This window comes from Mustela nivalis (assembly GCF_964662115.1).
Source record: "Mustela nivalis genome assembly, chromosome: Y".
Classification (NCBI taxonomy): domain Eukaryota; kingdom Metazoa; phylum Chordata; class Mammalia; order Carnivora; family Mustelidae; genus Mustela; species Mustela nivalis.
In genome coordinates, this window is record NC_139041.1 from 28,227,873 (window position 1) to 28,779,561 (window position 551,689).

At 39.8% G+C, this 551,689-nt stretch overlaps 3 protein-coding genes, 1 long non-coding RNA gene and 6 pseudogenes across 16 annotated transcripts; 4 read left to right on the forward strand and 6 right to left on the reverse strand.

Annotated features, from left to right (window-relative positions):
- Positions 1 to 100,539: 100,539 nt before the first annotated feature.
- LOC309856890 (hsc70-interacting protein-like) lies at positions 100,540 to 102,423 on the reverse strand (annotated as a pseudogene). Its single transcript has 2 exons — positions 101,792 to 102,423; positions 100,540 to 100,894 (listed from the first exon to the last, which is right to left on the reverse strand). The product of its transcript is annotated as a hsc70-interacting protein-like (transcript).
- Positions 102,224 to 455,094, forward strand: LOC309856874 (putative protein FAM10A5 pseudogene; annotated as a pseudogene). Its single transcript, XR_014316641.1, has 2 exons — positions 102,224 to 102,338; positions 453,891 to 455,094. The product of XR_014316641.1 is annotated as a putative protein FAM10A5 pseudogene (transcript).
- On the forward strand, positions 106,919 to 112,053 carry LOC309856927. Its single transcript, XR_014307412.1, has 2 exons — positions 106,919 to 108,685; positions 109,636 to 112,053. It is a non-coding gene; the product is annotated as an uncharacterized lncRNA (long non-coding RNA).
- Positions 186,760 to 226,565, reverse strand: LOC309856869 (gamma-taxilin-like). 7 transcript variants are annotated; one of them, XM_082718654.1, is made up of 10 exons: positions 226,376 to 226,565; positions 215,118 to 215,421; positions 212,344 to 212,435; positions 201,102 to 201,272; positions 199,546 to 199,725; positions 196,638 to 196,757; positions 195,242 to 195,316; positions 192,374 to 192,466; positions 190,131 to 190,226; positions 186,760 to 189,177 (listed from the first exon to the last, which is right to left on the reverse strand). In XM_082718654.1, exons 2-10 carry the CDS (start codon positions 215,404 to 215,406, stop codon positions 188,875 to 188,877), a joined length of 1,419 nt encoding a protein of 472 aa, XP_082574780.1. In that variant the 5' UTR covers positions 215,407 to 215,421; positions 226,376 to 226,565; the 3' UTR covers positions 186,760 to 188,874. The 7 variants fall into 7 exon arrangements, with proteins under 7 accessions (XP_082574780.1, XP_082574781.1, XP_082574779.1 ...); XM_082718655.1 differs by having other exon boundaries at positions 226,272 to 226,565; XM_082718653.1 differs by having other exon boundaries at positions 199,546 to 199,740; positions 226,423 to 226,564.
- Positions 261,567 to 276,714, forward strand: LOC309856885 (eukaryotic translation initiation factor 1A, X-chromosomal). The gene is made up of 7 exons (XM_082718689.1): positions 261,567 to 261,748; positions 263,604 to 263,687; positions 266,092 to 266,195; positions 267,257 to 267,307; positions 272,942 to 273,023; positions 274,007 to 274,098; positions 275,726 to 276,714. Exons 1-7 carry the CDS (start codon positions 261,733 to 261,735, stop codon positions 275,729 to 275,731), a joined length of 435 nt encoding a protein of 144 aa, XP_082574815.1. The 5' UTR covers positions 261,567 to 261,732; the 3' UTR covers positions 275,732 to 276,714.
- LOC309856937 (UDP-GlcNAc:betaGal beta-1,3-N-acetylglucosaminyltransferase 7-like) lies at positions 291,654 to 293,623 on the reverse strand (annotated as a pseudogene). Its single transcript has 4 exons — positions 293,385 to 293,623; positions 293,086 to 293,314; positions 292,602 to 292,923; positions 291,654 to 292,520 (listed from the first exon to the last, which is right to left on the reverse strand). The product of its transcript is annotated as a UDP-GlcNAc:betaGal beta-1,3-N-acetylglucosaminyltransferase 7-like (transcript).
- On the reverse strand, positions 310,000 to 311,282 carry LOC309856873 (hsc70-interacting protein pseudogene; annotated as a pseudogene). Its single transcript has one exon. The product of its transcript is annotated as a hsc70-interacting protein pseudogene (transcript).
- Positions 396,083 to 398,188, reverse strand: LOC309856908 (heat shock transcription factor, Y-linked-like). Its single transcript, XM_082718698.1, has 2 exons — positions 397,600 to 398,188; positions 396,083 to 396,856 (listed from the first exon to the last, which is right to left on the reverse strand). Exons 1-2 carry the CDS (start codon positions 398,098 to 398,100, stop codon positions 396,164 to 396,166), a joined length of 1,194 nt encoding a protein of 397 aa, XP_082574824.1. The 5' UTR covers positions 398,101 to 398,188; the 3' UTR covers positions 396,083 to 396,163.
- On the reverse strand, positions 409,464 to 410,339 carry LOC309856916 (annotated as a pseudogene). Its single transcript has one exon. The product of its transcript is annotated as an uncharacterized misc_RNA (transcript).
- A 23,140-nt stretch (positions 455,095 to 478,234) lies between the features above and the next one.
- Positions 478,235 to 480,673, forward strand: LOC309856938 (UDP-GlcNAc:betaGal beta-1,3-N-acetylglucosaminyltransferase 7-like; annotated as a pseudogene). The gene is made up of 4 exons: positions 478,235 to 478,422; positions 479,013 to 479,198; positions 479,550 to 479,725; positions 479,807 to 480,673. The product of its transcript is annotated as a UDP-GlcNAc:betaGal beta-1,3-N-acetylglucosaminyltransferase 7-like (transcript).
- The last annotated feature ends 71,016 nt before the right edge of the window (positions 480,674 to 551,689 follow it).

The window sequence follows — 551,689 nt, forward strand, 5'->3', positions numbered from 1 at the left end:
CTGAGAATTTACAACCACTCTCCCATCTTATCCTTCCATCAGTATTTCTGTTTTTGTGTTTGTCCTGATAGTATATAAACCTTATTCTTCGGGTCCTTTTTGATGAGGTTCTTTCTTTATTTGCATATATATATATATATATATATATATATATATATATATAATATTTTTTCTCTTGTCATATACTTATATCAGTTTTTTTGTTTGTCTGTGTTTGTTTGTATACTTCATAAATCTTACCTAGGGGCCAATTGGGCTGAACCTTCTCTCTTTTTAAAAAAAATCTTATTTTCAGCATAACAGTATCATTATTTTTTTCACCACACCAGTGCTCCATGCAATCAAAGCCCTCTATAATACCCACCACCTGGTACCCCAACCTCCCACACCCCTCCCACTTCAAAACCTTCATATTGTTTTTCAGAGTCCATAGTATCTCATGATTCACCTCCATTTCCAATTTACCCCAATGCCCTTCTAACTCCCCATGTTCTTCATGCTTTTTGTTATGCTCCACAAATAAGTGAAACCATATGATAATTGACTCTCTCTGCTTGACTTATTTCACTCAGCATACTCTCTTACAGTCCCGGCCATGTTGCTACAAAAGTTCGGTATTCACACTTTCTGTTGGAGGCCTAATAATCCATAGTGTAAATGGACCACATCTTCCTTATCCATTCATCCGTTGAAAGGCATCTTGGTTCTTTCCACAGTTTGGCGACTGTAGCCATTGCTGCTATAAACATTGGGGTACAGATGGCCCTTCTTTTCACTACATCTGTATCATTGGGGTAAATACCCAGGAGTGCAAAGGCAGGGTCATAGGGAATTTCTATTTTTAATTTCTTGAGGAATCTCCACACTGTTCTCCAAAGAGGCTGCACCAACTTCCATTCCCATCAACAGTGGAAGAGAGTTTCCCTTTTTCCACATCATCTCCAAAACATACTCATTCTTCTCAAGTGCACATGAAACCTTCTCCAGGGTAGACCACATACTGGGTCACAAATCAGGACTCAACCAATACCAAAAGACTGAGATTATTCCCTGCATATTCTCAGACCACAATGCTTTGAAACTGGAGCTCAATCACAAGGAAAAGTTCCCAAGGAACTCAAACACCTGCAAGCTAAAGACCACTTTGCTTAAGAATGCTTGTATCAACCAGGAGATCAAAGAAGAACTGAAACAATTCAAGGAAACCAATGAGAATGAAGACAATTCGTTCCAAATCCTATGGGATACAGTAAAGGCGGTCCTAAGGGGGGGAGGGGGATAAATAGCCATCCAAGCCTCCCTCAAAATAATGGAAAAATGCAGAACACACCAGCTGTCTCTACACTTTAAAGAACTGAAGAATCAACAACAAATCAAACCAACTCCACACATAAGAAGGGAAATCATCAAGACTAGAGCTGAGATCAAAAGGTAGAAACCAGAGATACAGTAGAATGTATCAATGAAACTACAAGCTGGTTTTTTGAAAGAATCAATAAGATCAATAAACCACTGGCCAAACTAATTGAAAAGAAAAGAGAGAAATCCTAAATACATAAATAATTCATAGTATTAGATCACAATGAACACCAAGGAGGTAGAAACAATCATCAGAAGTTATTATCAATAGTTGTATGCCAATAAACTGAGCAACCTAGATGAAATGAATGCATTCCTGGATAACTATGAACTCCCAAAATTGAACCAGGAAGAAATTGACAACTTGAATAGACCGATATCGAGTAACAAGATTGAAGCGGTATTCAAAAACCTCCAAAAAACAAGAGCCCAGGACCTGACGGATTCTCTTGGGAATTATACCAAACTTTCAAAGAGGATATAACAACTATTCTCCTGAAGCTGTTTCAAAAAATTGAAGCAGAAGGAAAACTTTCAGACTCTTTCTATGAAGCCAGCATTACCCTGATCCCCAAACAAGGCAAAGACCCTACCAAGGATGGTTCAACATTCGCAACTCGATCAATGTGATAGAACAAATTAATATGAGGGGGAGGAGTCAAGATGGCGGAGAAGTAGCAAGCTGAGACTGTTTCAGCTAGCCGGAGATCAGCTAGATAGCTTATCTAAGGATTGCAAACACCTGAAAATCCATCGGCAGACCGAAGAGAAGAAGAACAGCAATTCTGGAAACAGAAAAACAACCACTTTCTGAAAGGTAGGACCGGCGGAGAAGTGAATCCAAAGCGACGGGAAGATAGACCCCGGGGGGAGGGGCCGGCTCCCGGCAAGCGGCGGAGCAACCGCGCACAAAATCAGGACTTTTAAAAGTCTGTTCCGCTGAGGGACATCGCTCCAGAGGCTAAACCGGGGCGAAGCCCACGCGGGGTCAGCGTGGCCTCAGGTCCCGCAGGATCGGGGGTGTCTAAGTGTCGCAGAGCTTACGGGTATTGGAACGGGAAAGCCGGCTACAGAAACAGAGCCGACAGTAAGCTCACAGCTCGGTTTTACCTTGAACCGATCGCAGGCTCGGTGAGCTCGGAGCGCGGCCGGAGGTCAGGCAGACGGGAATAACTGGGCGCTGTTCTCATAGGGCGCACTGAGGAGTGGGGCCCTGGGCTCTCGGCTCCTCCGGGCCGGAGACCAGGAGGCCGCCATTTGTGTTCCCGTCCTCCGGAACTCTACGGAAAGCGCTCAGGGAACAAAAGCTCCTGAAAGCAAACCCGAGCGGATTACTCACCCCGGCCCCGGGTAAGGGAGGTGTAATTCCGCCTGGGGCAAAGACACTTGAGAATCACTACAACAGGCCCCTCCCCCAGAAGATCAACAAGAAATCCAGCCGAGACCAAGTTCACCTACCAAGGAGTGCGGTTTCAATACCAAGGAGAGCAGCAGAATTCTAGAGGAGGAGAAAGCCAAGCACGGAACTCATGGCTTTTTCCATGTGATTTTTTTTAGTCTTGCAGTTGATTTAATTTTTTTCTTTTTCATTTTTTGTTCTTTTTTTCCCGCCTTCGGGTAAAATTTTTTTTTAACTGTTACCTTTTTCTTTTTTAACGATTTTTTACTAGTTTATCTAATATATATATTTTTTTTCTTTTTTACATTTTTCTCAGGTGTTTTCTTTTTTAAAAAAATTTTTTTTCTTTTCTTTTTTTTTTTCTTTCTTTCTTTTTGAACCTCTTTTTATCCCCTTTCTCCCCACTCACGATTTTGGATCTCTTCTAATTTAGTTAAAGCATATTTTTCTGGGGTTGTTGCCACCCGTGTAGTATTTTACTTGCCCCTTCATTTACTCTTATCTGGCCAAAATGACAAGACGTAAAAATTCAACGCAAAAAAAAGAACAAGAGGCAGTACCGAAGGCTAGGGACCTAATCAATACAGACATCGGTAATATGTCAGATCTAGAGTTCAGAATGACAATTCTCAAGGTTCTAGCCGGGCTCGAAAAAGGCATGGAAGATATTAAAATCTAATTGATCTGATATAAGGATTGCCACTCCTGCTTTCTTCTGATGTCCATTAGCATGGTAAATTCTTTTCCATCGAGAGATATAAAAGCCCTTTCTGGAGAAATAAAAGAACTAAAATCTAAACAAGTTGAAATCAAAAAAGCTATTAATGAGGTGCAATCAAAAATGGAGGCTCTAACTGCTAGGATAAATGAGGCAGAAGAAAGAATTAGTGATATAGAAGACCAAATGACAGAGAATAAAGAAGCTGAGCAAAAGAGGGACAAACAGCTACTGGACCACGAGGGGAGAATTCGAGAATTAAGTGACACCATAAGACGAAACAACATTAGAATAATTGGGATTCCAGAAGAAGAAGAAAGAGAGAGGGGAGCAGAAGGTATACTGGAGAGAATTATTGGGGAGAATTTCCCCAATATGGCAAAGGGAACGAGCATCAAAATTCAGGAGGTTCAGAGAACGCCCCTCAAAATCAATAAGAATAGGCCCACACCCCGTCACCTAATAGTAAAATTTACAAGTCTCAGTGACAAAGAGAAAATCCTGAAAGCAGCCCGGGAAAAGAAGTCTGTAACATACAATGGTAAAAATATTAGATTGGCAGCTGACTTATCCACAGAGACCTGGCAGGCCAGAAAGAACTGGCATGATATTTTTAGAGCACTAAACGAGAAAAACATGCAGCCCAGAATACTATATCCAGCTAGGCTATCATTGAAAATAGAAGGAGAGATTAAAAGCTTCCAGGACAAACAACAACTGAAAGAATTTGCAAATACCAAACCAGCTCTACAGGAAATATTGAAAGGGGTCCTCTAAGCAAAGAGAGCCTACAAGTGGTAGATCAGAAAGGAACAGAGACCATATACAGTAACAGTCACCTTACAGGCAATACAATGGCCCTAAATTCATATCTCTCAATAGTTACCCTGAATGTGAATGGGCTAAATGCCCCTGTCAAAAGACACAGGGTATCAGAATGGATAAAAAAACAAAACCCATCTATATGTTGCCTCCAAGAAACACATTTTAAGCCCGAAGACACCTCCAGATTTAAAGTGAGGGGGTGGAAAAGAATTTACCATGCTAATGGACATCAGAAGAAAGCAGGAGTGGCAATCCTTATATCAGATTAATTAGATTATAAGCCAAAGACTATAATAAGAGATGAGGAAGAACACTATATCATACTCCAAGGGTCTGTCCAACAAGAAGATTTAACAATTTTAAATATCTATGCCCCCAACGTGGGAGCAGCCAACTATATAAACCAATTAATAACAAAATCAAAGAAACACATCAACAACAATACAATAATAGTAGGGGACTTTAACACTCCCCTCACTTAAATGGACAGGTCATCCAAGCAAAAGATCAGCAAGGAAATAAAGGCCTTAAACGACACACTGGACCAGATGGACATCACAGATATATTCAGAATATTTCATCCCAAAGCAACAGAATACACATTCTTCTCTAGTGCACATGGAACATTCTCCAGAATAGATCACATCCTTGGTCCTAAATCAGGACTCAACCGGTATCAAAAGATTGGGATCATTCCCTGCATATTTTCAGACCACAATGCTCTAAAGCTAGAACTCAACCACAAAAAGAAGTTTGGAAAGAACCCAAATACATGGAGACTAAACAGTATCCTTCTAAAGAATGAATGGGTCAACCGGGAAATTAAAGAAGAATTGAAAAAAATCATGGAAACAAATGATAATGAAAATACAACGGTTCAAAATCTGTGGGACACAATAAAGGCAGTCCTGAGAGGAAAATATATAGCAGTAAAAGCCTTTCTCAAGAAACAAGAAAGGTCTCAGGTACACAACCTAACCCTACACCTAAGGAGCTGAAGAAAGAACAAGAAAGAAACCCTAAGCCCAGCAGGAGAAGAGAAATCATAAAGATCAGAGCAGAAATCAATGAAATAGAAACCAAAAAAACAATAGAAAAAATCAACGAAATTAGGAGCTGGTTCTTTGAAAGAATTAATAAAATTGATAAACTTCTGGCCGAATTATCAAAAAGAAAAGAGAAAGGACCCAAATAAATAAAATCATGAATGAAAGAGGAGAGATCACAACTAACACCAAAGAAATACAAACTATTATAAGAACATACTATGAGCAACTCTACGCCAATAAATTTGACAATCTGGAAGAAATGGATGCATTCCTAGAAACATATAAACTACCACAACTGAACCAGGAAGAAATAGAAAGCCTGAACAGACCCAAACCAGTAAGGAGATTGAAACAGTCATTAAAAATCTCCAAACAAACAAAAGCCCAGGGCCAGATGGCTTCCCGTGGGAATTCTACCAAACATTTAAAGAAGAACTAATTCCTATACTCCTCAAACTGTTCCAAAAAATAGAAATGGAAGGAAAACTTCCAAACTCATTTTATGAGGCCAGCATCACCTTGATCCCAAAACCAGACAAGGATCCCACCAAAAAAGAGAGCTATAGACCGATATCCTTGATGAACACAGATGCGAAAATACTCAACAAAATACTAGCCAATAGGAATCAACAGTACATTAAAAAGATTATTCACCACGACCAAGTGGGATTTACTCCAGGGCTGCAAGGTCGGTTCAACATCCGCAAATCAGTCAATGTGATACAACACATCAATAAAAGAAAGAACAAGAACCATATGATACTCTCAATAGATGCTGAAAAAGCATTTGACAAAGTACAGCATCCCTTCCTGATCAAAACTCTTCAAAGTGTAGGGATAGAGGCCACATACCTCAATATCATCAAAGCCATCTATGAAAAACCCACCGCAAATATCATTCTCAATGGAGAAAAACTGAAAGATTTTCCGCTAAGGTCAGGAACACGGCAGGGATGTCCATTATCACCACTGCTATTCAACATAGTACTAGAGGTCCTAGCCTCAGCAATCAGACAACAAAAGAAAATTAAAGGCATCCAAATCGGCAAAGAAGAAGTCAAATTATCACTCTTCGCAGATGATATGATACTATATGTGGAAAACCCAAAAGACTCCACTCCAAAACTGCTAGAACTTATACAGGAATTCAGTAAAGTGTCAGGATATAAAATCAATGCACAGAAATCAGTTGCATTTCTGTACACCAACAGCAAGACAGAAGAAAGAGATATTAAGGAGTCAATCCCATTTACAATTGCATCCAAAACCATAAGATACCTAGGAATAAACCTAACCAAAGAGACACAGAATCTATACTCAGAAAACTATAAAGTACTCATGAAAGAAATTGAGGAAGACACAAAGAAATGGAAAAATGTTCCATGCTGCTGGACTGGAAGAATAAATATTGTGAAAATGTCTATGCTACCTAAAGCAATCTACACATTTAATGCAATTCCTATCAAAGAACCATCCATCTTTTTCAAAGAAATGGAACAAATAATGCTAAAATTTATATGGAAGCAGAAAAGACCTCGAATAGCCAAAGGGATATTGAAAAAGAAAGCCAACGTTGGTGGCATCACAATTCCGGACTTCAAGCTCTATTACAAAGCTGTCATCATCAAGACAGCATGGTACTGGCACAAAAACAGACACATAGATCAATGGAACAGAATAGAGAGCCCAGAAATAGACCCTCAAATCTAGGGTCAACTCATCTTCGACAAAGCAGGAAAGAATGTCCAATGGAAGAAAGACAGCCTCTTCAATAAATGGTGCTGGGAAAATTGGACAGCCACATGCAGAAAAATGAAATTGGACCATTTCCTTACACCACACACAAAAATAGACTCAAAATGGATGAAGGACCTCAATGTACGAAAGGAATCCATCAAAATCCTTGAGGAGAACACGGGCAGCAACCTCTTCGACCTCTGCCGCAGCAACATCTTCCTAGGAACAACGCAAAAGGCAAGGGAAGCAATGGAAAAAATGAACTATTGGGATTTCATCAAGATCAAAAGCTTTTGCACAGCAAAGGAAATAGTTAACAAAATCAAAAGACAACTGACAGAATGGGAGAAGATATTTGCAAACGACATATCAGATAAAGGACTAGTGTCCAAAATCTATAAAGAACTTAGCAAACTCAACACCCAAAGAACAAATAATCCAATCAAGAAATGGGCAGAGGACATGAACAGACATTTCTGCAAAGAAGACATCCAGATGGCCAAAAGACACATGAAAAAGTGCTCCATATCACTCGGCATCAGGGAAATACAAATCAAAACCACAATGAGATATCACCTCACACCAGTCGGAATGGCTAAAATCAACAAGTCAGGAAATGACAGATGCTGGCGAGGATGTGGAGAAAGGGGAACCCTCCTACACTGTTGGTGGGAATGCAAGCTGGTGCAGTCACTCTGGAAAACAGCATGGAGGTTCCTCAGAATGTTGAAAATAGAACTGCCCTATGACCCAGCAATTGCACTATTGGGTATTTACCCTAAAGATACAAATGTAGTGATCCAAAGGGGCACATGCACCCGAATGTTTATAGCAGCAATGTCCACAATAGCCAAACTATGGAAAGAACCTAGATGTCCATCCACAGATGAATGGATCAAGAAGATGTGGTATATATACACAATGGAATACTATGCAGCCATCAAAAGAAATGAAATCTTGCCATTTGCGACAACATGGATGGAACTAGAGCGTATCATGCTTAGCGAAATAAGTCAAGCAGAGAAAGACAACTATCATATGATCTCCCTGATATGAGGAAGTGGTGATGCAACATGGAGGCTTAAGTGGGTAGGAGAAGAATAAATGAAACAAGATGGGATTGGGAGGGAGACAAAACATAAGTGACTCTTAATCTCACAAAACAAACTGAGGGTTGCTGGGGGGAGGGGGTTTGGGAGAAGGGGGTGGGATTATGGACATTGGGGAGGGTATGTGCTTTGGTGAGTGCTGTGAAGTGTGTAAACCTGGTAATTCACAGACCTGTACCCCTGGGGATTAAAATATATGTTTATAAAAAATAAAAAGTTTAAAAAAAAAAAGAACAAATTAATATGAGAAGAGAGAAGAACCACATGGTCCTCTCAATTGATGCAGAAAAAGCATTTGACAAAATCCAGCATCCATTCCTGATTAAAACGCTTCAAAGTATAGGGATAGAGGGAACATTCCTAAACTTCATCAAATCTATAAAGACCCACAGCAAATATCTCCTCAATGGGAAAAAGCTTGCGTCCTTCCCGATGAGATCAGGAACAAGACAAGGATGCCCACTCTCACCACTCTTGTTCAACATAGTATTAGAAGTCCTAGCAACAGCAATCAGAAAACAAAGAGAAATAAAACGTCTCCAAATGGCAATGAAGAAGTCAAACTCTCTCTTTGCAGATGACATGATCCTTTATATGGAAAACCCAAAGACTCCACCCCCAAACTACTAGAACTCATACAGCAATTCAGCAAGGTGGCAGGATACATAGTCAATGTGCAGAAATCAGTGGCTTTCTTATACAATAACAATGAAAATACAGAAAGAGAAATTAGAGAATTGATTCCATTTACTCTAGCACCAAGAACCACAAGATACCTAGGAATAAACCTAACCAAAGAGGTAAAGGATATGTATTCGAGGAACTACAGAACACTCATGAAGGAAATTGAAGAAGACACAAAAATATGGAAGACCATTCCATGTTCTTGGATTGAAAGAATAAACATTGTTAAAATGTTTATACTGCCTAGAGCAATCTATACTTTTAATGCCATTCCCATCAAAATTCCACCAGTATTCTTCAAAGAGCTGGAGCAAATAATCAAAAAATTTGTATGAAACCAGAAGAGACCCCAAATAGCTAAGGAAATGTTGAAAACCAAAAATGAAACTGCGGGCATCATGCTACCTGATTTCAAGCTTTACTACAAAGTTGTGATTACCAAGACAGCATGGTACTGGCAAAAAAACAGACACATAGACCAGTAGAACAGATTAGAGAGCCCGGAAATGGACCCTCAACTCTATGGCCAAATAATCTTCGACAAAGCAGGGAAAAATATACAGTGGGAAAAGGACAGTCTCTTCAATAAATGGTGCTGGGAAAACTGGGCCGCTATATGTAGAAGAATGAAACTCGACCATTCTCTTACACCATACACAAAGATAAAATCAAAATGGATAAAAGACCTCAACGTGAGACAGGAATCCATCAGAATCCTAGAGGAAAACATAGGCAGTAATCTCTTCGATATCAGCCACAGCAACTTCTTTCAAGATATGTCTCCAAAGGCAAAGGAAACAAAAGAGAAAATAAACTTTTGGGACTTCATCAAAATCAAAACCTTCTGCACAGCAAAGGAAACAGTCAAGAAAACAAAGAGGCAAATCCCAGAATGGGAGAAGATATTTTCAAATGACAGTACAGACAAAAGGTTGATATCCAGGATCTATAATGAACTCCTCAAACTCAACACGCACAAAACTGAGAAGCATATAAAAAAATGGGCAGAAGATATGAACAGACACTTCTCCAATCAAGACATACAAATGGCTATCAGACGCATGAAAAAATGTTCATCATCATTAGCCATCAGGGAGCTTCATATTAAAATCACATTGAGATATCACCGTACACCAGTTAGAATGGTCAAAATTAACAAGACAGGAAGCAACGTGTTGGAGGGGATGTGGAGAAAGGGGAACCCTCTTCCAGTGTTGGTGGGAATGCAAGTTGGTGCAGCCTCTTTGGAGAACAGTGTAGAGATTCCTCAAGAAATTAAAAATAGAACTTCCCAATAAGCCTGCCATTGCAATCCTGGGTATTTACCCCAAAGATACAGATGTAGTGAAAAGAAGGGCCATCTGCACCCCAATGTTTATAGCAACATGGCCATGGTCGCCAAACTGTGGAAAGAACCAAGATGCCCTTCAACAGTTGAATGGATAAGGAAGATGTGGTCCATATACACTATGGAGTACTATGCCTCCATCAGAAAGGATGAATACCCAACTTTTGTAGCCACATGGCCGAAATTGTAAGAGATTATGCTGAGTGAAATAAGTCAAGCAGAGAGAATCAATTATCCTATGGTTTCACTTATTTGTGGACATGGGGAGTTAGGAGAAGGGAGTTGGGGGAAATTGGAAAGGGAGATGAACCATGAGAAAGTATGGACTCTGAAAAACAATCTGAGGGGTTTGAAGTGGCAGATGTGTTGGAGGTTGGGGTACCAGGTGGTGGGTATTATAGAGGGCTTGGATTGCATGGAGCACTGGTGTGGTGTAAAAATAATAAATACTGTTAGGTTGAAAATAAAAAATAATTAAAGATTTTTAAAATATTTAAAAAATTAAAATAAATTAAAATAAATAAATAGATAGATAGATAGATAGATAAATAAATAAATAATGAACGTATGCATAAACCTGGGATATATTCATATGCATACATAGTAACTAAAAATATTGCTTCTATTATCTTTTTGAAAATTTTTGTTAACTGCTTTATCAGTTAACATTAAAAAATTAAAGTTTTTTTGCACTTCTCCAGAATTGCTGTTCTTCTTCTCTTAGATCGGCCAACAGACATATGAAAAAGTGCTCCATATCACTCGGCATCCAGGAAATACAAATCAAAACCACAATGAGATATCACCTCACACCAGTCAGAATGGCTAAAATTAACAAGCCAGGAAATGACAGATGCTGGCGAGGATGTGGAGAAAGGGGAACTCTCCTACACTGTTGGAGGGAATGCAAGCTGGTGCAGCCACTCTGGAAAACAGCATGGAGGTTCCTCAAAATGTTGAAAATAGAACTGCCCTATGACCCAGCAATTGCACTATTGGGTATTTACCCTAAAGATACAAACGTAGTGATCCAAAGGGGCACGTGCACCTGAATGTTTAGAGCAGCAATGTCCACAATAGCCAAACTATGGAAAGAACCTAGATGTCCATCCACAGATGAATGGATCAAGAAGAAGTGGTATATATACACAATGGAATACTATGCAGCCATCAAAAGAAATGAAATCTTGCCATTTGGGACAACATGGATGGAACTAGAGCGTATCATGCTTAGCGAAATAAGTCAAGCAGAGAAAGACAACTATCATATGATCTCCCTGATATGAGGAAGTGGTGATGCAACATGGGGGCTTAAGTGGGTAGGAGAAGAATAAATGAAACAAGATGGGATTGGGAGGGAGACAAACCATCAGTGAGTCTTAATCTTACAAAACAAACTGAGGGTTGCTGGGGGGAGGGGGTTTGGGAGAAGGGGGTGGGATTATGGACACTGGGGAGGGTTGTGCTTGGGTGAGTGCTGTGAAGAGTGTAAACCTGGTGATTCACAGACCTGTACCCCTGGGGATAAAAATATATGTTTATAAAAAATTAAAAATAAAAAAAAATTAAAGTTTTTGTATCATGCCACATTGCTGAATTGCTGTATGAGTCCCAATAGATTGGGGGTGGAGTCTTTTGGGTTTTCCATATAAAGAATCATGTCATCTGCGAAGAGAGAGAGTTTGACTTCTTCTTTGCCATTTAGATACTTTTTATTTCTCTTTGTTGTCAGATTGCTGTTGCTAGGACTTCTAATACTATGTTGAACAAGAGTGGTGAGAGTGGGCATCCTTGTCTTGTTCCTGATCTCAACAAGAAGGATGCTAGCTTTTTCCCATTGAGGATGATATTTGCTGTGGGTCTTTCATGGATAGATTTTATGAAGTTCAGGAATGTTCCCTTTATCCCTATACTTTGAAGCATTTTAATCAGGAATGGATGCTGGATTTTGTCAAATGCTTTTTCTGCATCAATTGAGAGGACCATGTGGTTCTTCTCTCTTCTTATTTTAATTTGTTCTATCACATTGTTCGAGTTGCGAATGTTGAACCATCCTTGTAGCCCAGGGATGAATCCCACCTGGTCATGGTGGATACTCTTTTCAATATGCTGTTGGATCCTGTTCTAGGATCTTGTTGAGAATCTTGGCATCCTTATTTTACTTTTGCGTATTCTTTCCATAGTTTTCCATTGTTTATGTCAATCCAAGTTTCAGACTGATATAATTTTCCCTCTCTAAAGAAGTTCTTCTCTAAACCCTCCAAGGTCAGCTGAAATATAATTGGCATATAATATTAAATTTAATATGTAGCTAGATGATTTGATACATTTATATTATCATCATAACAATTATCATAACAATATTAGTTAAGATATCACCTCACATCATTTTAAAATTTTTTGTGTGTTTTATGAGGACATTTGAAGTCCATTTATTACCAACTTTGCATATACAATACCATATTGGTTTTTTAAACATTATTTTATTTTTTAAGATTTTATTTATTTTTTTGAGAGAGAGGGTGTGTGTGCATGCAGACACACACACACACACACACACACACACGCACGCCAGTGCAGAAACAGAGGGAGAAGCAGGACTCTGGCTTCATGACCTGAGCTGAAGGCAGAACCTAACTGACTTAGGCACTGAGGTGCCCCACTATTGTTAATTATATTCATCATGTTGTGGGTTAAGTCTCTTGAACTTACTCATTTTATTATTAGAAGTTTATTCCCTTTGAACAACTGATTTCACCCATCCCTAAGTCACTGGTAACTACCTTTCTGTTCTTTTTTAATGAATTTGGTTCTGTAGATTCCAAATCTAAGTCAATACTTCACAATATTTGTCTTTCTTGGTCTTATTTCACCTAGCATGATGCCCTCAATGTTATTCATATTGTTGCAAATGGCAGGATTTCTTTCTTTTTTATAGCTAGAAATATTCTGTTATATATATAATGTATAATATATACATTTCATTTATTTCCTTTTTTTTTTTTTTTGCTTTTTTTGGGGTAGTTTGTTTATGTACACATCAAATTTTTTTTTACTAGAATTCATTAGTAGAGTTTTAGTTGTTTCAATGAATACCCAGAAGTTGGATTGCTGGATCTTCTGGCAGTTCTGTTGTTAACTTTTGAAGAAACTTGGTGCTGTTTTCCATAATGGCTGTACCAAATTACATTTCCACTAACAGTGTACTAGGATGGTCTTTTATCCATAATCTCCCCATCTGTCTTCTCCGTGTTTATTACTATTCCTGCCCAATGAGGTGGTATGTCTTAGTGGTTTTGATTTGCATTTCTCTAATGATTAGTGATGTTGAGCATCTTTCCAGATGTCTATTTGTCATTTGGATGTCTCTTTGGAGAAAAGTATATTCAGTGCAATTTCTCATTTTTTTAAAATGAAATGTCATGAATTTTATTTTATTTTATTTTATTAATTTTTTATTTTTTAAACATATATTTTTATCCCCAGGGGTACAGGTCTGTGAATCACCAGGTTTACACACTTCACAGCACTCACCCAAGCACAAACCCTCCCCAATGTTCATAATCCCATCCCCTTCTGCCAACCCCCCTTCGCCCAGCAACCCTCAGTTTGTTTTGTGAGATTAAGACTCACTGATGGTTTGTCTCCCTCCCAATCCCATCTTGTTTCATTTATTCTTCTCCTACCCACTTAAGCCTCCATGTTGCATCACCACTTCCTCATATCAGGGAGATCATATGATAGTTGTCTTTCTCTGCTTGACTTATTTCGCTAAGCATGATTCGCTCTAGTTCCATCCATGTTGTCGCAAATGGCAAGATTTCATTTCTTTTGATGGCTGCATAGTATTCCATTGTGTATATATACCACTTCTTCTTGATCCATTCATCTGTGGATGGACATCTAGGTTCTTTCCATAGTTTGGCTATTGTGGACATTGCTGCTCTAAACATTCAGGTGCACGTGCCCCTTTGGATCACTACGTTTGTATCTTTAGGGTAAATACCCAATAGTGCAATTGCTGGGTCATAGGGCAGTTCTATTTTCAACATTTTGAGGAACCTCCATGCTGTTTTCCAGAGTGGCTGCACCAGCTTGCATTCCCTCCAACAGTGTAGGAGAGTTCCCCTTTCTCCACATCCTCGCCAGCATCTGTCATTTCCTGACTTGTTAATTTTAGCCATTCCGACTGGTGTGAGGTGATATCTCATTGTGGTTTTGATTTGTATTTCCCTGATGCCAAGTGATATGGAGCACTTTTTCATGTGTCTGTTGGCCATCTGGATGTCTTCTTTGCAGAAATGTCTGCTCATGTCCTCTGCCCATTTCTTAATTGGATTATTTGTTGTCTGGGTGTTGAGTTTGCTAAGTTCTTTATAGATTCTGGACACTAGTTCTTTATCTGATGTGTTGTTTGCAAATATCTTCTCCATTCTGTCAGTTGTTTTTTGATTTTGTTAACTGTTTCCTTTGCTGTGCAAAAGCTTTTGATCTTGATGAAATCCCAATAGTTCATTTTTTCCCTTGCTTCCCTTGCCTTTTGCGTTGTTCCTAGGAAGATGTTGCTGCGGCTGAGGTCGAAGAGGTTGCTGCTTGTGTTCTCCTCAAGGATTTTGATGGATTCCTTTCACACATTGAGGTCCTTCATCCATTTTGAGTCTATTTTTGTGTGTGGTGTAAGGAAATGGTCCAAATTCATTTTTCTGCATGTGGCTGTCCAATTTTACCAGCATCATTTATTGAAGAGGCTGTCTTTTTTCCATTGGACATTCTTTTCTGCTTTGTCGAAGATTAGTTGACTGTAGAGTTGAGGGTCTATTTCTGGGCTCTCTATTCTGTCCATTGATCTATGTGTCTGTTTTTGTTCCAGTACCATGCTGTCTTGATGATGACAGCTTTGTAATAGAGCTTGAAGTCCGGAATTGTGATGCCACCAACTTTGGCTTTCTTTTTCAACATCCCTTTGGCTATTCGAGGTCTTTTCTGGTTCCATATACATTTTAGCATTATTTGTTCCATTTCTTTGAAAAAGATGGATGGTACTTTGATAGGAATTGCATTAAATGTGTAGATTGCTTTAGGTAGCATAGACATTTTCACAATATTTTTTCTTCCAATCCAGGAGCATGGAAAGTTTTTCCATTACTTTGTGTCTTCCTCAATTTCTTTCATGAGTACTTTATAGTTTTCTGAGTATAGATTCTGTGTCTCTTTGGTTAGGTTTATTCCTAGGTATCTTATGGTTTTGGATGCAATTGTAAATGGGATTGACTCCTTAATTTCTCTTTCTTCTGTCTTGTTGTTGGTGTACAGAAATGCAACTGATTTCTGTGCATTGATTTTATATCCTGACACTTTACTGAATTCCTGTATAAGTTCTAGCAGTTTTGGAGTGGAGTCTTTTGGGTTTTCCACATATAGTATCATATCATCTGCGAAGAGTGATAATTTGACTTCTTCTTTGCCGATTTGGATGCCTTTAATTTCCTTTTGTTGTCTGATTGCTGAGGCTAGGACCTCTAGTACTATGTTGAATAGCAGTGGTGATAATGGACATCCCTGCCGTGTTCCTGACCTTAGCGGAAAATCTTTCAGTTTTTCTCCATTGAGAATGATATTTGCGGTGGGTTTTTCATAGATGGCTTTGATGATATTGAGGTATGTGGCCTCTATCCCTACACTTTGAAGAGTTTTGATCAGGAAGGGATGCTGTACTTTGTCAAATGCTTTTTCAGCATCTATTGAGAGTATCATATGGTTCTTGTTCTTTCTTTTATTGATGTGTTGTATCACATTGACTGATTTGCGGATGTTGAACCAACCTTGCAGCCCTGGAATAAATCCCACTTGGTCGTGGTGAATAATCCTTTTAATGTGCTGTTGATTCCTATTGGCTAGTATTTTGTTGAGTATTGTCGCATCTGTGTTCATCAAGGATATTGGTCTATAGCACTCTTTTTTGGTGGGATCCTTGCCTGGTTTTGGGATCAAGGTGATGCTGGCCTCATAAAATGAGTTTGGAAGTTTTCCTTCCATTTCTATTTTTTGGAACAGTTTGAGGAGTATAGGAATTAGTTCTTCTTTAAATGTTTGGTAGAATTCCCACGGGAAGCCGTCTGGCCCTGGGCTTTTGTTTGTTTGGAGATTTTTAATGACTGTTTCAATCTCCTTACTGGTTTTGGGTCTGTTCAGGCTTTCTATTTCTTCCTGGTTCAGTTGTGGTAGTCTATATGTTTCTAGGAATGCATCCATTTCTTCCAGATTGTCAAATTTATTGGCGTAGAGTTGCTCATAGTATGTTCTTATAATAGTTTGTATTTCTTTGGTGTTAGTTGTGATCTCTCCTCTTTCATTCATGATTTTATATTTGGGTCCTTTCTCTTTTCTTTTTGATAAGTCGGGTCCGGGGTTTATCAATTTTATTAATTCTTTCAAAGAACCAGCTCCTAGTTTCGTTGATTTGTTCTATTGTTTTTTGTTTGTTTGTTTGTTTCTATTTCATTGATTTTTGCTCTGATCTTTATGATTTCTCTTCTCCTGCTGGGCTTAGGGTTTCTTTCTTGTTCTTTCTTCAGCTCCTTTAGGTGTAGGGTTAGGTAGTGTACCTGAGACCTTTCTTTTTTCTTGAGAAAGGCTTGTACCGCTATATATTTTCCTCTCAGGACTGCCTTTGTTGTGTCCCACAGATTTTGAACCGTTGTATTTTCATTATCATTTGTTTCCATGATTTTTTTCAATTCTTCTTTAATTTCCCGGTTGACCCATTCATTCTTTAGAAGGATGCTGTTTAGTCTCCATGTATTTGGGTTCTTTCCAAATTTCCTCTTGTGGTTGAGTTCTAGCTTCAGAGCATTGTGGTCCAAAAATATGCAGGGAATGATCCCAATCTTTTGATACCAGTTGAGTCCTGATTTAGGACTGAAGATGTGATCTATTCTGGAGAATGTTCCATGTGCACTAGAGAAGAATGTGTATTCTTTTGATTTGTGATGAAATATTCTGAATATATCTGTGATGTCCATCTGGTCCAGTGTGTCGTTTAAGGCCTTTATTTCCTTGATGATCTTTTGTTTGGATGATCTGTCTGGTCTTCTATATCATTAATTCTTTCTTCTGCCTCATTTACCCTAACAGTGACAGCCTCCATTTTTTATTGCACCTCATTAATAGCTTTTTTGATTTCAACTTGGTTAGATTTTAGTTCTTTTATTTCTCCAGAAAGGGCTTTTATATCTCCCGAGAGGGTTTCTCTAATATCTTCCATCCCTTTTTCAAGCCCGACTAGACCTTGAGAATTGTCATTCTGAACTCTAGATCTGACATATTACCAATGTCTGTATTGATTAGGTCCCTAGCCTTCAATACCGCCTCTTGTTCTTCTTTTGTGTGTTGAATTTTTCCATCTTATCATTTAGTACAGATAAGAGTATATGAAGGGTCAAGTAAAATACTAAAAGGGTGGCAACAACCCCAGGAAAATATGCTTTAACCAAATTAGAAGAGATCCAAAATCGTGAGGGCGGAGAAAGGGGATAAAAAGAGGTTCAAAAAGGAAGAAAGAAAAGAAAAAGAAAAAAGAAAAAAAAAAAGAAAAGGAAAGAATTTAAAAAAAGAAAACACCTTTCAGAAAGTGATTGTTTTTCTGTTTCCAGAATTGCTGTTCTTCTTGTCTTCGATCTGCCGATGGATTTTCAGGTGTTTGCAATCTTTAGATAAGCTATCTAGCTGATCTCCGGCTAGCTGATGTAGTCTCAGCCTGCTACTTCTCCGCCATCTTGACTCCTCTCCTCATTTTTAAATTGAACTTTTTTTGCTATTTTATATGAGTTCCTTTTTTATTTGGATATTATCTCCTTATTTGATATGTGGTTGACAAATATCTTCTTTTGTTGCATAGCTATTCATATCATATCCAAAAAATTGTTGCCAACATCTCTGTCAAGAAGCCTTGCCCATATATTTTCTTCATGGGTTTGTGTGGTATTTGGATTTACACTTAAGTTGTATTACATTTCCAGTTAATTTTGTGAGTTGTGTAATTCAATAGTCTAATTTCATTCTTTTGCATCTAATGTCCTTTTTCCCAAAAACTTTTTGTTGAGACTGTCATTTTTCCCCATAAAGTCGTCTTGTTAAGTATCAGTTGGCATGTGTTTGCTTCTAGATTCTTTTATGTTTCTTGCATTTTAGGGAGGTTTTTGATCAGTGCTTCAATCTCGTTACTAGAAATCAGTTAATCAGGTGTCGATATCTTCCTCATTCAATTTTGGGAGTTATAGTTTTCCAAGAATGCATCCATTTCATCTAGGTTGCTTAGCTTATTGGCATATAAATATTGATAATAACTTCTGATGATTGATTCTACTTCCTTGGTGTTCATTGTGATCTCTCCCTTTTCATCCATTGTTTCATGAATTTGGGCTTTCTCTCTTTTCTTTTGGATTAGTGTGGCCAATGGTTCATTGATCTTATTGATTGCTTCAAAAAACCAGCTTCTAGTTTCATTGATATGTTCTACTGTATCTCTGGTTTCTACCTCATTGATCTCAGCTATAATCTTGATGATTTCCCTTCTTATGTGTGGAGTTGGTTTGATTTGTTGTTGATTCTCCAGTTCTTTAAGGTGTAGATACAGCTGCTGTGTTCTGAATTTTTCCATTGTTTTTAGGGAGACTTGTATGGCTATGTATTTCTCCCTTAGGACCACCTTTGCTGTATCCCATAGGTTTTGGACCGAAGTGTCTTCATTCACCTCGGTTTCCATGAATTGTTTCAGTCTTTTTTGATCTTCTTATTGATCCAAGCATTCTTAAGCAAGGTGGTCTGTAGCTTCCAGATGTTTGAGTTCCTTCTGAACCTTTACTTATGATTGAGCTCAAATTTCAAAGCACTGAGATCTGAGAATGTGCAGGGGGATAATCTCAGTCTTTTGGTATTGGTTGAATCCTGATTTGTGGCTCAGTATTTGGTCTAATCTGGAGAAGATTCCATGTGCACTTGAGAAGACTGAGTATTCTGTTGTTTTAGGGTGGAATGTTCTGTATATATCCATGGGGTCCATCTGATCCAATATGTCCTTCAATGCTCTTGTTTCAGTTCTTCTTTGATCTCCTGGTTGATCCAAGAATTCTTAAGCAAGGTGGTTTTAGCTCCCAGATGTTGAGTTCCTTTGGATATTTTCCTTGTGATTGAGCTCGAGTTTCAAACATTGTGATCTGAGAATATGCAGGGAATAATACCAGTCTTTTGATATCAGTTGAGTTCTGATTTGTGACCCAGTATGTGGTCTATCCTGCAGAAGGTTCATGTGCACGTGAGAAGAATGAGTACCCTGTTGTTTTAGGGTGGAATGTTGTGTATATATCTATGAGGTCCATCTCGTCCAGTGTGTCACTCAATGCTCTTGTTTCTTTATTGATTTTCTGCTTCAATGATCTGTCTATTTCTGAGAGAGGTGTGTTAAGATCTCCTACTATTAATGTATTCCTATCAATTTGACTCTTTATCTTGATTAGCAGTTTTCTTATGTAATTGACTGCTCCCATTTTGGGGCATAGATATTTACAATTGTTAGATCATCTTGGTGGATAGTCCCCTTAAGAATGATGTAGTGTCCTTATGTATCTCTGACTACAGTCTTTAGTTTAAAATCTTAATTAGTCTGATGTGAGAATCACTACCCCAGCCTTTTTTTGAGGCCCATTGGCATGAAAGATGCTTCTCACCTCTTCACTTTCAGTCTGGGTGTATCTTTAGTTTCAAAATGTGTGTCTTGTAGACAACATATGGATGGGTCCTGTCGTTTTATCCAATCTGCAACCCTGTGCCATTTTATGTGTGCATTTAGGCTATTCACATTGAGAGTGATTATTGATAGATACGTTTTTATTGACATCATGATTCCTTTGAAGTCTTTCTTTCTGTAGATTGTCTCTATATTCCTGTTCAATGCTATTCCTAGGATTGTTCCTCATTTATAGAACCCCCCTTAATATTTCCTTCCGTGTCAGCTTGGTGGTTGCATAGTCTTTTAAGCCTTGCCGGTCTTGGAAACTCTTTGTCTCTCCATCCATTTTGAATGTCATTGCTGGATAAAGTATTCTTGGCTGCATGTTCTTCTCATTTAGTGCCCTGAATGTATCTTGCCAGCCCTTTCAGGCTTGCCAGGTCTCTGTGGACAGGTCTGACGTTATTCTGATGGGCTTTCCTCTGTAAGTAAGGAGCCTCTTTGTCCTAGTGGCTTTCAAGAGATTATACCTACAATTATGATTTCTCAATTTGACTATCAGATGTCTTGATTTTTTTTTTTTTGGATTGTATAATTTTGGGTGGAGACCATTCGGCCTCTAGTACATGAATGCTTGTTCCATTCTCGAGATTGGGAACATTTTCATGAAGAACTTGTTCCACTATATCTTCTAGAATTTTTTTCTTTCTCCTCCCATTCAGGGAATCCAAAAACTCTGATGTTGGAACGTTTCATGGCATCATTTGTTTCCCTGATTCTCTTTGCATGGCTTCTAAGCTGTTTGTTCCAGGCTTCCTCCTGATCCTTTCTATCCTTCTGTTTGTCCTCCAGATCATTAATTCTATCTTCTGCCTCAGTTACCCTAGCTTTGAGAGAATTTAGATTAGATTGGAACTCATTGAGAGCATTGTGAACCTCATCCCTGGTGGCTTTCAGCTCTTCCCTAACATTGTAACCATCATCTCTTGTCGCTTTCAATTCTGCCATAATCAATTTCATTTGGTCATCCATGGCTTTCTCCAACTTAGCTATTGTCTGGATAATTGTTTGCCTGAATTCTCTTTCTGCCATATTGTTTATGTTGATAGCCATTAGCTTGTTGCAGAAGGCCCATCCTCTGTATTTTTCTTTTCTTTGGCATTCCTCCTCAGAGGAATGACTGGTGAGAGAAGACTGAACAGAGGTAGCTATATATATCAACCATGGAGCAGTCAATGTGCACCCTGAAACACTTCTGAGCAATCAGGATTCCCCCCCGCCAAAGGTGATAAAAATGGAAAGAAAAAGAAAAAGAGAGAGGGAGAGACAGGAAAGAAAGGGAATATAAAAGAGAAGGTTCAGTCAAAATGGGCCCCAAGGTAAGATTTATGAAGTACAGAAACAAAAACAGAAAAGCAAAAAGACTGATAAAAGTATATAACAGGAGGAAAAAATTATATATATACATACATACACACACACACACACACACACACACACACATTGACTTTGTATCCTGCCACATTGCTGAATTGCTGTATGAGTTCCAGTAGTTTGGGGTTGGAGTCTTTTGGGTTTTCCATATAAAAAATCATGTCATCTGCGAAGAGCAAGAGTTTGACTTCTTCCTTGCCCATTTGGATACCTTTTATTTCTCTTTGTTGTCTGATTGCTTTTTCTAGGACTTCTAATACTATGTTGAATAAGAGTGGTTGAGAGTGGGCATCCTTGTCGTGTTGCTGATCTCAATAGGAAGGCTGCAAGCTTTTTCTTATTGAGGATTATATATGCTGTGGGTCTTTCATAGATAGATTTTATGAAGTTTAGGAATGTTCCCTCTATCCTATACATTGAAGCGTTTTAATCAGGAACGGATGCTGGATTTTGTCAAATGAGTGTTCTACAAGGATTGAGAGGACCATGTGGTTCTTCTCTCTTCTCATATTAATTTGTTGTATCACATGAATTGATTTGCGACTGTTGAACCAATCTTGTAGCTCAGGGATGAATCCTACCTTGTCATGGTGGATAATCTTTTTAATGTGCTGTTGGATCCTGTTTGTTAGGATCTTGTTAAGAATCTTAGCATCCATATTCATTAGTGATATTGGTCTGATATTCTTCTTTTTGGTAGGGTCTTTGCCTGATTTGGAGATCAGGGTAATGCTGGCTTCATAGAAAGAGTCAGGAAGTTTTCCTTCAGCTTCAATTTTTTGAAACAGCTTCAGGAGAATAGGTGTTATATCCTCTTTGAAAGTTTGGTAGAATTCCCAAGAGAATCTGTCAGGTCCTGGGCTCTTGTTTTTTGGGAGGTTTTTGATCATTACTTCAAACTCGTTACTAGATATCGGTCTATTCAGGTGGTCAATTTCTTCCTGGTTCAATTTTGGAAGTTTATAGTTTTCCAGGAATGCATCCATTTCATCTAGGTTGCTTAGCTTATTGGCATATAACTGTCGATAATAACTTCTGATGATTGTTTCTACTTCCTTGGTGTTCGTTGTGATCTCTCCCTTTTCATTCATAATTTTATGAATTTGGGCTTTCTTTCTTTTGGATTAGTGTGGCCAATGGTTTATCGACCTTACTGATTCTTCAAAAAAACCAGCTTCTAGTTTCATTGATACGTTCTACTGTATCTCTGGTTTCTACCTCATTGATCTCAGCTATAATCTTGATGATTTCCCTTCTTATGTGTGGAGTTGGTTTGATTTGTTGTTGATTCTCCAGTTCTTTAAGGTGTAGATACAGCTGGTGTGTTCTGCATTTTTTCATTATTTTGAGGGAGGCATGAATGGCTATGTATTTCCCCCTTAGGACTGCCTTGGCTGTATATCATAGGTTTAGAACTGAAGTGTCTTCATTCTATTCATTGAATTCAATGAATTGTTTCAGTTCTTCTTAGATCTTCTGGTTGATCCAAGCATTCTGAAGCAAGGTGGTCTTTAGCTTCCAGGTGTTTGAGTTCCTTCGGAACTCTTCCTTGTGATTGAGTTCCAGTGTCAAAGCATTGTGATCTGAGAAAATGCACGGAATCATCTCAGTCTTTTGGTATCGGTAGAGTCCTGATTTGTGACCCAGTATGTGGTCTATCCTGAAGAAGGTTCCATGTGCACTTGAGAAGACTGAGTATTCTGTTGTTTTAGGGTGGAACGTTCTGTATATATCTATGAGGTCCATCTGGCCCAATGTGTCATTCACATTGTTTCTTTATTGATTTTCTGTTTTGATGATCTGTCTATTTCTGAGAGAGGCATGTTACTATCTACTTTTAATATCAATATGACTATCTTGATTAACAGTTTTCTTAAGTAATTGGCTGCTTGCATATTGGGGACATAGATATGTACAATTGTTAGATCATCTTGGTGGCAAATCCCTTTAGGGATTATGTAGTGCCCTTCTGTATTTCTGACTACAGGAATCATAGATATAGATTTAGTTTAAAATCTATTTATCTGATATGAGAATCGCTACCCAGGCCTTCTTTTGAGGCCCAATGTCATGAAAGATGTTTCTCCATCCCTTCACTTTCAGTATGGGTGTATCTTTATGTTAAAAATGAATCTATTGTAGACAACATATAGATGGGTCCTGTCGTTTTATCCATTCTGCAACCCTGTGCCATTATATGGGCGCATTTAGGCCATTCACATTGAGAGTGATTATTGATAGATAGTTTTTATTGACATTGAGTTATCTTTGAAGTATTTCTTTCTGTAGACTCTCTATATTTCTTTTCAATGCTATTCTTAGGGTTTTCCCTCATTTATAGAACCACCCTTAATATTTCCTTCAGTGTCGGCTTGGTGGTTGTGTAGTTTTTGAGCCTTGCTGGTCTTGGAAACTTTATCTCTCCATCCATTTTGAATGTGAGTTTTGCTGGATAAAGTATTTTTGACTGCTTGTTCTTCTCATTTAGTGCCCTGAATATATCTTGCCAGTCCTTTCAGGCTTGCCAGGTCTATGTGGACAGATCTGACGTTTTTCTGATGGGCTTCCCTCTGTAAGTAAGGAGCCTCTTTGTCCTAGCAGCTTTATGAGATTATACCTACAATTATGATTCCTCAATTTGACTATCAGGTGTCGTGATGTTTTTGGAATGTATAATCTTGGGTGGAGACCTATTGGCCTCTAGTACATGAACACTGGTTCCATTCTCAATATTGGAAAAATTTTCATGAAGAACTTGTTCCACTATATCTTCTAGACTTCTTTATTTCTCCTCCCCTTCAGGGATCCCAATAATTCTGATGTTGGAACATTTCATGGCATCATTTATTTCCCTGATTCTGTTTTCATGGCTTCTAAGCTGTTTGTTCCAGGCTTCCTCCTGATCCTTTCTATCTATCTGTTTGTCCTCCAGATCACTAATTTTACCTTCTGTCTCAGTTACCCTAACTTTGAGAGAATTTAGATTAGATTGGAACTCATTGAGAGCATTGTGAATCTCAGCCCGGCTAGCTTTTAACTCCGCCCTCACATTGAACAGGATCTCTGGTCGCTTTCAGTTTGGCCCTTATCAATTCGGTTTGGTCATCCATGGCTTTCTCCAACCTAGCTATTGTCTGGATAATTTTTAGCCTGGATTCTCTTTCCAACATATTGTCTATGTTGATAGCCATTAGCTTTTGCAGAAGGTCCATCCTCTGTGTTTTTATTCTTTGGGCATTCCTCCTCCTACTCATTTTCGTGAGAGATTACTGAACAGATTTACCTAGATATATTGACTGTGGTTTACTCAAGGTGCACCTTGGAACACTTCTGAGCAATCAGGATTCCCCACCCATAAGACAGACATCAGAAAAGAAAAAGAAAAGAAGAAAAAGAGAGAGAGAGGAAAGAAAGGAAGATGAAAGAGAAGCTTCAGCCCAAATGGGACCCAAGGTAGATTTATGAAGTATACAAAAACAGAGAAGTACAAAGACTGATAAAAGTATATAAGAAGAGATTTTAAAAATTATATATATATGTAATATATATATGTAATTACATATACGTAATTACATATGTAATATATGTAAATAAAGAAAGAATCTAGTCAAAAAGAACCCCAAGTGTAAGATTTATATACTATCAGGACAAACACAAAAACACAGAAACAATGGTGGAAGAAAAAGATGGGAGAGTGGTTGTAAATTCTCAGTGTGGGTGAGGAAGGTTGTTTTGATTCTTCCTGGATGTATCTTGATATTTTTGTTAAATTACTCAACTTTCCTAAGATAAAGGGGGATTAAAAATTGGTTTACCTATAGGGGTAGTAAAGGGGATTACTTTGAAGTTTAACTCTATATGAATATTAGAAAATAAAAATAAAAAGGAATAAACTAAGCTAAAAAAAAAAAAAACACTCAAAAAATAGAAATCCAAAAGAAAAACATAGGTGTATGTATCAAAAAGTTCAGGGTAAAAGGTTATTATGGAATTTGATGTCCCCATCTCACTGTGATGGTAAATAGGTTAAAATATTATCTATATAAAACAACATGAACCAGAATAGTGGGAATGAGTTTAAAATAAACGTTGTCCTATGAAGTTGTGGTGGTTGTTCTCTTGTAGTCTTCCCTCCCCCCCCTTTCTTGGTTGGCTTTCTGGGGGAGTGGCCTGCCACGTGGGTTTTCAGTCCATGATGTTCCCTGAGTTAAGTCCCCCCGCCCCCCTCAAGGGGGTGGGCTCTGAGGAAACTGGTTTTTTTCAGGCTTTTGTTCTCTGGCAGTTTTTATGTTTGTTCACTTTTTTATTTTCTCTCTCACCTTGACCACTTTTGATGGTTTTTGCAGTTTTAGAGGAAAACAAACTGCATCCTGACCTCTCTCTCAGAGAGAAGCTTCAGTCTGGTTGCAGAGTCCAAATGAGTTCCCCCTTGGCTGCTGGCAGAGCAGGTTCCAACTCGCGGTCCCGGGGGATGCAGGATCTTTTGCTTGTACCCAAATCCATGGCGGCAGCAGCTGTCTGGGCAGCTCCAGACCACCAGAGAGGTTCCAACCAGTGATTGCACACTGAGATTTTCCCACTGGCCTGGGCTGGGAGTGCCTGGTCTTTCTGGGTCTAAGAGGGCCAGGCTTGCATGCACCTCTTTCAGGGGAGGCTGTGGGTTGCGTGTGTGTCTCAGGCTCTGAGAAAGGGTTGCAAGTCTGAAAGCAAAGGCTGGGCCTTTGCGCTCTTTCAGGGGAGAGTTTGGGCGGTGCGTCTTAGGCTCTGAAACAATGGCGTGGGTCAAAGCGCCAGCTGGGCCTTTGTGTACCTCTCTCAGGGGAGGATAAGGGGCCCACGCATCTCAGGCTGTATAGCAGGGCTCACGCATTCTGCTGTCTGGTGTGGCTCCCATTTCTCACAAGAGCAGGACCCCATGCGTTCTCGGGCCCGCTGGCGGCTTAGGGACCAAGATCTGGTTTCTCCACCTCACTCTCTCTGGCTCAGAGCCAGGGAAGGTTGTCCTGGGACCAGGGACTTAAGCCCCTGTCCCTAGCTGCCCCAATTCCCACAATTCCCCCCCATTTGATCCTTTGCTCTTTTGAAATGATTTCAACCAACCTCCAAGTTAATGCTGGTCCCCAGACTCAGGGCACTCTCGCTCATATTAGGGGTATTACTTTCCAACTGGTCGCCTCTGGAGGCTCCCTCCCCCTTTTGTCTATCTTCCGATATCAGTCGCCATTCCCACTCCACTTTACCTGCCCACTGGTGTCTTCTGCCCCTGTAGAGATCCAGACGTGTATAATTCTGATCTCAGGCTGATTTCATGGGTGATTGGAGTTCTTTGGTAGGTAATAAGCTCACTTTAGGGTACAGGTTGAAAAGGCGCCTCCTCCTACTTCCCCGCCATGTTGCCCCCATGCCTCTATGTAAGAGGTCTTATGCAGTTCCTGCTCAGCAGCCAATCTTCTGCTCCCTCTTCCTCTGCCCCTCCCCCAGCTTGTAATCTCTCTCTTTCTCTTTCTCTCTAAAATAAATAAAATATTTTTTAAAGATACTTTTAACTCTTTAATGATGATTTAGTTGTGATAAAGTGCTTTATCTTTTGTTCATATGGGAAGTTCTTTATCTCTCCTATGCCAAATAATTCTCAGCTGAAGATTTTCCCCATTCAGCACCTTGAATATATCATGCCACACTCTTCTGGGCTTCAGAGTTTCTGCTGAAAAATCAGCTGATAGACTCATAGGATTTCTCTTGAATGTGCCTTGTTGCTTCTTACTTCTTTAAACATTCTCTCTTATCTTTAATTTTGCCCTTTTAATCATTATGTCTTGGTGTGAACCTCCTTTTTTTGTCACCTTGTTAGAAGCTTTCTGTGCCTCCTAGATCAGGACTTTTTTTTCCTCCTTCAAATTAGGGAAGTTTTTAGCTTTAGAAAATAATTTTTTTCCTCCTTCTTTCCTTTACTTCTGAGATCTCCTAATGCATATGTCTGATAGATCCTTATTTTATCCTCACTTTCTGAATTTTATTTCTTTTACCCTTCAGCTTGGGTACTAACTACTGTGTTTTCCACCTCACTGATCTGTTCTGCATCCTCTACTCTGCTGTTTATTTCCTCTAGTCCACATTTCTTTTCACTTACTGTATTCCTCAACTCTGATTGGTTCTACTTTATATTTTCTCTCATATTTGAATTTCTTAATCCACTTCTCTCCAGTCCAGTGAGCATTTTTATAACCATTACTTTAAACTGTTTATCAGATGGATTGCTTGTGTCTGTTTCATTTCGTTATTTTTCTGAAATTTTGTATTTCTTTGCTTGGAGCATATACCTCTGTCTCGGATTTTGATTGCATTGCTGTTTGTGACTATGAATTAGTTGTAATGGCTACTTCTTCTGAACTTGATGAATGTCCTTTTATAGTAATGTCCCAGTGTAGACTGTGTGTTCCTGTTGGCTTTAGTTGACTTGATGGCTAGAGCTCTAGCAGGGCTCTGGGTACCTTGGGATTCTATGTTTAGGCCAACCAGGTAGGATGGCAGAACTGAAATTGGCAGGGGCAGGGTTACTGTGGCTCTTCACATAAAGGATGCCTTGGTAGAAAAGCTAGAGTTGACATTGGCACAAGGTGGGGGCTCCCAGTGCTCTTTGCCTAAGGGATGATCTGTTAATTATTCCTAGAGATGAAGAGGGTCAAGTTGTGGCATCCTCGGTGCCACTGAAGAGTCTCAGAGATCTTGGGGTTCTCCAAGTAGTGGATGCCCTGGCAAGTCATCTGGAGCTGAAGCTTGGAGTGTTCCCCAAACTTGTTTTTTACCTGTTTTACCTTGGCTATAATTGGTACCATCTAGTGATGTGCCAGTGTGAACTGTGATGTGGACCACCTTGGATGGACAGCTAGGGGTGGTGTGGGTTAGAGGTCCTTTACTCTGTGAGTTGATAGGCTGGTTAGGGTGCCAAGATTCTGTTCCCACATATGCTAAAAAGGTGGAGGAAGAGCATAAACAGTTTGGCTTTCTTACCCTTTCGAGTCCAAGGAGAATTCTAGCACCTCCCCAACCTTGGGCAGAGTTCTGGGACTGGATCCTTTATATTCTAGTTGCCCTTTTAAGTAATGACTTTTTCCCCCCAATGCCCCAGTGGGGATGAATCTTGTCCTACTCTTCAGTCAGTATTATCCTTCTGCACTGCCATTTGTGGTGTAGGTGTGGGTTCATGTAGTTACCCTGTCCTTGCCTCGCCTCCTGTTTTGCTGTAGTGCCTCTATCCTTTCTCTATCTCAAGAAGCTGTTCATCTCGCAGTCTTTTTCAAGGGGAATTGCTCTATATGTTGGTATAAATTCAGTGGACGTGGGGATATTTTTTCAGGGTCTCCCTATGTTGCAGTCTTGGGCCCTCCCCTAATCTTTATTATTTCTACTCAATCTTTGTTTTCTTCTGCCAATCTTGGGTTTAACATTTTCCTTTTCTAGTTCATTTAGGGATTCAATTAAGTTTTTGATTTGAGATCCTTTTCCTTTTTCTAATGTAGGCATTTGGATTTTTTTCAACTAATTTTTTTATTAAATTGATTTATTTATTTTCAGAAAAACAGTATTCATTATTTTTTTCAACAAACCCAGTGCTCCATGCAATCCTTGCCCTCTATAATACCCACCACCTGGTACCACAACCTCCCAACCCCCACCACTTCAAACCCCTTGGATTGTTTTTCAGAGTCCTTAGTCTCTCATGGTTCACTTCCCCTTCCAATTTCCCCCAACTCCCTTCTCCTCTCTAACACCCATTCTCCTCCATGATATTTGTTATGCTCCACAAATAAGAGAAACCATATGATAATTGACTCTCTCCACTTCACTTATTTCACTCAGCATGATCTCTTCCAGTCTCATCCATGTTGCTACAAAAGTTGGGTATTCATCCTTTCTGATGGAGGCATCATACTCCATAGTGTATATGGACCACATCTTCCTTATCCATTCGTCCATTGAAGAGCATCTTGGTTCTTTCCATAGTTTGGAGACCATGGCCATTGCTGCTATAAACATTGGGGTACAGATGGCTCTTTTTTTTCACTACATCTGTATCTTTGGGGTAAATACCCAAGAGTGCAATTGCAGGGTCATAGGGAAGTTCTATTTTTAATTTCTTAAGGAATCCCCACACTGTTCTCCAAAGAGGCTGCACCAACTTGAATCCCCACCAACAGTGGAAGAGGGTTCCCCTTTCTCCACATCCCCTCCAACACATGTTGTTTCCTGTTTTGTTAATTTTGGCCATTCTAACTGGTGTAAGGTGATATCTCAATGCGGTTTTAATTTGAATCTTTCTGAGGGCTAGTGATGATGAACATTTTTTCATGCGTCTGATAGCCATTTGTATGTCTTCATTGGAGAAGCCTCTGTTCATATCTTCTGCACATTTTTGATATGATTGCCTGTTTTGTGTGTGTTGAGCTTGAGGATAGATCCTGGATATCAACCTTTTGTCTGTACTGTCATTTGAAAATATTCTCCCATTCCATGGGTTGCCACTTTATTTTTTTGACTGTTTCCTTTGCTGTGCAGAAGCTTTTAATTTTGATGAAGTCCCAAAACTTTATCTACGCTTTTGTTTCCTTGGCCTTTGGAAACATATCATGAGGAAATTGCTGTGGCTGAAATCTAAGGGGTTACTGCCTAGTTCTCCTCTAGGAATCTGATGGATTCATTTCTCACGTTGAGGTCTTTTATCCATTTTGAATTTATCTTTGTGTACGGTGAAAGAGAATGGTCGAGTTTCATTCTAAATATAGCTGTCCAGTTTTCCCAGCACCATTTATTGAAGATACTGTCCTTTTCCCACTGTATTTTTTCCCTGTTTTGTCGAAGATTAATTGACCATAGAGTTGAGGGTCCATATCTGGGCGCTCTACTCTGTTCCACTGGTCTATGTGTCTGTTTTTATGCCAGTACCATGCTATCTTGGTAATCACAACTTTGTAGTAAAACTTGAAATCAGGTAGCATGATGCTCCCAGTTTTATTTTTGTTTTTCAACATTTCCTTAGCGATTTGGGGTCTCTTCTGGTTTCATACAAATTTTTTGATTATTTGCTACAGCTCTTTGAAGAATACCAGTGGAATTTTGTAGGGAATGGCATTAAAAGTATAGATTGCTCTAGGCAGTATCAACATATTAATAATGTTTATTTTTCCTATCCAAGAGCATGGAATGGTCTTCCATCTTTTTGTGTTTTCTTCAATTTCTTTCATGAGTGTTCTGTAGTTCCTCGAATACATATCCTTTACCTCTTTGGTTAGGTTTATTCCCAGATATCTTATGGTTCTTGGGCTATAGTAAATGGAATCAATTCTCTAATTTCCATTTCTGTATTTTAATTGTTAGTGTATAAGAAAGCCACTGATTTCTGCACATTGACTTTGTATCCTGCCACGTTGCTGAATTGCTGTAGTTCTAGTAGTTTGGGGGTGGAGTCTTTTGGGTTTTCCATATAAACATCATGTCATCTGCAAAGAGAGAGGGTTTGACTTCTTCATTACCAATATGGATACCTTTTATTTCCCTTTGTTGTCTGATTGCTGTTGCTAGCACTTCTAATACTATGTTGAACAAGAGTGGTGAAAGTGGGCATTCTTGTCTTGTTCCTGATCTTAAGAAGAAGGTTGCAAGCTTTTTCCCATTGACGATGATATTTGCTGTGGGTCTTTCATAGATAAATTTGATGAGGTTCAGAAATGTTCTTTCTATCCCTATACTTTGAAGCGTTTTAATCAGGAAGGGATGCTGGATTTTGTCAAATGCTTTTTCTGCATCAATTGAGAGAACCATGTGGTTCTTCTCTCTTCTCGTATTAATTTGTTGTATCACATTGATTGATTTGTGAATGTTGAACCATCCTTGTAGCCCAGGGATGAATCCCACCTCATCATGGTGGATAATCTTTTTAATGTCCTGTTGGATCCTGTTGGTTAGGATCTCATTGAGAATCTTAGCATCCATATTCATCAGTGATATTTGTCTGCAATTCTCCTTTTTGGTAAGGTCTTTGCCTGACTTGGGGATCAGGGTAATGCTGGCTTTATAGAAAGAGTCAGGAAGTTTTCCTTCAGCTTCAATTTTTTGAAACAGCTTCAGGAGAATAGGTGTTATTTCTTCTTTGAAATTTTGGTAGAATTCCCCAGGGAATCCGTCAGGTCCTGAGCTTTTGTTTTATGGGAGGTTTTTGATCATCACTTCAATCTCGTTACTAGATATTGGTCTATTCAGGTTGTCGATTTCTTCCTGGTCCTATTTTGGTAGTTTAGTTTTCCAGGAATGCATCCATTTCATCTAGGTTGCTAAGCTTATTGCCATATAACTGTTGATAATAACTTCTGATTATTGTTTCTACTTCCTTGGTGTTCATTGTGATCTTTCCCTTTTCATTCATAATTTTATGAATTTGGGCTTTCCCTCATTTCTTTTGGATTTGCTTTATCGATCTTATTGATTCTTTCAAAAACCAGCTTCTAGTTTCATTGATACGTTCTACTGTATCTCTGGTTTCTACCTCATTGATCTCAGCTATAATCTTGATATTTCCCTTCTTATGTGTGGAGTTGGTTTGAATTGTTGTTGATTCTCCAGTTCTTAAGGTGTTGAAAAAGCTGCTGTGTTCTGGATTTTTTCATTTTTTTGAGGGAGGCTTGGGTGGCTATGTATTTCCCCCTTAGGACTGCCTTTGCTGTATCCCATAGATTTTGGACCCAAGTGTCTTCGTTCTCATTGGTTTCCATGAATTGTTTCAGTTCTTCTTTGATCCCCTGGTTGATCCAAGCATTCTTAAGCAAGGTGGTCTTTAGCTGCAGGTGTGTGAGTTTTTCGGAACTTGTCCTTGTGATTGAGCTCCAGTTTCAAAGCATTGTGATCTGAGAATATGAAGTGAATAATCTCAGTCTTCTGGTATCGCGTGAGTCCTGATTTGTGACACAGTATGTGGTCTATCCTGGAGAAGGTTCCATGTGCACTTGAGAAGAATGAGTATTCTGTTGTTTTAGGGTGGAATGTTCTGTATATATCTATGAGGTCCATCTGGTCCAATGTGTCATTCAATGCTCTTGTTTCTTTGTTGATTGTATGCTTTGATGATCTATTTCCGAGAAAGGCGTGTTAAGATATCCTACGATTAGTGTATTCATATCAATATGACTCTTTATCTTGATTAACAGTTTTCTTATGTAATTGGCTGCTCGCATATTGGGAGCATAGATATTTACAATTGTTAGATCATCTTGGTGGATAGTCCCTTTAAAGATTATGTAGTGTCCTTCTGTACCTCTGACTACAGTCTTAAGTTTAAAGTCTAATTTATCTGATATGAGAATCACTACCCCAGCCTTCTTTTCTTGCCCATTGGCATGAAAGATGCTTCTTCACCTCTTTACTTTCAGTCTGGGTGTATCTTTAGGTTCAAAATTATTCTCTTGTATTTAACATATGGATGGGTCCTGTCGTTTTATCCAGTCTGCAACCGTGTGCCATTTTATGTGCACATTTAGGCCATTCACATTGAGAGTGATTATTGATAGATAAGTTTTTATTGACATCGAGTTACCGTTGAAGTCTTTCTTTCTAACATTGTCTCTATATTTCTGTTCCATGATATTCTTAGGATTTTTCCACTTTTATAGAACCCCCCCTTAATATTTCCTTCTGTGTCGGCTCTGTGGTTGCATAGTCTTTAAGCCTTGCGGGTCTTGGAAACTCTTTATCTCTCCATCCATTTTGAATGTCAGTCTTGCTGACAAGTATTCTTGGCTCAATATTCTTCTCATTTAGTGCCCTGAATATTTCTTGCCAGCTTTTTCTGGCTTTCCAGGTCTCTGTGGACAGGTCCTTCATTTTCTGATGGGCTTTCCTCTGTAAGTAAGGAGCCTCTTTGCCCTGGCGGCTTTCAAGGGATTATACCTACAATTATAATTCCTGAATTTGACTATCAGGTGTTTTGATTTTTTTTTTTTTGGAATGTATAATCTTGGGTGGAGACCATTCAGTCTCTAGTACATGCATGCTGGTTCCATTCACAAGACTGGAAAAGTTTTCATGAACGACTTTTTCCGCTATATCTTCTAAACTTCTTTCTTTCTCCACCCCTTCAGGGATTCCAATAATTCTGATGTTGGAATGTTTCATGGCATCATTTATTTCCCTGATTCTGTTTTCGTGGTATCTAAGCTGTTTGTTCCAGGCTTCCTCCTGATCCTTTCTCTCTATCTGTTTGTCCTCCAGATTACTAATTCTATCTTCTGTCTCAGTTACCCTAGCTTTGAGAGAGTTTAGATTAGATTGGAACTCATTGAGAGCATTGTGAACCTCCTCCCTGGTAGCTTTAAGCTCCGCCCTAACATTGTGAACATCGAGTCTGCTCGCTTTCAGTTCAGCCCTAATCAATTCCATTTGGTCATCCATGGCTTTCTCCAACCTAGCTATTGCCTGGATAATTGTTAGCCTGAATTCTCTTTCTGACTTATTGTCTATGTTGATTGCCATTAGCTCTGTTGCAGAAGGTCCATCCTCTGTATTTTTCTTCTGTTGTGCATTCCTCCTCCTAGTCATTTTGGTGAGAGATGACTGAACAGATGTATCTGGATGTATCAATCGTGGTGCAGTGAAGGTGCACCCTGGAACACTTCTTAGCAATCAGGATTCCCCACCCAAACAAGAGACAAAAGAAAAGAAAAAGAGATAGAGAGAGAGACAGAAACAAAAGGGAATATAAAAGAAGGTTCAGCTCAGATGGGCCCCAAGGTAAGATTTTTGAAGTAGACAAAAACAGACAAACAAAAAGACTGATACAAGTAACACGAGGAAAAAAATATATATGTACAAATAAAGGAAGAACCTCGTCAAAAAGAACCCCAAGTGTAAGATTTATATGCTATCAGGACAAACACAAGAACACAGAAACACTGGTGGAAGAAGAAGATGGGAGAGTGGTTATAAATTCTCAGTGTGGTCGAGAAAGGTTGTTTTGATTCTTCCTGGATGTATCTTGATATCTTTGTTAAATGACTCAACTTTCCTAAGATAAAGGGGAAAAAAATTGGTTTACATATAGGGGTAGTATTGACTGAGGAAAGGGGATTACTTTGAAGTTTAACTCTATATGAATATTAGAGGATAAAATTAAAAAGGAATAAACTAGACTAAACTAAAATTTAAAAAGAGGAATTCTAAAAATAAAAATGCAAAAGAAAAACCTAGGTGTATGTATCAAAAAGTTTAGGTTAGAAGGGTATTATGGAATTTGATGTACTGTACAGCTTGCTATGATGGTAAATAGGTTCAAAAAATTACCTATGTGTAAAAAAAAATGAACCAGAATAGTGGGAATGAGTGAAAAATAAAAATTTTTCTATGAAGTAGTGGTTGTTCTCTTGTAGTCCTTTTTTTTTCTTTCTTTCTTGGTTTGTTTTCTGGGGGAGGGGACTGCTACGTGGGTTGTTAGTCAATGATGTTTCCTGAGTTAAGTCCTCCCGCCCCTCCTCAAGGGGGTGGGCTTTGAGGAAACTTTTTTGTTTTTTTTTCAGGCTTATGTTCCCTGGTGGTTTTTATGTTTGTTCCCTTTTTTTTCCTCTCACCTTGACCGCTTTTGATGGTTTTTGTAGTTTTAGAGGAAAACAAACCACACCCTGATCTCCCTCTCAGAGAGAAGCCTCAGTCTGGGTGCAGAGCCTAGATAAGTTCCCCCTTGGCCACTGGCAGAGCAGGTTCCAAGTTGCAGACCCTGCGGATGCAGGATCTTTCACTTGTACCCAAAGCCAAGGCAGTGGCGGCTGTCTGGGAGCTCCGGACCATCAGAGAGGATCCATGCAGCAGTTGCACACTGAGATTTTCCCGCTGGCCTGGGCTGTGAGTGCCTGGTCTTGCTTGGGTTTAAGAGTGCCTGGCTTGCACGCACCTCTTTCATGGGCGGCTATGGGTCACACGCGTGTCTCAGGCACTGAGAACGGGATGCAGGTCTGAAAGCACCAGGTGGCTGTCAGGGGAGAGTTTGGAGTGCATGGCTTAGGCTCTGAAACAATGGCGCGGGCCTTTGTAACTCTCTCAGGGGAGCATAAGGGATGTGTGCACGTATCTCAGGCTTTGTAGCAGGGCTCCCAAGTTCTGCCTACCTGCCTGGCTCCCATCCCCTCACAGGAGCCAGAACCCATGCATTCTCTGGCGCGCTGGCGGCTTAGGGACCAAGACCTGGTTTCTTCGCCGCACTCTCTCTGCCTCAGCACCAGGGGAGGCTGTCCTGGGACTGGGGACTTAAGCCCCTGTCCCTAGCTGCCCAATTCCCACAATTTCCCCCTTCGATCCTTTGCTCTTTTGAAGTGCTTTCAACCAGTCTCCAAGTTAATGCTGGTCCCCAGACGTAAGGCATTCTCGCTCGTATTGGGTTATTACTTTCCAAGCGATCACCTCTGGTGACTCCCTCCTCCTTTTGTTTATCTTCCAATATCAGTCGCCATTCCCACTCTGCTTTACTTGCCCATTGGCATCTTCTGCCCCTGTAGAGATCCAGACGTGTATAATTCTGATCTCAGGCTGGTATCATGGGTGAACGGAGTTCTTTTGTAGGTAATCAGCTCACTTTGGGGTAGAGGCTGAAAAGGCTGCCTCCTCCTACTTCCAGCCATCTTGTTCCCCCCACCCCGGCATTTGCAATTCTTAATTTTCTTTCTTCTTGGGACTCTTTTGCTATGTCCCATGAGTTTTGGTATCTTGTTTATTTTCATTTGTCTTCAAATATTTTCTGTTTCCTTGTGACATTTTCTTGACACAAATGTTGTGGAAGACTGTTAAATTGAAAATATTTCACAGGTTTTTTTTTTTTTTTTTTAGCTTTCCTTTTGCTATTGATTTCTATTATTCCACTGTGATTTAAGAAAAGGTAGTAGGTGTGATTTCTGTGTTCTTAAATTTGTTGAATCTTATATGGTGCTTAATGTGTAACTGTTATGTTTTTCTGAGTCCTTTGTTTTTTGCTATGTTTTTCTCACTAAAAAAAGGTTCTCTATTTTGGCCTAAAGGACTGACTTTGTACAGGAGAAAACTTTCACTAGTTGACATACAATGTTTTATTACTTTCAGGAGTAGAACATAGTTATTCAAACTCCTACATCACTTCCACCACACAAAGTTATTACAATTTATTGTTCCCTGTGCTATACTTTTCATTCCTGTGACATTTATTTTATATGGATGTCAATATTCCCTTAACCCACCATCACCTATTTTGCCCATCACCCTTCCACTTCCCTTTGGACACCACAGTTTGTTCTTTGTATGTTTGAATCTGCTTTCTTTATTCATTCTTTTTTTGTGATTCCACAATTAAGTGTATTCTTATGTTTGTCTTTCCATGTGTGGCTTACTTCACTTAGTATTATATTCACTAATTCCATCCATGTTGTTGCAAATGGCAAGAAGATCAAGATCTCATTCCTTTCTATGTCTGAGTAATAAACCATTGGGTGTATGTATGTGTGTCTATACATGTGTGTACATCATCACGTCTTTATTCATTCCTCAGTTGATGGGCACTTACATTGCTTTCATATATTGGCTTTTGGTAATAATACTGAAATAAACAGGGGTGTGTATGTCTTTTAGAAAAAAATTTTTTTTTCATTTCTTAGAGTGAATACCCAGTTGTGAAGTTGCTAGATCTGGTATTCCTGGATGGTTCACTCAGTTAGGAGTCTGTCTTCAGCTCAAGTCATGATCCCAGTATCCTGGAATCAAGTCTTGCTTAATAGGGACCCTGCTTCTCCTTTTTCTGGGAATGTCTTAATTTCATCCTTAAAAAATTTTATCTTTTTATCTTTCTCTCTCTCTCTCTTTTTTTTTTTTTAAATTTTCAGCATAATAGTATTCCTTGTGCTCCATGCAATCCGTGCCCTCTATACCACCCAGCACCTGGTTCTCCCAACCTCCCACCCCTGCCACTTCAAACCCCTCAGATTGTTTTTCAGAATGCATAGTTTCTCATGGTTCACCTCCCCTGCCAATTTACCCCAACTCCCCTCTCCTAACTCCCCTTGTCCTCCATGCCATTTGTTATGCTCCACAAATAAATGAAACCATATGATAATTGACTCTCTCTGCTTCACTTATTTCACTCAACATAATCTCTTCCAGTCCTGTCCATGTTGCTACAAAAGTTGGGTATTCATCCTTTCTGATGGAGGCATAATATCCCATAGTTTATATGGACCACATCTTACTTATCCATTCATCTGTTGAAGGGCAACTTGGTTCTTTCCATAGTTTGGCGACTGTGGCCATTGCTGCTATAAACATTGGGATACAGATGGCCCTTCTTCTCATGACATCTGTGTCTTTGAGGTAAATACCCAGGAGTGCAATGGCAGGGTCATAGGGAAGTTATCATTTTAATTTCATGAGGAATCTCCACACTGTTCTCCAAAGAGGCTGCATCAACTTGAATCCCCACCAACAGTGTAAGAGGGTTCCCCTTTCTCCACACCCCTCCAACACATGTTGTTTCCTGTCTTGCTAATTTTGGCCATTCTAACTGGTGTAAGGTGATATCTCAATGTAGTTTTAATTTGAATCTCCCTGATGGCTAGTGATGATGAACATTTTTATATGTGTCTGATAGCCATTTGGATATACCCTTTAAAGATAATACAGTTTCCTTCTGTATCTCTGACTACAATCTTTAGCTTAAAATCTAAATTGTCTGCTATGATAATTGGTACCTCAGCTTTATTTGGGGTCCCTTGGCATGAAAGATACTTCCCCATCTTTCACTTTCAGTCTGGATATATATTTAGGTTCAAAATGAGTGTCTTTTAAACAGCATATAGATGGGTCCTGTCTTTTTATTCAATGTACAACCCTGTGTTTTATGGGAGAACTTACACTGTTCATGTTGAGAATGATTATTGAAAGATAAGATTAACATATGATTTCACTTATTTGTGGAGCATAATAGCATAATAGCATGGAGGACATGGGGAGTTAGAGAGGAGAAGGAGAGTTGGGGGAAATTCGAAGGGGAGGTGAACCATGAGAGACTATGGACTCTGAAAAACAATCTGAGGGTTTTGCAGGGGCAGAGAGTGGGAGGTTGGAGTACCAGGTGGTGGATATTATAGAGGGCACAGATTGCATGGAGCACTGGGTGTGGTGCAAAAATAATGAATAAATACTGTTATGCTGAAAATAAAAAAATAAATTAAAAAGAAGAATGATAAGATTTTATTGCCATCATGTTGTCTATGAAGTTCTTGTTCCTATAGATTGTCTCTGTATATTTCTGTTCTATATCACCCTTAGGGCCCTTCTTCTTTTAAAGAGCACCTTTAATATTTTTTTCAGAGCGTGCTTAGTGCTCATATATTCTTGCAGTCTCTGCTGGTCTTGGGAGTTTATCTCTATCCTTTCTGAATGGCAGCCTTGCCAAATAAAGCATACTTGGCTGCATATTCTTTTCATTCAGTATGCTGAGTATGCCTTACCAGCCCTTACTGGTTGCCTGTGGACAGGTCTGATACTATTCTGAGCCCCCACCTCTGTACATAAGGAATCTCTTCACCCTATGAGCCATTTAAATGGTTTCTTTGATTCTAAAATTTACGAGATTCACTATTACATGCCTGGGCATTGGTCTGCCTTCATTGATCTGGGGGGGGTGGTGGCGGTGGGCATCCTCTTTACCTCTTGAACATGATTGCATATTTTATGCCCCCAAATTAGGGAAGTTCTCAGTTACAAATTGCTCAAATATATCTTCTGGTCCTCTCTCTCACTCCACCTCCTCAGGGATCACAAGAACTCTGACACTGGAACTTCTCATGGCAGCATTTATTTCTCTAATTCTGTTTGCTTGAATTGTAAGCTCTTTGTTCCAGTCCTCCTCCTGCTCCTTCTTTTCTATCATTTTATTTTCAAGATTGCTAATTCATTCTTCTGTCTCATTCACCCTAAGTGTTAGAGTATCCAGATTGATAGCATTTTAAATTCTGTCATATCCACTCTCACTTCTACTTTTGATTAATCTATTTTGCCATTAATACTTTTCTCCAGCCTATTGTCTTCATAACTGCTATCCTGAAGTCTCTGTCTTTTCATTCTTTTTTTTTTTTTTTACGATTTTATTTATTCAGTTGACAGACAGAGATTACAAGTAGGCAGAGACACAGGCAGAGAAAGGGGAAGGAATGAGGGCTCCCTGCTGAGCAGAGAGCCCAATGAGGGGCTTTATTCCAGGACCCTGAGAGCCAAAGGCAGAGGCTTTAAACCACTGAGCCACCGAGGCACCCCTCCTGAAGTCTATTTCTGACATCTTGCTTTGATCCATATGCATTAGATCTGGGGGAGAGGCCATTGCCTCTGGATCTCTCTTTTTTGGGAGTTTCTTCTTTTACTCATTCTGTTCAGTTGTGGTCGAGGGGATGGACAGCCAAAAATATTAACCATTATCCTGGCAAAGTGTACCCTGGGATGCTTTGGATCAATGGGAAGTCACCACCAAGAGAAAAAAGAGAAAAGGAAAAACAATAGCTAAAATGAGCCCCAAGAATAAGAGTTATAAAGTACATAAACAAGCAAACATACAAAAAAGACCAACAAAACAAAACAACAAAATGAACAAAAAACCCCAAATTAAAAGGGCAGAGAAGGGGTAATGAGAAGATGGTTTTAATTCCCCTGTGTGGGTGAGGAAGGGTATTTCAGTTCTTTCTGGGTGCATTTTTAAAATTTATTTTGTTTTAATTTATTTTTAAATTTCAGCATAACAGTATTCATTCTTTTTGAAATTTATTTTTTATATATTTTCAGCATAACAGTATTCATTATTTTTTCACCACACCCAGTGTTCCATGCAATCTGTGTCCTCTATAATACCCACCACCTGGTATTCCAACCTCCCACCCCCCCCCATTCAAACCCCTCAGAATGTTCTTAAGAGTCCATAGTCTCTCCATGGTTCACCTCCCCTTCCAACTACCCCCAACTCCATTCTCCTCTCTAATTCCCCATGTTCTCCATGCTATTTGTTATGATCCACAAATAAGTGAAACCATATGATAATTGACACTCTGCTTCACTTTTTTCACTCAGCATAATCTCTTCCAGTCATATCCATGTTGTAAAAGTTGGGTATTCATCCTTTCTGATGGTGCATAATACCCCATAGTGTATATGGACCACATCTTCCTTATCCATTCGTCTGTTGAAGGGCATCTTGATTCTTTCCATAGTTTGGCGACTGTGGCCTTTGCTGCTATAAACATTGGGATACAGATGGCCCTTCTTTTCACGACATCTATATCATTGGGGTAAATACCCAAGAGTGCAATGGCAGGGTCATAGGGAAGTTATCATTTTAATTTCGTGAGGAATCTCCACACTGTTCTCCAAAGAGGCTGCACCAACTTGAATCCTCACCAACAGTGTAAGAGGGTTCCCCTTTCTCCACACCACTCCAACACATGTTGTTTCCTGTCTTGCTAATTTGGCCATTCTAACTGGTCTAAGGTGATATCACAATGTGGTTTTAATTTGAATCTCCCTGGGTGCTAGTGATGATGTACATTTTTTCATGTGTCTGATAGCCATTTGTATGTCTTCATTGGAAAAGTCTCTGTTCATCTGCCAATTTTTGATATGATTGCATGTTTTTTGTGTGTTGAGTTAGAGGAGTTCATTATAGATTCTGGATATCAACCTTTTGTCTATACTGTCATTTGCAATTATCTTCTCCCATTCTATGGGTTGCCTCTTTGTTTTGTGGACTGTTTCCTTGCTGTGCAGAAGCTTTTGATTTTGATGAAGTCCCAAAGTTAAACTTCACTTTTCTTTCCTTTTCCTTTGGAGACATATCTTCTTTTTTAATTTTTTATTTTTTATAAACATATATTTTATCCCCGGGGGTACAGGTCTGTGAATCACCAGGTTTACACACTTCACAGCACTCACCAAAGCACATAACCTCCCCAATGTCCATAACCCCACCCCCCTTCTCCCAAACCCCATCCCCCCAGCAACCCTCAGTTTATTTTGTGAGATTAGGGGTCACTTATGGTTTGTCTCCCTCCCAATCCCATCAGGTTTCATTGATTCTTCCCCTACCCCCTTAAGCCCCCATGTTGCATCACCACTTCCTCATATCAGGGAGATCATATGATAGTTGTCTTTCTCCACTTGACTTATTTCGCTAAGCATGATACACTCCAGTTCCATCCATGTTGTCGCAAATGGCAAGATTTCATTCTTTTGATGGCTGCACAGTATTCCATTGTGTATATATACCACATCTTCTTGAACCATTCATCTGTTGATGGACATCTAGGTTCTTTCCATAGTTTGGCTATTGTGGACATTGCTGCTATAAACATTCAGGTGCACGTGCTCCTTTGGAACACTACGTTTGTATCTTTAGGGTAAATACCCAATAGTGCAATTGCTGGGTCATAGGGCAGTTCTATTTTCAACATTTTGAGGAACCTCCATGCTGTTTTCCAGAGTGGCTGCACCAGCTTGCATTCCCACCAACAGTGTAGGAGGGTTCCCCTTTCTCCACATCCTCACCAGCATCTGTCATTTCCTGACTTGTTTATTTTAGCCATTCTGTCTGGTGTGAGGTGATATCTCATTGTGGTTTTGATTTGAATTCCCTGATGCCGAGTGATATGGAGCACATGTTCATGTGTCTCCTGACCATCTGGATGTCTTCTTTGCAGAAATGTCTGTTCGTGTCCTCTGCCCATTTCTTGATTGGATTATTTGTTCTTTGGGTGTTGAGTTTGCTAAGTTCTTTATAGATTTTGGACACTAGTCCTTTATCTGATATGTCGTTTGCAAATATCTTCTCCCATTCGGTCAGTTGTCTTTTGATTTTGTTAACTGTTTCCTTTGCTGTGCAAAAGCTTTTGATCTTGATGAAATCCCAATAGTTCATCTTTGCCCTTGCTTTTCTTGCCTTTGGCGATGTTCCTAGGAAGATGTTGCTGCGGCAGAGGTCGAAGAGGTTGCTGCCTGTGTTCTCCTCAAGGATTTTGATGGATTCCTTTCACACATTGAGGTCCTTCATCCATTTTGAGTCTATTTTTGTGTGTGGTGTAAGAAAATGGTCCAATTTCATTTTTCTGCATGTGGCTGTCCAATTTTCCCAACACCATTTATTGAAGAGGCTGTCTTTTTTCCATTGGACATTCTTTCCTGCTTTGTCAAAGATTAGTTGACCATCGAGTTGAGGGTCTATTTCTGGGCTCTCTATTCTGTCCATTATCTATGTGTCTGTTTTTGTTCCAGTACCATGCTGTCTTGATGATGACAGCTTTGTAATAGAGCTTGAAGTCCGGAATTGTGATGCCACCAACTTTGGCTTTCTTTTTCAATATCCCTTTGGCTATTGGAGGTCTTTTCTGGTTCCATATAAATTTTAGAATTATTTGTTCCATTTCTTTGAAAAAGATGGATGGTACTTTGATAGGAATTGCATTAAATGTGTAGATTGCTTTAGGTAGCATAGACATTATCACAAATTTATTCTTCCAATCCAGGAGCATGGAACATGTTTCCATTACTTTGTGTCTTCCTCAATTTCTTTCATGAGTACTTTATAGTTTTTTGAGTATAGATTCTGTGTCTCTTTGGTTAGGTTTATTCCTAGGTATCTTGTGGTTTTGGATGCAATTGTAAATGGGATTGACTCCTTAATTTCTCTTTCTTCTGTCTTGCTGTTGGTGTAGAGAAATGCAACTGATTTCTGTGCATTGATTTTATATCCTGACACTTTACTGAATTCCTGTATAAGTTCTAGCAGTTTTGGAGTGGAGTCTTTTTTTGGGTTTTCCACATATAGTATCATATCATCTGCGAAGAGTGATAATTTGACTTCTTCTTTGCCGATTTGGATGCCTTTAATTTCCTTTTGTTGTCTGATTGCTGAGGCTAGGACCTCTAGTACTATGTTGAATAGCAGTGGTGATAATGGACATCCCTGCCGTGTTCCTGACCTTAGCGGAAAAGCTTTCAGTTTTTCTCCATTGAGAATGATATTTGCGGTGGGTTTTTCATAGATGGCTTTGATGATATCGAGGTATGTGCCCTCTACCCTACACTTTGAAGAGTTTTGATCAGGAAGGGATGCTGTACTTTGTCAAATGCTTTTTCAGCATCTATTGAGAGTATCATATGGTTCTTGTTCTTTCTTTTATTAATGTGTTGTGTCACATTAACTAATTTGGAGATGTTAAACTGACCCTGCAGCCCTGGAATAAATCCCATTGGTTATAGTGAACAACCCTTTTAATATACTGTTGAATCCTATTGGCTAGTATTTTGGTGAGAATTTTCGCATCTGTGTTCATCAAGGATATTGGTCTATAGCTCTCCTTTTTGATGGGATTCTTGTCTGGTTTTGGGATCAATGTGATGCTGGCCTCATAAAATGAGTTTGGGGGTTTTCCTTCCATTCTATTTTTTGGAACAGTTTCAGGAGAATAGGAACGAGTTCTTCTTTAAATGATTGGTAGAATTCCCCAGGGAAGCCGTCTGGCCCCGGGCTTTTGTTTGGAGATTTTTAATGACTGTTTCAATCTCCGTACTGGTTATGGGTCTATTCAGGGTTTCTATTTCTTCCTGGTTCAGTTGTGGTAGTTTATATGTTTCTAGGAATGCATCCATTTCTTCCAGATTGTCAAATTTGTTGGCGTAAGTTGCTCATAGTATGTTCTTATAACATTTTGTATTTCTTTGGTGTTAGTTGTGATCTCTCCTCTTTCATTCATGATTTTATTTATTTGGGTCCTTTCTCTTCTCTTTTTGATAAGTCTGGCCAGGGGTTTATCAATTTTATTAATTCTTTCAAAGAACCAGCTCTTAGTTTCGTTGATTTGTTCTATTGTTCTTTTGGTTTCTATTTCATTGATTTCTGCTCTGATCTTTATGATTTCTCTTCTCCTGCTGGGCTTAGGGTTTCTTTCTTGTTCTTTCTCCAGCTCCTTTAGGTGTAGGGTTAGGTTGTGTACCTGAGACCTTTCTTGTTTTTTGAGAAAGGCTTTTACTGCTATATATTTTCCTCCCAGGACTGCCTTTGTTGTGTCCCACAGATTTTGAACCGTTGTATTTTCATTATCATTTGTTTCCATGATTTTTTTCAATTCTTTTTTAATTTCCCGGTTGACCCATTCATTCTTTAGAAGGATGCTGTTTAGTCTCCATATGTTTGGGTTCTTTCCAAACTTCCTCTTGTGGGTGAGTTCTAGCTTCAGAGTATTGTGGTCCAAAAATATGCAGGTAATGACCCAATCTTTTGATACTGGCTGAGTCCTGATTTAGGACCGAAGATGTGATCTATTCTGGAGAATGTTCCATGTGCACTAGAGAAGAATGTGTATTCTGTTGCTTTGGGATGAAATGTTCTGAATATATCTGTGATGTCCATCTGGTCCAGTGTGTCATTTAAGGCCTTTTTTTTTCTTGTTGATCTTTTGCTTGGATGATCTGTCCATTCAGTGAGGGGAGTGTTAAAGTCCCCTACTATTATTGTATTATTGTTGATGTGCTTCTTTGATTTTGTTATTAATTGGTTTATTTAGTTGGCTGCTCCCACTTGGGGGCATAGATATTTAAAATTGTTAGATCTTCTTGTTGGACAGACCCTTTGAGTATGATATATTGTCCTTCCTCATCTCTTATTATAGTCTTTGGCTTAAAATCTAATTGATCTGATATAAGGATTGCCACTCCTGCTTTCTTCTGATGTCCATTAGCATGGTAAATTCTTTTCCACCCCCTCACTTTAAATCTGGAGGTGTCTTCGGGCTTAAAATGTGTTTCTTGGAGGCAACATATTGATGGTTTTGTTTTTTTATCCATTCTGATACCCTGTGTCTTTTGACAGGGGCATTTAGCCCATTCACATTCAGGGTAACTATTGAGAGATATGATTTTAGTGCCATTGTATTGCCTGTAAGGTGACTGTTACAGTATATGGTCTCTGTTCCTTTCTGATCTACCACTTGTAGGCTCTCTCTTTGCTTAGAGGACCCCTTTCAATATTTCCTGTAGAGCTGGTTTGGTGTTTGCAAATTCTTTCAGTTTTTGTTTGGCCTGGAAGCTTTTTTTTTTTTTTGAATTTCAATATTTTTTAATTTTTATTTTTTATACACATATATTTTTATCCCCAGGGGTACAGGTCGGTGAATCACGAGGTTTACACACTTCACAGCACTCACCAAAGCACATACCCTCCCCAATGTCCATGATCCCACCCTCTTCTCCCAAACCCCCTCCCCCCAGCAACCCTCAGTTTGTTTTGTGAGATTAAGAGTCACTTATGGTTTGTCTCCCTCCCAATCCCATCTTGTTTCATTTATTCTTCTCCTACCCACTTAAGCCTCCATGTTGCATCACCACTTCCTCATATCAGGGAGATCATATGATAGTTGTCTTTCTCTGCTTGACTTATTTCGCTAAGCATGATTCGCTCTAGTTCCATCCATGTTGTCGCAAATGGCAAGATTTCATTTCTTTTGATGGCTGCATAGTATTCCATTGTGTATATATACCACATCTTCTTGATCCATTCATCTGTTGATGGACATCTAGGTTCTTTCCATAGTTTGGCTATTGTGGACATTGCTGCTATAAACATTCGGGTGCATGTGCCCCTTTGGACCACTACATTTGTATCTTTAGGGTAAATACCCAATAGTGCAATTGCTGGGTCATAGGGCAGTTCTATTTTCAACATTCTGAGGAACCTCCATGCTGTTTTCCAGAGTGGCTGCACCAGCTTGCATTCCCACCAACAGTGTAGGAGGGTTCCCCTTTCTCCACATCCTCGCCAGCATCTGTCATTTCCTGACTTGTTGATTTTAGCCATTCTGACTGGTGTGAGGTGATATCTCATTGTGGTTTTGATTTGTATTTCCCTGATGCCGAGTGATATGGAGCACTTTTTCATGTGTCTGTTGGCCATCTGGATGTCTTCTTTGCAGAAATGTCTGTTCATGTCCTCTGCCCATTTCTTGATTGGATTATTTGTTCTTTGGGTGTTGAGTTTGCTAAGTTCTTTATAGATTCTGGACACTAGTCCTTTATCTGATATGTCGTTTGCAAATATCTTCTCCCATTCTGTCAGTTGTCTTTTGATTTTGTTAACTGTTTCCTTTGCTGTGCAAAAGCTTTTGATCTTGATGAAATCCCAATAGTTCATTTTTGCCCTTGCTTCCCTTGCCTTTGGCGTTGTTCCTAGGAAGATGTTGCTGCGGCAGAGGTCGAAGAGGTTGCTGCCTGTGTTCTCCTCAAGGATTTTGATGGATTCCTTTCACACATTGAGGTCCTTCATCCATTTTGAGTCTATTTTTGTGTGTGGTGTAAGGAAATGGTCCAATTTCATTTTTCTACATGTGGCTGTCCAGTTTTCCCAGCACCATTTATTGAAGAGGCTGTCTTTTTTCCATTGGACATTCTTTCCTGCTTTGTCGAAGATGAGTTGACCATAGATTTGAGGGTCTATTTCTGGGCTCTCTATTCTGTTTCATTGATCTATGTGTCTGTTTTTGTGCCAGTACCATGCTGTCTTGATGATGACAGCTTTGTAATAGAGCTTGAAGTCCGGAATTGTGATGCCACCAACGTTGGCTTTCTTTTTCAATATCCCTTTGGCTATTCGAGGTCTTTTCTGGTTCCATATAAATTTTAGCATTATTTGTTCCATTTCTTTGAAAAAGATGGATGGTACTTTGATAGGAATTGCATTAAATGTGTAGATTGCTTTAGGTAACATAGACATTTTCACAATATTTATTCTTCCAATCCAGGAGCATGGAACATTTTTCCATTACTTTGTGTCTTCCTCAATTTCTTTCATGAGTACTTTATAGTTTTTTGAGTATAGATTCTGTGTCTCTTTGGTTAGGTTTATTCCTAGGTATCTTATGGTTTTGGATGCAATTGTAAATGGGATTGACTCCTTAATATCTCTTTCTTCTGTCTTGCTGTTGGTGTAGAGAAATGCAACTGATTTCTGTGCATTGATTTTATATCCTGACACTTTACTGAATTCCTGTATAAGTTCTAGCAGTTTTGGCGTGGAGTCTTTTGGGTTTTCCACATATAGTATCATATCATCTGCGAAGAGTGATAATTTGACTTCTTCTTTGCCGATTTGGATGCCTTTAATTTCCTTTTGTTGTCTGATTGCTGAGGCTAGGACCTCTAGTACTATGTTCAATAGCAGTGGTGATAATGGACATCCCTGCCGTGTTCCTGACCTTAGCGGAAAAGCTTTTAGTTTTTCTCCATTGAGAATGATATTTGCGGTGGGTTTTTCATAGATGGCTTTGATGATATCGAGGTATGTGCCCTCTACCCTACACTTTGAAGAGTTTTGATCAGGAAGGGATGCTGTCCTTTGTCAAATGCTTTTTCAGCATCTATTGAGAGTATCATATGGTTCTTGTTCTTTCTTTTATTGATGTGTTCTATTACATTGACTGATTTGCGGATGTTGAACCAACCTTGCAGCCCTGGAATAAATCCCACTTGGTCGTGGTGAATAATCTTTTTAATGTACTGTTGAATCCTATTGGCTAGTATTTTGTTGAGTATTTTCGCATCTGTGTTCATCAAGGATATCGGTCTATAGCTCTCTTTTTTGGTGGGATCCTTGTCTGGTTTTGGGATCAAGGTGATGCTGGCCTCATAAAATGAGTTTGGAAGTTTTCCTTCCATTTCTATTTTTTGGAACAGTTTCAGGAGAATAGGAATTAGTTCTTCTTTAAATGTTTGGTAGAATTCCCCTGGGAAGCCGTCTGGCCCTGGGCTTTTGTTTGTTTGGAGATTTTTAATGACTGTTTCAATCTCCTTACTGGTTATGGGTCTGTTCAGGCTTTCTATTTCTTCCTGGTTCAGTTGTGGTAGTTTATATGTTTCTAGGAATGCATCCATTTCTTCCAGATTGTCAAATTTATTGGCGTAGAGTTGCTCATAGTATGTTCTTATAATAGTTTGTATTTCTTTGGTGTTAGTTGTGATCTCTCCTCTTTCATTCATGATTTTATTTATTTGGGTCTTTTCTCTTTTCTTTTTGATAAGTCGGGCCAGGGGTTTATCAATTTTATTAATTCTTTCAAAGAACCAGCTCCTAGTTTTGTTGATTTGTTCTATTGTTTTTTTGGTTTCTATTTCATTGATTTCTGCTCTGATCTTTATGATTTCTCTTCTCCTGCTGGGCTTAGGGTTTCTTTCTTGTTCTTTCTCCAGCTCCTTTATGTGTAGGGTTAGGTTGTGTACCTGAGACCTTTCTTGTTTCTTGAGAAAGGCTTGTACCGCTATATATTTTCCTCTCAGGACTGCCTTTGTTGTGTCCCACAGATTTTGAACCGTTGTATTTTCAATATCATTTGTTTCCATGATTTTTTTCAATTCTTCTTTAATTTCCCGGTTGACCCATTCATTCTTTAGAAGGATACTGTTTAGTCTCCATGTATTTGGGTTCTTTCCAAACTTCCTTTTGTGGTTGAGTTCTAGCTTTAGAGCATTGTGGTCTGAAAATATGCAGGGAATGATCCCAATCTTTTGATACCGGTTGAGTCCTGATTTAGGACCGAGGATGTGATCTATTCTGGAGAATGTTCCATGTGCAGTAGAGAAGAATGTGTATTCTGTTGCTTTGGGATGAAATATTCTGAATATATCTGTGATGTCCATCTGGTCCAGTGTGTCGTTTAAGGCCTTTATTTCCTTGCTGATCTTTTGCTGGATGACCTGTCCATTTCAGTGAGGGGAGTGTTAAAGTCCCCTACTATTATTGTATTATTGTTGATGTGTTTCTTTGATTTTGTTATTAATTGGTTTATATAGTTGGCTGCTCCCACGTTGGGGGCATAGATATTTAAAATTGTTAAATCTTCTTGTTGGACAGACCCTTTGATTATGATATAGTGTCCTTCCTCATCTCTTATTATAGTCTTTGGCTTAAAATCTAATTGATCTGATATAAGGATTGCCACTCCTGCTTTCTTCTGATGTCCATTAGCATGGTAAATTCTTTTCCACCCCCTCACTTTAAATCTGGAGGTGTCTTCGGGCTTAAAATGAGTTTCTTGGAGGCAACATATAGATGGGTTTTGTTTTTTTATCCATTCTGATACCCTGTGTCTTTTGACAGGGGCATTTAGCCCATTCACATTCAGGGTAACTATTGAGAGATATGAATTTAGGGCCATTGTATTGCCTGTAAGGTGACTGTTACTGTATATGGTCTCTGTTCCTTTCTGATCTACCACTTGTAGGCTCTCTCTTTGCTTAGAGGACCCCTTTCAATATTTCCTGTAGAGCTGGTTTGGTATTTGCAAATTCTTTCAGTTGTTGTTTGTCCTGGAAGCTTTTAATCTCTCCTTCTATTTTCAATGATAGCCTAGCTGGATATAGTATTCTGGGCTGCATGTTTTTCTCGTTTAGTGCTCTAAAAATATCATGCCAGTTCTTTCTGGCCTGCCAGGTCTCTTTGGATAAGTCAGCTGCCAATCTAATATTTTTACCATTGTATGTTACAGACTTCTTTTCCCGGGCTGCTTTCAGGATTTTCTCTTTGTCACTGAGACTTGTAAATTTTACTATTAGGTGACGGGGTGTGGGCCTATTCTTATTGATTTTGAGGGGCGTTCTCTGAACCTCCTGAATTTTGATGCTCATTCCCTTTGCCATATTGGGGAAATTCTCCCCAATAATTCTCTCCAGTATACCTTCTGCTCCCCTCTCTCTTTCTTCTTCTTCTGGAATCCCAATTATTCTAATGTTGTTTCGTCTTATGGTGTCACTTATCTCTCGAATTCTCCCCTCGTGGTCCAGTAGCTGTTTGTCCCTCTTTTGCTCAGCTTCTTTATTCTCTGTCATTTGGTCTTCTATATCACTAATTCTTTCTTCTGCCTCATTTATCCTAGCAGTTAGAGCCTCCATTTTTGATTGCACCTCATTAATAGCTTTTTTGATTTCAACTTGGTTAGATTTTAGTTCTTTTATTTCTCCAGAAAGGGCTTTTATATCTCTTGAGAGGGTTTCTCTAATATCTTCCATGCCTTTTTCGAGCCCGGCTAGAACCTTGAGAATTGTCATTCTGAACTCTAGATCTGACATATTACCAATGTCTGTATTGATTAGGTCCCTAGCCTTCGGTACTGCCTCTTGTTCTTTTTTTTGTGTTGAATTTTTACGTCTTGTCATTTTGGCCAGATAAGAGTAAATGAAGGGGCAAGTAAAATACTAAAAGGGTGGCAACAACCCCAGGAAAATATGCTTTAACCAAATTAGAAGAGATCCAAAATCGTGAGTGGGGAGAAAGGGGATAAAAAAAGGTTCAAAAAGGAAGAAAGAAAAAAAAAGAACAAAGAAAAGAAAAAAAAATAGAAAAGAAAAAAATTTTTTAAAAAAGAAAACACCTGAGAAAAATGTAAAAAAGAAAAAATATATATATTAGATAAACTAGTAAAAAATCGTTAAAAAAGAAAAAGGTAACAGTTAAAAAAAAAAAATTTACCCGAAGGCGAGAAGAAAAAAAAAAAAAAAAGAAAAAGAAAAAATTAAATTAACTGCAAGACTAAAAAAAATCACAGGAAAAAAGCCATGAGTTCCGTGCTTGGCTTTCTCCTCCTCTGGAATTCTGCTGCTCTCCTTGGTATTGAAACCGCACTCCTTGGTAGGTGAACTTGGTCTTGGCTGGATTTCTTGTTGATCTTCTGGGGGAGGGGCCTGTTGTAGTGATTCTCAAGTGTCTTTTCCCCAGGCGGAATTACACCGCCCTTACCCGGGGCCGGGGTGAGTAACCCGCTCGGGTTTGCTTTCAGGAGCTTTTGTTCCCTGAGCTCTTTCCGTAGATTTCCGGAGGACGGGAATACAAATGGCGGCCTCCTGGTCTCCGGTCCGGAGGAGCCGAGAGCCCAGGGCCGCACTCCTCAGGGCGCCCTCAGAGAACAGCGCCCAGTCACTCCCGTCTGCCTGACCTCCGGCTGCGCCCCGAGCTCACTGAGCCTGCGACCGGTTCAAGGTCACCCCGAGCTGCGAGCTTACTGTCGGCTCTGTCTCTGCAGCCGGCTTTCCCGTTCCAATACCCGCAAGCTCTGCAACACTCAGACACCCCTGATCCTTCTGTGACCCTGCGGGACCTGAGGCCACAGTGACCCCGCGTGGGCTTCGCCCCGGTTTAGCCTCTGGAGCGATGTCCGTCGCAGAACAGACTTTTAAAAGTCCTGATTTTGTGCGGGGTTGCTTCGCTGCTTGCCGGGAGCCGGCCCCTCCCCCCGGGGTCTATCTTCCCGTCGCTTTGGATTCACTTCTCCGCTGGTCCTACCTTTCAGAAAGTGGTTGTTTTTCTGTTTCCAGAATTGCTGTTCTTCTCTTCGATCTGCCGATGGATTTTCAGGTGTTTGCAATCTTTAGATAAGCTACCTAGCTGATCTCCGGCTAGCTGAAGCAGTCTCAGCTTGCTACTTCTCCGCCATCTTGACTCCTCCTCTCTGGCCTGGAAGCTTTTAATCTCTCCTTCTATTTTCAATGATAGCCTAGCTGGATATAGTATTCTGGGCTGCATGTTTTTCTTGTTTAGTGCTCTGAAAATATCATGCCAGCTCTTTCTGGCCTGCCAGGTCTCTGTGGATAAGTCAGCTGCCAATCTAATATTTTTACCATTGTATGTTACAGACTTCTTTTCCCGGGCTGCTTTCAGGATTTTCTCTTTGTCACTGAGACTTGTAAATTTTACTATTAGGTGACAGGGTGTGGGCCTATTCTTATTGATTTTGAGGGGCGTTCTCTGAACCTCCTGAATTTTGATGCTCGTTCCCTTTGCCATATTGGGGAAATTCTCCCCAATAATTCTCTCCAGTATACCTTCTGCTCCCCTCTCTCTTTCTTCTTCTTCTGGAATCCCAATTATTCTAATGTTGTTTCGTCTTATGGTGTCACTTATCTCTCGAATTCTCCCCTCATGGTAGAGTAGCTCTTTGTCCCTCTTTTGCTCAGCTTCTTTATTCTCTGTCATTTGGTCTTCTATATCACTAATTTGTTCTTCTGCCTCATTTATCCTAGCAGTGAGAGCCTCCATTTTTGATTGCATCTCATTAATAGCTTTTTTGATTTCAACTTGGTTAGATTTTAGTTCTTTTATTTCTCCAGAAAGGGCTTTTATATCTCCCGAGAGGGTTTCTCTAATATCTTCCATGCCTTTTTCGAGCCCGGCTAGAACCTTGAGAATTGTCATTCTGAACTCTAGATCTGACATATTACCAATGTCTGTATTGATTAGGTCCCTAGCCTTCGGTACTGCCTCTAGTTCTTTTTTTTGTGTTGAATTTTTCCGTCTTGTCATTTTGTCCAGATAAGAGTATATGAAGGAGCAAGTAAAATACTAAAAGGTTAGCAACAACCCCAGGAAAATATGCTTTAAACAAATTAGAAGAGATCCCAAATCTTAAGGGGGGAGAGAGGGGATAAAAAGAGGTTAAAAAAGGAAGAAATAAAAAAAAAGAAAAAAGAAAAAAAAAAGAAAAGAAAAGAATTAAAAAAAGAAAACAAATAAGAAAAATATAAAAAAGAAAAAATATATATATTGGATAAACTAATTTAAAAACGTTAAAAAAGAAAAAGGTAAAAGTTAAAAAAAAATTTTCAGAAGGCGAGAAAAAAAATGATAAAGAACAAATTAAATTAACTGCAAGACTAAAAAAATAGCAGGGAAAGAGCCATGAGTTCCGTGCTTGGCTTTCTCCTCCTCTGGAATTCTGCTGCTCTCCTTGGTATTGAAACCGCACTCCTTGGTAGATGAACTTGGTCTTGGCTGGATTTCTTGTTGATCTTCTGGGGGAGGGGCCTGTTGTAGTGATTCTCAAGTGTCTTTTCCCCAGGCAGAATTGCACCGCCCTTACCATGGGCCGGAGTGAGTAACCCGCTCGGGTTTGCTTTCAGGAGCTTTTGTTCCCTGAGCGCTTTCCATAGAGTTCCGGAGGATGGGAATACAAATGGTACCTCCTGGTCTCCAGACTGGATGAGCCGAGAGCTCAGGGCCGCACTCCTCAGTGGGCCCTCAGAGAACTGCGCCCAGTAACTCCGGTCTGCCTGACATCCGGCCATGCTCCGAGCTCACTGAGCCTGCGACCGGTTCAAGGTAACACCGAGCTGTGAGCTTACTGTGGGCTCTGTCTCTGTAGCCAGCTTTCCCGTTCCAATACCTGCAAGCTCGGCGACACTCAGACACCCCCGATCCTTCTGTGACCCTTCGGGACCTGAGGCCACGCTGACCCCGCGTGGGCCTCGCCCTGGCTTAGCCTCTGGAGCGATGTCCCTCAGCGGAACAGACTTTTAAAATTCCTGATTTTGTGCTCCGTTGCTCTGCGGCTTTCCGGGATCCCGCCCCTCCCCCTGGGGTCTATCTTCCCGTCACTTTGGATTCACTTCTCCGCCGGTCCTACCTTTCAGAAAGTGGTTGTTTTTCTGTTTCCAGAATTGCCGTTCTTCTTCTCTTCAATCTACCGATGGGTTTTCAGGTGTTTTCAATCTTTACATCAGCTAATCTAGCTGATCTCCTGCTAGCTGAAGTAGTCTCAGCCTGCTACTTCTCCGCCATCTTGACTCTTCTCTCAATCTTATTGATTCCTTAAAAAAAACCAGCTTCTAGTTTCATTGATGCTTTCTACTCTATCTCTAGTTTCTATCTCATTTATCTCTCCTCTAATCTTGGTAATTTCTTTTTCTGTGTGTGGAGTGGCTTAATTTTTTGTTGATTCTCCAGTTCTTTAAAGTATTAAGACAGCTGGTGTATTCTGGATTTTTCCATTTTTTTTAAGGGAGGCTTGGATGGTTATGCATTTTCCCCATAGGAGTGCCTTTGTTGTATCCCATAGGTTTGAGATGGAAGTGTTTTCATTCCCATTGGTTTCAATGAATTGTTCAGTTCTTCTTTAATCTCCTGGTTGATCCAAGCATTCTTAAGCAAGGTGGTCTTTAGCTTCCCGGTGTTTGAATTTCTTCCAAACTTTTACTTGTGGTTGAGCTCCAGTTTCAAAGAATCATGATCTGAGAATGTGCAGGGAATAATCTGAGTCTTTTGGTATCAGTTGAGCCCTGATTTGTAACCCAGTATGTGATCTATTCTGCAGAAGGCTCCATGTACACGTAAGAATGAGTATTCTGTTGTTTCAGGGTGGAATGTTCTGTATATATCTATGAGGTACATCTGGTCCAATGTGTCATTCAATGCTCTTGTTTCTTTATTGATTTTTTGCTTGGATTATTGGTCTATTACTGATAGTGCTGTGTTACTACTATTAATGTATTCATATCAATATGGCTCTTTATCTTGATTTAATGTAATTATCTGATCCAACATTGGGGACATAAATGTTTACAATTGTTAGATCTTCTTGATGGATTGTCCATTTAAGAATTAAATAGTGCTCTTCTGTATCTCTGACTACAGTCTTTAAAATCTAATTTATCTGTTATGTGAATCACTACACCAGCCTTCTTTTAGTCCATTCTCATGAAAGATGCCTCTCAATCCCTTCACTTTCAGTGTGGATGTATCCTTAGGTTCAAAATGGGTCTCTTGTAGACAACATATGGATGAGTCCTGTCATTTTATCCAATCTGTAATTGGCACATTTAGGCCATTCACATTGAGAGTGATTATTGAGAGACAGGTTTTTATTGACATAATGTTACCTGTGAAGTCTTTGTGTCTATAGATTGTCTCCGTATATTTCTGTTCAATGATATTCTTAGGTTTTTTCCTCTTTTATAGAGCCCCACTTAATATTTCCTGCAGTGTCGGCTTGGTAGTCACATACTCTTTTAAAACGTGCCAGTCTTGGAAGCTCTTTATTTCTTCATCCATTTTGAATGTCAGTATTGCTGGATAAAGTATTCTGGGATGCATGTTCTTCTCATTTAGAGCCCTGAACATCTTGCCAGCCCTTTATGTCTTGCCAGGTTTCTGTGGACAGGTGTGACATTATTCAGATGAGCTTTCCTCTGTATGTAAGGAATTTCTTCACCCTAGGTGCTTTCAGTAGCTCCTGTCGACAATTGTGGTTCATCATTTTCACAATCACGTGTCTCGAGGTCTTTCAAGATTCTATGATCTTGTGGGGAGACCTTTCTGCCTCTAGTACACAAACACTGTTTCTGTTTGACAGATTGGGAAAATATTCATGGAGAATTTGTTCAACTATATCCTCTAGTCTTCTTTCTTTCTCCTCCCCCTCAAGGATTCCAATAATTCTAACGTTGGAACATTTCATGGTGTCATTATTTCCCTAATTGGCTTCTAAGCTGTTTGTTTCAGGCTTCATCCTGATCCTTTTTCTCTCTCTGTTTGTCCTCTAGATCACTAATTCTATCTTCTGCCTCAGTTACACTAGATTTTAGAGAATTTAGATTAGATTGGAACTTATTGAGAACATTGTGAACATCATCCCTGGTGGCTTCACTTCTGCCCTAATCAATTCCATTTTGCTACCCATGGTTTTCCTCAACCTCGCTATAGCCTGGATAATTCTTAGCCTGAATTCCCTTTCTGACATACTGTCTATGTTCATATCCCATAGTTCTGTGGAGAGGGCCCAGTCTCTGAATTTTTCTTCGTTGGGCATTCCTCCTCCTAGTCATTTTGTTGAGATATGGCTGAACGAATGTATAGTTGAATGTATCAACCATGGTTCAGACAAGATGCACCCAGCAATGCTTCTGAGCTATCAAGAGTCCCCACCAAAAAGGAAGAAAAAAGAAAAGAGAGAGAGAGAGACAGGGGAAAAAAGAAAGATAAAATAAAAGAGAAGGCCCCGCCCAAATGGGCCCCGAGATAATATTTAAGAAGTATAGAAACAAAAACACTGACAAAAGTGGATGACAAGAGAATAAATAAATAAATAAATAAATAAATAAATAAATAAATAAAAGAACCTCATAAAAAAGAACGTTAAGTATGATTTATATACTACCAGGACAAAAACAAATACACAGAAACACTGACAAAAATAAAAGATGGGAGAGTGGTTAAAAATAGTCAGCATGGGTGAGGAAGTTTATTTTGATTCTTCCTGGATGTATCTTGATATCTTTGGTAAAGGACTCAACTTTCCTGAAATAAGGTGGATTAAATGTGGTTTACCTATAAAGGTAGTATTGATTAGGGAAGGGGATTACCTTGAAACTTATCTCTATATGAGTATTAAAAAAATAAAATTAATTAATTAAAAAATAAAATAGAAAATAGAAAAGCAAAAGAAAATTACAAGTATATGTATCAAAAATTTAGGTTAAAAGGTTTTTATGGGGGAAAAAAAGGTTATGATGGAACTGGATATATGGAACATCTCATTATGATGGTAAGTAGGTTAAAAGTTATATTAAGATGTGAACAAGATGGCGGGGAAGTAGGAGGAGGTGCCTTTTCAGCCTGTACCCTACCTAGTGAGTTGATTCCCTACCAAAGAACTCCATTCACCCATGAAATCAGCCTGAGATCAGAATTATACACGTCTGGATCTCTACAGGGGCAGAAGACGCCAGTGGGCAGGTAAAGCAGATTGGGAATGGTGACTGTTATCAGAAGATAAACAAAAGGGGGACGGAGCCATGAGAGGCTACCATTTGGAAAGTAATACCCCAATACTAGCGAGAGTGCCCTGTGTCTGGGAACCAGCATTAACTTGGAGACTGGTTGAAAGCACTCCAAAAGAGCAAAGGATCTTGGGGGAAAATTGTGGGAATTGGGGCAGCAGGGGCAGGGGCTTAAATCCCAGCCCCAAGACAGCCTCCCCTGGCGCTGAGGCTGAGAGAGTGCAATGGAGAAACCAGGCCTTGGTCCCTAAGCCACCAGTATGCCAGAGAATGCATGGGTTATGGCTCCTGTGAGGCGATGGGAGCCACGCCAAGGGGCAGAACGCGCAAGCCCTGCTACAAAGCCTGAGATACACATGCACGTCCCTCATGCTCCCCTAAGAGAGTTAGAAAGGCCCGGCCGGTGCTCTTTGACCCGCGCCATTGTTTCAGAGCCTAAGCCAAATGCCCCAAACTCTCCTCTGACAGAGGTGTGCAAAAGCCCAGCCTAGTGCTTTCAGACCTGCGCCCCGTTCTCAGTGCCTGAGACGCGCGCGCAACCCATAGCCGCCCCTGAAGGAAGTGCACACAAGCCAGGCACTCTCTGGGCACTCAGACCCAGTAAGACCAGGCACTCCCAGCCTGGGCCAGCAGGAAAACTCAGTGTGCGATTGCTGCTTGGATCCTCTCTGGCGGTTAGGGAGCTCCCAGACAGCCGCCACTGCCTTAGCTTTGGGTACAAGCAAAAGATCCTGTGTTCCCAGGGTCTGCAACTTGGAACCGGCTCTGCCAGCAGCCAAGGGGGAACTTATTTAGGCTCTGAAGCCAGACTGAGGCTTCTCTCTGAGAGGGAGATCAGGGTGCGGTTTGTTTTCCTCTAAAACTCCAAAACCATCAAAAGCGGTCAAGGTGAGAGAGAAAAAAAAAGTGAACAAACATAAAAACCACCAGAGAACAAAAGACTGAAAAAAAAAATCAGTTTCCTCAGAGCCCACCCCCTTGAGGGGGGCGGGAGGACTTAACTCAGGAAACATCATTGACTGACAACCCACGTGGCAGGCCCCTGCCCCAGAAAAGAAACCAAGTAAGAAAAAAAAAGAGAGAGAGAGAGAGAGAGAAAAGGACTACAAGAAAACAACCACTACTTCATAGGAAAATTTTTATTTTTCACTCCTTCCCATTATTCTGGTTCATTTTTTTTTTTACACACAGGTAATATTTTTTTTTTTTTTAAAGATTTTATTTATTTATTTGACAGAGAGAAATCACAAGTAGACGGAAAGGCAGGCAGAGAGAGAGGTAAGCAGGCTCCCTGCCGAGCAGAGAGCCCGATGCGGGACTCGATCCCAGGACCCTGAGATCATGACCTGAGCCGAAAGCAGCGGCTTAACCCACTGAGCCACCCAGGCGCCCACACAGGTAATATTTTTAACCTAATTTACCATCACAGCAAGCTGTACAGTACATCAAATTCCATAATACCCTTCTAACCTGAACTTTTTGATACATACACCTAGGTTTTAATTTTGCATTTTATTTTTTGAATTCCTCTTTTTAAATTTTAGTTTAGTCTAATTTATTCTTTTTTATCCTCTAATATTTATATAGAGTTAATCTTGAAAGTAATCCCCTTTCCCCAATCAATACTACCCTTAGATAAACCAATTTTTAATCCCACTTATTTTAGGAAAGTTGAGCCCTTTAACAAAGATATCAAGATACATCCAGGAAGAATCAAAACAACGTTCCTCGCACACACTGAGAATTTATAAGTGGTTATAAATTCTCCCATCTTCTTCTTCCACCAGTGTTTCTGTGTTTTTGTGTTTGTCCTGATAGCATATAAATCTTACACTTGGGGTTCTTTTTGACGAGGTTCTTCCCTTATTTGCATATATATATATATATTTTTCTCTTGTCATATACTTGTATCAGTCTTTTTGTTTGTCTGTTTCTGTTTGTCTACTTCATAAATCTTACCTTGGGGCCCATCTGAGCTGAACCTTCTCTTTTATCTTCCCTTGCTTTCCTATATCTCTCTCTTTTTTCTTTTTCTTTTTCTTTTCTTTTGTCTCTTGTATGGGTGGGGAATCCTGATTGCTCAGAAGTGTTCCAGGGTGCAGTTTAACTGCAACAAAGTTGATACATCCAGGTACGTCTGTTCAGTCATCTCCCACCAAAATGAATAGGAGGAGGAATGCCCAACAAAAGAAAAATACAGAGGATGGACCTTCCGCAACAGAGCTAATGGCTATCAACATAGACAGTAAGTCAGAAAGAGAATTCAGGCTAACAATTATCCAGGCAATTGCTAGGTTGGAGAAAGCCATGGATGACCAAACGGAATTGATTAGGGCCGAACTGAAAGCAACCAGACAGGATGTTCACAATGGTAGGGCGGAGCTTAAAGCTATCAGGGAGGAGGTTCACAATGCTCCCAATGAGTTCCGATCTAATCTAAACACTCAAAGCTAGGGTAACTGAGACAGAAGATAGAATTAGTGATCTGGAGGACAAATAGATAGAGAGAAAGGATCAGGAGGAAGCCTGGAACAAACAGCTTAAAAACCACGAAAACAGAATCAGGGAAATAAATGAGGCCATAAAGCATGCCAAATCAGAATTATTGGAATCTCTGAAGGGGAGGAGAAATAAAGAAGTCTAGAAGATATAGTGGAACAAGTCCTTCAAGAAAAATTTCCCAATCTCGCAAATGAAAACAGTGTTCATGTACTACAGGCTGAACGGTCTCCACCCAAGATTATACATCCCAAAAACACATCACGACACCTGATAGTCAAATTGAGGAATTATAATTGTAGGTATAATCTCGTGAAAGCCGCCAGGGCAAAGAACTCCTTACTTACAGAGGGAAGCCCATCAGAAAATGTCAGACCTGTCCACAGAGACCTGGCAAGCCAGAAAAAGCTGGCAAGATAAAATCAGGGCACTAAATGAGAAGAACATGCAGCTAAGAATACTTTATCCAGCAAGAATGACATTCAAAATGGATAGAGAGATAAAGAGTTTCCAAGAACAGCAAGGCCTAAAAGACTATGCAACTATCAACCTGATACTGCAGGAAATATTAAGGGGGGTTTATAAAAGAGGAAAAATCCTAAGAATAGCATTGAACAGAAATATAGAGACAACCTACAAAAAGAAAGACTTCAAAGGTAACTCGATGTCAATAAAAAAGTATCTATCAATAATCACTCTCAATGTGAATGGCCTAAATGTGCCCATAAAATGGCACAGGGTTGCAGATTGGATAAAACGACAGGACCCATCCATATGTTGTCTACAAGGGACCCATTTGGAACCTAAAGATACACTGAGACTGAAAGTGAAGGGATGGAGAAGCATCTTTCATTTCAATGGGCCTCAAAAGAAGGCTGGGGTAGTGATTCTCATATCAGATAAATTAGACATTAAACTAAAGACTGTACTCAGAGATATAGAAGGACACTACATAATCCTTAAAGGGACTATGCACCAAGATGAGCTAACAATTGTAAATATCTATGCACCCAATTACATAAGAAAACTGTTAATCAAGATAAAGAGTCATATTGATATGAATACACTAATCGTAGGATATCTTAACACACCTCTCTCAGAAATAGACAGATCATCGAAGCAGAAAATCAATAAAGCAGCAAGAGCATTGAATGACACATTGGACCAGATGGACCTCATAGATATATACAGAACATTCCACCCTGAAACAACAGAATACTCATTCTTCTCAAGTGCACACGGAACCTTCTCCAGAATAGACCACATACTGGGTCACAAATCAGGACTCAAGCGATACCAGAAGACTGAGATTATTCACTGCATATTCTCAGATCACAATGCTTTGAAACTGGAGCTCAATCACAAGGAAAAGTTCTGAAGGAACTCAAACACCTGGAAACTAAAGACCACCTTGCTTAAGAATGCTTGGATCAACCAGGAGATCATAGAAGAACTGTAACAATCCATGGGATTCAATGATAATGAAGACACTTTGGTCCAAAACCTATGGGATACAGCAAAGGCGGTCCTAAGAGGGAAATACATAGCCATCCAAGCACCTCTCAAAAAAATGGAAAAATCCAGAACACAGCAGCTGTATCTACACCTTAAAGAACTGGAGAATCAACAACAAATCAAACCAACTCCACACATAAGAAGGGAAATAATCAAGATTAGAGCTGATATCAATGAGGTAGAAACCAGAGATACAGTAAAATGTATCAATGAAACTAGAAGGTGGTTTTTTGAAAGAATCCATAAGATCAATAAACCACTGGCCACACTAATCCAAAAGAAAAGAGAGAAAGCCCAAATTCATAAAATTATGAATGAAAAGGGAGAGATCACAACTAACACCAAGCAAGTAGAAACAATAATAAGAAGTTATTATCAACAGTTATATGCCAGTAAGCTTATAAACCTCGATGAAATGGATGCATCTCTGGAAAACTATAAACTACCAAAATTGAACCAGGACAAAATCGACAACCTGAATAGACCAATATCTAGTAACGAGATTGAAGCAGTGATCAAAAACTTCCTAAAAAACAAGATCCAAGGACCTGACGGATTCCCTGGGGAATTCTACCAAACTTTCAAAGAAGAAATAACACCTATTCTCCTGAAACTGTTTCAAAAAATTGAAGCTGAAGGAAAACTTCCAGACTCTTTCTATGAAGCCAGCATTACCCTAATGCCCAAACCAGGCAAAAACCCTACCAAATAGGAGAATTGCAGACCAATATCACTGATGAATATGGATGCTAAGATTCTCAACAAGATCCTAGCAAACATGATCCAACAGCATATTAAAAAGATTATCCACCATGATCAGGTGGGATTCATCCCTGGGCTACAAGGATAGCTCAACATTCACAATTCAATCAATGTGATAAAACAAATTAATATGAGAAGAGAGAAGAACAACATGGTCCTCTCGATGCAGAAAAAGCATTTGACAAACTCCAGAATCCGTTCCTGATCAAAATGCTTCAAGGTATAGGGATAGAGGTAACATTCCTGAACCTCATCAAATCTATCTATGAAATACCCACAGGAAATATCATCCTCAATGGAAAAAAAGCTTGCAGACTTCCCGTTGAGATCAGGAACAAGAATAGGATGCCCACTCTCACCACTCTTGTTTAACATAGTATTAGAAGTCCTAGCAACAGCAATCAAACAAAGAGAAATAAAAGGTATCCAAATTGGCAAGGAAGAAGTCAAACTCTTTCTCTTCGCAGATGACATGATTCTTTATATGGAAAACCCAAAAGACTCCACCCCCAAACTACTAGAACTCATACAGCAATTCAGCAACGTGGCAGGATACAAAGTCAATGTACAGAAATCAGTTGCTTTCTTATACACTAACAATGAAAATACAGAAAGGGAAAGTAGAGAATCGATTCCATTTACTCTAGCACCAAGAACCATAAGATACCTGGGAATAAACCTAGCCAAAGAGGTAAAGGATCTGTACTTGAGGAACTCCAGAACACTCATGAAGCAAATCGAAGAAGACACAAAAAGATGGATGACCATCCCATGCTCTTGGATCGGAATAATAAACGTTCTCAAAATGTCTATACTGCCTAGAACAATCTATACTTTTAATGCCATTCCGATCAAAATTCCACCGGTATTCTTCAAAGAGCTGGAGCAAATAATCTAAAAATTTGTATGGAATCAGAAGAGACCCCGAATCGCGAAGGAAATGTTGAAAAACAAATATAAAACTGGGGGCATCACGTTACCTGATTTCAAGCTTTATTATGAAGCTGTGATCACCAAGACAGCATGGTACTGGCATAAAAACAGACACATAGACCAGTGGAACAGAGTAGAGAGCCCAGATATGGACCCTCAACTCTATGGTCAATTAATCTTCGACAAAATAGGAAGAAATATACAGTGGAAAAAAGAGTCTCTTCAATAAAAGGTGCTGGGAAAACTGGACAGCTATATGTAGAAGAATGAAACTCAACCATTCTCTTACACGGTGCACAAAGATCAACTCAAAATGGATAAAAGACCTCAATGTGAGACAGGAATCCACCAGAATTCTAGAGGAGAACAGAGGCAGTAATATCTTCAATATCAGCCACAGCAACTTTTTTCAAGGTATGTCTCCAAAGGCAAAGGAAACAAAAGTGAAAATGAACTTTTGGGACTTCATCAAAATCAAAAGCTTCTGCACAGCAAAGGAAACAGTCAAGAAAACAAAGAGGCAACCCACGGAATGGGAGAAGATAATTGCAAATGACAGTACAGACAAAAGGTTGATATCCAGGATCTATAAAGAACTCCTCAAACTCAACACACACAAAACAGACAATAATATCAAAAAGTGGGCAGAAGACATGAACAGACACTTCTCCAATGAAGACATACAAATGGCTATCAGACACATGAAAAAATGTCCATCATCACTAGCCATCAGGAGATTCATATTAAAACCACATTGAGATATCACCTTACACCAGTTAGAATGGCCAAAATTAGCAAAACAGGAAACCACATGTGTTGGAGGGGATGTGGAGAAAGGGAAACCCTCTTACACTGTTGGTGGGAATGCAAGTTGGTGCAGCCACTTTGAAGAATAGTGTAGAGATTCCTCAAGAAATTAAAAATAGAACTTCCCTATGACCCTGCAGTTGCATTCCTGGGTATTTACCCCAAAGTTACAGATGTCGTGAAAAGAAGGGCCATCTGTACCCCAATGTTTATAGCAGCAATGGCCATGGTTGCCAAACTCTGGAAAGAACCAATATGCCCTTAAACAGATGAATGGATAAGGAAGATGTGTTACATACACACTATGGAGTATTATGCCTCCATCAGAAAGGACAAATACCCAACTTTTGTAGCAACATGGATGGGACTGGAAGAGATTATGCTGAGTGAAATCAGTCAAGCAGAGAGAGTCAATTATCATAAGGTTTCACTTATCTGTGGAGCATAACAAATAGCATGGAGGACAAGGGGTGTTAGAGAGGAGAAGGGAGTTTGGGTAAATTGGAAGGGGAGGTGAATCATGAGAGACTATGGACTCTGAAAAACAATCCAAGGGGTTTGAAGTGGTGGGGGTTGGGAGGTTGTGGTACCAGGTGGTGGGTATTATAGAGGGCACGGATTGCATGGAGCACTGGGTGTGGTGAAAAAATAATGAATACTATTTTCTGAAAATAAATCAATTTAATAAAAAAATTATATTAAAAGAAAAATGAAAAGAACTGGAATAGTGGGAACGGATTAAAAATAACAGTTGTATCTATGAAGTATGAAGTAGTGGTTCTTGTCCTCTTGACTTTTTTCTTTCTTTTTTTTTTTTTTTTTTTTTGGCTGGCTTTCTGTGGTAGGGACTTTCCCTGTAGTTTTCAGGAACTGTTCCTTGAGTTATGTCCTCCTGCCCTCATCAAGAGGCTAGACTCTGTGGAAACCAGTTTTTCAGTCTTTTGTTCTCTGGAGGTCTTTTTGTTTGTTCTTTTGCTTTCTCTCCCCTTGGTGGCTTTTGGCAGTTCTTTAGAGGTTTAGAGGAAAGCAAATTGAACCCAGACCTCCCTCACAGAGAGAAGCCTCAGTTTCTTCCCCTCTGGGTGCTCCAGAGCACCTGAATTCCCCCTGTACTGCTGGCAGAGCACGTTCCTAGTCATGGTCTCTGGGGTCACAGGAACTCCCGCTTGTACCCCAAACCATGATAAATACTAGCCACAGCTGTCTGTGCAGGTCCAGACCACCAGGGAGGTTCCAAGAAGTTATATAGCACACTGATGGTTTCACAATGGCCGGGGCTGGAAGTGCTCAGACTCTCTGGGTCTGAGAGACCACTGGCTGACTGGTGCCTGCAGGCACCTCTCTCAGGGGAGGGTTTAGGGTGTGACTCAGACTCTGGTTACACAGCGCACGTGCCCGAGCAGAGTGCAAAAAGCTGTGGTTCTGCTGGCTGGCAAGGATCACTCACTCTCTTGGGCATGGCCACCCAGATGCTCTTAGATGTGCCAGTGGCTCAGGGACCAAGACCTGGCTTCTTTGCTGCACTCTTTCTGGCTCAGCACCAGTGGTGGCTCTCCTAGGGTGGAAGGCTTAAGATTCTGTCCCTAACTGCCCAATTCCCCCCATTTCCCCCATGATCCTTTGCTCTTTTTTTAGTTATTTCAACCAGACTCCAAGTTAATGTTGGTCCCCAATCACAGGGCACTCTCATATTGCTGTATTACTTTCCAATGGGTAGCTTCGGGTGGCTCCTCACACCTTTTGTTTATCTTCTGATATCAGCCCAATAGATGTTCCCACTCTGCTTTACCAGCCCACTGGGGCCTTCTGCCCCTGTAGAGATACAGAAGTATATAATTCTAATCTCAGGCTAATTTCGGGGTGATCGGAGTTCTTTGGTAGGTAATCAGCTCACTGTAGGGGACAGGCCAAAATGTTGCCTCCTCCTACTTCTCCACCATCTTGTCTCTGTTCTGGATTATATTTCTTCCTATAGTTTTTAGCATAAAACCTAATTTTTCTGATATAAGGATTGCTTCCCCAGCTTACTTCTGAGGCCCGTTGGCATGATAAGTGTCTCTTCATCCCCTCACTTTCAATCTGGAGGTGTCTTTAGGTTCAATGAGTCTCTTGTAGGCAGTATATGGATAGGTTATGTCTTTTTATCTAACCTGAAACCATGTGGCATTTTAGAAGGATATTTAGGCCATTCACATAGAGAATAACTATTGACAGAGAGGAATTTGGTGCTATCGTATTGGCTGTAAGGTTCCTGTTTTTATAGATGGTATGTAAACTTCTGATGTATGTTACCTTTTGGATCACCCTTTTTTTATACAATACTCCTTAATATTTCTTGGAGAGCTTGTTTGGTGGGCACATATTTTTTTCAGTATCTGCTGGTCTTAGAAGGCCTTTTTTTCTTTATTCTTTCTGAACGACAACCTTGCTGGGTAAAGTATTCTTGGCTTTGTGTTCTGCTCATTTAGTACCCAGAATATGTTTTTCCTTCCCTTCCTAGCTCGGCAGGTCTGACATTATTCTGATGATCCTTCCTCTGAATGTAAGAAATCTCTTCCCCTTAGTTTCTCTCAGGATAGCTTCTTCTGATTAAGATATGGAAGATTTACTGTTGTATCTTGGAGGCTCTTGTCTGTTCTCCTTGATATTGAGAAGTGTCATTCCCACCTCTTAGAAAGGAACGTCTCTTTACTTCCCCAGATTAGGGAAATTCTCAGTTATGAATTGCTCAAATATACCTTCTATTTCTCTCTTTCTCTACCCTCTCAGGTATCCCAATGATTCTGACATTAGAACATTACATGGAGTCATTGATCTAAGTCTGTTCTTGTTGGCTTCTAGCTGTTTATCCCAATCATTCTCAGCTTCCTTCTTTTCTAATGGCGCTTCTTTTCTTCATTTTCCCCTGGTGGTGCCCTCCATCAGCAATTCTCCCAGAGATCAATCCCAGGGCCCAGGTGTGTCTCTGTCTTTTGTGCTTCTACAAACATCAGAAGCCCTTGGTTTGAGTGTGCACATGCACTTGCAACTCCTGGATACTGTCTGTTCACTGCTCTAAAACCTTTTCCCAGCAGTTCCCACTTTGCAGGTAATTCTTCAGTCCTCAGTGCAGGATGATTTTGTGGTTCAGTGTTACATTACATTAAAGGTGTGAGCTTATGGATTCTCCCTTCCCCTTCTGTATATCTTCTGATATCTGTCTGTAGATTCATGACTCTACTCTTCCTACTTCACAGCAGGCAGCATTTTTTCTGCATATAAAGAGCCAGATATATATTTTTACATTTCAAGGTGATTTTGTGGGTGTTCATAATGTTTTGGCGTATATCCAGCTAAATTCAAGAGACCACTTGAAATAGTGTTCCCTACTCCTCCCTGCTGTACCAGTTTTAATAGTTTGGGGGTAATTGTTTTGGCTTTTCCACATATTGTATCATGTCATATGAGAAGAGAGAGAATTTGACTTCTTTTTGACAGTTTGAATGTTTTATATTACTTTTTAAAATTTTTTTAAATTTATTTTCAGCATAACAGTATTCATTGTTTTTGCACCACATCCAGGGCTCCATGCAATCCGTGCCCTTTCCAATATTGCAGAACTGAGAAAAGAAACTAGAACATTCTCCTATAGTGTATACAAAGATAAAGTAGGAATAGATGAAAGGTCTCAATGTGAGACAGGAATCCATAAAATTCTAGAAGAGCATATAAGCTGTATGTTCTTTGACATTGGCCAAGCAAATGCCCAGGCACGTCTCTAAAGGCAAGGGAAACAAAAGCAAAAATGAACTATTGGGACTTTATCTGGATTAAAATGCTTTGCACAGGAAAGGAGGTAGTCAATAAAATTAAAAGGTAAGCAACAGAAGGAGAGAATATGTTTGCAAATAACAGTACAGTAAAAGTACAGATAAATGACAGTACAAATAAAATTTGATATCTGAAATTTATAAAGAATTTATCAAATTCAACACACACTCACACACACACAATCCTGTCCAAAAAATAGGCAGAAGACATGAACAGACACTTCTCCAAAGGAGACATACAAATTTCTAACACACATGTGAAAAAATGCTAAACATCACTAGCCATCAGGGAAATACAAATCGAAACTACAATGAGATAACACCTTTCAACCATTAGAATGGTAAAAATTAGCCAGACTGGAAACAAGTGTTGATGAGGATGTGGAAAAGGGACAACATTCTTGCACTATTAGTGGGAATGCAAGTTGGTACAGCCACTTTGGAAAATAGTGTGGGGGTCCCTCAAGAGCTTAAAAATGGAACTACCCTACAACACAGCAATTGCACTATGGGTATTTACCCCAAAGATACAGAGGTAATGAAAAGGAGCACATACACCCCAATGTTCATAGCAGCAATGTCCATTGTAGTCAAAATGTGGAAGGAACTGGATAAAGAAGGTGTAGTATAGGAGTGCCTGGGTAGCTCTTGTACCACAGGTAGATTGGCAACTGCCTCAGTTATGGTCTTGAACCCAGGGTCCTGCGATTGAGCCATACCTGAGGCTCCTTGCTGAGTGGGGTTTCTGCTCCTCCACTCCACAGATCATGTTCTCTCTCTCTCTCTCTCTCTAATATTACATGAGAAACTTTAAAAAAAGAAAATATGATATATATATATCATACTTTTATTATATATATATATATATATATATATATATATATATATATAACTATCACACAGCCATAATAAAGGATTCATACTTACTATTTGCATCACAATAGAAAGCACTAGAGGGAATTATGCAAAGTGAAATAAGTCAAGGAGAGAAAGATGATTACCTTATTGTTTCACTCATACATGAAAATAAGCAATAGAGCAGAGGACCACAGGGAAGGGAGGGAAAACTGAATAGGGAGAACTCCAAGAGAGTGAAAAACTACAAGATATTCTGCATTATGGTAACAACAACAACAACAACAGATTAAGAGAGTGGAAGAGGTGAGTGGTGATGGATATTAAGGGGAGCAAACACTAGAGCAACAATATATGATATAGTATATGTTTACTAACCAAAAAAAATGAAAAAATTAAAAAGCTAAAAATAATAAAGAATACACCTTACAATTAACTTTGAGAAGTCTGTGGAAAATAAAACTTTCAGGTAACTATTGTTATCAGAATAGAGAAGAGTTGTCAAAACAGGTGTGGAATCAAAAAGAAACTATCATTGATTTAACCCTGAGAAACAAGGCCATGAAGAATGGAACTCTCAGCTACCATTTTGTCTCCTGAATATAGAGGCATTTTCCAAGTGATTTGTGTAAGCCAAAGGAAAGTTCCACAGAACTGACTCAGACGCTAGTCTGTGGAGGATGCCCCTTACAACAAACCTCTTCATCCTTGAAGGTAGCAGCAATTACACATGTATGTATGGTAGCATATGGAATGATTCTTCTATTTAACTGTGATAAAGAAGTTTGGAGAGATGCAAATTTCAAGAAACACCTTATTTAATGAAGATACAAGCATTTTGAAAGATTGAGTAGAAGCTGAAGTCACGTGCATTAGACTTACCTCTGAAAGGCAAGTCTCTGGAAAAAGGAATACTCAACTAACAACTTCCTTCTTTAAGATCAAAGTGATAAAAGTACATGTGGCAGCCTACAGAAGATGCTTTAAGCTTCCCTCTGAGAAATTAGTCTGTGGAAAATTAATCTTACAACTGACATCTTGTTTCATGAAGACAGATTTATTTTCAAATGAATGTGCAGAAACATAAGGAAATGAGGCTACACTTCAACAGTGAAACATGACTGGAGTGCCCCTTTCCACCAACACATTGTTTGTAGAAGATCAAAGCCTTATGAAATACATGTGTGGCTGAATAAGGAAAATGCCATATGTTGCACTCTGAGACACCAGTGAGTGGAGATGATCACTTTTCATTCCCACCTGGTTTCATGAAGGCACAAGCATTTTCAAACGTAGGTGTGGGGGAATTAGGAAACTGTGATATATCCTCAGCTCTATGAAACAAGTATGGACAGAAGGGCCCCTCCTAAGAACAAATATTTTCAAGAAGGCTAGAGCTTTTTTCAAATGTGTGTATGGAAGCATAAGGAAAATGTCATGCACAAACCTTTGAGAAAAGAGTAGCAGAAAGGGAAACATTCAATGACTAGGATGGTTTTGGAAGATTCAAGAACTATAAAATAAAGGTGTAGGAGCCTCAGAAAATAACTTCTGATTCCTTCTGAGACACAAGTCTGTGGCCATAGGTTTATGCAACGTTCAACTAATATATCATGAAGAGAGAAACATTTTCAAGGATTTCTTTGGAACCCTAAGGAAAATACCATATCCTTCACTCAAAGAAATCTAAGGAGAATGCATTGTTAGGTGGCCCACTTGTTGCTTTAAGGTACAATCACTTCCCAAGGTATGTGTGGCAGCATCAGGAGACAGCCACATACTTCTCTCTGAGAAATAAGTCTAGGAAGAGGCTACTTTCCACGAACCTCTTTTTTCCAGAAATGAGAAGTGATATCATACACATGTGTGGAAGTATAGGGACCATGCCATGTTCTTGAGAAGTAGAAAGAAGTCTGTGGAGAAATCAGCTTCCAGGGAAAAACAAGATACTTCAAGGGAGAAGCCTTCTAACATGTTTGTTTAAGCAACAGGAATGTCCCTATCCTTCTCCCTGAGAATGAATTTTGGGGAGAACTCAACATTCAAGGTGGATATTATTTATTATTATTATTATTATTATTATAAACTATTAAAATTATTATTGATTATATGTTATGTTAGACACCATACAGTACATCATTTGTTTTAAAGTAGTGCTCCATGATTCATTGTTTGCATAAAACACCCATGCTCCATTCAATCCATACATTCCTTAATACCCATCACTAGGCTCACCATCCTTTTATTCTCTGCCTTCTGAAAACCTCAGTTTATATCCTTGAGTCCATAATCTAGTCTCTCATGATTCTTCCCCCCATTCTATTTCTCCCTCTTCATTTTCCCCTTCCTTTCCTAATGCCCTCTATGCTATTTCTTATTTTCCAAAAATAAGTGAAATCATGTGATAATTGATTTTTTTTCTGCTTGACTTATTTCATTCAGCACAATCCCCTCTAGTGACATCCATGTGAATGCAAATATTGGGATTCATCCTTTCTAATGATTAATATTCCATTCTGTATTCTGTATATGGATGATGTTCTTTATCCATTCCTCTGTTGAAAGGAATCTTGGCTCTTCTTTTCACTACACCTGTACCTTTGGGGTAAATACCCAGTAGTGCTATTGCAGGTTCATAGAGAAGTTCTATTTTTAATTTCTTGAGTAATCTCCACACTGTTCTACAAAGTGGCTGAATCCCAACTTGCATTCCTACCAACAGTGTAGGAATTACATATGGATAAAACAACACATGTTGTTTCCTTTCTTCTTTTTTAAATTAATTCATTTATTTATATTTATTTTCAGCATAACAGTATTCATTATTTTTGCACCACACTCAGTGCTCCATGCAATCTGTGCCCTCTCTAATACCCACCACCTGGTTCCCCCAACCTCCCCTCCCACCCCACCACTTCAAACCCCTCAGATTTTTTTTTTCTGAGTCCATAGTCTCTCATAGTTCACCTCCCCTTCCAATTTTCCCCAACTCCCTTCTCCTCTCTAACTCCCCACATCCTCCATGCTATTTGTTAAGAAATGCACGTGTGGAATCATGAGGAAACTGAGTTAATTTAACTCTAGCAACAAGTCCTTAGAGAAATGAACTCTTAACTCCTCCTTGTTATAGGAGAATAGTAGCAATATCAAATATATATGTGGTAGTTTAGGGAAGGTATCATGTCAATGATGGATAGAAACAAGTCTGTGGATAATGCAACTTCCAGCCAAGAAGAAGATTCTTCAAGAGGACAGTCTTCTAGTATGTATGTGTTTAAGCAAAAAGAAAGTGACTTATTTGCCCCCCCCTTAGAAAAAAGTCTGTGGGGGAACATAACCTTTAAAACAAAAATCTTGCTTCCTGGAGATAGAAGCTTTTTCAACCAAAGGTGTGCAATCACTAGGATACTGCTGCAGATTTAACTGACAAACAGACCTAAGGAGCATGGAGCTCTCAATTAAATCTTGCTTCCAGAAGACTGAGGCAATATCAGATATATGTTTGGTAGTATAGGTAAGGTGCCATGTAACTGATGGATTGAAACAAGTTGATGGAAAATAAAACTTTCAGCGATCAAGATTCTTCAAGGGTGAAGCCTTATACATATGTGGTTTTAAGCAACAGGAAAGTACTCTATACTTCCCAATGGGAAAGAGTTCTGTTGAGGGAACAAGGTTCAAGGAACCTCTGATTCCTGAATATAGAAGCATTTTGCATGAGGGTGAAATCATGAGGAAATGAACACAGATTATACTCAAACAAATCTGTGGAGAATTGAACTCCTAACTAAATCTTATTTTTATAATAAAGAGGAGATAGCAAATATAAGTGGGGTAATAGAGAGAAGATTCCATGTCTCTGTGTGGAAACCTGTCCATGAAGAATGCAAATTTCAGCAAAAAAGAAGTCTCTTTAAGGTGAAGACTTCTAGTATGGATGTGTTTAAGCAAAAGGAAAGTGCTATATCCTTCTCCCATTGAATGAAGTATGTATTATCATAAAATCTAAGTAACCTCTTGCTTCCTGAGGATAGAAGCATTTACAGAAGAATGTGTAGAATCATGAGGAAACCACTGTTACTATAACTGTAGAAATAAGTACTTGAGGAAAGGAATTCTGAACTATGTTCTGATTTCCAGACTATAGCAATGATAACCAAATATACACGTGGGAATACAAGAGGAAAGGTACCATTTTAATGGCACATAGAAACAAGTCTGAAGAGAATTGAGCTTTCAGCCAATAAAAAGACTCCTCACAAGAAAAGGCTTCTGCCATGTATGTGTTTAAGCAACAAGAAACTGTCCTATCCTTTTCACTGTGAAACAAGTCTGTGGAAAACACAATATTTAAAGAAAATCCTTCTTCCTGAATATAGAAGTGTTTAAAATAGAGGTGTAAAGTCATGAGGAAAACACAAGAGATTTAACTCTGTTAAACAAGTTTGTGGAGACTGGAACTCTCAACTAATTTTTTTTCCATGTGATAATATATGTGTGGTACTATAGGGAAGGTACCATGACCCTGACACATAGAAACTATGGAGAATGCTACTCTTAGCAAACAGCAATATTCTTCAAGGAAAAACTTTCTAGCATGTGTGTGTTTAAACAACAGAAAGTGTACTTTCCTTCTCTCTGAGAAAGAATTATGTAGAGAACACAAAATTCAAATAACCTCTTGCTTCCTGAAGAAAGAAACATTTCAATACATGTGTCATATCATGATGAACCCCCCAAAGAGTAACTCTGAGAAACAAGTCTGTGGAGAATGGAATTCTCAACCTATTCTCGTTTTTCAAAATATTGAGGTGATATCAAATATAGGTGTGGAAGTAAAGGGAAGGTGCCATGTTCCTGACATGTAGAAACAAGTCTGTGGAGAATGCTATGTTCAGCAAACAAGTTTCTTCAAAGGTGAAGCTTTCCAGCATGTAGGTGTTTAACCAACCAGAAAATGTCCTATCCTTACCTCTGAGAAAGCAGTCTGTGGAGAACATGCTGTTCAAGCAAAAACTTGCTTTCTGAAGTTAGAAGTGTTTTCAGATGCACATGTGAAATCATGAAACCACCACTATTTTGACTCTAGAAATGAGTCATTGGAGAAGGGAAACAAAACAGAATTGTTCAATGGAAAAGATATCAACCGTGTATGTTTTTAAGTAACATCACCGTGACCTATCCCTCCCCTTAGGAAGAAGTCGGTGGAGAACACTATGCTTAAGGAACATCTTTCTTCCTGAAGATAGAAGCACTTTCAAATACCACCACATATTTAACTCAGAGAAACAAGTCTGTAGAGAATGGAACTCACAACTAATTCTTGTGTCTAGAAGACAGAAGCAATATCAAATATATGTGTGGTATTATAGAAAAGGTACCATGTCCCTAACACATTGAAATAAGTCTGTGGAGAAAACAACTTTCATCAAACAACAAGGTTCTTCAAGGAAACAACCTTATAGCATGTGTGTATTAAAGCAACATAAAAATTCTCTATATTTGCTCTTTGGAATAACCCTTTGGAGAACACAACGTTTAAAGAATATATTGAGGGCACCTGGAAGGCTCAGTGGGTTAAAGCCCCTGCCTTCAGTTCAGATCATGATCCCAGGGTCCTGGGATTGAGCCGAGCATCAGGCTCTCTGCTCAGCAGAGAGCCTGCCTCCCCCACTCTATCTGCCTGATGCTCTACCTACTAGTGATTTCTGTCAAATAAATAAATAAACAAACAAACAAATAAATAAATAAATAAATAAAATCTTAAAAAAAAAAAAAAAACAAAGACTGTATTGCTTCCTGAAGATAGAAGTGTTTTAAAATGGAGGGATCGAGTCATGAGGAGACATACCCAAATTAAATTCTGAGACACATGTCTGTGGAGAATGGAGCTCTCAAAATTCCTAGTTTTTTAAAATTTTTTATTTTTTCAGCATGACAGTATTCATTATTTTTGAACCACAACCAGTGCTACATGCAACCCGTGCCCTCTATAATACCCACTACCTGGTACCCCAACCTCCCACCCCACTGCCACTTCAAAACCATCAGATTGTTTTTCAGAGTCCATAGTCTCTCATGATTCACCCCCCCTTCCAATTTCCCCCAACTCCCTTCTCCTCAATAACACCCCTTGTCCTCCATGCTCTTTGTTATGCTCCACAATTAAGTGAAACCATATGATAATTGACTCTCTCTGCTTGACTTATTTCACTCAGCATAATCTCTTCCAGTCCCGTCCATGTTGCTACAAAAGTTGGGTATTCATCCTTTCTGATGGAGGCATAATACTCCATAGTGTATATGGACCACATCTTCCTTATCCATTCGTCCATTGAAGGGCATCTTGGTTCTTTCCATAGTTTGGCAACCATGGCCATTGCTGCTATAAACATTGGGGTTTCTTCTTCTTTTCACTACATCTGTTTCATTGGGGTAAATACCCAGGAGTGCAACTGCAGGGTTATAGGGAGGCTCTATTTTTAATTTCTTGTGGAATCTCCACACTGTTCTCCAAACAAGCTACACCAACTTACATCCCCACCAACAGTGTAAGAGGGTTCCCCTTTCTCCACATCCCCTCCAACACATGTTGTGTCCTGTCTTGCTAATTTTGGCCATTCTAACTGGTGTAAGGTGATATCTCAATGTGGTTTTAATTTAACCTCCCTGAGGGCTAGTGATGATGAACATTTTTCATGTGTCTGATAGCCATTTGTATGTCTTCATTGGAGAAGTGTCTGTTCATGTCTTCTGCTCATTTTTTGATATGATTGTCTTTTTTGTGTGTGTTGAATTTGAGAAGTTCTTTATAGATCCTGGATATCAACCTTTAGTCTGTACTATCATTTGCGAATATTTTCTCCCATTCCGTGGGTTGCCTCTTTGTTTTGTTGACATTTCTTGCTGTGCAGAAGCTTTTGATCTTGATGAAGTCCCAAAAGTTAATCTTCACTTTTGTTTCCTTTGCCTTTGAAGACATATCTTGAAAGAATTTGCTGTGCCTGATATCAAGAGGTTACTGCCTATGTTCTCCTCTAGGATTCTGATGGATTCCTGTCTCACTTTATCCATTTTGAGTTTCTCTTTGTGTACAGTGTAAGAGAATGGTCAAGTTTCATTCTTCTACATATAGCTGTCCAGTTTTCCCAGCACCATTTATTGAAGAGACTGTCTTTTTTCCACTGTATTTTTTTTCCTGTTTTGTCGAAGATTATTTGCCTATAGAGTTTAAGGTCCATATCTGGGCTCTCTACTCCATTCCACAGGTCTGTGTGTCTGTTTTTATGCCAGTACCATGCTATCTTGGTGATCACAGTTTTGTAGTAAAGCTTGAAATCAGGTAACGTGATGCCCCCAGTTTTATTTTTGTTTTTCAACATTTCCTTAATGATTGGGGTCTCTTCTGATACCATACAAATTTTTGGATTATTTGCTCCAGCTCTTTGAAAAATACCGGTGGAATTTTGATCGGAATAGCATTAAAAGTATAGATTGCTCTAGGCAGTATAGACATTTTGGCAATGTTTATTCTTTCAATTTAAGAGCATGGAATTGTCTTCCATCTTTTTGTGTCTTCTATTTCCTTCATGAGTGTTCTGAAGTTCCTCAAGTAGAGATCCTTTACCTCTTTGGCTAGGTTTATTCCCAGGTATCTTATGGTTCTTGTTGCTAGAGTAAATGGAATCAATTCTCTAATTTCCCTTTCTGTATTTTCATTGTTAGTGTATAAGAAAGCCACTGATTTCTGTACATTGACTTTGTATCCTGTCACGTAGCTGAATTGTTGTATGAGTTCTAGTAGTTTGGGGGTGAAGTCTTTTGGGTTTTCCATGTAAAGAATCATGTCATCTCCGAAGAGAGAGTTTGTGTTCTTCCTTGCCCATTTGGATTCCTTTTATTTCTCTTTGCTGTGTGACTGCTGTTGCTAGGACTTATAAGACTGTGTTGAACAAGAGTGGTGAGAGTGGGCATCCTTGTTGTGTTATTGATCTCAATGGAAAGGCCGCAGGCTTTTTCCCATTGAGGATGATATTTGCTGTGGGTCGTCTTAGATAGATTTGATGAAGTTCAGGAATGCTCCTTCTATCTCTATACTTTGAAGCATTTTAATCAGGAACAGATGCCGGACTTTGTCAAATGCTTTTTCTGTATCGATTGAGAAGACCATGTGGTTCTTATCTCTTCTGTTATTGATTTGTTCTATTACATTGATGATTTGTGAATGTTGAGCCATCCTTGTAGCCCAAAGATGAATTCCACCTGGCCATGGTGGATAATCTTTTTAATCTGCTGTTGGGAAAAATAGAAGATGGCGGGGAAGTAGGAGGAGATGCCTTTTAAACCTGTACCTTAAAGTGAGCTGATTACCTATCAAAGAACTCCGATCACCCATGAAATCAGACTGAGATCAGAATTATACACGTCTGGATCTCTACAGTGGCAGAAGACACCAGGAAAAGCGGTGTGGGAAAGGTGAACTCATATCGGAATACAAACAAAATGGGGAGGGAGCCCCCAGAGGGGACAAGTTGGAAAACAATACCCCTAATACCAGCAAGAGTGCTCTGTGTTTGGGGACCAGCATTGACTTGGAGATTGGTTGAAAGCACTCCAAAAGAGCAAAGGATCATGGGGGGAGGGGGGCTTGTGGGAATTGGGGTGGCTAGGGACAGGGGCTTAAGAGCCCAGTCCCAGGACAGCCTCCCCTGGCGCTGAGGCAGAGAGAGTGCAGCAGAGAAACTAGGTCTGGTCCCTAAGCTGCCAGCACACCCTAGAATGGGTGGGGTCCAGCTCCTATGAAGGAATGGGAGTCATGCTAAACGACAGAATGCGCAATCCCTCCTATACAGCCTAAGGTGTGCGCGCACCTCATCCTCTCCCTTTGGATCACTACGTTTGTATCTTTAGGGTAAATACCCAATAGTGCAATTGCTGGGTCATAGGGCAGTTCTATTTTCAACATTTTGAGGAACCTCCATGCTGTTTTCCAGAGTGGCTGCACCAGCTTGCATTCCCACCAACAGTGTAGGAGGGTTCCCCTTTCTCCACATCCTCGCCAGCATCTGTCATTTCCTGACTTGTTGATTTTAGCCATTCTGACTGGTGTGAGGTGATATATCATTGTGGTTTTGATTTGTATTTCCCTGATGCCCAGTGATATAGAGCACTTTTTCATGTGTCTGTTGGCCATCTGGATGTCTTCTTTGCAGAAATGTCTGTTCATGTCCTCTGCCCATTTTTTGATTGGATTATTTGTTCTTTGGGTTTTGAGTTTGCTAAGTTCTTTATAGATTCTGGACACTAGTCCTTTATCTGATATGTCGTTTGCAAATATCTTCTCCCATTCGGTCAGTTGTCTTTTGATTTTGTTAACTGTTTCCTTTGCTGTGCAAAAGCTTTTGATCTTGATGAAATCCCAATAGTTCATTTTTGCCCTTGCTTCCCTTGCCTTTGGCGTTGTTCCTAGGAAGATGTTGCTGCGGCTGAGGTCGAAGAGGTTGCTGCCTGTGTTCTCCTCAAGGATTTTGATGGATTCCATTCACACATTGAAATCCTTCATCCATTTTGAGTCTATTTTTGTGTGTGGTGTAAGGAAATGGTCCAATTTCATTTTTCTTCATGTGGCTTTCCAATTTTCACAGCACCATTTATTGAAGAGGCTGTCTTTTTTCCATTGGACATTCTTTCCTGCTTTGTCGAAGATGAGTTGACCATAGAGTTGAGGGTCTATTTCTGGGCTTTCTATTTGGTTCCATTGAGCAATGTGTCTGTTTTTGTGCCAGTACCATGCTGTCTTGATGATGACAGCTTTGTAATAGAGCTTGAAGTCCGGAATTGTGATGCCACCAACTTTGGCTTTCTTTTTCAATATCCCTTTGGCTATTCGAGGTCTTTTCTGGTTCCATATAAATTTTAGCATTATTTGTTCCATTTCTTTGAAAAAGATGGATGGTACTTTGATAGGAATTGCATTAAATGTGTAGATTGCTTTAGGTAGCATAGACATTTTCACAATATTTATTCTTCCAATCCAGGAGCATGGAACATTTTTCCATTTCTTGGTGTCATTCTCAATTTCATTCATGAGTACTTTATAGTTTTCTGAGTATAGATTCTGTGTCTCTTGGTTAGGTTTATTCCTAGGTATCTTATGGTTTTGGGTGCAATTGTAAATGGGATTGACTTCTTAATTTCTCTTTCTTCTGTCTTGCTGTTGGTGTAGAGAAATGCAACTGATTTCTGTGCATTGATTTTATATCCTGACACGTTACTGAATTCCTGTACAAGTTCTAGCAGTTTTGGAGTGGAGTCTTTTGGATTTTCCATTTATAGTATCATATCATCTGCGAAGAGTAATAATTTGACTTCTTCTTTGCCGATTTGGATGCCTTTAATTTCCTTTGTTGTCTGATTGCTGAGGCTAGGACCTCTAGTACTATGTTCAATAGCAGTGGTGATAATGGACATCCCTGCCATGTTCCTGACCTTAGCGGATAAGCTTTCAGTGTTTCTCCATTAAGAATGATATTTGCGGTGGGTTTTTCATAGATGGCTTTGATGATATTGAGGTATGTGCCCTCTATCCCTACACTTTGAAGAGTTTTATTCAGGAAGGGATGCTGTACTTTGTCAAATGCTTTTTCAGCATCTATTGAGAGTATCATATGGTTCTTGTTCTTTCTTTTATTGATGTGTTGTATCACATTCACTGATTTGCGGATGTTGAACCAACCTTGCAGCCCTGGAATAAATCCCACTTGGTCGTGATGAATAATCCTTTTTCATATACTGTTGAATCCTATTGGCTAGTATTTTGTTGAGTATTTTCGCATCTGTGTTCATCAAGGATATCGGTCTATAGCTCTCTTTTTTGGTGGGATCCTTGTCTGGTTTTGGGATCAAGGTGATGCTGGCCTCATAAAATGAGTTTGGAAGTTTTCCTTCCATTTCTATTTTTTGGAACAGTTTCAGGAGAATAGGAATTAGTTGTTCTTTAAATGTTTGGTAGAATTCCCCCGGGAAGCCTTCTGGCCCTGGGCTTTTGTTTGTTGGAGGTTTTTAATGACTGTTTCAATCTCCTTACTGGTTTTGGGTCTGCTCAGGCTTTCTATTCTTCCTGGTTCAGTTGTGGTAGTTTATATGTTTCTAGGAATGCATCTATTTCTTCCAGATTGTCAAATTTATTGGCGTAGAGTTGCTCGTGGTATTTTCTTATAATAGTTTGTATTACTTTGGTGTTAGTTGTGATCTCTCCTCTTTCATTCATGATTTTATTTATTTGGGTGCTTTCTCTTTTCTTTTTGATAAGTTGGGCCAGAGGTTTATCAATTTTATTAATTCTTTCAAAGAACCAGCTCCTAGTTTTGTTGATTTGTTCTATTGTCTTTTTGGTTTCTATTTCATTGATTTCTGCTCTGATCTTTATGATTTCTCTTCTCCTGCTGGGCTTAGGGTTTCTTTCTTGTTCTTTCTCCAGCTCCTTTAGGTGTAGGGTTAGGTTGTGTACCTGAGACCTTTCTTGTTTCTTGAGAAAGGCTTGTACCGCTATATATTTTCCTCTTAGGACTTCCTTTGTTGTGTCCCACAGGTTTTGAACCGTTGCATTTTCATTATCATTTGTTTCCATGATTTTTTTCAATTCTTCTTTAATTTCCTGGTTGACCCATTCATTCTTTAGAAGGATGCCGTTTAGTCTCCATGTATTTGGGTTCTTTCCAAACTTCCTTTTGTGGTTGAGTTCTAGCTTTAGAGCATTGTGGTCTGAAAATATGCAGGGAATGACCCAATCTTTTGATACCAGTTGAGTCCTGATTTAGGACCGAGGATGTTATCTATTCTGGAGTATGTTCCCTGTGCACTAGAGAAGAATGTGTATTCTGTTGCTTTGGGATGAAATGTTCTGAATATATCTGTGATGTCCATCTAGTCCAGTGTGTCGTTAAGGCCTTTATTTCCTTGCTGATCTTTTGCTTGGATGACCTGTCCATTTCAGTGAAGGGAGTGTTAAAGTTCCCACTATTATTGTCTTATTGTTGATGTGTTTCTTTGATTTTGTTATTAATTGGTTTATATAGTTGGCTGCTCCCATGTTGGGGGCATAGATATTTAAAATTGTTAAATCTTCTTGTTGGACAGACCCTTTGAGTATGATATAGTGTCCTTCCTCATCTCTTATTATAGTCTTTGGCTTAAAATCTAATTGATCTGATATAAGGATTGCCACTCCTGCTTTCTTCTGATGTTCATTAGCATGGTAAATTCTTTTCCACCCCATCACTTTAAATCTGGAGGTGTCTTCGGGCTTAAAATGTGTTTCTTGGAGGCAACATATAGATGGCCTTTGTTTTTTTTATCCATTCTGATACCCTGTGTCTTTTGACAGGGGCATTTAGCCCATTCACATTCAGGGTAACTATTGAGAGATATGAATTTAGGGCCATTGTATTGCCTGTAAGGTGGCTGTTACTGTATATGGTCTCTGTTCCTTTCTGATCTACCACTTGTAGGCTCTCTCTTTGCTTAGAGGACCCCTTTCAATATTTCCTGTAGGGCTGGTTTGGTGTTTGCAAATTCTTTCAGTTGTTGTTTGTCTTGGAAGCTTTTAATCTCTCCTTCTATTTTCAATGATAGCCTAGCTGGATATAGTATTCTGGGCTGCATGTTTTTCTCATTTAGTGCTCTGAAAATATCATGCCAGCTCTTTCTGGCCTGCCAGGTCTCTGTGGATAAGTCAGCTGCCAATCTAATATTTTTACCATTGTATGTTACAGACTTCTTTTCCCGGGCTGCTTTCAGGATTTTCTCTTTGTCACTGAGACTTGTAAATTTTACTATTAGGTGACGGGGTGTGGGCCTATTCTTATTGATTTTGAGGGGCATTCTCTGAACCTCCTGAATTTTGATGCTCGTTCCCTTTGCCATATGGGGGAAATTCTCCCCAATAATTCTCTCCAGTATACCTTCTGCTCCCCTCTCTCTTTCTTCTTCTTCTGGAATCCCAATTATTCTAATGTTGTTTCGTCTTATGGTGTCACTTATCTCTCGAATTCTCCCCTCGTGGTCCAGTAGCTGTTTGTCCCTCTTTTGCTCAGCTTCTTTATTCTCTGTCATTTGGTCTTCTATATCACTAATTCTTTCTTCTGCCTCATTTATCCTAGCAGTGAGAGCCTCCATTTTTGATTGCACCTCATTAATAGCTTTTTTTTTATTTCAACTTGGTTAGATTTTAGTTGTTTTATTTCTCCAGAAAGGGCTTTTATATCTCTTGAGAGGGTTTCTCTAATATCTTCCATGCCTTTTTCGAGCCCGGCTAGAACCTTGAGAATTGTCATTCTGAACTCTAGATCTGACATATTACCGATGTCTGTATTGATTAGGTCCCTAGCCTTCAGTACTGCATCTTGTTCTTTTTTGTGTGTTGAATTTTTCCGTCTTGTCATTTTGTCCAGATAAGAGTATATGAAGGGGCAAGTAAAATACTAAAAGGGTGGCAACAACCCCAGGAAAATATGCTTTAACAAAATTAGAAGAGATCAAAAATCGTGAGGGGGGGAGAAAGGGGATAAAAAGAGGTCCAAAAAGGAAGAAAGAAAAAAAAAAAGAAAAAAGAAAAAAAAGAAGAATTTAAAATAAAGAAAACACCTAATAAAAATGTAAAAAAGAAAAAAATATATGTATATTAGATAAACTAGTAAAAAATCGTTAAAAAGAAAAAGGTAACAGTTAAAAAAAATTTTTACCTGAAGGCGAGAAAAAAGAAACAAAAACTGAAAAAGAAAAAAATTAAATTAACTGCAAGACAAAAAAAAAAAAAAAAAATCACAGGGAAAAAGCCATGAGTTCCATGCTTGGCTTTCTCCTCCTCTGGAATTCTGCTGCTCTCCTTGGTATTGAAACCGCACTCCTTGGTAGGTGAACTTGGTCTTGGCTGGATTTCTTGTTGATATTCTGGGGGAGGGGCCTGTTGTAGTGATTCTCAAGTGTCTTTGCCCCAGGCGGAAATACACTGCCCTTACTTAGGGCCGGGGTGAGTAATCCGCTCAGGTTTGCTTTCAGGAGCTTTTGTTCCCTGAGCGCTTTCCGTAGAGTTCTGGAGGACGGGGAATACAAATGGCGGCCTCCTGGTCTCCGGCCTGGAGGAGCCGAGAGCCCAGGGCCCCACTCCTCAGTTCGCCCTCAGAGAACAGCACCCACTTACTCCCGTCTGCCTGACCTCTGGCCGCGCTCCGAGCTCACTGAGCCTGTGACCGGTTCAAGGTCACCCCAGCTGCGAGGTCTGTCGGCTCTGTCTCTGTAGCCGGCTTTCCCATTCCAATACCTGCAAGCTCTTCAACACTCAGACACTCCCGATCTTTCTGTGACCCTGCGGGACCTAAGGCCACGCTGACCCCGCGTGGGTTTTGCCCCGGGTAGCCTCTGGAGCGATGTCCCTCAGTGGAACAGACTTTTAAAAGTCCTGATTTTGTGCGCCGTTGCTCTGCTGCTTGCTGGGAGCCGGCCCCTCCCCCTGGGGTCTATCTTCCCGTCGCTTTGGATTCACTTCTCCGCCAGTCCTACCTTTCGGAAAGTGGTTGTTTTTCTGTTTCCAGAATTGCTGTTCTTCTTCTCTTCGATCTGCAGATGGATTTTCAGGTGTTTGCAATATTTAGATAAGCTATCTAGCTGATTTCCGGCTAGCTGATGTAGTCTCAGCCTGCTACTTCTCCGCCATCTTGACTCCTGCCGTCAGGTAAAACAATTTTTAATCCCGCTTTATCTTAGGAAAGTTGAGTCCTTTAACAAAGATATCAAGATACATCCAGGAGGAATCAAAACAAACTTCCTCTCCCATATGGAGAATTTATAACCACTTTCCCTTCTTTTGATTCCACCACTGTTTCTGTGTTTTTGTGTTTGTCCTGATAGTATATAAATCTTACACTTGGGGTTCTTTTTGAAGAGTTTCTTATTTATTTGCATATTTTTTTTCTCTTGTCATTTATTTTTATCAGTCTGTGTGTTTGTCTGTTTCTGTTTGTATACTTCATAAATCTCACCCTGGGGCCCATTTGGGCTGAACTTTCTCTTTCATCTTCCCTTTCTTTCCTGTCTGTCTCTATATAACTTTCTTCTTCTTTTTTTCTTTTTCTTTTCTTTTGTCTCTCATATGGGTGGGGAATCCTGATTTCTTAGAAGTGTTCCAGGGTGTACCTTGACAAGGTACAGACTGAGTCTTCTCTCTGAGAGAGAGGTCAAGGTGCAGTTTGTTTTCCTCTAAAACTACAAACTACCAGTCAAGGTACATCCTGAGTGGTCGATACATCCAGCCACATCAGTTCAGTCATCTCTCACCAAAATGACTAGGTGGAGGAATGCCACAGAAGAAAAATACAGAGAATGGACCTTCTGCAACAGAGCTAACAGATATCAACATAGACAATAAGTCGGAACGAGAATTCAGGCTAACAATTATCCATGCAATAGATAGGTTGGAGAAAGCCATGGATGACCAAATGGAATTGATTAGGGCTGAACTGAAAGCGACCAGACAGGATGTTCACAATGTTAGGGCAGAGTTAAAAGCTAGCAGGGAAGAGGTTCACAAAGCTCCTGATGAGTTCCAATCTAATCTGAATTCTGTCAAAGATAGGGTAACTGAGACAGAAGATAGAATTAGTGATCTGGAGGACAAACAGATAGAGAAAGGATCAGGAAGAAGCCTGGAACAAACAACTTAGAAACCACGAAAACAGAATCAGGGAAATAAATGATGCCATGAAACGTTCCAACATCAGAATTATTGGAATCCCTGAAGGGGTGGAGAAAGAAAGAAGCCTAGAAGATATAGTGGAACAAGTTCTTCATGAAAATTATCCCAATCTCGCACATGTAACCGGCGTTCATGAACTAGAGAACAAAGGTCTCCACTCAAGATTATAGATTCCAAAATAACACCAAGGCACCTGATAGTCAGATTGAGGAATCATAATTGTAGGTATAATCTCTTGAAAGCTGCTAGGATAAAGAGGCTCCTTACTTACAGAGGAAACCCCATCAGAATAACGTCAGACGTGTCCACAGAGACCTGGCAAGCCAGAAAGGGCAGGCAAGATATATTCAGGGCACTAAATAAGAAGAACATGCAGCCAAGAATACTTTCTCCAGCAAAACTGACATTCAAAATTGATGGAGAGATAAAGAGTTTCCAAGACCAGCAAGGCTTAAAAGACTATGCCACCACCAAGCCGACACTGCAGGAAATATTAACGGGGGGGGGGGTTCTATAAAAGAAGAAAAATCCTAAGAATTGTATTGAACAGAAATAAAGAGACAATATACAGAAAGAAAGACGTCAAAGGTAACGCGATGTCAATAAAAACTTATCTATCAATAATCACTCTCAATGTTAATGGCCTAAATGTGCCCATAAAATAGCAGGGTTTCAGACTGGATAAAACGACAGGACCCATCCATATGTTGTCTACAAGAGACCCATTTTGAACCTAAAGATACACCCAGACTGAAAGTGAAGGGATGGAGAAGCATCTATCATGCCAAAGGCCTCAAAAGAAGGCTAGGGTAGTGATTCTCATATCAGACAAATTAGATTTTAAACTAAAGACTGTAGTCAGAGATACAGAAGGACACTACATCATTCTTAAAGGGACTATCCACCAAGATGATCTAACAATTGTAAATATCCATGCTCCCAATATCAAAATCAAAAGATCCTGCAAAGCAAAAAAAACAGTCAAAAACAAAACAAAACAAAACAAAACAAAAAAAAAAAAACAAAGAGGCAACCCACAGAATGGGAGAAGATATTTGCAAATGACAGTACAGACAAAAGGTTGATATCCAGGATCTATAAAGAACTCCTCAAACTCAACACACACAAAACAGACAATAATATCAAAAAGTGGGCAGAAGACATGAACAGACACTTCTCCAATGAAGACATACAAATGGCTATCAGACACATGAAAAAATGTCCATCATCACTAGCCATCAGGAGATTCATATTAAAACCACATCGAGATATCACCTTACACCAGTTAGAATGGCCAAAATTAGCAAGACAGGAAACAACAAGTGTTGGAGGGGATGTGGAGAAAGGGAAACCCTCTTACACTGTTGGTGGGAATGCAAGTTGGTGAATCCTCTTTGAAGAATAATGTAGAGATTCCTCAAGAAATTAAAAATAGAACTTCCCTATGACCCTGCAGTTGCATTCCTGGGTATTTACCCCAAAGTTACAGATGTCGTGAAAAGAAGGGCCATCTGTACCCCAATGTTTATAGCAGCAATGGCCACGGTCGCCAAACTGTGGAAAGAACCAAATTCGCCCTTCAACGGACGAATGGATAAGGAAGATGTGGCCCATATACACTATGGAGTATTATGCCTTCATCAGAAAGGACAAATACCCAACTTTTGTAGCAACATGGATGGGACTGGAAGAGATTATGCTGAATGAAATAAGTCAAGCAGAGAGAGTCAATTATCATAGGGTTTCACTTATCTGTGGAGCATAACAAATAGCATGGAGATTATGCAGAGTTAGAGAGGAGAGGGGAGTTGGGGGAAATTGAAAGAGGAGGTGAACCATGAGAGACCATGAACTCTGAAAAACAATCTGAGTGTTTTGAGGGGGCGGGGGTAGGAGGTCGGGGTACCAAGTGGTAGGTATTATATAGGGCACAGATTGCATGGAGCACTGGATGTGGTGCAAAAATAATGAATACTGTTATGCTGAAAATAAATAAAAAATAAATTTAAAAAATGAAATTATACATAGAGCTACCCTATGACCCTGTACCTGCACTACTGGGTTATTACCACAAAGACACAGATGTAATAAAAAGAAGGGCCATCTGTACTCTAATGTTCATAGCAGAAATGGCCACAGTTGCCAAACTGTGGAATGAACCAAGATGCCCTTCAAAGGATGAATGGATAAGGATGATGTGGTCCATATACACTATGGAGTATTATGCCTCGTCAGAAAAAATGAATACCCAACTTTTGTATTTACATGGACAGGACTGGAAGAGATTATGCTGAGTGAAATAAGTCAAGCAGAGAGAGTCCATTATCATATGGTTTCATTTACTTGTGGAGCATAAGGAATAACACAGAGAACATGGGGATATGTAGAGGACAAGGGATTTGGGGAATATTGGAGGGGGAGATGAACCATGAAAAACTGTGGACTATGGCAAACAATCTGAGGGTTTTGTTGGGGCCTGGGATGGGAGGTTGAATGAGCTGGTGGTGGGTGTTATGGAAGGCATGTGTTGCATGGAGCACTGGGTGTGGTACATAAACAATGAATTCTGTAATACTGAAAAAAAATTTTAAAAAAATAAAAATTAAAATATTAATGTGCTGTTGGACTCTATTTGCTAGGATATTGTTTAGAATCTTAGCATCCAGCCTAGGAAAGGGGAACAAGATGGCAGGGAAGTAGGAGGAGGCGCCTTTTCAACCTGTACCCTAAAGTGAGCTGATTACCGACCAAAGGACTCCAATCACTCATGAAATCAGCATGAGATCAGAATTATACACATCTGTATCTCTACAGGGGCCGATGATGCCAGTGGGCAGGTAAAGGAGAATGGGAAAGGCAGACTGATATCCGAAGATAAACAAAAGAGGGAGGTAGCCACCAGAGGCAACTGGTTGGAAAGTAATACCCCAATCCGAGAGTCCCCTGCATCCAGGGACCAGCATTAACTTGGAGACTTGTTGAAAGCACTCCAAAAGAGCAAAGGATCATGGGGGTGGAGGAAAAATTATGGGAATCAGGGTGGCTAGGGACAGGGGCTTAAGTCCCTGGTCCCAGGACACCCTCTGCTGGCGTTAACCCAGAGTGTGGCAGAGAAACCAGGTCTTGGTCCCTAAGCTGCCATCACGCCCGAGAATGCATGGGTTCTGGCTCCTGTGAAGGGATGGAAGCTACGACGGGCAGAACGCCCAAGCCCTTCTGCAAAGCCTGAGATACTCACATCCCTCATCCTCCCCTGAGAGAGTTACAAAGGGCCAGCTGGCGCTCTTTAACCCATGCCATTGTTTCAGAGCCTAAGATGCATGCCCCCATCTCTTCCCTTACAGAGGTGCGCAAAAGCCCAGGCTGTTGCTTTAGACTTGAGCCCATTATCAGTGCCAGAGACATGCATGCGACTTATAGTCTCCCCCGAAAGAGGTGTGCACAAGCTGGGCGCTCTTAGACCCAGAAGGACCAGGCATTCCCAGCCCAGGCCAGCAGGAAAAGCTCAGTGTGTGATCGCTGCTTGGAACCTCTTTGGCAGTCTGGAGCTGCCCAGACTGCCATCGCTGCCTTGGTTTTGGGTACAAGCAAAAGATCCTGCGTCCCGAGGGACCATGACTCTGAACATGCTTTGCCAGCAGCCAAGGGGAAACTCATTTGAGCTCTGCAGCCAGAGTGAGGCTTCTTTCTGAGAGGGAGGTCAGGGTGCAGTTTTTTTTCCTCTAAAACTACAAAAATCATCAAGAGCCGTCAAGGTGAGAGGGAAAAAAAAGTGAACAAACATAACAACTGCCAGAGAACAAAAGCCTGAAAAAATAACAGTTCCCTCAGAGCCCACCCCCTTGAGGGGAGCAGGAAGACTTAACTCAGGGAACATCATCCACTGAAAACCCACGTGACAGGCCCCTCCCCCAGGAAACAAACTAAGAAAGAAAAAAAAAAAAAGACTGCAAGAGAACAACCACCACTACTTCCTAGGACAACTTTTATTTTTCACTCATTCGCACTATTCTGGGACATTTTTTAAATATAGATCATTTTTTAACCTATTTACCATCACAATGAGCTGCCCAGTACATCAAATTCCATAACCTGAACTTTTTGATACATACACCTGTGGTTTTCTTTTGCATTTTTATTTTTTGAATTTCTTTTTTTTTTTATTTTAGTTTAGTTGAGACTAGTTTATTCCTTTTTATTTTTATTTTCTAATATTTATATAGAGTTAAACTTCAATGTAATCCCCTTTCTCCTGTCAATACTACCCTTATAGGTAAACCAATTTTTAATCCCACTTTATCTTAGGAAAGTTGAATCTTTTAATAAAGATATCAAGAAACATCCAGGATCCCACCCCCTTCCCCCTGTCAGGCTTCCTGCTCAGCAGGGAGTCAGCTTCACCCTCTCCTTCTCTTAAATAAAATCCTAAAATAAAAAAAAAAAAAAAAAAAAAAAAAACATCCAGGAAAAATCAAAACAACTTTCCTCGCCCACATTGAGAATTTATAACCAGTCTTCAATCTTTTTCTTCCACCACTGTTTCTGTGTTTTTGTGTTTGTCCTGATAGTATATAAATCTTATACTTGGGGTTCTTTTTGATGAGGTTCTTCCTTTATTTATATATTTTTTCTCATGTCATATACTTTTATCAGTCTTTTTGTTTGTTTTTGTTTATATAATTCATAAATCGAACATTGGGGCCCATTTGGGCTGAATCTTCTCTTTTATCTTCCCTCTCTTTCCTCTCTCTCTCTCCCTCTCTCTCTTTACTTTTCTTTTGCCTCTCCTTTGGGTGGGGAATCCTGATTGCTCAGAAGTGTTGCAGGGTGACCTTGACTGCACCATGGCGGATACATCCAGCTACATCTGTTCAGTCATCTCTCACCAAAATGACTAGGAGGACAAATGCCCAACAGAAGAAAAATATAGAGAGGATGGACCTTCTGGAACAGAGCTAATGGCTATCAACATAGACAATATGACGGAAAGAAAATTTAGGCTAGCAATTATCCAGGCAATAGCTAGGTTGGAGAAAGCCATGGGTGACCAAACGGATTTAATTAGGGCCGAACTGAAAGCGACCAGACAGGATGTTCACAAGTAAAGAGAGAGAGGGAGAGAGAGAGAGGAAAGAGAGGGAAGATAAAAGAGAAGATTCAGCCCAAATGGGCCCCAATGTTCGATTTATGAATTATATAAACAAAAACAAACAAAAAGACTGATAAAAGTATATGACATGAGTTGAAAGCTACCAGTGATGAGTTTCACAAGGCTCTCAATGAGTTCCAATCTAATCTAAATTCTCTCAACGCTAGAGTAACTGAGACAGAACATGGAATTAGTGATCTGGAGGACAAAAAGAAAGAAAGGATCAGGAGGAAGACTGGAGCAAACAGCTTAGAAACCATGAAAACAGAATCAGGGAAATAAATGATGCCATGAAACGTTCCAACGTCAGAATTATTGGAATCCCTGAAGGGGAGGAGAAAGAAAGAAGTCTAGAAGATATAGTGGAACAAGTTCTTCATGAAAATTTGCCCAATCTCACGAATGTAACCAGCGTTCATGTACTAGAGGCTGAAAGATCTCCACCCAAGATTATAGATTCCAAAAAAACAAAACAAAACAAAACAAAAAAACCCACCAAGGCACCTGATAGTCAAACTGAGGAATCATAATTGCAGGTATAATATTTTGAAAGCTGCCAGGGCAAAGAGGCTCCTTACTTACAGAGGAAAGCCCATCAGAATAATGTCCAACGTGTCCAGAGAGACCTGGCAAGATATATTCAGGGCACTAAATGAGAAGAGCATGCAGCCAAGAATACTTTATCCAGCAAGAATGACATTCAAAATGGATGGAGAGATAAAGAGTTTCCAAGAAACTCTTTCTCCTTTTTGGTAGGGTCTTTGCCTGGTTTGGGGATCAGGGTAATGCTGGCTTCATAGAAAGAGTCTGGAAGTTTTCCTTCTGCTTCAATTTTTTGAAACAGTTTCAGGAGAATAGGTGTTATTTCTTATTTGAAAGTTTGGTAGAATTCCCCAGGGAATCCGTCAGGTCCTGGGCTCTTGTTTTGGGGACTTTTTTGATCACTGCTTCAATCTCATTACTAGATATCTGTCTATTCAGGTTGCCAATTTCTTCCTGGTTCAATTTTGGGAGTTTATAGTTTTGCAGGAATGCATTCATTTCATCTAGGTTGCTTAGCTTATTGTTATATAACTATTGATAATAACTTCTGATGATTGTTTCTACTTCCTTGGTGTTAGTTGTGCTCTATCCCTTTTCATTCATAATTTTATAAATTTGGGCTTTCTCTCTTTTATTTTGGATTAGTGTGGCCATGGGTATCGATCTTATTGATTCTTTCAAAAAAACAGCCTCAAGGTTCATTGATACATTCTACTGTATCTCTGGTTTCTACCTCATTGATCTCAGCTCTAATCTTGATTATTTTCCTCTTATGTGGAGGACATGGTGAGTTAGAGAGGAGAAGGGAGTTGGGGGAAATTGGAAGGGGAGGTGAACTATAAAGAGACGATGGACTCTGAAAAACAATCTGAAAGGTTTGAAGTAGCCGGGGTGGGGGTGGGAGGTTTTGGTACCAGGTGGTGGGTATTATAGAGGGCACGAATTGCATGGAGCACTGGGTGTGGTGAAAAATAATGAATAGTGTTATGCTGTAAATAAATAAAAAATAAATTAAAAAAAAAGAATGATGTAGTGTCCTTCTGTATCTCTGACTACAGTCTTTAGTTTAAAATCTAATTTATATGAGAACCTCTACCCCAGCCTTCTTTTGAGGCCCATTGGCATGAAAGATGCTCCTCCATCCCTTCACTTTCAGTCTGGGTGTATCTTTAGGTTAAAATGGATCTCTTGTAGACAACATATGGATGGGTCCTGTCGTTTTATCCAGTCAGCAACCCTGTGCCACTTTATGGGCGCATTTAGGCCATTCACATTGAGAGTGATTATTGATAGATAAGTTTTTATTGACATAGTGTTACCATTGAAGTATTTCTTTCTGTAGATTGTCTCTATATTTCTGTTCAATGCTATTCTTGGGCTTTTTCCTCCTTTAAAAAAGCCCCCTTAATATTTCCTGCAGTATCGGTTGGTAATTGCATAGTCTTTTAAGCCTTGCTGTTCTTGGAAACTCTTTATCTCTCCATCCATTTTGAATGTCAGTCTTGCTGGATAAAGTATTCTTGGCTGCATGTTCTTCCCATTCAGTGCACTGAATATATCTTGCCAGCCCTTTCTTTCTGCAAGGTCTCTGTGGACAGGTCTGACGTTATTCTGATGGGCTTTCCTCTGTACGTAAGGATCTTCTTTGTCCTAGCTTCTTTCAAGATGTTCTGCCTACAATTATAATTCTTCATTCTTACTATTAGGTGTCTTGAGGACTTTCGAGAATCTGTAATCTTGGGGGGAAACCTTTCGGTCTCTAGTACATGAACTCTAGTTGCATTCATGAGATTTGGAAAATTTGAAATCAGGTAACGTGATGCCCCCAGCTTTATTTTTGCTTTTCAACATTTCTTTAGTGATTCGGGGTCTCTTCTGATTCCATACAAATTTTAGGATTATTTGCTCCAGCTCTTTGAAGAATACCGGTGGAATTTTGATTGGAATAGCATTAAAAGTATAGATTGCTCTAGACAGTATAGACATTTTAACAATGTTTATTCTTCCGATCCAAGAGCATGGAATGGTCTTCCATATTTTTGTTTCTTCTTCAATTTCTTTCATGAGTGTTCTGTAGCTCCTAGAGTACAGATCCTTTATCTTTTTGGTTAGGTTTATTCCCAGGTATCTTATGGTTCTTGATCTATAGTAAATGGAATCGATTCTCTAATTTCCCTTTCTGTATTTTCATTGTTAGTGTATAAGAAAGCCACTGATTTCTGTACATTGACTTTGTATCCTGCCACGTTGCTGAATTGCTGTATGAGTTCTAGTAGTTTGGGGGTGGAGTCTTTTGGGTTTTCCATATAAAGAATCATGTCATCTGCAAAGAGAGAGAGTTTAACTTATTCATTACCAATTTGGATATCGTTTATTTCCCTTTGATGTCTGATTGCAGTTGCTAAGACTTCTAATACTATGTTGAACAAGAATGATGAGAGTGGGCATCCTTGTCATGTTCCTGATCTCAACGGGAAGGTCACAAGCTTTTTCCCATTGAGGATGATATTTGCTGTGAGTCTTTCATAGATCTGATGAAGTTCAGGAATGTTCCCTCTATTCCTATACTTTGAAGCGTTTTAATCAGGAATGGGTGCTGGATTTTGTCAAATGCCTTTCTTTCTTTCTTTTTTTTTTTTTTTTTTTTTTTTTGTCAGAAGACCAATTTTACTTTTACCCACTTATAGTAATATCTGCAATGTTAGAATGTACTTAAGTAATATATAATTAAGTAAAAAGTAAATCAAATAAGGAACCCTAAAGGAACTGGTCTTCTTGGGTTATTCACAGCACACATTAGAAAATTTGAGAGAGAACACACATTAAAAACAAAAAAACCACTGACAAGCTCAAACGCAAGTGTATATGCTGAGTATTTTTAAAAAGCATGCTGTTGGCATACAGCCCTTTCTCACTATATAACAGATGCATTTCTATTTGCTTGTATAAAGGGTTAGAACCTGAATCAACTTACTTATGACTTCAGAAATATGCTATTTCAGAAATTATTCCATGGAATTTTCTTCACTGCTCCTACCACTGATTCTTCAAATAAGCAAAGTATAGAGGGTCTCATCCCTTGGCAACTGTTTTTGAACACCAGCACGTTAAATTGGAAAGGTAGAAACCTAGCGATTCCTAGTACAGTGCCTAGACTTAGTCTTAATTAATGGTACAACAGAAAATTCATCATTTCTTTATCCTTGGAGGAGAGGGAAAGTAAAAAGGAGGTGGTGGGTATGGTGCAGTATTCAAGGGCTGAATAAGAACACTCATAATGCCATCAACCCCACAATGAAGAACCATGGATCTCATCAATTTTATAATTGATATTGGATCAAGAAATTTGGTTCCCCTCTATGTATATCAATGAATTCAAACCTCATACTCTCCAAACTATGAAGATGAATAATGTCAGATAAATTCCAACTACAACAGGTATTTCCTCAGAAGACTGAACATCAAAGGGAATCGCTCCTTCCAACATCTTCTGAGATGCTTAAGATCTCACCGAAGCAGAAACCTAACATTTAAATATGCAATCGCTTTGCCAAGTAAGAAACTACAACTGTTATGGGTATTACCTTACATAATCACTTATATGTATTACATAGTAAACCCAGCATTACATATACTTGCACAATTATGCTGTGAATGATGATAATAGTGATGACGCCAGTGAAAAAGGACTATCTTTAGCCCAAAGAGTACTGGGAGGGGAGAAGGGGGGACATGAAAATAAGCAGAAAGCACACAAAGAGATGGGTATTTTCTGACCAGGAAAGGTCACTCTAAACACAGAAATATTAAAAAAAAAAAAAAAGGTATTCCCTTATTTCCCCTATGTGGAAATAATGCAAAACATTTATTTTCTATATCAGACAAGAACACAGCTAAGTAATCCAAGTCTACTGTAGCATTATAAAAATCATCCCTTCACCACATGTAAGATTTCAATGCATCTGCACAAGGGTGCACACTATATAAAAGGAGTAAGGTTGTTGCTGCCCTGCCAAGCACTTCTGGTCCCTACCCAGGTCCGACTGCAATACTGGTGGTCCCAATGGTTCTATCAAAATAAATTGTGTTTAAAAAATAAAGCATTTAGGGGGAGGAGTCAAGATGGCGGAGAAGTAGCAGGCCGAGACTACTTCAGCTAGCCGGAGATCAGCTAGATAGCTTATCTAAAGATTGCAAACACCTGCAAATCCATCAGCAGATCAAAGAGAAGAAGAACAGCAATTCTGGAAACAGAAAAACAACCACTTTCTGAAAGGTAGGACCGGCGGAGAAGTGAATCCAAAGCGACGGGAAGATAGACCCTGGGGGGGGGGCCGGCTCCCGGCAAGCGGCGGAGCAACCGCGCACAAAATCAGGACTTTTAAAAGTCTGTTCCGCTGAGGGACATCGCTACAGAGGCTAAACCGAGGTGAAGCCCACGCGGGGTAAGCGTGGCCTCAGGTCCCGCAGGGTCACAGAAGGATCGGGAGTGTCTGAGTGTTGCAGAGCTTGCAGGTATTGGAACTGGAAAGCCGGCTACAGAGACAGAGCCGACAGTAAGCTCACAGCTCCCTGTTACCTTGAACCGGTCGCAGGCTCGGTGAGCTCGGAGCGAGGCCGGAGGTCAGGCAGACGGGAGTAACTGGGCGCTGTTCTCTGAGGGTGCACTGAGGAGTGGGGCCCTGGGCTCTCGGCTCCTCCGGGTTGGAGACCAGGAGGCCGCCATTTGTATTCCTGTCCTCCAGAACTCTACGGAAAGCGCTCAGGGAACAAAAGCTCCTGAAAGCAAACCCGAGCGGATTACTCACCCCTGCCCCGGGTAAGGGCGGTGTAATTCCGCCTGGGGCAAAGACACTTGAGAATCACTACAACAGGCCCCTCCCCCAGAAGATCAACAAGAAATCCAGCCAAGACCAAGTTCACCTACCAAGGAGTGCGGTTTCAATACCAAGGAGAGCAGCAGAATTCCAGAGGAGGAGAAAGCCAAGCACGGAACTCGTGGCTTTTTTCCTGTGATTTTTTTTAGTCTTGCAGTTAATTTAAATTTTCTTTTTCATTTTTTTTTTTTCTCGCCTTCGGGTAAAATTTTTTTTTTAACTGTTACATTTTTCTTTTTTAACGATTTTTTATTGGTTATCTAATATACATATATTTTTTCTTTTTTACATTTTTCTTAGGTGTTTTCTTTTTTTTAAAATTCTTTTCTTTTCTTTTCTTTTTTTTTCTTTTCTTTTTGTTTTTTTTTTTTTTTCTTTCTTCCTTTTTGAACCTCTTTTAATCCCCTTTCCCCTCCCTCACGATTTTGGATCTCTTCTAATTTTGTTAAAGCATATTTTCCTGGGGTTGTTGCCACCCTTTTAGTATTTTACTTGCCCCTTCATATACTCTTATCTGGACAAAATGACAAGACGGAAAAATTCAACACAAAAAAAAGAACAAGAGGCAGTACTGAAGGCTAGGGACCTAATCAATACAGACATCGGTAATATGTCAGATCTAGAGTTCAGAATGACAATTCTCAAGGTCCTAGCCGGGCTCGAAAAAAGGCATGGAAGATATTAGAGAAACCCTCTCGAGAGATATAAAAGCCCTTTCTGGAGAAATAAAAGAACTAAAATCTAACCAAGTTGAAATCAAAAAGCTATTAATGAGGTGCAATCAAAAATGGAGGCTCTCACTGCTAGGATAAATGAGGCAGAAGAAAGAATTAGTGATATAGAAGACCAAATGACAGAGAATAAAGAAGCTGAGCAAAAGAGGGACAAAGAGCTACTGGACCACGAGGGGAGAATTCGAGAGATAAGTGACACCATAAGACGAAACAACATTAGAATAATTGGGATTCCAGAAGAAGAAGAAAGAGAGAGGGGAGCAGAAGGTATACTGGAGAGAATTATTGGGGAGAATTTCCCCCATATGGCAAAGGGAACGAGCATCAAAATTCAGGAGGTTCAGAGAACGCCCCTCAAAATCAATAAGAATAGGCCCACACCCCGTCACCTAATAGTAAAATTTACAAGTCTCAGTGACAAAGAGAAAATCCTGAAAGCAGCCCGGGAAAAGAAGTCTGTAACATACAATGGTAAAAATATTAGATTGGCAGCTGACTTATCCACAGAGACCTGGCAGGCCAGAAAGAGCTGGCATGATATTTTCAGAGCACTAAACGAGAAAAACATGCAGCCAAGAATACTATATCCAGCTAGGCTATCATTGAAAATAGAAGGAGAGATTAAAAGCTTCCAAGACAAACAACAACTGAAAGAATTTGCAAATACCAAACCAGCTCTACAGGAAATATTGAAAGGGGTCCTCTAAGCAAAGAGAGAGCCTACAAGTGGTAGATCAGAAAGGAACAGAGACCATATACAGTAACAGCCACCTTACAGGCAATACAATGGCACTAAATTCATATCTCTCAATAGTTACGCTGAATGTTTATGGGCTAAATGCCCCTGTCAAAAGACACAGGGTATCAGAATGGATAAAAAAAAAAACAAAAGCCATCTATATGTTGCCTCCAAGAAACTCATTTTAAGCCAGAAGACACCTCCAGATTTAAAGTGAGGGGGTGGAAAATAATTTACCATGCTAATGGACATCAGAAGAAAGCAGGAGTGGCAATCCTTATATCAGATCAATTAGATTTTAAGCCAAAGACTATAATAAGAGATGAGGAAGGACACTATATCATACTCAAAGGGTCTGTCCAACAAGAAGATTTAACAATTTTAAATATCTATGCCCCCAACATGGGAGCAGCCAACTATATAAACCAATTAATAACAAAATCAAAGAAAGACATCAACAATAAGACAATAATAGTAGGGGACTTTAACACTCCCCTCACTGAAATGGACAGGTCATCCAAGCAAAAGATCAGCGAGGAAATAAAGGCCTTAAACGACACACTGGACTAGATGGACATCACAGATATATTCAGAACATTTCATCCCAAAGCAACAGAATACACATTCTTCTCTAGTGCACATGGAACATTCTCCAGAATAGATAACATCCTCGGTCCTAAATCAGGACTCAGCCAGTATCAAAAGATTGGGTCATTCCCTGCATATTTTCAGACCACAATGCTCTAAAGCTAGAACTCAACCACAAAAGGAAGTTTGGAAAGAACCCAAATACATGGAGACTAAACAGCATCCTTCTAAAGAATGAATGGGTCAACCAGGAAATTAAAGAAAAATTGAAAAAATTCATGGAAACAAATGATAATGAAAATGCAACGGTTCAAAACCTGTGGGACACAACAAAGGCAGTCCAGAGAGGAAAATATATAGCGGCACAAGCCTTTCTCAAGAAACAAGAGAGGTCTCAGGTACACAACCTAACCCTACACCTAAAGGATCTAGAGAAAGAACAAGAAAGAAACCCTAAGCCCAGCAGGAGAAGAGAAATCATAAAGATCAGAGCAGAAATCAATGAAATAGAAACCAAAAAGACAATAGAACAAATCAACAAAACTAGGAGCTGGTTCTTTGAAAGAATTAATAAAATTGATAAACCTCTGGCCCAATTTATCAAAAAGAAAAGAGAAAGCACCCAAATAAATAAAATCATGAATGAAAGAGGAGAGATCACAACTCACACCAAAGTAATACAAACTATTATAAGAACATACTATGAGCAACTCTACGCCAATAAATTGACAATCTGAAAGAAAAGGATGCATTCCTAGAAACACATAAACTACCACAACTGAACGAGGAAGAATAGAAAGCCTGAGCAGACCCATAACCAGTAAGGAGATTGAAACAGTTATTAAAAATCTCCAACAAACAAAAGCCCAGGGCCAGAAGGCTTCCCGGGGGAATTCTACCAAACATTTAAAGAACAACTAATTCCTATTCTCCTGAAACTGTTCCAAAAAATAGAAATGGAAGGAAAACTTCCAAACTCATTTTATGAGGCCAGCATCACCTTGATCCCAAAACCAGACAAGGATCCCACCAAAAAAGAGAGCTATAGACCAATATCCTTGATGAACACAGATGCGAAAATACTCAACAAAATACTAGCCAATAGGATTCAACAGTATATGAAAAAGGATTATTCACCACGACCAAGTGGGATTTATTCCAGGGCTGCAAGGTTGGTTTAACATCCGCAAATCAGTGAATGTGATACAACACATCAATAAAAGAAAGAACAAGAACCATATGATACTCTCAATAGATGCTGAAAAAGCATTTGACAAAGTACAGCATCCCTTCCTGATCAAAACTCTTCAAAGTGTAGGGATAGAGGGCACATACCTCAGTATCATCAAAGCCATCTATGAAAAACCCACCGCAAATATCATTCTCAATGGAGAAACACTGAAAGCTTTTCTGCTAAGGTCAGGAACACGGCAGGGATGTCCATTATCACCACTGCTATTGAACATAGTACTAGAGGTCTTAGCCTCAGCAATCAGATAGCAAAAGGAAATTAAAGGCATCCAAATCGGCAAAGAAGAAGTCAAATTATCACTCTTCGCAGATGATATGATACTATATGTGGAAAACCCAAAAGACTCCACTCCAAAACTGCTAGAACTTATACAGGAATTCCGTAACATGTCAGGATATAAAATTAATGCACAGAAATCAGTTGCATTTCTCTACACCAACAGCAAGACAGAAGAAAGAGATATTAAGGAGTCAATCCCATTTACAATTGCACCCAAAACCATAAGATACCTAGGAATAAACCTAACCAAAGAGACACAGAATCTATACTCAGAAAACTATAAAGTACTCATGAAAGAAATTGAGGAAGACACAAAGAAATGGAAAAATGTTCCATGCTCCTGGATTGGAAGAAAAAATATTGTGAAAATGTCTATGCTACCTAAAGCAATCTACACATTTAATGCAATTCCTATCAAAGTACCATCCATCTTTTTCAAGGAAATGGAACAAATAATGCTAAAATTTATATGGAACCAGAAAAGACCTCGAATAGCCAAAGGGATATTGAAAAAGAAAGCCAACGTTGGTGGCATCACAATTCCGGACTTCAAGCTCTATTACAAAGCTGTCATCATCAAGACAGCATGGTACTGGCACAAAAACAGACACATAGATCAATGGAACAGAATAGAGAGCCCAGAAATAGACCCTCAACTCTATGGTCAACTCATCTTCGACAAAGCAGGAAAGAATGTCCAATGGAAAAAAGACAGCCTCTTCAATAAATGGTGCTGGGAAAATTGGACAGCCACATGCAGAAAAATGAAATTGGACCATTTCTTTACACCACACACAAAAATAGACTCAAAATGGATGAAGGATTTCAATGTGCGAAAGGAATCCATCAAAATCCTTGAGGAGAACACGGGCAGCAACCTCTTCGACCTCTGCCGCAGCAACATCTTCCTAGGAACAACGCCAAAGGCAAGGGAAGCAAGGGCAAAAATGAACTATTGGGATTTCATCAAGATCAAAAGCTTTTGCACAGCAAAGGAAACAGTTAACAAAATCAAAAGACAACTGACAGAATGGGAGAAGATATTTGCAAACGACATATCAGATAAAGGACTAGTGTCCAGAATCTATAAAGAACTTAGCAAACTCAACAGCCAAAGAACAAATAATCCAATCAAGAAATGGGCAGAGGACATGAACAGACATTTCTGCAAAGAAGACATCCAGATGGCGAACAGACACATGAAAAAGTGCTCCATATCACCCGGCATCAGGGAAATACAAATCAAAACCACAATGCGATATCACCTCACACCAGTCAGAATGGCTAAAATAAACAAGTCAGGAAATGACAGATGCTGGCGAGGATGTGGAGAAAGGGGAACCCTCCTACACTGTTGGTGGGAATGCAAGCTGGTGCAGCCACTCTGGAAAACAGCATGGAGGTTCCTCACAATGTTGAAAATAGAACTGCCCTATGACCCAGCAATTGCACTATTGGGTATTTACCCTAAAGATACAAATGTAGTGATCCAAAGGGGCACATGCACCCGAATGTTTATAGCAGCAATGTCCACAATAGCCAAACTATGGAAAGAACCTAGATGTCCATCAACAGATGAATGGATCAAGAAGATGTGGTATATATACACAATGGAATACTATGCAGCCATCCAAAAAATGAAATCTTGCCATTTGCGACAACATGGATGGAGCTAGAGCGTATCATGCTTAGCGAAATAAGTCAAGCGGAGAAAGACAACTATCATATGATCTCCCTGATATGAGGAAGTGGTGATGCAACATGGAGGCTTAAGTAGGTAGAAGAAGAATAAATGAAAGAATCTGGGATTGGGAGGGAGACAAACCATAAGTGACTCTTAATCTCACAAAACAAACTGAAGGTTGCTGTGGGGAGGGGGTTTGGGAGAAGGGGGTGGGATTATGGACATTGGGGAGGGTATGTGATTTGGTGAGTGCTGTGAAGTGTGTAAACCTGGTGATTCACAGACCTGTACCCCTGGGGATAAAAATATATGTTTATAAAAAATAAAAAATTTAAAAAAAAATAAAGCATTTAAAAAGACAATTCAAAATGCCTCAGAAACCGTATCTCCAAATCAAACTTCGTCCATTTTAATGTATTATTTGCCTCCTACTAGTAAACCTTTATTTCACTCGTTATAACTGAGCAATGAATCTTCCACACTGAAATATCTTCCTTGCCCAATTAATCCAAAGGTAAAAAACTGAAATGATTAGTAAAGAAAAATGTAGGGACTAACACACCCTTTTAAGTTTGTAGTTCCTAGTAGGAAAACATTATCTGAATGAATACCCTAATGGCAAACCATTGTAGAATGTTTCAGTTGCATGGGGAGCAGAGGGGTAGGGATTCTCTTCACAGCACCCCAGCTTTCTTCATGAGAAGGTCGGAGGTACACTGGTTTGTATTATTGCGACATCCATTAGGTGATCGAAGTTGCTTTTCCTTCAGCAAGGGCTTTATTTGTCAGAAGGGCATTATGCTTGACCTCCAAATTTGGCTGACAATTTACTGATGAGATTCATAACCTTTGGGTTGCTCTGATATTTTGACATATTCGCTGGGTTCTGGGCTACATCCTGGAAGGCCACCATAACTTCTGGATCCTGCATGGCTGCAAGAACTTCCGGATCACTAAGAATTTCATTGAGCCCAGACATTCCTGCCATTCCAGGCATCCCCCTGCCATTCCAGGCATTCCTCCAGGAAAATTACCAGGCATTCCCCCAGGAAAGCCACCTGGGAAAGAGCCATACTGAGCTCCTGATTGTCGTCTGGCTTCTTCCTCCCTCTGGGCTCTCTCCTGTTCTTCCCAAGCCTTCTTTTTTATTATTATTATATTTTTTATTTTTTATAAACATATATTTTTATCCCCCGGGGTACAGGTCTGTGAATCACCAGGTTTACACACTTCACAGCACTCACCAAATCACACACCCTCCCCAAAGTCCATAATCCCACCCCCCTTCTCCCAAACCCCCTCCCCCCAGCAACCCTCAGTTTGTTTTGTGAGATCAAGAGTCACTTATGGTTTGTCTCTTTCCCAATCCCATCTTGTTTCATTGATTCTTCTCCTACCCACTTAAGCCCCCATGTTGCATCACCACTTCCTCATATCAGGGAGATCATATGATAGTTGTCTTTCTCTGCTTGACTTATTTCGCTAAGCATGATACGCTCTAGCTCCATCCATGTTGTCGCAAATAGCAAGATTTCATTTCTTTGGATGGCTGCATAGTATTCCATTGTGTATATATACCACATCTTCTTGATCCATTCATCTGTTGATGGACATCTAGGTTCTTTCCATAGTTTGGCTATTGTGGACATTGCTGCTATAAACATTCGGGTGCATGTGCCCCTTTGGATCACTACATTTGTATCTTTAGGATAAATACCCAATAGTGCAATTGCTGGGTCATAGGGCAGTTCTATTTTCAACATTGTGAGGAACCTCCATGCTGTTTTCCAGAGTGGCTGCACCAGCTTGCATTCCCACCAACAGTGTAGGAGGGTTCCCCTTTCTCCACATCCTCGCCAGCATCTGTCATTTCCTGACTTGTTTATTTTAGCCATTCTGAATGGTGTCTTCCCAAGCCTTCTTAACCCTTTCTATTCTTTCTTTGATCTCTCGCTCTTCACGTTTTCGCTCGTATTTTCTCCAATGTTCAGCAATTTTCTGGGCCCTCGGTTGAACTTCTTTAAGCATCGCACTAGCATCTTCATCATAATCCAGTTTGCAAGCAAGGGCTAGATCATGTGCTGCTTCTCAATGGCCCAGAAGTCTATGTGCTTTCCCGCGCCACTTATAAGGCTGAGCCGAATCGGGATTTATTTCAATAGTTCTGTCACAGTCTCGAATGGCAGCATTTGGCTTCTGTAATTTGATGAAGACACTGGCTCTCTTGGCATACAGAATGGCCAAGCGAGGATTTAGTTTGATGGCATCTGTGAACAAGTCAATGGCTTTCTGTAGTTCACCATCTTTAGGGCATCGATGGCAGCTGCTTTTTTATCATTTGCCTGATCCATCATTTCTTCGGTTATCTCTGCATTTTCATCTCCCATTTCTTGAGGGGCATCGGTATCTGGTTCAATCACACCTTCATTGTCAATTTCTAGAACACTCTCCTCACTTGATGGTTCATCTGTCTTTATGTTTTCCTCTGCCTTCTTACTATCTGGTTTTTCTTCCTTGATACTGTCTTCTGATTTAGTTTTATGAGTGGCAGGTGGTATTTTACCCCCCATGCTCTCCACCCACTCCCGCAGGAAATGCATTTCCTTGGTGTGCAGAACGCTCGGATCCTGCTTACACATTTTCCAAGCATCGATGCACACTGAGATTTTCCCGCTGGCCCGGGCTGGGAGTGCCTGGTCTTTCCAGTCCGAGAGCACCGGACTGGCATTTGTGTGCACTCTCTCACGGGAGGGCGTGGGGCACGACTCACATTCTGTGATGGCATTGCAGGCCACTCGCATGGGGACGGCAAAAAGGCTGTGCTTCTTTTGGCTGGGGAGGCTCCCAGTCCCTCGCGGGAGCCGGGCGCCACGCACTCTCAGCTGCACTGGTGGTTCAGGGACGGAGACCTCGTTTCTCTGCCACACTCTCTCTGACTCTGTGCCAGGGGTAGCTGTCCTAGGACTTAAGCCCCGACCCTAACACCCGATTCCCGCAATTTCCCACCCCCTCCCCCATGATCCTTTGCTCTTTTTGAGTGCTTTCTACCAGACTTCTGAGTTAATGCTGGTCCCCCGGCGCAGAGCACTCTCGTATTGGGATATTACTTTCCAACGGGTCACCTCTGGTGGCTCCCTCCCCCTTTTATTTGTCTTCTGATATCAGTCTGACTTTCCCACTCTGCTTTACCTGCCCACTGGCGTCTTCTGCTGCAGTAGAGATCCAGATATGTATAATTCTGATCTCAGGCTGATTTCGTGGGTGACCGGAGTTCTTTAGAAGGTAATCAGCTCACTTTAGGGTACAGGTTGAAAGGGCGCCTCCTCCTACTTTCCTACCATCTTGTCTCCCCCCAAAATATCTATATGTATTTTAAAAATGAGCCAGAATAGTGGGAACAAAATAAAAATAAAAGTTGTACTATGAAGTAGTGGTAGTTGTTCTCTTGTAGTCTTTTTTTTTTTTTTTTTTTTTCTTTCCGGGTTGGTTGGGGGGGGTAGGGCAGGGAGCCCGCCACATGTGTTTTCAGTCAATTTTGTTCCCTGAGTTCAGTCCTCTCGACCCCTCAAAGGGGCTGGGCTCTGAGGAAACTGTTTTTTTTTTTCAGGCTTTTGTTCTCTGGGGGTTTTTATATTTGTTCACTTTGGGTTTTGGTTTTTTTCTCGCCTTGACTGCTTTTGATGGTTTTTGTAGGTTTAGAGGAAGACAGACTGCACCCCTGACCTCCCTCTCCAAGAGAAGCCTCAGTCTGGCTGCAGAGCCCAAATAAATTCCCCCTTGGCTGCTGGCAGAGCAGGTTCCGAGTCGTGGTCCCCGGGGACACAGGATCTTCTGTTTATACCCAAAACCACTGCAGCGGCGGCTGTCTGGGCAGCTCCAGACCACCAGAGAGGTTCCAATCAGCGATTGCACACTGAGATTTTCCCGCTGGCCCAGGCTGGGAGTGCCTGGCCTTTCTGGGTCTAAGAGCACTGGGCTTGTGCACACCTCTCTCAGGGGAGTGTCTGGGGTGTGCTCACAGGGCGCTTGCCTCAGGCTCAGTGGAATGGCAAGGGTCTAAGAGCGATGGGCGGGGGTCGGTGCATCTCAGGCTCTGTAGCACCTGTCCTCTGGCTCTGGGGCCTGTGCCTTCTGGCGAGGCTCCCAGCCCCTCACAGGAGCTAGACCCCACGCGTTCACGGCACGCTGACAGCTCAGGAGCAAGACCTGGTTTCTCCTCCTCACTCTCTCGGGCTCAGCACCAAGGGAGGCTGTCCTGGATCTGGGGACTTAAGCCCCTGTCCCCAGCCACCCTGATTCCTGCAATTTCCCCCTGCGATCCTTTGCTCTCTTTGAGTGCTTTCAACCAAACTCCAAGTTAATGCTGGTCCCCAGACACAGGGCACTCTCAGATTGGGGTATTACTTTCCAATTGCCTCTGGTGGCTCCCTCCCCCTTTCCTTTATCTTCCCATATCAGTCCACCATTCCCACTCTGCTTTACCTGCCCACTGGCATCTTCTGCCCCTGTAGAGATCCAGACATGTATAATTCTGATCACAGGCTGTTTTCATGGGTGATAGGAACTCTTTGGTAGGTAATCAGCTCGCTTAGGGTACAGGTTGAAAAGGTGCCTCCTCCTACTTCCCTGACATCCTGTCTCTCCCCAACAACTCCTGTTTTTAGAAGATAGAGATGATATCAAATATATGCGTGGCCATGTCTCTGATGTGTAAAAACAAGTCTGTGGATAATGCAACATTCAGGGAACAACAAATTTCTCAAGAGAGAAGCTCTCTAGCACATATGTGTTTATACAACAGGAAATTCTCCTATCCTTCCATCTGGGAAACAAGTCTGTGGAGACACATTTAAGAAAGATCTTGCTTTCTGAAGATGGCAGTGTTTTCAAATGGTGCTGTGGAAAGAGGCAACCCACAGAATGGGAGAAGATATTTGCAAATGACAGTACAGACAAAACATTGATATCCAGGATCTATAATGAACTCCTCAAACTCAACACACACAAAACAGACAATAATATCAAAAAGTGGGCAGAAGACATGAACAGACACTTCTCCAATGAAGACATACAAATGGCTATCAGACACATGAAAAAAATGTTCATCATCACTAGCCCTCAGTGAGGTTAAATTAAAATCACTTTGAGATATCACCTTACACCAGTTAGAATGGCCAAAATTAGCAAGACAGGAAACAACATGTGTTGGAGGGGATGTGGAGAAAGGGTAACTCTCTTCCACTGTTGGTGGGAATGCAAGTTGGCACAGCCACTTTGGAGAACAGTATAGAGATTCCTCAAGAAATAGAACTGCCCTATGGCCCTGCAGTTGCACTCCTGGGTATTTACCCCAATAGTACAGATGTCATGAGAAGAAGGGTCATCTATACCCCAATGTTTATAACAGCAATGGCCATGGTCGCCAAACTGTGGAACGAACCAAGATGCCCTTCAATGGATGAATGAATAAGGAAGATGTGGTCTATATACACTATGGAGTATTATGCCTCCATCAGAAAGGACAAATACCCAACTTTTGTAGCAACATGGACAGGAATGGAAGAGATTATGCTGAGTGAAATAAGTCAAGCAGAGAGAGTCAGTTATCGTATGGTTTGACTTATTTATGGAGCATAAAAAATAGCATGGAGGACCTGGGGAGTTAGAGAGGAGAAGGGAGTTGGGGGAAATTGGAAGGGGAGGTGAATCATGAGAGACTATGGACTCTGAAAAACAGTTCTGAGGGGTTTGAAGTGGCAGTGGGGTGAGAGGTCGGGGTACCAGGTGGTGGGTATTATAGAGGTCACAGATTGCATGGAGCACTGGGTGTGGTGCAAAAATAATGAATACTGTTATGCTGAAAATAAATAAAAAATAAATTTTAAAAAAAGAAGAGCTAGTATGCTCAAGGGGAAAACTTTAGAGAGTGAGCATTAGATGTGGATATTAGAAAGAAGGAATTACGAAGGAAGTTTCTAGCTTTTGAAGACTGGATAAATATGGTGACATTAACAGGTTACCAATTGAGCAAATTTTCAACATGGTGAATTCTAATGGTATAGGACAAAGTGTTTGTATTAACAATACTAATAAAAGTACAATTTAAATTGGAAAAAATGGTGCTGTGGAATCATAAGGAAACAGCTGCAGATTTAACTCTGACAAACAGTTCTGTGGAGAATGTATCTCTCAATTAATTCTTGTCTCCAGAAGATAAAGGGGATATCATATATATGTGTGGTAGTATAGGGAAGTTGACAGGTCCCTGAAGCATACAAACAGATCTCTGGAGAGCTAAACTTTCATCAAACAACATGTTTCTTCAAGGGAGAAACCTTCTAATAACTATGTGTTTAACTAACAGGAAAGTGCCTTATCCTTCCCTCTGCGAAAGAAGTGTGTGGAGAACACAATGTTCAAGCAACCTCTTGCTTTTGGAAGGAAGAAGCATTTTCAAGTGAATGTATGAAATAGAGCAAATCGCCTCAGATTTTACTCTGAGTAAAATGGAGTAATGAGACTATGGAGAATGGCACTCGTCAACTAATCGGTATTTCCATATGATAGATTAGATATCAAATATATGTGTGGTAGAGTAGGGAATGTGCTATGTCCCTGACACACAGACACAAGTCTTGAGCAATTTCAACAAACTATATTTTTCAAGGGAGAAACCTTCTAGCATGTATGTTTTTAAGCAACAAAAATGTGCCCAGTTCTTCCTAATGTGAAGGAAGTCAGTGTAAAACGCAACTTTCAAGGAACTCTTACTGTTGGATTCGTGGTATAAAATTGTACTTGGCCTGACTTGTAATTCTCAAATAGGGAATAGAGACAGAGCTTGAGTTCAAGAATATTTTTTCCTGAGAACACAAAAGTGGAGGAAAGTGGAGGGAGAGGATAATTTCATGACTATGGACAAGTTTGGAGAATGGAAAAAAGGACACTATGGAGCAGAGGAGCCAGGTAGCCACCATTGGGTGTCCCACACTGCATTACCTCCTTGACCAATTTATTGTCATCAAGGCACTCTCCGGTTTGACTCTCAAGAGGGATGGGTTTAATCCAAGTCGGTGAGTGGCTGCTCCTACCAATAGATAATGTGGGGCTGTAAAATTCAGTGTAGAAAATTGGTTGTGGTCACTCCAGTTCAGAAAGGGGTCTAAGTGGCAATTTTAGGGTACAGTTACCTACCTCTTCCTCCCCCAAAATAAATTAACAGCCACCTTGGTTTGGAGTGTGGACTTTGGAACTGAGTTTTGTTATTTGCATTGTGGAACTTTTGTAGGGGCAAATGATTTAGCTTGGCATTTCCCCCTTTCAAATTGGGATTTAAAAAGAAATGGTGGTCAAGAGAGGATAAGTAACAGTAAGGCTGGCATTTTGTAGCCATCCAGTACATATCAGGCATGACTGTTACTAGGTCTTACAAGGTGGTGGGGAACACATGCTCATTGGTCAGATTTCTTGGATTAATAATTTTGGTCGTCACTTACGTAGACCTTGGACAAGTTGTTTTAACTTCTCTGTTCCTTCATCGTTAAGAATGGGAATTACAGAAGTATCTACTATATTTCAATCACTGCTTAGCCATGTTAAGTAGAGTATTTTAGATATTTTAACACCCAGTAGTGTGTTGAATTCAGCAAGCAGGAGATTTGTTATACCGTCAGTCCTTTCAGGGAAGTGTTCCAGTGGCAGGGAAACTCTGCCGGAAGTGTTAGCTGGACTCTATCCATGAGTGTCACTGATGCAGAGCAGCTCAGGCCAGGGACTCCTTAGTTTGCTGCCATTCTGGCAAGCTTGCTGGATTGGAACACATTGCGTTCCTCTGTGCTAGTTGCTAGTGCCTGTAAAGATCCCCGTTGGCAGCACTGAACTGAGATTTTAGAGGAGCTCCTGCCACAGCCCTTGTCCTACTCTGCCTCGTGGGACTTTTCTGTGTAATTTCCTATGGCCCAGGGCATTGGCTCTGCCTTATCCTAGTTTCCCTTAACAGTGCTTGATACAGTATCTTTACAGGAACAGAGCTAATGTGCAGACCAATAATAAAGGAATGTTGGAAAGATGGGTAATTGATGGGCAAAGTTGAATCTAATTTTGAATTTTGGAGAATTCAGGTCCTGTAACATTAATTTGAGAAACTCTCTTACTTTACCTCCATTTTATCTTTAATACAATCTTGAAATAGAATAATCTTGTGAATTGTGAAGATGGTTAAAGCTAAGGATATAATAATTTCAGTATCATTTTCCTTATCACTTGCCTGAATTATCTGGCTTTTACTTCTGATACTTGATAGGGTTTTAGCTTCTTAAACTCTTTGTGGACTCAGAATGTCTGTCTTTCCAAGAATCTGATGAATTAGCTTAGTGTAATATCTCTACACAAAACTTGAGATCCAGGACACTCTTTGATACAGTTTAGGGGAGAAGCTGGTCCCATCCTTCCTTTGCTCCCTCTAGCTGGAATAAATGGCACTGCAGTCTTAACTGAAAGAGTTCAGAGTGTGGTGGCATCTGAAGTTCCCATGTGCTGCTTCCTCTGAAATTGAGATCAAGTTTGTTGTTATTCTGGTAATATGAAACTCCTCCTGGCTTGGTTCCTGCTGCTGCCACTGTAAGGGCTTCTGCTATATCAGTTCTGCTAAAATCAAGCATTGCTGCTGTCAGCAAGACATGCACAGCTATCGGCTGGATGAAGCAAGTGCATTGATGAGGGAGGGGGAAGAACAATATAAAATACTTTAGTGGTGGTTATAGGAATGCACATAGAATTTAAATTTGCAATTGTGTTGATTCACAGATGACAAAGAAAATTAAAAAACTGGAAAAAGAAATGATAATATGGCGTACCAAATGGGAAAATAATAATAAAGTACTTCTGCAAATGGCTGAAGAGGTGAGAAGTCTTTGCCTGAATGAACAGTGAACATTCATTTATTTCAGTAGTCAGGCAGGCTGGAACTTCTAGAGGTTTCCTTATATGATCTCTTGCCTGCAGTAAGTTAGGTTGTCTTAGGTGAAAGTTCAAAATTCTTTCCCTAACCTTTTAGCTCAGGGTTGTCTTATAGATCCCTATAAAGTAACTAGATTTTGCTTTCCTCTACAGCAAACCTAGCTTATACAGACTTAACACTTGTTAAACTGGATGCAAACCCCCCCCCCACAATAGCTTATGATTCATTAGATCGGACGTGTGTCCTCAAATTTTGTATTTCTAACAAGTGTCCAGCCTATGTTCCTATTACTCAAGAAGCCCACAACTTGAGAATCCCAACTTTTCCAGGAAGATCACCTTATTCAGATTTCCTATGGACAAAGCACAATCTTTTAACCCAGTTGATTTTCCATCTTGACTTACTCATTTCCAAAGGCAGCAAAGTTCTTTTTGTAAGGTTTGCTGTGAAGGAAGCTGAAGTATATTCCACTTATAATGAGTAAATTTCTCACTGTCATAAACTGGATAGAAGTAGTTATAACGTCTCATGAGAGAAAATACTAGGGTTAAAAAATGGTGGAAAGGAAGAAAAATTGAAGAAATGAGCACTATAAATTAAAGTCCTGACTGTTGTTAATACTTAAGTTGATATAAATACTTGAAATCAAGAAGTGGAGTTTGAGTACTTCAAAGAAGAATGAAAAAAGTGTACTTACCCTTTTGCATTGCTACAGAATAATTTTAAGTATTTTAAATATCAAAACAGAGGGAGGTTCAACAGATGACCAAAGTTAGTTTATAGTATAAGCACAGATTTCTTAATTTAGTTTTCTTTTGTATGCAATAATAAAATTTCTATTTACATGCAGAATGGTTGCATGAATTCTTTTTTTTTTTCCCCCCCATCTCAGAAAGCTGTCCGTGATAAAGAGTACAAGGCCTTTCAGATAAAACTGGAACGGTTGGAGAAGCTGTGTAGAGCTCTCCAAATGGAAAGAAATGAGCTCAGTGAGCAGGTGGAAGTCCTGAAAGAGCAAGTCAATGTAAATGCAGTGAATGTAGATTTAGCTGCACCTCTGATACGGCCCTGCACTGCTCTTGTTTCTCAGGATGAGTTGAAGAGTTCCTCTAGTAAAGCTCCAGGAGTATACCTGGATGCTGAGCTCGAGGGAGTAAATGAAACAAAACACAGCTCCAAAACCCTCTCTACATGATCTCTTCTAGACACTGATTCAGTTCACTAACGTGAAGTGTGATCACTGTATTGAGTGGTATTTTGTGTATAACTTTTCAGTGTTAGTTACTGTTGGTTTTGTAGTGAACGCTCTTAACTTTTTCTATTATATCTGTATGTTTCAAGAATTATTGGACTGTGTGATACAGGAGGCTGCTAAGCAGTTTTGCATTGTTTTGATGTATACACTTCTACAGCTGTATTGCACACCTGCCTTACCTTCCCCTTCCCTGGAATACATGTGTTCATTGCTAATACTTTCACTTTGTGTATTCATTTGCCTTAATCCTGCCCCTGTGTGAGTATCACAATTGGAAGTTGTTCCAAGAATGGTTTCCCAATGTGAAAACTAATACTGATTTCAACTCTGTAGCCCACTGATACAAGAAGGAAGGAAGGGAGGGAGGAACAAAGGAAGGAAGGAAAAAAGAAAGATGAGTTTTGTCTAGTAGCTCATTTAAATGCCATCTGAAAATAAAGCTCAAGTGTGGGATAAGACCTAAGCAAAGCAAATTTGATATAGATTCAGTTATTTAATAATATTTTGGTCACTTGCAAATTGAGATGAATGCAAGATTGTGGTACAATATGTATATGAAGATATCATTTGTAAAGAAAATAGCATAAGCAAGGGATTGGAAAAACAGGTTTCATGCTTAAGTCACTAAAGATAGTTCTACTGCTTCGGTTTCAGCTTAGAACACATGTTGAAAGGGGAAAAAAAAAAAAGTATCTAGTTCCCTGCCTTTACCATGGCAAAATTTCTGAATTTTGTAATTTTTCTCCTTACTTTTTTATTTCAGTGTTCAACAGCTAGTCTTATGTATGTGTTCCTGTCATCTTTATGACCTCAAATGGGTTGAAAAATGAAAATTACCTAATGGGTAAAAGAGGCTGGAATGTGAGGTACTTGTAAATGTTCACCACTGACCATGATCGTTAAGGAATAGACAGTGAGAGAAAAGAAATTTACATGACATTTGACACTGCTAGTCTGCCAGGATGAGGCAAAACCAAACACCACCCTCCCGCAACTTTTTAAAAGGCCCTCCATCAGGCTCCAAAACCCACTACTTTGAGGGGAAATGAAGGTTTTGTGTCACAAATATAATTTACCTTAAAAAATAATACTAATGATCATATCACACCAGAACCCTGATGCATGTAAGGTCTTATCATTTTACTATGGTAGTTAAGTGCCTCCTGCACTTCTTGGTGGTACTTGTTTTGTGTGGAGGTTAAATCTTGGGCCAAAAGCAGTGTGGATCAGAGCATGTGCTCTACCATTTTGTGTTTAGTAGGTTTATGTTAGATATTGTGTAAAATAATATAAGACATTGACAAGATCTGGATTTTGTTTGGGAAGCATTTGGTTTCCTCTCAGAATTTTTTTCTCTGGTTAGCAGGAGAAAAGGTAGTTTACGACAAGGATTCCCTTCCAAGTAGCTTCGTAGTATGGGCGGTATGTACTATATTCTGGAACAGGAGTTGTCAAACCATTTCTGTATTGGCTAGGGCTGCTTTCATACTACAACGCTTGAGTCGAGAAAGTCTTAAAATATTCACTAACTGGCCTTTGTTTGTCAGCCTGTTTAAAAAACCTTGTAGCTGGCCCAGGAAAAGTTTAAATGTTGCAATCAGTTAAATTATGTTTGTTGTACTATTTTGTGGAATCCTCTGGAGTTGCAAAATCAATAGTGTCAGTGGACTCCAAGGTGTAGAAAAAAAACATGGCTGTACAAAAATAGGCCATTTCGTTTTCATGTGTGTAGAAAATACATTTTGTGGTCGTGAGACCAGTATTTTTAAAATTATATATTAACTGTCTTTTCCACACCTGGTTATCACAGTTCATCTCTCAGGTGTTAACAGAAACATCTACCTCTTTCAAACTGTAACTGAAAATACCCCCCAAAAAGGATGCAGTACTGGATAAACTGCTCTATTTTTTCGCTAATATCTTTCATGAAGATAGAGAATTGATGAAACAGCCATATTTTGCTTTTCAAAAACATTTTGTAGAGATTTTTTGCTAATGTGAATCTTATTTTATCTACTCTGTTATGGTTGAATAAATATGTGATGGCTAATTTAACAGTGTCTGTGTATTCTTTATACTGCTTGTAACTTCACTTGTGACATTCAAGCTCAAAGATAATTGCTCTAAATACGTGGTTTCTCAGGTCTTAAAACACAGCTAATTAATTATTACAGAGGAGATTACCTTCTGATGTTGGTTAAAACAATTTTATTCCATCAGAGCACTGTAAGGACTCCCCCTCACCCACATAAAGTAGGGGATGGTAAATAATGTTTGCGGTGTACCCATGATTTTCTCTGGTCCTAGCAAGCCTTACCAAGGGACAGTTGCATATAGAATGTTTTTTGTCTTTTTGTTTAACCAACTGTTGACAGTATATGGTGCAGTTGATCTAATCCTGTACAAGCAAGTGAGGGAGTATTTTTTAGTGGAATAACCTGGGAGAAAACTAATATTTGAGTACCATGCTAAGGTACAAGTTAAAAAATAAAGTCGAGAGTAACATCATGCAAAATGCCAGGAGTCTGGCCCTACACTGTGAAACAACCAGATTTTAAAACTTTATGTCAAAGAAGGGTTATCTAATGAGTGCAAAGATAACATATAAAATAGATCATATATCTGATCAGGTATACTATTCAGGAGATAACAAGAACAGCAACAACAAAAAAGACCATTAAAAACTAGGTAGAAGGACTTGGATAGATATTCCCCTTTTTAAGACCCTGGTAATCATTAGTTACCCATATGAAATGAAGCTCAACAGTTAGTGACGTGTGAACCAGTATCATGAGACACCACTTCATATTCAGTAGACCAAATAATACTAGTAAACACTAGGAAAAATAAGGAGAGAATATGGAGAAATTGGAACTCTTGTACGTAGCTTAGGGGAATGTAAAGTAGTGCACATGCTGGGCGAAAGAGTTTGGCTGCTCCTCAAACGGGGAGTGAGTGACATGCCAGGATGGCAGCATAGGTATTCTCAGTTTCAAACCCCCTCCCCCACCCCAAGAACCACCAATAGCTGTCCATGGACAAGATGCTACTGACAGAATTGCTAGAATATGCAGGTGAGGCTGGGAGCCTCCCTGCACCTCAGGGATTGTGACAGACTGCTTGAGAAGAGCCAGAGGAAAGGCTACATGCTGATCTCATTGTCCCTCCCCCAGGCCAGTGCAGCACCTTGAGGAGAGGTCTCCCTGAACCTGTGTTTCCTCCAGTGGGAAGAGAGGATGCAGGGTGGACAACCAGCCCCTTCTCTCTCCCTGCTGCCCACATTGTGGATCACTTTGTTGTAGCCACTACTTTAATCTCACACACAGGGGAGTCTGCAGGGCCCGGCCACTGGGAATCTTGAGGTGATAGAGAAGGGGTAGGGATTCACAGGGATCTCGGCAGACTGAATGCATACCTTCAGTGCCCGAGTTATATTCCCAACTGGTGGCTTTGCTCATCTGCAGAGCCAAAGTGGGAGTGTACTCTGATCACGGAACTCGGCAGGGGCAGGTCTGTGTGACATGGGTCCTCAAATGAGTCTTGCCAGCCATAAAGCCTGGTTGACCCTGTGCAGTAAGGTTGATGAATCCCCACCCCACCCACGGTGGAGACTGCCTTCCAGCACCATCTGAGCTGCAGGGCTGCTGACTCTTCCTGGGAGCTGTGTGGCCTAGTGGCACTTGAACTTAAAGCTGACAGAACCGATAATTTGCAGAACAAAGTCAGTGGCCCATATCAGCCAGGGAAATTGGGATGCCAGTTGGCTTGAGTTAGGACGGTAAATGAAGAGATCTATTGGCTTTAGAACTGCTTTCCCCCCTGTGCCTGGGGAGGGAAGCTAATTGGTAGTGTCACTCATCAGTGAATACAGACTTCATTCAATCTGTCCTACGAGGAAACCTAATGACAGTGCATGCGAAGCTATGTGGCCCACTCAACAGGCATCTGCACAGTAGCACTTGTGGACTCCCCCCAAATACAGAGCAAACCTGGTGGCCTCTCCTTCCCAGGAAATTTAGGGCATTCTCGGGCCTCATTTGGACTCCTAACAATGAGCTGTACAGGACATGGGTCCCCCTCCTGCTGCCCTGCCGTGTCAGGGCAACTAATGCATCAGCCGACTGGGTCTGGTGTCCAGTCCTGGCCATAGAAGCTTTGCCACAGAATCCAGGCAATGCAGAGCCAGTCCTACAGCCTCACTTGTCTATGGAACAAAGCCACTAGTCCTACCCAACGGTTAGGGTTGGGTCCCCGTGCCCATCCCAAAAATACGCTCTGAGAGTTGGCCCCACCTGCCCAAGACTTCACCCAGCAGCAGACGTAGCCAGAAACCCAAACTGAGCTGATGTGACTAACCACATCTGCCAAAACAAACCTGTAGTGCTCGCTTTGGCAGCACATATACTAAAATTAGAATGATGCAGAGAAGATTAGCATGGCTCCTGCGCAAGGATGACATGCAAATTCGTGAAGCGTTCCATATTTTTAGGTAATGCTTGGATATGCCTAAACACTTCCCCAGCCTCCCTTTCTCATCTCTGCAGTGAACAGAATCATCCAGATCATCAACAGCTGAAGAATGAACAAGAAGAAATGCTCAAAGAAAGACTTGCTAAAAATAAATTGGTTAAAGAAATGCTGAAAATGAAAGCAGACCTAGAAGTCCAGAGTGCTCTCCTGAACAGAGAGAGGGACTGCCTTAGAATGGCTGAGGAAGTCGAGCGAACCCGGACTTTGGAATCTAAAGCGATCCAAGAGAAGGAGCAACTGAGGTCAAAGCTGGAAGAGCTGTATGAGGAAAAGGAGAGAATATTCCAGGAGATGGAAATGTTAAAGGAAGCAGGTGGAGTGTCTTGCTGAGGAAAACGGGAAGTTGGTCGGTCACCAACACCTGCATCAGAAGGTTCAGTACGTGGTGCGGCTGAAGAAGGAGAATGTCAGGCTTGCAGAGGAGACAGAAAAGTTGCGTGCTGAAAGTGTGTTTTTATAAATAAATTATTTTTAAAAAAGAAAAGAAAAGGAATGAGTCTTAAGGATCTTGGGCAACTACCTACCTAGGCATCAGCTTTCTGGAGACTTTCCTCTTGCAAAAGCAAGCCCTAGCCCAGCACATTTAACAGCTGAACCAAGGAGTGTAATTACTAACTGTGTATGTGGCATTGGGGGCTGACCTTCAAGTTTCCGATGCATGTTCTGCATCCGTCCTCACCGTGTGGCAGTCGGCAGTCTGCTGTTCCAAAGTTACCATCCCATTTCAAAGCTTTGAATCAACTGTAAATACTGGGGAAACCTTTTGCCATTTTAAAATAAAAAGCCCTAGTTAAGATTTACAGTGGTTGGTAGTGTCCACAAGATGGCAGGGAAGTAGGAGGAGGCACCTTTCAACCTGTACCCTAAAGTGAGCTGATTACCTACCAAAGAACTCCGATCACCCATGAAATCAGCCTGAGATCAGAATTATACACGTCTGGATCTCTACAGGGGCAGAAGACGCCAGTGGGCAGGTAAAGCGGAATGGGATTGGCAGACTGCTATCAGAAGATAAAGAAAAGGGGGAGGGAGCCACCACAGGTGACTCCTTGGAAAGTAATATCTCTTACACCAATGAGAGTGCCCTGCATCTGGGAACCAGCATTTAACTTGAAGACTGGTTTGGTTGAAAGCACTAAATAAGAGCAAAGGATCGCGGGGTGGGGGGGTGGGGGGGATTGTGGGAATCGGGGTGGCTAGGGACAGGGGCTTAAGTCCCAGGTCCCAGGACAGCCTCCCCTGGCGCTGAGCCCAAGAGAGTGCAGCGGAGAAACCAGGTCTAGGTCCCTAAGATGCCAGCGCGCCTGAGAATGCATGGGTTCTGGCTCCTGTGAGGGGATGGGAGCCATGCCGGAGGGCAAAGCCTGAGATATGCATGTCCCTCATCCTTCCCTGAGAGAGTTACAAAGGCCCAGCCAGCGTTCTTTGACCCGCGCCATTGTTTCAGAGCCTAAGACGCACGCCCCCAATCTCTCCCCTGACAGAGGTGCACAAAAGCCCAGCCTGGTGCTTTCAGACCTGCGCCCTGTTCTCAGAGCCTGAGACACGCGCGACCCACAGCCACCCCTGAAAGAGGTGCACGCAAGCCGGGCACTCTTAGATCCAGAAAGACCAGGCATTCCCAGCCCAGGCCGCGGGAAAAGCCCAGTGTGCAATTGCTGCTTGGAACCTCCTTGGCGGTCTGGAGCTCCCAGGCTGCCACCGCTGCCATGATTTTGGGTACAAGGAAAAGATCCTGCATCTCCAGGGACCACGACTTTGAACCTGCTCTGCCAGCAACCAAGGGGGAACTCATTTGAGCTCTGCAGCCATACTGAGGCTTCTCTCTGAGAGGGAGGTCAGGGTGCAGTTTGTTTTCCTCTAAAACAACACAAACCATCCAAAGCAGTCAAGGTGAGAGGGAGGAAAAAAAAGTGAACAAACATAAAAACCGCCAGAGAACAAAAGCCTGAAAAAAACCAGCTTCCTCGGAGCCCGCCCCCTTGAGGGGGGCAGGAGGACTTAACTCAGGGAACATCATTGACTAAAGACCCACGTGGCAGGCCCCTCCCCCAGAAAACAAACCAAGAAAGAAAAAGAAAAAAAAAAAAAAAAAAAAAGACTGCAAGAGAATAACCACCACTACTTCCTAGGACAACTTTCATTTTTAACTCGTTCCCACTATTCTGGTTCATTATTTTTGTATATAGATAATTTTTTAACCTATTTACTATCACAGCGAGCTGTCCAATACATCAAATTCCATAATAATCTTCTAACCTGAACTTTTTGATACATACAGCTGTGTTTTTCTTTTACATTTCTATTTTTTGATTTCTTCTTTTTTTAAATTTTAGTTTAGTTTAGTCTAGCTTATTCTTTTTTATTTTTACTTTCTAATATTCATATAGAGATAAACTTCAAAGTAATCTTCTTTCCCCAATCAATACCACCCCTAAACCAATTTTTAATCCCGCTTTATCTTAGGAAAGTTGAGTCCTTTAACAAAGATATCAAGATACATCCAGGAAGAATCAAAACAACCTTCCTCACCCACACTGAGAATTTATAACCACTCTCCCTTCTTTGTCTTCCACCACTGTTTCTGTGTTTTTGTGTTTGTCCTGATAGTATATAAATCTTATACTTGGTGTTCTTTTTGATGAGGTTCTTCCTTTATTTGCATATATATTTTTTTTCCTCGTGTCATATACTTTTATCACTCTTCTTGTTTGTCTGTTTTTGTTTGTATACTTCATAAATTGTACATTGGGGCCCATTTGGGCTGAACCTTGTCTTTCATCTTCCCTTTCTTTCCTCTCTCTCTCTCTCTTTTTCTTTCTCTTTTCTTTTGTCTCTCGTATGGATGGGGAATCCTGATTGCTCAGAAGTGTTCCAGGGTGCAGCTTGACTGCACCATGGCCGATACATCCAGCTACACCCATTCAGTCATCTCTCACCAAAATGACTAGGAGGAGGAATGCCCAACAGAAGAAAAATACAGAGGATGGGCCTTCTGCAACAGGAATTGATTAGGGCCGAACTGAAAGCGACCAGACAGGATGTTCGCAATGTTAGGGCTGAGCTGAAAGTGACCAGGGATGAACTTCACAATGCTCTCAATGAGTTCCAATCTAATAGAAATTCTCTCACAGCAGGGGTAACTGAGACAGAGGATAGAATTGGTGATTTGGAGGACAAACAGATAGAGAGAAAGGATCAGGAGGAAGCCTGGAACAAACAGCTTAGAAACCATGAAAACAGAATCAGGGAAATAAATGATGCCATAAAACGTTCCAACGTCAGAATTATTGGAATCTCTGAAGGGGAGGAGAAAGAAAGAAGTCTTAAGGACATGCCAGTGGACTTTAGGTGGTAAGGAAATTTAATAATCTTTCTTCTGCCTTTAGTTCCCATATCACACTTAACTTACAGAGAGTGTCAGAATGGATAAAGAAACAAGACCCACCTATATGCTGCTCTCAAGAGACTCATTTTAGACCTAATATCATCTGCAGATTAAAAGTGAGGGGGTGCAGAAACATTTACCATGCAAATGGAAGTGAAAAGAACTCTAGGGTAGCAATACCTATATAAACAAAATAGATTTAAAACAAAATTCAAATCAAAACAAAAAACATTTTTTAAAAGATTTAACTTATTTATTTGAAAGAGAGAGAGCATAGAGAGAGAGAGAGAGAGAGATCTCACGAGTGGGACGGAGAGGTTAGAAGGAGAAGCAGACTCCCCACTGAGCTGGGAGTCAGATGCTGGACTTGATCTAGGGCTCTGGAATCACGACCTGAGCTGAAGGCAGAAGCTTAAGTGAATGAGCCACAAATGCACCCAACAAAAAAAGGTTTTAGCACAAAGACTATAACGAGAGAAAAATAAGGACACTACATAATCATAAAGGGAATGTAAAAATATGAAAATTAAATTATAATTATAAAATTATAATTTTAAGAAAATTATACAGAGAAATTACCAGCAATGAGATTGAATCAGTCAAAAAACTACCTCCACCACCACCAACAAAAACAACAACAAAACAGACCAACAAACAAAAGCCCAGGAACAGATGGCTTCTCAGCAAATATGTAATGATTATAAATACTTATGCACCCTAGATGGGAGCACCCAAATACATCAAGCAGCTTAGAGGAAATGTAAAGGAAATAATGGATAATAACATAATAATAGCAGGGGAGTTTAACACACTACTTACATCAATGGACAGATCATCCAAACAGAAAACCATAAGAAAACAGGGGCTTTGAATGACACATTTGACCGGATGGATCTAACAAATGTGTTCAGATCATTCCAAACTAAAACAACCTTTCACACATTCTTTTCAAGTGCACGTGGAGCATTCCCCAGAACAGATAACTTATCAGCCCACAAAAGAAGTCTCAACAAATTTTTGAAAACCCCAAGTCATACTATGCATCTATTCTGGCCACAGTGGTAGGAAATGAGAAGTCAACTGCAAGAAAAAGTCTGGAAATCACATAAATACATGGAAGATGGAGGCCGTGCTACTGAACAATCAATGGGTCAACCAAGAAGTCAAAGAGGAAATTTAAAAGTATGTGGAAAATAACAAAAATGAAAATTCAATGTTCCAAAACTTTTGGGATGCATCAAAAGTGGTCCTAAAGGGATGTTTATAGCAATGCAGGTCTACCTCAAGAAGCAAGAACATTTCTAATAAACAACCTAACCTTACACGTGAAGGAGGAAGGAAAAAAAAAAAAAAGAGCAAACAAAACCCAAAGCCAGAAGAATTAAGGAAATAATGGCTAGATAGAAATAATGGCTAAATAGAAACTCAAATACAATAGAATACATCAATGAAACCAGGAGGTCATTCTTTAAAAAGATCAACAAAATCAATAAACTTCTAGTCAGAGTTATCAGTAAGAGGGAGGGAGAGGAAAGAGGAGAGGGGGGAGAGAGGCTCATATTCAGAAAGGAGACTGGGCAAATAACTGATGTCACAGAGATACAAAGGGTGATAAGAGAATATTTTGAAAAATTACATGCCAAAAAGTTAGACAGCCTAGAAGAAATGGATAAATTCCAAGAAACATAAAACCTATCAAAACTGAAGCAGGAATAAAATTATACAGAGAAATTACCAGCAATGAAATTGAAACAGTCAAAAAACTACCACCACCACCACCACCACCAACAACAACAACAGCAAAAACAACAACAAAACAGACCAATAAACAAAAGCCCAGGAACAGATGGCTTCTCAGGCAGTTTCTACACAACACCTAAAGAAGAATCAATACCTTCTTCTCTCAAAATATTCCAGAAAAGAAGAGGATGTACATCTCACCAATTAATAGTATGAGGCCAGCTTTACTCTAATTCCAAAATGGGATTTAAAAAAAAAAAAAAAAAAAAAAAAAACACTTCCCCCAAAGAGACTACAGTCCAATATCTCTAGGTAACCTAGATGCAAAATACCTAGATAACCTAGATAGAAAAATCCTCAACAAAATATTGGCAAACCAAGTCCAGCAATACATTTAAGATGCCATTTATCTCAAATAAGAAGGATTTATTTCTGGGATCAAAGGGTGCAAGTTTGGTTCAGTATTTGTAAATCAATCACTGTGATGCATGACAATGGAAAAACCATATTATCATCTCAGTCAGCGCAGAAGGAGCATTTGACAAAGTACAACATACATTCATGATAACATAACTCAAGAAAGTAGGGTGAGAGGGAACAATCCTCAACATAACAATGGCCATATACTAAAAATCTCACAGCTAACATCCTCAGTAGGAGGGCGGGGGGAACTGACAGTTTTCCCTAAGGTCAGGAGCAAGACAGAAATGTCCACTCTCACTAGAAAAAAAGATCAGCAACTAAAGCCTAAAACCAGCATGAAGGGAAATAAAGATTAGGCCCAAAATAAATGATATAGAAAGAACAACAACAAAACCAGTACAGATCAAGAAAACTAAGGGCTGGTTCTTGGAAAGAATGAGTAAAGACTGACCAAACAGAAAAAGACCCAAATAAATAAAAGTCACAAATGAAAGAGGAAAGATCACAACAAACACTACAGAAATACAAACAATCATAACAGAATACTATGAAAAATTATATGCCAACAAACTGAGCAACGTGGAAGAAATGGGCGAATTCCTAGAAACATATAAACTACCAAAACTGAAACAGGAGGAAAAGGAAAATTTGAAGAGATCCATGACCAGCGAAGAAATAGCATCAGTAATCAAAAATCTCCCAACAAACAAAAGCCCTGGGCCAGATGGCTTCCCAGGGGAAGTCTACCAGGCATTTAAAGAAGAGTTCATGCTACTTTTCTCAAACTGTTCCAAAGAAATTGAAAAGGAAGCTCCTCCTATGAGGCCAGCACTACCTTGAATCCAAATCCAGGCCCAGACCCCACTAAAAAGGAGAACTACAGGCCAAAATCTTTGATGAACCTGGATGCAAAAATGCTCAACCAAATACTCGCAAATCAGATTTACCAGTATCTTAAAAGGTTTCTTCATCACGATCAAGTGGGATTTATTCCTGAGCTGCAGATGTGGTTCAGTGCTTGGAAACCAATCCAAACGACAGGCCCGACAGGCCACATTAATAAAAGGAGCAGAACCACATAGCCCCCTCACTAGATGCAGGAAAAAAAAAAAATTGACAAAATAAAGCATCCTTTCTTGATAATCAACAATGTAGGGATATGGGCCAAACCTCAACATCATAACAGCCATAAGCCATTATCTTTCTTAAGGGTGAAAAACTGAGAATCTTTCCCCTACCTACAATCAGGAACAAGACAAAGATGTCCACTCTCACCATTATTATTTAACATAATACTGGAATTCTTGACCTCAGCAATCAGACAACAAAGAGAAGTAAAAGGCATCCAAATTGGCAAGGGAGAAGTCAAACTTCCACTATTTGCATATGACAGGATACTCTGTGTAGAAAACCCAAATAATTGCTTGCACTCATACATGAGATATGAAATCTATGTGCAGAAATCTGTTGCATTTATATACATTAATAATGAAGCATCAGAAAAAGAAATGAAGGTATCCAACCCATTTGCAATTGCACCAAAACCAATAACATACCCAGGAATAATCTCAACTACAGAGGTAAAAGTTTTGTACTCTGAAAACCATACAACACTTATGAGAGAAATTGAAGAAGACACAAAGAAATGGAAAAGTATCCCAGGCTCGTGAAGTAGAAGTAAAAACGCTGTCAAAATGTGTATACTACACAAAGCTATCTGTACATTTAATGAAATCCCTATAAAAATACCACCTGCATACTTCCTGGAGCTAGAACAAAGAATCCTAAAATTGGTATGGGTCCACAAAAGACCCTAAAGAGCCAAAGCAATCCTGAAAAAGAAAAGCAAAACTGGCAGCACCAGGATTCCGGATTTCAAGGTATATTACAAAGGTGTGAGCATTAAGACAGAATGGTACTGGCACAAAAACAGACTTTTGGATCAATGGAACAGAATAGAAAACCCAGAAATGGACCCTCAACCACCTGGTCAACTAATCTTTGACGAATCAGGAAAGAGAATCCACAGAAGGAAAAGACACAGTCTCTTCAACAAATGGCATTGGGGGAACAGGAGGGCAACACACAGAAGAATGAATCTGGGCCGCTTTCTTACACCATCACAGAAACAAGCTCAGCATGGGTCCAAAAGACCTGGATGTGAGGCAGGAAACCATCAAAATCCTAGAAGCAACTGCTTTGACCTTGGCTGTAGCAACTTCTTACTACACACATCACCAGAGGCAAGGGAAAACAAAACAAAACAACAAAACAAAAACAGCAAAAATGAACTATTGGGACTTCAAGAAGATAAAAGCCTTCTGTACAGCAAAGGAAACAAAAAACAAAACTAAAATGTAGCTTATGGAATGGGAAAAGATATTTGCAAACATATTTGATAGCGGGTGAGTATCCAAAATCCGTAAGGAAGTTATCAAACTCAATATCCCCAAAATAAACAATCCAGTTAAGAAATAGGCAGAAGACGTGAATAGACACCTTTCAAAGAAGACATCCAGACATCCTAATAGACACTTGAAAAGGTGCTCCCCATCACTCATCATCAGGGAAATACCAATGAAAACCACAGTGGGATACCTCCTCACACCTGTCAGAATGTCTCAAATTAATGACAGGGGAAACAATAGTTGTTGGGGAGGATGCTGACAAATGGGAGCCCTCTTGCACTGTTGGTGGGAATGCAAACTGGTGCATCTATTCTAGAGAACAGCATGGAGGTTCCTCCAAAAGATAAAAATAGAATTACCCTATGACCCAGCAACTGAACTGCTAGGTATTTATTTATTCAAAGGAGACAAAAACACAGATTTTCAGGGGAACATTCACCCCATTGTTTATGGCTGCATTATTAACAGTAGCCAAACTATGGAAAGAGGCCAAATATCCACTGGTGGAAGAACGGATACACACAATGGAATATTACTCAGCCATCAAAAATATTGAAACCTTCCCATTTGCAATGATGTGGAAGGGGCTGGAATGCATTATGCGGAGGGAAATAAGTTAGTGAGAGAAAGGGAAATACCGTAAGATCTCCCTCATTTGTGGAATTTAAGAAAGAAAGAGAACAAATGAACATATGGGAGGAGGAAAAAGAAAAGAAGGAGAGAGGGAAGCAAATCACAAGAGACTCTTAATGATGGAGAACAAACTGAGTGTTCACACAGGAGGGGGTGGGTTGGATGGGTGGCGGGCACTGAGGAGGGTGCTTGTGATAAGCACTCGGTGTTCTAGGTAAGTAATGAATCACCGAATTCTACTCCAGAAACCAGTATTGCAGTGTATTTTCACCAACTAAAATTTAAATTTAAAAAAAAGAAGAAGGGGAAAAAATACATAAGGAACATATAAAGATCAACACTCCAATAATGAGTTATCCAATTTAAAATGGGGCAGAATTATGAAGAAACATTTTACCAAAGGGCTAGCTCATTCTTGAGAGATAGTGAAACCGTTCAAGTTTGAGCACACCTTTCAAATGCAAACCAACTAAATCCAGAGCCCACTTTCCAAGTGTTTCTTGCACTCTCAGTCACTTCACCCTGACCTAAATATGTCAAGTCCAGGTGCCAGGTAACTAGCAGAAGGCCCTAGAAATTATCTAAATCAGGCAAAGGAAACTTGCTGACAATTTCACAGGTGCTTTTCCACAGGAACACTGGAAAGGCTCCTGTCCACATTTTCTCCTCTCACCTCCTCCTGATCCTGGTGCATCCCCAGAAATGCAACTGTCTTCTTCCCATCTCCCTGCACTATGGTGTGGCCCCTTCTTTTGGGATAGGCAAATGTAAGAAATCTGCTTCAATGTCAATTATTTCCTAATCTGTTGGCCCCACCATACCAATAAATAAATAATTAGGTAATAATAAAGCCTATGTTTTAAAACACAAATATCCAGAATGGATATATCTGTGGGCATACTGGTGTTTGCCATGGGAAAATTGGTGTTTTCCAAGGGCTGAGAAGAGGTGGAATAGGGAGTGCCTGGCTTATGGGCAGAGAGTTTACATTTGTGGTGATGAAAATGTTTTTGAACTAGATTTGGGTGGTATAGGTATAACACCATAAATGTATTAAATCCCTCTGAGCCGTGTGGTTTAAAACATTAATTTTATGTTATGTGAATTTTCCATAAAACAAGGAAAAGATAGAGGCGAATAGGTAACTTGAGTTCAATTCAAGGTTTGCGTATCTTGCAACCTGCAAATACACACCGCTTTCACTTCCATTTCCACCTTTGGATTACTTTGAAAACATAAAATTCTTGTACTTTGTACTTTGAAAACATAAAATTCTCAATGCATACTCCCTTAGATGTATGTAATTTCCCTTACTGATAAAATGAGACAATTAAGGGATTGGAAAGAAAATAGTAAAAATCTATTTATTTTTGGTCAAGATTTGGGACATAGACCTACCCAGTCACTTTTAAGTATGTATGTAAAACATATTTTTAAAACTATTTCTGTAAAGCCAGTCAAGAACTGCTTGAGAAAAGTATAAAAGTCATTCTTGCATATTTTGCAAATGTTCCCAAGAAGTGTAGAAAATTTGGACTTGAACTGATTCACTCATAGGTGGTACCCTGCTACTGGTATTTCAAGACAACTCATGTTGGTTTTGGTTAAACAACTTCTTCCTTAATATTGGAAATGTTATAAGACATATCAGTAGCTCATTTGAAAGTGCTAGACTCAAAGGATAATGACTGCCATGCCATCCCACTGTATTTCCTGCTTTTTTGCATGTGATAAATGAAGCTTTTATTATATGTTTATTCAAAGTATTTGAATGTACTGAGCAGTCCCCAAATCTCCAATGATCATTTCAATGAGCGCAACGTAGGCCAAACACAAAGAAACATCACTTTGATTCTAAGATCCTCCAAACCCCCACCCCCACCCCCCAGGTGCAATATTCTAATGCCTCCTCTTCATTGCACATATTTTCAGCTCAGAGAGAGATCAAATAAATTCATGAGTAAATTTGAGGCTTTAGTCAGATGAGGATTTTTTCACCCCAGATCAAATAATGTGCTCAATTCTGTATGACTAGCTTTTTAGTTTTTAGGGTTTTTGTTTGTTTGCTTGCTTGCTTGCTTGTTTTTTCTTCATTGATTGGTATGTTTCAGTGCTGGAAATTAAATATGGATATTAAAGGCTTTGAGGGAAATTTATTCACTAGTTTCATTTTGTATTTTTCCCCCAAACCTTTACATTTTAATGGAAAGGCAGGCCAGTATTTTCAAAAATTATTCACATGAGTGTACTTCCACATACCCACTCAGCCTCTTCTGACCTGCTTTTATTTCAGTTATTCATAAAATGTTTCCACAAAACATTTTCAAGCATCTGTTGGAAGGACTCATCCCCTGAAGGGGTTATCAACTAAATCCCTTAGAAACAGTTCGTCATTAGAGAATTCAGCATCATTTTAAAGTCTTGATTTCCTCTAGTATCCTTCAGGCCTACGTATGACAAAGCACCCACATTAGTTGAGAAACACGGTAATATGGTAATAATAATGAAAAGAGGAGAGCAGAAGCTATATCAATATCTGTGCCATTATTAGATGAGTATGGAGATGTCTCATGACATGATGTAACAAAACTATCATATTGAACTATTGACTCCTGTTAAAATGTAAAATATTCTTGTAAGCTCTTGCTTTTCTATAAGTATGTGGTACATACACATCTAAATATTCAAATATTTTTACTATGTTATATGTACCACTAGTAAATTTTTTTGTTTCCAAGGTAATCACTTGGGGAAAAAGTATTTTTAGGTTACCATTTTGCCACATGCACATGATATTACCTTAGAGACTGAGCAAATAACTGAAGACTCCCAGAGGCTCCAACTAAAATTGCATATCTTGGCATTGTATCCTCCATAAATCAACTCTTAATAAAACAACAAATATCATATCTTGCTGTCTACTCTTGATGTTTATTAAAGATTCTTAAAGTTAGTTTTTGCGCATCAGTTTTTCCCTTGGGGCGCGCTGTTTCACCATTTGGTGAGAAGGTGGTTCAGGCTGAGTCATCTATCCCATAGCACTCTTCATATGGATAACTGTCATATTTCAGGATGGATGATAGTACCCTTCACCTTTGTCACTAAGTGCCAATATTTTGCTACGTGTCATTCTCTTATCTCTGTGTCTATAATACACACTTATAAATACACACTTATAAATACACACATGCAAAACTTTTAGACAGCTGCAAATTTGAAACCTCACTCTACTTCAGTCTACATCCTTGAAGAAAGACATTTCCACACACTCCAGTGCTGTTTCCATTCCTAATACAATTAAGTATCACTGTCCAGTATACCTAATATATCATCACTGTCTGGTATACCTAATATATCATCACTTTCTACTCGCCCTATTGGTGAAAAAGTATGTCCTAAATAGTATAAGATGGCCACATATGACACTTGACAGACTTGATGATAGTAGTTTACGAGACACATATGTTCACAGACAAATGGGAGGGGCTATCAAATGCCATGTGAGGGCACATTGGGAATGGTACTCAGGAGCACAGTGAATCAACCGGCAGGGTTTGGATGGTACTTGGTTTTGTGGTGTCAAGTGATACCTGATTCCTCAAAGAGGATGTGATTAGTTTGTTTGAATAATTGCATGGTCTGGCAATGATGGGAAATCTGTTAGGTTGACCAAATGACATTAAGCTGCTTTGGCTGACAGAGGAACTACCTAGGCGAGGAGGCTTTGTACTGTGTGGGGGTCATATCCAGCAAGAACACAGGAACTCATGCTAGGCGCTGGAGCCCTCAGAGGCTCCAAGATGTCATGGCAGCACTTTAAATTTAATACAACATTGAGGTGCCAGAATTTAATGTGAGAAATGTGGCATAGTACCACAATGAATATTCATGTATGTTTTTCTTTGAATGTCAATTTTTCCCAATACTTTTGAATATCTATGTAGGAATTAAGTACCAGACCCTCAGGGTAACTCCAGGATTACTTGTTGAAGAACATCCAAGCTGTTTGACAAGGAACATCCCCCTGTACTTTCCCATAGTAATGTTTAAGCATTCTACCACATTCTCTACAACCTCATCAACACTTGTTATTTTCTGATTTTTAAAACTGTCATTCTAGTGGTCGGAAGGGATATTGCAGTATACTTTTAAGTGTTCTTCAGCAGGTTGATCTCTAGCTTCCAAGTGTTTGATTTCCTTCCAAACTTTTTCTTGTGGTTGAGTTCCAGTTTCAAAGCACGGTGGTCTAAGAAGGGGCAGGGAATAATCTCAGTCTTTTGGTATCAATTGAGCCCTGATTTGTGACTCAGTATGTAGTCTATTCTGGAGAAAGTTCAATGTGCACTCGAGAAGAATGAGCATTCTGTTGTTTTAGGATGGAATGTTCTATATATATCTATGAGGTCCATCTTGTCCAGTGTGTCACTGACTGCTCTTGTTTCCTTATTGATTTTCTGTTTGGATGATCTGTCTGTTACTGAGAGCAGTGTGTTAAGATCCCTTACAGCTAATATACTCATATCAATATGACTCTTCATTTTAATTAACAAAAAGGCTTATGTATTTGGCTGCTTCCATATTGGGGGCATAAATATTTACAATTGTTAGAACTTCTTGGTGGATAGACCCTTTCAGAATGAGGCAGTGTCCTTCTGTATCTCTGAATACAGTCTTTAGCTTAAAATCTGACTTATCTGATACGAGAATCACTACCTCACCTTTCTTTTGAGGCCCGTTGGTATGAATGATGGTTCTCCATCCTGTCCCTTTCAGTCTGGTTGTATCTTTAGGTTCCAAATGCTCCTCTTGTAGACAGCATGTGGATGGGTCCTGTCGTTTTATCCAATTTGCAACCCTGTGTCGTTTTATGGGAGCATTTAGTCTGTTCACGTTGAGAGTGATTGTTGACAGATATGTTTTTCTTGACATCATGTTGCCTCTGAAGTCCTTGTTTATATAGATTGTCTCCATAAATTTCTGTTCTATGTCACACTTGGGTTCCCTCTTCTTTTATAAAGCACCCCCCACTTAATATTTCTGCAGTGCCAGCTTGGTGGTCATGTATTCTTTTAAATCTTGGATTCTTTTAAATCCTGTCTTGGAAGCTGGTTAGCCCCCCTTCCATTTTGAATGTCAGTCTTGCTGGATAAAGTATTCTCAGCTGCAAGTTCTTCTCATTTAGTGCCCTGAATATGTCTTGCCAGCCCTTTCTGGCTTGCCAGGTTTCTGTGGACAGGTCTGATGTTATTCTGATGGACTTCCTCTGTACATAAAGAATCTCTTTCTCCCTAGCTGCCTCAGAAGCTCTTGTCTAAAATCATGATTTGTAAATTTCCCAAGCAAGTGTCTGGAGATCTTTCTAGATTCTTTGATCTTGGTGGGTGTCCTTTCTGCCTCTAGAACATGAACGCTTGTTCCATTCCCCATACTGGGGACATTTTCATCCAGAATTTGTTCAAGTATATCTTCTAGTCTTCTCTCTTTCTCCACCCCCTCAGGGATCCCAATCATTCTGATGTTGGAATGTTTCACGGCATCATTTATTTTCCTAATTCTGTTTTCATGGCTTCTAAGCTGTTTGTTCTATGCCTCCTCCTGATCCTTTTTCTCTATGAGTTTGTCCTCTGGATCACTAATTCTATCTTCTGCCTCGGTTACTCTGCTGTTAGAGAGTATTTAGATTAGATTGGATCTCATTGATAGCATTTTTAACTACTGCCAGGTGGCTCTCACTTCCATCCTTTGAGATTCTATGTTTTCCCTGATTATTTTCTCCAACCTAGCCATTGCCTGGAGAACTATTTAGAGAGTATTTAGATTAGATTGGATCTCATTGATAGCATTTTTAACTACTGCCAGGTGGCTCTCACTTCCATCCTTTGAGATTCTATGTTTTCCCTGATTATTTTCTCCAACCTAGCCATTGCCTGGAGAACTGTCACCCTGAATTCCCTTCCATATCCAATGGTTCTGTGGGAGAGGGTAGTCTTTGAATTCTTCCTCTGTTGGGTATTCCTCCTCCTATTCATTTTGGTGAGAAGTCATTGAGGAGATGTCTGGCTGAATATATCAACCACGATCCATGGAAGGTGCACCCTGGAAAGTTTTGGAGTGATCAGAAGTCACCACTAAAAAGAAACAAAAAAAGAAAAAGAGAGAGAGAGAAGGAGAAAAAAAAAGAGAGAAGCCAGGCCAAATGGTCCCTCAAAGAAAGTTCTTTGAGGTATATGACCAAAAACAGACAAACAAAAAGACTGACAAAAGTAAATGACAAGGGAAAAAAAAAATAAAAGAAAAAGAAGAACCCAGCCAAAATGAACCCCAAGAACAAGATTTATATAATACCAGAACAAAAAGAAATACACAGAAACATTAACAGGAAAAAGATGGGAGGGTGGTTATAAATCCTCAAGGTGGGTGAGGAAGGTTACTTTGGTTCTCCCTGGGTGTATCTTGATATCTTTATTAAAGACTCAACTTTCAAGAGATAAAGGGAAATTAAAATTGGTTTCTTTTTTAATTTATCTACTTTTTATTTATTTTCGACATAACAGTATTCATTATTTTTTCACCACACCCAGTGCTCCATGCAATCCGTGCCCTCTCTAATACCCACCACCTGGTTCCCCCAACCTCCCACTTCCCGCCCCTTCAAAACCCTCAGATTGTTTTTTAGAGTCCATAGTTTCTCATGATTCACCTCCCCTTCCAATTTACCCAAACTCCCTTCTCCTCTCTGACTACCCATGACCTCCATGCTATTTGTTACGCTCCACAAATAAGTGAAACCATATGATAATTGACTCTCTCTGCTTGACTGATTTCACTCAGCATAATCTCTGCAAGTCCCATCCATGTTGCTACAACAGGTCGGTATTCATCCTTTCTGATGGAGGCATAATACTCCATAGTGTATATGGACCACATCCTCCTTATCCATTCATCCGTTGAAGGACATCTTGGTTCTTTCCACAGTTTGGCAACCATGGCCATTGCTGCTATAAACATTGGGGGACAGATGGCCCTTCTTTTCATGACATCTGTATCTTTGGGGTAAATACTCAGGAATGCAGTGGCAGGGACATAGGGAAGGACAATCTTTAATTTCTTGAGGAATCTCCACACTGTTCTCCAAAGAGGCCACACCAACTTGCATTCCCACCAACAGTGGAAGAGGGTTTCCCTTTCTCCACATCCTCTCCAATGCATGTTGTTTCCTGTCTTGTTAATTTTGGCCATTTTAACTGGTGTAAGGTGATATCTCAGTGTGGTTTTAATTTGAATCTCCCTGAGGGCTAGTGATGATGAACATTTTTTCATGTTTGGTAGCCGTTTGTATGTCTTCAATGGAGAAGCCTCTGTTCATATCTTCTTCCCATTTTTTGATATGTTTGCCTGGTTCGTGTGTGTTGAGTTTGAGGAGTTCATTATAGATCCTGGATATCAACCTTTTGTCTGTACTGTCATTTGCAAATATCTTCTCCCATTCCGTGGGTTGCCTCTTTGTTTAGTTGACTGTTTCCTTTGCTGTGCAGAAGCTTTTGATTTTGATTAAGTCCCAAGAGTTTATTTTCGCTTTTGTTTCCTTTGCCTTTGGAGACATTTCTTGAAAGAAGTTGCTGTGGCTGATATCGAAGAGATTACTGCCTATGTTCTCCTCTAGGATTCTGATAGATTCCTGTCTCACGTTGAGGTCTTTTATCCATTTTGAGTTGATCTTTGTGTACGATGTAAGAGAATTGTCGAGTTTCATTCTTCTACATATAGCTGTCCGGTTTCCCCAGCACCATTTATTGAAGAGACTGTCTTTTTTCCACTGTATTTTTTTTTTTCCTGTTTTGTCGAAGATTAATTGACCATAGAGTTGAGGATCCATATCTGGGCTCTCTACTCTGTTCCACTAGTCTATGTGTTTGTTTTTATGCCAGTACCATGCTGTCTTGGTGATCACAGCTTCATAATAAAGCTTGGAATCAGGTAACGTGATGCCCCCAGCTTTATTTTTGTTTTTCAACATTTCCTTCGCGATTTGGGGTCTCTTCTGATTCCATACAAAGTGTAGGATTATTTGCTCCAGCTCTTTGAAGAATACCGGTGGAATTTTGATCGGAATGGCATTAAAAGTATAGATTGCTCTAGGCAGTATAGACATTTTAACAATGTTTATTCTTCCGATCCAAGAGCATGGAACGGTCTTCCATCTTTTTGTTTTTTCTTCAATTTCTTTCATGAGTGTTCTGTAGTTCCGGGAGTACTTTACTCCTGGAAAGAGGTCCTTTACCTCTTTGGTTAGCTTTATTCCCAGGTATCTTATGGTTCTTGGTGCTAGAGTAAATGGAATCAATTCTTCAATTTCCCTTTCTGTATTTTCATTGTTAGTGTATAAGAAAGCAACTGATTTCTGTACTTTGACTTTATATCCTGCCACGTTGCTGAATTGCTGTATGAGTTCTAGTAGTTTGGGGGTGGAGTCTTTTGGGTTTTCCATATAAAGAATCATGTCATCTGCGAAGAGAGAGAGTTTGGCTTCTTCCTTGCCAATTGGGATACCTTTTATTTCTCTTTGTTGTGTGATTGCTGTTGCTAGGACTTCTAATACTCTGTTGAACAAGAGTGGTGAAAGTGGGCATCCTTGTGTTCCTGATCTCAACGGGAAGGACGCAAGCTTTTTCCCATTGAGGGTGATATTTGCTGTGGGTCTTGCATAGATAGATTTGATGTGGTTCAGGAATGTTCCCTCTATCCCTATACTTTGAAGCGTTTTAATCAGGAACGGATGCTGGATTTTGTCAAATGTTTTTTTTTTTCTGCATCAATTCAGAGGACCATGTGGTTCTTCTCTTTTCTCATATTAATTTGTTGTATCACATTGATTGATTTGCGAATGTTGAAACATCCTTGTAGCCCAGGGATGAATCCCACATGATCATGGTGGATAATCTTTTTAATGGGTTGTTGGATCCTGTTGGCTAGGATCTTGTTGAGAATCTTAGCATCCATATTCATCAGTGATATTGGTCTGCAGTTCTCCTTTTTGGTAGGGTCTTTGCCTGTTTTGGGGATCAGGGTAATGCTGGCTTCATAGAAAGAGTCTGGAAGTTTTCCTTCTGCTTCAATTTTTTGAAACAGTTTCAGGAGAATAGGTGTTATTTCTTCTTTGAAAGTTTGGTAGAATTCCCCAGGGAATCAGTCAGGTCCTGGGCTCTTGTTTTTTGGGCGGTTTTTGATCACTGCTTCAATCTCGTTATTAGATATTGGTCCGTTCAGGTTGTCAATTTCTTCCTGGTTCAATATTGGTGGTTTATATTTTTCCAGGAATGCATCCATTTCATCTAGGTTGCTAAGCTTATTGGCATGTAACTGTTGATAATAACTTGTTATGATTGTTTCTGCTTCCCCGGTGTTAGTTGTGATCTCTCCCTTTCCATTAATAATTTTATGAATTTGGGCTTTCTCTCTTTTCTTTTGGATTAGTGTGGCCAATGATTTATCGATGTTATTGATTCTTTCAGAAAACCAGCTTCTAGTTCATTGATATGTTTCTACCTCATTGATCTCAGCTCTAATCTTGATGATTTCCCTTTTTATGTGTGGAGTTAGTTTGATTTGTTGTTGATTCTCCAGTTCTTTAAAGTGTAGAGACAGCTGGTGTATTCTGGATTTTTCAAATTTTTTGAGGGAGGCTTGGATGGCTATATTTCCCCCTTAGGACCACCTTTGCTGTATCCCATAGGTGTTGGACCGAGATGTCTTCATTCTCATTGGTTTCCATGAATTGTTTCAGTTCTTCTTAGATCTCCTGGTTGATCCAAGCATTCCTAAGCAAGGTGGTCTTTAGCTTCCAGGTGTTTGAGTTCCTTCAGAACTTTTCCTTTTGATTGAGCTCCAGTTTCAAAGCATTGTGATCTTGGAATGTGCAGGGAATCATCTCAGTATTTTGGTATTGGTTAAGTCCTGATTTGTGACCCAGTATGTGGTCTCTTCTGGAGAAGGTTCCGTGTGCACTTGAGAAGAATGAGTATTTCATCGTTTTAGGGTGGAATGTTCTGTATATATCTATGAGGTCCATCTGGTCCAATGTATCATTCAATGCTCTTGTTTCTTTATTGTTTCTTGCTTCTGCTTCGATGATCTCTCTATTTCTGAGAGAGGCGTGTTAAGATCTCCTACAATTAGTGCATTCATATCAATATGTCTCTTTGTCTTGATTAACAGTTTTCTTAAGTAATTGGCTGCTCCCATATTGGTGGCATAGATATTTACAATTGTTAGATCATCTTGGTGGATAGTCTCTTTAAGAATTATGTACTGTCCTTCTATATCTCTGACTACAATCTTTAGTTTAAAATCTAATTTATCTGATATGAGAATCACTACCCCAGCCTTCTTTTGAGGCCCATTGGCATGAAAGACGCTTCTCCATCCCTTCACTTTCAGTCTGGGTGAATCTTTAGGTTCAAAATGGATCTCTTGTAGACAACATATGGATGGGTCCTGTCGTTTTATCCAATCTGCAACCCTGTGCCATTTTATGGGTACATTTAGGCCATTCACATTGAGAGTGATTATTGATAGATACTGATCCAAGCATTCTTAAGCAAGGTGGACTTTAGCATCAAGGTGCTTGAATTCCTTCAAAACTTTTCCTTTTGGTTGAGCTCCAGTTTCAAAGCATTGTGATCTGAGAATATGCAGGCAATAATCTCAATCTTTTGGTATCGGTTGAGCCCTGATTTGTGACCCAATATGTGGTCTCTTCTGGAGAAGGTTCCACGTGCACTTGAGAAGAATGAGTATTTCATCGTTTTAGGGTGGAATGTTCTGTATATATCTATGAGGTCCATCTGGTCCAATGTGTCATTCAGTGCTCTTATTTCTTTATTGATTTTCTGGTTGGATTATCTATTATTGAGAATGGTGTCTTAAAATCTCCTACTATTAATGTATTCATACCCATATGACTCTTTATCTTGAATAGTTTTCTTAGGTAGTTGGCTGTTCCCATAAGAGGGGCAAAAATATTTACAAGTTTTAGATCTTCTTGGTAGACAGTCCCTTTAGGATTTATGCATTGTCCTTCTGTATCACTGACTACAGTCTCTAGTATAAAATCCAATTTATCAGATATGAGAATCGCTACCCTAGGCTTCTTTTGAAGTCCAGTGACAGAAAGATGCTTGTCAGTCCCTTCACTCTTAGTCTGCATGTATCCTTAGATTCAAAATGGGTCTCTTGTAGACAACATATAGATGGGTCTTGTCATTTTATCCAATCTGCAACCCCGTGCCTTTTTTCGGGGGGAGGGAGGCAGGCATTTAGGCTGTTCACGTTGAGAGTGATTACTGAAGATACATTTTTATTGACATGGCATTACCTGTGGAGGCTTTGTTTTTGTATATGGTCTCCATATATTTCTGTTCAATGATATTCTTGTTTTTTCCTCTTTTATAGAACCCCTCTTAATATTCGCAATGCCAGCTTGGTGGTCACATAGTCTTTTAGACCTGCTGGTCTCGGAAGTTCTTTATCTCTCCATCCACTTTAAATGTCAGTTGTGGCACAAAGTATTCTTGGCTGCAGGTTCATCTCATTTAATGCCATGAATATGTCTTCCAGCCCTTTATGGCTTGCCAGGTTTCTGTTGAGAATTCTGACATTATTCTGATGGGCTTTCCTCTGTACTTAAGGAATCTCTTTTCCTGCGCTCCTTTCAAGAGCTCCTGTCTAAAATTACAATTCATCATTTTCACAATGAGTTCTCTTGAAGCCTTTCTAGCCTCTATGATCTTGGTGGGAGACCTTTCTGCCCCTAGGACCTGAATGCTGGTTCCATTCGCCAGATTGGGAAAATTTTCATCAAGAATTTGTTCAACTATATCATCTACTATTCTTTCTTTCTCCTCCCCCCCAGGGATTCCAATAATTCTGACGTTGGAAAGTTTCATGGCATCATTTATTTCCCTAATTCTGTCTTCACGGCTTCTAAGCTGTTTGTTCCAGGCTTCCTCCTGATCCTTTTTCTCTATCAATTTGTCCTCCAGACACCAATTCTATCTTCAGTCTCAATTACCCTAGGTGTTAGAGAATTTAGATTAGATTGGAACTCACTGAGAGCATTGTTAGCATTATCCCTGGTGGCTTTCACTTCTGCTCTAATTAACTCAATTTTGTCATCCAAGGATTTCTCCAACCTATCTAATGCCTGGATAATTGATAGCCTGAATTCCCTTTCTGAAATACTGTTTATGTCCATATCCAAAGGCTCTGATGGAGAGGGCCCAGTCTCTGAATTTTTCCTCTGTTGGACATTCTTCCTCCTGGTCATTTTGGTGAGAGGTAGATGAATGTATCAACCTAGGGGCAGGCAAGTTGCACTCTGGAATGCTTCTGAGCAATCGAGAGTCCCCACTAAAAAGAAGTAAAAAAGAAAAAAAAAAAAAAACGAGAGAGAGAGACAGGAAAAAAAAAAAAAAACAACAACAAAGAAAAATTAAACAAGGCCCAGTCCGAATTGTTCCCAAAGGTAATATTTATAAAGTGTACAGACAGAAGAGACAAACAAGAAGACTAACAAAAGTAGATGAGAAGAGAAAATAAATAAATAAATAAAAGAACACCGTCAAAATGAACCCCAAGTATAAGATTTATATGCTACCAGGACAAAAACAAATACACAGAAACACTGACAGAAGAAAAAGATGGAAGGGTGGTTATATATTCTCAACGAGGAAGGTTATTTTGACTCATCCTGGATGTATCTTGAAATCTTTGTTAAAGGATTCAAGTTTCCTGAGATAAAGGAGGATTAAAACTGGTTTACATATAGGGGTAGCATTGTTTGGGGAAAGGGGATTACCTTGAAGTTTATCTCTTTATGAATATTAATAAATAATAAATAAATAGATAGATAGAAAACCAAAAGTGAATCAGGGATATATGTATCAAAAGAATTCAGGTTAAATGGTTATTATGGAATTTGATGTTCTGAACATCTCATTGTGATTGTAAAAGGTTAAATCCTTATTTAAGAAAAAATGAAAAGTAACAGAATAGTGGGAAAGAACTAAAAATAAAACTTGTATCTATAAAGTAGTCGTGGTTGTCCTCTTGTTCTTTTTGTTTTTGTTTGTTTGTTTGTTTGGTTGGTTGCTTGTTTGTTTGTTTGGTTGGTTGGTTGTTTTTTAGCTGGCTTTCTGGGGAAGGGGCCTGCCATGTGGTTTCTCAAGGAGTCTTGCTAGAATTCAGTCCTCCTACCCCTTTCAAGGAGCTGGGGTCTGAGGATACAGGTTTTTCAGGCTTTGTTTTCTGGAGGTTTGTTTGTTAGTTAGTTTGTTTTTTCTCCCCTTCTTGGCTCTTGGCTGTTCTTTGGAGGTTTAGAGGAAAACAAACTGCACCCAGATGTCCATCGCAGAGAGAAGCCTCAGTCTGTTCCCCTCTGGGTGCTCCAGAGCACATAAATTATCCCTCTGCCACTGGCCTAGCATATCCCCAGTAATGGTCTCTGGGGTCACAGGAACTCCTGCTTTTACCCAAATTCACGAGAAATACTAGCCGTGTGTGTCTGTGCAGGTCCAGACTGCCAGAGAGGTCCCAAGCAGAGATCACACACTGAGATTTTTAACAATGGCCCGGGCTGGGAGTGTTCAGAATGTCCTGGTCCTAGAGAGAACAAGGAAGCACCCGCACGGACCTCTCTCAGGGGAGGGTGTGGAGCACAACTCAGACCCTGGTCACACAGCCCACATGCAGAGTGCAAAATGCCGTGGTTCAAAGTAATGCTGGCTGGCATCTACACCAGACTCCCTCATGGACACCACCACACAGATGCTCTCAGGCCCACCAGTGGTTCAGGAACAAAGACCTGGCTTCTTCACTGCGCTCCCTGGTTCTCCACCTGCAGTGGCCATCCTCAGTCCATGGTCTTAAGTCCCTGTCCCTAATTGCCCAATTTCACCAATTTCTCCTTAAGTTCTTTTGCTCTTTTTGAGTGCTTTCAACCAGACTTCACGTTAATGTTGGTCCCCAATCACAGGGCACTCTCGTATTGGGATATTACTTTCCAACGGGTTGTTTCCTGGCTCCCTCTCCCTTTTATCTTCCAATATCAGTCCAATGTTCCCATTCTGCTTTGCCTATCCACTGGCATCTTCTGCTGCCATAGAGATCCAGAAGGGTATAATTCTAATCTCAGGCTGATTTCATGGGTGATCAGAGTTCTTTGGTGGGTAATCAGCTGACTTTGAGAGATAGGTTCAAACACTGCCTCCTACTTCTCTGCTATCAGGTCTCCCCCCTTCTTTATTTTCATTCCCATTTGTATGGAACATAGTTTTTCTTCCTTTCAGTTCATGTATGTGTCTACATTTGAAGTAAGTTTCATGTAGGCAGCATATAGCAGGTTCTGTTTTTGTAATTTTTTAAAAAAATTTCTTTGCAGTGTAACAGGATTCATTGTTTATGCACTACACACAGTGCTCCATGCAATACCTGCCCTCCATAATACCCACCACCAGGTTCACCCAACCTTCCGCCCCCTGCCCCATCAAAACCATCAGATTGTTTTCCAGAGTCCATGGTCTCTCAGAGTTCATCTCCCACTCCAATTTCCCTCAACTCCCTTCTCTCCTTCTCCCTGTGACCTCCATGTTATCTGTTATGCTCCACAAATAAGTGAAACCATATGATAATTGATTCTCTCTGCTTATTTCCCTCAGCATAATCTCTTCCAGTCCCATCCAAGAGATTATTCTGAGTGAAATAAGCCAAGCAGAGAGAGTCAATTATCATATGGTTTCACTTATTTGTGGATCATAGCAAATAGCATGGAGGACAAGGGGAGATGGAGAGGAGAAGGGATTTGAGGGAAATTGGAAAGGGAGGTGAAGCATGAGAGACTATGGGCTCTGAAAAAGAATCTGAGTGCTTTGAAGGGGTGGGGGTGGGAGGTTGGGGGAACCAGGTGGTGTGTATTGGAGCAGGCATGGATTGCATGGAGCACTGGGTGTGGTGCAAAAAACAGTGAATACTGTTACGCTAAAAAAAATAAATATTTTTTTTAAAAAAAAGTTGGGTATTCATCCTTTCTGATAGAGGCATAATACTCCCTAGTGTATATGGACCACATCTTCCTTATCCACTCGTCCGTTGAAGGGCATCTTGGTCCTCTCCACAGTTTGGTAAATGCGGCCATTGCTGCTATGAACACTGGGGTACAGATGGCCTTCGTTTCACTACATCTGTATCTTTGGGTAAATACATAGTCGTGCAATTGCAGGGTCATAGGGAAGTTCTATTTTTAATTTCTTGAGGAATTTCCACACAGTACTCCAAAGTGGCTGCACCAACTTGCATTCCCACCAACAATGTAAGGGGTTCCCCTTTCTCCACATCCTCTCCGACACACGTTGTTCCCTGTCTTGCTAATTTTGGCCATTCTAACTCGTGTAAGGTGGTATATCAATGTGGTTTTGATTTGAATCTCCCTGATGGCTAATGATGATGAACATTTTTCATAGGTCTCTTAGCCATTTGTGTGTCTTCATTGGAGAAGTGTGTGTTCTGGTCTTCTGCCCACTTTTTGACATGATTATCTGTCTTGTGTGTGTTGAGTTTGAGAAGTTCTTTATAGATCCTGGATCTCAGCCTTTTGTCTGTACTGTTATTTGCAAATATCTTCTCCCATTCCGTGGGTTACCTCTTTGTTTTGTTGACTGTTTCCTTTGCTATGCAGAAGCTTTGGATCTTGGTGAAGTCCCAGAAATTCATGTTAACCTTTTTTTCCTTTGCCTTTGGAGACGTATGTTGAAAGAAGTTGCTGGGACCGATATAGAAGAGGTTACTGCCTACGTCCTCCGCTATGATTCTGATGGGTTCCTGCCTCACGTTGAGGGTTTTTTCTTTCTTTCCTTTTTTTTTTTTTTAAATCCATTTAGAGTTTATCTCTGAGGGTGGTGTAAGGGAATGGTCAAGTTTCATTCTTCTACATATAGCTGTCCAGTTTGCCCAGGACCATTTATTGAACAGACTGTCCCCCCGCAGTGGCTTTTTCCTGCTTTGTTGAAGTTTATTTGACCACGGAGTTGAGGGTCCATATCTGGGCTCTCTACTCTGTTCCACTGGTCTATGTGTCTGTTTTTATGCCAGTACCATGCTGTCTTGGTGACCACAGCATTGTAGTAAAGCTTGAAATCAGGTAATGTGATGTCCCCAGTTTTATTTTTGTTTTTCAACATTTCCTTGGTGATTCTGGGTCTCTTCTGACTCCATACAAATTTTAGGATTATTTGCTCCAACTCTTTGAAAAATACCAGTGGAATTTTGATCGGAATGGCATTAAAAGTATATATTGCTCTAGGCAGTATAGACATTTTAACAATGTGTATCCTTCTGACCCAAGAGTATGGAATGGTCTTCTACCTTTTTGAATCTTCTTCAATTTCTTTCATGAGTATTCTGTAGTTTCTCGAGTACAGATCCTCTACCTCTTAGGTTAGGTTTATTCCCAGGTATCTTATGGTTCTTGGTGCTATAGTAAATGGAACCGATTCTCTAATTTCCCTTTCTGTATTTTCATTGCTAGTGTATAGGAAAGCCACTGATTTCTATACATTGACTTTGCATCCTGTCATGTTACTAAATTGTTGTATGAGTTCTAAGCCACTGATTTCTATACATTGACTTTGCATCCTGTCATGTTACTAAATTGTTGTATGAGTTCTAGTAGTTTGGAGGTGGAGTCTTTGAGTTTTCCATATAAAGAATCATGTCACCTGTGAAGAGAGAGAGTTCGACTTCTTTCTTGACAATTTGGATATGTTTTATTTCTCTTTGCTGTCTGATTGCTGTTGCTAGGACTTCTAATACTTGGTTGAACAGGAGTGATGAGAGTAGGCATCCTTGTCGTGTTCCTGATCTCAATGGGAAGGCTGCAAGCTTTTCCCCATTGAGGAATATATTTGCTGTGCGTTTTTCATAGATAGATTTTATGAATTTCAGGAATGTTCTCTCTATCCTAATACTTTGAAGCATTCTTGTCAGGAAGGGATGCTGGATTTTTGTTAAATGTTTTTTTCTGCATCAATTGAGTGGACCATGTGGTTCTTCTATCCTTTTAATGATTTTATATATCACATTGATTTTTTTTTTTTTGCGAGTGTTGAAACATTCTTGTACCCAGCAATGAATCCCACCTGGTCATGGTGGATTATCTTTTTAATGGGCTGTTGGATCCTGTTGGCTAGGATCTTGTTGAGAATCTTAGCATCCATATTCATCATTGATATTGGTCTGAAATTCTCCTTTTTGGTAGGTTCTTTGCCTGGTTTGGGGATCAGGGTAATGCTGGCTTCATAGAAAGAGTCTGGAAGTTTTCCTTCTGCTTCAATTTTTTGAAACAGCTTCAGGAGAGTAGGTGTTATTTCTTCTTTGAAAGTTTGGTAGACTTCCACAGGGAATCCATCAGGTCCTGGCTCTTGTTTTTTAGGAGGTTTTTGATCACTGCTTCAATCTCTTTATTAGATATCGGTCTATTCATGTTGTCAGTTTCTTCCTGGTTCAATTTTAGAAGTTTATAGTTTTCCAGGAATGCATCCATTTCATCTAGGTTGCTTAGCTTATAGGCATATAACTGTTGATAATAACTTCTGGTGATTGCTTCACTTCCTTGGTGTTCATTGTGATCTCTCCCTTTTCATCAATTGTTTTATTAATTTGGGCTTTCTTTTCTTTTGGATTAGTGCGGCCAAACAGCTTCTAGTTTCATTGATATGTTCTACTGTATCTCTGGTTTCTACCTCATTGATCTCAGCTCTAATCTTGATGATTTCCCTTCTTATGTGTGGAGTTGGTTTGATTTGTTGTTGATTCTCCAGTTCTTTAAAGTGTAGAGACAGCTGGTGTGTTCTGGGTTTTTCGATTTTTTTGAGGGGTGCTTGGATGGCTATGTATTTCCCTCTCAGGACCGCCTTTCCTGTATCCCATAGGTTTTGGACCAGGGTGTCTTCATTCTCATTGGTTCTCATGAATTGTTTCAGTTATTCTTTGATCTCCTGGTTGATCCAAGCATTCTTAAGCAAGGTGGTCTTTAGCTTCCAGGTGTTTGAGTTCCTTCGGAACTTTTCCTTGTGATTGAGCTCCAGTTTCAGAGCATTGTGATCTGTGAATGTGCAGGAAATCATCTCAGTCTTTTGGTATCGGTTGAGTCCTGATTTGTGACCCAGTATGTGGTCTATTCTTGAGAAGTTTCCACATGCACTTGAGAATAATGAGTATTCTGTTGTTTTAGGGTGGAATGTTCTGTATATATCTATGACATCCATCTGGTCCAATGTGTCATTCAATGCTCTTGTATCTTTATTGATTTTCTGCTTCGATGATCTGTCTATTTCTGAGAGAGGGATGTTAAGATCTCCTACTATTATTATATTCATATCAATATATCTCTTTGTCTTGATTAACAGTTTTCTTATGTAACTGGCTGCTCCCATATTGGGGGCATAGATATTTACATTGTTAGATCATCTTGGTGGATAGTCCCTTTAAGAATTGTGTACTGCCCTTCTTTATCTCTGACTACAGTCTTTAGATTAAAATCTAATTTATCAGATATGAGAATCGCTACCCTGGCCTTCTTTTGAGGTCCTTGGCATGAAAGATGCTTCTCCATCCCTTCTCTTTCAGTCTGGGTGTATCATCAGGTTCAAAATGGGTCTCTTGTATAAAACATATGGATGGGTCCTGTCGTTTTATTCAATCTGTAACCCTCTGTAATTTATGGGTGCATTTAGGCCATTCACACCAAGAGTGATTATTGAGAGATACGTTTTTATTGACATTGCGTTATCTTTGAAGTCTTTCCTTCTGTAGATTGTCTCTATATTTCTGTTCAATGCTATTCTTAGGATTTTTCCTCTTTTATAGAACCCCCCTTAATATTTCCTGCAGTGTCGGCTTGGTGGTTGCATAGTCTTTTAAGCCTGCTGGTCTTGGAAACTCTTTATCTCTCCATCCATTTTGAATGTCAGTCTTGCTCGATAAAGTATTCTTGGCCACACGTTCTCCTCATTTAGTGCCCTGAATATATCTTTCCAGCCCTTTCTGTCTTGCCAGGTCTCTGGACAGGTCTGACATTAATCTGATGGGCTTTCTTAAGAAACAAGAATCAGGAGAAGAAATTTAAAAAATTGTATCTATGAAATATACAGTTTTTAGGGCAATAGCAGGAGGTTAATATATTGCTTTTCCCTGATGTTTGGGATTTACAGTTTTATCAGGACACTGTGATGGCTGTCCTCTCATTCTTTTGACTTCCCTTCTTGGGGAGGGATCTGCTGCTTTATTCTCCTTTCAGTCTTGCTTGAGTTGATTCGCCCTGCAGGTTATCAAGGGCCTGGGCTCTGTGGAAAGTTTTTCAGGGTCTTCTTCTCTGGAGGTTTCTGTTTTTTGGAAGCTTTTTGCAGCTTTTCCAGGGGTTCAGAGTTAAAGAAAAAGAATCTGTCTGAACCCACACCTCCACCTCAGAGAACCCACACTCCACCTCTGGGTGGTCCAGAACACACAGACACCCCTCTGCAAACTCTGCTGAACAGTGAAACTTTCCTCAGGTTGTACACACCCCCAGCCACCACCGTCCCAGTGGCCATCCAAGGCCCCAGCTTCTCTCTGCACCCCATGCCATTAAAACCTCGAGTGATATTCGATGTGGGAGCCTGGTTCAGGTGGCTGCCTTGCCAGGACTCCTGCCTGGAGTTCAGGCCCTTGGCCCAGTGCACTCTGACCCAGGGGTTGTGCAGTTCGCAGAAGACTGCTGCCAAGGGATCCTGAACAGAGATTGAGATGGATTATCTCAGGGACAGGCTGGAAGTGTTCAGACCCCATGGCTGGTCATGAAAGTCTGTGGTGCTAGAGACCATGGGCTGGCACCCACACCAGGCTCTCTCAGATGTGGGTGGGAGTGCGCTTAGACCCCTGGTCACACAGGTGGTAGAAGGCTGTGTTCTAGAGGCTGCTGGCCAGGCTCTCTCAGTTGTGGGCAGAAGGGGCAGTGTGCCCAGTCAAGCAGTGGTGCAGGCTTTGGAAAGCCACGAGCTCAGGAACTATGGCTCTGAGAGGCTCCACCAGACTCTCTCTGGCACAGGTGATCATGGTGATCAGATATGAGAATCACTACCAGCAGTGGCTGTCTTGGGTCCGTGGACTTAGGCCCATGCCTGTGACTGCCCAATTCCATCAGTTACCCCTTAAGATCTTTTGCTCTTTTTGAGTATTTTTAGCCGACTCAAAGTTAATGCTGGTCTCCAAGCACAGGGAACTTTCCTAGTGGGGTATGACTTTCCAGTGGGTCACTTCTGATGGCTCCCTCCTCCTTCTGTTTATCCTCCAATATCAGTCTGAGCATTCCCGCTTTGCTTTATCTCCCCACAGAAGTCTTCTGCCCCTGTAGAGATCCAGAAGTGCATAATCTTATGTCTCAGTATGAGATGGGTGTTCAGAGTGTTCTGGTAGATATTTAGCTCACTTTGGGGGACAAGTTGAAACAGGGTCTCCTACTTTTCTGCTATCTTGCCCTTCCCTCCTACTTTATTGATCTTTTCTATTGTCTCTTTGGTTTCTTTTTCATTTATTTCTGCTCAAACTGTTATTACCCCCCCCCTTTTTTTTTCTTACAAATTTGGGCTGGCTAGCTGGCTGGCTGGCTTGTTTGCTTTCTTCCTTCCTTTCTTTCAATAGTTCCCTGAAGTACAACATTAGGTCCTTTATTTGAAACTTTTATCTCTTGAGGTAAAGGAGCTTCCCTGTTAGAACTCTCTTGCACTACCCCTTAAATTTGAGTACGTTAAATTTCCATTTTTATTTCCTTTTAAGCATTTTCTACTTCTCTTTTCTTTCTTCTTTGACATACTGGTTATTCAGTAACATGTTATTTCGTCTCCACAAATTTGTGAATTTTCCAGTTTTCTTCATGTAACTAATTTCTACTTTTTTTTTTTTTTAACCACCGGTGGTGGAAGGAACAATGCTTGATATGATTGAAATCTCTTAACTTTATTAAGACTTATTTTATGGCCCAGCATATGGTCATTTGGAAGATGTGCCATGTGCACTTGGGAAGATTGTATATGCTTTGTTTTAGGATAGAATTTTCTGTAAATGTAGCTTAAGTCCGTCTTGTCTAACCTGTTGTTTAAGGCCAATGTTTCCAATGATCTATCCATTGTTGTAAGTAGGGTATTAAAGTGTCTTACTGTTACTACCTTGATATATCTCCCCTTAAGTCTGGTAAAGTGTACTTTATATGTTTTGGTCCTCCTATGCTGGGTGCAATAGTATGTACATGTTCAACTTCTCATTGAACTGACCCCTTATCATTATGTATTGCCCTTTCTTCTCTCTTTTTAAAAGAAAAAAAGTGTTGGCTTTTTAAGCCCCTTTTGTCAGATGTAAGCATAGGTATAAGTATATAAGATATAAATATATACTCCAGCCCTCTAAAGGTTTCCATTTGCATGGAATATTTTTATGATCTTTTCACTTTCATTCTGTGTCTCCCGTCATTTCTGTAGTGAGTCTCTTACAGGCAGTATATGGGGCCGGGGGCTCATTTTCTTTCTTTCTTTCTTTCTTTTTTTTTTTTTTTTTAGTTTATTTTTTATTTATTTTCGGCATAACAGTATTCATTATTTTTTCACCACACCCAGTGCTCCATGCAATCCGTGCCTTCTATAATACCCACCACTTGGTACCCCAACCTCCCACCCACCCGTCAATTCAAAACCCTCAGATTGCTTTTCAGAGTCCATAGTCTCTCATGGTTCACCTTCCCTTCCAATTTCCCCCAACTCCCTTCTCCTCTCTAACTCCCCATGTCCTCCAGCCATTTGTTATACTCCACAAATAAGTGAAACCATGTGATAACTGACTCTCTCTGCTTGACTTATTTCACTCAGCATAATCTCTTCCAGTCCCGTCCATGTTGCTACAAAAGTTGGGTATTCACCCTTCCTGATGGAGGCATAATACTCCATAGTGTATATGGACCACATCCTCCTTATCCATTCATCCGTTGAAGGGCATCTTGGTTCGTTCCACAGTTTGGCGACTGTGGCCATTGCTTCTATATACATTGGGGGACAGATGGCCCTTCTTTTCACTACATCTGTATCTTAGGCGGTAAATACCCAGGAGTGCAATGGCAGGGTTATAGGGAAGTTTTGTTTTTAATTTTTTGAGGAATCTCCACACTGTTCTCCAAAGAGGCTGCACAAACTTGCATTCCCACCAACAGTGGAAGAGGGTTCCCCTTTCTCCACATCCCCTCCAACACATCTTGTTTCCTGTCTTGTTAATTTTGGCCATTTTAACTGGTGTAAGGTGATATCTCAATGTGGTTTTAACTTGAATCTCCCTGAGGGCTAGTGATGATGAACATTTTTTCATGTTTGATAGCCATTTGTATGTCTTCAATGGAGAAGCCTCTGTTCATATCTTCTTCCCATTTTTTGATATGTTTGCCTGTTTCGTGTGTGTTGAGTTTGAGGAGTTCATTATAGATCCTGGATATCAACCTTTTGTCTGTACTGTCATTTGCAAATATCTTCTCCCATTCCGTGGGGGCTCATTTTCAATCCAAACATCTACTCTATGTTTTTTGATTGGGGATTTTACTCCATTTACATTTAAAGTAATCTTTGATTACTATGTGCCTATTTCCATTTTGTTAATTGTTTTCTGGCTATTTTTGTGGTTCTCTCCTGCCATCCTCTGCTTGCTTTCTTCATACATTGACAATTTCCTTAGTGATGTGCTCACATACTTTTCTACTTTTCATTTGTGTTTTAGTGCTGGGTTTTGATTTAAGGTTACAGTAGGTCTTTCACACAACAAATTATATGCATAATGATTTATTGTAGGTTGATAACATGGTACATTTGATCACACTGTGAAGCTCAAAATTATTACTCTCATCCCTGCATGTTCAAAGATTCTTATTGGATTCTTATTGAGCCACAATGTTATATTTGTTTCAGAAGTACAACCTAGTGGTTCAATATTTTTATACATCATGAAATATTAACCATATAACTCTGCCACCATACAAAGTTATTACAATATTATTAACTATGTTCATTATAATATATATTTTATCCTCTTATTTTGTAATTGGAAGTTTATATCTCTTAGCCCCTTCGATCAGTTTCACCCATTCTCCTATACACTTTTGCTTTGGCAACCACAATTTGTTGTCTGTATTTATGAGTCTGTTTCTATTTTGTTTTGTTTGTTCATTTTTTCAGATTCCACATAAATGAGATTGTATGGTATTAATATTTCTCTGATTGACTTCTTTTGCTTTCCATCCATGTTGTTGCAAGTGGTAAGCTTCTATGATTTTTTATGGCTAAGTAATACTCTATCCACCATATAGAGCCATAGATTTGCTAGATACATAGATAGATGAAAGATAGATATACAGCTATATATACAGATGATAAATATGTCTACCATCTATCTATCCTTCATCTATCCTCTATCTGTATGATGCCATTCTGTGTGTGTGTATGTGTGTGTGTGTGTGTGTGTGTGTGTGTGTGTGTGTGTGTGTGTCTTGCATCTTTTTATCCATTCAGGTTTCAGTGAACATTTAGTTTATTTCTGTATCTTGGATGTTCCAAATAATGCTGAGATGAATATATAGGTGTATCTATCTTTTTGAACTAGTGTTTCCTTTCATCAGGTAAACACCAAAAAGTTGATTTTATGGATTGAATGGTTTTATTTCTTTTCTTTCTTTTCTTTTCTTTCTTCTCTTCTTTTCTTTTCTCTTTCCTTCTTTTCTTTTCGACAATTTTCATTTTCAGCTTTAGTCATGTAATTGACATAGTTTGTAAACATTTATGGTGTATGTACAAAATGATGTCTTGTTCTGTTTCATTGAGGAGGTTTTAGTGACCATGAAATTTAGGTATGTATATTTTTTAATCTTTTATTTTTTCAGTGTAACAGTATTCATTGTTTTTGCACCACACCCAGTGCTCCATGCAATCCATGACCTCTCCAATACCCACCACCTGGATCCCCCAACCTCCCACCCCCCACCCCTTCAAAACCCTCAGATTGCTTTTCTTTTTTTTCTTTTCTTTTCTTTTATTTAATTTTTTAATTTTATTTTTTTATTTTTTATTTTTTTATAAACATATATTTTTATCCCCAAGGGTACAGGTCTGTGAATTACCAGGTTTACACACTTCACAGCACTCACCAAAGCACATACCCTCCCCAGTGTCCATAATCCCACCCCCTTATCCCAAACCCCCTCCCCCCAGCAACCCTCAGTTTGTTTTGTGAGATTAAGAGTCACTTATGGTTTGTCTCCCTCCCAATCCCATCTTGTTTCATTTATTCTTCTCCTACCCACTTAAGCCTCCATGTTGCATTACCACTTCCTCATATCAGGGAGATCATATGATAGTTGTCTTTCTCTGCTTGAATTATTTCGCTAAGCATGATACGCTCTAGTTCCATCCATGTTGTCACAAATGGCAAGATTTCATTTCTTTTGATGGCTGCATAGTATTCCATTGTGTATATATACCACATCTTCTTGATCCATTCATCTGTTGATGGACATCTAGGTTCTTTCCATAGTTTGGCTATTGTGGACATTGCTGCTATAAACATTCGGGTGCATGTGCCCCTTTGGATCACTACATTTGTAATATTAGGGTAAATACCCAATAGTGCAATTGCTGGGTCATAGGGCAGTTCTATTTTCAACATTTTGAGGAACCTCCATGCTGTTTTCCAGAGTGGCTGCACCAGCTTGCATTCCCACCAACAGTGTAGGAGGGTTCCCCTTTCTCCGTATCCTCGCCAGCATCTGTCATTTCCTGACTTGTTGATTTTAGCCATTCTGACTGGTGTGAGGTGATATCTCATTGTGGTTTGGATTTGTATTTCCCTGATGCCGAGTGATATGGAGCACTTTTCCATGTGTCTGTAGGCCATCTGGATGTCTTCTTTGCAGAAATGTCTGTTCATGTCCTCTGCCCATTTCTTGATTGGATTATTTGTTCTTTGAGTGTTGAGTTTGCTAAGTTCTTTATAGATTCTGGACACTAGTTCTTTATCTGATATGTCGTTTGCAAATATCTTCTCCCATTCTGTCAGTTGTCTTTTGATTTTGTTAACTGTTTCCTTTGCTGTGCAAAAGCTTTTGATCTTGATGAAATCCCAATAGTTCATCTTTGCCCTTGCTTTTCTTGCCTTTTGCGTTGTTCCTAGGAAGATGTTGCTGCGGCAGAGGTCGAAGAGGTTGCTGCCCGTGTTCTCTTCAAGGATTTTGATGGATTCCTTTCGCACATTGAGGTCCTTCATCCATTTTGAGTCTATTTTCATGTGTGGTGTAAGGAAATGGTCCAATTTCATTTTTCTGCATGTGGCTGTCCAATTTTCCCAGTATCATTCATTGAAGAGGCTGTCTTTTTTCCATTGGACAGTCTTTCCTGCTTTGTCGAAGATGAGTTGACCATAGATTTGAGGGTCTATTTCTGGGCTCTCTATTCTGTCCATTGATCTATGTGTCTGTTTTTGTGCCAGTACCATGCTGTCTTGATGATGACAGCTTTGTAATAGAGCTTGAAGTCCGGAATTGTGATGCCACCAACTTTGGCTTTCTTTTTCAATATCCCTTTGGCTATTCGAGGTCTTTTCTGGTTCCATATAAATTTTAGAATTATTTGTTCCATTTCTTTGAAAAAGATGGATGGTACTTTGATAGGAATTGCATTAAATGTGTAGATTGTTTTAGGTAGCATAGACATTTTCACAATATTTATTCTTCCAATCCAGGAGCATGAAACATTTTTCCATTTCTTTGTGTCTTCCTGAATTTCTTTCATGAGTACTTTATAGTTTTCTGAGTATAGATTCTGTGCCTCTTTGGTTAGGTTTATTCCTAGGTATCTTATGGTTTTGGGTGCAATTGTAAATGGGATTGACTCCTTAATTTCTCTTTCTTCTGTCTTGCTGTTGGTGTAGAGAAATGCAACTGATTTCTGTGCATTGATTTTATATCCTGACATTTTACTGAATTCCTGTATAAGTTCTAGCAGTTTTGGAGTGGAGTCTTTTGGGTTTTCCACATATAGTATCATATTATCTGCGAAGAGTGATTATTTGACTTCTTCTTTGCCGATTTGGATGCCTTTAATTTCCTTTTGTTGTCTGATTGCTGAGGCTAGGACCTCTAGTACTATGTTGAATAGCAGTGGTGATAATGGACATCCCTGCCGTGTTCCTGACCTTAGCAGAAAAGCTTTCAGTGTTTCTCCATTGAGAATGATATTTGCGGTGGGTTTTTCATAGATGGCTTTGATGATATTGAGGTATGTGCCCTCTATCCCTACACTTTGAAGAGTTTTGATCAGGAAGGGATGCTGTACTTTGTCAAATGCTTTTTCAGCATCTATTGAGAGTATCATATGGTTCTTGTTCTTTCTTTTATTGATGTGTTGTATCACATTGACTGATTTGCGGATGTTGAACCAACATTGCAGTCCTGGAATAAATCCCACTTGTTCGTGGTGAATAATCTTTTTCATATACTGTTGAATCCTATTGGCTAGTATTTTGTTGAGTATTTTCGCATTTGTGTTCATCAAGGATATTGGTCTATAGCTCTCTTTTTTGGTGGGATCCTTGTCTGGTTTTGGGATCAAGGTGATGCTGGCCTCATAAAATGAGTTTGGAAGTTTTCCTTCCATTTCTATTTTTTGGAACAGTTTCAGGAGAATAGGAATTAGTTCTTCTTTAAATGTTTGGTAGAATTCCCCTGGGAAGCCGTCTGGCCCTGGGCTTTTGTTTATTTGGAGATTTTTAATGACTTTTTCAATCTCCTTATTGGTTATGGTTATGGGTTATGTACAGGCTTTATGGGTCTGTACAGGCTTTCTATTTCTTCCTGGTTCAGTTGTGGTAGTTTATATGTTTCTAGGAATGCATCCATTTCTTCCAGATTGTCAAATTTATTGGCGTAGAGTTGCTCATAGTATGTTCTTATAATAGTTTGTACTTCTTTGGTTTTAGTTGTGATCTCTCCTCTTTCATTCATGATTTTATTTATTTGGGTCCTTTCTTTTTTCTTTTTGATAAGTCAGGCCAGAGGTTTATCAATTTTATTAATTCTTTCAAAGAACCAGCTCCTAGTTTCGTTGATATGTTCTATTGTTTTTTTGGTTTCTATTTCATTGATTTCTGCTCTGATGTTTATGATTTCTCTTCTCCTGCTGGGCTTAGGGTTTCTTTCTTGTTCTTTCTCCAGCTCCTTTAGGTGTAGGGTTAGGTTGTGTACCTGAGACCTTTCTTGTTTCTTGAGAAAGGCTTGTACTGCTATATATTTTCCTCTCAGGACTGCCTTTGTTGTGTCCCACAGATTTTGAACCGTTGTATTTTCATTATCATTTGTTTCCATGATTTTTTTCAATTCTTCTTTAATTTCCCGGTTGACCCATTCATTCTTTAGAAGAATACTGTTTAGTCTCCATGTATTTGGGTTCTTTCCAAACTTCCTTTTGTGGTTGAGTTCTAGCTTTAGAGCATTGTGGTCCGAAAATATGCAGGGAATGATCCCAATCTTTTGATACCGGTTGAGTCCTGATTTAGGACCGAGGATGTGATCTATTCTGGAGAATGTTCCATGTGCACTAGAGAAGAATGTGTATTCTGTTGCTTTGGGATGAAATGTTCTCAATATATCTGTGATGTCCATCTGGTCCAGTGTGTCATTTAAGGCCTTTATTTCCTTGCTGATCTTTCGCTTGGATGACCTGTCCATTTCAGTGAGGGGAGTGTTAAAGTCCCCTACTATTATTGTCTTATTGTTGATGTGTTTCTTTGATTTTGTTATTAATTGGTTTATATAGTTGGCTGCTCCCACGTTGGGGGCATAGATATTTAAAATTGTTAAATCTTCTTGTTGGACAGACCATTTGAGTATGATATAGTGTTCTTCCTCATCTCTTATTATAGTCTTTGGCTTAAAATCTAATTGATCTGATATAAGGATTGCCACTCCTGCTTTCTTCTGATGTCCATTAGCATGGTAAATTATTTTCCACCCCCTCACTTTAAATCAGGAGGTGTCTTCAGGCTTAAAATGCGTTTCTTGGAGGCAACATATAGATGGGTTTTGTTTTTTTATCCATTCTGATACCCTGTGTCTTTTGACAGGGGCATTTAGCCCATAAACATTCAGGGTAACTATTGAGAGATATGAATTTAGTGCCATTGTATTGCCTGTAAGGTGACTGTTACTGTATATGGTCTCTGTTCCATTCTGATCTACCACTTGTAGGCTCTCTCTTTGCTTAGAGGACCCCTTTCAATATTTCCTGTAGAGCTGGTTTGGTATTTGCAAATTCTTTCAGTTGTTGTTTGTCCTGGAAGCTTTTAATCTCTCCTTCTATTTTCAATGATAGCCTAGCTGGATATAGTATTCTTGGCTGCATGTTTTTCTCGTTTAGTGCTCTGAAAATATCATGCCAGCTCTTTCTGGCCTGCCAGGTCTCTGTGGATAAGTCAGCTGCCAATCTAATATTTTTACCATTGTATGTTACAGACTTCTTTTCCCGGGCTGCTTTCAGGATTTTCTCTTTGTCACTGAGACTTGTAAATTTTACTATTAGGTGACGGGGTGTGGGCCTATTCTTATTGATTTTGAGGGGTGTTCTCTGAACCTCCTGAATTTTGATGCTCGTTCCCTTTGCCATATTGGGGAAATTCTCCCCAATAATTCTCTCCAGTATACCTTCTGCTCCCCTCTCTCTTTCTTCTTCTTCTGGAATCCCAATTATTCTAATGTTGTTTCGTCTTATGGTGTCACTTATCTCTCGAATTCTCCCCTCGTGGTCCAGTAGCTCTTTGTCCCTCTTTTGCTCAGCTTCTTTATTCTCTGTCATTTGGTCTTCTATATCACTAATTCTTTCTTCTGCCTCATTTATCCTAGCAGTGAGAGCCTCCATTTTTGATTGCACCTCATTAATAGCTTTTTGGATTTCAACTTGGTTAGATTTTAGTTCTTTTATTTCTCCAGAAAGGGCTTTTATATCTCTCGAGAGGGTTTCTCTAATATCTTCCATGCCTTTTTCGAGCCCAGCTAGGACCTTGAGAATTGTCATTCTGAACTCTAGATCTGACATATTACCGATGTCTGTATTGATTAGGTCCCTAGCCTTCAGTACTGCCTCTTGTTCTTTTTTTTGTGTTGAATTTTTCCGTCTTGTCATTTTGTCCAGATAAGAGTATATGAAGGGGCAAGTAAAATACTAAAAGGGTGGCAACAACCCCAGGAAAATATGCTTTAACCAAATTAGAAGAGATCCAAAATCGTGAGGGAGGGGAAAGGGGATAAAAAGAGGTTCAAAAAGGAAGAAAGAAAAAAAAAAAACAAAAAGAAAAGAAAAAAAAAAGAAAAGAAAAGAAAAGAATTTTAAAAAAAAGAAAACACCTAAGAAAAATGTAAAATAGAAAAAATATATATATTAGAGACAGTAGTAAAAAATCGTTAAAAAAGAAAAAGGTAACAGTTAAAAAAAAAAAAAATTTTACCCGAAGGCGAGAAGGAAAAAAAGAAAGAAAAAATGAAAAATAAAAAATTAAATTAACTGCAAGACTAAAAAAAATCACAGGAAAAAAGCCATGAGTTCTGTGCTTGGCTTTCTCCTCCTCTGGAATTCTGCTGCTCTCCTTGGTATTGAAACCGCACTCCTTGGTAGGTGAACTTGGTCTTGGCTGGATTTCTTGTTGATCTTCTGGGGGAGGGGCCTGTTGTAGTGATTCTCAAGTGTCTTTGCCCCAGGCGGAATTACACCGCTTTTACCCAGGGCCGGGGTGAGTAATCCGCTTGGGTTTGCTTTCAGGAGCTTTTGTTCCCTGAGCACTTTCCGTAGAGTTCTGGAGGACGGGAATACAAATGGCGGCCTCCTTATCTCCGGCCCGGAGGAGCCGAGAGCCCAGTGCCCCACTCCTCAGTGCGCCCTCAGAGAACAGCGCCCAGTTACTCCCGTCTGCCTGACCTCCGGCCGCACTCCGAGCTCACCGAGCCTGCGACCGGTCCAAGGTAACACCGAGCTGTGAGCTTACTGTCTGCTCTGTCTCTGTAGCCGGCTTTCCTGTTCCAATACCCGCAAGCTCTGCAACACTTAGACACCCCCATCCTTCTGTGACCCTCGGGACCTGAGGCCACGCTGACCCCGCGTGGGCTTCGCCCCGGTTTAGCCTCTGGAGCGATGTCCCTCAGCGGAACAGACTTTTAAAAGTCCTGATTTTGTGCGCGGTTGCTCCGCTGCTTGCTGGGAGCCGGCCCCTCCCCCCGGGGTCTATCTTCCTGTCGCTTTGGATTCACTTCTCCGCCGGTCCTACCTTTCAGAAAGTGGTTGTTTTTCTGTTTCCCGAATTGCTGTTCTTCTTCTCTTGATCTGCCGATGGATTTTCAGGTGTTTGCAATCCTTAGATAAGCTATCTAGCTGATCTCCGGCTAGCTGAAGCAGTCTCAGCTTGCTACTTCTCCGCCATCTTGACTCCTCCACCCCCTCAGATTGCTTTTCTAACCCTGCCTCCCATAGCACTGGAGTACGCTGCACCTGGAGACAGTTTATAGGGCTGATAACTAAGCAATACAATTCCTATCCATGTTGCAGCTCTATTGTAAGGTTTCAAATAATCAATTTATATGTGTGTTGCTTTTCCTTTAATAAAAATACTATTTTAATCAATGACATAATTTACAGAATTATTTTTCAATCGCTATGGTAATAACCAGCAATTGAGGTCAATTACATCTCAGGTAAAAATTTCAACTGAATCATTACTCCATAATACAATGTGTTGAAACTATTGTCACAGGATAGGCACCAATGAAAAGAAATTTCTTGGCATACAACATGACCAGAACTCCTTTAAATGACTATATTAATTTTGCTTTTGTTTCCTTTGTCTTTGGACACATATCTTGAAAAAAGTTTCTGTGGCCAATGTCAAAGAGGTTACTGCCTATGTTCTCCTCTAGGAGTCTCATGAATTTCTGCCTCACGATGAGGTTTTTTATCCATTTTGAGTTTATCTTTGTGTACGGTGTAAGAGAATGGTCAAGTTTCATTCTTCTACACATAGCTGTCCAATTTTCCCAGCACTATTGATTGAAGAGACTGTCTTTTTTTCCACTGTATATTTTTCCTGCTTTTTCAGTGATTATTTGACCATAAAGTTGAGGGTCCATATCTGGACTCTACTCTGTTCCACTGATCTTTATATTTGTTTTTGAACCATGAGAGACTGTGGACTCTGAGAAAAAATATGAGAGTTTTGGAGGGGGAGGGAGTTAGAGGTTGTGTGAGCCGGGGGGTGGATATTATGGAGCTCTGGGTGTGGTGAATAAACAATGAATTCTGGATTAGTAAAAAGATTTTTTTTCATTTATTTATTTTTAGCATAACAGTATCATTATTTTTTCACCACACCCAGTGCTCCATGCAATCCGTGCCCTCTATAATACCCACCACCTGGTACCCCGACCTCCCACTCCCCTGCCACTTCAAACCCCTCAGATTGTTTTTCAGAGTCCATAGTCTCTCATGATTCACCTCCCCTTCCAATTTACCCTAACCCCCTTCTCTCTAACTCCCCATGTCCTCCATGCAATTTTTAAAAATATCTGTATTAATATGAAGAAAGAGAAAGTAATGGCCACTTTGACTAAAATCTGTATTCTTCATTTGAAGAACATCTTTCTTCCAATATTTGACAATTATTCAGATTTTTAGAAGTGATTTCTTTGCAAAAACTAAACTGTGCAGATCCAAACAATAAAACATTAACTAGCAAAACTAGTTAATATCAATAATCCTACCAATACTGAAATATAGCCCCAGTTCAGAATTTAGATATCACACACACACACACACACACAGCTTAAAAGAAAAGAGATATTTAACCACATGATAGTACCACAAATAAAACTGGAAATTACCCATTCAGTGTAACTTAACTTTGTATAGACACAAGTCATTCTGTAATATGGTTATTTTCCATAAAACTAGAAATAACTTATTAAAATACCCTTTCAAAGATGAACAATGATGCTTATGTATAGATAATTGTGAAGCACAAAAATGAATACATAGTTTATACTACCACAGCAATAATATACTGGTGTAAATTCTATCCAACCTATTGATCAGGTATTTAATAAAAATTATCGACCTTTTTTAATGGTGTCCAAATCTAAGCATATAATATGCAGTATGAGTTGAAGATTTTAAAAACAAAGCCTAATTCCTCCAGTATTGCCAAAAACCCATCCTTGGCTAATTAGTACTGCTTTAAATTTCCACCTGTGTTAAATAAGGGTTAATTGCCTTTTCTGAAGGTTAATTGCCTCTTCTGAAGGAGGTCAATATGCATACCAACATGTACCTCTGTTGCTACATGTTCTCTGCTATAAATGACTCAAACATTGGGCTCTCAAATGGGATCATCAGTGAGCTGCCCAAAATATCATCCCACCTTGGCAAGAGCATCAATATGTTTCCAGGTTTCCTTTCCAAGAGCTTATAAAAAACGTCTTCATTAAGAAGCCGTGACTTGTTTCCACCTCCCCACCAGTATTCATCTTCAGACATGTGATCTTTTTTTTTTTTTAAGTGCTTTGAGGCTTGAAGATTTACAAAAGTTGAATATTTAGATGACCTTGAAAGATGTGTAGGTTTCATGAATGTAGAGTCACCTAAATATCAAAACATGAAATGTAATCATCCCAGTAATGTAAGTAATAATGACACTATAAAAGCAGACCTGTATCTCAGCATTTAGTAGATTACAGGTGAAATTATAGTATTGAAAGTTGTTCCTTGGGATGCCTGGGTGGCTCAGCCAGCTCAGGTCATGATCTGAAGGCCCTCAGATCAGATGGAGTCCCTCATTTGAGCAGAGAGACTTCTTCTCCCTCTCCCCTGCCTGCCTCTCCACCTGCTTGTACTCTGTTATCTCTCTGTCCCTCTCTCTGACAAATAAATAAAATCTCTTTAAAAATTATTCCTTACAAAATAATCTCTTTAAGATATAAAATAATAAACATTATCACAAAATAGCTGAATAGCTTCTTCTAGATCTTCAATGGTGCAAAGATCCAAAAGCTACATGGAGCTCCTGAGTTAAGCATTGTTAAGGTTAAAGTAGTGTTGTTGGGTTTCTCTGGGTCCGTGTGAAATGGAAGCCAATAATAAGAAGTTTCTTAGGGGAATTCATCTGTTGATCACTTTTGAAAATTTTCAGTAAATTTCTTCACGATTTTATCTGTGGTACGAGGACAGGTTGCTTCAGCCATAGCAGTACTTCTCTCAAGTTCTTCAGGAATCAGCAGCCTGATTCCTGCTAGCATTATTCTCATCCTGCTGTTTAAGTTCCACAAACACAGGTATGATTACCACAGACAAACAGCTCAGGGTTTGCACAACATCTCCTCTACCCCATTCTATAGTTTCTTTGCATCAGGCTTCTTTTGTGGAGTGGTAAAGCTCCAGTCAGAATGAGTATTATTTTCTCTGCTGGTGGTCTGTGAATCAGAGCCCAGAGTCAGGTCACTACAATTGGCCCTTCTGCCTTCCATCTCTTAAATCAATCAGTTTGGTCAGGTAAGAAGTTTTCTTTGGACCCTTTACAATGAATTTGTGTTTCAGAAGTTTCTTAGCTATAGTACAAAATGAGGAATCTTTCAGGCAAGCATCATTATTAACGCAATGTCAATAAAAACGTATCTCTCAATAATCACTCTTGGTGTGAATGGCCTAAATGCACCCATAAATTACAGAGGGTTACAGATTGAATAAAACGACAGGACCCATCCATATGTTTTATACAAGAGACCCATTTTGAACCTGATGATACACCCAGACTGAAAGAGAAGGGATGGAGAAGCATCTTTCATGCCAAGGACCTCAAAAGAAGGCCAGGGTAGCGATTCTCATATCTGATAAATTAGATTTTAATCTAAAGACTGTAGTCAGAGATAAAGAAGGGCAGTACACAATTCTTAAAGGGACTATCCACCAAGATGATCTAACAATGTAAATATCTATGCCCCCAATATGGGAGCAGCCAGTTACATAAGAAAACTGTTAATCAAGACAAAGAGATATATTGATATGAATATAATAATAGTAGGAGATCTTAACATCCCTCTCTCAGAAATAGACAGATCATCGAAGCAGAAAATCAATAAAGATACAAGAGCATTGAATGACACATTGGACCAGATGGACGTCATAGATATATACAGAACATTCCACCCTAAAACAACAGAATACTCATTATTCTCAAGTGCACGTGGAAACTTCTCAAGAATAGACCACATACTGGGTCACAAATCAGGACTCAACCGATACCAAAAGACTGAGATGATTCCCTGCACATTCACAGATCACAATGCTCTGAAACTGGAGCTCAATCACAAGGAAAAGTTCCGAAGGAACTCAAACACCTGGAAGCTAAAGACCACCTTGCTTAAGAATGCTTGGATCAACCAGGAGATCAAAGAATAACTGAAACAATTCATGAGAACCAATGAGAATGAAGACACCCTGGTCCAAAACCTATGGGATACAGGAAAGGCGGTCCTGAGAGGGAAATACATAGCCATCCAAGCACCCCTCAAAAAAATCGAAAAACCCAGAACACACCAGCTGTCTCTACACTTTAAAGAACTGGAGAATCAACAACAAATCAAACCAACTCCACACATAAGAAGGGAAATCATCAAGATTAGAGCTGAGATCAATGAGGTAGAAACCAGAGATACAGTAGAACATATCAATGAAACTAGAAGCTGTTTGGCCGCACTAATCCAAAAGAAAAGAAAGCCCAAATTAATAAAACAATTGATGAAAAGGGAGAGATCACAATGAACACCAAGGAAGTGAAGCAATCACCAGAAGTTATTATCAACAGTTATATGCCTATAAGCTAAGCAACCTAGATGAAATGGATGCATTCCTGGAAAACTATAAACTTCTAAAATTGAACCAGGAAGAAACTGACAACATGAATAGACCGATATCTAATAAAGAGATTGAAGCAGTGATCAAAAACCTCCTAAAAAACAAGAGCCAGGACCTGATGGATTCCCTGTGGAAGTCTACCAAACTTTCAAAGAAGAAATAACACCTACTCTCCTGAAGCTGTTTCAAAAAATTGAAGCAGAAGGAAAACTTCCAGACTCTTTCTATGAAGCCAGCATTACCCTGATCCCCAAACCAGGCAAAGAACCTACCAAAAAGGAGAATTTCAGACCAATATCAATGATGAATATGGATGCTAAGATTCTCAACAAGATCCTAGCCAACAGGATCCAACAGCCCATTAAAAAGATTATCCACCATGACCAGGTGGGATTCATCGCTGGGTACAAGAATGTTTCAACACTCGCAAAAAAAAAAAAAAAAAATCAATGTGATAGATAAAATCATTAAAAGGATAGAAGAACCACATGGTCCACTCAATTGATGCAGAAAAAAACATTTGACAAAAATCCAGCATCCCTTCCTGACAAGAATGCTTCAAAGTATTAGGATAGAGAGAACATTCCTGAAATTCATAAAATCTATCTATGAAAAACGCACAGCAAATATATTCCTCAATGGGGAAAAGCTTGCAGCCTTCCCATTGAGATCAGGAACACGACAAGGATGCCTACTCTCATCACTCCTGTTGACCAAGTATTAGAAGTCCTAGCAACAGCAATCAGACAGCAAAGAGAAATAAAACATATCCAAATTGTCAAGAAAGAAGTCGAACTCTCTCTCTTCAAAGGTGACATGATTCTTTATATGGAAAACTCAAAGACTCCACCTCCAAACTACTAGAACTCATACAACAATTTAGTAACATGACAGGATGCAAAGTCAATGTATAGAAATCAGTGGCTTTCCTATACACTAGCAATGAAAATACAGAAAGGGAAATTAGAGAATCGGTTCCATTTACTATAGCACCAAGAACCATAAGATACCTGGGAATAAACCTAACCTAAGAGGTAGAGGATCTGTACTCGAGAAACTACAGAATACTCATGAAAGAAATTGAAGAAGATTCAAAAAGGTAGAAGACCATTCCATACTCTTGGGTCAGAAGGATACACATTGTTAAAATGTCTATACTGCCTAGAGCAATATATACTTTTAATGCCATTCCGATCAAAATTCCACTGGTATTTTTCAAAGAGTTGGAGCAAATAATCCTAAAATTTGTATGGAGTCAGAAGAGACCCAGAATCACCAAGGAAATGTTGAAAAACAAAAATAAAACTGGGGACATCACATTACCTGATTTCAAGCTTTACTACAATGCTGTGGTCACCAAGACAGCATGGTACTGGCATAAAAACAGACACATAGACCAGTGGAACAGAGTAGAGAGCCCAGATATGGACCCTCAACTCCGTGGTCAAATAAACTTCAACAAAGCAGGAAAAAGCCACTGCGGGGGGACAGTCTGTTCAATAAATGGTCCTGGGCAAACTGGACAGCTATATGTAGAAGAATGAAACTTGACCATTCCCTTACACCACCCTCAGAGATAAACTCTAAATGGATTAAAAAAAAAAAAAAAGGAAAGAAAGAAAAAACCCTCAACGTGAGGCAGGAACCCATCAGAATCATAGCGGAGGACGTAGGCAGTAACCTCTTCTATATCGGTCCCAGCAACTTCTTTCAACATACGTCTCCAAAGGCAAAGGAAAAAAAGGTTAACATGAATTTCTGGGACTTCACCAAGATCCAAAGCTTCTGCATAGCAAAGGAAACAGTCAACAAAACAAAGAGGTAACCCACGGAATGGGAGAAGATATTTGCAAATAACAGTACAGACAAAAGGCTGAGATCCAGGATCTATAAAGAACTTCTCAAACTCAACACACACAAGACAGATAATCATGTCAAAAAGTGGGCAGAAGACCAGAACACACACTTCTCCAATGAAGACACACAAATGGCTAAGAGACCTATGAAAAATGTTCATCATCATTAGCCATCAGGGAGATTCAAATCAAAACCACATTGATATACCACCTTACACGAGTTAGAATGGCCAAAATTAGCAAGACAGGGAACAACGTGTGTCGGAGAGGATGTGGAGAAAGGGGAACCCCTTACATTGTTGGTGGGAATGCAAGTTGGTGCAGCCACTTTGGAGTACTGTGTGGAAATTCCTCAAGAAATTAAAAATAGAACTTCCCTATGACCCTGCAATTGCACGACTATGTATTTACCCAAAGATACAGATGTAGTGAAACGAAGGCCATCTGTACCCCAGTGTTCATAGCAGCAATGGCCGCATTTACCAAACTGTGGAGAGGACCAAGATGCCCTTCAACGGACGAGTGGATAAGGAAGATGTGGTCCATATACACTAGGGAGTATTATGCCTCTATCAGAAAGGATGAATACCCAACTTTTTTTTAAAAAAAATATTTATTTTTTTTAGCGTAACAGTATTCACTGTTTTTTGCACCACACCCAGTGCTCCATGCAATCCATGCCTGCTCCAATACACACCACCTGGTTCCCCCAACCTCCCACCCCCACCCCTTCAAAGCACTCAGATTCTTTTTCAGAGCCCATAGTCTCTCATGCTTCACCTCCCTTTCCAATTTCCCTCAAATCCCTTCTCCTCTCCATCTCCCCTTGTCCTCCATGCTATTTGCTATGATCCACAAATAAGTGAAACCATATGATAATTGACTCTCTCTGCTTGGCTTATTTCACTCAGAATAATCTCTTGGATGGGACTGGAAGAGATTATGCTGAGGGAAATAAGCAGAGAGAATCAATTATCATATGGTTTCACTTATTTGTGGAGCATAACAGATAACATGGAGGTCACAGGGAGAAGGAGAGAAGGGAGTTGAGGGAAATTGGAGTGGGAGATGAACTCTGAGAGACCATGGACTCTGGAAAACAATCTGATGGTTTTGATGGGGCAGGGGGCGGAAGGTTGGGTGAACCTGGTGGTGGGTATTATGGAGGGCAGGTATTGCATGGAGCACTGTGTGTAGTGCATAAACAATGAATCCTGTTACACTGCAAAGAAATTTTTTTAAAAAATTACAAAAACAGAACCTGCTATATGCTGCCTACATGAAACTTACTTCAAATGTAGACACATACATGAACTGAAAGGAAGAAAAACTATGTTCCATACAAATGGGAATGAAAATAAAGAAGGGGGGAGACCTGATAGCAGAGAAGTAGGAGGCAGTGTTTGAACCTATCTCTCAAAGTCAGCTGATTACCCACCAAAGAACTCTGATCACCCATGAAATCAGCCTGAGATTAGAATTATACCCTTCTGGATCTCTATGGCAGCAGAAGATGCCAGTGGATAGGCAAAGCAGAATGGGAACATTGGACTGATATTGGAAGATAAAAGGGAGAGGGAGCCAGGAAACAACCCGTTGGAAAGTAATATCCCAATACGAGAGTGCCCTGTGATTGGGGACCAACATTAACGTGAAGTCTGGTTGAAAGCACTCAAAAAGAGCAAAAGAACTTAAGGAGAAATTGGTGAAATTGGGCAATTAGGGACAGGGACTTAAGACCATGGACTGAGGATGGCCACTGCAGGTGGAGAACCAGGGAGCGCAGTGAAGAAGCCAGGTCTTTGTTCCTGAACCACTGGTGGGCCTGAGAGCATCTGTGTGGTGGTGTCCATGAGGGAGTCTGGTGTAGATGCCAGCCAGCATTACTTTGAACCACGGCATTTTGCACTCTGCATGTGGGCTGTGTGACCAGGGTCTGAGTTGTGCTCCACACCCTCCCCTGAGAGAGGTCCGTGCGGGTGCTTCCTTGTTCTCTCTAGGACCAGGACATTCTGAACACTCCCAGCCCGGGCCATTGTTAAAAATCTCAGTGTGTGATCTCTGCTTGGGACCTCTCTGGCAGTCTGGACCTGCACAGACACACACGGCTAGTATTTCTCGTGAATTTGGGTAAAAGCAGGAGTTCCTGTGACCCCAGAGACCATTACTGGGGATATGCTAGGCCAGTGGCAGAGGGATAATTTATGTGCTCTGGAGCACCCAGAGGGGAACAGACTGAGGCTTCTCTCTGCGATGGACATCTGGGTGCAGTTTGTTTTCCTCTAAACCTCCAAAGAACAGCCAAGAGCCAAGAAGGGGAGAAAAAACAAACTAACTAACAAACAAACCTCCAGAAAACAAAGCCTGAAAAACCTGTATCCTCAGACCCCAGCTCCTTGAAAGGGGTAGGAGGACTGAATTCTAGCAAGACTCCTTGAGAAACCACATGGCAGGCCCCTTCCCCAGAAAGCCAGCTAAAAAACAACCAACCAACCAAACAAACAAACAAGCAACCAACCAAACAAACAAACAAACAAAAACAAAAAGAACAAGAGGACAACCACGACTACTTTATAGATACAAGTTTTATTTTTAGTTCTTTCCCACTATTCTGTTACTTTTCATTTTTTCTTAAATAAGGATTTAACCTTTTACAATCACAATGAGATGTTCAGAACATCAAATTCCATAATAACCATTTAACCTGAATTCTTTTGATACATATATCCCTGATTCACTTTTGGTTTTCTATCTATCTATTTATTTATTATTTATTAATATTCATAAAGAGATAAACTTCAAGGTAATCCCCTTTCCCCAAACAATGCTACCCCTATATGTAAACCAGTTTTAATCCTCCTTTATCTCAGGAAACTTGAATCCTTTAACAAAGATTTCAAGATACATCCAGGATGAGTCAAAATAACCTTCCTCGTTGAGAATATATAACCACCCTTCCATCTTTTTCTTCTGTCAGTGTTTCTGTGTATTTGTTTTTGTCCTGGTAGCATATAAATCTTATACTTGGGGTTCATTTTGACGGTGTTCTTTTATTTATTTATTTATTTTCTCTTCTCATCTACTTTTGTTAGTCTTCTTGTTTGTCTCTTCTGTCTGTACACTTTATAAATATTACCTTTGGGAACAATTCGGACTGGGCCTTGTTTAATTTTTCTTTGTTGTTGTTTTTTTTTTTTTTTCCTGTCTCTCTCTCTCGTTTTTTTTTTTTTTTCTTTTTTACTTCTTTTTAGTGGGGACTCTCGATTGCTCAGAAGCATTCCAGAGTGCAACTTGCCTGCCCCTAGGTTGATACATTCATCTACCTCTCACCAAAATGACCAGGAGGAAGAATGTCCAACAGAGGAAAAATTCAGAGACTGGGCCCTCTCCATCAGAGCCTTTGGATATGGACATAAACAGTATTTCAGAAAGGGAATTCAGGCTATCAATTATCCAGGCATTAGATAGGTTGGAGAAATCCTTGGATGACAAAATTGAGTTAATTAGAGCAGAAGTGAAAGCCACCAGGGATAATGCTAACAATGCTCTCAGTGAGTTCCAATCTAATCTAAATTCTCTAACACCTAGGGTAATTGAGACTGAAGATAGAATTGGTGTCTGGAGGACAAATTGATAGAGAAAAAGGATCAGGAGGAAGCCTGGAACAAACAGCTTAGAAGCCGTGAAGACAGAATTAGGGAAATAAATGATGCCATGAAACTTTCCAACGTCAGAATTATTGGAATCCCTGGGGGGGAGGAGAAAGAAAGAATAGTAGATGATATAGTTGAACAAATTCTTGATGAAAATTTTCCCAATCTGGCGAATGGAACCAGCATTCAGGTCCTAGGGGCAGAAAGGTCTCCCACCAAGATCATAGAGGCTAGAAAGGCTTCAAGAGAACTCATTGTGAAAATGATGAATTGTAATTTTAGACAGGAGCTCTTGAAAGGAGCGCAGGAAAAGAGATTCCTTAAGTACAGAGGAAAGCCCATCAGAATAATGTCAGAATTCTCAACAGAAACCTGGCAAGCCATAAAGGGCTGGAAGACATATTCATGGCATTAAATGAGATGAACCTGCAGCCAAGAATACTTTGTGCCACAACTGACATTTAAAGTGGATGGAGAGATAAAGAACTTCCGAGACCAGCAGGTCTAAAAGACTATGTGACCACCAAGCTGGCATTGCGAATATTAAGAGGGGTTCTATAAAAGAGGAAAAAACAAGAATATCATTGAACAGAAATATATGGAGACCATATACAAAAACAAAGCCTCCACAGGTAATGCCATGTCAATAAAAATGTATCTTCAGTAATCACTCTCAACGTGAACAGCCTAAATGCCTGCCTCCCTCCCCCCGAAAAAAGGCACGGGGTTGCAGATTGGATAAAATGACAAGACCCATCTATATGTTGTCTACAAGAGACCCATTTTGAATCTAAGGATACATGCAGACTAAGAGTGAAGGGACTGACAAGCATCTTTCTGTCACTGGACTTCAAAAGAAGCCTAGGGTAGCGATTCTCATATCTGATAAATTGGATTTTATACTAGAGACTGTAGTCAGTGATACAGAAGGACAATGCATAAATCCTAAAGGGACTGTCTACCAAGAAGATCTAAAACTTGTAAATATTTTTGCCCCTCTTATGGGAACAGCCAACTACCTAAGAAAACTATTCAAGATAAAGAGTCATATGGGTATGAATACATTAATAGTAGGAGATTTTAAGACACCATTCTCAATAATAGATAATCCAACCAGAAAATCAATAAAGAAATAAGAGCACTGAATGACACATTGGACCAGATGGACCTCATAGATATATACAGAACATTCCACCCTAAAACGATGAAATACTCATTCTTCTCAAGTGCACGTGGAACCTTCTCCAGAAGAGACCACATATTGGGTCACAAATCAGGGCTCAACCGATACCAAAAGATTGAGATTATTGCCTGCATATTCTCAGATCACAATGCTTTGAAACTGGAGCTCAACCAAAAGGAAAAGTTTTGAAGGAATTCAAGCACCTTGATGCTAAAGTCCACCTTGCTTAAGAATGCTTGGATCAGTATCTATCAATAATCACTCTCAATGTGAATGGCCTAAATGTACCCATAAAATGGCACAGGGTTGCAGATTGGATAAAACGACAGGACCCATCCATATGTTGTCTACAAGAGATCCATTTTGAACCTAAAGATTCACCCAGACTGAAAGTGAAGGGATGGAGAAGCGTCTTTCATGCCAATGGGCCTCAAAAGAAGGCTGGGGTAGTGATTCTCATATCAGATAAATTAGATTTTAAACTAAAGATTGTAGTCAGAGATATAGAAGGACAGTACATAATTCTTAAAGAGACTATCCACCAAGATGATCTAACAATTGTAAATATCTATGCCACCAATATGGGAGCAGCCAATTACTTAAGAAAACTGTTAATCAAGACAAAGAGACATATTGATATGAATGCACTAATTGTAGGAGATCTTAACACGCCTCTCTCAGAAATAGAGAGATCATCGAAGCAGAAGCAAGAAACAATAAAGAAACAAGAGCATTGAATGATACATTGGACCAGATGGACCTCATAGATATATACAGAACATTCCACCCTAAAACGATGAAATACTCATTCTTCTCAAGTGCACACGGAACCTTCTCCAGAAGAGACCACATACTGGGTCACAAATCAGGACTTAACCAATACCAAAATACTGAGATGATTCCCTGCACATTCCAAGATCACAATGCTTTGAAACTGGAGCTCAATCAAAAGGAAAAGTTCTGAAGGAACTCAAACACCTGGAAGCTAAAGACCACCTTGCTTAGGAATGCTTGGATCAACCAGGAGATCTAAGAAGAACTGAAACAATTCATGGAAACCAATGAGAATGAAGACATCTCGGTCCAACACCTATGGGATACAGCAAAGGTGGTCCTAAGGGGGAAATATAGCCATCCAAGCCTCCCTCAAAAAATTTGAAAAATCCAGAATACACCAGCTGTCTCTACACTTTAAAGAACTGGAGAATCAACAACAAATCAAACTAACTCCACACATAAAAAGGGAAATCATCAAGATTAGAGCTGAGATCAATGAGGTAGAAACATATCAATGAACTAGAAGCTGGTTTTCTGAAAGAATCAATAACATCGATAAATCATTGGCCACACTAATCCAAAAGAAAAGAGAGAAAGCCCAAATTCATAAAATTATTAATGGAAAGGGAGAGATCACAACTAACACCGGGGAAGCAGAAACAATCATAACAAGTTATTATCAACAGTTACATGCCAATAAGCTTAGCAACCTAGATGAAATGGATGCATTCCTGGAAAAATATAAACCACCAATATTGAACCAGGAAGAAATTGACAACCTGAACGGACCAATATCTAATAACGAGATTGAAGCAGTGATCAAAAACCGCCCAAAAAACAAGAGCCCAGGACCTGACTGATTCCCTGGGGAATTCTACCAAACTTTCAAAGAAGAAATAACACCTATTCTCCTGAAACTGTTTCAAAAAATTGAAGCAGAAGGAAAACTTCCAGACTCTTTCTATGAAGCCAGCATTACCCTGATCCCCAAAACAGGCAAAGACCCTACCAAAAAGGAGAACTGCAGACCAATATCACTGATGAATATGGATGCTAAGATTCTCAACAAGATCCTAGCCAACAGGATCCAACAACCCATTAAAAAGATTATCCACCATGATCATGTGGGATTCATCCCTGGGCTACAAGGATGTTTCAACATTCGCAAATCAATCAATGTGATACAACAAATTAATATGAGAAAAGAGAAGAACCACATGGTCCTCTGAATTGATGCAGAAAAAAAAAAACATTTGACAAAATCCAGCATCCGTTCCTGATTAAAACGCTTCAAAGTATAGGGATAGAGGGAACATTCCTGAACCACATCAAATCTATCTATGCAAGACCCACAGCAAATATCACCCTCAATGGGAAAAAGCTTGCGTCCTTCCCGTTGAGATCAGGAACACAAGGATGCCCACTTTCACCACTCTTGTTCAACAGAGTATTAGAAGTCCTAGCAACAGCAATCACACAACAAAGAGAAATAAAAGGTATCCCAATTGGCAAGGAAGAAGCCAAACTCTCTCTCTTCGCAGATGACATGATTCTTTATATGGAAAACCCAAAAGACTCCACCCCCAAACTACTAGAACTCATACAGCAATTCAGCAACGTGGCAGGATATAAAGTCAAAGTACAGAAATCAGTTGCTTTCTTATACACTAACAATGAAAATACAGAAAGGGAAATTGAAGAATTGATTCCATTTACTCTAGCACCAAGAACCATAAGATACCTGGGAATAAAGCTAACCAAAGAGGTAAAGGACCTCTTTCCAGGAGTAAAGTACTCCCGGAACTACAGAACACTCATGAAAGAAATTGAAGAAAAAACAAAAAGATGGAAGACCGTTCCATGCTCTTGGATCGGAAGAATAAACATTGTTAAAATGTCTATACTGCCTAGAGCAATCTATACTTTTAATGCCATTCCGATCAAAATTCCACCGGTATTCTTCAAAGAGCTGGAGCAAATAATCCTACACTTTGTATGGAATCAGAAGAGACCCCAAATCGCGAAGGAAATGTTGAAAAACAAAAATAAAGCTGGGGGCATCACGTTACCTGATTCCAAGCTTTATTATGAAGCTGTGATCACCAAGACAGCATGGTACTGGCATAAAAACAAACACATAGACTAGTGGAACAGAGTAGAGAGCCCAGATATGGATCCTCAACTCTATGGTCAATTAATCTTCGACAAAACAGGAAAAAAAAAAATACAGTGGAAAAAAGACAGTCTCTTCAATAAATGGTGCTGGGGAAACCGGACAGCTATATGTAGAAGAATGAAACTCGACAATTCTCTTACATCGTACACAAAGATCAACTCAAAATGGATAAAAGACCTCAACGTGAGACAGGAATCTATCAGAATCCTAGAGGAGAACATAGGCAGTAATCTCTTCGATATCAGCCACAGCAACTTCTTTCAAGAAATGTCTCCAAAGGCAAAGGAAACAAAAGCGAAAATAAACTCTTGGGACTTAATCAAAATCAAAAGCTTCTGCACAGCAAAGGAAACAGTCAACTAAACAAAGAGGCAACCCACGGAATGGGAGAAGATATTTGCAAATGACAGTACAGACAAAAGGTTGATATCCAGGATCTATAATGAACTCCTCAAACTCAACACACACGAACCAGGCAAACATATCAAAAAATGGGAAGAAGATATGAACAGAGGCTTCTCCATTGAAGACATACAAACGGCTACCAAACATGAAAAAATGTTCATCATCACTAGCCCTCAGGGAGATTCAAATTAAAACCACACTGAGATATCACCTTACACCAGTTAAAATGGCCAAAATTAACAAGACAGGAAACAACATGCATTGGAGAGGATGTGGAGAAAGGGAAACCCTCTTCCACTGTTGGTGGGAATGCAAGTTGGTGTGGCCTCTTTGGAGAACAGTGTGGAGATTCCTCAAGAAATTAAAGATTGTCCTTCCCTATGTCCCTGCCACTGCATTCCTGAGTATTTACCCCAAAGATACAGATGTCATGAAAAGAAGGGCCATCTGTCCCCCAATGTTTATAGCAGCAATGGCCATGGTTGCCAAACTGTGGAAAGAACCAAGATGTCCTTCAACGGATGAATGGATAAGGAGGATGTGGTCCATATACACTATGGAGTATTATGCCTCCATCAGAAAGGATGAATACCGACCTGTTGTAGCAACATGGATGGGACTTGCAGAGATTATGCTGAGTGAAATCAGTCAAGCAGAGAGAGTCAATTATCATATGGTTTCACTTATTTGTGGAGCGTAACAAATAGCATGGAGGTCATGGGTAGTCAGAGAGGAGAAGGGAGTTTGGGTAAATTGGAAGGGGAGGTGAATCATGAGAAACTATGGACTCTAAAAAACAATCTGAGGGTTTTGAAGGGGCGGGAAGTGGGAGGTTGGGGGAACCAGGTGGTGGGTATTAGAGAGGGCACGGATTGCATGGAGCACTGGGTGTGGTGAAAAAATAATGAATACTGTTATGTCGAAAATAAATAAAAAGTAGATAAATTAAAAAAGAAACCAATTTTAATTTCCCTTTATCTCTTGAAAGTTGAGTCTTTAATAAAGATATCAAGATACACCCAGGGAGAACCAAAGTAACCTTCCTCACCCACCTTGAGGATTTATAACCACCCTCCCATCTTTTTCCTGTTAATGTTTCTGTGTATTTCTTTTTGTTCTGGTATTATATAAATCTTGTTCTTGGGGTTCATTTTGGCTGGGTTCTTCTTTTTCTTTTATTTTTTTTTTCCCTTGTCATTTACTTTTGTCAGTCTTTTTGTTTGTCTGTTTTTGGTCATATACCTCAAAGAACTTTCTTTGAGGGACCATTTGGCCTGGCTTCTCTCTTTTTTTTTCTCCTTCTCTCTCTCTCTTTTTCTTTTTTTGTTTCTTTTTAGTGGTGACTTCTGATCACTCCAAAACTTTCCAGGGTGCACCTTCCATGGATCGTGGTTGATATATTCAGCCAGACATCTCCTCAATGACTTCTCACCAAAATGAATAGGAGGAGGAATACCCAACAGAGGAAGAATTCAAAGACTACCCTCTCCCACAGAACCATTGGATATGGAAGGGAATTCAGGGTGACAGTTCTCCAGGCAATGGCTAGGTTGGAGAAAATAATCAGGGAAAACATAGAATCTCAAAGGATGGAAGTGAGAGCCACCTGGCAGTAGTTAAAAATGCTATCAATGAGATCCAATCTAATCTAAATACTCTCTAAATAGTTCTCCAGGCAATGGCTAGGTTGGAGAAAATAATCAGGGAAAACATAGAATCTCAAAGGATGGAAGTGAGAGCCACCTGGCAGTAGTTAAAAATGCTATCAATGAGATCCAATCTAATCTAAATACTCTCTAACAGCAGAGTAACCGAGGCAGAAGATAGAATTAGTGATCCAGAGGACAAACTCATAGAGAAAAAGGATCAGGAGGAGGCATAGAACAAACAGCTTAGAAGCCATGAAAACAGAATTAGGAAAATAAATGATGCCGTGAAACATTCCAACATCAGAATGATTGGGATCCCTGAGGGGGTGGAGAAAGAGAGAAGACTAGAAGATATACTTGAACAAATTCTGGATGAAAATGTCCCCAGTATGGGGAATGGAACAAGCGTTCATGTTCTAGAGGCAGAAAGGACACCCACCAAGATCAAAGAATCTAGAAAGATCTCCAGACACTTGCTTGGGAAATTTACAAATCATGATTTTAGACAAGAGCTTCTGAGGCAGCTAGGGAGAAAGAGATTCTTTATGTACAGAGGAAGTCCATCAGAATAACATCAGACCTGTCCACAGAAACCTGGCAAGCCAGAAAGGGCTGGCAAGACATATTCAGGGCACTAAATGAGAAGAACTTGCAGCTGAGAATACTTTATCCAGCAAGACTGACATTCAAAATGGAAGGGGGGCTAACCAGCTTCCAAGACAGGATTTAAAAGAATCCAAGATTTAAAAGAATACATGACCACCAAGCTGGCACTGCAGAAATATTAAGTGGGGGGTGCTTTATAAAAGAAGAGGGAAATTTATGGAGACAATCTATATAAACAGAACAGAAATTTATGGAGACAATCTATATAAACAAGGACTTCAGAGGCAACATGATGTCAAGAAAAACATATCTGTCAACAATCACTCTCAACGTGAACAGACTAAATGCTCCCATAAAACGACACAGGGTTGCAAATTGGATAAAACGACAGGACCCATCCACATGCTGTCTACAAGAGGAGCATTTGGAACCTAAAGATACAACCAGACTGAAAGGGACAGGATGGAGAACCATCATTCATACCAACGGGCCTCAAAAGAAAGGTGAGGTAGTGATTCTCGTATCAGATAAGTCAGATTTTAAGCTAAAGACTGTATTCAGAGATACAGAAGGACACTGCCTCATTCTGAAAGGGTCTATCCACCAAGAAGTTCTAACAATTGTAAATATTTATGCCCCCAATATGGAAGCAGCCAAATACATAAGCCTTTTTGTTAATTAAAATGAAGAGTCATATTGATATGAGTATATTAGCTGTAAGGGATCTTAACACACTGCTCTCAGTAACAGACAGATCATCCAAACAGAAAATCAATAAGGAAACAAGAGCAGTCAGTGACACACTGGACAAGATGGACCTCATAGATATATATAGAACATTCCATCCTAAAACAACAGAATGCTCATTCTTCTCGAGTGCACATTGAACTTTCTCCAGAATAGACTACATACTGAGTCACAAATCAGGGCTCAATTGATACCAAAAGACTGAGATTATTCCCTGCCCCTTCTTAGACCACCGTGCTTTGAAACTGGAACTCAACCACAAGAAAAAGTTTGGAAGGAAATCAAACACTTGGAAGCTAGAGATCAACCTGCTGAAGAACACTTAAAAGTATACTGCAATATCCCTTCCGACCACTAGAATGACAGTTTTAAAAATCAGAAAATAACAAGTGTTGATGAGGTTGTAGAGAATGTGGTAGAATGCTTAAACATTACTATGGGAAAGTACAGGGGGATGTTCCTTGTCAAACAGCTTGGATGTTCTTCAACAAGTAATCCTGGAGTTACCCTGAGGGTCTGGTACTTAATTCCTACATAGATATTCAAAAGTATTGGGAAAAATTGACATTCAAAGAAAAACATACATGAATATTCATTGTGGTACTATGCCACATTTCTCACATTAAATTCTGGCACCTCAATGTTGTATTAAATTTAAAGTGCTGCCATGACATCTTGGAGCCTCTGAGGGCTCCAGCGCCTAGCATGAGTTCCTGTGTTCTTGCTGGATATGACCCCCACACAGTACAAAGCCTCCTCGCCTAGGTAGTTCCTCTGTCAGCCAAAGCAGCTTAATGTCATTTGGTCAACCTAACAGATTTCCCATCATTGCCAGACCATGCAATTATTCAAACAAACTAATCACATCCTCTTTGAGGAATCAGGTATCACTTGACACCACAAAACCAAGTACCATCCAAACCCTGCCGGTTGATTCACTGTGCTCCTGAGTACCATTCCCAATGTGCCCTCACATGGCATTTGATAGCCCCTCCCATTTGTCTGTGAACATATGTGTCTCGTAAACTACTATCATCAAGTCTGTCAAGTGTCATATGTGGCCATCTTATACTATTTAGGACATACTTTTTCACCAATAGGGCGAGTAGAAAGTGATGATATATTAGGTATACCAGACAGTGATGATATATTAGGTATACTGGACAGTGATACTTAATTGTATTAGGAATGGAAACAGCACTGGAGTGTGTGGAAATGTCTTTCTTCAAGGATGTAGACTGAAGTAGAGTGAGGTTTCAAATTTGCAGCTGTCTAAAAGTTTTGCATGTGTGTATTTATAAGTGTGTATTTATAAGTGTGTATTATAGACACAGAGATAAGAGAATGACACGTAGCAAAATATTGGCACTTAGTGACAAAGGTGAAGGGTACTATCATCCATCCTGAAATATGACAGTTATCCATATGAAGAGTGCTATGGGATAGATGACTCAGCCTGAACCACCTTCTCACCAAATGGTGAAACAGCGCGCCCCAAGGGAAAAACTGATGCGCAAAAACTAACTTTAAGAATCTTTAATAAACATCAAGAGTAGACAGCAAGATATGATATTTGTTGTTTTATTAAGAGTTGATTTATGGAGGATACAATGCCAAGATATGCAATTTTAGTTGGAGCCTCTGGGAGTCTTCAGTTATTTGCTCAGTCTCTAAGGTAATATCATGTGCATGTGGCAAAATGGTAACCTAAAAATACTTTTTCCCCAAGTGATTACCTTGGAAACAAAAAAATTTACTAGTGGTACATATAACATAGTAAAAATATTTGAATATTTAGATGTGTATGTACCACATACTTATAGAAAAGCAAGAGCTTACAAGAATATTTTACATTTTAACAGGAGTCAATAGTTCAATATGATAGTTTTGTTACATCATGTCATGAGACATCTCCATACTCATCTAATAATGGCACAGATATTGATATAGCTTCTGCTCTCCTCTTTTCATTATTATTACCATATTACCGTGTTTCTCAACTAATGTGGGTGCTTTGTCATACGTAGGCCTGAAGGATACTAGAGGAAATCAAGACTTTAAAATGATGCTGAATTCTCTAATGACGAACTGTTTCTAAGGGATTTAGTTGATAACCCCTTCAGGGGATGAGTCCTTCCAACAGATGCTTGAAAATGTTTTGTGGAAACATTTTATGAATAACTGAAATAAAAGCAGGTCAGAAGAGGCTGAGTGGGTATGTGGAAGTACACTCATGTGAATAATTTTTGAAAATACTGGCCTGCCTTTCCATTAAAATGTAAAGGTTTGGGGGAAAAATACAAAATGAAACTAGTGAATAAATTTCCCTCAAAGCCTTTAATATCCATATTTAATTTCCAGCACTGAAACATACCAATCAATGAAGAAAAAACAAGCAAGCAAGCAAGCAAACAAACAAAAACCCTAAAAACTAAAAAGCTAGTCATACAGAATTGAGCACATTATTTGATCTGGGGTGAAAAAATCCTCATCTGACTAAAGCCTCAAATTTACTCATGAATTTATTTGATCTCTCTCTGAGCTGAAAATATGTGCAATGAAGAGGAGGCATTAGAATATTGCACCTGGGGGGTGGGGGTGGGGGTTTGGAGGATCTTAGAATCAAAGTGATGTTTCTTTGTGTTTGGCCTACGTTGCGCTCATTGAAATGATCATTGGAGATTTGGGGACTGCTCAGTACATTCAAATACTTTGAATAAACATATAATAAAAGCTTCATTTATCACATGCAAAAAAGCAGGAAATACAGTGGGATGGCATGGCAGTCATTATCCTTTGAGTCTAGCACTTTCAAATGAGCTACTGATATGTCTTATAACATTTCCAATATTAAGGAAGAAGTTGTTTAACCAAAACCAACATGAGTTGTCTTGAAATACCAGTAGCAGGGTACCACCTATGAGTGAATCAGTTCAAGTCCAAATTTTCTACACTTCTTGGGAACATTTGCAAAATATGCAAGAATGACTTTTATACTTTTCTCAAGCAGTTCTTGACTGGCTTTACAGAAATAGTTTTAAAAATATGTTTTACATACATACTTAAAAGTGACTGGGTAGGTCTATGTCCCAAATCTTGACCAAAAATAAATAGATTTTTACTATTTTCTTTCCAATCCCTTAATTGTCTCATTTTATCAGTAAGGGAAATTACATACATCTAAGGGAGTATGCATTGAGAATTTTATGTTTTCAAAGTACAAAGTACAAGAATTTTATGTTTTCAAAGTAATCCAAAGGTGGAAATGGAAGTGAAAGCGGTGTGTATTTGCAGGTTGCAAGATACGCAAACCTTGAATTGAACTCAAGTTACCTATTCGCCTCTATCTTTTCCTTGTTTTATGGAAAATTCACATAACATAAAATTAATGTTTTAAACCACACGGCTCAGAGGGATTTAATACATTTATGGTGTTATACCTATACCACCCAAATCTAGTTCAAAAACATTTTCATCACCACAAATGTAAACTCTCTGCCCATAAGCCAGGCACTCCCTATTCCACCTCTTCTCAGCCCTTGGAAAACACCAATTTTCCCATGGCAAACACCAGTATGCCCACAGATATATCCATTCTGGATATTTGTGTTTTAAAACATAGGCTTTATTATTACCTAATTATTTATTTATTGGTATGGTGGGGCCAACAGATTAGGAAATAATTGACATTGAAGCAGATTTCTTACATTTGCCTATCCCAAAAGAAGGGGCCACACCATAGTGCAGGGAGATGGGAAGAAGACAGTTGCATTTCTGGGGATGCACCAGGATCAGGAGGAGGTGAGAGGAGAAAATGTGGACAGGAGCCTTTCCAGTGTTCCTGTGGAAAAGCACCTGTGAAATTGTCAGCAAGTTTCCTTTGCCTGATTTAGATAATTTCTAGGGCCTTCTGCTAGTTACCTGGCACCTGGACTTGACATATTTAGGTCAGGGTGAAGTGACTGAGAGTGCAAGAAACACTTGGAAAGTGGGCTCTGGATTTAGTTGGTTTGCATTTGAAAGGTGTGCTCAAACTTGAACGGTTTCACTATCTCTCAAGAATGAGCTAGCCCTTTGGTAAAATGTTTCTTCATAATTCTGCCCCATTTTAAATTGGATAACTCATTATTGGAGTGTTGATCTTTATATGTTCCTTATGTATTTTTTCCCCTTCTTCTTTTTTTTAAATTTAAATTTTAGTTGGTGAAAATACACTGCAATACTGGTTTCTGGAGTAGAATTCGGTGATTCATTACTTACCTAGAACACCGAGTGCTTATCACAAGCACCCTCCTCAGTGCCCGCCACCCATCCAACCCACCCCCTCCTGTGTGAACACTCAGTTTGTTCTCCATCATTAAGAGTCTCTTGTGATTTGCTTCCCTCTCTCCTTCTTTTCTTTTTCCTCCTCCCATATGTTCATTTGTTCTCTTTCTTTCTTAAATTCCACAAATGAGGGAGATCTTACGGTATTTCCCTTTCTCTCACTAACTTATTTCCCTCCGCATAATGCATTCCAGCCCCTTCCACATCATTGCAAATGGGAAGGTTTCAATATTTTTGATGGCTGAGTAATATTCCATTGTGTGTATCCGTTCTTCCACCAGTGGATATTTGGCCTCTTTCCATAGTTTGGCTACTGTTAATAATGCAGCCATAAACAATGGGGTGAATGTTCCCCTGAAAATCTGTGTTTTTGTCTCCTTTGAATAAATAAATACCTAGCAGTTCAGTTGCTGGGTCATAGGGTAATTCTATTTTTATCTTTTGGAGGAACCTCCATGCTGTTCTCTAGAATAGATGCACCAGTTTGCATTCCCACCAACAGTGCAAGAGGGCTCCCATTTGTCAGCATCCTCCCCAACAACTATTGTTTCCCCTGTCATTAATTTGAGACATTCTGACAGGTGTGAGGAGGTATCCCACTGTGGTTTTCATTGGTATTTCCCTGATGATGAGTGATGGGGAGCACCTTTTCAAGTGTCTATTAGGATGTCTGGATGTCTTCTTTGAAAGGTGTCTATTCACGTCTTCTGCCTATTTCTTAACTGGATTGTTTATTTTGGGGATATTGAGTTTGATAACTTCCTTACGGATTTTGGATACTCACCCGCTATCAAATATGTTTGCAAATATCTTTTCCCATTCCATAAGCTACATTTTAGTTTTGTTTTTTGTTTCCTTTGCTGTACAGAAGGCTTTTATCTTCTTGAAGTCCCAATAGTTCATTTTTGCTGTTTTTGTTTTGTTGTTTTGTTTTGTTTTCCCTTGCCTCTGGTGATGTGTGTAGTAAGAAGTTGCTACAGCCAAGGTCAAAGCAGTTGCTTCTAGGATTTTGATGGTTTCCTGCCTCACATCCAGGTCTTTTGGACCCATGCTGAGCTTGTTTCTGTGATGGTGTAAGAAAGCGGCCCAGATTCATTCTTCTGTGTGTTGCCCTCCTGTTCCCCCAATGCCATTTGTTGAAGAGACTGTGTCTTTTCCTTCTGTGGATTCTCTTTCCTGATTCGTCAAAGATTAGTTGACCAGGTGGTTGAGGGTCCATTTCTGGGTTTTCTATTCTGTTCCATTGATCCAAAAGTCTGTTTTTGTGCCAGTACCATTCTGTCTTAATGCTCACACCTTTGTAATATACCTTGAAATCCGGAATCCTGGTGCTGCCAGTTTTGCTTTTCTTTTTCAGGATTGCTTTGGCTCTTTAGGGTCTTTTGTGGACCCATACCAATTTTAGGATTCTTTGTTCTAGCTCCAGGAAGTATGCAGGTGGTATTTTTATAGGGATTTCATTAAATGTACAGATAGCTTTGTGTAGTATACACATTTTGACAGCGTTTTTACTTCTACTTCACGAGCCTGGGATACTTTTCCATTTCTTTGTGTCTTCTTCAATTTCTCTCATAAGTGTTGTATGGTTTTCAGAGTACAAAACTTTTACCTCTGTAGTTGAGATTATTCCTGGGTATGTTATTGGTTTTGGTGCAATTGCAAATGGGTTGGATACCTTCATTTCTTTTTCTGATGCTTCATTATTAATGTATATAAATGCAACAGATTTCTGCACATAGATTTCATATCTCATGTATGAGTGCAAGCAATTATTTGGGTTTTCTACACAGAGTATCCTGTCATATGCAAATAGTGGAAGTTTGACTTCTCCCTTGCCAATTTGGATGCCTTTTACTTCTCTTTGTTGTCTGATTGCTGAGGTCAAGAATTCCAGTATTATGTTAAATAATAATGGTGAGAGTGGACATCTTTGTCTTGTTCCTGATTGTAGGTAGGGGAAAGATTCTCAGTTTTTCACCCTTAAGAAAGATAATGGCTTATGGCTGTTATGATGTTGAGGTTTGGCCCATATCCCTACATTGTTGATTATCAAGAAAGGATGCTTTATTTTGTCAATTTTTTTTTTTTCCTGCATCTAGTGAGGGGGCTATGTGGTTCTGCTCCTTTTATTAATGTGGCCTGTCGGGCCTGTCGTTTGGATTGGTTTCCAAGCACTGAACCACATCTGCAGCTCAGGAATAAATCCCACTTGATCGTGATGAAGAAACCTTTTAAGATACTGGTAAATCTGATTTGCGAGTATTTGGTTGAGCATTTTTGCATCCAGGTTCATCAAAGATTTTGGCCTGTAGTTCTCCTTTTTAGTGGGGTCTGGGCCTGGATTTGGATTCAAGGTAGTGCTGGCCTCATAGGAGGAGCTTCCTTTTCAATTTCTTTGGAACAGTTTGAGAAAAGTAGCATGAACTCTTCTTTAAATGCCTGGTAGACTTCCCCTGGGAAGCCATCTGGCCCAGGGCTTTTGTTTGTTGGGAGATTTTTGATTACTGATGCTATTTCTTCGCTGGTCATGGATCTCTTCAAATTTTCCTTTTCCTCCTGTTTCAGTTTTGGTAGTTTATATGTTTCTAGGAATTCGCCCATTTCTTCCACGTTGCTCAGTTTGTTGGCATATAATTTTTCATAGTATTCTGTTATGATTGTTTGTATTTCTGTAGTGTTTGTTGTGATCTTTCCTCTTTCATTTGTGACTTTTATTTATTTGGGTCTTTTTCTGTTTGGTCAGTCTTTACTCATTCTTTCCAAGAACCAGCCCTTAGTTTTCTTGATCTGTACTGGTTTTGTTGTTGTTCTTTCTATATCATTTATTTTGGGCCTAATCTTTATTTCCCTTCATGCTGGTTTTAGGCTTTAGTTGCTGATCTTTTTTTCTAGTGAGAGTGGACATTTCTGTCTTGCTCCTGACCTTAGGGAAAACTGTCAGTTCCCCCCGCCCTCCTACTGAGGATGTTAGCTGTGAGATTTTTAGTATATGGCCATTGTTATGTTGAGGATTGTTCCCTCTCACCCTACTTTCTTGAGTTATGTTATCATGAATGTATGTTGTACTTTGTCAAATGCTCCTTCTGCGCTGACTGAGATGATAATATGGTTTTTCCATTGTCATGCATCACAGTGATTGATTTACAAATACTGAACCAAACTTGCACCCTTTGATCCCAGAAATAAATCCTTCTTATTTGAGATAAATGGCATCTTAAATGTATTGCTGGACTTGGTTTGCCAATATTTTGTTGAGGATTTTTCTATCTAGGTTATCTAGGTATTTTGCATCTAGGTTACCTAGAGATATTGGACTGTAGTCTCTTTGGGGGAAGTGTTTTTTTTTTTTTTTTTTTTTTTTTTAAATCCCATTTTGGAATTAGAGTAAAGCTGGCCTCATACTATTAATTGGTGAGATGTACATCCTCTTCTTTTCTGGAATATTTTGAGAGAAGAAGGTATTGATTCTTCTTTAGGTGTTGTGTAGAAACTGCCTGAGAAGCCATCTGTTCCTGGGCTTTTGTTTATTGGTCTGTTTTGTTGTTGTTTTTGCTGTTGTTGTTGTTGTTGGTGGTGGTGGTGGTGGTAGTTTTTTGACTGTTTCAATTTCATTGCTGGTAATTTCTCTGTATAATTTTATTCCTGCTTCAGTTTTGATAGGTTTTATGTTTCTTGGAATTTATCCATTTCTTCTAGGCTGTCTAACTTTTTGGCATGTAATTTTTCAAAATATTCTCTTATCACCCTTTGTATCTCTGTGACATCAGTTATTTGCCCAGTCTCCTTTCTGAATATGAGCCTCTCTCCCCCCTCTCCTCTTTCCTCTCCCTCCCTCTTACTGATAACTCTGACTAGAAGTTTATTGATTTTGTTGATCTTTTTAAAGAATGACCTCCTGGTTTCATTGATGTATTCTATTGTATTTGAGTTTCTATTTAGCCATTATTTCTATCTAGCCATTATTTCCTTAATTCTTCTGGCTTTGGGTTTTGTTTGCTCTTTTTTTTTTTTTTTCCTTCCTCCTTCACGTGTAAGGTTAGGTTGTTTATTAGAAATGTTCTTGCTTCTTGAGGTAGACCTGCATTGCTATAAACATCCCTTTAGGACCACTTTTGATGCATCCCAAAAGTTTTGGAACATTGAATTTTCATTTTTGTTATTTTCCACATACTTTTAAATTTCCTCTTTGACTTCTTGGTTGACCCATTGATTGTTCAGTAGCACGGCCTCCATCTTCCATGTATTTATGTGATTTCCAGACTTTTTCTTGCAGTTGACTTCTCATTTCCTACCACTGTGGCCAGAATAGATGCATAGTATGACTTGGGGTTTTCAAAAATTTGTTGAGACTTCTTTTGTGGGCTGATAAGTTATCTGTTCTGGGGAATGCTCCACGTGCACTTGAAAAGAATGTGTGAAAGGTTGTTTTAGTTTGGAATGATCTGAACACATTTGTTAGATCCATCCGGTCAAATGTGTCATTCAAAGCCCCTGTTTTCTTATGGTTTTCTGTTTGGATGATCTGTCCATTGATGTAAGTAGTGTGTTAAACTCCCCTGCTATTATTATGTTATTATCCATTATTTCCTTTACATTTCCTCTAAGCTGCTTGATGTATTTGGGTGCTCCCATCTAGGGTGCATAAGTATTTATAATCATTACATATTTGCTGAGAAGCCATCTGTTCCTGGGCTTTTGTTTGTTGGTCTGTTTTGTTGTTGTTTTTGTTGGTGGTGGTGGAGGTAGTTTTTTGACTGATTCAATCTCATTGCTGGTAATTTCTCTGTATAATTTTCTTAAAATTATAATTTTATAATTATAATTTAATTTTCATATTTTTACATTCCCTTTATGATTATGTAGTGTCCTTATTTTTCTCTCGTTATAGTCTTTGTGCTAAAACCTTTTTTTGTTGGGTGCATTTGTGGCTCATTCACTTAAGCTTCTGCCTTCAGCTCAGGTCGTGATTCCAGAGCCCTAGATCAAGTCCAGCATCTGACTCCCAGCTCAGTGGGGAGTCTGCTTCTCCTTCTAACCTCTCCGTCCCACTCGTGAGATCTCTCTCTCTCTCTCTCTCTATGCTCTCTCTCTTTCAAATAAATAAGTTAAATCTTTTAAAAAATGTTTTTTGTTTTGATTTGAATTTTGTTTTAAATCTATTTTGTTTATATAGGTATTGCTACCCTAGAGTTCTTTTCACTTCCATTTGCATGGTAAATGTTTCTGCACCCCCTCACTTTTAATCTGCAGATGATATTAGGTCTAAAATGAGTCTCTTGAGAGCAGCATATAGGTGGGTCTTGTTTCTTTATCCATTCTGACACTCTCTGTAAGTTAAGTGTGATATGGGAACTAAAGGCAGAAGAAAGATTATTAAATTTCCTTACCACCTAAAGTCCACTGGCATGTCCTTAAGACTTCTTTCTTTCTCCTCCCCTTCAGAGATTCCAATAATTCTGACGTTGGAACGTTTCATGGCATCATTTATTTCCCTGATTCTGTTTTCATGGTTTCTAAGCTGTTTGTTCCAGGCTTCCTCCTGATCCTTTCTCTCTATCTGTTTGTCCTCCAAATCACCAATTCTATCCTCTGTCTCAGTTACCCCTGCTGTGAGAGAATTTCTATTAGATTGGAACTCATTGAGAGCATTGTGAAGTTCATCCCTGGTCACTTTCAGCTCAGCCCTAACATTGCGAACATCCTGTCTGGTCGCTTTCAGTTCGGCCCTAATCAATTCCTGTTGCAGAAGGCCCATCCTCTGTATTTTTCTTCTGTTGGGCATTCCTCCTCCTAGTCATTTTGGTGAGAGATGACTGAATGGGTGTAGCTGGATGTATCGGCCATGGTGCAGTCAAGCTGCACCCTGGAACACTTCTGAGCAATCAGGATTCCCCATCCATACGAGAGACAAAAGAAAAGAGAAAGAAAAAGAGAGAGAGAGAGAGGAAAGAAAGGGAAGATGAAAGACAAGGTTCAGCCCAAATGGGCCCCAATGTACAATTTATGAAGTATACAAACAAAAACAGACAAACAAGAAGAGTGATAAAAGTATATGACACGAGGAAAAAAAATATATATGCAAATAAAGGAAGAACCTCATCAAAAAGAACACCAAGTATAAGATTTATATACTATCAGGACAAACACAAAAACACAGAAACAGTGGTGGAAGACAAAGAAGGGAGAGTGGTTATAAATTCTCAGTGTGGGTGAGGAAGGTTGTTTTGATTCTTCCTGGATGTATCTTGATATCTTTGTTAAAGGACTCAACTTTCCTAAGATAAAGCGGGATTAAAAATTGGTTTAGGGGTGGTATTGATTGGGGAAAGAAGATTACTTTGAAGTTTATCTCTATATGAATATTAGAAAGTAAAAATAAAAAAGAATAAGCTAGACTAAACTAAACTAAAATTTAAAAAAAGAAGAAATCAAAAAATAGAAATGTAAAAGAAAAACACAGCTGTATGTATCAAAAAGTTCAGGTTAGAAGATTATTATGGAATTTGATGTATTGGACAGCTCGCTGTGATAGTAAATAGGTTAAAAAATTATCTATATACAAAAATAATGAACCAGAATAGTGGGAACGAGTTAAAAATGAAAGTTGTCCTAGGAAGTAGTGGTGGTTATTCTCTTGCAGTCTTTTTTTTTTTTTTTTTTTTTCTTTTTCTTTCTTGGTTTGTTTTCTGGGGGAGGGGCCTGCCACGTGGGTCTTTAGTCAATGATGTTCCCTGAGTTAAGTCCTCCTGCCCCCCTCAAGGGGGCGGGCTCCGAGGAAGCTGGTTTTTTTCAGGCTTTTGTTCTCTGGCGGTTTTTATGTTTGTTCACTTTTTTTTCCTCCCTCTCACCTTGACTGCTTTGGATGGTTTGTGTTGTTTTAGAGGAAAACAAACTGCACCCTGACCTCCCTCTCAGAGAGAAGCCTCAGTATGGCTGCAGAGCTCAAATGAGTTCCCCCTTGGTTGCTGGCAGAGCAGGTTCAAAGTCGTGGTCCCTGGAGATGCAGGATCTTTTCCTTGTACCCAAAATCATGGCAGCGGTGGCAGCCTGGGAGCTCCAGACCGCCAAGGAGGTTCCAAGCAGCAATTGCACACTGGGCTTTTCCCGCGGCCTGGGCTGGGAATGCCTGGTCTTTCTGGATCTAAGAGTGCCCGGCTTGCGTGCACCTCTTTCAGGGGTGGCTGTGGGTCGCGCGTGTCTCAGGCTCTGAGAACAGGGCGCAGGTCTGAAAGCACCAGGCTGGGCTTTTGTGCACCTCTGTCAGGGGAGAGATTGGGGGCGTGCGTCTTAGGCTCTGAAACAATGGCGCGGGTCAAAGAACGCTGGCTGGGCCTTTGTAACTCTCTCAGGGAAGGATGAGGGACATGCATATCTCAGGCTTTGCCCTCCGGCATGGCTCCCATCCCCTCACAGGAGCCAGAACCCATGCATTCTCAGGCGCGCTGGCATCTTAGGGACCTAGACCTGGTTTCTCCGCTGCACTCTCTTGGGCTCAGCGCCAGGGGAGGCTGTCCTGGGACCTGGGACTTAAGCCCCTGTCCCTAGCCACCCCGATTCCCACAATCCCCCCCACCCCCCCACCCCGCGATCCTTTGCTCTTATTTAGTGCTTTCAACCAAACCAGTCTTCAAGTTAAATGCTGGTTCCCAGATGCAGGGCACTCTCATTGGTGTAAGAGATATTACTTTCCAAGGAGTCACCTGTGGTGGCTCCCTCCCCCTTTTCTTTATCTTCTGATAGCAGTCTGCCAATCCCATTCCGCTTTACCTGCCCACTGGCGTCTTCTGCCCCTGTAGAGATCCAGACGTGTATAATTCTGATCTCAGGCTGATTTCATGGGTGATCGGAGTTCTTTGGTAGGTAATCAGCTCACTTTAGGGTACAGGTTGAAAGGTGCCTCCTCCTACTTCCCTGCCATCTTGTGGACACTACCAACCACTGTAAATCTTAACTAGGGCTTTTTATTTTAAAATGGCAAAAGGTTTCCCCAGTATTTACAGTTGATTCAAAGCTTTGAAATGGGATGGTAACTTTGGAACAGCAGACTGCCGACTGCCACACGGTGAGGACGGATGCAGAACATGCATCGGAAACTTGAAGGTCAGCCCCCAATGCCACATACACAGTTAGTAATTACACTCCTTGGTTCAGCTGTTAAATGTGCTGGGCTAGGGCTTGCTTTTGCAAGAGGAAAGTCTCCAGAAAGCTGATGCCTAGGTAGGTAGTTGCCCAAGATCCTTAAGACTCATTCCTTTTCTTTTCTTTTTTAAAAATAATTTATTTATAAAAACACACTTTCAGCACGCAACTTTTCTGTCTCCTCTGCAAGCCTGACATTCTCCTTCTTCAGCCGCACCACGTACTGAACCTTCTGATGCAGGTGTTGGTGACCGACCAACTTCCCGTTTTCCTCAGCAAGACACTCCACCTGCTTCCTTTAACATTTCCATCTCCTGGAATATTCTCTCCTTTTCCTCATACAGCTCTTCCAGCTTTGACCTCAGTTGCTCCTTCTCTTGGATCGCTTTAGATTCCAAAGTCCGGGTTCGCTCGACTTCCTCAGCCATTCTAAGGCAGTCCCTCTCTCTGTTCAGGAGAGCACTCTGGACTTCTAGGTCTGCTTTCATTTTCAGCATTTCTTTAACCAATTTATTTTTAGCAAGTCTTTCTTTGAGCATTTCTTCTTGTTCATTCTTCAGCTGTTGATGATCTGGATGATTCTGTTCACTGCAGAGATGAGAAAGGGAGGCTGGGGAAGTGTTTAGGCATATCCAAGCATTACCTAAAAATATGGAACGCTTCACGAATTTGCATGTCATCCTTGCGCAGGAGCCATGCTAATCTTCTCTGCATCATTCTAATTTTAGTATATGTGCTGCCAAAGCGAGCACTACAGGTTTGTTTTGGCAGATGTGGTTAGTCACATCAGCTCAGTTTGGGTTTCTGGCTACGTCTGCTGCTGGGTGAAGTCTTGGGCAGGTGGGGCCAACTCTCAGAGCGTATTTTTGGGATGGGCACGGGGACCCAACCCTAACCGTTGGGTAGGACTAGTGGCTTTGTTCCATAGACAAGTGAGGCTGTAGGACTGGCTCTGCATTGCCTGGATTCTGTGGCAAAGCTTCTATGGCCAGGACTGGACACCAGACCCAGTCGGCTGATGCATTAGTTGCCCTGACACGGCAGGGCAGCAGGAGGGGGACCCATGTCCTGTACAGCTCATTGTTAGGAGTCCAAATGAGGCCCGAGAATGCCCTAAATTTCCTGGGAAGGAGAGGCCACCAGGTTTGCTCTGTATTTGGGGGGAGTCCACAAGTGCTACTGTGCAGATGCCTGTTGAGTGGGCCACATAGCTTCGCATGCACTGTCATTAGGTTTCCTCGTAGGACAGATTGAATGAAGTCTGTATTCACTGATGAGTGACACTACCAATTAGCTTCCCTCCCCAGGCACAGGGGGGAAAGCAGTTCTAAAGCCAATAGATCTCTTCATTTACCGTCCTAACTCAAGCCAACTGGCATCCCAATTTCCCTGGCTGATATGGGCCACTGACTTTGTTCTGCAAATTATCGGTTCTGTCAGCTTTAAGTTCAAGTGCCACTAGGCCACACAGCTCCCAGGAAGAGTCAGCAGCCCTGCAGCTCAGATGGTGCTGGAAGGCAGTCTCCACCGTGGGTGGGGTGGGGATTCATCAACCTTACTGCACAGGGTCAACCAGGCTTTATGGCTGGCAAGACTCATTTGAGGACCCATGTCACACAGACCTGCCCCTGCCGAGTTCCGTGATCAGAGTACACTCCCACTTTGGCTCTGCAGATGAGCAAAGCCACCAGTTGGGAATATAACTCGGGCACTGAAGGTATGCATTCAGTCTGCCGAGATCCCTGTGAATCCCTACCCCTTCTCTATCACCTCAAGATTCCCAGTGGCCGGGCCCTGCAGACTCCCCTGTGTGTGAGATTAAAGTAGTGGCTACAACAAAGTGATCCACAATGTGGGCAGCAGGGAGAGAGAAGGGGCTGGTTGTCCACCCTGCATCCTCTCTTCCCACTGGAGGAAACACAGGTTCAGGGAGACCTCTCCTCAAGGTGCTGCACTGGCCTGGGGGAGGGACAATGAGATCAGCATGTAGCCTTTCCTCTGGCTCTTCTCAAGCAGTCTGTCACAATCCCTGAGGTGCAGGGAGGCTCCCAGCCTCACCTGCATATTCTAGCAATTCTGTCAGTAGCATCTTGTCCATGGACAGCTATTGGTGGTTCTTGGGGTGGGGGAGGGGGTTTGAAACTGAGAATACCTATGCTGCCATCCTGGCATGTCACTCACTCCCCGTTTGAGGAGCAGCCAAACTCTTTCGCCCAGCATGTGCACTACTTTACATTCCCCTAAGCTACGTACAAGAGTTCCAATTTCTCCATATTCTCTCCTTATTTTTCCTAGTGTTTACTAGTATTATTTGGTCTACTGAATATGAAGTGGTGTCTCATGATACTGGTTCACACGTCACTAACTGTTGAGCTTCATTTCATATGGGTAACTAATGATTACCAGGGTCTTAAAAAGGGGAATATCTATCCAAGTCCTTCTACCTAGTTTTTAATGGTCTTTTTTGTTGTTGCTGTTCTTGTTATCTCCTGAATAGTATACCTGATCAGATATATGATCTATTTTATATGTTATCTTTGCACTCATTAGATAACCCTTCTTTGACATAAAGTTTTAAAATCTGGTTGTTTCACAGTGTAGGGCCAGACTCCTGGCATTTTGCATGATGTTACTCTCGACTTTATTTTTTAACTTGTACCTTAGCATGGTACTCAAATATTAGTTTTCTCCCAGGTTATTCCACTAAAAAATACTCCCTCACTTGCTTGTACAGGATTAGATCAACTGCACCATATACTGTCAACAGTTGGTTAAACAAAAAGACAAAAAACATTCTATATGCAACTGTCCCTTGGTAAGGCTTGCTAGGACCAGAGAAAATCATGGGTACACCGCAAACATTATTTACCATCCCCTACTTTATGTGGGTGAGGGGGAGTCCTTACAGTGCTCTGATGGAATAAAATTGTTTTAACCAACATCAGAAGGTAATCTCCTCTGTAATAATTAATTAGCTGTGTTTTAAGACCTGAGAAACCACGTATTTAGAGCAATTATCTTTGAGCTTGAATGTCACAAGTGAAGTTACAAGCAGTATAAAGAATACACAGACACTGTTAAATTAGCCATCACATATTTATTCAACCATAACAGAGTAGATAAAATAAGATTCACATTAGCAAAAAATCTCTACAAAATGTTTTTGAAAAGCAAAATATGGCTGTTTCATCAATTCTCTATCTTCATGAAAGATATTAGCGAAAAAATAGAGCAGTTTATCCAGTACTGCATCCTTTTTGGGGGGTATTTTCAGTTACAGTTTGAAAGAGGTAGATGTTTCTGTTAACACCTGAGAGATGAACTGTGATAACCAGGTGTGGAAAAGACAGTTAATATATAATTTTAAAAATACTGGTCTCACGACCACAAAATGTATTTTCTACACACATGAAAACGAAATGGCCTATTTTTGTACAGCCATGTTTTTTTTCTACACCTTGGAGTCCACTGACACTATTGATTTTGCAACTCCAGAGGATTCCACAAAATAGTACAACAAACATAATTTAACTGATTGCAACATTTAAACTTTTCCTGGGCCAGCTACAAGGTTTTTTAAACAGGCTGACAAACAAAGGCCAGTTAGTGAATATTTTAAGACTTTCTCGACTCAAGCGTTGTAGTATGAAAGCAGCCCTAGCCAATACAGAAATGGTTTGACAACTCCTGTTCCAGAATATAGTACATACCGCCCATACTACGAAGCTACTTGGAAGGGAATCCTTGTCGTAAACTACCTTTTCTCCTGCTAACCAGAGAAAAAAATTCTGAGAGGAAACCAAATGCTTCCCAAACAAAATCCAGATCTTGTCAATGTCTTATATTATTTTACACAATATCTAACATAAACCTACTAAACACAAAATGGTAGAGCACATGCTCTGATCCACACTGCTTTTGGCCCAAGATTTAACCTCCACACAAAACAAGTACCACCAAGAAGTGCAGGAGGCACTTAACTACCATAGTAAAATGATAAGACCTTACATGCATCAGGGTTCTGGTGTGATATGATCATTAGTATTATTTTTTAAGGTAAATTATATTTGTGACACAAAACCTTCATTTCCCCTCAAAGTAGTGGGTTTTGGAGCCTGATGGAGGGCCTTTTAAAAAGTTGCGGGAGGGTGGTGTTTGGTTTTGCCTCATCCTGGCAGACTAGCAGTGTCAAATGTCATGTAAATTTCTTTTCTCTCACTGTCTATTCCTTAACGATCATGGTCAGTGGTGAACATTTACAAGTACCTCACATTCCAGCCTCTTTTACCCATTAGGTAATTTTCATTTTTCAACCCATTTGAGGTCATAAAGATGACAGGAACACATACATAAGACTAGCTGTTGAACACTGAAATAAAAAAGTAAGGAGAAAAATTACAAAATTCAGAAATTTTGCCATGGTAAAGGCAGGGAACTAGATACTTTTTTTTTTTTCCCCTTTCAACATGTGTTCTAAGCTGAAACCGAAGCAGTAGAACTATCTTTAGTGACTTAAGCATGAAACCTGTTTTTCCAATCCCTTGCTTATGCTATTTTCTTTACAAATGATATCTTCATATACATATTGTACCACAATCTTGCATTCATCTCAATTTGCAAGTGACCAAAATATTATTAAATAACTGAATCTATATCAAATTTGCTTTGCTTAGGTCTTATCCCACACTTGAGCTTTATTTTCAGATGGCATTTAAATGAGCTACTAGACAAAACTCATCTTTCTTTTTTCCTTCCTTCCTTTGTTCCTCCCTCCCTTCCTTCCTTCTTGTATCAGTGGGCTACAGAGTTGAAATCAGTATTAGTTTTCACATTGGGAAACCATTCTTGGAACAACTTCCAATTGTGATACTCACACAGGGGCAGGATTAAGGCAAATGAATACACAAAGTGAAAGTATTAGCAATGAACACATGTATTCCAGGGAAGGGGAAGGTAAGGCAGGTGTGCAATACAGCTGTAGAAGTGTATACATCAAAACAATGCAAAACTGCTTAGCAGCCTCCTGTATCACACAGTCCAATAATTCTTGAAACATACAGATATAATAGAAAAAGTTAAGAGCGTTCACTACAAAACCAACAGTAACTAACACTGAAAAGTTATACACAAAATACCACTCAATACAGTGATCACACTTCACGTTAGTGAACTGAATCAGTGTCTAGAAGAGATCATGTAGAGAGGGTTTTGGAGCTGTGTTTTGTTTCATTTACTCCCTCGAGCTCAGCATCCAGGTATACTCCTGGAGCTTTACTAGAGGAACTCTTCAACTCATCCTGAGAAACAAGAGCAGTGCAGGGCCGTATCAGAGGTGCAGCTAAATCTACATTCACTGCATTTACATTGACTTGCTCTTTCAGGACTTCCACCTGCTCACTGAGCTCATTTCTTTCCATTTGGAGAGCTCTACACAGCTTCTCCAACCGTTCCAGTTTTATCTGAAAGGCCTTGTACTCTTTATCACGGACAGCTTTCTGAGATGGGGGGGAAAAAAAAAAAAGAATTCATGCAACCATTCTGCATGTAAATAGAAATTTTATTATTGCATACAAAAGAAAACTAAATTAAGAAATCTGTGCTTATACTATAAACTAACTTTGGTCATCTGTTGAACCTCCCTCTGTTTTGATATTTAAAATACTTAAAATTATTCTGTAGCAATGCAAAAGGGTAAGTACACTTTTTTCATTCTTCTTTGAAGTACTCAAACTCCACTTCTTGATTTCAAGTATTTATATCAACTTAAGTATTAACAACAGTCAGGACTTTAATTTATAGTGCTCATTTCTTCAATTTTTCTTCCTTTCCACCATTTTTTAACCCTAGTATTTTCTCTCATGAGACGTTATAACTACTTCTATCCAGTTTATGACAGTGAGAAATTTACTCATTATAAGTGGAATATACTTCAGCTTCCTTCACAGCAAACCTTACAAAAAGAACTTTGCTGCCTTTGGAAATGAGTAAGTCAAGATGGAAAATCAACTGGGTTAAAAGATTGTGCTTTGTCCATAGGAAATCTGAATAAGGTGATCTTCCTGGAAAAGTTGGGATTCTCAAGTTGTGGGCTTCTTGAGTAATAGGAACATAGGCTGGACACTTGTTAGAAATACAAAATTTGAGGACACACGTCCGATCTAATGAATCATAAGCTATTGTGGGGGGGGGGGGTTTGCATCCAGTTTAACAAGTGTTAAGTCTGTATAAGCTAGGTTTGCTGTAGAGGAAAGCAAAATCTAGTTACTTTATAGGGATCTATAAGACAACCCTGAGCTAAAAGGTTAGGGAAAGAATTTTGAACTTTCACCTAAGACAACCTAACTTACTGCAGGCAAGAGATCATATAAGGAAACCTCTAGAAGTTCCAGCCTGCCTGACTACTGAAATAAATGAATGTTCACTGTTCATTCAGGCAAAGACTTCTCACCTCTTCAGCCATTTGCAGAAGTACTTTATTATTATTTTCCCATTTGGTACGCCATATTATCATTTCTTTTTCCAGTTTTTTAATTTTCTTTGTCATCTGTGAATCAACACAATTGCAAATTTAAATTCTATGTGCATTCCTATAACCACCACTAAAGTATTTTATATTGTTCTTCCCCCTCCCTCATCAATGCACTTGCTTCATCCAGCCGATAGCTGTGCATGTCTTGCTGACAGCAGCAATGCTTGATTTTAGCAGAACTGATATAGCAGAAGCCCTTACAGTGGCAGCAGCAGGAACCAAGCCAGGAGGAGTTTCATATTACCAGAATAACAACAAACTTGATCTCAATTTCAGAGGAAGCAGCACATGGGAACTTCAGATGCCACCACACTCTGAACTCTTTCAGTTAAGACTGCAGTGCCATTTATTCCAGCTAGAGGGAGCAAAGGAAGGATGGGACCAGCTTCTCCCCTAAACTGTATCAAAGAGTGTCCTGGATCTCAAGTTTTGTGTAGAGATATTACACTAAGCTAATTCATCAGATTCTTGGAAAGACAGACATTCTGAGTCCACAAAGAGTTTAAGAAGCTAAAACCCTATCAAGTATCAGAAGTAAAAGCCAGATAATTCAGGCAAGTGATAAGGAAAATGATACTGAAATTATTATATCCTTAGCTTTAACCATCTTCACAATTCACAAGATTATTCTATTTCAAGATTGTATTAAAGATAAAATGGAGGTAAAGTAAGAGAGTTTCTCAAATTAATGTTACAGGACCTGAATTCTCCAAAATTCAAAATTAGATTCAACTTTGCCCATCAATTACCCATCTTTCCAACATTCCTTTATTATTGGTCTGCACATTAGCTCTGTTCCTGTAAAGATACTGTATCAAGCACTGTTAAGGGAAACTAGGATAAGGCAGAGCCAATGCCCTGGGCCATAGGAAATTACACAGAAAAGTCCCACGAGGCAGAGTAGGACAAGGGCTGTGGCAGGAGCTCCTCTAAAATCTCAGTTCAGTGCTGCCAACGGGGATCTTTACAGGCACTAGCAACTAGCACAGAGGAACGCAATGTGTTCCAATCCAGCAAGCTTGCCAGAATGGCAGCAAACTAAGGAGTCCCTGGCCTGAGCTGCTCTGCATCAGTGACACTCATGGATAGAGTCCAGCTAACACTTCCGGCAGAGTTTCCCTGCCACTGGAACACTTCCCTGAAAGGACTGACGGTATAACAAATCTCCTGCTTGCTGAATTCAACACACTACTGGGTGTTAAAATATCTAAAATACTCTACTTAACATGGCTAAGCAGTGATTGAAATATAGTAGATACTTCTGTAATTCCCATTCTTAACGATGAAGGAACAGAGAAGTTAAAACAACTTGTCCAAGGTCTACGTAAGTGACGACCAAAATTATTAATCCAAGAAATCTGACCAATGAGCATGTGTTCCCCACCACCTTGTAAGACCTAGTAACAGTCATGCCTGATATGTACTGGATGGCTACAAAATGCCAGCCTTACTGTTACTTATCCTCTCTTGACCACCATTTCTTTTTAAATCCCAATTTGAAAGGGGGAAATGCCAAGCTAAATCATTTGCCCCTACAAAAGTTCCACAATGCAAATAACAAAACTCAGTTCCAAAGTCCACACTCCAAACCAAGGTGGCTGTTAATTTATTTTGGGGGAGGAAGAGGTAGGTAACTGTACCCTAAAATTGCCACTTAGACCCCTTTCTGAACTGGAGTGACCACAACCAATTTTCTACACTGAATTTTAACAGCATTTGTAAGCTTCATAAGGACATCTGTCCCCATATATTTATGAAATAAAGATCACATTTAAGACTTAAAAATACACTCAGCTTACCTAGATTCTCAGGTATAATCTATTTTAACCAAAAATACCATAACTTCCCTGAGCTAGATTTTTATTTACTTAAAGCTTTATTGAAAACCAGGTGGAGGACATCTGAAGTGTTCTTTTAAAAACAAAATCTACTTCTAATTATAAGTTGCTTTTAAAAAGAATTATTATTGGTGATGATAGAATTATGAGAGCATCAAGATCATGAGCAACTCGGGGTAATTTCAGGACAAAATGCCAGATGAAGATCAGAAAAGATCACATTAAGATCATATCAGTTCAATATATACTCATCCAAGTACTAATTACGTTTAAATGACCTCATATAAATTTAGTGCTAATATTCTACTAAAATCATGTAAATACCTTTTCCATTTCCTGCCTGAAGGTTGTAAAGAGTTCATTGCTTTTTGCCATGGTAGTCTGGAATTCTTCAAACTTATCCATATAAAGAGAAAGCTACAGAAAAAAAGTAGCAAATATTCTGAGTTCCAGATAAGCAATTCAGAATCCGGAAGACTTGCAAAAGACATAATATGGTGAAACATTAGTTACTTGTAAGTGCTACATAGAAGAAATCCTCTTAAACTTTCAAAATGTTGTTGACTGAACCTAATTATAATGTTTGAAAGGTTCAACCCTTTAGTAGCTGTAGTATGTCAATTATAATGAAAACTAAAAATTTCCTGTAACTATAAATTCCCTATAACTCCAATGCTTTATGCACAACCCACTGTACACAAACCTGAAAAACTTGTTGGAAAAGAAATCCTTCTTTTATATTAGTAGCCTGCATATTTATTCCCTTGATACCAAGGTTAAATTTTTCCTTAATATAGGCAGGAAAACAAAACAAGCTGAATAGTCTGGTTGGGGACAACGAATTTAGTGAGAGAAGAGAAAAAGAAAAGTTAAATTAAGGTAGAGATGCTCATTTTTCTTTAATGCCCACCCTCAAGAAATTTTTAAATTATAGCTGGGAAGATAATGCTAACTGAGCAACCCAAAAAGAACACAGCATGCTCAGTCACTTTTTTCTTCCCCTTAGAAAAGGAGTTGCAGCAAAGGGGAGGAACATGCATTGTAGTGGCCAGAACATAAAGCTTACAGATCTGAGTGTTGAGCTAGGCCTCAGGATGGGCTGAATTGTTTTATGTAGACCAGGGGAAACCCTTTGGAGACTATCTCCATATATGAACATAATTAATTTTATGTAAATATTACATAATTATTATTTGTTACATGTTACATATTATACGTAACTATAATATATGATTATATTATGTTCAGGATGAGGAAAGAAAAGTTTAGAAAAGAATAAAACACAATCAGAGGCCTGGAAATAATAATAATAATAATAATACCACTTACAATAATAAGTGGTATCTTTTCATTTTCTTCAGTGCTTAATGAGAATATACAAAACCAAATCAACATGATGGGGAAGGACAGGATGTGATATGATGGAACCAGTCTACCCAGATATTACATGGAATGGGTCATATGGGAAACAGCATTTTAAAGCAAGTTCTGCCACACATGGGAAGGAAAAACAGACTGAAAGGAAGTGTTATCAGTAACAGGTGGACAAGATAACTATAAGATAACCAAATCACTCTCATAGAAAGAGAAAGATAAGGAAGGCCAGGTTGAATAGAAACAGGAACAAAGTGGAAAATACTGAGGAGGCTTTATAAGCAGTCTGTAGAGGGACACACAGTGACAGGGTTTCCAAGGGTGCTGGCCTGCAGTCGGAGCACTGGTGTTGCTCAGGGAAGAAAAGGGAGCAGTTGGATACTTGAGGGAGATTAGAAGTTATGACAGTTTGGGCATGGTCTGCATGTACTGAAAATGTAACACCCAGATAGACTGTCCCATCCAAGAGCTCAATGCTGGGCCACACCGGGTAGTTAGAAGTGGCAACTCCCATCACACCTGGACTTACATGGCTGTCTTACGGTCAAGACACACCATTATGACTCTTCTCTCAACAAATGCTGGAAACTGACTTGTGAGACTGAGACTTGGAAAAAACAGCCATATTTAGGGAGTAGGATACAAGGAGGTGACAGCAAAGGATACAAAATAATGACCAGGTAACATGTTGACCCATGGTGACACACAAGTACAGACAATAGAAGTTGTAATGAAACAGCCCAATGGAATCAGAGTTGCCTGGAAGCTTGGTCAAAGGCCCTTTGCTGACTGATACTGAAGAAACTGTCAACAGTACCACTTTAAAGAACATTTTCCAAAGCTGTATACACATATATACCTTCTCCACATGAATCCTCTTTCCCTTTTATATGGACTTCTGAGTGTGCAGGGCTAATAAGCAAAGATTTAAAGTTTCTAGAAACATGCTAAGCAGAGCCATAACTTATGCTTCATAACAACAAAAGACTTCTCCTATCTGTTTCCTCTTCAATTTTCACACTAAGTGAGGCTACTAGTTTCATCACTAATATCACATTGAAAACTGTTCCCAAAGTGATAAAGAGTATTCACAAAAGGGCTGCTGATCAACATCTGTGTCATTCTTAATATAGGAGTATATTTTAGAATTAAGAGAGTCCTTATGTTAAACACCATTTAATAAAGTTTTAAAATATGTGATAATTTTTCAACAAAACATAATTTGGTTAACTAAAAGAATAAATTATGTGGGTAAATACCTAATTGTTACTGTCTATAAACACTAGGTAGATAATAGTAAACTTTTAGAGATGGAAGCATGATCTTTCCTGGATCTTTTCCTAAAGCGAGGATGCCACATCTGCTTTCTTTATCGCACACTAAGCAACACTTAAGAAAGTTGAACTGTAAACAAAGAATCTCAATTCGTGCTTAGAAATGTACACACACTAACCTGCAAGTGAATTTGGTGAGCATATGCAGGTTTTTAAAACTACATACAACAAGGTATGTATTTTCTGCCTGTTTTATTTTCCTCATAGAATAAAATTCAAAAGACCCTGGAGAAAATAATCTAGGACAGTAGAAAAAGGACACTAAAAATATGTTCACCAGCTATTCAGATTGGTTTGGGAATAAGGGATTCTTTGAGACCCAGGACTCACAGTGCTAATCTGAGAAAAACTCTAGTCAACTTACGATGACTTAGTTACCGTAAATGAAGAAGAACATTCCAAGAGGTCTATTTTTCAGTTCTAGCTGGCATTGGCTGGGAACAACAAGACTCACAAATTCTACTATCCTCTGTTGTCAAGTTACCTGCTGTTTTAATTGTACTTCTTGCTGTTTCATTTCTTCATATTTGTGCCTCGATTCTGTTGCTTCTTTTAATAACTAGAAAACAGAAACATTCTGGCAAAATAGTAACAGTAATTATACATGTGGCTAAAATGTCAAATGACCGGATACTTGGATTTCCTGTTCCCTCTCATTATTTTAGCAAGAATCATAGGTCAAGAATCCTATTATAGCAATTTCCATGTATTTCTTTGATCTGCACCACTTGCCAATACTGTGAAATGTGGGAAATATCTTTAAACCACCTAAGGAGAAAAAGTACTTGGAAGCACAATAAGGTTTATAAAACTGAGTTAAATAATCATGCTTAGGTGAACAAAATCAGCCATTTACACTTAGAAGCCTAAAACAGTGCTGCACAAAACACAAAATCTTGTGTAAAGCAAAGCACCAAACACAAAATCTTGATGTTATCTAGGTGGTTTAGAAACCCTTCTACTCCATGAGACAGGCAAGATGAGGCAGGCAGAAAGATACACAGAGCAAAATAGTTCAAACAGACATCAGGTTTCTGGTTATATTTTTAAAAGCCAGAAAGAGGAGGGTCTAATTTTGTACCTGGGTTTTTATGAAAATTATATAGTAAAGTTGTATGGTAGACAGTTGTGAAATTCAGTCTTTGAATTTGAATATCACATATACTACAAATAAGCCTTAAAGATTTGTAATCCAACCAGAAAGTATATATGTAATGTATGGATACTTAGATACATAAGTATATAGGTATACACACACACACTCTCTTTATATCCAGGTTGGAAATGGTAACAGATACTTCAGTTGTACACTGCTGTATCATTGCTGCATTGTATTAAAGGTGTCCATGCTTTGAAAAATCCATCTCTCTAAACTCAGATTTACTAGGGGGTTGTCCACATCCTGAGAAGACTCAGGAACTAAGCATTTCATCTTATAATTACTTCGGCATCTAGATTACTTGAATGAAATGTCAAATGCTAGATCAAATAGTCTACAATTTATTTAAACTAAATTAAACATATATAGTTTGATTTGTTTATGTTAAACATGAGATTTCACTATGTTCACAATTACTGACACACAAAATAATATTATTATTATTAAGGGGAAAATGCCGCATGATTAAAAACCAAGATAACTTTCTACACATGAACAAAGTCACCATCTACAGGTATTTCCACTAAATGGTCTAATAGTTCCAAGTCTATTTTTGTAAGAAAATTTTATCAGAAATAAAAAGCGGAATGTATTCCAACATTTCTCAATCTTTACAGTAAAAAATCGAATTGCATCCCAGGTCTATATAAAACACTGAATGAAGTTATGTATTTTAAATGATTGTTTATGATTGGTAATGTTTCTAGGAAACAGTACTTACAAATTCTTTCTCCCTTTGGTGTTTCTCATCAGCTTCCTCTATGAGCTGTGTTGTTTGCTGAAGCCTGGCATCCACAAGCTGTTGCTGCAGGTCCTTATGTTTGAACACTTTATCAATATGCTACAGAAAATAAAGAATTTCTTCCATCACTCAATAAAAAATGGTATACATTGGGGAGGGAATACAACACAAGTTAACAATAATTCCCTTTCCGGTTCTTCCTGCTCATACTACAGTAAGTAGTAACACCGGGTCTTTCTACCCTTGTATTTGCAGAAGCAACTATTGCCAACTTGCAAGCCACTCTGCAACTGCTGAAATGACTTCCTCTGACTACCAACCTGAGATCATCTTTGTTGTTGGGGTCTCACCCAATCAATAGCTTTGTTATTTCCTGTTTTCTGCTCAACACTGAAAATCAGGCTCCAGCTATTAAAACAACCAAACAACCACCACCAAAAAATAAGAACAACCAAAAAACCCAGTCGGTTAAGATGATCAAACCACTGAAGCCATTCATCACACACATTATTCATGGATACTTTTCGCATTAAATTTTCCCAAATTTCTTAGTATAGATAATATCATAATAATTGGTAGGAATGGCCTGCAGTTGAATCTTGGCTCAATGGATGGCCTTGGACAAATCCTGTTCCTTGATGAATCTCAGCTCCCTTATCTTTGAGAGGCAACCATACATGTACTTTCCAAAGTTACTATAAAAATCAGTATTTAATGTGCTTGGTGCCTGACCACATAAAACACTTAGTAAACTGAAAACAGGTCAGCATTATACCCAAGCTAGGTTGTGAAGAAGTATTTCTAAATAATAAAGTCATCAGAACATCCTTTTCAGATGCAGAAACATTACAACTTTTTGTTTCAATATTCTATGTGATAGGAAGAAATATTAGTTAATAATGAGTCATCTAACTAAGTTTTAAGGGGTGCACTAGATTTGTCTCTGACTACAAATAATTTGTTTAAATTATTAAATTATATTCTGACCCCATCTCCAAAAAAGTGGCAGGTGAGAGAAAATTCTATAATACCTAAAACAAGACTTATGTGTAATATGATTTGAACATACACTTTCAAAATATGCCACTGTAATAACAAAGTAGGCAGTCATTTGTTTCAACAAAAAAAATGAAAGAAAAAAAATTTTTTTAAGATTTTATTTATTTATTCGACAGACAGAGATCACAAGTAGGCAGAGAGGCAGGCAGAGAGAGGAAGAAGCAGGCTCCCTGCTGAGCAGAGAGCCTGATGTGGGGCTGGATCCCAGGACCCTGAGATCATGACCTGGGTGGAAGGCAGAGGCTTTAACCCACTGAGCCACCAAGGCGCCCCTGAAAGAAAATTTTAAGAAAATGAGGACTTTATAAATGTACTGAAAAGATCATCCACTCTGTAGGCCTGAAAAGGAGTTTCTTCAATAAACAAACTACACAGAGAAAACACAGAGATGGGAAACTTGTATTGAAAAAAGACTTGAGACATAACCAATGAAATGCATAAAACTTGTCTGGATCTGATTCAAACAATCTTAGGGGGTTCCTCTGTAGGCGACTGGGGAGGAGAAAAATGTGGGTAGTGACAAGGTAGTCAATTAAATTATTATGACTAAATATTTTGGTATGAAATAGCAACTGTGTTTCTGCTTCACGAGAATCTTTCTATTTCAAGATATGCATTCAAATAGTGCTGAGTGAAGTAATATGACACCCTGGATATGCTTACACACAGATTTGCTGTCAAAAGATAAATGAGAATGGTTAGGAAAATACTCAAATCCTATATATGTTTCTAAAGGCTGTAAGTAACACTGTTAAGTTAAAACAATCTAAAATTTGAAGTCAAATTGGATAAATGCCATAGAAATTGTTTTTAGGTTTGTTTTGGGGAATAAAATACACCATTTTAAAATTTACCATTTTAAATTGGTCAGAGTATTTTTAAATTAGTAATTTTAATCTGCTTTGTTAGGAGTTCAACACACATAATGCCACATTTTACTACTCCCCTTTTTTTCAAATATTATACTTTTATAAAATTATTACTGTCAGTTACCATACCTTTTACTAACCTTAAAGCATAATAAAGGCAGAGAAATGTACCCTTTAGAAAACCCAAAGTCTCTCACCCTGTACATTTGAACTCTGAAAGTAATTTTTTGAACTCTGAAAAGTAATTTTTCCCCTGTAATGTTTTATTTTTTTTATTTTTTTTATTAAATTTATTTATTTTCAGCATAACAGTATTCATTATTTTTTCTGAAAGTAACAAAATTTAACGAGCATGTTATCACCAATTTCCTCTTAAGCTAGATATCACAGTACTTCCAGACTAGTCTGCAAAATAACTGCAACTGTGAGCTATTAATCATTCCTGTAAATTTACTGTGTGTGATAACCAAGAAGACTGGGTATTTTGTTAAAAGTTTCTTTTTTACTCCCCAAAAGTATGGAAGGTAGAATGCTATGGTACTATACATTTTAGTATCATAGCTTTACGATGGATTACCATGGAAGTCTGAGATCCTGGATACTGGTGGGCTATGTATTTATTTACCCTCACACTGGATATGGGAAAAACAATTTATATGTTAAAATTACAATATTCAAGTAACACATGGAAAACAAATACCACTCAACAGGTCTTGCAGAAGATACCGCACATATCCAAATCTAAAGATCCTAGGTCATCAGTGATGATCCCCAATTAGTCATTCAGTTCACAGTGTGCCTAACAATTTCCTAATGAATTATCTAATGAATGCCTGACTACCACTACCATGTGTACACAAGTTTTAAAATACTGTCCTGTGACCATAGTCTTTATTAATAAAAGGTGGAAAGTTATTCAAAATAACAAGACGTTATCTAAAAACACAAAACATGTTTACCTCCTCTCTTAGTGCATACTGTTCAACAAGTCTCTTCAGTTTCTCTCCCAGTTCGGTGTTTTCCTGGCGAAGTTTGGCATTGTGTATGTCATGTTGTTCCAACTGTGCTTGGATCTCATTTAAAGTCAACTGGAAACGTGCAGTTGCTTCTTTACGATTCTCTTCCTCTTCTTGTGCCTGCTGCATATTTTCCTCCTTATTATTCAAAATAATTTCTGTTACTGGTATAGTATAAATTTATACATAAACTGCTCATGTTACTGCTATGTCATTTCATGTAATCCTGCCCCAAGTATTGTTTCTCACCTACAAGCCTTTCTCCTTATCTATGATGAGAAAACTCTCATTTAAAGCAAACATATTGGGGCGCCTGGGGGCTCGGTTAAAGCCTCTGCCTTCGGCTCAGGTCATGATCCCAGGGTCCTGGGATCGAGCCCCACGTTGGGCTCTCTGCTCAGCAGAGAGCCTGCTTCTCTCTCTCTCTCTGCCTGCCTCTCGGCCTACTTGTGATCTCTTGTCTGTCAAATAAATAAAATAAAAATCTTAAAAAATAAATAAATAAAAGCAAACATATTTCCTAAGTAGATAAGCAGAGAGAAACAACTGTCCTGCTACTAAATAAGTATTTGCTGACTATGCAGACCTTACTACCCAAAGCACAAGTAAAGACCTTCTCCACAGTCTTACTCTTCCTCAGTATTTTCCCAATATTCTCCTTACTGGTTTGACAGACAGAATGACTGATATCATTCTGTATCAGTCTGAAGAGAGATGTCCCATCTAGCAGCCTACTTTCTGAGTCACACATTCCAATTCCTTATATGATTATTTGGTTATTTATAAGACTATGTCTATATGTATACATACACACACACACATATACACACACTTTTTAACATAAACGCACATACGTATTTAAACAACCGAATAGCTCAAGATTGGCAGAGAATACTCAGGCACACTAGCCACTCAGCATCCACAGTACATCTCTATACAACCTGCTTTTCTTTCTTAAACTCATTTTGATTCAAGTCTATACCTACCAGTCTCTTCATTTCAGCTAAGCATTTCATTTCTTATCTAAGAATGTGATAATCATCTACATTAATGATCCGCATACTATCTGGTCACCTTAAGCTTCCTTAATAAGCAGGAAAGCTATGGCCATAAACATCAATACCACCTACATTCCCTGTGCTTAAGTATAAGGTACACATACTACAAACTATAAAGCTCTTCCTCGAAGCTGAAACCACCATCTGGATAGACAGAGTGAGTCTTATATTTATAATGGACAAACCATTATAATGGACAAACCCAGGCAAAAATGAATAAACAAGTAAGCAAGGTAGTACATCCCTGAGGACCCCACAATGTCATCTGCTCAGGAACCTAATCTATAAGACCAGTTGTACGTAAGATTATGGAACAAGCAACCATTATTAAAACCACACTCCATTACAGCAAGTAAAGCAAAGATTTACTTCAAATGTACATATAGGGATTATAAAATCACTCTAACAATCTGAAAAACAAAAAACATGAACAAAACTAACCTTTAATGTTCTATTGTGACGCTGAAGTTCCCTGCAAAGAGACTCTAGTTTGCTCCTTGCCAAGACAGCCTTGCTGTGTTCACTCTGCAACTGAACTTTCTCTTTCACGATTTGAGCTTGTTTCTTCTGAAGAATCTTCATTTGCTTCTGAACATTCCTGCTCTCCTCCAGCTAAAATTAACAAGAACTTTATACATTTACAAAGTAAGAACCCCTGACTTACACTTGACAGAACTGGAAGTACCACCATGGACTCTTTCCAGTACTCTCTTAATCAGTTGAGACATAAAAAAGTATGCACATAATTTAGGGAATGAAGAAAATCAACCTCAATGTCCATTTTTTTAATTAAAAAGAAAAACATCTTTTAGGAAAACTTCTTTTGAAAGCACGTCATGTGGTTTTGCTTTTCTACAAGAACATACAAAAACTACTTTACTGAAAAAATAAGCAACTCTTTGTGAGTGAGAAGAAAACAATTCTAGACTTAGAGCAAATTATGTGAGTCTTGCTGACATTTCAATGACACTTTCAATGAGGAAAAAAATATTGACAAATGTGGATTTATTGAACACTCCTAGAGGTGGGGCACCTGTGTGGCTCAGTCAGTTAAGCCTCTGACTGGGTTTAGGCTCAGGTCTAATCTCATGGGTCATGGGATCCAGCCCAGTCCTGCTCAGTGCTCAGCAGAGAGACTGCTTGAGATTCTCTCTCCCTTTGCCCCTCCCCCCACATGCTCAGGTAACTCATTCACGCGCACGCTTACTCTCTCTCTCTAATAAACACATCTTAAGCAAACAAACACTCCTGGAGGCAATATGTTTACAGCTACTAAAAATGCTTTTGATTTCATTGAAATTCCTGCTGGAAAAGAGTAATTTTGCTTTTGAGTCATACTACTGTCTGGAAGTAAAGCACATTTAAACTGGTAATTCATTAACAGTCAGTATACAATTAACAAAACAGCAGTAAGTACAGAGAAAACAATTACTTTAAATGTAACTGGACTAAATTCGCTAATCAAAAGACAAAGAGTGGCTGAATGGATTTAAAAAAACAAGACATAAGTAGTTATTCACTGCCTACAAGAGCACCACTTCAGCAATAAGAATGCATAAGACTGGAAATGAGATAGAAAATACAGTACATGAAAATGGAAACCAAGAAAAACTGGGGTAACTATATTTATTTCCAACAAAATGGACTTTAGAGCAAACTCCATTGAGACAAGAAGATCATCCAAAGAGATTATCAATCTGTGGATTTAAAAAGGTTAGAATAACATAACACAATAAAAAAAAAAAAAAAGAACAAACAAACAAAAAGGAGAGACATCCCACCAAAAAGCAGAATGTACCCTCTTTAAGTGCACATGCAACATTCTTCAGGATAGGTCTTATGATAGGCTCCATACAAAAAGGCCCCATACAAAGAGAAGACTGAAATCATATCAAGGATCATTTTCAAACAATATGGTATGAAACAAGAAATCAGTAACAAGGGGCAAAAAAAGGGAAACTCACAAATCTGTGGAGATTAAACATCGCAAACTGAAAAACCAATGGCTCAATGAAGAAATCAAAAGAAATTTAAAAAAATCTTCTGACAAATTCAAGTGGATAAACAACATACCAATATGGGATACAGCACAAACATTTCTCATAGCGAAGTTCTTAGTAATAAATGCCCACGTCAAGACACAGAGCCCACATGAACCACCTAACTTTATACCTCAAGGAACTGCAAAAAAGGGAAGAAATAAAGCCCCAAATTAATAGAAGGAAGGAAACAGCACAGGTTAGGGTGAAATAAAAAGACTACAGACTAAAAAGGCAATAGAAAACATCTGTGACTAAGAAGTGATTGAAAAAAATAATTAAAAAATTGACAAACCTTTAGCTACAGTTAACAAGAAAACAGTAGGACTCAAAACCAGAAATGAGGGAGTTGACATAAAAACAAATACCACAGAAATATAAAGGATCATAAGAGCCCATCACACACAACTACAGAGCAACAAATTGGACGAACTAGAAGAAATGAATGAATTCCTGGAAACAGATAACCTATGAGTAGAATTCAGAAAATACAGAAAATACGAACACTCAAATTGCAAATAAGGAGATTAACTCAGTTAACTTTCCCACAAACGAAGGTTTAGGAACCAAGGGCTTTACTAGTGAATTCTACCAAGCTAGAATCAACACCACCCCTCAGTCTCTTCCAAGAAAACGGAAAAGGAGGGAACACTTCTGATCTCATTTTCAAGAGGCCAACATTACCCTGCCAGTGAAAACCAGACAAGGACATGACAGGGAAGTAAATTATAGGACAATATTCCTAAGCAGCACAGATGCAAAAGTCTTCAACAATATATTAGCAAATTAAATTCAACAATACAATAAAATGACCAGATAGCATGATCAAGTGGGATTTTTCAGGGATACAAGGATGGTTCCATATTCACAAATCAATCAATATGATACACTACAACAACAACAAAAAATAAAGGATAAAATTTACAGGATCATCATAGTACATGCAGAAAAATCAATATCCATTTATCATAAAAACTTCTGATAAAGTGGATTGTGAGGAATCACACCTCATCACAATAAAGCCATATGTGATAAGCCCACATTCAACATCACAGTCCAAGGGGAAAAGCTGAGGGGCGCCTGTGTAGCTCAGTAAAAGCATCCAACTCTTGATTTTGGTTTGGGTCATGATCTCAGGGTCTTGAGATGGAACCCGGTGATGGGCTCTGCACACAACATGGAGTATACTGGAGTTCCTTTCTCTCCATCTCCCTCTGCTCCTCTCCCTGCTGATACTCTCTCATTCTCCTCGTCCCTCTAAATGAATAAATAAAATTTAAAGAAAAAAAAAATCAGTGCTTTCCTGATCTAAGATCAGGAAAAAGACAAAGATGTCCACTTTAATTCAACACAGTATCAGAAATCTTAGCCATGGGGTGCCTCAGTGGCTCAGTTGGTTAAGAGCCTGCCTTCCCGCTTTCAGGTCATGATCCAGGGATCCTGGGATCAAGCCCTGTGTCGGAAAGGGAGCCTACTTCTCCATCTACCTCTGCTATTTCCCCAGTCATGCTCTCTCGATCTGTCAAATAAATAAAATCTTAAAAAGAAAAGAAATCCTAGTCAAGCAATTCAACAAGAAAAAATATTAATAAAATAATCCAAATTGGAAAGGAAAAAAGTAAATGGAGATGACATGGTATTATATATATCTAGAAAACCCTTACAACTCAACCAAGAAATTATTAGTATGGATACAAGACTCAGTAAAGTTAAAGATTATAAAATTAATATGCAGAAATCAACTGTGTTTTTTTCCTATATAGCAACAATGGGAATATCAGAAAGAGAATTAGGAGAATAATCCCTTTTACAATTACACAAATAATAAAATCCCTCAAAATAAATTTAGCCGAGAAGATGAAAGACCTATATTGAAAACTGTGAGACACTGATGAAAAAAAATGAGTAAGATACAAATAAATGTAAAGCAATTCCATGCTCATGGGCTGGAAGAATTAACATTTTAAGATGTTCATACTACCCAAGGCAATCTACCAACTGATGCAATCTATATCCAAATTTTAATGGCATTTTGCACAAAAAAAGAACAATCCTACAAGAGGCACAGAACCACTATGGTGATTAGGATGGAAGTTTCTCAGAAAATTAAAAACAGAATTCCCACATGAGCTGGTAATTCAATAACTTAGGTATTTACCCAAAGAAAATGAAATATAAATTCTGAAAATTGTGTGTCTCAAAGTTTATTGCAGCATTACTTGTATCAGCCAGGACTAGAAGCAACCTAAGAGAAGTAGGTTAGAAAAACATGGTATAATGCACAAATGGAATATTACGCAGCTGTAGAGAAGGATGAGATCATGTCATCTGCATCAACACAATTGGACCTAGAGGGTACAATGCTAACTGAAATGAGTAGACTGAGAAAGACAAATACCACATGATTAACCACTGTTAATCTAAGGAATCTAAGGGGAAAAAAAATCTAAGGAAAAAAAATGAATAAACAAAAAGCAGAACTAGACCTATTAGCACAGAAAACAAATTGACAGTTGCCAGAGGAGTGTGAGGATGGGCAAAATGGGTGAAGGGGAATGGGAGGTAATGGGTTTCCAATTATGGAATAAGTAAGTTTCAAGAAAAAAAGGTACAGTCCATGATATTGTAATAGGGATATAAAGGGACAGATGGTGGCTATACTTGTAGTGAGCACAGCATAGTGTTTAAACTTGTCTAATCACCATGTTATACATCTGAAACTAATGTAACAACTGTACCCCCCAAAAAAGAAAACTTTAAAAACAAAAACAAAATACTGTATCCCAAATGTCTCCTACAAAGAAAAAATAATGGATCAAAGACATACTTGAGACATAAAACTGTAAAACTTTTTTTTTTAAAGATTTTATTTATATATTTGACAGAGAGAGATCACAAGTAGGCAGAGAGACAGGCAGAGAGAGAGAGAGGAGGAAGCAGGCTCCCTGTTGAGCAGAGAGCCCGATGTGGGACTCGATCCCAGGACCCTGAGATCATGACCTGAGCCAAAGGCAGAGGCTTAACCCACTGAGCCACCCAGGTGCCCAAAACTGTAAAACTCTTAACGGAAAACTTGGGGTAAAAGTTCATGACACCGCGTCTGACAATGATTCCTGGACTTGATACCAAAGACACAGGCAAGAAAAGAAAAAACAAGCAAACAAACAAAACAACTTGACTCCATCAAAATTAAGAACTGTTGTACATCAGAGGCACTATCAAGGAAGCGAAAAGACAACACACAGCAAGGAAAAAATGTCATGTTTAAGTTCCATATCACAAGAGATTAATATTCATAAGTTATAAACATAAATTAAGAACATAAGAACAAAACAACACAGTTATAAAAGGGGCAGAAGACTTACACAAACATTTCTCTGAAGACATATACATTACCAGTAAGCACATAAAAGATACACAATATTACTAATCATTACAGAAATGCACATGAAACTGCAGTGAGATACCATTTCACACCCATCAGAAAGGCTATCAACAGAAACAGAAAACAACAAATATTGGCAAAGATGTGGAGAAACGGGAATCACTGAGCACTGCTAGCTGGCTACAGACACTGGGGGATACAAAGAATTACTATATAATCCATAAATTCAACTTCTGGGTATGACATGATATAACAGAAACTAGGTATATGAACAGATTATTTGTACACCCATATTCAGAGAGGCATCATTCAAAACAGCCAAAAGATATAAAAAAAATGTCCAAAGGATGAGTACATGAACAAAATGTGTTATGCACTTTTTGTATACATGCAATGCATTATTATTCTGCTACAAAGATACATGCTAAATGAACTGAGATATGCTACATGATATAAAACAGGTGCAAAAGTATTTATGCATGCAGGCTACCACTTAAATGAGGCACCCAGAGTAGTCAAAAAGCACAGAGATGGGAAGTAGAATTGTGGTTACTAGAGGCTGAGGAAGAGAAGAAGTTACTGGTCAGTAACATAGAGGCTTGGTTTGTTTCTAGATGTGGATAGTGGTGATGGTTCACAACAACATAAATAAATGTATTTAATACCCCTGAAATGCATTACCTAACAGTGGTTAATATGGTACATTTAATGATATGTGTATTTTACCACAATGAATTAAAAAACAAAACAAAACATAGAAACACAAGACCAGGGCTGAAGTTTCATATGGGCCATCTACAATAAGGAACCACGAAGACTGAGAACAGGAATCAGGCTTCTGTAGACAACTGTGGGTCAGTGCAAGTCTTCAGTGAGGGAGAGTTGGGTAACCAGAAAAGATGGTTCATGACAACAACAAGAGAAAAAACAGCATGACAGCTACATTTGTCTCAAACCTTTGGAAACCCAGGTTTTAAAAAGACAGAGGAACAGAAAGAAATTAAAGGGTGCACCTCCTAGCCTCAAGATATTTGGGCACTGAGAGAAGACCAAAAGGGAGTAATTTCCTTAGAGGAAAAACAGCTTTCAGCAATGTAAGTTGAGGTACTGATTTTAGATACAGCTATAAATTCTGAAATTTGCATTTCATTTGGTACAGAGTAAGAATCAAAGAAAACCATGTTGTTTGGTTGGGGGTCAGAAGGAAGAAGGAAAGACATTATCCATCTCTTAGGACCTAATTTCCCTAGTCCTAGGCACTATGGCTTTCACTTATGGCCAGGAGGCAAGATTATTCTGGTAGTTTGGCTCGAAGATCGGGGCCTAGGAATTGAGTTTCTCACAGACAACCGGAATCTGCAGCTTTAACTGTATTTTTGTGCTATCATTTGCAAAGTCTCCTCTATCCATTATTTTATTTATTGGAGCCCTCTCTATTTTTTTCTTGCTAATTACAGCTGAAACTTTGTCAGTTTTGTTAATCTTTGCAAAGAAGCAGCTTAGTTTCACTGATCTTTTCTACTGCTTTTTGGTCTTTTTCATTTGTTTCAACTCTGATCTTTATTATTATCTTTATGTATTCCTTCCTAGTATTAACTTGGGGCTTTGGTCTTTTTCTAGTACACTGAAATGTAAATTTAGGTTGTTTGAGATTTCATGTTTTCTGAGGAAGGTACAAATTGCTATGAACCTCCCTCTGAGAAACGCTCTTGCAACCGATAGGTATGATGTATTCCCATCATTATTTGTCTCAACATTAAAAAAAAAAAAAAGTCCTTCAATTAATTAAATTTAATTCCTTTAATGATCGGCACTTTATCACATTATTTAACCTCCACACATCTGTGAACTTCCCACTTTCTTTTCAGCTTGAATAAGTCCCTTTAACATTTCACATAAAGCTAGTTTAGTAATGATAAACTCCTTAAGCCTTTGCCTATCTGGAGGATTCTTTACGTTTCCTTTAATTCTGAGTAACATCCTTATCCAGGTAGGTGTTCTTGGTTATTTAGAAGTTTTGTTTTGTTTGTTTGTTTTCCTTTCAGAACTTTGAATAATATATCGTGTTACTCCCTTCTGGCTTGCAAAGTTTCTTCCAAAAAATCTGCTGATGGTCTGATAGGATACCTATGTATATAAGGTTTTTGGCCTTTTTGTTTGTTTTCTCTTGCTCTTTTAATAATCCCAGTCTTTAGCTTTTAACATTTTAAGTACAACATGTCTTGGTGTGGATGTCTTTGGGTGCATCTTCTTTGGAACTGTGCTTCCTGGATCTCAAGGTCTGTTTCCTTCTCCAGTTCAGGAAGTTTTCACCTATCCTTTTCTAAACAAATTTTTTTCGTCCTTCTTTGTTCTCCAACTCAGACCTTATAACGCAAAATGTTAATCCCCTTCATGTTGTCCCCTAAGTCCCCTCAGCTGTCTTCATCTTTTTTTTTTTTTTCTAGTTTTTCTTTTTGCTGCTCTGATTGTGTGAGATCACTGTTCTTGCTGCAGAGTTCACTGACTCTTCTATCTCACCTAGTCTGCTGTTAAACCCCTGTAGTGTATTTTTCAGTTCAGTTATTGTATTCTTTTTCTCTTTGGCTCTTTCTTATATATTCTATCTCTTTGTTGAGGTTCTCACTGTTTTCAACCACTCATTTCCCAGGTTCAGTGAGCATCTTCCTGACGGTCATCACTTTGAACTCTTTATCAGATAAACTGCTTATTCTGTTTCATTATGGTTTCTTATCTTGCTCTTTCCTTTGGAACATATTTCTCAGTTTCATTTTTCTTGACTCTCTTTCACAGTGTCTATGCAGTAGATGAAGTGGCCACCCCTCCCAGTCTTGAAGGAATGTTTTGTGTAGCATGAACAGCAGAATTCAGCAATGCCCTACAACTTGGTTGTCTGTCAGACCTTCCTGATTGTCCAATGGCCTACCTGTCCCTTCATAAACTCAAGGTTGTTCAGTGTACCAAGACCTGCCAGTGTCCCAAAGTACACAGATCTCAAAGATCACTAAGGTTTGTGCTGACTGGAAGCCAGGCTCCAATAACACATCTTAAAATATGCAAATATATGGAGTTCTGTAGGACCAGAAGCATAAGGCAGGCTGCCTGCCAAAACAGAAGATCTGGAGGTGCTCCTGGGTTAAAGTCATAAAAATCAAGATTCCAGATGAGCAAACAAGCTCCTTTCTGAGAGATACTGTTAGCTACAGTGAAGCAGTGGAAGAGAACAACAATGGCATACTCTGGCCTCTAAGAGAGAAACTACATAGGGCCCTAGAAACAGGAAGCCTGCCCCTTGAGCCAATGTTTCAGGACAAGCAAATTAACATTTTTTGCAAGACTTGATGCTATGTTTCAGTTCTAGCCAAGGATTGTATCTGATCAAGGAGTACAACACTCTCACTGGACAAGGCATTCAAGAGATGTCCTAAGGCAACAGACACATGTAAGAGCTCTTCTCTAAGAGAGACTAGTGCTCTGGAGTGGCTCTTTCAAGGTCTCTAGAAATGTTTACAGTCTGCCTATATAGGCGTGTCTATTAGAAGACTGCCCCTCAGACTGCAGCTGTGATGATAAAGTTTCTCAGAAAGACTGAAGATATGTTTTAGTTTGCCCTGGGGATGGTAGTCAGTGAAGAACTGTCTCTGCTTGTTACAGCCCTGTGGGATCCAGCAGATCATTTCCTCAGCCTAAAGAGCCAGACAACAAAGAGTTGTCCCTTGGGAGGAAACCACAAAATGGTCAGCAGACTTGTGTAAAAGCTTCCCCCTGGGAATTGTGGAACATGGCAGAGGGAGAGGTCAAAGATGCTACCTACCAAGGAAAAAGAAATAAAAGAATGGTTCCCACTGATTGTAGCAGCACACATGGAGAATGCAAAGATGGCATCCACTAAAGGGGAAAACAAAAAGTCCAGAGTTAAGTGAAAAAAGGGCACTCATGGTCTTTAAGGATAGGAGAAGGGTATAAAAATGATACCTGCTATCACCGCAGTCCCTGAAGAGCATTCCAACATGCCCTGTCCCTCAGGTCCAGACTAAAATAATCAAATGAGCGTCTTTCACATTAAGTCCAGGTGCTTTTCAAACAGCAGTTTCTGTGTTGGGCCTTAGGTCAAGTGAATGTATTCACAAGCCCTTACATAGCAGTACCTCAGTTTATACTACCCTTTGAGTCTTGCCAATAGAAATCCTACCAGTATTCAAAGCCAGATTATTGTGGGAGTCTGTCTCTCAGTGGCAGATCTTAAAAGTTGGGATGTGTGATGTAAACTACAACCCTTTGTTCATCACAGAAAAGGTCTGGATTTGTGAGTTCCCTCAAGATTGTTGACAGCCATGTCAGAGACAGAATTTGTGTCTTAGTCTCTCCTGTCCACTGTGATGTGACCCTTAGCTTTTTTGATAGTGACATACTCTCAAAATGGTCTCACTGTTACATATCCTAAGTCTACTACTCTACTTTTTTAGGAAATTAGTTTTCCAAGAAACAAAGTATTAGAACTTTTTTTTTTTTCCAAAACAAAATATACCTGTTTTATTACTCATAAGAACTACTGATCTGAATAAGATGAAAGATAGGTTACTTACTAGCATAAATCTCTAATGTGTCACTTGCTAAACATATGCTGTAATTTTTACTGATGTCTTCCTCCTAAGTAAAAGCCCACTTGATTTTGGTTTCTCTAAATCTAATCCCTGGGCCAACAGCTTTGGTCGTTACCTAAGAACTTGATAGAATATGGTATTTTAGCCATGCTCCCCACCCCTGCCTCAAATCCACTATAGAGTGAATTTTACATCTACTGAATCAGAATCTACAATCAAAATTCACCGATGATTTGTAGGAGTTTAAGGATTGCCCTAGCCCACTATGCTAGTCAATTTGCTCTCTCCTGCCTAATCCTTTCATGCTGCCTGCTGATATCCTAACACTAGGCTAACTACCCAACCTTTCATCATTCTGTCACTTTTCTATGCAAATTTCACTCCTTTCTCCATCTTTTTTTTTTTTAACCATTTCTTATTTGATTTTCATCATGAGTGTATCATTACACACTGACTTCACTACCCAGTGGAAGCAGACTTTTCCTTTCCTGAGGCCAGCAATCCAACACTCTGATTAGTGCCATGTTTGCATCTGGACAATTTCTAGGCCTTTTCATTGATGCTCAATGGTTCCCACCTCTTACAATTTTAGAAGATGCCAGTGGGGTATATGCATACTACCTGAAGGAATAGTAACTATTATTCTTTCAGTTCTATACGTAAAAGTCCATTATTCATGAACCATAGTATGTTTTGATACTGTGAAGTATCCAAGATATAGAGTATGATATAGAGTTGTTGCTTTAATAACACGTGTGAATGCATAAAATTCACTAAAAGAATTTACATAAATATTTCACAAAACACAAGAATTTTGGCATTTACAATAGAACCAATAACTCTAAAAAAAAATCCCACTATTCTTCAAAAGATCTTATGACTTTCCTATTCTTCACTTTTAAAATTAGGGCAGGGTTTCCATGTTGAAGAGTGATTCCACATACGCCAAAAAAGGATTAATGTTACTTGAAATAACATAGGCCACTCTCAGAACAAATTATTTTCTATGAGTCAACTTCTTTGGAAGATGGAGGAAAAATATGATGCCTGCCATATAGTGGGTGCTAAGGAAATATTTTTCTAAGAAACTACTAGACTACTTCATGTAATTCACAACTTCAGTCAAATTCCTTAAAGCTTTCAAATTTAATCTGCTTTCATGTCTAAAATCCCTCAATTTACATATGAAATTATTCCCTCACAATGTCAGGCATGTAAACATACAAGGAAAATGCAAACTTAGAAATGCTAAAACTAGGGCTCCTTGGTGGCTCAGTCAGGTAAGCATCTGCCTTCAGCTCAAGTCATGATCCCGGGGTCCTGGGATCCAGTCTCTCTGCCAGCTCCCTCTCCCTTACTTCCCTCCTCACCCCCATGTTCGCTCGCTCTCTCTGATAAATAAATAAGATCTTTAAAAACACATGCTGAAACTGAGTTTTACAAAATCTATTCTAAAACTCAAAAAGCAATAAAATGTTGTGTGTCACACCATTAAATGGGCCCATACAATCAACCTAAGCCTCTTCCCTTCAATTTTGTACTGAAATACAACTTTACTTTTAAAGCCATACCAAAATTCTATGTTAAAAATTTATCAAGCACACAAACACAAATTTTGCTATATTTTACATAAGTTTTGCACCCTTAATACTCACAAGATCAGCGTATTTCTTACAGAGAGCTGCCAGCTTCTCCTCTGGAGTTGAAAGAGTGTTTAAAGCGTGCATCAATAATAACACTTCTTTTCCTGAAGGCCAATAAAAGGGGAAAAAAGTACCAGAAGGAGAAAATTAATCCAATTTGTAAATTCTACATAAATTTTATGTTCAAATATCCATGTTATGATGTAAGGGTGTAAGTCAGACACAGATTCACCAATAAATCAGGGTAACGATTAGGAGGAATCCCCTACCCCCATCAAATTTCTTCAGTTTACTAACATTATTAGCAATTTACTATTTGGTACTTGGACAGTAAGCACATCACTTCTTCAAAGTTTAAAAACTCTTACTTAACCGCTAATTCTAAGGTAAAACATTTTACAAATGGTAGGAATGTTTTCAAAACCTTTCCACTGGCCAAATACAAATACTGAGAGACGTTTAAGACTGCTCATCTAGCACACTCTGCCTATCTAAAATGCATATAATCCACTGTGACTAACAACTTTTCCAATGACCAATTTGAGCTATGATTGTTTTCTGGTGATTTACCAAGCATATTCTGGGTATTTAGAGTCTTATAACCATACAAAACGATAAACTCAAAAGGGATGAAAGACCTCAATGTGAGACAGGAATCCATCAAAATCCTAGAGGAAAACACAGGCAGCCACCTATATGACCTCACCCATAGCAACTTCTTGCTAGACATGCTCCAAAAACAAGGAAAACAATAGGGAAAATGACTTTTGGGACTTAATATAAAAAGCTTCTGCACGTGAGGGAAACACTCAACAAAACTGAGAGGCAACTCATGGAATGAGAGAAGATGTTTGCAAAAGACATTTCAGATAAAAGACTGGTATCTAACATCTATAAAGAACTCATCAAACTCAACACCCAAAAAACAATCAACCCAGGCAAGAAATGGGCAGAAGATGCAAACAAGCATTTCCCAAGAAGACTTAAAAATGGACAACAGACACAGGCGAAAATGCTTGACATCACTGGGCAAATCAAAACAATGAGATAATACCTCCATGGTCAGAATGGCTCAAATGAACAATCCAGGAAACGAGATGTTGCCGAGGATACAGAGAAAGGGGAACCCTCTTACACTATTGGTAGGAATGCAAAGTGGTGCAGCCACTTTAGAAAAAGTGTGGAGATTCTGAAGAAATTAAAAATAGAGCTACCCTATAAGCTAGCAATTGAACTACTAATTATTTACCCAAAGAATATAAACACAGTGATCCAAAGGGGCACCCGTACCCCAATGATTATAACAGGAATTTCTACAATAGCCCAACTATGGAAAGAGCCCAGATGTCTATCAACAAATGAATGGGTAATGGCGTGTGTGTGTGTGTAAAGGAATATTACTCTGCCATCAAAAAGAATGAAATCTTACCATTTCCAAGGACATGGATGGAACTGGAGGGTATTAGGCTAAGTGAAATAAGTCAGAGAAAGAGAACTGTCATGTGATTTCACTCATATGTGGAATTTAAATAACAAAACAGAGGATCAAAGGGGAAGGGAAGGACAAATAAGACAAAAACAGATGGAGCCTATTTGAAAGATGCTGATCTCTACGAAACAAACTGAGGGTTTGAGAGATGAGAGATCCTTACCTCTAGGAAACAAACTGAGGGTTACTGGAGGGCAAGGCAGGGGAGGCAGAATGGGGCAACTGGGTGATGGGCAGTAATGAGTGCTCATAATGGAAGGAGCACCAGGTGTTACATACAACTGATCAATCACTGAACTCTACCTCTGAAACTAACATTTTATTTAAATAAATTTAAATAAAATACTTTGCACACAAAATTTTCATTTTGAAACTGTTTCTTATTGGGTTAGGACAAATAAAGAGGGAATGAAATAATATATGTAAACTGTAATTTTATGAAGATTTTAAATTATAACCATTTACAACGATTTAACCATTTACAACCATTAAACTACTAAAAAAAACCTAAAGCTATATTTTACATGTATCACTGGGGCTGCCAATATAAAAGATACCTATCTTGTTTCAAGGAATTTTAAATACTACTCACATTCCTATAAATTTTAAAGTCATAAAGGGTGGCAGAAAAGAGATTTTAAAAATTCCAAGTTAGTGTCAGGTACAGAAATCAATCAATTCAAACAAGGTAAATGCCAGTTCTAACAATCATTTTTTAAAATGAGAAGCAGCTCCTAAGGCAAAGTCAGGGTTTTAAAGTTTATTTTTGAAATTTAACATACTACATTCTTAGCCCTAAAATGTCAAACTAACATACCAGAAGGGAGAAAAAACACCCTGAAATTCAGACTTATTAGCCTGCTTTCTAAGCCAGGGATAACATATCATGCCAAATTTTAGTAAATATTCTTTAAATAAACTGAGCAAAAACAATCTTCCTAGTAATTGGTCGATTAAAGAACCAAACAACAGACACAAGAATAGTGCTTCTACCATATGGCTACAGACTTTTTCACAAAAAGAAAACAAAAACAGAAACAAAAAACATAAAAACAGTTCTTGATTATTTAGGCAAAATACCTTGGACCCTGTAACTAAGGCCCTCTCTTGCCACTTTTCCCTCCTGCGTAGAACTGACTGATCTGTTCAAAAATAACAGAGCTGTTTGTTTTTTTTTTTAAACCAAAACCACAAATACCTGAAAACTGGACAGGTTCTATAGTTACCTGTGCCACAAAAAAGCTAGGTAAAATAAGCAGCACATAAAAATGTCCAACCACTGTGCAGAGAATATTACCTAAGGTTTTTTCTTTGTTCCTGTTGCACTCGGAATCTTCTTGACTATCAGAAGGATCCTTGCCAGCATCTGGTCCAGGAGGATCCATTCTTGACTCTTGCATGTAGTGCACTGGGTTCACCAAAATCCTGTTCTTTGTTATAAAGTTACTGCCTTCATCCTCTTGCAAGGAATTCTTATTACTTGTGCCAGAACAATTTGAGTCTTGGTGTTGAGGAATATCATTTGATTGAGAGTTACACAATATATCTGCTTTCACTCCTAGCCTGCAAATTCTAGATTCTTCCATTATGCCAATCACACGCTAGAAAGAATGAGGAGAAAAAAAAGATCATGGAAGGGAGGCTAAATCAAATGTAATCACAGGAAGGAATTTATACAGTACATAAAAATACAGTTTTCCATCCTACATTGCTGATGTCTAAATGTACTTTTTACTTTTTGTATGTGGTACAATCAATAGGCACATCATCATGGGCAGTTTTTCGCCCTTTCATGGTTGTTTACAAAATAATAGTGCAATTTTAAATTAAAGGAGGCAAAGAGTTAAAAAGAACTACCATAATGGTAGAATAGGAAGCTCCAAGACACTGTTCTTCCAATAAGTAATATGCTGCCAGAATCCATCAGAAACAACTTTTGCAGAAACAACTTTTTCTCAAATTTTCTAAAAAGAAAAAAAAAAATTCTCAAATTTTTAAATTTAAAACTTCAACCCAAATGGAAGACTTTAGTGATAGAAAAGCAGCTGTTTTGCAGTAGGAAAGCACCATGGGATTTTAAACTTCCCACCTACCGTACTTCACACTCTAGTGGCTATGAAGATGGGAGCCCATACTCTTAGTGCCAGAGAGAACAATATGGACATCATTTAAAGGATCATTCAACCTTTCTGGCAGCCCCCTGAGAAACCTGTATATGAGTATGCCTTTGTTATATGAGAGCTGTCCCAAGGCTGGAGTAGCTTCCCGGGAAGCTCTGGATAAAAACATTGTAGGCACAAATACTGCCTTTCAGCAGCCTGGGGTAAGGGACAAAACCAGGAAAAAGCAAGCAACAGAGAGAAAAACTAAGAAGAGAGAAACTGGAAAAAGAAATGATAATATGCTTTTAGAAGCTCTCACATTAAACTTATCTTTCATCTCTTCCTGGCCCTCACTCTGGCCTTTAAATAGAAGTGAAGGCATTTCATTTGAAAGCAAAGTTATAAAGACCCTGGTTATGCTGCTCAGAAGCAAGAAGAAATACTTCTTGTATATGTTTCTTCTTACTATGATGTGGACCTAATCTCTCCTTCTTCATTTCCTCTAATTTCTTCCTGTGCACCCTGACTTTAGCCACCTTAAGGAGAGAGATGCTTAGGACTGAGACCAAGAATCCCCCATGGATTCAAAGTCCAAATGGAACCAAAGTCCACACACATGCATCCTAGTATGCTCGCATACTGTGAGGAATAGACAGAGTCAAATTTTTAGGTCTCTGCTTAACAACAGCTATCCAAGTCACTGACCCACCTGATTCTGTTTCACTAATGGCATCTGGGGCACACACCACAATAGACCTAGAAAGTCAGACAAACTTGATTTGGCCTTATTCGATGTACTGTTAGTGCTGCCCCCAAAGCTAAATGTATAGTACAAATTACTATACAAATATATACATATATATTAGATATGAAGTATAATGAAATATATGAAGTGTATGAAGTGCTGCCAGTAGGGATTCTCTCATTTAGGAAACACACAAATAAGTACTTTGGGGGCCCACAAACTCTAAAGACTCCTTTTTGTTACAAGTCTCTATGATAAGGCAAGCAAAGAACAGCCCTCCTCACACACCAGGCGTATCCTTTTTGAAAAGCACCAATTATCTTACCTCGAGGCTCTTGCAAACAGTGAATACCTAGTGAATGAAATTCTCCTGAGTCTCTGGCCTAATATTTTTCTTTTGGGGTGGGTGAGCTCAGTATATCAGACTTACCACGTGGGAAAGGCCCAACAAACTTAAATTTAAATGGTAGTATCAAGAATTTAGCCAGCAAAGTCTCATCTCAGTATTACACAAAGAAGTGGAAGGCATTATTTTGCAGATTCATTGCCTAAAGCAAAGACACTGCCCTAATAGATTCACAGAGGCTCTCCAAACTCGTGGTCCCATTTATGAGGTGATTCAGTTACAATGAAACTAAACTGAATGTAGCTGGTTGTGGTGGCTGTTTTATTGCAAATTATGAAGGACCAAGAATGGGTATATCCATTCTGCTGGTGGAGAGAATTCAAGGTAACTCTCATTGCTTTGACCTATATTCCCTGAAAAGCCTTACTATAGCCTCACTATTTGGTCTTTAGCTTAGAAAACTACCGATGAACACAGATGAACACAGTGGTAGATGAAAATCAATCACACCTACTAAATAAATCATCTGAGCTATTCATACAAATACCCAAGGCAACTAAAATGAAGCCATTGATCAAGCCTGCACTACTCAGACTGCCACCATTGCTAGCTGAATTATAGTCACTGCACTGATCATGGCAATGTGAACACCATTAAATGAAATTCAAAGCATCCTGACCTTTCATAAGCTGATGCTTCTTTCATTCCCCTAACACCAAAACCAAATCAATCCATGTGGTATATTCTTCAGGTACAAAATGGGGCCTAAAGGAATCAAACTTTGGCTCAGCTACCTGGGTACTTCTGTGGACTGACATGGTCCTATACTGCAAGGAAAATGACCAGTTGTCTACAGCGCATGGGGTGTCCCTAAGATGATCGCCCACACAGGTCAAAGAAGTCAGAATGGATCTCTGCAGTTTGTAAAACTTTCCCCACCCCTCAAGTACCTAACCTTTTTGGACAAAAGGACTTCTACAAGTAGGGGATGACTGGACAAAACGTGAAGCTAAATCTACTAGATACACCCATTATGTGGCAGTTATAAAATCGAGGCACTGAGTAACAGGTTAGACTGAGGAGCATTGAAGAGGCAAAGTAATACTATCCTATGTCTTCCAAAACTGTTCCTCATTAAAAATATACTCTGGTGTGGCCTTCTCAAAGTGTTAAAATCTCTTTGGATCTGACACACTGATGAAAGTAACTTCCAACCAGATAGCTCAGACGATAAGATTACTATCTTTTAAAAGGAAGCAGCAATGGATGCCCCAGCTCCTGCATCCCCAAATAATACACTTATGTTGATAAGTGACTGAATGTCTTTCCTGCCCTCATTCCTCTAGTCATCACCAAGTTATTCCAGAGTTCCAAGAAGAGTTCCATTATTCCATTCCAACAAATGGAATCCAGCTGACAGGGCAAATAGGACAGAGTGGTCTCAGGGAGGCCTTTCAAAAAGGCGAAGAGGATACAATTCAATTACTTAAATTATAAGATTTACAAGTTTCTCTAGGGAGCTAGGCTGTAAAGCACTCTAAAATTTTGCCCACTTGGGAACACATGATTTAAGTACTACTTTGGAAGCCCCCAAATCATAAACACTTTCTTTACAGAGGTACAAGATGTGCCTCTTCTTTCACAGAAGTTGTGCATTAACTTGCAACCCTCAAAAAACTGTGTCTTCTACCTTAGCGGTGGTCAAAAAATGATCAATTCTTTAAGGAAACACAACCAGTACTTGTAGACCATTCAATGATCCACACTCCACACCAGCGGAAAGGTCGACACTGAGCCTCATGGAAGAAAGCCATCCAACTTTCTGCAGTAGATCTGAAGTTAATCCTGCCACTTGGACTCTTTCTGATGCTTGGGAGTCATGTTGACAGTATCCATCAGATAAACTGAAAAAATATGGTCCTAGCCAGATACTAATCAGATAGAACAGTGTGGCCAATGGAGTTGTGTACCCAAGGGAAAATTCACTAGAACCCATGACAGTGTTTCTGCTTCTCCTGTGGACAGAGACACTGCTGTATTTGTTTCAGGCTATCTTTACAAGGATCTCTATACAACAAACAGCCTTGAGTGAAAAAACAGAAATCATGTCTACTCTAAAGCAGCAGACATATCTGTCTATTGGCATGTTTCCAATTGCTGCTATAATAAATTGCCTTGTGGCTTATTTATTATTTTACATCAAGAGTCTATGGGAGAATCCATTTCCTTGACTTTAATGGAGGCTAGCTCCTGGCCCTTCTTTCCATCTTCAAAGCCAGTAACAGCAAACCAAGTCTTATGCACAATGCCCTCACTCTCACTCTGACTCTTGTCATCCTCCCTCTGTTATAAAGATGCTTGCAATTTCTCTGGACCCATCCTGATAATCCCTCAAAATCCTCATCTATGTAAACACATCTACACCAAGTCCCTTTGGCCAATAAGATAATTTACAGGTCGCTGTTTAAGACATGGGCATCTTTGGGCAGCCACCATTCTGTCACATTATAAAAGTCAGGTTCCCTAAGCTTAGGATTCCTCTTATGAAATCCAAACATCACCTGGTTCTCTTTACATCACCCTGAAGGAACTGAGGTTCAGGAAATAGGTGTGAATGTGAAAACTCTTGGTTATGTGTTATGGTAAAAAAATGTCTTTTGTCTCAAGATAAAAGTCATAAACTATTGCAAAAAAATTAGTTTGTAAGTGAAATTATTTATCTGACCCTATGTAGTTTCTAGTTACTGTGATTATTCAAATTTGGGTATTTGCAAGGCATTTTGCAGAAAATGAATTAAACAAGCGCACAAGAATAAACAATAGACAGTATCTGTTCCAATGGGAAAATTCAAATGAAAATTAGAATTTTGGAAAATTTCATTCAGCCACCATGACTGGCAGACTCCAGGTACATAAAGACTTTACTGATGAGATTGATCATGGTATCAACAACTATGATAGTCTAATATTATAGAACATGTGAAAGAGCTATACAACTCAGTGATTCAATATTTTCCACAAGACAATGCATTACAAAACGACTCAATGGACAGGATGAATCGAAAGCATAAAACAGAGCTTTAGATTTTAAAAGAGCTCATTAGAAAAAGTTCTGATAGGGCTTAAGATTCTATATGGGAGTCATCAATGCTTTTTAAGTTATTTTAAAAGTGAAATTAAGTAACAGTTAAGTTACTTCTTAGGCCAAAAAATTAGAGAACTGTTGCTTTTGGGGGGTAAATAAGGATACAGATAAGACAGTAGAAATAAAGACATGGTCTAAGAAGGATCCATACCTTAAATTATTATCAGGCAAACCCAACTTTAGGGAACATGCCCTGGAACTGGGTAGGAAAACAGGGAGAGGAGTTCCAACCACTTCCTTTTTGATCAACTATAACTTATAAATAAGATCTCCATTTGTGAAGTGATTGGTATTATTAAGCCAGGATAATCCAAATAGGAGGTGAAATAAAGCATTTTCCCTTGTATTTTCATTGCTCTAGCTTAAACCATCTGCAACATAATTAGGAGCTATGCCACCTAAGAAAGATTTGCTGTGTTTTGTCTGTTTTGTTTTGTTTGTTAACTGGATATATTATCCAGATACCACTACTTTACAAAATTAAGGTTACACTAGAGAGAAACACATGACTAAAAACAATGAAGCAGGGCTTCCAAAAACCCATTCCAATACTAAGCAATGATTACGCTCCCATAAAAATCCAAATTTAATTTTCTGAAACTCTGAAATATAATCAAAACTTACAATCACCACAGAAAGGCTAAATGAAGAAAGAAGCTACTGCTAACTACATTTTAGTAAAGGGATACTGAGGCTTTCTAATTATCTGCCTAACAGACCCTAACCACAGCCTGGAGGTAGCTAGCCTTCCTGGTGTGACTTGGCGGTTGGCAGAGTGGGTAACAGAAACCTTGTTCTTAAGCTCTCTGATGATGGATTTTGACCTACAAGGCAGCTCCCAAGGAGCCTTTGTTTTCCCAGCCTTAGAATCTCTCAGACTAGTATAGCCTCCTAGTATAAAATTTGAAGTAACAGCTGCAACCCCTATTCTGGGCTAAAAAGAAAACATAAGGCAAACAGCATAGAAATGAGAAATTTGAAAAAGAAGATACATGGAAGAGAGCTTTGAAAAGTATACTAGGGACTCTAGAAGACCAGACATATGAAAGGAAAGAATACACGCTCAGAAGAGACTTCAAAGACCCTATACTTTTACATCTTGCTATTTTCAAGGTGGTAGTACAAGCTAAGGCAAGTTCTAAATGTCCTGGCTAAGTATTAAGGAGTTCCCCAAATGGAGCCCATTTGCAAAGACTGGGTTTGTTTTTAGTTCCCCATTTTCAAAGAAATCTGTTTCAAATCATTGGCTGACCTCTAGCTAAAGCCATACAAAGCATTTATTACTTTTACAAAACAGCTCTTACCATCCAAAGCATAAAAAGTTACTAAACAACTACACCCCCAACAAGCACCAACAAGGAACAAAGCTTAGGGGAAGAAACTGGCTTCCAGAGTTCAATGTTCACCGCAGCACATATCTTACTCATTGCCTTCTCTTAACCAAACTTTAGACAAGCTTCTCTCCTTCCTCATGCCCCTGAATTTGGACTTACTCCTGAGTAAGCACGAAAACAAAGATTACGCGCCCTTAAGTAGGTCATCCCACAGAAGAGTTGTGACATATTTTTCATCATGCTGTCTGCTCATTCTTTCCTTGCTTCGTTTCCCCTTGAAAAGTTTCTACTCTGCTTATCCCTTCCAATCAAGGAAAAATCATTCTCTGCTTCTGAAATACTTTCAGATTTCTAAAATCAGTATGTTCTCCCTATTGCAGTAAAGTCTTTGAATAAGGTATCTTATCAAATCACAATTTGTTTTTGTTTGACAATAACATAATATTCACAACATTTATTTGTCAACAGAAAAATTACAAATTACGCAAAGAAAAATGGAATGATGCGCAAATCACAGGAATAATAAGATAAATGAACAGAAAAGGTCCTTGAGGAAACCGTAGCATTACATATATTTTGAACAAAGCTTTGTAACTATGTTCAAAAAGTTAAAAAATGAAACTTACACAAAATGCTAAATCAGGAAAATGATATATGAACAAAATAACAGCATCAGTAAAGAAGGATTTTTAAAGAACCGAATAGAAATTCCAGAGCAAAAAGTACAATAATGAAAGGAAAATCCATTAAAGAGAGAGGCTCAATAGCAGAGTTCAGCAGGCAGGGGAATCAGCAAACCAGAAGTTAGGTCAACTGAAATAGTCTGAGAAACAGAAAGAAGAATAAACACAATTAGTAGTGCATAAGAGACTTGTAATATACCATGAAACAAACCAGCATACACAGAATGAAAGTTAAAGGGGAACTGAAAGAGAAAGAGCCCCCTGCCAAAAAAACACCTTTTTTGTTTTGAAGAAATAGCAGCCCCAAGATCTTTCACAGTTGATGGAAACTATTAATCTACACATTCAATGAACTAAACAAACTTTAGGTATGAAAACTCCAAATCTAGCCTTCACAATAAAAAAGGGCATTAAAACATTTCCAGATAACCAAAAGCTGAAGATGGTGACAAATGGTAAGCAGGTTAAGCGTGTTGATCACTTCATAACATATTAAAATGTTGAACTATGTTGTACACCTCAAAACAATATAATATAGTATGTCAACCACAGTTCAATTAAAAAAATAAATAAAATAAATTTAAAGCAAAGAGCAGATCCCCCACTACAAAAAATGAAAATGGTGATCCTGAGACAAAAGTGAAAAGGTATCACTCATCAATTCAAAGCCAATAAACAATAAACAATTCAAAGCCAATAAACAATTCAAAAGCCAATAAACAATTCAAAGAAATAAACAATAGCAAAGGCAGCTACATAAGAAAGCCAATATTATTACATTTTGGCTTTTATCTTTTTTTTCGTCCATGATTAAAACACAAATTACAAATATTAATACAACTATTCTAATCCATAAAGATATATTCTTTTTTTTTTTTAAAGATTACTTATTTATTTATTTGACAGACAGAGATGACAAGTAGGCAGAGAGGCAGAGAGAGAGAGGAGGAAGCAGGCTCCCTGCTGAGCAGAGAGCCCGATGCGGGACTCGATCCCAGGACCCCGAGATCATGACCTGAGCTGAAAGCAGCGGCTTAACCCACTGAGCCACCCAGGCGCCCCATAAAGATATATTCTTAAGACACTGCAATGAAAGAAAGGAAGAGGGCAGAACTATACAGAAGTAGACTTTCTGTATACCACTCAAAATAAATTGATGTTAATTCAGATTCATATGTTATAAGCTGAAGCTATAAATTATAATTCCTAAAAAATAAGAAAACTAAACAAGATACAGAAAAAGAAATGAGAATTAAAATGTTACACTACAAAAACACAAACACAAAAGAAGGCAGCGACAGAGGGAAAAAAGATCTAGAAAAACAAATTAACACAAGTAAATTTGTCTCTGTTAGTAATTATTCTTAATGTAAATGGAGTAAACTTTCCAATTAATAAAGCAAAGTCTATAGGATGCCTGAGTGGCTCGGTCAGTTACTTAGGCCCAGGTAATGATCCCAGGATTCTGGAATCAGAGTTCAGCATAGGGATCTTTGCTCAGTGGGAAGCCTGCTTCTCCCTTTGCCTTTGCTCCTCCCCCTGCTTGTGTGCGCTCTATCTCTCTGACAAATAAGCTTTAAATTAATTAATTAATTAATTAAGCAAGCATGACACTTGGATTTTAAAATGAATAATCCAGGGTGCCTTGGTGGTTCAGTAGATTAAGCATCTACCTTGGCTTTGGTCATGATTCCAGGGATCCTGGGATTGAGCCCTGCACTGACCTCCCTACTCAGCATGGAGTTTCACCTCTGGACTCCCACTCATGCTCTCTTTTGCTCTCTCTGAAATTATTAAAAAAAAGGAAAATGAATAATCCAACTACATGCCTTCTAGGAGAGACTCACCTCAGATACAAGAACACAAATTGTAGGACTTTTAAAAGATGGAACAAGATATTCCATTTAAAAAAAAAGGAAAAGTAGAGTAGCAATCTAAAACTAGATAAAAAGATGTTCTGGCAAAAACTGTTTTAAGAGACAAATGTGTTATATATTGACTGAAATGCCAATCCAGGAAAATTAACAATCACAAATTTACATACATCTAAGAGAACCCCAAAGGATATAAGCAATAACAAACTAAGTGAAAGGAAAAATAGGTATTTCTAAAATAAGAACCCAATAAAGTCCATCTTCTTGGGTAAAGAGGAACAAGAGTTATTTGTTTTGTTTTAATTTCCCCAATGTTAAAAACAATAATAATTATTTCGGATTCCTAAGAAAGAACAAAGGAACACTTAGCCTAGTGTTAAGTATTTTTTCAAGTTAGTGAGAAAACTTAAAAATTAAAGAGTTATAAAGTACCTATGTAAAAGTGATACATACAGGTAGCAGATATTCAATTTTAAAATAAAAACTGAAAAACTAATACTTTATCATATTTTTCAATTCCATGTTGTTAAATAGCAAAACTAAAAAAATGCTCAGAAAAGGTTTGGCAGAGGACTCTAATTTGGTAGATGAAATGAGACAGTTAAGGCACTATTAGATTCAGATTATTCATGACCAACTATTAACACAAAATGTCATTAGCCTGACCTTTTAAATTTAAATGCTAATTGAGGGGCATCTGGGTGGCTCAGTGGGTTAAAGCCTTTCTTTGGCTTGGGTCATGGTCCCAGGATCCTGGAACTGAGCCCCGCATGAGGCTCCCTGCTCGCTCATCCGGGAGCCTGCTTCCTCCTCTCTGTGCCTGCCTTTCTGCCTACTTGTATTCTGTCTGTCAAACAAATATATAAAATCTTTAAAGTAAATAAAATGCTAATTGAGTAAAACTTTGTTCCTAATTCAACCCATCTCTACTCTCATCCCAAGGAGCATAAACCAGAACTTAGTCCATAATAGCAATTTGTTTTTGAGTTTAAATCAGACTTGTTCCTGAGGGAAAGACCCTCAACATCACTGTCATATTAGTGACAATTCTGAATCCCTGGAGCATGTTGAATACATGTCTTCCCTTTCAATTCTGCAGGTATCTACTGGACCTTTCTTTCAAATGCATGAAGAGTAATAAGCGGGCAGAAAAGACAACTGAGAAATTAGTAACATCTTGTAGTGACACACGAAAATACCTGACATTTGAAACAGACCCTCAAAAGCTAATTCTTAACACTTAGATCAAACATAAATTTGACTTTTTAAATTCATTAAACTCGTTAGAAGATTATTATTCCGTAATTTCATATAGGAGTGAATGTCTCAATACGTCCAAGTGAAGGGAAAAAGAAACGGGGTTTTCATCTTCCAGAATCTTCCCTGCAATTCTCCATTCCAGGGCTATGAAAACAGGATAGTGTAGGGCAGTTCATCCATTGTGCGAACTTTTCCGAACCCTACACACTGAGCCAGAACAAGTCAAGTTTTCCCAATCTTAAGGAGGTCCCCATCTTTCTGTATTCAGAGAGACAATGAAAATTCCCTGACGTAAATAAAATAAGGAAATATTTTTAGGATATATCACAGATTGAGAGACTAAAGTGTATAGAAGAGGCATTCAAAGGGCAGGAACAAGAAAGGTAAGAAAAAACATCAATTAGAAAGAAGTTTCTACAAGACAACGTTTGCCAAGTTCACTGGACTGAGGTCTTCTAGCACCACCTCAGCATCGTTGCCACAAGTGTCGATAAATCGGTGATGCCAAGAGCCAAGGTCTCAGTAACCACGCGGCCATAACAAGGTACTTCACAGCAGCCTACAATCCTGCGCCCGCGAAAAGTAAAGGAAAACACCTGGAAAGGAAAAATGCAGCGTAGCGACAGCTCCCCCGCCATTATGAAACTACGCAAGAGCTCTACCAAGGAGCATCCTGCGCAATTCCTCGTGCACCTGCCAAAACCTGAGGGCTAGCTGTTGACCTCAATTAGTCTCCCGACGGTGGTGCCCAGCGCGGGGAGCACGGGGACGGCGGGGGCTGGGAGAAAGGACACCAGGCTCCCGGGGCCCCGTGGCGCCGTCCGCACGTGGCTGTCACACCTGGCTCACCGCTGCTTCGCATACTATCTGTGCCTTTCCTTCTCTCTCAGGAGTAGTCCCTAAACCCTAGCAGTTTCTTCTTCCTCATTCAATTGGACCAGGGATTAAAAACAAATACTTACTCCGACAGTGATCCCCCCAGGAGGGAAGAAGGCCGATATTCGTCCGACGGGTAAAGTAAACAAGAGTTAAAAACCAGCTTATAAAAAACGGTATTCTCCCTCACCCTCTAATGCGGCAGCCAGTGGAGATCAGGGAATCTATCCGATGGACCTGCTAGGAATACCGGCCGCCTCCTCCCGCACGGCCCTTCTGACCTGAGTCGCTGAGGGTTGACCGAAGCAGCCAAAACCGCAGTTTAACCAGCAGCACGGAAGCTCGTAAAACATACATCCCCGCTTCTGCACCCCCGAAACCAATCGCGCACACGAGGCCTTTCACGTGACCGGAAGAGGTTGGCCCCAGAAGAGAGGCTGGGGATGGGTGTGGGGAATATTGGGCCCTGGGCTCGGCTTTTCCGCCTCTGTGCTGTACTGGCCGCGCGAGTTTGCAAATTCCCGGATGAAGACTTTGAGAAAAACTGACACTCCTTGCAAGCGGCGTGTTCCCATCTCACCGAGCCTAGATAGTGTTTACAGCGTAATTCAGGATTTTGAGAAAGGAAAAGTAATCGCTCCTCTGCACGCATAGCCTATTGGGATTTGTAGTTTTCAAGGGGATCTAATGTTCAGAATGTGGAAAATACTCGAAAAAGTATAAGTATTTACTGTTTGGGAAATTAATTCGTCATGGTCGTATAGAGGAATTATATGCTTCTGTTTTTCCTGTTGCATTAAGCTATACGGCGGCCTCACACTTAGGAAAAATGTATTGGCTATTATTATTTGCCTCTCAGACATCTGCACAAAGCGCCCCCCACCCACCAAGCCATCATAACCTTCGTTGTCCTTCACCAGTTTCAGATTACTGTGGGATGACAATCATGTTTTGTTGAGTGCTGGCTGCCCCTCTCGGGCTTTAAAAACATAGCTCCACAAATAGTTGGCGTTTAATACTTGTTGAATAGATTCTACTGCGTGAGCCACTGCTTTCTTATTAGGTTTGCTGTTCCATTTTGGTTGTTGTAGTAATATGAAATGCTCTGAGGTTGTTCTGAGGATTCCTGAACATTCTGTTTCCAGTTGATAAAATCAAGACTTAAGACTTTTTTAAAGGTGTAATTCACTCCATACAATTCTCCATGTTTTAAGTGTACAATTGAATAATTTTTACAGTATCTATAAAGATGCTCATTCATGGGCGCCTGGGTGGCTCAGTGGGTTAAGCCGTTGCCTTCGACTCAGGTCATGATCTCAGGGTCCTGGGATCCAGTCCCACATCGGGCTCTCTGCTCAGCGGGGAACCTGCTTCCTTCTCTCTCTCTCTGCCTGCTTCTCTGCCTACTTGTGATCTCTTTCTGTCAAATAAATAAATAAAATCTTTAAAAAAAGAGGTCCATTCACTACTATATAAGTCCAGAATATTTTCGTCATCTAACCACAAAAAAACTATACTAACAATCACTTCACATTCTCCCTAAGCCTAGCAATTGGTTTCTTTCACTTATAATAATGATGGTCGTATCCATTACTTTTTCAGATCACTCTAGGGCTCTATATAAACCACGGTCTTAGCACATTTTCTTTATCCAATCATCTGCGAATGAACATTTGCATTGTTTTCACCTTTTGACTATTATGAACACCATTGTGCCATTAACTTTTCTTAACAAATATTTGAGAATCTGGTTTGGGTTCTTTGTATTTACTTAACAGTCTAATTGCTGAATCATATGGTAATTCTATGCTTAATTTATCGCAAAACTGACAACAGTGTTTTGTCTTGAGCTGCACAATTTTATATTCCCAGTAGCAACATATTTATTCATATTCTCAACAATGCTTCCTATTATTCATTCTTTTGATTATAGCCACCAAATAGGTATGAATCAGATATCATACTTTTGATTTGTACTTCCCCCTTGATTAATGATATTTAGCATCTTTTCCTGTGCTTATTGGCCATTTGTATATCTTTTTGGAGATATATCTAATTAGATCTTTAGCCCTTTTAAAATTTGGGCTATCTATTGTTACTAGGATGTAAGAGTCTTCAAACATTCCGGATATAAATCTGTATCATATATAATTTATAAATACTTCTTCCATTTTAGAGTTAAGTTTTTACTTTCTTCATTTCTCTTGCCACACAAAGGTTTTTAATATTGATGAAATTTATTTTACATGTGTACTTTTGATGTCATATCTTAGAAGCTGTTGCCTAATCCTAGAACATGATTTGTAGCTATGTTTTCTCCTAAAACTTTTATAGCTTTAATTCTTATATTTATAAGAATTTTGAATTCCTAAATATTCTTAAAACAATTTTGAATAGCTTTTTGTACATGATGTATTGTAGAGTCCAGTTGCATTCTTTTATTTGTTGGTGACTTGTTATCCCAGCACCATTTATGCAAGAGACTCTCTTCCCCCATTAAATGATTTTGGCACTCTTTTTGCAAATCAAGAGATCATACATGAGACTGTTTATTTACTTACTTATTTTTTATTTATTATGTTTACTATGTTTATTCTAACATAAATATTCTAAATAAATTCTAAATATTCTAAAATGAATACTATGTTTATTCTAAAATATCTCTTGAATTTTTACTTTAAATTATCTTTCTAAAAAATTCTGTATGTTTATTCTCATGCCTTTGCCATACTATATTTACTTTATAGTTCTTTTTTTTTTATTAATTTTTTATTTTTTATAAACATATATTTTTATCCCCAGGGGTACAGGTCTGTGAATCACCAGGTTTACACACTTCACAGCACTCACCAATGCACATACCCTCCCCAAGGTCCATAATCCCACCCCCTTCTCCCAAACCCCCTCCCCCCAGCAACCCTCAGTTTGTTTTGTGAGATTAAGAGTCACTTATGGTTTGTCTCCCTCCCAATCCCATCTTATTTCATTTATTCTTCTCCTACCCACTTAAGCCCCCATGTTGCATCCCTACTTCCTCATATCAGGGAGATCATATGATAGTTGTCTTTCTCTGCTTGACTTATTTCGCTAAGCATGATACGCTCTATAGAGTTCCATCCATGTTGTCGCAAATGGCAAGATTTCATTTCTTTGGATGGCTGCATAGTATTTCATTGTGTATATATACCACATCTTCTTGATCCATTCATCTGTTGATGGACATCTAGGTTCTTTCCATAGTTTGGCTATTGTGGACATTGCTGCTATAGACATTCAGGTGCACGTGCCCCTTTGGATCACTACGTTTGTATCTTTAGGGTAAATACCCAATAGTGCAATTGCTGGGTCATAGGGCAGTTCTATTTTCAACATTTTGAGGAACCTCCATGCTGTTTTCCAGAGTGGCTGCACCAGCTTGCATTCCCACCAACAGTGTAGGAGGGTTCCCCTTTCTCCGCATCCTCGCCAGCATCTGTCATTTCCTGACTTGTTGATTTTAGCCATTCTGACTGGTGTGAGGTGATATCTCATTGTGGTTTTGATTTGTATTTCCCTGATGCCGAGTGATATGGAGCACTTTTTCATGTGTCTGTTGGCCATCTGGATGTCTTCTTTGCAGAAATGTCATGTCCTCTGCCCATTTCTTGATTGGATTATTTGTTCTTTGGGTGTTGAGTTTGCTAAGTTCTTTATAGATTCTGGACACTAGTCCTTTATCTGATATGTTGTTTGCAAATATCTTCTCCCACACCCAAAACCATAAGATACCTAGGAATAAACCTAACCAAAGAGGCACAGAATCTATACTCAGAAAACTATAAAGTACTCATGAAAGAAATTGAGGAAGACACAAAGTAATGGAAAAATGTTCCATGCTCCTGGATTGGAAGAATAAATATTGTGAAAATGTCTATACTACCTAAAGCAATCTACACATTTAATGCAATTCCTATCAAAGTAACATCCATCTTTTTCAAAGAAATGGAACAAATAATTCTAAAATTTATATGGAACCAGAAAAGACCTTGAATAGCCAAAGGGATATTGAAAAAGAAAGCCAACGTTGGTGGCATCACAATTCCGGACTTCAAGCTCTATTACAAAGCTGTCATCATCAAGACAGCATGGTACTGGCACAAAAACAGACACATAGATCAATGGAACAGAATAGAGAGCCCAGAAATAGACCCTCAACTCTACAGTCAACTAATCTTTGACAAAGCAGGAAAGAATGTCCAATGGAAAAAAGACAGCCTCTTCAATAAATGGTGCTGGGAAAATTGGACAGCCACATGCAGAAAAATGAAATTGGACCATTTCCTTACACCACACACAAAAATAGACTCAAAATGGATGAAGGACCTCAATGTGCGAAAGGAATCCATCAAAATCCTTGAGGAGAACACAGGCAGCAACCTCTTTGACCTCAGCCGCAGCAACATCTTCCTAGGAACAACGCAAAGGTAAGGGAAGCAAGGGCAAAAATGAACTATTGGGATTTCATCAAGATCAAAAGCTTTTGCACAGCAAAGCAAACAGTTTTTTATTTTATTTTCAGCATAATAATATTCCTTGTTTTGCACCACACTGGGTGCTCCATGCAATCCATGCCCTCTTTAATACCCATCACCTGGTTTCCCCAACCTCCCACCCCTCGCCACTTCAAACCCCTCAGACTGTTTTCAGAGTCCATAGTCTCTCATGGTTTACGTCCCCTTCCATTTTCCCACAACTCCCTTCCTCTCTAACTCCCTTGTTCTCTATGCTATTTACTATGCTCCACAAATAAGTGAAACCATATGATAATTGACTCTCTCTGCTTGACTGATTTCACTCAGCATAATCTCTTCCAGACCCGTCCATGTTGCTACAAATACAGCATCAGTAACGTGGCAGGATACAAAGTCAATGTACAGAAATCAGTTGCTTTCTTATACACTAACAATGAAAAGACAAAAAGGGAAGTTAGACAATCAATTCCATTTACTATAGCACTAAGAACTAGAAGATACCTGGGAATAAACCTAAGCAAAGAGGTAAAAGATCTGTACTCAAAGAACTGCAGAACACTCATGAAAGAAATTGAAGAAGACACAAAAAAAGATGGGAGACCATTCCATGCTCTTGGATCCAAAGAATAAACATTGTTAAAATGTCTATACTGCCAGGGCAATCTATACGTTTAATGCCATTCCGATCATAACTCCACTGGTATTTTTAAAAGAGCTAGACCCTACAATTGCACTACTGGGTATTTACACAAAGACACAGATGCAGTGAAAAGAAGGGCCAACTGTACCCCAATGTTTATAGCAGCAATGGCCACGGTCGCCAAACTGTGGAAAGAACCAAGATGCCCTTCAATGGATGAATAGATAAGGAAGATGTGGTCCATATACACTATGGAGTATTATGCCTCCATCAGAAAGGATGAATACCCAACTTTTGTAGCAACATGGATGGGACTCGAAGAGATTATGTTGAGTGGAATAAGTCAAGCAGAGAGAGTCAAGTATCATATGGTTTCACTTATTTGTGGAGCATGACAGATAGCATGGAGGAAATGGGGAGTTAGAGAGGAGAAGGGAGTTGGAGGAAATTGGAAGGGGAGGTGAAACATGAGAGACTATGAACTCTGAAAAACAATCTGAAGGTTTTGAAGGGATGGGGAATGGGAGGTTGGGGTACCAGGTGGTGGGTATTAGAGAGGGCATGGATTGCATGGACCACTGGGTGTGGTGCAAAAGCAATGAATACTGTTATGCTGAAAATAAATAAAAAATAAATTTAAAAAAAAGAGCTGGAGCAAATGATCCAGAAATTTGTATGGAATTAGAAGAGACCCCAAATCGCTAAGGAAATGTTGAAAACAAAAATAAAACTGGGGGCATCCCATTACCTGATTTCAAGCTTTACTACAAGGCTGTGATCACCAAGACAGCATGGCACTGGCATAAAAACAGACACATAGACCGTGGAACACAGTAGAAAGCCCAGAATTCATTGTTTTTGCACCACACTGAGTGCTTCATGCAATCCGTGCCCTCCTTAAAAACCATCACCTGGCTCCCCATACCTCCCACAGATTGTTTTTCAGAGTCCATAGTCTCTGATGGTTCACCTCCCTTTCAAGTTTCCCCCAACTCCCTTCTTCTCTCCATCTCTGCTTGTCCCCCATGCTTTTTGTTATGCTCCACAAATAAGTAAATCCATATGATAATTGACTCCCTCTGCTTGACTTATTTCATTCAATATAGACTCTTAGAGTTCCCATCCATGCTGATACAAAAGTTAGGTATTCATCCTAATCATGGAGGCATAATACTCCATAGTGTATATGGACCACATCTTCCTTATCCATTTGTCCATTGAAGGGCATCTTGGTTCTTTCCAGTTGGTGAACTTGGCTACTGTTGCTATAAACATTGGGGTATACAGATGGCCCTTCTTTTCTCTATATCTGTGTCTTCAGGGTAAATCCCCAGTCGTGCAATTGCAGGGACATAGGGAAGCTCTATTTTTAATTTCTTGAGGAATCTCCACACTGTTTTCCAAATGGCTGCACCAACTTGCATTCCCACCAACTGTGTAAGAGGGTTCCCCTTTCTCCACATCCTCTCCAACACACGTTGTTTCCTGTCTTGCTAATTTTGGCCATTCTAACTGGTGTAAAGTGATATCTCAATGTGGTTTTAATTTAAATCTCCCTGAGGGCTAGTGATGATGAACATTTTTCCAAGTGTCAGATATCTATTTATATGTCTTCATTGGAAAAGTTTCTGTTCATATCTTCTGCCCATTTTTTTATATGATTATCTGTTTTGTGTGTGTTGAGTTTCAGGAGTTCTTTATAGATCCTGGATATCAACCTTTTGTCTGTCCTGTCATTTGCAAATACCTTCTCCCGTTCCATGGGTTGCCTCTTAGTTTGGTTGACTGTTCCTTTGCTGTGCAGAAGCTTTTGATCTTGAAGAAGTACAAAAGTTCATTTTCAGTTTTTTTTCTTTGCCTTTGGAGACCTATCTTGAAAGAAGTTGCTGTGGCTGATATTGAATAGGTTACTGCCTATGTTCTTCTCTAGGTTTCTGATGGTTTCCTGTCTCACGTTGAGGTCTTTTATCCATTTTGAGTTTATCTTTGTGTATGGTGTAAGAGAATAGTCGAGGTTCATTCCTCTACATATAGTTGTCCAATTTTCCCAGCACCATATATTGAAGAGACTGTCATTTTCCCACTGTATAGTTATTCCTGCTTTGTCAAAGATTATTTGACCATAGAGTTTAGCTCCCAAAATTGAACAAGGAAGAAATTGACAACCTGCATAGACCAATATCTAGTAAGGAAATTGAAGCAGTGATCAAAAACCTCCCAAAAAACAAGAGCCCAGGTCCTGATGGATTCCTGGGGAGTTCTACCAAACTTTGAAGGAGAACTAACACTGATTCTCCTGAAGCTGATTCAAAAAAAGGAGCAGAAGGAAAATTTCCAAACTTTTTATGAAGCGAGCATTACCTTGATCCCCCAAACAGGCAAAGACCCTACCAACAAAGAGAATTTCAGACCAATATCACTGATGAATATGGATGCTAAGATTCTCAACCAGATCCTAGAAAACACAGCACATTAAAAAGATTATCTACCCAGCTATATGTAGAAGAATGAAACTCCACCATTCTTTTACAACGTATAAAAGATAAACTCAAAATGGATAAAAGACCTCAACGTGAGAAAGGAATCCATCAGAACCCTAGAGAAAAACATAGGCAGTAACCTATTCAATATCAGCCACAGCAACTTCTTTCAAGATAGGTCTCCAAAGGCAAAGAAAAAAAACTGAAAATGAACTTTTGTACTTCTTCAAGATCAAAAGCTTCTGCACAGCAAAGGAACAGTCAACCAAACTAAGAGGCTACCCACGAAATGGGAGAAGGAATTTGCAAATGACAGGACAGACAAAAGGTTGATATCCAGGATCTATAAAGAACTCCTGAAACTCAACACACACAAAACAGATAATCATATAAAAAAATGGGCAGAAGATATGAACAGAAACTTTTCCAATGAAGACATATAAATAGATATCTGACACTTGGAAAAATGTTCATCATCACTAGCCCTCAGGGAGATTTAAATTAAAACCACATTGAGATATCACTTTACACCAGTTAGAATGGCCAAAATTAGCAAGACAGGAAACAACGTGTGTTGGAGAGGATGTGGAGAAAGGGGAACCCTCTTACACAGTTGGTGGGAATGCAAGTTGGTGCAGCCATTTGGAAAACAGTGTGGAGATTCCTCAAGAAATTAAAAATAGAGCTTCCCTATGTCCCTGCAATTGCACGACTGGGGATTTACCCTGAAGACACAGATATAGTGAAAAGAGGGCCATCTGTATCCCAATGTTTATAACAGCAATGGCCACGGTCGCCAAACTATGGAAAGAACCAAGATGCCCTTCAACGGATGAATGGATTAGGAAATTGTGGTCCATATACATGAGAGTATTGTGCCTCCATCAGAAAGGATGAATACCCAACTTTGTAACAACATGGACAGGGCTGGAAGAGATTATGCTGAGTGAAATAAGTCAAGCAGAGAGAGTCAATTATCATATGGCTTCACTCATTTGTGGAGCATAACAAATAGCATGGATGACATGGGGAGTTAGAGAGGAGAAGGGAGATGAGGGAAATTGGAAGGGGAGGTGAACTATGAGAGACTATGGACTCTGAAAAACATTCTGAGGGGTTTGAAGGGGCAGGGGTGAGAGGTTGGTGGAACCAGGTGGTGGGTATTAGAGAGAGCACAGATTGCATGGAGCACTCAGTGTGGTGAGAAAACAAGGAATACTATTATGCAAAAAATAAATAAATAAATAGATAGATAGATAAATAAATAAATAAATATTTTTTTAATGGGCAGAAGATATGAAAAGAAACTTCTCCAATGAAGACATACAAATGACTATCAGAGATATAAAAAATGTTCATCATCACTAGCCATCAGGGAGATTCATTTTAAAACCACATTGAGATACCATCTTACACCAGTTAGAATGGCCAAAATTAGCAAGACAGGAAACAACATGTGTTGGAGGGGATGTGGAGAAAGGGGAACCCTCTCACACAGTTAGTGGGAATGCAAGTTGGTGCAGCCACTTTGGAAAACAGTGTGAAGGTTCCTCAAGAAATTAAAAATAGAGCTTCCCTATGTCCCTGCAATTGCACTACTGGGGATTTACCCCAAAGACACAGATGTAGTGAAAAGAAGGGCCATCTGTACCCCAATGTTTATAGCAGCAATGGCCATGGTCACCAAACTGTGGAAAGAACCAAGATGCCCTTCAACGGACAAATGAATAAGGAAGATGTGGTCCATATACATGATAGAGTAATATGCCTCCATCAAAAAGGACGAATACCCAACTTTTGTAGGACATGGACAGGACTGGAAGAGATTATGCTGAGTGAAATAAGTCGATCAGAGAGAGTCAAGTATCTTATGGTTTTCACTTATTTGTGGAGCATAACAAATAGTGGAGGACAAGAGGAGATGGAGAGGGAAGGGAGTTGGGGGTAATTGGAAAGAAAGTGAACCATGAGAGTCTATGGACTCTGAAAAACAATCTGAGGGTTTGGAAGGGTGGGAGGTGGGAGATTGGTGGGAACCAGGTGGGGGGTATTAGAGAGGGCACGGATTGCATGGAGCACTGGGTGTGGTGCAGTAACAATGAAAACTGTTACACTGAAAAGAACTTTAAAAAAAAGTGAAAGAAAAAAAAGATTATTCATCATGACCAGATGGGATTCATCCCAGGGTTACAAGGATGGTTCAACATTCTCAAATCAATCAATGTGGTAGAACAAATCAATAAGAGAAGAGAGAAGAACCACATGGTCCTCTCAACTAATGAAGAAAAAGCATTGAACAAAATCCAGCATCCGTTTCTGATTAAAATACTTCAAAGTATAGGAATAGAGGGAACATTCCTGAACTTCATCAAATCTATCTATGAAAGACCCACAGCAAATGTCATCCTTAATGGTAAAAAGCTCACAGCCTTCCTGTTGAGATCAAGAACATGACAAGGATGCCCACTCTCACCACTCTTGTTCAACATAGTATTAGAAGTCCTAGCAACAGCAATCAGACAATAAAGAGAATTAATAGATATTCAGATTGGTAATGAAGAAGTCAAACTCTCCCTCTTCACAGAATACATGATAGTTTATATAGAAAACCCAAAAGACTCCACTCCCAAACTACTAGAAGTCACAGCAATTCAGTAACGTGGGAGGATACAAAGTCAATGTACAGAAATCAGTTGCTTTCTTATACACTAACAATGAAAATACAGAAAGGGAAACTAAAGAATTGATTCCATTCACTATAGTACCAAGAACAATAAGATACCTGGGAATAAACCTAACCAAAGGGGAAAAGAATCTGTACTCCAGGAACCACAGAACACTCATGAAAGAAATTGAAGAAGACACAAAAAAGATGGAAGACCATTCCATGCTCTTAGATCAGAAGAATAAACATTGTTTAAATGTCTATACTTCTTAGAGAAATCTATAATTTTCATGCCATTCCAATCAAAATTCCACCGGTATTTTTCAAAGAGCTGGAGCAATGATTTTAAAATTTGTATGAAATCAGAAGAGGCCACGAATTGCTAAGGAAATGTTGAAAAACAAAAATAAAACTGGTAGCATCACGTTGCTTGATTTCAAGCTTTACTACAAAGCTGTTATCACCAAGACAGCATGGTACTGGCATAAAAACAGACACATAGACCAGTGTAACAGAGTAGAGAGCCCTTATATGTCCTGAGTTTTAATAAAATCACCTTTTACACCAAAGACATTTCAAGAATTCTTTCCTGAACATCAGCTCCAAACCCAGCCACTTTCTACATCAGTAACAGAGAAAAAGGGAAGAACTGTAGATGAGGCACAGACAAAACCCTGTAGTCATTTGTTTCCAAATAGCTTTTATTTATTTTTTAATTTTTTTAAGTTTTTTTTTTTCTGACACAGAGAGAGAGAGAGAGATCACAAGTAAGCAGGGAGGCATGCAGAGAGGGGTACGTGAAGTAGGCAGCCTGCTGAGCAGAGAGCCTAATATGGGGCTTGATACCAGGACCCTGAGTCCATGATCTGAGCAGAAGTCAGAGGCTTAACCTACTGAGCCACCCAGGCAACCTACCTCTCCAGATAGTTTTAGAAAACCATCAAAGAGAAACAACTTGCCACTCTCCTAAGAAACAACACAGGTAAAGTTAATGCCTGCCTTCTTCATAGACTAGCAACCTGAAATTATATATTAAGGCATTTTTTTCTTTATTTAAATTTTAGTTACTTAACATACAGTTCAATATTGGTGTGGGGAATAGAATTCAGTAATTCATCACTTATGTACAACACCCAGTGCTTATCACAAGTTTCCTCTTTAATACTCATCACTGATCTAGCCTATCCCTTCCTGGAGGCTAGGAGGTTCTCTATTGTTTAGTGTACCTTGTGGTTTGTTTCCCTTTTCTTTTCCTTTCCACGCTGCTATATGTTTATGTATTTTCTTTCTTAAATTCCAAAAATGACTGAGATCATATGGTTTTCTCTTTTTCTGTCTTATTTACCTTAGCATTACACACTCTAGCTTCATCCATGTCATTGCACATAATAAGATTTTATTTTTTATGGCTGAGTAGTGTTTTATTGTATATCTGTATACCACATCTTTATCCATTCACCAGTCAATGGACATTTGGGCTCTTTCCATAGTTTGGCTAATGTTGCTACTGCTGCTACTACTGATATAAACACTGGGGTATGTTCTTCAAATGTGAATTTGGGTAACTATGTAGTAATGCAATTGCTGGGTCTTAGAGTAGTTCCATTTTTAACTTTCAGAGGAAACTCCATACAGTTTTCCACAGTGGCCACACAAGTTTGCATTCAAACAGTGTAAGAGGATCCCCCTTTCTCCACATTCTCTCCAAAACCTATTGTTCCATGTTGTTAATTTGAGCTATTCTGATATTTGTGAGGTTGGATTTAATTGTGGTTATTGTAATTCATAATGCCTGGCTGGGTATGATTTTAAAAACACATACCTCCCTAGATGAGACTAGTTAAAAAGCAAAGAGGGAGTGTCTGGAAATCTAGGCCTCCTTTAGATTTTCTGGGCTGTAACAACCAGATCCCTGTTGCAGCTCAGTACACTCATCTGGGGTGTAAATGCTTGAATAAAGAGAAACATTTATCTTTGGAGGTCACACACTCTATGTACTCCCTGCTGCACATGCGTCACGAGCACAGCTTGTTCTATTCACGATACTCCCTATACCATTGTCTTATTACAGCTTCACATTCCTTCATGTTTTTCTTATTCTCTTGTATTGATAACATTCACAATAAAGGTGAAGGCAAAGCCAGGCTTAGAACTTTTGCTATTAGAGTGTGTAGTCCTTGGGCCCTCTCCCTTCTTCTAAGGTGAATGGAGTAATCTTTTCATTTGTCACCTCAGGGTTTGCTGGCCAAAGCCAATAGTGGTTTTCACTTGTATTTTCCTGGTGATGAGTGATGCTGAGCATTTCTTCAAGTGTCTACTAGCCATCTAGATTTCTTCTTTGGAAAGGTGTCTATTTATGTTTTCTACACATTTCTTAAGTAGATTGTTTGTTTTGAAGGTATTCAGTTTGATAACTTCCTTATAGATTTTGGATTCTAACCCTCTATCAAATATGTTTGGAAATATCTTCTCCCTTCCATAGGCTGTCTTTTAGTTTTGTTCTTGTTTCCTTTGCTGTACAGAAGGTTTTTATCTTTTTGAAGTCTCAAGTAGTTTATTTTTGCTTTTATTTCCCTTGCCTCTGGTGATATGTCAAGTAAGAAGTTACTGTGGCTGAAGTGAAAGAGAATTCCATTTGTTTTTTCTCTAGGGTTTTGATGGTTTCCTGTCTCCTATCAAGGTATTTCAACCATTTCCAATTTATTTTTTCCTGTATGGTCCAGTGTCATCCTTTCGCATGTTGCTCTCCCAAACACCTTGTGTTGAAGACACTGGTTTTTTTTTTTTTTCCTCCCTACTTTGGATACTATTTCCTGCTTTGTTAAAGATTACTTGGTCATATAGTTGAGGGTGCATTTCTGGGTTCTCTATTCTGTTCCATTGCTCTATGTCTCTGTTTTTATGTTTTTATGTTCATGTTTTTCTTATTCCCTTGTATTGATAACATTCACAATAAAGGTGGAGGCAAAGCCAGGCCTATGAACTTTTCCCATTAGAGTGTCTGGACCAACTGATTAATTAATTAATTAACTATACTGATTAATGTTGACAGATTTGTAAATTAGCCTGAAGTCCAGAATCATGATGCCTCAAGATTTTCTTTACTTCTCATAATTGTTTTGCTCTTCAGAGTGTTTTGTGGTTCCATGCAAAACTTGGAATTCTTTGTTCTAACTCTGTGAAAAATGCTGATGGTATAGTGATGGTATTTGAATGTGTATGCTTTGGTTGTAATAATGTTTATTTTTCCACACCATGAGCATGGAATGCTTTTCTATTTCCTTGTGTCCTCTTCAATTTATGTCATAACTGTTCTACAGGGGTTTGTTTTGACTTAACATATTTTTATTGTGTTTTACACAAATAGAAAATTAGGTATGACTTCTTATATGTATTAAGTAATGACATAGTCATATTTTAAAAGTACATAAAGAGAAATACATAACCATCCACGCCTCCGTCAAAAAAAAATGGAAAAATCCAGAACACACCAGCTGTCTCTACACCTTAAAGAACTGGAAAATCAACAACAAATCAAACCAACTCCACACATAAGAAGGAAAAAATCAAGATTAGAGCCGAGATCAATGAGGTAGAAACCAGAGATACAGTAGAACGTATCAATAAAACTAGAAGTGTTTTTTTTGAAAGAATCAATATGGTTGATAAACCATTGGCCACACTAATCCAAAAGAAAAGAGAGAAACCCCAAATTCATAAAATTATGAATGAAAAGGGAGAGATCACAGCTAACACCAAGGTGGTAGAAACAATCATCAAAAGTTACAGACCTGTACCCCTGGGGATAAAAATATATGTTTATAAAAAATAAAAAAAATAAAATAAAAAAAAAAGTTATTGTCAACAGTTATATGCCAATAAGCTAAGCAACCTAGATGAAATGGATGCATTCCTGGAAAACTATACACTCCCAAAATTGAACCAGGAAGAAATTGACAACCTGAATAGACTGATATCTAGTAAGGAGATTGAAGCAGTGATCAAAAACCTCCCAAAAAACAACAGCCCAGGATCTGACGGATTCTCTGGGGAATTCTACCAAACTTTCAAGAAGAAATAACACCTACTCTCCTGAAGCTGTTTCAAAACATTGAAGCAGAAGGAAAATTTCCAAACTCTTTCTATGAAGCCAAAATTACCCTAATCCCCAAACCAGGCAAAGACCCTACCAAAAAGGATAATTTCAGACCAATATTACTGATGAATATGGATACTAAGATTCTCTACAAGATCCTAGAAAACAGGATCCAGCAGCACATTAAAAAGATTATGCACCATGACGAGGTGGGATTCATCCCTGGGCTACAAGAATGGTTCAACATTCGCAAGTCAATCAATGTGATAGAACAAATTAATATGAGAAGAGAGAAGAACCACATGGTCCTCCCAATTGATGCAAAAAAAGCATTTGACAAAATCCAGCATCCATTCCTGATTAAAACGCTTCAAACTAAAGGGATAGAGGGAACAATCCTGAACTTCATAAAATCTATCTATGAAAGACCCACAGCAAATACCATCCTCATTGTGAAAGAGCTTGCAGCCTTCCCATTGAGATCAGGAACATGACAAGGGTGCCCACTCTAACCACTCTTGTTCAATATAGTATTAGAAGTCCTAGCAAGAGCAATCACACAACAAAGAAAAATAAAATGTATCCAAATTGGCAAGGAAGAAGTCAACCTCTCTCTCTTCACAGATGACATGATTCTTTATGTGGAAAACCCAAAAAACTCCACTCCCAAACTACTAGAACTCATACAGCAATTTAACAACGTGGCAGGATACAAAGTAAATATACAGAAATCAGTGGCTTTCTTATACACTAACAATGAAAATAAAGAAAGGGAAATTAGAGAATCGATTCCATTTACTCTAGCACCAAGAACCATAAGATACCTGGGAATAAACCTAACCAAAGAGGTAAAGGATTTGTATTTGAGGAACTACAGAACACCCATAAAAGAAATAGAAGAAGACACAAAAAGATAGAAGACCATTCCATGCTCTTGGATCTGAAGAATAAACATTGTTAAAATGTCTATATTGCCTAGAGCAATCTATAGTCTTAATGCCATTCCAATCAAAATTCCACTGGTACTTTTCAAACAGCTAGAGCAAATAATCCAAAAACTTGAATGGAATCAGAAAGACCCTGAATCACTAAGAAAATGCTGAAAAACAAAAATAAAACTGGCGGCATCACATGACCTGATTTCAAGCTTTACTACAAAGCTGTGATCACCAAGACAGCAGGGTACTGGCATAAAAACAGACACATAGACCAGTGGAACAGAGCAGAGAGCCCAGATACGGACCCTCAACTCTATGGTCAAATATTCTTCGACAAAACAGGAAAAAAATATACAGTGGAAAAAAGACAGTCTCTTCAATAAATGGTGCTGGGAAATCAGAACAGCTATATGTAGAAGAATGAAACTCAACAATTCTCTTACACCGTACACAAAGATAAACTCAAAATGGATAAAAGACCTCAACCTGAGACAGGAATCGATCAAAATCCTAGAGGAGAACATAGGCAGTAATATTTTCTATATCAGCCACAGCAACTTCTTTCATGATAGGTCTCCAAAGACAAAGGAAACAAAAGCAAAAATGAACTTTTGGGACTTCATCAAGATCAAAAGCTTCTGCACAGCAAAGGAAACAGTCAACAAAACAAAGAGACAACCCACGAATGAAAGAAGATATTTGCAAATGACAGGACAGACAGAAGGTTGATATCCAGGATCTATAAAGAATTCCTCAAACTCAACACACACAAAATAGATAATTCTATCAAAAAATGGGCAGAAGATATGAACAGACACTTCTCCAAAGAAGACATACAAATGGCTATCTGACACAGGAAAAAATGTTCATCACACTAGCCATCAGGGAGACTCAAATTTAAACCACATTGAGATACCACCTTACACCAGTTAAAATGGCCAGAATTAACAAGGCAGGAAACAACATGTGTTGGAGAGAATGTGGAGAAAGGGTAATTCTCCTACACTGTTGGTGGCAATGCAAGTTTATGCAGTGACTTTAGAGGACAGTGGGGAGATTCCTCAAGAAATTAAAGATAGAGCTTCCCTATGACCCTACAATTGCACAACTGAGGATTTACCCCCAAAGACATAGATGTAGTGAAAAGAAGAGCCATCTATACCCCAATGTTTATAGCAACATGTCCACGGTAGCCAAACTGTGGAAAGAACCAAGATGCCCTTCAACAGATAAATGGATAATGAAGATGTGGTCCATATACACTATGGAGTATTATGCCTTTATCAGAAAGAATGAATACCCAACTTTTGTAGCAACATGGATGGGACTCGAAGAGATTATGCTGAGTGGAATAAGTCAAGCAGAGAGATTCAAGTATCATATGGTTTCACTTATTTGTGGAGCATAACAAATAACATGGAGGAGAAGGGGAGATGGAGAGGAGAAAGGAGTTGGGGGAAATTGGAAGGGGAGGTGAACTATGAGATACTATGGACTCTGAAAAACAAACTGAGGGTTTTGAAAGGGCAGGGAGTGTGAGGTTGGGGGACCAAGTGGTGGGTTTTGGAGAGGGCACTGATCGCATGGAACACCGGGTGTGGTGCAAAAACAATGAATACTGTTACACTGAAAAAAATTAATTAATTTAAAAAAAAGAATGGCGAAAATTAGCAAGACAGGAAACAACATGTGTTGGAGGGGATGTGGAGAAAGGGGAACCCTCTTACACTGTTGGTGGGAATGCAAGTTGCTGCAGCCATGTTGGAGAACAGTGTGGAGATTCCTCAAGAAATTAAAAATAGAGCTTCCCTATGTCCCTGCAATTGCACTACTGGGGATTTACCTCAAAGACAAAGATGTCATGAAAAGAAGGGCCATCTGTATCCCAATGTTTATAGCAGCAATGGCCACAGTCACCAAACTGTGGAAAGAACCAAGATGCCCTTCAATGGATGAATGGATAAGGAAGATGTGGTCCATATACACGATAGAATATTGTGCCTCCAAAGAAAAGATGAATACCCAACTTTTGTAACAACATGGATGGGACTGGAAGAGATTATCCTGAGTGAAATAAGTCAAGCAGAGAGAGTCAATTGTCATATGGTTTTCACTGATTTGTGGAGCATAACAAATAGCACAGAGGACAAGGGGAGTTAGGAGAAGGGAGATGAGGGAAATTGGAAGGGGAGGTGAACCATGAAAGACTATGGACTCTGAAAAACAATCTGAGGGTTTTGAAGGGGCAGGAGGTTCAAGGTTGGAGGAAACAGATGTTGGGTATTAGATAGGGCACGGATTACATGGAACACTGGGTGTTACAAAAACAATGAATACTGTTATGCTGAAAATAAATTTAAAAATAAAAACTATGTAAAAATGCAACTCAAAAGAAAATGAACCTCATTAAGATAATAAGTAATGTTGTATGACAGACTAAATTTTAACTCCAATATGTATTGGGAGCTGACGGCTACAACCTAGTTATGTCAGGGGTGATATGTTTATATTTCTGTGTGATATGTGATGACCAATTCCCATATCACTTTCCTCTTTTAAAATTACTGGAAACATTCATTCATACAGTGCACCATGATATTTCATTCTAACTTTATGAAATGCATAATTCATCTTTTAAATCTGACTCTGTTCATTTTCATTACCCATCTGTTAGAATATATCATTTCCACGATGTCAAATTAAAGTATTGATTTATTTTTAAAAATTATAGGGAAAAATCATACTCTATGAAAGTGACTTTTACTTGTAAATTACAAGTATTGTATTTAATATTTAAAGAAAGTTCAGTGTGAGTAAACAGAGAACACAAGTTAATAGCTGTTATTGCAATATATTTTATATTTTTTATTTTTTTAAATTTCCTTTCAGTGTTCCAAAATTCATTGTTCATGCACCACACCAAGTGCTCCCTGCAATACGTGCTTTCCATAATACTCACCACCAGACTGACTTAACCTCCCACTCCCTACCCATCCAAAACCCTCAGATTGTTGTTCAGAGTCCACAGTCTCTCGTGGTTCATCTACTACTACAATTTACCTCAACAGCTTTCTCCTCTCTATCTCCTCATGTCCTCCATGTTATTCCATATGCTCCACAAATAAGTGAAAACCATATGATAATTGACTCTCTCTGCTTGACTTATTTCACTCAGCATAATCTCTTCCAATCTCATCCAGGTTGATACAAAAGTTGGGTATTCATCCTTTCTGATGGAGGCATAATACTCTACCGTGTATATGGACCATATCTTCCTTATCCATTCATCCGTTGAAGGCCACCTTGGTTCTATGCACAATTTGGCGACTATGGCCATTGCTGCTATAAACATTGGGGTATAGATGGCACTTCTTTTCATGACATCTGTATCTTTGGGGTAAATCCCAGTCGTGCAATTGCAGGGTCATAGGGAAGCTCTATTTTTAATTTCTTGAGGAATCTCCACACTGTGCTCCAACGTGGCTGCACCAACTTGTATTGACACCAACAGTGTAGGAGGGGTCCCCTTTCTCCACATCCTCTCCAACATATGCTGTTTCCTGTCTTGTTAATTTTGGCCATTCTAAGTGGTTTAAGGTGGTATCTCAATGTGGTTTTAATTTGAATCTCCCTGAGGGCTAGTGATGATGAACATTTTTTCAAGTGTCTGATAGCCATTTGTATGGCTTCATTGGAAGACATATCTTCTGCCCATTTTTTGATATGATTGTCTGTTTTGTGTGTGTTGTGTTTGAGAGATTTTTATAGATCCTGGATATCAACCTTTTGTCTGTACTGTCATTTGCAAATATCTTCTCCCATTCTGTGGGTTGCCTCTTTGTTTTCTTGACTGTTTCTTTTGCTGTGCAGAAGCTTTTGATCTTGATGAAGTACCAAAAGTTCATTTTGGCTTGTATTTCCTTTGCCTTTGGAGACTTATCTTGAAAGAATTTGCTGTGGCTGATATTGAAGAGATTACTGCCTATGTTCTTATCTAGGAATCTGATGAATTCCTGTCTCACTTGAGGACTTTTATCCATTTGGAGTTTATCTTTGTGTATGGTGTAAGAGAATGGTTGAGTTTCATTCTTCTACAAATAGCTGTCCCAGCACCATTTATTGAAGAGACTGTCTTTTTTCAACTGGCTGTTTTTTCCTGTTTTGTTCAAGATTATTTGACCATAAAGTTGAGGGTCCATATCTGGGCTCTCTACTCTGTTCCACTGATCCATGTGTCTGTTTTTATGCCAGTACCATGCTGTCTTGGTGATCAGAGCTTTGTAGTAATGCTTGAAATCCGGTAATGTGATGGCCCCAGTTTTATTTTTGTTTTTCTACATTTACTTAGCGATTTGGGGTCTCTTCTGATTACATACAAATTATAGGAGGATTTTCCCAGCTCTTTGAAAAATATCGGTGGAATTTTGACCGGAATGGCATTAAAAGTATAGATTGCACTAGGCAGTTTCCAAGACTGACAAGGCTTATGCAACCATCAAGCTGACATGCAGGAAATATTAAGGGGGGGGGGGTTCTATAAAAGAGGGAAAATCATAAGAATAGCATTGAACAGAAATATAGAGACAATCTACAGAAAGAAAGACTTCAAAGGTAACACGATGTCAATAAAAACGTATGTCAATAATCACTCTCGGTGTGAATGGCATAAATGCACCTATAAAATAACACAGGGTTTCAGATTGGTTAAAACAACAGGACCCATTCATATGTTGTCTACAAGAGGCCCATTTTGAACCTAAGGATACATCAGACTGAAAGTGAAGGGATGGAGAAGCATCTTTCATGCCAATAGGCCTCAAAAAAAGGCCAGGGTAGTGATCTCATATCAAATAAATTAGACTTTAAACTAAAGACTGTAGTCAGAGATACAGAAGGACACTACATCCATTCTTAAAGGGACTATACACCAACAAGATCTAACAAATGTAAATATCTATGCCTCCAATATGGGAGCAGCCAATTACATAAGAAAACTGTTAATCAAGATAAAGAGTCATATTGATATGAATACATTAATAGTAGGAGATCTTAACATCCTTCTCTCAGTAATAGACAGATCATCAAAGCAGAAAATCAATAAAGAAACAAGAGCATTGAATAACACATTGGACCAGATGAACCTCAAGATATATACAGAACATTCCACCCTAAAACAACAGAATGCTCCTTCTTCTCAAGTGTACATGGAACCTTCTCCAGAATAGACAATATCCTGGGTCACAAATCAGAGCTCAACGAATACCAAAAGATTAAGATTATTCCCTGCATATTCTCAGAGCACAATGCTCTGAAACTGGAGCTCAATCACAAGGAAAAGATCTGAAGGAACTCAAACACCTGGAAGCTAAAGACCACCTTGCTTAAGAATGCTTGGATCAACCAGGAGTTCAAAGAAGAACTGAAACAATTCATGGAAACCAATGAGAATGAAGTCACTTCAGTCCAAAACCTATGGGACACAGCAAAGGCGGTCCTAAGGGGGAAATACATAGCCATCCAAGACTTCCTCAAAAAAATTGAAAAATCCAGAACACACAAGCATCTCTACACCTTAAAGAACTAGAGAATCAACAACAAATTAAAACACCTGCACACATAAGAAGGGAAATAATGAAGATTAGAGCAGAGATCAATGAGGTAGAAACCGGAGATACAGTAGAACGTATCAATGAAACTAGAAGCTGGTTTTTTGAAAGAATCAATACAATCAATAAACCACTGGCCACACTAATCCAAAATAAAAGAGAGAAAGCCCAAATTCTTAAAATTATGAATGAAAAGGGAGAGATCACAACAAACACCAAGGGAGTAGAAAAAATCATCAGAAGTTATTATCATCAGTTATATGCCAATAAGCTAAGTGACCTAGATGAAATGGATGCATTCCTAGAAAACTATAAGCTCCCAAAATTAAACCAGGAAGAAATTTACAACCTGAATAGACCAATAGCTAGTAACGAGATTGAAGCAGTGATCAAAAATGAAGAGCCCAGGATCTGAAGGATTCCCTGGGGAAGTCTACCAAACTTTCAAAGAAGAAATAACACCTATTCTCCTGAAGCTGTTTCAAAAAATTGAAGCAGAAGGAAAACTTCCAGACTCTTTCTATGAAGCCAGCATTACCCTGATCCCCAAACCAGGCAAAGACCCCATCAAAAAGGAAAATTTCAGACCAATATCCCTGATGAATATGGATGCAAAGATTCTCAAAAAGATCCTAGCAACAGGATCCGACAGCACATTAAAAAGATTTACCACCATGACTAGGTGGGATTCATCCCTGGGTTACAAGAATGGTTCAACATTCGCAAATCAATAAATGTGATAGTACAAATAAGTAAGAGAAGAGAGGAAAAACTACATGGTCCTCTCAATTGATGTAGAAAAAGCATTGGATAAAATCCAGCATCTGTCCTGATTAAAACACTTGAAAGTATAGAGATCAAGGGAACATTCCTAAACTTCATATAATCTATCTTGAAAGACCCACAACAAAAAACATCCTTAATGGGAAAAATCTCACAGTCTTCCCATTGAGATCAGGAACACGACAAGGATGCCCACTCTCACCATTCTTGTTCAACATGGTATTAGATAGAAGTCCTAGCAACAGCAATCACACAACAAAGAGAAATAAAACGTATCCAAAGTGCCAATGAAAAAGTCAAACTCTCTCTCTTCGCAGATACATGAGACTTTATATGGAAAACCCAAAAGACTCCACCCCCAAACTACTAAACTCATACAGCAATTCAGTAACATGGCAGGATACAAAGCCAATGTACAGAAATCAGTGGCTTTCTTATACATTAACAATAAAAATACAGAAAGGGAAATTAGAAAAATGATTCCATTTGCTATAGTACCAAGAACCTGGGAATAAACCTAAACAAAGAGGTAAAGGATCGGTGCTTGAGGAACTATAGAATACTCATGAAGGAAATTGAAGAAGACACAAAAAGATGGAAAACCATTCCATGCTCTTGGATCTGAATAATAAACATTGTTAAAATGTCTATACTGCCTAAAGCAATCTATACTTTTAATGCCATTCCAATCAAAATTCCACTGGTATTCTTCAAAGAGCTGGAGCAAATAATCCAAAATTTGTATGGAATCAGAAGAGACCCCGAATTCCTAAGGAAATGTTGAAAACAGAAATTTAAACAGGGGCATCACGCTACCTGATTTCAAGCTTTACTGCAAAGCTGTGATCACCAAGACAGCAGGGTACTGGCATAAAAACAGACACATAGACCAGTGGAACAGAGTAGAGCCCAGATATGGACCCTCAACTCTATGGGCAAATAATCTTCGACAAAACGGGAAGAAATATACAGTGGAAAAAAGAGTCTCTTCAATAAATGGTGCTGGGAAAACTGGACAGCTATATGTAGAAGAATGAAACTCAACCATTCTCTTACACGGTGCACAAAGATCAACTCAAAATGGATAAAAGACCTCAATGTGAGGCAGGAATCCATCAGAATTCTAGAGGAGAACAGAGGCAGTAATATCTTCGATATCAGCCACAGCAACTTTTTCAAAATATGTCTCCAAAGGCAAAGGAAACATAAGAGAAAATAAACTTTTGGGACTTCATCAAAATCAAAAGTTTCTGCACAGCAAAGTAAATCAATCAAGAAAACAAAGAGGCAACCAAAGAGACACAGAATCTATACTCAGAAAACTATAAAGTACTCATGAAAGAAATTGAGGAAGACACAAAGAAATGGAAAAATGTTCCATGCTCCTGGATTGGAAGAATAAATATTGTGAAAATGTCTATGTTACCTAAAGCAATCTACACATTTAATGCAATTCCTATCAAAGTACCATCCATCTTTTTCAAAGAAATGGAACAAATAATTCTAAAATTTATATGGAACCAGAAAAGACCTCGAATAGCTAAAGGGATATTGAAAAAGAAAGCCAACGTTGGTGGCATCACAATCCCGGACTTCAAGCTCTATTACAAAGCAGTCATCATCAAGACAGTATGGTACTGGCACAAAAACAGACCCATAGATCAATGGAACAGAATAGAGAGCCCAGAAATAGACCCTCAAATCTATGGTCAACTCATCTTCGACAAAGCAGGAAAGAATGTCCAATGGAAAAAAGACAGCCTCTTCAATAAATGGTGCTGGGAAAATTGGACAGCCACATGCAGAAAAATGAAATTGGACCATTTCCTTACACCACACACGAAAATAGACTCAAAATGGATGAAGGACCTCAATGTGCGAAAGGAATCCATCAAAATCCTTGAGGAGAACACAGGCAGCAACCTCTTCGACCTCAGCCGCAGCAACATCTTCCTAGGAACAACGCAAAAGGCAAGGGAAGCAAGGGCAAAAATGAACTATTGGGATTTCATCAAGATCAAAAGCTTTTGCACAGCAAAGGAAACAGTTAACAAAATCAAAAGACAACTGACAGAATGGGAGAAGATATTTGCAAACGACATATCAGATAAAGGACTAGTGTCCAGAATCTATAAAGAACTTAGCAAACTCAACACCCAAAGAACAAATAATCCAATCAAGAAATGGGCAGAGGACATGAACAGACATTTCTGCAAAGAAGACATCCAGATGGCCAACAGACACATGAAAAAGTGCTCCATATCACTCGGCATCAGGGAAATACAAATCAAAACCACAATGAGATATCACCTCACACCAGTCAGAATGGCTAAAATCAACAAGTCAGGAAATGACAGATGCTGGCGAGGATGCGGAGAAAGAGGAACCCTCCTACACTGTTGGTGGGAATGCAAGCTGGTGCAACCTCTCTGGAAAACAGCATGGAGGTTCCTCAAAATGTTGAAAATAGAACTGCCCTATGACCCAGCAATTGCACTATTGGGTATTTACCCTAAAGATACAAACGTAGTGATCCAAAGGGGCACGTGTACTCGAATGTTTATAGCAGCAATGTCCACAATAGCCAAACTATGGAAAGAACCTAGATGTCCATCAACAGATGAATGGATCAAGAAGATGTGGTATATATACACAATGGAATACTATGCAGCCATCAAAAGAAATGAAATCTTGCCATTTGGGACAACATGGATGGAACTAGAGCGTATCATGCTTAGCGAAATAAGTCAAGCGGAGAAAGACAACTATCATATGATCTCCCTGATATGAGGAAGTGGTGATGCAACATGGGGGCTTAAGTGGGTACGAGAAGAATAAATGAAAGAATCTGGGATTGGGAGGGAGGCAAACCATAAGTGACTCTTAATCTCACAAAACAAACTGAGGGTTGCTGGGGGGAGGGGGTTTGGGAGAAGGGGGTGGTATTATGGACATTGGGGAGGGTATGTGCTTTGGTGAGTGCTGTGAAGTGTGTAAACCTGGTGATTCACAGACCTGTACCTCTGGGGATAAAAATATATGTTTATAAAAAATAAAAAATTAAAAAGTAAAAAAAAAAAAAAAAAGAAAGAAAAAGAAAACAAAGAGGCAACCCTCGGAATGGGAGAAGGTATTTGCAAAAGACAGGACAGAAAAAAAGGTTGATATCCAGGATCTATAATAAACTCCTCAAACTCAACACACACAAAACAGACAATCCTATCAAAAAATGGGCAGAAGATATGGACAGACACTTCTCCAATGAAAACATACAAATGGCTATCAGATACATAAAAAAATGTTCATCAACACTAGCCCTCAGGGAGATTCAAATTAACCACATTGAGATACCATCTTACACCACTTAGAATGGCCAAAATTAGCTAGGCAGGAAACAACATGTGTTGGAGAGGATGTGGAGAAAGGGGAACCCTCTTACACTATTGGTGGGACTGCAAGTTGGTGCAGCCACTTTGGAAAACAGTGTGGAGATTCTTCAAGAAATTAAAAATAGAGCTTCCCTATGTCCCTGCAATCGCACTCCTGGGTATTTACCCCAAAGATACAGATGTAGTGAAAAGAAGGGCCATCTGTACCCCAATGTTTATACAGCAATGGCCACAGTTGCCAAACTGTGGAAAGAACCAAGATGCCCTTCAACGGATGAATGGATAAGGAAGATGTGGTCCATATACACTATGGAATATTATGCCTCCATCAGAAAGGATGAATACCGAACTTTTGTAGCAACATGAACGGGACTGGAAGAGATTATGCTGAGTGAAATAAGTCAAGCAGAGAGAGTCAATTATCATATGGTCTCACTTATTTGTGGAGTATAGAGAAAGTAAACAATATACTGGTAACATGGGTCAAAAAAAAAAAAAAAAAAACGAATTACTGTGGGGGCGCCTGAGTGGCTCAGTGGGTTAAAGCCTCGACCTTCAGCTCAGGTCATGATCCCAGGGTCCTGGGATCAAGACCCGCATCGGGCTCTCTGCTCAGCAGGGAGCTTGCTTCCTCCTCTCTCTCTCTCTCTCTGCCTGCCCCTCTGCCTACTTGTGATCTCTCTGTCAAATAAATAAATAAAATCTTAAAAAAAAAAAAAAACGAATTACTGTGTACCAGAAATTCTTGTACACCATCCCATTTTCTTTTTGTTGTTTCTATTTTTTTTTTGTTTCTATTTAAATAGAGTCGATATACAGTGTTATATTAGTTTTGGATGTACAATAAAATAATTCTACAATTCTATACATTTCTCAATGTTCATCAAGATAAGTGTACTTATCTTAAGTGGAAAAAAGTCATACTTATAAATAGGAAAATGAAGGTAAATAATTCCACAAGTAAAAAATGAATATATAGTAAAGATAGTATATTAATCACATAAAAAGCCAGTATGGAAGTTAAAAAACAAAAGTAATCACATCAGTTATATTGGTGAATACACAAAAATATTTAAAATATAATATCTTACATAGAAAATTATATAAATTATGTGTTATATATAATTAAATATGTATGTCATGTATATATAAAAAATAGAAAAAGAAGTAATATTTAGGAGTACTAAAGTTAAATCCTTCTGGTTTTCAAAGCTAGATATTATAGGAACTATCCTTCCTAGTCCAGGCCCCAAGTTTTAGTAGCTCCTGATATATGGTTTGATCACTTTTCTGTCCTTATGGTGTTCCCGTGTTTGTAGGTAGTCTTGCTGGAAATTTGGTTCCCAGCCTCATGTCTGCTACTCCTACCCAATATGGTTTTCTCTCTTTGATTTTTGTGGACAGTCTATTCTGCCAGTCTTCAGGGCACTTTCAGAATTACTCGTGTATAGGTATCTTATATATCAGTATGTTTATAGCATAAAATGAACTCAAGATTATCTAACTTATTCAAAGAATTTCCATTTTGTCATTTTTTGAACAATGTCTACACAGGTTATAAAATACAAGTCCCATTATAATATCATGGTGTTTGGAATGGCAGAAAGCTGTCTTTAGTTGACTGGTTTTCCACACCAAAATGGACTCCACTCGATGAGGTCTACTTAAGGAATTAAATGCAAGGTACTGGATTAGATGTGAAAATTTGAGAATGATGGCAAAATGCAAATCTAAGTGCATGCTTCCCAAATTGGAAACTGGTAATTTTTATCTCTTCTATTTCTGCCTCGTTCAGGTATTCTCTTCCATGATTTTCAATATTGAGAGAAGTATAGAAACACAAAATCAATGGCTAAATTGCAGTTATTTTTACTGCAGTCTCCTCAATAACTTGTTCTTACTACAAGATAGTAGTTCCTGCTTTCCAGACTCCAGGAGTTCTTTTCTGGTTTTTCTGACTTACTCAATTCTGTGAACTACCTATAAATATCTTTTTAAAAATCCACCTTCGTTAACATTAACCACAATCAATTTTGTTTTCCTCTCCCAAGGCAACTATGAGAGGGGATAAACTTTTGTTTTTAACCTCTCCCTTATTTCCACTGTCTGCTATATCTTCCCTTGGGTTTGGTTATTTTTAAAAATACGTTTCTTCATTATTTACTTAGGGTAATTTTAATGAGATCCTAAAAATGATGGTATCATTGCTATTTTATTATTTCATAAACAGTCTGTGGCTTTGGTTTCTTCCTCTACCATCAATTTGTGGATCTTGGCACCTATGTAATTTTATTCTAGCATATGAGTTTTTCCCCCTCTTCACATAAAAATATTCAATATTTTTCCAAAGACACAAGCACTCTCTTCTCTTTCCTATTCTGTATACTAAAATTTGAAAATCAAAAAATTGCCATCTGTTTTCAGCATACCTGTCTACTCCTAGAATCTATCATCATATATTCTGACTTCTTCATTTTTACAGAGATAAAATCTATTTGCTATATTCTAGATCAACACTTCAGCTCCAGTATAAGATCAATTCCATTTTATATATTTAAGTAGTTCACTCTAGCAGTAGTGCCTCATCTTTTTTGTATTACAACATTATTTTTCTCACTGTATACATTTGCTTTAAGTGTTTGAAAATGTAAAACATGGGGCGCCTGGGTGGCTCAGTGGGTTAAGCCGCTGCCTTCAGCTCAGGTCACAATCCCAGGGTCCTGGGATCGAGACCCGCATCGGGCTCTCTGCTCAGCAGGGAGCCTGCTTCCTCCTCTCTCTCTCTGCCTGCCTCTCTTCCTACCTGTGATCTCTCTCTGTCAAATAAATAAATAAAATCTTAAAAAAAAAGAAAAGAAAATGTAAAACACTTAGAAGTGGCAATATGTGTCAGAATCAACTTTAAGAGTTAAGAGTTAAGACAACCAAAAGGTATTACCAGGAGTAACATGCAACCAACTGGATATTTTATCAGGACAAACATGGCAGAAAATTCTTTTGAGTTTAATCTGACCTCTTCCAATCCCTTCTGTTTAGCAGTAATCTTCAATATGGCAGTATGAATCCCTAGTATAGGTACTAGATTCTGGAAAAGCAGAGCCAACCTTATTCCCAAGAAAATGGCTGGTGGCTCCCTGAAGAACTGCTATATGAGGTTTTTCCTTATTCCACCTAACTTCAATTATGTCAGGACAGGGAAGTTATTACAAAGAGGTTTCCCCCCAAAATCCTGAATTGAAAATGGAGAGGCTGCTACTGGTTTGGCTAAGAAAAAAAATAGAGAAAAAGTTAGGGAAAGCAATAGACATGCTGAAATGTGGGAGGGAGTGATGAGTAATGAGTAATGAGCTTTGAAAAAGTCTGTATATTTCAAGGAACCTACAAATCCATGCACATAGCAGAGGCAGGAAGCATGCTTAAAAAAAAAAAAGACGTTTCAAGACATAGATTTGACATCTGATGTTTAAACTCAGCACAAACAAAATGAAGCCTGAGATATAATTTAAAAGGATTGCTCTATACAAATCAAAATCACAATGAGATATCACCTCACACCACTCAGAATGGCTAAAATCAACAAGACAGGAAATGACAGATGCTGGCGAGGATGTGGAGAAAGGGGAACCTTCCTACACTGTTGGTGGGAATGCAAGCTGGTGCAACCACTCTGGAAAACAGTATGGAGGTTCCTCAAAATGTTGAAAATAGAACTAAAGATATAAACATAGTGATCCAAAGGGGCACGTGCACCCAAATGTTTATAGCAGCAATGTCCACAGTAGCCAAACTATGGAAAGAACCTAGATGTCCATCAACAGATGAATGGATCAAGAAGATGTGGTATATATACACAATGAAATACTATGCAGCCATCCAAAGAAATGAAATCTTGCCATTTGCGACAACATGGATGGAACTAGAGCGTATCATGCTTAGCAAAATAAGTCAAGCAGAGAAAGACAACTATTATATGATCTCCCTGATATGAGGAAGTCATGATGCAACATGGGTGCTTAAGTGGGTAGGAGAAGAATAAATGAAACAAGATGGGATTGTGAGGGAGACAAATCATAAGTGACTCTTAATCTCACAAAACAAACTGAGGGTTGCTGGGGGCAGGGGGGTTGGGAGAAGGGGGGTGGAGTTATGGACATTGGGGAGGGTATGTGCTTTGGTGAGTACTGTGAAGTGTGTAAACCTGGCGATTCACAGACCTGTACCCCTGGGGATAAAAATATATGTTTATAAAAAATAAAAAATTTTTAAAAAGACATATGATTAAAAAAAGCAATCTGATGAGAAAAAAAAAAAAAAAGGATTGCTCTGTGGCAATGGGTGGGTCAGTTGGTAAAGCCTCTGCCTTCAGCTCAGGTCACAATCTCAGAGTCCTAGGATCCAGCTCCCTGCTCAGCGGGGAGTGTGCTTCTCCCTCTGCCTCTCTGTCACTCATAAATAAATAAATAAAGTCTTTAATAATTAATTAATTAATTAATTAAATGCTTGATCTATGTTGACAGAGCATCCCACTTACAAAGATAAAGTTCAGCAAAGACTGGAAGCGTATGTTTGTTTATTTTTAACCCAGATGTTTAAGGAAATCACTGTCAAACTACTAAACAATAAGATCAAAGAATTTTCTTGACTACATATGGCAAGGAAAATAGTCTGCAAAAAACAGCATCAAAAAGCTATTAAATGAAACACTGTAATCTACAGCAAGGAACAAAAATCCTGAGGGGAAAAGACTTATTTCTGGTGTTATTAGATAATAATACTCAACATAACCATTTATTAACCAAAAACTGAGGTAAGCAAAAATACAAATTCACTGAAAAAGTAGAAATTAGTAGACTGTCCATCAGTAACTAAATACTGGATTGATTAAATACTTTGCTATTCATTGAGTTTACTAATATTGAATTTAAAATAACTTTAATATAACTTTAAATACATAATTATATTTTAATTATATATAATATATAATTATAAATTATATAATTTGTATTATAAATATATAAATGACACAAATTAACATTGCATATATTTAGATGAACAAGTTGGTCTTGTTGTGCAATGATCACCACTTACAGAAAATCCACATATCTATCACTGCAAATAGTTACTATTTTCTTTTAGTTTTTGGTAAGAACAGCTAAACATCTTCCCATTAAGCAAATTTCAACTATATGTTATAATACTGTTAAGTATAGTCACCATGCTATACCTTCGATCTCCAGAAGTTCTACATCCTGAACAACTTTTGTATTTGAATTTTGTACTTTCAGTCATCATCACTCTACTTTCCTCTGCTCCTGATAATCACCATTCCACATTCCATTTCTGAGTTTTACTATTTTAGATTCCACATATTTAGATTCCTCATGAATGAGTTCATGTAGTATTCGGCTTTTTTTGTCTTCTTTCTTGCTTTCTTATGTAGTCTATTATGTCTTTGTTAATTTTATCTTTTCAATAAATTATCTGTTTTATTGTTTTTCTGATTCTATATTTTATTTATTTCTGCTCTAGAGTTTATTTCCTACTATTGGGCTTAATTTTTTTCCTTTTTTTAGTTATGAGAAGTATAAAACAAAGTTGTTTATTTTTAATTTAGTTCTCCCTTTTTAAAATGTAGGTGTTTATCACTACAAAATTCCTTACTAATGCTTTTCCTCCATACTATAACTTTTGGCATAATATTTTACTTTTATTTAGACAAAGACTTTATATCAACTGTCTATAATATGCTCAAAGATAAAAAGAAACCATAAGTAATAAATTAATGGAAATCAGAAGAAAAATACTTAACCACCATAGAGAATATCTAGGAAGAAAGTAAATTATGTATATTTTTTTAAAAGAGCCAAACAAGGGAGTTGAGGTAAATTGGAGGGGCAGATGAACCAAGAGAGACTACGGAATGTGAAAAACAATCTGAGGGTTTTGAAGGGGCAGGGAGGGGTGGGAGGTTCGGGGATCCTGGTGGTGGGTATTATGGAGGGCACATATCCATGGAGCACTGGGTGTGGTGCATAAACAATGAATTCTGTTACACTGAAAAGAAATTAAATGAAAATAATAATAATAACCTGAGAATTTAAAAAAAAGAGAGCCAAACAGAAATGCTGGAGTTGGGGGCGCCTGGGTAGCTCAGTGGGTTAAGCCGCTGTCTTCGGCTCAGATCATGATCTCAGGGTCCTGGGATCGAGTCCCAGATCTGGCTCTCTGCTCAGCAGGGAGCCTGCTTCCCTCTCTCTCTCTCTCTGCCTGCCTCTCTGTCTGCTTGTGATCTCTGTCTGTCAAATCAACAAATAAAATCTTTAAAAAAAAAAAAAAGAAATGCTGGAGTTGAAAAGTAAAAATGAAAAAGAAAATAAAAAGAAAAAATTACTATAGAACTTAATTACACATATATACACATCTAATAAGCTCAATGAACTCCAAGTTGGATAAGGTTAAGGGCATAAAATTTCAGAAGCATGGAGGTCATAATGCATGAGATAACATGTTACAGGGATGAAAGAGACAATTGTTAATATAGAATTCCATATATGACAAAACTATCTTTCAAAGATGAAGGAGAAAGGATTATAGAAAGATGGCAGAATAGGAGGCACCAAGAATCTGTCTCTCCAATTAAACAGAAATTGTTTGTTTGATGTAACCATGTTGGAACTCTGGAATCTGTTGAAAGCTTACAACTTCTAGGATAAGGTTTAGATGATACTTTGTAATCGATTTTAGTCAATTTCAGTTCATAGCAAACTCAGCAACTATCCATGCATTCCTTAGTAAGCAGCTGTGCATGTGCCCCTGATATGGTTTACATACAGCTTATAAGGGCTAGAGCGGACAAAAGGACCCTGGCTTCCAATAACATGCTCTGCTTACTGATTGTTGCTAATGACCACAGAAGTGCAGACAAAGAGTCAGGCAGCCATTTTTGTTGTACCTCTCCTCTTTGTGACAGCCCTATACTCTTTCCCTGAAGTGATTTTCAAGGGATATAAAGAGATGGTGGTGTTTACTCTGTCCTTCATTTTCCCTTTTTTTTTTTTTTTGTTTTCACTTAAAAGCCAGACATTGACTGGACAAAAACAACAGCATATACAGGAAAAAAAAAATGGAAGTAACCAGGGATGCAGGGAAAGGTGCAGTGTCAGAAAAGATCCAAGAATTCCTTAAGTTTATACCTCAGGCTGATCTTTGCATAGAGTCATGAGAACAATAAAAAGAATAGAAAGACCCACAAAAGCAGCATAGTAAGTGCTCTTAAGGCAGGATTCAGATTTGAGCAGAAAAAAGAAAGAAATCAGTAACTTTGATGATAGGATAATGGAAATTATAGAATCTGAGAAACAGGAGGGAAAAAAAGATTGAAGAAAAGTGAAACAAACTTAAAGGACCATCAACTGGATTGACATAGGCATGTAGGAAAGAAGAAGATAAAGAAGATAAAAAGAAGGCAAAGACTGTATATGAAGATATAATGTTTGAAAACTTCCCAAATTTGATAAAAGACATATATGAAAAGCCAAGGAGCTCAATTAACTACAAATGCAATTAACTCAGAGACCAACATTAAAATTTTAAGATCAATCTTTTGAAGCCATAGAGAAAAAGAAAATCTTAAAAGCTCTTAGAAGTGACTGATCACATACAAGTGATCACACACAAGTGATTGTCAATGTGATTTATCGGCAGATTTTTCATCAGAAATTTTGAAAGCCAGAAGTCAGGGCATTGATAAATTCAAACTGCAACTTAATTAATTAGTTAATTAATTATCTTAAAAAGCTGTTAAACAAATACTCTGTATTAGCAAACTGATAGTGAAAAAGATATTAACACTCCCATCTAAACAAAAGCTAGAAGATTTGTTAGCACTTGCCCTGTGGAACTTGTTTAAGGGAGTCCAAGTGGGTGAAAAGACAAGACAGTATTTCTTCATAGCCTATATGAAGAAATAAAGTTCTTTGGGGAGCCTGGGTTGCTCAGTGGGTTAAAGCCTCTGCCTTCAACTCAGATCATAATCCCAGGATCCTGGGATGGAGCCCTGCATTGGCCTCTCTGCTCAGCAAGGAGCCTGCTTCCTCCTCTCTCTCTGCCTGCTTCTCGGCCTACTTATGATCTCTGCCTGTCAAATAAATAAATAAACTCTTTTAAAAAAGAAAGAAAGAAAAAGAAAGAAAGAAAGAAAGAAAGAAAGAAAGAAAGAAAAAGTTTTTTGAGACTAACTTTATTTTATTTATTTATTTATTTATTTTAATTGGGGCACTGAAGAAATTATATGCACGTATCTACCCTATGCATATTGGTAGGATCAGGATAAAAGGTCACAAAGATAACTGATGCTTGAAGATCCCAGAGAAAATTGACAATGGGAAACTTCACAATAGCATGGATCAGGCTAGGGTCCTCCTCTGTATAAAGTTATGGCCCTTGTATTGGGTTCAGGATTGTTAGCTCTTTTGTTTGTTTGAGAAGCTAAAGTATTATTACTTGCAAGGCCCCTGTTTGACCCTTATTGCAATTGATGATGAATCATAGAGCATAGGAGCTCCCTTTCTGGTTTCCCCAAATCCATATTACTGGGGTTTCTCTTTATTTTCACAGTGGAGAAGATAATCTGGGTTGGGATAAGATTTTTGTTTTGAATTGAAATTTCAAAACACTAGATTGAAAGAAAAAAAAGAGAGAGGACTATAATCGGCAACAAAAGCTGGGGTATTACTATGGCCTTTCATAAATTAAGTAGAATTATTTTACTTCTATTATAAAATAAAACGATTGTGAAAGAATACATATTTGTACACCCACAAATTACAAGTCATAGATAAAATAAGTGAATTTTTGAAAATACAAACTACCAAAAATGTGTCAAAAAGAAATAGAAAATGTGACATGGTTACATTTTGAATGTAAAATATTCAAATGTAAAACTGTAATCAGTAAAGAAAAACGTCCATAAAATTGATGAATCTAGCTTTGCCAGATTTGTGAATTCTACCAGTCACTGAATAAAATAACTTATAAAAAGTGGAAGAGGATGGGAGCCTGGGTGGCTCAGTGGGTTAAAGCCTCTGTCTTCAGCTTGCATCATGATCCCAGTGTCCTGGGATCAGCCCCACGTCCCAGTCTCTGCTCGCCAGGGAGCCTGCTTCTCTCTCTGTCCCTGTATGCCTCTCCAACTACTTGTTATCTCTGCCTGTCAAATAAATATATATTTTTTTAAAAAGTGGAAGAGGAAATATGACATTATTCAATGATTAATGTGTCAGCATTTTCTTGATTCCAATGCCAGATAAAAACATTACAAAAAAGTATATGGTAATGTCTACTATTAACACAGATGCAGATACTCTCAACAAAATAGTAGCCACCTATTAAATGATTATGTATCATAATCAAGCGGAATTTCTCCTAGGATAATTTGTGGCATAGACATCTTATGCATTTCTTCAAACCTGTATTTATTGTAAAGTTTAGAGGCTGAGTTTAAGTTTTCCTCTATTTAATCTCCGTTCCTTCTTTCATATTTTATCTAGGATTAGTACCTCTTAGATTTTCTGCTGAGTGTTGGTAAAGATGAGGAAGGCTAAAGTGTCTGTCCTAATAAGGTTTACCACGAGGCAAGGAAGACGAAGTTTGAAAAGGTTCTTTAATGCATAGCATAGTACTTATGTCAACAGTACTCTAAGTTCAAGTTACTAAGGGTCTAGATGTTAAGAGAGTCAGCTGATAACTATGTGAAGTGACAGAAAGGGTTAGGTAAAGTTATGGCAGTCATATTTCAATACATAAATATCTCATTAACACATTACACAATGTTAAATTTAAACTTACACAAAGTTACTGTGCAATTTTACCTCAATTTTAAAAGCAAAAAAGTAGTAACAAGAACATCGTACAAAGGGTGTCTTGTCTTTCTCAAGTACTACGAGGTGGTTGAGCATGGGAACAGGACTTGCTAAAATTTAGATAAGAAGAGTTAATGTGTCAATTAACTCGTGAAACTGGGAGACACGATAAAGCAACAGACTTCTGGATTCAGTTAGCAGAGTCTTTTGAAGAATTGCGCTTCTTTTCAGCTCACAGACCTTGCCTTTGCAGAATTTTTATTCTTGTTTTGAAGTCTTTCAGTGTGCTTCTCTCTTACTCGGAGAACCACACGTCCCTAGCCTACGCAGGCGCAGAAGCAATAGGGCGAGGACGTCGATCTAGTCTGGTACTAGGAGGCAAGGAAAAGTGACGTAAGCGGCCATAACGCAGTTTCCTTTTCCCGCTGTCGTACTTCCGGGGCGACTTTGTGGAGCTTGGTCCAAATTACTGTATGTCACGGGCTGCGATTACTTCGTCTTTTACAATCTTGGGAGGAGTAGCTGCTGTGCCACCTAAACCAAAGAAATTGAAAGCACCGGGAAGTAGCAGTCACCGCCATGCCAAAGAATAAAGGTAATTAATATGCGGCTAGCCAAACCACCTTTCTCCCCGGCCCGCTGCCCTAGACGCAGATCCGAAACCAGGCCCCATGACCGTTTTTCCTCCCGGAGGAGACCTTGCTTAGCAGAGGAACTGGGACGTTACTCCCGTCTTTCAGTTAGGTCACACTGGGGTGGAGCGGACGCCATTATTGTAGGGCCTAATGCGGGAGAATGTGGATTTCTGCTCTGCATTCTCGCCACACTAGCCGGGGCGCATTATGAATCTGTCGGGGAGACGTGCCCGGGACAGCCTGGGTTTCCTAAGTGTAGCATTTCTGTCCATCGCGACACTGTTCTTGAGTGGTTCTTAAGTTTAAAGGGTGTTTCCTGCTTTTTTGACTACCAGATGTACTGTTTCCCTAAAGACACTTTACTATTGTTGAAGATAAAATCTCTTCTTTGTAAACAGTAGGTGACACCCTGATAGCTATATGGTTTCGTGTGTGGTGCTTCACTTTCGTCCAGCCCTTCACAGTTTAACACTTTTCCAGAAGACATTTTACATATTTTTCAATTTCTCAGGCGTCCTTTCCTATAACATAGACTGGAAGTAAAGGTTTTTATCTATTCTATTCTGAGACAAACAGTTAAATTATTAGATTTAGTAAGTGTACTTTCAACTGCCAAGTGGGAAAACTAACCTAAATAATACAACATTTGAAGTATACAACATCTTTCATAGGAAATTATTCTTCATGCTGTATAAGAATGCATAACATAGTAAAGCCAGATGGATAAGAAATTGTTCAGGTGTACCTACCTTTTACTATAACAGAATAATGGCAGATTGAAGATCATACTTGCACAGTAGTAAGGTAGACATTTTTAAATTCTATTTGGAGAGGAAATTTTTGTTTCACACTATTCCCATGGGTCCATTATCACTGCTACTTACAGTCTTTCTCCAACTTACTGGAAATGATTCTTTTTGTGGTTTAGGTTATGGAATGGGAATAAAACGCTATGACGAAAAATAAATAAATAAATATTTTTTAAAAGTAAAACTAAAATAAAATCACATAGCATGTGGACTTATAAAAATTTTTAAAAAATAAAACGTTATGACGCACATCTTTATTACGTAATAGAAAGCCTGAATGAAAGAAAGTTAATACTATATTCAAATACATTCCACATTAGTTCAAGCAAAAACTGAAAGATATAAATTAATTGTGCTTTTAAATTTTTAACATGGTATGGTTGTGGCAAGGCACTATAGAATCCTGTTTTGTTAATGCAAAATAGATTGGTATAGTTCATATGGAGTCTAAGGAAATACATATATGTTGTAGCATTTGTGGAATAATCTTGAATTTAACATAATAATTTAAACAAGTTGTCAAAATAAAAAATTAACTATGTTAAAATGTTCTCTAGGTCTGTGATTATTGATATGAAAGGGATACTTTATTGACTATAATTAAAATACGTTATAGAAGAGAATGTTTGCAATCCTATTTTTATTTGGAAAAGAAAGACAATAAAATTCTAATAGTCATCTCTAGTAATGAAATTTTTTTTATGTATTTTTATGTCAGAAAAATCCAAAAACAAATGTCAAATAAGTGTGTGGTTTTATTATATGTTAATCTAGTAAACCACCAGAAGGAAACCACTGAAAAATTTTAAGTGTAATCAACTAGATAACCAAGTTATATAAATTTTTAAATCTTTTAGAATTCCGTTAGTGTTGTAGTGCTATTTAAATGATAATATTTTTCCCTAAGTGATTTTATATATAAGCCTTATCTCACCTTGTTTGATAACTTACTGTATGGAATCTAGACTATTACACTTAATTTCTTTTTTACTTTTAAATCAACTAGGTAAAGGAGGTAAAAACAGACGTAGGGGCAAGAATGAAAATGAATCTGAAAAAAGAGAATTGGTGTTTAAAGAGGATGGACAAGGTAAAAATTTTTAACTTACTAACATCTTTTTTTAATTAGTCTGAATTTCAGTGTTTCACCTGAAAAAGGATCTCAGTCATAATCCTGAGCATTTTGCCACCTCATTTATAGTGCCCTACCCCACCTCTCCAAAATTTGTCTATTCAATAACCAATTCTATACCAGCTTTGGCATTTTTGTAAATATAGTTTTAATTCTTTTGTGAAAAAGAGCTAGCTACAACTAAGAGAATTTTATGGTTTAGAGCAAATTAAAAATAGCATCATTTAAAAACATCATACTTTATTCTTAACTATGGATATTTTTGAGGAATATATTCGACTTTTGGGCCCTTCATTCTCTAGTGATGCTAACACGTAATCATAAAATGTAATAAAATAAATTATTGATTAACCCTGTTGGATTAAGGAAGGCCAAAGTTACAGAAAATGAGTTTTAAAAAAAGACTGGAAGTTATTTTTTCTCCACTAAAAAAAAAAAATTAAACTCTTCAGAAAAATTGGATATGGGTATAACAGACATTCTCTAGGTAAACTTTTTTACAGACATCTAATTCTGTAGTAAGAGATTTTATCCCTTAATACGTCAACATTATTTCCTAAGAATAAGGGTTTTTTTTCTTTCATAATTACAGAATTATTACAAGAAATTTAACTTCAGCATTTATGCTATTATAATTATAAAACAAATTTCCACTTATAAGTCATAAAGATAAAAAGTACAACGGGTTATAATCAATAGAAATAAGACAAGAAAAATTATGTGTTACTTTTTACTGTGTAGTGCTCTCCATTGTATTAGCCCCTGACTGTATGTTGCTATTTAAATTAAGTGAAATTCAAATTTTGAGTTACCATATTATTCAGTTCATATGTATGCTACCATCAACAGAAAAGCTCTATTGAATGGCTCTGATTTATTTTTGTAATATATATTCACATTTCTTTACTTGTCCGTAATTTCTGGCACCTTATAGCAAAACCTTATAGTCATGATATACATGCAAGCCACTAGAAAGTGAGCATTTTTATTGTGTATATAAAACATGTTTTCTATCTAAAGACAGTTACTAGGCACCTGGGTGGCTCAGGGTTAAGTCCCTGCCTTCGGCTTAGGTCATGATCTCAGGGTCATGGGATCCGGCTCTCTGCTCAGCAGGGAGCCTCCTTCCTCCTCCCTCTCTGCTTGCCTCTCTACCTACTTGTGATCTCTCTCTCTCTCTTTCTCTGTCGAACAAAATAAATAAAATATTTTTTTAAAGATTTTTTTACATTTTAATTTATTTGTCATAGAGAGAGAAGCGAGAGCAATAAATAAAATATTTTTTAAAAATAAATAAATAAAGACAGTTACTTAACCTTTGTCTTGGTTTCAGGCCTGTTTCCTAATTTTTTTTTTTCTTTGCTATCTTATTTTTCTCATCTTGAAGAAGTGGAAGCTTAATGTGTAATTTCAACCATGTATTCAAATTTACCTGTCAACTTAATTATAAATTATAATTAGGGTTAGTTCTTAGTATAAACTTTAGTAGTGTGAAGATTTTGTAGTAATTATTTCCTTCTTGTCACTCTCACTTCTGCTGTTTTTGTTTAAGTCTAGAAGAGACTGCTCCATGTTACTAATGCTCTTATCTTACCAATATTTTCTGGTGGCAGTAGAATAAGGTGGCTTCCTGAAGAAGCTTGCTTTTGGAAATACTTTAAACATTTGGCGTTTTATCTTGGAACATTATTCTTGTTATAGATCTTTGGAAGAATCACCAAGTTATTCTAAAGTAAATATTATTAATAACTAACTTACTGATTTTTTTACTCCTAAAGTTTCTGAAGGAAAGAAGAGCCAAGATTGGGCTTCTAGCCAAATGTGAAAATTGATAAACCAGGATTACACTTTACATTCTAGAGTGAGCCATTTTGATGTCTAAAAATAGAGCAGTCATAAAGATAAAACAGAACTGATTTCTCATAATTAAATAAAATTTTATATTAATGGAGATAGCATGTCATAGAAATGGCATTTGTGACCTTAGACACATCATCTGTAGGCTTTCGATGACTCTAAACAAAATCTAATTAAAAATAAGGTAATAAAGTGTGCAAGTGTAGCTGGAAGAGGTTGTAGAAATTGTTTGTCAAATGAGTTCTCTGATTTGCTGGAGTATAGTTACAATATATCAGATATTTTAGAGTTACATGTTAGATATATTAGAATATCACCTTCAAAGAACCCTTTCTTGATAAAATATTTAAGCTTTTTTGTTGATGAAGCTTTATCCCTTTTTTTAAAAAATTAGTTTAATCTAAATTGAGCAGTAAAAGAGGCTATTAAATGTATGCTAATTTCAGTTACTATCTTTTAACAAATACTGAACAGTATTTCATATTCTTCCTCCTCAACCCCTCAGAGTATGCTCAGGTAATTAAAATGTTGGGAAATGGAAGATTAGAAGCTATGTGTTTTGATGGTGTAAAGAGATTATGTCATATCAGGGGGAAATTGAGAAAAAAGGTGAGTATGGAGATTTATTTCACTTTCATCCAAAATTTGCTTTTTTAAAAAAATAACTCTACTTTAGCTATGTAAGGGCAAAGCAACTTACTTCGGTATTTTCCTTAAGATTTCAAATAATTGTTTTTAGACTTTGTAATTAAAAAAAATACAATCTTTAGTGATAATTTATATAATAGAAGATTATATGTACAAAGAATTGTTTCATTAATATTGTATTTCTGCCACAAATGTTTACTCTGATTATAATTTTGATGAAACAGACAAATCTAGTCTACAAAATAAATGGCCTGTACTTTTAAAAAATATGTTATGTCAGGAAAGAGAAAAAAGCTAGAGAATTAAAAGAAGACTAACAAGACTGCTTATTGGTACATGTTCTTTGACTGGATTTTGGTTTGGGAAAGTGTATTAGGGAAATTTGAAATTAGATTATGTTAAGTAATAGTATTTCATTCCTTATCACCATAGTTCAGACTTATTACTCATGTTAGTTAAAAGTTCCTTCATCTCCGATTTTATAATTAAAAATTTTTGTTTCTTCTGTTAATATGTCATTTTCCAAATAAATGCTGGGTTTAGAGCCTGTATTTTTGTAGAATGGTAACAGAGTGGCTATTAATGTAGGTGGTGGCTGATTTTTGTATATTTTGAGTAACTGAATATTACTTGAGTGGATTGTGATTAAAAACCTCTAATGTCAAAAAAAAAAAAAAAAACCTCTAATGTCCTTGGCACAAATGATCCTTCTGTGATTTTTAAACTACTTAAAATTATTAATGTTTTAACATCGTAAATTAGAAAATTTGAAACTAACTCTGCTGTATAGTATAGTTCTTTTCTTAGTACAGTAAAACTACATATAACTAGATTAATTGTGCCTCTCTATATATGTTTATAATATGTGCACACGCGAAGTATAGTATATATGTTGTTATTTTTCACTGTCTTAGAAACTTTCTTTCCACTCAGGATGAATATTTATGTGGAAAGAATGGTTTAACATTCTTTTTATACTTGTTTTTGATTAAATATAATATGCAATAAATTTTCTTTTATAGGTTTGGATAAATACCTCAGACATTATATTGGTTGGTCTTCGAGACTATCAGGTAACAAATACACTTAAAGTTATATTGTGTTCTTTTATTTAATAAGCTATTAATGCTTAGAAGATACAAAATAGACATTTGATTAGTTCTAGGCATTTATGCCTTCTTACAATTCTATTTTCAAAATAAATTAAGGACCATTTGTGTTCATGATTATAGTATTTTCCTAATTCAGAATAATTCCCACAGAGATTAATGATGCATGTATGTTATGAGAAGACCTGCTCATTCAATACTGTCCTTTATGTATAATTTTTCTTTTAAATATAATATGCATACATAATCTCTTATAAATTTGGATAAATACCGGAGATTAGTCTGTTCTCATTCTTTTTAACACCGTTATATTCTAGGCATTACGCTATTCCAGGGATTATGGTTCCCAAATGCCAGTCTGCCTGAAATATTTTTTTTTAAAGATTTTGCTTTTTAATTTGAGAGAGAGAGAGCAAGGGACAGCATAATTAGGGAGAGAAGAAGCAGCCTCCTCACTGAGAAGGGAGACCAATTTAGGGTTTAGTTCCAGGACCTTAAAATCATGATCTGAGGGGCGCCTGGGTGGCTCAGTGGGTTAAAGCCTCTGCCTTCGGCTCAGATCATGATCCTAGGGTCCTGGGATCGAGCCCCACATCAGGCTCTCTGCTCGGCAGGGAGCCTGCTTCCTCCTCTCTCTCTCTGCCTGCCTCTCTGCCTACTTGTGATCTCTATCTGTCAAATAAAATAAATAAAATCTTTAAAAAAAAAATCATGATCTGAGCCAAACGCAGATGCTTAACCGACAGCCATGCAGGTGCCCCTTGGTCTGTGAAATACTTAAGTGGAGTGACCTCTTCACTTTGGTGTGATGAAATGAGAAGATATAAAGGTGTTGAATGGTTTTTCTCATGAAGCTAAATTCTCAGTTTTCTTTTTTAAAAATATTTTTAAATTTTTCTGAAATGAAAATGATAGTCTGTATCATGGTGATTTTTATTACGGTTTTGTCAAAACAAAAATTTAATAATGTTCTGTTGGGGTCTCAGCAGTTAATTGTTTTTTACTTTTAAACTTAAAGGTCTTGAAGTCCATGTCTGAGAAATACTGCTGAATAAGTTAAACCTTTATTCTCCAAAAGTTTTACAGGACAATTATAGAAAGATTAGGCATGAACTCATATATAAGGTATAAATTTGATATGAGCACTTAGGAATGAACATAATTACCCTCTATAATGTCATCCTTCAGATTATACACAGCCTGACTCTAATCCATGAACTTTCAACATATTGGAACTCAAAACTATATATTTAATCAAACTGTGAGCAAAAGTATTGCTGTTTTTATACTGTTATTTTGTAGAGTTTTCTTTAAATAATCTTTCAGATCCAATTGTTTGAGTCTTGTATTTCCTTGTTACTCTTTTATATAATTCTATTTATTATGGTAAGAGGCATATGGGTGAAATCATATGGAATTTCTCTTTGACAGACTTATTTCACTTAGCATAATACCCTCTAGTTCCATCTACATTGTTGCAAATGGCAGGGTTTCATCCTTTTGTCGGTTGAGTAATATTCCATTGTGTGTACACACACACACACACACACACACACACACCACATCTTCTTTATCCATTCATCTCTTGATAGATCCTTAGGCTTTTTCCATAGTTTAGCTCTTACAGATAATTCTATAAACATTAGGGTACATGTAGCCTTTTAAATTCATATTTTTGGGTAAAATACTAGTACTGCAATTGCTGGGTGATAGGGTGGTTCTGTTTTTCATTTTAAGGAACCTCCATACTATTTTCCAGAGTGGCTGCACAGTTTGCATTCTCACCAGCAGTATAAAAGGGTTTCCCTTTGTCCACATGCTAACCAACATCTATTGTTTCCTGTGTTGTTAAACTAGACATTCTGACAGGTGGAGTTGGTATCTTATGGTTTTGATTTGTATTGCTCTGATAATGAGTGATGTGGAGCATCTTTTCGTGTGTGTTAGTCATCTGGATGTCTCTGTGGAGAAATATCTGTTTGTGTCTTGTGCCCATTTTTTTAAAAAAATTTATGTATTTATTTGACAGAGCACAAGCAGGGGGAGTGGGTAAGGATGAAACAGACTTCCTGATGAGGTGGAAACCCCATGCCAGGCTCAGTCCCACAACCCTGAGAACATGACCTGAACTGAAGTCAAACACTTAATCAGCTGAGGCACCAGGGCACCCCATCTTCAACCCATTTTTTAAATAGATTGTTTTTTGTCTGTTTTCTAATTTAAAAGTTCTTTATATATTTTGGATACTAACCCTTTATCAAAAATGTCCTTTATAGGTATTTTCCCCCATTACAGAGGTCACCTTTTAGTTTTGTTGGTTGTTTTCCTTTGCTGTGCAGAAGGTTTTTTTTATTTTCATGTAGTCTTGGTACTTTATTTTTGCTTTTTGTTCCCTTGAATCAAGAGATGTAGCTAGTAAGAAGTTACTATAACTGATGTCGAAGAAGTTACTGCCTTTGCTTTTTTTCTAGGATTTTTATGGCTTCAGATCTCATATTTATGTCTTAATCCATTTTGAATGTATTTTTATGTGTGGTGTAAGAAAGTGGTTCAGTTTCATTCTTCTGCCTGTGGCTGTCCAATTTTCTCAACACCATTTGTTGAAAAGACTTCCTTTCTCTGTTGGACATTCTTTCCTGCTTTGTTGAAAATTAGTTGACCATAAAGTTGAAGGTCCATTCTGGACTCTGTATTCTGTTCCACTGATCTATGTGTCTATTTTTGTGCCAGTACCATAGTGTCTTGATGATCACAGCTTTGTAGTGTAGCTTAAAGTCCAGCTCTACTCAAAATGCCTCCAGTGTTAGTTTTTTTTTTTTTTTTTTTTTTTTTTACTAATAAGCAATGGTATTTAAATTTTATTGAGAGAAATGAAAGAGATACATAGAGCATGCTATAGTTATGATTTAAGTATGTAAATTTTTTTTTAATATTTACATTTTTTTTAATATAATTTTTTATTTTTTATAAACATATATTTTTATCCCCAGGGGTACAGGTCTGTGAATCACCAGGTTTACATACTTCACAGCACTCACCAAAACACATACCCTCCCCAATGTCCATAATACCACCCCCTTCTCCCAAACCCCCTCCCCCCACCAACCCTCAGTTTGTTTTGTGAGATTAAGAGTCACTTATGGTTTGTCTCCCTCCCAATCCCATCTTTAAATAAATGATCCAGTGTTAGTTTTGTTCTTCTGTTTCAAGTTTGCTTTTTCTGTTTGGAGTCTTTTGTTGCTCCACACAAATTTTAGGATCATTTGTTCTAGGTCAGTAAAAAATGCTGTTGGTATTTTGATATGGATTGCATTATACATGTAGATGCTTTATGGTAGGATAAACATTTGACCAATATTTGTCCTTGCAATCCATGAGCATGGAATGTCTTTTCATATCTTTGTGTGCTCTTCACTTTTTTTGATCAGTTTTTTATTATAGTTTCTAGAGTACAGATCTTTTACCTCTTTGGTTAGGTTTATTCCTAGGTATTTTGGGTTTTGCTGCGGTAGTAAATGGATTCCGTTTCTTGATCTCTATTCCTTTGACTTATTATTGTTATACAGAAATGAGACAGAATTTTCTCTGTTGATTTTGTATTCTCTAACTTCACTTAAATTATGTCTCAGTTTTAGCAGGTTTTTGGTAGAGGCTTTGCGTTTTGTACATAGAGCACCATGTCATCTGCAAATAGTGAAAGTTTGAGTTCTTCCTTGCTGATTTGGATGCCTTTTATTTCTTTTTGTTGTCTGTTATTGCTGAGGCTGGGACTTCCAGTATTGTGTTAAATAGAAATGGTGAGAGTGGACATCCTTGTTTTTGTTCCTGACCATAGAGTAAAAGCTCTCAGTTTATTCCCCATTCAGAAAGGTATTGGCTGTGTGTCTTTCATAGGTGGCTTTTGTGATATTGATTGGTGTTTTCCAAATCTATTTTGTTGAGGGTTTTTATCAAGAATTGATGTTATACTTTGCCACATGCTTTTTCTGAATCTATTGAAATGATCATACGGCTCTTATCCTTTCTTTTACTAATGTAGTACATCACATTGATTAATTTGCAAATACATTGGCTAATGTATTCTTAGGGGTCACGTGGCTGGCTCAGTTGGTAGAGCATGTGACTCTTGATCTCAGCATTGTAAGCTCAAGCCTCATGTTGGGTGTTGAGATTACTTACAAATAAAATCTTTAAAAAAATTATTCTTGAGTCCTTTTTTTTTTTTAATTTTTTATAAACATATACGGTATTTTTATCCCCGGGCTACAGGTCTGTGAATTGCCAGGTGTACACACTTCACAGCACTCACCATAGTGCATACCCTCCCCAACGTCCATTACCCCAACCCCCTCTCCCTAACCACTTGAGTCCTTTCTGATGCTATTGTAAATGAGATTGTTTTCATGTATACTTTTTCAGATAGTTTACTGCTAGTTTGTAGAGACACTTATTTTTGTGTTTTGATTTTGTATTCTGATACGTACTGAATTCATTTTTGTATCAACTTTTATAGACTGAATCTGATCATACATTGATTTTTTTTAATATTCTTTAATAAAAACTTGTGATCACTTTTTAAACATGTATCATTTTTACACATTTTAACTTTATAGAAACCTCAAAAGTGGTAAAAGAATAGTTACTAAATTTCTTTTATGGACAATGAAACCAGAATTCTTAAAGGATTAATATTCTAAAGAGAAGGTAGTAGCCAAGGTCTTGGATGACTAGATGTTCTGATCTTAATCTTTTGTGAATAATTTTGTGTTGTCACTAGCAGAATCATTCATATGTTATAACAATATCACCATTTGCAGACATGTTAGAAATGGAGAATATTAGCCCAGTCTCATATCTGCTGACTCCAAATTGGAATAAACAAAATCCCAATGTGTTTTCTATATCCTTTGAAGTTTGTGAAGTGGTGGTTTATAGCACACAGCAATTACAGCACTGTGATCATTTCAGTTGACTTTCTTAGGGTCTTTTTTAGGTCCATTGTAAGCCTTAAAACTCTAAATGAATCAGATTCTTTAAAATGGTGAAATATGAACATTTAAAAAATGCACTACAGTTATCAGGGATATTTGCATTGGGAAACAATCAAAAGAGCTTTTTTAAATACAGGATTTTGGATATCATCTCAGGTCTGTCAATCGTTAGGAGTCATAAATATCTTTTTAAAGCTCTCTAAGTGATTCCAGTAGGTTAACTATCCTAAGAACCACTGAATATAGAAAGGTATGTTAATTTTCTTGGGTCATCATACCATTGTTGGCTTTGAGTTGCAGTGTTTAAACTAAAAGGGATCCCATTACACCTTTCTTTTTCTTTTTTGTTTTTTTACTTCTTTCTTAGCATTTTTATTTCTCTTATTAAGTGAATAGTGTAAGTAATTTTTCTAGGCTAAATCATTATTTGGTAATGCATGTAAACTTCCTACTTGTTTAAGCCTAAGAATTTTTTTCTTTAAGAAAGTAGAGAGTAGGTGAAGAAAAACAGGACAATTTGTGAGTTTTTTTCTTAATATGTTAATTCGAAAGTAATTTGTGGGACATTTTGGGCTATTGGTTTGAAAATTATTTGTTTATCTCTAAGGATAACAAAGCTGATGTAATTTTAAAGTACAATGCTGATGAAGCTAGAAGTCTGAAGGCATATGGCGAGCTTCCAGAACATGGTAATATCAAAGTTACTGTATTTTTTGGTCCTATGATATTATTTGTTGGTGTTTAGATGAAGCCATTTTGATAGAATTTTATCTTGTTTATGTATTGTTTGTGTATGGACTTACAAAATTAGTTTTTAGTGTGCTTGTCATATAAATCATTTTTTGATACCTTACAGTTTAATACTTTAATAATAAATAGAAATCAGTTTCTTAAAAATATTCTTTTGGTAGTATCTATTAAAGAATACATTATTACAGTGTTTTCAATGATTTTCAAGAAATTATTAGTTTTCAGCTAAGAAAGGAAAACAGTTATGATACTGGTGTTGATTTATATAGGAAAAATATGCTCACTTTCTCTTAGCATAGTAGTCTCCGATAGAGTTCTTTATATTTTAATAATCATTTCTTTCTAATGGCAACAGTATTGCATTTTGATTGTAGTAATCATGAATATATTAAAATAAGCCCTTCATAACATCAGAGAGGTATTGCACTACTACCTAAGCTCATACTTTTCACTTAGCAGCTACTTTATTTTACATTTTATTATGAAAACACAAGATTTTTACATAAGTGTGAGATTTCTGATGAAATTATTGACATTTAAAGAAATGTTAAAATATATGAGTCATTACTTCATATTTCACTTTTACTGGGTGAGGATAAACATGATTTGACCTGCTTCATGTACACTACCTTCATTAACAAAATACACTGCCTTTTTTTTTTTTAATACACTGCCTTTTTAAACAAAATCTTCATTGTAATGACTTAACACTTGTTATTTCATTGTGAATTCACTTTGTGAGGTACGTTTTTCTGCAGTAGTAACATTTTTCTTGTAATGAAACATTGGTTAAATTGAAATATCTCTTCTAAGAATGTTTTGGGTAGTTTAGTATTTTATTTTTATTTTTGTAGTTTATTTTTGTAGTCAAATTACATAATAATATCTTGAATATATAGAAGTGTATTTATTATGTCTTTAGCTAAAATCAATGATACAGATACATTTGGTCCTGGAGATGATGATGAAATCCAGTTTGATGATATTGGAGATGATGATGAAGACATTGATGATGTAAGTAATAGACAAAACCTTGTATTTTTTTGTTTGCTTTGTTTGTGAATTATCTACAGAGAAACAAGGTCTTTCCTCAGCTTTCTTTAATGTAGGAGTGTTGAACACTTTAAGCATATATTAAGACCACTGCATGAATTTGAATATTCATTAATATTCAGAAACCAGGTAGTCAGATGTCTTATACTTTTAAAAACCTTATAATCCTTTGAAACATTTCTTTCTAAAAGAGCATTATTAGCTCTAACAGTGGACAATCCATAGTGAAAACTTGCTTAAGTGAGAATGTCTGTAGAGACAGCTATTAAGAAATGCAGCAGTTTGAGAATGTGCCTTCTCCTCAATGAAATATTAGTAGGTTAACAGAAGAGTCTTATTTGAACCAGCTTGCTCAAGGATTGAAATTGCAACATACTCTAAAATGGAGGTCTGTTGTCAAGTTATATATGGGGATTATATTATTTTATCAGATATCACTGTTTTGTGGAAAATGATTGCTTTCTTACTAATAAAGCTTAAGTGTAACAAAAGTAATAAATGTCTCACTGTTCTGGTTTTATTTTATTTAAATAAAATTCATTTTGATTTTCTTAGAATGTATATATGAAGTAATTAGGATAAGTTGAGCACCACAAGCGATACTGATGCTCATGCCACATTGGTAGTCACTGATCTAGGAGCAGGGATCTCCAGATCTTTCAATCACTAACAGACACCTTTATTAAGAGCATTTTCAGACATTCGCAGAAGTTGAGAGTTTCTAATGTCAAGTGGACACTGTATGTACCAAGATTAGACAATTTACATTTTCTACACTTGATCTATCACATCAGTACTTTTATTCATTTATAGATCCATATTTTTAATTGATCCATATTATTTTTAATATATTTTCAAATCATTCAGATTACTCCATGAGTTAAAGAAATATTGAGTACATACCTCCAATGTAGATTTTTACCAGATTTTTTTTTACCATGCATTTATATGCTTTTTTAAACATGAAATAATATATAAAAGTTGTGTACATTTTAAAGCATACCCTAGAAGTAGGAAATGAACAAGGATGAGAAATATTGTTCTGCTATATTTTTCATGTACTTCCTTTGGAGGGCCTGAGCCAGAGGATTCTTATGACTAAATTAATTTTTTGACAGTAGAGTGATTATTTTCTGTGCCAAAACTCAACATACAGTTGTGTTGTATATTAAGTATATTTGAACATTGTGACACCTATGGTGGAATTGAAGGCTGGGTGGGAGCTGAACAGTAGTGTGTATGTAAATATGAAGAGGAGATTTTGGTTTAGTACTACAGTTTTCCATTTTTAAGATTGCCACATGTCCATTCCTACTTGCAAAATATAAGATCTATAGTCACTAGCTTGAGAAGAAAGAAGGTGATTCTAAACTATATTAAGAACAATGGTATAATCTACAACATTCTCAAAGAGTTCATACTTACTGGCAGCAGACAGGAATTGAGAAAAATTCTGTATGTACTTGAATTTTTCATTCTATCTTCCATAGAGTATAAGGGTCCTTAATATGTAGTAGATGTAATAGATGTATTATTGTATTGTAAGAATTAATTTTTTCCATTAATTTCATGTTCTTTTTGCTTACAGATCTGAATTGAACTCAGAGTTTGTGAAGATTATTCTACAGTTTTGATTTTGGCCAGCACCTGTTACGAAGACTAAAACTTTATTTAGTATGAATTTAGTTTGTTAAGACATACTGATTTATTTTCATTGTTTTAAAGTATTATATTTCTCTAAAAACTGATGAAACTGAATTACTTCAAGTGAAAATTTAACGCTTTATTCATTCATTGTAATTGAATTTAGGAATAAAAGACTACAATTATAATTCACTGCTGTCAAACAACAGAAACAAGTTATTCCCACGACTACTTTATTCTAGTTAATAGGTGTTTTGAATAAATTGCCTTATCATTTTTGATAAAGCCTTGTTCCAACTAGTCTGTTTGCAGTCTTCTCTATATTCTAGTTATCTAGATGTTTTCTAAGATTTTTGACATTGTTTAAGAAAGGTAGAAGTCAAGAAATGGAGCTATATTTGTATTTATGTACCCATATGTATTTTTATACTAAGCTTGATAAAAAACATTCTTCTCATTTTATGTTGCCACCATCATTAAAAAAAAAAAAAAAAGCTTTTCCAAAATGCAGTTTTTAGAACATGGGCTTGAAAAACAGTTTTCAATTTGTTAGATTATTAGTTGCAAAAATTCAGTGTTAGGTGACCTAATTATTTTTACATTGGAGGTATTGACATTTAGTTGATAGTATTTTTACCTAATGTGTATAGAAAATTTCTCAAGAAAAACTTTTGATGTTAAAATAAGTACAGCATTTTTTTTATTTTACAGAGTAGGTTGTGTTAAATGTGTCACTTACTGTCAAAAGTCATATGCATTGTGACCCATATTTTTGGGCTTTCTGAACAATTAAATTACAATATATAAACGAAAAACTAATTTTATAGTAAGTTCTGTTAAACTAAGCCCTTCTTAAAGCCTTATCTGGGTTTTACCAAAGGGAAAGAAAGGAACCACTACTAAAAAATACAATAAAATGTGTTGTTGAGTACACTTTGTCCTTACTTTGTGTTATTGATGTATTTTATTGTATGTACCAACTTTCATATATATTTTACTAGGAATTTAGATTACAACCTTACTGTTTGACATTTTTATTTCAAAATTATCAATTCATAAGGTAAAATTAAGGATGAGGCTAAACACTACCTACAGTTAAACTTTAACACAACTTCAGTGGAAAAGATTCAAGTAGTTTGTAAAGCATAGCTCTTAGTTTTTCAGCAGTGAGACTTAATGTAAAAAAAAAAAATACACTTTCAACTGGTTACAAAATGATAAATATAAGAAATATAAAGGAGGTTTCACATGGTTTCATCTCTCTTTACCATAATTTTACTTCCTAAGTGTGACATCCTGAGCCAATTCCAATGCCAGAATACACACATAATTAAATCTAAAAATAAGAATTGAAAATGCATAAATGTAGTTCATGGTTTTTATTCTTTGAAGTTCCTGAACATTTATGTAGGAGAAATGTATCTGAGACTGAGGACTAATTTAGAATACTTCTAAGAAACTAGCTCTGAAGAATTTATATAGGGATTGTCCTCAAGGGTGATCAAAACTTGCCAAAACATGTAACTTTTTGTAAATAAAAGTATATTGAATTTACATATCCTCCAACATTTTGCCAAGGATGTCAGAACCTCTCTATATGACACAGTTCATGTTAGGTAGAGAGCCACTCAAAACATCTTTTTTCCTACATACTTCCTCTACCAAATACAGTTTATCTAAAGAATTTCTTTAAGTTCAATTACCCTGCCAATTTGTGTTTGCTAATTGTTAATGGTCCAATTGTGCCCTCCCAAAAAATTCCCTAACCTCTAATAATGATATTCCTATTAGAGGAGTGGCCTTTAGGAAGTTTTAGGGTCAGTGCTAATAAAAAAGACTTAGGGGGTAACTTCCAACAGAATCCAAACCATCTGGCATGCTTATCATGGACTTCCAGTTTACAGCTGTGAGAAATTTCTGTTGTTTATAAGCCCTCCGTCCATAGTATTTTCTTACATAGCCTGAAAGGATCAAGATTCTGATACATATTTTTTCCTTGCTTGTCAGGAACACCCCAGCATAGTGTTTCATCGTGGAAATTACAAAATCAGAATTACAGGATTAAAGTTGTAGCTCAGGTATAGCATTGCATGGAAGTTATTTTAATAAATTTCATGTAGGAATTTTCTAGGTATATAATTATATTTCAATTAAGGAATGGAAGTAGAAATGAAAAGCTGTTACATTCTGTGATTTCCACAACACCATGGTATAGTTTGGAAAGGAAATCAAAATATTGAAAGCCAAGAAAAACAACATTAATAGTGATGTGGCACTGAACAACCTTTGTTAAGAGGTTATGCAATGATTTGTAGGGTTGCATTTTCATGCACTATTTATTCCACTTGTATTTAGAGTAAAAATACATTGTATGTTTAGAGTGGCTAGTAATCCATTTGTGTAGAAAGCCTGGAGACAGTTGACTGTTGACTTTCTTTTTTTAACCAAACAAAAGAAACTCAAGTATTCTATAAACTGTGCCTTATGATGGGCAATTTTGTACCTTATTAACAAACGACCATTGGGGATCGAGCTAAACATATAATTGCTTGCAAAATGTAATTGGTGACTTAATTCAACCTGTTTTGAGTAAGTAGTCTTTATGCTGTCAGTATTCACAAATAGGTAAATATGTTTTGCATGAAACTCTTAGATTTATTCATAAATTTGTCTATATTTTATACAGATTTTAATGACTAGTCTTGATTAATTTAACAATGAAAAACGTTATTTTCTTTTCTAATTGTAGTAAGTATAACATAAAATTTACCATCACAGCCATTTTTAAATGTACAGTTAAATGTATTAAATAGAATCACCTTGCCAAACCACCATTAACCACCATCCATGCCCATATAACTCTTTTCATCTTCTAAAACTGATATTTTACCCATTAAATGATAATTCACCATACTCATCCAATGTCCTACCGGCAACCATCGCTATACCTACTATCCTTAAGATTTTAACTATTCTAAATACCTCATAAAACTAGAATACGGGGGGCACCTGGGTGGCTCAGTGGGTTAGAGCCTCTGCCTTCAGCTAGGGTCATGATCCCAGGTTCCTGATCCTGGGTTCCTGGGATCGAACCCCTAGGCTTTCTGCTCGGCAGGGAGCCTGCTTCCTCCCCTCTCTGCCTGCCTCTCTGCTTGTGATCTCTGTCAAATAAAATCTTTAAAAAAAAAAAAAAAAACTAGACTATGGCATTTGGCTTTGTGCCTAGTTTATTTCACTTAGCATAATGTCATCAAGGTTAATCCTTGTTGCAGTTTATGTCACAGTCTAATCCTGTTTACAGGCTGCATAAATGCTTCATTGAATGTGCATACTACCTTTTTCTTACCCATTTATCTGTTAGAGAAAGCTTGGATTGTGTCCACATTTTAACTCTTGACAATAATGCTACTATGAACATTGGTATATAGGGAGGGTCTTTTGAGACTGTTCAGCTTCGTTGGATACATAATGAAACAAATTGCTGGATCATACCACAGGTTTTTTGTTTGTTTTTTGCTTTTGCTTCCAATAACTTGCAGAGCAGCAGGTGCACAATTTTACGTTCACATCAACAGTGCACGAAGGTTCCAGTTTCTCCACATACTCTCCAATTTTTTCTATGTTCTGTTTTAAAATACATATCCTGGATGTGAAGTGAAGTGGTTTCTAATTTGGATTTACATTTATGTAATTAGTTACAGTAAGCATCTTTGCAAATGTTTATCTGCCATTTCTGGATCTTGGAGAATGTCTATTCAGGTCCTTTACCCATCTTTAAAATTATTTTTAACATATAATGTATTATTTGCCCCAGGGGTACAGGTCTGTGAATCATCAGGTTTACACATTTCACAGCAGGGGAATATACATACATACACATACATACCTTCCCCAGTGTCCATCACTAGCCACCTATCCCTCCCCACAACCAACCCCCCACAGCAATCAGTTTGTTGTGTGAGATTAAGGGTCTCTTATGGTTTTTCTCCCTCCTGATTCTATCTTGTTTTATTTTTTCTTATTTACCACCCCCATACCCCTGCCCAGCCTCTCAACTCATACATGGAGGTCATATGATAATTTTCTTTCTCTGATTGACTTATTTTTCTCAGCAAAATACCCTCTAGTTCCATCCACATCTTTGGCAAATGGCAAGATGTCATTTCTTTGTTGGCTGTGTACAATACCATTGTATATATGTACCACATATATCCATTCATCTGTTGATGGACATCTAGGTTCTTTCCATAGTTTTTTTTATTGTGAACATAACTGCTATAAACATTCGGGTGCATGTACCCCTTCAGATCACTACATTCGTACCTTACGGGGAAAACACCCACTAGTTTGATCGCTGGGTTGTGAGGTGGCTCTCTTTTCAACTTTTTTTTTTTTTATTTCTTTAGGGTGTACCAGAATTCATTATGTACCACACTCAGTGTTCCATGTAATATGTGCCCTCCATAATATCCACCACCAAGGTCACATCACCTCCAACCCCCTCACCCCCTCAAAACCCTCAGAGTTTTTCAGTCCACAGCCTCTCGTGGTTCATCTCCTACTCCAAAGTGAAACCATATGATAACTGACTCTCTCTGCTTGACTTATTTCACTCAGCATATTCTCTTCCAGTCCCATCCATGTTGCTACAGAAGTTGGATATTCATCCTTTCTGATGCAGGCATAATACTCCATAGTGTATATGGACCACATCTTCTTTACCCATTCATCTGTTGAAGGGCATCTTGGTTCTTTCCACAGTTTGGCGACCATGGTCATTGCTGTGATGAACATTGGAGTACAGATGGCCCTTCTTTTACTGCATCTGTATCTTTTGGAGCAAATACCCAGGAGTGCAACTGCAGGGTCATAGGGAAGCTCTATTTTTAATTTCTTAAGAAATCTTCACATTTTCCGAAAGTGGCTGTACCGACTTGCACTTCCACCAACAGTGTAAGAGGATTCCCCTTTCTCCACATCCTCTCCAACACACGGTGTTTCCTGTCTTGCTAATTTTGGCCATTCTAACTGGAGTAAGGTGGTATCTCAAAGTGGTTTTAACTTGAATCTCTCCGATGGCTACTGATGATGAACATTTTTCATGAGTCTGTTAGCCATTTGTATGTCTTCAATGTAGAAGTGTCTGTTCACAACTTTAGCCCATTTTTTGGCATGATTATCTGTTTTGTGTGTGTTGAGTTTGAGGAGTTCTTTATAGATCCTGGATATCAGCCTTTTGCCTGTAATGTGATTTGCTAATATCTTCTCCCATTCCGTGGGTTGCCTCTTTGTTTTGTCGGCTGTTTGCTTTGCTGTGCAAAAGGTTTGATATAGACATCCCAAAAGCTCATTTTCGCTTTTGTTTCCTTTGCCTTTGGAGACATATCTTGAAAGAAGTTGCTGCAGCTGATATTGAAGAGGTTACTGCCTATGTTCTCCTCTATAATTCTGATGGGTTCCTGCCTCATGTTGAGGTCTTTTATCCATTCCGAGTTTATCTTTGTGTATGGTGTAATAGAGTGGTCAAGTTTCATTCCTCTGCATATACTGTCCAATTTTCCCAGCACCATTTATTGAAGAGACTGTCTTTTTTCACTGGCTATTTTTTCCTGTTTTGTCAAAGATTATTTGTCCATAGAGTTGAGGGTCCACATCTGGGCTCTCTATTCTGTTCCACTGGTCCACATGTCTGTATTTATGCCAGTACCATGCTGTCTTGGTGATCACTACTTTGTAGTGAAGCTTGAAATCAGGCAACATGATGGCCCCAGTTTTGTTTTTCTTTTCAAAATTTCCTTAGCAATTCTGGGTTTCTTCTGATAGCACACAAATTTTGTGATTGTTTGCTCCAGCTCTTGGGAAAATGCTGGTGGAATTTTGATTGGAATGGCATTGAAGGTATAGATTGCTCTATGCAGTATAGACATTTTAACAATGTTTATTCTTCCAATCCATGAGCATGGAATGGTTTTTCATGCTTTGTGTCTTCTTCAGTTTCCTTCATGAGTGTTCTGAGGTTCCTCGGGTACAGATCCGTTATCTCGTTGGTTAGGTATATTCCCAGGTATGTTATGGTTCTTGGAGCTATAGTAAATGGAATCGATTCCCTAATTTCCCTTTTCGTATTTTCATTGTTATTGTATAGGAAAGCAATTGATTTCTGTATATTGGCTTTGTATCCTGCCACATTACTGAATTGTTGTATGAATTCTAGTAGTTTGGTAGTGGAGTCTTTGGGGTTTTTATATGGGTCCATATAAAGAATTATGTCATCTGCAAAGAGAGAGAGTTTGACTTCATTGCCAATTTGAATACCTTTTATTTCTCTTTGTTGTCTGACTGCAGTTGCTAGGACTTCTAATGCTATGTGGAACAAGTGTGGTGAGAGTGGGCATCCTTGTTGTGTTCCTATTCTCAAAGGGAAGGCTGTCAGCTTTTTCCCATTGAGGATGATATATGCTGCACGTTTTTCATAGATAGATTAGATGAAAGGTGAGGAATGTTCCCTCAATCCTTATACTTTAAAACATTATAATTAGGAACAAATGCTGGATTTTGTCCAGTGCTTTTTCTGCATCAATTGAGAGGACCATGTGGTTCTTCTCACTTCTCTTATCAATTTGTTCTATCACATTGACTGATTTGCAAATGTTGAACCATCCTTGCAACCCAAGGATGAATTACACCTGGTCATGGTGGATAATCATTTTAATGTGCTGTTGGATGCTATTAGCTAGGATCCTGTTGAGAATCCATATTCATCAGGGATATTGGTCTAACCTTTTTTCGTGGGTTCTTTGCCTGGTCTGGGGATCAGGGTAATGTGGCTTCATAAAAAGAGTCTGGAAGTTTTTCTTCTCTTCATTTTTTGAAACAGCTTAGAAGAACTGGTGTTATTTTTTCTTTGAAAGTTTGGCAGAATTCCTCAGGGAATCCATGACGTCCTGGGCTCTAGTTTTTGGAAGGTTTTAGATCACTGCTTCAATCTCTTGTGGTATATTCCCTCTAAATCTACTTTTTTGGAGACTTTTAATGATGAATATATGTTCTTTGACAAATGATTTTTGTGTGTCTACTAAAATGATCACACAGTTCTTTCTCATTGATGTGAAGTATCAACATTGATTGGTTTGGGAATATGAACCACTCTTGCAACCCAATAATAACTAAATACATACATACATACATACATACATACATACGCACATACACATAACTCCCAAATGGTCATGAATATTTTTTTTAATTTTATTTTTTATAAACATATATTTTTATCCCCAGGGTTACAGGTCTGTGAATCACCAGGTTTACACACTTCACAGCACTCACCAATGCACATACCCTCCCCAATATCCATAATCCCACCCCCTTCCCAAACACCCTCCCCCCAGCAACCCTCAGTTTGTTTTGTGAGATTAAGAGTCACTTATGGTTTGTCTCCCTCCCAATCCCATCTTGTTTCATTTATTCTTCTCCTACCCACTTAAGCCTCCATGTTGCATCACCACTTCCTCATATCAGGGAGATCATATGATAGTTGTCTTTCTCTGCTTGACTTATTTCGCTAAGCATGATATGCTCTAGTTCCATCCATGTTGTTGCAAATGGCAAGATTTCATTTCTTTGGATGGCTGCATAGTATTCCATTGTGTATATATACCACATCTTCTTGATCCATTCATCTGTTGATGGACATCTAGGTTCTTTCCATAGTTTGGCTATTGTGGACATTGCTGCTATAAACATTCGGGTGCATGTGCCCCTTTGGATCACTACATTTGTATCTTTAGGGTAAATACCCAATAGTGCAATTCTGGGTCATAGGGCAGTTCTATTTTCAACATTGTGAGGAACCTCCATGCTGTTTTCCAGAGTGGCTGCACCAGCTTGCATTCCCACCAACAGTGTAGGAGGGTTCCCCTTTCTCCGCATCCTCGCCAGCATCTGTCATTTCCTGACTTGTTGATTTTAGCCATTCTGACTGGTGTGAGGTGATATCGCATTGTGGTTTTGATTTGTATTTCCCTGATGCCGAGTGATATGGAGCACTTTTTCATGTGTCTGTTGGCCATCTGGATGTCTTCTTTGCAGAAATGTCTGTTCATGTCCTCTGCCCATTTCTTGATTGGATTATTTGTTCTTTGGGTGTTGAGTTTGCTAAGTTCTTTATAGATTCTGGACACTAGTCCTTTATCTGATATGTCGTTTGCAAATATCTTCTCCCATTCTGTCAGTTGTCTTTTGATTTTGTTAACTGTTTCCTTTGCTGTGCAAAAGCTTTTGATCTTGATAAAATCCCAATAGTTCATTTTTTTTTAAAAGATTTTATTTATTTATTTATTTGACAGAGAGAAATCACAAGTAGGCAGAGAGGCAGGCAGAGAGAGAGAGAGGAGGAAGCAGGCTCTCTGCTGAGCAGAGAGCCCGATGCGGGACTTGATCCCAGGACCCTGAGATCATGACCTGAGCCGAAGGCAGCGGCTTAACCACTGAGCCACCCAGGCGCCCCCCAATAGTTCATTTTTGCCCTTGCTTCCCTTGCCTTTGGCATTGTTCCTAGGAAGATGTTGCTGCGGCTGAGGTCGAAGAAGTTACTGCCTGTGTTCTCCTCAAGGATTTTGATGGATTCCTTTCGCACATTGAGATCCTTCATCCATTTTAGTCTATTTTTGTGTGTGGTGTAAGGAAATGGTCCAATTTCATTTTTCTGCATGTGGCTGTCCAATTTTCCCAGCACCATTTATTGAAGAGGCTGTCTTTTTTCCATTGGATATTCTTTCCTGCTTTTTCGAAGATGAGTTGACCATAGAGTTGAGGGTCTATTTCTGGGCTCTCTATTCTGTTCCATTGATCTATGTGTCTGTTTTTGTGCCAGTACCATGCTGTCTTGATGATGACAGCTTTGTAATAGAGCTTGAAGTCCGGAATTGTGATTACACCAACTCTGGCTTTCTTTTTCATTTGCCTTTGGCTATTCGAGGTCTTTTCTGGTTCCATATAAATTTTAGAAATATTTGTTGAATTTCTTTGAAAAAGATGGATGGTACATTGATAGGAATTGCATTAAATGTGTAGATTGCTTTAGGTAGCATAGACATTTTCACAATATTTATTCTTCCAATCCAGGAGCATGGAACATTTTTCCATTTTTTTGTGTTTTCCTCAATTTCTTTCATGAGTCCTTTATAGTTTTCTGAGTATAGATTCTGTGTCTCTTTGGTTAGGTTTATTCCTAGGTATCTTGTGGTTTTAGGTGCAATTGTAAATGGGATTGACTCCTTAATTTCTCTTTCTTCTGTCTTGCTGTTGGTGTAGAGAAATGCAACTGATTTCTGTGCATTGATTTTATATCCTGACACTTTACTGAATTCCTGTATAAGTTCTAGCAGTTTTGGAGTGGAGTCTTTTGGGTTTTCCACATATAGTATCATATTATCTGCGAAGAGTGATAATTTGACTTCTTCTTTGCCGATTGGGATGCCTTTAATTTCCTTTTGCTGTCTGATTGCTGAGGCTAGGACCTCTAGTACTATGTTGAATAGCAGTGGTGATAATGGACATCCCTGCCGTGTTCCTGACCTTAGCGGAAAAGCTTTCAGTTTTTCTCCATTGAGAATGATATTTGCGGTGCGTTTTTCATAGATGGCTTTGATGATATCGAGGTATGTGCCCTCTACCCCTACACTTTGAAGAGTTTTGATCAGGAAGGGATGCTGTACTTTGTCAAATGCTTTTTCAGCATCTATTGAGAGCATCATATGGTTCTTGTTCTTTCTTTTATTGATGTGTTGTATCACATTGACTGATTTGCGGATGTTGAACCAACCTTGCAGCCCTGGAATAAATCCCACTTGTTCGTGGTGAATAATCTTTTTAATGTACTGTTGAATCCTATTGGCTAGTATTTTGTTGAGTATTTTCGCATCTGTGTTCATCAAGGATATTGGTCTATAGCTCTCTTTTTTGTGGAATCCTTGTCTGGTTTTGGGATCAAGGTGATGTTGGCCTCATAAAATGAGTTTGGAAGTTTTCCTTCCATTTCTATTTTTTGGAACAGTTTCAGGAGAATAGGAATTAGTTCTTCTTTAAATGTTTGGTAGAATTCCCCCGGAAAGCCATCTAGCCCGGGGCTATTGTTTGTTTGGAGATTTTTAATGACTGTTTCAATCTCCTTACTGGTTATGGGTCTGTTCAGGCTTTCTATTTCTTCCTGGTTCAATTGTGGTAGTTTATATGTTTCTAGGAATGCATTCAGTTCTTCCAGATTGTCAAATTTATTGCCGGAAAGTTGCTCATAGTATGTTCTTATAATAGTTTGTATTTCTTTGGTGCTAGTTGTGATCTCTCCTCTTTCATTCATAATTTTATTTATTTGGGTGCTTTCTCTTTTCTTTTTGATAAGTTGGGCCAGGGGTTTATCAATTTTATTAATTCTTTCAAAGAACCAGCTCCTGGTTTCGTTGATTTGTTCTATTGTCTTTTTGGTTTCTATTTCATTGATTTCTGCTCTGATCTTTATGATTTCTCTTCTCCTGCTGGGCTTAGGGTTTCTTTCTTGTTTTTTTCTCCAGCTCCTTTAGGTGTAGGGTTAGGTTGTGTACCTGAGACCTTTCTTGTTTCTTGAGAAAGGCTTGTACCGCTATATATTTTCCTCTTAGGACTTCCTTTGTTGTGTCCCACAGGTTTTGAACTGTTGCATTTTCATTATCATTTGTTTTCATGATTTTTTTCAATTCTTCTTTAATTTCCCGGTTGACCCATTCATTCTTTAGAAGGATGCTGTTTAGTCTCCATGTATTTGGGTTCTTTCCAAACTTCCTTTTGTGGTTGAGTTCTAGCTTTAGAGCATTGTGGTCTGAAAATATGCAGGGAATGATCCCAATCTTTTGATACGGGTTGAGTCCTGATTTAGGACCGAGGATGTGATCTATTCTGGAGAATGTTCCCTGTGCACTAGAGAAGAATGTGTATTCTGTTGCTTTGGGATGAAATGTTCTGAATATATCTGTGATGTCCATCTGGTCCAGTGTGTCATTTAAGGCCTTTATTTCCTTGCTGATCTTTTGCTTGGATGACCTGTCTATTTCAGTGAGGGGAGTGTTAAAGTCCCCTACTATGATTGTCTTATTGTTGATGTGTTTCTTTGATTTTGTTATTAATTGGTTTATATAGTTGGCTGCTCCCATGTTGGGGGCATAGATATTTAAAATTGTTAAATCTTCTTGTTGGACAGACCCTTTGAGTATGATATAGTGTCCTTCCTCATCTCTTATTATAGTCTTTGGCTTAAAATCTAATTGATCTGATATAAGGATTGCCACTCCTGCTTTCTTCTGATGTCCATTAGCATGGTAAATTATTTTCCACCCCCTCACTTTAAATCTGGAGGTGTCTTCGGGCTTAAAATGAGTTTCTTGGAGGCAACATATAGATGGGTTTTGTTTTTTTATCCATTCTGATACCCTGTGTCTTTTGACAGGGGCATTTAGCCCATTCACATTCAGGGTAACTATTGAAAGATATGAATTTAGTGTCATTGTATTGCCTGTAAGGTGACTGTTACTGTATGTGGTCTCTGTTCCTTTCTGATCTACCACTTGTAGGCTCTCTCTTTGCTTAGAGGACCCCTTTCAATATTTCCTGTAGAGCTGGTTTGGTGTTTGCAAATTCTTTCAGATGTTGTTTGTCCTGGAAGCTTTTAATCTCTCCTTCTATTTTCAATGATAGCCTAGCTGGATGTAGTATTCTGGGCTGCATGATTTTCTCATTTAGTGCTCTGAAAATATCATGCCAGCTCTTTCTGGCCTGCCAGGTCTCTGTGGATAAGTCAGCTGCCAATCTAATATTTTTACCGTTGTATGTTACAGACTTCTTTTCCCGGGCTGCTTTCAGGATTTTCTCTTTGTCACTGAGACTTGTAAATTTTACTATTAGGTGACAGGGTGTGGGCCTATTCTAATTGATTTTGAGGGGTGTTCTCTGAACCTCCTGAATTTTGATGCTCGTTCCTTTTGCCATATTGGGGAAATTCTCCCCAATAATTCTCTCTAGTATACCTTCTGCTCCCCTCTCTCTTTCTTCTTCTTCTGGAATCCCAATTATTCTAATGTTGTTTCGTCTTATGGTGTCACTTATCTCTCGAATTCTCCCCTCGTGGTCCAGTAGCTCTTTGTCCCTCTTTTGCTCAGCTTCTTTATTCTCTGTCATTTGGTCTTCTATATCACTAATTCTTTCTTCTGCCTCATTTATCCTAGCAGTGAGAGCCTCCATTTTTGATTGCACCTCATTAATAGCTTTTTGATTTCAACTTGGTTAGATTTTAGTTCTTTTATTTCTCCAGAAAGGGCTTTTATATCTCTCGAGAGGGTTTCTCTAATATCTTCCATGCCTTTTTCGAGCCCGGGTAGAACCTTGAGAATTGTCATTCTGAACTCTAGATCTGACATATTACCAATGTCTGTATTGATTAGGTCCCTAGCCTTCGGTACTGCCTCTTGTTCTTTTTTTTTTTGTGTTGAATTTTTCCGTCTTGTCATTTTGTCCAGATAAGAGTATATGAAGGGGCAAGTAAAATACTAAAAGGGTGGCAACAACCCCAGGAAAATATGCTTTAACCAAATTAGAAGAGATCCAAAATCGTGAGGGGGGAGAAAGGGGATAAAAAGAGGTTCAAAAAGGAAGAAAGAAAAAAAAAGAAAAAAAAGAATTTAAAAAAAAAGAAAACACCTAAGAAAAATATAAAATATATATATATATATATATATATATATATATATATATATATATATATATTAGATAAACTAGTAAAAAATCGTTAAAAAAGAAAAAGGTAACAGTTAAAAAAAAATTTTACCCGAAGGCGGGAAAAAAAGAACAAAAAATGAAAAAGAAAAAAATTAAATCAACTGCAAGACTAAAAAAAATCACAGGGAAAAAGCCATGAGTTCCGTGCTTGGCTTTCTCCTCCTCTAGAATTCTGCTGCTCTCCTTGGTATTGAAACCGCACTCCTTGGTAGGTGAACTTGGTCTCGGCTGGATTTCTTGTTGATCTTCTGGGGGAGGGGCCTGTTGTAGTGATTCTCAAGTGTCTTTGCCCCAGGCGGATTTACAGGGCCCTTACCCTGGGCTGGGGTGAGTAATCCGCTGGGGTTTGCTTTCAGGAGCTTTTGTTCCCTGAGTGCTTTCCATAGAGTTCTGGAGGACGGGAATACAAATGGCAGCCTCCTGGTCTCCGGCCTGGAGGAACCGAGAGCCCTTGGCCCCACTCCTCAGTGCGTGCTCAGAGAACTGCGCCCAGTTACTCCCATCTGCCTGACCTCTGGCCGAGCTCACTGAGCCTGGGACCGGTTCAAGGTCACCCCGAGCTGTGAGCTTACTGTCAGCTCTGTCTCTGTAGCCGGCTTTCCCGTTCCAATACCCGCAAGCTCTGTGACACTCAGACACCCCCGATCCTTCTGTGACCCTGCGGGACCTGAGGCCACGCTGACCCCGTGTGGGCTTTGCCCCGGTAGCCTCTGGAGCGATGTCCCTCAGCGGAACAGACTTTTAAAAGTCCTGATTTTGTGCGCGGTTGCTCCGCCGCTTGCCGGGAGCCGGCCCCTCCCTCCCAGGGTCTCTCTTCCCGTCGCTTTGGATTCACTTCTCCCCTGGTCCTACCTTTCAGAAAGTGGTTGTTTTTCTGTTTCCAGAATTGCTGTTCTTCTTCTCTTCGATCTGCCAATGGATTTTCAGGTGTTTGTAATCTTTAGATAAGCTATCTAGCTGATCTCCGGCTAGCTGAGTAGTCTCAGCCTGCTACTTCTCCGCCTACTTGACTCCTCTCTATCCAGTACTAACTCTTCTTTAAACATTTAGTAAAATTCACCTGTGAAGCCACGTGGCCCCGATTTTATTTATTGTGAGTTTTGATGTGATTACCTTTTTTGTGTGTGTCTAGTCTGAGGATTTCTTTATAGATCTTGGATATCAGCACTTGATAGTGTCATTTGTCAATATATTCTCCCATTCCTTCCATTACCTCTTTTTTTTGTTGACCGTTTCCTTTTCTGCAGAAGCTTTTGATCTTGATGAAGTCCCCAAAGTTCATTTTCACTTTTGTTTCCTTTGCCTTTGGAGACATGTCTTGAAAGAAGTTGCTGTGGCCTACTTTGAAGAGGCTACTGCCTATGTTCTCCTCTAGGATTTTGATAGATTGATTTGTGACCCAATTTCTTTGCTGTTTACAAGTTTGCTAATATTTTCTTCTCCTCCCTTCCTTCCTTTCTCTTCTTTCTTTTTTTTTCTTTTTTCCCTTCCCCTTCCCTCCCCCTTCCCTTCCTCCCTTTTTTTTCTTTCTTTTCCTTCCTTCCTTCCTCTCTCCCTTTTTTTCTTTTTTCTTTCTTTCTTTCTCTTTCTGTCTGTCTCTCTCCTTTCTCCTTTTCTTTCTTTCTTTTCTCTTTTTGTTTCTCTCTTTCTCTCCTTCTCTCTGTCTGTCTGTCTCTCTCTCTCCCTTTCTCCTTTTCGTTCTTTCTTCTTTCTTTCTTTCTCTCGCTCCCTTTCTTTCCCTCCCTCCCTCCTGCTTCCTTCCTTCCCTCCTTCTTTCTTTCTTTCCTTTCTTTTCTCTGTTTAAAACCAGCCCCCTTTTATTGGGAAAATAGAGTTGATCCCTCAATCTTTTCCCAGGTGCCTCCCCATTGATGTGAGGGGGGCGTCCTTCTGCGCCCAGGCCGAAGGACGCCTGAGGGTTCACTCCATCCCTTCAAAGGGGCCCACGTTTGTCTGCTCAGGCCCTGGAGAAGTAGGCAGGCAGGGAGGACAGGGTTCCGGAGCGGGGCTGTAACAGGCACGGATGGGGAGTGAGTGGCTTGCTGGAATGAGGGAAGGGAGAGGAGGAACACCATCATCTCCTGAGGCCTGGCACTCTCTCCCTCCAAATTCATCTTAAATAAGACTTCACAGGAATAGAGGAATGCCCATCTCCAGGTGCAAACCAGCTGGTTTCTGGCTGGGGAGCCAGGCCTTGGGGGGCACCGCGCGTCCTCCGCGGGCGGGCTGGGCAGCACCGCGCCTGCAGAGGTTGTAGTGGTCTGGCCCTGGGGTGGGTGTGCTGCAGCCCATCTGGAGGTTCTGAGCACTGCTGAGGTAGTCAGGGCGGTCAGCTGCGCTTCCAGACGGGGTGGATGGAGCGTCACAGGACACAGCCGGGAGCGAAGCCACCTGCAAACAGAGAGGAGCAGCAACTCCAGGCAGGTCTGGGGGCGGGGGAGAGGGGTGCCGAGGGCCTCAAGAGCTTCCATATTCTGGAGGCCCAGGGGCATGGGCGGCAGAGGAGGGGCCTGCGAGCCTGCATAGTGTTGAGCTTCTCCTGAAACGGCTGCCTGGGCCCGTGGGGTAGACTGCCGTGGGGGACACTGAGGCATTTCACGGGAGGTGGAGAATCTCCTCTGTGAAGACAGGAGGGCCACCCTCCTCCCATCCAGGACCAGGCCTAAGCCGGGTACCTGAGCACGGGGGTTCCTTCAGAGGCCACTAGGGCCTCCCTCCAGGTCACAGGGAGCCCAGGAGGGAACCCAGGTTAGGTGGGCTACCGGAGGCCACCGGCCTTGCTCCCAAGATGCCTTGCGCAGGCAGGGAAGAACTACTTTCTGGGTCCACGCACCGAGGCCCCCTTCTGGCTCACGTGCCCCATCACTCCCAGGAGGCCACAAAGCCCCACGCTCACCCACCCCCACCTTCCTGCGGGGTTGAGGGGCAGGGAACCACGATCTCTGTCCAGGGCATTGCAGCTCCAGCCCCAGGCCGCCAAGGGGAGGGGGACAGGAGGAGGGGGGTGGTGGCGCTCAAGAACGCTTGGCCGGGCCCCTGCGGGGGGGGCGGGGGCGGTCTGGCAGCTGTCAGAGCACCTGCAGTTTACCCGCGCAGGTTAGGTTGCCGTGCACCAGCCCGCACATGGCCAGCAGCTCGGCTAGCAGCAGCTTGTGCACCTCAAGCATGGAGCGGAAGAAGCAGGGCTCCTTGTTCATGCGGCCGTTGCAGTTCCGGAAGATGCCGAACGTCTTGAAGCCCTCATGCGCCCTAGGCTGCACGCTCAGCACAAGACACATGCGGAGGAAGACGTCGTCGATGGGCTACAGCTCCAGCGTGTCGCCCGTGCAGTGCAGCCGCCGGGCCAGGCCTCGGGCCATGAGGAAGCCGCCGCCGCTCGCGTATAGTGGGTACCTGGCCTTGCTGTACAGGAGCCCCGGGATGTAGTACTTGTCCTTCTTGCGGATGAGCCGGGCGTACTGCAGGACGTCGGTCGCACACGAACAGGTCCTCCTGCGGCTCCGGGTCGGCCAGGAACTCCAGCATGTTGGTAGGGTTGACGAAGACGTCGTCGTCGCCCTTGAAGATGAACTGGACATGGGGGCAGTAGATGTCAAACCACTTGAGGAAGTGTAACTCCTTGAGGGTCAGGTTGAGGAAGCCGTCCAGGAAGTCCCACTGCAGGATTTCGCCTTAGGGCGGGTCCTGGTAGGCCAGCAGCTGCTGGTAGTGGGCGCGCTCCTCCTGCTTGGAGGCGGTGCCCAGCAGGAAGAGGGTGCGCACAGCGCCGCGGCTCCCCGGCTCCTGCTCCCGGCCCCAGGTCTGGCGATAGCCTCGCGGCGGTCGTGCTGCATGATGACCGACTTGACCACCACCTGCAGGCAGACGGCGCCGCGGCACTTCTCCGGGTAGTTCACCAGCATGGGGATGTAGCGGCAGTGTAGGTAGGCCAGAAACTGTCGGAAATGGGGCTCCAGGCCCTGGAACCAGGGCTGGTGGGTCAGGTTGACGTTGGCTGAGCAGTTAGTGGTGCTCACATCCCAAGTGTGGGGCCCTCGCGGGGCCATGGGGGTGGGGGCAGACACATCCTTGGTTGGGGTTCTTCCAGAAGCCGTTGGGGTTCTCCAGGTGTGTTCTGAGGTTCTGGGCCTTCTGTGGCTCCCGGGTGGGCCGCGGGCGCTCTTGCGGTGGAGGGTCAGACTGCGCTGGAATACTGTTAAGGCCACAAGGAGCGCCAGGGACAGGTACACGCTCTTGTAGACAGTTTTCTTCCTGGAGGGCTGGGGGGAGGGCGCGGTGGGTATGGAAGGTGGCACGGAGGAGAGAGGAAAGGATGAGTCCACTGTGACTTGTTCGGAGCTGCACGGAGGCATATACTCAAGTCACCAGGCACCCCCTGTGGTTAGAGGAGGGGCCTGCTTTCTCTCCCTGCCTGCACTGCCTCTCTGCCAGGACCAGGCGACCCAGGCAAGTCCTGCAGAGTCAGACTGTCTGGGTTGAAATCTTGACTCTGCCACATACAAGCGAAATGACTCTGAATGGGTTCCCCTTACTGTCTCCAAACCGTGGTTTCTTTTTCTCCTCGATAAGGATGACAAGAAGTCGGGGCACTATCTCCAGAGTCTCGCTCCCAATGGGTGTGCAGTCTGGGGAATGCTGTGAGTCTCTAAGGACGACCTCTGGTGGAGATTTCTGCTTGTTCCCCAACCTCAGCAAGCCACCCTGTTTGCTTTCATTTCCCTCTCCAAACCTGGTGAACCATTGGGGTGAAACTTTGGGGTGAACCTTGGGCGGGGAGAACCATCGGGAGGGGCAGTTACAGGACTTGCTCTACAACCGCGGAGCTCAATAACCTGCGGGGACACTGGGGAGAGTCTCTAACGTGGGACCTGAAGAAGCCTGTCCTTTTCCCTTCCACCTCATTCATCTGACCCAATGCAATAAGGCCCACATGGCTGATGAAGGCCTGAGAAGGAGGCAGGCGGCTTCTGGCATGACCGATGCCCTCTTGCCACCGCAACTCCATCTGGGCCCCACTTGGAGAGAGAAGGTCCCCCATCTCTTTGGGAAGGGGAAGGGGACACATTCGGATTTTATTTTGCAGGGACGCTCCTTGCCCAGATAGCCCCTACCACACGTATTTCAAAGAAGAAATTAAAGCCTTTTGCAGGAGTGCTGGCAGATCCTGGGCACAGGCAGCGGGGAGTGAGGGCTCCCGAGGACCCTCTGTTCCTCAGCTCACAGTCTGGAGGTGGCCAGGCCTCCCGCCGGGGTCTCTCTTGCCGAGACAGAAGGGCTGAGGGCTACTGAGGAAGAGGCAGGATAGTAGTGTGGCCTCACCGGGCCAGGCCAAGAGGGAGACAGCCCGGATCCCCAGGGGAGGAGCTGCAGGACCAGGGCGAACGGAAGAAAGAGACTGCAATGTACGTCACAGGGACTCTGGAGAAGCCGGGGCTGGCCCTCAGGATTGACTGGTTGAAGGTACAGGCACCCAGGGCAAGTGAATGTGGAGTACCCTGGAGCGACATTTTCCCATGGGGTCCCAGAGTTTACCTGTGTATGCGGTTTGGGGAAGACTGGGTCATTCCCAGGTGCTGAGGTGGCTTTGGAAACGGAGATTCGACCCTCCCAAAAGGGACAGTAGAATGTTCCCGGATCAGGGTCTCCTAGGGGTTTCAGCGAATCACCCCTTCCCCGCCCCCGCCCCGGGTTTGGGAGATCCAGGCTGGAGGAAGTCCCGCGGGGGTCACCCCAGGGGAGGGGATGCGACGAAGGTATCCCTCCGCTCCACGCCGGTCCCCCTGCACGGCCCCAGTCCATTTCTAGGACTTAAGTCCCGCAGCAGAGGAAGGAGAAAGCGAGAGGCCGAGAGGTGGAGGACCGGAGGCTCTAGCTCCCCGGGAGAATGAAGAGTCCCCCGCGGGTGAGGTAGAGGACTGGGGTCGCCGAGGACGCAGGATGCCTTCAGAATAGGGGACGCGACCCAGCTTCCCCAAGAGACCTTGGGTCCCCAAAGTCCGGGGTCCCGGAGTGGGATCGAGGTGCCGAGGGGCCGTGCCAGGGGAGCCGAGGGGCCGCCGGCGAGGGCAGGGCGCACAGGTCCCGCGGATCCCCCGCCCCCCTCCTGTTGGTTCGGCCGCCGCTCCCCGTTGGGCATCCCAGCAGTGGCCGAGCCTGTCGGTCCCGAGAAACTGAGGCCAGTTCCGGGACACCGAGCGCATCATCCTCCGATCCGCGGGAGCGGCCGGCCGCCCCCCGCGCCTGTGCGTCTCCTAGACCTCGGGAGGAGGGAGCCGGGGTCCCCGCGCCCCCTGCCTCTGCCCTCGGCCCCACGGCCCAGCCCCGGCCCCCTTTCACCACGGAGACTTGGCGGCCCCGGCGGGCGCCGGGGTTCGGCTCTGGGCACCGCGGCTCCGGACCGCACGTCTGTTAAAATTTTCTATTTCTTCCTCTTTCAGTTTTGGTAATTTTTATGTTTCTAGGAATTTGGCCATTTCTTCCAGGTTGTCCAATTTGTTGTCATAGAGTTTTTCATGATATTCTCATACATATGTGTGTGTGTGTATATTTGTATTTTCGTGGTGGTGTTTTTTTCTACCTTCTTTTGTGATTTTATTTATTTGAGTCCTTACCTCCCCCCCTTTTAAAAAATATCTAGTCAGAGGCTTATCAATATTACTAATTTTTTTGAAAGAACAAGCTCCTGGTTTCATTGGTCTGCTCTTTTTGGCTTTTGTTGTTGTTTGTTTATTTCTGTATCATTTATTTCTGCTCTAATCTTTATTATTTCCTTCTTTCTGCTGCTTTTAGGTTTTGTTTGTTGTTCTTTAACTAGCTATTTTATGTAAAATATTAGATTGTTTATTTGAGACTCCTCCCCTTCTCCCCCCCCCCCCCCCCTTCTTAAGGTAGGCTTGTATCACTATATACTTCCCTCTTTGGACTGCTTTTGCTTCATCCCAGAGATTTCGGACCGCTGTGTTTTCATTTTTATTTGTTTGCCGGCTTTTAAAATTTCTTCTTTGATTTCCCAGTTGTCCTACTCATTGTTTAGTAGCATGTTTTTAATTTTCATTATCTCCATTATTTTAATCTCTATTATTTATGGTCTTTCCAGATTTTTTCTGGTGGTTGACTTCCAGTTTGTAACACTGTGGTCAGAGAGATGCATGGTATGATCCTGGTCTTTCTGAATTTATTGAGGTTTGTTTTATGTGATGTGTTCTGGAGACTGTCCCATGTGTACTTGAGAATGTGTCTTCTGCTGTTTTAGGATGAAATATTCTGAATAATCTATTAAGTACATCTGGTCCACTGTGTCATTCAAAACCATTGTTTCCTTGTTAATTTTCTGCTTAGATGAACAACTCTTATTCTGTTACAATAGATTAGTTTCTTTATATTTACTATTAAGTGTTTCATGTATTTGGCTTCTCCCATGTTGGGTTCATAAACATTTACAATTGGTATATTTTCTTGTTGGATTGTGCCCATTATGATTATGTTGCTTCCTTCTTTGTCTCTTGTTACAGTCATTATTTTTCAAAGTCTAGTATGTTCGATATAAATATTGCTACTCAACTTTCCTTTGACATCTATTTGCATGACAGATGCTTGTTTAACACCTCACTTGCAATCTACAGGTCTCCGTAGGTCTATAATGAGTTTCTTGTAGGCAACATACAGATGGGTATTTTAAAAAAATTCATTCTGACACCCCGTGTCTTTTGATTGGAGTGTTTAGTCCGTTTCCATTCAAAGAAATTACTGATAGATATGTATTTACTGCCATTTTATTACTTGTTTTGTGGTTGTTTTGTTTGAAAATATTCTGATCTATTCTTGTCTTTTACTCATGTATTGTGATCTTCTTTAGTGATATATTCAAATTTCCTTCTCTTTATTCATTGCATATTTTTAGTGATTAAAAAAAATTTTTTTAAGATTTTATGTCTTTACTTTTGAGAGAGAAAGAAAGAGAGTGAATGGAGGGGGGAGGCATAGAGGGAGAGAGGGTTAAGGAGGCTCCCCACTGGGCAGGAAGCCTGATATGGGGCTTAGTCCCAGAACCCTGAGATCATGACCTGAGCTGAAGGCAGATGCTTAATTGATTGAGCCACCTAGGTGCCCCATTACTGGGTTTTGATACATTGGGTTTGTATATAACCTCTTCTGTCTATGCCAGCCTATATTAAGTTATCACTTGTTTAAGTTTGAGTCCATTATTTTCCCTCTGCACAGTTAAGGCATCTGTTATTATAGTTTAAATTCTTTTATTTAGTGAGTAATAATTAGTGTAATATTTTACAGAAACATTCATTTTTACTGTTTTTGTATTTTCCTATCTTTTTTACTGTCACATATGGTCTCTCCTTTTCCCTCAAATGGTCCCCTGTAATATTTCTTGCAGGACTGGTTTAGTGGTAGTGAACTCTTTTAGCTTTTGTTTTTCTGAGAAACCACTTTATCTTTTCCTCCTACTTTGAATGATGGCCTTGCTAACAGAATACCCTGGGCTGCAGATTTTTCCCATTTAGCACACTGAATACTTTATATCACCCTCTTCTGACATGACAAGTTTCTGTGGACAGAGCTGGGTATGGCTATACCCAAGGCCAGCTTCAACAGTACACCCACAGCCAATTCACCCCATTCATAACAAGAGGGGAAGCAGCCCACACAGGGGGTACAACCAGATTCTGGTGGACAGGGAAGATCATAAGGCAGGGTCCTACAGGAGGTTTTCTCATAAGGTCACTATTTTCAAGAACAGGAGAGGTAGCTGACTTTCCTTATTCACAGAGACAGACACAGAGAGTGGGAAAAAAATAACAGAGGAATATATTCCAAATGAAAAAAAAGGACAAAACCATAGCAAGAGACTAAATGAAATAGAAATAAGTGATATGTCTTGGTCTTAGCCTGCTTTTGTTGATTTTGATGGGAATTCTCCCTCCCCTAGGAGGAAGTGCATTGGTCCACACCACAGGAGTCCATAGTTTGAAAACTCAAAAATGGGTTCTGTATATGAGATAAAATTGCTGTCACAGGCTGGGTGAACACAGAATTTGGGTGGAAACCAGGGACACAAGAGTGATTGACCGCTTTTCTGTGAGGGCTCACTGAAGAGTGGAGGCATGGACATTCATTTTCTGGGATAGAGATTGAGGCACTGCCATTTTCATTCTGTATGAATGCAAGGCAAGTGCAGTTTTGTCAGGGTAAGGACAACAGACTGTAAGGACAATTTCATCAGGTTAAGGACAGCACAGCAGGCCCCTCCCTTAGAAGACCACCAGGAACATTCAGCTATCACCAAGTATACTGATCATACTCAACTGCAGTCCTTCAGCTCCTGGGGAAAACAGTATATAGCATTTGTGGCCTTTTATTATTCTTTAGTCTTTGTTTTATTTTTTCTCACTATATTTTTATTTTATCAATTCCTTTTTTTTTTTTTTTAAGATTTTACTTATTTATTTGACAGAGAGAGAGATCACAAGTAGGAAGAGAGGCAGGCAGAGAGAGGTGGTTGGGAAGCATGGTCCCCGCCGAGTGGAGAGCCCGATGCGGTGCTGGATCCCACAACCCTGGGATCATGACCTGAGCCGAAAGCAGAGGCTTTAACCCACTGAGCCACCCAGGTGCCCCTATTTTATCAATTCTTTTCTTGTTTTTTTAATTTTTATTTTTAAATCTATGTTATATATGCATAATTTTAAATTTTGGTTTTATTTTATTTTTGGTTTTATTTTAATTTTATTTTTTTGTATATATATACAAAAATAAAATTATATATGTGTATGTTTTACTTTCTTAACTATTTTCTTAGTTCCTTTCAAAAAACAGGACAAAATGCACTCAGGATCTAGTTTAGTGTTTTGTCCTTTTTTACTTTTTTCCCCTTATTTTGTCTCCTCCTTCTCCTCCTCTACCTCCACCCCTCCTGATGGTTGTTGCTATTTTTGTATTTTCTGTTTCTTCGGTTCTTTTCTGGACATAATAAGAAGATGGAGAACTTCAACCCAAAAGAAAGAGCCAGAAGGAGTACTCTCTGCCATGGAATTATGAATATAAGATGTTGGAACTAGAATTCAAAACAACAATTTTGAAGACACTACTTGGGCTTGAAAAAAACATAGAAGACACTGAAGAATCAGTTTCCTATAGAAATAAAAGAATCCAAATCTAATCAGGTTAAAACTTAAAATGCCATTACAATAAAAGATGCAATAAAAAAAAAAACTGGGGATCTAACTGCTCGGATAAATGAGGCAGAAGAGAGAGTTAGTGACATAGAAGACAAAATGATGGGGAATAAGGAAGCTGAGAAAAAGAGGAAAACAACTACGGTCATGAGGGGAGAATTGGAGAGCTCAGCAATACCACAAAGTGAAATAATATTAGGGTACTTGGTATCTGGGGTACCAAAAGATGAAGAGAGGGAGAGGGGAAGAAAGTTGATTTGAACAAATTATAGCTGAGAACTTTCCTAATCTGGGGAGGGAAACAGGCATTTAAGTCCAGAAGGCACAAAGAACCCTCCCCTCAATCAATAAAAATAGGTCAACATCATGACATGTAACACTGAAGCTTGCAAATTTCAGAAGAGAAAATCATGAAAGCAGCTCAGAACAAGAAGTCCCAAAAATATTAACTTAAAAAAATAAAATAAAATGAAAAGTAGAAGAATAGGCTATTTACAAGATAGTAAGTCAAATTTTACTTTATTTTTTAAAAAATATTTTATGTATTTATTTGACACACATGCACACACACACACAAACACACACACACACAGAGAAAGAGCAACACAAGCAAGGGGAATGGCAGGCAGTGGAGAAGCAAGCTCCCTGTTGAGCAAGGAATCAGATGTGGGGCTGGATCCCAAAACCCTGGGATCATGACCTGAGTAGAAGGCAGATGCTTAATCATCTGAGCCACCCAGGCATCCCTGATAAATCAACTTTTAAACACAGCAGACATTTTTTCGGTGATGCTTATATTCTCCAGCTTATTATATTTTCTAAATTCTAGTAAAATATTAACTAAAATATATTTGTGTATTGTTAATCATCCAAAACAATGGATTAAGGCCACATGTTGCACCAGAGAGTCACTAGTGATACTTGACATAATAGGACCAATATTTATTTTCTTAAAATTCTAGGCACCCCTCAAGTTTTTATTTTTCATTACTAATATATTATAATATTTAATTTTTCATCACAATGATGATTAAGGCAAATGTAATAGGCTAATTAATACAGCCCTAACCAATAAAGTAGTTAAGTGGGAAGTCAAAAAATAAAGAGAGATAAAAGATACTGAGATAATACATTGAAGGGAGGGATCAAAACTATTTATTTATGTATTTTTATGTTAAGTTTTTATTTAAATTCCAATTAGTTAACAATTAATTAGTTATTCAATTAGTATAATATTAGTTTCAGGAGTAGATTTTAGTGATCAACAATTTATACAGCACCATGTGCTCCACACATGTGCCCTTCTTAATCCCCATCACCTGTTTAACTCCTCTCCAACCCAGCTCCCCTCTGGTAACCATCCGTTTGTTCTATAGAGTTAACAGTCTGCTTTCTTGGTTTGTGTGTGTGTGTGTCTCTCTCTCTCCTTTTTTCCTTTGTTCATTTGTTTTTGCTTTTTAAAATTCCACTATGAGTGAAATCATATGGTATTTGTCTTTCCTGACTTATTTCACTCAGCATTAGACCCTCTAGCCCCATCCATGTCATTGCAAGTGGCAAGATTTTATTTTATTTATTTTAAGAAAATATAGGATTTTTAAAAAAAGCTTTTATTTATTTATTTGGCAGAGAGAGAGATCACAAGTAGGCAGAGAGGCAGGCAGAGAGAGAAGAGGAAGCAGGCTCCCCGCAGAGCAGAGAGCCCGATGCTGGACTCAATCCTAGGACCCTGAGATCATGACTTGAGGCAAAGGCAGATGCTTAACCCACTGAACCACCTAGGCACCCCTCAAGTTTTTATTTTTCATTACTAATATATTATAATATTTAATTTTTCATCACAAATATATTATATTAATATGCATATTAATATAATATATATTAATATACTAATATATATACTAATACAATATATTGTGCCTGTTTTGTGTGTGTGTATATATAATATATTCTTAATATATATTATGCCTATAATCTATATATTCTTGTGCTTTCCATATTTTGGCTATTGTTGATAATGCTGCTGTTCAACTATCATGGTGCATGTGGGATCAACACTTTTAAAATTTTGGATTATATGTAAATATACTATATCTTATTTTGTATGTATTATAGTATACACACATATATTATACATACACATAAACACAAACATCATACATATAAGCAATATATTATATACATATCACACATGTGTTATATGTATATTATATTAATTATGCGTTATATAATCATACAATAATTATATAGCATATGTATAAGCATGTATATGCACATATCTGCACACGCACACACACAACACACACGATACACACACGTATACATACATATGTATATGTGTGTCATATGTATGTGTATGTATATGCACAAACATGTGTATGTCTTGTATGCATATGTGTATATGAACACACGTGTACATGCACTATATGTGCACATTATATATGTACGTATATATATAATACGTATATTTACATGTATATGCAGGCATTGTATGTATTGCACATATAGAATAGGTATGTTTATATATGTATGCCTGTTTTATGTATAATATATGTATATAATTACACATGTATGTTTTATGTATGATATATGTATATAATTATATATGTATTCAGTGTTAGGCCTGGGTTTTGCAAGCACGCATCTATCTATTCTGGTGGGGGGGGGGAATGGTATCTGCCAGCACGTTTGTGTGTGTGTGTATGTGTGTGGGTATAACATACATATATGACACATATGTAATGTAAATGTATAATGTATGTATACATGCTTATGTATACACGTATGTAGTATATATAATATATAATGCACATATATTTCACATATATAAATATGTATGTGTATATACACAGAACAGATATACATACATTACATATATACACACATACACACACGCAAACACACATATTTATACTTGGGCTTTCCATATTTTGGCTATTGTTGATAACACTGCTGTAACTATTGGCGACAGTTGCATGTGGGATCAACACCTCTTAAAATGTAGGATTAAAATGGGGATGTACTGTTGCTCCACAGGAATAACAGATATATTGCAGTCATTGTAAAGTTTTGAAGGATGGCAGAGAATTAAGTTCCTTGTCTATAGATGTTGCATGTTGGACCTTGGCTTAAGTATATATAGTGTTGTTAGTCAATAAAGACGTAAGTATCAAGTAAAATAACTCAGAAATCTAGACAGGAAATTGAAAAAAACTTGACTTGAAAGCTGCTGAAGAAAATAACTTCACAGTTTGAAGCTGGTTCTTACTTCTGACTAGCCAGGTGAAATAATTTTCCTTAGTATAAAAAGAGGGTTGGGAAAAATATATTTTTTAAAAGATTTTATTTATTTATTTGAGAGAGAGACAGTGAGAGAGAGCATGAGAGGCGAGAAAGTCAGAGGGAGAAGCAGACTCCCCATGGAGCTGGGAGCCCGATGCGGGACTCGATCCGGTGACTCCGGGACCGTGACCCGAGCCGAAGGCAGTTGCTTAACCAACTGAGCCACCCAGGCGCCCGGAAAAATATTTTTATCTCAATTTTTTTGTGCTTAAGATGAAATGAAATATTCTGTGTTTAGGAAAGATGATGGAGTGGAAGGATCCTGAACTTGTTGCATTTCACAGATACATGTGGATAAGAGCTACATTGCACAACTCTGGAAATGATCCAAAGATTGGCGGAACAGACCCTTCATGGCTAATCATACAGAGGAGGCGATATTGAAAAGGTAAGAGGGGTAGAGACACTAAGAGAACACAAAGACTAACAACCATAACCAGGGACACCACAAGCAAGGGAAACTAAGAAGAGCAGAACCATAGCACAGCTCACTGGGAAGACAAGACGCCGTGATATCTGTTTTTGAAAAATAGTACGGCTTATTTTTTTTTCTCTTTTTTTTTTTTTTTTTTTATAAACATATATTTTTATCCCCAGGGGTACAGGTCTGTGAATCACCAGGTTTACACACTTCACAGCACTCACCAAAGCACATACCCTCCCCAATGTCCATAATCCCACCCCCTTCTCCCAAACCCCCTCCCCCCAGCAACCCTCAGTTTGTTTTGTGAGATTAAGAGGAAAAAAAGAAGAAAAGACAAATACCCAACTTTTGTAGCAACATGGACGGGACTGGAAGAGATTATTATGCTGAGTGAAATAAGTCAAGCAGAGAGAGTCAATTATCATATGGTTTCACTTATTTGTGGAGCATAACAAATAGCATGGAGGACATGGGGAGTTAGAGAGGAGAAGGGAGTTGGGGGAAATTGGAAGGGGAGGTGAACCATGAGAGACTATGGACTCTGAAAAACAATCTGAGGGTTTTGAAGGGGTGGGGGTTGGGAGGTTGGGGTACTAGGTGGTGGGTATTATAAAGGGCACGAATTGCATGGAGCACTGGGTGTGGTGAAAAATAATGAATACTGTTATGCTGAAAATAAAAAAAAAAAAATAGTACGGCTTAACCCTATTTTGAAAAATAGTACGGCTTAATCAGCACTCTTAACTCCAGGTGAACTGAGGGAAGTAGGAAACCAATTCCTTGCCCTTAAAAAGCCACCATAAAATAAATAATCCAGACCAAGACACAGCACAGAAGCAGCAGCCTAAAAATGTGTCAGGTGCACATAAAGAAGATTTACTGATTAATCTTTACTGAATGTGTGCTGGGAGGATCAGGAATCCGCAGATTTCTCCAAGAACAAATGTGCTGGCAGATGCCATTTTGTTTCCCCTCCAACAGACTAGGCAGATGCATGCTTGCAAAACTCAGCCCTAACACTACATCTACCTTGCTACTCGACCCAGGTGATCCTCTGCATGCTCAGCCCAACCAAACTTCCACCCCTGGTAGGCATCACGCCAAAGCCCACCCACCCTGCACCACCTGGCTGGCTCCTAGGCTGGAATGGGTGCCGCTCCAAAGTGACTCCTGTCATGTGGAGGGGAAGAGATAACTCCACACTCTGGATGGGCTGCTTAATTAACTAGCTGGGCAGGAAGGAAACTCTGCCCTTTGGTACACCTAAATCTATCAGAGAAACTAAATGCAGATAGCCACTCTGAGTGCTGTCCCTACCCAACAATGAGCCTATAGCTGCTGAAGATAGGCTTCTCACCAGTGGAGGGAAAAAACTCTGGCAACTTGTACCCATACCAGGCAGAGCAGATGTATAGAAGACTGGAATGAAGGTAATCATGGCCCAGAAAAGAGAAGGGCACATGGTACCAAGGACTTCTACCCAAGGCCATTATTTTCAGGAAGTTAGCTGACCTACCTAATACATAGAAACAAATTCACAGAGACCCATAAAATGAGAAGTCAAGGGAATATGTACCAAGTGAAAAAGAAAAACTCACAAAGAAGAATACAAAAAGCAGATAAGCAGTATGCCTGATTTTAAAAATTAAGGTAATGGTCACGAAAATATTCACCAGACCTAAGGAAAGAGGAGATGGAGTCAGTATGAATTTCAACAAAGAGACAGAAAATACAAAAAAGAACATGAATTCAAAAATACAATAACTGAGAAAATAGAAGGAATTCATAGTATATTAGATGGTGAAGAACAGTGGATCAGTGAATTGGAAACAGGTTAATAGAAGAAACAAATTGAGCTGAAAAGGGAAAAAATGTTAAAAAAATGACAATAAGGGATCCTAATGATATCACCAAGTATAGAATAATTTTATAGAGGGATTCCAGGAGGGTAAGAGAGAGAAAAGAGGACAGAAAACTTACCTGAAGAAATAATAGCTGAATACTTCCTTAATTTGGTGAAGGAAATAGACATCGAGGTCTAGAAAGAAGAGAACCCCTAACAAGATGAAACCAAAGAGGTCCACACCAAGGAACACAGCAATTAAAATGGCAAAAAGCAAGAATAAGGAAAACTTTTTGAGCAGCAAAGAGAAAAAAATTTCACAGGTAGAAGAAAACATATAATGAAGATAGTAGATTAATCACATATAAAGCCAGTATATGGAGGTAAAACAATTATATTTACAAAAAAAGTCAAGGGGTACAGAAAATATAAAGATGTAAAGTATGATGTCATACATGTGTTAGTGAGGATAAAAATTTATTGCTTTTGGAATGTGTTCAAATTCAAGCAGCCATCAACTTAATACAGACTACTATACCCCTAAGATGTTATATACGAACCTAAAGGTAACCACAAATAAAAAACCTATAATAGGTTTTTGTACACTAACATAAAGAGAAAGGAATCCAAATGTAAGACTAGAGAGCACCACCGAACCACAATGGAAGAAAGGAAGAGAAGAATGGAACTGAGAAGAGCTACAAAACAACTAGAAAACAAGTAATAAAATGACAATAAATATGTATCTATCAGTGATTACAGAAAATGTAAATAAATAAATACTCCCATCAAAAGACACTAGGTGACTGCATGGGAAGAAAAAAGCAATAAGACTCATCTATATGCTGCCTACAAGAGATTTACCTCAAACCTAATGTCACATGCAGATTAAAAGTGAAGGGTGCTGGGGCGCCTGGGTGGCTCAGTGGTTTGGGCTGCTGCCATCGATTGGCTTGGGTCATGGTCTCAGGGTCCTGGGATCGAGCCCCGCATGGGGCTCTCTGCTCCGCGGGAAGCCTGCTTCTCTCTCTCTCTCTCTCTCTCTCTCTCTCTCTCTCTCTCTCTCTGCCTGCCTCTCTGCCTACTTGTGATCTCTGTCTGTCAAATAAATAAATAAAATCTTAAAAAAAAAATAAGAAAAAAAAAGTGAAGGGTGGAAAAACATTTACCTGCAAATGGAAGCAAAAAAGGCCAGGATAGCAATACTTGTATCAGATAAAATAGACATTAAAAAAGAGAGAGAGAGAGGGAGAGAGGGGCACCTGGGTGGCTCAGCATTAAGCATCTGTCTTGGCTAGGATCATGATCCCAGGGTCTTCAGACTGAGCCAGGAAGCCTGCTTCTCTCTCTCTCCCACTCCCCCTGCTTGTGCTCCATCTCTTGCTGTCTCTTTCTTTGTCAAATAAATAAATAAAATTTTAAGAAAGAGAGGTAATGAGAGAGAAACCGAAAAGAAACAAAGAACGGCATTATGTAATGATAGAAGAGTCAATCAAACAATGCGATATAATAATTGTAAATATCTATGCACCCAACAAGGGAGCATGCAAATACATAAAGCAAATATTGACAGATATAAAGGAGAAATTGATAATAAAACAATAAAACTAGTCTACTTTAACCCTCCAGTCACATCAATAGGTAGACCATTAGGTCAGAAAAGTAACAGGAATACCATGGCATTGAATACACACTAGACCATGTTGACCTAATAGAAATATTATTCCAAAACAGCAGAGTATACATTCTTTTCCAGTACACATGGAGCATTCTCCAGGATAGATGACATGTTAGGGCACAAAACAAGTCTCAGTAATATGAAGAAGACTGAAATCATACCAAACATCTTTTCCAAATACAACAGTATGAAACTGGAAATCAATTACAAGAATAAAGCACAAATGTACAAATACATGGAGGATAAATGACGTGCTACTTAACAGCCAGTCGGTCAATGAAGAATGAAATTAAAAATAAAAAAAATACACAGGGAAGAAAAAGGAAAACATAAATGTCTAAAACTTTTGAGAAATAGCTAAAGCAGTTTTAAGAAGGAAGTTTATAGTGATTTAGACTTACTTCAAGAAACAAGAGAAGTCTTTAATAAATGTAATCCTACACTAAATGAGCTTGGGGGAAAAAAAAAACCCACAAAGACCAAAGTTAGTAGAATGAAGAAAATTATAAGGATTAGAGCAGAAACAAATGAAATAGAATAAAGAAAAAATAAAGATGATCAACATAACAAAGATCTGGTTTCTTGAAAGATAAGCAGAATGATAAGTCTTGAGCCAGACTCATTAAGAACAAAAAGGAGCACTCAAGTAAGTAAAATCAGAAATAAAATATGAGATTAGCATACACCATAGGAATAGAAAGAATTCTAAGAGGATATTATGAATAATTATGTGACAATAACTTGGACAACCTAGAAATAAATGAATTCCAAAAACACACAACATCCCAAAATGTATCAGGAAAAAACAGAGAAGTTGGACAGATAGATTACTACTAATAAAATTGAATTGGTAATCAAAAAATTCCCAAAGAGCAAAAGTCTAGGACCAGATGGTTTAACAGGTAAATTCTATGAAATACATAAAAACTTAATGCCTAATTTTCTGGAAGTATTCCAAAAAAGAAAAGTAAGAAAAACTTCCAAATTCATTCACAAGGCCACCGTTATCTTGATAATAAAAGCAGACACACTAAAAAAAGAAAAGAGATCTATAGAACAATGTAGCAGATGAACATAGATGCAAAAGTGTCAACAAAATATTAGCACATTGCATTGTTACAATACGTTAAAAAAAAAAATCAGTCCCCATGAACAGGGTATTCCAGGGATTCAAGTGTGGTTCAATATCCACAATCAATCATTGTTATTCATCACATTAACAAGAGTAAGGACAAAAATCATATGATCATCTCAATAGATGTAGAAAATCATTTGACGAAATATAATTCTTTGTGAAGAAAACATAGTGGGATTAGAGGGAACATACCTCAACATAATAAAGGCTATGTATGAAAAACCTTCAGCTAACGTCATACTCATTGAGGAAAAGCTGAGAACTTTTCCTGTAAGATCAGGAAAAAGACAAGGATGTCCCCTCTTACCTCTGTGATTCATCATAGTACTAGCAGGCCTACCCCCACTGCAATCAGATAACAACAACAACAACAGCAAAACAAAAAAACAAGCAAAAAAGCTATCTGTATTGGTAAAAAAGAAGTTAAACTGTTAAATATTAGCAGATGACACAATACTATACATATAGAAAACCCTAAAGAAGCTATTTATTTTTTTAAGATTTTATTTATTTGACAGAGAGAGAGGGAGAGGTAGGAAGCAGGCTCCCTGCGGAGCAGAGAGCCCAATGCGGGACTCGACCCCAGGACTCTGGGATCATGACCTGAGCCGAAGGCAGAGGCTTAACCCTCTGAGCCACCCAGGCACCCCCTAAAGAATCATCTATTACAACTGACAAATGAATTCATTAAATTTGCAGGACACAAAATTAATATACTGAAATCTGTTGTATTTCTAGACCCCTAATAAGGTAGCAGAAAGACAAATTAAGAAAACAGTCCCATTTACAATTGTACCGGAAAGGATAAAATAGCTAGGAACAAATTTAACCAAGAAATTGAAACACTTGTACTCTGAAAACTGTAACACATTGACAAAAGAGAGAACCACTGATGGTTACCTGGGGGAGCTCAGTAGGAGATGGGTCAAATAGGGGATGGGGATTAAGAGGTGTACTTGTTATGAGATGCACTGTTTGTTTTAATGAAGTGTGGAATGACTACATTGTACACCTGAAAAAAATACATTACTGTATGTTAACTGGAATTTAAGTAAAACTTTTAAAAAGAAGTAGAAGGGGAGAAAAAGGAACTAAAAAAAAGCACAAATGTAAAATTACCATACTCATGGAATAGTAAAATTGATATTGTTACAATGTCCATATTACCCAAAGCAATCTATAAATTCAAAGCAAACGTTATCAAAATGTCAAAAAAATTTTCTCAAAGAACTAAAATAATTCTAAAATTTGTAATGAACTTTAATATAGTCACAGCAATCTTGAGAAAGAACAATTCTGAAGGTACCAAAATCCCAGATTTCAAATATACTACTACAAAGGTATAGTAATCAAAACAGTGTGGAACTGACACAAAAACAGACACATAGATCAATGCAACAGGACATAAAATGCAGAAATAAACTGACACTTACAAAGCCAGTTAATTTATGACAAAGGATACAAGAACACACCACAGGGAAAAGACGATCTTTTCAATGATGGTGTTTGGGAAAGTGAACAGCTACATGCAAAAGAATAAAACTGGACCACTTTCCTACACTACGTACAATTTAAAAAATTGATTAGAGACCAAAATGTAAAAATCTGAAAACCATAAAACTTCTATAGAAGAAATAAGTAATATTTCTTGGACATTAGCCATAGCAAATATGTATGTATATATTCTGTGAGGCAAGGGAAACAAAGCCAAAAATTAATTGCGCAGCAAAAGAAACCATAAACAAACAAAAAGTCATCTTAATGAATGGAGGAGATATTTGCAAAACCACATCTAGTAAAGATTTAATGTAAGAAGTATATAAAGAACTTATACAACTCAACACCAGGAAAACAAAGCCAAAGAAAACCCAAACAAAAAGTGGGTGAATGACCTGAATGACAGTTTTCTAAGGAAGAGATGCAGATGGCTAATGTACACAAAGACCCTCAATATTATTAATCACCAGGAAAAGGCAGATCAAATGAGATATCACCTCACACCAGTCAGGATGGCTAATGTAAAAAACAAAACAAAACAAAACAAAACAAAACAAAACAAAACAGGAAACAACAAGTGTTAGTAAGGATATGGAGAAAGAGGAGCCTTGTGCACTTCTTGTGGGAATGCATACTGGTGTAGCCATTCTGGAGAACAGTAGGGAGTTTCCTCAGAACAATTAAACATAGAATACCATATGATCCAATGATTCCATCACTGGCTATTGACATGAAGAAAAAAAAAACACCAATTCAAAAGATATATGCATCCCTGTGTTTGTTGCTGCCTTATTTAGAATAGCCAAGATTTGGAAGCAACCTAAGTGTTCCTCAAAGGACAAATGATTAAGAAAATATGGTCTATATATGACAGAATGTTTACTGAGCGATAAAAAGAATGAAATCTTGCCTTTTGTGACAACATGGATGGACCTAGAACACATTATGCTACGGGAAATAAATCAGAGAGAGGAAGACAAATACCATATGATTTCACTTATATATGGAATCTAATAAAACAAATGAACTTCCCCAAGGGGAAGGAGGGCATAAATAAAACAGACAAAATTTATAAGAGGAGCAAACTTCAAGCTATAAAATAAATAAATAATGGAGAATAAAAATACTGCATAGAGAATATTACCAATAATATTGTAGAAACATTGTGTGGGGACAGTGACTAAATTTGTCATGGTGAGCCTTGAATAGTGTGTAGAATTGTTGAGTCGGTATATTGTACATTTGAAACTAAAAGAAATTTCTTTTTTTTTTAAGGGACTAACACACCCTTTTAATATGTTTTTGAATATTTTTAAGGTTTAAAGAGTGTTTAAAGTTTGTAGTTCTTAGTAGGAAAACATTATCTGAATGAATACCCTAATGGCAAACCATTGTAGAATGTTTCAGTTGCATGGGGAGCAGAGGGGTAGGGATTCTCTTCACAGCACCCCAGCTTTCTTCATGAGAAGGTCGGAGGTACACTGGTTTGTATTATTGCGACATCCATTAGGTGATCGAAGTTGCTTTTCTTTCAGCAAGGGCTTTATTTGTCAGAAGGACATTATGCTTGACCTCCAAATTTGGCTGACAATTTACTGAGGAGATTCATAACCTTTGGGTTGCTCTGATATTTTGACATATTCGCTGGGTTCTGGGCCACATCCTGGAAGGCCACCATAACTTCTGGATCCTGCATGGCTGCAAGAACTTCCAGATCACTAAGAATTTCATTGAGCCCAGACATTCCTGCCATTCCAGGCATCCCCCTGCCATTCCAGGCATTCCTCCAGGAAACACACCTGGGAAAGAGCCATAATGAGTTCCTGATTGTCCTCTGGGTTCTTCCTCCCTCTGGGCGCTTTCTTTCTATTCTTTCTTTGATCTCTCGCCCTTCATGTTTCCACTCATACTTTCTCCCATGTTCAGCAATTTTCTGGGCCCTCAGTTGAACTTTCAGCATTGCACTAGCATCTTCATTATAATCCAGTTTACAAGCAGGGGCAAGATCATGTGCTGCTTCTTCCCAATGGCCCAGTAGTCTGTGTGCTTTTCCTTGCCACTTAAAAGACTGGACTGAATTAGGATTTATCTCAGTAGTTCTGTCACAGTCTCAAATGGCAGCATTTGCTTCTGTAATTTGATGAGAAGTCTGGCTCTCTTGGCATACAGAATGGCCAACCAAGGATTCAGTTGGATGGCATCTGTGAACAAGTCAATGGCATTCTGTAGTTCAGCATCATTTAGAGCATCAATGACAGCCACTTTTTTATCATTTGCCTGATCCATCATTTCCTCAGCTATCTCTACATTTTCTTCTCCCATTTCTGAGGGGCATCGGTATCTGGTTCAATCACACCTTCATTGACAATTTCTCGGTCACTTTTGTCTTGATGGTTCATCCATCTTTATGTTTTCATCCACCTTCTTACTGCTTTTTCTGATTTAGTTTTATGAGTGGCAGGTGGTATTTTACCCCCCATGCTCTCCACCCACTCCTGCAGGAAGTGCATTTTCTCAGTGTGCAGAACACTCGGATCCTTCTTATACATTTTCATGAGGGGCCGAGGCTCGTTCCCTTTGCGGGGATCCATGGTCCAGAGGCGGTGGCAGGCAGCAGGCGCTGGTGAGGTTGGGACCTGATTCCAAGTGCGGGTACTAGCTCCTGAAACCAAAATAAATTTCATGCCAATTAGACTTCAACAAAAAAAATCTGTAGAATGTTGGAAAGAAATATTTTAATGATCAAAATTATGTTTTGGCTGATATATGTAGTATTCTATTGAGTAACAGAAAACTAATGATTAACCATTTTATTCTAGTTTTTAATTCTTAAGGATGTAATGTATTAAATAAACTGCAAACTCTCACAAGTTTCTTCTGTATATGAGTCCTGTGATAGTAAAACGTGCTACACAGTAATACCAGTATGTCCTGTAACATTTTTTTAGCTCTTACTCCATTGTTATTGACATAGACAGTACACATTTAAAAAAGGCTAAAAGGATGCCTGAGTGGCTCAGTCAATTAAGCATCTACCTTTAGCTCAGGTCACCATCCTGGGGTCCTAGGATAGAGTCACACATTGGGCTCCCTGCCCCACTTGCTCCATCTGCCCCCATGTTCTCTCTCTCCCCATCAATCAATCAATAAAATCTGAAAAAAAATAAATAAATTTAAAAAATAGAGAAATTTAAAAAGGCTAGAAAAAAGTCTAAACACTCATTGTGGTTTTCTGTTACTCTTAAGAACAATGGAGAATTCACCTAAAATCATGACTTTTACTCTTTCAAGAACTTTAACTATATATACTGTAACTTAATTATAAATTGAATTAAATTTTACATTCATTAATTATATTTCTAACTGAGAATGAGTCTTGTACCTGCCACAGCATTTCATATGGTTAAAAATATGCTACAACAAAGTATTTATTACCGTTAAGATGTTCAAGATAGGGGCGCGTGGGTGGCTTAGTGGGTTAAAGCTCTGCCTTCCGTTTGCGTCATGATCTCAAGGTCCCAGGATCGAGCCCCGCATCACGCTCTCGGCTCAGCGGGGAGCCTACTTCCCCCTCTCTCTGTCTGCCTGCCTCTCTGCCTGCTTGTGATCTCTCTCTGTCAAATAAATAAAGTCTTTAAAACAAATAAAAAGATGTTTAGGGGGGCGCCTGGGTGGCTCAGTGGGTTGGGCCGCTGCCTTCGGCTTGGGTCATGGGATCGAGTCCCGCATCGGGCTCTCTGCTCAGCAGGGAGCCTGCTTCCCTCTCTCTCTCTCTCTCTCTGCCTCTCCATCTACTTGTGATTTCTCTCTGTCAAATAAATAAATAAAATCTTAAAAAAAATTTAAAAAAGATGTTTAGGATAATAAGCAACAAAATTTTTTATATAGCCTAGCAAATAACTTTCTATGCTTAACAAGAAGAGAAAATCTTCAAGAGCATAAACAGAATGCCAAAAGCTTGTGGTATAAAACTGTGACTAAGTGCACTACCATTACTTTTCATTTTGATAAATTTTTAAATTATATTATTAGATTTTCAGCTAAATTAGAAGTATTTGTCAAGCTATGGGGAAGAAATCATACTTTTCCAGTATTGAATTTTTAGCAAGAACAAGATTCACTCAGTTTCATAGACATCTATAGAATTTGTAGTGTTCTATTTAATTGTTCTTTCACAATTATTCACAGATATTTGGTATTTTCTACTGTGAGAGGAATCTTTTCCATAATAGAATAAAACTTCTCTTCAGTATAATAGTTCTTTTAATATAATACACACAAAAAGGCACTTTTTAAAAGTTAAGCTACACACCCAGTATGGAGATTCTGAAGACTAAATATGTATGATTCACATTAGAGATACATAGTAATGTGAGTAATTATTAACATTGTGAAAAGTATAAAATTTATCATTTGCATAGGATATTTTTATTACAATTAGTTTTTGGAATAAATATAGATTCACATGGGATTGTAAGAAATATCAGACACATTACATAATTTTCCTGTTTACCCAGTAATAATCCTTGCAAGACTGTAGTATATTTTCAAAGATAGTATACTGATTCGGATACAGTTAAAAAATATTTCCATCATCACGAGGAGCCCTTTTTTGACCTTTTTTGACTGCAACTATCTCCCTCTCATCCCTAAACCTTCTTTAACATCTAGCAATTGTTATACATTTCTCTAATATGACATTTCAAGAATATTGTCTTACTAGAATAAAACTGTATGTAACCTTTGGTTCTGTCTTTTTTTTACTTAACCTAATTCCCTAGAGATACAGCCAATTTTTATATACAATAAATGATACATTCCTTTTTCATTGTTGAGTAATATTTCATGGTGGGGATGAACTATGTTTTATTTAGCTTTTCACCCTGTGAATGATGTGAATGAATAGTTGAGTACATTATTTTTAGTTTGGGCCTGTCATGAATAAAGCTTAATAATTAGAGGTTCTGTGAACAATAAATTTTTAGTCCTCTGGGTAAATGCCCAGATAAATTCTTTGTCCTTTATATAGTACAATTTTGGGGCCTCCAATTTTGGTGTTTTATTTTCATTGAGAATTTGAAATGTTACCTTGATATAAATGTTATTATTTAACTTGTATATGTAAACATTTCAAAATTCAGGTTACTTTTCCCTGGCTGCTGCTTTGATTAAGGCTTATGTTAAAGTGATTTGTTACAGTTTTATCCCTCCTTAGGAATATCTGTTTACTGGTGAATGAGTTCTTCATGGTGTGACTTTCATATTCAATACTTATAAGAATGAATATATGAACCATACTAACCTCCTACAAGTTGACACTTGACTTCTTGGTGTTCTGTACCATTTCCCCCCACCCCCGCAGTATTTGGTTTTTTTTTTTTTTTTTTTTTTTCTTACAGACAATTAGGCACTTAGCTTTCTATTCGATTTTCAAATTATTATTATTATTTTTTTGTCTTGGAATGATCTTATCCTCTTTTGTGTCTGACTTTGAATTTCTGCTTAAATTCCCTTAATGTAAGAAATTTTACTTTTACTTAAAACCCACTGACAAGGACAGGTTGGTCTAGCTGGGCCACTTACTGCTTTCCCTTTTAGTATTCTTCTTAAAATGTCAGTTTAACATTAAACTGAATAAGTTTTGTCTATCTTTCCATAGCCCCATTGGGCATAGACTTTTGTCTGTCTCATTTATTGCTCAGTCACCAGTATCTGGGAGGGAGTATCTCATTTATAAAACCACAATTAAAAATCTGTATAATTTTTTTGGACAAGAATTGATGACCTTTAAAGAATGTATAAATGTCTTAAGTATCACTTATTTTGCTTGGCACAGATACTCATTTTTTGTGAACTGAATGAAAAAGTGTAGTTTTAAAGCTGCTAAATAGGATTTAATAAATCAGAAAGAAATTTTTCCATATTTTATGGCCACTGGGTACTAAGTACTAAAGATACATGTTAAGAATGTGATTTTTCATGCACCCCATCAAAAACTTTTTGTTTTTGTTTTTGTTTTCCCTGTCAATGCACAGAGGAAGAAATGACTTTAGAGCTCCATTAAAAATAGCTATGTGAGGGCTTAGGGGGCTAAGCCTCTGCCTTGGGCTCAGGTCATGGTCTCAGGGTCCTGGGATCCAGCCCGCATCAGACTCCTCACTCAGCGGGGAGCCTGCTTCTCCCTCTGCCTGCCACTCTGTCTGCCTGTGCTCACCCTCTCTGACAAATAAATAAATAAAATCTTTAAATATAAATAAATATGTATATATTTTTTAATTTAAATTTTGTACAGTACAAGGGAGAAGAAGGGGCTAATTAGTTAAGAGTATTTAATACTGTCTCTTAGCTATTATTTACCACCCCAGAAACGGAGCAACTAGCCTATGTTTCCAGACCTCAAAACGTATAACTTTTTAAAATACTTTCCCAGAGCCTAAGGGTCAAATTCTTGACTTACACAGGTGAATTCAACTCTCCACCTACAAGTAGCCTCCCCGGGGCCCTTCCACTAAGTCATTCAGAATCAAAGCAAAGACCATCCCAATTCCATAACTGGGGCTTCTGATGACAAGGGAAAATCCAAACCCAAAGGTGCAGGACATAAAGATATTCAGGGAGAATAATTTTTCCTAATTACATGAGTGTTTAATGGTTTGGAACTAAACTCACCCTGTTATTACTAAAGCCTTTGAGCAAAGGCTCAAATCTAATGGAAGGCATTAGATGACTCCTTCTCCATCACATTTAGAATGATGCAATGGGTCTATCACTTCCTTAATAAACATAGTACCCCCAATGATCCAGATTAATTTCCAATTCTGAGAAAGGCCTGGTAAATCCCACATCCAGAAAATTCTGTTCATGGAGAGATCTCTCAAGTTATAGGTACACACTCTTCCACATTGTGAGGACCTCTCATACCATTCAGGAGGTTCTTGGTGGAAACAGATATGTGGCCTTACATGAAGGAGATGCTCACAAGACTCAGATTTTATAGTATAAAGTCCAGAGCCAGTCCTCAGTGCAGGCCTACATTCTAACATACAAAGAACCCTCCTACCCTGGGTCCCATGGCCACCATGCCAACCCTGTCAGGAAACAAGGGCTAGGACAATTGTAGACAGCAGAATGACTTACACTGGCCGCTTTAGCAACAGGGGGTCCTTAGTGAGCTTATATGTGGACAAGCTCCTCTGTAACAAGTGATCACCTTGCTACAGAATTCAATCTCATGGCCCAGAAGTCTACAAAATTGTAAGACTCCCTCTTCCTGAAACAACTTCCCCAAACTAAGGGCTTTACCAGCCCCAGGTCATTACTGTAGAGCATTGCTTGCTCCATTTCTGGGGAATAATCACCAATTTACAACTTGTGGTCCACGGGGACAAAATAAATAATGAGATAATAATTCTTACCTGTAATTGCATGGAGAAGCCTAAGTCACAGTACTTCTAGAAAACCCTTCTAAAATCCCCCAAGGGAACCTCCTATGGTCAACACAGGAAGGAAAACTGTAAAGGGAATACAAATTAAACTATATGCATCTATTGGCAAAAACAGTTCACAATGGCAGTACATCCCGGCCTTCTTTTTTTAACACACAAAAAAGGCGCAACCTTCCTTAGCAATGAAGAATCCAAAAAAGAAATTAAGAAAACAATCTGAATGAAAAAGAAAATCCCAAGAATTAACAAAACAATTTAAAGCCTTGTGTAATGAAAAGTATAGGATATTCCTAAAAGAAAAAAGACATAATTTAATGAAGATATATTGGTGCTTATATACTGGAAGAATTAATAGTTATGATGTAAATACTACACAAAGATGCCCAGAGATTGAATACAATCTGTCTCAAGATCTTAAAGCTGTTTTTGACAAAAATAGAAAAATCCATCTGAAAATTCACATGGAATATCAAGGGACCTCAAATAACCAAAACAAAAACAAGATTGGACACACATCTTCTGATTGTTTCTACTTCCTTGGTGTTAGTTGTGATCTCTCTGTTTTCTTTCTTTTTTTTTTTTTTTAATTTTTTACTTTTTATAAACATATATTTTTATCCCCAGGGGTACAGGTCTGTGAATCACCAGGTTTACACACTTCACAGCACTCACCAAAGCACATACCCTCCCCAAGGTCCATAATCCCACCCCCTTCTCCCAAACCCCCTCCCCCCAGCAACCCTCAGTTTGTTTTGTGAGATTAAGAGTCACTTATGGTTTGCCTCCCTCCCAATCCCACCTTGTTTCATTTACTCTTCTCCTAACCACTTAAGCCCCCATGTTGAATCCCCACTTCCTCATATCAGGGAGATCATATGATAGTTGTCTTTCTCTGCTTGACTTATTTCACTAAGCATGATACGCTCCTAGTTCCATCCATGTTGTCGCAAATGGCAAGATTTCATTTCTTTGGATGGCTGCATAGTATTCCATTGTGTATATATACCACATCTTCTTGATCCATTCTTCTGTTGATGGACATCTAGGTTCTTTCCATAGTTTGGCTATTGTGGACATTGCTGCTATAGACATTCGGGTGCACGTGCCCCTTTGGATCACTACGTTTGTATCTTTAGGGTAAATACCCAGTAGTGCAATTGCTGGGTCATAGGGCAGTTCTATTTTCAACATTTTGAGGAACCTCCATGCTGTTTTCCAGAGTGGCTGCACCAGCTTGCATTCCCACCAACAGTGTAGGAGGGTTCCCCTTTCTCCGCATCCTCACCAGCATCTGTCATTTCCTGACTTGTTGATTTTAGCCATTCTGACTGGTGTGAGGTGATATCGCATTGTGGTTTTGATTTGTATTTCCCTGATGCCGAGTGATATGGAGCACTTTTTCATGTGTCTGTTGGCCATCTGGATGTCTTCTTTGCAGAAATGTCTGTTCATGTCCTCTGCCCATTTCTTGATTGGATTATTTGTTCTTTGGGTGTTGAGTTTGCTAAGTTCTTTATAGATTCTGGACACTAGTCCTTTATCTGATATGTCGTTTGCAAATATCTTCTCCCATTCTGTCAGTTGTCTTTTGATTTTGTTAACTGTTTCCTTTGCTGTGCAAAAGCTTTTGATCTTGATGAAATTCCAATAGTTATACAGGAATTCAGTAAAGTGTCAGGATATAAAATCAATGCACAGAAATCAGTTGCATTTCTCCACACCAACAGCAAGACAGAAGAAAGAGAAATTAAGGAGTCAATCCCATTTACAATTGCACCCAAAACCATAAGATACCTAGCAATAAACCTAACCAAAGAGACACAGAATCTATACTCAGAAAACTATAAAGTACTCATGAAAGAAATTGAGGAAGACACAAAGAAGTGGAAAAATGTTCCATGCTCCTGGATTGGAAGAATAAATATTGTGAAAATGTCTATGCTACCTAAAGCAATCTACACATTTAATGCAATTCCTATCAAAGTACCATCCATCTTTTTCAAAGAAATGGAACAAATAATTCTAAAATGTATATGGAACCAGAAAAGACCTCGAATAGCCAAAGGGATATTGAAAAAGAAAGCCAACGTTGGTGGCATCACAATTCCGGACTTCAAGCTCTATTACAAAGCTGTCATCATCAAGACAGCATGGTACTGGCACAAAAACTGATCTCTCTGTTTTCATTCACAATTTTAATTTGGGCCTTTTCTCTTTGCTTTTGGATTAGTTTGACCAATGGTTTATCAACCTTATTGATTCTTTCAAAAAACCAGCTTCTAGTTTCATTGATGCACTCTGCTGTATCTCTAGCTTCTGTATCATTGATCTCTGCTCTAATCATGATTATTTCTCCTCTCGTGTGTGAATTTGGCTTAATCTGTTGTTGATTCTCCAGTTCTTTATTTTTTAATTTTTATTTGTTTTCAACATAACAGTATTCATTATTTTTTCACCACACCCAGTGCGCCAGGCAATCCGTGCCCTCTATAATACCCACCACCTAGTACCCCAACCTTTCACCCCTCCGCCACTTCAAATCCCTCAGATTGTTTTTCAGAGTCCATAGTCTCTCATGGTTCACCTCCCCTTCCAATTTCCCCCAACTCCCTTCTCCTCTCTAACTCCCCGTGTCCTCCATGCTATTTGTTATGCTCCACAAATAAGTGAAACCATATGATAATGGACTCTCTCTGCTTGACTGATTTCACTCAGCATAATCTCTTCCAGTCCCGCCCGTGTTGCTACAAAAGTTCGGTATTCATCCTTTCTGATGGAGGCATAATACTCCATAGTGTATATGGACCACATCTTCCTTATCCATTCGTCCGTTGAAGGGCATCTTGGTTCTTTCCAGAGTTTGGCGACCGTGGCCATTGCTGCTATAAACATTGGGGTACAGATGGCCCTTCTTTTCATGACATCTGTATCTATGGGTAAATACCCAGGAGTTCAATGGCAGGGTCATAGGGAAGTTCTATTTTTAATTTCTTGAGGAATCTCCACACTGCTCTCCAAAGAGGCTGCACCAACTTGCATTCCCACCAACAGTAGAAGAGGGTTCCCCTTTCTCCACATCCCCTCCAACACATGTTGTTTCCTGTCTTGTTAATTTTGGCCATTCTAACTGGTGAAAGGTGATATCTCAATGTGGTTTTAATTTGAATCTCACTGATTCAAATTGAGGATGAACATTTTTTGAGGATGAACATTTTTTCATGTGTCTGATAGCCATTTGTATGTCTTCATTGGAGGAGTGTCTGTTCATATCTTCTGCCCATTTTTTGATAGGATTGTCTGTTTTGTGCGTGTTGAGTTTGAGGAGTTCATTATAGATCCTGGATATCAACCTTTTGTCTGTACCGTCATTTGCAAATATCTTCTCCCATTCCGTGGGTTGCCTCTTTGTTTTCTTGATTGATTTCCTTTGCTGTGCAGAAGCTTTTGATTTTGATGAAGTCCCCAAAGTTTATTTTCGCTTTTGTTTCCTTTGCCTTTGGAGACATATCTTGAAAGAAGTTGCTGTGGCTGTTATCGAAGAGATTACTGCCTATGTTCTCCTCTAGGATTCTGATGGATTCCTGTTTCACATTGAGGTCTTTTATCCATTTTGAGTTTATCTTTGTGTATGGTGTAAGAGAATGGTCGAGTTTCATTCTTCTACATATAGCTGCCCAGTTTTCCCAGCACCATTTATTGAAGAGACTGTCTTTTTTCCACTGAATATATTTTCCTGTTTTGTTGAGGATTAATTGACCATAGGGTTGAGGGTCCATATCTGGGCTCTCTGCTCTGTTCCACTGGTCTATGTTGCTGGTCCAGCCGGACAACACCTGAAAGTAGGGCTGGGAGATTTAAGGAAAATAGAGACAGAGAGAGAGAGACAGCGGGCTCAGGAGGACTACCCCATCTCAGGCGAGTAGCAGGTAACCACTTTTATACAGCTTCAGCACAATGCTGGTATCAATACTCAATCATATAAGTCAGTGAAAAATGAATCAGGCAGGATGTTAACAGGCTATTAACCTCCAAAATTTGTGATAAGGTTCCAAGAATGTGTTTTTTTCTCAAGACAAGTCATAAGTGAATCACATAAAACTACGCAAATTTTATTTTCACCCTGAATAGCCTTTCAGAGTCAAGCCATGTGAGCGTCCCCGCTGGACTTGCTCCAAGTTCCCTTGGCACACAAGGGCGTCCCCAAGTGTGTCCAAGTTCACTTCTTATCCAGGCTTCCAGTGCCATAACAATGCAAACAGTTCCCAACACTATATGTCTGATTTTATGCCAGTACCATGCTGTCTTGGTGATCACAGCTTTGTAATAAAGCTTGAAATCAGGTAATGTGATGCCCCCAGTTTTATTTTTGTTTTTCAACATTTCCTTAGCGATTTGGGGTCTCTTCTGATTCCATACAAATTTTTGGATTATTTGTCCAGCTCTTTGAAGAATACCGGTAGAATTTTGATCGGAATGGCATTAAAAGTATAGATTGCTCTAGGCAGTATAGACATTTTAACAATGTTTATTCTTCCAATCCAAGAGTATGGAACGGTCTTCTATCTTTTTGTTTTTTCTTCAATTTCTTTCATGAGTGTTCTGTAGTTCCGGGAGTACAGGTCCTTTACCTCTTTGGTTAGGCTTATTCCGAGGTATCTTATGGTTCTTGGTGCTAGAGTAAATGGAATCGATTCTCTAATTTCCCTTTCTGTATTTTCATTGTCAGTGTATAAGAAGCCACTGATTTCTGTACAATGTACATTCTGTACTTTGATTTCTGTACATTTCTCTGTATCCTGCCACGTTGCTGAATTGCTGTATGAGTTCTAGTAGTTTGGGGGTGGAGTCTTTTGGGTTTTCCATATAAAGAATCATGTCATCTGTGAAGAGAGAGAGGTTGACTTCTTCCTTGCCAATTTGGATATGTTTTATTTCTCTTTGTTGTCTGATTGCTGTTGATAGGGCTTCTAATACTATGTTGAACAAGAGTGGTGGGGGTGGGCATCCTTGTCTTGTTCCTGATCTCAACAGGAAGGCTGCAAGCTTTTTCCCATTGAGGATGATATTTGCTGTGGGTCTTTCATAGATAGATTTGATGAAGTTCAGGATGTTCCCTCTATCCTTATACTTTGAAACGTTTTAATCAGGAAGGGATGCTGGATTTTGTCAAATGCTTTTTCTGCATCAATTGAGAGGACCATGTGGTTCTTCTCTCTTCTCATATTAATTTGTTCTATCACATTGATTGATTTGCGAATGTTGAACCATCCCTGTAGCCCGGGGATGAATTCCACCTGGTCATGGTGGGTAATCTTTTTAATGTGCTGTTGGATTCTGTTGGCTAGGAACTTGTTGAGAATCTTAGCATCCATATTCATCAGTGATATTGGTCTGAACTTCTCCTTTTGGGTAGGGTCTTTGCCTGGTTTGGGGATCAGGGTAATGCTGGCTTCATAGAAAGAGTCTGAGAGTTTTCCTTCTGCTTCAATTTTTTGAAACAGCTTCAGGAGAATAGGTGTTATTTCTTCTTTGAAAGTTTGGTAGAATTTCCCAGGGAATCCGTCAGGTCCTGGGCTCTTGATTTTGGGGAGGTTTGAGGGGAGGAGTCAAGATGGCGGAGAAGTAGCAGGCTGAGACTACTTTAGCTAGCCGGAGATCAGCTGGATAGCTTATCTAAAGATTGCAAACACCTGCAAATCCATCGGCAGATCGAAAAGAAGAAGAACAGCAATTCTGGAAACAGAAAAACAACCACTTTCTGAAAGGTAGGACCGGCGGAGACGTGAATCCAAAGAGACGGGATGATAGACCCCGGGGGGAGGGGCCAGCTCACAGCAAGCGGTGGAGCAACCGCGCACAAAATCAGGACTTTTAAAAGTCTGTTCCGCTGAGGGACATCGCTCCAGAGGCTACCCGGGGCTAAGCCCACACGGGGTCAGCGTGGCCTCAGGTCCCGCAGGGTCACAGAAGGATCGGGGGTGTCTGAGTGTCGCAGAGCTTGCGGGTATTGGAACGGGAAAGCCGGCTACAGAGACAGAGCCAACAGTAAGCTCACAGCTCGGGGTGACCTTGAACCGGTCCCAGGCTCAGTGAGCTCGACCGGAGGTCAGGCAGACGGGAGTAACTGGGCGCTGTTCTCTGAGCACGCACTGAGGTGTGGGGCCCTGGGCTCTCGGTTCCTCCAGGCCGGAGACCAGGAGGCCGCCATTTGTATTCTCGTCCTCCAGAACTCTACGGAAAGCGCTCAGGGAACAAAAGCTCCTGAAAGCAAACCCCAGCGGATTACTCACCCTGGCCCCGGGTAAGGGCCCTGTAAATCCGCCTGGGGCAAAGACACTTGAGAATCACTACAACAGGCTCCTCCCCCAGAAGATCAACAAGAAATCCAGCCGAGACCAAGTTCACCTACCAAGGAGTGCGGTTTCAATACCAAGGAGAGCAGCAGAATTCCAGAGGAGGAGAAAATCAAGCACGGAACTCATGGCTTTTTCCCTGTGATTTTTTTTAGTCTTGCAGTTAATTTAATTTTTTTCTTTTTCATTTTTTGTTTTTTTTTTTTTTCTCGCCTTCGGGTAAAAAAATTTTTTTAACTGTTACCTTTTTAACGATTTTTTACTAGTTTATCTAATATATATATTTTTAATTTTTTATATTTTTCTTAGGTGTTTTCTTTTTTTTTTTAATTCATTTCTTTTTTTTTTTTTCTTTCTTCCTTTTTGTTTGAACCTCTTTTTATCCCCTTTCTCCCCCCTCACGATTTTGGATCTCTTCTAATTTGGTTAAAGCATATTTTCCTGGGGTTGTTGCCACCCTTTTAGTATTTTACTTGCCCCTTCATATACTCTTATCTGGACAAAATGACAAGACGGAAAAATTCAACACAAAAAAAAAGAACAAGAGGCAGTACTGAAGGCTAGGGACCTAATCAATACAGACATTGGTAATATGTCAGATCTAGAGTTCAGAATGACAATTCTCAAGGTTCTGGCCGGGCTCGAAAAAGGCATGGAAGATATTAGAGAAACCCTCTCGAGAGATTGATTTTGGGGAGGTTTTTGATCACCGCTTCAATCTCGTTACTAGGTATCGGTCTATCCAGGTTGTCGATTTCTTTCTGGTTCAATTTTGTGAGTTTGTAGTTTTCCAGGAATGCATCCATTTCATCTAGGTTGCTAAGCTTATTGGCATATAACTGTTGATAATAACTTCCGATGATTGTTTCTACTTCATTGGTGTTAGTTGTGATCTCTCCCTTTTCATTCATAATTTTATGAATCTGGGCTTTCTCTCTTTTCTTTTGGATTAGTGTGGCCAATGATTAATTGATCCTATTGATTCCTTCAGAAAACCAGCTTCTAGTTTCATTGATACGTTCTACTGTATCTCGGGTTTCTACCTCATTGATCTCAGCTCTAATCTTGATGATTTCCCTTCTTATGTGTGGAGTTGGTTTGATTTGTTTTTGATTCTCCAGTTCTTTAAGGTGTAGAGACATCTGGTGTGTTTTGGATTTTTCAATTTTTTTGAGGGATGCTTGGATATCTAGTATTTCCCCCTCAGGACAGCCTTTGCTGTATCCCATAGGTTTTGGACCGAAGTGTCTTCATTCTCATTGGTTTCTATGAATTGTTTCAGCTCATCCTTGATCTCTTGGTTGATCCAAGCATTCTTAAGCAAGGAGGTCTTTAGCTTTCAGGTGTTTGAGTTCCTTCCGAACTTTTCCTTGTGATTGAGCTCCAGTTTCAAAGCATTGTGATCTGAGAATATTCAGGGAATTATAGTCTTTTGGTATCAGTTGAGTCCTGATTTGTGAACCAGTATGTGGTCTATTCTTGAGAAGGTTGCATGTGCACTTGAGAAGAATGAGTATTCTGGTTGTTTTAGGGTGGAATGTTCTGTATATATCTATGAGGTCCATCTGGTCCAATGTGTCATTCAATGCTCTTGTTTCTTTATTGATTTTCTGCTTCGATGATCTGTCTATTCCTGAGAAAAGCGTGTTAAGATCTCCTACTATTAGTGTATTCATATCAATATGACTCTTTATCTCGATTAACAGTTTTCTTATGTAATTGGCTGCTCCCATATTGGGGGGCATCAATATTTACAATTGTTAGATCATCTTGGTGGATAGTCCCTTTAAGGATTATGTAGTGTCTTCGGGACACCTGGGTGGCTCAGTTGGTTAAGCAGCTGACTTCGGCTCAGCTTATGATCCCAGTGTCCTGGGATCGAGTCCCACATTGGGCTCCTTGCTCAGCAGGGAGCCTGCTTCTCCCTCTGCCTCTGCCTGCTGTGCTCACTTTCTCGCTCTCCCTCTCTCTCTGACAAATAAATAAATAAAATCTTAAAAAAAAAAGAGGGTTATGTAGTGTCCTTCCGTATCTCTGACTACAGTCTTTAGTTTAAAACCGAATTTATCTGATATGAGAATTGCTACCCCAGCCTTCTTTTGAGGCCCATTGGCATGAAAAATGCTTCTCCATCTCTTCACTTTCAGTCTGGGTGTATCCTTAGGTTGAAAATGGGTCTCCTGTAGACAACATATGGATGGGTCATGTTTTTTTTTTTATCCAATGTGGAACGCTGTGCCATTTTATGGCCGTATTTAGGCCATTCACGGTGAGAGTGATTATTAGAGCTATGTTTTTATTGACATCGTGTTACCTGTGAAGTCTTTGTTTCTGTATATTGTCTCCATATATTTCTGTTCAATGCGATTCTTGGGTTTATTCCCTCCATGAAGAACCCCCCCCTTAATATTGCTTGCACTGCCGGCTTGGTAGTCACATACTCTTTTAAACCTCGTCAGTCTTGGAAGCTCGTTATCTCTCCATCCATTTTGAATGTCAGTCTTGCTGGATAAAGTATTCTCGGCTGCATGTTCTTTCCATTTAGTGCCCTTAATATATCTTGCCAGCGCTTTTTGGCTTGCCAGGATTCTGTGGACAGATCTGACATTATTCTGATGGGCTTTCCTCTGAATGTAAGGATTCTTTTCCCCTTAGCTGCTTTCAGGAGCTCCTGTCTGAAATAATGATTCATCATTTTCAGAATTAGGTGTCTCAAGGTCTTTCTAGATTCTATGATCTTGGGGAGAGACCTTTGTACATGGACGCTGGTTCCATTCTCCAGATGGGGAAAATTTTCATAGAGAATTTTTTCAACAATATCCTCTAGTCCTCTTTCTCCTCCTTCTCAGGGATTCCAATAATTCTGACATTAGAACATTTCATGGCATCATTTGTTTCCCTAATTCTGTTTTCATGACTTCTAAGCTGTTTATTCCAGGCTTCCTCCTGATTCTTTTTCTCCATTGGTTTGTTGTCCAGATCACTAATTCTGTCTTCAGTCTCAGTTACCCTAGCTTTTAGAGAATTTATATTTGATTGGAGCTCATTGAGAGCATTGTGAACATCATGGGTTTACTTCCCTAAGTGGATTCACTTCTACCCTAATCAATTCCATTTTGTTATCAGAGGCTTTCTCCAACCCAGCTATTGCCTGGATAATCACTAACCTGAATTCCATTTCCGACATACTGTTTATGTCCATATCCAAAAGCTCCGATGGAGAGGTTCCAGTGTCTGAATTTTTCCTCTGTTTGGCATTCCTCTTCCTAGTTATTTTGGTGAGAGATGGCTGAACGAATGTGTAGCTGAAAGTATCAACTGTGCAAGGTGTCCTGCCGAATGCCTCAGAGCTATCAAGAGTCCCCACCAAAAATAAAGAAAAAAAAAAAAGAAGAAGAAGAAGAGAGAGAGAGAGAGAGAGAGAGAGAGAGAGAAAGAGAAGGCCCAGCCCAAATGCACCCCAAAGGTAAGATTTATAAAGTAGACAAACAAAAACAGACACACAAAAGACTGATAAAAGTAGATGACAAGAAAAGAAAAAAGAAAAAAAAAAAGAATCCAGCCAAAATGAATCCCAAGTATAAGACTTATATACTACCAGAACAAAAACAAATACACAGAAACACTGACCGAAGAAAGAGATAGGAAGATGGTTATAAATTCTCAGTGTGGGAGAGGATGAATGTATCTTGATATCTTTGTTTTGGGACTCAACATTCCTGAGATAAAGAGGGATTAAAACTTGTTTAAATATAGTGGTAGCATTGATTGGGGAAAGGGGATTACCTTGAAGCTTATCTGTATATGAATAGTAAAAAAGAATAAAATAAAATAATTAAAAAAAAGCAAAAGAAAAACAGAGGTATATGTATCAAAAAAAATTCAGGTTAAAAGGTTATTATGGAATTTGATTTACTGAACATCTCATTGTGATGGTAAATAGGTTAAACCGTTATATTTAAAAAAAGAGAAAAGAACCAAAATAGTGGGAGTGAATTAAAAATAAAGGTTGTATGGTACGCTCTAGTTCCATCCATGTTGTTGCAAAATAAGTCAAGCAGAGAAAGACAACAATTATATGATCGTCCTGATATGAGGAAGTGGTGATGCAACATGGGGGCTTAAGTGGGTAGGAGAAGAATAAATGAAACAAGATGGGATTGGGAGGGAGACAAACCATAAGTGACTCTTAATCTCACAAAACAAACTGAGGGTTGCTGGGGGGAGGGGGTTTGGGAGAAGGGGGTGGGATTATGGACCTTGGGGAGGGTATGTGCTTTGGTGAGTGCTGTGAAGTGTGTAAACCTGGTGATTCACAGACCTGTACCCCTGGGGATAAAAATAAATGTTTATAAAAAATAAAAAATAAAAAAAAATAAAAATAAATAAAAGTTGTATCCATGAGGTAGTGGTAGTTGTCCTCTTGTATTTTTTTTTTGGGGGGGGGGGAGTTGGCTTTCTGGGGGAAGGGCCTGCCACTTGGTTTTTCAGGGACTCTTGCTAGAGTTGAGTCCTCTTACCCCTGTCAAAGGGGCTGGAATCTGAGGAAACTGGTTTTTCAGGCTTTCCTTCTCTGGAGATTTTTTTTGTTTGATTGTTTGTTTGTTTTTTCTCCCCTTGGCGGCTTTTGGTGGTTCTTTAGAGGAAAGCAAACTGCACCCAGACCTCCATCTCAGAGAGAAGCCACAGTCTTTTCCCCTCTGGGTGCTCCAGGGCACATAAATTCCCTCTATACTACTGGCAGAGCATGTCCCCAGTAATGGTCTCTGGGGTCACAGGAACTCCTGTTTGTGCCCAAAACCATGAGAAATACTAGCTGCTGTTGTCTGGGCATGTTCAGACAGCCAGAGAGGTCCCAACCAGAGAGCACACTGAGATTTTTGCGCTGGTCCAGGCTGGGAGTGTTCAGAATCTCCCAGTCCTAGAGAGCACTGACTAGAGTCTGCATGGTCCTCTCACAGGGATGTGTGTGGAGTGCGACTCAGACCCTAGTCATGCAGCATGGGTGCAGAGTACAAAAGACTGTGGTTCTAGAGAGCACCAGCTGATGTCCCTCCCAGACTCCCTCACAGGAGCTGCCACCCAGATGCTGTCAGGCAGGCCAGCTGCTCAGGGACCTAGACATGGCTTCTTCACTGCACTTTTTGGTTTCATGCCAGCGGTGGCCGTCCTGGGCCTGTGTGCGCAAGTCCCTGTCCCTCACTGCCCATTTCCACCAATTGCCCTTTAAGATCCTTTGCTCTTTTTGAGTGCTTTCAAGCAGACTCCAAGTTAATGTTGGTCCCCAATGACAGTGCACTCTCGTATTGGGGTATTACTTTCCAGTGGGTCACTTCTGGTGGCTCCCTTCCCATTTTGTTTTTCTTCCCATATCGATCCAATGTTCCCACTCCACTTTATCTGTCCACTGGCATCTTCTGCCCCCAGCATCTTCTGCCGCCATAGAGATCCAGTAGTGTTTAATTCTAATCTCAGGCTGATTTCATGGGTGATCAGAGTTCCTTGGTAGGTAATCAGCCCAATTTAGGGGACTGGTTAAAACAGCACCCCCTACTTTTCCACCATCTTGTTGCCTCTTCCTATTTTCAAGTTTTTGAGGAACATCCATGTTGCTTTCCACAGTGGCTGTACCAGCTTGCATTCCCACCAACAGTGTAGGAGGGTTCCCCTTTCTCCGCATCCTCACCAGCGTCCGTCGTTTCCAGACTTGTTAATTTTCACCATTCTGACTGGTGTGAGGTTTTGTAGTTCCCTGATACTGAGTGATGTGGAGCACCTTTTCATGTGTCTGTTGGCCATCTGAATGTCTTCTTTGCAGAAATATCTCTTCTTGTCTTCTGCTCGTTTCTTGATTGGATTATTTGTTCTTTGGCTGTTAAGTTTGCTAAGTTCTTTATAGATATTGCATACTAGCCCTTTATCTGATATGTCATTTGTAAATATCTTCTCCCATTCTGTCAGTTGTTGCTTGGTTTTGTTGACTGTTTCCCTTGCTGTGCAAGAGCTTTTGATCTCGATGAAGTCCCAATAGTTCATTTTTGCCCTTGCTTCCCTTGCCTTTGGTGATGTTTCTAGGACAAAGTTGCTGTGGCTAAGGTTGAAGAGGTTGCTGTCTGTGTTCTCCTGAGGGATTTTGATGGATTCCTTTCTCACGTTGAGGTCTTTCATCCATTTGGAGACCATTTCTTGTGCATGATATAAAGAAATGGTCCAGTTTCATTCTTCTGCATGTGGCTGTGCAATGTTCCCAACACCATTTGTTGAAGAGGTTGTCTTTTTTCCATTGGACATTCTTTCCTGATTTGTTGAAGATTAGTTGACCATAGAGTTGAGGGTCCATCTCTCTAGTCTGTTCCATTGATCTGTGTCTGTTTTTGTGCCAGTACCATACAGTCTTGATGATGACAGCTTTGTGATAGAGCTTGAAGTCTGGAATTGTGATGTCACCAACTTTGGGCTTTCCTTTTCAACATTCCTCTGGCTATTCGGGGTTTTTTCTTGTTCCATATTAATTTGTTCCATTTCTTTGAAAAAAGTGATTGGTATTTTGATAGGGGTTGCCTTAAATGTGGAGATTGCTTTACGTAGCATAGACATTTTCTCAATATTTATTTTTCCAATCCATGAGCATGGAACGTTTCTCCATTTCTTTGTGTCTTCCTCAATTTCTTTCATGAGTACTTTATAGTTCTCTGACTACAGATTCTTTGCCTCTTTGGTTCGGTTTATTCCTAGGTATCATGGGTTTTGGGTGCAATTGCGAATGGGATCGACCCCTTCATTTCTCTTTCTCCTGTCTTGCTGTTGGTGTATAGAAATGCAACTGATATCTGTACACTGATTTTATATCCTGACACTTTACTGAATTCCTGTATGAGTTCCAGCAGTTTTGGAGCAGAGTTTTTTGGGGTTTCCACATAAGGTATCATATCATCTGCAAAGAGGGAGAGTTTGACTTCTTTGCTGATTCGGATGCCTTTTGTTGGGCTGGCAGGAAGGGCTACTAAAGATGGCGAAAGTTCCCGCCACAAGACCTGAGCTCGGACAGGAGAACAAAGGCCCAAGCAGGAATCTGAGACCCCCGCCCCGGGCTCCCGTGGACCAATGGGATCCCGATGAGCAGGCGGGATATCCAAATAAGGGAAACTTCCAAAAGACCCCTGAGCTTCCTCCGAGACCCCTTAAAAGCCCCCTCCTCCCTGCCTTGGGCGCGACTTCCGCCACTCTGCTTTCCAGAGTGGCGGAACCTCGCCCGAGGGTGCCCACCTCCTCTCAGCGCAACCTTCCTGGCTCCCCTTCTCCTGAGCCCTGAAACTTCGCCAGAGAGCGTTTTTAATAAATCTTGCCTTGCACCCACTTTGCCTGGTGTTGTATTTATTTCGTCAGAAAACCTTACATTTGGTGCCGAAACCCGGGAAGGAGATTGAGCCCCCACACAGTGGGGAGGCTCTCTCCTTTCCCTGGCCGAACTGGACCTGCCTTTCCGAACGCCACTTCCGAAGCTGTGGTGAGTTTCCCCGATTCTGCGCCCCCTTCCGGAAAGCCCTGCCTTAATCGCGGCCACGTCAGGGCGGACCCCGCCGGTCACCAGGTGACCTCTGTGACTCCTAGAGGCTGGGAGACGTCCCTACCTCTACGGCAGTCAATACAGTTTTTCCTCAACCCAGTGGTGGACGAGGGGACGCCTTCCTCCAGCCCTCGGGTTTCCCGGCAATGAATCGTGGGGACCTCCCAATCCAAATTCGACCCTAAAACATCCCGGGGGTGTTTTAAGCCTGCTGGCCAATCTTAAGACCCTGGAACTGGACCAGGACTTGCGTAGGCGATGTCTCATACATTATTGTACCGTCGCTTGGCCGCAATACCAATTAGACAATCGGTCCCAGTGGCCTCCGGAAGGCACATTTGACTATCAGATTCTCATGGACCTAGGCAATTTCTGCAAATGCCAGGGCAAATGGGTAGAGGTCCCTTATGTCCAGGCTTTCTGGACCCTGCGCTCTCGCCCCTCCCTCTGCTCTCACTGCTCCACCTCTCAGGTCCTCCTGGCCCGCTCCCCTCCCCCTCCCCTGCCACCCACTGCTCCCAAAGACCCGGACCTCTCCTCCCCGTCTCTCCTCTCTGATTCTCCCCTCTCTGAACCCCCGGAGAGCTTCACCCATCCACTGACAAGAGGGCCTCTGGTTCCTCCTCCTCCTCCTCTTTACCGGGATCCTTCACCCCAAGGTCCCTTAAATTCAGGATCTCTGAACCCGCGCTCTCATCAACCCCTCCTTCTCCCCTCCCCACTCCTATCCGAACTCCTGACAAATTTATCCGCAGTAAACGGGAAACTCCAATCAAAGTTTACTGAAGGTCAAATAGGCTCTTGTTATTTGTTAAAATCTGCTAGCAAAGAGATGACTAGAACTGCTGGTTAATTGTGTGTCTCGGAGTTTTAATGGGTCATTCTTAAGGTAGCATTCAAAGTCTTTGGTAACCATTAACCGAATGGGATAAAATACCAGAGCGCTGGTCGCCAGAACTAGGTTTACGCTTTTGAAATCTGCTGTTGGTAAACACCTTTTGTGCTTAATTGAATTCTGTTGTAACAGCCGCAGGGCTACTGTTTGATCTAGATCCTTTCGTAAAGAATGGAAGGGGAGACTGATCACCTCCCATTAGCCAGGGATACCCAAAGGAGAGGGTGTCCAATCTGTTTGAATCTGAAGAGTGCCTGACTGCGTGAATGTGTCTGTGTGGCTCCAGCCGCACTAGGGCTCGAAAGCCCCCCGCTGAGTTAGTCTGCCCCCCAAGGGAGGTTGCTGGAGTTGAGGAAGTTTGAGTTCATGCGCCCTTCTCTCTACAGGACCTTTCCCAAATTGAGAAGCGTTTGGGCTCCTTTTCAGCCAGTCCTGATAACTATATTAAAGAATTCCAATATCTGGCCCAAGCCTATGACCTCACCTGGCATGATTTACATGTGGTCCAGACCACCACCCTCACCATAGAGGAGAGGGAACGCATCCAGACTGCTGCCCGGGAACACACGGATCAGGTCCAGCTCACTGATGCTGGAGCCCGGGCGGTCCCAGCTGTAGAACCAGGTTGAGATGATCAGGATAGCCAAGATGGCCACTGGCGCCGCGACCGCATGGTCCAGTGTCTCATAGCCGGCATGCGGGCAGCCTCTAATAAGGCCGTTAATTATGACAAGATTAGGGAGATTGTCCAGGCCCCTACGACAACCCCACCATGTTTCTTAACCAGTTGACCGAACCTTTAACCCAGTACACTCGCTTGGACCCTGCCTCTCCTGCGGGGGCCATGGTACTGGCTACTCATTTTATCTCTCAATCGGCACCGGATATACAGGGAAAGTTAAAGAAGGCTGAGGAGGACCCTCAGACCCCCATTTCTGACTTGGTGAAAATGGCATTTAAGGTCTTTAATTCCCGTGAGGAGGCGGCTGAGCTTAAACGACAAGCCATATTCCAGCAAAAGGTTCAGTTGCAGACCCAAGCCTTGGTAGCAGCCCTGCGGCCGGCCGGCTCCGGGAGCCAGCAGAGAAGGGCAACCAATCGCACCCTGCCTGGGGGCCTGTTTCAAATGCGGGGCCGAGGGACATTGGGCTCACCAGTGCTTCAATCCAAAGCCGCCAACTCGGCCTTGCCCTCAATGCCATTTGATGGGCCACTGGAAATCCGACTGCCCTAACCTCGGGGTATCTTCGGCGCCTCAATGTGGGGGACCCCCTGAGACAGAAAGTCCGGCCTTTCAACTGCTTGGATTGGAGGACGACTGACAAAGCCCAGACTCGGCCACCCCTCTCACCCAGGCCGAGCCCAGGGTTACGCTCCAGGTAGCGGGGAAGTCCATCTCTTTTTTGCTGGACACGGGGGCTACCTACTCTGTTCTGCCTTCCTACTTGGGACTTACTCGAACCTCACCAATTACTGTTACGGGGATCGATGGGACCTCCTCCAATCCTAGGGTGACCCTTCCCCTTACCTGTAGTAGCCTGGATGGGTTTCCCTTCCCCCACTCGTTCCTATGATTCCTTCCTGCCTGGTCCCTCTACTGGGTAGGGACATTCTCCAGAAACTAAGGGCAACTATCTGCCTCTCCCCTTCCTCCCCTCTATCTACCTCAACCCGTCTCATCCTACACCTCTCCACTCCCTCGACCCTCACTCCAGATGACCTACCTACTGTAGACCCTCAGGTGTGGGACACCTCGGAACCCATCATTGCTTCCCACCTTACCCCGGTTAAAGTACAGCTTAAGGATAACTCTAAGTTTCCCTCAAGCTCAGTTCCCTATTTCCTTAGCCCACCGCCAGGGCCTGAAACTATCATAGAACGGCTTTAACGTCAGGGACTCATGATCCCCATCATTTCCCCCTGTAACACCCCATCCTCCCAGTACGCAAGCCCTCAGGGGCTTGTCGACTGGTACAAGACCTTAGGCTTATCAACGAGGTCGTGGTCCCCCTCCACTCAGTCGTTCCTAACCCTACTGTCTCGCGTTCCCCCAAGCACCTCTCACTTTACTGACTGGAGCTAAAGGACGCTTTTTTCACCGTCCCCTTGCACCCTGATTCCTATTTTCTTTTTGCCTTCACCTGGGAGGATCCTGACATGCATGCTTCTGGACAACTAACTTGGACTGTCCTACCCCAGGGGTTCAGGGATAGCCCCCACATTTTCGGCCAGGCCTTGACTACAGATTTACAGCAGTGCACCCTTAAGGCCAGCACTCTACTACAGTATGTGGATGACCTCCTCCTCTGTAGCCCCTCCCTCTCGGTCTCCCAAGACGACACTTCCACCCTACTTAATTTCCTGGGGGCCAAGGGATATCGAGTCACCCCCTCTAAAGCCCAATTGTGTGCCCCTTCGGTTACCTATCTGGGCATATTCCTGACTCCCACTTCTAAGTCCCTTACTGGGGACCGCATAAGACTCCTCCAAGAACTCCAACCTCCCCAAACGGCGGATGAGATACTATCTTTTCTTGGGTTGGTCGGGTTCTTTAGACATTGGATTCCAAATTTCTCTATCCTGGCCCATCCTCTGTACCAGGGAGCTAAAGAGACCCCCCCAGGGTCCCCTGACTGATCCCACTTCAATCCGCCAGTCATTCCTTAAGCTGAGAGACCGCCTTGCCACCAGGCCAGTTTTAGCCCTACCTGATATCTCTAAACCATTCCATCTCTACACCGATGAGCGCTCCGGCTCTGCCACCGGCCTCCTAACACAACAGGTGGGACCTACGCATAGGGCTATAGCCTACCTGTCCAAGCAACTGGATGCCACCGCCTGGGGATGGCAACCTTGCCTCAGAGCCCTAGCGGCAGCCGCTTCTCTTACAAAGGAGGCCCTTAAACTTACCTTAGGGCAGCCTATCACGGTCTACTCTCCCCACCGACTCACAGACCTCCTTAGCCACCGATCTCTGGCCCATCTGACTCCTTCCTGTCTTCAACTATTCCATCTGCTATTTCTAGAAAACTCTTATATATCTCTCTCTACCTCCCCCCGCTTAAACCCCGCGACTTTACTACCTATACCCTCACCCACCCCGGAACCTGTTCACTCCTGCCTACAACTTATAGAAGACCTCACTCCTCCCCATCCCGGTCTCTCTGATCAACCACTATCCAACCCTGACCGCGTGCTCTTCGTAGATGGCAGCTCCCTCCTGGCCTCAGATGGCCAGAGGCACGCTGCTTATGCTGTAGTCACTATGGATGCGGTATTAGAGACAGCTCCCCTCCCAATCGGAACCACTTCCCAGAAGGCTGAACTCGTAGCTCTCACCAGGGCATTACACCTGTCGAAGGGACAACGAGTCACCATTTACACTGACTCTAAATATGCCTACCTCATAACTCACACACACTCTGCTCTTTGGCAAGAACGGGGGTTCCTAACTACCAAGGGCACCCCTATAGCTAATGGACCCCTCATTGCCAAGTTGCTTGAGGCCCTTAGTCTGCCCACTGAGGTAGCAATTGTCCACTGCCGAGGCCACCAAACAGCCAGGGATCTGGTCTCCCTAGGCAATAACAGGGCAGACTCAGTGGCCAGACAAACGGCCCTAAGTACCCCTGTATCTCCTATCCTCTTTCTTAACACCCCTCACCCGCCTTCCTACTCTACAGAGGAAACACAAGCCCTCCAGGCACGGGGAGGAAAAATTGGAGATAAAGGGTGGATCTACATTCAGGACAGGATTGCCCTGCCAGGCAATCTGGCGCACACCTTGATTACTGACATCCACCAATCCCTCCATAGTGGCCCATAGGCTCTCCACTAATTTCTTCAGCCGTTGTTCTATCATCCTTCCTTATCTAAGGTAATCGAAGTTGTCCACAGGGCTTGCAAAACCTGTTCCGCCGTGAATTCACAAGGAGGAATCCGCAGACCGAGGCCTAACCATCAGCTCCGAGGGCATCAGCCGGGGGAAGACTGGCAACTGGACTTCACTCAAAAGCCTCGTCATAAAACCTTTCGCTACCTATTAACCTTGGTTGATACGTTCACAGGTTGGATCGAGGCATACCCTACGGCTCGAGAAACAGCAGACATAGTGGCTACAATACTCATCGAGCACATCATCCCAAGGTTTGGATTGCCCCGGACCCTCCAGTCAGACAACGGACCTGCCTTCATCTCCAGTGTAACCCTGCAGGTAGCGGAGAGCCTCAACATAACCTGGAAACTTCACATCCCATACCACCCACAGTCATCGGGTAAGGTAGAAAAGGCCAACGGGCTGCTGAAAGCCCAACTCACCAAACTTACCCTAGAGACCCGTCTTTCCTGGCCCACACTTCTGCCCCTGGCTCTCACCAGACTCCGGGCTACGCCCCGTGGGCCTTCGGGCTTAAGCCCATTCGAATTACTATACGGCTGGCCCTTTCTTAGAAATCATAGCCCTCCAGCCATTTCCCCGCCTCTTTTATCCTATCTACCTTACCTCACTCTATGTCATACCCCTCCCCATTGACTGGCCACTCCCCAACTTCAGGGCCACAAATAATACGGTCCATATGGGCCCCGTGGGGAAAACATATATATTATTAATGTGTCCTCCCTTACCACCGCAGCTGCCATATCACTAATTCTTCCCTCCTGTACTGTACTCCCTCGGGAATATTTCTCTTGTGCCCTCAGGAAATCTATCGCTGTCTGACCACTAACGACTCCCTGGGCTGTATATTCATCCTATTATCTCCTCCTACCACCATTTACTCTGAATCCCAGCTGCTATCCATCCTATTCCCCCAACACCGTGAAGAAAGGGCCGTCTTCCTCCCATTGATAATAGGGGCAGAGGTAGCCATACGGGTGGCAACTGGGACAGCAGGGATAGGAACCTCCATAGACTTTTACTACAAACTCTCCCAAGCTCTGAATGATGATATGGAATGGGTTGCTGACTCCCTCACAGCCCTACAGACCCAAGTCACCAGCCTGGCAGCCTTAGCTCTACAGAACCGACGGGCCTTAGACCTTCTGACCGCTGAAAAAGGGGGGACCTGCCTATTCTTAAATAAAGAATGTTGTTACTTTGTTAACCAATCAGGTATAGTTACTTCCAAGGTCAAAGAACTCAGGGATCGGATCCAAGCACGGCGGCGAGACACGTCCTCTTGGGGCCTGGACCCCTACAACTGGGTAACCTGGCTGCTCCCTCTGGCGGGACCTGTATGCATAATCCTCCTTCTAATCTCAGTTGCTCCCTGTCTTTTCCGGTACTTGCAGGGTCACCTACAAAAACTTGCCTGAGTATCTGTCAATCAACTCCTCCAGCCCTACTCTCGCCTGCCCACTTCCGACTACCCCCATGAGGACGCCCCCTGTCAGCAGGAAGTAGCCAGAACTGAGTCAGCGCCCCTAACAACATTATATTAAGCAAAAGGTCGGAATGTTGGGCTGGCAGGAAGGGCTACTAAAGATGGCGAAAGTTCCCGCCACAAGACCTGAGCTCGAACAGGAGAACAAAGGCCCAAGCAGGAATCTGAGACCCCCGCCCCGGGCTCCCATGGACCAATGGGATCCCGATGAGCAGGCGGGATATCCAAATAAGGGAAACTTCCAAAAGACCCCTGAGCTTCCTCCGAGACCCCTTAAAAGCCCCCTCCTCCCTGTCTTGGACGCGACTTCCGCCACTCTGCTTTCCAGAGTGGCGGAACCTCGCCGGAGGGTGCCCACCTCCTCTCAGCGCAACTTTCCTGGCTCCCCTTCTCCTGAGCCCTGAAACTTCGCCAGAGAGCGTTTTTAATAAATCTTGCCTTGCACCCACTTTGCCTGGTGTTGTGTTTATTTCATCGGAAAACCTTTTATTTCCTTTTGTTGTCTGATTGCTGAGGCTAGGACTTCTATTATTATGTTGAATGGCAGTGGTGATAGTGGACATCCCTGCTGTGTTCCTGACCTTAGCAGAAAAGCTCTCAGTTTCTCCCCATTAAGAATGATATTCGCTGTGGGTTTTTCATAGATGGCTTTGATGATATTGAGGCATGTATCCTCTATCCCCACACTGTGAAGAGTTTTGATTAAGAAAGGATGCTGTACATTGTCAAATGCTTTTTCAGCATCTATTGAGAGTATCCTATGTTTCTTGTTCTTTCTCTAATTAAAGTACTGTATCACATTGTTTGATTTATGGTTCACATTGTTGAACCAACCTTGAAGCCCAGGAATAAATCCCACTTGGACGTGGTGAATAATCTTCTTAATGTACTGTCGGATCCTATTGGCTAGTATATTGGTGAGAATTTTTGGGTGTCTGTGTTCATCAAGGATATTGGTCTCTAATTCTCATTTACTGATGGGGTCTGTGGTCTTGGTGTCAAGGTAATGATGACGTCATAGAGTGAGTTTGGATGTTTTCCTTCCATTTCTATTTTTTTGGAGCAGTTCCAGGGGAAAGGTTTGGTAGATTTCCCCTGGGAAGACATCTGGTCCTGGGAGAGTTTTGATGACTGCTTCAATTTCCTTGCTGGTTATGGGTCTGTTCAGGTTTTCTATTTTTTTTTTTTTCGGGTTCAGTTTTGGTAGTTTATATGTCTCTGGGAGTGCATCCATTTCTTCCAGATTGTCAAATTTGCTGGTGTATAGTTGCCTATAATATGTTCTTTTTTTTTTTTTTTTTGAGACTTCGTGGTGGTGCTAAGAAAAGGAAGAAGAAGCCCATAATAAGTTCTTATAATTGTTTGTATTTCATTGGTGTTGGCTGTGATCTCTCCTCTTTCATTCATGATTTTATTAATTTGGGCCCTTTGTTTTTTCTTTTTGATAAGTCTAGCCAGGGGTTTACCAATCTTATTAATTCTTGCAAAGAACCAGCTCCTAGTTTGGTTGATTTGTTCTACTGTTCTTTTGGTTTCTATTTCATTGATTTCCACTCTGATCCTTTATTATTTCTCTTCTCCTGCTGCGTTTAAGCTTTCTTTGGTGTTCTTTCTCCAGCCCCTTTAAGTGTAGGGTTAGGTTGTATACTCGACACCTTTCTTGTTTCTTGAGAAAGACTTGGATCACTATATACTTTCTTCTCAGGACCGCCTTTGCTGTGTCCCAAAGATTTTGAGCAGTTGTGTTTTCATTTTCATTTGTTTCCGTGAATTTTTTCAATTCTTCTTTAATTTCCTGGTTGACCCATTCATTCTTTAGTAGGATGCTCTTTAGCCTCCACGTATTTGAGTTCTCTCCAACTTTCCTCTTGTGATTGAGTTCTAGCTTCAGGGCACTGTGGCCTGAAAATATGCCTGGAATGATCCCAATCTTTTGGTACCAGCTGAGACCTGATTTGTGAGCCACGATGTGATCTAATCTGGAGAATGTTTCATGGGCTCTAGAGAAGGACATGGATTCTGTTACTTTGGGATGGAATGTTTGGAATATATCTTTGATGTCCATCTGGCCTAGACTGTCATTTAAAGCCTTTATTTCCTTGTTGATCTTTTGCCTAGATGATGTGTCCATTTCAGTGGGGGGTTGGGGGATGTTAAAGTCCCCTTCTATTATTGTATTATTGTCAATGTGTTTCTTTGATTTTGGTATTAATTAATTTATATAATTGGCTGCTCCCATGTTAGGGGCTTAGGTACTTAAAATTGTTAGGTCTTCTTGTTGGACAGACCCTTTAAGGATAATATAGTGTCCTTCTTCATCTCTTATTATGGTCTTTGGCTTAAAATCTAACTTATCTGATATAAGGTTGCCACCCCAGCTTTCTTTTCATGTCCTTTAGCCAGGTGAATGGTTTTCCACCCCCCCCCCTTTAAATATGGATGTGTCTTTGGGTCTAAAATGAGTTTCTTGCAGATAGCATCTCGATGGGTTTTGTTTTCTTAATCCGTTCTGATACCCTGTGTCTTTTGATTGGGGCACTTAGCCCATTCACATTCAGGGTAACTATTGAAAGATATTTAGTTCTATTGTATTGTCTGTACAGTGACTGTTATCTGTATATTGTCTCTGTTTCTTTCTGATCCATTACTTTCAGGCTCTCTCTCTGCTTAGAGGAGAGTGCTGCAAATTCTCTTAGTTTTTGTTCATCCTGGAAGCTCTTTATCTCTCCTTCTATTTTCAATGACAGCCTAGCTGTATATAGTATTCTTGGCTGCATATCTTTCTCTTTTACTGCTCTGAATATATCATGCCAGTCCTTTCTGGCCTGCTGGGTCTCTGTGGATAAGTCTGCTGCCAAGCTAATATTTCTACCACTGTATGTTACATACTTCTTTTCCTGAGGCACTTTCAGGATTTTCTCTTTGTCACTGAGACTTGTTAAGTTTTACTATTAGATGACAGGATGTGGACCTCTTTTTATTGATTTTGGTGGGGTGTTCTCTGTGCCTCCTGCATTTTGATGTTTGTTCCCTTTGCCACATTAGGGAGATACTTTGCTATGATTTTCTCCAATATACCTTCTTCCCCCTCTCTCTTTCTTCTTCTGGGATCTCAATTGTTCTAATATTGGTTCATCTTATGGTATCACTTATCCCTCGAATTCTCCCCTCATGGTCCAGTAGTTGTTTCTCTCTCTTTTGCTCAGCTTCTTTATTCTCCATCATTTGGTCTTCTACATCACTAATTCTCTCTTCTGCTTCATTTATCCTAGCAGTAAAAGCCTCCATTTTTTAAAAACTGCATCTCATTATTAGCCTTTTTAATTTCAACTTTGGTAGATTTTAGTTCCCTCATTTCTCTAGGAAGGGTTTTATTTCTCCAGAAAGGGATTCTCTAATATCTTCCATGCCTTTCTTGAGCCAGGCTATCACCCTTGATAATTGTCATTCTGAACTGTAGTTCTGACACATTACCAATGGCCATATTGATTTGATCCCTAGCTATATTTTTAATTTTTTTTTTTATGGTGAGTTTTTCTGCCTTGTCATTTTACACATATTAGAGTAGATGGGTGAGAGACCAAAATACTGAAAGGGTAGCAATGAACCCAGAAAAATATACAGGAACCGAATCAGAAGAGACTTGGGCCTGGGTGGAGAAGAGAAGAGGAGGAAAAAAAGAAAAAAAAAACTATATATTAGGCTGATGACTAGAACAGAGCCATGCACTTGATTTTGGGTGTGTTTTGGCCTGTTAGAAGAAACTACCTCCCAATATTTTAAAGAAATAAAAACTTATATGTATACAAAAATAAGGTTAAACACGATGAGAGGGTGGAATATGACTGTAAAAATAAACATTAAAAAAGATTCTAAAAAAGGAATAAATAAGTTGGTTGGGGAGAAAAAAAAAAAAAAAGAGGGAAGAATGTGATCAGGCTGGAGACTAGAAGAAAGCCATGTTCTAGTTAGGGTATATTTTGATCTATTAGAACTTTTATTCCAAAAATTTAAAGGAAAAAAAACCACCCTTATATGTTTACAGAAAATAAGAATAAATACAAAGAAAGGATAAAATATGACAATAGAACAATGAAAGCTTTAAAAAGATTTTTTTAAAGGCATTGATAAATTAAAATAGATATAAAATGTTAAAATAGGAATGAGGAAAAATTTAAAAAATAGAACTAAAAAAGTTAACTTTGAATGTCTAAAAGATCATGGCGAAAAGGCATGAATGAATTCTATGTGTTCCTTTCCCCTAGCTCTGGAGTTCCACAGTTCTCATTGATTTGTGAACTTGGTCTTGGCTGGATGTTCTTGCTGATCTTTTGGGGGAAGGCCCTATTGCAGTGATCCTCAAATGTCTTTTCCTGAGGTGACCTGCACCACTCTTGCCAGGGGCCAAGCTAAGTAATCTGCTCGGTTCGCTCTCAGTAGCTTTTGTTCCTCAAATGCTTTCCATACAGATTTGGAGGGTGAGAATGAAAATGGCAGCCTCCCAATCTCTGACCTGGTAGGAGCCAAGAGCTCAGGGGCACACTCCTCAATGTGCCATCAGAGAAAAGCAGTCAGTCCCTCCCATCTCTCTGGTCTCTGGGAATACTTCAAGCTCTCCAGGTCTGTGGCTGAGCATTTGGTGCACAAGCCCCATTTGGAGTCTCTAAAACTGGCAGATTCCTGCACCGTGTGCCTGTGCCACTCCTCCTGGAGGAAGAAGGAGGGAGTCTCTCTGTATCTGCCAGTTGTGGGGTCCCTGCTCTTCAATGACAGGACTGTGCCTCCAGTAATCCTGAGCTGAAAGCCCAGTCCTCAGCTCCATTCCTGTAGCTGGCTCCCCTGCTCCCGGCTCCCCTGCTCCAATACCTGGGAGCTCTGCCACACCCCTGGTCTTATTGTGTCTCCGTGGGTCCTGAATCCACACTGTGCCTGCAAGGACTCCATCCCCCACTTAGCCTCTGGAGCAACGTCCCTCAGTGGAGCAGGCTTCTAAAAGTTCTGATTTTGTGCTCCACTGTTCTACCACTTGCTGGGAGACAGCCCCTTCCCGTGCGGTCCATCTTCCTGTTGCTTCAGATTCACTTCTCCGCACATCCTACCTTCTGGAAAGTCGTGGGTTTTCTCTTCCTAGAATTGCTGCTATTCTTCTCTTCTATCTCCTGTTGAGTTTGTAGGTGTTCAGAATGGTTTGATAACTATCTAGATGAACTCCTGAAACCTGGTGATATTTTGGTCTCCTACTCCTCTACCATCTTGCTCCTCTATCAAACACTTAAAGAAGAACCAATACCTATTCTTCTGAAACTGCTCCAGAAAATAGAAATGGAAGGAAAACCTCCCAACTCATTCTATGAGGCCAGACTTACCTTGATACCAGAACCAGACACAGACTCCACTGGCTAGAATGATAGACCAATATTCCTGATGAACATGGACACCAATATTCTCACCAAGATACTAGCTAATAGGACCCAACAGTACATCAAAGGGATTATTCACCACGTCCAAGTGGAATTTATTCCTGGACTGCAAGGGAGGTTCAATACCCACAATTCAATGTGATACACTACATTAATAAAGAAAAGACAAGAACTACAGAATCCTCTCATTAGATGTAGAAACAGAAATTGCCAAAATACAGCATCGTTTCTTGGTAGCCCTCCCCCCTCACAATATAGAGGTAAAGGGAACATACCTGAATATCATGAAAGCCATATAAAAAGGTCCATAGCAAATATCATCCTAAATGGGGAAAACTGAAAACTTTCCCCTGAGGTCAGGAACATGATAAGGATGTCCACTCTCACCACCATTTTTCAACATAGTACTGGAAGTCTTAGCTTCATCAGTCAGACAACAAAAGGAAATAAAAGGCATCTAAATCAGTAAAAAAGTCAAACTCTCACTCTTTCCAAATGACAAGGTCCCCTAGGGAGAAAATCCAATGGCTCCACAAAAAGATTGCTAGAACAGATATTCAGCAAATCACAGGCTATAAAATCAATGTACAGAAATCAGTTGCATTTATATCCACTAACAAGGAGGCAGAAGAAAGACAAATCATAGAATCGATCCCACTTAAAATAGCACAAAAAACTGTATGATACCTAGGAATAAACCTAATGCAAGAGGCAAGAGATCTGTACTCTGAAAACTATAGAACACTTATGAAAGAAACTGAGAAAGACAAAGAAATGGAAAAAGTTTCTATACACATGGATTGGAAAATAAATATTGTTACAATACTTGTGCTACCCAGCACAATCTACACATTCAGCACAATCTCTATCAAAGTACTATCAACATTTTTCACAGTGCTGGAACAAGTCCTAAAATGTGTATGGAACCAGAGAAGGCCCTGAATAAGCAAAAGAATGTTGAAAACACAACCAAAGTTAATGAAGTGCCTGACTTCAAGTTCCGTTACAAAGCTGTAATGATCAAGATGGTACTGGCACAAAAAGAGACACATAGATCAATAGAACAGAATAGAGGGCCCAGAAATAGATCCTCAACTCTATGATCAACTAATCTTTGACAAAGCAGGAAAGAATATCCAGTGGAAAAAAGGACAGCCTCTTCAACTAATGGTGTTGGGAAAATTGGGCAGCCCCATGCAGAAGAATGAAACTGGACCACGTTCTTAGACCATACACAAGGATAAACTCAATATGGATGAAAGACCTCAGTGTGAGACAGGAATCCATCAGAACCCTAGGGAAGCAACCTCTGTGACCCCAGCTTTAGCAACTTCTTGTTAGACACATCTCGAAAGACAAGGGAAACAAAAGCAAAAATGAACTATTGGAATTTCATCCGACAAAAGGCAGAGACAGTTGAAACAACTAAAAGTCAATGTGCACTACTGGGTATTTACCACAAAGATAGAGATGTAGTGAAAAGAAGGGCCATCTGTACCCCAATGTCTATAGCAGCAATGGCCACGGTCGCCAAACTCTGGAAAGAGCCGGGATGCCCTTCAACGGACGAACGGGTCAGGAAGATGTGGTCCATATACACTATGGAGTATTATGCCTCCATCAGAAAGGATGAATACCCAACATCTGTAGCAAACATGGACGGGACTGGAAGAGATTTTGCTGAGTGAAATCAGTCAAGCAGAGAGAGTCAATTATCATAGGGTTTCACTTATATGTGGAGCATAACAAATAGCATGGAGGACATGGGGAGTTAGAGAGGAGAAGGGAGTTGGGGGAAATTGGAAGGGGAGGTAAACCATGAGAGACTATGGACTCTGAAAAACAATCTGAGGGGTTTGAAGTGGCAGAGGGGTACCAGGTGGCAGGTATTATAGAGGGCATGGATTGCATGGAGCATGGGATGTGGTGCAAAAATAATGAATACTGTTATGCTGAAAATAAATAAAAAATAAATTAAATTAATAAATTATAAATAATAAATAAAAAAAGTCAATGTGTAGAATGGGAGAAGATATTTGCAAATGACATCAGAGAAAGGGCTAATATTCAAAATCCATACAGAATTTATCAACCTCAATACCCAAAACTGAAAAATCCATTGAACAATTGAGCAAAAGATAGGAAAGACATTTCTCCAAAGCAGACACACTAATGACCAAAGTCACATGAAAAATGTTCAACATCCTTCGACATTAGGGAAATACAAATCAAAACCACAGTGAGATATCACCTCACTCCAGGCAGAATGGGTAAAATTAACCAGTCAGGAGAGAATAGGTGTGTCAAGGATGCAGAGAAAGGGAAACCATCCTACACTATTGGTGGGAATGCAAGCTGGTGCAGCCACTCTGGAAAACGGTGTGGAGGTTCCTCAAAAAGTTGAAAATAGAGCTTACCCTATAGCTCAGCAATTGCACCACTAGGCACCACTAGGGATTTATCCCAAAGATACAAATGTAGTGATCCAAAGAGACATTGACACCCCAATATTCATAGCAGGAATCTTCACCATAGCCAAACTGTGGCAAAAGCCCAGATGTCCATCAACAAATAGATAAAGAAGACTTACCATATACCATATATATAATGTGTCATATATATTATATATGTGTAATTATATATAATGGAATACTACTCAGCCACCAGAAAAGATGAATACTATCATTTACCTCATCGTGGATAAGCTGGATGAAGGATATTTTGCTGAGCTAAGTAGGTCGGTCAAAGATAGACAATTATATGAAATTTAAGAAACAAAACAGAGGATCATAGGGGTAGAGAGGGAAAATAAAACAAGATGAAATCAGAGAGGGATATAAATCCCAAGAAACTCTTAACTCTAGGGAATGAACTTAACTCTAGGGAATAAACTCTAGGGAATGGGGAGACTGGGGTAAATGGGTGATGGGCATTAAGGAGGGCATGTGATGTGACGAGCACTCAGTGTGATACACATCTGATAAATCACTAAATTCTACCCACGAAACTCATAATACGCTATATGTTACCGAACTTGAATTTAAATAAACTTTATTTATTTATTTATTTATAAAGATTTTATTTATTTATTTGACAGAGAGAGCACAAGCAGAAGTGGCAGGCATCAGAAGAGGGAGCAGGGATCTAGACTTGGGGCTGTATCCCAGGACCCTGGGATCACTACCTGAGCCAAAGGCAGACAACTGAACAACTGAGTCACCCAGGCATTTCTAAACAATTTTTAAAAACTGAACTGGGCCTTCTGAATCTCATAAAGAAAGAGACTAACCAAAATGTTTTCCAAGTTCACATGATCTGGAAAAATATTCAATATTACAACTAGTTAAGGTTTATTGGTTTAATTAAAACAGTCGTATATTCTGGGGTTACCAGTGTCAAATATAATACCAATAATCAGCTTTTTCCCACCTGAATTCTTTAGTTGTACTCCTGTTGTCAGCTATAGGATGATTTAAAATGATGGTTAATTTTATCTGTTAGTGTTTTCATGGGTAATTTGTAAAAGCAAATTGTTTAAATGAATACAAAGTTTAATAGCTTCTAAAACTTTAGATAATCTGAAACTAAGTTAAATGATAAATTGGGTTAAATTTATGGAATATCTAAATGCTTCCAAATGAGACAAGATAGTAAAGCACTGATTATCGAACATAGGTTTATTCACTTTTCTTCTTATCAAAGAGAAACCAAAGATAAATTTGAGACTCTTAGTAAACATGAGTTGGGGGAAATGGGGGAGAGAGAGAAACCGTGAAAAACTGTGGACTCTGAGAAAGAAACTGAGGTTTTTGGAGGGGAGGGGTGTGTGAGGTTGGGGGTGAGCCTGGTGTTGGCTTTTAAGGAGGAACACTGGGTGTGATGCATAGACAATGAATTTTGGAACACTGAAATAAAATAAAATAACTGTACTATGGAAAAGCACTAATTTTTAGCGATAATGAAATGTATTTGTAAATTTTAAAGCTAAAGAATTCTGGTGTAACAGTTTACACATAGTTACTACTCAGTTTTTGCTAGAGACAAGGCTTCTAAGAGTTAAAATTCTGCTACATGTGAGACTTGTAGAAATGATAAGAGAAACAACTATGTAGGAGAAATAGGAGATATGTAAGAAAGATATAATGAATGACAGTACATTTTTACTGAGGGAAAGGAATTGATTTTATTCTTAAAGGAGAGGGGTTATTTAGAAAAAGAAAGTTTAGGACAAACTATTAAAAAGAAAGAAATTTGGAGAAGGTTTGTGAAGGAAATTCTTTGGAGAAGAATTTTATGTGTGACTGATCGGAACCAATGAGTTGTTGTTGTTGTTCTTGTTTTTTATTATTTTTTTTCAGTGTTCCAGAATTCATTGTTTATGCCCCACACCCAGTGCTCCAAGCAATACATGTGGTCCATAATACCCACCACGAGGCTCACCCAACCTCCCATCCCTCTCCCCTCCCAAAGCCTCAGATTATTTTTCAGAGTCCACAGCCTCTCATGGTTCATGTCCCTGTCCAATTTCCCCCAACTCCCTTCTCCTCTCTGCTTCCCCATGTCCTGCATGTTATTCCTTATGCTCCACAAATAAGCAAATCCATATGATAATTGACTCTCTCTTGACTTATTTCATTCAGCATAATCTCTTCCAGTCCTGTCCATGTTGATACAAAAGTTGGGTATTCCTCCTTTCTGATGGAGGCATTATACTCTGTAGTATATATGGACCACATATTCCTTATCCATTCATTCATTGAAGGGGATCTTGGTTCTTTCCACAGTTTGGAGACTATGGCCATTGCTGCTATGAACATTGGGGTACAGATGACCCTTCTTTTCACTACATATGTATCTTTGGGGTAAATATCTAGTTGTGCAAGTAGAGGAGGAACAAATGAATTTTAAAAGTACACTGGTATAGGAGCGCCTGGATGGTTCAGTCATTAAGTATCTGCCTTTGGCTAGAGCCATGATCCAAGGGTCCTGGAATCAAGCCCTGCATCAGGCTCCCTCCTCCATGGGGAGCCTACTTCTCCCTCTCCCACCATCCCTGTTGTGTTCCTGCTCTCACTGTCTCTCTCTTTGTCAAATAAGTAGGTAAAATCTTTAATTTTTTTTTTAAAAGTACACTGGTATAAGTTTGAGATTGGCTTTTCTGTTAAAAAGAGTTTTCTTGGACTGAATTTTGTGTGTACCTGCCCAGAAAACAAAAGTACTGATATTTCCCTCTTTCAGCTGTTTGGTTACTTAAGAGAACTAAAACTTCTCAATGTTGAAGGAACTAAGTTTTGGTTAAAAAAAACACGTAACCTCTGTAGAATCTCTTATTGTTACTTGGAGCGAACAAAAATATTAAGTTTACATAGCATATTAATATTACATATGAAAGCATACAGATTAAACTTTCTGAGTTTTTAATAAAAGTTATCAAGTACTCAAATTCTAAGTGAAGTCTTTTTGACTGTTTAAGCTGGTTCATTTAGTATGTTAAGGTCCAGGGGAAGGATTGTCAAACAAATGTTAGGTTATACTGCTTGAGTAAATGCTATAACTAATCTAAAAATTATATAAAATTCCTAAGGTTTTACTATGTTCTGAAATAACATCATCACATGCAATCCTAATTATTGAAATGTTGCATGTCACAGGAATAACTGGATTTCCTAGTAAACTGCATTATAGCAAACCCTCACCAGATCTTTAACCATGGTGATTTTTTTGGGGGGGGGGAGGTTAGTCTTTTGTCATTTATAGTTATCATTCTTAAGCTCTTGCACAGTGAGTTTTATCTTTAAGGAGGTTCATGAGGAGGACTTTTGACAAATAAGGTTTTCTTATATCCTAAACCAAAAAACTGAACTGAGTGAGGATTTCCAGAACCAGTGGGAAAACTGCATTCACACAGAACAAAAATCAGTAACACAGGACTGCATAAATGAGAAGGATGGTTATGACTCCTGTTTGAAACATTGCTGGCTCCTGTTTTTTCAGGTTTAAGGAAACATTTCTCTTAAGATATCTACAACTAAGAGAAATATGATAAAATATTCCTTTGCGAGGAAATTGAAACACTTACCTTTTAACCTTATCTGAACTCTCCAGAATTCAGAAACCATTAGTGAGCATTCTTTTTCAAGGCAATTTTAATTATTTGCATGAGAATGTTTTCTCCTTGTAACAGGACATCATTGGAAACACTGATTATTTTACCAAGGTTTTGACTGGATTGTCTCATTTGGGAGAGACATACATAGATTCAGATATGACCAGACAGCTTTAAGGGACCAAAGTTATATTTATGGAGCCAATGGAGCCCCTTGGAAAAATTGGCCTGGTACCTTGCTTTCAGAGCTCAGGTGCCTTAACTACGTTCCCGGAGTGTGCAGGAAACTTGAAATATTTGGGGGGCTTCAAGATGAGGAAATTAACCTGAATCTAAAGTATTGCAGGCAAATCTAACAAGAAATACTTGGCATGGCTCTGGTGGTAAGAGACTAGTAAAACCTCAATACGAAAATCCTTATAAAATACTCCAGCATCCCTTGCCTTTGGCGTTGTTTCTAGGAAGATGTTGCTGTGGCTGAGGTCGAAGAGGTTGCTGCCTGTGTTCTCCTCAAGGATATTGATGGATTCCATTTGCACATTGAGGTCCTTCAAACATTTTGAGTCTATTTTTGTGTGTGGTGTAAGGAAATGGTCCAATTTCATTTTTCTGCATGTGGCTGTCCAATTTTCCCAGTATCATTCATTGAAGAGGCTGTCTTTTTTCCATTGGACATTCTTTCCTGCCTTGTCAAAGATGAGTTGACCGTAGAGTTGAGGGTCTATTTCTGGGCTCTCTATTCTGTCCATTGATCTATGTGTCTGTTTTTGTGCCAGTACCATGCTGTCTTGATGATGACAGCTTTGTAATAGAGCTTGAAGTCCGGAATTGTGATGCCACCAACGTTGGCTTTCTTTTTCAATATCCCTTTGGCTATTCGAGGTATTTTCTGGTTCCATATAAATTTTAGAATTATTTGTTCCATTTCTTTGAAAAAGATGGATGGTACTTTGATAGGAATTGCATTAAATGTGTAGATTGCTTTAGGTAGCATAGACATTTTCACAATATTTATTCTTCCAATCCAAGAGCATGGAACATTTTTTCATTTCTTTGTGTCTTCCTCAATTTCTTTCATGAGTACTTTATAGTTTTCTGAGTATAGATTCTGTGTCTCTTTAGTTAGGTTTATTCCTAGGTATCTTATGGTTTTGGGTGCAATTGTAAATGGGATTGACTCCTTAATTTCTCTTTCTTCTGTCTTGCTGTTGGTGTAGAGAAATGCAACTGATTTCTGTGCATTGATTTTATATCCTGACACTTTACTGAATTCCTGTATAACTATTGGGATTTCATCAAGATCAAAAGCTTTTGCACAGCAAAGGTAACAGTTAACAAAATCAAAAGACAACTGACAGAATGGGAGAAGATATTTGCAAATGACATATCAGATAAAGGACTAGTGTCCAGAATCTGTAAAGGACTTAGCAAACTCAACACCCAAAGAACAAATAATCCAATCAAGAAATGGGCAGAGGACATGAACAGACATTTCTGCAAAGAAGACATCCAGGTGGCCAACAGACACATGAAAAAGTGCTCCATATCACTCGGCATCAGGGAAATACAAATCAAAACCACAATGAGATATCACCTTACACCAGTCAGAATGGCTAAAATCAGCAAGTCAGGAAATGACAGATGCTGGCGAGGATGCGGAGAAAGGGGAACCCTCCTACACTGTTGGTGGGAATGCAAGCTGGTGCAGCCACTCTGGAAAACAGCATGGAGGTTCCTCAAAATGTTGAAAATAGAACTGCCCTATGACCCAGTAATTGCACTACTGGGTATTTACCCTAAAGATACAAACGTAGTGATCCAAAGGGGCACGTGCACCCGAATGTCTATAGCAGCAATGTCCACAGTAGCCAAACTATGGAAAGAACCTAGATGTCCATCAACAGAAGAATGGATCAAGAAGATGTGGTATATATACACAATGGAATACTATGCAGCCATCCAAAGAAATGAAGTCTTGCCATTTGCAACAACATGGATGGAACTAGAGCGTATCAAGCTTAGTGAAATAAGTCAAGCAGAGAAAGACAACTATCATATGATCTCCCTGATATGACGAAGTGGTGATGCAACATGGGGGCTTAAGTGGGTAGGGGAAGAATAAATGAAACAAGATGGGATTGGGAGGGAGACAATCCATAAGTGACTCTTAATTTCACAAAACAAACTGAGGGTTGCTGGGGGGAGGGGGTTTGCGAGAAGGGGGTGGGATTATGGACCTTGGGGAGGGTATGTGCATTGGTGAGTGCTTTGAAGTGTGTAAACCTGGTGATTCACAGACCTGTAACCCTGGGGATAAAAATATATGTGTATAAAAAATAAAAAATAAAAAAATAAATAGTCCAGCAAAGCAGATTTAAAATAATTTATATGGTCAATTAGTATTCTAGCTGTTCTTATATAAATAATTAGAATATGTTTGTTTAAACCAGACTTGTTTTAGAAACAGCCTTCTTATGGCTGTCTTTGGTAAAAATGAAAGTGATTACAGAAAGAAAATATTTCAGAGAAATTAAGATGGCAGATGGGCAGGGGGCCCTAAACTTGCCTCCTCCGTCAAACACAGCTAGGTAAATATTAAAACATTCTGAAGATCCAAGAAATTGAGGACTGAGAGTACTAACAGCACATCTACAGGTAGAAACATGGCTATGTCATGGGAGGCAGGAGGTACAGAGGATTGATTTGGGGGAGAGAAGAGCTGTGGGTGCTGTGTTTGGAGGGAGCTCTGATGACAGAGGCTGGGGAGGCAGGGCGAGTGAGCACACAGGGGACTGCACAAGAAATCTCTTCACCAAAGCTGTTGAGTGGGTAAAGAAGAGGGACTGACTACTACAAGTTTATACAAGCAGCAGAGCTCAAAGTCTGAAGTTTTATTTATTTATTTATTTTAAAGCTTTTATTTATTTATTTATTTGGCAGGCAGAGATCACAAGGAGACAGAGAGGCAGGCAGAGAGAGAGGAGGAAGCAGGCTCCCTGCTGAGCAGAGAGCCCTATGTGGGGCTTGATCCCAGGACCCTGGGATCATGACCTCAGCTGAAGGCAGAGGCTTTAACCCACTGAGCCACCCAGGCGCCCCTCAAAGTCTGAAGTTTTAGAAGTCTGCACCATCACTGGAGTTGTGCCTGGTGAGCTTAGCAGTGCTCCAGTGAGGAAGGAGGGCAGAGGCCTGGGAACAGAAAGTATGGTCTGAGGATCCCCTGGGCCACCTGGTGAGAAATTATTCCCCTTCCTGGAGTACACCTGGGAGAGGTGTCATGGCTTCTCCAGGGACAAAAGACATGGCTGAGCCAACAGCCTGCCCTGTTTATTAGCATAGGAAGGACATATCAGCTGATGGCAGCACACCTTGGTACCAGGTTTGGCTATATTTTACCATAAACTCTGAAATGCTGTGCTGTCCTGTGACTGCTTCTCTGGGACAAGCTGACACTGACCAGACTGTGGTGAGGCCTTTCCCTAGATTATCAGTGCAGGTTAGTGCAGCACAGTTCCCTAAAGCTTGGACGGTGTGAACCCCAGGTGCACCTGAGATAAAACACAGGAATACTGTGCTACCTGGCAGGCAGACAGCTTGGACATGGACAGGAGGGGACAGAGATCTGATGAAAGTTGGGGACCTAGGAGGGGTGATTGCTCTTCTGTGAGGGCTCCCTGAAGACTGGCAGCACAAAATCCCCATTCTAGAGATAAGAGAGTGGGGTTTTACCAAGCCTGCCCACTAGCACTCACATACTTCAGGGTGCAACCCACAGTAATCCAATGGAGTCTGGAGCTATTCACAGCAAACCCCCCTGTACCTACAGGTGCACCTCCACTAGGATAAGTCTGCCATGAGAATCAATACAGCAGGTCCCACACCCAGAAGACCAGTACAAGCCCCTTGCACATACAAAGTCTACTGAAGATAGGGTGCTGTAAAATTTCAACTTTAGGGGAAATAAGATCTAACTTTTTTTTTAATCTAACATCTTTCAACAAGCAGATCAAAACATAACTAAGATATAGCTTTCTAGGTTCCTTTTTGAGGGGTGGGGAGAAGTTGTTAATATAGACTTTGCTCTCAGTGGCAGGAGTACAACAGACTTTCCTGACAATCACATACAACAAAAGTGACCCAGGCAAAATAAGAAGACAATGAATTCACCCAAAAAGAAACAACAAGAAATTGTGGCCAGAGACTTAATCAATATAGATACAAGTAAGATGTCTAAACCAAATTTAAAACAATAATCATAAGGATACTAGCTGGAGTTGAAAAGCATTATAGATACTAGAATCCCTTATTGCAGAGATAAAAGAACTAAGAACTAGTCAGCCAAAATAAATAATGCTGTAACCAAGATGCAAAACAGACTGGAAGCAAAGAAAATGAGGATGGACAAAGCAGAGGAAAGAATCAGTGATAGAGAAGATAAAATTATGGACAAAAATAAGCTGAAAGAAAGAGGGAAAGAAAGGTATTGGATCGCAAAAGCAGGCTTAGGTTAAATCAGCAACTCCTTAAAGCATAATAATATTCCATGTCATAGGAGTCACAGAAGAAGATAAGAAAAAAGGAGGGAAGGCTTATTTAAGGAAATTATAGCTGAAAATGTCCCTAATCAGGGGAAGGAAACAGACACGAAAATCCAAGAAGTACAGAGAACTCCATTAAATTCAACAAAACCTGGCCACCACTAAGACATTTAGCCAAAAATAACAAAATAGACATACAAGAATGCTGACAGCAGCAAGGAGAAGAGAAACCCTAATCTCCATAGGAAGACAGATCAGGTCCACAGATATGTCCACAGAAGCTCGGCAGGCAGAAGGGAGTGGCAGAATATAGTCAGCTTCACGATTGGGCAAAAAAAAAAAAAACAAACAAAAAAAAAAAAACAAATGTAGCTGAGAATAATACTCTACCCAGCAAGATTGTCATTCTGAATGGAAGGAGAGATAAAGAGTTTCCCAGACAAACAAAAATGAAAGAAAGGAGCTGGTGACCCCTAGACAAGCCCTACAAGAAATAACCAAAGGGACTCCTTGAAGGCAAAGGAGAGACCATAGTGCCAAGTTCAGCAGAGTCATAGGATACAACGTCAATGTGCAGAAATCTGTTGCATTTCTAAACAACAATAATGAATGAGCAGGAAAAGAAATCAAGGAATCTATCCCATTTACAATTGTACTAAAACCCATAAGATACCTAGGAGCACACCTAACTGAAGAGGTAAAAGATGGAATACTGATGAAAAAAATTAAAGAGGACACAAAGCAATGGAAAAACATTCCATTCTAATGCATTGGAAGAACAAACATTGTTAAGATACTATGTTAAACAATCTACACATTTAAGGCAATCCCTATCAAAATACCAAAAGCATATTTCACAAAGCCAGTGCAAATGATCCTAAAATTTCTATAGAACTACAAAAGACCCATGGACACCTCAGTGTCTCACGGTGTGGGGGTCCAGTCTCACATCAGGCTCCCTGTTTCTCCCTCTCCCCTGGATCCTCCCCCCAGCCCATGCTCTCCTTCTCTGTCAAATAAATAAATAAAACCTTTAAAAAAAAGAGAAAGAAAGAAAGAAAGAAAGAAAGAAAGAAAGAAAGAAAGAAAGAAAGAAAGAAAGAAAACCACAAAAGACCCTGCATAGCAAAATTCATTCTGAAAAAGAAAACTGGGGGCATCATGATTCTGGTCTTTAAGCTCTATTACAAAGCTATGATCATCAAGACAGTATGGTACTGGCACAAAAAACAGACACATAGATCAATGGAACAGAATAAAGAACCCAGAAATGGACCCTCAACTCTATGTGCAGCTAGTATTCACAAAGCAGGAAAGACTATCCAGTGGGAAAAAGACAGTCTCTTCAACAAATGTTGCTGGGAAAACTGGACAGCCACATGCAGAAGAATGAAACTGGACCACTTTCTTGCACCACACACAATAAGAGACTGAAGATAGATGAAATCTGTACACATGAAAGAGGAATCCATCAAAATCCTAGAGGGGAACATTAAGTAGTAGCCTCTGTGACCTCCGCTGCAGCAGCTTTTTACCAGACATGTTGCATGAGGCAAGGGAAACAAAAGCAAACATGAACTACTGGACCTTCATCAAGATTGAAAACTCTCCACAGCAGGAAATAATCAACAAAGCTAAAAGGCAGCCTATGGAATAGTAGAGATATTTGGAAATGATGTATCAGAAAGGGGTTAGGATCCAAAATTGATACAGATCTTATCAACCTCAGCACCCAAAAACCCAAATAATCCAGGTAAGAAATGGGCAGAAGATAGGAATAGTAGTGTTTTCTAAAGAAGACATGCATATGGTCAACAGACACATAGAAAGATGTCCAACATCATTTATCATCAGGGAAAAACAGATCAAAATCATGAAAAGACACCACTTCAGATACTACCTCACCTCTCTGATGGCAAGAGGGGGCCTGATTCATCAGAGAAAGACAATTATCATATGATCTATCTGATATGAGGAATTTGAGAGGCAGGACAGGAGGTTGTGGGGGTTAGGAAAAAATGAAACAAGATGGGATTGGGAGGGAGACAAACCATAAGAGACTCTTAATCTCACAAAACAAACTGAGGGTTGCAGGAAATGGGGGGAAGGATAAGGTGGTTGGGTGATGGACATTGGGGAGGGTATGTGCTATGGTGAGTGCTGTGAAATGTGTAAGTCTGATGATTCACAGACCTGTACCCCTGAGGCAAATAATACATTATATGTGAATTTAAAACAAAACAAAACAAAGCAAAACCAAACCAACGGGGCCCAACTCATCTTCCCACCAGATACACATTCCATGCAACCCATTAAGACCAAGCAGAAGAGGAACTGAAACACCTTTGCCTCAGAACTTCAAAAGCGTATGAGTTTATCTTGCCTCAATTGACTCAAAATGTTTATCTCACCCAGAAGATGGAACTCCTAAAGGCCTCCTTTGGCCAATGGACATTCCTATCTGCCATCCTCAACATGCTGTCACTCAGCCTCTCCCCAACATCCCTCCTCAACACCTATTGGTTTGTGGGCACCTAGAAGGTGCTGAAGCCTGTGTGCAGAAAAGTTCTTGCAACTGAGTGCTTTGATGTGCCAGTGCCCTTGGATGGGGTGAGCACCAACACATCATCCCAGGAGGTGGTGTAATACAGCTGGGGAGGCAGGGGGACGACCTGTTTTCCTTCCATACATTCTGGAGTGTCATGTGGCAATCCTGTGAGGAAACTGTGGTAGAACCAGGGGAGAGGTGCCAGACTTTCAGTGAACTCCCACCACCAACTGAGAGAGGTGAGAAAGGACTACTGGAGTTTGTTACACTGCAAGGCCCACATCAACCCACTCTCTGATTTGGAGGGAAGTGGTTGATGGAGAAGCCTTTCCTCCCCCATCCTCCCTGGAGGGTTGTGGTAAATATCCTGTGGTTATCACTGGGAGACCAGTTCTTGTCCATCAGACTTGAATTTCTCAGCTTCTTCCTGGTACTAATGGACCTGCTGTTCACTGGGAATCTGGGCTGCAGGGTAAAGCTGAGTGTCTTCACAACCATTGCCTCCATACTGTGAGGCTTTCTGGGGATGGTGGTCCATATGATGTATTCACAAGTCTTCCAGGCAACTGCCAACTTGTGTCCAGAAGACTGGAGACTGCATGCTTGGAATTATGGTTAGGCCTTCTACTCGACCTGGCTTTCCTTCAGCTGCTGCATAGCATTGACGGTCACCACCTTCAACACGTACACAAAGCTGGTGTTGGAGTTCAAGTGTAAGCACAGCAAGAGCTTCCAAGGAAAGCTGAATTGTTTGCTGCTTCCTTAAGCAGCTGTCCTGTGCAGCCCCCACAGGGTGTCCTGTGACTAGTGACCATCAGTACCACCATCAGCAGGTCCACTGTGTCTCTAAAGGAGTTGAACTCTACTCAGGGCTACAAGGGATTTCAGCAAAGACCCAACCAGAGGCTAAAGGAAGAGGCAGCTGGGTCATTCACAGAGGCAGAACTGTGTTAGAAGTAGCTGTCTTTAGAGGGCAGGCTGAATCCAACATTACATGTTCATTTGCTATCAACATGTACTGAAACCAAGACACCACTTCACATCTCTCAGAATGGCTGAAATTAACAACACAGGAAATGACAGATGTTGGTGACTAATGCAGAAAAAGGGGAACCTTCTTACACCATTGGTAGGAATGCAAACTTGTACAACCACTCTGGAAAACAGTGTGGAGATTCCTCAAAAGATTAAAAATAGAACTACTCTACAATCAAACAGCTGCACTACTGGATGTTTACCCTAATGATACAAAAATGCAGATTCAAAGGGGGTACATACACCTTAGTATTTATAGCAGCATTTTCAATAATAGCCCAACTACAGAGAGAGCCCAAATGGGCACTGACTGTTGAGTGGATAAAGAAGATATGGTATGTATATAGAATGGAATATTACTCAGCCATCAAAAAGAATGAAATCTTACTATTTGCAATAATATGGATCAGGCTAAAGTGTATTACACTAAGGGAAATAAGTCAGTCAGAGAAAGACAAATACCATATGATTTCACTCATATGTGGAATTTAAGAAAGAAAACAGAAGAACATATGGGAAGCAGGAAAAGAAAAAAAGAGATAAGCTAACCATAAGAAACACTTAATGATAGAGAATACACTGAGGGTTGGTAGAGGTGAGTGGGGAATGGGTTAGATGGGTGGTGGGCATTAAAGAGGGCAGCTGTGGTGAGCACTGGGTATTGTATGTAAGTGATGAACCACTAAATTCTACTTCTGAAAACATTATCACATTGTATGTTAACTAACTAGAATTTAAATAAAAATTTGTAATGGAAAAAATATTTCAATGACAGATATTTATAGATATTAGAATTTGAAACTATTCATTATAAATGCAACTAGATCCTGATATCTTCTGTGTTCTCCAATGCCTGGCCACAGATGTCCAAAATGATATTTTTATTTTATTCTCACATTTTGACTTGGAATCATTTAAGAACTAAAGCTGCCCTTTTCTGTGAAGCCCTATAAACTAAATATAAACTATAAACTAAAAAAGCCCTATAAATTAAATATAAATGACTTTATGTAAAGAGATTATCACAATAGCTACATGCATAGACACTCTTTGTGCCTACTGCTCAGTCTGACACTCCAACCAAAGTTTATCAGAGATATTTGCATTATAAACTTATAAAGAAAGCAAATCACATTGCTTTCTTTAGAATGCAAATGACTGCTTTCTTTAGATTCTGGTGTTTATATATTATAAAGTATATAAAGTAGGAGAAACCTTCCAAGAAGTACCACCGGACTCAGACTTAATCTGCATTATATACAACACTGGACAGACTGACCATTGTTTTTCTATAAACTTAGATGATAATGTACTAAGAAAGGCCCCAGGGAACAATGGGAAAAACTTAGTGGCAGTTTGTCCAACATGCCAAAACCTCCACGTACTCACAAACCATGCTTTTGTGGAAGAGGAAAAAAAACAATAGATATCTATCAAAGACGCTACATGAGGAGTGACTTGGGGGAGTCAGCCACCTTGTAAATCGAGCATTACCAAACTACCCAGAAGACTCTGAGGTAACTACGTGTCAATGGCCTTCTTTATTAATTGCAGAGACCCCAAAAGCACAGCTCTTCTAATTAGTGGAAAATCATTCAAGACTCATGTAATTCAATGTTAATGGGCTAAATGCTCCTGTCAAAAGACACAGGGTATCAGAATGGATAAAAAAACAAAACCCATCTATATGTTGCCTCCAAGAAACTCATTTTAAGCCCGAAGACACCTCCAGATTTAAAGTGAGGGGGTGGAAAATAATTTACCATGCTAATGGACATCAGAAGAAAGCAGGAGTGGCAATCCTTATATCAGATCAATTAGATTTTAAGCCAAAGACTATAATAAGAGATGAGGAAGGACACTATATCATACTCAAAGGGTCTGTCCAACAAGAAGATTTATCAATTTTAAATATCTATGCCCCCAACGTGGGAGCAGCCAACTATATAAACCAATTAATAACAAAATCAAAGAAACACATCAACAATAATACAATCATAGTAGGGGACTTTAACACTCCCCTCACTGAAATGGACAGGTCATCCAAGCAAAAGATCAGCAAGGAAATAAAGGCCTTAAATGACACACTGCACCAGATGGGCATCACAGATATATTCAGAACATTTCATCCCAAAGCAACAGAATACACATTCTTCTCTAGTGCACAGGGAACATTCTCCAGAATAGATCACATCCTCGGTCCTAAATCAGGACTCAACTGGTATCAAAAGATTGGGATCATTCCCTGCATATTTTCAGACCACAATGCTCTAAAGCTAGAACTCAACCACAAAAGGAAGTTTGGAAAGAACCCAAATACATGGAGACTAAACAGCATCCTTCTAAAGAATGAATGGGTCAACCGGGAAATTAAAGAAGAATTGAAAAAAATCATGGAAACAAATGATAATGAAAATGCAATGGTTCAAAACCTGTGGGACACAACAAAGGCAGTCCTGAGAGGAAAATATATAGCGGTACAAGCCTTTCTCAAGAAACAAGAAAGGTCTCAGGTACACAACCTAACCCTACACCTAAAGGAGCTGGAGAAAGAACAAGAAAGAAACCCTAAGCCCAGCAGGAGAAGAGAAATCATAAAGATCAGAGCAGAAATCAATGAAATAGAAACCAAAAAGACAATAGAACAAATCAACGAAGACAGGAGCTGGTTCTTTGAAAGAATTAATAAAACTGATAAACTCCTGGCCCGACTTATCAAAAAGAAAAGAGGAAAGCACCCAAATAAATAAAATCATGAATGAAAGAGGAGAGATCACAACTAGCACCAAATTAATACAAACTATTATAAGAACATACTATGAGCAACTCTACGGCAATAAATTTGACAATCTGGAAGAAATGGATGCATTCCTAGAAACATATAAACTACCACAACTGAACCAGGAAGAAGTAGAAAGCCTGAACAGACCCATAACCAGTAAGGAGATTGAAACAGTCATTAAAAATCTCCAAGCAAACAAAAGCCCAGGGCCAGACGGCTTCCCGGGGGAATTCTACCAAACATTTAAAGAAGAACTAATTCCTATTCTCCTGAAACTGTTCCAAAAAATAGAAATGGAAGGAAAACTTCCAAACTCATTTTATGAGGCCAGCATCACCTTGATCCCCAAACCAGACAAGGATCCCACCAAAAAAGAGAGCTATAGACCAATATCCTTGATGAACACAGATGCGAAAAAACTCAACAAAATACTAGCCAATAGGATTCAACAGTACATTAAAAGGATTATTCACCACGACCAAGTGGGATTTATTCCAGGGCTGCAAGGTTGGTTCAACATCCGCAAATCAGTCAATGTGATAGAACACATCAATAAAAGAAAGAACAAGAACTATGTGATACTCTCAATAGATGCTGAAAAAGCATTTGACAAAGTACAGCATCACTTCCTGATCAAAACTCTTCAAAGTGTAGGGGTAGAGGGCACATACCTCAATATCATCAAAGCCATCTATGAAAAACGCACCACAAATATCATTCTCAATGGAGAAAAACTGAAAGCTTTTCCGCTAAGGTCAGGAACACGGCAGGGAAGTCCATTATTACCACTGCTATTCAAGATAGTACTAGAGGTCCTAGCCTCAGCAATCAGACAACAAAAGGAAATTAAAGGCATCCAAATCGGCAAAGAAGAAGTCAAATTATCACTTTTCGCAGATGATATGATACTATAAGTGGAAAACCCAAAAGACTCCACTCCAAAACTGCTAGAACTTATACAGGAATTCAGTAAAGTGTCAGGATATAAAATCAATGCACAGAAATCAGTTGCATTTCTCTACACCAACAGCAAGACAGAAGAAAGAGAAATTAAGGAGTCAATCCCATTTACAATTGCACCTAAAACCATAAGATACCTAGCAATAAACCTAACCAAAGAGACACAGAATCTATACTCAGGAAACTATAAAGTACTCATGAAAGAAATTGAGGAAGACAGAAAGAAATGGAAAAATGTTCCATGCTCCTGGATTGGAAGAATAAATATTGTGAAAATGTCTATGCTACCTAAAGCAATCTACACATTTAATGCAATTCCTATCAAAGTACCATCCATCTTTTTCAAAGAAATGGGACAAATAATTCTAAAATGTATATGGAACCAGAAAAGACCTCGAATAGCCAAAGGGATATTGAAAAAGAAAGCCAATGTTGTAGGCATCACAATTCCGGACTTCAAGCTCTATTACAAAGCTGTCATCATCAAGACAGCATGGTACCTGCACAAAAACAGACACATAGATCAATGGAACAGAATGAGAGCCCAGAAATAGACCCTCAACTCTATGGTCAACTCATCTTCGACAAGGCAGGAAAGAATGTCCAATGGAAAAAAGACAGCCTCTTCAATAAATGGTGCTGGGAAAATTGGACAGCCACATGCAGAAAAATGAAATTGGACCATTTCCTTACACCACACACAAAAATAGACTCAAAATGGATGAAGGACCTCAATGTGCGAAAGGAATCCATCAAAACCCTTGAGGAGAACACAGGCAGCAACCTCTTCGACCTCTGCCGCAGCACCATCTTCCTAGGAACAATGCCCAAGGCAAGGGAAGCAAGGGCAAAAATGAACTATTGGGATTTCATCAAGATCAAAAGCTTTTGCACAGCAAAGGAAACAGTTAACAAAATCAAAAGACAACTGACAGAATGGGAGAAGATATTTGCAAACGACATATCAGATAAAGGACTAGTGTCCAGAATCTGTAAAGGACTTAGCAAACTCAACACCCAAAGAACAAATAATCCAATCAAGAAATGGGCAGACGACATGAACAGACATTTTTGCAAAGAAGACATCCAGATGGCCAACAGACACATGAAAAAGTGCTCCATATCACTCGGCATCAGGGAATTACAAATCAAAAACCACAATGAGATATCACCTTACACCAGTCAGAATGGCTAAAATCAGCAAGTCAGGAAATGACAGATGCTGGTGAGGATGTGGAGAAAGGGGAACCCTCCTACACTGTTGGTGGGAATGCAAGCTGGTGCAGCCACTCTGGAAAACAGCATGGAGGTTCCTCAAAATGTTGAAAATAGAACTGCCCTATGACCCAGCAATTGCACTACTGGGTATTTACCCTAAAGATACAAATGTAGTGATCCAAAGGGGCACATGCACCCGAATGTTTATAGCAGCAATGTCCACAGTAGCCAAACTATGGAAAGAACCTAGATGTCCATCAACAGATGAATGGATCAAGAAGATGTGGTATATATACACAATGGAATACTATGCAGCTATCCAAAGAAATGAAATCTTGCCATTTGCGACAACATGGATGGAACTAGAGCGTATCATGCTTAGCGAAATAAGTCAAGCAGAGAAAGACAACTATCATATGATCTCCCTGATATGAGGAATTGGGGATGCAACATGGGGGCTTAAGTGGGTAGGGGAAGAATAAATGAAACAAGATGGGATTGGGAGGGAGACAATCCATAAGTGACTCTTAATCTCACAAAACAAACTGAGGGTTGCTGGGGGGAGGGGGTTTGGGAGAATGGGGTGGGATATGGACCTTGGGGTGGGTATGTGATTTGGTGAGTGCTGTGAAGTGTGTAAACCTGGTGATTCACAGACCTGTACCCCTGGGGATAAAAATTTATGTTTATAAAAAATAAAAAATTAATTAAAATTAAAAAAAGACTCATGTAATTCATATAAATGTTCAATTACTGCCTTCATACACAAACTTATGGATAATTAGATTCATTTAAATGTTATGATAGGAGCACAAACTTTTCTAAATACAATTAGAATTCATCCCACTGGAGGAAACTGGGCCTTATGAGACAATCTTTTTTTTTTTTTTTAAACCTTGACAGTTATTTTTTGTTTTGTTTTGTTTTTTGTTTGTTTGTTTGTTTTGACAGTGATTTTTATTTACTTATTTTAAAATTCTATTTATTTATGTATTTATTTTGTCTAGGTACTTTTAAAAGACCTATTTTTTAATTTTTTATTTCCTTTCAGTGTTCCAGAATTCGGTGTTTATGCACCAAACCCAGTGCTCCATGCAATACGTGCCTACCACAATACCCACCACCAGGCTCACCCAACCTCCCACACCACACCCCTACAAAACCCTCAGTTAGTTCCTCAGAGTCCACAGTCTCTCATGGTTCGACTCCCACTCCAATTTCTGCAAACTCCCTTCTCCTCTCCATCTCCCTATGTCCTCTGTGTTATTCCTTGTGCTCCACAAATAAGCGAAAGCCTATGATAATTGACTCTCTCTGCTTGGCTTATTTCACTCAGCATAATCTCTTCCAGTCCCATTCATGTTGATACAAAAATTGGATATTCATCCTTTCTGGTGGAGGCTTAATACTCCATAGTATATATGGGCAACGTCTTCCTTATCCATTCATCTGTTGAAGGGCATCTTGCTTCTTTCCACAGTTTGGTGACTGTGGCCATTGCTGTTATGAACATTGGAGCACAGATGGCCCTTCTTTTCACTACATCCACACCTTTGGGGTAAATACCCAGTCGTGCAATTGCAGGGTCATAGGGAAGTTCTAGTTTTAGTTTCTTAAGGAATCTCCACACTTTGGAGAACATTGTTCTCCAAATTGGCTGCACCAATTTGCATTCCCACCAAAGGTGCAAGAGGGTTCCCCTTTCTCCACATCTTCTCCAACACACATTGTTTCCTGTTTTGCTAATTGTGGCCATTCTAACTGGTATAAGGTAGTATGTCAATGTGTTTTTGATTTGAATCTCCCTGATGGCTAGTGATGATGAACATGTTTTCAGGTGTCTGTTAGCCATTTGTATGTCTCCATTGGAGACGTGTTTTTTCATGTCTCCTGCCCCCCCCCCTTTTTTTTTTTGACACAGTTATCTCTTTTGTGTGTGTTGAGTTTGAGGAGTTCTTTATAGATCCTGGATATCAGCCCTTTGTCTGTATTGTCATTTGCTAATATCTTCTCCCATTCTGTGGGTTGCCTCTTTGTTTTGTTGACTGTTTCCTTTGCTGTGCAGAAGCTTTTGATCTTGATGAAGTCCCAAAAGTTCATTTTCACTTTTGTTTCCTTTGCCTTTGGAAACATATCTTGAAAGAGGTTGTTGTGGCCGATGTCAAAGTGGTTAGTGCCTATGATCTTCTCTAGAATTCTCATGGATTCCTGCCTCACGTTGAGGGCTTTTATCCATTTTGAGTTTATCCTTGTGTATGGTGTAAGAGAATGGTCGAGTTTCATTCTTCTACACGTAGCTGTTCAATTTTCCCAGCACCACTTATTGAAGAGACTATTTTGTTTCACTGGATATTTTTTCCTGCTTTGTCACAGATGAGTTGACCATAGAGTTGAGGGTCCACATCTGAGCTCTCTACTCTGTTCCACTGGTCTATTTGCCTGTTTTTGTGCCAGTACCATGCTGTCTTGGTGTGATCACAGCTTTGTAGTAAAGCTTGAAATCAGCAATGTGATGCCCCCAGTTTTGTTTTTCTTTTTCAACATCTTAGCAATTCAGGATCTCTTCTGATTCCATACAAATTTTAAGATTGTTCGCTCCAGCTCTTTGAAAAATGCTGGTGGAAGTTTGATTGGGATGGTATAGAAAGTATAGATTGCTCTTGGCGGTATAGACATTTTAACAATGTTTATTCTTCCGATCCATGAGCATGGAATGGTCTTCCATCTTTTCATGTCTTCTTCAATTACTTTCATGAGTTTTCTGTAGTTCCTCGAGCACAGATCCTTTAACCTCTTTGGTTAGGTTCATTCCCAGGTATCTTATGGTTCTTGGTGCTATAGTAAATGGAATCGATTCACTAATTTCCCTTTCGGTATTTTCATCATTAGTTTATAAGAAAACAGCTGATTTCTGTACATTGATTTTGTAATCTGCCACATTACTTAATTGTTGTATGAGTTCTAGCACTTTGGGGGTGGAGTCTTTTGGGTTTTCCATTTAAAGTATCATGTCATCTGTGAAGAGAGAGAGTTTGACTTCTTCATTGCCCATCTGAATACCTTTTACTTCTCTTTGTTGTCTGATTGCTGTTGCTAGGTCTTCTAACACTATGTTGACTAAGAATGCTGAGAGTGGGTATTCGTGTCGTGTTCCTGATCTCAAATGAGTGATTTCAAAAGCTGTCAGCTTTTCCGCACTGAGGATGATATTTGCTGTGGGTTTTTCATAGATAGATTTGATAAAAGTGAGGAATGTTCCCTCTATCCCTATACTTTGAAGTGTTTTAATCAGGAACAGGTTTTGCATCTTGTCAAATGTTTATTCTGCCTCAGTTGAGAGGACCATTCAGATGGGCTTTCCTCTGTATGTAAGGAATCTCTTTCTCCTAGCTTCTTCCAAGAGCTCCTGTCTACAGTTGTGATTTGATAATTCACAATCAGGTGTCTGGAGTCCTTTCTAGATTCTGTGATCTTGGAGTGAGACCTTTTATTTATTTAAATATTTTATTTATTTATTTGACAGACTAAGATCACAAGTAGGCAAAGAAGCAGGCAGAGATAGAGAGGGGGGGGGAAGCAAGCTTCCTGCCAGGCAGAGAGAATGATGGAGATCTTGATCCCAGGACCCTGAGACCATGACCTGAGCTAAAGGCTGAGGCTTTAACCTACTGATCCCACCCAGACACCCCCTCTTGTCATTTACTTTTGTCAGTTTTTTCATGTGTCTGTTTTTGTTTGTATACTTTATAAAGTGTACAAACAAAATAAATATTAAGCCTAAATAAATCTTAGTTTGGGGGTCCATTCAGGCTGGGTCTTCTTTCTCTCTCTCTCTTATTTTTTTCCTATCTCTTTTTTTTTTTCTTTTTTCTCTTTTTGGTGGAGACTCCCAATTGCTCAGAAGCATCCCAGGGTGCACTCTGCCTGCACCACAGCTGATATTCAGCTACACATCCCTTCAGCCATCTCTCACCAAAATTACAAGGAGGAGGAATGCCCAACAGAGGAAAACTTCAGAGACTATGCCTTCTCCATCAGAGCTATTGAATATGGACATAAACAGTAGTTCAGAAAAGAAATTCAGGCTGACAATTATCCAGTCAATGACTAGGTTGGAGAAGCCATTAATGACAAAATGGAATTGGTTAGGGCAGAGGTAAAAGCCACCAGGGAAGATGTTAACAATGCTATCAATGAGTTCCAATCTAATCTAAATTCTCTAGCAGGTAGGCTAACTGAGGTAGAAGATAGAATTAGTCATCTAGAGGACAAACTGATAGAGAAAAAGGATCAGGACGAGGCCTGGAACAAACACCTTAGAAGCCATGAAAACAGAATCAGGGGAATAAATGAGGCCATGAAACATTCCAACATCAGAATTATTGGAATGCCTGAAGGGGAGGATAAAGAAAGAAAACTAGAGGATATACTTGAGCAAACTCTCCAGGAAAATTTTCTCAATCTGAAGAATGGAACGAGCATTCGGGTCCTATAGGGAGAAAGGTCACACCCAAGATAGCAGAGTCTAGAAAGACCTCAAGACACCTGATTGTGAAACTGATGAATCCTAATTTTAGACAGAAGCTCTTGAAAGGAGCTAAGGGGAAGAGATTGCTTATGTACAGGGAAGGCCTATCAGAATAATATCAGACATCTCCACAGAAACATGGCAAGCCAGAAAGGCCTAGCAAGATACATTCAGGGCAATAAGTGAAAGGAACATGCAGCCAAGAATACTTTATCCAGCAAGACAGTTTCCCCCCAAGATTTTAGATTCTCGAAATCCTTGAGACACCTAATAGTAAGAATGAATAATTATAATTGTAGGCAGACCCTCTTGAAAGCAGCTAGGACAAAGAAGCTCCCTATGTACAGAGGAAAGCCCAGCAGAATAATGTCATACCTGTCGACAGAGACCAGGCAAGCCAGAAAGGGCTGGCAAGATATATTCAGGGCTCTAAGTGAGAAGAACATGCAGCCAAGAATACTTTATCCAGCAAGTCTGACATTCAAAATGGATGAAGAGATAAAGAGTTTCCAAGACTGGCAAGGCTTAAAAGAGTATGCGACCACCAAGCCGACACTGCAAGAAATATTAAGGGGAGGGGGGTTCAATAAAAGAAGAAAGGACCCAAGGGTGTCATTGAACAGAAATTTATGGAGACAATCTATAGAAACAAAGCTTTCACAGGAAATACACTGTCAATAAAAACTCTTCTCTCCATAATCACTTGCAATGGGAATAGCCTAAATGCACGCCATAACAGCACAGCGTTGCAGATTAGATAGAACAACAGGATCCATCCATATGTTGTCTACAAGAGACCCATTTTGAACCTAAGTATAAATCCAGGTTGAAAGTGAAGGATGTAGAAGCATCTTTCATGCCAATGGTCCCTAAAAGAAAGGGTGAGGTATCTCATATCAGATAAATTAGATTTTAAAATAAAGTCAGTAGTCACAACTACAGAAGGACACTACAACATTCTTTTATTAAAAAGATTTTAGGGATTCCTGAGGGACTCAGCTGGTTGGGCATCTGCCTTTGGCTCAGGTCATGATCCCAGTGTCCTAGGATCAAGCCCCACATCAGGCTCCTTGCTTAGCGGGGAGCCTGCATTCCACTGCCATCTGCCTTTGTACCCTATTTGTGCACTCTCTCCCCCACCGTGTCAAATAAATAAATAAGTAAATAAAATTTAAAAAGCTTTCTTTGTTTGAACACACAGAGAGAGATCACAATTAGGCAGAGCAGCAGGTAGAGAGAGGGGGGAAAGCAGGTTACCCACTGAGCAGAAAGCCCAATGTGGAGCTCAATTCCACGACCTCATGATCATGACCTCAGTCAAAGGCAGAGGCTTAACCCACTGAATAACACAGATGTTCCTGTTACATTATTCTTAAAGGGTCTATCCACCAAAGAAACCTAACGATTGTAAATATTCATTCCCCAACATGGAGCAGCCAACTACATAAGACAAGTGTTAAAGATAAAGAGTCATATTGATATGAATACATTAATAGTAGGGGATCTTAACTCAACCAGTATCAGTAATAGATCATCCAAGCAGAAAATCAATAAAGAAACAAGAACACTGAATTGGATCAGATGGACCTCATAGATACATGCAGAACATTCTACGCTAAAATAACAGAATACTCATTCTTCTTGAAAGCACATGGAGCTTTTTCCAGAATAGACCACATACTGGGTCACAAATCAGGGCTCAACTGATACCAAAAGACTGAGATTATTCCCTGCATATTCTCAGATCACAATGATTTGAAACTGGAATTCAACCATAAGAAAAAGTTCAGAAATAATTCAAACATCTGGAAGCTAAAGACAACCTTGCTTAAGAATGCTTGGATCATTTATTCTTCTCCTACCCACTTAGACCTGTACCCCTGGGGATAAAAATATATGTTTATAAAAAATAAAAAGTTAAAAAAAAAAAAAAGAATGCTTGGATCAACTAGAAAATCAAACAACTTAAACAATTCATGGAAACCAATGAGAGTGAAGACACTTTGGTCCAAAACCTATAGGATACAGCAGAGACGGTCCTAAGGGGGAAATACCTAGCCATTCAAGCCTCCCTCAAAAAAATAAAAAATCCAGAATACACCAGCTGTCCCTACACCTTAAAGAACTGGAGAACTAACAACAAATTAAGCCAACCCACACACAAGAGGTGAAATAATCAAGATTAGAGCAGAGACTGATGAGAGAAACTAGACACACTAAAACGCATCAACAAAACAAGAAGCTGGTTTTATAATATAGATAAGCTCAAATAAGATCGATAAATCATTAGCCTAACTAATCCAAAAGAAATGAGAGGATCCAAATTAATAAAATTATGAATAAAAACGGAGAGATCACTACTAACACCAAGGAAATAGAAACAATCATCAGAAATTATTCTCAACAGTTAAATGCCAATAAGTTAAACAATATTGATAAAATGGATGCATTCCTGGAAACCGATAAACTTCCAAAAGTGAACTAGGAAGAAATTGACAACGTGGATAGATGAATATCTAGTAATGAGATTGAAACAGTGATTGAAAACCTCCCAAAAAACAAGAGCTCAGGACGTCATGGATTCCCTGGGGAACTCTACCAAATCTTCAAAGAAGAAATAACACCAATTCTTCTGAAGCAGTTTCAAAAAACTGAAGAGAAAGGAAACTTCCAGACTCTTTTTATAAAGCCAGCATTACCCTGATCCCCAAACCAGCCACAGACCCCATCAAAAAAGAGAACTTCACACCAATATTCCTGATGAATAGGGATGCTGAGATTATCAACAAGATCCTAGCTAATACGATCCAATAGTACATCCACCATAACCAGGTGGGATTTATCCCTGAGTTGCAAGGGTGGTTCAAAATTCACAATCAATCAATGTGATATAAGAAATCAACAAGAGAGGGAAGCACCACATTGACCTCTCAATTAATGCAGAAAAAGCATTTGACAAGTTACAGCATCCATTCATGATTAAAATGCTTCAAAGTATAGGGATAGAGCGAACATTCCTCACTTTCATCAAATCTATCTATGAAAAACACCCAGCAAATGTCATCCTCAATGGGAAAAAACTGACAGACTTCCCTTTGAGATTAGGAGCCCAACACGGATATCCACTCTAACCACTATGATTCAATATAGCGTTAGAAGTCCTAGCAACTTCAATCAGACAACAAAGAGAAATAAAATGTATTCAAGTTGGCAGTGAAGAAGTCAAACTCTCTCTCTTCGCAGATGACATGATTCTTTATATGGAAAGCCCCAAAATCTCCACCTACAAACTACTAAAACTTATTCAGCAATTAAGTAATGTAGCAAGATAAAAAGTCAATGTACAGAAATCAGTTGCTTTCATACACACTAAAATGAAAATACAGAAAGGGAAATTAGAGAATCGATTCCATTTGCTATAGCACCAAGAACCATAAGATACCTGGGAATAAGCCTAACTAAAGAGTTTAAAGTATCTGTACTCAAGAAACCACAGAACACTCACGTAAGAAATTGAAAAGACACCAAAAGCTGGAAGACCATTGCATGCTCTTGGATTGGAAGAATAAACATTGTTAAAATGTCTATACAGTCTAGAGCAATCTATACTTTCAATGCCATTCCAATCAAAACTCCACTGGTATTTTTCAAAGAGCTGGAGCAAATAATCCAAAAATTTGTATGGAATCAGAAGAGACCCCAAATCGCTAAGGAAATGTTGAAAACCAAAAATAAAACTGACAGCATCACGTTACCTGATTTCAAGCTTTACTACAAAGCTGTGATCATCAAGACAGCATGGTACAGGCATAAAAACAGACACATAGACCAGTGGAACAGAGTAGAGAGCCCAGATATAGACCCTCAACTCTATGGTCAAATAATCTTTAAAAAGGCAGGAAAAAATATCCAGGGGAAAAAAGACAGTCTCTTCAATAAATGGTGCTGGGAAAACCAGACAGCTATATGTGGAAGAATAAAATTCAACCATTTTCTTACACCATACACAAAAATGAACTTGAAATGGATAAAAGACCTCAACGTGAGGCAGGATTCCATCAGAATTCTAGAGAACACAGGCAGTAACCTCTTCGATATCAGCCACAGCAACTTCTTTCAAGATATGTCTCCAAATTCAAAGGAAACAAAAGTGAAAATGAACTTCTGGGACTTCATCAAGATCAAAATCTTTTGCACAACAAAGGAAACAGCACAACAAAGAGATAACCCACAGAATGGGAGAAGATATTATTAAATGACAATACAGAAAAAGGGCTTATATCCAGGATCTATAAAGAACTTCTCAAACTTAACACACAAAAAACAGATAATCGCCAAAAAATGGGCAGAAGGCATGAACAGACACTTCTTCAATGAAGACATACAAATGGCTATAAGACACATAAAAAAAATGTTCATCATCACTAGCCATCAGAGATTCAAATAAAAGCCACATTGACATACCTAAGGAGGTAGTTAGAATTCTAACACCAGTTAGAATGGCCACAATTAGCCATACAGGAAACAACGTGTGTTGAGGAGGATGTGGAGAAAGGGGAACCCTCTTACACTGTTGGTGGGAACGCAAATTGGTGCAGCCACTTTGGAAAACAGTCTGGAGATTCCTTAAGAAACTATAACTAGAACTTCCCTATGACCCTGCAATTGCACTACTGAGTATTTACACCACAGATACATAAGTAGTAAAAAGTAGGGCCATCTGTACCCCAATGTTTATAACAGCAATAGCCACAGTCACCAAACTGTGGAAAGAGCCCAGATGTTCTTCCAAAGACAAATGGATAAAAAAGATGTGGTTCTTATATGCTATGGGGTACTATGCCTCCATAACAAAGTACCCAACTTTTGTAACAACATGGATTGGACTGGAAGAGATTATGCTGAGTAAAATAAGTCAAGTTGAGAGAGTCAATTATCATATGGTTTCACTTATTTGTGGAACATAAGGAATATCATGGAGGCATGGGAAGATGGAGAGGAGAAGGAAGTTGAGAGAAATTGGAGAGGGAAATGAACTATAAGAGACTGTGGACTCTGAGGAACTAATTGAGAGTTTTGGAGGGGAAGGAAGTGGGAGGTTGGGTGAGCCTGGTGGTGGATATTGTGGAGGGCACATATTGCATGGAGGTCTGGGTGTGGTGCATAACCAAGAATTTTGGAACACTGAAAATAAATGTAATAAAAATAAATAAAAAATTTAAAAATGGCATAAGAAATGGTTTCTCCTCCCATTCCCCAAAAAACACATCAGAAGACAAAATAGACACATGAAAAGACGCTTATTATTAAGCATCAGAAAAATGCAAATCAAACCAGTAAAATATTTTTTCACACCACAAGAATGGTTATAATCAAGGAGACAAAGGGTAAGTATTGGTGAGGATGTGGAATAAAGGAAATTCATACATATGTAAATACAATGGAATATCATTTGTCATGAGAAAAGACATATTGCCCTTTGCAATAACTTGGATGAGCCTTGAGCACATCATGTTGTGTGAGGTAAATCAAAAAAAGACAAGTACTATATATTGTCACCGATATGTGAAATCTACAAAGGCCAAACTCATAAAAAGAGTCAAATATTGGGATATTACCAGGGGATAGGAGTGGAAGTTTAGGACAGATGTTTAAGACTACAAAATAAAATGAGTAGTAAATAAAGTTCTATAGATCTAACACACAATATAGTGAATATAAACGCAATATTATATCATGAACATCAAACTTCCTAGAGCAGAACTTATTTATTCCAGCCAGTAAAAAGGAGTGATTATTATGTAGTGTGATAGAGAAAATAGCCAGTGCCACAACAGCAATCATAATATATAAATGTATACCTTAAATTTGCATGTTATAGATCAAATATATAACAATAAAATATGAATATAATATTTAGAAGATTCAGAATGCAATATAAGACTTGAGGATCCAGGCATATGACCTAACCAGAGAACTGATATCAATAAAATACACATTCTAGCAATACCAGAGTATACATTCTTCTGGGTCGCTAACCTGGTTGATTGTCTACCTTCAGTTCAGGCCCTGATGTTGAGGTCCCACATTGGGCTCCCTGCTCAGTGGGGAATCTGCTTCTCCTTCTCCCTCTCTGATCTTTTTCACTCTCTTTCTCAAATAAATAAATTTAAATTTTTTAAAAAGAATACACATTCTTCTAAAGTGTATACAAAACATTTCCCAGGCTTGACCATATATGGTAAATCACAAAGCAAACCTCAACAACTTTATAGGACATAATAAGATAATTTGAGTAATGTCTAACCCAAATGAAATTAAACTGGAATTCATTAATAATAGTAAAGTGAGGTGGAAATTTACAAATATGTAGAATTAACACAAACTCAATACAATAGGTAAAAGGAAAAACCAGATGGCAATTAGAAAACACTTTGAGGGACCCTGGGTGGCTCATTTGGTTAAGCAGCTGCCTTCAGCTCAGGTCATGATCCCATCGTCCTGGGATCGAGTCCCACATCGGGCTCCTTGCTCTGCAGGGAGCCTGCTTCTCCCTCTGACTCTGCCTTCCACTCTGTCTGCCTGTGCTCGCTCTCGCTTGCTCTCTCTCTGACAAATAAATAAAAATCTATCAAAAAAAAGAAAAAGAAAACACTTTGAGATGAACGAATACAAACACGTAACACACTGAATCTCATGACATGTAGATATACAACAGATTAGAGAACAACTAGCTTCAAACTGTGATGTAAAAAAAGAACAATCTCATATAAATACAACTTTCCACCTTTAGACACTGGAAAAAGAGGAGCAAACAACACATAAAGGAAGCCAAAAAATAATAAATGGATACAGCAAAAATGAATTAACAAGAGAGGAGGAAAAAAAACACACACACAAAAGGAAACTAAACGTAAGTTCTATGAAAGGCTTAACAAAAGTCACAAACTTTTAGGTAAGTTGACCAAGAAAATAGTCATTACTTGAATTAGAAATAAGAGCTAGATGTTATTGCTGACCTTACAGAAATCAAATGGATTATACATATTCCTATGAAAACTTGTATGCCATTAAATTGGACAACTTAGGTAAAATGGACCAATTCCTAGGAAGATACAAAGTATCAAAATGACTCAAGAAGATGAATAGAGCTATGACAAATAAAGATATTAAATCAGGAATCAATGCTAACCCCTAAGGAAAAGGCCCATGAGAGATGTCTTTAGCGCTGGATTCTCACAAACATTGAAAAAAAAAATTCTTCAACATTGGGGAGGGTATGTGCTTTGGTGAGTGCTGTGAAGTGTGTAAACCTGGTGATTCACAGACCTGTACCCCTGGGGATAAAAATATATGTTTATAAAAAAAAAAAAAAAAAAAAAAAAAAGAAAGGACAAATACCCAACTTTTGTAGCAACATGGACGGGACTGGAAGAGATTATTATGCTGAGTGAAATAAGTCAAGCAGAGAGAGTCAATTATCATATGGTTTCACTTATTAGTGGAGCATAACAAATAGCATGGAGGACATGGGGAGTTAGAGAGGAGAAGGGAGTTGGGGGAAATTGGAAGGGGAGGTGAACCATGAGAGACTATGGACTCTGAAAAACAATCTGAGGGTTTTGAAGGGGTGGGGGGTGGGAGGTTGGGGTACTAGGTGGTGGGTATTATAAAGGGCACGAATTGCATGGAGCACTGGGTGTGGTGAAAAATAATGAATACTGTTATGCTGAAAATAAAAAATAAAATAAATTGTGAAAAAAAAAAAAATTCTTCAGAAATTCTTCCCAAAAATAGAAAAGAAAACTTCCAGATGCTTTTAATAAGTCAGTAATTCTCTTATATCAAAGTAGGACAAAGATATGAATAGAAGGCCAATATTTCATTAATATGACTCAAAATTCACTTAAAAACTACAAAACGAATGTGGCAAATATAAAATAGTTATATATAATGAATAAGAGATTTAATCCGGTATATTTTGTTAAATGTGAAAATTAATTAATGGGATAAAGATCTCAAAAAAAAAAACCCTTTAAAACAAAGATAATCTTTAATATTTGTTTAAAAACAAAGATAATCTGAACATACAAAAGTCCAAAGTATTTGAAAATATCCAGTGTCCTGGATATTTTTGTTTCCAGAAACAAAATTAATCACATCAAAAAATGGGCAGAAGGCATGAACAGACACTTCTCCAAAGAAGATGTACAAATAGCTAAGAGGCACATGAAAAAATGTCCATCATCACTAGCCATCATGGAGATCCAAATCAAAACCACATTGACATACCCTTACACAAGTTAGAATGGCCAAAATTAACAAGACAGTAAACAACATGTGTTGGAGAGAATGTGGAGAAAGGGGAACCCTCTTACACTGTTGGTGGGAGTGTAAGTCAGTGCAGCCACTTTGGAAAACATTGTGGACATTCCTTAAGATATTAAAAATAGAGGGGCATCTGAGTGGCTCAGTGGGTTAAAGCCTCTACCTTCAGCTCAGGTCATGGTCTCAGGGTCCTGGGATTGAGCCCCGCATCAGGCTCTCTGCTCATTGGGAAGCCTGATTCCTCTTCTCTCTCTCTCTGCTTGCCTTTATGTCTACTTGTGATCTCTGTCTGTCAAATAAATAAATAAAATCTTTTTAAAAAAAGATATTAAAAATAGAGCTTCCCCATGGTCCTGCAATTGCACGACTGGGTATTTACTCCAAAGATACAGATGTAGTGAAAAGAAGTATCCCAATGTTCATAGCAGCAGTGGCCACAGTCACCAACCTGTAGAAAGAGCCAAGATGCCCTTCAACAGATGAATAGATAAAGAAGATATGGTTCATATATACAATGGAGTATTATGCCTCCATCAGAAAGGATGAATGCCCAACTTTTGTATCAACATGGATGGGACTGGAGGAGATTACACTGAATGAAATAAGTCAAGCAGAGAGAGTCAATTATCATATGGTTTCACTTACTTGTGGAGCATAAGGAATAACATGAAGGACATTGGGAGGAAAGGAGAAGTAAGTTGGAGGAAATTTGAAAGGAAGATGAACTGTGAGAGACTGTGGGCTCTCAGAAACAAACTGAGGGTTTTGGAAGGGAGTGGGATGGTGGATGGGGGAACCTGGTTTTGGGTATTAAGGAGGGCATGTATTGCTTGGAGCACTGGGTGGAGTGCATAAACAATGAATCTTGGAACACTGAAAAAATAAAATTAAGTTAAAAACAAACACTACACTCACCACTCAAAGATTAATTATAAAAGTAAGTTCTTTGATCCAGTAAGTAATCTATGAAAACTAGAGCCAACTTCATAATAAATATTGAAAGACTAAAATTTTTTTCCTAGCAAGAATGTCCACTTTTACCAATATATTAAAAATAGTATAGTTTATATCCAGAGCAATTAGGCAAAAAAAAAAAAAGAAAGAAAAAAGAAAAGAATGCATCCAAAGTTGAAATGAGAAAGTTAAATATCTGTTCCAGATAACATTATAATTTTGAAAAGTATACTTGAATATTTTTCAAGTTTATTGAGGTAGAGTTAACAAACAAAAATTATACATGCTTAGGGAGGAAAATTTGATGTTTTGATATACATACTTATTATAAAATCATCTACAGTAAAGCTAATTAATATATACAATGCCTCAGAAAGTTACCATTTACCTTCTTATGTCTCTCTTTGAGAACACTTTAAATTTGTGCTCATATTGCATACAATATAAACTAAGGTAATTGTTATATATTAGATCTTAGAAATTTTTTATCTCATATTACAAAAAGTTTGTGCCCCTTGACAAACATCTCCCCATGTTCCTGGCAACCACCATTTTACTAATTGTGTGTATAAGTTTGAATTTTTAGATCCCACATATAGGTGAACTAGGATAGTAAATATGTCTAATTTACATCACTAATGTCCCTCGAGTTTATCCATGAGGTTGCAAATGTTTTCTGGGCTGAAGATTGGGGGTGTGGCCCTTTTTATTTTGACTCTCTAAAGAGGTGAGGAAAGCCTTCAGAGAACAAAAGCCACACTGAGGACCAGCTTACACGAGCCCAGCCCAGTGGCAAGGGGTGGTGAAATTCCACTCGGTGGGAAAAAGCACATAGGAACTTACAGCAGGTCCCTCCTTCAGAAGACCAACTAAAAGAATAAGTGACATAAGACTGTAAAACTCCAGCCCTAAGGGAATTAGTATATAGAATAGGAGGTTTCTCCTCATGATTTGTTTATCTTTCAGCTTAGAGTTTTCCATTTCTTTTTATTTTTTGTGTTTTCAACAAGTTTCTCATTTTATCAACTCTTTGCTTTTAAGTCTTCTTTTAACTTTCAGTTTTCATTTACACTTTATAGCTATATTTTTCATTTTTTACTTCCTTCACTAAACACCAAAATACATGTACAGATATATATATGGCTTTCTTTACAGTTTTGATGCTTACAGTCTTCTTACACACAAACCAAAAACTGCTCAGGATCAACTACATCACACCATTTTGTCCACCCTGTGAGAGTATATTCTCCCCCTCCACCCCCCACCAAGCATTTTTTCCCCTTGCTTTTGTTTTATCCTTTTGCTTTACTGTCTTCGTTAGTGATCTCTTCAGATTTGTCCAGTGTGTATTTTGCTTGGGTCTTGGTTGGAATTTCTGATACTCCTCTCTTGTTTATCCATTCTCCTATGGGCAAAATCGCTAGAAAGAGACATTCAGAACAAAAGAAAGAATGAGAGGTAAAACTCTGTGCTACAGATCTAATCAATATGGATATAAGTAAAATATCAGACATAGAACTCAGGAGATCAATTATGAAGTTAGTAGTTGCACTTGGAAAAAAGGCATAACAGACTCTGGAGAACTCCTTAGTGAAGAAATGAGATCTAATCAGGGCAAATTTTTAAAAAATGCTTTAATGGAGATGCAATCAAAATTGGATGCTCTAAAAGCTGGGGTTAATGAGGCGAAAGAGGGAGTAAATAATATAGAAGACAAGTTGAAAGAAAGGACAAAACTGAGGAAAAGAGAGAAAAACAACTTATAGGCCATGAGGAGAGTCTTCAAGAAATCACTGATGCCATAAAACAAACAAACAACAGAAATACTGGGGTGTCTGATGGTGGAGAGAGAGAAAGAGTCAGAAGAGGCATTTGTGTAGATTAGATCTGAGAACTTCCCTAATCTGGGGAAGGAAATAGGCATTCAAGTCCAAGAGGTAGAGAGGACACTCTCAAAACAAAACAAAACAAAACAAACAAAAAATAGATCAACACCTGACATATAATTAATTGTAAGCTCACAAATTTCAGAGATAAAGCAGCTAAAGAACCTACAGAGGTAGGAATATTACACTCACATCAAATTTGTCCACAGAGACCTGGAAATACAGAAAGAAATGGCATAATGTATTTAAGGATCTAAATGAGAATATGCAGCCAAGAACACTTTATCCAGCAAGACAGTTATTCAGAATGGCAGGAGAGATAGAGAGCTTCCAGAACGCACAGAAACTGGAAGAGATTGTAACCACCAAGATAGCCTGGCAAGAAATATTAAGGGGGATTCTGTAAGCAAAGAGAGGTCCCAAGATTCACATAGACCAGAAAGAAACAGAGGCAACCTACAGAAACAGGGACATTCCAGGTGATATAATGGCAATAAATTCATGCCTTTCAATAATTCCTCTGAATGTTAATGGGTCAAATAAAACAGAGTTTTAGAATTGTTTAAAAAGCAAGACCCATCCAGATGACCAACAGACACATTAAAAAGTGCTCCATATCACTCGGCATCAGGGAAATACAAATCAAAACCACAATGAGATATCACCTCACACCAGTCAGAATGGCTAAAATCAAGTCAGGAAATGACAGATGCTGGCGAGGATGCAGAGAAAGGGGAACCCTCCTACACTGTTGGTGGGAATGTAAGCTGGTTCAGCCACTCTGGAAAACAGCATGGAGGTTCCTCAAAATGTTGAAAATAGAACTGCCCTATGACCCAGCAATTGCACTATTGGGTATTTACCCTAAAGATACAAGCGTAGTGATCCAAAGGGGCACGTGCACCCGAATGTCTATAGCAGCAATGTCCACAATAGCCAAACTATGGAAAGAACCTAGATGTCCATCAACAGATGAATGGATCAAGAAGATGTGGTATATATACACAATGGAATACTTTGCAGCCATCCAAAGAAATGAAATCTTGCCATTTGCGACAACATGGATGGAACTAGAGCGTATCATGCTTAGTGAAATAAGTCAAGCAGAGAAAGACAACTATCATATGATCTCCCTGATATGAGGAAGTGGTGATGCAACATGGGGGCTTAAGTGGGTAGGAGAAGAATAAATGAAACAAGATGGGATTGGGAGGGAGACAAACCACAAGTGACTCTTAATCTCACAAAACAGAGGGTTGCTGGGGGGGTGGTGGTTGGGAGAAGAGGGTGGGATTATGGACATTGGGGATGGTATGTGCTTTGGTGAGTGCTTTGAAGTGTGTAAACCTGGTGATTCACAGACCTGTAACCCTGGGGATAAAAATATATGTTTATTAAAAATAAAAAATTAAAAAAAAAGCATTTTCATCATTTACACACACACACACACACACACACACACACACACACACAAGCAAGACCCAACTACAAGACACTCACTTTAGACTTTCTAAAGACACCTCCAGATTAAATGTGTGGGGATGGACAACGATTTACCATACTAATGGATCTCAAACCAAAGCTAGGGTAGCAACACTCATAACAAACAAAATTAGATTTTGAACCAGATTATTGTAACAGATGAACAGGGACCCTGTATCATACTTAAAGGGTCTACCAACAAGAATATCTAACAATTGTAAATATCTATGTCCCTAACATGGAAGCACCAATTATATCAACAAATTAATAGCAAAATAAAGAAACAGAAAATAATAAAACAGTTGGGGACTTCAATACCCTACTCACAGTAATGGACAGATCATCTAAGCAGATGATCATCAAGGAAACCAGCACTTGAATGATTCATTGCACAAGATGGAATTTCACATATATATACAGAGCATTCCATTCTCAGAAACAGTATTTATTTATTTATTTATTTAAAAGTAGGCTCCACACCCAGCAGCGTGGAGCTGGTTGTGAGGCTTGAACTCATGACCCTGAGATTGAGACCCATTGCTTAACCGACTGAGCCACCCAGGCGCCCAGAGCATTTCATTCTAAAACAACAGAATACTCATTCTTTTTGAGTGCACATGGAACTTTCTCCAGAATAGACTCCATACTGGGCCACAAATCAGGTCTCAACTGATACTAAAAGATTGGGATTATTCTCTGTATATTTTCAAACCACTATGGTTTCAAACTTGAACTCAATCACAATGGAGGAACTCAAATATTTGGAAGTTAAAGAGCATCCTGCTAAGGAATGATTGGGTAAACCAGGAAATTAGATAATTTTAAAATTCATGGAACCTAAAGAGAATGAAAACACAACAGTTCAAAATCTGTGGGATAACCAAATGCAGTCCTAAGTGGGAAGTACATTAGCATACATGTCTTCATTTATGAAAAATTTTAAATACACAAACTATCCTTACATCTAAAGAACCTGAAGAAAGAACAGCAAATAAGACCTAAACCAAGCAGGAATAATAAAGATTTAATAAAGAATAATAAAGATAATAAAAAATAATAATAAATTTGTAATAAAGAAATAATGAAGATGAGATCAGAAATCAATGAAATAACAGAATACTCATTCTTCTCAAGTGCACACGCAACCTTCTCCAGAAAACACCACATATTGGGTCACAAATCTAGACTCAACCGATACCAAAAAACCGAGATTATTCCCTGCACATTCTCAGATCACAATGCTTTGAAAATGGAGCTCAATCACAAGGAAAATTTCCGAAGGAACACAAACACCTGGAAGCTAAATACCACCTTGCTTAAGAATGCTTGGATCAACCAGGAAATCAAAGAAGAACTGAAACAATTCATGGGAACCAATGAGAATGAAGACACCTCGGTCCAAAACCTATGGGATACAGCAAAGGCGGTTCTAAGGGGGAAATACGTAGTTATCCAAGCACCCCTCAAAAAAACTGAAAAAATCCAGACACACCAGAAGTTTCTACACCTTAAAGAACTGGAGAATCAACAACAAATCTAACCAACTCCACACATAAGAAGGGAAATCATCAAGATTAGAGCTGAGATCAATGAGGTAGAAGCCAGAGATACAGTAGAATGTATCAATGAAACTAGAAGGTGGTTTTTTGAAAGAATCAATAAGATCGATAAACCATTGGCCACACTAATCCAAAAGAAAAGAGAGAAAGCCCAGATTCATAAAATTATGAATAAAAAGGGAGAGATCACAACTAACACCAAGGAAGTAGAAACAATCATCATAAGTTATTATCAACAGTTATATGCCAATAAGCTTAGCAACCTAGACGAAATGGGTGCATTCCTGAAAAATTATAAACTCCCAAAATTGAACCAGGAAGAAATCGACAACCTAAAGAGACTGGTATCTAGTAATGAGATTGAAGCGGTGATCAAAAACCTCCCATAAAACAAGAGCCCAGGATCTGAAGGATTCTCTGTGGAATTCTACCAAACTTTCAAAGAAGATATAACACCTATTCTCCTGAAGCTGTTTCAAAAAATTGAAGCAGAAGGAAAACTCTCAGACTCTTTCTATGAAGCCAGCATTACCCTGATCCCCAAACCAGGCAAAGACCCTACCCAAAAGGAGAAGTTCAGACCAATATCACTGATGAATATGGATGCTAAGATTCTCAACAAGTTCCTAGCCAACAGAATCCAACAGCACATTAAAAAGATTACCCACCATGACCAGGTGGAATTCATCCCCGGGCTACAGGGATGGTTCAACATTCGCAAATCAATCAATGTGATAGAACAAATTAATATGAGAAGAGAGAAGAACCACATGGTCCTCTCAATTGATGCAGAAAAAGCATTTGACAAAATCCAGCATCCCTTCCTGATTAAAACGTTTCAAAGTATAAGGATAGAGGGAACATCCTGAACTTCATCAAATCTATCTATGAAAGACCCACAGCAAATATCATCCTCAATGGGAAAAAGCTTGCAGCCTTCCTGTTGAGATCAGGAACAAGACAAGGATGCCCACCCCCACCACTCTTGTTCAACATAGTATTAGAAGCCCTATCAACAGCAATCAGACAACAAAGAGAAATAAAACATATCCAAATTGGCAAGGAAGAAGTCAACCTCTCTCTCTTCACAGATGACATGATTCTTTATATGGAAAACCCAAAAGACTCCACCCCCAAACTACTAGAACTCATACAGCAATTCAGCAACGTGGCAGAATAAAAGTCACAATACAGAAATCAGTGGCTTCTTATACACTGACAATGAAAATACAGAAAGGGAAATAGAGAATCGATTCCATTTACTATAGCAAACAAGAACCATAAGATACCTGGGAATAAACCTAACCAAAGAGGTAAAGGATCTGTACTCGAGGAACTACAGAACACTCATGAAAGAAATTGAATAAGACACAAGAAGATGGAAAACCATTTCATGCTCTTGGATCAGAAGAATAAACATTGTTAAAATGTCTATATTGCCTAGAGCAATCTATACTTTTAATGCCATTCTGATCAAAATTCCAGTGGTATTATTAAAGAGCTGGAGCAAATAATCCAAAAATTTATATGTAATCAGAAGAGACTGAATTGCTAAGGAAATGTTGAAAACCAAAAAAAAAAAAAAAAATGAAAACCAAAAATAAAACTGGCGTCATCACATTACGTGATTTCAAGCTTTATAACAAAGCTGTGATCATCAAGACAGCATGGTACTGGCATAAAAACAGACACATAGACCAGTGGAATAGAGCAGAGAACCCAGATATAGACCCTCAATTCTATGGTCAATTAATCTTCAACAAAGCAGGAAAAAATATACAGTGGAAAAAAGACAGTCTCTTCAATAAATGGTGCTGGGAAAGCTATATGTAGAAGAATGAAACTCGACCATTCTCTTACACTGTACACAAAGATCAACTCAAAATGGATAACAGACCTCAACGTGAGACAGGAATCCATCAAAATCCTAGAGGAGAACATTGGCTGTAATCTCTTCAATATCAGTCACAGCAACTTCTTTCAAGGTATGTCTCCAAAGGCAAAGGAAACAAACGCGAAAATAAACTTTTGGGACTTCATCAAAATCAAAAGCTTCTGAACAGCAAGGAAATAGTCATCAAAACAAAGAGGCAACCCACGGAATGGGAGAAGATATTTGCAAATGACAGTACAGCAAAAGGTTGATATCCAGGATGTATAAAGAACTCCTCAAACTCAACACACACAAAATGGACAATCCTATCAAAAAATGGGCAGAAGATATGAACAGACACTTCTCCAATGAAGACATACAGACACATGAAAAAATATTCATCCTCAACAGACCTCAGGGAGATTCAAATGAAAACCACATTGAGATATCAACTTTCACCAGTTAGAATGGCCAAAATTAACAAGAAATTAAACAATATGTGTTGGAGGAAATGTGGAGAAAGGAGGACCATCTTACACTGTTGGTGGGAATGCAAGTTGGTGTAGCCTCTTTGGAGAACAATGTGGAGATACCTCAAGAAATTAAAAAAAGAACTTCCCTATGACCCACAGTTGCACTCCTGGGTATTTACCCCAATGATACTGATGTAGTGAAAAAAAGGGCCATCTGTACCCCAATGTTTATAGCAGCTATGACCACAGTCGCCAAACTGTGGAAAGAATCAAGATGCCCTTCAACGGACAAATGGATAAGGAAGATGTGGTCCATATACACTTTGGAGTATTATGTCCATCAGAAAGGACAAATACCCAACTTTTGTAGCAACATGGACGGGACTGAAAGAGATTATGCTGAGTGAAATAAGTCAAGCAGAGAGAGTCAATTATCACATGGTTTCACTTATTTATGGAGCATAACAAATAGCATGGAGGACACGGGGATTTAGAGAGAAGGGATTTGAGGAAAATTGGAAGGGGAGGTGAACCTTGAGGGACTATGGACTCTGAAAAACAATCTGAGGTGTTTGAAGTGGCAGAGGGGTGGGAGGTTGGGGTACCAGGTGGTGGGTATTATAGAGGGCACAGATTGCATGAGCACTGGGTGTGGTAAAAAAATAATACTGTTATGCTGAAAATAAATAAAAAATAAATTTTAAAAAGTTACTATCAACAGTTATATGCCAATAAGCTAAGCAACCTAGATGAAATGGATGCATTCCTGGAAAATTATTAACTTCCAAAATTGAACTAAGAATTAATTGGCAACCTGAATAGACTGATACCTAGTAACGAGATTGAAGCAGTAATCAAAAACCTCCCAAAAAACAGGAGCCCAGGATGGATTCCCTGGGGAATTCTACCAAACTTTCAAAGAAGAAATAACACCTATTCTCCTGAAGCTGTTTCAAAAAAATTGAAGCAGAAGGAAAATAGACTCTTTCTATGAAGCCAGCATTACCCTGATCCCCAAACCAGGCAAAGACCACACCAAAAGGAGAATTTCAGACCATTATCACTGATCAATATGGATGCTAAGATTCTCAACAAGATCCTAGCAAGCAGGATCCAACACCACATTAAAGAGATTATCCACATGACCCGGTGGGATTCATCCTTGGGCTACAAGGATGGTTCAACACTCACAAATCAATCTATGTGATAGAACAAATCAATAAGAGAAGAGGGAAGAACTACTTGGTCCTCTCAATTGATGCAGAAAAAGCATTTGACAAAATCCAGCATCCGTTCCTGATTAAAACGCTTCTAAGTATAGGGATAGAGGGAACATTCCTGAACTTCATAAAATCTATCTATGAAAGACCCATAGCAAATATCATCCTCCATGGGGAAAAGCTTTCAGCCTTCCCATTGAGATCAAGAACAAGACAAGGATGTCCACTCTCACCACACTTGTTCAACATAGTATTAGAAGTCCTAGCAACAACAATCAGATAACAAACAGAAATAAAAGGTATCCAAATTGGCAATGAAGAAGTCAACTCTTTTTTTTTTAAATTTCTTTTGAGTGTACCAGAATTGATTGTTTCTATACCACATCCAGTGCTCCGTGCAAGACGTGCCTCCATAATACCCACCACCAGGCTCACCCAATGCCCCACCCCACACCCCTTCAAACCCTCAGAATGTTTCTCAGAATCCACGGCCTCTTATGGTTTGTTGCCCCCTCCAATTTCCCTCAACTCCCTTATCCTGTCCATTTCCCCCTGTCCTCCATTGTTATTTCTTATGTTCCACAAATAAGTAAAACCATATGATAATTGACTCTCTCTGCTTGACTTATTTCACCCAGCATAATCTCTTCCAGTCCCATCCATGTTGATAAATATTTGGGTATACATCCTTTCTTTTTTTTTTTTAATTTTTTTTCAGCATAACAGTATTCATTATTTTTGTACCACACCCAGTGCTCCATGCAATCTGTGCCCTCTCCAATACCTGCCACCTGGTACCCCGACCTCCCACCCCGCGCCCCTTCAAAACCCTCAGATTGTTTTTTAGAGTCCATAGTCTCTCATGGTTCACCTCCCCTTCCAATTTCCCCCAACTCCCTTCTCCTCTCTAAATCCCCATGTCCTCCATGCTATTTGTTATGCTCCACAAATAAGTGAAACCCTATGATAATTGACTCTCTCTGCTTGACTGATTTCACTCAGCATAATCTCTTCCAGTCCCGTACATGTTGCTACAAAAGTTGGGTATTCATCCTTTCTGATGGAGGCATAATACTCCATAGTGTATATGGACCACATCATCCTTATCCATTCATCCATTGAAGGGCATCTTGGTTCTTTCCAGAGTTTGGCGACCATTGCTGGTGGCCATTGCTGCTATAAACATTGGGGTACAGATGGCCCTTCTTTTCATGACATCTGTATCTTTGGGGTAAATACCGAGGAGTGCAATGGCAGGGTCATAGGGAAGTTCTATTTTTAATTTCTTGAGGTATCTCCACACTGTTCTCCAAAGAGGCTGTACCATCTTGCATTCCCACCAACAGTGTAAGAGGGTTCCCCTTTCTTCACATCCCCTCCAACACATGCTGTTTCCTGTCTTGGTAATTTTGGCCATCCTTTCTGATGGAGGCATAATACTCCATAGTGTGTATGGACCACATATTCCTTATCCATTCATCCATTTAAGGGCATCTTTGTTCTTTCCACAGTTTGGTGACTGTGGCCATTGCTTCTATGAACATTGTAGTAGACAGACTTTCTTTTTACTACATCTATACCTTTGGAGTAAATACCCAGCAGTGCAATTGTAGAGTCATAGGAAAGTTCTTTTTTCAATTTCTTAAGGAATCTCCACACTGTTTTCCAAGGTGGCTGCACCAACTTGCATTCCCACAACAGTGTAAGAGGGTACCCCTTTCTCCACATCCTCTCCAACACATGTTATTTCCTGTCTTGCTAATTTTGGCCATTCTTACTGGTGGAAGGTGATATGTCAATGTGGTTTTGATTTGAATCTCTCTGATGCCTAGTGATGATGAACATTTTTTCATGTGTCTGTTAGCCATTTATATGTCTTCTTTGGAGACGTGCCTTTTCATATCTTCTGCCCATTTTTGGACATATTATCTGTTTTGTGTGTGTTGAGTTTGAGGAGTTCTTTATAGATCCTGGATATCAGCACTTTGTTTATACTGCCATTTGCTAATATCTTCTCCCCTTCCGTGGGTTGCCTTTTTGTTTTGTTGACTGTTTCCTTTGCTGTGCAGAAGCTTTTGATCTTGATGAAGTCCCAAAAATTCATTTTCGCTTTTGTTTCCTTTGCCTTTGGAGGCCTATCTTGAAAGAAGTTACTGTGGCCATGTTCTCCTCTAAGATTCTGATGGATTCCTATCTCACACTGAGGTCTTTTATTCATTTCAAGTTTATCCTTGTGTATGGTGTAAGAGAATGGTCAAGATTTATTCTTTACATATAGCTGTCCAATTTTCACAGCACCATTTATTGAAGAGACTGTCTTTTTTCCCCTGGATATTTTTCCTGCTTTGTTGAAGATGAGTTGACCATAGAATTGATCCTAAGTCTGGGCTCTCAGCTATGTTCCTCTGGTGATGTATCTGTTTTTATGCCAGTACCATGCTGTCTTGGTGATCACAGCTTTGTAGTAAAGCATGAAATCAGGCAATGTGATGTCCCCAGTTTTGTTTTCTTTTCAACATTTCCTTAGCAATTCAGGGTCTCTTGTGATTCCATACAAATTTTAAGATTGTTTGCTCCAGCTCTTTGAAAAATGCTTGTGGGATTTTGATTGGAATGATATTGAAAGTATAGATTGCTCTGGGTAGTATAGACATTTTAACAGGGTTTGATTTTTTTTTTTTTCTGATCCGTGGTCTTCCATCTTTTTGTGTCTTCTTCAATTTGTTTCATGAGTGTTCTGTAGGTCCTCAAGGACAGGTCCTTTACCTCATTGGATAGGTTTATTCCCAGGTATCTTATGGTTCTTTGTGCTATATTAAATGGAATAAATTCTCTAATTTCCCTTTCAGTATTTTCATTGTTACTATATAGAAAGGCAACTGATTTCTGTAAAATGATTTTGTAATCTGCCACAATCCTGAATTGCTGTATGAATTCTAGTAGCTTGGGGGTGGAGTCTTTTGGGTTTTCCATATAAAGTATCATATAACCTGTGAAGAGAGACAGTTTGCCTCCTTAATTGTCAATTAATAAAATGCCTTTTATTTCTCTTTGTTGTCTGATTGCTGTTGCTAGAACTTCTAATACTATGTTGAGCAAGAGTTGTGAGAGTGGGCATCCTTGTCGTGTTCCTCCTGATTTCAAAGGGAAGGCTGTCAGCTTTTTCCCATTCAGGATGACATTTGCTGTCAGTTTTTCATAGATAGATTTTATGAGGTTCAGGAACGTTCCCTCTGTCCCTATACTTTGAAGCATTTTAATCAGGAACAGTTGCTGGATTTTGTCCAATGTTTTTCTGCATCAGTTGAGAGGAATGTGGTTCTCCTCTCTTCTTTTATTGGTTTGTTCTATCACATTAATCGATTTGCGAATGTCAAACCATCCTTGCAACCCAAGGATGAATCCCACCTGGTCATTGTGGTTAATCTTTTTAATGTGCTGTTGGATCCTATTAGCTAGGATCCTGTTGAGAATCTTAGCATCCATATTCATCAGGGATATTCATCTGAAGTTCCCCTTTTTGGTGGGGTCTTTGCCTGGTGTGGGGATCAGGGTAATGCTGGATTCTAAAAAGAGTCTGGAAGTTTTCCTTCTGTTTCAACTTTTTGAAACAGCTTCAGGAGAATAGGTGTTATTTCTTCTTTGAATGTTTGGTAGAATTCTCCAGGGAATATGTCTGGTCCTGGACTCTTGTTTTTTAGGAGGTTTTCAATCACTGTTTCAATCTCGTTACTAATATCAGTCTATTAGGGTTGTCAATTTCTTCCTGGTTCAATTTTGGGAGATTATAGGTTTCCAGGAATGCATCCATTTCATCGAGGTTGCTTAACTGTTGAGAGTAACTGTTGAGAATAACTTCTGATGATTGTTTCTATTTCCTTCGTGTTAGTTGTGATCACTCCCTTTTCATTCATAATTTTATGAATTTGGCCTTCTCTCTTTTCTTTTGGGATTAGTTTGGCCAATGGTTCATCAATCTTATTGATTGTTAAAAAAAAAAAAAACAGCTTCTATTTTCATTGATGCGTTCTACTGTGTCTCTAGTTTCCATCTCATTGATCTCTGCTCTAATCTTGATTATTTTCTTTCTTGTATGTGGAGTTGGCTTAATTTGTTGTTGATTCTCCAGTTCTTTAAGGTGTAAAGACAGCTGGTGTTCTGGATTTTTCCATTTTTTTGAGGGAGTCTTAGATATGTATTTCCCCTTAGGACTACCTTTGCTGTATCCCATAGGTTTTGGTCCAAAGTGTCTAATTTATCTGATATGAAAATGACTCCCCCCAGCATTCTTTTGAGGCCTATTAGCATGAAAAGATGCTTCTCCATCCCTTCACTTTCAGTCTGGATGTATCCTTATTTTCAGAATGGGTCTCTTGTAGGCAACATATGAATGGCTCCTGTTGTTTGATCCATACAATAACCCTGTGTCATTTTATGGGTGCATTTAGGCCATTCCTATTTCAAGTGATTATGGAGAGATACATTTTTATTGATATCCTGTTACCTGTGAAGTCTTTTTTTCTATACATTGTCTGCATAAATTTGTGTTTAGTGATATTTTTTTTTTCTCTTTTCAAACCCTCCTTAATATTTCTTGCAGTTCCAGCTTTGTGGTCACATTCTTTTTTAACCCTTGGAGGCTCTTTATCTCTCAATCCATTTTGAATGTAAGTCTTGCTGGATAAAGTATTCTTGGGGCTGTATGTTCTTCTCATTTAGAGCCCTGAATACATCTTACCAGTCCTTTCTGGCTTTCCCGGTTTCTGTGGACAGGTCTGATGCTATTCTGATGGGCTTTCCTCTGTATGCAAGGAATCTCTTCCCCCTAGGCACTTTCAAGAGCTCCTTTCTAAAATTATGTTTCGGGGCGCCTGGGTGGCTCAGTGGTTTGGGCTGCTGCCTTTGGCTCGGGTCATGATCTCAGGGTCCTGGGATCGAGCCCCGCATCGGGCTCCCTGCTCCGCAGGAAGCCTGCTTCCCTCTCTCTCTCTCTCTGCCTGCCTCTCTGCCTACTTGTGATCTCCGTCTTTCAAATAAATAAATAAAATCTTTAAAAAAAAATAAAATAAAATTATGTTTCATCACTTTACAATCAGGTGTCTCTAGGTCTTTCTAGATTCTGTGATCTTGCGGGGGAGGGGGTGGGGAGAACTTTTTGCCTCTAGAACACAAGCACTGGTTCCATTCATCAGATTGGGAAAATTTTCATGGATAAGTTGTTCAACTATATATTTTAGTCTTCTTTCTTTCTCCTCTCCCTCAGGAATTCCAATAATTCTGACATTGGAACACTTTATGTCATCATTTATTTTCCTAATTCTGTTTTCATTGTTTCTAAACTGTTTGTCCCAGGCTTCCCCCTGATCCTTTTTCCTCTATCAGTTTGTCCTCTAGATCACTAATTCTATCTTTAGCCTCGTTCCCTATTTTTTAGAGAATTTAGATTCAATTTGAACTCATTAGGAGCATTGTTAATAAATCTTTCATGGAGGTTTTCACTTCTGCCCTAATCAGTTCCATTTTGTCATCAAAGGCTTCCTCCCAGTCCTACCTAGCTATTGCCTGGATAATTGTTAGCCTGAATTTCATTTCTGACATGCTATTAATGTCCATATCCAATAGCTCTGATGGAGAGGGCCCAGTCTCTGAATTTTTCTTCTGTTGGGTATTCCTACTCCTAGTCACTTTGGTGAGAGATGGCTGAATGGATGTTTAGCTGAATGTATCAAACGTGATTTAGGCAAGGTGCACCCTGGAATGCTTTTGAGCAATTGAACATCCCCACCAAAAAGAAAGAAAAAGAAAAAAAGAGAGAGACAGAGACAGGAAAAATGAAATAAGAGTGAAGGCCCTGCCCAAATGGGCCTGAAAAGTAAGATTTGTGAATATACAAACAAAAGCAGACTAACAAAAAGACTGACAAAAGTAGATGACAAGAGAGATAAATAAATAAATAAATAAATGAACCCCATCAAAACAACCCTAAGTAAGATTTGTATACTACCAGAACAAAAATATATACACAGAAACAGTGACAGAAGAAAGATAAGAGGGTGGATATAAATTCTCATTGACAGTGACAAAGGTTATTTTGATTCTTCCTGGATGTATCTTGATATCTTTGTTAAAAGACTCAACTTTCCTGAAATAAAGGGGATTAAAACTGGTTTACATATAGGGGTGGCATTGATTGGGGGAAAGGGGATTACCTTGAAGCGTATCTCTATATGAATATTAAAAATAAATAAATAAATAAAATCTAAAAATAGAAAAGCAAAAGACAAACACAGGTGTATGTATCAAAAAAGATCAGGTTAAAAGGTTTTTATGGAATCTGACGTACTGAACATCATTGTAATGGTATATCGGTTAAAAGCTTAAAAAAAAGCTTATATTAAAAAAATGAAAATAATCAGAATAGTGAGAATGAACTAAAAATAATGTTGTATCTATAAAGTAGTGGTGGTTTTCCTCTTCTATTTTTTTTTTCTTGTTGTTGGGTTTTTTTGGCTGGCTTTCTAGGGAAGGGGCCTGCCAAGTGGTTATTCAGCAAGTCTTGCTAGAGTTGAGTCCTCCTGTGATCAAGGGGTTGGGCTCTGAGGAAACCGGTTTTTCAAACTTTTGTTCTCTGGAGGTTTTTTTTTGGTTTGTTTGTTAGTTTTTTTTTGGAGGGTTTTTTGTTTGTTTGTTTGTTTGTTTTTTTCTCCGTTGGTGGCTTTTGGTGGTTCTTTGGAGGTTTAGAGGAAAGCAAACTGCATCCAGACCTCCATCTCAGAGAGAAGCCTCTGTTTGTTCCTCTCTGGGTGTTTCAGAACACATAAATTCCCCCTCCACCACTGGCAGAGCATATCCCCAATTCTTTGGGATTACAGGAACTCTCAGTTGCACCCAAAATCATGAGAAATATGAGCCGCGGTTGTCTGTGCAGCTCCAAACCACCAGGGAGGTCCCAACCAGAGACAGCACACTGATACTTTCACACTGGCCCTGGCTGAGAGTGTTCAGTCTCTGGGGTCCTAGAGAATGCCTGGACAGACCTCTCTCAGGGGTGGGTATCGGAGGTGACTCAGTTAGCACAGCATGTGTGCAGAGTGCAAAACTCTATGGTTCTGTTGTTTGTTGTCCACAGCAGGTTCCCTCACCCTGATGGATGCCACCACCCAGATGCTCTCAGGGTCAGGGACCAAGACCTGGCTTCTTCGCTGTATTCTCTGGTTCCCTGCTAGCGGTGGCCATCCTGAGTCCATGGGTTTAAGTCCCTGTCCCTAACCATGCAATTCCACCAATTTCCCCTTAAGATCTTCTGCTCTTTTTGAGTGCTTTCAAACAGACTTCAAGTTAATGCTGGCCCCCAATCACAGGGCATTCTCATATTGAATTATGACTTTCCGATTGGTTGCTTCTGGTGGCACCCTCCTCCTTATGTTTATCTTCCTTTTGTTTACAAGTCCCATGTTCCCACTCTGCTTTACCACCCCACTGACATATTCTGCCCCCATAGAGATCCAGAAGTGTATAATTCTAATATCAGGCAGATTTCATGAGTGATCAGAGTTCTTTGGTGGGTAATCAGCTCACTTTAGGGGACAGGTTGAAACAGGCGCCTTCTACTTCTCTGCCATCTTGTCTCCTTTCTATACTCTCTTTTCTGACTTTTTTTAAACCAGGTTGAGTGAAATATAGAAACCTTCCTTTAAATTGTTTAGCACTCCACTATTTACAATTGCCTTAAATCCTTCCTTTAATTACCTTTAGCACAATGTCAGATAATGTTATACAATTTAATTATATTATTTTGCATTCTTGTTTTTCCATTATTTCTCATTTTTTGCTGAAATTTAAAATATTTATGCTTTCTACTTTTAATTAGCTTCAAGTATGTTCAAAATTTCACATTTAAGCAGTTTTATCATGGCAGTTTTAAAGCCTTAGATGATTCTGATGTCTGGTAATTCTTTGTTGGTACTTCTAATTTTTCATTCAGGTTGAGAGTTTTCTGTTCCTTGTACAGGGTGTGATTTTTATTTGAAAGTTGGAAATTTAGGGTATTTTTTGAAACTCTGGATGTTGTTATAATTTCCTTCTCTTGTAGCAAGCTGTGTGATACCACTCAAACAGGGGAAAGAGATGTCCTGCTATGTGGCAACAGAATTTCAAATTTTCTCATGGACTACCTATGACACTTGATGAGAAAATACTCCTCATTACTGATGAGTAAGCAAGCTTCCACTCCTTGTAAGCCTACTGGTATTTTTGTGGCTAAGAGGAAAGAGGTGCCTCTTTACTGTAATAAAAAATCCCAGCTCTCTACTTGGCCTTATCTAGTACTATCCCAACAGGGGCTTGAGTCCCTTTGTTATTCCTTGATGCAATGGAATTCTAACCTGGGTTTGCTGACCTGAGTGAAACTGTTCCGTTTTTGTTGTTGGCTAAAGTATAGTAATTAATGTATAACAGATTTCTGTCTTGGTATGATACTCTTTTCCTAGCCCCTTGGTTAGAGAAAGCAGTTTTTATTGGGGAATTTTTATCTGTGCCTATTTGCATGTCTGGGTTTCTTTAGGACAAAGTCAGTGAAGTATAAGGCAAAAAGATGATCTAGATGCACAGATAAAAACACATTCTCAGACACACACAAGCACAAAGACATATTCCTATATACCCTCATCCACAAATTAAAAAGTCCAGGGAAATTACCAACTTATCATTTGCTGGTTCTTGAGGTTCTTCATTAATTTACTTATTTTGTCCACCTTTCAGAGTCTTTTTACAAAATTTGTTTTATACATAAAACCTAAGAATTGTAGTTGTACTTATGTGTATTATAGGGAATACTGTATTTATTTCTTTCATAGAACATCTGTATTCTTCTTTTTGGGCCATATGTTGGAAGCTATTTTTTAGATGAATGATTTTAAGTCAGACCCTAAGCAAGAATAATGTTTATTTATTATCAATCTCAAGAAATCCCATGATGTGTTGTGGGTTAGAATATTCTGAGACCGTGGGTTATATTGAAATTATGTTGTTTTATATTTTAGAGTATAAAGAATTAGGAGAGGTAGGAAAAGCATAGTCAAGTCATGCTTACCTCTTTTCTGCATTTGCTTATTCACTTTCCTGTCTTTTCTTTCTGACTCTTTATTCTGTCCTTACTTTTACCATATTTACTTTACATACTTTAAACAGCTTATCCATCCTCCCATGATTTTTCTTTTGATTCTCCCCATGTTCTCCATTTACCCACTTAAAACTTTTTCACTTATTATTTTAGGACTCAACTTTTTCCTTTGAAACATTTATGTAGAACATTCAACCATGTTGCTAAGCTACATTCTCTGTAATTTCACATCAGAGAACTAAAAAATAGTGTTTAAAGGCATATGGACATCTATGACCATGGTATTGTTCTGAAACTCCAGGAAGAAATCAGAGTGATGATTCTAAAGTTTTCCTGTGTAGGCACAACTTGAAAATATATGTTGATCCAATAGGATGATTGATAGAATCAATTGTCAGCCTAAGATCTGTGGATGTTCAGATCTATACTTCTTCCCAATCCCAGCTATCTCAGAGGCCAAGGGGATAAATTTTGTAACTGTTATGCACATCAGTCAGCATAATAGTTGGAATACTGTTGTAGAAACAGAGCTGGTCATAGGGAAGTTCTATTTTTAATTTCTTAAGGAACCTCCACACTGTTCTCCAAAGTGGCTACATCAACTTGCATTCCCACAAACAGTGTAAGAGGGTTCCCCTTTCTCCACATCCTCTCCAACATTGTTGTTTAATGTCTTGCTAATTTTGGCCATTTGAACTGGTGTAAGTTGTATCTCAGTGTGGTTTAATTTGAATCTCCCTGAGGGCTAGTGATGATGAACATTTCTTCATATGTCTGTTTGCCATTTGTTCACTACTGAGTATTTACCCCAAAGATACGGATGTAGTGAAAATAAGGGCCATCTGTATCCCCAAATATTAACAGCAGCAATGTCCACAGTTGCCAGATTGTGGAAAGAGCCAAGATGCCCTTTAAGATAGGAATGGATAAAGAAGATATGGCCCATATATACTATGGAGTATTATGTATCCTTCAGAGCAGCTCTGTAGGAGATTAGGCTGAGTGAAATAAGTCAATCAGAGAGAGTCAATTATTATACGGTTTTGCTTATTTGTGGAGCATAAGGAATAACACAGAGGACATTGGGAAGAGAGAAGAGAGTTAGCGGAAATTGGAGGTGGACAATAATCATGAGAGACTGTAAACTGAGAAACAAACCAAGGATTTTAGAGGAGAGGTGAGTGGGGGATTGGATGAGCCTGGTGGTGGGTATTAAGGAGGGCACATATTTCATGGATCACTGGTTATAGTGCAAAAACAATGAATCTTGGAACAGTGGAAAAATAAAGTAAAAAAAAAAAAAAGGAAACAGCTGGTAAGTATGTAGCAAATTCAGGGAATGACTTGTCAAAGCAGAAGTTGAAAAAATTGTGGAAGGCAGAGAAATAATCCTATATTTCAGTGAAACAGAAGGGGGGAAAGCCTTTATAGTGGTATTAACCATAATTTCCAAGTTTTCATAATGGTCAAAAAACTGGAAACTGAAAATTTAGTGCATGCAGTGATAATTTAGTTTCATTAAGCCAGACTCTTTATCTGTAGTGTGTGCAACTGTGAACTACCTTTGAAAGAAAATTTCCAGTGAAGAATAAGACCAGATATGTTAACAGTGAAAGACAGGGGATATTTAGTCACAAAAAGTAAATTTTGATTGGCTTACACCAACATTCATTTATTGTTCATTATATATATATATATACACACACACACATACCACTTGACAGTAACCATGCTCAATCTGTGCCAATGTCCAAGATAAAGTAAAGGCAACCAACAGTTTACATCTGCTTAAAGTAGTAGTCTAAATAATCCAGGAGAGGGACTTCTAAACCCAGGAAAGAGCTGGCATAAAATTTATATGATTGGAATCGGCATGACTAAAAAGAATTTGAATATAACTCAAAATGGGCAGTGGAATGGAAACCTATGTACTTGCTAACATAAAACAGTTGTCTTTTTTAAAAAAATACTTTATTTTATTTATTTGAGAGAGAGACAGTAAGAGAGCATGAGAGGCAAGAAGGTCAGAGGGAGAAGCAGACTCCCCAAGGAGCTGGAGCCTGATGTGGGACTTGATCCCGGGACTCTGGGACTGTGACCTGAGCCAAAGTTGCTTAACCAACTGAGCCACCCAGGTGCCCATAAACAGTTGTCTTTAGGACACTTGTTAACTATGCCAAATTACAGGGTTCAGAATTTAAAAGGCATCCATATGTTCATAGCAGCAATGACCACGGTCACCAAACTGTGGAAAGAACCTAGATGCGCTTCAACAGACGAATGGATAAGGAAGATGTGGTCCATATATATTATGTAGTATTATGCCTCCATCAGAAAGGATGAATACCCAACTTTTGTTATCAACATGGATGGGGCTGGAGGAGATTATGTTGAGTGAATAAGTCAAGCAGAGAGAGTCAATTATCCTATGGTTTCACTTATTTGTGGAGCATAAGAAATAACACAGGGAGATGGAGAGGATAAGGGAGTTGAGGGAAATTGGAAGGGGAGGTGAACCATGAGAGACTATGGACTCTGAGAAACAAACAGGGTTTTGAAGGGGCGGGGGGTGGTGGGAAGTTGGAGGAGCCTGGTGGTGTATTATGGAGGGCACGTATTGCATGGAGCACTGGATGTGGTGCAAAAATAATGAATACTGTTATGCTGAAAATAAATTAAAAAATAAAAAATAAAATACAAAAATACAAAAAAAAAAAAAAAGTATCCCACGACATTTTCTCTACACTTCACCAGGTCTAACAGCAGCAGTGTCTGAAAGATGACGGCATGTTGGTTTCTGCATGCCACATATTGAGATCTGTTTAAGTCATTTGATTAATTGTTATAAGACTAATTTAAGTTTGTAATTAAAATACTATCTTCTTAATAAAAGTTTTTAAAATAAAATAAAATAAAAGGCATCCATAACAGCATAAGGAATTAAGCCTGGAGTAGGCTGTAAATGGAATCAGAAAGCAACATAAATGTATCCATTAAAAAAAATTAAATGTGCATTAACAAAGGGGAGATAATAAAAGCACAAACTGGAATGTTTTGAGATCACTATGGTAAGAGAGGCCTCTGATAATGCCACTTATAAAATTACACATTTTGATGGATGCAGTCCATGACTGTAGCATGTGATAACATAATGGTTGCTACACTGGTAAGAGTGTTATATATTCCAATATGAACGTATTTTTTAATGAAGACCACCTTTGCCAACTAAAATCCAAGGGCTTTCCTAAATAACTGTGAGAATATGAGAAAATATTAAATACTGTGTATTTGCCTTTTCTACATTTTATTTATATTTCATTCACTTCCATATCAATTTTAAGAGTTTATTTATTGGAGGGAGAGAAAGAGAGGAAGAAGCAGATACCCCACTGAGCAGAAAGCCTTGTGTGGAACTATATCCCAGCACCCAGGGATCATGACCTGAGCCAAAGGCAGATGCTTGACTGAGTCACCCAGGTGCCCTTTTCCACATCATTGTAATTTATGCCCTAATTTGATTCATCCTGGACTATTTCAGAAATTACTTAACTTCAATTTCTTTTTTTCCTATGCTCCCATTCTTTTTTAAACAGAACTTATTTAGGTTGCACTTCAAATGTTGTTAAATTACAAAAAATACAATACATAATAATTTTACTCTATTTCAAAAAATAACGAAAATGAAACTATGAAGATGAACATGTAATTTTATTGTTCAGATAAGAGAATCACCAATGTGTGGTCATTTGCCAACAAGTGATAATCTTTGTTATCTTGCATAATGATAGTCTTTTGATAGATCAGTTATAATTAGTTTGATGTGCATATGATGGAGAGGGTTGATGAGTTGACCTTGAAAGTGAGGCAGTAGAAGTATCAGCTATCATTGGTATTGTGAACCATGGGTTGCCTGCTGGTTGCAGGTTAGAAAAACGAGCCTCACTAGCTGACAAATCAGCATATCTAGTTGAAAAAATAGAAGGCTCCACCATTGTTCCAAAATAACTGCTCTGTAAGGGAGATATGATACGGTACTGAGATGTAGAAGTTGTAGTTGTAACAAAGTTTACAATGTGGCCATTTGCTTGAGTGTAGCTGCTATGTGAGTGCATGTGAAAAGTGGTCAACTGGTTTAAAACAGCATGTTGCTCCATTCCAACTTGTTCCGATGGTCTGATTGGTCTGACTGACGTTGTTGCAGGAGAAAAATCACTTCTCATGGGGGAAGTTGTAGCAATTCTCTGGCTGGGAGAAGGCTTCCTTATTAGAGGCAGATTTAAATTGGTGGAGTTTGAGCATACCCTTTCTCCACTAGTTTTAGCAACAAAACCAGAATTAAGACTGTCCACATTATCCCCTCCTTTGCAGGATTTCTTGTTGGTGTCTTGAACTAGTGATACTGCAGAAGCATTTTTAATTCCGACTCTTCTTTTCATTCTTACTAAAAGTTGGGGGCAGCCTCGTTTAAAATTTGGATTATGATAGAACTGTAACTAAAACCAAAGAAGAAAGTTACTAAGTGACATTCCCAACCAATATAAAAGATAAGATAACATGTAAAATCTGACTTCTTTCATCATACAAAGACATCTAATAATATATGTACTATTATATTTTTTAAAATTTACTTACTGGAAATAAACATTTAATTATCGTTTGTGAAAATCTGTTATATATTTACAAGTAACAGTGAATAGCAGTTTAAGTGGCTTCAGGACCTTATTTAAATAGAAGTTCATTCTAAGGGCCAAAGATACTAGCAAAATTTCTTATAACCCTGAAAGCTTCATGCATAAGCTAGACTCAATTTTTTCTTTTTCTTCTTTTTTCTTTTAATTAATTTTTAAAATTTCTTTTTGGTGTTCCAGAATTCATTATGTACCACACCCAGTGCTCCATGCAATACATGCCCTCCTTAATACCACCAGGCTCATGCAACCTCCCACCCATCTCCCCTCCAAATAGCTCAGTTTTTTTCTCAGTCAAGTCTCTCATGTTTCACCTCCCCCTCCAATTTCCCTCAACTTCCTTCTCTCCAACTCGCAAGGTCCTCCATATTATTCCTTGTGCTCCACAAATAAGCAAAACTGTATGACAATTGATTCTCTAGCCTCAATTTTTAAAAAAAATTAGAAATTTAAAAATCTGACTTTAGGCTATATATATGACTGTACTTACTGCTATACAAAGTAAAATCGTATATATTCTTTATTTAAGTAATAACATTTTTAAATACCTTGCTTAAAACAGAGACTTCTTTTTCCTCTGCTAGAAAGTCAGCCAAAGAAGCAGATCTTTGAAAACTCTGTCGCATTTTACTAAATCCATAAAGATTTAGCTGGCGAACTAAACTCTTCATACTTCCAGTTTCAAATATTCTGAAAGGAGCCTTTCTCTCCAAAACTTCTTTCTTGAAAAGTTCCTCATCAATCACTATAGAAGTTCCCTTGTCATCCCACCAAATTGACTTGAATTGATCACTTTCAACTATTTTCCAAAGTTTTCTGGGAAAGGTCAGAGAAAGAAAATCATTATCTTCATCTGGTTCAGAGACACAGAAAGTGTAACGTGGTCTTTTTATCAAGGATCCTCCTGACAAGGCTTGAAAAGCATTTTCTTCAATCATAGACCTCAGGTCCACATCTCCAGTGAATGTGTGATCACACAAAGGAGAGCTAATGGAGGCTGCGGAACCAGTCGATCCATTTTTAAGAGAATCATCTTGAATTTGTGCCATCTCAAATAAGTTTTCCTTTAGCTATGTTTCTCATCTGCATGGTTTTGAACACTGCAGCTTCAAATGCTACTTTGGCTGGCCTACACAGATAAACTATTCAGACCATCACAATGGCTCACCACCCAAGTTGTTGTGACATCACAAGATCTTGGTCTCCTAGCAATTCAAGGATAACATTCAGCCAGAGTGTTTCCTTTTGAAATTCATTCAGTTAAAAATAAAATACTTAAACTTATGTAGACAATGACCAAAAAAATAAGATCTATAAAATCTAATTTTTACAAAAATTTTTAATGAAATAAATACATAATTATAGTTAGCCCCTGAAATAAAATTATAATAATTATAATTATTCCTTCTAAACACACTCAAACTAGGTTTATACAAACAACATAAAACCTGATAAAGGAAAGCTGCAAAAAATGAGTAAACAAAAGATTTAAAATATCCTGACAATTTGGAATTTAAATCTGTGTAACTTGTATATAAAGAAAGCATAGCCACTGAGACACAAATTAGTGGTTGCCCTGGGCCAGGTGAGAGGGGAATGGAAAATTTTGTTTTAAAGTATTCCTTCTTGGGCACCTGGGTGGCTCAGTGGGTTAAGCCGATGCCTTTGGCTCAGGTCATGATCTCAGGGTCCTGGGATGGAGTCCTGCATCGGGCTCTCTGCTCAGCAGGGAGCCTGCTTCCTCCTCCTCTCTGCCTGCCTCTCTGCCTACTTGTAATCTCTCTGTCAAATAAATAAATAAATCTTTAAAAAAAATAAAAATAAAGTATTTCTTCTTAAGATGTTGAAAATGTTTAAAAAATAGAGATGTATCACCACTTCCTCATATTAGGGAGATCATATGATAGTTGTCTTTCTCTGCTTGACTTATTTCGCTAAGCATGATTCGCTCTAGTTCTGAGGCTTAAGTGGGTAGGAGAAGAATAAATGAAACAAGATGGGATTGGGAGGGAGACAAACCATAAGTGACTCTTAATCTCACAAAACAAACTGAGGGTTGCTGGGGGGAGGGGGTTTGGGAGAAGAGGGTGGGATTATGGACATTGGGGAGGGTATGTGCTTTGGTGAGTGCTGTGAAGTGTGTAAACCTGGTGATTCACAGACCTGTACCCCTGGGGATAAAAATATATGTTTATAAAAAATAAAAATTAAAAAAAAAAAAATAGAGATGTAATATGATACAACATTACCAAGATACAAATGTCCCTGAATTGTATATTTGAAAGTGGTTATTTTCATATAATGTGTATTTTGCCTCAATTTTTTTTACAGTACCCTGGATCCATTGTTACCACTGCCTAAAATAAAATGTATTGAGGCTTCTGAATATAGAGTTAACTTATCTGTTTATCTTTTGTAAGTAGTCTGTGTTAAATAGTATCGAATATATTTCATAGTCCTATTAGTGGAATAAATATGATTTTGTTTAGTATGTCTATAAATATCTGTTAGATAGGAAGTAAAATATTTTAAGAGATGTCAAGATATCTACCATGAATGACATTCTAAACAGTGGGAGATTTTAAAAAAAGGGCAATGTTATAAGTAAAATCTATTTTACGCTCCCCTGAATCATGGCAAAATTGCTTTTATTGCAACAGTCAAGGTATTTTTGTAAAAAGATTATGTGGAATAATCTTTGTGCCTAAGAAACAGAACATATATTGGTAAGGCAATCTTAATTTTGAATAAAAAGTTCCCTTTCTGGGGCACCTGGGTAGTTCAGTGAGTTCAGCTCAGGTCATGATCCCATGACCCTAGGATCAAGCCCCACATCCAGGCTCTCTGTTCAGCAGGGTGCCTGCTTCCCCCCTCTCTGTCTCTGTCTGCCTCTCTGCCTACTTGTGATCTTTGTCTATCAAATAAATAAATAAAATCTTTTTTAAAAAGTTTCTCTTTCTGCCAACCAATAACCATACTGCATCTACCTTAACAATTTCTGTGGGTACATAGTGTAATACTGAGACTGCTTTGTCTTTTCAATATGTGTAGAAGAAATTAATTACTTTTACAATTTCCATATTTTATCATGCTTAGAAAGAGATATCAATGCTAGGAGGATATCTTAGTTTAATATACTTTTTAAATCCCGAATTTAAGTATTAACAGTAAGTAATAAACATTTTCACATAAGTAAATACTTCAAAAAAACCCCCTCTCTCAAATAAATAAATAAAACATCTTTAAATAGAAAAAAAAAAGAAAAAAGATAATCCCTCTAGATGCAGGCTCATGAATTTTGACAATTATTTCATTCAAATATTTTTTGCAAAATTGTAAAGATTTGTATTTACATTCCAGGCATTCCTTAATTTCCCACATGAAGTTTTTGTTGGGGGCTTAGTGATTATCTATGGCTACAAACAATGGGGTGTATATGTAGAGAAAGCAGCGAGTTAATGGGAGGAACAGAAAACAGATTTCACATTAAATATAGAAAAGTTTTATTAAGTAGGGAGAAAGAAGAGTTTGGGGATTTTAGGGAAAGTTAACTTACTCAATTTTCATCTAACTCTGAATTTTAAACCTCACTTCCATAAAGATAAGAGAAATAAACAATTTTATCTGGAATGCATAATTATAATAGGTTGTGTCTTAGCTATATAGAAGAATAAAATTTCTGTCTTTGCAATCTCATTATCACTTAACATGTGATGCACTGCACATTCTACCTGATTAATTCTTATTCTATCACAAAATTGTTTTCTTCTTGGTCTTTGTGAAGAGGTTTTATAGATTGGATATAATTATATTCCTCATATATGTGTTATGATTTTGTTTGATTGTTTGGTTACATTGTTTTTTAAAAGATTTTATCTATCTATCTATCTATCTATCTAATCTATCATTTATTTTATTTGATAGAGACACAGTGAGAGAGGGAGCCTAAGTCGGGGGACTAGGAGAGGGAGAAGTAGGCTTCCTGTTGAACAGGATCCCAGGAACCTGGTACCAGGACCTGAGCCGAAGTCAGATGTTTAAAGCCTGAGCCACCCAGGCACCCCTTGTATGTGTTATGTTTAACCTGGAGACTACATGAAAAGGTGCAAGCAGATGAGAGAAGGTTACATTTACAAAATGAAATAGGAGACAGGAATGGGTACATTCAAAGGAGGTGAGTAAAGCCCCTCCTTTCTGTAAGAGGGGCTCCCTGTTCAACAGGAAACCTGCTTCTCCCTCTCCCAGTCCCCTGATTTAGACTCCCTCTCTCACTGTGTCTCTATGAAATAAATACATACATACATACATAGATACATACATAAAATCTTTTAAAAAACAATGTAACCAAAGAGATTTCAGGTTGAAAATAAAATCATTTATGGTTTGAAGACGTTCCAAAACTGGAGGACAGCAAATAAGGAGCAGCTCCAACAGCTCTTTTTTAGTGGTTCTAACTATCCCATTCTCTACCTGAACCCAGATATTTTGCAATAATTGTATCTGTCATAAATCTGCTGACTTCAGGCTTTGTTTTTCTGAAGGCTTAAAGCTAGAGACTTCCTCAACTGATTCTAATAATGAGAAAAGAGAACATGCTCCTGAGCACTCTCAGGTTGGGCAGTGGTTAATGTATCACAAATTTTGTAGTTAATAATTATTAGAAAGATGAATAGTTTTTAAATTTTTAAGCTAAATCTCAACCAAAGTGGAAGAAATGAACTGTATTTTGAGTTATTCAGCTGCTTTGTGCTACAGGCTATGTGAAATAAACAAGTGCACCCATGTACAATTGGAATTCCACTGCTCTGTGGCTCTTCTCTCTAGCTTTACACTTTAATTTTTTTAGACTGTCAATGACCTACTTTTGAATTCTGAGGCCCTATAGTATGTATATCTTTTCACAGGTGTTTTCTTTTTTTTTTTTTTTTTTTTGACGGTACAATGGATTGTTTTTTTTTAACGTGATAACTGTAGTCAAAATCCTTTTAAAAACATTTGTTACCATCACCATCACTATGCATTAAGCAACTTATTTGCTCGATGCTCTTAGCAGTCTTTGGCCTCATCTGAGCTGCAGCCTGTGTTGTAGAAATTGTGTAAACCTGGTGATTCACAGACCTGTACCCCTGGGGTTAAAAATATATGTTTATAAAAAATAAAAAGTTAAAAAAATAAATAAATAAAAAAAGAAAAAAAAAAGAAAAAAAAATTTCTACATCACAGGTGTTTTCTAAAAATAAACATTATAGATCAGCTTATGCCTTCTGAGGAGAGAGGAATAGATTGGGCTGGGAGAAAGGTATAATCTTTAATATCAAATTTGTTTTGTGGATTTCTGGGGAGAAAATGGATTTCATTTCTTACAATGTTCATTTCTTTCTTTCCATAAGCTCAGAAATTCAGTTTTCTCCAGTTATTTACTCGTGTCTTTTTTTATGATTTTCACCTACTTTTATAATATCTTATTTCTCCCTCTTCTCATCTACTCTTCTCTATTTTTGTCCTCTTCCCTTTTTTTCTTATACATGTAGTCACTGTGTATTTAATAATCATTTAAAATAAGATCCTCCTTGGGTGCCTGGGTGGCTCAGTAGGTTAAGCCTCGGCTTTCAGCTCAGGTCATCATCTCAGGTCATGATCTCAGGGTCCTGGGATGGAGCGCAACATTGGGCTCTCTGCTCAGTGGGAAGCCTGCTTTACCCCTCTTTCTGTCTGCCTCTCTGCCTACTTGTGATCTCTGTCAAATAAATAAAATCTTAAAAATAAATAAATAAAAAGATCCTTCTTTGCTAACGTTGTATCTTTATCTTACATTATTTCAAAAGAACATTTTTATGACACCTTTGGGCGAATAATTACATCATCTGCAAATGACCATTTCATACTTCCATGTTTACACATACTTCATAAGTAGATATAATGTTTCATTCTCTTCTGTCTTCTGTAGTTATAAGTGGCACAGTGCATTTTGTATCTTCTCCTTTTGACATATGCTCTCTCTTTTGAGAAATTACAATTGGTTGTTTCATATGTAATCCTTTTGATCCATGCATTATGATAATGTCTCCTTTCATATTTCTTTTCTTTTTTTTAAAAGATTTTATTTATTTGACAGACAGAGATCACAAGTCAGTGCTGAGGTGGGCATAAAGAGAAGAGGAAGCAGGCTCCCCGCTGAGCAGAGAGTCTGACCTCGGGCTCGCTCCCAAGACCCCGGGATCATGACCTCAGCAGAGGTTTTAATCCACTGAACCACCCAGGTGCCCCTCCTTTCATATTTCGTATAGATCAGCTCTGCTAATAAGAAATTTATTCCATTTTTAAATTGGGTATATCTATGTGACCACTCCCAGAGGTCACTCACAATTACTAAATTTCTCCTCAGAATTTCACCCACTGATTTTAGCAGCATTTTTATTTTTTTTTTTTAACTTTTTATTTTTTATAAACATATATTTTTATCCCCAGGGGTACAGGTATGTGAATCACCAGGTTTACACGCTTCACAGCACTCACCAAAGCACATACCCTCCCCAATGCCCATAATCCCACCCCCTTATCCCAAACCCCCTCCCCCCAGCAACCCTCAGTTTGTTTTGTGAGATTAAGAGTCACTTATGGTTTGTCTCCCTCCCAATCCCATCTTGTTTCATTTATTCTTCTCCTACCCACTTAAGCCTCCATGTTGCATCACCACTTCCTCATATCAGGGAGATCATATGATAGTTGTCTTTCTCTGCTTGACTTATTTCGCTAAGCATGATACGCTCTAGTTCCATCCATGTTGTCGCAAATGGCAAGACTTCATTTCTTTTGATGGCTGCATAGTATTCCATTGTGTATATATACCACATCTTCTTGATCCATTCATCTGTTGATGGACATCTAGGTTCTTTCCATAGTTTGGCTATTGTGGACATTGCTGCTATAAACATTCGGGTGCATGTGCCCCTTTGGATCACTACATTTGTATTTTTAGGGTAAATACCCAATAGTGCAATTGCTGGGTCATAGGGCAGTTCTATTTTCAACATTTTGAGGAACCTCCATGCTGTTTTCCAGAGTGGCTGCACCAGCTTGCATTCCCACCAACAGTGTAGGAGGGTTCCCCTTTCTCCACATCCTCGCCAGCATCTGTCATTTCCTGACTTGTTGATTTTAGCCATTCTGACTGGTGTGAGGTGATATCTCATTGTGGTTTTGATTTGTATTTCCCTGATGCCGAGTGATTTGGAGCACTTTTTCATGTGTCTGTTGGCCATCTGGATGTCTTCTTTGCAGAAATGTCTGTTCATGTCCTCTGCCCATTTCTTGATTGGATTATTTGTTCTTTGGCTGTTGAGTTTGCTAAGTTCTTTATAGATTCTGGACACTAGTCCTTTATCTGATATGTCGTTTGCAAATATCTTCTCCCATTCTGTCAGTTGTCTTTTGATTTTGTTAACTGTTTCCTTTGCTGTGCAAAAGCTTTTGATCTTGATGAAATCCCAATAGTTCATTTTTTCCCTTGCTTCCCTTGCCTTGGGCATTGTTCCTAGGAAGATGGTGCTGCGGCAGAGGTCGAAGAGGTTGCTGCCTGTGTTCTCCTCAAGGATTTTGATGGATTCCTTTCGCACATTGAGGTCCTTCATCCATTTTGAGTCTATTTTTGTGTGTGGTGTAAGGAAATGGTCCAATTTCATTTTTCTACATGTGGCTGTCCAATTTTCCCAGCACCATTTATTGAAGAGGCTGTCTTTTTTCCATTGGACATTCTTTCCTGCTTTGTCGAAGATGAGTTGACCATAGATTTGAGGGTCTATTTCTGGGCTCTCTATTCTGTTCCATTGATCTATGTGTCTGTTTTTGTGCCAGTACCATGCTGTCTTGATGATGACAGCTTTGTAATAGAGCTTGAAGTCCGGAATTGTGATGCCACCAACGTTGGCTTTCTTTTTCAATATCCCTTTGGCTATTCGAGGTCTTTTCTGGTTCCATATAAATTTTAGCATTATTTGTTCCATTTCTTTGAAAAAGATGGATGGTACTTTGATAGGAATTGCATTAAATGTGTAGATTGCTTTAGGTAGCATAGACATTTTCACAATATTTATTCTTCCAATCCAGGAGCATGGAACATTTTTCCATTTCTTTGTGTCTTCCTCAATTTCTTTCATGAGTACTTTATAGTTTTCTGAGTATAGATTCTGTGTCTCTTTGGTTAGGTTTATTCCTAGGTATCTTATGGTTTTGGATGCAATTGTAAATGGGATTGACTTCTTAATATCTCTTTCTTCTGTGTTGCTGTGGGTGTAGAGAAATGCAACTGATTTCTGTGCATTGATTTTATATCCTGACACTTTACTGAATTCCTGTATAAGTTCTAGCAGTTTTGGAGTGGAGTCTTTTGGGTTTTCCACATATAGTATCATATCATCTGCGAAGAGTGATAATTTGACTTCTTCTTTGCCGATTTGGATGCCTTTAATTTCCTTTTGTTGTCTGATTGCTGAGGCTAGGACCTCTAGTACTATGTTGAATAGCAGTGGTGATAATGGACTTCCCTGCCGTGTTCCTGACCTTAGTGGAAAAGCTTTCAGTTTTTCTCCATTGAGAATGATATTTGCGGTGGGTTTTTCATAGATGGCTTTGATGATATTGAGGTATGTGCCCTCTATCCCTACACTTTGAAGAGTTTTGATCAGGAAGGGATGCTGTACTTTGTCAAATGCTTTTTCAGCATCTATTGAAAGTATCATATGGTTCTTGTTCTTTCTTTTATTGATGTGTTGTATCACATTGACTGATTTGCGGATGTTGAACCAACCTTGCAGCCCTGGAATAAATCCCACTTGGTCGTGGTGAATAATCTTTTTAATGTACTGTTGAATCCTATTGGCGAGTATTTTGTTGAGTATTTTCGCATCTGTGTTCATCAAGGATATCGGTCTATAGCTCTCTTTTTTGGTGGGATCCTTGTCTGGTTTTGGGATCAAGGTGATGCTGGCCTCATAAAATGAGTTTGGAAGTTTTCCTTCCATTTCTATTTTTTGGAACAGTTTCAGGAGAATAGGAATTAGTTCTTCTTTAAATGTTTGGTAGAATTCCCCCGGGAAGCCATCTGGCCCTGGGCTTTTGTTTGTTTGGAGATTTTTAATGACTGTTTCAATCTCCTTACTGGTTATGGGTCTGTTCAGGCTTTCTATTTCTTCCTGGTTCAGTTGTGGTAGTTTATATGTTTCTAGGAATGCTTCCATTTCTTCCAGATTGTCAAATTTATTGCCGTAGAGTTGCTCATAGTATGTTCTTATAATAGTTTGTATTTCTTTGGTGTTAGTTGTGATCTCTCCTCTTTCATTCATGATTTTATTTATTTGGGTGCTTTCTCTTTTCTTTTTGATAAGTCGGGCCAGGGGTTTATCAATTTTATTAATTCTTTCAAAGAACCAGCTCCTACTTTCGTTGATTTTTTCTATTGTTTTTTTGGTTTCTATTTCATTGATTTCTACTCTGATCTTTATGATTTCTCTTCTCCTGCTGGGCTTAGGGTTTCTTTCTTGTTCTTTCTCCAGCTCCTTTAGGTGTAGGGTTAGGTTGTGTACCTGAGACCTTTCTTGTTTCTTGAGAAAGGCTTGTACCGCTATATATTTTCCTCTCAGGACTGCCTTTGTTGTGTCCCACAGGTTTTGAACCATTGCATTTTCATTATCATTTGTTTCCATGATTTTTTTCAATTCTTCTTTAATTTCCCGGTTGACCCATTCATTCTTTAGAAGGATGCTGTTTAGTCTCCATGTATTTGGGTTCTTTCCAAACTTCCTTTTGTGGTTGAGTTCTAGCTTTAGAGCATTGTGGTCTGAAAATATGCAGGGAATGATCCCAATCTTTTGATACCAGTTGAGTCCTGATTTAGGACCGAGGATGTGATCTATTCTGGAGAATGTTCCCTGTGCACTAGAGAAGAATGTGTATTCTGTTGCTTTGGGATGAAATGTTCTGAATATATCTGTGATGCCCATCTGGTGCAGTGTGTCATTTAAGGCCTTTATTTCCTTGCTGATCTTTCGCTTGGATGACCTGTCCATTTCAGTGAGGGGAGTGTTAAAGTCCCCTACTATTATTGTCTTATTGTTGATGTGTTTCTTTGATTTTGTTATTAATTGGTTTATATAGTTGGCTGCTCCCACGTTGGGGGCATAGATATTTAAAATTGATAAATCTTCTTGTTGGACAGACCCTTTGAGTATGATATAGTGTCCTTCCTCATCTCTTATTATAGTCTTTGGCTTAAAATCTAATTGATCTGATATAAGGATTGCCACTCCTGCTTTCTTCTGATGTCCATTAGCATGGTAAATTATTTTCCACCCCCTCACTTTAAATCTGGAGGTGTCTTCGGGCTTAAAATGAGTTTCTTGGAGGCAACATATAGATGGGTTTTGTTTTTTTATCCATTCTGATACCCTGTGTCTTTTGACAGGAGCATTTAGCCCATTAACATTGAATTACATGAGTCTTGAATGATTTTCCACTAATTAGAAGAGCTGTGCTTTTGGGGTCTCTGCAATTAATAAAGAAGGCCATTGACACGTAGTTACCTCAGAGTCTTCTGGGTAGTTTGGTAATGCTCGATTTACAAGGTGGCTGACTCCCCCAAGTCACTCCTCATGTAGCGTCTTTGATAGATATCTATTGTTTTTTTTCCTCTTCCACAAAAGCATGGTTTGTGAGTACGTGGAGGTTTTGGCATGTTGGACAAACTGCCACTAAGTTTTTCCCATTGTTCCCTGGGGCCTTTCTTAGTACATTATCATCTAAGTTTATAGAAAAACAATGGTCAGTCTGTCCAGTGTTGTATATAATGCAGATTAAGTCTGAGTCCGGTGGTACTTCTTGGAAGGTTTCTCCTACTTTATATACTTTATAATATATAAACACCAGAATCTAAAGAAAGCAGTCATTTGCATTCTAAAGAAAGCAATGTGATTTGCTTTCTTTATAAGTTTATAATGCAAATATCTCTGATAAACTTTGGTTGGAGTGTCAGACTGAGCAGTAGGCACAAAGAGTGTCTATGCATGTAGCTATTGTGATAATCTCTTTACATAAAGTCATTTATATTTAATTTATAGGGCTTTTTTAGTTTATAGTTTATATTTAGTTTATAGGGCTTCACAGAAAAGGGCAGCTTTAGTTCTTAAATGATTCCAAGTCAAAATGTGAGAATAAAATAAAAATATCATTTTGGACATCTGTGGCCAGGCATTGGAGAACACAGAAGATATCAGGATCTAGTTGCATTTATAATGAATAGTTTCAAATTCTAATATCTATAAATATCTGTCATTGAAATATTTTTTCCATTACAAATTTTTATTTAAATTCTAGTTAGTTAACATACAATGTGATAATGTTTTCAGAAGTAGAATTTAGTGGTTCATCACTTACATACAATACCCAGTGCTCACCACAGCTGCCCTCTTTAATGCCCACCACCCATCTAACCCATTCCCCACTCACCTCTACCAACCCTCAGTGTATTCTCTATCATTAAGTGTTTCTTATGGTTAGCTTATCTCTTTTTTTCTTTTCCTGCTTCCCATATGTTCTTCTGTTTTCTTTCTTAAATTCCACATATGAGTGAAATCATATGGTATTTGTCTTTCTCTGACTGACTTATTTCCCTTAGTGTAATACACTTTAGCCTGATCCATATTATTGCAAATAGTAAGATTTCATTCTTTTTGATGGCTGAGTAATATTCCATTCTATATACATACCATATCTTCTTTATCCACTCAACAGTCAGTGCCCATTTGGGCTCTCTCTGTAGTTGGGCTATTATTGAAAATGCTGCTATAAATACTAAGGTGTATGTACCCCCTTTGAATCTGCATTTTTGTATCATTAGGGTAAACATCCAGTAGTGCAGCTGTTTGATTGTAGAGTAGTTCTATTTTTAATCTTTTGAGGAATCTCCACACTGTTTTCCAGAGTGGTTGTACAAGTTTGCATTCCTACCAATGGTGTAAGAAGGTTCCCCTTTTTCTGCATTAGTCACCAACATCTGTCATTTCCTGTGTTGTTAATTTCAGCCATTCTGAGAGATGTGAAGTGGTGTCTTGGTTTCAGTACATGTTGATAGCAAATGAACATGTAATGTTGGATTCAGCCTGCCCTCTAAAGACAGCTACTTCTAACACAGTTCTGCCTCTGTGAATGACCCAGCTGCCTCTTCCTTTAGCCTCTGGTTGGGTCTTTGCTGAAATCCCTTGTAGCCCTGAGTAGAGTTCAACTCCTTTAGAGACACAGTGGACCTGCTGATGGTGGTACTGATGGTCACTAGTCACAGGACACCCTGTGGGGGCTGCACAGGACAGCTGCTTAAGGAAGCAGCAAACAATTCAGCTTTCCTTGGAAGCTCTTGCTGTGCTTACACTTGAACTCCAACACCAGCTTTGTGTACGTGTTGAAGGTGGTGACCGTCAATGCTATGCAGCAGCTGAAGGAAAGCCAGGTCGAGTAGAAGGCCTAACCATAATTCCAAGCATGCAGTCTCCAGTCTTCTGGACACAAGTTGGCAGTTGCCTGGAAGACTTGTGAATACATCATATGGACCACCATCCCCAGAAAGCCTCACAGTATGGAGGCAATGGTTGTGAAGACACTCAGCTTTACCCTGCAGCCCAGATTCCCAGTGAACAGCAGGTCCATTAGTACCAGGAAGAAGCTGAGAAATTCAAGTCTGATGGACAAGAACTGGTCTCCCAGTGATAACCACAGGATATTTACCACAACCCTCCAGGGAGGATGGGGGAGGAAAGGCTTCTCCATCAACCACTTCCCTCCAAATCAGAGAGTGGGTTGATGTGGGCCTTGCAGTGTAACAAACTCCAGTAGTCCTTTCTCACCTCTCTCAGTTGGTGGTGGGAGTTCACTGAAAGTCTGGCACCTCTCCCCTGGTTCTACCACAGTTTCCTCACAGGATTGCCACATGACACTCCAGAATGTATGGAAGGAAGACAGGTCGTCCCCCTGCCTCCCCAGCTGTATTACACCACCTCCTGGGATGATGTGTTGGTGCTCACCCCATCCAAGGGCACTGGCACATCAAAGCACTCAGTTGCAAGAACTTTTCTGCACACAGGCTTCAGCACCTTCTAGGTGCCCACAAACCAATAGGTGTTGAGGAGGGATGTTGGGGAGAGGCTGAGTGACAGCATGTTGAGGATGGCAGATAGGAATGTCCATTGGCCAAAGGAGGCCTTTAGGAGTTCCATCTTCTGGGTGAGATAAACATTTTGAGTCAATTGAGGCAAGATAAACTCATACGCTTTTGAAGTTCTGAGGCAAAGGTGTTTCAGTTCCTCTTCTGCTTGGTCTTAATGGGTTGCATGGAATGTGTATCTGGTGGGAAGATGAGTTGGGCCCCGTTGGTTTGGTTTTGCTTTGTTTTGTTTTGTTTTAAATTCACATATAATGTATTATTTGCCTCAGGGGTACAGGTCTGTGAATCATCAGACTTACACATTTCACAGCACTCACCATAGCACATACCCTCTCCAATGTCCATCACCCAACCACCTTATCCTTCCCCCCCATTTCCTGCAACCCTCAGTTTGTTTTGTGAGATTAAGAGTCTCTTATGGTTTGTCTCCCTCCCAATCCCATCTTGTTTCATTTTTTCCTAACCCCCACAACCTCCTGTCCTGCCTCTCAAATTCCTCATATCAGATAGATCATATGATAATTGTCTTTCTCTGATGAATCAGGCCCCCTCTTGCCATCAGAGAGGTGAGGTAGTATCTGAAGTGGTGTCTTTTCATGATTTTGATCTGTTTTTCCCTGATGATAAATGATGTTGGACATCTTTCTATGTGTCTGTTGACCATATGCATGTCTTCTTTAGAAAACACTACTATTCCTATCTTCTGCCCATTTCTTACCTGGATTATTTGGGTTTTTGGGTGCTGAGGTTGATAAGATCTGTATCAATTTTGGATCCTAACCCCTTTCTGATACATCATTTCCAAATATCTCTACTATTCCATAGGCTGCCTTTTAGCTTTGTTGACTATTTCCTGCTGTGCAGAGTTTTCAATCTTGATGAAGGTCCAGTAGTTCATGTTTGCTTTTGTTTCCCTTGCCTCATGCAACATGTCTGGTAAAAAGCTGCTGCAGCGGAGGTCACAGAGGCTACTACTTAATGTTCCCCTCTAGGATTTTGATGGATTCCTCTTTCATGTGTACAGATTTCATCTATCTTCAGTCTCTTATTGTGTGTGGTGCAAGAAAGTGGTCCAGTTTCATTCTTCTGCATGTGGCTGTCCAGTTTTCCCAGCAACATTTGTTGAAGAGACTGTCTTTTTCCCACTGGATAGTCTTTCCTGCTTTGTGAATACTAGCTGCACATAGAGTTGAGGGTCCATTTCTGGGTTCTTTATTCTGTTCCATTGATCTATGTGTCTGTTTTTTGTGCCAGTACCATACTGTCTTGATGATCATAGCTTTGTAATAGAGCTTAAAGACCAGAATCATGATGCCCCCAGTTTTCTTTTTCAGAATGAATTTTGCTATGCAGGGTCTTTTGTGGTTCTCTTTCTTTCTTTCTTTCTTTCTTTCTCTTTTTTTTAAAGGTTTTATTTATTTATTTGACAGAGAAGGAGAGCATGGGCTGGGGGGAGGATCCAGGGGAGAGGGAGAAACAGGGAGCCTGATGTGAGACTGGACCCCCACACCCTGAGACACTGAGGTGTCCATGGGTCTTTTGTAGTTCTATAGAAATTTTAGGGTCATTTGCACTGGCTTTGTGAAATATGCTTTTGGTATTTTGATAGGGATTGCCTTAAATGTGTAGATTGTTTAACATAGTATCTTAACAATGTTTGTTCTTCCAATGCATTAGAATGGAATGTTTTTCCATTGCTTTGTGTCCTCTTTAATTTTTTTCATCAGTATTCCATCTTTTACCTCTTCAGTTAGGTGTGCTCCTAGGTATCTTATGGGTTTTAGTACAATTGTAAATGGGATAGATTCCTTGATTTCTTTTCCTGCTCATTCATTATTGTTGTTTAGAAATGCAACAGATTTCTGCACATTGACGTTGTATCCTATGACTCTGCTGAACTTGGCACTATGGTCTCTCCTTTGCCTTCAAGGAGTCCCTTTGGTTATTTCTTGTAGGGCTTGTCTAGGGGTCACCAGCTCCTTTCTTTCATTTTTGTTTGTCTGGGAAACTCTTTATCTCTCCTTCCATTCAGAATGACAATCTTGCTGGGTAGAGTATTATTCTCAGCTACATTTTTTTTTTTTTTTGCCCAATCGTGAAGCTGACTATATTCTGCCACTCCCTTCTGCCTGCCGAGCTTCTGTGGACATATCTGTGGACCTGATCTGTCTTCCTATGGAGATTAGGGTTTCTCTTCTCCTTGCTGCTGTCAGCATTCTTGTATGTCTATTTTGTTATTTTTGGCTAAATGTCTTAGTGGTGGCCAGGTTTTGTTGAATTTAATGGAGTTCTCTGTACTTCTTGGATTTTCGTGTCTGTTTCCTTCCCCTGATTAGGGACATTTTCAGCTATAATTTCCTCAAATAAGCCTTCTCTCCTTTTTTCTTATCTTCTTCTGTGACTCCTATGACATGGAATATTATTATGCTTTAAGGAGTTGCTGATTTAACCTAAGCCTGCCTTTGCGATCCAATACCTTTCTTTCCCTCTTTCTTTCAGCTTATTTTTGTCCATAATTTTATCTTCTCTATCACTGATTCTTTCCTCTGCTTTGTCCATCCTCATTTTCTTTGCTTCCAGTCTGTTTTGCATCTTGGTTACAGCATTATTTATTTTGGCTGACTAGTTCTTAGTTCTTTTATCTCTGCAATAAGGGATTCTAGTATCTATAATGCTTTTCAACTCCAGCTAGTATCCTTATGATTATTGTTTTAAATTTGGTTTAGACATCTTACTTGTATCTATATTGATTAAGTCTCTGGCCACAATTTCTTGTTGTTTCTTTTTGGGTGAATTCATTGTCTTCTTATTTTGCCTGGGTCACTTTTGTTGTATGTGATTGTCAGGAAAGTCTGTTGTACTCCTGCCACTGAGAGCAAAGTCTATATTAACAACTTCTCCCCACCCCTCAAAAAGGAACCTAGAAAGCTATATCTTAGTTATGTTTTGATCTGCTTGTTGAAAGATGTTAGATTAAAAAAAAAGTTAGATCTTATTTCCCCTAAAGTTGAAATTTTACAGCACCCTATCTTCAGTAGACTTTGTATGTGCAAGGGGCTTGTACTGGTCTTCTGGGTGTGGGACCTGCTGTATTGATTCTCATGGCAGACTTATCCTAGTGGAGGTGCACCTGTAGGTACAGGGGGGTTTGCTGTGAATAGCTCCAGACTCCATTGGATTACTGTGGGTTGCACCCTGAAGTATGTGAGTGCTAGTGGGCAGGCTTGGTAAAACCCCACTCTCTTATCTCTAGAATGGGGATTTTGTGCTGCCAGTCTTCAGGGAGCCCTCACAGAAGAGCAATCACCCCTCCTAGGTCCCCAACTTTCATCAGATCTCTGTCCCCTCCTGTCCATGTCCAAGCTGTCTGCCTGCCAGGTAGCACAGTATTCCTGTGTTTTATCTCAGGTGCACCTGGGGTTCACACCGTCCAAGCTTTAGGGAACTGTGCTGCACTAACCTGCACTGATAATCTAGGGAAAGGCCTCACCACAGTCTGGTCAGTGTCAGCTTGTCCCAGAGAAGCAGTCACAGGACAGCACAGCATTTCAGAGTTTATGGTAAAATATAGCCAAACCTGGTACCAAGGTGTGCTGCCATCAGCTGATATGTCCTTCCTATGCTAATAAACAGGGCAGGCTGTTGGCTCAGCCATGCCTTTTGTCCCTGGAGAAGCCATGACACCTCTCCCAGGTGTACTCCAGGAAGGGGAATAATTTCTCACCAGGTGGCCCAGGGGATCCTCAGACCATACTTTCTGTTCCCAGGCCTCTGCCCTCCTTCCTCACTGGAGCACTGCTAAGCTCACCAGGCACAACTCCAGTGATGGTGCAGACTTCTAAAACTTCAGACTTTGAGGGGCGCCTGGGTGGCTCAGTGGGTTAAAGCCTCTGCCTTCAGCTGAGGTCATGATCCCAGGGTCCTGGGATCAAGCCCCACATAGGGCTCTCTGCTCAGCAGGGAGCCTGCTTCCTCCTCTCTCTCTGCCTGCCTCTCTGTCTCCTTGTGATCTCTGCCTGCCAAATAAATAAATAAATAAAAGCTTTAAAATAAATAAATAAATAAAACTTCAGACTTTGAGCTCTGCTGCTTGTATAAACTTGTAGTAGTCAGTCCCTCTTCTTTACCCACTCAACAGCTTTGGTGAAGAGATTTCTTGTGCAGTCCCCTGTGTGCTCACTTGCCCTGCCTCCCCAGCCTCTGTCATCAGAGCTCCCTCCAAACACAGCACCCACAGCTCTTCTCTCCCCCAAATCAATCCTCTGTACCTCCTGCCTCCCATGACATAGCCATGTTTCTACCTGTAGATGTGCTGTTAGTACTCTCAGTCCTCAATTTCTTGGATCTTCAGAATGTTTTAATATTTACCTAGCTGTGTTTGACGGAGGAGGCAAGTTTAGGGCCCCCTGCCCATCTGCCATCTTAATTTCTCTGAAATATTTTCTTTCTGTAATCACTTTCATTTTTACCAAAGACAGCCATAAGAAGGCTGTTTCTAAAACAAGTCTGGTTTAAACAAACATATTCTAATTATTTATATAAGAACAGCTAGAATACTAATTGACCATATAAATTATTTTAAATCTGCTTTGCTGGACTATTTATTTTTTAATTTTTTATTTTTTATACACATATATTTTTATCCCCAGGGTTACAGGTCTGTGAATCACCAGGTTTACACACTTCAAAGCACTCACCAATGCACATACCCTCCCCAAGGTCCATAATCCCACCCCCTTCTCACAAACCCCCTCCCCCCAGCAACCCTCAGTTTGTTTTGTGAGATTAAGAGTCACTTATGGATTGTCTCCCTCCCAATCCCATCTTGTTTCATTTATTCTTCCCCTTCCCACTTAAGCCCCCATGTTGCATCACCACTTCGTCATATCAGGGAGATCATATGATAGTTGTCTTTCTCTGCTTGACTTATTTCACTAAGCTTGATACGCTCTAGTTCCATCCATGTTGTTGCAAATGGCAAGACTTCATTTCTTTGGATGGCTGCATAGTATTCCATTGTGTATATATACCACATCTTCTTGATCCATTCTTCTGTTGATGGACATCTAGGTTCTTTCCATAGTTTGGCTATTGTGGACATTGCTGCTATAGACATTCGGGTGCACGTGCCCCTTTGGATCACTACGTTTGTATCTTTAGGGTAAATACCCAGTAGTGCAATGGCTGGGTCATAGGGCAGTTCTATTTTCAACATTTTGAGGAACCTCCATGCTGTTTTCCAGAGTGGCTGCACCAGCTTGCATTCCCACCAACAGTGTAGGAGGGTTCCCCTTTCTCCGCATCCTCGCCAGCATCTGTCATTTCCTGACTTGCTGATTTTAGCCATTCTGACTGGTGTAAGGTGATATCTCATTGTGGTTTTGATTTGTATTTCCCTGATGCCGAGTGATATGGAGCACTTTTTCATGTGTCTGTTGGCCACCTGGATGTCTTCTTTGCAGAAATGTCTGTTCATGTCCTCTGCCCATTTCTTGATTGGATTATTTGTTCTTTGGGTGTTGAGTTTGCTAAGTCCTTTACAGATTCTGGACACTAGTCCTTTATCTGATATGTCATTTGCAAATATCTTCTCCCATTCTGTCAGTTGTCTTTTGATTTTGTTAACTGTTTCCTTTGCTGTGCAAAAGCTTTTGATCTTGATGAAATCCCAATAGTTATACAGGAATTCAGTAAAGTGTCAGGATATAAAATCAATGCACAGAAATCAGTTGCATTTCTCCACACCAACAGCAAGACAGAATAAAGAGAAATTAAGGAGTCAATCCCATTTACAATTGCATCCAAAACCATAAGATACCTAGGAATAAACCTAACTAAAGAGACACAGAATCTATACTCAGAAAACTATAAAGTACTCATGAAAGAAATTGAGGAAGACACAAAGAAATGGAAAAATGTTCCATGCTCTTGGATTGGAAGAATAAATATTGTGAAAATGTCTATGCTACCTAAAGCAATCTACACATTTAATGCAATTCCTATCAAAGTACCATCCATCTTTTTCAAAGAAATGGAACAAATAATTCTAAAATTTATATGGAACCAGAAAATACCTCGAATAGCCAAAGGGATATTGAAAAAGAAAGCCAACGTTGGTGGCATCACAATTCCGGACTTCAAGCTCTATTACAAAGCTGTCATCATCAAGACAGCATGGTACTGGCACAAAAACAGACACATAGATCAATGGACAGAATAGAGAGCCCAGAAATAGACCCTCAACTCTACGGTCAACTCATCTTTGACAAGGCAGGAAAGAATGTCCAATGGAAAAAAGACAGCCTCTTCAATGAATGATACTGGGAAAATTGGACAGCCACATGCAGAAAAATGAAATTGGACCATTTCCTTACACCACACACAAAAATAGACTCAAAATGTTTGAAGGACCTCAATGTGCAAATGGAATCCATCAATATCCTTGAGGAGAACACAGGCAGCAACCTCTTCGACCTCAGCCACAGCAACATCTTCCTAGGAACAATGCCAAAGGCAAGGGATGCTGGAGTATTTTATAAGGATTTTCGTATTGAGGTTTTACTAGTCTCTTACCACCAGAGCCATGCCAAGTATTTCTTGTTAGATTTGCCTGCAATACTTTAGATTCAGGTTAATTTCCTCATCTTGAAGCCCCCCAAATATTTCAAGTTTCCTGCACACTCCGGGAACGTAGTTAAGGCACCTGAGCTCTGAAAGCAAGGTACCAGGCCAATTTTTCCAAGGGGCTCCATTGGCTCCATAAATATAACTTTGGTCCCTTAAAGCTGTCTGGTCATATCTGAATCTATGTATGTCTCTCCCAAATGAGACAATCCAGTCAAAACCTTGGTAAAATAATCAGTGTTTCCAATGATGTCCTGTTACAAGGAGAAAACATTCTCATGCAAATAATTAAAATTGCCTTGAAAAAGAATGCTCACTAATGGTTTCTGAATTCTGGAGAGTTCAGATAAGGTTAAAAGGTAAGTGTTTCAATTTCCTCGCAAAGGAATATTTTATCATATTTCTCTTAGTTGTAGATATCTTAAGAGAAATGTTTCCTTAAACCTGAAAAAACAGGAGCCAGCAATGTTTCAAACAGGAGTCATAACCATCCTTCTCATTTATGCAGTCCTGTGTTACTGATTTTTGTTCTGTGTGAATGCAGTTTTCCCACTGGTTCTGGAAATCCTCACTCAGTTCAGTTTTTTGGTTTAGGATATAAGAAAACCTTATTTGTCAAAAGTCCTCCTCATGAACCTCCTTAAAGATAAAACTCACTGTGCAAGAGCTTAAGAATGATAACTATAAATGACAAAAGACTAACCCCCCCCCCCAAAAATCACCATGGTTAAAGATCTGGTGAGGGTTTGCTATAATGCAGTTTACTAGGAAATCCAGTTATTCCTGTGACATGCAACATTTCAATAATTAGGATTGCATGTGATGATGTTATTTCAGAACATAGTAAAACCTTAGGAATTTTATATAATTTTTAGATTAGTTATAGCATTTACTCAAGCAGTATAACCTAACATTTGTTTGACAATCCTTCCCCTGGACCTTAACATACTAAATGAACCAGCTTAAACAGTCAAAAAGACTTCACTTAGAATTTGAGTACTTGATAACTTTTATTAAAAACTCAGAAAGTTTAATCTGTATGCTTTCATATGTAATATTAATATGCTATGTAAACTTAATATTTTTGTTCGCTCCAAGTAACAATAAGAGATTCTACAGAGGTTACGTGTTTTTTTTAACCAAAACTTAGTTCCTTCAACATTGAGAAGTTTTAGTTCTCTTAAGTAACCAAACAGCTGAAAGAGGGAAATATCAGTACTTTTGTTTTCTGGGCAGGTACACACAAAATTCAGTCCAAGAAAACTCTTTTTAACAGAAAAGCCAATCTCAAACTTATACCAGTGTACTTTAAAAAAAAAATTAAAGATTTTACCTACTTATTTGACAAAGAGAGAGACAGTGAGAGCAGGAACACAACAGGGATGGTGGGAGAGGGAGAAGCAGGCTCCCCATGGAGGAGGGAGCCTGATGCAGGGCTTGATTCCAGGACCCTTGGATCATGGCTCTAGCCAAAGGCAGATACTTAATGACTGAACCATCCAGGCGCTCCTATACCAGTGTACTTTTAAAATTCATTTGTTCCTCCTCTACTTGCACAACTAGATATTTACCCCAAAGATACATATGTAGTGAAAAGAAGGGTCATCTGTACCCCAATGTTCATAGCAGCAATGGCCATAGTCTCCAAACTGTGGAAAGAACCAAGATCCCCTTCAATGAATGAATGGATAAGGAATATGTGGTCCATATATACTACAGAGTATAATGCCTCCATCAGAAAGGAGGAATACCCAACTTTTGTATCAACATGGACAGGACTGGAAGAGATTATGCTGAATGAAATAAGTCAAGAGAGAGTCAATTATCATATGGATTTGCTTATTTGTGGAGCATAAGGAATAACATGCAGGACATGGGGAAGCAGAGAGGAGAAGGGAGTTGGGGGAAATTGGACAGGGACATGAACCATGAGAGGCTGTGGACTCTGAAAAATAATCTGAGGCTTTGGGAGGGGAGAGGGATGGGAGGTTGGGTGAGCCTCGTGGTGGGTATTATGGACCACATGTATTGCTTGGAGCACTGGGTGTGGGGCATAAACAATGAATTCTGGAACACTGAAAAAAAATAATAAAAAACAAGAACAACAACAACAACTCATTGGTTCCGATCAGTCACACATAAAATTCTTCTCCAAAGAATTTCCTTCACAAACCTTCTCCAAATTTCTTTCTTTTTAATAGTTTGTCCTAAACTTTCTTTTTCTAAATAACCCCTCTCCTTTAAGAATAAAATCAATTCCTTTCCCTCAGTAAAAATGTACTGTCATTCATTATATCTTTCTTACATATCTCCTATTTCTCCTACATAGTTGTTTCTCTTATCATTTCTACAAGTCTCACATGTAGCAGAATTTTAACTCTTAGAAGCCTTGTCTCTAGCAAAAACTGAGTAGTAACTATGTGTAAACTGTTACACCAGAATTCTTTAGCTTTAAAATTTACAAATACATTTCATTATCGCTAAAAATTAGTGCTTTTCCATAGTACAGTTATTTTATTTTATTTCAGTGTTCCAAAATTCATTGTCTATGCATCACACCCAGTGTTCCTCCTTAAAAGCCAACACCAGGCTCACCCCCAACCTCACACACCCCTCCCCTCCAAAAACCTCAGTTTCTTTCTCAGAGTCCACAGTTTTTCACGGTTTCTCTCTCTCCCCCATTTCCCCCAACTCATGTTTACTAAGAGTCTCAAATTTATCTTTGGTTTCTCTTTGATAAGAAGAAAAGTGAATAAACCTATGTTCGATAATCAGTGCTTTACTATCTTGTCTCATTTGGAAGCATTTAGATATTCCATAAATTTAACCCAATTTATCATTTAACTTAGTTTCAGATTATCTAAAGTTTTAGAAGCTATTAAACTTTGTATTCATTTAAACAATTTGCTTTTACAAATTACCCATGAAAACACTAACAGATAAAATTAACCATCATTTTAAATCATCCTATAGCTGACAACAGGAGTACAACTAAAGAATTCAGGTGGGAAAAAGCTGATTATTGGTATTATATTTGACACTGGTAACCCCAGAATATACGACTGTTTTAATTAAACCAATAAACCTTAACTAGTTGTAATATTGAATATTTTTCCAGATCATGTGAACTTGGAAAACATTTTGGTTAGTCTCTTTCTTTATGAGATTCAGAAGGCCCAGTTCAGTTTTTAAAAATTGTTTAGAAATGCCTGGGTGACTCAGTTGTTCAGTTGTCTGCCTTTGGCTCAGGTAGTGATCCCAGGGTCCTGGGATACAGCCCCAAGTCTAGATCCCTGCTCCCTCTTCTGATGCCTGCCACTTCTGCTTGTGCTCTCTCTGTCAAATAAATAAATAAAATCTTTATAAATAAATAAATAAATAAAGTTTATTTAAATTCAAGTTCGGTAACATATAGCGTATTATGAGTTTCGTGGGTAGAATTTAGTGATTTATCAGATGTGTATCACACTGAGTGCTCGTCACATCACATGCCCTCCTTAATGCCCATCACCCATTTACCCCAGTCTCCCCATTCCCTAGAGTTTATTCCCTAGAGTTAAGTTCATTCCCTAGAGTTAAGAGTTTCTTGGGATTTATATCCCTCTCTGATTTCATCTTGTTTTATTTTCCCTCTCTACCCCTATGATCCTCTGTTTTGTTTCTTAAATTTCATATAATTGTCTATCTTTGACCGACCTACTTAGCTCAGCAAAATATCCTTCATCCAGCTTATCCACGATGAGGTAAATGATAGTATTCATCTTTTCTGGTGGCTGAGTAGTATTCCATTATATATAATTACACATATATAATATATATGACACATTATATATATGGTATATGGTAAGTCTTCTTTATCTATTTGTTGATGGACATCTGGGCTTTTGCCACAGTTTGGCTATGGTGAAGATTCCTGCTATGAATATTGGGGTGTCAATGTCTCTTTGGATCACTACATTTGTATCTTTGGGATAAATCCCTAGTGGTGCCTAGTGGTGCAATTGCTGAGCTATAGGGTAAGCTCTATTTTCAACTTTTTGAGGAACCTCCACACCGTTTTCCAGAGTGGCTGCACCAGCTTGCATTCCCACCAATAGTGTAGGATGGTTTCCCTTTCTCTGCATCCTTGACACACCTATTCTCTCCTGACTGGTTAATTTTACCCATTCTGCCTGGAGTGAGGTGATATCTCACTGTGGTTTTGATTTGTATTTCCCTAATGTCGAAGGATGTTGAACATTTTTCATGTGACTTTGGTCATTAGTGTGTCTGCTTTGGAGAAATGTCTTTCCTATCTTTTGCTCAATTGTTCAATGGATTTTTCAGTTTTGGGTATTGAGGTTGATAAATTCTGTATGGATTTTGAATATTAGCCCTTTCTCTGATGTCATTTGCAAATATCTTCTCCCATTCTACACATTGACTTTTTTTATTTATTATTTATAATTTATTAATTTAATTTATTTTTTATTTATTTTCAGCATAACAGTATTCATTATTTTTGCACCACATCCCATGCTCCATGCAATCCATGCCCTCTATAATACCTGCCACCTGGTACCCCTCTGCCACTTCAAACCCCTCAGATTGTTTTTCAGAGTCCATAGTCTCTCATGGTTTACCTCCCCTTCCAATTTCCCCCAACTCCCTTCTCCTCTCTAACTCCCCATGTCCTCCATGCTATTTGTTATGCTCCACATATAAGTGAAACCCTATGATAATTGACTCTCTCTGCTTGACTGATTTCACTCAGCAAAATCTCTTCCAGTCCCGTCCATGTTTGCTACAGATGTTGGGTATTCATCCTTTCTGATGGAGGCATAATACTCCATAGTGTATATGGACCACATCTTCCTGACCCGTTCGTCCGTTGAAGGGCATCCCGGCTCTTTCCAGAGTTTGGCGACCGTGGCCATTGCTGCTATAGACATTGGGGTACAGATGGCCCTTCTTTTCACTACATCTCTATCTTTGTGGTAAATACCCAGTAGTGCACATTGACTTTTAGTTGTTTCAACTGTCTCTGCCTTTTGTCGGATGAAATTCCAATAGTTCATTTTTGCTTTTGTTTCCCTTGTCTTTCGAGATGTGTCTAACAAGAAGTTGCTAAAGCTGGGGTCACAGAGGTTGCTTCCCTAGGGTTCTGATGGATTCCTGTCTCACACTGAGGTCTTTCATCCATATTGAGTTTATCCTTGTGTATGGTCTAAGAACGTGGTCCAGTTTCATTCTTCTGCATGGGGCTGCCCAATTTTCCCAACACCATTAGTTGAAGAGGCTGTCCTTTTTTCCACTGGATATTCTTTCCTGCTTTGTCAAAGATTAGTTGATCATAGAGTTGAGGATCTATTTCTGGGCCCTCTATTCTGTTCTATTGATCTATGTGTCTCTTTTTGTGCCAGTACCATCTTGATCATTACAGCTTTGTAACGGAACTTGAAGTCAGGCACTTCATTAACTTTGGTTGTGTTTTCAACATTCTTTTGCTTATTCAGGGCCTTCTCTGGTTCCATACACATTTTAGGACTTGTTCCAGCACTGTGAAAAATGTTGATAGTACTTTGATAGAGATTGTGCTGAATGTGTAGATTGTGCTGGGTAGCACAAGTATTGTAACAATATTTATTTTCCAATCCATGTGTATAGAAACTTTTTCCATTTCTTTGTCTTTCTCAGTTTCTTTCATAAGTGTTCTACAGTTTTCAGAGTACAGATCTCTTGCCTCTTGCATTAGGTTTATTCCTAGGTATCATACAGTTTTTTGTGCTATTTTAAGTGGGATCGATTCTATGATTTGTCTTTCTTCTGCCTCCTTGTTAGTGGATATAAATGCAACTGATTTCTGTACATTGATTTTATAGCCTGTGATTTGCTGAATATCTGTTCTAGCAATCTTTTTGTGGAGCCATTGGATTTTCTCCCTAGGGGACCTTGTCATTTGGAAAGAGTGAGAGTTTGACTTTTTTACTGATTTAGATGCCTTTTATTTCCTTTTGTTGTCTGACTGATGAAGCTAAGACTTCCAGTACTATGTTGAAAAATGGTGGTGAGAGTGGACATCCTTATCATGTTCCTGACCTCAGGGGAAAGTTTTCAGTTTTCCCCATTTAGGATGATATTTGCTATGGACCTTTTTATATGGCTTTCATGATATTCAGGTATGTTCCCTTTACCTCTATATTGTGAGGGGGGAGGGCTACCAAGAAACGATGCTGTATTTTGGCAATTTCTGTTTCTACATCTAATGAGAGGATTCTGTAGTTCTTGTCTTTTCTTTATTAATGTAGTGTATCACATTGAATTGTGGGTATTGAACCTCCCTTGCAGTCCAGGAATAAATTCCACTTGGACGTGGTGAATAATCCCTTTGATGTACTGTTGGGTCCTATTAGCTAGTATCTTGGTGAGAATATTGGTGTCCATGTTCATCAGGAATATTGGTCTATCATTCTAGCCAGTGGAGTCTGTGTCTGGTTCTGGTATCAAGGTAAGTCTGGCCTCATAGAATGAGTTGGGAGGTTTTCCTTCCATTTCTATTTTCTGGAGCAGTTTCAGAAGAATAGGTATTGGTTCTTCTTTAAGTGTTTGATAGAGGAGCAAGATGGTAGAGGAGTAGGAGACCAAAATATCACCAGGTTTCAGGAGTTCATCTAGATAGTTATCAAACCATTCTGAACACCTACAAACTCAACAGGAGATAGAAGAGAAGAATAGCAGCAATTCTAGGAAGAGAAAACCCACGACTTTCCAGAAGGTAGGATGTGCGGAGAAGTGAATCTGAAGCAACAGGAAGATGGACCGCACGGGAAGGGGCTGTCTCCCAGCAAGTGGTAGAACAGTGGAGCACAAAATCAGAACTTTTAGAAGCCTGCTCCACTGAGGGACGTTGCTCCAGAGGCTAAGTGGGGGATGGAGTCCTTGCAGGCACAGTGTGGATTCAGGACCCACGGAGACACAATAAGACCAGGGGTGTGGCAGAGCTCCCAGGTATTGGAGCAGGGGAGCCGGGAGCAGGGGAGCCAGCTACAGGAATGGAGCTGAGGACTGGGCTTTCAGCTCAGGATTACTGGAGGCACAGTCCTGTCATTGAAGAGCAGGGACCCCACAACTGGCAGATACAGAGAGACTCCCTCCTTCTTCCTCCAGGAGGAGTGGCACAGGCACACGGTGCAGGAATCTGCCAGTTTTAGAGACTCCAAATGGGGCTTGTGCACCAAATGCTCAGCCACAGACCTGGAGAGCTTGAAGTATTCCCAGAGACCAGAGAGATGGGAGGGACTGACTGCTTTTCTCTGATGGCACATTGAGGAGTGTGCCCCTGAGCTCTTGGCTCCTACCAGGTCAGAGATTGGGAGGCTGCCATTTTCATTCTCACCCTCCAAATCTGTATGGAAAGCATTTGAGGAACAAAAGCTACTGAGAGCGAACCGAGCAGATTACTTAGCTTGGCCCCTGGCAAGAGTGGTGCAGGTCACCTCAGGAAAAGACATTTGAGGATCACTGCAATAGGGCCTTCCCCCAAAAGATCAGCAAGAACATCCAGCCAAGACCAAGTTCACAAATCAATGAGAACTGTGGAACTCCAGAGCTAGGGGAAAGGAACACATAGAATTCATTCATGCCTTTTCGCCATGATCTTTTAGACATTCAAAGTTAACTTTTTTAGTTCTATTTTTTAAATTTTTCCTCATTCCTATTTTAACATTTTATATCTATTTTAATTTATCAATGCCTTTAAAAAAATCTTTTTAAAGCTTTCATTGTTCTATTGTCATATTTTATCCTTTCTTTGTATTTATTCTTATTTTCTGTAAACATATAAGGGTGGTTTTTTTTCCTTTAAATTTTTGGAATAAAAGTTCTAATAGATCAAAATATACCCTAACTAGAACATGGCTTTCTTCTAGTCTCCAGCCTGATCACATTCTTCCCTCTTTTTTTTTTTTTTTCTCCCCAACCAACTTATTTATTCCTTTTTTAGAATCTTTTTTAATGTTTATTTTTACAGTCATATTCCACCCTCTCATCGTGTTTAACCTTATTTTTGTATACATATAAGTTTTTATTTCTTTAAAATATTGGGAGGTAGTTTCTTCTAACAGGCCAAAACACACCCAAAATCAAGTGCATGGCTCTGTTCTAGTCATCAGCCTAATATATAGTTTTTTTTTTCTTTTTTTCCTCCTCTTCTCTTCTCCACCCAGGCCCAAGTCTCTTCTGATTCGGTTCCTGTATATTTTTCTGGGTTCATTGCTACCCTTTCAGTATTTTGGTCTCTCACCCATCTACTCTAATATGTGTAAAATGACAAGGCAGAAAAACTCACCATAAAAAAAAAAATTAAAAATATAGCTAGGGATCAAATCAATATGGCCATTGGTAATGTGTCAGAACTACAGTTCAGAATGACAATTATCAAGGGTGATAGCCTGGCTCAAGAAAGGCATGGAAGATATTAGAGAATCCCTTTCTGGAGAAATAAAACCCTTCCTAGAGAAATGAGGGAACTAAAATCTACCAAAGTTGAAATTAAAAAGGCTAATAATGAGATGCAGTTTTTAAAAAATGGAGGCTTTTACTGCTAGGATAAATGAAGCAGAAGAGAGAATTAGTGATGTAGAAGACCAAATGATGGAGAATAAAGAAGCTGAGCAAAAGAGAGAGAAACAACTACTGGACCATGAGGGGAGAATTCGAGGGATAAGTGATACCATAAGATGAACCAATATTAGAACAATTGAGATCCCAGAAGAAGAAAGAGAGAGGGGGAAGAAGGTATATTGGAGAAAATCATAGCAAAGTATCTCCCTAATGTGGCAAAGGGAACAAACATCAAAATGCAGGAGGCACAGAGAACACCCCACCAAAATCAATAAAAAGAGGTCCACATCCTGTCATCTAATAGTAAAACTTAACAAGTCTCAGTGACAAAGAGAAAATCCTGAAAGTGCCTCAGGAAAAGAAGTATGTAACATACAGTGGTAGAAATATTAGCTTGGCAGCAGACTTATCCACAGAGACCCAGCAGGCCAGAAAGGACTGGCATGATATATTCAGAGCAGTAAAAGAGAAAGATATGCAGCCAAGAATACTATATACAGCTAGGCTGTCATTGAAAATAGAAGGAGAGATAAAGAGCTTCCAGGATGAACAAAAACTAAGAGAATTTGCAGCACTCTCCTCTAAGCAGAGAGAGAGCCTGAAAGTAATGGATCAGAAAGAAACAGAGACAATATACAGATAACAGTCACTGTACAGACAATACAATAGAACTAAATATCTTTCAATAGTTACCCTGAATGTGAATGGGCTAAGTGCCCCAATCAAAAGACACAGGGTATCAGAACGGATTAAGAAAACAAAACCCATCGAGATGCTATCTGCAAGAAACTCATTTTAGACCCAAAGACACATCCATATTTAAAGGGGGGGGGGGTGGAAAACCATTCACCTGGCTAAAGGACATGAAAAGAAAGCTGGGGTGGCAACCTTATATCAGATAAGTTAGATTTTAAGCCAAAGACCATAATAAGAGATGAAGAAGGACACTATATTATCCTTAAAGGGTCTGTCCAACAAGAAGACCTAACAATTTTAAGTACCTAAGCCCCTAACATGGGAGCAGCCAATTATATAAATTAATTAATACCAAAATCAAAGAAACACATTGACAATAATACAATAATAGAAGGGGACTTTAACATCCCCCAACCCCCCACTGAAATGGACACATCATCTAGGCAAAAGATCAACAAGGAAATAAAGGCTTTAAATGACAGTCTAGGCCAGATGGACATCAAAGATATATTCCAAACATTCCATCCCAAAGTAACAGAATCCATGTCCTTCTCTAGAGCCCATGAAACATTCTCCAGATTAGATCACATCGTGGCTCACAAATCAGGTCTCAGCTGGTACCAAAAGATTGGGATCATTCCAGGCATATTTTCAGGCCACAGTGCCCTGAAGCTAGAACTCAATCACAAGAGGAAAGTTGGAGAGAACTCAAATACGTGGAGGCTAAAGAGCATCCTACTAAAGAATGAATGGGTCAACCAGGAAATTAAAGAAGAATTGAAAAAATTCACGGAAACAAATGAAAATGAAAACACAACTGCTCAAAATCTTTGGGACACAGCAAAGGCGGTCCTGAGAAGAAAGTATATAGTGATCCAAGTCTTTCTCAAGAAACAAGAAAGGTGTCGAGTATACAACCTAACCCTACACTTAAAGGGGCTGGAGAAAGAACACCAAAGAAAGCTTAAACGCAGCAGGAGAAGAGAAATAATAAAGGATCAGAGTGGAAATCAATGAAATAGAAACCAAAAGAACAGTAGAACAAATCAACCAAACTAGGAGCTGGTTCTTTGCAAGAATTAATAAGATCGGTAAACCCCTGGCTAGACTTATCAAAAAGAAAAAACAAAGGGCCCAAATTAATAAAATCATGAATGAAAGAGGAGAGATCACAGCCAACACCAATGAAATACAAACAATTATAAGAACTTATTATGGGCTTCTTCTTCCTTTTTTTAGCACCACCACGAAGTCTCAAAAAAAAAAAAAAAAGAACATATTATAGGCAACCATACACCAGCAAATTTGACAATCTGGAAGAAATGGATGCACTCCCAGAGACATATAAACTACCAAAACTGAACCCGAAAAAAAAAAAAAATAGAAAACCTGAACAGACCCATAACCAGCAAGGAAATTGAAGCAGTCATCAAAACTCTCCCAGGACCAGATGTCTTCCCAGGGGAAATCTACCAAACCTTTCCCCTGGAACTGCTCCAAAAAAATAGAAATGGAAGGAAAACATCCAAACTCACTCTATGACGTCATCATTACCTTGACACCAAGACCACAGACCCCATCAGTAAATGAGAATTAGAGACCAATATCCTTGATGAACACAGACACCCAAAAATTCTCACCAATATACTAGCCAATAGGATCCGACAGTACATTAAGAAGATTATTCACCACGTCCAAGTGGGATTTATTCCTGGGCTTCAAGGTTGGTTCAACAATGTGAACCATAAATCAAACAATGTGATACAGTACTTTAATTAGAGAAAGAACAAGAAACATAGGATACTCTCAATAGATGCTGAAAAAGCATTTGACAATGTACAGCATCCTTTCTTAATCAAAACTCTTCACAGTGTGGGGATAGAGGATACATGCCTCAATATCATCAAAGCCATCTATGAAAAACCCACAGCGAATATCATTCTTAATGGGGAGAAACTGAGAGCTTTTCTGCTAAGGTCAGGAACACAGCAGGGATGTCCACTATCACCACTGCCATTCAACATAATAATAGAAGTCCTAGCCTCAGCAATCAGACAACAAAAGGAAATAAAAGGTTTTCCGATGAAATAAACACAACACCAGGCAAAGTGGGTGCAAGGCAAGATTTATTAAAAACGCTCTCTGGCGAAGTTTCAGGGCTCAGGAGAAGGGGAGCCAGGAAAGTTGCGCTGAGAGGAGGTGGGCACCCTCCGGCGAGGTTCCGCCACTCTGGAAAGCAGAGTGGCGGAAGTCGCGTCCAAGACAGGGAGGAGGGGGCTTTTAAGGGGTCTCGGAGGAAGCTCAGGGGTCTTTTGGAAGTTTCCCTTATTTGGATATCCCGCCTGCTCATCGGGATCCCATTGGTCCATGGGAGCCCGGGGCGGGGGTCTCAGATTCCTGCTTGGGCCTTTGTTCTCCTGTTCGAGCTCAGGTCTTGTGGCGGGAACTTTCGCCATCTTTAGTAGCCCTTCCTGCCAGCCCAACATTCCGACCTTTTGCTTAATATAATGTTGTTAGGGGCGCTGACTCAGTTCTGGCTACTTCCTGCTGACAGGGGGCGTCCTCATGGGGGTAGTCGGAAGTGGGCAGGCGAGAGTAGGGCTGGAGGAGTTGATTGACAGATACTCAGGCAAGTTTTTGTAGGTGACCCTGCAAGTACCGGAAAAGACAGGGAGCAACTGAGATTAGAAGGAGGATTATGCATACAGGTCCCGCCAGAGGGAGCAGCCAGGTTACCCAGTTGTAGGGGTCCAGGCCCCAAGAGGACGTGTCTCGCCGCCGTGCTTGGATCCGATCCCTGAGTTCTTTGACCTTGGAAGTAACTATACCTGATTGGTTAACAAAGTAACAACATTCTTTATTTAAGAATAGGCAGGTCCCCCCTTTTTCAGCGGTCAGAAGGTCTAAGGCCCGTCGGTTCTGTAGAGCTAAGGCTGCCAGGCTGGTGACTTGGGTCTGTAGGGCTGTGAGGGAGTCAGCAACCCATTCCATATCATCATTCAGAGCTTGGGAGAGTTTGTAGTAAAAGTCTATGGAGGTTCCTATCCCTGCTGTCCCAGTTGCCACCCGTATGGCTACCTCTGCCCCTATTATCAATGGGAGGAAGACGGCCCTTTCTTCACGGTGTTGGGGGAATAGGATGGATAGCAGCTGGGATTCAGAGTAAATGGTGGTAGGAGGAGATAATAGGATGAATATACAGCCCAGGGAGTCGTTAGTGGTCAGACAGCGATAGATTTCCTGAGGGCACAAGAGAAATATTCCCGAGGGAGTACAGTACAGGAGGGAAGAATTAGTGATATGGCAGCTGCGGTGGTAAGGGAGGACACATTAATAATATATATGTTTTCCCCACGGGGCCCATATGGACCGTATTATTTGTGGCCCTGAAGTTGGGGAGTGGCCAGTCAATGGGGAGGGGTATGACATAGAGTGAGGTAAGGTAGATAGGATAAAAGAGGCGGGGAAATGGCTGGAGGGCTATGATTTCTAAGAAAGGGCCAGCCGTATAGTAATTCGAATGGGCTTAAGCCCGAAGGCCCACGGGGCGTAGCCCGGAGTCTGGTGAGAGCCAGGGGCAGAAGTGTGGGCCAGGAAAGACGGGTCTCTAGGGTAAGTTTGGTGAGTTGGGCTTTCAGCAGCCCGTTGGCCTTTTCTACCTTACCCGATGACTGTGGGTGGTATGGGATGTGAAGTTTCCAGGTTATGTTGAGGCTCTCCGCTACCTGCAGGGTTACACTGGAGATGAAGGCAGGTCCGTTGTCTGACTGGAGGGTCCGGGGCAATCCAAACCTCGGGATGATGTGCTCGATGAGTATTGTAGCCACTATGTCTGCTGTTTCTCGAGCCGTAGGGTATGCCTCGATCCAACCTGTGAACGTATCAACCAAGGTTAATAGGTAGCGAAAGGTTTTATGACGAGGCTTTTGAGTGAAGTCCAGTTGCCAGTCTTCCCCCGGCTGATGCCCTCGGAGCTGATGGTTAGGCCTCGGTCTGCGGATTCCTCCTTGTGAATTCACGGCGGAACAGGTTTTGCAAGCCCTGTGGACAACTTCGATTACCTTAGATAAGGAAGGATGATAGAACAACGGCTGAAGAAATTAGTGGAGAGCCTATGGGCCACTATGGAGGGATTGGTGGATGTCAGTAATCAAGGTGTGCGCCAGATTGCCTGGCAGGGCAATCCTGTCCTGAATGTAGATCCACCCTTTATCTCCAATTTTTCCTCCCCGTGCCTGGAGGGCTTGTGTTTCCTCTGTAGAGTAGGAAGGCGGGTGAGGGGTGTTAAGAAAGAGGATAGGAGATACAGGGGTACTTAGGGCCGTTTGTCTGGCCACTGAGTCTGCCCTGTTATTGCCTAGGGAGACCAGATCCCTGGCTGTTTGGTGGCCTCGGCAGTGGACAATTGCTACCTCAGTGGGCAGACTAAGGGCCTCAAGCAACTTGGCAATGAGGGGTCCATTAGCTATAGGGGTGCCCTTGGTAGTTAGGAACCCCCGTTCTTGCCAAAGAGCAGAGTGTGTGTGAGTTATGAGGTAGGCATATTTAGAGTCAGTGTAAATGGTGACTCGTTGTCCCTTCGACAGGTGTAATGCCCTGGTGAGAGCTACGAGTTCAGCCTTCTGGGAAGTGGTTCCGATTGGGAGGGGAGCTGTCTCTAATACCGCATCCATAGTGACTACAGCATAAGCAGCGTGCCTCTGGCCATCTGAGGCCAGGAGGGAGCTGCCATCTACGAAGAGCACGCGGTCAGGGTTGGATAGTGGTTGATCAGAGAGACCGGGATGGGGAGGAGTGAGGTCTTCTATAAGTTGTAGGCAGGAGTGAACAGGTTCCGGGGTGGGTGAGGGTATAGGTAGTAAAGTCGCGGGGTTTAAGCGGGGGGAGGTAGAGAGAGATATATAAGAGTTTTCTAGAAATAGCAGATGGAATAGTTGAAGACAGGAAGGAGTCAGATGGGCCAGAGATCGGTGGCTAAGGAGGTCTGTGAGTCGGTGGGGAGAGTAGACCGTGATAGGCTGCCCTAAGGTAAGTTTAAGGGCCTCCTTTGTAAGAGAAGCGGCTGCCGCTAGGGCTCTGAGGCAAGGTTGCCATCCCCAGGCGGTGGCATCCAGTTGCTTGGACAGGTAGGCTATAGCCCTATGCGTAGGTCCCACCTGTTGTGTTAGGAGGCCGGTGGCAGAGCCGGAGCGCTCATCGGTGTAGAGATGGAATGGTTTAGAGATATCAGGTAGGGCTAAAACTGGCCTGGTGGCAAGGCGGTCTCTCAGCTTAAGGAATGACTGGCGGATTGAAGTGGGATCAGTCAGGGGACCCTGGGGGGTCTCTTTAGCTCCCTGGTACAGAGGATGGGCCAGGATAGAGAAATTTGGAATCCAATGTCTAAAGAACCCGACCAACCCAAGAAAAGATAGTATCTCATCCGCCATTTGGGGAGGTTGGAGTTCTTGGAGGAGTCTTATGCGGTCCCCAGTAAGGGACTTAGAAGTGGGAGTCAGGAATATGCCCAGATAGGTAACCGAAGGGGCACACAATTGGGCTTTAGAGGGGGTGACTCGATATCCCTTGGCCCCCAGGAAATTAAGTAGGGTGGAAGTGTCGTCTTGGGAGACCGAGAGGGAGGGGCTACAGAGGAGGAGGTCATCCACATACTGTAGTAGAGTGCTGGCCTTAAGGGTGCACTGCTGTAAATCTGTAGTCAAGGCCTGGCCGAAAATGTGGGGGCTATCCCTGAACCCCTGGGGTAGGACAGTCCAAGTTAGTTGTCCAGAAGCATGCATGTCAGGATCCTCCCAGGTGAAGGCAAAAAGAAAATAGGAATCAGGGTGCAAGGGGACGGTGAAAAAAGCGTCCTTTAGCTCCAGTCAGTAAAGTGAGAGGTGCTTGGGGGAACGCGAGACAGTAGGGTTAGGAACGACTGAGTGGAGGGGGACCACGACCTCGTTGATAAGCCTAAGGTCTTGTACCAGTCGACAAGCCCCTGAGGGCTTGCGTACTGGGAGGATGGGGTGTTACAGGGGGAAATGATGGGGATCATGAGTCCCTGACGTTAAAGCCGTTCTATGATAGTTTCAGGCCCTGGCGGTGGGCTAAGGAAATAGGGAACTGAGCTTGAGGGAAACTTAGAGTTATCCTTAAGCTGTACTTTAACCGGGGTAAGGTGGGAAGCAATGATGGGTTCCGAGGTGTCCCACACCTGAGGGTCTACAGTAGGTAGGTCATCTGGAGTGAGGGTCGAGGGAGTGGAGAGGTGTAGGATGAGACGGGTTGAGGTAGATAGAGGGGAGGAAGGGGAGAGGCAGATAGTTGCCCTTAGTTTCTGGAGAATGTCCCTACCCAGTAGAGGGACCAGGCAGGAAGGAATCATAGGAACGAGTGGGGGAAGGGAAACCCATCCAGGCTACTACAGGTAAGGGGAAGGGTCACCCTAGGATTGGAGGAGGTCCCATCGATCCCCGTAACAGTAATTGGTGAGGTTCGAGTAAGTCCCAAGTAGGAAGGCAGAACAGAGTAGGTAGCCCCCGTGTCCAGCAAAAAAGAGATGGACTTCCCCGCTACCTGGAGCGTAACCCTGGGCTCGGCCTGGGTGAGAGGGGTGGCCGAGTCTGGGCTTTGTCAGTCGTCCTCCAATCCAAGCAGTTGAAAGGCCGGACTTTCTGTCTCAGGGGGTCCCCCACATTGAGGCGCCGAAGATACCCCGAGGTTAGGGCAGTCGGATTTCCAGTGGCCCATCAAATGGCATTGAGGGCAAGGCCGAGTTGGCGGCTTTGGATTGAAGCACTGGTGAGCCCAATGTCCCTCGGCCCCGCATTTGAAACAGGCCCCCAGGCAGGGTGCGATTGGTTGCCCTTCTCTGCTGGCTCCCGGAGCCGGCCGGCCGCAGGGCTGCTACCAAGGCTTGGGTCTGCAACTGAACCTTTTGCTGGAATATGGCTTGTCGTTTAAGCTCAGCCGCCTCCTCACGGGAATTAAAGACCTTAAATGCCATTTTCACCAAGTCAGAAATGGGGGTCTGAGGGTCCTCCTCAGCCTTCTTTAACTTTCCCTGTATATCCGGTGCCGATTGAGAGATAAAATGAGTAGCCAGTACCATGGCCCCCGCAGGAGAGGCAGGGTCCAAGCGAGTGTACTGGGTTAAAGGTTCGGTCAACTGGTTAAGAAACATGGTGGGGTTGTCGTAGGGGCCTGGACAATCTCCCTAATCTTGTCATAATTAACGGCCTTATTAGAGGCTGCCCGCATGCCGGCTATGAGACACTGGACCATGCGGTCGCGGCGCCAGTGGCCATCTTGGCTATCCTGATCATCTCAACCTGGTTCTACAGCTGGGACCGCCCGGGCTCCAGCATCAGTGAGCTGGACCTGATCCGTGTGTTCCCGGGCAGCAGTCTGGATGCGTTCCCTCTCCTCTATGGTGAGGGTGGTGGTCTGGACCACATGTAAATCATGCCAGGTGAGGTCATAGGCTTGGGCCAGATATTGGAATTCTTTAATATAGTTATCAGGACTGGCTGAAAAGGAGCCCAAACGCTTCTCAATTTGGGAAAGGTCCTGTAGAGAGAAGGGCGCATGAACTCAAACTTCCTCAACTCCAGCAACCTCCCTTGGGGGGCAGACTAACTCAGCGGGGGGCTTTCGAGCCCTAGTGCGGCTGGAGCCACACAGACACATTCACGCAGTCAGGCACTCTTCAGATTCAAACAGATTGGACACCCTCTCCTTTGGGTATCCCTGGCTAATGGGAGGTGATCAGTCTCCCCTTCCATTCTTTACGAAAGGATCTAGATCAAACAGTAGCCCTGCGGCTGTTACAACAGAATTCAATTAAGCACAAAAGGTGTTTACCAACAGCAGATTTCAAAAGCGTAAACCTAGTTCTGGCGACCAGCGCTCTGGTATTTTATCCCATTCGGTTAATGGTTACCAAAGACTTTGAATGCTACCTTAAGAATGACCCATTAAAACTCCGAGACACACAATTAACCAGCAGTTCTAGTCATCTCTTTGCTAGCAGATTTTAACAAATAACAAGAGCCTATTTGACCTTCAGTAAACTTTGATTGGAGTTTCCCGTTTACTGCGGATAAATTTGTCAGGAGTTCGGATAGGAGTGGGGAGGGGAGAAGGAGGGGTTGATGAGAGCGCGGGTTCAGAGATCCTGAATTTAAGGGACCTTGGGGTGAAGGATCCCGGTAAAGAGGAGGAGGAGGAGGAACCAGAGGCCCTCTTGTCAGTGGATGGGTGAAGCTCTCCGGGGGTTCAGAGAGGGGAGAATCAGAGAGGAGAGACGGGGAGGAGAGGTCCGGGTCTTTGGGAGCAGTGGGTGGCAGGGGAGGGGGAGGGGAGCGGGCCAGGAGGACCTGAGAGGTGGAGCAGTGAGAGCAGAGGGAGGGGCGAGAGCGCAGGGTCCAGAAAGCCTGGACATAAGGGACCTCTACCCATTTGCCCTGGCATTTGCAGAAATTGCCTAGGTCCATGAGAATCTGATAGTCAAATGTGCCTTCCAGAGGCCACTGGGACCGATTGTCTAATTGGTATTGCGGCCAAGCGACGGTACAATAATGTATGAGACATCGCCTACGCAAGTCCTGGTCCAGTTCCAGGGTCTTAAGATTGGCCAGCAGGCTTAAAACACCCCCGGGATGTTTTAGGGTCGAATTTGGATTGGGAGGTCCCCACGATTCATTGCCGGGAAACCCGAGGGCTGGAGGAAGGCGTCCCCTCGTCCACCACTGGGTTGAGGAAAAACTGTATTGACTGCCGTAGAGGTAGGGATGTCTCCCAGCCTCTAGGAGTCACAGAGGTCACCTGGTGACCGGCGGGGTCCGCCCTGACGTGGCCGCGATTAAGGCAGGGCTTTCCGGAAGGGGGCGCAGAATCGGGGAAACTCACCACAGCTTCGGAAGTGGCGTTCGGAAAGGCAGGTCCAGTTCGGCCAGGGAAAGGAGAGAGCCTCCCCACTGTGTGGGGGCTCAATCTCCTTCCCGGGTTTCGGCACCAAATGTAAGGTTTTCTGACGAAATAAATACAACACCAGGCAAAGTGGGTGCAAGGCAAGATTTATTAAAAACGCTCTCTGGCGAAGTTTCAGGGCTCAGGAGAAGGGGAGCCAGGAAGGTTGCGCTGAGAGGAGGTGGGCACCCTCGGGCGAGGTTCCGCCACTCTGGAAAGCAGAGTGGCGGAAGTCGCGCCCAAGGCAGGGAGGAGGGGGCTTTTAAGGGGTCTCGGAGGAAGCTCAGGGGTCTTTTGGAAGTTTCCCTTATTTGGATATCCCGCCTGCTCATCGGGATCCCATTGGTCCACGGGAGCCCGGGGCGGGGGTCTCAGATTCCTGCTTGGGCCTTTGTTCTCCTGTCCGAGCTCAGGTCTTGTGGCGGGAACTTTCGCCATCTTTAGTAGCCCTTCCTGCCAGCCCAACAAAAGGCATCCGAATCAGCAAAGAAGTCAAACTCTCCCTCTTTGCAGATGATATGATACCTTATGTGGAAACCCCAAAAAACTCTGCTCCAAAACTGCTGGAACTCATACAGGAATTCAGTAAAGTGTCAGGATATAAAATCAGTGTACAGATATCAGTTGCATTTCTATACACCAACAGCAAGACAGGAGAAAGAGAAATGAAGGGGTCGATCCCATTCGCAATTGCACCCAAAACCCATGATACCTAGGAATAAACCGAACCAAAGAGGCAAAGAATCTGTAGTCAGAGAACTATAAAGTACTCATGAAAGAAATTGAGGAAGACACAAAGAAATGGAGAAACGTTCCATGCTCATGGATTGGAAAAATAAATATTGAGAAAATGTCTATGCTACGTAAAGCAATCTCCACATTTAAGGCAACCCCTATCAAAATACCAATCACTTTTTTCAAAGAAATGGAACAAATTAATATGGAACAAGAAAAAACCCCGAATAGCCAGAGGAATGTTGAAAAGGAAAGCCCAAAGTTGGTGACATCACAATTCCAGACTTCAAGCTCTATCACAAAGCTGTCATCATCAAGACTGTATGGTACTGGCACAAAAACAGACACAGATCAATGGAACAGACTAGAGAGATGGACCCTCAACTCTATGGTCAACTAATCTTCAACAAATCAGGAAAGAATGTCCAATGGAAAAAAGACAACCTCTTCAACAAATGGTGTTGGGAACATTGCACAGCCACATGCAGAAGAATGAAACTGGACCATTTCTTTATATCATGCACAAGAAATGGTCTCCAAATGGATGAAAGACCTCAACGTGAGAAAGGAATCCATCAAAATCCCTCAGGAGAACACAGACAGCAACCTCTTCAACCTTAGCCACAGCAACTTTGTCCTAGAAACATCACCAAAGGCAAGGGAAGCAAGGGCAAAAATGAACTATTGGGACTTCATCGAGATCAAAAGCTCTTGCACAGCAAGGGAAACAGTCAACAAAACCAAGCAACAACTGACAGAATGGGAGAAGATATTTACAAATGACATATCAGATAAAGGGCTAGTATGCAATATCTATAAAGAACTTAGCAAACTTAACAGCCAAAGAACAAATAATCCAATCAAGAAACGAGCAGAAGACAAGAAGAGATATTTCTGCAAAGAAGACATTCAGATGGCCAACAGACACATGAAAAGGTGCTCCACATCACTCAGTATCAGGGAACTACAAAACCTCACACCAGTCAGAATGGTGAAAATTAACAAGTCTGGAAACGACGGACGCTGGTGAGGATGCGGAGAAAGGGGAACCCTCCTACACTGTTGGTGGGAATGCAAGCTGGTACAGCCACTGTGGAAAGCAACATGGATGTTCCTCAAAAACTTGAAAATAGGAAGAGGCAACAAGATGGTGGAAAAGTAGGGGGTGCTGTTTTAACCAGTCCCCTAAATTGGGCTGATTACCTACCAAGGAACTCTGATCACCCATGAAATCAGCCTGAGATTAGAATTAAACACTACTGGATCTCTATGGCGGCAGAAGATGCTGGGGGCAGAAGATGCCAGTGGACAGATAAAGTGGAGTGGGAACATTGGATCGATATGGGAAGAAAAACAAAATGGGAAGGGAGCCACCAGAAGTGACCCACTGGAAAGTAATACCCCAATACGAGAGTGCACTGTCATTGGGGACCAACATTAACTTGGAGTCTGCTTGAAAGCACTCAAAAAGAGCAAAGGATCTTAAAGGGCAATTGGTGGAAATGGGCAGTGAGGGACAGGGACTTGCGCACACAGGCCCAGGACGGCCACCGCTGGCATGAAACCAAAAAGTGCAGTGAAGAAGCCATGTCTAGGTCCCTGAGCAGCTGGCCTGCCTGACAGCATCTGGGTGGCAGCTCCTGTGAGGGAGTCTGGGAGGGACATCAGCTGGTGCTCTCTAGAACCACAGTCTTTTGTACTCTGCACCCATGCTGCATGACTAGGGTCTGAGTCGCACTCCACACACATCCCTGTGAGAGGACCATGCAGACTCTAGTCAGTGCTCTCTAGGACTGGGAGATTCTGAACACTCCCAGCCTGGACCAGCGCAAAAATCTCAGTGTGCTCTCTGGTTGGGACCTCTCTGGCTGTCTGAACATGCCCAGACAACAGCAGCTAGTATTTCTCATGGTTTTGGGCACAAACAGGAGTTCCTGTGACCCCAGAGACCATTACTGGGGACATGCTCTGCCAGTAGTATAGAGGGAATTTATGTGCCCTGGAGCACCCAGAGGGGAAAAGACTGTGGCTTCTCTCTGAGATGGAGGTCTGGGTGCAGTTTGCTTTCCTCTAAAGAACCACCAAAAGCCGCCAAGGGGAGAAAAAACAAACAAACAATCAAACAAAAAAAATCTCCAGAGAAGGAAAGCCTGAAAAACCAGTTTCCTCAGATTCCAGCCCCTTTGACAGGGGTAAGAGGACTCAACTCTAGCAAGAGTCCCTGAAAAACCAAGTGGCAGGCCCTTCCCCCAGAAAGCCAACTCCCCCCCCCCAAAAAAAAAATACAAGAGGACAACTACCACTACCTCATGGATACAACTTTTATTTATTTTTATTTTTTTTTATTTTTTATTTTTTATAAACATTTATTTTTATCCCCAGGGGTACAGGTCTGTGAATCACCAGGTTTACACACTTCACAGCACTCACCAAAGCACATACCCTCCCCAAGGTCCATAATCCCACCCCCTTCTCCCAAACCCCCTCCCCCCAGCAACCCTCAGTTTGTTTTGTGAGATTAAGAGTCACTTATGGTTTGTCTCCCTCCCAATCCCATCTTGTTTCATTTATTCTTCTCCTACCCACTTAAGCCCCCATGTTGCATCACCACTTCCTCATATCAGGACGATCATATAATTGTTGTCTTTCTCTGCTTGACTTATTTTGCAACAACATGGATGGAACTAGAGCGTACCATACAACCTTTATTTTTAATTCACTCCCACTATTTTGGTTCTTTTCTCTTTTTTTAAATATAACGGTTTAACCTATTTACCATCACAATGAGATGTTCAGTAAATCAAATTCCATAATAACCTTTTAACCTGAATTTTTTTTGATACATATACCTCTGTTTTTCTTTTGCTTTTTTTTAATTATTTTATTTTATTCTTTTTTACTATTCATATACAGATAAGCTTCAAGGTAATCCCCTTTCCCCAATCAATGCTACCACTATATTTAAACAAGTTTTAATCCCTCTTTATCTCAGGAATGTTGAGTCCCAAAACAAAGATATCAAGATACATTCATCCTCTCCCACACTGAGAATTTATAACCATCTTCCTATCTCTTTCTTCGGTCAGTGTTTCTGTGTATTTGTTTTTGTTCTGGTAGTATATAAGTCTTATACTTGGGATTCATTTTGGCTGGATTCTTTTTTTTTTTCTTTTTTCTTTTCTTGTCATCTACTTTTATCAGTCTTTTGTGTGTCTGTTTTTGTTTGTCTACTTTATAAATCTTACCTTTGGGGTGCATTTGGGCTGGGCCTTCTCTTCTCTCTCTCTCTCTCTCTCTCTCTCTCTCTCTTCTTCTTCTTTTTTTTTTTTTTCTTTATTTTTGGTGGGGACTCTTGATAGCTCTGAGGCATTCGGCAGGACACCTTGCACAGTTGATACTTTCAGCTACACATTCGTTCAGCCATCTCTCACCAAAATAACTAGGAAGAGGAATGCCAAACAGAGGAAAAATTCAGACACTGGAACCTCTCCATCGGAGCTTTTGGATATGGACATAAACAGTATGTCGGAAATGGAATTCAGGTTAGTGATTATCCAGGCAATAGCTGGGTTGGAGAAAGCCTCTGATAACAAAATGGAATTGATTAGGGTAGAAGTGAATCCACTTAGGGAAGTAAACCCATGATGTTCACAATGCTCTCAATGAGCTCCAATCAAATATAAATTCTCTAAAAGCTAGGGTAACTGAGACTGAAGACAGAATTAGTGATCTGGACAACAAACCAATGGAGAAAAAGAATCAGGAGGAAGCCTGGAATAAACAGCTTAGAAGTCATGAAAACAGAATTAGGGAAACAAATGATGCCATGAAATGTTCTAATGTCAGAATTATTGGAATCCCTGAGAAGGAGGAGAAAGAGGACTAGAGGATATTGTTGAAAAAATTCTCTATGAAAATTTTCCCCATCTGGAGAATGGAACCAGCGTCCATGTACAAAGGTCTCTCCCCAAGATCATAGAATCTAGAAAGACCTTGAGACACCTAATTCTGAAAATGATGAATCATTATTTCAGACAGGAGCTCCTGAAAGCAGCTAAGGGGAAAAGAATCCTTACATTCAGAGGAAAGCCCATCAGAATAATGTCAGATCTGTCCACAGAATCCTGGCAAGCCAAAAAGCGCTGGCAAGATATATTAAGGGCACTAAATGGAAAGAACATGCAGCCGAGAATACTTTATCCAGCAAGACTGACATTCAAAATGGATGGAGAGATAACGAGCTTCCAAGACTGACGAGGTTTAAAAGAGTATGTGACTACCAAGCCGGCAGTGCAAGCAATATTAAGGGGGGGGTTCTTCATGGAGGGAATAAACCCAAGAATCGCATTGAACAGAAATATATGGAGACAATATACAGAAACAAAGACTTCACAGGTAACACGATGTCAATAAAAACATAGCTCTAATAATCACTCTCACCGTGAATGGCCTAAATACGGCCATAAAATGGCACAGCGTTCCACATTGGATAAAAAAAAAAACATGACCCATCCATATGTTGTCTACAGGAGACCCATTTTCAACCTAAGGATACACCCAGACTGAAAGTGAAGAGATGGAGAAGCATTTTTCATGCCAATGGGCCTCAAAAGAAGGCTGGGGTAGCAATTCTCATATCAGATAAATTCGGTTTTAAACTAAAGACTGTAGTCAGAGATACGGAAGGACACTACATAACCCTCTTTTTTTTTTAAGATTTTATTTATTTATTTGTCAGAGAGAGAGGGAGAGCGAGAAAGTGAGCACAGCAGGCAGAGGCAGAGGGAGAAGCAGGCTCCCTGCTGAGCAAGGAGCCCAATGTGGGACTCGATCCCAGGACACTGGGATCATAAGCTGAGCCGAAGTCAGCTGCTTAACCAACTGAGCCACCCAGGTGTCCCGAAGACACTACATAATCCTTAAAGGGACTATCCACCAAGATGATCTAACAATTGTAAATATTGATGCCCCCCAATATGGGAGCAGCCAATTACATAAGAAAACTGTTAATCGAGATAAAGAGTCATATTGATATGAATACACTAATAGTAGGAGATCTTAACACGCTTTTCTCAGGAATAGACAGATCATCGAAGCAGAAAATCAATAAAGAAACAAGAGCATTGAATGACACATTGGACCAGATGGACCTCATAGATATATACAGAACATTCCACCCTAAAACAACCAGAATACTCATTCTTCTCAAGTGCACATGCAACCTTCTCAAGAATAGACCACATACTGGTTCACAAATCAGGACTCAACTGATACCAAAAGACTATAATTCCCTGAATATTCTCAGATCACAATGCTTTGAAACTGGAGCTCAATCACAAGGAAAAGTTCGGAAGGAACTCAAACACCTGAAAGCTAAAGACCTCCTTGCTTAAGAATGCTTGGATCAACCAAGAGATCAAGGATGAGCTGAAACAATTCATAGAAACCAATGAGAATGAAGACACTTCGGTCCAAAACCTATGGGATACAGCAAAGGCTGTCCTGAGGGGGAAATACTAGATATCCAAGCATCCCTCAAAAAAATTGAAAAATCCAAAACACACCAGATGTCTCTACACCTTAAAGAACTGGAGAATCAAAAACAAATCAAACCAACTCCACACATAAGAAGGGAAATCATCAAGATTAGAGCTGAGATCAATGAGGTAGAAACCCGAGATACAGTAGAACGTATCAATGAAACTAGAAGCTGGTTTTCTGAAGGAATCAATAGGATCAATTAATCATTGGCCACACTAATCCAAAAGAAAAGAGAGAAAGCCCAGATTCATAAAATTATGAATGAAAAGGGAGAGATCACAACTAACACCAATGAAGTAGAAACAATCATCGGAAGTTATTATCAACAGTTATATGCCAATAAGCTTAGCAACCTAGATGAAATGGATGCATTCCTGGAAAACTACAAACTCACAAAATTGAACCAGAAAGAAATCGACAACCTGGATAGACCGATACCTAGTAACGAGATTGAAGCGGTGATCAAAAACCTCCCCAAAATCAATCTCTCGAGAGGGTTTCTCTAATATCTTCCATGCCTTTTTCGAGCCCGGCCAGAACCTTGAGAATTGTCATTCTGAACTCTAGATCTGACATATTACCAATGTCTGTATTGATTAGGTCCCTAGCCTTCAGTACTGCCTCTTGTTCTTTTTTTTTGTGTTGAATTTTTCCGTCTTGTCATTTTGTCCAGATAAGAGTATATGAAGGGGCAAGTAAAATACTAAAAGGGTGGCAACAACCCCAGGAAAATATGCTTTAACCAAATTAGAAGAGATCCAAAATCGTGAGGGGGGAGAAAGGGGATAAAAAGAGGTTCAAACAAAAAGGAAGAAAGAAAAAAAAAAAAAAGAAATGAATTAAAAAAAAGAAAACACCTAAGAAAAATATAAAAAATAAAAAATATATATATTAGATAAACTAGTAAAAAATCGTTAAAAAGGTAACAGTTAAAAAAATTTTTTTACCCGAAGGCGAGGAAAAAAAAAAAAACAAAAAATGAAAAAGAAAAAAATTAAATTAACTGCAAGACTAAAAAAAATCACAGGGAAAAAGCCATGAGTTCCGTGCTTGGCTTTCTCCTCCTCTAGAATTCTGCTGCTCTCCTTGGTATTGAAACCGCACTCCTTGGTAGGTGAACTTGGTCTCGGCTGGATTTCTTGTTGATCTTCTGGGGGTGGGGCCTGTTGTAGTGATTCTCAAGTGTCTTTGCCCCAGGCGGATTTACAGGGCCCTTACCCGGGGCCAGGGTGAGTAATCCGCTGGGGTTTGCTTTCAGGAGCTTTTGTTCCCTGAGCGCTTTCCGTAGAGTTCTGGAGGACGAGAATACAAATGGCGGCCTCCTGGTCTCCGGCCTGGAGGAACCGAGAGCCCAGGGCCCCACACCTCAGTGCGTGCTCAGAGAACAGCGCCCAGTTACTCCCGTCTGCCTGACCTCCGGTCGAGCTCACTGAGCCTGGGACCGGTTCAAGGTCACCCCGAGCTGTGAGCTTACTGTTGGCTCTGTCTCTGTAGCCGGCTTTCCCGTTCCAATACCCGCAAGCTCTGCGACACTCAGACACCCCCGATCCTTCTGTGACCCTGCGGGACCTGAGGCCACGCTGACCCCGTGTGGGCTTAGCCCCGGGTAGCCTCTGGAGCGATGTCCCTCAGCGGAACAGACTTTTAAAAGTCCTGATTTTGTGCGCGGTTGCTCCACCGCTTGCTGTGAGCTGGCCCCTCCCCCCGGGGTCTATCATCCCGTCTCTTTGGATTCACGTCTCCGCCGGTCCTACCTTTCAGAAAGTGGTTGTTTTTCTGTTTCCAGAATTGCTGTTCTTCTTCTTTTCGATCTGCCGATGGATTTGCAGGTGTTTGCAATCTTTAGATAAGCTATCCAGCTGATCTCCGGCTAGCTAAAGTAGTCTCAGCCTGCTACTTCTCCGCCATCTTGACTCCTCCCCTCAAACCTCCCCAAAATCAAGAGCCCAGGACCTGACGGATTCCCTGGGAAATTCTACCAAACTTTCAAAGAAGAAATAACACCTATTCTCCTGAAGCTGTTTCAAAAAATTGAAGCAGAAGGAAAACTCTCAGACTCTTTCTATGAAGCCAGCATTACCCTGATCCCCAAACCAGGCAAAGACCCTACCCAAAAGGAGAAGTTCAGACCAATATCACTGATGAATATGGATGCTAAGATTCTCAACAAGTTCCTAGCCAACAGAATCCAACAGCACATTAAAAAGATTACCCACCATGACCAGGTGGAATTCATCCCCGGGCTACAGGGATGGTTCAACATTCGCAAATCAATCAATGTGATAGAACAAATTAATATGAGAAGAGAGAAGAACCACATGGTCCTCTCAATTGATGCAGAAAAAGCATTTGACAAAATCCAGCATCCCTTCCTGATTAAAACGTTTCAAAGTATAAGGATAGAGGGAACATCCTGAACTTCATCAAATCTATCTATGAAAGACCCACAGCAAATATCATCCTCAATGGGAAAAAGCTTGCAGCCTTCCTGTTGAGATCAGGAACAAGACAAGGATGCCCACCCCCACCACTCTTGTTCAACATAGTATTAGAAGCCCTATCAACAGCAATCAGACAACAAAGAGAAATAAAACATATCCAAATTGGCAAGGAAGAAGTCAACCTCTCTCTCTTCACAGATGACATGATTCTTTATATGGAAAACCCAAAAGACTCCACCCCCAAACTACTAGAACTCATACAGCAATTCAGCAACATGGCAGGATACAGAGAAATGTACAGAAATCAAAGTACAGAATGTACATTGTACAGAAATCAGTGGCTTCTTATACACTGACAATGAAAATACAGAAAGGGAAATTAGAGAATCGATTCCATTTACTCTAGCACCAAGAACCATAAGATACCTCGGAATAAGCCTAACCAAAGAGGTAAAGGACCTGTACTCCCGGAACTACAGAACACTCATGAAAGAAATTGAAGAAAAAACAAAAAGATAGAAGACCGTTCCATACTCTTGGATTGGAAGAATAAACATTGTTAAAATGTCTATACTGCCTAGAGCAATCTATACTTTTAATGCCATTCCGATCAAAATTCTACCGGTATTCTTCAAAGAGCTGGACAAATAATCCAAAAATTTGTATGGAATCAGAAGAGACCCCAAATCGCTAAGGAAATGTTGAAAAACAAAAATAAAACTGGGGGCATCACATTACCTGATTTCAAGCTTTATTACAAAGCTGTGATCACCAAGACAGCATGGTACTGGCATAAAATCAGACATATAGTGTTGGGAACTGTTTGCATTGTTATGGCACTGGAAGCCTGGATAAGAAGTGAACTTGGACACACTTGGGGACGCCCTTGTGTGCCAAGGGAACTTGGAGCAAGTCCAGCGGGGACGCTCACATGGCTTGACTCTGAAAGGCTATTCAGGGTGAAAATAAAATTTGCGTAGTTTTATGTGATTCACTTATGACTTGTCTTGAGAAAAAAACACATTCTTGGAACCTTATCACAAATTTTGGAGGTTAATAGCCTGTTAACATCCTGCCTGATTCATTTTTCACTGACTTATATGATTGAGTATTGATACCAGCATTGTGCTGAAGCTGTATAAAAGTGGTTACCTGCTACTCGCCTGAGATGGGGTAGTCCTCCTGAGCCCGCTGTCTCTCTCTCTCTGTCTCTATTTTCCTTAAATCTCCCAGCCCTACTTTCAGGTGTTGTCCGGCTGGACCAGCAACATAGACCAGTGGAACAGAGCAGAGAGCCCAGATATGGACCCTCAACCCTATGGTCAATTAATCCTCAACAAAACAGGAAAATATATTCAGTGGAAAAAAGACAGTCTCTTCAATAAATGGTGCTGGGAAAACTGGGCAGCTATATGTAGAAGAATGAAACTCGACCATTCTCTTACACCATACACAAAGATAAACTCAAAATGGATAAAAGACCTCAATGTGAAACAGGAATCCATCAGAATCCTAGAGGAGAACATAGGCAGTAATCTCTTCGATAACAGCCACAGCAACTTCTTTCAAGATATGTCTCCAAAGGCAAAGGAAACAAAAGCGAAAATAAACTTTGGGGACTTCATCAAAATCAAAAGCTTCTGCACAGCAAAGGAAATCAATCAAGAAAACAAAGAGGCAACCCACGGAATGGGAGAAGATATTTGCAAATGACGGTACAGACAAAAGGTTGATATCCAGGATCTATAATGAACTCCTCAAACTCAACACGCACAAAACAGACAATCCTATCAAAAAATGGGCAGAAGATATGAACAGACACTCCTCCAATGAAGACATACAAATGGCTATCAGACACATGAAAAAATGTTCATCCTCAAAAAATGTTCATCCTCAATTTGAATCAGTGAGATTCAAATTAAAACCACATTGAGATATCACCTTTCACCAGTTAGAATGGCCAAAATTAACAAGACAGGAAACAACATGTGTTGGAGGGGATGTGGAGAAAGGGGAACCCTCTTCTACTGTTGGTGGGAATGCAAGTTGGTGCAGCCTCTTTGGAGAGCAGTGTGGAGATTCCTCAAGAAATTAAAAATAGAACTTCCCTATGACCCTGCCATTGAACTCCTGGGTATTTACCCATAGATACAGATGTCATGAAAAGAAGGGCCATCTGTACCCCAATGTTTATAGCAGCAATGGCCACGGTCGCCAAACTCTGGAAAGAACCAAGATGCCCTTCAACGGACGAATGGATAAGGAAGATGTGGTCCATATACACTATGGAGTATTATGCCTCCATCAGAAAGGATGAATACCGAACTTTTGTAGCAACACGGGCGGGACTGGAAGAGATTATGCTGAGTGAAATCAGTCAAGCAGAGAGAGTCCATTATCATATGGTTTCACTTATTTGTGGAGCATAACAAATAGCATGGAGGACACGGGGAGTTAGAGAGGAGAAGGGAGTTGGGGGAAATTGGAAGGGGAGGTGAACCATGAGAGACTATGGACTCTGAAAAACAATCTGAGGGATTTGAAGTGGCGGAGGGGTGAAAGGTTGGGGTACTAGGTGGTGGGTATTATAGAGGGCACGGATTGCCTGGCGCACTGGGTGTGGTGAAAAAATAATGAATACTGTTATGTTGAAAACAAATAAAAATTAAAAAATAAAGAACTGGAGAATCAACAACAGATTAAGCCAAATTCACACACGAGAGGAGAAATAATCATGATTAGAGCAGAGATCAATGATACAGAAGCTAGAGATACAGCAGAGTGCATCAATAAAACTAGAAGCTGGTTTTTTGAAAGAATCAATAAGGTTGATAAACCATTGGTCAAACTAATCCAAAAGCAAAGAGAAAAGGCCCAAATTAAAATTGTGAATGAAAACAGAGAGATCAGTTTTTGTGCCAGTACCATGCTGTCTTGATGATGACAGCTTTGTAATAGAGCTTGAAGTCCGGAATTGTGATGCCACCAACGTTGGCTTTCTTTTTCAATATCCCTTTGGCTATTCGAGGTCTTTTCTGGTTCCATATACATTTTAGAATTATTTGTTCCATTTCTTTGAAAAAGATGGATGGTACTTTGATAGGAATTGCATTAAATGTGTAGATTGCTTTAGGTAGCATAGACATTTTCACAATATTTATTCTTCCAATCCAGGAGCATGGAACATTTTTCCACTTCTTTGTGTCTTCCTCAATTTCTTTCATGAGTACTTTATAGTTTTCTGAGTATAGATTCTGTGTCTCTTTGGTTAGGTTTATTGCTAGGTATCTTATGGTTTTGGGTGCAATTGTAAATGGGATTGACTCCTTAATTTCTCTTTCTTCTGTCTTGCTGTTGGTGTGGAGAAATGCAACTGATTTCTGTGCATTGATTTTATATCCTGACACTTTACTGAATTCCTGTATAACTATTGGAATTTCATCAAGATCAAAAGCTTTTGCACAGCAAAGGAAACAGTTAACAAAATCAAAAGACAACTGACAGAATGGGAGAAGATATTTGCAAACGACATATCAGATAAAGGACTAGTGTCCAGAATCTATAAAGAACTTAGCAAACTCAACACCCAAAGAACAAATAATCCAATCAAGAAATGGGCAGAGGACATGAACAGACATTTCTGCAAAGAAGACATCCAGATGGCCAACAGACACATGAAAAAGTGCTCCATATCACTCGGCATCAGGGAAATACAAATCAAAACCACAATGCGATATCACCTCACACCAGTCAGAATGGCTAAAATCAACAAGTCAGGAAATGACAGATGCTGGTGAGGATGCGGAGAAAGGGGAACCCTCCTACACTGTTGGTGGGAATGCAAGCTGGTGCAGCCACTCTGGAAAACAGCATGGAGGTTCCTCAAAATGTTGAAAATAGAACTGCCCTATGACCCAGCAATTGCACTACTGGGTATTTACCCTAAAGATACAAACGTAGTGATCCAAAGGGGCACGTGCACCCGAATGTCTATAGCAGCAATGTCCACAATAGCCAAACTATGGAAAGAACCTAGATGTCCATCAACAGAAGAATGGATCAAGAAGATGTGGTATATATACACAATGGAATACTATGCAGCCATCCAAAGAAATGAAATCTTGCCATTTGCGACAACATGGATGGAACTAGGAGCGTATCATGCTTAGTGAAATAAGTCAAGCAGAGAAAGACAACTATCATATGATCTCCCTGATATGAGGAAGTGGGGATTCAACATGGGGGCTTAAGTGGTTAGGAGAAGAGTAAATGAAACAAGGTGGGATTGGGAGGGAGGCAAACCATAAGTGACTCTTAATCTCACAAAACAAACTGAGGGTTGCTGGGGGGAGGGGGTTTGGGAGAAGGGGGTGGGATTATGGACCTTGGGGAGGGTATGTGCTTTGGTGAGTGCTGTGAAGTGTGTAAACCTGGTGATTCACAGACCTGTACCCCTGGGGATAAAAATATATGTTTATAAAAAGTAAAAAATTAAAAAAAAAAAAAAAAGAAAGAAAACAGAGAGATCACAACTAACACCAAGGAAGTAGAAACAATCAGAAGATGTGTGTCCAATCTTGTTTTTGTTTTGGTTATTTGAGGTCCCTTGATATTCCATGTGAATTTTCAGATGGATTTTTCTATTTTTGTCAAAAACAGCTTTAAGATCTTGAGACAGATTGTATTCAATCTCTGGGCATCTTTGTGTAGTATTTACATCATAACTATTAATTCTTCCAGTATATAAGCACCAATATATCTTCATTAAATTATGTCTTTTTTCTTTTAGGAATATCCTATACTTTTCATTACACAAGGCTTTAAATTGTTTTGTTAATTCTTGGGATTTTCTTTTTCATTCAGATTGTTTTCTTAATTTCTTTTTTGGATTCTTCATTGCTAAGGAAGGTTGCGCCTTTTTTGTGTGTTAAAAAAAGAAGGCCGGGATGCACTGCCATTGTGAACTGTTTTTGCCAATAGATGCATATAGTTTAATTTGTATTCCCTTTACAGTTTTCCTTCCTGTGTTGACCATAGGAGGTTCCCTTGGGGGATTTTAGAAGGGTTTTCTAGAAGTACTGTGACTTAGGCTTCTCCATGCAATTACAGGTAAGAATTATTATCTCATTATTTATTTTGTCCCCGTGGACCACAAGTTGTAAATTGGTGATTATTCCCCAGAAATGGAGCAAGCAATGCTCTACAGTAATGACCTGGGGCTGGTAAAGCCCTTAGTTTGGGGAAGTTGTTTCAGGAAGAGGGAGTCTTACAATTTTGTAGACTTCTGGGCCATGAGATTGAATTCTGTAGCAAGGTGATCACTTGTTACAGAGGAGCTTGTCCACATATAAGCTCACTAAGGACCCCCTGTTGCTAAAGCGGCCAGTGTAAGTCATTCTGCTGTCTACAATTGTCCTAGCCCTTGTTTCCTGACAGGGTTGGCATGGTGGCCATGGGACCCAGGGTAGGAGGGTTCTTTGTATGTTAGAATGTAGGCCTGCACTGAGGACTGGCTCTGGACTTTATACTATAAAATCTGAGTCTTGTGAGCATCTCCTTCATGTAAGGCCACATATCTGTTTCCACCAAGAACCTCCTGAATGGTATGAGAGGTCCTCACAATGTGGAAGAGTGTGTACCTATAACTTGAGAGATCTCTCCATGAACAGAATTTTCTGGATGTGGGATTTACCAGGCCTTTCTCAGAATTGGAAATTAATCTGGATCATTGGGGGTACTATGTTTATTAAGGAAGTGATAGACCCATTGCATCATTCTAAATGTGATGGAGAAGGAGTCATCTAATGCCTTCCATTAGATTTGAGCCTTTGCTCAAAGGCTTTAGTAATAACAGGGTGAGTTTAGTTCCAAACCATTAAACACTCATGTAATTAGGAAAAATTATTCTCCCTGAATATCTTTATGTCCTGCACCTTTGGGTTTGGATTTTCCCTTGTCATCAGAAGCCCCAGTTATGGAATTGGGATGGTCTTTGCTTTGATTCTGAATGACTTAGTGGAAGGGCCCCGGGGAGGCTACTTGTAGGTGGAGAGTTGAATTCACCTGTGTAAGTCAAGAATTTGACCCTTAGGCTCTGGGAAAGTATTTTAAAAAGTTATACGTTTTGAGGTCTGGAAACATAGGCTAGTTGCTCCGTTTCTGGGGTGGTAAATAATAGCTAAGAGACAGTATTAAATACTCTTAACTAATTAGCCCCTTCTTCTCCCTTGTACTGTACAAAATTTAAATTAAAAAATATATACATATTTATTTATATTTAAAGATTTTATTTATTTATTTGTCAGAGAGGGTGAGCACAGGCAGACAGAGTGGCAGGCAGAGGGAGAAGCAGGCTCCCCGCTGAGTGAGGAGTCTGATGCGGGCTGGATCCCAGGACCCTGAGACCATGACCTGAGCCCAAGGCAGAGGCTTAGCCCCCTAAGCCCTCACATAGCTATTTTTAATGGAGTTCTAAAGTCATTTCTTCCTCTGTGCATTGACAGGGAAAACAAAAACAAAAACAAAAAGTTTTTGATGGGGTGCATGAAAAATCACATTCTTAACATGTATCTTTAGTACTTAGTACCCAGTGGCCATAAAATATGGAAAAATTTCTTTCTGATTTATTAAATCCTATTTAGCAGCTTTAAAACTACACTTTTTCATTCAGTTCACAAAAAATGAGTATCTGTGCCAAGCAAAATAAGTGATACTTAAGACATTTATACATTCTTTAAAGGTCATCAATTCTTGTCCAAAAAAATTATACAGATTTTTAATTGTGGTTTTATAAATGAGATACTCCCTCCCAGATACTGGTGACTGAGCAATAAATGAGACAGACAAAAGTCTATGCCCAATGGGGCTATGGAAAGATAGACAAAACTTATTCAGTTTAATGTTAAACTGACATTTTAAGAAGAATACTAAAAGGGAAAGCAGTAAGTGGCCCAGCTAGACCAACCTGTCCTTGTCAGTGGGTTTTAAGTAAAAGTAAAATTTCTTACATTAAGGGAATTTAAGCAGAAATTCAAAGTCAGACACAAAAGAGGATAAGATCATTCCAAGACAAAAAAATAATAATAATAATTTGAAAATCGAATAGAAAGCTAAGTGCCTAATTGTCTGTAAGAAAAAAAAAAAAAAAAAAAAAAACCAAATACTGCGGGGGTGGGGGGAAATGGTACAGAACACCAAGAAGTCAAGTGTCAACTTGTAGGAGGTTAGTATGGTTCATATATTCATTCTTATAAGTATTGAATATGAAAGTCACACCATGAAGAACTCATTCACCAGTAAACAGATATTCCTAAGGAGGGATAAAACTGTAACAAATCACTTTAACATAAGCCTTAATCAAAGCAGCAGCCAGGGAAAAGTAACCTGAATTTTGAAATGTTTACATATACAAGTTAAATAATAACATTTATATCAAGGTAACATTTCAAATTCTCAATGAAAATAAAACACCAAAATTGGAGGCCCCAAAATTGTACTATATAAAGGACAAAGAATTTATCTGGGCATTTACCCAGAGGACTAAAAATTTATTGTTCACAGAACCTCTAATTATTAAGCTTTATTCATGACAGGCCCAAACTAAAAATAATGTACTCAACTATTCATTCACATCATTCACAGGGTGAAAAGCTAAATAAAACATAGTTCATCCCCACCATGAAATATTACTCAACAATGAAAAAGGAATGTATCATTTATTGTATATAAAAATTGGCTGTATCTCTAGGGAATTAGGTTAAGTAAAAAAAAGACAGAACCAAAGGTTACATACAGTTTTATTCTAGTAAGACAATATTCTTGAAATGTCATATTAGAGAAATGTATAACAATTGCTAGATGTTAAAGAAGGTTTAGGGATGAGAGGGAGATAGTTGCAGTCAAAAAAGGTCAAAAAAGGGCTCCTCGTGATGATGGAAATATTTTTTAACTGTATCCGAATCAGTATACTATCTTTGAAAATATACTACAGTCTTGCAAGGATTATTACTGGGTAAACAGGAAAATTATGTAATGTGTCTGATATTTCTTACAATCCCATGTGAATCTATATTTATTCCAAAAACTAATTGTAATAAAAATATCCTATGCAAATGATAAATTTTATACTTTTCACAATGTTAATAATTACTCACATTACTATGTATCTCTAATGTGAATCATACATATTTAGTCTTCAGAATCTCCATACTGGGTGTGTAGCTTAACTTTTAAAAAGTGCCTTTTTGTGTGTATTATATTAAAAGAACTATTATACTGAAGAGAAGTTTTATTCTATTATGGAAAAGATTCCTCTCACAGTAGAAAATACCAAATATCTGTGAATAATTGTGAAAGAACAATTAAATAGAACACTACAAATTCTATAGATGTCTATGAAACTGAGTGAATCTTGTTCTTGCTAAAAATTCAATACTGGAAAAGTATGATTTCTTCCCCATAGCTTGACAAATACTTCTAATTTAGCTGAAAATCTAATAATATAATTTAAAAATTTATCAAAATGAAAAGTAATGGTAGTGCACTTAGTCACAGTTTTATACCACAAGCTTTTGGCATTCTGTTTATGCTCTTGAAGATTTTCTCTTCTTGTTAAGCATAGAAAGTTATTTGCTAGGCTATATAAAAAATTTTTGTTGCTTATTATCCTAAACATCTTTTTTAAATTTTTTTTAAGATTTTATTTATTTATTTGACAGAGAGAAATCACAAGTAGATGGAGAGGCAGAGAGAGAGAGAGAGAGAGGGAAGCAGGCTCCCTGCTGAGCAGAGAGCCCGATGCGGGACGCGATCCCATGACCCAAGCCGAAGGCAGCGGCCCAACCCACTGAGCCACCCAGGCGCCCCCCTAAACATCTTTTTATTTGTTTTAAAGACTTTATTTATTTGACAGAGAGAGATCACAAGCAGGCAGAGAGGCAGGCAGACAGAGAGAGGGGGAAGTAGGCTCCCCGCTGAGCCGAGAGCGTGATGCGGGGCTCGATCCTGGGACCTTGAGATCATGACGCAAACGGAAGGCAGAGCTTTAACCCACTAAGCCACCCACGCGCCCCTATCTTGAACATCTTAACGGTAATAAATACTTTGTTGTAGCATATTTTTAACCATATGAAATGCTGTGGCAGGTACAAGACTCATTCTCAGTTAGAAATATAATTAATGAATGTAAAATTTAATTCAATTTATAATTAAGTTACAGTATATATAGTTAAAGTTCTTGAAAGAGTAAAAGTCATGATTTTAGGTGAATTCTCCATTGTTCTTAAGAGTAACAGAAAACCACAATGAGTGTTTAGACTTTTTTCTAGCCTTTTTAAATTTCTCTATTTTTTAAATTTATTTATTTTTTTTCAGATTTTATTGATTGATTGATGGGGAGAGAGAGAACATGGGGGCAGATGGAGCAAGTGGGGCAGGGAGCCCAATGTGTGACTCTATCCTAGGACCCCAGGATGGTGACCTGAGCTAAAGGTAGATGCTTAATTGACTGAGCCACTCAGGCATCCTTTTAGCCTTTTTTAAATGTGTACTGTCTATGTCAATAACAATGGAGTAAGAGCTAAAAAAATGTTACAGGACATACTGGTATTACTGTGTAGCACGTTTTACTATCACAGGACTCATATACAGAAGAAACTTGTGAGAGTTTGCAGTTTATTTAATACATTACATCCTTAAGAATTAAAAACTAGAATAAAATGGTTAATCATTAGTTTTCTGTTACTCAATAGAATACTACATATATCAGCCAAAACATAATTTTGATCATTAAAATATTTCTTTCCAACATTCTACAGATTTTTTTTGTTGAAGTCTAATTGGCATGAAATTTATTTTGGTTTCAGGAGCTAGTACCCGCACTTGGAATCAGGTCCCAACCTCACCAGCGCCTGCTGCCTGCCACCGCCTCTGGACCATGGATCCCCGCAAAGGGAACGAGCCTCGGCCCCTCATGAAAATGTATAAGAAGGATCCGAGTGTTCTGCACACTGAGAAAATGCACTTCCTGCAGGAGTGGGTGGAGAGCATGGGGGGTAAAATACCACCTGCCACTCATAAAACTAAATCAGAAAAAGCAGTAAGAAGGTGGATGAAAACATAAAGATGGATGAACCATCAAGACAAAAGTGACCGAGAAATTGTCAATGAAGGTGTGATTGAACCAGATACCGATGCCCCTCAGAAATGGGAGAAGAAAATGTAGAGATAGCTGAGGAAATGGTGGATCAGGCAAATGATAAAAAAGTGGCTGTCATTGATGCTCTAAATGATGCTGAACTACAGAATGCCATTGACTTGTTCACAGATGCCATCCAACTGAATCCTTGGTTGGCCATTCTGTATGCCAAGAGAGCCAGACTTCTCATCAAATTACAGAAGCAAATGCTGCCATTTGAGACTGTGACAGAACTACTGAGATAAATCCTAATTCAGTCCAGTCTTTTAAGTGGCAAGGAAAAGCACACAGACTACTGGGCCATTGGGAAGAAGCAGCACATGATCTTGCCCCTGCTTGTAAACTGGATTATAATGAAGATGCTAGTGCAATGCTGAAAGTTCAACTGAGGGCCCAGAAAATTGCTGAACATGGGAGAAAGTATGAGTGGAAACATGAAGGGCGAGAGATCAAAGAAAGAATAGAAAGAAAGCGCCCAGAGGGAGGAAGAACCCAGAGGACAATCAGGAACTCATTATGGCTCTTTCCCAGGTGTGTTTCCTGGAGGAATGCCTGGAATGGCAGGGGGATGCCTGGAATGGCAGGAATGTCTGGGCTCAATGAAATTCTTAGTGATCTGGAAGTTCTTGCAGCCATGCAGGATCCAGAAGTTATGGTGGCCTTCCAGGATGTGGCCCAGAACCCAGCGAATATGTCAAAATATCAGAGCAACCCAAAGGTTATGAATCTCCTCAGTAAATTGTCAGCCAAATTTGGAGGTCAAGCATAATGTCCTTCTGACAAATAAAGCCCTTGCTGAAAGAAAAGCAACTTCGATCACCTAATGGATGTCGCAATAATACAAACCAGTGTACCTCCGACCTTCTCATGAAGAAAGCTGGGGTGCTGTGAAGAGAATCCCTACCCCTCTGCTCCCCATGCAACTGAAACATTCTACAATGGTTTGCCATTAGGGTATTCATTCAGATAATGTTTTCCTACTAAGAACTACAAACTTTAAACACTCTTTAAACCTTAAAAATATTCAAAAACATATTAAAAGGGTGTGTTAGTCCCTTAAAAAAAAAAGAAATTTCTTTTAGTTTCAAATGTACAATATACCGACTCAACAATTCTACACACTATTCAAGGCTCACCATGACAAATTTAGTCACTGTCCCCACACAATGTTTCTACAATATTATTGGTAATATTCTCTATGCAGTATTTTTATTCTCCATTATTTATTTATTTTATAGCTTGAAGTTTGCTCCTCTTATAAATTTTGTCTGTTTTATTTATGCCCTCCTTCCCCTTGGGGAAGTTCATTTGTTTTATTAGATTCCATATATAAGTGAAATCATATGGTATTTGTCTTCCTCTCTCTGATTTATTTCCCGTAGCATAATGTGTTCTAGGTCCATCCATGTTGTCACAAAAGGCAAGATTTCATTCTTTTTATCGCTCAGTAAACATTCTGTCATATATAGACCATATTTTCTTAATCATTTGTCCTTTGAGGAACACTTAGGTTGCTTCCAAATCTTGGCTATTCTAAATAAGGCAGCAACAAACACAGGGATGCATATATCTTTTGAATTGGTGTTTTTTTTTTCTTCATGTCAATAGCCAGTGATGGAATCATTGGATCATATGGTATTCTATGTTTAATTGTTCTGAGGAAACTCCCTACTGTTCTCCAGAATGGCTACACCAGTATGCATTCCCACAAGAAGTGCACAAGGCTCCTCTTTCTCCATATCCTTACTAACACTTGTTGTTTCCTGTTTTGTTTTGTTTTGTTTTGTTTTGTTTTGTTTTGTTTTTTACATTAGCCATCCTGACTGGTGTGAGGTGATATCTCATTTGATCTGCCTTTTCCTGGTGATTAATAATATTGAGGGTCTTTGTGTACATTAGCCATCTGCATCTCTTCCTTAGAAAACTGTCATTCAGGTCATTCACCCACTTTTTGTTTGGGTTTTCTTTGGCTTTGTTTTCCTGGTGTTGAGTTGTATAAGTTCTTTATATACTTCTTACATTAAATCTTTACTAGATGTGGTTTTGCAAATATCTCCTCCATTCATTAAGATGACTTTTTGTTTGTTTATGGTTTCTTTTGCTGCGCAATTAATTTTTGGCTTTGTTTCCCTTGCCTCACAGAATATATACATACATATTTGCTATGGCTAATGTCCAAGAAATATTACTTATTTCTTCTATAGAAGTTTTATGGTTTTCAGATTTTTACATTTTGGTCTCTAATCAATTTTTTAAATTGTACGTAGTGTAGGAAAGTGGTCCAGTTTTATTCTTTTGCATGTAGCTGTTCACTTTCCCAAACACCATCATTGAAAAGATCGTCTTTTCCCTGTGGTGTGTTCTTGTATCCTTTGTCATAAATTAACTGGCTTTGTAAGTGTCAGTTTATTTCTGCATTTTATGTCCTGTTGCATTGATCTATGTGTCTGTTTTTGTGTCAGTTCCACACTGTTTTGATTACTATACCTTTGTAGTAGTATATTTGAAATCTGGGATTTTGGTACCTTCAGAATTGTTCTTTCTCAAGATTGCTGTGACTATATTAAAGTTCATTACAAATTTTAGAATTATTTTAGTTCTTTGAGAAAATTTTTTTGACATTTTGATAACGTTTGCTTTGAATTTATAGATTGCTTTGGGTAATATGGACATTGTAACAATATCAATTTTACTATTCCATGAGTATGGTAATTTTACATTTGTGCTTTTTTTTAGTTCCTTTTTCTCCCCTTCTACTTCTTTTTAAAAGTTTTACTTAAATTCCAGTTAACATACAGTAATGTATTTTTTTCAGGTGTACAATGTAGTCATTCCACACTTCATTAAAACAAACAGTGCATCTCATAACAAGTACACCTCTTAATCCCCATCCCCTATTTGACCCATCTCCTACTGAGCTCCCCCAGGTAACCATCAGTGGTTCTCTCTTTTGTCAATGTGTTACAGTTTTCAGAGTACAAGTGTTTCAATTTCTTGGTTAAATTTGTTCCTAGCTATTTTATCCTTTCCGGTACAATTGTAAATGGGACTGTTTTCTTAATTTGTCTTTCTGCTACCTTATTAGGGGTCTAGAAATACAACAGATTTCAGTATATTAATTTTGTGTCCTGCAAATTTAATGAATTCATTTGTCAGTTGTAATAGATGATTCTTTAGGGGGTGCCTGGGTGGCTCAGAGGGTTAAGCCTCTGCCTTCGGCTCAGGTCATGATCCCAGAGTCCTGGGGTCGAGTCCCGCATTGGGCTCTCTGCTCCGCAGGGAGCCTGCTTCCTACCTCTCCCTCTCTCTCTGTCAAATAAATAAAATCTTAAAAAAATAAATAGCTTCTTTAGGGTTTTCTATATGTATAGTATTGTGTCATCTGCTAATATTTAACAGTTTAACTTCTTTTTTACCAATACAGATAGCTTTTTTGCTTGTTTTTTTGTTTTGCTGTTGTTGTTGTTGTTATCTGATTGCAGTGGGGGTAGGCCTGCTAGTACTATGATGAATCACAGAGGTAAGAGGGGACATCCTTGTCTTTTTCCTGATCTTACAGGAAAAGTTCTCAGCTTTTCCTCAATGAGTATGACGTTAGCTGAAGGTTTTTCATACATAGCCTTTATTATGTTGAGGTATGTTCCCTCTAATCCCACTATGTTTTCTTCACAAAGAATTATATTTCGTCAAATGATTTTCTACATCTATTGAGATGATCATATGATTTTTGTCCTTACTCTTGTTAATGTGATGAATAACAATGATTGATTGTGGATATTGAACCACACTTGAATCCCTGGAATACCCTGTTCATGGGGACTGATTTTTTTTTTTAACGTATTGTAACAATGCAATGTGCTAATATTTTGTTGACACTTTTGCATCTATGTTCATCTGCTACATTGTTCTATAGATCTCTTTTCTTTTTTTAGTGTGTCTGCTTTTATTATCAAGATAACGGTGGCCTTGTGAATGAATTTGGAAGTTTTTCTTACTTTTCTTTTTTGGAATACTTCCAGAAAATTAGGCATTAAGTTTTTATGTATTTCATAGAATTTACCTGTTAAACCATCTGGTCCTAGACTTTTGCTCTTTGGGAATTTTTTGATTACCAATTCAATTTTATTAGTAGTAATCTATCTGTCCAACTTCTCTGTTTTTTCCTGATACATTTTGGGATGTTGTGTGTTTTTGGAATTCATTTATTTCTAGGTTGTCCAAGTTATTGTCACATAATTATTCATAATATCCTCTTAGAATTCTTTCTATTCCTATGGTGTATGCTAATCTCATATTTTATTTCTGATTTTACTTACTTGAGTGCTCCTTTTTGTTCTTAATGAGTCTGGCTCAAGACTTATCATTCTGCTTATCTTTCAAGAAACCAGATCTTTGTTATGTTGATCATCTTTATTTTTTCTTTATTCTATTTCATTTGTTTCTGCTCTAATCCTTATAATTTTCTTCATTCTACTAACTTTGGTCTTTGTGGGTTTTTTTTTTCCCCCAAGCTCATTTAGTGTAGGATTACATTTATTAAAGACTTCTCTTGTTTCTTGAAGTAAGTCTAAATCACTATAAACTTCCTTCTTAAAACTGCTTTAGCTATTTCTCAAAAGTTTTAGACATTTATGTTTTCCTTTTTCTTCCCTGTGTATTTTTTTTATTTTTAATTTCATTCTTCATTGACCGACTGGCTGTTAAGTAGCACGTCATTTATCCTCCATGTATTTGTACATTTGTGCTTTATTCTTGTAATTGATTTCCAGTTTCATACTGTTGTATTTGGAAAAGATGTTTGGTATGATTTCAGTCTTCTTCATATTACTGAGACTTGTTTTGTGCCCTAACATGTCATCTATCCTGGAGAATGCTCCATGTGTACTGGAAAAGAATGTATACTCTGCTGTTTTGGAATAATATTTCTATTAGGTCAACATGGTCTAGTGTGTATTCAATGCCATGGTATTCCTGTTACTTTTCTGACCTAATGGTCTACCTATTGATGTGACTGGAGGGTTAAAGTAGACTAGTTTTATTGTTTTATTATCAATTTCTCCTTTATATCTGTCAATATTTGCTTTATGTATTTGCATGCTCCCTTGTTGGGTGCATAGATATTTACAATTATTATATCGCATTGTTTGATTGACTCTTCTATCATTACATAATGCCGTTCTTTGTTTCTTTTCGGTTTCTCTCTCATTACCTCTCTTTCTTAAAATTTTATTTATTTATTTGACAAAGAAAGAGACAGCAAGAGATGGAGCACAAGCAGGGGGAGTGGGAGAGAGAGAGAAGCAGGCTTCCTGGCTCAGTCTGAAGACCCTGGGATCATGATCCTAGCCAAGACAGATGCTTAATGCTGAGCCACCCAGGTGCCCCTCTCTCCCTCTCTCTCTCTCTTTTTTAATGTCTATTTTATCTGATACAAGTATTGCTATCCTGGCCTTTTTTGCTTCCATTTGCAGGTAAATGTTTTTCCACCCTTCACTTTTTTTTTCTTATTTTTTTTTTAAGATTTTATTTATTTATTTGACAGACAGAGATCACAAGTAGGCAGAGAGGCAGGCAGAGAGAGAGAGAGAGAGAGAGAGAGAGAGAGAGAGAGAGAGAGAAGCAGGCTTCCCGCGGAGCAGAGAGCCCCATGCGGGGCTCGATCCCAGGACCCTGAGACCATGACCCAAGCCAATCGATGGCAGCAGCCCAAACCACTGAGCCACCCAGGCGCCCCAGCACCCTTCACTTTTAATCTGCATGTGACATTAGGTTTGAGGTAAATCTCTTGTAGGCAGCATATAGATGAGTCTTATTGCTTTTTTCTTCCCATGCAGTCACCTAGTGTCTTTTGATGGGAGTATTTATTTATTTACATTTTCTGTAATCACTGATAGATACATATTTATTGTCATTTTATTACTTGTTTTCTAGTTGTTTTGTAGCTCTTCTCAGTTCCATTCTTCTCTTCCTTTCTTCCATTGTGGTTCGGTGGTGCTCTCTAGTCTTACATTTGGATTCCTTTCTCTTTATGTTAGTGTACAAAAACCTATTATAGGTTTTTTATTTGTGGTTACCTTTAGGTTCGTATATAACATCTTAGGGGTATAGTAGTCTGTATTAAGTTGATGGCTGCTTGAATTTGAACACATTCCAAAAGCAATAAATTTTTATCCTCACTAACACATGTATGACATCATACTTTACATCTTTATATTTTCTGTACCCCTTGACTTTTTTTGTAAATATAATTGTTTTACCTCCATATACTGGCTTTATATGTGATTAATCTACTATCTTCATTATATGTTTTCTTCTACCTGTGAAATTTTTTTCTCTTTGCTGCTCAAAAAGTTTTCCTTATTCTTGCTTTTTGCCATTTTAATTGCTGTGTTCCTTGGTGTGGACCTCTTTGGTTTCATCTTGTTAGGGGTTCTCTTCTTTCTAGACCTCGATGTCTATTTCCTTCACCAAATTAAGGAAGTATTCAGCTATTATTTCTTCAGGTAAGTTTTCTGTCCTCTTTTCTCTCTCTTACCCTCCTGGAATCCCTCTATAAAATTATTCTATACTTGGTGATATCATTAGGATCCCTTATTGTCATTTTTTTAACATTTTTTCCCTTTTCAGCTCAATTTGTTTCTTCTATTAACCTGTTTCCAATTCACTGATCCACTGTTCTTCACCATCTAATATACTATGAATTCCTTCTATTTTCTCAGTTATTGTATTTTTGAATTCATGTTCTTTTTTGTATTTTCTGTCTCTTTGTTGAAATTCATACTGACTCCATCTCCTCTTTCCTTAGGTCTGGTGAATATTTTCGTGACCATTACCTTAATTTTTAAAATCAGGCATACTGCTTATCTGCTTTTTGTATTCTTCTTTGTGAGTTTTTCTTTTTCACTTGGTACATATTCCCTTGACTTCTCATTTTATGGGTCTCTGTGAATTTGTTTCTATGTATTAGGTAGGTCAGCTAACTTCCTGAAAATAATGGCCTTGGGTAGAAGTCCTTGGTACCATGTGCCCTTCTCTTTTCTGGGCCATGATTACCTTCATTCCAGTCTTCTATACATCTGCTCTGCCTGGTATGGGTACAAGTTGCCAGAGTTTTTTCCCTCCACTGGTGAGAAGCCTATCTTCAGCAGCTATAGGCTCATTGTTGGGTAGGGACAGCACTCAGAGTGGCTATCTGCATTTAGTTTCTCTGATAGATTTAGGTGTACCAAAGGGCAGAGTTTCCTTCCTGCCCAGCTAGTTAATTAAGCAGCCCATCCAGAGTGTGGAGTTATCTCTTCCCCTCCACATGACAGGAGTCACTTTGGAGCGGCACCCATTCCAGCCTAGGAGCCAGCCAGGTGGTGCAGGGTGGGTGGGCTTTGGCGTGATGCCTACCAGGGGTGGAAGTTTGGTTGGGCTGAGCATGCAGAGGATCACCTGGGTCGAGTAGCAAGGTAGATGTAGTGTTAGGGCTGAGTTTTGCAAGCATGCATCTGCCTAGTCTGTTGGAGGGGAAACAAAATGGCATCTGCCAGCACATTTGTTCTTGGAGAAATCTGCGGATTCCTGATCCTCCCAGCACACATTCAGTAAAGATTAATCAGTAAATCTTCTTTATGTGCACCTGACACATTTTTAGGCTGCTGCTTCTGTGCTGTGTCTTGGTCTGGATTATTTATTTTATGGTGGCTTTTTAAGGGCAAGGAATTGGTTTCCTACTTCCCTCAGTTCACCTGGAGTTAAGAGTGCTGATTAAGCCGTACTATTTTTCAAAATAGGGTTAAGCCGTACTATTTTTTTTTTTTTATTTTCAGCATAACAGTATTCATTATTTTTCACCACACCCAGTGCTCCATGCAATTCGTGCCCTTTATAATACCCACCACCTAGTACCCCAACCTCCCAACCCCCACCCCTTCAAAACCCTCAGATTGTTTTTCAGAGTCCATAGTCTCTCATGGTTCACCTCCCCTTCCAATTTCCCCCAACTCCCTTCTCCTCTCTAACTCCCCATGTCCTCCATGCTATTTGTTATGCTCCACAAATAAGTGAAACCATATGATAATTGACTCTCTCTGCTTGACTTATTTCACTCAGCATAATAATCTCTTCCAGTCCCGTCCATGTTGCTACAAAAGTTGGGTATTTGTCTTTTCTTCTTTTTTTCCTCTTAATCTCACAAAACAAACTGAGGGTTGCTGGGGGGAGGGGGTTTGGGAGAAGGGGGTGGGATTATGGACATTGGGGAGGGTATGTGCTTTGGTGAGTGCTGTGAAGTGTGTAAACCTGGTGATTCACAGACCTGTACCCCTGGGGATAAAAATATATGTTTATAAAAAAAAAAAAAAAAAAGAGAAAAAAAAATAAGCCGTACTATTTTTCAAAAACAGATATCACGGCGTCTTGTCTTCCCAGTGAGCTGTGCTATGGTTCTGCTCTTCTTAGTTTCCCTTGCTTGTGGTGTCCCTGGTTATGGTTGTTAGTCTTTGTGTTCTCTTAGTGTCTCTACCCCTCTTACCTTTTCAATATCGCCTCCTCTGTATGATTAGCCATGAAGGGTCTGTTCCGCCAATCTTTGGATCATTTCCAGAGTTGTGCAATGTAGCTCTTATCCACATGTATCTGTGAAATGCAACAAGTTCAGGATCCTTCCACTCCATCATCTTTCCTAAACACAGAATATTTCATTTCATCTTAAGCACAAAAAAATTGAGATAAAAATATTTTTCCGGGCGCCTGGGTGGCTCAGTTGGTTAAGCAACTGCCTTCGGCTCGGGTCACGGTCCCGGAGTCACCGGATCGAGTCCCGCATCGGGCTCCCAGCTCCATGGGGAGTCTGCTTCTCCCTCTGACTTTCTCGCCTCTCATGCTCTCTCTCACTGTCTCTCTCTCAAATAAATAAATAAAATCTTTTAAAAAATATATTTTTCCCAACCCTCTTTTTATACTAAGGAAAATTATTTCACCTGGCTAGTCAGAAGTAAGAACCAGCTTCAAACTGTGAAGTTATTTTCTTCAGCAGCTTTCAAGTCAAGTTTTTTTCAATTTCCTGTCTAGATTTCTGAGTTATTTTACTTGATACTTACGTCTTTATTGACTAACAACACTATATATACTTAAGCCAAGGTCCAACATGCAACATCTATAGACAAGGAACTTAATTCTCTGCCATCCTTCAAAACTTTACAATGACTGCAATATATCTGTTATTCCTGTGGAGCAACAGTACATCCCCATTTTAATCCTACATTTTAAGAGGTGTTGATCCCACATGCAACTGTCGCCAATAGTTACAGCAGTGTTATCAACAATAGCCAAAATATGGAAAGCCCAAGTATAAATATGTGTGTTTGCGTGTGTGTATGTGTGTATATATGTAATGTATGTATATCTGTTCTGTGTATATACACATACATATTTATATATGTGAAATATATGTGCATTATATATTATATATACTACATACGTGTATACATAAGCATGTATACATACATTATACATTTACATTACATATGTGTCATATATGTATGTTATACCCACACACATACACACACACACAAACGTGCTGGCAGATACCATTCCCCCCCCCCACCAGAATAGATAGATGTGTGCTTGCAAAACCCAGGCCTAACACTGAATACATATATAATTATATACATATATCATACATAAAACATACATGTGTAATTATATACATATATTATACATAAAACAGGCATACATATATAAACATACCTATTCTATATGTGCAATACATACAATGCCTGCATATACATGTAAATATACGTATTATATATATACGTACATATATAATGTGCACATATAGTGCATGTACACGTGTGTTCATATACACATATGCATACAAGACATACACATGTTTGTGCATATACATACACATACATATGACACACATATACATATGTATGTATACGTGTGTGTATCGTGTGTGTTGTGTGTGTGCGTGTGCAGATATGTGCATATACATGCTTATACATATGCTATATAATTATTGTATGATTATATAACGCATAATTAATATAATATACATATAACACATGTGTGATATGTATATAATATATTGCTTATATGTATGATGTTTGTGTTTATGTGTATGTATAATATATGTGTGTATACTATAATACATACAAAATAAGATATAGTATATTTACATATAATCCAAAATTTTAAAAGTGTTGATCCCACATGCACCATGATAGTTGAACAGCAGCATTATCAACAATAGCCAAAATATGGAAAGCACAAGAATATATAGATTATAGGCATAATATATATTAAGAATATATTATATATACACACACACAAAACAGGCACAATATATTGTATTAGTATATATATTAGTATATTAATATATATTATATTAATATGCATATTAATATAATATATTTGTGATGAAAAATTAAATATTATAATATATTAGTAATGAAAAATAAAAACTTGAGGGGTGCCTAGGTGGTTCAGTGGGTTAAGCATCTGCCTTTGCCTCAAGTCATGATCTCAGGGTCCTAGGATTGAGTCCAGCATCGGGCTCTCTGCTCTGCGGGGAGCCTGCTTCCTCTTCTCTCTCTGCCTGCCTCTCTGCCTACTTGTGATCTCTCTCTCTGCCAAATAAATAAATAAAAGCTTTTTAAAAAAATCCTATATTTTCTTAAAATAAATAAAATAAAATCTTGCCACTTGCAATGACATGGATGGGGCTAGAGGGTCTAATGCTGAGTGAAATAAGTCAGGAAAGACAAATACCATATTGTGGCCCGCCAACGCTCGCCCGCGAGGAAGGAAGACCACCGACACAGGATTCTTCTCTATCACGCTTTATTGAAGTGCACTTGGTTGAGGTTTGTAGGGTGATGGAAGCAGGAAGCGCCTGGGTAGAGCCAGGGCTGCACATATATACAGGCTAGCTGGGGCGTGTCTCATTCTGGGGTACGTGGCTCACTATGGTAGGTCAGCCTTGTTGCTGGGCAGAATAAGCTTAAGGCCACGCGTCCAACCACTTGTTTACGAGGCTCTCCGGCGCCATCTTGTAATGGCGGCAACGGGTTGCCACATCTCCCCCTTTTTCTTTTATTTTGCAGTCATGGCTAAAATCAGAGGAGTGTCCCCTAGTAAACATGTCCTCCTTTGCCTAGGGACGGGAGAGAAACGGAGGTACCCGTATGCAGACACTCATGACTTTCAGGGTGGCTCACCCTGTGCACTCCTAGGTGCAAACCACCCGCGGAAAATGCAAGGTTGTCTCTATTCGGGTGCAATGGGCTACTCAAAGCCCTCCGAGTGCAAGAGCACAACCTATGTTTCATTTAACATGCTGAGCCAAGCTTGGGGAGATGTTCCAGCCCCTATAGCGGCAAAGGCACGCGCTATGGCCACCTTCTCTCTTCTGCGAGCCCTCATTACCCTCAGAATTAAGAACAAAGCCACCAGTAGTCCTGCAAACATTAGCATGCCCATGACTCCTACTCCAGCCCATTCCTTAATATAGGAGAAGGTGTAAACCAGCCAGTCCGTGAACTCCCCAAGGGAGACCATCACCGCTCGGGTAGAGTTCAAGGAAAGGATTCGCAGGCTCAGGTTAGCCTGCAGTTGATCGAATTCTGCACTCCAATTTCCTTTCAAATAATTGGACAGGACTTTTGAGTTATTCAATGAAGCATAATACGGGGTTACACACAGGTGTTCTTTACGCCATACACAACCCATAGCCACAACATCAAACATTTTTGTTATACTTTCTTCTACCAAATCTATCCTCTTATTAACAAGTAATATACCAGAGGCTAAATGTCTGTTAATGGCTTCTTGCTGCACTAGGACCTCTGAGGTCTTAGACACTACGTTATTTATAGTATTTACCGTCTGAACTTGGTTGGCCATGGCCACTCCAGCTGTAACTGCTGCAGCGGCTGATACTGCAATTGCTGTGACGATGGCGGCCGTAATGCCAAAATCCCTCTTTTCCCTCATTAGAGCTAGGACAGGGAAGTCCTTTTTCTCTAATATGAAACAGGAACTACTGTTCTCGAGAGTGGTAAAGCACAAGGCGCCTTGAAGGTTGAAATTTGTAGCGTTATAACGCTGTACCTTATTATTGATTTGTTTACAGGGTAAATCAAAAACACATTCTGGAACATACAGATGGGGTAATATTTTTGTCGCGTTTGTGACTGGCATGGGGATGGGCCATGTTCTTGAAACGGCCCAAAAGGTAGCTCCCTCAACTCTGGTCAGGCAGATCATCAGCACTATCAGCATCTCCAGGGTTGGAGTCCATGTCTGCTTCTTTGGTGTTGTCATCGGTTCTTTCATCCAACTTTCGCGTCAGTCGTGATGGCACCCACACCGGATCCGAGCGGTCCTGTGGAAAAACACAAACAGCTCCCCTGGATCTCCTAATCACGGGATCCGGTCCATACCATTTGTTATCCAGGATATCTTTCCACATTACACGTTCCTTTATGGCCTCAGCCTCTTCTGCGTGTCTATCTGCCGCACTTTTGCCATTGGCATCCAGAATTAAAAAATTGATAGTAAAGATTGCTAGGGATAGGCGATCTCGAGGGGTCATAACCGCCTCTATTCCCCCTTTTTGTTTTTGTATTAGTTCTTTAAGCGTGCGGTTAGCGCGCTCAACAATGCCTTGTCCTTGAGGATTATATGGCAAGCCTGTAGTATGCTGGACCTGCATCTGGGCACAGAAGGATTTAAAGCCTTTTGCCGTGTAGGCAGGGCCATTATCAGTTTTTAAGTTCATGGGTTTGCCCCAGGCCGCCCAGGCTTGCAAGCAGTGCGTTTTCACATGAGTAACTTTCTCTCCTGTCAGGGCTGATGCAAACACAACACCTGAGTAAGTATCTACAGACACATGGACCCATTTTTGAGTGCCAAACTCAGAGAAATGGGTTACATCCATCTGCCATAATGTAAGAGGTTTTAAACCTCGAGGGTTGACTCCTATATGTGGTGGGTGGAGATAAGTAACACAGGATTTGCAAGACTTAATGATTGTTCGAGCCTGTTCTCGGGTGATTTTGAATTGGAGTCGTAGTGTGTCTGCTGGCACATGAAACTTTGTATGAAAATCTGTGGCTTGAGCCACGGGGTCTAGTGTCGCCATTACCATGGATACCCTGGTGAGTTTGTCAACCACTTCATTGGCTGTAGACAACGGGCCCGGTAAGCCTGAGTGGGCTCGTATATGTCCAATGTAAAAGGGCTTATCGCGGCCGAATATTAAATTTTGTATTTGAGTAAAGATAGAGGCTACAGTGCTCTGTTCCTTGATGTAAGTGGTCACTTCCAGCTGACAGACAGCATTAACTACATAGGAAGAGTCAGACAGAAGGTTGAAAGGCACTGATGAGAAGGCCTTAAACACCTCGAGAACCACTAGGCACTCGGTCACCTGAGGTGTACCAGGGCGAAATTGAAATCGGACAGGATCATGTCCCATAACTTGGTAAACTCCTATACCTGTTTTTGATCCATCTGTGAAAATCTGAATAGCGCCCTTGATAGGGTTTGAGGAGGTCACCTTAGGAAAATAGGCCACATTTTGACAAAGGAACTGTAATAGCTTGTCTTGAGGATAGTGATTGTCAATTTCCCCAGAGTATGCTGCCATCAAGATAGCCCAATTATTCATCGTGCCCGCTAGGACTTCTACTTGTTCTTTGGTATAAGGTATGATTAACTTATCCGGTGGGTACCCAAAAGTGGTGATGGAGAATTTTAGGCCTACTAGAGCAGTATGGGCAACGGCCTCAGGATAATAGTGCAGGGTACGTTGACCTTGTGAGTGTCCATGTATCCACCATACTGGGGCCGATTGCCAAAACACCCCCGTAGGGCTCCCTACAGTAGGGAGAATGCAATAAGTTAGGGGTACCTGAGGGTCGACACGTTGTACCTGTGCACCCTCCAGCGCCTTTTCTACCAGTTCCAGGGCGCGTAAGCCTTCCTGTGTCAGAGTTCTAGGGGAACTCAGATCAGGATCACCTTCTAGGATCTGGAATAATGGTCTCAACTCATCCCTGGTCACCGGGAGATAGCTTCTTACCCAATTGATATCCCCTAGCAGCTTTTGGAAGTCATTTAATGTCTTAAGGGAAGTCTTGGCAATTTTTATCTTCTGAGGCCTCACATGCTGTGCTGTGATACGTGTCCCTAAGAACTCAGCTATCTCAGTCCTTTGTATCTTTTCTGGGGCAATGAGAAGTCCTGCTTTTCTCAAGGCTAGATCTACCGCTATCAACACTTTATCAAGGGTCTCCTTCCGTGGGTGAGCTAAGAGAATATCATCCATGTAATGTATCACACGGACATCAGGGAAATCACACCTAACTGGATCTAATGCATGGTTAACATATAACTGGCACATAGTAGGGCTGTTGGCCATTCCCTGAGGTAAGACTCGCCATTGGAAACGGCAGTCAGGTTTTTCATGATTTATGGAAGGGACCGTGAAGGCGAAACGCTTCTTATCTTCCGGGTGTAATGGAATAGAGAAGAAGCAATCCTTAATGTCCACAGTGTATACCGGCCAATCTTTAGGCAGGGCAGAAAGAGTTGGGAGACCTCTTTGCACTGGCCCCATTACAGCCATTTGCGCATTGATGGCTCGCAAATTATGTAACAGTCTCCACTTACCTGACTTCTTTTTTATTACAAATATTGGTGCATTCCAAGGGGAAGTGGATGTTTCAATATGCCCTAGTTGCAGTTGCTCTTCAATAATTTGATGTGCCGCATGGAGCTTTTCTATTGAAAGGGGCCACTGATTGACCCACACGGGCTTATCTGTTTTCCATGGAATTTTTAGAAAGTCATCAGTGGCCCCTAGGAAAAACCCAATCCCTTTCTATCATTTTTCAAGCTAGGACTGACTAGCTCTGATTCTCCCTGCAAGTATTTACCTAGGCCTTTGCCTGGCATATAGCCTTGTTTCATCATCAAATCTTTGCTCTGTTTGGAATACGTTCCCTCATTAGTCAGAATTAGATTTAATTGACTCTGGACATCTCTTCCCCAGAGATTGATGGGAAGGTCCAGTACAAACGGCTGAAAAGTCCCTTTGTTCCCTTCCATCCTCCAATGTAGAGTTTTTGCACTAATCTCAGGTGTGTTTTGATAGCCTAGCCCCTGTAATGTTTGAGAGGCCTTTTGCAGCGGCCAATTCCTTGGCCAGAATCGTTGGCTCATGACGCTTCGGTCGGCCCCCGTATCTATTAGACCGGTGAAGGCCTTTCCTTCTATCTCCAAACTACACATGGGGCGACCTGTTAGCTCCAAAGATAAGTAGGCCATATCGACTCCAGAGGATCCAAAGCCCTTATCTCCTCTGACCTTATTTTGGGCGGGGAAACGGTCATGCAAGGATGAGAGAACTACCAGCTGGGCTATTCTGTCCCCAGGGGCAATGGAGACAATGCCAAAAGGTGAGTGACACATAACCCTAATTGTACCCTGATAGTCTGGGTCAATGATCCCGGGGAGGACCAATAAGCCCCTCATGGTGCTGGATGATCGGCCTAAAACCAGCCCAGCCGAGCCTACAGGAAGAGGTCCTGACATGTCAGTAGGAACCGCTTGTATACCCATACGAGGGGTTAAAACCAGTCCGGCGGTGGCGCAGAGGTCCAGCCCCGCGGAGCCTGTCGTGGCTCGTCGGGTGCTCTCGGCGGCTGAAGGATCCCCTCCTGAAACGCCCCATATATTTTCGGGCCCTGAGGGCGTGGGCCCCTCTGCATGTTTTTTGACTCCGGGACATATGGGTTATTTATAGGTTGTCCATTAATGTCTTTTGTGGATCTACACTCATTGGCCCAATGTTTCCCCTTCTTGCATCTTGGGCATGTCCCTGGCTGCTTGGTATTTGGTCCCTTTGCCCTGAAGCCTTCCTTGTTAGGACAGTTTCTCTTTACGTGTCCCGGCTGTCCGCAAATGAAGCAGCCATCACGTCTCCCGTGCTTAGTAGCCGCTATCATAGCTCTGGCCAGTCCTTCATTGGTGAGTGGTCCTCCTATCTCTCTGCAGGCCTTTAGCCACGCATCTAAACCTTTTCCTTTCCATGGTGTGATTGCTCGCTGGCAATCCTTAGTGCATTGCTCATAAACAAGCTGTTGCACTAGAGGCATGGCCTCCTGAGCGTCTCCAAAAATTTTTCCAGCTGCCTCTATCATTCTAGCCACAAAATCTGAAAAAGGCTCATTCGGTCCTTGGATTATCTTAGTCAGGTTTCCTGATACCTCTCCCCGTTTAGGTATCATCCTCCATGCTCTTTTAAATATTTCTACGATCTGCTGATAAACAGGCACCGGGAAGGCCGTCTGGTTATCAGCCCACTGTCCCTGCCCCAGTAGCATATCAGCAGTCCAGGGTGCTGTGTTTGGTGTACGAGCATTCACTCGCGCCTGATTATGCGCGGCTTCTGTAACCACTGCTCTATAGTCTAGATACTGTCCTGTGTTTAGGCACGCTCGAGCTATCTCCCACCAATCATTTGGTGTCAGGGCTGCGGTGGTGATCCTATCCAGTAAAATTAACGTATACTGTGCATTGGGCCCCCAAGTACGGGCGGCCTCTACTAAGTCCTTCAACTGTTTGTAGGGTATGGGCTCATGATATCTTTGCTGGTTTTGGTTTTCAAAGACAGGGAACGCAACAGCGTCCAGCGGGGTGAGCTCGGCAAGGCATCTGAGCGTTTTTCGAGAGAGCCTATGGGCTCCCCCAGCCTGTTTACCTGAATAAGGTGGAGGTGGAGTTCTAACAGGAGGCGGGAATCCGTACCGCTCCTCTTCATATCTGGCTGCCTCCTCCTCTAACTCCTCCTCCTCGCCTTCTGTTAGTGAGTCATCTCCTGAGTCCCTCTCTTGCTTTACACTGAGAGCGGCGAATTCCTCATAGAACTCATCTAAACTCGGGTAGATGGGTGCACTGGGGGCGGTTGCCTTATGTCCTTTGTGCTTACTTTTATCATCTGTTTCCTTTTGTTTTTCACTTCCTCTTTTATATCCCTTTTCTGACTTCTTCATTTGTTTTTTGTTTCCCCCTTCCTTTATACTACTTGATTCCGAAAGGCTGTCCTGATGTTCCGCTAAAGCACGCCTGCCCTTTTTCAGATGCTCTACGTGTTTTCCGTCCCGTAAGCACGCATGTATAACTCTCCATAAGGGTAGGGTGCCTGATTTAAGCTGCTGATTGGCCTTGGCTGCATCCAGATCTCTTCCTAACTTTTCCCAGCAGGGAGGTTTAAGTCCCCCGACACGGCAAACCACGGGGCACACTCATCTATGTCTTTAAGAACGGATTTGACTGTCCTCTCTGAGATCCTTAACCCCCTCTCTTTTAATAGTGCCTGTATGGGGCTCACGAAGTCTGGATATTTGCACTTGCTCGAATCAGAACCCATTTTCCCTTATGTTTGTGTGTGCGCTGCGAGAGCACTCTGACCGATCTATCTTTTACTTTCGATCTCACACGCAGCAACACAAGCACTCTTCACCGGGTCTATGCACACGTATCCAAAAGCAAAAAAGCAAGGCTACAACTGCAAGGACAATTATAGCTATAGCAGCTACCCAAGGCTCAAGTGTTCAAAATAACATACCGGGGAATACTTACTGGCGCCGACCACTTCGCATGTAGAGTTCTGAATCCTTTCTAGGCTCCCCGCGGTGTCCGCCGAACTATCCCGGGTTTCGGCACCAGCTGTGGCCCGCCAACGCTCGCCCGCGAGGAAGGAAGACCACCGACACAGGATTCTTCTCTATCACGCTTTATTGAAGTGCACTTGGTTGAGGTTTGTAGGGTGATGGAAGCAGGAAGCGCCTGGGTAGAGCCAGGGCTGCACATATATACAGGCTAGCTGGGGCGTGTCTCATTCTGGGGTACGTGGCTCACTATGGTAGGTCAGCCTTGTTGCTGGGCAGAATAAGCTTAAGGCCACGCGTCCAACCACTTGTTTACGAGGCTCTCCGGCGCCATCTTGTAATGGCGGCAACGGGTTGCCACACCATATGATTTCACTCATAGTGGAATTTTAAAAAGCAAAAACAAATGAACAAAGGAAAAAAGGAGAGAGAGAGACACACACACACACAAACCAAGAAAGCAGACTGTTAACTCTACAGAACAAACGGTTACCAGAGGGAAGCTGGGTTGGAGAGGAGTTAAACAGGTGATGGGGATTAAGAAGGGCACATGTGTGGAGCACATGGTGCTGTATAAATTGTTGATCACTAAAATCTACTCCTGAAACTAATATTATACTAATTGAATAACTAATTAATTGTTAACTAATTGGAATTTAAATAAAAACTTAACATAAAAATACATAAATAAATAGTTTTGATCCCTCCCTTCAATGTATTATCTCAGTATCTTTTATCTCTCTTTATTTTTTGACTTCCCACTTAACTACTTTATTGGTTAGGGCTGTATTAATTAGCCTATTACATTTGCCTTAATCATCATTGTGATGAAAAATTAAATATTATAATATATTAGTAATGAAAAATAAAAACTTGAGGGGTGCCTAGAATTTTAAGAAAATAAATATTGGTCCTATTATGTCAAGTATCACTAGTGACTCTCTGGTGCAACATGTGGCCTTAATCCATTGTTTTGGATGATTAACAATACACAAATATATTTTAGTTAATATTTTACTAGAATTTAGAAAATATAATAAGCTGGAGAATATAAGCATCACCGAAAAAATGTCTGCTGTGTTTAAAAGTTGATTTATCAGGGATGCCTGGGTGGCTCAGATGATTAAGCATCTGCCTTCTACTCAGGTCATGATCCCAGGGTTTTGGGATCCAGCCCCACATCTGATTCCTTGCTCAACAGGGAGCTTGCTTCTCCACTGCCTGCCATTCCCCTTGCTTGTGTTGCTCTTTCTCTGTGTGTGTGTGTGTTTGTGTGTGTGTGTGCATGTGTGTCAAATAAATACATAAAATATTTTTTAAAAAATAAAGTAAAATTTGACTTACTATCTTGTAAATAGCCTATTCTTCTACTTTTCATTTTATTTTATTTTTTTAAGTTAATATTTTTGGGACTTCTTGTTCTGAGCTGCTTTCATGATTTTCTCTTCTGAAATTTGCAAGCTTCAGTGTTACATGTCATGATGTTGACCTATTTTTATTGATTGAGGGGAGGGTTCTTTGTGCCTTCTGGACTTAAATGCCTGTTTCCCTCCCCAGATTAGGAAAGTTCTCAGCTATAATTTGTTCAAATCAACTTTCTTCCCCTCTCCCTCTCTTCATCTTTTGGTACCCCAGATACCAAGTACCCTAATATTATTTCACTTTGTGGTATTGCTGAGCTCTCCAATTCTCCCCTCATGACCGTAGTTGTTTTCCTCTTTTTCTCAGCTTCCTTATTCCCCATCATTTTGTCTTCTATGTCACTAACTCTCTCTTCTGCCTCATTTATCCGAGCAGTTAGATCCCCAGTTTTTTTTTTTTTTATTGCATCTTTTATTGTAATGGCATTTTAAGTTTTAACCTGATTAGATTTGGGTTCTTTTATTTCTATAGGAAACTGATTCTTCAGTGTCTTCTATGTTTTTTTCAAGCCCAAGTAGTGTCTTCAAAATTGTTGTTTTGAATTCTAGTTCCAACATCTTATATTCATAATTCCATGGCAGAGAGTACTCCTTCTGGCTCTTTCTTTTGGGTTGAAGTTCTCCATCTTCTTATTATGTCCAGAAAAGAACCGAAGAAACAGAAAATACAAAAATAGCAACAACCATCAGGAGGGGTGGAGGTAGAGGAGGAGAAGGAGGAGACAAAATAAGGGGAAAAAAGTAAAAAAGGACAAAACACTAAACTAGATCCTGAGTGCATTTTGTCCTGTTTTTTGAAAGGAACTAAGAAAATAGTTAAGAAAGTAAAACATACACATATATAATTTTATTTTTGTATATATATACAAAAAAATAAAATTAAAATAAAACCAAAAATAAAATAAAACCAAAATTTAAAATTATGCATATATAACATAGATTTAAAAATAAAAATTAAAAAAACAAGAAAAGAATTGATAAAATAGGGGCACCTGGGTGGCTCAGTGGGTTAAAGCCTCTGCTTTCGGCTCAGGTCATGATCCCAGGGTTGTGGGATCCAGCACCGCATCGGGCTCTCCACTCGGCGGGGACCATGCTTCCCAACCACCTCTCTCTGCCTGCCTCTCTTCCTACTTGTGATCTCTCTCTCTGTCAAATAAATAAAATCTTAAAAAAAAAAAAAGGAATTGATAAAATAAAAATATAGTGAGAAAAAATAAAACAAAGACTAAAGAATAATAAAAGGCCACAAATGCTATATACTGTTTTCCCCAGGAGCTGAAGGACTGCAGTTGAGTATGATCAGTATACTTGGTGATAGCTGAATGTTCCTGGTGGTCTTCTAAGGGAGGGGCCTGCTGTGCTGTCCTTAACCTGATGAAATTGTCCTTACAGTCTGTTGTCCTTACCCTGACAAAACTGCACTTGCCTTGCATTCATACAGAATGAAAATGGCAGTGCCTCAATCTCTATCCCAGAAAATGAATGTCCATGCCTCCACTCTTCAGTGAGCCCTCACAGAAAAGCGGTCAATCACTCTTGTGTCCCTGGTTTCCACCCAAATTCTGTGTTCACCCAGCCTGTGACAGCAATTTTATCTCATATACAGAACCCATTTTTGAGTTTTCAAACTATGGACTCCTGTGGTGTGGACCAATGCACTTCCTCCTAGGGGAGGGAGAATTCCCATCAAAATCAACAAAAGCAGGCTAAGACCAAGACATATCACTTATTTCTATTTCATTTAGTCTCTTGCTATGGTTTTGTCCTTTTTTTTCATTTGGAATATATTCCTCTGTTATTTTTTTCCCACTCTCTGTGTCTGTCTCTGTGAATAAGGAAAGTCAGCTACCTCTCCTGTTCTTGAAAATAGTGACCTTATGAGAAAACCTCCTGTAGGACCCTGCCTTATGATCTTCCCTGTCCACCAGAATCTGGTTGTACCCCCTGTGTGGGCTGCTTCCCCTCTTGTTATGAATGGGGTGAATTGGCTGTGGGTGTACTGTTGAAGCTGGCCTTGGGTATAGCCATACCCAGCTCTGTCCACAGAAACTTGTCATGTCAGAAGAGGGTGATATAAAGTATTCAGTGTGCTAAATGGGAAAAATCTGCAGCCCAGGGTATTCTGTTAGCAAGGCCATCATTCAAAGTAGGAGGAAAAGATAAAGTGGTTTCTCAGAAAAACAAAAGCTAAAAGAGTTCACTACCACTAAACCAGTCCTGCAAGAAATATTACAGGGGACCATTTGAGGGAAAAGGAGAGACCATATGTGACAGTAAAAAAGATAGGAAAATACAAAAACAGTAAAAATGAATGTTTCTGTAAAATATTACACTAATTATTACTCACTAAATAAAAGAATTTAAACTATAATAACAGATGCCTTAACTGTGCAGAGGGAAAATAATGGACTCAAACTTAAACAAGTGATAACTTAATATAGGCTGGCATAGACAGAAGAGGTTATATACAAACCCAATGTATCAAAACCCAGTAATGGGGCACCTAGGTGGCTCAATCAATTAAGCATCTGCCTTCAGCTCAGGTCATGATCTCAGGGTTCTGGGACTAAGCCCCATATCAGGCTTCCTGCCCAGTGGGGAGCCTCCTTAACCCTCTCTCCCTCTATGCCTCCCCCCTCCATTCACTCTCTTTCTTTCTCTCTCAAAAGTAAAGACATAAAATCTTAAAAAAATTTTTTTTAATCACTAAAAATATGCAATGAATAAAGAGAAGGAAATTTGAATATATCACTAAAGAAGATCACAATACATGAGTAAAAGACAAGAATAGATCAGAATATTTTCAAACAAAACAACCACAAAACAAGTAATAAAATGGCAGTAAATACATATCTATCAGTAATTTCTTTGAATGGAAACGGACTAAACACTCCAATCAAAAGACACGGGGTGTCAGAATGAATTTTTTTAAAATACCCATCTGTATGTTGCCTACAAGAAACTCATTATAGACCTACGGAGACCTGTAGATTGCAAGTGAGGTGTTAAACAAGCATCTGTCATGCAAATAGATGTCAAAGGAAAGTTGAGTAGCAATATTTATATCGAACATACTAGACTTTGAAAAATAATGACTGTAACAAGAGACAAAGAAGGAAGCAACATAATCATAATGGGCACAATCCAACAAGAAAATATACCAATTGTAAATGTTTATGAACCCAACATGGGAGAAGCCAAATACATGAAACACTTAATAGTAAATATAAAGAAACTAATCTATTGTAACAGAATAAGAGTTGTTCATCTAAGCAGAAAATTAACAAGGAAACAATGGTTTTGAATGACACAGTGGACCAGATGTACTTAATAGATTATTCAGAATATTTCATCCTAAAACAGCAGAAGACACATTCTCAAGTACACATGGGACAGTCTCCAGAACACATCACATAAAACAAACCTCAATAAATTCAGAAAGACCAGGATCATACCATGCATCTCTCTGACCACAGTGTTACAAACTGGAAGTCAACCACCAGAAAAAATCTGGAAAGACCATAAATAATAGAGATTAAAATAATGGAGATAATGAAAATTAAAAACATGCTACTAAACAATGAGTAGGACAACTGGGAAATCAAAGAAGAAATTTTAAAAGCCGGCAAACAAATAAAAATGAAAACACAGCGGTCCGAAATCTCTGGGATGAAGCAAAAGCAGTCCAAAGAGGGAAGTATATAGTGATACAAGCCTACCTTAAGAAGGGGGGGGGGGGGGGAGAAGGGGAGGAGTCTCAAATAAACAATCTAATATTTTACATAAAATAGCTAGTTAAAGAACAACAAACAAAACCTAAAAGCAGCAGAAAGAAGGAAATAATAAAGATTAGAGCAGAAATAAATGATACAGAAATAAACAAACAACAACAAAAGCCAAAAAGAGCAGACCAATGAAACCAGGAGCTTGTTCTTTCAAAAAAATTAGTAATATTGATAAGCCTCTGACTAGATATTTTTTAAAAGGGGGGGAGGTAAGGACTCAAATAAATAAAATCACAAAAGAAGGTAGAAAAAAACACCACCACGAAAATACAAATATACACACACACACATATGTATGAGAATATCATGAAAAACTCTATGACAACAAATTGGACAACCTGGAAGAAATGGCCAAATTCCTAGAAACATAAAAATTACCAAAACTGAAAGAGGAAGAAATAGAAAATTTTAACAGACGTGCGGTCCGGAGCCGCGGTGCCCAGAGCCGAACCCCGGCGCCCGCCGGGGCCGCCAAGTCTCCGTGGTGAAAGGGGGCCGGGGCTGGGCCGTGGGGCCGAGGGCAGAGGCAGGGGGCGCGGGGACCCCGGCTCCCTCCTCCCGAGGTCTAGGAGACGCACAGGCGCGGGGGGCGGCCGGCCGCTCCCGCGGATCGGAGGATGATGCGCTCGGTGTCCCGGAACTGGCCTCAGTTTCTCGGGACCGACAGGCTCGGCCACTGCTGGGATGCCCAACGGGGAGCGGCGGCCGAACCAACAGGAGGGGGGCGGGGGATCCGCGGGACCTGTGCGCCCTGCCCTCGCCGGCGGCCCCTCGGCTCCCCTGGCACGGCCCCTCGGCACCTCGATCCCACTCCGGGACCCCGGACTTTGGGGACCCAAGGTCTCTTGGGGAAGCTGGGTCGCGTCCCCTATTCTGAAGGCATCCTGCGTCCTCGGCGACCCCAGTCCTCTACCTCACCCGCGGGGGACTCTTCATTCTCCCGGGGAGCTAGAGCCTCCGGTCCTCCACCTCTCGGCCTCTCGCTTTCTCCTTCCTCTGCTGCGGGACTTAAGTCCTAGAAATGGACTGGGGCCGTGCAGGGGGACCGGCGTGGAGCGGAGGGATACCTTCGTCGCATCCCCTCCCCTGGGGTGACCCCCGCGGGACTTCCTCCAGCCTGGATCTCCCAAACCCGGGGCGGGGGCGGGGAAGGGGTGATTCGCTGAAACCCCTAGGAGACCCTGATCCGGGAACATTCTACTGTCCCTTTTGGGAGGGTCGAATCTCCGTTTCCAAAGCCACCTCAGCACCTGGGAATGACCCAGTCTTCCCCAAACCGCATACACAGGGAAACTCTGGGACCCCATGGGAAAATGTCGCTCCAGGGTACTCCACATTCACTTGCCCTGGGTGCCTGTACCTTCAACCAGTCAATCCTGAGGGCCAGCCCCGGCTTCTCCAGAGTCCCTGTGACGTACATTGCAGTCTCTTTCTTCCGTTCGCCCTGGTCCTGCAGCTCCTCCCCTGGGGATCCGGGCTGTCTCCCTCTTGGCCTGGCCCGGTGAGGCCACACTACTATCCTACCTCTTCCTCAGTAGCCCTCAGCCCTTCTGTCTCGGCAAGAGAGACCCCGGCGGGAGGCCTGGCCACCTCCAGACTGTGAGCTGAGGAACAGAGGGTCCTCGGGAGCCCTCACTCCCCGCTGCCTGTGCCCAGGATCTGCCAGCACTCCTGCAAAAGGCTTTAATTTCTTCTTTGAAATACGTGTGGTAGGGGCTATCTGGGCAAGGAGCGTCCCTGCAAAATAAAATCCGAATGTGTCCCCTTCCCCTTCCCAAAGAGATGGGGGACCTTCTCTCTCCAAGTGGGGCCCAGATGGAGTTGCGGTGGCAAGAGGGCATCGGTCATGCCAGAAGCCGCCTGCCTCCTTCTCAGGCCTTCATCAGCCATGTGGGCCTTATTGCATTGGGTCAGATGAATGAGGTGGAAGGGAAAAGGACAGGCTTCTTCAGGTCCCACGTTAGAGACTCTCCCCAGTGTCCCCGCAGGTTATTGAGCTCCGCGGTTGTAGAGCAAGTCCTGTAACTGCCCCTCCCGATGGTTCTCCCCGCCCAAGGTTCACCCCAAAGTTTCACCCCAATGGTTCACCAGGTTTGGAGAGGGAAATGAAAGCAAACAGGGTGGCTTGCTGAGGTTGGGGAACAAGCAGAAATCTCCACCAGAGGTCGTCCTTAGAGACTCACAGCATTCCCCAGACTGCACACCCATTGGGAGCGAGACTCTGGAGATAGTGCCCCGACTTCTTGTCATCCTTATCGAGGAGAAAAAGAAACCACGGTTTGGAGACAGTAAGGGGAACCCATTCAGAGTCATTTCGCTTGTATGTGGCAGAGTCAAGATTTCAACCCAGACAGTCTGACTCTGCAGGACTTGCCTGGGTCGCCTGGTCCTGGCAGAGAGGCAGTGCAGGCAGGGAGAGAAAGCAGGCCCCTCCTCTAACCACAGGGGGTGCCTGGTGACTTGAGTATATGCCTCCGTGCAGCTCCGAACAAGTCACAGTGGACTCATCCTTTCCTCTCTCCTCCGTGCCACCTTCCATACCCACCGCGCCCTCCCCCCAGCCCTCCAGGAAGAAAACTGTCTACAAGAGCGTGTACCTGTCCCTGGCGCTCCTTGTGGCCTTAACAGTATTCCAGCGCAGTCTGACCCTCCACCGCAAGAGCGCCCGCGGCCCACCCGGGAGCCACAGAAGGCCCAGAACCTCAGAACACACCTGGAGAACCCCAACGGCTTCTGGAAGAACCCCAACCAAGGATGTGTCTGCCCCCACCCCCATGGCCCCGCGAGGGCCCCACACTTGGGATGTGAGCACCACTAACTGCTCAGCCAACGTCAACCTGACCCACCAGCCCTGGTTCCAGGGCCTGGAGCCCCATTTCCGACAGTTTCTGGCCTACCTACACTGCCGCTACATCCCCATGCTGGTGAACTACCCGGAGAAGTGCCGCGGCGCCGTCTGCCTGCAGGTGGTGGTCAAGTCGGTCATCATGCAGCACGACCGCCGCGAGGCTATCGCCAGACCTGGGGCCGGGAGCAGGAGCCGGGGAGCCGCGGCGCTGTGCGCACCCTCTTCCTGCTGGGCACCGCCTCCAAGCAGGAGGAGCGCGCCCACTACCAGCAGCTGCTGGCCTACCAGGACCCGCCCTAAGGCGAAATCCTGCAGTGGGACTTCCTGGACGGCTTCCTCAACCTGACCCTCAAGGAGTTACACTTCCTCAAGTGGTTTGACATCTACTGCCCCCATGTCCAGTTCATCTTCAAGGGCGACGACGACGTCTTCGTCAACCCTACCAACATGCTGGAGTTCCTGGCCGACCCGGAGCCGCAGGAGGACCTGTTCGTGTGCGACCGACGTCCTGCAGTACGCCCGGCTCATCCGCAAGAAGGACAAGTACTACATCCCGGGGCTCCTGTACAGCAAGGCCAGGTACCCACTATACGCGAGCGGCGGCGGCTTCCTCATGGCCCGAGGCCTGGCCCGGCGGCTGCACTGCACGGGCGACACGCTGGAGCTGTAGCCCATCGACGACGTCTTCCTCCGCATGTGTCTTGTGCTGAGCGTGCAGCCTAGGGCGCATGAGGGCTTCAAGACGTTCGGCATCTTCCGGAACTGCAACGGCCGCATGAACAAGGAGCCCTGCTTCTTCCGCTCCATGCTTGAGGTGCACAAGCTGCTGCTAGCCGAGCTGCTGGCCATGTGCGGGCTGGTGCACGGCAACCTAACCTGCGCGGGTAAACTGCAGGTGCTCTGACAGCTGCCAGACCGCCCCCGCCCCCCCCGCAGGGGCCCGGCCAAGCGTTCTTGAGCGCCACCACCCCCCTCCTCCTGTCCCCCTCCCCTTGGCGGCCTGGGGCTGGAGCTGCAATGCCCTGGACAGAGATCGTGGTTCCCTGCCCCTCAACCCCGCAGGAAGGTGGGGGTGGGTGAGCGTGGGGCTTTGTGGCCTCCTGGGAGTGATGGGGCACGTGAGCCAGAAGGGGGCCTCGGTGCGTGGACCCAGAAAGTAGTTCTTCCCTGCCTGCGCAAGGCATCTTGGGAGCAAGGCCGGTGGCCTCCGGTAGCCCACCTAACCTGGGTTCCCTCCTGGGCTCCCTGTGACCTGGAGGGAGGCCCTAGTGGCCTCTGAAGGAACCCCCGTGCTCAGGTACCCGGCTTAGGCCTGGTCCTGGATGGGAGGAGGGTGGCCCTCCTGTCTTCACAGAGGAGATTCTCCACCTCCCGTGAAATGCCTCAGTGTCCCCCACGGCAGTCTACCCCACGGGCCCAGGCAGCCGTTTCAGGAGAAGCTCAACACTATGCAGGCTCGCAGGCCCCTCCTCTGCCGCCCATGCCCCTGGGCCTCCAGAATATGGAAGCTCTTGAGGCCCTTGGCACCCCTCTCCCCCGCCCCCAGACCTGCCTGGAGTTGCTGCTCCTCTCTGTTTGCAGGTGGCTTCGCTCCCGGCTGTGTCCTGTGACGCTCCATCCACCCCGTCTGGAAGCGCAGCTGACCGCCCTGACTACCTCAGCAGTGCTCAGAACCTCCAGATGGGCTGCAGCACACCCACCCCAGGGCCAGACTACTACAACCTCTGCAGGCGCGGTGCTGCCCAGCCCGCCCGCGGAGGACGCGCGGTGCCCCCCAAGGCCTGGCTCCCCAGCCAGAAACCAGCTGGTTTGCACCTGGAGATGGGCATTCCTCTATTCCTGTGAAGTCTTATTTAAGATGAATTTGGAGGGAGAGAGTGCCAGGCCTCAGGAGATGATGGTGTTCCTCCTCTCCCTTCCCTCATTCCAGCAAGCCACTCACTCCCCATCCGTGCCTGTTACAGCCCCGCTCCGGAACCCTGTCCTCCCTGCCTGCCTACTTCTCCAGGGCCTGAGCAGACAAACGTGGGCCCCTTTGAAGGGATGGAGTGAACCCTCAGGCGTCCTTCGGCCTGGGCGCAGAAGGACGCCCCCCTCACATCAATGGGGAGGCACCTGGGAAAAGATTGAGGGATCAACTCTATTTTCCCAATAAAAGGGGGCTGGTTTTAAACAGAGAAAAGAAAGGAAAGAAAGAAAGAAGGAGGGAAGGAAGGAAGCAGGAGGGAGGGAGGGAAAGAAAGGGAGCGAGAGAAAGAAAGAAAGAAGAAAGAACGAAAAGGAGAAAGGGAGAGAGAGAGACAGACAGACAGAGAGAAGGAGAGAAAGAGAGAAACAAAAAGAGAAAAGAAAGAAAGAAAAGGAGAAAGGAGAGAGACAGACAGAAAGAGAAAGAAAGAAAGAAAAAAGAAAAAAAGGGAGAGAGGAAGGAAGGAAGGAAAAGAAAGAAAAAAAAAGGGAGGAAGGGAAGGGGGAGGGAAGGGGAAGGGAAAAAAGAAAAAAAAAGAAAGAAGAGAAAGGAAGGAAGGGAGGAGAAGAAAATATTAGCAAACTTGTAAACAGCAAAGAAATTGGGTCACAAATCAATCTATCAAAATCCTAGAGGAGAACATAGGCAGTAGCCTCTTCAAAGTAGGCCACAGCAACTTCTTTCAAGACATGTCTCCAAAGGCAAAGGAAACAAAAGTGAAAATGAACTTTGGGGACTTCATCAAGATCAAAAGCTTCTGCAGAAAAGGAAACGGTCAACAAAAAAAAGAGGTAATGGAAGGAATGGGAGAAGATATTGACAAATGACACTATCAAGTGCTGATATCCAAGATCTATAAAGAAATCCTCAGACTAGACACACACAAAAAAGGTAATCACATCAAAACTCACAATAAATAAAATCGGGGCCACGTGGCTTCACAGGTGAATTTTACTAAATGTTTAAAGAAGAGTTAGTACTGGATAGAGAGGAGTCAAGTAGGCGGAGAAGTAGCAGGCTGAGACTACTTCAGCTAGCCGGAGATCAGCTAGATAGCTTATCTAAAGATTACAAACACCTGAAAATCCATTGGCAGATCGAAGAGAAGAAGAACAGCAATTCTGGAAACAGAAAAACAACCACTTTCTGAAAGGTAGGACCAGGGGAGAAGTGAATCCAAAGCAACGGGAAGAGAGACCCTGGGAGGGAGGGGCCGGCTCCCGGCAAGCGGCGGAGCAACCGCGCACAAAATCAGGACTTTTAAAAGTCTGTTCCGCTGAGGGACATCGCTCCAGAGGCTACCGGGGCAAAGCTCACACGGGGTCAGCGTGGCCTCAGGTCCCGCAGGGTCACAGAAGGATCGGGGGTGTCTGAGTGTCACAGAGCTTGCGGGTATTGGAACGGGAAAGCCGGCTACAGAGACAGAGCTGACAGTAAGCTCACAGCTCGGGGTGACCTTGAACCGGTCCCAGGCTCAGTGAGCTCGGCCAGAGGTCAGGCAGATGGGAGTAACTGGGCGCAGTTCTCTGAGCACGCACTGAGGAGTGGGGCCAAGGGCTCTCGGTTCCTCCAGGCCGGAGACCAGGAGGCTGCCATTTGTATTCCCGTCCTCCAGAACTCTATGGAAAGCACTCAGGGAACAAAAGCTCCTGAAAGCAAACCCCAGCGGATTACTCACCCCAGCCCAGGGTAAGGGCCCTGTAAATCCGCCTGGGGCAAAGACACTTGAGAATCACTACAACAGGCCCCTCCCCCAGAAGATCAACAAGAAATCCAGCCGAGACCAAGTTCACCTACCAAGGAGTGCGGTTTCAATACCAAGGAGAGCAGCAGAATTCTAGAGGAGGAGAAAGCCAAGCACGGAACTCATGGCTTTTTCCCTGTGATTTTTTTTAGTCTTGCAGTTGATTTAATTTTTTTCTTTTTCATTTTTTGTTCTTTTTTTCCCGCCTTCGGGTAACATTTTTTTTTAACTGTTACCTTTTTCTTTTTTAACGATTTTTTACTAGTTTATCTAATATATATATATATATATATATTTTATATTTTTCTTAGGTGTTTTCTTTTTTTTTAAATTCTTTTTTTTTCTTTTTTTTTCTTTCTTCCTTTTTGAACCTCTTTTTATCCCCTTTCTCCCCCCTCACGATTTTGGATCTCTTCTAATTTGGTTAAAGCATATTTTCCTGGGGTTGTTGCCACCCTTTTAGTATTTTACTTGCCCCTTCATATACTCTTATCTGGACAAAATGACAACACGGAAAAATTCAACACACAAAAAAAAAGAACAAGAGGCAGTACCGAAGGCTAGGGACCTAATCAATACAGACATTGGTAATATGTCAGATCTAGAGTTCAGAATGACAATTCTCAAGGTTCTACCCGGGCTCGAAAAAGGCATGGAAGATATTAGAGAAACCCTCTCGAGAGATATAAAAGCCCTTTCTGGAGAAATAAAAGAACTAAAATCTAACCAAGTTGAAATCAAAAATCTATTAATGAGGTGCAATCAAAAATGGAGGCTCTCACTGCTAGGATAAATGAGGCAGAAGAAAGAATTAGTGATATAGAAGACCAAATGACAGAGAATAAAGAAGCTGAGCAAAAGAGGGACAAAGAGCTACTGGACCACGAGGGGAGAATTCGAGAGATAAGTGACACCATAAGACGAAACAACATTAGAATAATTGGGATTCCAGAAGAAGAAGAAGAAAGAGGGGAGCAGAAGGTATACTAGAGAGAATTATTGGGGAGAATTTCCCCAATATGGCAAAGGGAACGAGCATCAAAATTCAGGAGGTTCAGAGAACACCCCTCAAAATCAATTAGAATAGGCCCACACCCTGTCACCTAATAGTAAAATTTACAAGTCTCAGTGACAAAGAGAAAATCCTGAAAGCAGCCCGGGAAAAGAAGTCTGTAACATACAATGGTAAAAATATTAGATTGGCAGCTGACTTATCCACAGAGACCTGGCAGGCCAGAAAGAGCTGGCATGATATTTTCAGAGCACTAAATGAGAAAATCATGCAGCCCAGAATACTACATCCAGCTAGGCTATCATTGAAAATAGAAGGAGAGATTAAAAGCTTCCAGGACAAACAACATCTGAAAGAATTTGCAAACACCAAACCAGCTCAACAGGAAATATTGAAAGGGGTCCTCTAAGCAAAGAGAGAGCCTACAAGTGGTAGATCAGAAAGGAACAGAGACCACATACAGTAACAGTCACCTTACAGGCAATACAATGACACTAAATTCATATCTTTCAATAGTTACCCTGAATGTGAATGGGCTAAATGCCCCTGTCAAAAGACACAGGGTATCAGAATGGATAAAAAAACAAAACCCATCTATATGTTGCCTCCAAGAAACTCATTTTAAGCCCGAAGACACCTCCAGATTTAAAGTGAGGGGGTGGAAAATAATTTACCATGCTAATGGACATCAGAAGAAAGCAGGAGTGGCAATCCTTATATCAGATCAATTAGATTTTAAGCCAAAGACTATAATAAGAGATGAGGAAGGACACTATATCATACTCAAAGGGTCTGTCCAACAAGAAGATTTAACAATTTTAAATATCTATGCCCCCAACATGGGAGCAGCCAACTATATAAACCAATTAATAACAAAATCAAAGAAACACATCAACAATAAGACAATCATAGTAGGGGACTTTAACACTCCCCTCACTGAAATAGACAGGTCATCCAAGCAAAAGATCAGCAAGGAAATAAAGGCCTTAAACGACACACTGGACCAGATGGACATCACAGATATATTCAGAACATTTCATCCCAAAGCAACAGAATACACATTCTTCTCTAGTGCACAGGGAACATTCTCCAGAATAGATCACATCCTCGGTCCTAAATCAGGACTCAACCCGTATCAAAAGATTGGGATCATTCCCTGCATATTTTCAGACCACAATGCTCTAAAGCTAGAACTCAACCACAAAAGGAAGTTTGGAAAGAACCCAAATACATGGAGACTAAACAGCATCCTTCTAAAGAATGAATGGGTCAACCGGGAAATTAAAGAAGAATTGAAAAAAATCATGGAAACAAATGATAATGAAAATGCAACAGTTCAAAACCTGTGGGACACAACAAAGGAAGTCCTAAGAGGAAAATATATAGCGGTACAAGCCTTTCTCAAGAAACAAGAAAGGTCTCAGGTACACAACCTAACCCTACACCTAAAGGAGCTGGAGAAAAAAACAAGAAAGAAACCCTAAGCCCAGCAGGAGAAGAGAAATCATAAAGATCAGAGCAGAAATCAATGAAATAGAAACCAAAAAGACAATAGAACAAATCAACGAAACCAGGAGCTGGTTCTTTGAAAGAATTAATAAAATTGATAAACCCCTGGCCCAACTTATCAAAAAGAAAAGAGAAAGCACCCAAATAAATAAAATTATGAATGAAAGAGGAGAGATCACAACTAGCACCAAAGAAATACAAACTATTATAAGAACATACTATGAGCAACTTTCCGGCAATAAATTTGACAATCTGGAAGAACTGAATGCATTCCTAGAAACATATAAACTACCACAATTGAACCAGGAAGAAATAGAAAGCCTGAACAGACCCATAACCAGTAAGGAGATTGAAACAGTCATTAAAAATCTCCAAACAAACAATAGCCCCGGGCTAGATGGCTTTCCGGGGGAATTCTACCAAACATTTAAAGAAGAACTAATTCCTATTCTCCTGAAACTGTTCCAAAAAATAGAAATGGAAGGAAAACTTCCAAACTCATTTTATGAGGCCAACATCACCTTGATCCCAAAACCAGACAAGGATTCCACAAAAAAGAGAGCTATAGACCAATATCCTTGATGAACACAGATGCGAAAATACTCAACAAAATACTAGCCAATAGGATTCAACAGTACATTAAAAAGATTATTCACCACGAACAAGTGGGATTTTTCCAGGGCTGCAAGGTTGGTTCAACATCCGCAAATCAGTCAATGTGATACAACACATCAATAAAAGAAAGAACAAGAACCATATGATGCTCTCAATAGATGCTGAAAAAGCATTTGACAAAGTACAGCATCCCTTCCTGATCAAAACTCTTCAAAGTGTAGGGGTAGAGGGCACATACCTCGATATCATCAAAGCCATCTATGAAAAACGCACCGCAAATATCATTCTCAATGGAGAAAAACTGAAAGCTTTTCCGCTAAGGTCAGGAACACGGCAGGGATGTCCATTATCACCACTGCTATTCAACATAGTACTAGAGGTCCTAGCCTCAGCAATCAGACAGCAAAAGGAAATTAAAGGCATCCCAATCGGCAAAGAAGAAGTCAAATTATCACTCTTCGCAGATGATATGATACTATATGTGGAAAACCCAAAAGACTCCACTCCAAAACTGCTAGAACTTATACAGGAATTCAGTAAAGTGTCAGGATATAAAATCAATGCAAAGAAATCAGTTGCATTTCTCTACACCAACAGCAAGACAGAAGAAAGAGAAATTAAGGAGTCAATCCCATTTACAATTGCACCTAAAACCACAAGATACCTAGGAATAAACCTAACCAAAGAGACACAGAATCTATACTCAGAAAACTATAAAGGACTCATGAAAGAAATTGAGGAAAACACAAAAAAATGGAAAAATGTTCCATGCTCCTGGATTGGAAGAATAAATATTGTGAAAATGTCTATGCTACCTAAAGCAATCTACACATTTAATGCAATTCCTATCAAAGTACCATCCATCTTTTTCGAAGAAATGGAACAAATATTTCTAAAATTTATATGGAACCAGAAAAGACCTCGAATAGCCAAAGGCAAATGAAAAAGAAAGCCAGAGTTGGTGTAATCACAATTCCGGACTTCAAGCTCTATTACAAAGCTGTCATCATCAAGACAGCATGGTACTGGCACAAAAACAGACACATAGATCAATGGAACAGAATAGAGAGCCCAGAAATAGACCCTCAACTCTATGGTCAACTCATCTTCGACAAAGCAGGAAAGAATATCCAATGGAAAAAAGACAGCCTCTTCAATAAATGGTGCTGGGAAAATTGGACAGCCACATGCAGAAAAATGAAATTGGACCATTTCCTTACACCACACACAAAAATAGACTAAAATGGATGAAGGATCTCAATGTGCGAAAGGAATCCATCAAAATCCTTGAGGAGAACACAGGCAGTAACTTCTTCGACCTCAGCCGCAGCAACATCTTCCTAGGAACAATGCCAAAGGCAAGGGAAGCAAGGGCAAAAATGAACTATTGGGGGGCGCCTGGGTGGCTCAGTGGTTAAGCCGCTGCCTTCGGCTCAGGTCATGATCTCAGGGTCCTGGGATCAAGTCCCGCATCGGGCTCTCTGCTCAGCAGAGAGCCTGCTTCCTCCTCTCTCTCTCTCTGCCTGCCTCTCTGCCTACTTGTGATTTCTCTCTGTCAAATAAATAAATAAATAAAATCTTTTAAAAAAAAATGAACTATTGGGATTTCATCAAGATCAAAAGCTTTTGCACAGCAAAGGAAACAGTTAACAAAATCAAAAGACAACTGACAGAATGGGAGAAGATATTTGCAAACGACATATCAGATAAAGGACTAGTGTCCAGAATCTATAAAGAACTTAGCAAACTCAACACCCAAAGAACAAATAATCCAATCAAGAAATGGGCAGAGGACATGAACAGACATTTCTGCAAAGAAGACATCCAGAAGGCCAACAGACACATGAAAAAGTGCTCCATATCACTCGGCATCAGGGAAATACAAATCAAAACCACAATGCGATATCACCTCACACCAGTCAGAATGGCTAAAATCAACAAGTCAGGAAATGACAGATGCTGGCGAGGATGCGGAGAAAGGGGAACCCTCCTACACTGTTGGTGGGAATGCAAGCTGGTGCAGCCACTCTGGAAAACAGCATGGAGGTTCCTCAAAATGTTGAAAATAGAACTGCCCTATGACCCAGAATTGCACTATTGGGTATTTACCCTAAAGATACAAATGTAGTGATCCAAAGGGGCACATGCACCCGAATGTCTATAGCAGCAATGTCCACAATAGCCAAACTATGGAAAGAACCTAGATGTCCATCAACAGATGAATGGATCAAGAAGATGTGGTATATATACACAATGGAATACTATGCAGCCATCAAAAGAAATGAAATCTTGCCATTTGCAACAACATGGATGGAACTAGAGCATATCATGCTTAGCGAAATAAGTCAAGCAGAGAAAGACAACTATCATATGATCTCCCTGATATGAGGAAGTGGTGATGCAACATGGAGGCTTAAGTGGGTAGGAGAAGAATGAATGAAACAAGATGGGATTGGGAGGGAGACAAACCATAAGTGACTCTTAATCTCACAAAACAAACTGAGGGTTGCTGGGGGGAGGGGGTTTGGGAAGGGGGTGGGATTATGGACATTGGGGAGGGTATGTGCATTGGTGAGTGCTGTGAAGTGTGTAAACCTGGTGATTCACAGACCTGTAACCCTGGGGATAAAAATATATGTTTATAAAAAATAAAATTAAAAAAAAATATTCATGACCATTTGGGAGTTATGTGTATGTGCGTATGTATGTATGTATGTATGTATGTATTTAGTTATTATTGGGTTGCAAGAGTGGTTCATATTCCCAAACCAATCAATGTTGATACTTCACATCAATGAGAAAGAACTGTGTGATCATTTTAGTAGACACACAAAAATCATTTGACAAAGAACATATATTCATCATTAAAAGTCTCCAACAAAGTAGATTTAGAGGGAATATACCACAAGAGATTGAAGCAGTGATCTAAAACCTTCCAAAAACTAGAGCCCAGGACGTCATGGATTCCCTGAGGAATTCTGCCAAACTTTCAAAGAAAAAATAACACCAGTTCTTCTAAGCTGTTTCAAAAAATGAAGAGAAGAAAAACTTCCAGACTCTTTTTATGAAGCCACATCACCCTGATCCCCAGACCAGGCAAAGAACCCACGAAAAAAGGTTAGACCAATATCCCTGATGAATATGGATTCTCAACAGGATCCTAGCTAATAGCATCCAACAGCACATTAAAATGATTATCCACCATGACCAGGTGTAATTCATCCTTGGGTTGCAAGGATGGTTCAACATTTGCAAATCAGTCAATGTGATAGAACAAATTGATAAGAGAAGTGAGAAGAACCACATGGTCCTCTCAATTGATGCAGAAAAAGCACTGGACAAAATCCAGCATCCGTTCCTAATTATAATGTTTTAAAGTATAAGGATTGAGGGAACATTCCTCACCTTTCATCTAATCTATCTATGAAAAACGTGCAGCATATATCATCCTCAATGGGAAAAATCTGACAGCCTTCCCTTTGAGAATAGGAACACGACAAGGATGCCCACTCTCACCACACTTGTTCCACATAGCATTAGAAGTCCTAGCAACTGCAGTCAGACAACAAAGAGAAATAAAAGGTATTCAAATTGGCAATGAAGTCAAACTCTCTCTCTTTGCAGATGACATAATTCTTTATATGGACCCATATAAAAACCCCAAAGACTCCACTACCAAACTACTAGAATTCATACAACAATTCAGTAATGTGGCAGGATACAAAGCCAATATACAGAAATCAATTGCTTTCCTATACAATAACAATGAAAATACGAAAAGGGAAATTAGGGAATCGATTCCATTTACTATAGCTCCAAGAACCATAACATACCTGGGAATATACCTAACCAACGAGATAACGGATCTGTACCCGAGGAACCTCAGAACACTCATGAAGGAAACTGAAGAAGACACAAAGCATGAAAAACCATTCCATGCTCATGGATTGGAAGAATAAACATTGTTAAAATGTCTATACTGCATAGAGCAATCTATACCTTCAATGCCATTCCAATCAAAATTCCACCAGCATTTTCCCAAGAGCTGGAGCAAACAATCACAAAATTTGTGTGCAATCAGAAGAAACCCAGAATTGCTAAGGAAATTTTGAAAAGAAAAACAAAACTGGGGCCATCATGTTGCCTGATTTCAAGCTTCACTACAAAGTAGTGATCACCAAGACAGCATGGTACTGGCATAAATACAGACATGTGGACCAGTGGAACAGAATAGAGAGCCCAGATGTGGACCCTCAACTCTATGGACAAATAATCTTCGACAAAAAAATGGCCAGTGAAAAAAGACAGTCTCTTCAATAAATGGTGCTGGGAAAATTGGACAGTATATGCAGAGGAATGAAACTTGACCACTCTATTACACCATACACAAAGATAAACTCGGAATGGATAAAAGACCTCAACATGAGGCAGGAACCCATCAGAATTATAGAGGAGAACATAGGCAGTAACCTCTTCGATATCAGCTGCAGCAATTTCTTTCATGATATGTCTCCAAAGGCAAAGGAAACAAAAGCGAAAATGAGCTTTTGGAATGTATAGATCAAAATCTTTTGCACAGCAAAGCAAACAGCCAATGGGGTGCCTGGGTGGCTCAGTGGGTTAAGCCGCTGCCTTCGGCTCAGGTCATGATCTCAGGGTCCTGGGATCGAGTCCCACATTGGGCTCTCTGCTCAGCAGGGAGCCTGCTTCCTCCTCTCTCTCTCTGCCTGCCTCTCTGCCTACTCTCGATCTCTCTCTTTCAAATAAATAAATAAAATCTTAAAAAAAAAAAAACAGCCAACAAAACAAAGAGGCAACCCACGGAACGGGAGAAAATATTAGCAAATCACATTACAGGCAAAAGGCTGATATCCAGGATCTATAAAGAACTCCTCAAACTCAACACACACGAAAGAGATAATCATGCCAAAAAATGGGCAAAAGATGTGAACAGACACTTCTACATTGAAGACATACAAATGGCTAACAGACTCATGAAAAAATGTTCATCATCACTAGCCTTCGGAGAGATTCAAATTAAAACCACATTGAGATACCACCTTAGTCCAGTTAGAATGGCCAAAATTAGCAAGACAGGAAATACCGTGTGTTGGAGAGGATGTGGGGAAAGGGAAACCCTCTTATACTGTTGGTGGAAGTACAAGTCAGTACAGCCACTTTCGGAAAATGTGAAGATTTCTTAAGAAATTAAAAATAGAGCTTCCCTATGACCCTGCTATTGCACTCCTGGGTATTTACCCCATCTATACAGATGTCCTGAAAAGAAGGACCATCTGTACCCCAATTTTTATAGCAGCAATGGCCACGGTCGCCAAACTGTGGAAAGAAACAAGATGCCCTTCAAGGGACGAATGGATAAGGAAATTGTACTCCATATACACTATGGAGTATCACTCCTCCATCAGAAAGGATGAATACCCAACTTTTGTAGCAACATGATGGAACTGGAAGAGATTATGCTGAGTGAAATCAGTCAAGCAGAGAGAGTCAATTATCATATGGTTTCACTTATTTGTGGAGCATAACAAATATCATGGAGGACAAGGGGTGTTAGAGAGGAGAAGGGAGTTGGGGTAAATTGGAAGGGGAAGTGAATCATGAGAGACTATGGACTCTGAAAAACAATCTGAGGGGTTTGAAATGGCTGGGGTGGTGGGAGGTTGGGGTACCAGGTGGTGGGTATTATAGAGAGCACGATTGCATGGAGCACTGGGTGTGGTGAAAAAATAATAAATACTGTTTTTCTGAAAATAAATAAATTAATTTATTTTTAAAAAATGTTTAAAAAGTCAATGTAACATACAAAGTTAATAGAATAAATGAAAGACCCATTCAAGTTCATTTGTATGTACATGTACATTAAAAAAAAAAAAAAGGCTTTCGCAAATCCAACAGCTTACATGGTAAAATACTCAAACTGGGAATAAAGGGGGAGTTCCTCAACCTGATAAAAGGTATTAATGGAAATGGCACATCTACCCCATAGTTAATAGTAAAAGTTCTTTCTCCCAAGATCATGAGACGAGAATGATGCCCATTTTCATCACTGTTCTTTAACATGCTAGAAGTTCTAGCAAGGGTAATTGCAGCAGAGAAAGAATAAAAGGCTTTGAGATTGGGGGGAAGGAGATTAAAAGGTCATTGCTCTTTTTTTAAGATTTTATCTTGCAGAGAGAAGACCATAAGCAGGGGAGCAGCAGGCTGAGAGAGAAAAACCAAACTCCCCATGGAAGTTTGGAAGGAACTTCCACATCAGGCAGGAAGCCTGATTTGGGGCTCCAGTCAAGTACCTGGAATCATGACCTGAGCCGAAGTCAAATGCTTAACCAACTAAGCTACCCACAATTCCCTAAAAAACCATCTTTATTTATGAATTATCTGACCTTATATGTTGAAAGTCATAAGCACTTCACATGCAGAGAATTAAGATAATATATGAGCTAATAAACGATTTTAGCAAGGTTACAAAACGTGCAAATGTCTTTTGTATTGGTATGCATTAGCAATAAATCTGAAAATAATATTAAAAATTTTATTTTTCATTTATAAAAGCATCAAAAAATAAAATTGGAAAGAAATTCAAAGTTATTGAAGACTTGGGCTCCAAAAACTATAAAACAGTGAAAGAAATTTATAATGATCCAGATATGCAGAAAAAAGGAACCCTCACACTGTTGCTGGGAATGCAAACTGGTATGGCTGTTCTGGAAAACTATGGATTTCTTCAAGACATTAAAAATAGAATAATCCTGTGAGCCAGCAATTGCACTATTAGGTATTTACCCAAAGGATATAAAAATACTGATTTGAAGGGATCCATGGACTGTGATGTTTATAACAGCATTATCAACAACAGCCAGACTTTGGGAACAACCAAGATGTCCAACAGCTGATCAATGGATAAAGAAGATGTGGTGTATGTGTATACATATTCTATATATCTAATATTAGCTAAAAAAAATGAAATGTTGCCATTTATAATGATGTGGATGGAGCTAGAGTATGTTATACTCAGCAAAATAAGTGTCAGAGAAAGACAAATACTGTATGAACTGACTTACATGGAATTTAAGGAACAGAGCAAATGGACATAGGGAGAAAAGAAAAAATAGGCAAACCAAGAAATAGAGTCCTAATTCAAGAGAACACACTGATGGTCATCACAAGGGAGGTGGTGGGGGATTAGTTAAACACATTATGGGCATTAAGAAGGCACTTGTGATGAGTTCTAGGTGTTACATGGAAGTGTTGAGATCACTAAATCCAATAACAAACCAATATTGCATTGGTTTGTATTGGTATGTTAAGAAGCTAGAATTTAAGTAAGAATTGGGAAAAGTAAAATGATCCAAATAAATGGAAATGTATCCTGTGTCCATAGGTTGAAAGATAAAATATTTATCAAATACTCCCCAAAGGGATCTACTGATTTGGTGCAATCGTATGAGAATGCCAGCTAGCTTTTTGAGAAATTTTCCAAGTTGATTTAAAAATTCATGTATAGGGACACTTGGGTGGCTCAGTCAGTTAAATGTCTGCCTTTAGCTCAGGTCATGATCCCAGGGTCCTGGGATCCCCTCATCTGGTTCCCTACTTTTCTCTCTTCCTCTACTCCTCCCCTTAGCTTGCTCTCTCTCTCTCTTTGTCTCCACTTGCTATCTCAAATAAATAAACCTTAAAAAAAGAAATAAAATAATTCCTTTATTTCTTCCTCAAAAAAAGTCTTGCATATTCAGTTCATATCTAGTTCTGAAGGTCCACCACCCCAGGGACCCAGGTTTCTTTTGTAAAGTTGCTCTACCATCATATTGGTGATACTATTTATATCTTATTCCAGCAAATGGGAAGTGAAACTGGAGAAGGTAAAGAAATCTCCCCAGCTTAGGGTAATAATCATAAAGTTTCATATACTGGCTTGGCTAACATTTAGTTGGTCCAAACTTTGTCATCTATCTGTACCCAGGTTCAGGACAGAGTGGGCTATATTTGATCTTTATTCTGAGTGAATAGTGCTTACCCAAAAACTGGGGATTCTATTTCTTAGAGAGATGAGGGCATTAAGACTAAGAGCCAACAGTTGTTTTTTTTTTTTTTAATAGTCTGTTCCTTTATTTAAGCAACTGTCCATGAACAGTTGTAGAATATTTTCGGAATAGAAAACTCTCATTACTAAGAAATAAACCTCAAAGTCTTAGGGAATTACTGCAGCTAGCTCAAAACTCAGTATTTCTGGATATTGGTGGTTTTTCTTCTGTCCAATGTGGATCAAACCCTCATTTCCAGTGAAGTATTACTGAAACATGAATTATTCTCTAAGCCAACCAATATATATCACGTGGAGTGAGGCTATAAAACTGCATTAAAACTCCAGTATTGGAAAGAGAAGAATTAGTAATACATGACATGGGCCCATAGCAATGATAAAGTGCTGGGGAGTAATTGTGAAAGTGCCCTGTCCTATCCTTTTAGCCCGTCCAGCAGGCCCTGATTGTGACTTCTGGGAGGCATTCCCCACTTCTTTTATTATTTCTACCTCCTATCTCTCTCTCTGAAAAAAATTCTTTCTTGCTTATTATCTTCTGTGAGAAAAATTGAAGGGGCCATTAGAAAATATACCCTTCTTGGGACGCCTGGGTGGCTCAGTTGGTTAAGCAGCTGCCTTCGACTCAGGTCATGATTCCAGTGTCCTGGGATCGAGTCCCGCATCGGCCTCCTTTCTCGGCGGGGAACCTGCTTCTCCCTCTGCCTCTGCCTGCCACTCTGTCTGCCTGTGCTTGCTCTCTCGCCCTCTCTCTCTCTGATAAATAAATAAAATCTTAAAAAAAAAAAAAAGCTTTAAGAAAATATACCCTTCTTATGAATAGTATGGCTTTTGTAGTCTAGTACATGCAGAGTGCAGAACTGAGATCCAGGGATCCTATAAAAGGTCAGACTAGTCTAAATCTTAAAAAAAATGGGCTTATGGTTTCTTTTGCATTAAAAATTCACTCACACTTGGGGTACCTGGGCTCAGTGGGTTAAGCCTCTGCCTTTGGCTCAGGTCATGATCTTTGGGTTCTGGGATCGAGCCCTGCATCGGGCTCTCTGCTCAGTGAGGAGCCTCCTTCCCCCTCTCTATCTGCCTGCTGCTCTGCCTACTTCTAATCTCTCTGTCAAATAAATAAATAAATAAATAAATCTAATAAAAAAACTCACCCAGACCCTTAGTGTTCTGACTTTTAAAGGTTGAGAAAATCCTATTTTGGAAATAAACACATTATTGATTTTCAATAAAAATGCTGAGATTATTCAACAACACTCTTTAAAAAAATTCTTTATGCTGTGTTTAAGCAAATGGTGCTGGAACAGTGTGTACCTACATGAAAAAGAATGAAGCTGAGTCCTTACCATGCATCATACCGAAAAATTAGCTTAAAATTGTACACAGATATAAACCAATGAAAACATACCTACAAATATTTATGACATTAAATTATGTAATGGTTTCTTAGGTATGACAACAAAAATACAACCAAACAAATTACATCAACATTAAATTAAAATCTGTGTTGCTTTAAAGAAATAAAGTCTAGTTTGCTTATCAGAAATAAAAAAACACGTAAGAAAATATTTGCAAAATATTGATCTGATGAGGAATTTGTATCCAGAACATATTTTAAAAACTGTTACAACTCAACCCCCAAAAGAACCATATTTAAATACAGGTAAAAAATTTGAATAGGCATATCTCCAAAGAAGATACACAGATGGCTAGCTGACATGCAAAGGTGTTCCAACATGTAGTCTTAGGAAAATGCAAATCAAAACCATACTGAGCTACAACTTCACATTTACTATATTATAGTTAAAATAATTATAAAAAATCTCACATATTTTAAAATACAGGTGTTAGGGAGGTTGTGAAGAATGTAGAATCCTGCTATATTACTTAGTGGTATGTAAAATGGTGCGGCTGCTGTAGGAAGCATTTTTTCTGCAGTTTCTTTTCTTTTCTTTTTCTTTCTTTTTTTTTTAAGATTTTATTTATTTATTTGAGAGAGAGGAGGTGAGAGAGAGCTTGAGCGAGGAGAAGGTCAGAGGGAGAAGCAGACTCCCCATGGAGCCAGGAGCCCAATGCGGGACTCGATTTCGGAACTCCCGGATCATGACTGAGCCGAAAGCAGTCATCCAACCAACTGAGCCACCCAGGCGTCCGTTTTTGCAGTTTCTTAAAAAGCTAACTGTGGAGGGACGCCTGGAATGTTCAGTGGGTTAAGACGCTGCCTTCGGTTCAGTCATGATGCCAGGATCCTGGGATTGAGTCCCCATCGGGCTCTCTGCTCAGCAGGGAGCCAGCCTCTCTCTCTGCCTCTGCCTGCCTCTCTACCTGCTTGTGTGCTTTCTCTCTCTCTCTCTCTCTCTGAGAAATAAATAAATAAAATCTTAAAAAAAAAATCTAACTGTGGAATTATCATATGATCCAACAATCTCTTCCTTGCTCTGTACCTATACCCAAGGAAACTGAAAACATGTCCACAGAACATTTTTACACAAGTGTTCTTAACACCATTATTTATAATTACCAAAAAGTGGCAAAAACTAACAAAATGTGGTATATTGCATCCTCTGGAATATTAGTCCTAAAAAATAATGAACTATTGTCATATACTATGACAATCATGATAATCAAAACACATATACTGAGTGAAAGGAGCATGTTACAACAAAGCACACATTATATGACTTCTTTGTGTTATATGCAGAATAGACACGTCCATATAGATAGTGGAATAGTTGTTTCCAGGGATTCTGGGGTTGGAGAAATAGGAGGACAACTCTAGAGGATGATAAAATGTTTTGTAATTAGATGGTGGTAAGACAAATACAAATAACATTTTCATAACCTTGTGAATATACTAAAACCACATTCATATGCTCGAAAATTTTATCTTCTTTATTATGTGAATTATATTGCAATTTAAAATATAAGTGATCTGTGGTGTGTGTGGGTGGCTCAGTCAGTTGAATGGCCAGTTCTTGATCTCAGTTCTTGATCTCATACCTTATCTCAGGATTGTGAGTTTAAGACTGCACTGGGCTCAATGCCTGGCATAGAACTTAATTTCATATATATATATATATATATATATGCCTGCGTGGCTCAGTGGGTGAAGCCTCTGTCTTCAGCTCAGGTCATGATCTCAGGGTCTCAGGGTCCTGGAATCGAGCCCCGCATAAGGCTCTCTGCTCAGCAGGGAGCCTGCTTCCCCCTCTCTCTGCCTGCCTCTCTGCCTACTTGTGATCTCTCTCTCTCTGTCAAATAAATAAATAAAATCTTTTAAAAAGTTCAAAAATATAAAATAAAAAATATAAATATGTGTGTGTATACTTATATACACATACATATACACAGAAACAGGTATATGTGTGCATATGTATAAATGAAGTATATGTACGTGTATATGTAAATGAAAATCTGAACTGACCTATGGTAAGTGAAAGAATTAAGTTAGTAATTAAAAATCTTTCCACAGAAAGATCCATCAGTCCAAACTCACTGATTAATTCTATCAAATACTGAGAGAAAAAAAATGAGAAAATTTCAGAAAACAGAAAGGAAGATAGACTTAACTACTAATTCTGTGAAACCCATATGACTTTGATATACACACTTAGTTTACCTTGGTATTAAGTCTTCTTGGAGTGATGAAACATTCTAAAACTGAATTATAGTCATACCTGTTTTTTTTTTTTTTAAGATTTTATTTATTTATCAGAGAGAGGGAGAGAGCGAGCACAGGCAGACAGAATGGCAGGCAGAGGCAGAGGGAGAAGCAGGCTCCCTGCCGAGCAAGGAGCCCGATGTGGGACTCGATCCCAGGACGCCGGGATCATGACCTGAGCCAAAGGCAGCTGCTTAACCAACTGAGCCACCCAGGCGTCCCAGTCATACCTGTTTTAAAATTTACTAGTAATTAAGTTACATAGTATATAAATGATACTTCATACCATATATTTAACACATTTATAAATAAATTATATTTGACATACAATATTACATTAGTTTTAGGAGAACAACGTGGTGACTTCACAAATATATACATTATGCTATACTCACCACACATACCATATGTCTCAACTCAGCACTTAAAAATCCCATTTATTATATTCTTCCTGCTATACCTTTGATTGTCACTTATTCATCCATATCTGAAAGCCTGTACTTTCCACTTCACCTCACTGATTTTGCACAAACCCACTATGTCCCCCCATCTGTCAACCATCAGTTCTATATAGTTCTTTTTCTAAATTTTGTCTTAATTTGTTTGTTCTTCAAGGTTTCCCATATTAGTGACATTACATGGCATTTCCCTTTCTCTGTCAAATCTATTTCACTTAGCATAACACCTTGTAGGTCCATATTATCACAAATAACAAGACTTCATTCCTCTGTATAGCTGAAATATTCCATGGTGGACCAAGGGAACTCAGTGACTCCATCAAAAGTAATAACATTGATGTCCCAGGAGCCCCAGAACAAGAGAGAAAAGGGGGCAGAAAGTTTATTTGAAGTAATAATAGCTGAAAACTTCCCTAATCTTGGGAAAGAAACAGACATCCAGAATTCAGAAGACACAGAGAAATCACATCAACAAAAGCAGGACAACAAAAATACATTTTTTTAAAAAAAAATTTAATTAATTATTAATTTCAGAGAGAGAGAAAGAGTGAGCATGGGCAGAGGGAGAGTGAGAAGCAGGCTCCCTGCTGAGCAAGGAGGCTGATTCAGGGCTTGATCATAAGACCCTCGGATCATGACTTGAGCCGAAGGCAGACCCTAACTGACTAAATGTGTTTTAAACACATTAAAACAATGTGTTTGTTTTAATTCCTAACACATTGTAATTAAATTTGCCAAAGACAGAGATTAAAAAAATGTTAAAAGAAGCAAGATAAAAGAAGTCTTTAACTTATACGAGAAGACCCATAAGGCTAGCTAGAGATTTCTTAATGGAAAGTTTGCAAGCCAGAAGACAGTTGTTTGAAAACTGAAATATTCAAAGTGCAGAATGGGAAAAATCTCAGCCAAGAATACTATATCCAGTAAAGCTATCATTTAGAATAGAAGGAGAGATAAAAAGAGTTTTTCAGACAAACAAAAACAAAAGAAGTTTGTGACCAATAAACCAGCCTCGCAAGAAATATTAAAGGGGACTCTTTGGAGAGACCAAACACAAGAAAGAATCAGAGAAAATCTACAGAAACAACCACAAAATAATTGATAAAATAGGAATAAGTGGATATCTATCAATAAAGAAGGGCACTGTATGATCATAAAGCAGACAATCCAAAAAGAAGATCTAACAATTATATTTATGTCCCCAACATGCAAGCACCCAAATACAGACACACACACACACACAGACACACACACTTATATGTACACACACACAAACATAAAGGAACTATTTGATAACAATATAGTAAGAGCAGATGACATTAACACCTTACCTACTTTAATGCACAGATAATTTAATTGGAAAATAAACAAGGAAACAATGACCTTGAATGACACACCAGACTAGATGGACTTAACACATATATTCAGAACATTCCATCCCAAACAGCGAATACACATTGTTTTCAAGTGCACATGGGTTATTTTCCTGAGTAGACCACATATTATTAGGTCAAAAAATAAATGATTTACAACCTAAAAAATGTAATAGATTAATGAAACCAGGAGCTGGCTCCTTGGAAAAATTAATGAAATTGATAACCACCTAGCCAGATTTATAAAAAGAAAAAAAAAGGAAGGACAAGAATAAATAAAATTACAAAGGAAAAAGGACAAATAATTCCATAGAAATATGATTATAATAGAATACTATGAAAAATAACATTCTGAAAGTTTGGATAACTTGGAAGAAATGTGTGCATACTTAGAACTATATAAACTTCCAAAACTGAAAGAGGAAGAAATAGAAAACTTGAATAGACTGAAAACCAGCAAAGAAATTGAATCAGTAGTCAGAAAACTCCAAACAAAAAAAGTCCAAAACCTCATGGCTTCACAAGTGAATTCTACAAAATATTTAAAGAAGAGTTAATACCTATTCTTTTCAAACTATTCCAAAAAATGGAAAAGGAAAGAAAAGTTCTGAATTCATTCTATATAGCCAAGATTACTCTGAAATCAAAGACTCCACCAAAGAAGAGAACCATAGGCCAATATTTTGACAGACATGGTTGCAAAAACTATTAGTACAATACTAGCAAACTGAATCCTAAATACATTTAAAAAATCATCCATTATGTTCAACAGGATTTATTCTTGGATTGAAAGATGGTTCAGTATTCTCAAATCAATCCATGTGATACACCACATTAACAAGAGAGAGGGTGAGAACCACATGATTATTTCAATAGATGCAGAAAAAGCATTTGACAAAGTAAAACATCCAGTTGTAATAAAAACCTTCAACAGAGTAGGTCTATTTAGAGGGAGTATTTCTCAATATCTATGAAAAAGCTTCAGAGAATATCCTCCATGGGGAAACACAGTTTTTCCTCTATGATCAGTAACAAGACAAAGATTTCTGCTCTCACCAGTGTTATTCAACAAATTAGTCAAAATTCTAGTTACAGCCATCAGAAAACAAAAAGAAATATAAAGCATCCAAAATGGTAAGGAAGAAGTAAGACATTCAATATTTGCAGATGACATGATACTATATGTAAAAAACCCTAAATACTCTACCGTTGCTACAACTAAGTAATTCAGGAACACTGGAGGATTAAAAAATCAACTTACAGGAATCTGTTGCATTTCTCTAAAACAATAATGAATCCCCAGAAAGCGAAATTAAGTAATCAATCCCATGTACAATTGCACCAAAAACAGTATGATACCTGAGAATAAACCTAACCAAAGAGGTGAAATACCTGGACTCTGAAAACTAAAAGACACTAATGGAAGACATTGATGATGACACAGAAGAATGGAAAGACATTCCATGCTCATGGAATAGAAGAAGAAATATTGTTAAAAAATACCAAAGATTTTGTTAAATATTGTTAAAAAAAATACCCAAAGCCATCTACATATTTAATGTTATCCTTATCAAAATACCAATGGCATTTTTCAGAAAGCTAGAGCAAATAATCCAAAAATTCGTACAAAACTACAAAACACCCCCAAATAACAAAAGCAACTTAAAAAGGAAAGCAGAGGTACCTGGGTGGCTCAGTGGGTTAAGTCTCTGCCTTCAGCTCAGGTCAAGATCTCAGGGTCCTGGGATCGAGCCTCATGTTGGGCTCCCTGCTCAGTGGAGAGTCTGCTTCCTCCTTTTCCTCTGCCTTCCACTCTGCCTATTTGTGCACTCCCTCTCTCTCTGACAAATAAATAAATAAAATCCTAAAAAAAGAAAAGGAAAAGCAAAGCTGCAGGCAGCACAATTTCAGACTTCATTTATATTACGCAAAGCTGTATTGATCAACACAGTGTATTATTGGTACAAAATAGACACAAAGATCAATAGAAGAGAATAGAAAACACAGAAATGAACCCAAAGCAGCATGTTTAATTCATCCTCAACAAAGCTAGAAAGAATATCCAATGGGAGAAAAGACAGCTTCTTCAACAAATTGTGTTGGGAAAACTGGATGGCAATGTGCAAAAGCATAATACTGGACCATTTTCTTACACCATACACAAAAATATATTCAACATAGATGAAATTTATTTATAAATAAATATGATACCAGAAAGTATAAAAATTGCAGAGGACAACACATGCAGTACTTCTTTGACATTAGCAATTTCTTTCTAGATATGTCTCCTGAGACAAGGAATGAACTATTAGGACATCATCAAGAAGGAAGTGAAGGAAACACAGTTTATAGTGAAGGAAACAATCAGCAAGTCTAAAACCCAACCTACTGAGTATATGCAAATGACATATGTGAAAAAGGGTTAGTATGCAAAAATACATAAAGAGCTTATATAATGCAACACCTGAACATGAATAACTCAGTTAAGAAATGAGAAGACATGGGGCGCCTCGGTGGCTCAGTGGGTTAAGTCTCTGCCTTTGGCTCAGGTCATGATCCCAGGGTCCTGGGATCGAGCCTCACATCCGGCTCTCTGCTCAGCAGGGAGCCTGCTTCCTCCTCTCTCTCTGTCTGCCTCTCTGCCAACTTGAGATCTCTGTCTGTCAAATAAGTAAAGAAAAAATCTTTAAAAAAAAAAAAAAAAGGAGAAGACATGAACACACATTTTCCCAAAAGACGACATTCAGATGGCAATCAGACACATGAAAAGATGCTCAACATTGTTCATCATCAGGGAAATGAAAATTAAACTACCGTGAGATATCACCTTGCCCTTGTCAAATGGCTAAAATCAACAACTCAAGGAATGACAGGTCTTGGTGAGGATGCGGAGAAAGGGCAATGCTCTTGCACGGTGGGAATGCAAATTGGCCCACCCACCATGGAAAATGGTATTGGAGTTCCTGAAACAGTTAAAAATAGAATTACCATGTGATCCAGCAATCATACTGCTAGATATTTACCCTAAGAAAACAAAAATACTAATTCAAAGGGATACATGTACCCTGATGTTTATAGCAGCATTATCAATTATAGCCAAATTATGGAGGGAGCCCAAGTGTCCATCAAGTGATGAATGGATAAATAATGAGTGGTATATTAGATACAGGGGAATATGAGTCTGCTGTAAAAACAATGATGAAGACTTGCCATTTTCAAGATGGATGGAGCTGAATGGTATTTTGCTAAGTGAGATAGGTTAGAGAAACACAAATGCCATATGATTTCACTCCTATATGGGATATAGAGAAACCAAGAAACACTGTTAACTCTAGAGAAAAAACTGATGATAGTTACCAGAGGGGAGCTGGATGGATGGATAAGTGCAATATGCAGTGAGGATTAAGGGCTGCTGTAATGAGCACTGGTTGTGTATGGAAGTGTTGAAGTACAACATTTCTTGAAACTAGCTGGAATTCAAATATTAAAAAAAAAAAAAACTTAACTGAATTCTTCAGTGGGATTTAGTACATTCACAATTTTGTACCAGTGCTGCTAATTCCAAATATCTTCCTTACCCACAAGGAGAACAAGTATCGACTGTGTTATCACCCACTTTTTAACCCTATTTACCTTCTTTACATAATTTACATAGTTTACCTTCTAGAACAATTGATTTGACTTTTGTATCCATGCTTTATCTAGTTGGATATGTCACATAAGTGGGGTAATATAGCAGTGGGTTTTGTGTCTGACTTCTGTGTTATCTAAAGTGAGATATAGTTGACACATTACACTATATTATTTTGGGTATACAACACAATGGTTCAATATTTGTTCACATTGTGAAATGATCACCAAGAAATCTAATTAACATCCATCACCATGGTTACAAGCTTAGTTTTTCTGATGATGGAAACTTTTAAGATCTACTCTCAGCAACTTCCAAATATGCAATACAGACTTTTGTGTATACTGCATACTGATAGGTGGCGGCATGTTACATTGCAAAGATTTGTTTATTTTATAACAGCAAATTTGTATCTTGTGACTACTTTCACCCATTTGTCTCACTGCCTACAGCACTGCCTCTGGCAACTACCAATGTTTCAGCACCTGTGAGTTTGGTTTCTTTGTTTGTTAGATGTAACATGTAAGTGAGACCTTAGAGTCATCTGTATGTACTCTCTGGAAACATCTAGAGATCATCTTTCCTTTTAAAAATCAGCTTCTTTTTTTCTCTTTCTTTTTCTTTTTCTTTTCTTTTCTTTATTTATTATTTTTTTTTTTTTTTTGCTATTGAGTGTACGTGTTTTTCTTTATTTTGGATATTAACCTTTTATCATATACATAGGATTTGAAAATATTTTCTTTCATTCCATAGATCACCTTTTTAGTTTGTTCATGGTTTCTTTTGCTATGCAGAAACTTTTTAGTTAGATTGTATTCTTTTTTGCTTCTTTTTGCATTTGTTGTTTTGGGTTTGTGTCAGATACTGTGACTGGAGCTGTAGGAGCACCAACTGCAGGCACTGCAGGAGGGCTTCTTGCTCAGGGCCCTGACCCTTGTGCTGGCCACTCAGACTCCTTCCTACCCCAGGTGCTTGGGCTGAGCTGCCTTTCACCCATCCTGCCTGAGCAAGATCTCCCACCCCTGGGCCTCCTTACATGGCATCCCTAGCCTCCGGTCCCACAGTGAAGGCTTGACCCATCTATCACCAGGCATGGAGCCTGTGCAACTGATGCGGGAGGGGTCTTCACAGGTAAAGCCTGGTCTGGGCCAGACACAGCTTTCCCCCAGGGACCCTGCTATGGGCCGACCTGGGTGAGCAAATGCTGCATGAGGGGATCCAAGCCTCATTCTTGGAGGGGCCAACCTTGTGTCCTGAGAGCCCTCTTTGGCTGCCTAAGTACTCTGTCTTCTGTCTGTGGCTGCAGCAGCTGGAGCACATAGGCTTCCCCACAGAGCAGGCTGTAGTGGCACTGGCAGCCACGGGCTGAGTGGAGGGAGCCATGTTGCAGCTGGTTGAGGGGGAGGTGGGGCACTGAGGCCTTGGTGACTCAGGAGAAGGGTGGCCCCACTCACCCTAAGGTCCTGGTCGCTACCCCCCACCCCCAGTCCATGCAGATCTTCGGGTGACAAGAAGCTTCACTTTTGGTGGGTAATTGGAGCCCAGCCCTGTCTATTGAGAGTTGCAATGTGGTGCAGTGTGCTCTTCCAGCACCCCACCCTGGTACTGTTTAGAATACAAACCAGTTCATTTTTCAAAAAACAACAACAAACATCCAGTGCCATGACTCGGGTCAAGGAGAATAAAGCCTATGTTTCTGGGGCACCTGGGTGGCCCAGTGTCAGGAACCAGTACAGGAGGCCCACTATAAGAGCTGTAAGGGACTGAATATGATTGGCTGTTCATTTAGGTCCATTCACGCGGGAGGTGCATGCACACCGCATGAACACAGCATGGCCATGTATGGTTATGTTTGGTGATCATGCTCTGATTGGTTAACACTGCCTGCATAAAAACCCATGCGCCGGGGGTAAGAGGAGGAGGAAGAAAAAGCGATTAATAAAAAAGGTTCGCCGCTATGTGAGACTCCGAGTCGTTCTTGCTGGCGAGAGCGACAAGTGCCGAAACCCGGGAATCTCATCGTGAGAGACGAACGGAGTCAGCGACGATCAGGTAAAGAGTGCACCTATTTCTGTCTAGTGACAGGGAAAGTTCCTCAAGTCGAGGACGAGCGTAGAAAGCTTTCCGGTATGGGAAACGAGATGGCCACATATAAAATGCTGGGGCCGCTTTCTGATGTCCTTAAAGCAATTGGTACTCCTTTAAAAAATAAAACAGCTCGTTTGTTTTTGAGGGAAGTGGGACAAATGGCTCCCTGGTTTTTGGAGGAAGGGGTATTAAACATCCCTCAGTGGGAGCATTTAGGAGAAGACCTTAGACGCAATCCGTGCACTACACCGGGAACCCTGGCCGTTTGGTCTTTAGTGAAAGTTTGTTTGCAATCCCGCGAGAGCCCATACTCCGGGCGGTGCAACTGGGAGGACTCTAGCTCTGAGAGTGAAAGCTCAAACGGACACTCAGACAGTGAGGGATCTAGCTCGAGCGATGATGAAAGGAGCAGAGGAGGGAAATCGCCCAAAAGCCAAAAGGTGAGTAAGATGCAAAAGGAACTTGCAAAAAAGGAGGAAGAGCTAAAGAAGGCTATGGCGCAGCTCAAAATGCAGGGGGAAGTTATGGCGCAGCTGAAATTAAAAGCGGAAGAAGGAGCTATGGCGCAGTTACAAACAAAGACGGAGGTGGTAGATAACTTAGATCCTATGCCCACGCGCCCTGCCCCAACAGTGCCACCTTACGAGGGGCCTCCTCCTTATAAACCTTGCTGCACCAAGGCCTGCTATTGTGCGAGCTGTGCCGCACGAGTGGCTGCCATAGTAGCCTCTCAGGAGTTTGGGTGGGAACAGGATTCTCATTCAGTCCTAAAATCCCCACTTACTCTAACTCTACCTTTTTTGGCTATAATTATACCTACCAAGACCCGGCGCAAGGCGCGTCAGCTCACCTTCTAGATAGGTGGCTGCTCTGCAACGCTGCGCAGGCATGTACAGGCTTGGAAAGCCTTCACTTTATTAATGGGTCTACATGGCGTAACTGTACGTACAACTATCATGTAGGCTCTCGATTTGAAACAAATGTTACTTGCAATTGCACCTCAGCTAAGCACATAAGTTACTCACCAACGCCCGTCTGTGTTAGAGCTCCCTTTCTTTTCATAGTTTTTAATGCTTCTACTATTAACAAGTCATCTAGTCTCTCTTGTGAGTCCCAGAATTGTCTGCTATCAGAATGTTGGAACGCCACGGTGGGAGACTCAGCAGTATAGCCAAGATCCCGACGTATATCTCGATGTCAGTACAGGTGAACCCCGACAACCTGCCGGTGCTGCTTCGACATAAACGAGACTTTGGAATAACAGCAGCCATTATTGCAGCTATCGCAGCATCCGCCGCCGCTGCTACTGCTGCCGCGGTAGCGTTGACAACCTCGGTACAGACAGCTGCCACACTCAATAACGTCACAGGAATGGTGGCTGAGGCTTTGGCCACTCAAGAACAAATCAATGGACATCTACACGCGGGAATCTTGATTGTAAACCAAAGATTTGATCTAGTACAGGAACAAATAGATGCCTTAGAATCTATAATCTCAACAGGATGTATACATAATATGGCGGGACTTTGTGTTACTCCCGTAGCTTACAATAATTTGTCAGTAGCGGCCAATCTGTCTCAACAATTGGGAAGAATGCTTAATGGTACCTGGAACCATCAATTTCAAAATTTAACTAGGCAATTATGAGCTCAAATTATATCCATAAATTCTACCAAAGTAACTATTGCACCTGTTAGTGAGTGGAAAAAAAAAAAATGTTACAGCAATCTGTTTCGTTCCTCAAACAGTGGGCTGGACTTGGTGCCATGGCTGTTCTCTTAATCACAGCTAACGTACTAATGTTACGTTGGGTGTGTGGCCGTGTCTGTCGCAATCAACGACAACAACACCTCATGGTTCAAGCCATGATGGCTCTTGAAGCTGGTACCTCCTCCCAGATATGGCTAAGTATGCTAGATCGATAGTCAAAGACAGGTAAGACTGATCCCACACCATAGCAACCTAAGACAGGGGCTCTTCGACCAGGGAGAGTACCCGATGATGGGTAAGCATGTGTGCTGAGGATTGGCAACCTAAGACAGGCACGATCTCAGCCATTATAAATAAATAAAAAAGGGGGAGATGTCGGGAGCCAGTACAGGAGGCCCACTATAAGAGCTGTAAGGGACTGAATATGATTGACTGTTCATTTAGGTCCACTCACGCGGGAGGTGCATGCGCACCGCATGAACACAGCATGGCCATGTATGGTTATGTTTGGTGATCATGCTCTGATTGGTTAACACTGCCTGCATAAAAACCCATGCGCCCGGGGTAAGAGGAGGAGGAAGAAAAAGCGATTAATTAAAAAGGTTCGCCGCTACGTGAGTCTCCGAGTCGTTCTTGCTGGCAAGAGCGACAGCCCAGTTGATTAAGAATCTGCCTTTAGCTTGGGTCATGATCCCAGGATCCTGGCATTGAGTCGCAGGATTGAACCTGCATTGCACTCCCTGCTCAGGGAAAAGCCCTGCTTCTCCCTCCGAGCCTCCCCTGTCTCATGCTCTCTCTCTCTCTCTCTCTCTCTCAAGTAATACATAAATAAAAATAAAGCCTATGTTTTCTTATAGTATATGTTTTTGGGTCTTACATATCAACTCTCTAATCCATTTTGAGTTAATTTTTGTGTGTGATGTAAGATAATGGTTTCCCTAACACTATTTATTGAGAGACTGTCTTTGTCCCATAGCATTTGCTTACCTCCTTTGTCATAAATTATTTGTTCATACATGTGTAGATTATTCTGGGCTCTCGGTTCAGTTCCATTGATCTATCTATGGGTCCATTTTTATGCCAATACCATATTGTTTTGATTACAATAACTTTATAAGATAGGCTTAAATCAGGGAGTTTGATTCATGTTTGTTTTTATTCCTTAAGATTGCTCTCCTTATTTATTGAGAAATTTTTGTAGTTCCATACAAATTTTAAAGTTGTTTATTTTTTTTTGAACAGTTTATTCTATTTCTGTGAAAAATTCCATTGAAATTTTGATAGACATTGTCTAGCCATTGGGTCCTGACTATGTGTGTTGGTAGGCTTAGATTACTGATTTAATCTCCTTATTTAGTAATTGTTCTCTTTTGATTTTCTATTTCTTCATGATTCACTCACAATAGTTTGGTTCTAAGTATTTCCCCATCTCTTTAACATTTTCCAATTTGCTGGTATATAATTTTCCCCAGTAGTCTCTTATACTCATTTGTATTTCTGTGGTATCATCTATTGTAACATCTCCTCTTTCATATCTCATGTTATTTAGTTGAGGTTCTCTTTTCCTTTTTCTCTGTGTGAATCTATCTAAAGATCTGTACATTTTGCCTATCTTTTCAAAAAAGCAACTCTTAGCCTCAATGACTTTTTCTGTAGTCTTTTTTTTTTTTTTGTAAAGATTTTATTTATTTATTTGACAGACAAGAGATCACAAGCAAGCAGAGAGGCAGGCAAAAGAGAGGGGGAAGCAGGCTCTCCACCGAGCAGAGAGCCCGATGCAGGGCTTGATCCCAGGATCTTGGGATCATGACCGGAGCTGAAGGCAGAGGCCCTAACCCACTGAGCCACCCAGGTACCCATTCTGTAGTCTTTTTTGTTTCCATTTCATTTACTTCCTTTTGCCCCAGATTGTTTTCTCTCTTCTAACTTTGGGCCTAGTTTGTTCTTTTTCTAGTTTCCATAGACAAAGTTAGGTTGTTTTATTTGAGGTATTTTCTGTTTCCTGATGTAGCTATGTACTGACATGAATTTCCTTCTTTTGGTGCATCCCATACATTTTGGTATGCTGTATTCCCATTTTCATTCATTCAAGGGATCATTCGATTTCTCCTTTGATAGCATATTGATTAAATCCTCACTGTTTTCAGTCTTCATCTATATGGTCCCAAGTATCACTACCTCAAGCTATGTGTGTGTTCATGATTAATGTTACATTTTATGCATAAACCAAAGGGGTTTTTTTTGTTTGTTTTTGTTTTTTAATTAACATATAATGTATTATTTGTCCCAGGGGTACAGGTCTGCGAATCGTTAGGCTTACACAGTCACAGCACTCACCATAGCACATACCCTCCCCAGTGTCCATAACCCAACCACCCTCTCCCGAACCCTCCCCCCGCCCCCCGCCCTGGGCCCCACAACCCTGTTTGTTTTGGGAGATTAAGAGACTCATGGTTTGGCTCCCTCCCGTTCCCACGTTGTTTCATTTTTTTTCCTTCCCTGACTCCCAAGCCCCCCACTTTGCCTCTCAAATTCCTCATATCAGTGAGATCATATGACAACTGTCTTTCACTGATTGACTTGTTTCCCTCAGCATAATACCCTCTAGTTCCATCCATGGCGTTGCAAATGGCAAGATTTCATTTCTTTTGATGGCTGCATAGCATTCCATTGTATATATATTATAAATATATACCACATCTTCCTTATCCATTCATCTGTGGATGGATATCTAGGTTCTTTCCATAACTGTCCACTGGGGACATGGCTACTATGAACATCCAGGTGCATGTGCCCCTTTGGATCACTACATTTGTATCTTTAGGGTAAATACCCAGTAGTGCAATCGCTGGGCCATAGGGTAGCTCTATTTTCAACCTTCTGAGGAACCTCCATGCTGTTCTCCAGAGTGGCTGCACCAGCTTGCATTCCCACCAGCAATGTAGGAGGGTTCCCCCCAAAGGTTTTTTAATCCATTCAACAATGTCCATGTTGAGGTACATTTCAACAGCTGTGTCATTTGCTGCTTATATGGTTTTCAGTTGTATGGGATGAAAGCTTGAGTAAATGTAGTGTTTTTAGCCTGGGGTTTTTTTTTTTAATATTTTAAAGGTTTTTGCTTTATTTTTTTTTTTATATTACTAACAAAACTCCATTGTCCAGAATTCCCTTACATACACACAGAGATTGGGCACTGTTTCTAAACATCATTTCCACATTTTAGTAAATGGTTGAAAATAACTCTTCTGTCAGTCTGGTTACAATTGCAAATCCTAGTGAAGGCACTGGAAGGAACTGAGTTGTAGGTGAGCTCTTTAAAAATCCCTGTTTGGCAGTCGCCATTGTTGGTCGGTCCTCTTTAGTTCACCAAGCATTTACTAAGCGTTCACAATATGTCAGCTGCTGGTAATACCATCCCCTACTGTCTAGGAACAAATGTAGTAGCTGAGATAGACTAGACAGATAGACAGACAGTGGTTTTTTTTTTTTTTTAAATTTTAAACCCATTAGTGGAATTGCTGGCCAATAAGGTATGTCTTTGTATAACTTTTTGAGAAAATGCTGAACTGTTTCCCACAATGCCTATACTATTTTATGTTTCTGGTAGTGATATGTGTGTTCTAATCATCATACTATGTTTTCCCCATCACCCACGTGTTATTGTTCTCTTTTTTCCCCAAATAGGCATTTTAGTGGTACCTCATTTTCTAAAAAGTTAGCATAGTATTTATTAGTTAAAAAATCTGTGCTGTAGTGTATTCATTTTCTTATTTATTTATTTATTTATTTATTTATTATTTATTAAGTATAGCTGACATTGAATGTTCTAGTAGTTTCAGATATGCAACATAGCATGTCAACAGTTCTCTACATTCAGGTACATTGACCAGGATAAGTTACATGTCTTACCATATCTCCCTGAGATGCTGCCTTCAGATACATACTCAAGACTGGGATTTTTGGATCAGACACTAGTTCCATTTTTAATTTTTTGTTTTCCAAAATGACTGTAACAATTTAAATTTGCATTTACACTTACACTAGTATACAAGCACTCCTTTCTTCCACATGCTTTCCAAGCACTTGTTTTCTCTTGCCTTTTTGATAGCCATTCTGACCGGTGTGAGGTGATAGCTCACACTGATTTTGTTTGCATATCCCTGGTAATTAGTGATGTTGAATATCTTTTCCTATACTGGTTGGTCTTTCTAATATATTTTCTTAGGAGAAATGTTGTCTTAGATCCTTTGACCATTGTTATTTATCTTGTTTTACTTCCTAAATTTATTTATATCTTCACTTATCTCCCATTGCATTATTTTTCTTCTTTCAAGTTTTCATTTCTATTCCAGGTGGCTTACATACAGGGTAGTATTAGTTTCACGTCAATGATTTAGTGATTCATCACTTATATATAAATCCAGTGCTCATTACAAGGGCACTGCGTAATAGCCTTCACTCACTTAATCCAATACCCAGCCCAATTACCTCAGGTTATTCTCTAGAGTCCACTTCATCATTTGCTTCTCTTAAAAGTTTTTCCCATACGTTCATCTGTTTTGTTTCTTAAATTACACGTATGAATGAAATCATATGGTATTTGTATTTCTTTCAGTAACTATTTTTGTTGAGCAAAGTATTCTCTGGCTTTATCCACATCATTGCAAATGGCAAGATTTCATTCTTTTTGATAGCTGAGAAAGATAGGTAGATAGATACATAGATATAGTTAGATCTTTATAGGTAGATATAGATCTAGACAGAGATCACATCTTCTTCATCCATTCATCAGTCAGTAGACACATAGGCTATTGTTGATAATGCTGCCATAAACACTGGGGCGCATGTATTCCTTTGAATCTCTATTTTTGTATCCATTCAGCAACTATCTAGTAGTGGATCTACTGGGTGGTAGGGTATTTCTATTTTTAACTTTCTGAGCAATCTCCGTACTATTTTCCAGAGTGGCTGCACCACTTTGCATGCCCTCCAGAAGTATGAGGGTTCCATTTTCTCTGCATCCATGTCAATACCTCTTCTTTCCTGTGTTATTCACTGTAGCCATTCTGACAGGTGTGAGTTGATATCTCGCAGGTGGGTTTGATTTGTATTTCCTTGATGATGAGTATTTTGGGGCATTTCTTCACTTGTCTGTTAGCAATCTGAATGTCTTCTTTGGAGGAATGTGTGTTAATATCTTCCACCTTTATCTTAAGTGGATTATTTCTTTTTGGGGATGCTGAGTTTGATAACTTCTGTATGGGTTTTGGATACGAACCCTTTATTGGCATTTGGAAATATCTCCTCCCATTCCACAGCTGCCTTTTGGTTCTGTTGCTTCTTTCCTTCGCTGCACAGAAACTTTTTTTTATCTTGATTAAATCCCAAGAGTTTATTTTTGCTTTTGTTTCCCTTGCCTCTGGCATTGTTTCTAGGAAGATGTTGCTATAGGCTAGGGTCAAAGAGGTTGTTGCCTGTGTTATCCTCTAGGATTTTGATGGATTCCTCACATTTAGGTCTTTCACCCATTCTGAAATTACTTTTTATATGGTGTAAGAAAGTGGTTTGGATTCGTTCTTCTGCATGTTGCCGTCCAGTTTCCCCAACATTGTTTGTTGGAGAGACTGTCCTTTTGGCACTGGATATCTTTCCTTCTTTGTCAGATTACTTGACCATTGAGTTGAGGGTCCATTTATGGGTTCTCTATCCTATTCCATTGTCCTATGTGTATACCTTTGTACCGCTACCATACTCTATTGACCATTGCAGCTTTGTAATACAGCTCGAAGTCTGCAATGGTGATTCCTCCAGCTTTCGTTTTCCTTTTTGAAAACTGCTTCAACTATTCAGGATTTTTTGTGGTTTCTTACAGAATTTAGAATTGTTTGTTCTATCTCTGTGAAAAATGCTAGTGATTTTTTTTTAAGATTTTATTTATTTATTTGACAGAGAGAAATCACAAGTAGACGGAGAGGCAGGCAGAGAGAGAGAGGAAGCAGGCTCCCTGCCGAGCAGAGAGCCTGATGAGGGACTCGATCCCAGGACCCTGAGATCATGACCTGAGCCGAAGGCAGCGGCTCAACCCACTGAGCCACCCAGGTGCCCAATGCTGGCGATTTTGATAGGGAATGCATTAAATGTGTAGACTGCTTTGGGTAGTGTAGACATTTTAACACTATTCCATGAGCACGGAATGTTTTTCCATTTATTTGTCTCATCTTCAGTTTCTTTCAAAGTACAGATTTCAGTTTTCAGAGTACAGATCTTTACCTTTGGTTAGGCTTATTCCCAGGTATGTGAGGGGTTTTAGTGCAATTGTAAGTTCCTAGATTTCTCTTGTTGCTGCTTCACTATTGGTGTATGGAAATGCAAGAGATTTCTGTACATTAATTTTTTTTTAAGATTTTATTTATTTATTTGACAGAGAGAGAAATCACAAGTAGGCAGAGAGTCAGGCAGAGAGAGAGAGAGAAGCAGGCTCCTGCTGAGCAGAGAGCCCGATGCGGGGCTCGATCCCAGGACACTGAGATCATGACCTGAGCCGAAGGCAGCGGCTTAATCCACTGAGCCACCCAGGCGCCCCTGTACATTGATTTTTATATCCTGCAACTCTTCTTAATTTGTGACTATGAGGGCTAGCAACTTTTGGTGGAGTCTTTCCAGTTTTCTGAATACAGTATAATGTTGTCTGTGAAGAGTGAAAGTTTGACTCCTTCCTTGCCAATCTGGATGTCTTGTCTTTGCTGTGTGATTGCTGTAACGAGGACTTCCAGTAGTATATGAAATAACCATGGTGAGAGAGGACATCCCTGTCTGGTTCATGACCATAGAAGAATAACTCTCAGTTTTTCCCCACTGAGGATGATATTAGCTAGGTGCCATTCATATGGTCTTTATGATGTTGAGCTGGGTCTCTCTATCCCTATTTGTTGAGGATTTTTATCAAGAAAAGATACTGTATTTTGTCAAATGCTTTTTCTGCATCTATTGAAAGGATCCTCTGTTTCTTATCCTTTCTTTGATTAATGTGGTGTATCATGCAGATTTTGAGCCACCCCTGCAGCCCAGAAATAAATCCCACCTGGTCATGTTGAATCATCCTGATAATCATCCTGATAATGCGCTGTTGGATCTAATTACTTAGTATCTTCTGAAGAATTTTTGCATCCATGTTCATCAGTGATATTGGCCTGTAATTCTCTTCCTTAGAGTCCTTAGAGGGGTCTGTGTCTGATTTTGGAATCAGGACAATACCAGCCTCATAGAATGACTTTGGATCTTTTTCTTCCATTTTTATTTTTTGGAACAACTTCAGAAGAATATAGGTCTTAACTCTTCTTTAAATATCTGGTAGGATTCCCCTGGGAAGCTGTCTTGTCCTGGACTTTTGTTCCTTGGGAGGGTTTTTTGTTTGATTTTTGACCGAAAAAAAGAGAAAGAGAGAGAGGGAGAACAGGAAGGGGAGGGGCAGAGGGAGAGAGAGCGAGAAGCAGAGTCCTGGCTGAGCAGGTTGCTCAACACAGAGTTGGATCCCTAGGGCCCTCTGATCATGACTTGAGCCAAAGGCAGATATTTAACCAACTGATTCATGCAGGTGACCCTGTTGGGAGATTTTTGATTACTGATTCAATTTCCTTGCCACTTAGTCATCTGTTTAAGTTTACCTATTTATTCCTGTTTTATTTTTGGCGGTTTATATGTTCCCAGAAATTTCTCTATTTCTTCCAGGATATCCAATTTGTTGGCATACAGTTTTCTTAATGTTCTTTTTTTAAAAAAATTCTTTTCAGTGTAACAGTATTCATTTTATTGTACCACACCCAGTGCTCCATGCAATACGTGCCCTCCATAACACCCACCAGCTGGTTCTGCCAACCTGCCACCTCCCACCCCCTTCAAAACCCTCAGGTTGTTTTTCAGGGTCCATAGTCTCTCATGGTTCACCTCCCCTTCCAATTTCCCTCAACTCCCTTCTCCTCTCCATCTCCCCTTGTCCTCCATGCTATTTGTTATGCTCCACAAATAAGTGAAACCATATGATACTTGACTCTCTCTGCTTGACTTATTTCACTCAGCATAATCTCTTCCAGTCCCATCCATGTTGCTATAAAGTTGGGTATTTATCCTTTCTGATGGAGGCATAATACTCCATAGTGTATATGGACCACATCTTCCTTATCCATTCGTCCGTTGAAGAGCATCTTGGTTCTTTCCACAGTTTGGCGACCGTGGCCATTGCTGCTATGAACATCGGGGTAGAGATGGCCCTTCTTTTCACTACATCTGTATCTTTGGGGTAAATACCCAGGAGTGCAATGGCAGGGTCATAGGGAAGTTCTATTTTTAATTTCTTGAGGAATCTCCCCCCTGTTCTCCAAAGAGGCTGCACCAACTTGCATTCCCACCAACAGTGTAAGAGGGTTCTCCTTTCTCCACATCTCCTCCAACACACGTTGTTTCCTGCCTCGCTAATTTTGGCCATTCTAACTGGTGTAAGGTGGTATCTCAATGTGGTTTTCATTGGAATCTCCCTGAGGGCTAGTGATGATGAACATTTTTTCATGTGTCTGATAGCCATTTGTATGTCTTCATTGGAGAAGTGTCTGTTCATGTCTTCTGCCCATTTTTTGACATGATTATCCATTTTACGTGTGTTGAGTTTGAGTTCTTTATAGATTCTGGATATCAACCTTTCGTCTATACTGTCATTTGCAAATATCTTCTACCATTCTGTGGGTTGTCTTTTTGTTTTGCTGACTGTTTCCTTTGCTGTGCAGAAGCTTTTGATCTTGATGAAGTCCCAAAAGTTCATTTTCGCTTGTGTTTCCTTTGCCTTTGGAGACATATCGTGAAAGAAGTTGCTGTGGCTGATGTCAGTGAGGTTACTGCCTGTGTTCTCTTCCAGGATTCTGATGGATTCCTGTCTCATGTTGAGGTTTTTTATCCATTTTGAGTTTATCTTTGTGTACATCGTAGGAGAATGGTCGAGTTTCATTCTTCTACATATAGCTCTCCAATTTTCCCAGCACCATTTATTGAAGAGACTGTCTTTTTTTCCACTAGATATTTTTTCCTGTTTTGTTGAAGATTAATTGACCATAGAGTTGAGGGTCCATATCTGGGCTCTCTACTCTGTTCCACCGGTCTATGTGTCTTAATATTCTTTTACAATTGCTTGTATTTTTGTGGTGTTGGTTGAGATATCTCCTCTGCCACTTGTGGTTTTATTTATTTGGCTCTTTTGTCTTTTTGATAATTCTGGCTACAGGTTTATCAATTTTTTAAAAAATTTTCAAGTGACCAACTCCTGTTTTATTGATCTATTTTACAGAGTCTGTTTGTTTGCTTATCATTTATTTCTGCTTAAGCTTTATTATTCCCTTGTTTTGCTGTCTTTAACCTTCATTCTTTTTCTAAATCCTTTGGGTAAACGTCTAGGTTGTTTTTTTCTTTTTTTTTTTTTTCGGGTTACTCTTGCTTCTTGTGTTTGACCCATAGTGGTCTATGTTTCCCTTTTAGGACTGCTTTTTCTGTATCCCATAGGTTCTGGGAGGTTATGTTTTCATTTTCATTTGTTTCCATGTATTTTTTTAATTTTTTAAAATTTTTTAATAAAGATTTTATTTATTTATTTGGCAGAGAAAGATGACAAGCAGGCAGAGAGGCAGGCAGAGAGAGAGAGGAAGCAGTCTCCCCGCCGAGCAGAGAGCCCGATGCGGGGCTTGATCCCAGGACCCTGGGATCACGACCCAAGTGGAAGGCAGCGACTTAACCCACTGAGCCACCCAGGCGCCCCTGTTTCCATGTATTTTAAAATTTATTCTTTCATCTCCAGGTTGATCCATTCATTCTTTAGTAGCTTTTTGTTTAACTTCCATGTATGTCTCATCTTTCCAAGTATTTTCTTGTGGTTGGCTTTAAGTTTCGTGGGGTTGTGGTCTGAAAATACACATGGCCTGTTGTCAATGTTTTTGTACTTGTGAGGGCAGCTTTGTGGCCCTGTATGTGATCTTGTCAGGAGAGTGTTTCATGTGCACTCAAAAAGAATGTGTATTCTGCTGCTTTAGGATGAAATCCTCTGAATAGATGTGTTAAATCCATCTGGTCCAGTGTGTCATATGAAGCCCTTGTTTTCTTGAGGATTTCATCTTAGATGATCTGCCCATTGACACATTTGAAAGGGGGGTTTAAGTTCCCGTTATTATTGTGTTATATCCATGGGTTCCTTCGTGTTTTTTAATTAATTGGTTTATATATTTGGGTGCTCCTGAATTTGGATCATAAATATTTACAATTATCGGAACTTCTTCTTGGATAGACCCATTAATTATGACTGAGTGCCCTTCTTCATCTCGTTACAGTCTGTTGTTTCAAATCTAGTTTATCTGATTCAAGTATTGCTACCCAAGCTTTCTTTAGACGTTCATTTGCATGAAAAATATTTTTCCATTGCCTCACTTCCAATCTTCAGGTCTAAAATGAGTCTCTTGTAGGCAGCAGCATATAGATGGATCTTATTTATTTATTTATTTTTAAATCTATTCCGACACCCTCTGTCTTTTGATGGGAGCATTTAGTCCACTGACATTTAGAGTGATTATTGGTAGATCTGAGTTTAGTGCCTTTTTGTTGCTTGTTTCTTCATTGCTTCTGGAGATTTCCTATGTTCTTTCTGTGTTCTCACTCAAAGAGTCCCCTTTAATATTTCTTGCAAGGCTCTTTTAGTGGACATGAACTCCTTTAGTTTTTGGTTTTGTGGGAACCACAAATTCAGCATGATATTCAGAATGATAGCCTTGCTGCATGGAGTATTCTTGGCTCCAGGGTTTCCCCATTGAGCACTCTGATGATCCCTTCCAGCCTGTGAAGTTTCTGTTGAGAGGTCTACCACTGGGCATACGGGTCCTTATAAGTTAAGGATGACTTTGTCCTGCTGCTTTTTGGATTTTTTTTCTTTATTGCTGTATTTTGCAAATTTAACTACAGTGTCTTGATGTTGACCTGCTTTTGTTGATTTTGATGGGAGTTCCCTGTGCCTGCTGGATCTGGGTGTCTATTTCCTTCTCCAGATTTGGCTGATGTGGTCATCTATATTTCCTTGCATAAATTGTCTGCCCCCTTCTCTCTCTCTTCTTCTGGGACACCTATGGTATGAATGCTGTTATGTTTGATGGAGTCACTGAGTTCCCTACATCTATTCTCCTGATTCATAATTCTTCTCTCTTTTGTTCAGCTTCATTATTTCCCATTATTTTATCTTTTATATCACTTGTGGTTCCTCTGCTTCTTCCATTCTTGTGGTCATTCCATCCAGCCTGTTTTCAGTCTCAATTATCTCATTTTCCATGTCTGACTGACTGCGTTTTAGCTCATTTATTTCTGTGGTAAGAGCTTCCCTGAAATCTTCCATTCTTTTCTCAAGCCCAGGCTGTGTACTCCTGATCGTTGCCTGAAATTCTCCATCATACATATTACTTATATCTGTTTCCCTTGGATCTGTGGTTGAAACCATTTCTTGCAGTTTCATAGGGGGTGAATTCATCCATCGTGGCATTTTGGCTAAGTTTCTGTCTTCTTCATTGTGTTAGAAAAGCCTGTATATCCTGTTTCCTGCTTCTGAGAGAAATGCCTTTATGAAGAAGAGGTTATGTATTGTCCAGGGCCACTGTCACTATCAGGGAGTGTCACTGGTATGTACTCTGCTGCTGTGTCTTGGCTAGTCTAGCCTTCAGACCAGTTGTCTGCAGAGGTGCTCCAGGTCTGCAGTGGACAGTGTTTGGCCCTTGGCCACAGGGTGGCAAGTTTTAAGTAGGTGTGCTCTGCTCTCTGCTTGTGAAATGAGACCTGATGCTGCCTCCACTGGAACTGAAGACTTGCAGCATTCTCTGGTGGGGAGATGTGGTGTGGGCATAGTTTCCTGCTGGTCTTCTGGGAAAGGGGGCCCATTGCACTGGGACTGAGGCAAAATTGGTCATGAAGGGCTGCGGTGGGACCAGGGATAAGCAGGTTAAGCAGCCTGTGTTGGCACTGTGGCAACAAATGTGGTTTTGTGTCGATACTGAGAGGTGGGACAGGGGAATGTCACTTTTGGCCCTAGAGAGGAGCCTCTGTGCTTGTCCCTCCCCGGGAAGTTCCTGAAGAAGAGCAAACAATCTCCTCTGTGTGTGTCCCAGGCAACCCTCAGGTCTCTGCCTTCACACTGTCTGCCTGTGGACAATTTGCCTGCCTTGTCTCCAGGAGCAGTGAAGTGCTTCTGGGCTCTCTCCCAACCAGGCATGACTTTCAAAACTCCAGGCTCAAGGGACATGCAATGTGAAGGACCTGGAAGGGAGGGTGTCACTGCATTGGGACTGAGAGAGGCTTGACTGAGAAGGACAGTTGCACCAAAGTGTGTGAGTGTGTGACCTGGAGAAAGCAAGCTAGGCAGCAGGGTTGTGGCAGAGCTGCCCTTCAAAGGTGGCTGTGCATTTATTCCGAGGGGAAGGGGAAGAAAATGGCACTGCTGGCTCCTTTGTCTCTGCAGAGGTGACTCCACAAACAATATCTCTCATGGGTGCACGCCATGAGAGGGGCATAATGCTCCCCCCACCGCCTGTGTGCCCCAGTTGTTCCTCAGATTATGCCATCTGCCCCCCAGGGTTGTGTGCCTGTCTTTTGAACAGGATTAGTTTTGCATTCTCAGTTCTCTATCACAACCGAGCTTGTTAATCTTTAAGTCTCCAGTATTCAAGCCCCACTGGTTGCAAAAACTCATGAAGATCAGCCTTTCTTATTTTCCTAGCCAATGAGTTTGGGGACATATTCTCACCATTCTCTATGACCATGGCTCTGTCCCCTTCACGGCACCCAAAATCTGCTCCTCTCCTAACCTATATCTTGACACTTCTGCCTTCTTCAGTGTGGCTTCTTCTCTCCCTCTAGTTGTGGAGTTTGTTCCCTCTGTCCTCAGGTTAATTTGTTCGGTATTCAGAATAGATAGTTATCTAGGTATGGTTGCCGGACATCATGAACCAAGAGTTCACCTATTCTGTTGCCATCTTAACTCCCCCCGCCCCATTTTTGTCATAATCTTTATTATTTCCTTTCTTTTGGTGACTTTAAACTTAGTTTTCTCTCTTCTCCCTTTTTTCTCCTTTGATGTGTGAGATTACCCCTCCATGAGATATTTTCTTAGCATAGGTATTTGTCACTATAAAATTCCGTCTTGGAACTACCTTTGATGCATCCCAAAACTTTTTGTAGATTGTTTTCCTTCTTCATTTGTTTAATGTATTTATTGGTCTCCTTTTGATTTATTTGATTCATTGGTTATTCATGTGTATATTGCTTATGAATTTCCAGCTTTCTCCTATTATTGATTTATTATTTCATAACATAGTTATGAAAATTTTAAGCAAATATGCTTTAAAATTTTTATTGTTTATTTTTTGAGAGAAAGAACAAGCAGAAGGAGAGGGAGAAGCAGATTCACCGCTGAGCAGAGAGCCCAATGCTTGGACTCAATCCCAGGCCCCTGGGTTCATGACCTGAGGCAAAGGCAGATAGATACTTAATCGACTGAACCACTCAGGCATCCCAGAAAAGATACTTGATATGATTTCGGTCTCCCTAAATTTGTTCAGATTTGTTTTGTGACCTAACACAGATCTATCCTGGAGAATGTTCAATGTGTGTTTGAGAAAAAACATGTTTTCTTTTGCTATTGGATGGAATATGCTGGGTGTTCCTATTAAGTCATTTTTATTTAAAGTATAATTCAAGTCCATTATTTTTTTAAATTGATTCTCTGTCTGATCTATTGCTTTTGCAACATGGAGAATTGAGGCCCCTATTATTATTACTGAATTGCTTTCCCTTTTTGCCTGCAAAGCTATTAACAATTGTAAAAGATATTTATGTGCTACAGTACTAAGTGCATCTAAAGGGATTTTAGATGCATCTAAGTGCATCTAAAAGGATTTAAAAATCCTTTTTGTTGCATTGACAACATTGGCATTATATGAAGACCTTACCTTTTGTTAAATCTTTGACTTAAAGGTCCATTTTGCCAATGATACAAGTGTATGACTCCTGTTCCCTTGTGGTTTTCACTTTCATAAAAATTTCTCCCCATCTCTTTACTTTCAGCTTATGTGTGAATTTGGTGCTGAATGAATCCCCACTAGGCAACATATAATTGGGTGCCTTTTAAATTGTTATTTATTCAGCTACTCTTTGTTTTAATTGTAGAATTTAAACCATTTATATGTAGAGTAATTATTGGTAGACTTAGGATTGCTATTTTGTTCATTGTTTTAAAGTTCCTTTATTCCTCCCTGCTACTATTGCTCCATTTCTTTGTGAGTTGAGTTTTCTGTCGTGGTATACTTTGTGTTCATTTTTATCACTTGTGTATTTATTATAAATTTTTGCTTTGCTATTGTCATGAGCATTTTATAATACTTTGTGATTATAATAGCCTATTTTAACCTGATAACAATTTCAATTGCAAAGAGAAATTGGTAATTTTTCAGATTTATTTATTTATCTGACAGAGGGAGGAGGAGAAGGAGAGACAGAGAGTGAGCAAGCTTAAGTAGAGGGAGTGGCAGGCAGAAGGAGAAGCAGGCTCCCCACTGAGCAGGGAGAACAACGTGGGGCTCGATCCGGGGACCCAGAGATCATGACCTGAGATGAAGGCAGACGGTTAGCCACCTGAGCTACCCAGGCTCCCCTGCAAAGAGAAATTGCACACAATTTACATTTTACGAATTTCCACACATTTACTTGGCTACAGCTGTGTTTTTTGTTGTTTTTGCCGCAATTTACATATTTAAAGATATTTTATATCCATTAACAAAATGTATTTTTTAAACTTTAATAAGGTACTTCAAACTTCTGTCTTTTTAAGTAGTTTACAAACCAGTATAAGTTACTTATACTGGTTTGCAAATGGGATTACAAAGCACCATTACATTTTTAGGATATTTACCTTTACCAGTGAGTTTCATACTCCTATATATTTTCATGTCACTAATCAGTGTCCTTTCATTTCTCCTTCAAGAACTGTATCATTTACCTCCCCTTTGGTAACCATCAGCTAGTTCTCTAGAATTAAGAGTCAGTTTCTTGGTTTTTTGCTCTCTTTTTTCCCTTTATTCGCCTGTTTTGTATCTTAAATCCCACATATGAATGAAATCATTGTCTGACTGATTTATTTCACTAGCACTTTACTCTCTAGCACCATGCATAAATATTGATCAACAGATGAATGGATAGAGAAGATGTTGTGTATATAGAGAGTGGAATATTATTCAGCCATGAAAAGAATGAAATCTTGCCGTTTGTAAGGACTGTTTTTCTGAGTTCAGAGTTTTCTGTATGAGTTCTCCGAAAATGAAGCTTCCTTTTAAGTGATTGTTTTTGGGTTCCTTTTCAGGGTAACGTACAGAAGCCTATTTCCTTGGCCTTAGTTAGCGGGAAATTATTGTGTTCCTTTGATGTTATCATGTTTCCTTGCTTTTTAATTTTTTGGGTTGCCTTTCATTGATGTCTGCACATTTGAGGAAGTAGCCCCCTACTTCAGTCTTTTCAGATCGGTAGGCAGGATTTCACCTGAATGTCAGTACCAGCTGGGTGGGTGCAGTATGTCTGATTCCTGAGAAGGCACAGAGATGAGATCTCCATAGAGCTCCATCAGCTCACATTGATTCTTGGGAGACTGTAAGTGTGTTTTGTGGCCAACCGTTAGTGATTGTGCAGGTGGCAGTGCTGTATAGGGTCAGAGCGATCCTCAGAAATGAAAGCTGATACAGTCTTCCTCTTCTTTTTTGGGGTGAAGTCTTAGCAAGGTGAAAGTTCTTGGGCCCAGATCTGGCACTACACTTAAAGCACCAGCAGCTCCACAGTCCTATGATTAGGACCCGTGGTAACCACCATAATACCTGGATAGTGGGGGCATAGATACCTTGCTACAGCAGTGGCAATGGTGTCTGAGGCACAGAAGTATGTATATCTCTACTGGAACTGACTCCTCACCTTCTAGAATTTCCACTGGCTGCAGTGCAGGAATACAGCTGAGTATTGGCCTGAGAGGATAGGATGCAGTGGTGGGTTTGGCACAGGGCTCAGGATACAGTTGGGCACAGGACTCAGGGTACAGTTGCAATGCAGCCTGGGAATGGTGAGTCAAAGTCCCAACTATGTCCCCAGGGGAAGTTTTGGAACAGCAGCAGCATATCTCTGGTGATGGCTCATTAAAGCCACATGTTGGGATCCTGGCTATGGATCTTTCTTTCTTTTTGTGTTTTCTGTTGTTGTTGTTGTTGGGTTTTTTTTGTTTGGTTTGGTTTGGTTTGGTTTTTTTGCTATTGAGGGTATGTGTTTTTCTTCTTTTTTTTTTTTAATTTTTTATTTTTTATAAACATATATTTTTATGCCAGGGGTACAGGTCTGTGAATCACCAGGTTTACACACTTCACAGCACTCACCAAAGCACATACCCTCCCCAGTGTCCATAATCCCACCCCCTTCTCCCAACCCCCCTCCCCCCAGCAACACTCACTTTGTTTTGAGATTAAGAGTCACTTATGGTTTGTCTCCCTCCCAAACCCATCTTGTTTCATTTATTCTTCTCCTACCCACTTAAGCCCCCATGTTGCATCACCACTGCCTCATATCAGGGAGATCATATGATAGTTGTCTTTCTCTGCTTGACTTATTTCGCTAAGCATGGTACGCTCTAGTTCCATCCATTTTGTCACAAATGGCAAGATTTCATTTCTTTGGATGGCTGCATAGTATTCCATTGTGTATATATACCACAACTTTGTTATCCATTCATCTGTTGATGGACATCTAGGTTCTTTCCATAGTTTGGCTATTGTGCATTGCTGCTATAAACATTCGGGTGCACGTGCCCCTTTGGATCACTACGTTTGTATCTTTAGGGTAAATACCCAGTAGTGCAATTGCTGGGTCATAGGGCAGTTCTATTTTCAACATTTTGAGGAACCTCCATGCTGTTTTCCAGAGAGATTGCACCAGCTTGCATTCCCACCAACAGTGTAGGAGGGTTCCCCTTTCTCCGCATCCTCACCAGCATCTGTCATTTCCTGACTTGTTTATTTTAGCCATTCTGACTGGTGTGAGGTGATATCGCATTGTGGTTTTGATTTGTATTTCCCTGATGCCGAGTGATATGGAGCACTTTTTCATGTGTCTGTTGGCCATCTGGATGTCTTCTTTGCAGAAATGTCTGTTCATGTCCTCTGCCCACTTCTTTATTGGATTATTTGTTCTTTGGGTGTTGAGTTTACTAAGTTCTTTATAGATTCTGGACACTAGTCCTTTATCTGATATGTCGTTTGCAAATATCTTCTCCCATTCTGTCAGTTGTCTTTTGATTTTGTTAACTGTTTTCTTTGCTGTGCAAAAGCTTTTAATCTTGATAAAATCCCAATAGTTCATTTTTACCCTTGCTTCCCTTGCCTTTGGCATTGTTCCTAGGAAGATGTTGCTGCGGCTGAGGTCAAAGAGGTTGCTGCCTGTGTTCTCCTCAAGGATTTTGATGGATTCCTTTCGCACATTGAGGTCCTTCATCCATTTTGAGTCTATTTTTGTGTGTGGTGTAAGGAAATGGTCCAATTTCATTTTTCTGCATGTGGCTGTCCAATTTTCCCAGCACCATTTATTGAAGAGGCTATCTTTTTTCCATTGGACATTCTTTCCTGCTTTGTCGAAGATGAGTTGACCATAGATTTGAGGGTCTATTTTGGGGTCTCTATTCTGTTCCATTGATCTATGTGTCTGTTTTTGTGCCAGTACCATGCTGTTTTGATGATGACAGCTTTGTAATAGAGCTTGAAGTCCGGAATTGTGATGCCACTATGTTGGCTTTTTTTTTCAATATCCCTTTGGCTATTCGAGGTCTTTTCTGGTTCCATATAAATTGTAGCATTATTTGTTCCATTTCTTTGAAAAAGATGGATGGTACTTTGATAGGAATTGCATTAAATGTGTAGATTGCTTTAGGTAGCATAGACATTTTCACAATATTTATTCTTCCAATCCAGGAGCATGGAACATTTTTCCATTTCTTTGTGTCTTCCTCGATTTCTTTCATGAGTACTTTATAGTTTTCTGAGTATAGATCTGTGCCTCTTTGGTTTGGTTAATTCCTAGGTATCTTATGGTTTTGGGTACAATTGTAAATGGGATTGACTCCTTAATTTCTCTTTCTTCTGTCTTGCTGTTGGTGTAGAGAAATGCAACTGATTTCTGTGCATTGATTTTATATCCTGACACTTTACTGAATTCCTGTATAAGTTCTAGCAGTTTTGGAGTGGAGTCTTTTGGGTTTTCCACTTATAATATCTTATCATCTGCAAAGAGTGATAATTTGACTTCTTCTTTGCCGATTTGGATGCCTTTAATTTCCTTTTGTTGTCTGATTGCCTAGGCTAGGACCTCTAGTACTATGTTGAATAGCAGTGGTGATAATGGACATTCCTGCCGTGTTCCTGACCTTAGCAGGAAAGCATTCAGTTTTTCTCCATTGAGAATGATATTTGCGGTGCATTTTTCATAGATGGCTTTGATGATATTGAGGTATGTGCCCTCTACCCCTACACTTTGAAGAGTTTTGATCAGGAAGGGATGCTGTACTTTGTCAAATGCTTTTTCAGCATCTATTGAGAGTATCATATGGTTCTTGTTCTTTCTTTTTTGATGTGTTGTATCACATTGACTGATTTGCGGATGTTGAACCAACCTTGCAGCCCTGGAAAAATCCCACTTGTTCGTGGTGAATAATCTTTTTAATGTACTGTTGAATCCTATTGGCTAGTATTTTGTTGAGTATTTTCGCATCTGTGTTCATCAAGGATATTGGTCTATAGCTCTCTTTTTTGTGGAATCCTTGTCTGGTTTTGGGATCAAGGTGATGTTGGCCTCATAAAATGAGTTTGGAAGTTTTCCTTCCATTTCTATTTTTTGGAACAGTTTCAGGAGAATAGGAATTAGTTCTTCTTTAAATGTTTGGTAGAATTCCCCCGGAAAGCCGTCTAGCCCTGGGCTATTGTTTGTTTGGAGATTTTTAATGACTGTTTCAATCTCCTAACTGGTTATGGGTCTGTTCAGGCTTTCTATTTCTTCCTGGTTCAGTTGTGGTAGTTTATATGTTTCTAGGAATGCATCCATTTCTTCCAGATTGTCAAATTTATTGCCGTAGAGTTGCTCATAGTATGTTCTTATAATAGTTTGTATTTCTTTGGTGTTAGTTGTGATCTCTCCTCTTTCATTCATGATTTTATTTATTTGGGTGCTTTCTCTTTTCTTTTTGATAAGTCGGGCCAGGGGTATATCAGTTTTATTAATTCTTTCAAAGAACCAGCTCCTAGTTTCGTTGATTTGTTCTATTGTCTTTTTGGTTTCTATTTCATTGATTTCTGCTCTGATCTTTATGATTTCTCTTCTCCTGCTGGGCTTAGGGTTTCTTTCTTGTTCTTTCTCCAGCTCCTTTAGGTGTAGGGTTAGGTTGTGTACCTGAGACCTTTCTTGTTTCTTGAGAAAGGCTTGTACCGCTATATATTTTCCTCTCAGGACTGCCTTTGTTGTGTCCCACAGGTTTTGAACCATTGCATTTTCATTATCATTTGTTTCCATGATTTTTTTCAATTCTTCTTTAATTTCCCGGTTGACCCATTCATTCTTTAGAAGGATGCTGTTTAGTCTCCATGTATTTGGGTTCTTTCCAAACTTCCTTTTGTGGTTGAGTTCTAGCTTTAGAGCATTGTGGTCTGAAAATATGCAGGGAATGATCCCAATCTTTTGATACCGGTTAGGTCCTTATTTAGGACCGAGGATGTGATCTATTCTGGAGAATGTTCCGTGTGCACTAGAGAAGAATGTGTATTCTGTTGCTTTGGGATGAAATGTTCTGAATATATCTGTGATGTCCATCTGGTCCAGTGTGTCGTTTAAGGCCTTTATTTCCTTGCTGATCTTTTGCTTGGATGACCTGTCCATTTCAGTGAGGGAAGTGTTAAAGTCCCCTACTATGATTGTATTATTGTTGATGTGTTTCTTTGATTTTGTTATTAATTGGTTTATATAGTTGGCTGCTCCCACGTTGGGGGCATAGATATTTAAAATTGTTAAATCTTCTTGTTGGACACACCCTTTGAGTATGATATAGTGTCCTTCCTCATCTCTTATTATAGTCTTTGGCTTAAAATCTAATTGATCTGATATAAGGACTGCCACTCCTGCTTTCTTCTGATGTCCATTAGCATGGTAAATTATTTTCCACCCCCTCACTTTAAATCTGGAGGTGTCTTCGGTCTTAAAATGAGTTTCTTGGAGGCAACATATAGATGGGTTTTGTTTTTTTATCCATTCTGATACCCTGTCTCTTTTGACACGGGCTATTAGCCCATTAACATTCATGGTAACTATTGAGAGATATGAATTTAGTGCCATTATATTGCCTGTAAGGTGACTGTTACTGTATGTGGTCTCTGTTCCTTTCTGATCTACCACTTGTAGGCTTTCCCTTTGCTTAGAGGACCCCTTTCAAGATTGCCTGTAGAGCTGGTTTGGTGTTTGCAAATTCTTTCAGTTGTTGTTTGTCCTGGAAGCTTTTAATCTCTCCTTCTATTTTCAATGATAGCCTAGCTGGATATAGTATTCTTGGCTGCATGTTTTTCTCATTTAGTGCTCTGAAAATATCATGCCAGCTCTTTCTGGCCTGCTGGTCTCTGTGGATAAGTCAGCTGCCAATCTAATATTTTTACCATTGTATGTTACAGACTTCTTTTCCCGGGCTGCTTTCAGGATTTTCTCTTTGTCACTGAGACTTGTAAATTTTACTCTTAGGTGACGGGGTGTGGGCCTATTCTTATTGATTTTGAGGGGCGTTCTCTGAACCTCCTGAATTTTGATGCTTGTTCCCTTTGCCATATTGGGGAAATTCTCCCCAATAATTCTCTCCAGTATACCTTCTGCTCCCCTCTTTCTTCTTCTTCTTCTGGAATCCCAATTATTCTAATGTTGTTTCGTCTTATGGTGTCACTTATCTCTCGAATTCTCCCCTCGTGGTTCAGTAGCTCTTTGTCCCTCTTTTGCTCAGCTTCTTTATTCTCTGTCATTTGGTCTTCTATATCACTAATTCTTTCTTCTGCCTCGTTTATCCTAGCAGTGAGAGCCTCCATTTTTGATTGCACCTCATTAATAGCTTTTTGGATTTCAACTTGGTTAGATTTTAGTTCTTTTATTTCTCCAGAAAGGGCTTTTATATCTCTCGAGAGGGTTTCTCTAATATCTTCCATGCCTTTTTCGAGCCCAGCTAGAACCTTGAGAATTGTCATTCTGAACTCTAGATCTGACATATTACCAATGTCTGTATTGATTAGGTCCCTAGCCTTCGGTACTGCCTCTTGTTCTTTTTTTTGTGTTGAATTTTTCCGTCTTGACATTTTGTCCAGATAAGAGTATATTAAGGAGCAAGTAAAATACTAAAAGGTTGGCAACAACCCCAGGAAAATATGCTTTAACCAAATTAGAAGAGATCCAAAATCGTGAGGTGGGAGAAAGGGGATAAAATGAGGTTCAAAAAGAAAGAAAAAAAAAAGAAAAAAGATAAGAAAACTATTTTTAAAAAGGGAAACAAATAAGAAAAATATAAAAGAAAAATATATATATTAGATAAACTAGTTAAAAAGCGTTAAAAAAATAAAAGGTAAAAGTTAAAAAAACAAATTTAACCAGAAGGCAAGAAAAAAAAAATGAAAAAGAAAAAAATTAAATTAACTGCAAGACTAAAAAAGTCACAGGAAAAAAGCCATGAGTTCCATGCTTTTCTTTCTCCTCCTTTGGAATTCTGCTGCTCTCCTTGGTATTGAAACCGCACTCCTTGGTTGGTGAACTTGGTCTAGGCTGGATTTCTTGTTGATCTTCTGGGGGAGGGGCCTGTTGTAGTGATTCTCAAGTGTCTTTGCCCCAGGCGGAATTACACCACCCTTACCAGGGGCCGGGAGGAGTAATCCGCTCGGGTTTGCTTTCAGGAGCTTTTGTTCCCTGAGCGCTTTCCATAGAGTTCTGGAGGACGGGAATACAAATGGCGGCCTCTTGGTCTCCGCCCGGAGGATCCAAGACCCCAGGGTCCCACTCCTCAGTGCGCCCTCAGAGAACAGCGCCCAGTTACTCCTGTCTGCCTGACCTCCAGCCGCACTCTGAGCTCACCGAGCCTGTGACCAGTTCAAGGTAACACGGAGCTGTGAGCTTACTGTCGGCTCTATCTCTGTAGCCGGCTTTCCCGTTCCAATACCCGCAAGCTCTGCGACACTCAGACACCCCCGATCCTTTTGTGACCCTGAGGGACCTGAGGCCACGTGGGCTTCGCCCCGGTTTAGCCTCTGGAGCGATGTCCCTCAGCGGAACAGACTTTTAAAAGTCCTGATTTTGTGCGCGGTTGCTCCGCCGCTTGCCGGGAACCGGCCCCTCCCCCCGGGGTCTATCTTCCCGTCGCTTTGGATTCACTTCTCTGCTGGTCCTACCTTTCAGAAAGTGGTTGTTTTTCTGTTTCCAGAATTGCTGTTCTTCTTCTCTTCGATCTGCCGATGGATTTGCAGGTGTTTGCAATCTTTAGATAAGCTATCTAGCTGATCTCCGGCTAGCTGAAGTAGTCTCAGCCTGCTACTTCTCCACCATCTTGACTACTCTGTGTTTTTCTTTATTTTGGATATTAACCTTTTATCATATACATAGGATTTGAAAATATTTTCTTTCATTCCATAGATCACCTTTTTAGTTTGTTCATGGTTTCTTTTGCTATGCAGAAACTTTTTAGTTAGATTGTATTCTTTTTTGCTTCTTTTTGCATTTGTTGTTTTGGGTTTGTGTCAGATACTGTGACTGGAGCTGTAGGAGCACCAACTGCAGGCACTGCAGGAGGGCTTCTTGCTCAGGGCCCTGACCCTTGTGCTGGCCACTCAGACTCCTTCCTACCCCAGGTGCTTGGGCTGAGCTGCCTTTCACCCATCCTGCCTGAGCAAGATCTCCCACCCCTGGGCCTCCTTACATGGCATCCCTAGCCTCTGGTCCCACAGTGAAGGCTTGACCCATCTATCACCAGGCATGGAGCCTGTGCAACTGATGCGGGAGGGGTCTTCACAGGTAAAGCCTGGTCTGGGCCAGACACAGCTTTCCCCCAGGGACCCTGCTATGGGCCGACCTGGGTGAGCAAATGCTGCATGAGGGGATCCAAGCCTCATTCTTGGAGGGGCCAACCTTGTGTCCTGAGAGCCCCCTTTGGCTGCCTAAGTACTCTGTCTTCTGTCTGTGGCTGCAGCAGCTGGAGCACATAGGCTTCCCCACAGAGCAGGCTGTAGTGGCACTGGCAGCCACGGGCTGAGTGGAGGGAGCCATGTTGCAGCTGGTTGAGGGGGAGGTGGGGCACTGAGGCCTTGGTGACTCAGGAGAAGGGTGGCCCCACTCACCCTAAGGTCCTGGTCGCTACCCCCCACCCCCAGTCCATGCAGATCTTCGGGTGACAAGAAGCTTCACTTTTGGTGGGTAATTGGAGCCCAGCCCTGTCTATTGAGAGTTGCAATGTGGTGCAGTGTGCTCTTCCAGCACCCCACCCTGGTACTGTTTAGAATACAAACCAGTTCATTTTTCAAAAAACAACAACAAACATCCAGTGCCATGACTCGGGTCAAGGAGAATAAAGCCTATGTTTCTGGGGCACCTAGGTGGCCCAGTTGATTAAGAATCTGCCTTTAGCTTGGGTCATGATCCCAGGATCCTGGCATTGAGTCGCAGGATTGAAACTGCATTGCACCCCTGCTCAGGGAAAAGCCCTGCTTCTCCCTCCAAGCCTCCCCTGTCTCATGCTCTCTCTCTCTCTCTCAAGTAATACATAAACAAAAATAAAGCCTATGTTTTCTTATAGTGTATGATTTCGGGTCTTACATATCAAGTCTCTAATCCATTTTGAGTTAATTTTTGTGTGTGATGTAAGATAATGGTTTCCCTAACACTATTTATTGAGAGACTGTCTTTGTCCCATAGCATTTGCTTACCTCCTTTGTCATAAATTATTTGTTCATACATGTGTAGATTATTCTGGGCTCTCTGTTCAAAAAATATCATATCATATCTCTCATATCAAAAAATGGGCAGAAGATATGAACAGACACTTCTCCAATGAAGACATACAAATGGCTATCGGACACATGAAAAAATGTTCATCATCACTAGCCCTCAGGGAGATTCAAATTAAAACCACATTGAGGGGGTGCCTGGGTGGCTCAGTGGGTTAAAGCCTCTGCTTTCAGCTCAGGCCATGATCCCAGGGTCCTTGGATCGAGCCCCACATTGGGCTCTCTGCTGAGCGGGGAGCCTGCTTCCTCCTCTCTCTGTCTGCCTCTCTGCCTACTTGTGATCTCTGTCTCAAATAAATAAATAAATCTTTAAAAAAAATAAATAAAACCACATTGAGATACCACCTTACTCCAGTTAGAATGGCCAAAATTAGCAAGACAGGAAACACCGTGTGTTGGAGAGGATGTGGAAAAAGGGGAACCCTCTTACACTGTTGGTGGAAGTGCAAGTCGGTACAGCCACTTTCGGAAAATGTGAAGATTTCTTAATAAATTAAAAATAGAGCTTCCCTATGACCCTGCATTTGCTTGAATGGGTACAGATGCAGTAAAAGAAGGGCCATCTGCACTCAATGTTCATCACAGCAATGGCTACGGTCGCCAAACTGTGGAGAGAACCAAGATGCCCTTCAACGGATGAATGGATAAGGAAGATGTGGTCCATATACATGATGGAGTATTATGCCTGCATCATGAATACCCAACTTTTGTAGCAATATGGATGGGACTGGAAGAGATTATGGTGAGTGAAATCAGTCAAGCAGAGAGAGTCAATTATCATAGGGTTTCACTTATTTGTGGAGCATAACAAATAGCATGGAGGACATGGGTAGATGGAGAGGAGAAGGGAGTTGAGGGAAATTGGAAGGGGAGGTGAACCATGAGAGACTATGGACTCTGAGAAACAAACTGAGGGTTTTGAAGGGGCGGGGTGGGAGATTGGGGGAGCCAGGTCCTGGGTATTATGGAGGGCACATATTGCATGGAGCACTGGGTGTGGTGCAAAAACAATGAATACTGTTATGCTGAAAAGAAAATAAAAAGTTTAAAAAAAAAAAAAAGGTCTCCAAAGGCAAAGGAAACAAAAGTGAAAATGAACTTTTGGGACTTCATCAAGATCAAAAGCTTCTGCAAAGCAAAGGAAACAGTCAACAAAAGAAAGAGGCAACCCACGGAATGGGAGAAGATATTTGCAAATGACAGTACAGACAAAAGGTTGATATCCAAGATCTACAAAGAACTTCTCAAACTCAACACTCAAACAAGTCGAAACTTGAACAGACACTTCTCCAAAGAAGACATCCAGGTGGCCAAGAGACACAAGAAAAAGTGTTCACATCACTCGGCATCAGGGAAATACAAATCAAAACCGCAATGAGATACCACCTCACATCAGGTAGAATGGCTAAAATTAACAAGTCAGGAAATGGGGAAGGTATTTCCAAGGATGTGAAGAGAGGGGAACCTTCCTACACTGTTGGTGGCAATGCAAGCTGGTACAGCCACTGTAAAAAAAATTTTTAAGAATTTTATATCCAGTAAAATTATAGTTTAAAAATGGAGCAATAATTAAGACATTTTCTAATAAAAGACATTTAGTATACTTCCCCATAACAAATGTAAAGGGAGGGCTGCATACTGAAATAAAACCAAGAGAGAAATTTGAATCCATGTGATGAAATAACAGAGTGAAAGGTAAGTACATAGGTAAATATGTAAATCTTTATTACAGTATTTTCATATCCTTAGTGATGTAAAAGCTATGGCACCAATAAAAATGGTGCTACACAAACAATCACAGATATTTTGGAAAAACTTACTCTTTAGGGCTCTCGCCATCAGGTTGGGAGCCAGTACTTATAAACAATGAGCCAGTACTTATAAACAAACTGTTATACTCCAGCAGGGCACCTGCAGAGACCATACAGAGAGATAGCTAGGTAGCAGAGAGAGAAAAGCCCTAAGCTTCTAGAACTCCTAGGTGAGTTTCCATGCAAGTACTTACAAGGAACAACATGACTTCACTGATATCAGAAGCATTCAGATAAGGCCATAGGTATCAGGAACCCCACTAGGAAGCCTTTAAAAATTGTACTGTGCAGCTACTGCTAGTGTAGCTCCCAGCAATCCCACTGCTAGAGCCAGTGTATGACCCTGTATATGACTCTTGCCTGCCACCTCCAGTCTCTTCATGCCAGTGAGGGGTTCCCCCAGTTTTATCTTCTTTCAGATCTGGTCTGTCTGCCTTGCTATAGTACCGCACTGTTTACCTACTAGCCTATTCCTACCATACTTCAGTACTCCTCAGTCTGCTTCCCTCCAGCTGCCTTGGTTGTAAATAATGGCAAGAAGGCAGCCAAAGAAACACATGGGCAATGATGCACATGTCAGACAATAGACTTCCACCACCCACTTCCCCTATAATCCTGGAGGTCTCTTAACCCAGTACTCGAAACTGACTTGCAAAGTTCAACTCCCCAACTTTAAGCAGATTCTGTGAGATCTGGCCAAGAATCCAAATGCTTGAACTCAGGACACTTGTACCCCTCTCCAGTCATGTTGTACGACTCAGGCCAAGCCCTGAAACCCTCTCTTGTTCTTCCCTACTTTCCTTACAACTTTGAGCTGTCATCATCCAAATAGCATCTGCAGGCTTTGCTGTCAACCACTTCCATGGAGGCACCGTACCTAAACCCTACTTGATGGGGTTTTCTATTCATAGATAGAAAAAGGAGAGCTTCTGATAAATAGCTTCTGCTGAAATCCAAACCTTGCTGCCCCATTCAAAGATGGTTGAACTTGTGCTGTACTAGAACAAGAGATCATGTCTCTGTGCTGGCAGTTACCCAAGGAATCACAGGAATACAAAAGGTGGTATTGTTCAGCTGCTTTCTCTTTCAGTCACATACAAATCTCATAAGGACAGAACTGTGGGCTGGAATGTATTCATTTCTTTCATTTTTCCTTTTTTGGTGTGAAGTGCATAACTTAATGATCATCTATTTTCGTCTCAGGAAGAACAGTGGCAAGTGTGCCAATGAGGTCTCTTTGCCTCTTTCCCTTGTAACTTGACTATGCATTCAGATGCAGATGGGAAACAGGTGAAAAGTTGCAGTTTTCTGTGGCTTGAAAGGAATGTCATTCTTTCAGGAAATGAAATCATGAAGGAGAGAAAGACTACATTGTGGAAGTTGGAATGAACTGCCCCTTAATTGGATAGTTGAGGTCTCTGTTTCATTGCTAAATCTGGTATCCAAGAATATCCCTTGGACTAGGAAATTTTTTATTCTAACCTACTTGAAATTGTACAGTATGGTCAGGATCCAAAGATGAAAGTCTAGAATCATGCTGTATATGTGTATTGCATTGGGCAGAGACAAGCAACCATGGTACCAAGGGGAGGGGGAACAAATGTTTGGGTTTGTCTGCACATTGTTGGGCTAAGGTAGCTATAAAAAAAAAGATGGTTGGCTGGTGGTTGGTGATTGGCAACATTAGCATATAATACACATCTTAACAGACAAATTCCCTTCCATGTAATAAAGAGACATAACTTAAGATTTGAAAATCAGGAAAAATAGTAGTAGGGTGATTGTCTGGTCAGGTGCCTGAAGTAAATGTGCGTATAGGACTTGGGCTGCATGCCTTCCAACTCAAATTCCAATTGTGCAGGTGCTCAGACCACAAAACTAACCAACCATTCAGCCAGCCATATCTCTGGTGGCAGGCCTAAGCACTGTTCCTTCTACATTGGTTCTACTGCCTTCTGTTGTCAGTGGGGCAAGACCACAAGCAGACTAAGACGTAGTCTTTACCCTGGGGAAAGAACAGAGAATCCAGTCCTTCACCCATCCCAAGCCTATCCAAGACGACTCCAACTTTACTTCCAAGAGTTCATAATATCTTCCAAACTCAGTACATTTTATCCCATTCTTCTTCTTTCTTTCCTGTCCAGCTGCAATCTATGCTCTCACTGGTTGATATCTGCCATCAGCCTAGTTAACCTGCTGCCCTTCCTCAAAATCTTCCTCAAAACCCTCCTTCAAAAGCTTTCCTTTACCATCAACACCCATCCATCCCTACCGCCACCTTGGTAGGGTGCATTCAGATGCATTTCTCTGCTGGAGAAAGAAAATAGCTTCTGAGGGAAATGCTCTGGTAAACACTCCAACTAACTCCCAAGACAGGGATAGTCATGATTTGACCTTACAGAGAATATGAAGGCAACAAATATTTCCTGATGCCTTTTCAAATTCAGTTCTTGCTGACCTATTATGGGAAGAATAAATATCTTCTGGGATATGTACTTTTTTGGTTTTGTTTTGTCTTTCTCTGCAGGGGAAGCTTATACTTACTGAAAGTACCTTGCTCCTTCCCAAAATCCCCAGTTTCTAGCATGCCTGGGGACTGGGTTCATCTAATTTCCTGAGAACTTGAGTGCACCCAAAGTTTATATGATAGGAATCTAGAGCAAGGGGTAATTATTGTTGGGGATCATCCCTGTAATGGAGTTCAAAGTCAGTTACTCAGAAAGAACCCCAACTTTGTGGAGATAAAAACTACACTGGGCTGAGTTGGGGGTAGCAGCTGCTTAATGTGGCATTAATAGCATAATCACTCTTTTGAATGGCCAGCTACTAGTATGCAGGAATATGCAAACGACTAAAGAGGCTCAAACACCTCAGGAGGCACTGGAAATGAGAAATGAAGTGAGAAAGTTTTAGGAGACAAAATCTTAAATACATATAACTTCTATGTCTTCCAATCCTATTTAATTTTTGAGATGAGAAGATACAGGTGACACTACACGTTCAAAGTTGTAAATCCACAAGTATGCCTTTGGCAGCCTGAAGAACCAATAAGGCCCAACCATGTTACACACAGCTCAAGGCAACTTTGTTCTTAAGGTCTCTAGGTCACTGGATTCTGCAAGAGTCTACTTCATAGCAACACAAATCGTGAAGTCTTTGACAACCTCCCTAGCCTGATCCTTCAGCCAACATCCAACCCTAGACTGGCTCCTTTCAAAATGACCAGGCCGGAACACCACACTGACCCAAAAGAACTCCCTTCCCCAATATTCCAGAGTGACAGCCTGTCTTCTTCCTACCTTTCTCCCCTCTCACCAGGGGCATGCAGATGGCATGCAATAAGCCAGAACTGTGGAACCCTGTTACCTGTTCCAGTAAGGACAGTCACCTACCATTTTTGATTTCACATGCTCTCCTGTCCCATACTCAAAAGCCCTGTTGGACATGCTTCAGAAATGCTCAAAGCCTATAGCTAGAGGCCTCAGGGCTTCAGGCACAAACCCATTAGAACCCTCTCCAATCTAGGCCCCAGTCCTAACCTTGCCTACATCTCTTTCCAGACCTCTACTTAACACATTCCACTAGACATCATTGTGCCTAAAGGAGAGCTGACCAGTGCTGATGCTGTTCCTAGCATCCTTCAGGCTACCTACCTTACCAAACCCTGCTGTTAGACTTCTCTAGACAGGGGGAAAAGAAGTGAACTGATAGAGGTTATGATGAAGATAACTCCCTGTTGAATGATGTTTGTGCTTGGAATACACTTAAATGTGGCTTTCTGCATGTGTTTTAGGGAGGTAACAATTTTGACTTGTTGGGGACCTTGGTGGGGAACTTTGTGAGTGGGGTTGGAGAGGAGGAGACAAAGCATGATGCTCCCTGTGAAACAAACTGTTGACCTGCTCCTTTTATCTCATTACCACTGCTTCTAAATCTCCTTGGCTTTGGGAAGGCAAGCACAAGGCACTGCTAAAGTTGACAGCTAAAGGTCAAACTCATACCTGAGCCTTCTTTTTCTACCCCAATTTGACCACCCACACGGAGCAGCTAGTGCACCCACAGGGCATCAACCTTTGTCTGATGCTCCTCTTCAGAATTCCTAGTGATTTAAAAAATGCTATCACAACTTTGAAAGTCTGCTGGTGCAAAAATGATTGCTCCTGATAGCCCCTGATGAGGAGTGCAGCTCCCAAGGCAGGAGACTGCTACTCAGTCATAAAACTCTTTTAATCTGCTTCAGGGGCACAGGTCTGTGAATCACCAGGCTTACACACTTCACAGCACTCACCATAGCACATACCCTCCCCAATGTCCATAACTCACCCACCCCATCCCTCCCCAATCCCCCAGCAACCCTCAGTTTGTTTTCTGAGATTAAGAGTCTCTTATGGTTTGTCTCCCTCCTGGTCCCACCTTGTTCCATTTTTCCCTTCCCCACTCCCAAACCCCCTGCCCTGCCTCTCAAATTCCTCATATCAGAGAGACCATATGATAATTGCTTTCTCTGACTGACTTATTTCAGTCAGCATAATACTCTCTAGTTCCATCCATGGCATTGCAAATGGCAAGATTTCATTTCTTTCTAAGGCTGCATAGTATTCCACTGTATACATTATATGTTAATAAAAATAATTAATTTTTTAAAAAAGAAACTGAAACCGAAGGACAACCAAGGACAGCCACTACCACTCCCAGGTAATCCAACCCCCCTACTATAGCTAAATAATTATCTTGCTTTGCTTCTGCCTCTTCTCTATTAAGTATTTTCCATAGCTCATGTTGGTGCAGCCCTCCTAACTCTTTCCAGTTTGGCATTGCCCAGTTTGGATTGATTTTTGCTCCAATATGATTTATAAATCGTTGTGTTTTTTTTTTTTTTAACTCATTTAATCTTCTCATTGCTGTCTAGTCATTGCAGTAAAAGAGCCACCATTCAGAAGGGGAAGATGGCAAAAGAACTCCCAGGAGATATGGGGGTGAAGAGATAGGTATCTAGGTGATGTCAAAATCATTAGAGGGAATGGTGGTATCAGGTCTTGGGCAAAGCCTCTCCCTTATCAACATCCAAGAGATAGTGGGTGAAGTCCAACATGTATGTTAGAGGATGCACAAGCATAGGTGACTTTATGTAAAGAAGCAAACATTTAAATGTTAAAAGCCAGCAACTTTGGCTTTAAAAAAATTAAAATAAAATAAAATCCAAACAAACAAAAAACCCAAATGCCTAGCAACTTGAGTTTGGCAAGTAGTCAAATTTGAACTAAGTGATCTCAGTGTGCAGTGAAAAATAAACAACGCAAGGACAAAGAGAGTTAATATTGACTCATCAATTTTAAAGTGATCTGGGCAGTGGAGGAAACAGAGCTTGACTTGTGATGGTGCAATCAGAAAAACATGGCAATGGTCAAAGCCATTATGGAGTTAACACTGTCAGATGGTTGTACTGCACAGGGATTTAGGGGCTAGTAAAGTAAAAAGTTAAGTGCATTAAGGAAGCAGTTAACACACAACATCATTTATTGAGTGATGGGGGATCTTATGAGAAAGACACCCCCAGCATGAAAATTAAGGCAGAAAACACCATCAATATTCTGAGTTAGGTGAGAGAACGCTATACAAACCACACTTAGAAACATTGTTCAGCAACTTTATAGATATTCTCTGGGTCAGAAGGCATTAAAGGGTAGTAGTTTCTATTTCATCACCCAGCACATGAAGAGTGAGAAGCTTCTAAGTATTTGCAAATCAGGAAAATCTAAATGACTAAATTCTGCTTATTTGGAATATTTAAAATATAATTGTATGTCGCAGCCAGCACGACAAATCGACTAGGAAAACATAAGGGTAAGAGGCTGGTGAAAAGAAATTAAGAGAAATTTAAAAAATTAAAGAAATTAAGAAATTAAAGAAATTAAGGAGGGACACTGAGAAGGATGTCCAACAGTGCTTATTTTATTCTACATCTTACAATCATTTATAAAGCAGACCACAGTAGAAGGAGTAATAGATCAGTACCTCATCAGATGACTGCAAGTTTCTTTTAACAAGTTTACTTTAACTACAAGCAAACCTTGTGATGCCAGGTAGTCTCGGCTAATGCCATTAGCAAGACAATCAACCAGGGAGTGGGTTATGGGAGATACAGGAACAACAAGGACCAACTGAGAATTCATGACCCTAACCACATCGTTCCCTTCTGTAGGGAGAGGATGTGGGAAGTCATGTAGGCGAGTGCACGACACATAGCACAGACCCTTTCTCAGTGCTCTCAACTTTCCCGTCCTTAACCTTGTCAAGGTGTCCAGACTTTGAAGGAGACACAAGTCAGGGCTTGGTTTGATCCTCGACTTCAACCATGCCATAGCCTCCAACAATTGTATGTGTAAAAATTGTACTCAGTGCCAGCAGCTTTTGAGCTATACAATGGAGAAATAAACTAGAGGTCAAAACACAAAAGCCATCTTTGCCTTTATGTCAGTGTGATCTTGGAAGTGATGGAGGAAACATAGAATGGTTAAGGTTTAGATGGAAACCATGAATAGAGTGTTCAGTTTATGAGAACAAACAAAGCACAGTTTCCAGGGTTATGATAGATTAAAAACAAAAACAAACAAACAAACAAAAAAAAAAAAACAGGGTAACATGAAAGGGCTGGTAATGGCCAGAGGATGGAGAATTGAAGTTGTGATTTTACTATGTGTATAAGTAGAAGGAGAAAGAGGCAGAGAGTTTAATCCATAATAAAAAGGAATTTTTAGGGGAAGGAAAAAACTGTTCAAGAACCAACTGCCAAGGGCAAGAAAAACATGTATTGAAACTAGTTAACCATTTAAGAAAGCCTTAGGAGAAGCAGTACCCAATTAATAATTAAGGGGAAAAGGTGATGAGAAAGTTTAAAGGAAAAAACAAAAAAGCCCCAAGGGGAAGGCTTGAGATGATGGAGTAGGGCAAATCTAAGCTTGTCTGCTCCCTCAGCACAGATAAACTAATATCAAATAATTCTGAATATCAAGAAATTGACCAAAGGTCTTTGAGAAAAAAGCTGCATACCTAAATTCAGAAAAAATGACACATGGAAGGAAGGAGCTGCAGAGAGTTGATTTGGGGCCATTAAGTTCTACAAGTGCTGTGGAGGGGAGGGAGCCCTGATCATGAAGAAAAGATCAAAACACAGAGGGGGAGAGAGAGAGCATGTATAGGTGATTGCACAAGAAAACTACTCCCCAAAACCACTAACTGGGGGGGAAAAAAGTAAAGGTTTTAAATAACACCAGGTTTTTATAAACAGTGCAGCACAGAGTCTGAGCATTTGGAGTTCAGGGCAGTCACCAGTATGGTGCCAGGCAGTAGTCTGTTGGGGAAGAAGGGCAGTGCTCCAGGAGAGGGCAGTCTGAAGAACCCATGGGGTGCATGGAGAGAAGTGCTTCCCCTGCCTGGAATGTATTCAATAGAGGTGACATGGCCTCTCCAGGATAAAAGACCCTCAGATGTCATTGAGCAGCCCTGTTTACCATCATAGGAATGAAGATACAGGCTGAAGGCAGCAACCCCTGGTGCCAACTATGGGTTGCAATTTATTATAAACTCTGAACTTCTGTGAGGTAGCAAGATTCTTTTCTGGGACAAGCACCAGCCAGAGCGCAATGAGATAGTCCCCCAGGGAATCAAATGGATCTGTGTTGTGGGAGTCTGTGAAGAAATAAAGGCTTTCAAACCCAGCTGTGCCTGAGATAAAATACAGGAGTACTACACAGACTGGATAGGTAGATAGCTCAGACAAAACCAGGGTAAAGGTGGGGAAGCTAAGAGAAGCCAGGGACACAGGAATGGCACCTGTATGCTCATCTGTGAAGGCTTCCTGAAGAGTGGTGGGCACAAGATACCCATTCTGGAATTGAGAAATATGAATAAACCCATTTTCACCCCTTCCACTCCCACCAGCACTGATCCACCTCAGTGAGTTCAATAGCACCATTAAGTTGATATCTGATTTGACTATACCAACCCCCACCCCCTGTGCTGTGCAGGCACATCACCACTAGCACAAGTCAACCTGAGCAGCAGTACAGCAGTCCCCTTCCCAAAAAGACCAGCACAGACCCCTCAAATGCACCTAGTCTACTGATCATAAAATGCTACAGAGCTTCAGCTCTAGGAGAAACAAGATCAGGTTATTTTACTTTTGTTTGTTCATTTTTCTCTTTTCCTTTGGATACAGAAAGAGCCACTATTTTATTTATTTAAATTTTAAAATTATTTTTAAGTTTATATCTTTTTTTTTCTTTTCTATAATGCTTCTTTTAACAGGCAGAAAACGCATACCTGGGATCCAGCTTCATTTATAGACTGACTGACTGAGTGACTGATTATTTGATTTGACCTTTTTTTTCTAGGATCATTCAAGTCAAAATTTTTCTTTTGTTTTGTTTTTTATTATGTTATATTAGCCATCATATAGCACATCATTCGTTTTTGATGCAGTGTTCAAGATTGTTTGCATATAACACCCAGTGCTCACACAATATGTGCCCCTCATTAATACCCACCACCAGGCTAATCCATCCTCCCACCCACCTCCCCTCTGAAACCCTCAGTTTGTTTCTCAGAGTCCATAGTCTCTCATCGTCCATCTCCCCCTCCAGTTTCCCCCAATTCACTTTTCCTTTCTTTCTCCTAATGTCTTCCACACTATTCCTTATGTGCCACAAGTAAGTGAAACCATATGATAATTTCCTTTCTCTACTATTATCCCGAAGATACAGATGTAGTGAAAAGAAGGGCTAAATGCATCCCAATGTTCATAGCAGCAATGTCCACAATCTTAAAGTGTAGAAAGAGCCCAGATGCTCTTCAACAAATGAATGGCTTTGGAAGATTTGGTCTATATATACAAAGAAATATTATGCCTCCATCAGAAAGGACGAATACCCAACTTTTTTATCGACATGGAAGGGACTGGAGGAGATTATGCAGAGTGAAATAAGTCAAGCAGAGGGTCAATTATCATACGGTTTCACTTACTGCAACAAGAGATGAAGGGCATTATATCATAATTAAGGGGTCTACCCATCAAGATCTAACCATTGTAAATATTTATGCCCCCAACTTGGAAGCACCCATATATCCAAATCAATGAATAGCAAACACTGTAAAAATTCATTGATAATAATACAATCATAGTAGGGGACCCTAACACCCCACTAATAGCAATGGATAGGTCATCTAAATGGAAAATCAACAAGCAGACAATGGTTTTGTATGACACACTGGACCAGATAAACTGAATAGATATAGCCAGAACATTTCATCCTAAAAAATCAGAATAAACAATCTTTTCAACTGCACATGGAATAACCTCCAGAAAAGATCACATACCAGGTCACAAATTACCCTTCGACAAGAACAAGACAACTGAAGTCATACCATGTAATTTTCAGACAAAAAAACTATAAAATTTAAGTCAATCACGAGAAGAAATCTGGAAAGAATACAAATACATGGAGGTTAAAGAATATTTTACTTAAGAAGGAACAAGTGAACAATGAAATTTAAAAAGAAATAAGAAACATATAGTAATTTTCAGACAAAAAACTATAAAATTTAAGTCAATCACGAGAAGAAATCTGGGAAAGAATACAAATACATGGAGGTTAAAGAATATTTTACTTAAGAAGGAACAAGTGAACAAAGAAATTTAAAAAGAAATAAAAAACATATAGAAATAAATGAAAATGAAAACATAACAGGCGTGTCTGGGTGCATCAGTAGATTAAGCATCCAACTCTTGATTTTTGGCTCAGTTCATAATACCAGAGTCAAGAGATCAAGTCCTGCATCAGGTGCTGTGCTCAAAGGGAAGTCTGCTTGAGATTCTCACCTCTACCCCTGCTTCTATCTTGATCCACCGCCAAATAAATATATAAATCATTTTTTAAAAAAGGAAAAGGGCTGCCTGGGTGGCTCAGTGGATTAAAGTCTCTTTGGCTCAGGTCATAATCCCAGGTTCCTGGGACTGAGTCCCATATTGGCTTCTCTGCTCGGCAGGGAGCCTGCTTCCGCCTCTCTCTCTGTCTGCCTGCCTCTCTGTCTACTTGTGATCTCTGTCTGTCAAATGAATAAATTTTAAAAATCTTAGGGGGGGGAGGGAGGAAAGGAGGGAAGGGAGAGAGGGAAAAAAAGAAGAAAGGGCGTAGGAAGGAAGGAAAAGAGAGAGAGAAAGAAAGAAAATGAAAACAAGACAGTCCAAAACCTTGGAGTTGCAGCAAGAACAGTACTAAGAAGGAAATATATTGCCATACAGGCCTATCTCAAGAAGCAAAAAAAGGTATCATATATGCAACCTAACTTTACACGTAAAGGAACTAGGAAAGGACCATCAAATAAAGCCTAAAGAGAGCAGAAGAGGGAAATAATAAAGATTAAAACAGAAATAAATGATAGAGAAACAAAAAGAGTAGAGCAGATCAACAAAATAAATACAAGAACTAGATCTTCTGAAGAATTAATAAAATTGATAAACCCCTAGCCAGACTTATTAAGCAGAAAAGAGAAATGAAACAAATAAATAAAATCACAAATGAAGAAGGAGAAATCATAACCAACACCACAGAAATTTAAGTAATCATAAGAGAATAATATGAAAAATTATATACCCTAACTGGACAACCTGGAAGAAATGAATAAATGCCTAGAAACACAGAAACTTCCAAAACTGAAACAGGAAGAAATAGAAAATTTGAACAGATCCATGACAGCAAAGAAATTGCATCAGTAATCAAAAGCCTTCCAACCAACCAAAGTCCAGAGCCAGATAGTTTCCCAGGGCCAGATGACTTTTTTAAATGCAGATATTTTAAAAAGAGTTATTCTTCTCAAACTGTTCCAAGAAATAGAAATGGAAGTAAAATTTCCAAACTCCTTCTATAGGCCAGTATGACCCTGGTTCCAAAACCAAAGACCCCATTAAAAAGAACTATTACAGTCTACTACCTCTAATGAAGATGGATGTAAAACAAATTTTTTTTAAGATTTTATTTGACAGAGAAAGAATGCGCACACAAGCAGGGGAGCGGCAAAGGGAGAGAGAGAAGCAGGCTCCCAAGCAGGGAGCCTGATGTGGGGCTGGATCCCAGGACCCTGAGATCCTGACCTGAGCCGAAGCATCTGCTTAACCAACTGGGCCACTCAGGTGCACTGGATGCAAAAGTTCTTTATAAGATACTAGATCCTCAGATCCACGAGTATATTAATAGTATTTATTCACCACATCCAAGTGAGATGTATTCCTGGCCTGAAGGGATGGCTCAACAACCACAAATCTATCCACAGAATCCAAACCATTCCTGAAATGAAGGAGAAACACCATATCGTCCTCTCAATAGATGCAGGGGAGGAAAAAAAAAAAAAAAACTTTAACAAAATACAGCATCCTTCCTTAATAAAAACCCTCAATAACATAGGGGGTTTTACTCAAAATGGATAAAAGACCTTAACGTGAGACAAGAACCCATCAGGATCCTAAAGAACATAGGTAGTGGGGCGGCTGGGTGGCTCAGTGGTTTGGGCTGCTGCCTTCGGCTCGGGTCATGATCTCAGGGTCCTGGGATCAAGCCCCGCATCGGGCTCTCTGCTCCACAGGAAGCCTGCTTCCCTCTCTCTCTCTCTCTCTCTCTGCCTGCCTCTGCCTACTTGTGATCTCTGTCTGTCAAATAAATAAATAAAATCTTAAAAAAAAAAAAAAAACATAGGTAGTAACCTATTCAATATCAGCCACAGCAACTTCTTTCAAGATAGGTCTCCAAAGGCAAAGGAAACAAAAGCGAAAATGAATTTTTGGGACTTCATCAAGATAAAAAGCTTCTGCACAGCAAAGGAAACAGTCAACAAAACAAAGAGGAAACCCATGGAATGGGAGAATATATTTGCAAATGACAGTACAGACAAAAGGTTGATATCCAGGATCTATAAAGAACTTCTCAAACTAAACACGCACAAAACAGATAATCATACCAAAAAATGGGCAGAAGACATGAACAGACACTTCTCCAATCAAGACATTCAAATGGCTATCAGACACATGAAAAAATGTTCATCATCACTAGCCACCAGGAAGGTTCAAATGAAAACCACATTGAGGTATCACCTTACACCAGTTAGAATGGCCAAAATTAAGAAAACAGGAAAGAACATGTGTTGGAGAGGATGTGGAGAAAGGGGAACCCTCTTACACTGTTGGTGGGAATGCAAGTTGGTGCAGCCTCTTTGGAGAACAGTGTGGAGATTCCTCAAGCAATTAAAAATAGAACTTCCCTATGACCCTGCCATTGCACTCCTGGGTATTTACCCCAAAGATACAGATGTAGTGAAAAGAAGGGCCATCTGTACCCCAATGTTTATAACAGCAATGGCCACAGTCGCCAAACTGTGGAAAGAACCAAGATGCCCTTCAAAGAACAAATGGATAAGGAAAATGTGTCCATATACATTATGGAGTATTATGCCTCCATCAGAAAGGACGAATACCCAACTTCTGTAGCAACATGGACGGGACTGGAGGAGATAATGCTGAGTGAAATAAGTCAAACAGAGGGAGTCAATGATCATATGGTTTCACTTATTTGTGGAGCATAACAAATAGCATGGAGCACATGGGGAGATGGAGAGGAGAAGGGAGTTGGGGGAAATTGGAAGGGGAGGTGAACCATGAAAGACTAGGACTCTGAAAAACCACCTGAGGGTTTTGAAGGAACAGGGTGGGAGGAGGTTGGGGAAGCCAGGTGGTGGGTATTATGGAGGGCATGGATTGCATAGAGCCCTGGGTGCGGTGCATAAACCATGAATTCTGTTACACTAAAAAGAAATTTTTTTTTAAAAAGTAGGGGGTTTATCAGATAAAGGACTAGTGTCCAGAATCTATAAAGAACTTAGCAAACTCAACACCCAAAGAACAAATAATCCAATCAAGAAATGGGCAGAGGACATGAACAGACATTTCTGCAAAGAAGACATCCAGATGGCCAACAGACACATGAAAAAGTGCTCCATCAGGGAAATACAAATCAAAACCACAATGAGATATCACCTCACACCAGTCAGAATGGCTAAAATAAACAAGTCAGGAAATGACAGATGCTGGCGAGGATGCGGAGAAAGGGGAACCCTCCTACACTGTTGGTGGGAATGCAAGCTGGTGCAGCCACTCTGGAAAACAGCATGGAGGTTCCTCAGAATGTTGAAAATAGAACTGCCCTATGACCCAGCAATTGCACTACTGGGTATTTACCCTAAAGATACAAATGTAGTGATCCAAAGGGGCACATGCACCCGAATGTTTATAGCAGCAATGTCCACAGTAGCCAAACTATGGAAAGAACCTAGATGTCCATCAACAGATGAATGGATCAAGAAGATGTGGTATATATACACAGTGGAATACTATGCAGCCATCAAAAGAAATGAAATCTTGCCATTTGCAACAACATGGATAGAACTAGAGCATATCATGCTTAGCGAAATAAGTCAAGCAGAGAAAGACAACTATCATATGATCTCCCTGATATGAGGAAGTGGTGATGCAACATGGAGGCTTAAGTGGGTAGAAGAAGAATAAATGAAACAAGATGGGATTGGGAGGGAGACAAACCATAAGTGACTCTTAATCTCACAAAACAAACTGAGGGTTGCTGGGGGGAGGGGGTTTGGGAGAAGGGGGTAGGATTATGGACATTGGGGAGGGTATGTGCTTTGGTGAGTGCTGTGAAGTGTGTAAACCTGGTGATTCACAGACCTGTACCCCTGGGGATAAAAATATATGTTTATAAAAAATAAAAATTTAAATAATGAGGATAGACTGAAAAAAAAAAAAGTAGGGGGTTTAGGGGGCACTAATCAACATCATAAATGCCACATACAAAACACTCACAGCTGCTATCATCCTCAAAGAGAGTTTCCCTATAGTCAGGAAAAAGCCAAGGATGTCCACTCTCATCAGTACTACTGGACACAGTACTGGAAGTCTCAGATGCATTGATCATGCAACGAAAAAAAAAAAATAACATGCATACAAACTAGCAGGGAATAAGTCAAACTTTAGCTATTTGCAGATAATATGATACTCTATATGAAAACCTGAAAGATTCCATGAAAAAAGAAAATTGCTGGAACTGATTCAGGAATTCAGAAAAGCTGCAGGATATAAAACTAATGCACAGACGTCTGTTGCATTTCTATACATGAACAATAAAGCACAAGAAAGAGAAATCAAGGAATTGATTCCATGAATAATAGCAAGAAAAACTGTAAAATATCTAGGAATAAATCTAAACAAACAGGGAAAAGATCTGTACTCTGAAAAGTATGGAACACTTATGAAAGAAAGTGAGGAATATGCAAAGAACTTAAAAAAAAGTTTCCATGCTCTTAGACTGGATGGACAAATACTGTTAAAATGTCTATACTGCCCAGAGCAATCTACACAATTCAATGCAATCTCTATCCCAAAACAAAACAAAACAAAAAAAAGAGCATTTTTCACAGAGGTAAAACAGACAATCCTAAAATTTGTATGGCATCACAAAAGGCCCAAATAGCCAATGTAATTCTGAAAAAGAAAACTAAAGCTGGAGACATCACAATTCCAGACTTCAAGCTTTATCACAAAGCTGTGATCACCAAGACAGCATGATTCTGACACAAAAACAGACACATAGATCAGTGGAACAGAAGAGAGAGCTCAGATATGGACCCTCAACTCTATGGTCAACTAACCTTCAACAAACCAGGAAAGAATGTTCAATGGAAAAAAGAAAAAAGAAGACAGTCTCTTCAACAAATGATACTAGGAAAACCGGACAGCCACGTGTAGAAAAATGAAACTGGGCCACTTTTTACACCATACACAGAAATGGACTCAAAACAGATGAAAAGAACTAAATAGGAGACTAGAATCCATCAAAATCCTAGACGAGTAACCTTTTGAACCCTACTTACAGCATTTTCTTGCTAAGCAAGAAGGCAGGGAAAACAAAGCCAAAATGAACTAAAACCAAAATAAAAAGCTTCTGTGCAGCAAAGGAAACATTCAACAAAATTAAAAAGCAACCTAGGTCATGGGAGAAGGTATTTGCAAATGACATTACAGATGGTAATCTTTGGCTGGTATCCAAAGATCTATAAAAAACTTCTCAAACTCAATACTCAAAAAAGAAATAATCAAGTCAATGGGGCGCCTGGGTGGCTCAGTGGGTTAAGCAGCTGCCTTCAGCTCAGGTCATCTCAGGGTCCTGGGATCGAGTCCCTCATCGGGCTCTCTGCTCAGTGGGGAGCCTGCTTCCCTCTCTCTCTGCCTGCCTCTCCATCTACTTGTGATTTCTGTCAAATAAATAAATAAAAATCTTTAAAAAAAAAAAATAGAGCTGCCTATGACCCTGCAACTGCACTACTGGGTATTTACCCCCAAATATACAAATGTAGTGAAAAGAAGGGGCAAATGCTACCAAACATTCATAGCAGCAATTCCACATTAGCCAAACTGTGGAAGGAGCACAGATGTCCTTCAACAGATGAATGGATAAAGATGTGGTTCCACATACAAAATAAAGTATTACTAAACAGAAAGGACGAATATCCAGATTTTGAGTCAACATGGATGGGACTGGAGATATGCAAGTGAAATCAGTCAAGCAGAGATAGTCAGTTATCACATGGTTTCACTTATTTGTGGAATATAACGAATAGCATGGAGGACATTTAAGAGAAGGAAGGGGAAAATGAAGGGGGGGGGGGAATCAGAGGGGAGGATAAGCCATGAGAGACTATGCACTCTGGGTTTTAGAGGGGTGAGGGGTGGGGGGATGCCCTGTTATGGGTATTAAGGGCGTCAGGTATTGCATAGAGCATTGGGTGTTACAAACAAAAAATGTGTCATGGAAAACTACATCAAAAACTAATGATGTACTTTATGGTGATGAAAAGAACTCAAACCCAACACCCAGAAAAAAACAAATAATCCAACTATTCAATGACTATGAATAGACCCTTTTCCATAAAAGACATCCAGATGGCCAGACACATGGAAGGATGATCAACCACACAAATAAAGAGATCCTCAACATCAAAAAGTGCAAATCAAAACCACAATGAGATATTCCCTCCCACCGGTTAGAATAGCTAAAATTAACAAATCAGGAAACAGATGTTGGCCAGGAATGTGGAGAAAGCAGAACCCTCTTACACTGTTGGTGGGAATGCAAGTTGGTGCACCCACTCTGGAAATTAGTTAACCAAAAAGTTAAAAGTAGAATTACCCCACATTTCAGCAAATGCATTACCATCTATTACCCAAAGGATACAAAAACACTGATTTTAAAGGGTATTTGTTTATTGCAAACACAGTGTTTAGTGCAGCATGATCAACAATAGCCAAACAACGGAAATAGCCAAATATCAGTTGAAGAATGGAAAAAGATGTGGCATATGTATACAATGGAATATTACTCAGTCACCAAAATGAAATCTTGCCATTTGCAATAATGTGGATATGTTAAGAGAATTCAGAGAAAAAGAAATACAGTATGATTTCATTTGTATGCAGAACTTAAGAAAACAAATGAACATACGGGAAGTGTGCAGAAAAAGGAAAAAGAGGAGAAAGAAACAAACTGTCAGAGACTCCTAATAGAGAAGAACTGAAGGCTGATGGAGGGAGGTGGGTAGGGGATAGGAGGTGGGTGATGGGGATTAAAAAGGGCACTTGTGATGAGCACCGGGTCCTGTAAGTAATGAATCACTGAATTCCACTCGTGAAACCAATATTGTGCTGTGTTAAATAAAATTCAAATTAAAAAAAGAACAAAGCTCCTATTACTTCTAAGAGGCTACTAACAGAAACAGAAATAGGCCTCTAGGCCTCTATTCCTACTAAGGAAGGACTGTATCAACCAGAACATAAAGTTGGAAAATTTAAGAAATCTGTATTCTTGACAAAAGTTTGGCCAGTTTAATTAAATCCCTGATTTTGACCACAAGTCAAAATCTTTTGCCTATAGACATGGTGCCTACCTGTTTCTGTATTTTAACTAGTGCCAAAAAAGAAGTTTGTTATGTGACAATTTTATAAAATTCAAATTTGTGATCATAAATAAAATTATATTAAATACAGCCATATCTATTTCTTTATATATGGAGAGCTGAAAATAGATTTGGAGTTATTCCTTGGTATACTTGCTTGGCTATAAATCACAGCTAAGTCAGTTATTAGCTAAAATAATGTTTCAAAGGCATATATAGTGCTACAGGACTTCATTTTATTTTCTGCTTATTACTAGGGCAAACTCGTCAGAAAAAGAATGAGTAATGAATGTAAGGCATGGTTTAGACATCTGCATGTGTTACTGAATTATACGGTAAATTATGTTTACTATTCAATGACATGACAGCTGTTAAAGAACACAATGTATAGTGGTATTACTAGATTAAGCACTCATTTTATATTAAGCACCCCATCTGAAAACAAGTCAGAAAAAGTAGAAAATGAGATGAGAATCTCATTTTAGCATGGTTTTTTCTTAAAAATAAATACGAGAGGGGCACCTGGGTGGCTCAGTGGGTTAAAGCCTCTGCCTTTGGCTCAGGTCATGATCCCAGGGTCCTGGGATTGAGCCCCGCATCGGGCTGGCTGCTCAGCGGGGAGCCTGCTTCCCCATCTCTCTCTCTGCCTGCCTCTCTGCCTACTTGTGATCTCTGTCAAATAAATAAAATCTTTAAAAATAATAATAATAAAATAAATAAATACGAGAGTGCAACCAAAGTATATTTCCAATGACTCAATGACATCCTTTAAGGGAAACCACTTATACATATTAAATCGTTTTTCCTAACAGCACTTGAAGAACTGTGTGAAAAGAAAATAAACTAAACCTGTTGGGAGTCCACGTTGTGGACACACGTGATTAAAGTGGATTTCATTGGGGCATTCAGTTGGCTAAGCATTCTGACTCTTGGTTTTGGCTCAGGTCATGATCTCAGAATTGTGAGACTGAGCTCCATGACTCCTCTCCGTCCAGTCACATGAGCTCTCTCAAAAAAAATAAAAATTAAAAAATTAAGTGGCTTTCCTTTTCACTAAAGTGACATAA

What these genes read in the sequence shown, in the direction of transcription:
- LOC309856869 (XM_082718653.1), bottom strand. Translation starts at nt 215,406, where the DNA reads ATGGAAGAATCTAGAATTTGCAGGCTAGGAGTGAAAGCAGATATATTG. An exon ending in AAGTACAATTAAAACAGCAG is followed by an intron (nt 192,467 to 195,241) that starts GTAACTTGACAA and finishes TTTTTTCTGTAG; the next exon opens with CTTTCTCTTTATATGGATAA. An exon ending in TCAGGCAGGAAATGGAAAAG is followed by an intron (nt 190,227 to 192,373) that starts GTATTTACATGA and finishes GTTGATTCACAG; the next exon opens with ATGACAAAGAAAATTAAAAA.
- LOC309856885 (XM_082718689.1), top strand. An exon ending in GGGGGAAATTGAGAAAAAAG is followed by an intron (nt 266,196 to 267,256) that starts GTGAGTATGGAG and finishes TTTCTTTTATAG; the next exon opens with GTTTGGATAAATACCTCAGA. An exon ending in TTGGTCTTCGAGACTATCAG is followed by an intron (nt 267,308 to 272,941) that starts GTAACAAATACA and finishes TTTATCTCTAAG; the next exon opens with GATAACAAAGCTGATGTAAT.
- LOC309856908 (XM_082718698.1), bottom strand. Translation starts at nt 398,100, where the DNA reads ATGGCACAAATTCAAGATGATTCTCTTAAAAATGGATCGACTGGTTCC. An exon ending in AAGTCTCTGTTTTAAGCAAG is followed by an intron (nt 396,857 to 397,599) that starts GTATTTAAAAAT and finishes CTTTGGTTTTAG; the next exon opens with TTACAGTTCTATCATAATCC.